Here is a 576716-nt window from a genome sequence, read left to right as displayed (position 1 = left end):
AAGTATAATTGATTACTCTGTGCTCACAACATAAAAACAGTAATTAGCCTTTGTTTAGCTGTTATACCATAAAAATAAGAAAGAAACAGTTGCTTTCTTTCCGTATAGTTGTGTAGGTGTTGCATTAATGTGAACATATGGATTTGTGATAAACAAATGCAAATGACAGACCCTGGACACACACACACACACAAACGAGCCGCTTGGATAGTCACACCGGCATCACTGCATCACACTTGCAGTATACATACATGTGTGATGGACAGCTGCTTTACAATAAAGACACACATATTGTATATAGACCCACAAACTTTCAAGCACACACACCAGAGGTTTGTAATAACTTGAGCTGAATGCTGCCAGTCAATTTTCACATTGTGCCACTGGCCACCAGGTCAGTGGCTTCACTTTTACTCTGTAAGGCTTCTGAGTCTGAATTAACCCCACAGACAGATAGAGAGCTCATCACCATCACACACACCTCCCCCTTCCTCTCTCCCCACTCTCCCCTTCCAGCAGCATTTGTCACCACTGCTATTATTTCAGGTGTGCTAATGGCATCGCAGACACTTTTGCTGAGAGAGGAGGAGACAGGACGGAGGGAAAAGAGGAGGAAGGAAGAAGAGAAGACGGGAAAGAGTATCATCATCATTGTCATCATCATCGCATGAGCTTATCTCACCCCCAGAAATCAAGGGGTGAAGGATTGGGTGAGGAAAGGGGTAAGGGGTGTCACATGCCAGCCAGTCTCACCACTCAGTGTGGAAGGGTAAGGGTGGCAGTGGGTGGATGGGTAAGGATTGTGGGAGGGAGGTTTGTCACACCTCCCAGGGAGACTGTGAATTGATCAGCACCTTAGAGAGAGAAAGGGAGGGAGGGAGGAAAAGTGAGAAAAAAAGAGAGCGGCAAAGCAGGGATATGAAGGATGGCGATGAGGAGAGAACGAGTGGAAAAAGCTGGGTGTTGGCGCCGAGCTATAAAACCGGGAGGAGGAAAAAAAAAAAAAAAAAAAACAGCGATAGGAAGGGAGGAGTGAGGGAAGGCTGCAGAAGAGGTGTGAAGATTCATCTTTTCCTGGATGGGTGTGAGTTTAGGCTGCAGCGGAGAGTGGCCTAGGAGCACAGCATAGCCTAGTGGTAATAAACCAGCAAACCCCGGTAGAGAAACAGCTAGCATCAGCTATAAGGGAGTGATATGAAGGACTTTGGATTCTAAATGTAATGTTCTGTCTGGGTTAGAAACATTTGTGAAGTTCACAGCTCAATATTTCAATAGCACAGCTTCATATTACACCTTCACATGCAGTATGTTACTGTGTTGAAAGTCTCAGGAGTTTCAATCAAAATGATTCTGTCATGTTAGTTAGTGCATAATTGAAAACCCAAGCAAATCAACTTAAAACAGCTCCTAATTTCCAGCATTATTGTTTTGTGTTGATGTTTTATATTTAATAAAAAAATTTAGATATCTAATTTCAATTACAATATAGCAAATATAGTGAAGTGCTACAGTTTAAATGTACCAGATGGATCCTTTTTTTTTTTAGATTTTAATAGTGAAACCATTCCCCCACATAATGGCTGGTTTCTTGTCCAAGTGGCTGGTAGAATATAAAAAACCTCCACCACAGCCAGCGTTTGGCTTGTGGCTGATTTGTATCTCTCAGGCTGCAGTAAACACATGGTCACCATGAAAGCACACACACATACTCACACATTACAAAAAACACTATGCAGTACTCACAATGTGCTAACAAAGGTTTATAAAAGTTAGAACATTTCACTTCTTTCTTTGATTAAGTAAAACCATGGATCCATGGATTCACTGCTGGTGTAAAGTGTGTCAAAATAACCTTCTTGTTTCCCAGTTATCAAATCACACTTGCGGTAAATTATAATGGAATGTTTTTCACCTGTAGATGTAGATAAAGGGTAGTGAATAACAATAGAATCAGGTCTTCAACATTATTGCGTATCCACGTCAACCTTTATAAAGGTAGAAAGATAAACACAGCAGTGTGAGGAACAGAAATTTCAGTTTACAGGTTTAAAGGTGAATGTGAATACTAAGCTATACATATATATATATATATATATATATATATATATATATATATATATATATATATATATATATATACATATATATATATATATATACATATATATATATATATATATATACACACACACACACACACACACACACATATATATATATATATATATATATATATATATATATATATATATATATATATATACATATACATATATATATATATATATATATATATATATATATATATATATATATATATATATATATATATATATAATGTGGTTTTATTAGAAAATATCAATATCTGGTTGATTTTTGCAGAAGCAAGGACTGTATGTGCTTCTTTATCTGAGCATGGGGAATAACCGAAAGTCCAATGCCAAAAGACCAGAGGTACAGCGGCTGACATGTTTTCAGGCTCAAGTCTGCTACTGATTTGTAACTCAATCGCAGATTCTTAAAATGTATTCTAACACAACCAAACAACCAATGAAGGGATGTTTCTATGTGTGCTGTTCTTCAGGTTTTGGTTAGCGGTGGAATAACCTGCAGGTTAGCTTGCATATTAACAATATACTAAAGATAAAAGGTAAGTTTGGTGATCGTTGTGACATGGACTCCAAAATATATTCTAGTCAGCTGGGAGAATCAGACTCTGGTTCAGCAGCGGGGCACCCGTCCATCCTGGCCGCGGTGAATCAGATTACCAAACATACTGATTGACTGCAGTGGTTGCTAGTGAACCTACAGCCGTCTCTCCTAAACAAAGTTATCTCTACCGAAGTTCAAGAAGGGGTCAGCGGTCACATCATTTCGTCTAAGATTCTTTGTATACTGTACAGCCCTGCAGGATCCCAATAAAGAAGCTTTCAAAGCACAAATTCCCATCATAACAACAAATGTCAATGCAGGAGACTGCTTCTGTGGTGGACTGACTGTGGCTTTGCTGCGATGATTCAAACCAAGTCTACTCCTGAATTTAAAAAACAAACAAAAACAAAACACATCCTCCAAGGCTTCTAGAAAAATGACTCAGAAACTTGTTTTCTGTTAAAAGTTCTTCTAAAGCCACATGCAAACTGTCAAAGAATAAAGGTTGTGTGATTTGCTGTAAATTTATTCCGCTTAGCTTTTGTTAATTATCACAAGTGTCATAACCATCAAAAGACAACAACAGACGACTTGGCGCACGCTAATGTTTGACACTTCTATCTTTATACTCTTTGTTCTGTCGCCCGTTCTTTCCTCCTTTGTTTATCACACATTATACCACACCTGCCTCACATAATTATTCTTCCCTCTCACTTTTTTGCTTCGTCCTTGAATTTCTAAATGCAGACAGAACCTGTCAATTTGAAGATTTCTATTCTAAAGATTCATATATTGTTGTTAACTTTGCAAGGAAATAAAAAGTAATTTATTTGAATTATAGAGGAATTATATCTGCAGTCTTTAACATAAATAGTTTTGTTTTAGATAAATCTGTTAACGAGTGTAGGTGTACTTTTATTAATTTGTGGTTGTTGTTTTTTTTAATCAAGGAATTTAAACTTCTCATCTGAGATAGTGAGTCTATGAAAATTGAATATTACTAAAAAATATTAATAACAGTTGTCAGTGTAGATGGATCAGTTGGATGAATCATTTGTTTTTTCTATAGGTATAAACAGCTTAATGGATGAATAAATGCAGTTTTTCCATAACAAAATAAAAAATTTTCAACAATCCAGATGTTGCAAAATGTGGCTGGAAATGGCTGGAGACAGTTTTGGTGACATTCAAGTTCGGCCACTCTTATGTTTTTTTTAAGTATTTAAAAGAATTAGATGCCATAAAGTAAATAGTTAATAAAATCATTCATCGGGTGGGTTTTCTCTGTCCCTGCAAATGTCAGGTGATTTGTTTTCATATTATATAAGCTGGAAAACAGACTATTTCTGTAATTCAACAAAGAGAGAAATCGAGCAGCTGCGGCTGACCACTAGTGCTTTCCGAAGGGGGAAAAAACACTATTACCATGCAGAAACAGTGACAGAGGTAATCAGTCTGAATTGACATGTTAGCAATGATTACACTGTGCCCGGATTTGCTCCGCACCACTAAACCACCAGAACCTCCAGTGCAGCAGGGGTTTATATCCCCAGTTCTTCTTATTTTTACTAAGGCCCTGGAAAATAATCTAAAATCAAATGATTCTCTACCTCTAAAAGTAGACCTTATAACTGAAGTACTGTCCTTAAGTCTGTCCTAATTACTTAAGAACTTACTTAAGAACAGTATTTTATGCTTCATCTCCAAAGGGAAATATTGTAGTTTTTACACTTTTACCATATTGCATAAATGATAACAATCCAACAATATACAGTATATGAGACTGACAGGGTCCATTGTGCATGGTGTGTTAAGAATTTTGTACTTTTACTTCTTTGTGACGACCCACCTGTGACACAAATGTAGTTAGACCAAGTTTTAGAATTATTTGAAAGTATGATTTGACCTGTGCCTGTAATGGCTTCTTGTTCCTACATGTGGAAATATAAATCGACTAGTGATTTAGGAGCAGGGTTAATCTGAATCTCCCGAGGGAGTCAACATCACAGGGCCGCACATACCCATTTTAGAGATTGACCTTTCACCTACCCGGCACTAGAAAAGAGTCTGGTGGGGTCACATATCCAAAAACATTACAGATCACATGCAATTTCCCTCAGACATTCAGACAGGTAAATTGTGTGTTTGTGTGTGCATGACACATGCTCTTACAGACACATTGTCATCCCCCATGAACCCAAATGTTTCTCTGAGAAACACAGGTATGTCTACTCTGGTTCTTTAACAACCACATTATCTATCATGCAATGCACATAAAATGTGGCTAAATGCAAACCCAGGCCTAAAAACATATTGTCTGAGAGTCAGTCTGCATCAGACAACATCAGTGCAACCTGATCTGGCGTAATAAAGGCCCTTACCTGCATTTACTGCTCTGTTAAAACGCCCTTGTGTTGTTCTACCAATTCACCACACTATAATTGCACAGAGACTGCATATGGTCCTCATCTACTGCCCAGCACAAGATAAAAGCCAACGGGCTGCCAGTGTACAATGCAGGGGAGAACTCTCTCTCTCTGTGTGTGTGTGTGTGTGTGTGTGTGTGTGTGTGTGTGTGTGTGTTCATATACAGTACTGTGTATATGCGATTGTGCACATGTATGTAAGCATTTTATGGCAAATTGGACTCAACATAACTTGGGATAGTTAGGAAAACTGCATGATGTCACCGTTATTACACTGTAAATACAGTTGATTTGGCTGCCGCCAACATGTGCACTGAGGCAGATTCAGAGACCCCACCCCTACATCCAGGCTTTGAAATGTTCACTGACAATCAGAGTAAAGCATTAACACATCAAGGCAAATTAGTTCACTATTTAGTCACTTATTGTGTTTTATTACTTTTTAGGAATATTTGGGGCAGTTGTACTCTAAAAAGGGTTAAGAAAATGCTACTATATAATTAATAAACATCCCCCACTTGTTGTTAAAGGATAGTAGGTCCCTTACATTCTTGGTTGGTAGAACTGTAACACAAATACAGAGAGGGCCCTCTTTGTTTTCTAAATGATGAACTTGAGGTGATTACTTTGGCAAGAAATTAAATAAACAGCTCAATAACTGGATTAAGACTGACAGGAGACTGGCTTGTGGACAGCCTCACTATGATTCCTTCGTGCTAATGCCAGGGCTTTTGCCTCCTCTGCCCAGTCAGGTTTATGAAAGTCAGAGGGATTAGAGCCCAGCTGGGGCTCAGTAAACCAACACTTGGACCTCGGACTCACACCACCATACAAGACTTTCCAAACAAATTTCGACGTGCACCCCGCCCCTCCTTTATTTTGGGCTCCTTCACCGTTCTCCCCTGGCTGTTTTTCATCTTTGCAGACATCACTAACACAGCCCTATACTACGACCCACACAAAAGCTCTACAAACACAACACACACGCGCACACACACACACTCTCTGCTCCAAATTAAAATACCAAGGCTTATTGAGCAATACTCCTCTAATGGTTTCATCCACCAGTGGTTTTATCTTTGCACATAAACACACATGCAGTGTCTCAGCTCCAACCTAAAAGAGCTGGTCTCTTCTCTTCTTACGTAAGCTGGCAGAAAATCTCCTAAATCCCTCTCTTTTGCAGTTGTTGTGTTGCGTTACAGCTGGCGCTCCCTCTCAAAGAGCATCTGAGACCAGGGCAATTAGAACCTGAGCAGGGACTTGGAGCATCAGACCATTTAGCATAGAAGCTAATAAGAGCGGCTATCGAAAAACCGGGACCTACTGGCACTGCGGCACTGTTGGGTATTGACAGTAATTTGACGGCACTGAATCGCACCAAAGAGCTTTAAAATGTTTGATTCTGCTGTTGAGAGTACATAGTTTTTCTGGACCCAATGTGGAAAATTCTTACTTCTACAGGACTACAACACTATTATCTGCTGCTGTTCATTTGTTTTCTTTAAAACATTTAAAAAATGTAATTTTATGAGTGTAAATTTGTTTTTGCTTGAATTGGAGGTTTTTGGAAAAGCCAGCTTTAGAACTAAATGCCACAAAAGCATTGAATAAACCTGGACCTTTATATAACATTTAAAAGCATTAAAAGATGCCAGTAAGACCCATACTGCTAGTTGGCACAGCGCTGCAGTAAAGAGACAAATTGTTGAAAATGGATTTATAACTGCTAATATGACAACAGTGTGCCATTACTACCAAAATGTTTGCATTACAGTACTTTTAGATTTGACAGGTGCATAAGTACTCAGATTGGTCAGTTCACCAGAGTGAGACAGTTGGAAGAAAGCATTAGAATGTTTCAAGATATCCAGCAAGAATGTGTATGCAAGAGACAATGAGAGGAAAGGTCATAAAGACAGAAAGAGAAGAGGAGAAAGAGTGAACAAGGCAGGAAAAAGAAAAAAAAGAGTGAAAGACAGAGCAATGGAAGGTTGCTGCTAATTCTTCCATATCTAAGCCTCTTTGCAGAAACTCCCTTTGTCTTCCAAGTCCCAGTCATTAGAGCCTAATCCTATCAACCAGGGGCTAATCTGAGGGCAGAGGGTTCAGCCCCCTCAGCTCCACAGGCCAACACTCACACATAGCATCCCCACACACACACACACACACACACACACACACACACACACACACACACACACACAGGTATACGCATAAACATTAAGCACACAAACTCTGTGGAATTGAATATTGGTACACTTGCACGTGTGCACATTTAACATGTGTTTTAACATGCACGCCCACGTACACTTGCACACAAAAATAATGAGGAGCCCATTTTAATTAAACAAATTAAACCTGAACTATTAAAGTATTACACAACATCAATCATTTCTCTTGAAAAAGTGCACCTGCAGACCAAACTTTTTAGGTTTAGTAATGATGTATTATGCCTGTGTACATGCCACTGTGTGTCTGAGTGTGTTGGTGTGTGAGTGTGCGAAGAGAAGGAGGTGGGGGGCATCAGTTTCCCACACATTCCAGCAGAGCCTCTCCCCCTGCCATCATCATTCTCCTCTTTATTTCAGTGCTGACTATGCCCAAGATTAGTTATTGATCAGCAAGGATATAAATTATTCTAAAGTGAAAGCCCAACAACACAGTCATTATAGATCGACTATTGAACAGCACCTATATATCATTCTTTTTCCACTGCACTGCACTCCTGCCACCGGCCGAAGAAATGCTCAAATAATGAGATGTGGGATTTTTATGACTTGGGCACACTCTGCTTGACCTTTGAGAGAAGGTAGATGGATAATATGAACATCTCAGCATCGGGTTCTCAAATGTGATGCCATTTTGAGAGTTTGGCTAGAATGACTTGGTAAATTAAGACAGATTGAGTGGAGAAAAATATCCAGCAGTGGTTGTCTGGGGTTTCGAGAAGTCTGTTACAAAGTTAATTATTAGCCTAGTAGAAACATGATAACTAAGACTTTGTGTTCCAAAATAAATGAATAAAGAATAAATAAACAAGAAGAAAAAAAACTGTAAATCAGTTTGAATGTGTACAACTCATTTAAATTATTATGATGATTAAAAGGATCATCATAGCTTAGCAGCAGGATGTAGTAGCTATACATTCATATAGTATTTTCATCACTGATTAATCTATTATTATTTTTCAAATACTGGAGAAATTATTTGGTCAATTAAATTTAAAATCAGTCTCAAAGACAATGTCATAAAGTCCAAAATTTTCAAATGGTATGAATTATCAGGCAAGCAGTCCAAACCCCAAAAGATTGACTTTACAATGATGTAATACAGAGAAAACTTAGCTGAGAGAGTAATGACAATTAATTTCTATTAAGATATATAATTAAATGTTTTAAAATACTTATATGAACATCAGAAGAAGTTCATGTAACACAATTCCACAACAATAGTTTCAGTTAAACAACAAGTCACTGAAATTAAAATAGAAAATCTTTTTTGGTGCATGTCATCCAGAACACACATATCAGCATTTTCTGATCCCACATGTCTATGGTTAAGGGTTTGTCACAAAAGTAACATGAGGTTATGAAAAGAATTTGTTTTGAGCTGAAGTGTCTATTTTGTTAAGATTAGGGACCTTGATCACTGTGGTTACAGTAATCATCATTGGTTTACAGTCAGGGAACAACTGCAGTCATGATTAAAAGAAGGAAACGTTCACTGGCAGGAGGAAACTGGAAAGGAACAATGATCGCCTGTGGTAAAAATCCATCCCAACCTCCTCCCTAAGCAGAATTTATTGCTCTATAACTACATCACCTGGCTTCCTCCTTCCTCCCGTCAGAATCATTAAGGTTTTGTCACTTGTGCATTTGCTGAAACAACTGATGCTGTTGTTTGTTTCTAATGAACAGATATGAAGGAGCAGATGCATCATTATTTCCTGTATACAGTGGTGCTTGAAAGTTTGCAAACCCATTAGAATTTTATCTATTTCTGAATAAATATTCCTTTAGCTGTGATTTTTACACAAGTCTTACAATTAGATAAAAAATTATTCATTTATTGTCAAAACATTATCCACTTTAAAAAATGTTTGTGTTACAAAAGTATGAGAAATTAAGGGTTTGGATGTTTCAATTAATGGCATGACAAATAAATCTGGCTCTTCACTGTCAAAGTCTGACCTTGACAACAAGTTTGCTGAAGGTCTTAGGGAAAAAGTTATTATTGCTCACCAGGCTGGAAAGAATTTCATTGAGTTCTGGCTCCACCAGTTGACTGTCAGGCAGATCTTGAGCAAATGGGAAACATTTTACACCACTGTTATTTTCCACAACAGTGGTTGACCAACAAAGGTCACACTAAGTGTGAGGTGTGTAAAAGTCCAGGAAGTCACAAGGAATTACAAGGTAACATCCTGGAAACTAAAGACCTCCTTGGAACAGCCAGTAGGAAACAGTTCGTAAGTCCAGCATCTCTAGAACATTAAACAGCAATGGTGTGCAAGGCAGAGTTGCAAGAAAACGAGGAAGCCACTGCTTCCCTATTGCTACCTATCGACATTTACATTTAGTCATTTAGCAGACGCTTTTAGCGTCTTACGTCTTTTAGCGTCTTAAGCGACTTACAAGTGAGCCTCTATTAAAGGTCAAGACCATGTGGGTAAGCCAAGCCAGACAAATGTAAAAAAAGTATCTATTTGTGAACTCAAGCTCAAACGAAGTTGGATTATGCAACGCACAAGTTGTTCTGCCTAAAGTGGTTAAAGCAGTAGAAATGTAAAGGTGGGAAATGTTGTTCATCTTTCTCACCACAGATCTCCAGTGAATTAGAGCAGAAATGCATTTGACAGTTCTGTTTCACCCCTATTATACAGAAATTACTCTTGGTGCTAGTAACTACCATATTACTTTATTAATATTTTACTATTGACATAATAATGCTGTTTTAATAATATTAGTAAAATATTACTTCAGTTACCTAATTTGTAAAGCAACATCTTGTTACATTATCATTACCCAGTTATTATCTCATTAATACATTGATTCATTAATTCATTACCTTCTTTCTAAAATATTAGCCCCCTACTTTCCCTCCAATTTTGAGCTGTTTAGTTTAAGTTATTGTTCTAAAAAACTAAAATATTAAGAAATGTTAAAGTATAATAAAGTATAATGTTTAGTCTCATTTAATTAATATGGTTCTGTTTTCTAGTTTTTAAGACATCAAATCTGATCACAATTACCATCAAATTTATGCATTGATTGAAACATTTTCTAAGCGTGCGAAAACTTTATGTGCAGTTGTATTTGACTTAGATGTGATGTAAGCAGCTGGGGAACCATCCCTTGTCTCCCTGTACATAGAGGTTCCATTACACTTTGCCATTGCTTTGTATTAAATTGTGAGCTGGCAGAGATAAGAGTTGTTACAAATGGGGGATTTTATCCATGGAGGTGTCAGAGAGTTAAACAAAGTGTAAAATACTTAAAGCATCAGGGCAACACAATCCCCTGCTGGTCAAAGTATAAATCACCATATATTCTTATTGGCCTAAGCCCTTGTTATGAGTAAATACATCCACTGGCAAAGGAGGCTGCCAAGGTTCACAGGAGATTCATCCAGCAATGGTGGAGGTAAAGTCAGTGTGTGTGTATGTGTGTGTGTGTGTGTGTGTGTCTGTGTGTTTGTAAATCACATACTGCTTAGGGAGGCTAAGGAGAGGATAAGGAGGATCAGCAGAGGGGGAATATCATGCCTCTTAAGCATGTATACACTTTCTAACTTTTACTTTTTCACCCAAAACCTAAATAAATCCCCACTCATCTGAGCATGATAGTCTGCTTTCACCCTCATTTTTCCTGGAAATAACCAGGCCGCCCTTGTTTACATGTCTTTGGCATGGCCACAATGTCCTCGGCCTGACAAATTTAAAAGAAAACCAAATATATTTAACAAGTGCACATTATTTCCAATCAGCAATGCTTGTTTACAACATTTCCTGCTCACTGTGTTGGAAAAGCTTGCCATATGTTATCCCAAACTACACAACATCAAGTCATTTTCCATCCCCGGCCCAAATTATTTATTGCTTTCAGTTTCTTGTCTATTTAATGGATGAATTGGGTTAACGGACAGAAGAGAGGGAGGAGGACAGGGGAGGGAAGGGAAGAAGGGGAAGAGGGGAGAGAGAAAAACAGTTTCATATTTCTGTAAGCCTCAAACTTTTGGCAAACAGAAGAAAAGAGAACTTGGCCCTAATTCCATCTCACGCTGGCGTTTGTGCATTCTAAGTTCTCGGGGGCTGCTCTGGCGGAGGGCCTGAGCCCATAAATTGGATATTAGGGGGCGATATAAAGGAGCCTGTGTGTGCTCCCGTCCCGGGGAATTATTGCCTCCAATATCCCTGCGTATGCGTCTAGGGCTTCCGAAGCCAGGCCAGATAGATCCTCATCTCATAAGGAGGCCAAGACTATATCCATCGCTCCTTAACTTTTATGAAGCTCCCAAGCTCTACAATGGGATTTGCCAGTGTGTCTTTTCCCCTTATCCAAGCAAGGGGGATGTGACAATGCAGATACAGCTGCATTCTTCGGGCTCCAAAGCTCCGACCTCCTATTTGAATACAAGCATTCCAAATTGTAATGTGGCATTCTTCTTTATTCTTCTTTTCCTCTGTGAAGCCAGTTCTGTGGAAAGATTCCTCCCTGCTTTTAGAAATGCTTTTTCCTCACTTTTTCACTCCTTTCTTCCAGACTCAATATTTTTTGTCTCTTTCTTGCACCTTTTTTTCCTGTTTCACTATCACCCCCCACCTTTCCTCATGCAGTTCCTGATTGCTTCTCTTTAGTGCACTGTTTCTGTCTTAAGGCTTGTTCTGCTTACAAACTGCATCAGTAACTGCCCCCCTCCTTTTCTGCCTTGCCCTTGTGCACCCACCCCCATCTTCCTTTGGGTAATCCTAAGAGGGGGCAAGACCATCAGAGGGTGTGAAATTAAATACATTACAGCATTGCGGATTAAAGTGTTTCATAGGCAGTTGCTCATCCACATCAAACTTTAGCTATTTAAACCCTAACATTTGATCTAGGTTAGAAACCAAGGCCAGAAGAAGGGATTGGGACACTTGTGGGCCCCAGAGAGCAGAGAGAACCATATTCACTGGAGGAGAGGATGGTATTTAGATGAAGATGGTGGTTTAGGTCTTACCCTGTGGCCAGTACAGAGAAAAGAAAAAACCTTCTAAGTGGAGGAAACTGCAGTAAGTGAAGGAGGAGTTGGACTAAAAATTTACAGCATTGAGTGGAAATGCCAGCAAGCAGAAAAATAAAGCAGTCATGTATTCTGTTTCACAAGATATATATATATATATATATATATATATAAAGAGAGAAAGAGAGAGAGAGAGAGAGAGAGAGAGAGAGAGAGAGAGGGAGAGAATATATGCATGCATAGGTAACTACACCTCTTTAAAATGCAATAAATTTTAATGTGCCATTTTTTGGTTAATGAGAATTACTCACATCGTCCATCACATCATCAAAATCCAGGCCACACATCGCTGCCATCTCATACTAGACCACTGCTGCTTGCTGGAGATCAACAGTAAGACTTTAGATACATGCATGTACTTTCAGTCTGTAATAGGTAATGAATATACAGAGAGTAAACTACACATCATAATAAAGTTGTACAATATTTTACATTGTGAAATAAATGTGGGAAACAAATTCTGTAATGCAATATTCCTTACAAATCATATTGACATTGATCAACAGAAGATGAACAACCAGCAATTTGTCAAGGGATTAATTAAGGTGTCTAAAAAGCAAAAGTTCCAATTCATCATTAGCTTCACTGCCACTGCCATTTTGCACTATACGTGGTATTTAGAAAATTGTTTAATAAATTGGAAACAAACTCTTTCAGAAACTAGTATAAAGTTACATTAAATCTAATCAGTTTTTTCAATTTGCTTAGCTTCTTCTGCTGTCTGGTCTGAGCACCTGTCCAGATGGACGTCGGTGAAGTCTTTCTTGTTGATGAGGTCAGATATGAAGGGAAGTCATCCAGCTGGGATCGGTCCTTTTCTCTTTCTCTCTCCTTATTCTGCTCCTATTCTAATGAGTCTCCAGGGATGCCGGCTCTCACTTAATCCACTCATCTATTTTGACTTCCTCCGCCTGAGAACAGTAACCTCAGAACTCTGGTAAAGGTTATGTTCTGTTAGGTTTGTTCTGGGATCTTCATTGATGCAACTGCCATGTACAAAACCCTGAGTTTGGGTTACACAGCATCAGTGAATCATTAAAGAATATAGATATTTTGGGGCAGCAAGACTTAAAGATCAAGGGTCCCAAAAGCGCAACACGTTTGTCATTATATAGGCATTAGCAATAGTAATAAGCTGTTGAGTAAAAAGAGGTGGACTGTTAGAATAATATATTTGATGTATTTTTTATATATTTATTCTGGTTAGTCCTACTGAGTGCATGGACGTTTTCACAAAACATACATAGTCAAATCCCCACAGAAACCAACAGCAGCTGTCTTTAAGCCTAAAAACTACTTGAACATCTAGCAGACACAACAGAAACATCTGTTAGTGTCTAGACATAGCAACTTATTAGAAAAGCCTGAGTGGCGGACAATGTTGCAGGGCCTACTCTGAAAATGGAAATAGCTTTAATTTAATGTGGGTTTTTTATAGAGGTGTTGGCAGTCCTTCCAACCAGTGAGACGGTACAGTATGAACAGCTTTATTCTAGTTAAAAAACAAATCTTGTGATTCACTTTAACATTTCATTCCATAATGACAAATTCCCAAAATTGGCAGTAATTCTCATTAACACTGATGTTTTTAGTTTACAGCCCAGATTTCCTGGGGTTTGAGACACAACACAGGTTAGAGCGAATGGTCAAAAATGTGAAACCCTCTCCTAAACACCTTTCAATGTTCAGGAATAAAGTATCCAACATTTTTTTGTTTCCCAATCTGACAATAAAGCATTTGAAGTCTGATAATGCACAGATGGGTTATGGAAGAAAGTCAGCTGGATATAAACCTGTGCCATTATCCACCATTTGTATGATTATCGTGTCATGTTTGTCTCTGTGATGGAATTTATTTCACCCCGCTTGAGTTTGGCTGTCAGCACAGGTATACCACTTCTGTGTAGTGTATAATTTCAAGCATGTTCCAAATTTTAATACAGAATCATCAATTAAATTCATATATCAGAGCAGAAATCGTGTCAGTGATGGCACCAGACATGACTGACAGATCCGTTTAAAAGTAAATCCTTCATCATTTTCTGGGTCATCTTGACAATGTTGCTTACACAATACTAAGAAAATAATCATCTAAGGTTTTGAATTATTGATTGAATGACTTCAGGTCATAATAATTCCCCAATATTGTGATTATAATAGAGGAGAAAATATTCTTTATCCTTTAAGATCTCCAATCTTTAAAAGGTTGAGAAAATCCCGTAAACATGCACCCAAAACAGAAGCGATTTAACAAGATCTCCTACTTATGGGAACATGAATGACCAAAATATATGCAAGTTTAGAGTGAAGCTAACCTGACAACTGTATTAACATCTCCCCCTCCTAAATGAAAGCTGGATAGGCCTTTGTGTACAGGCTGACTACAACATCTAGGATGACGCTCCTGTCATCCTCCATCCACTGCACGAAAGAGCTTTCGCCAGCCACAAGTCAATCATCCTCAACCTTCCTCCAGTAAACAAGTTGCTCTGAATGAGCTGCCACGTGCTAAACAGCCAGCACACCAGGACACTCGCTGACAATAACACCAAAGGAAAAAAGATTAATAAAGAGAGAAAGGGGAGTAAAATAAAGATAAACACAAACAGAAAAGGGGAGCAGTTGGAGGCGGTTGAAGGGGAGACTAGGGGGGTTAAGAGCTGGCTGGCTGTGTCTCTTTGGTGAAATCTAAATGAGAGTGTATAATATGGGCCCTTCATAGGATTGATCCAGAACATTCCCCCCTTTACTGGGCTTTTCTTCCTGCTCAAATTGAAGGATTACCCAAGGAGGAAGTGCTTTGATTAGGCACAATAGGCATCTATCCTCTGTTGATTTGTGGGATTGAGGAGGCAAATCCCTGACAAAAAGCCGATACAGAGAGTGAAGGCCGCTGGATGATGCCTGGCTGAGGGGTTTTTGGGGTAAGGATACTTTCATAGAGAAACAGCCAGGTATGGTCTCTTCCAAAAGTATTGTGAATGGTAAAAAATAAAAAAACCAAGGTTGGTTTAAAAGTCATATGTAAGGGACGGGGATAGCAAAGAGAATAAAAAAAATAGTTTCTTTACAGCTGCATCTGTGGGCTCTTGACTGTTCTCAAACGTTTGTCTGGTGGCTCAAAGGGTAGAGCATCAGGCTGGGGGATGCAGAATTCCCCAGGATCAAATCCCAGCCTATGCACCAGGTGCACCCTTGAGTTAGACACTCAGTGCTAACTCTCTGGGTACCCCTTTGGCTGCCCACTGCTCCCCCCAGGGAGATGGGTTAAATGAAGAGAATGAATTTTATTTTAACGTGTATGTTCAACACATATATGTGCTCACTGATGACCAACAAAGAGTTCTGAGTAACCTGAACAAACATCAAGGTATGATGGCTGATTCTAAAAGACTGTAGCATTCCTGCTGGAGACAACTACTCATTCATGTCATCATCAATGACTTTTACAGCTGTTAAAGCACTTTACAAGTTCTAAAGAAATATTTTATTTCAAGTTAAACAAAGCGCTGTGACTGGCTTCTGTTACCCAAAGATCAAAATATTCAAGCAATGCCATGTGTTCTGTCACTAAAGTCACTAAAAATCTTTCACCCCTCTTTCTCTTGCAAAGCTGGAGAACATGGAAGAATAAATGACCATGTTATCCCACATAAATTCATACTACTTGTAAACACTGCTGTTGTCTAGTTTTCACAGAGACCTGGATCTACAACGCACAGACAAACATGGGCAGGGTGGGACACTCGGTGAAGGGGATTTTTGTCGGATTTACACTCACCCAAGTTTAGGGTTTAAAGCCACATTACTACTCCCTGAGGGCAGAGCACTGGAAAAAAGGCCCCCTTATTGTCACTGGTGTCATCTCGGACTGCAGGTGTGATGGCCAAAGGTGCAAATGAAGGAGCATGGAGCATTCACAAAGTGGGTGTGTTATACCTGTTTGAGGCTTGTGCAGCTACGGTGAGCTGAAAGGGGCACAACATCAAAGGAGGGGGGGGTTCTCATTTAAATTCTTTAGTCCAGTCCATGGGATTTGGTTTAATGAGCTGAGAAGCAGGGGTAGACAGCTGACTCCTGGCTGTGTGTGCACACACGTGTTTAAAGGAGTTTTCCCACCACCAAGTCCCTTTGTGCATGTATGCAAGTTTGCTCTGCCAGACTACTGTGGCCATGCACTGACACACACAGATACACAGTCGCTTTCTTCTGAACTCTCTCCAGCACTGAAGACTCCACGCACACACACACATCGCACACTCTTACACTGTAAAGGTCCAGGGATTTGCCAAACTGCAGCAGACTGGGTTTCTACTCAGAAGCCACAGCTTTCTCTCTCTCTCTTACTGCTGCCACTGAAACTGGTCAAAGCTGGCTGTTTTAGTGGCTCCAGAACTGCTGGCAGCAAGTGTTGGCAGCTTTGTATCTCCTTATTTTTTATTTCTCTTAATGCCTGCCCCTGTGTGTGTGTGTGTGTGTGTGTGCGCGTGCTTTATTCACTCAAATAAGTGGCAATTGAAATGTGCAACTGCAACTTCTCACAAAAAACCCTGACTGAGTTACATTTAGACTGTTATGCTAATCCATCCTGTGTGTTCAGCCTTGTGAAGTGAAGTTTGAGAAATTCACCATTTTTATCCAGGGTTTGACACAGCATCAGCTGCCATCAACCAGAGCCTTTTCTTCTCCTGTTGATCTGTTTTTCCACAGACGTCATCAACTTAAAGGAAATGATGCTGTAGGCCCTTTGCACTCTGGCAGAGAAGACAGGCCTGGAAAAAGAAGACACATGAGGAAAGCGTTATGACGGTTGCCGTTTTGGCGGCTCGCTTGTATCAATACAAGAAATACAGTAAGGCCCAACCCTGCATATTTTAGTGCATTGGGGCATGATTCAATTATAGTCATTTCATTATGTACAAATGGTACAATCTTTGTTCTGTTGTTGGATATTCCATGAAAAGGTATGCTTTGCTAAAAAAGGCTTTCCCCTAAAATAAAAATAAAAAATGAAATCCTGTGGTAATCTCTGTAGATATATGGTCTCAAAACTCTAAAGTGTTCAGGCTTGTTAAGGAGTGTGACAGAGAGGTCCAGCTCTGGCAGACAGAGCCAAATATGACACTAGTGTTAATCTCTAACCCTGCAGAGGAAGCAGGCATACAGAAGGGATCCCATTACATCTTTCATTGGGCCCCAGCGGGCCCCGTATTGAACAGAGGGATTACTGGGGGCTCTCACAGTCACTTAGTTAAACGCTGCCCGCAACCCAAAATCCACAATCCACCCTTGACATCATGGGGGGACATGGCTGAGAAGTAGTGTGAGTGTGTGTGTGTTTGTGTGTGTGTGTGTGTGTGTGTGTGTGTGTTTGTGCCTGTGGGGGAAAGCAACATCACACTGATTTACAAGAGGTAAACAATTAGATGTCAAATTTTTTGCCTTTGCACTGCAAATAAATGGGCTGTGGATCATTATTCGTTAATGAACAGCAATTGAGTGAAATTAAACTTATCATCAGCAGATGTGATGGCTGGGGTGGTGGCACACCGCCCAGTTGTGGGCTGATTTGGGTGGGGTGGTTTGGTGTCGTGTGGGGCAGTGTTGCAGGACTGAAAAAAGAAACAAAGCAGCGAGAAAAGGAAACAAGTGAAAGAGCAGAATGAGAATGAGGGTGCGGATGCATTTGTAATGGAGTGCGAATCAAGAAGAAAGAAAAGAGCGTTAGCTGCTGGCACTAACAGCTGCTCCGGCCTCAGTGCATGAGTTTCAGATTGGACCGGAGGATTGTGCCTTATGACAGCGTGTATGAGCACTGCCATATGCACCTTCGTCCATGTTCTGTCATTTGTGACTTAGATAGCACAGATAAAACAACAGCTCTATTGAGGTGCTCTGTTGTGCACCTGTCTAACATTTTTTTTCTGCTTTCATCCTCCTGGATTCCTCTGTGATTACCCAGCAACATACTGCTCTGCCGTGACATCAGCCTGCAATTTACATCCAAATTAGAATCAGATGAATAAGAAAAAGCTCTTTTCTTTTCTTCTGGCCATCGCCTCTCCTCTTTCTTCCTCTATTTTATCCCTTCTCTTCCTCTCTGACCATATTGAGGCCAAGTTAGTACAAATGTGACATGACTTTCACTGAAAGCGGGCTGGATGTCTCTATCAAAACAGCTCTCTGAAGTGGGCAAACGCCTCAGTTTGGAAGGAGTTCTGGAGACAAGAAGTTTTTTATGACTCACATCAGTGTTCCTATGAGACCAGTAAACTCAAATACAATAACTACACTGATTAAACACTTCAAAACTAAAAACTAAACAGTCATTCTTAAAAGAAAATAATCCTTTAAGCAAAAGTTCAGGATGTCTCTGGGGATATAATTTCCTTTTTTGAAGCAGATGTAGGATTGTTTATTGTCCACACTTCAGTAAGTTACTGACAATGGTACAAAGATTATAGCCTCTCTTAAAGCTGAAAAATATGTGTTCAGAGTTTTTAAAAAAAGATGTGATGGTCAAAAAAGTTTGTGTGTCAAACCAATTTACAAACTCCCGATAATTATGATAATTATTGTGCCAAAAGTGGCTAGTGTAATGTGACTGTGAATGTGTATTAATAAAGTACTGTCATAGTCCTAATTTCTAGTATTGAAACTGCAGTATCGAACTTCGTCACTACTCCCAGCTGTCTCCCCTGAAGCAAAGTCTACAATGAAGAAGCCAGCACAAAACCAAATGCTGGCCGCAAGTAATCTATTTTAAAATCCACTAACCATGTCTCTGCAGTATAGCTTCCTGTGTCAAATTAGCAGCCAAGCCTTAAACACTACCAACTATGCCACACTGACCCTCCTTTTAGCTTTGCTTTAGTCTTCATCAGTTCCATCAAGAGAAATACTTGGCTCTTAGTTGTTAAATGCTCGGTTGAAGTTTTTTGGAGGGTGTATATAATTTACTATTGCTTTACTTGATTTGAATGTCAATATAGCTCCCTTTAGTTAATGTCATCCTGTTGATTAGATGCACAGGAGTAAAGCAAAATTGTAAAGTTCTGGCCCTAAAAACCAAAATAAGCTGACAGTCTAAAACATCCAAGGTGATAAGTCTATGTGTTTTTTTTACATTTGTCAAAACAAAACTAATACAATCAACTTTGATTGTCCATGTGGCACCTCTTCACCATAATTATTAATCCCTAAAACTATTTGAATATTCATGTATCACATTAAAATTTCCACTGAAATGTACCTAAGCCATGTTGTGGGTGAAAATTGAAAACTTTGTAGAAATTTCAGAGGAAACAACTATACCAGTTTATAAAAAGTCCACCCCGTCACGTTAAAAACATTTTTTTGGATCAGCTGGGTTATGATTTTTACACATTCTTACACTTCTTTAAACTTGCCCATATCACTATGGCCCAAATTACACAGTTACCTGAATACAGACAACTTTGGCAAAGAAATTGAATTGACTATATGGGCCGAAGTACAGATGCCACAATCAAGTTTAGGCCACATCTTACAGAGGAGATTTGACACCAGATTCATTAGCTACAACTGGCATGGCTACTATATAACTATAGTAACCAAAAATAGGGGTAAACCAGATTTTCTGTCTAAAAATCTATCCACGTGTGCTATAATTCAGTTCATGTACTAAACCCTACATGAACTACAATCAAATCTGGATCATAAACACCCCACTACATGAACCACAATTTTAAGGCAGACCACCATTTGAGGATAGAGGGGTCTTGTACAGCAGCAGCAGAGTGGGGCTTTAAACCTCAAGCATCTATCCTTCAAGTTGCTGCTGCAGCTGCACTTTGAATGCGGCCTCTCGTCTTCACTCAGACTCCACATCAACATGTTTGCTCTCCTGGCAGTGGTAGAGTCTGAGGGGACACACACACTGTGAGCCTGTATGGCTTGTGGGCCAGAAGATCACAGAAACAAACATATGTTCACTGGCATGCTGGAAACTTAGAGGATGGAGAGGCAACCTTTTATCCTCTACACACTCCCACACACATGCAATAATACTTATACAAAATAAGCACACGTGCAAAAAGGATGGAGAGATCATTATGTATGTTCAAATGCACTAGCATGGTTCGTTGTTCATGCTTAAGCATAGGTAATCACACAACACACAAACACTCAATGTGGTCATATGCAAACACAAACGGACACTGATACACACACACACATGCACGAGTGCAGAGCCCCATCCAGCAAGCAATATTTTGTATTATTCATGAGGGAGCAAATATTCAAATAATCATGACCTTCTACTTCTGTGCCAAACACTGTGTCTGTGAACACTCCAGCATTACAGAGAGAGACATACACAAAAAGTAAAGAAGAGAGAGCAGGAAATTCCAACTCCCAGTTCCCCATCTTCATTTATGTTACAGCTCATTTAACTAGACACATTTTACCTTAAGATGCCTGTGTTGAGAAGAACTGAAGTTGTCTGTGTATGATTTTTGTTTTTGCACTGAGATACCTGTCCAGGGTGTACCCCAGCTATTGCCAAGTGGTAGCTGGGATAGGCTCCAGCCCACCGCAACCCTGAACGGGATAAGCGGTTACAGATCTTGGATGGATGGGTGTGAGAATAAGTTACATTTTAAATGTTGAGATTAGAATACAATAGGCAAAAGAAACAGAAATGAATAGACCAGGCAGATAGAACAGGATTTAATAGAATACCACACTGACATAGAACATAGAGAACTTAGTAAAGACACAATACAGCATGCTTTAATAGAATAGAATAGAATAGAATAGAATAGAATAGAATAGAATAGAATAGAAAAGGCTCGAGCAAAGCAGGCAGAACATAATCTGGGGGAATACATAACGTAGAATTGACCAGGCTACAAAAGAATAGAAAAAAAAAACAGAACATAATACAAGAAAGGATTAGACTGAATGGACAAAATAGAACGGATTAAAAATCGTAATTAGTAGAATAGTAAATTATAATAGAATACACCGTGAATAGAGAAGAATAGACAATTAAATAAATCATACAAGAACAGAACAGACTGTATGGAATAAAATGGAATGGGCAGGCTGTAACATACATCGGACAGAATAAAATATAATAAAATGGCTGTCAGCAGCTGCAACACATGAACTCTCAGGGCTAACAGTGTTTCCATCACATGAAGTTACCACTAAATAAGCTGCAGGACATCGCCTCAGCAGAGCCGTGTGTCTCTAAGTGTCAAGGTGTCACTCAAGCTCCCTCACCAAACAGACTAAAGCAAACTGGCTTGGCAGACCTCGTCTTTGTTCTCCCTGTGTTAGCTGTCCATCACTTTGATTGGCAGACAAGTGTCAGAATGAAGGAATGTCGCGGGAAGCTAGGAAAAGAGCAAAAGCCATGGCAGCAATCTCAATATTTCATCTCGACCCCAGAAAAAGGGCTTGGAGGCTGTCTCATAGTTTAAATTCTAATCGTGTTAGGCCACAGAGCCATGTCATTTAGCAAGCCAGCCTCCGACTCACCCGTCCTTCTGCTTTCCTCTCTGGCCCAAACAAATTATTAGAAGATTCCATTATTTCTCCATTATGCATATGTGTTTGTGTGTGACTGGCTGTTACAGGCTGGGGAAGAAGAGCACGGGTAAATAGGCTTGGTTTAGCTCATCATGGGCCAATATGTCTGGTCTTGGACACAGCTGGGGTCCTCTGGGGTCCTCAAATTGGTCATCATTAAGGCCATAATGCTGCTATTTTGCTTCTACTAATGCCTCAGTGTGGCTAATCAGCATGCAGAAAGGATGCCGCTATCTCCATTTTTCTGTTTTTCACCATCTTAAGTCTGATTCACAAAGAAAAAGCAGCACGAGGTGAGGACCTCACGTAATTAAGAGATTACCCTCCAACCTCTGGACTGTTTACAAAGCCTGGCTAAATTTATTGGTTATCAATTACAACCAGGATGTGGGAGGGTTTTACTTTTGTTTTATTCCTAATGTGGCAAACCCAACTTAAATGGTAAACGATATGCTTATACAGCAGCTTTTTTCCAGAACACTACAATATTTTTTCACATTCACACACACCCCCACAAAAACACACACAGATGATGACAGTTGCAGTGCAAGGTGCTCATCCGACTTACGTTTAAATTCCTTTAAACGTGAGATCAAAAATAAGTCTATTATATTTTTTTAGAAATATACATGTGATTCATACAATCATATTACTATTGTGTTGCAGTGCAGTGGTCAGAATGGGTTACCTGCTGGAGCACAACTACAGGTGGACAAGGGTGGGAAAAAGACCCTTCCCCTATCGTAGGGTTTGCCCCCCAGCTGCCCCTCACTTTCAACCAGCCCCACCCTAACTGTTCAGGTCAAAAGCTGAAATTTAAAAGAAAATGACAAATATCTCAATAATCTGTTCAGATCACAGAAAAAAAAAACAATATAGAGAAAGTTTGCTAACTTTAATGGACATGCACATGGTTACATTATTAAAAAATGTAATAAATGAAAGAATAAAATTTTACAAATGGTATGAGATGGGCAAATGCACATCCAGGTCTTTTAAGTGTTGTGTGCCAGCTATGGATTTGTCAAATGAGACAATAAAAGACTTGTGATAACAATATTTGTTCACGGTTAAATGCCAGTTTGTCTAGTACAGCCAATGACAAATCACTTCAAAAGCAACACAGACAGCAATCAAGCTACCCTCCATGGACATCATCATGATAGCACAAAACACACTGTGCATAAGGTTTTTCCATTCATTATAAATGAGAGCAGAGGGAGTTTCTCAGATCATGAAAGATATAAAGAGAATTGTATTGCATTAGGTGATAATCCATATTTCTGCCTTGGACAGTGTGTTAGGGTTATTTTTGGCAATGTCATCTGGCTGTTTTTAATGGCCTGCATATTTATAATGTCATGGTTTTATATTTTACAGCCTCAAATGGATTTCCTGCAGTTGCTGGGCCGTAATCATGGTCACTTCATAACTCAACAGGGATCACTGATGCACACTGAGATCGCCATAACATATCCCTTTTGCTGCAGCAGATGTCGATTAGCCAATGCACCTTACAAAATCAGGGTTAAATATATTCTTAGTGTGGGTGGCTGCGACCAAAGCACTAAAACTGGCAGTAATGGTGCAAACACTTTAACAACTGTCAGTGATAAAAGTTCAATAGTCTGGGCACTATCCAAACAGGCCTATGCAAAAATTACACTGACAGGCGTTTAGCCTTTCCTCATTGTTATAAATAGAATTAACCAAATCATAGACACCTGTCTCTACAAAGCAATATAGATTAACATCAACACAAACTATAGTTTAACATTCAGTTCATTCAACACCTCTCCAAACTTTTATAAAGATGGGATTTATTGGTTCTTATGGGTTCTGGTGCAACTTATTAACTGGCAAATGAGTCTTTTCCCAATGAACATTTGAATTTGGTTGTACTTTTTTAAGTATCACATGTCCCAAAATTTTATAAAACATACTGAAATACTGAAGAATACAGTACCACGTACTAGTGCTATAATTTAAAAAAGACAAATCGAGGAATATTTAGAGTGGTAGCCCTAAAAGCACATATATCACAAGACAAAGACAAGACACAGTGTAAGCTGGAATCTGCAGGACATAAAGGCATTGTGGTTTCAGCAACTATAGCACCCTCACCTTGCACGCTGCTCTGTCCACACTTGTTACAATGTGAAGGCTCCTGTCAGTAAATCAAGTCAGAGGGGATCATTTAGCCCTAATGGCTCTACTACAACTGGACCCCCTGTCTATCCAACAACAGGCCCCTCAGCACTGCAGCCCAATGTGGCAAAATGTCACCTCTGAAAATTAGCCATCAAGCGGGGGCAATTTTCCCCCAAGCTAAATTGCTAAATAAGTAGTGAGGCTGTAATAGCTAGCAATCTGGGGCTAATCTGATGAGATCATTTGGAAAATGTTGGACCGGGGGGTTGAGAGGACAGGAGGGAGCTCAGTGTGTATGTGTGTGTCTGCATGCATGAGTGAGTTGTGTAAAAAGTTGTCTATGGCTACACAAATCTGTGCATATGTGTAACAGCATTTTGGCAAATTTGCAGGTATTTGCCATCCTGTAATACTGGTAGACCTCTTTATGGTATCTGTGTGTGTGTATATATTAACAGGTGTACACACATTTAAATAATAGTGTATAGATGCTTATGATTGTCTTTGTGTATATGCTTAGCATTGTTGAAACGTACATGGTGACTGAGGAATCATGTGGAGACAGCTGGAAGGTCATGTGATAACAGACACAGTAGGATGGGTGCATCACAGTGGCACTCTGGTTGTGTGTGTGTGTGTAGGGAGGGGACATGATGGCAGGGGCGGAGGGTGAATATTATTGTCGGTGGGCACCAGATGCCAGCTGGCAGGGACACAAAGGGAATAGACGGGGAGTGGGTTGAACAATTACTGTTATTCATGGCTGAGCCAACAGAGAAGGTCTTTGCCATTACGAAGAGCACAGGGCCGGATTCATGCAGATCCGTGTGGATTAAGAGCTGTACGAAGAGGAGAAAATAACTTATCTTACACTGATGGAAAACACACACGCACACACACGGATTCTCACTACCTGTGAGACCTGTAGACTAGCACACATCCTACACCTCTGACTAACAGATGTGTTTGTCCACTTACTTATGTAAGGTATTTATACCAACAACAATTTCGTCATACATACCTGTCTAGTCATGATCTATTTAGGGATAATTACTCTAAGTTGTAAAAAAATAGAAAGAAAAAAAAAAGGTGATTCTAAAATCTCCTTTGTTTCAATAGTTCAGCTGCTTTTCTCTGTACAACCTCATTTCTCCTAACCCACTTTTACAGAGAACTACAGTAATTGTTATTAAGTTTAATCAGAATGGGGTCAGTACTGGAAGCCACTCGGCCCAGTGTTTAGTAATTAACATTTCACAGTGAATATCTCATTAGGCAAGACAAAGGTTGCTAATAGGAGGCTCGGCTAGTGAGAACATGTAGGTGGAGCGACAAAGCCCCTCCAGTTTTAGTCTTTGGATGCAATCAGGCATGGAATTCACTCAGCTTGGATATTTCTGGACTGATAGTATTGTGCTCACTTTAACTTTCTTAATAATCTAACAGTGTAACAATGTCCACACAAGAAAACATACAGTATCCAAGATTTTAAACAGATGATTACATAATCTAATTTGGTAATACAGAATGAAAATATGCTCCCTTGAGTCTTCATCATGTTAGCCTGGTTGTATCAGTTGTATGAAATTTTTGTTTGTTGATCCCTTGGCCTTTTATCTATCAAAGGCCGGCAAAAGCTTTCACATATCTGGTAAAAAACGTATATGCTCATTCGTTTTGTTTATAAAAATTATTAATCAAACCAATTTGGATGATCTCCTGACTTTTTCTCTAGCACCACCAACAAGTTGACATTTGTGGAACAGACTGAAACATCTTGTGAATTCTTAAATGGATTACCATGCAATTAGGTACAGACATTGTGACCTTTGTGAATTCTGGAGATACTCAGACAGTTTGAGCAGTACAGCCAGAGACACTAGAGACTGTGAATCATTGGATATGTTTACCTAGAGTAATCAGAACTGAAGTCAATGAAAGAAGAGTCTCTTTAACCCCTAAATAAAAAAGAACACATATTTTTTAAACAGTCTATTTTATGCTACCACATACTTCTCGGAATGATGGTTGATATAAAGTAAGGTAAACATAAAAGATGAATATCACTGACTAAAAAAAGTAAAATCTATGTACTCTACAGTTTTTAGTGTAATCATAAATTATACCAAATAACTGAATTTAAACAACACAAAGACACAAGTTCAGTTTCTTCAATAGCGTGCAGAGACAAACCTTGAGCCCAAAATTATGTATTTCATCCCAACTCACTTTGAAAATTTTGTTGAAATCTTATATTCAGTTAAACTTTAACTACAATTCCTCAAAATAAAATTACACAATATCAAATATTAAATGTTGTGGCAAGAGTCTGTGATGGGAAACAGGGCGGTTCACAAAGTTGAACATGGTCTGGATCTGTAAACAGGATCAAAGTCAGTGTGTGTATTAGTGCTTATCTTAAGAGTACCTCAAATGGACTTCATCGTTAATGCACTTTTGAAACCAAAGATAAAAGTGTCGACAACAGAAATGAAATCAAGTTTTAGAAGCTTTGCGCACTGTAACACACAGACATTCAAGGAAGAAAAACAGAGATGTAAAGACATGCTGTGATCTAAACAGATGGCAAGCAGAATCCAGCAAAACTTCATAAGCTTCTAATATGATGAACACAATATACTCACATTTTACCTCTACCTATTACAAAAAAATGACTGTCAGTCTCACTTTTCTTTAGCCTTATCTCTTTCTCCTTCGTGAATAGAGATACTGATAGATGTGCATTTGGATGACTGCCTCTATTGGAAAGCACCTTCTTTGATCTGCCAGACCAATGGTAGACCTCAGAGGCCTCATCTCCCTTGATAGCAAGACAAAGAGGGTAAATGTGTTGATAGTGGCAGACGGTGCAAGAATTCTGGGAAAATGTGTCAAATTAGTTCTCACATCTGGGCCTCATTCCTGTCCACCTTGCTGTGATCTTTTGCTCGCTTCTCTCTGCTGCTCTTTACACCCCAGTCATCCTATCCCTCACTTCTCCAACATACACCATGCCATTCCTCTTGTGACCCTGTCCCTTGTTTCCCTCTCCTCCCTTTCTGCCATATAGATATATTGAGTTACAATAAATTGTAAAACTCTGGAAAGAGGTGAAGCTACTTGAGTGGTGTAAGATCATCCCTCGTTCATAAATGTCCATGAAAACCACACGTGTCATTTTTTGATAGGTGCTGAACCAAATCTCAACATCTAAATTGTGTTTGATTCTTGTCATCATACTCGCTGTGTTGTGTTTTCGATTCCATGTTTCTAAGACAACCACAGACTGATGAATGAGAAGTTACAGTTACTGCTGTTACTGCAGCATTAGCGGCACTTGAGTTGACCCTAAAAATAACCTCATGTCTGCTGTATGTACCACAAAGGATTTGGGCTCATTACTTTAAAACATAAGCCTAGTTATAAAGGCTTTAGTTTACTGTAACTGGTGAGAGTGGTTAAAGGGGGTAAATGTTGACATCAAATGATACCTGATGCTTTAAGTGGTGTAAACAGTGCAGAGTGTGCACCTGTGTGTATGTGTGTATATGTGTGTTATCAAAGGCAAAAAATGGAGAATCTAGACAATGAGTGAGGGTAAACACAAGTCGGAACACGCAGTGTGTGTGTTTGTGTGGGTGTGTGTATGACCCAAGGACATTTTCCTGTGTTTCTTCCCAAGTTACTGAGTTTGCCTCAAATGCATTCTCCTCCCCTTCTGCCCCCCACTCCACCAGAGGCCCCATTTTAAAGCATGAGCTTACAGCCTCTATATGATACTGTATAAAACCTCTCAGTAATGCACTCTGTGCATGCAGCGAAACCCCTGAGCAAGGTTATAGTGCTAACATGTACTGTATGCTTTATTTATGCATGAGCCACCCCTCTCCTATCCGGGGAATTCTGATTCTTTTCCCGCCATAAAAGTTGCATGGCCTCACCCACTCCAAAGGGAGTAAATGATTTAAGGCCAAGGCTTACCGTATGGTAAGTAAGCAACTAATGTTAATTCAGCCCTTTTCTGATAGGGTATTAAATAGGTGGCCCTGGTACATTTACCTCCCTGTCCCCTTTAAACCTGTGGAGAGGCTAGGTTATATGGGGGCAGAGCCCTGCCGTGTCACGCCACATCTCCACATGCTGTTAACATTTAGATATCGAGTTATGTCAGCTTGTGTAGTATAGCTAGGGAGGGCTTTTGTTTTTTTGCTGAAATGTATGTATCCACAAATTATATGTTATACTAAGTCAGGAAAAGCACAATTTCAAAACTGTTGACCATAAAATGTTACAAAATCCACGTGCTAACACTCGATAATAATCGTTTTCTTCCAAACCTCTACGTATATTTCTATGTCAGTAAAAAATCAACAATATATTTTCATGTTCATGCATATATGTGTATAGAATTTATTTATTTACCACCACCAACTGTGCTTAAGTGTTTATGAGTAACCCATCCTCCTCTGCCCCTGATCAGGATTGAGGCAAAAGAGGCCACATGTGCTACTTAAGCCCCCTCCCACGCCCCATCCGACAGCCTCAAAAATTCAAATCAACATTAAAATAGTTTTATGTGTAAGTAAGATTCAGTGAACTCCATTATTTTCCCCACTATTTGCTTGAATAATTCAGAGAAGATAGCTGAATTATGGATAAAGTGTACAGTTTGAAGAAGGGGTTCATGTGTAGCCCGGGGCTATAGCCTAGCTTTAATGATGTCTGGAGATGGTGGACGGGCGGAGGGAGAAGTCGTTAGCTTCACAGTCATTTTCTCAAGGATTAAAAACACGCTCTAAGAGCAGCAGGGAGGACCAGTGAACTAAGGGTGACCAAGAGGAGTGAAAATTTTAAATTCTTCAAAATTTAGAGGATTGTCCAAATCATTCTCATCACGATTAGTACATTCTGTGTATTTTAATTCTGAAATGTGGTCAGCAATTTAGGTAATATCATCATGTCACTCTGCTTTATTATTTATCGAGCCATGAAGTTACGCCACTAAAAATGTTTTCAGTACCACAGTGACAGAGATCAGATTCTTAACTCTTGTTTTTGTCTATTGCTACATGTTTGGCCTTTCTGAATATCACTACAAAAAAAAAAAAAAAAAAAAAAAAAACGGAAAGACGGAAAATAAATAAAATTTCGATCAAAAGTAAAACAATGAATGTAATATATATATATGAATTAAATTTTAACATACACCGTGAAAATTTGTGTTTCCTCACTCTCCAGAAGACTTTTGCATCACACAGCTGTATCTAGAATTAGCCATAGGTTCTAGTTTTCTTCAGCTCCTGTTTAAAAGTCAGGAATCTTACCTTGGCACAGTGTGGATTTATATTATTAGCCGGTAGCAATGACATCCAAAAACATACACTTACCCGCTCACACACATAAACACCCTTCAACAGCCAGCAGGGAGCCTTCCTGTTCCTACTCACTCCAACAGGGAAGCCAAGCACAGACTACTTTCCTAATTACCCACCTTCCTCTAATTATCCAATCATAAAGCCATTAGCAGTCTCACACCATATTAACATGGTCCCACCTACATGCCAATTTGTGCAGGGCCAAGATGAATCTGGAACAGACTTTTCAGCATGTAACCTTACCAAGCGCAGTATCATGCAGGGTAAGACTGTGCTTTTCTTGGACCCTAACAATCAAATAATATATTTCCAAACAGGATGTAATAGCAGCTGCAGTTTTTCCTTTCATAATTAATGTTAATTCATCAGGATAATTTGAAATCATTCCTGTGTAAAGTTCTGTGCTACTGTACAACAAAAACCTTATTTCAATTGTGCATCGCTTGAATTTTGAGTACATTTGTTATTCTGTAAGGAGATAATAGAATTGTTAATTACTTTACTAAATTATCCATACTTTTGGCTAAAACAATTACTATGATTTATGTTGTTTACAAACAGCATCCATATTCATTGGCATTTAAAGGCCTCACTTGTTCAGAGATAAAAGACATATAGTATTAGGCTACAAACAAACATCTCTTTCCTAGTGAGTTGATTCACTCTTATGTCAAAATGTGACAATTTGTGTCTTTTACTCTGCTGCCCTCACTGTGTGTGTACATAGTTGTGCAAAAAGCAAAACACCAGAAAGAGAGAAACAAAAAAAATTTAAAAATCTAAGATTTTACAAAATGAAAAAACAATAGAATTCCACAAACAATCATTATACAATAAAATAAATTCTTATAAAAATGAAATAAGCTCAATTGAAACTCAATTGTACATAATTGGGAACTGTCTGTGAGTTCAGTCACATTATCCCTCATGCCAGAAAGAAAGAATTACCAAAGAAAAGTCAACATGAAATCTCTGTTGGATGGACAAACAATAATAAAACAAGAACATACATATGAAGTCCACGAGTAAACGTAAAAGTAAAACCTAACATTTGGGCCAACAATACATTTCTATATTTGAAGAATGTTGTATTAGCAACACATTGGGTTTAACTAGTTAACAAAATGCTTTTCATTCACAACTTTCTATATTCTAGACAATATTTACTATACAGTGACCAGTACATTTTGAAGCATAGATTCCCTTTTCATCATCTCCAGTCATCTCTGTCTGCTTTGTGTGCCTGTCACCCAACCCATGTAAAGGTAGCACTTCCTTTATAAAAAATAAAAAACAATACAGATCATTCCTTGAAGTACTTAGACAGGTAGATAAAAGATGCCAGTCAATATTTAGTTTAGTTACAAATCTGGCAAAATAGTGGCTGTAATCATATCAGGCAAAGAGAAACTGCTAAGGAACCATGCACTTTTCAGATACAAACAATACATTTACCTGAGATAAACAGCACATTTTCTCAAAAGTAAAGTTCATTGATTTAGCATTGCACCTCTTTGGCAAAAAAGTCCGTAATGAATTCTTATTTCTTCTCAAAATTCCCATTACCCTCAATGTAACGTGATGCAGCTAACATAGCCTTGAGCTGCTAGCCTCAATCAAAGCTGAAGAACATGCCACAGACGTCTGGCTAACCTCAAGTTATTTGACCTGTGGTAATTGATCTCGTTTTGCACACCTCCAAATGGACTTGCGAAAGGATTTACAAGCCGTGCACTGGACTGACCTAAAATTCGGATGACTCATATAATAACACAACCTCCCTTTACTAGCACCTTCTTTTGAGAATAAGACCATTTTTTGACATTCATCCTGTGTGTTTCCTATAATACCATTAATCCAAAGAAATTAGCACCCTCATTACCGTGAGGCTTTTTCTCTTATGAAATTTACGTAATATATAAAAAACACATTTGCATAGCTTGTCAAAATCTTTTTCTTTGGAAATTTTCAGCCGGTGTTATTGTGACTGTCATTCAGATGTTTTCCCTTATTCATTTCTGAGATATTGTAAATGTTATCTTTTTTGAAACAGCAAAGTTTATAGAGGACTCTATAACGTCACTATAAACTGACTTGAAAACACCCACTAGTTTAGCAACATTAAGGTCACAAACTACGTACAATTGAACACCCCACACTGAATACCATCTTATGGAAGGGAAAAAACAAGAACAAAAATCAATATAAAAGTTTTTTTTTGTACGAACAGTGTATGTTCTATCCCATTTGACAAAAGTCAATGCAAAAGAAAACTTATGAGAAAGTGAATCCTGGTATATCTATAATTGATGAGTTCAGTCCCAGGGGCATGTTGTGCAATAGAGTATCCAAATTGTTCCCTCCTTTATTCATACCCATCAAAGGGATAGCAGCTTATTGGAGGGAATGGGGTGGACGAAAAAGACACAGAGCACAGATGTTGGCACAGCTGCAGCACTGAGGAGATGCTCTGGTTAACAGCTAGTGCTAGACGTGCACAGAGTGCATGAGAAGGATACCCAGGGTGCTAGCTAGAGCTAGCTCATCCACCTGACTAATTTCGAGGTCAACACAGAGGTCAAATCTGCCAGAGTAGAGGAAAACATGGAGAGAATGAATGAATGAATGTAGACTAAAGGAAAAAGTACAAGAATAGCAAGTAAAGAAGCAAAATGCACAAAGAATAACAATAAGCACAGAGACACATCTGAGGGATGTACTAAAGTACTAAATCATCAACCTCATCATTAGTCCAACACCAAAGTGGGTGTGCAGACAGTATATGTTTCCTATTTTCTTATAGTTATAGACTTTTCATATGTCATCCCTTGGCGTCACTTCAACGTCAGTAATTATTGCTATCTGCACATTACAGGACTTCTGTTTTGTTCCTGAACGTTTTTGAATCGAATCTAGAGCTGTGTTGTACAGTCCAGCTATGAATACAGAACTATCTCCATCATTACCTACTCACAGCATTTTAAGGCTAGAGATCTTTTTTCTGTTTAGAATGAAACTTGTATTTTCTTGATATGACATAATTCCCCCATTCTCCCAGAAATCCCATATTATTGTCAATATTCCAAAAAGTCCATAGAAGTCTGGATCTTTACAGCTGATGGTCGCATGCGATAGGTCCTGTAGTGCAATGCTTTAATAGACTCCAGCAGAAGCTTTGGCAGAAAGTCGTGCCAAGACCAGGAATGAAACTGAGCCTGTCAACACTGGCAGAGGCACAAACAACCCACAGAAAAAACTGTATCAATGCACAAAAAAGTGAAGACAAATCCATTCATTCTGCTTCTATACAAGAGAAACTTCACAATGGTATTGTTTTATTTGACGACTCTTTGTCTGTTTCTCTGTTTGCCCGTGAAAACATCCTCATTATCTGACCATACAAGCAAGGTGATGGCACATAATGGAGCTTTGTGAAAACTGATACATGCCCAAGGTATGGACTGACAATGGAGGATCTCAGTGTCTCATCTTTATAAAGCCACACAGCTGTTCTCCCTCCCTGCTGTACACAATCAAACCTCTACCATTCAGTGCCACAAACCAATAAACACTGCCTTTGTTTTAGCTTGACACCATTGTTTTGTCTTGATAAAGATTTCTCTTCTTTGGCACAGATGCGTTTTTATTTCGCCTTCAACCCAGCTGCATTTTTTCCTCTATTTTTTTATTTTTCCAACAATGACTTCACTCATTTTCGATTTTTTCCCCCCTTTCCTAGTGCTTATGCCACTGAATCAAAAACTACAGTGGGGGTTTCTAAGAACAATTATCATACTCCAACATTACTATAAATTATCCCATTAAGGTAAAAAAAAAATAGATAAAACACCCTCTGGAATTAAAACTCTAGACTGTGAAACAACTGTATAAGTCAAGCCCAGTGGGATTACAACTGTGTCTTCTCTTAAATGTAAAAGGGAGCTGCTCATATTCACAAAACAGAAATAACACTGGAATTCTAAGATTGAATGTTTTCAAACAGATGTTGGTAGTGTCTTTATTGACACTGTGCACACCCTGCTGTCAGCAGCCTAATAAATGGTTAATCTAAAAAAGCGATCTGTTTCATCTTTTGGTATAAAAGCCAAGGTTAGTGTGCAGAAAGATGCAGAAGATGCCAGACACTTCAAACTGACCTCAAAACCATGTTGTGCTTCAGCATTGAACACATACAGCAAGAGAGCAGGAGAAAGGGAAAGACGTGCCCCTGAAAAAGCCACACACAAAAGATACAAAGACAATCTAAAAATAGATTAAACATAAAACCCTTCCATATGTTAAATAACCAGTAAAGCACTTGCTGTGTTAAGATTTTCTTAAAGCACATGTGAAGCACCAACACACAGAACTGCTGTGCAGCACCCCCTGTTGACACACTTTTTCCTCACATTTCCTCATTATTGGTCTCATTTTATCTTTAGTTACCTCAGTTCAGCTTCATGGTTAAGTTTAAAACTCACCTCACATAGTGTTATAGATTAGAGGACAGCAAATAAACTGGATTTACCAAAGACAAAATGATGTAAACTACATCCTAGATGACTTTGACAAATAAACAAAATTCATAAACAAGAAACCATTTATATTAAGTTTTATTCAAAAACAAAATATGAACGGGAAAATACTGATATTAGAGTTTCCTGGAATTTGTCTGTCCACTAAAAATGCACACAGCAAACCAAACTGTGGATTAGGGCTGTGAATGACCTCAGCAGAGCAGCCGTCGCTCCTCATCCCTCCCCGCTTGCATCTTCTCCTCCTCCTCCCTCTCTCCTCTTTGGAGCGTTGTCGTCCCCCGTCATCTTCAGGTCATAATGTAACATGACACCGGTGGTTGCAACAAGGCCGGCCGGCCAACCCGAGCGTTTAAGACCAATGAATATCATTTGCTCCCGGTAGGTTCCCTGGCGCTTTCAGACACTACCACCGCCAGACTGAATCAGCATTCGCGCCTGTCATGTCCCTGATGTGATGGAACACACACAGACACACACATACGAACGCACAACAGGCCAGAAAGCACACACACACGCACACAGAGACACTGTAACAAGCAAACAGACACAGAGCTGCAACCTGGCCTGCAACGTGCACAAACACTTTAAAAAGAGAGGAAGCTCAGAAGACAGGCACACATGCATCAAGAGTTGATGCACAGACACACAGAATATCGTCAGCCTCAAGAGACCACTTTGTTGTTTCTGATTCTTCTGACATTCTCAATACACTTCACGCTGCTTTTACAAATCCAGAGATTTCTCACATCTCACACTTCTAATGCCCTTTTAAAAAAGCAGCTTTTAAGGGTTATCACCATGCAAACCACATTAGAACCCTTTACAGGTGAAAGCAACCTTGGTGACATCCCCTCCCTCATTAGGGGGATTAAAGACGGGGCTGCCCCTCTCATGGGTTTGAAACAGCCACAATAACCCCTCGCCTCTCACCTCAGCTCTGGTTTCCTGGCTTAGACTGCTGTTTGAATTCCCTCCTGCCCCTGAAAATGTCCTCCCCGGGGATCCTCAGGGCTTTGATCAGCCAACCCCAATGGATGCACCCGTCCACCTCCATAAACACCCCTAACCCCATCCACCCTAACACTAGCAGGAATAAGGGGGCTGAATGGGGTCAGGGGCAACACGGCTGGAGATAAGAGAGAGGAGGCAAAAAATGAAAGGGGATGGAGGTCTTGTAAAGATCAACTGAGGTTGGGAGAAGGGTGAGAAGGGGTGAGTAATAAGTGGGAGGGTGGGCTAATGAACACGCTAAAACCCCCTTTTATCTCTCTCTCTTTCTCACACACACACAGGCATGCGTGCACACACACACACACACACACACACTCACACACACACACACACACAGAGAAGGTGCTAACAACCTTGTTAAGGAATATCTCATGTTAATGAGAGCTAATCATGCTGCGTATTTAGTTTCAAGCTAGTAGGGCAGCATGTGATCATAAAAGATCACTAGTAACACACACACGCTAATTCTTTTCATCTTGAAAGTTGTTCTGGACGCTGGCTTCACAAGTCAGCCTCATGACTGAATGTATATAACATGCATTTGTGCACATCACTTATAACCATTATTTTACATGCAAGGAGTACTGTATTAGTCCCATTTGCATTGCCAAAGAAAAAATGCGGGCACAAGAAAGCAGATGTGATTTTGTAGAATTGGCCTAATTTTTACTAACCCAGAGGAAAAACTCTGATCTCTAATACTTCCATGTTTTGAGATACTGAAACCTAATTTCCCTAAAATCTAAGATTGATTTAGTCCAGGCATCTCTGGGTTTCCTTATTTAACATGTTAGTCTGAGTTTCTCACCTGCGTATTTAACAAAGTCATTTCATGGAAACCCCTTGATACAGTAAATTATAAATACAGTACTGTATAATGTATGTACTGTATACATGGTGGAAACTGTTTCAAGACATCCAGGATATCAAAGCAGATTACAGATAGAGGAACTTCCAAACTGCTATCTCGTCAAATTAACGTTTATTAAGATAAAAACGATGCTCTGATAAAAATGGGAGTGTGTGACAAGAGCAAAGAAAATTCTCGTTTCACTTCAAGAAAAAAAAGCAAAATTGCCTGAAGCCCAAAGCCGTGACAAAATACAAAGTTTTCAGAAGAAATGATGAAGTAAATTGGGGAAAATCAGAGGGAAAAGGAGACAAGGATGCAATGTCATTTAATAAATAGACTACTGAAGCCAAATATTTCCCTTTACTTATTTGAAAATGGCAGGAGAGACTATTTGGACTGAATTATGCTGTACATCCAAGTCTGAAATGTGCACATTATGCTCAGAAATGTAGGTGAGCTCAGGCACTTACTGCTCTTCAGTTTAAACTTATCATACATTTATTCTCTATTATAATACTATCTCATGAATAATGATACATTGCAGTTATCTTTACCAAGTACTTAAATTAAGCTTATGAGAGTGATTAGCTTTACGCTAGGAATAATGGTCTTTCATTAAAAGCTTAAAGTCTTTAAAATAGTGTACAAGCTGATCCTGGGCACACTTTAATGGAATTCCTTGTCATCTTTGGGTATTATATCAAACTGTTGGAGAGTCAATGTCTTTACACGTTTTGTCTGGAACAAATGAACAACAACTAACATTAATTTGTGAGATTTAAGGGATTATCCGAGCCAACATCTAAGAAGCAGAAAGAGGTGTTCAATTGCCCAAAAAGAGGCATTTGAACAAACTGCTAGGACAAGAGCAATGGCCAACTAGCATGTACATTCTGTGTCTGCACAAGAGGAAATTATGCTCTGATGTACAAACCATAACTATAATGTAATGTAACGATGTGATGAAGATAAAGAAAAAGGAAAATATTCTCATATTAGAAGATAAAGATGAGATGGAGATCAGAAACAAGAAGAGTTTTCCACGATGTTATTATTTGCTGGCTTTTGTCACTTCAGTTTCTCTTCCTGGGCACTGGTCCGACAAGCTGAACAGCCATTCGATTGTTTCTCTCATTGATAATGTCCACCATTGATTCAACATGCTGAAAAGGCTGCAGATCTACTGACAGAGGTTTGAGTAGTGCCAGTGTACTGTACACACCGCAAGATTTCAAACGACAGATGCTCACTGATGGCCCGACACTAGCCAACATTTGGCTTGATGTGTCACAGCCTTCAGTGGTGCACAGTCCCAGACTTTGTAAGCACTGTAGACACTGGATTACGCTAACCAATTACAATAGTTGTTATGAGGTTGTTTTCAATCTTCTCATCTAAGGCTCAGAAAACAGGCAAGTACTGTGTATTTCCAGAAAACTGGGGATGTGGTTGGTTTGCGTTGTTCTAAAATGTACATTTTCCAGGATGAATTTGTCAGCATAGCATCACAACTATAAAAAAACAACATGTTTGAAGATACTCGCTCAAGATGCCATGGCTCCATCCAGAAACAGCAAGAAGTCGGAGCTCTGCCAAAAAAAATCCTCTTCTGTAAATGGGCACTTGCAATTAGTGTGTCCAAGTATTAATGTTGTGCCTCTAAAGCTAAGTGCTCATTCAGGTCCTTGAGGTCAATTCATTTTCGAATGCCAACCATCTGCATTCAAACACAGAAATATTACCCACATATCATAACATCGAGATAGATGAGGCGACTTAACGTATCTCATCCCTCTGGCTTTGACGTTGATGCCTCACTAAACAGCTCTAAACAAACTCTCTCAAAGCACTGATGAATAAGTGAAGGGATAAAAGCTACATCAATACCATTCTAACGCATTAACGTGCCAAATAAATAAATAAGTGGTGATGTGAGGGAGGGGGAAAACGTTGCACATTCTTTTGTACATTGAATCTATCTTATCGGAGCATGTAAAAATAGCTTGACAGAGACTAATTGTGCTTGTTGCTGAATAATGGATCACAGCGGAGAGGGCCTTCCTGGAACTGGGGTGGGCACGACTGTTCCCTGCTGAACCTACAGGTTCCTTTGCCTGCTTTTGCCTTCAGGTAAAAAATCTGCCACAACGCCCACTTCCTTCCGCTCCTACCCCAACTCGTCTCTTCCTCCTCACCCCTGTTCATCTTCATCCTTCTCTATGTGCTGTCTTCACTCTGTTACGTTTGCGGTTGTCCAAAACCTTCTTTTTGAAAAGGGAAACAATGAAACGGATTTTTGAATCTCTAAAATTTAATTTATTTTACTTTATTAAATCTCTAATAAAAAACGAAACATGTTAAACAGAGCTTTAAATTAGGTAAGTTATGTTACTTAAAACATAAAATAAAATTTGGGGTTACATTAATAATAACAGACTTGTGAAACTATTGCACGGGTGTACCGTAAGTGCCATCAGTAATGAATAAAAATCTTTTACAGCACACTAACTTTTCCCTGCAGGCCTCTGGAGCTTATTTGTTTGAGACTGATCCTAAAACAGCTGAATATTTAGTATGACACAGCAGAAAAAGTCAGCCAATGAAAACCGATTGTCATCATCACAAGAGCAGCAGTAAAATATAAATCAGCAAGCACAGTGAAAAACTGAATAAAAAAAAACAAATTCAGACTTTATGTGCAAACCTCTAATGTATATGAGGCCCAAAAGACTTTAAAAATAAATCGAGGCTTTTTCTAATATTACTGATATTCAGGCCAGAGCACAAGAAGTCAGAATGACGCATTTAGGACAACAGAACAACAACTAAATTCAAACGTTTCCCTAAACCCCGACAGCAAATGAGAAAAAAAGGAAACTAATCCTCTTACTCTGCACCACCCACAAGTGAGAATACAGCTTTGTTGGTAAATACCCGTATCGAGTTTGTTGCTTCACATCTAATATGGCTTCAAAGTTGTCGTCCGTGTGACTTGGAGGGTTGAAAGTGTGAGGTTGCATCTTTGCATAAATGTCTTAGCTGCTATCGTCTCATCAGAGGAATGTGTGCATCTGACGGAAGACTGCTTACACTTTTCCCCTCAACAGCTAAAAGCTTGTTAAAAACTGCTTTTGCTCTATCTGTCGTTTGAAATGTGTGTGCAGCTAATGAATCACATTCTTAAGGAAGTTAAAATTGTCTGCTGTTGATGTTAAAGTAAGAAAGTAAGGCAAGTCTGACATGGTCCTTTCATGTGTTTTTTGGAAATTAATTTAAAATGCATCCAAACATTTTGCAAAATAAGGTTATTAATGAGATATTACAGCTGCTTTTATTCATTAATGAAAAGCTGACACTTGGATATGTGTGACACTCACCCAGAAACAGTACTGTAAATTCTGCACATCTACTGCAGCTTCTAATAAAGTGTAGATAACTGCTGTGCTAATTGCTTTGACAGACATAAAATCACTTAGGCTGATAACTTTATCTTTCATTACTCAGATTTTACACTCTTTGCAGTATAATTCAAGATAAACATCTCGATAAGACATCTCTGTTGAGTTGTGTACATCAGTGTCTTTTAACTAAAAGAAGCTTTAGATAAAATACCAAAGACCACTACTTTACAGTGCGTGTGTTTTGTGTGTCTTTGTACATGGAAACATTTTCATTTGCATGATTTCAACACAACTCAAATCTATTAAATTTTGCTCTGATAATTGCTGACCCTACTCTCATCTTCCTCATCGAGTTGTCCACAACATGCGCTATCTGGTCAGTGTCAGGATTTGTTTGTGTGTGTGGCAGAACAATATTCTTGATTCATTAGACATAAGTCAGGCAATTCAATTATACATTAATGTAGTGTATTAAAACTGTTCTAAATTTCCCTGTGCAATAAAGTTATTTCTTTACCAGCCCAGTTCCATAGGAAAAATGTAATTCTGGTAAGTAATTTACTGTATCTGTGATCTACAGTCAGACAGACAGTAAGGCTGATTATATTATACAATTCAGAAGTAAACTAATTATATTTAACAAACTGAAAAGCCAGGGAAAACAAACTTCAGAGTGATAGAATAAACAACATAAATATGGTATAAAGATGGAGCCTGGTCAGCCCATGTGTGCACAGCACACTAAAATAAATGTATCATTAAAATACATTTAAAATAATAAAAGAAAACATATCTGAAAAATCTACAACAAACAAGCTTTCAGCCCTAAGACTCAGTTTCATATTCCACTTTGTTTCGCCCTCATGCACCTCGGTTCATTATACAGGCTGCTCAAGTCCAGCCAGGGCTGGTCAGTTGTCCATTTATTTGTCCATAAGGCCTGATGGGAGAGGAGACCACTCTTATCAATATTTCATATCATCATATGATGTTGTGTTTGGTCAATCTGCCTTTTATGGTCTCATGCTATCTTAAGCTGAAGCCGTCAGTACTTAGGGCCACAGAGGAAATCAATGGGGAGGATAACGTCAGTGGCCTGCTGGTTACTGTAAGTTCAGCATGACTATGTTAACATTTCCTGTAATGTTGACATCACTTTGTTGTTATGACCCACTGAGGGAGAATTTTAGATACAGCAATATGTTTTAATGGCACCCATGTGAGTAAAGAGCCTCTTTACTCACAAAAGAAAAGTTCTGTCTTGTATTTTATGCTTACATTTGCAGTGTCATTTTAAAGCTCCGACTTGATTATATTAATGTAAAAACATGAATTTTTGTTTTGTCTTTATAGGAGTTAATGTGTGCACAGTGAAGTATATGTTATTTACGAAATCCCAAAAAAGGAAAAGAAAAAATCTTCCCTTACTTTGCTACGGTTACATGAGATGTTTGGGTTGCCTTCAGTGCATCATAATGCTACCTGACATTTCTGAACTGCTTAAATATTCCAATATTATGATCAACGGCTCGTAATGCAGACTGCATGAATAATTTCAGCGCATTTGGTGGAGGTCTGATTATTTGAAACAAGTTCTGTTCTGAGCTTGCAGGAAGCCAACGGATCCAAAAACACCATTAGCCAGGTGGTATCCCATGAATTAAAAATAGCCGAACACGGTTTTCCAGTCAGGCTGCTTCGCTGCACCCACCCCCAAAAACTTCCCCACATCCTCCTCACCACAACTTATCTCTACCCCCACTCTACACAGCACACACAGTGTTTCATGACAGAAGGCCGCCTGCCCTCCAACCTGATGAAGTTATCTGCTGGAATAAAAAAGGAAGAGATGGAAAAAAAAAATCTGCCAACTGATCTGGACACAGATACATGACCTACATACCCTCTCACTTGCCCCACCCATCACCAGCCATGGTATGACTGTCATCTAAGGATGTTTTCACAATGTTTTACCATCCAATTTTTTGGGGAGTGTACTTCAGGGACGTGTGAATTAGATGGCAAAAGGGGAGAAAATGTGGCAGACACACCTCAGTGGTGCTGCGTTAGCAAGCTGTCACAAAGTCCGAGACTGCGCCCGTACCCTCCACTGCCAGAGCGGCTCCATAAAAGGTTAAATTAACATCGAAGTTAGCCTCAATTCAATTCACATCAATTGGTTCCTGCTGCCAAGCACTCAAGGACTTCATATAATAAAACATCTCCATTTAAACCCGGTGGTGGGATTAATCTGTGATTTATGTTACCTACTATGTGGCCTTAAATTCCAGTGAGCAGTATGTGAAGACAGAAAAAAGTACAAGAGGAAATAAATGTAAGACTGACGTAAAGACTTAAAAAAAATTAGATGAAAGCAACTGCAAGAATGGGAAAAGAGAAGGAAGGGCTAAAGAAAGGACAAAAAATGTAAATACAGGAGAAAGAAGGAGACTATATAGTTGAAGAAGGAAAATATTAAACGATAACACAGATAGACAAAGGAAAGGGGCTAAGGACAAACAACAACCTGAATATATGAGGAGATATTCAATTTCAAAAGGATAACTAAGAAGAGAGGCAATTAAAAGGAAGATCAAGAAATAGCAAAGTATTGTCAAGAAAGGAGTGATGAAAGAAGACAAGGCAAACACAAAAAACTGCTGAAAAAGCTGTAGCACTAAAACAGTACGAAAAAGAGAAATTAAGGAATGGAGCACTGATGCACCACCATAAAGCAAGAGCCTTCCAACAACACCCTGTATGCTCTTCGCTGCCTGCTGTATATTTAATAGCCACTCCATCATTCTGCCTCCATTCCTCTCTCTCATCCACGGCTTGCTCAAGCAGATGGAGACTGTAAGGCTCGGTGGCACATTCCAGCACCACAATCTGTCCCTGCATGCTGCGCTCCAATCCAGGGGAAAAGGCAGAAGCATTTCCTACATCACGTGCTGCATATGCGGAACGGCTTGGAGTGGCAGCATGTCATCAGAGACAGACAGGGAGATAGGAGAATAACTGCTGGGGAATTAAACAGTCAGGAATGCTTTTTCCTTATGCCATCCTGCGTGGGTGTGAGTAAGTCCAATGCAGACCAAATGGAGAATTAAATTTACACCATTACAAACAAGGTTATCTTTATCCCTATGCTCTGTGGTGTGGGGGTAAAGTCTGTGTCACGCCAGTTCAAAGCATTGTCACATTTAACCATATTATAAACTTCCTCATGATTTTTTTTTGCCATTGTCTGTCAATGGCATAGATAAACAAGGAAGTAGTGGCCAAAAAAAAAAAAATAGGGGTGTGCGAACGCTCGTCTGAAACAGTTTAAAGATGCCCTCCTTAAAAAGACGATCACAAAGTGTCCAGGGTCACAGGAAGTCAAACAACTGGCAAGAAATATGTTCACATTTGTATAATTTTTATGATTTAAATAGTTACGGTCTTGAAACTTCCCCATGTGATGCACTTGTTTTGTTAAAAGCACTTCATAAATACATGTGACTTGACTTGCCCTGTGGCTAACATCAACATATAATTTCCATATTCACCTAATTGTGTCAGTCACTCATCCTTTACAAAACAGGCTTTTCAGGTCAGAGAGATGCTTCTCTTGCAATTTTCTGAGTTCAACACAAACCAGAAGAGGGATAGGAGAGGTAAAGTAGCGGGAAAACAGCATGTGACGTAGTGATTCTTGACAGTTATGCCAAAAACGTGGTGGTATGAGGAGGAAAAAAATTAAAAGACACTATAATAAATTTTTTATTCACTCTACACACCCAAGGTGAAATAGGCGAACTGCAGCAGCAGCATGATGTGTAAAATGTGTTTGGATCTGGCCTCCGAACACTGCTGAGGAGCCCATGAAAGATACATGGGGCCACTAGAGAGGTATAAAGAATTTAGAGATATAAAGGATATATGACAAATAAATCAGGATGCAAATCTCACCAGGTGCCTCTGGGAGTTCTCCAATGAAAACAGCCTGAATAATTGAAGAGGAAGAAGAAACATTTTATCAATGAGAAGAGGAATTGAAAAATGCTTTTCCCTCCAATTTTTTTTTTACCTTTCTTAGGAGGATCTCTAGTCTTTAAAAAAAAAGAAGGGAAGTATAAAAGCACATGAAACTCTTTGATAAGCTGAATGCTTGGAACAAAACCTTCAAAATCACTGAGTATTTTGAAGAATTATCAGAGAGCAAAACATTTATTTGCAATAGTGCAAAAAGTAGAAGTAAAACAAAACTCAGGTCAGTAGTGTGATACAGTTTAGGTAAACCCGAATCCAGTTGCACATTTTTCCAGATGCTATTGTGAACAGCCACTGCTACTCAGACTGTAAAATACATTACCAGTATCCTCACCTCTACTAGTGCTTTAACAGATAAGGCATTTTTCCATCTTGACGCTAATTTTATGTTTTCTGTTAACATAGAAACATGAAATGATAACTCACTTTCCTTTCCCACGTTACCCTACCTTTAGCATTGCCTTGTTTCTATCTCTCAATTTCTTTCATTTTTGGGCATTGGTTAAACTTTACATAATGATTCTTTCTTCCAGTTCAGTCAGCTGCTCCACATCTTCTTGATGTGTAGCAGCTGACTAAATTGGAAAAAAGAAAAGAAAAGAAAAGAAAAGAAAAGAAAAGAAAAGAAAAGAAAAGAAAAGAAAAGAAAAGAAAAGAAAAGAAAAGAAAAGAAAAGAAAAGAAAAGAAAAGAAAAGAAATATTAGAAAATAAAATAAAAGAAAATAATAATTATCACCATGGTGATCCCTGGTTGCCAAGCACGACTGTCTTGGCAACAGCATCACCAGGGACAGTGGCTCCCTGTAGATGGGGTTCATTGATTAGAGTTGGAGCTCACCCCAGAGTCCTCTATCCACATTCACGACATAACTGACGGAAAAATTATTGGATAAACTTCATTACAGGGATCCCAGTTTACGATGAAATCTGGTCTCATGTTGCAATTGCTGTATGAAGTTTGCTGCTGCTTAAAAAAGACTTTGAAGAAGTTGAAGGTGACTTCTAAATTGATGGTGATTATCAGGTGTTTTAATTTTTTCCCCACTAAAACTGAATCTGAATGACACATCCTTAAACCTGTCTCCAACCTGTCAATGATGTAGACAATTCTGCCCTGAGCACTTCTGACGCGCAACTGCCCTACTCTCTGTACGGTCCCTAAACACCTCACAGACACATTACATGAACTACATATTACATGAGAGGTAAAGTGAGGGAGACTCGAAAGCTCAGAGTGTGGGGGCACACATCTAGTGAACTAAGCCCTTGCTGTTTATGCTCCCCCTGCATGTTAACATTCTTTGTTTGCAAACAGATGAAATCAGTTCATTGCAAAAATGGGCACATTCAATGAACATGAGTTTTTAGTTTGTTCATGCACAAAACTGCCAAAGGCTGAATCATCAATGTCCGAAGAGGTATGTGAGGGTTTTTTTCTCCTGATCACAAACATCATGTAAAATAACACAACAATAACCGTTCTCTTTTGGCAGAAATGTGGATTCATAAAGGATACCAGTGCTTATAGAAGTTTCCAGGGCATTTAACACCAAAACACATCACATAAATAATGATTTTGGTTCATTCATATTTATAAAAGGAACTAAGAGAACCAGAATGGCTATTTTCCGCAATCAAATATTAGGTGAAAAACAATGAACTAGGGAGACACAAACATTTCCCCACAAACACCAGCTTTAGACTCTCTAACCTATGCTTAAATGAAAGACAGCAGCATAATTAGTAAATGGGGAATCAAGCACAAACAAACCGGTTGTGTTAAGCAAAGTAGAGGAAGCACTTACCTCACTTAAGATTTAACACGTTTCTTTTGCTTTGCCTGAGTGGTCACAAGAGAAGCTGGTTTGACACAGAGTCCTGAATGAGCTGTCATTTTGAGTTATAAACAGGTATGCTTATGAGTTGACATGGTGCTGTTGTGACAAATGCAAGAGCTCAGTGTCACATCTCATACTATAGAGTGACTGACATTCCAAAGAACATATGCTGACCACTTGACACAGCCTGTCTACACTCTTTAGGTTTTAAATGCAGCAGAACTTGACAGATCTAATGTGTCTTTAGATGTGGAACAGTTCCTTTACTTGTAAGTCTTATTGATGCAAGAAAGGAATCTGCATTTTGCTTAAAGAGAACCTCCGTCTATTTTACAGATCAAGATTGGTTTACTAGTCATGAGAAAAGAGTGAAATGTCATCTGTTGTGAAGCTTTGACCTAGAAGAAGAACTGGAAGTGTGGAAGTTGACCAGGCAAGGAGTGCCTAACAAGGACATGGTATTATGGGAGTCTCTTGAGTTTGTGGAACTGGAGCCAACCAATGACATCTGGGTCTTTGTTGGTTCCATTGTGACCACTATTTTGTTTATCTGTTGTTTGGGAGTGAAAAACTAAATGGCTAAAGTTTTACCTCAGCAGGGGAAACACAACGTGAGTCAGTCTGCATGTGTCTTCTCAATCCCAAGAGAAAAAGAGACTGAGAAAAGCACAAAATGCTGTGTTTAGGATGAAAACAAGACTTTCTTTACAGTGATATACTTACGCTGTTAATTTTGTCTATTACAAATTTGCACAATAAAGTCAGTGACATTTGAATTTTTCCTGTGTCTTTTAAAATCTAAAAAGATTTTGCAAAGACACAGAAAAATCAAAAACATACCGACTGTATTACCTTGAAGCAAGTGTGCCCACTTGCATGTCTTTTCAATTTGTGTTTCAGTGTGTACCCACTACACTCTGCCTGTGTGAAAGAGGGACATGGGTGGCAGGGCTACCTTGAAAAAGGGGATGAGGGGAACTTCCTCTTCTTGGACCAGACACAAAGCATCAGGCAGCAATGTGTGGGAGGTGTAGGATAGTGGATAGACAGGGTGAGGGCCAGTGCCAGGGGCGAGGGTCTTTGTGTGTTTTGTTAGTGGTGGCGGCACCCCTTAGGTCCGGTGGACACACGCCTGGTTCATTCTACGACAGCTTTGTCTGCACTTGGAGGGCAGCCATGAGCTGGGTACGCAGGTTGTCGGGACAACTGTGCAGTGAGACAAACACACACATTGACACATACACAGGAAGATAAAGATAAAAGTTAGTTAAGAGAGTCAGCATAGCTTATGTTGTGATTTAAGACAAATTTATTGAAAAATGGTGAACGTCTGAACCATGGATGTTCTGCCAGTGCCACCAGAAATGAAGCTCAAAGCACCACATGTATTTATGCAGGTCTTTGTGCATTTGCTTAGTAGGTTTAAGCATACTTGTCTACCTTTGTCTGTCACTTGTCTCTGAACCCCATTCACCTGGGGAAACTATGCAAAGGAATGTGTTGGGTTGAGCTCCTCCCCAACCCTTGTGCATCTTTCAACCCTTAACTATGCCAGGATCTTGAAACAGAGCATCCGTTGACAGCAGGCGCTCCTCCAAAGACATGCTTCTCATGCCCTGTGGAGGCCCGCTGTACAGGAGACTGTCCAATCCCCCTCCACCCTCAGTCTCTCCTGCAATCAAAGACAGCTTCATTATCTGTTGATTAATTTTGCGCCTGCCCCCAACATGACTCACAGGTAATGGCAGTGCAGGTTCACCCTCCTCTCCTGCACCTCTCCGAAACAGCCAGTCTGAGACTATGAGGCCACAAGGCTGCATCGCTTCACAACAAAGGCTCCTCTCACAGGGCCTACACTGTGTGAGCGTACAATGTGCCCCCCCCCTTGCCCCCACCTGCACTGGGAAGACCGGGAGGGGTCAAAGAGAAGTAGGAGAGGGGGGAGTCGAATTTTGAATCTCCACAGCAGGAGAGGAGCCAGCACTGGGACAGGCGGTGATACAACATTTGAATGCCCGGACCGGGGACACACCGTCGTGCCTCTCCAATTAAATTATCCAGTCCACAATGGCGAGGCCTCGAGAATTGACACTTCCATTGAGAGTGTGTCAGCAGCTTTGTGGAGACCGACAATTTCCATCTCTGCAGAAATAGATTTGCTCCCAAGGGGAGCAACAATAGCAGGTCAATCCCTCTAATGCTCGTTTTTAGGAGGAAAATAGGGATGAGAGCTGGGGATTTGGAAGGTTTACTTACAGGGACTGAGGGAATTCCAGTTTGAAAGTGATAATATATCTGAAGAGTTTTTGACAAAATGCAATGTGGGATGAACGTGTTGTTTTTCCAGGTGTAAGCTAAAATCACCTTGGACAGTATAATATGTTTCAATAAGTGCAATCTAATGCACTTTTTGCCCGTGCAAAAGCTGAGTGATTTGAGCAATTTAGCAAGTTTGTCCCTAGGCCGTGTTGGTGATAGCCAGAACTCATTCCCTTCCCTTGTTACTGTGTGTCTGTAACGAGAAGAAAATGTGCCAGTATCACTATTTGTCAGTTTAATGTTTCTACCCACACAAAAGTGATAGAACAAAATTCTTTTTTAGAGGTTGATGTTTAAACGTAAGAAGTAGTATATACAGTTTAGAGAAAAAAAAACTGTAAAGAGAATAAAAGGATATTCAGATAATGAGAACAAAAGGCTCTGTTCCAAATATGTGCACTTCACTGACGTGAAAACTACGAAACGAAAAAGGAAAAAGCATGTGACGGATACTTTATTTAGGCTGGACACACCTTACCCTTGCAGGACAAAAAAAAAATGTTATGGACATTTAATCTACAAAATCAAAAACTGTCTGGCACATAACAGCTTAGTGTGCAGACCACACACATTCCCAGCTGAAGACACAGACATCAAATTGTGCAAACACACTGACTGCCAATTCCCTTGGTCAGAGTTTGGAATATACACAACCTGACACCTCTAAAGTGAGCATAACCAACTGACATCTGCACACTGTAGTTGTCTTTTTTTCCAAATGGAGCAGGTGCAGCTGCAGCTGGTTGTGAGACTTGTCCTAGCATTTGCATCAGGTTTCTCTGAGCCATCACAATGGTGTTTCCCTAATCTTTATCAAGTGGTTTTGGTAGCCTCAGAGTAATTAAACTTTCTCTACTGAGCAACAGCAATGCCTTTAGCTGACAAACTGCTTTCGCCCATCGAAGCACAAGCAGGTGACACAGAAGCACACCTAATTGGGAAACTACTTTTTTAAAGCATAAAGCAATAAAAATATTGTAAACACATAGAGCCTTAATGATACCCAGTATAGCATATGGATTGAATGATGTCTATGATATCCTGCATTAAGTCTAGATTTGAAATCTCCTAAATTTTTAGCAATCTTCAGGAACCTTAGTAAAACTTTTAGTACATAAAGACAGAGTTGTTCTGTTTCACTCTGTCAATACAAAGTGATGATATGATTGACAAAGGTACACGGATAGTAACGTCTGTCTTCCTTCTTAGCTGTGATTAGATGCTGCTGAAAAGTAAGCCTTTATGTCTGACCCCCAGAGGTCAACCTGATATCAGATGGTGTTTGTGTGCGCAGGGGGTGTCTCCATCACTGCACATCACCCGACTGCTTTGCTACAGCCTGAGGTATGTGACGACCTAGACCGACATAAAGCTGTTCATCTTGTTGTTTGTTGCGACAAATAGCCCATTTTTTTTTTAGTAACTGCCACTGATCTGATTGAAAATATCATGAAAATGTTGATCAATGCACTGTGAAATGTGTAGGTTATAATCATAGATCATCGGGAGGAGAATTAAATTCCACAGACACTGACTGATAATTACTTTCCATTTTGCAGAAATTTAGTATTATGCCAGATATACAACAAAAAATCTCAAGAACAGCTTCCTTTATGTTGTATAAATAATTTCTGCAAACACAGAAGATTTTTCTTTTCCACCTTCTTGACTTGAAACCAGAGGGTCCAAGTCAAGAAAAAAATAGCCAGAGGAAAGAAATAAAGACGATATTTCTCCCCTTTCTGTCTCAGTATTTGGGTCAAGGCTTAATTGATTTTCTGATTAGTCGTCCATCAACCCAAATCACAACCTGCTTCCACACCTGTAATGGATATTGTCGAGTAGTTCATTCATGGTGAGCCTATTTATGTGGTTATCAAGTTTATTTCAGTCATTCTTAAATCTAAATTTTATAGAAACTTGCAGAACAATAAAGATAAAAAAAGTTAAACAGAAAAATGCAAATTATGGAAATTAAATTTTCTCTTAAAAGTTAATTTTGACAGTTTTTTTTCCCATGAGGAATCTGTCATACATGATTATTCATCTCTTGACAACAGCTCAATTAACACAATAATTTTGTTTTTCATTTGTTATCATCAGGGGAAATATGCCATAACACAGAAACTTACACATTGTAGTACAAGCAATACTGAAAATGTACATAGGCTGTTAGTGATACTCATGCATTTAATTTGTGGAATGAGGCTCGATCCTCATGTGATACATAGGCTTCAGTGCTGCAATTATCTCACCAGTTCACAATGTAGGCATAATTTCCCCAGACTGCATAATTATCTCTGAGTAGGATGACAAACTCATCACAGAAGTTTGAGAAACAAGCACTTCAGTCAAGGAGCTTCTGTTCCTATATAGAGAATAATCTATTTTTATCCATTTGTAATCAGGTAAGTCAGTGTTTTATTCGCAAATGCAGCTTGGTGGAGTGAAGTAGCTGCAGAGGGAAGAAGAGCTGCATCCATATCTGCTTTTAAAGTCTGCAGCAAGTATAGTGATCTATGCAGCACAAAACACACATTGGGGTTTGGAGACCAACTAACGAATCTAACAAGCAAAGTTAAATCTATGAATGCACTTGTTTTCTCTACAGCTGCCCTTTCGTTTCCATCTCTAATGAAGTCTGACTGGTGGAAAAAAATTACGCTTTCTCATCAAGGAAAAGGAGGGGGAATGTAACAACACGTTGGTTTTGGAATAGGCTTGATTCTCAGCCAGTTTTACTTCATCAAGTCAGGACGGGTGACATGCAAGATTTTAAGTTGGCAATCCTTTTTGATTTACATGTAGAAGCATGACATGGAAATGTTGAACTCTTGAGCTCATATCTACCAGTGCTCTTAATTGCACCCGATGATAGTATAAATTCCTGTCAAATTTGTCCTTCTGGGAAACATGATGCGTTGGCTTGTCGCATTTTTGACACTTTGCTGGATTAACATCAGAACTTAAAATAAAACTAATATTTATTTTACAGCTTTCAATAAGAATATCCATCTCTCCTTTCATCACACAGCCAAACAGAGTAACATTCACACTTTCATTAAGAGACTTTGCATCAGACTGTTATTAAAAGAGATTTAGAGCAGCATATAATTGAGTATTAAGGTGATTACTTTTATTCCTTTTCTTATAAAAATATGTACAAACCCCATTTTATTATGTTTATCCAAAAAACAAGCTGAACCCATTTCCACTCTGTTTTAGTCTTAGTCTAGCATTTCTGTACAGAGCTAATGCATTGCTTCCTTCTTGACTAATAAGGTTTTTACAAATCTATGTACTGTATATGGTAAAAGACCTAACTGCTTCTTCAATCTTGCATTAAGAAATATTCTTTTTGATCTGATTGACAACTCTTTCACAAAGTTTGGTACAAAATGCTGAGCCACGACTCATCCTTACTGACAATTATTATACCCTCAACTATTTGGAATGAACCTTTTAATTTTGGAAGCATCCAGAATGTGGTTACTTAAATTCCTTATTTTGTCTTTCAGTGTGTTGAAGGTATAAACTTTATACCTTTAAGTATAAAATTAAGTTGGTCAGTGAAAACAATGAAAATCTTTTCTTTGTACTTTGGTCAGATAAATAAAGGATCAAGCTAATTACAAATGAGTTTTATTGCATTTTACAAAAACTAAACCTGTGTAAAAATGCGGTTTATATATTCTAATATGTATGTGTGTTACAACTGAGTAAACACCAATTTATCACTGACATTATGCCTGCTTGTATCAGTGATAAAGGTGTCTGGCTTTGTGTTTTTCTTTGCAGTTCATTGGACCATGTGAGGCACCATCTATACAAGCTTCACCATATAAAGAAATATTGTCTTATGTTTGGTCTGGGCTCAGGTCAATGCTTTTCCTTCAATTTGGCCATCATTAAGGAGTATTTTGGTGTGCTCATGGTAACCTGATACTACTGACTGATGCTGATCACTCCCCATTGGGCCCCACTCTTACTCCCCCACCAGGCCAAGGCGAACCCAGCTGCAATTATAATACTTAAAATAATTCCACAAAAGTGGAGCCATCATTAAATAATTCAGACTTCTAGTCTTTGCTAGAACTATGACATCATTCAAGCTGAATATCCTTTAGCACATGTGTGAGCCCAAAATACTCAAACAGGTATCACATGTCGAGAACATTTGTAACTTTTAAATGGAGTTTCATATTGTTGTTTCCTAAACCCTTGTGTGAGATCCAGAAAGTGTCTCACAACTAACTGAAATCAGTGCTTGCAGCCCTGATCAAGTTTTGCAACAAAGCCCTAGAGTGGTCTGATTTGCACGGTTATGTAAACAAATCGTGTTTAATTTTATATGAGTATTTGCTTGGCGCCCGACACCCTAAGAGCACGACCATATCATTAATAAGCCAGACTTGCTCATCAGACTGTAAATGGTTCGCTTCATGTATAAAATATCAGAGGAATAGAGTGGCCCTGCATTTCTGAAGAGGCCTGAATGCACCACTACATTCTTAGGTGGAATTTATGGAGCACGTCAACACCTGGACTTGGCGATGTTTACAGAACCACTCCCACATAGCCTAATGGATGATGAGGCACCAGTATGGACCAGTTCTTTTGCTGATCCCTGAACCCTTCTGGAATTAAAATGGTCTTTCCAAAGTCCCAAAGTGCATATAGTTAAAATAACTCCTGAATACGTTCGAGAATTATTTTGACTTTTCATATTGTAAAATTGGAGATACATAGCACACTGGGCATTATTTTTTTATTTTTTTATCAAAGATATTAATCGTTGCCATAGTTTAACTCACAGAAGAGTCTGTTGTGTAAACGCTAGTAATTGAAATGTTGCTGTTCATTTTAAAAAGTTTAAAAATCCTTTAACAAATCCCGCCTTTCGGACCATTCTATGTCTAATTGCAGGTTATGTGTGACATAACCTGAATTATTAAAAGAATTATGTTTAAATACTGCAGTACTAATCATAAGAAATATGTCAGGGACTTTAATCAGCATAATTAAGTGACAACATACTTTTATTGTTTTGCAACAGTGAATACTGTTGTAAAACATTAAATGGCTGCAGAAGCTAAAGACATAGTTTTTATTGTTACAGCATTTGTTAAAGGGTAGGGAAAGACTGGTCTTGATTTAAAACTGAAAGGTGCTCGATGTGGTTATTAACCTTTAAGTGAAACCAAATAAGTCCATTTTGAAAAAAAATAAATGAAAAGTTTGCAGAGGACAACACGCATGCTACATCGGCTCAGTTGAGCTAAAAAGAGTTTCAGAAGGTCTGTGTTTATATGAATGTGTGAAATATATACAATATGTACCCACTTCCTGTCAGCTGATGTTAATTATTAAGCATTACAAGACTCAGGTCCACAAGTTACAGAGGATATTGCAGCAAGTCATACAGTGCATGGGTGTTTTTCTATTCCCTGGATCTTTTGCAGAGTGGATCGCACAAGCTTTTCCCTCTCAGCACCCCATTTGTCTGCACTGCGGTGTGTAATTGTAAATAAAGAAGAAGCCACTCATGAATGCTCCCTCAGCATAGATGATGTCCTAATTGAGAGATGCAGCGAAATGGTTATAGGGTGTTTTCATTTCATGGTCCACTCAACACTCACCATGCACTTGCACACATTCACTTATATACACACACACACACACACACACACACACATACACACACACACACACACACACACACACACACACACACCAACTCTGTGGTTTGCATCATGAATAAATTGAATATCCTCTTACTAAGCTACTAAATACATCTGCAGTGTCACGCTACAGTGGGTTGGATGATGCATTTTCTATACAGATCGTTGCTTGCACCAACACATACAGTAAGAATATACATATTTAGGTCATGTGATGTTACCAAAAACTGCAGGTTTTATAGATTCCACTTTTAAGTAAATTCAAGGACATATGCAGTGAACTACAGTTCTACAGTACCAGAATCTAAAATACGAAGTCACATTAATAAGATAAAAATAAATTATTCTACTTGCTTTGATATCAGATTTATCTACCTACAATTTAAAGTCAAGAAACACCCCTTCCTGTGCATCTTTTGATGGGTTTGACTCTAACGCTAATTTTTAAACTTATGTGAGGTATTTGAAACTCAGATCACAGCCGTTGAAGTAAATGCATCTGGGTTTCTGAGCAGATTAAAGCAAAGCTCAACACGTACTGGGAAACACAATATAACCAGAGACTGCATTAAGACTGAAACAAGGATTTGACACTCAACCACAGATTAGGTTCATACTTTAAAGTATGGCTCCTGTAGTGCAGCAACAAGAGAAGTATTGTGCTAAAATATACAGCCTTATACAGGCTCCACAGTACGGAATTTGCCTATTTTACAATATAAGTCTTTTATACCTTTTAAGTCTTTTATATAAAACTGAGCACAGAAAGTGCATTCAAAGCAGCCTGACATCGTTAGGTGTGCCAACTAGATGCCAATCATTCAAGCGAAAAAGACACAAACACACCAATTTGGAGTTTATGTATTTCCATGTAGCACACCCTTAAACTTGCGGGTTAATCGCGTGAATATTTTAACAGACATCCATTAATTTGGTTGTTATAATGCCTTATGTATAACTTGCCTCACATAACCCCTCATACTGTTCCTACCACACTTTACTGCATTTCTTTGAGTATGCTCAAACCACTGGAGGAGAAACGCACTTAAAAAAGAAAAATGGGAGTAGGTGTTCATTGTCTATGCAGCTTGGTTGGCCAAGAGTTCTCTGTATTAGTGCAATGTTCATTTTGGGTTCTCCAAGGACAACATTTTTTACGCATCATGGCCAAACAGAAAAAAAAAAGTACAATAATCTACTAAACCACTACTTGTGAAGTACAAGAGGCACGAAACTTCTCTAGCCAAGCTTTTTGAGAACTTAGGACTATGTGCAAGGTTGACATAGTGTGTGTGTGTGTTACAGTAGTCACTGCAGCTCACAGCCAGAGGGCTCAGTGTTTGATCCCTGGCTGTAAAATGGATTATCTGGTGGCAGGAGGGTGAAAGGATAGCAGTGTGTTAGCTTTGGAAAAAAAAGAGACAAGTGCATGCGTATGTGTATGTGCATGCATGCGTGTGTGTGTGCATGTGATCTCAGCAGCGGGCAGCCCAGGGGACTGGGCGGCCCCAGAGGAAACCTGTCTTAAGAAGCTCTCTATGGCTCTAGCTAATGCTCACTTTGTCACCCAAACAGGGCAGGAAAGATAATCAATAGCCTTTGATAGCTACTATTAGGTTTTTAACAAGCTTTTCCTCATGCTGGGCTGCTCTACTGAAGAGAAACGAGGAGAGGCAAACAAGCCCTCATCATTCTGTCCCTTGCAACCTGCCTTTCACTGTACACCATATGCTTTGTTTTACCTTTTGTTGACATGAAGATTCCCAGTATTTGTAACCCCAAATTTTATTAGAGTTTGCTTTGGGTTTCATTTACAATATGTTGTCGTCATATCCTAACACCAGTTGGGAGAAAACAATAGGAACAAATAGCCATCCTTTTACATTTTATACTTATTCAAACTCATGCTTAGAGCTCTTCCATCCTGATTTTATTGAGGGGCACTTAAATGCAGGTGGACTAAATTTTTCCTCTTCAAAATTAATACTTGCTCTCTTTTATGCACATGCCACACCACCACAAATTTCAGCATCCCAATTGTAACCAGTAGGGGAGCACCTATGCTAAACTAAATCTAATTTGCAGCATCTGCATTTGTCACATCATTACAATAATTGTTCCCTCCTCAGCTGTTTCCCTGCTGTTTTCTATCAATTTCCGCCCCTCAAAACCAAATGATCTGTTCATTTTAGAAGCTCACGTGAGTTTTTTTTACTCCTTTTTTAAAATCTCAAGCCACTCCTCTCAAAATTAGCCCCTCACTTAGGACCACATAATGCTAATGACCATAATTAACCCAAAATGGAACTTAAATAATTATGGACCACATGGATTGCTCATTCAACAGAACAGTAAATTAATCTTCCATTTGAGAGCCTGATCAAGTTGTATTGTGTTTTATTCATGCAAGCACTTAATCTTCATTTATTAACCAGCTCAACTGTAGCTGAGCATCAGTGCAGTCACAGTCACCTTGAAACAAACACTTTGTATCCAAATCGATTAGGTGCTGTGGGGAGGTTGAATGAATTTTAAAAAAAAAATGCCATTAGGAGCAGGAGTAAATAAGACAATAAGATTGTAAAAAAAAATATGTTTGTGTCTAATCAAAGCATACAGCAATACAACAAAATCCTGGAGTACAGATTTACATCACTGCGGCAAAGATAAGAAATTAGGCCAATAAAGGTCAACAAAAACAAGATTCTCAGTCGGTGTTAAGTTCCTCATCAACACCTGTGATACACTGCTGCTGTGCTGCCCACGAGAAGCCACATCAGCCAGACCTATTGCTGCATGCCAAAAGCACGTTAAAAAAAAGGGATTTTGGTAGACAAATTACAGCAGCTATAACAACGTTTCATGAACAGCTGCCATGATTTCCAGGATTGAAATTTGTACTCAAAACAATTAAGGCAGTCTAGCAGAGGTGGCTCCAGAGTCCTAAGGGTGGTGGGGCAAAAGAAGTTTGAGCGGTTCATCAGCATTAATGGTCATAACAGACAGATGAGGTAAGTGGGAAGCACAAACAGGATTGCCAATTGATTAATCATGCTACCAGTTAGTGGCTTTGCCAAAAACCTTTGAGCTTACCAAAAAATTTTTACTTTAAAGTTTGTTTCCAATCTTGTATTAACAAAGACATTTTTCCCTCAGTTTTTTAAGCTGGCATTTCCATTTTGTCATTTTTTTTCACTCCCTGCTCCAACATTGGACAATATTTTCGTTTTTTTTCCTCACTGGATAATACTGTGTACAATACATAAAGATGTAGTGAATGTTAAGCATATAAGTTTTATATGGCAGCACTGACATGTGAGCAAGTAAAATGTACTTGAAACACGTAACCTTTGTCCTGATTGGGTTGGGGGGCAGAGGCTGGATTTGTAGCGAAAGACATATGTGAACACTTTTTAAAGATATAATGCAATATGTGAAAATAGAGAATGTTAAGTTGTTGTAATGTTGTTTAAATAGTCAAATGTAATGGAGATCATTAAAAAGTATAAAATCCCATTTTCTAAAAATTCTGGTCTAGCATTGCCAGGCTTGACCATCAACTTAAAAGTAATTTTTCAAACAAAGACAGTAAACGACATACGAAGCCAAAAATAATTTATATTATAAGCAGTTAATTTACTATCACAAAATGCAGCTGCTTCTCTGCGTAGTCATTTTTATCTGTACATCCCCTTGAATAAGGCAAAAAGATGTTTTGTAGCCTCGATTTCACTCTCTCCTGGCATTATCTATGGAGGGAGGCATGATGAGATGTGGTGTTAGCACCTAGGAGGGGGCCATTCCTCCCTCCCAGAAAGATCCAATAAGTCATTAAAAGGGTCTGGTCTGGTTCATTTGAGCATCACAGTTAACAACCTTACACAGGGTGGGGCAGTAGGAAAGAAAAATTTACAGGCAGCACAGGGCAACAGGCTTTTTCATTTATTACACACAGACACAACTTCCGTTAGTTTTCTCTGCCTTCTGGCCAAATTTATAGACTTGTTACTCCAATGTTTAAGTCTATTCAGAGTGTGTTAGTGTTACCTCAGACCGCACCTCCTGCTGCTGAAACTTGGACATGCTAGATGACAGTAAGGCAGTAGTAAAGGACTGGGCCAGAGAGACCTGCTGAAAAGCTGAAGGGAAAACAGAGGCTGAGCAGATGAAATCTTATCCGTCTATCTACGCTCCTGGTTTCCTCTTTATTTCAAAGGAGGGAAGAGAGGGTGGATTTAGTTTTTTTTAATGGGGTTTACAGTAATGCTCAGAGGGTGAAATTATTCCTGGAGCCCAGAGTTCAATTATTTCCTCTCGTATCAATACAGTCCACCAACGTAATTTCCGTGTTGATCTGATTAAAGAAATATTACATTCTGCCAGGACACGGGCAAATTGACTTTGGTGGCAAGGTCTTGACAAGAACCAGACACGCAGCTTTATGCATCAGTAACGGCGTAACGATATTATCCATGCACTGCTTCCTTCCGTGAAAAGCAAGATGCAGGCTGTTTCCAATGAAGTCAAAAGATTAGAGGAAAGAAATTTAGGATGGAGCAGACGATGCAAACGTGCAGATACACACCTTCTCGGAGAATCCCTTATCATCAGATTTCTGAAAATATCAGTACTTCTTTAGCTCAAGTTTAAATTATGAACAAAAAATTAAATCTGCCAAGCTTTTTCAAATTCCAAAAATCTGAACTCAGTTTGTTCATATAGTGGATCGAAACTGGACATGAATTTTGACAGCCAGCATATTGCCCCTGACAACAGTTGAAGTTCATTTTGCTTTAATACTTATGCCATTTTTAAACTTCTTATTTACTTGGTTTATTTTTTAACATGTTTTGTTAATCTCTTTGTTGTCTTCCAGAGAAAAAGACTGTCCTGTGGTGAAATATGACAGAGTGGTTCATTTGTGCCAGCAGCCAAAAATGACAAACAGATTCATGTTTGGTGGCATCTAGCGGCCGTAGTAAACGTCACATAAAAAAGACTCCTTTGTTTTTATGGAGGCAGGTTGGAAAAATAGGACTTTCACACAAGAAACCAGAGTTTGTATCCAGTGTGAAACAAAAAGTACTAAATATTTAGGCAAACAATGACTTTTTACTAAACTTAACTATCTTTATTTAGTGTCTAACCCAAAACCAAAGCCAGCGAAAACCGCTGTGTTTAAAGAGATTAACTCCCGCGTCCTAGAATATTTAGACTAAAAAGCAAGTATCAAACTGGAAATCTCGGGTCAATTGTAAGTATCGATATCCGCCACTTTGTTGTCTGATGCCAATTTCAACAGAGGGCTGCCTCGCTATGTGAGAGCACTAAATGTTGAGGCAGAGATTGGGAAAACTGTGCCTTCACATTCAGATAAGCACAGGCAGACCCCCATCTAAGGTGCCCCCGCAGTACAGCAAATAGGATTAATGTGCCCTCTAAAGTGCCTAAAAAGTACAGCAAACACGAAGTGCCATCTGTGGTGCCCTAACCAGAGCAAAAGAAGCTAATGCATTGAGCTGCAGAATCCTGTGCCACTAATATTTTTTGGCTGTGCCCCTCAGACTACATGAATTCACCACTGCACATTGGTCCTTTATAAATAGTATTGAGTATTCTATGCTTCTCTTTCTTAGATTACAGAGTCAGTCATATATTTTACTTTTTCACTCAGAGTAACATGCTCTGGATAAATTAATGTAACTGATTTAAACAGCTGCTCCTTATCTGGGAATTGGGACCCCATACATTCCCAAGACAGATATGAATTGTCACTAAATATTTATAAGGATAAATTAAAAAAAACTTGAGGCAGATATCAATATCAGTACTTGAGTTTTAAACATCTAACCATGACATAGCTTACATTCATTGTTATTGTATTTGCATATAACAGAGACAACTGCTTAAGAGGATCCCTATTTTCTGTGTCATTTTGATGGACAAGCTACTCAACTGAGGCACTGAATCCAAAGAATCTCAAACGTGTTTTGGCATCTCTGTACTGCAAGTTTCCGTTACAGTACAGTACAGTAGCTTCAGAAAGTTTTCAGATTTCACTTTATTTCAATTAAATTGCCAATTTTGTTCATCAATTTATGCTCAATAACCCATAGTGACAAAGTGAAAATGTGTTTTTATTAAATCTAAAAGTAAAACCAAAAAGTATTCCTACCCAAATTTAGTAAAAGCACATTCAAAAGCAATTACTTCTTGGGTAAATTTCTACAACCTTTGCACACCTGGATTTAGGCAGTTCATCCCATTCTTCCTGGCACATCCTGTCAAGCTCTCCCTTTCTCTCTCTCTCAATCAGACTGGATGGGAAGCATCTGTAAGGGCAGTCATCAGGTCTCTCCACAGATGTTCAATGGGGAAAAGTATCCAGACCTTCACTTTTAATAAAATGAAGACCCATTTTACAGCTTTCTAATTTTTTGCACTTCAATGTCTGTCATAACATTTTCTGTAAACACTGATGATAAAAAAAGTAATAATAATTTTATATTCTGAGAGACTCATCAATTTCTTTGACCTACTTTTGTGTGGAAATTGGTATGTTGTACAATTCTTTTCCAAAGTGTATTGATTGATGATTAGGATTTTTCCACTATCAAGTTGTGTTAGTTTGGCTTGTTCAAAACCAGAACATAAACACTATGAAATTACTAAAGAAATACATACACTATTCATCAACAGCACTTCAAGCCAGTTACCCCTTTAAATTGGCCAACAACTGGGTGAGTCCATGCATGCAGAAGAACATTTGCTTAAAAATGAATACAAAGGAAATGTGAGTCAAACACTTCACAAGAATGTGAGTCAGCAACCATGTAAAAAGAGAGTGAGGGAGAGAAGGGAGGAGGGGCACAGGTGGAGACAAGGGGAGAAGAGCAGAGCCTCATGCTTGGGTGTACACCTGTATCTAGAACAGGTGTTTTCCGCCCCACTTGCAGACCCCGTGATTACGAACCACCACGCTTGCCTTAACCCGTCAAAGGCTAACTTATCCACCATCAGTGCAGCTCAGGCCTTAGGTAAAATGATAGTTAATTAGCGGGCAGAAAGCTACAGGCTGGAAATTTATGGAGCAATGCCCTCCCCAACCTTTCACCCTCACACAGATATGTCAATACTATACATACAGAGGCTGAACAAAAAGCAGAACTAGCCTAAACCCTGACAAATTAGCAAACTTAAGTGGTAAATAGTTAATTATATAATTTATTGTAATGTTTTCTAAGTGTTATCTCAGTTTTTTGGAAAAGGTTTGAATTTTATTATCTACTTTATCTTCTGCACTATTATTAGAGTGGAGCAAGTATAATCCAGCACTCTTGAATAACAAAGCATTGTCATAAAGGGCCATTATGAATCATAATTACTTGTAATAATAGCTATTCTTTGATTAGCTATTACAAAAAGACAATGATGGTTGCAGTGAGGTTATTAAAGTGAAGGGATTAATAGAGCATACTGTATAACATGTTCTTTTCCAGGCTAATCTGCACCTACATGGGGAAGCAATCAAAAAGAGATGGAGAGAGAAAAACTATAATTATGTGCAGCTGCTAAAGCGGGGGACCAAGAGAGGTTGCATTACCCAGCACTAAACACTTTCACCTGCGCAGCTAAGCTACCAAGCATTAAACACTTTCACCTGGACAGATCCATGTTTTTAAGTTTTAAACACATTTCCACTGGGGAGCCAAAGGACTGTGTAGGACTTACTTTGTACTAGGACTTATAGTGATAGCATGAAAGTCAGTTTGGGGGCAATGTTGAAGGGCAATTCTGAAAAAGCAAAGGGGTCAATATTCACTATTAATATTATTCAATACATATGTTCTATTTTAATAGTTTAGTTAGTTTATTTTTATTGAAATGGTGGCACAAGAAGAAAATCAATGGGTTTATTAAAGTTAAACTGACTTTATTCCTATTGCTCAGTGCATTTAAAGTCAAAGGTCTTGTTTAAATTTTTGTAAGCGGAAACTATGAATTTTAAATAGGAACATGCTCAGCAGAACAACAAAATGGCATTTGCTTTCAAAAAACACTGAAATGAAAATTATCATTATTTTGAAAGTAAACTGTTGAAGACAGTGGACATCTATTCTACAACAACCTTGTCATTAGGTCTTGATACTGGAGCCACTACTCAGATCCTCAATATAAAGACAATATGAAGACAAAATGTTCTTGATCATTTTATTGCAAAATTTAGGTGAATGAATGACTGAATGCACACCCTCCTTTCTTTTAAGTTTGGCCCTGTCAACAACCAAAAGGCACTGATTATCTGATCTGAGAGAGTCAGCTTCATAGTGGACATTATTCAGAGATGTACTTACTTAGAGGCTTTGCTCTAAAAAGTTTATATTGAAATAAATGTTGTATTTTAATTTACATTTCTCTAGAAACCAATGAAAAGAAACCAAATGTAGTTGTGCGCTTCCTGCAAATACAAATAATTACAATAATCAAGGAATCAGGATAGAATATGTCGGATTCTACCAATATTTTTTAACTGCAAAAAATAACAATGCTCAAATGTAAGCTAAAGCAAACGATAAACCCAAAATGATCCTGCACATAATTGTGTGTATGGAACTGGGGCTTGCACACATACAGTTAAGACAGAAACTGAAACAAACTGTCAGCTAAATATTTGTACTTTTAAAATATAAACATGCTAGAATCCAGCATGACTCATAATGCGAAGAAGTATATTGAATTCCAAAAACAACTCTAGCAAGACTTGAAAATTGAGAGATAGACACTACAGAATACTTCTCCATGGTAGAAAGATATTATCTACCACTGAGAAGATGATGTTCAGGAGGGGGGAGGTGGTAAGCACCAAATTGTATAAGGGGAAGCTTTGGCAAGTACCAATCTCTGTGGAGTTGTTGGTGCTGACAGATCAGACCTCCACTTCCTCCGGGCACACAATGTAATATATTGAGGTAATAGAAACACATGTATACAGATCTATACACACATTCACATGCTTTTATGTACATGGATACACACACACACACACACACTTACTGTACAGACGTGTTCCCTGCAGCCATAAGTACTGCTCTTCAACCTAATTAAGAGAACAATTATGTTTCGGGCAATGAGGATTGGAAATGAGAGATGGTTGCATGTGTACATGTGCCCGTGTGTGTCTATGTATATGTTGGGGGGGGGGGGGTCGTTTTTGTGCCTGTGCACATGTGCAAAACTAATGAAGATCATACTGGATCTGAAAAAAGAAGTAAAAGCTGTTGTCAGACCATCGATTTTGTCCCCTTTCCCTTCAACTGAAGCCTGCTACAATTCCCAGTTGTTTCAACTTTCTTTTTTGCCACTTCTACTGAATTATGAACTATTCTTGCACTGCACTGCAACTTTATTCTTCCGTTTGAAATGTTTAGTAAACTCTCACTTTTATTTATTTTTTAAATCCCATATTTTGTGTATTAATATTGCTTTAGGTTTATATGTCTTGTACTGCTGTTTATGCAAGTTGTAAAGCACTTTGAATTGCATTGCTAAAATATGGTATAAAGCTGCTTTGCCCCCATCAACAGTTTGGCTTAACACCTCTCAAATACAGTACTTAAAAACGAAGGGGGATAGAGCATTTTCCATCATGGCTCCAAAACTGTGGAATGACCTGCCTAAAATAATCAGGCTGTCTATCTTAAGGCTTGTCTGAAAACACATTTTTATCAAATTGCCTTCTCTGAGATGTGAGATCCTTGGTTTAGTATAAATAGTATATTCTAAATCACTTGAAGTATTTTTACTTTGTGCTTTTCTTTGTTTTATATTTAACCTGATTTATTTATTTGTTCTTATTTATATATATTTTCCCTTATACTGTACAGCACTTTGTACTTGGTTTGATAAGTGCTTTATAAAAAAAGCCATTATCATTATTTTTTTTATTATTACTACTAAGATTGTGATATATATTTCAATGAGACAATGTTCTGCCTTGCACATCCGGATTGATCTAAAAATCTTGGCAAAACATATATTTCATATTGGTAATGAATATAAATACTACAAAGAAAATCCTCATAACTATTTTTTGGTAGTTTTCAAAATGTTTCTTAAGTTGAAGATGTCCTTATAATGGCATTATAAGCATTCATCGGACAATAGTGATAATCCATCCTAGCTTATACAGTATTGTTGGTCTGTGTTGGCAGTACAAACAGGATTCTGCAGCCAGGATGCCAAGAAGCAGGGAAATATTAAACAAAAGTGGAGAGAGCAGACGCTCAAAAATACCTGCTGGCCCAATACCGACGCTCCATATGCCCAGCTCTACCCCAACTGCTGGCTGGGCAGCCTGTATGCCCACTCTCTCCCAGACCTAAACGCACACCTACACACACACAAAACACATGCTTCACTGGGGACAAGCCAGCAAGAGTAATTCTGGCCTACTTTTCTGCCCGGAGCATACTGCAGCAACGTCTACAGACACTGCTGCTACAAAGGAGGTGCAGAAGGGGAGGATTAAGAATGAGGGGAGATGGAGGGGAAGTAAAAAAAAAAAAAGGGTGGAAGGGTACAGAAAGATGGAAGGAGCTGATAGAAATTGGGAAGAATGATGGAAAGTTAAAAGATGACCAGGAAGAGAAGACTGGTGGTCTCAGTTTTGGGGACATGAAAGGGAGACATGCAACAAGAATAGAAATAAAGCTGTGTGTCAGAAGTAAAGACATTTTTAATTAGGAGTTAGAGAAAGAATGACAAAGACCAACAGAAACATATCTTGGGAGGGTCAGTGAATCGTAATAGAAACCCATTCAACAGCAGAGTCTCCTGCCAAACGAAAAGGGGGGAAATGCTGGCTGCACTTTTCCAAATAAGCACATTATTTTAGTGCCACTTCCTCTAGCCAGGGAGTTCCTGCTGAATATTCTGCTCTCATTGAAAGGATGAAAAATGATACCTGGAGTATGTAAATAAATTATTATATCACGCAAGACCACCATGAATTCATACATGCTTTTTATTTATTACCTCAGCACATGTATTAAAAGAGAAAATAACAAGTCATGTTTATGTATACACATGCAGGATAAGTATGTAAATAAACCGATATTTCATACATTCAGACACAGCCCTTGAGGGGACACACGTGCCATAGTTGTTAGTTGCTTTGACTCACGGTGTAATTATTTTGTGCATCCAGAGACTGTACAGAATACAGTCATTTTATGAATCATGTTCCCATATAATCTGTAGTCTTATGTTTTCTGAATCCAAATTAGATCACACTATAAGAAGTATATCAGTAAGTGAAGTGAAAAGATGTTTTATACATTAAATGAACAGGGATTTGTTGTAAAATATAATTATTACTAGGCTATTAGCACAAGGACCAAGATCTAGAAACAAAGATGTGGTGGAATCTTTTATAAAAACTACAATATAATTCCAAACCATAAAACAACAATGAGCAATAAGTGAGCAATAAGCCTTTTTGTTGCTAAAAGCCAACATGATAAATAACATCTGTTATTTTCTTCACACCATGTGAAGTATATAAATTCAACTTCTCTCTGTACACAGTCAGGCCAGTCCCACAAAAGTACAATTAACTATCTGCGTGCTCTTTATTGTTTTACGGCATAGAGAATAAGAAGTGACATTACATGCTGTTAAATCTGAGCACCATCTTGTGAGGCATGTGCTCTGTTTACCTGTGCCTGATACAATAGTTATAATGGGTTACCTGCAAACCTTTTGTTTGACTGAAAGTTGTTTAAATGGTTCAAGTTAGATGGAGATGGGGAGAAATGAAGAGAAAGAAAAAGGGAGCCTAGCTGAAGAAATCAAATCACAGTATCAAGAAACTGTATTTGGAAAAACTAAGAATTATAAATAATGAACAGTTTTCAGTAGCTCCATTCACAAGCCAGAAAGCTGCAAGAGTATAGTCATACTCGCAAAGGTAAGGCAGCACTCCTCTACTGACATAACAAAAAAATACTAACAAGATGGTGGTACAAAAACAAAAATTTAACACAGTGTGTTGTCAAATTCACATTCTCTATAGAAGGGATATAATGCAAGCTTGTGCTGTATGAATCACCGATACTGTGCTCAGCCTAGACAGGTGTCTGATTACATTTCTGTCAGCAGGGAGCAAGAAAATGTACTGAACAATCCCTAAGCCTTTTTGCTTTAAAAAAAAAAAATTATCACAGAAGGGGGGGGGGGTCAGGTCAAAAATACAGACTCTACATAACACACACACAGTCATCCTATTGCACCAATCACTCTCTTTGATAAAAGGTGTGTCTCTGCTCATGGATCGTTTGTTGTGGGCATCTCCATGGATGCATCACCGGAGAGTGCAAGGACCCCTTAATTTTTCACAATGACACGTCTTGGACACTAGGCCCCCATAACAGACAACCCATGACTCACAGGACAGGGATTGCTGATAATGACCTTGGCTCCAACAGTCATTATTGATCACATCCAGATTATCAGTCTCTCTCTAGAACCTAGTACTAATTCCACTTACAAAAGCAGGTGCTTGTCACTGTGTGAAGATCAGTGGCAGCCAGGCCTCACAAACTCATCAGATGGTCCTCAATTCCAATTAAAGCTTGGACAGTAATATGATATATACTTTTGAAACTACTTCAATTAACGCACAATGCTATATTGTGCACATTTCAGCGAGTCCTGTTATTTACTTCTCACACATATTCCTTACCAGAAGAGATTCTCACATTTTATTCTATGACATAAAATTAATCAACTTGTTGTATTTTTTTAAGCTTTTACATGCCTCAAAAAGGCAGTTGATAACAAGTGGCTAAATGGGACTACAGAGGTTTTCCGACACATTAAGCATATGTCTATATGTCAAAAACTAAAAGTCATCTACTTAATACTCATGCATTTACAAAGTATTCTAGCCAGATCATGCTAAGCAGGTCCTAAAGGCTTTTGTAGAAGTAGTAAGTGTGGTAAATCACATTCGAATTGGAAGCTTAGTGGTGGTGACGCTGAAGTAATGTGACCAGATTTTTTTTTCCCGCTGCTTTCAATCAAGTGGTGGCCAGTTGCCTACTGAGAAAGTGCAATCAAATAACAAATGAAGATCCAACAATAATATAGAAATCTGATATCTACAGGAACTCACCAATGCTCATTTTCAGGTCTTCCCTTTAAACACATCCATAATTGCAATTAACAAACTACTGTATGTGCATCAGCAGTAATGAGAGTTCATATGAATCAGGAGCCAAAGCTACATGCAGGCTGTACATTCTTGCACATTATGGCTTTTAATCCAGACTGGAAACTCTGCTGCTCCTGCTGCATCACTCTAATAAGTTCCCTGTCATAATGCATTTAATGATGGGAAACGCCCTAAAGTAATTTTATTAATGGTGTTTGGGAGTGATTGAATGAATAAAGAATAACAGATCAATTTCTTACAGTTGTCTGCACTGTGTCAACATGCCTTGTCTTCAAGTAACTGTATCCCCTTCAAGTAATAGGGGCCCACCAAGCAGCTTCTCATCCCTTGTTGGAGAAGGTACTATAAACGCTCGCTTTCACTCTCTACACTCGACTAAAGAGATTTAAAAGTACCATCTTTTTTTACAAGGGCATATTTCAAACTCAGTGAGAGATCAGGATCTATTAAGGCATTTGTGATTGCACTGAGTGTGAGTGCTGACAAGAAAGTGGGGGTTTCCTGTGCCAGACAGCTTGGGATTTGGTCTCTCACAACTACAGACACAGGTTCAGAGGAAATAATATAATTCTGACCTCATGAAAAACTAAGCAGTTAAGTACTTTTATCTCTACAAAGCCCACTGAGACTCACCTCATGGTATCAACCCACACATGTTCAATCTCTAGAAATAATCATCCAATACTAATCACAGAATCAGGCAAAGGATGTAATTATAGCTTTCTTTTTCTACCAATATAAAACCTTTAGGGGTGTGACACAATAACCTTTCATATGCCGAATGCTTCATTTGGAATTGAAAATGAGATGGAAAGACATTATAAAAGATGAATAAAGGAGGGTGGGGAGGAGTTGTGGGGGCCATGAAAGCTGAACTCTTGCTTATGAATACGCATATTCATATTTGGACCCTAGTCAGTGTGGAAGACAATAGAGACTGCAAAGTTTTCTGGCCCCTCTGAGTGTATTCAACTTTGTCCTATACAAAGACACAAATTTTCCGCTGAGGCCTTGTCAGGGATGGCGTGGAGGGAAGCTCAAGCTCCCCTGAGTGTCCCTGAATCAGACAGACAGGAAGTGGTAGTGCAAGAACCTTCGTCCCCACAGAGATTCCCATGAATTCCCACAATTCCACTGACCCGTTGGTTAGATACTTATTCAGCGATGCGCCACCGTGCTCCCCTTGAACGCAGTCACAAAAGGGAAAAGAGGGGGTGAGGAGCGAGACTGAGAAAGACCAACAAAATAATATTTCATTCACCGTCACAACATGACCCAGATAAAAGTAGACTGCCCTTTTAGTCAGGACAAAATTGCCTTTGTGTCCAAAGTTACAAGAGCAAAAGAGAAACAAAAAGCCAAACGAAAAGGGTTGCTTCAAAGGTTAATCCGTTACAAGAGAGATCAGAGCGTGCCTTTTTTAAGGAACAGAAGAAAATCTCTCTCTTTTCTCTTTCCCTCCTTTCTCTTTTATGTCTGGCTATAAAGAGCGGGTTTTATGTACACTCGAATAGCTGAGGCTAACAGAACATGCATGCGAATGAGAGGGATCCACAGGGGACCGATATATCTTTGCAAACATATATGCACGTAGTGAGCGAACGAGAATGTGAAAGAGAGAGGAAGACAGAGATGGAAAGATATATAGACAGATAGAGAAAGAAAGTAAGAAGATTGTGGAAGAGAAGATGTAAAGACAGAAAAGGAAAGGTTGAAAAGAGGTTATGATGAAAAAGGGAAGAGACAGAAGGAGAGACAGTCTGGAGGAAAAAAAAAGGAAGAAAAGCAGTCTGGTACTTTAATCGCAAAATCAGAGCTGAAGGAGCGAAGCAGGCATGCAGTCATCATAACGGATCCCATCTGAGAATGCTATTACAGGCCTGGCTCCGGTTGTAGGCTAATGCTACCGGGCTTACAGCACCGACATTCAAGCTTTCTACTTCATCCGTGACCTGCCTTTAGTAGCTGCTGAAAAACTGTGCCTGCTTAATATCGGAGCATTCATCAATTCCCAGCCTGTGTAATATTGCAAATAAAACTGCTGCCTCAAAACAGCATGTGTGAAATTTTGCTTCTGTCACCTCAGCTGAAAACTTTTTCATCCAGAAAAAATAAATACAGAAAACTACAATGGCAACACACATATAGCTTCATGCTAATAAACACAATATTCTAAAAGGCAGAATGCAACTTCTTTGAATTTTAATTCCTGTTTATTTAAACGTAAAATCCTGGGCTGAGTAGCAAATATTCAATATTGCTGTGCTGATCAGTCTAAACCTGCCTTTGACATCTGTGTTTTTATGTTGTGTATATGATAAAAAAGTAGTTTAAATGGATCAAAGGTAACAAAGCTAGTTAGTTAAGATCATTTTTAATAGTGGTATAAAAGATGCAGATTCAACCCCTCTCGATGCTGCCTTAATTTTACAAAAAATGGCACTATAAAAAAGAGTCTGCCCATAACATATTAGCAGTATAGGTCTGTTGAACATATGCCAACTTACCTGCAGAAGTGGGGGGTGGAGTGATGGATAGATGGAGAAGGAAGGCGGTCTGAGGCGAGGGGGAGGAAGGAGAGATGCTAGAGGGAAGCAGGAGTCTGGAGTTAAATATTAATCCATGGTGATTCATCTGCTGTGGAAGCCTCCAGGCTCCTTCTGCACATCGCCAGCTGTTGGCCCCTGCCTCATGGTCCTGGACTTAGATGTGAAAGGCTGGGCTGCTGCCCAGAGTGCCCAGGCATGATCTCCGTTGGCTGGTGAAAAGGCAGCACAGGCCAGGGCAGGTGGTGGACCTGGCCAGAGTGACAGTGTCCGAGTGTGTGTTTGTGTGTGTGGGTTATGAGGTGATGCACATACTGTATAACCACAACTCCTGGGTCTAGTGTGGAATCTGCAAACTATGTCACACCCACAGAGGGCAATGAAGCTTGACATTGTCAGGTTGTGAGGTATGAAGATGCTGTAGGGATTCAAGGATGGAAGGATGGAGGAGACGATAGAGGTGGGAGAGCTAGAGGGGTTGGGATGGAGGTGGTTTTTGCAGAAATATTATTACAATTTTTCTATACTTTTCACTGAAAAACGGTACGTTTTACATTTTAGCAGTTGCAATGAAAATGCAGTAGTTGCAGTAATCATGTATGACAATTAAAGTGTAGCAAGTTTGCATTTGATACCAGCATTTTATATCCTGCTTATTCACTGTATCTTGGGCATCCAAGTGTCAGTAACAGACGCAGACAGTCACAAACAGCTGCTGCTTTGGCCATTCTTCAAAGCCTAATGTACCTCGGATGATTCCGCCAATTCCAGGAACCCATACTCTTGACTGAGGATAAGAAAGCAAGTAGCAATGAAAGTATTGTAGATTCCAGCGTAGAGGTTGTATTGAAACATTAAATAATTTCAAAATCTGAACTGAGCAGGAACTGGCTCACCTAGCCTATAAAATGTGAACATTTGTGAATTCTTTGATAGGACTAGAATAGGATGATGCACCTATAATATAATGGTGTTAGGAATAGCTGTGGGGTGTTGATATGTACAAACATAAATAATGTTAAATCAGAATTGCAATATTTCTATTCTTTAAAAATGTAATTTAATTATTTTCCTAAATCATTCACCCCTACTGCAAACTATAGGAAAAAGAAAAAACTGCAGGATTAAGTTGGCCTCTGATGAAGATCGCTTTGGCATAACATGTTACTCTAGATTACGTTTCGTAGTAGTGGAGTAATATAACCTGTTAACTCGTCAGTTTTAAATTGTGAAATGCTAATGTCTCCATACAACAGGAAAGTGCACATGAAGCAGAGTCCTTGTCATCATTAAAAACTCTGTCTTTGATGAAGCTAAGACAGCTTAAAGCTGAGTATGTGGTAGACGACGTGTGGACAGTATCAGATGCCAGTTTTCAGATGTATCATTAGTCATATTCAGAACAGGTTGATTCAGTTGAAGCATGAAGTTGTGCATTATTAGCTGCTAGCTGGTCATGTACAGTTTGAGAATAAATGAAGCTGGTTCAGCTTTAAGTTCTGTTAGTAGGACACGTGAATGTTTGGGTAGCCTGTGTGAGCATACTGGAGTCTGCATTATGTGGTTGACCAGTCAGAAAAAAGCAGTTGTATAGCAAGATTTTTGGCAATTACTTTGGTAACTGGGCCTTATTAATTTTACTTTATGTTAGACAAAGTGGTAGTTGATTGGTATGTTTGCAAATGTATTAATATGTTACTGCCTTGGTAACTACCACTTATTATACTTAACTAACTTATTACTTTTAATGAACAGTAATTATCTCTAATCTGATACATTTGACAAGTCATTTCCCCAACACTGATACAGATACAGGGTTGACAGGACTACAAACAAAACAAGAATTAAAAAAAAAGTTTTGTTTTTTATTTGCAGGTGTCCCCAGAGTTGGCCAAGTATAGCCTCAAACTGCACTGTTTGGCCATTCCAGTGTTCACTTCTATCTATAGGAGCAACAGCAGGGATTTGTTAACACCAAATAAAAGAGAAATCTTCCTTAACTGCTACATCAGCCAAGAGGACACCTTAAAAGCTTGAGGAGTTTTCTCGGTTTTCCCTTTTTGTATTTTGCCTCCATCCTATTTTCTGTTTCCTCCCCAAAAAAGAGTTTCACTACAGGATGACTCACTCACTATCTCTCAACAGGGGAAAAAAGGCTTTACAACATACTATAACTGCCAACATGAAAGTGAAGATCTAAGGAGTATAAGTCAAGATTCTTAAGCTTTATCTAAAGAACACGTTTTTGAAGATCGAACCACCTGCATTTTTTAAATACGGTCTTGAATTTTAAACAGCTTCTTGTAATGATTTGTGCCATGTCCTGTCTTCATCTAGGCTTCAGAACTTCATCCTCAAATTAAGGGCATTAAGATTGGTGGAGCCTCTTACTTTACCTTTTTCCCTGCAGTTGCTTTGCAATGGCTTATTAGCACTCTGAATTTCTCAAACAAAGGAATATAGCTGAGCACATTTGCACCATCTATCATCCATCCATCCTGTCTATGTTTGACATCACACAGCTTTTTCTGAAAACTTTACATATTCAGAACCTCTCTTTCGTGTGTGATACTCACACACTCTTATAGAGGCCTTTCATAGGGGCACGAATAGAGGAGGGTTACTACAGCATCTTTGGGAACGAGAAAAAATTTGAGAGGAGAAGAAAGAAAACGCTGGGTCATGAATTATAGAGCAGATCACTTTCGTCTGGGTCCAGGACGAGAGAGAGACCAAGCAAGAGAGAGAGATTCACCCTCTATTCTTCCATGCTCCGTCTGCTACGAGGGAAGCCACTGGGGAGAGCGATTTATGGCCAATTTAAGCGGCAGCAACATCTCTCGGAAGGCAACGAGTGGATCCATAGCAACAATCCTAGCGGGGCATATTAATCCCCTGCTTTATGTAGTGCTAAGTGTACAATAGTAATCAGGATTGGAGCAGGCCCCACTGATCATTAAGGAAAAAGGCTATATAAAGAATTCATAATGGGATTAGCCCACGGCGAATGGAGAAAGAGAGAGACAAGAGAGTGTGGGGGTAGATGTCTGGAGGATGGGGACAGGGAAATGGGCAGAGGGAGGGTTGGTGGGAGGATGCAGGGAAGAAGGGATGACACAATGCTGGAATTAAATCACCCATCAAATTGCACGGAGGGATTTTAATTTACAGGTTAATGTTGTATTGTGTGACTAATCACAGCCAACCGTTTGGATGAACCAGTTGAAAATCGGGGAAATCAGAGGCTGCTGCAACAAATTGGAAATGCTGTGTGCGGTCGTTCCTGATGAAAATACACTGTGTTGGGTAAAAATAATGTGCTATTGAGGGGACTTTAACTGTCCATTCAAAGTCTGACTTGAAAAGCAAAAGTTGCAATAAATCTTTGCTAGTTGTGTGGCCATTGGGAAAGGGGCTACATTAAAATAAGAAACACAAACAGATTTGCTTATACGTTTGTCACTGTCACTATAAAACACCCTAACGATACAGGGTTCTTTCACCTGAAACGATTGATGTGCATCCATGATTTTCATCAGTTGTATTTTACTAAAGTTTCTTCATTGTGCATTCATGAATAAAAAACAGATTATTATAGCAAAAAAGTCAACCTATTTAAATTCAAATCACATCACTGTAATGGCCAAACAAATTGACCATTAATTATTGCAGTATGTGATCAGCTTTCATTCTAAGCCAAAAAACTAGTCAAAAAACACTATAGTAGTATTGTACTTAAAAAACAGTAGTAGCAATGGGCAAATATTGTAGTGATTGCATTTGCTATTTATCACAAATAAATCAGTTTATCTGACCGTAATTTTATTTATATGTAATGACAACTCCAGGTTATGATACCACAAACAGTGCAACAGCTAGCCATGAGAGGTTTGCTGTTCACAATGAAATTTTGTGTGAATGCTTCTGGATAAAACCAACAACAATTGATGGCCACAGATGCTTACCAGACAGTGGTGGTAGTCTGGGCACATCTACTGGGAAGCACACCCAAGGGCAGACCCAGAACATGCTCAAGGGGTTGACATATTTCAGCCAGGGTGGGTATGCCTGAGGATCCCCTAGTAGCAGGTGAACATGGCTGGGAAAAAGGATGCCTAGGCTATTGTGTATAGCGTGCTGTCACAACAATAACCAGGTTAGCATCTAAGGACAGATCAATGATGAATAGGAGGACTTACAGTTTTACAGTAAAGGAAGCCCTCAAAACCACCCACCTTTGAATAATCAAACAATTATAATTGGAGCAATGCCAAATTGGGTAATGACTGTTTCACTTCATTCGTGATGTAGATTAATTCCAATTAATTCCCATTACAATCAAGCTAAATTGCACAGGATACTACACTTGCATACTATACATTAAATAAGATCAATCTTTATTTAGTACTAAATTATTATTATAAAAATGTTTTTGGACTATTTCAATGATTGACTCCTATTTTAGTATCTCGTGCTCCTGCGATTTTCTGCACAAACAACAAATGCATCTGCCAGCATCCTTTCAAATTAGCTCAGTGTCAAATATCCCCAGCTACTTTACAAAAACAATTCTACCATACTTATGATTACAAAATAGTTCAGATACCTTCCATTCTGTGGCGGCTTGGGTTTGGCTCAGCTCACTTATACAGTAGCCAAAAACAGAACAGTTTTATATGAAAAGCACCTTGACCCTATCACCAGGCCAAAAACAGACAAAGTAAGTTGAAGCTGAAACCTTTCCTGTACTAATTCTATCTAGGGCCTTGGCTCAGCTCGCTTTGGGTAGCTCCTTTATCACTGCAGCAGACCGGGGGGAGGACTTTATTACAGCCACAGCTCGTTAGCTTGAGTGGTCTTAATGAAGCAGCGTGGCGATCAGACAGAAATCATGCTGCAGAGCCCCTGCGTCATTACACCGGCCTTTAATTACGTTGATATATGGCAGGGACGGGACTGGTACCACAGAAATTCACCAAGTCTTACTTACTTCAGTCTCTTACCCCATCACAGACATACAGTGAAAGTGTTTTCTAACACCCTCACTCTCTAACACTCTACTACTAGCACTTTTGTACTACAAAAGCCATTGAGTTGTGTAAGTAATATACATTTCCTTCACACGTTTAGTTGATTTGGCTGTTTTGTAACAATCTTAGAAGCATTTAGAATCTGTACCAGACATGTTCTTAAACAGAGCGAATCAGTATTTAGACCATCATTAGACACCAAAAAACTGCTCTTGAAGTGGGGATAGTTTTTTTTACCTTCAGCATCGTTCTCTGCACAGCAAGTGTGATAGAGAATCTCAGGCCAGATAGTGAGCTGAGGCCAAGTCTTGGTGAGATCGGAAAAGATCCTTGAGGAGTTTCAAAATAAGTAAAACAGTCTTTGGAGTCAAATACTGGCAGAAAATAAAATGTAATCATTGAAGAAATACAATGGCCAAAATACTTTAAATCAAGATGTGGCTAAATTACAGGTATACATATGATATACTTCATTTCCCATTCTTCTCTTAATTGCCCAAAGTTTTTTTCAAAAACTAAACTAGCACATCTGTGGGAGTAAAACATTACTGCTTCCACTGCTGCTGCTCTGTGAAACATATTTTACTTTTCTTTCATTGGACTCAGAGTTATGATAGCTATATTATGTCATGCTTCCCTAGCGCCTTTATTATTCAAAATGAACAGAAATCCAGTTATATAATATGAGGACGGAAGTTCTTATGAGATTTGGAAAGCTCAGCACTAGACATATCCACTCTGTGTTAATTGGTTTTGCTTTTGAAAGGCCATCATTTTCTTTCGGGCCCATTAACCGTAATGTCCAGGATTACTTCGCACTCAGTAAGACTGCTGTGTTGCCGTTAAATTCAATTTAACAGGGCACCCACCAGTGCTAATTATTGCTAACCTTGCTCACAACTCTGTGTTAGTTTGGTCTCTGTGCAGTGAATGAGTTCTTCTTCGCCTCTTAGCCTTCTGGTTGATAATGTGCCAGACCTGTCAGGGTTTGGCAATTCTGCTATTAACATGTACCTATGCTCTGATGTATGGTACTCAAATTAGTTTGTGCCGACACACCCACCTAGAAACTGCTACACAATTGCAGCAGGCAAAACATATCTTGTGCAAAGAAACCTGGCAAAAGAACAATATACGACTCAGTATACGACTCAAAACTGAAAGTCAGTAAAGTTCTATCCAACATTTTTAGCACAAAGAGGCCTTTGCAGTTATCAGCGGTGTCTTTATACTACATTTTCAAATATCTCTCAAGCTGTTTGAATAGTCAACACTTTCTCCATTGAGTCATCGCTGAAGAAAATGTCTTGTGTTCCAGAAAAAAAAATACTCACTTTACATATATAAGCGTTTTCTTGAAAATATTGATTTATCCATACGTGGGATTTGAACAACGTTGAAGATAAACTATCAAAGAAAGCATGGGATTATGTATGGGTGGTCTCTTGGCTCATCACACATAACAGAAGACACATAAATCTGATCCTAACTAATTAAATGTAAATCATTCTGGATTTATTTGCCTTCAGTGTAAATGACAGTAGAGTGCAAGTGTGCTCACAGGGCTCCTCTGGTCTTCAATCTTCTGCTCAGAGAAATTGACCTTTAATATCTACTTCCCATTTGGCTATCTAGATATGCATAAGAAACATTCGCGCAGGACACAGGTAAAAGATTTATTATTCAGCCCCAGGAATGAGCAGGAGAGGGCCTTTCCGATGGCTTTCACCCAACTGCGCCTCTAAAAGCCTCCAAAGAAAAATACCTGCATTACAGAGCCATGTGCCGGAGAAAGTGTATTCACTACAGAAGCACTCCCAGTACCTGAATAAAAGATGAAATATTGAACATAGACTGTGGAGTTTTCAAGTTTATTATTTAGGCCAAAATGGTCTAATTGCTATAATAGAACAGAGTTGGCTTTTTTTCTAGCAAGGTGGAGTCTGGTAGTTTTTTCAGACCTCTACCTAAATGCAAGTCTGTGAAGGGACCACTTTACAAGGCACACATATTTTTTAGTGAGGATGATGTGCAGTCTGTACTGTATATTCAAGATGGAGACATTAATTACTTTTTAATTTGTAAGGGAGGTTTTACAGACTCTTAAATTTTTTAGACCAGAGGCTACCTGAGGCTACGAATGGTTGGGCGAGATGATCTAAATCTAAATGTAGAAGTTTTTAATGTTGAGAACTATCACACTGTCTTTATTATTAATGAGTAAAGCTCTGCTGCCATCAAAACCAAATAGACCCAGGGGACACATCCACAGTAGAGAGTGTGTCATTAGGTGAGTTTAAAACTCCATTAACTAATTTTACTTTATCTAAAACATACATTTTAGTTTTTTACAATTTACTTTAATATCAGTAGCTGTTTCTCTCCGGCTTTGAGGCCAGTGGAGCTCCTTTTTTGAAAATTATTATTAAGCTTTTCCTGTCCACCAGTTGGGATTTTGTCATATAGAAGTTATATAAAGCTGATAGTAGTTTATTGGTTGGATGTTCAATAATAAAACCCAATCCGATCAGACCACGTAGAGTTTTCAACTAGAAATCAAAGTCTGTTTACAGGTGTAATATAGTATTACTGAATGTCACCAGAGAAAGCTGCATCAAGTCGGATACACTGGCTGGAAGTGATGTCATTTGAGTTTTCACTGCTGGGCCTGAAACCTACAAATAATCAAGGTCGTGGAGTTGGAAAAAGCCAGTTTACCAGGCATCTGTGGCCCACTCCTCAACTCTACTTACAGATTCGAGCCTGTACTGCCCAAGGAGTTTCTAAACAGATTTTTTATTTTTTTATTTTTATTTTAATCAATTACATGTTTTCAATATGGTTTCACTCTGTCATTTTATGTTATGTGTGTGGATGGTTGTGAATTTTCCCCCTTTCAAAACAAATTCAGACAGAAAAATGAGTAAACCTCAGGGGGAGTCTGAATATTATCCAAAGACACAGTATCAAAAAAATAAAAAAGAGCTGAGGCAATTATAGACGGGGGTAAGGAAACTATCCATCTTAAAGTTTAAATAGTGTCCTAATGCTAATTTAAAGAAACTGCTGGGAAAAGCTGGGACCCAAACATGGTTAAATGTTGAATCCTCAGCACCATTTTTACAGCACATTGCTCACTGACTACTGTAAGGATTTCTGCTCTGAAAGCTCCCAGAAAGCAGAAAAAAGTGAAAGGAACAGAAAGACCCTAGCATAACCTTTCACAGTTTCTCCTCCACTTCCTTTGACATTTGCAGACAGTAATGATGGGAATTTTCTCTCTTCTCCTAGCAGGAGTCACCCTTCCTCCCTCCTCTCCAGTGGCCTGTCCCTCCATGGTAAGACACACAGTCCCTCTGTGCCAAGGCCTGTGAAATCCCAGGACTCTGGGCCCCCATGCAATCCAATAGAATGGCTTTTATCCCCTGAAGATACAGTACAAATCATCATTGGTTTTATCTCAGCCGGGGATGTCGATTTATCTAAATGGGCTTAGTCCCTCTAGCTGCCTGTTAGAGTTATTTCTCCGTCTTCAACACCAACCCCACCCTAACACCCTCCATGCATCTCATCGTTTTCTTCTCTCCTGCTATCTCTCAGCTCTCCTCTGCTTCCTCCCACCCAGATTCAGTGAGGTTGAGATCCTTTCTATGTCACCGTTCTTTGTTCTGTTGAGGTGGGAGGGGGACAACAGAGGACCGGGCAAGTAATAGGATTGGTACCCTGTACTGGGCACCAGTTTTATTCGGAGCCTGCCTTACTGGCCCAAAAACAAGTTTGTGCATGTGTGTCTGTTGTGTGTGTTGTTCTGAGCCCCTTTAGTGTGCAGTGGAATGTACTTAATCTGCCTGCCATCATAATGCAAATTAAGCTCCCTGGTCCCAGCGGGGAAATACTGTGTGTGCTGTGTGTTTGTGTTTGTGTGTGGGTGTGTGTGTGTTGTGGAATAGCCAGACCCTTGACAGAGCATGCTGGAAAGCTCCGGAGGGGGCATCAAAGAATGGGCAAAGGCTTCTGTCACACACCCACAATGGCTCAGGACTAGGTCCAGTTACACACACACACTCACACACGCACACACAAAGCTCTATTGGGGCAGACTGAAATACGACACCGTGCAGATGAAGCTGAGAAATGACAAGGATGTGTATTTTGCTCCCGTCTCTAAACACCAAAGTAATAGGAACTGGGTTCATTTTAAAGCAAATTTTTATTACGAAACAAAAAGTTCTAGTAAGGAAACCTACAAATGTCTAAAAACGTTCATATAAGAAGTGTTTAAAAACTCCATACAACAAACTGATTCAGCAGTAGTGACTGATCTGTGCTTTTCCCTTTCGTTTTCTATTTAATTTCCTTACTTTCTTACTTTCTCCTCCTTGGGCTGGTTTAATATCACAATCTGCATTCCGTGCAATGATTTTTCTTTGTTTAGAGATGGTTATATAAAGCAATCTTGATGTTTTAATTATGTACCAAGACTATTCTTCACAAATGTACAGTACTTTACCTTTTTCATTACACTGTTATTTAACATGGCAAAGTTCTTACAAATATACAGTATGTATAATTATAGCAGCAGAGTATTTATAAGATACTAAATATCATCCTGTCTTTTTTTTAAATTGTTATATAGATGTCAACATAGAATTAGTCATAAGCCTGCAAATTTTCTTTTAAATTAAACATCGTTTTGACAGCTAATAAATTACATTAAAAAAATTTAAGTCATAAAAACTGAAGCTCATACACAGACCACCCCTAAGGTTTAAGCCAGTGATATTATTTTTTAAATAAATAGTCATGTATTTACAGTAAATGTAAGCACAAAGAACTACAGTGATCTCCTTGTTAAACAAAGTTTTTTAAAGATAGATTGTCAGTTTCTAAATGTCATCAGGCAAGATTAAATATCATATTAAGACCTTAATAAAGCTTTTAATGTTCCGTTGTTAACACAACCCTCAATCTCAGCAGGGTTCAAATGAAAATAAAGACTTTCCTTTTTTTAAATAAGTCAAACTCCTTTTTATTCATCTTTGTCAGTTAACTGTACTTTGTCCTCTTCTCTTGATATCATCCACATTCTTAACATTAAGATCCAGGAAGATTTTATTGTCCCGAAGGGAAATTACTTTTGTAGCAAGGTTATAGGAAATGCTGTCTCCACATGGCAACTAGAGATATATCATGAGGGTATGAGTCAAAGTCAATATTGAACAAAAAGGGAAATACGCAGATTATTTTTCCAGACAGAAATGTGTATTTAGGTGAAACAGTTTGAATTTATGCTGCGAGGAAGATTGGCAGTGTGGATTTCCTTTCTGTTGAGACACAGTAAATTCTGGTATTCAATATGTTATTTCACTAATAACTACTGTGAATGTGTTGTTTACATGCAGATCAAAATCAGAAAACCGAACGAGCAACAATAAGACAACTCAATCAGGATAAAAATTAAGTTTCAGACGAAGTTTCAGTACAACACGTAAACTACGCAACATCAACTGATTTTTCACTGCTTTTTTTTAATATGAACTAATGTGATGAATATGACTTAACACAAAACTTTTTAAAGCTGCCCACAACCACAAGAACCAAAGAGCTTTACTCTTGCCTGAACTGAGGATATGAATCCTAATTTCAGTGAATTGCTAGTCAAAGGTACAATAATGTGGCCAAACCTATTAATAGCAAGACAGTTAATTAGATATAAAGATTAATTAACAGCTTATCTAATCTATCAAAGGGCTAAAGATAACTATCTAATTACAATATGAGTGAAGAACAGTGACAAACTTTGTCAAAGAACTGAGAGCTTTATCTTAACTTTTTCCTCCCCATCCATTGCTCTCTCTTATCCCTCTCCTTCACCTCCTTTCCCTTGTTTTTCCTTCTGTCTCTTTCACACACACACACACAAACACACACACACTCTCTCTCTGCCTCCCCCCTGCCCCTGATGTTTATTGATTTACCAGAGTTCATACGAGAGCATCACTTAATGTGCTTGCTTTCATGTCCTGCCTTTGTTGCCAGGGCCGCAGCCCACGATATTACAAATTGATCCGTCTCTCCCCGCCACCCTTTGTCAGGGTTTGTAAAGTGAACTACTATTACATTAGCCCACTCTCCAAATCGTGCCCTCACACCACCCCTCTCCCCCCTGTGAGGCTTTCACTCATTCTGTCTCTTTCTTGTCATTCTGAAGATGGCATCGGCATGGCTAAACACTGGTTTGAGAGCTGATTAGAGAAGCCACATGCCTGACTGACTGTGTTGATGAGCTCCTTTAGGTTTGATGATGTAGCCAATAAACGGACACTTTTGATTATCTGACCTCTGACCTTATCTATAACACCACCACCACCCCTCGCTTCAACCTTTCCTTCTCGCCATCATCCCCTTCACGCCTCCTTCACTTCATTGTCCTTCTCAGGTGAAGACTTGAAAATGAGGTCATGCTTGTGTGAACATAAACACGGACACAAGTCTTCAAGGGCAGTGCATCCTTGACATGGTTGCATACAGGGTTTTATCAGCTCTAAAAAGTAAAAAATATAAAGGAATTATTCTATTTTAATGTCACTTCTTTAGGAAAGGCTTGCTAAGGATAACCGGTGTATACTTGCTGCGTAGATGGAGCGTACCTGTACATTTTGAATAGGTTTTTTAAAAAGTTAAGCGAGTGAAAGCTCTGAGATGGAAAACTTCTATGCAACTTGTGATAACCTGTCCCTTTAGGCATTGGAAGTAAGTGGACTCTGAGCCGCAAGACAGGCATTCAATAATAAGGTTTTTGTCTAACTTCGCTCCTGCCCTGGACAACTTGGCAGGAATTTGGAACGAAGACGAAACACCAGCACTCTTTGCTTTGCCTGCGGTCTGACTTCAACATCCTCCTGAGCCGATCAACAGCAATTCCTAAACCCTGCATCCCTGACAATGTAATTGCCTGGTGGAGTATTCTCCCCAGCTTAAGGCAGAGTGCCTGTAATTAAGATTGGATGCCCAGGACCACCACCACCACCCAACAACACACACATACACAGACTATCACCTCCCAATGCTCTTGTTGTCATGGAGAGAAGACATCAGGGGAAGAGGCTGCAAATGTTTGTAGTGATGGCAGCAGGGGACGGGGGGTTGTGTTGCAAGAGTGGAGGCTGTCCAGGGGGTTGTTTTCAACTGTGCAAGGAGGGGGAAGTCTGACAAGAGGGCGATAAGGGGATGGGGGACTGCGGCACAATCATCTTGATTTCTTGTGCTGAACGATTACATGCCATGCTAATTGCTAGCAGAGGGATCTTTAATAAATATTTCATTCGGCACAGCATCATTACTGCCTAATGCCGTTATTAATCTTTGCCGGTAATTTCCACTCAGGAGAAGTGTCTTATTGAGAAGAAAGCAGTGTGTTTTCTCCCCACAAGGAGAGAAAGAGACGAAGGAACCATGAAGGGAGAAAGAGAATTAGGGAGTAATGCTGAAGAAGTGCCATTACATTGAAGTTATGAGTGGAGAGGGGAGGAGGAAGAAATGAACTATGAAAAGGAAGAGAGAGAGAAAACAATAAAGAAGAAAAAGGGAGCAAAAGTAGGGAAGAGAATAAAGTCCAGATGAGAAAAAAAAGAGAGAGAGAGAGAGAGAATGGAAAGTTAACTGACCAGCAGCGGATGGTTAATGTGAAAGCTAGCATGGCAGCAAATAATGTTACAGACACATGTCATTTCCTGAGAGGCCCTTACATCAGTGAGATCATAGCTACTAATTTGATTTGTACATGGGAAGGGGGTGGTATAACTGCCTCTGTAAAAAAAGATTTACTTTGGGTAAATGACTCGAGCTGCCAACCAGAGCTTCATCTCAGATGTGGAACAAGCAAAACTGCCCATTTACCTATAGAAACCTTTCTATCTCGCTCTAGATTGCTTTGCCATTTTTTTCTCCTTGGCATCAAAAACCCAGATATACAGGATTTGTATATTCTACTAATTAAATACCACATTGTTAAGAATAGGCATTGTTCCTTGTGCTGTCCTTCTTCTAAAGCAGTGGCCCACATCTAATAAAGTTTTTTGAAAAATGCCAGTGATCAATGCATTTATGTAAACAATGGAAAAACTACAACTAAAAATGCTTTAAGCACTGTCAGTATTTCTCACTAACCTGATACTTTCAATAGGAAATTTATTTTGAGACATTTTCATAAATATATCAATCCATACCTTGTGAAACTATCACGCGATGAAGGTTATACCCAGCTCCTGATTCAACATTTGCTATTTTTGCAGTTTAAGCTCATGGCTTTAAGGAGTACTTCCTTCTGAAAAATCCTTCGACACACAAGGAAAGATACCTTTGAAATATTAAACACTAGAGCCACAAGCTTCTTTTTTCTGCCTAAAGAAATACAAAGACAGAACTGCCAACCTTGCAATCAAATTAATATATCAATGCTTTTACCATAAAAATGCACAACCCTTTTTGTTAAACTAAAATTGCTTGCAAATAATGTCAAAGTAGTCCAACACACTGCTGACAACATGCCCCATATCATTTGCAGCCCAAGCTATGCACAGTCCATACCATGGTGTGCAAGCCATTTTTTTCTTCATGCAGTTTAAGACATTAAGAAGGCGTGAAAATGGCAGCAAGCTAAGCCTTTAGCGAATGGCAAATAGCATTAGCCACCAAGGAGACACTGCCTTTTGCTCATTCCAATATCTATCTGTGCCTGCGGCTATGCTAGCTAACTGCTATCAGACTGGCTTGTTCACAGACATTTTCTACAGCTCTAGTGCTTTTTAGACCAAAATTCAATCATTGGCAATAAGTGAATTTAAGATGGAGCATAAGCACAAACTAAAAAGCAAATCCAAATCCATGTTGGTCTTATCTAACAATGTATTTCATGGTTCTATTGCAAACTTTTATGAGACTAGGTTATGAATGATTACCAGGAAAATGATTATATGCTTTGCATGATGTTTCAATAACATATCCATCATATATGGCCGTAGATGGTGACAGCAGGGCTGGAACGAGATGGAGGATGGCATGAGGGAAGAGAGGAGGGAATGATTTATTGGCTTACAATAAAACGAGAAAAAAAGAGGCTTCAGATAAGCCATCTATCCACTACGTCCTTACTCACTCTCTCCTTCACTCTGCTTCCATTTTCTTTTCTCTAGCTCACACATATAGCTTCCAATGCCTAACTACAATGTGCATCCATGCACGCACACACACAAAAACACGCACACACCGACCCACACACACACACACACACACACACACAATGGCATTGCCCCTAAAGAAAATAGAGTTGTGTGTACCATCCAATTATCTGTCAGGGGTGAATAATGGCCCCAATAATATATTCACATTGCCGTTGCCGATCAATTTTTAATCAAGCTGAGAAATATGGAGAAAGTGAAGCTCAAATGACCCACCAGGAACTCTCCCATAATGCCTTAGCAAAGGAGTCCCTAATTTTGTACCAATCAAATTACCTACTACTCGGGCCCCTCCCCCATGTCTCCAGCCCCCCCCACAACACACTGTCATCCCACAAGTGGTAATGGTGTTTCCCAGTGTGGAACAGACCAATACCTACAACTAGCTTAGTCTTTTAAAAGGGCGGAGGTCAGAGTGCAGTGGCCTTACTAACAAACTTTTTATTAGTCAAGTTAATTACTTAAAATGATTTGCTGTTATTAGTGAGCTAACATATAAATAAGATTCAGTGTTCAGTGTCTTGCCCAAGGACACTTTGACTTGTAGCCGGGAGCGGGGATTGAACCACTGACTCTGTGGCCCATGGTCAACTGCCTTACTAACTGAACTACAGCCACCCCCCACAAAAGTCTAAAAAAGCTGTATGATTATTTTTATTGTTATTTCATATAGTTTTGTGTGTGAAACAGCCATTAGTGGACGAGGTTGCAAGTGCACATTCCCTCTAAGCTGAAAAAGTTGATCCCTTTAGGCTAAAATCTGGAAAAGTTTGGATTTTTTCAGATCATGTGCTACTGAGCAACTTTCATAGGAGAAGTGAGCCTATAATTCATGATGTTATTAGCATTGGGTTTTTTTAGGATTGTTAGTAGTGTTTTTATTTATGTCTGCATTCTTTAAAAAAATCTTTATTCTTTTATTAGATTTTTTAATGTTCTGAATGGAATGGGAATACAATTTTAAGGCCAGGTGTCTCTGGGGACCCTGGTGTGTCAACATACAGTAAATGCAGATGAGTTCAGTCAACTTCAGTCATTGTCTAAATCACCAGTGAGTTGCCTCTACTCATGGGTGATGTCTGTCAGTCTGGAAACTGGAGTAGTTTATCTGTTCCAAAGACCATTAGTGCTGCCCAAATATGATTAAAAAAAAAAAAAGCCAGAAACACCTCTCCACTGGGTGATATGCTTATTTATTAGCAATTGCCTGGTCAATGAAATTGTTATTATGGAAATGTGGAGCAATATAGTTTTAAATTTTCAAGTCAGAGCAGTAAGTTGTAAACAAATCACTGATATACAGTATCATTGCCTTCTAAAAATGATATTGCAAAAATGTTGCATAGTGTAGTTAAATGCCCATAATATGTGGAGCAACAGTAGCACTCATTTCTCTCATGTCACTCATGTTGCTGTTCACCTATAAGTAAGTCACCTGTAATGTAAGTCTAATACTAATTCTACTTTTAGCTCTATTTTTCCCTCCTTAAACTACTGCCATTTGATGTTCACCAGCTAGTTCCGTGTGTAGTGAGAATTCCACCTTAAAATGAAGCCCTTCAGTTCTGCTGGTACCTTTTGTAACATGCAGCTTGTGTGCTATTTTTATGTGTAATTGTAAATGTCTTGGCTAAATAGAAAACAATATTAGCCAAGTGAAATAGACATTCAAGCAGGCTAATGTAAACCAGCCCACTGCATGCAATGGTGCACTATTATTCCATATGGATGCATAAACCATATGCTCATATTTCATGGAGTGCAATACAAACAGATTTTTCTTACTTTAGTTTCTTGCAAGCTAAAACACATTCTCTAGCCCATACTTACCATTTATAAACACAATACTCAATTGCACAATTAATTTGTGTATGTTTACAAACATACACACAGGCGCACCAAAACACACACACACACGCACACACACACACACACACAAAATGAACATCTTGTCTGTGTACTTTGTGAGTAAATACAACTGTATAGAGCAAACCCCAGTGCACTTGAGATGGGTCACGCACTTCTATGCAGTGCAGGGGCAATCTGCAATGAAAGCTTTCCCATTTGTAATAAACTGCAACCTCTCAGAAGAGCAATCCTAGGGAGAATCCACCATACTCTCTGTTCACTATAACAACAGCGTCTGTAAAACAAATGAGCAGGGAGGTAATTGCAGACAAACAAAAATTACATTTCCAATAAAGGTTCTTGTCTCTTTGGGCTCCCAGAAGCCCTTAGCCCTCCTCAACTGTTTAACAGCCTTAATATACCCTCTCATCAGCCTTCCTGTCGAGAAGCCGCCTGAGAGAGGCTATCAGAGCACAAACAGAGCTCATCTAATGTGAACAAGTTGAGGGTTTAGTGGTTGAAGTGTTTTAGGCAATTAAAAGGGAAAAGTGATGGTGGGATAGATTGATGAGAGCATTAAATAGAACAGTTTACATTACCCATAAAAGTAAAAGTTGCATGATAGGACACACTTATGGAAAGATGAGTAATAATAGTTTTAGCATATAATAAACACACAACACACATTTCTATAGCAGAATCAAGACACAGTGCGCAAAAGTTTAGGCAAAAGCAGAAGGTAGAAGAAATAAAAGACCAGCGCTTTTCCACCACAATGTACCGGCAAAATATGACACCACAAGCCTTTTTTGGTTTTCAACCGAGAAAAAGCTATGAATAGTAACTAGTTCTTTTTTTGGTATCACCTCGGTTGAGATTTCAAAGTCACTGAGCCGATACCAAAAAGTGATGCAAAAACACAAATAACTACTGATTGGTCAGAAAGATAAATAACATTGCATCACCTTTGAGCAACCATAGTTTTTAGCAGCTGTCCTTTGTCTCTCTGCCTTTAAGGTCTTAAAATTAGTCTCCTTGCTGTGGATAGAGTACAGTCTCTGCAGAGGAAAATTAGGTACCTGGTACCAAAGTGAGTAGAGGTGACTTGAGCCAGTACAATGCAGTGGAAAACACTATTAGATGGTTTCTACATTTGGTTGCAGTTCTGCTTTATCCATTCAGTTTGCCACATGCATTTGCCTTTGCAGATTGCTTTGTTTTTCCACGCTGCTCTTCTTGACATTAGACAATTTGCCCGTTTTGACCAATAACACTGCACTTTGGGAACAGAGTATTTGCCTTGTTTGGAGCCATTTCAGCTGTCATGTTGTTTAAAGCTTACATCAAAATTGGCAGAACTCTTCTCTCCAATTTAGTACTAGTGTTTATTTTAACACTCAAACTGTCGGTTTGATCAACCAACAGGCTTTATGAATGATTTTCCAAATAGTTGATTACTGCTTATGTTGAAAAATGCATTAACTATGTAGTTGTTCCAGCACTATGGGGAATGTTGTCTAACAATAACAACACCTACAAATTGTGCTTATTAAGATTTTGTGTTGGTACTACACAGGCCTTTCAATAAATTAAATGCACATTAAGAAACAGCTGAAAACTCACATCTATTATGATACAGACACATTTATGCTCTCTTACATGGTACAACAACAGAGACAAACTGTTGGCATATCACAGACACACAAACATAGTAAGAATTCCACCAAGTGCAGCAGCAGTCATCTCCTGCCCACGGCAGTGAGATCAAGTCAGTCTGTTTATCTGATGGTGAACCTCACATTAGGCTGAACTAAAGATCCTTGCTTGGCTTCCTCTTATCGAGTCCCGCAAACAGTGAACTCCATGGCCCGGACCCTCACAATGGGGAAATTGATTAAAGCCCCAAGCCAAAATGGCATTTTGACTCCCAGAGCCAAGCGGACCTAGGTGGCAGTTAGCTAGAGACTCTGGATCCGATCCTCAGTTATTATTTGATTTTGCAACAGTGATATGAGTTGAATAAGAGGTGTAATTTGAGCTCAGATGTAGGGTCAATGGTTCATATGACCTCAGTGGTGAATAAACAGCATTGGTCAGGGCCTTTAATGAGAGGTTACAGGAGTTCATATCGGTTTGACATATTTTACTTATAATGGACATATTGACTATAATGAATGTGGAACAGACCACAGTACATATGTTGGATGAAATGCTCTTTTAAAGGGTTGTGTAAGCGTTTGTATTTATGTACTATAACTGCAGTGTGTGTCTGTGCAAACATCTGCCAATGTTTACCACTGTTATATTATTCTGTTGAAATTTATGTGTGAGAGAGATAAACAGTGAGAAAATCTCTGTGCAAGTGTGTGATGTGTGAGAGAGACTAGTGCTAATAGTTTTAGGGCATTCCTGTCAGTGTTACTGTATGATTGCGGGTCTTTTGTGGCTTCCTGCAAACTTTAATGCTTAGACGAGTTTGATGTAAACACTCAGAGGAGACAAAGATGGGAAAGTCCCTGAGATATTTAACTGACTAATTCCTCCACCGTTTTTTCCTTTCTTTTTCCCCGTCTCTTTCTTTACTTTGTTACAATCAATCCACTGTGGCGGAAGAATCTGGGAATCCGGGATATGCAAAGTAAACATGCCCCTTTCCTTCATTGTCATAAGAAAAATTAATGTTTGCAACAGACAAGCAGACGTGCAAGCACACAACCACATCTCCACATGACAAACAAGCACACCTTAACTTTCAAACATTGCTTGAGGCATTTTACTTCTTCAATTAGACTTGTCATGGACCTGACAAGTCTCAACTTTGTTTGTGCCATTGTATCTTAAACCATTGTCTTCCAACTAAAACAAAACCAAAAACAGCACAACTGCTGTTTGACACAGCAACACATAAATCTTTCATCATTATTTATACTAAATAATAATAGGCTGAACCAACTAACTTCTGAATTTTAACAGTAAAGCCTTCAATTTTACAAGCACCAACCATCATATTCAGGTCAGTATACTTTGGTGCCAAAAGGTTGACAAACAAGCACCACAACTTACAGGATTTCAGTTTCTTGCAACAACATCTACATGTAGGTCCAAATTTCTTTTAGTAGCAGGTAAAATATTAGTAATCTCATTGACGAAATGAACGTCTCACTGGTTCAACTCAGCAAAAAAAATAAAAAAATACAAAATAAAAAAAGTTGTTCTTATTAAATATTCTCTAATGATGATAAAACCCGTTTAATGGCAGTAAAATCTAGTTTTGATTTATCACTTCCTCAGTTACTGTATAGTACGGTTTTTTCAACTGCAATACAAGAGAAGAGATAGGACTGTCTATATCATGCACCTAAAATAAATATGCATACTGTAGATGCAATTTAATCCAACTTATGTTTACTTACCAGATGTTTACTTTCTTGATGTAACTTGAGAAAAACTCACATAATGTGAAATGGAAAAACCCTGACACACATCATTTGTAAATGCTAACATATCACGCACACTAATTGCAAAGGGGGACGTATTGGCCACATATCTGCATTTCCATGCATGCACACCCCCCATAGACCACCTGCCCCTCCCGCCTTCCTCTTCCCTGATGTGTTTTTCATGTTAACACTTTGCAATGCCTTAGGTACACTGTGCAGCTTCCCACCATACACAACCGTACTGAGCCCATTTGGAATGTCTTTATGGGATAACATCATCTTTATTTTGTAATTAAATTTTTATACTTTTGTGTTTTCCCCCCTTTTCTCCTTTAAAGGGTTGCTATTTCTTTACGTGCGGGTTCTGTTTTAGTTTTCTTAGTCGGGTTGTCAACTCTATTTTCATCACACTAAAACCAGGGTTTCAACTACCACAAGAAGACAGTTAATGAGTACAACATTTGCAAACTGCAGAGTCGATCACAATATGCAGTGAAAACTACAAATGTTTTTGTAAACATTATGCTGTAACAACACTGAAAAACAAATGTAATCTGTTGACCGGCATTATTATTACATTCTCCACTGTCTGATGAAAACCCTTAACCTCAGTGAATTTTGCAGTAAAACTAATTCCATAATAGAAATGAAAGTAAAGTGTCTACAGTTAAAAACTAAATTTTGTGTTACTTTAAGTTAAGTAAATATAAATAAAAGGTCAATATAATTTAACTCTATTTTGCATTTAACAACAGCTGAATATAAAGCTACAGTGCGCAACTAGAGCTTCCACAAGACTTGGAATCAATTCTCTCTGCTGAGCCAAGCTCTCCCTCTTCTTGCTCTGATACAGCTTTCCTTCACCCTTTACACTCTTTAAGCTCTGCACAGCCATTAATAAGTATGCTAACAAACTTACTAATACAGCAGAAATCATTGCCTTTCTCTGATTGGCCAGAAGGCCAAGCCTGGTTTAAACACTTTTAGATGCAAATATCTCTGCACCGCTGCCAGTGTAGGAGCATATTTTATTATATTATTACAAAAATGTTGCACACTGTAACTTTATTATAAGACACTTAACTGCAAGATTGGGCTTGCAACAATTAGCACATAAAAATGATGCACTGTTGGGTTTTAACTAGGCAGGAGGTCTAGAGGAAGACCAAAGAGAAGATTTATGGATGTAGTGAGAGAGGACATGAAGTTAGTTGGTGTGAGAGAAGAGGATGCAGAGGACAGGGTTAGATGGAGGCACGTGCTTTGCTGTGGCGACCCCTGAAAGGGAACAGCCCAAAGGAAAAGAAGATCAAGTGAACACGATCAGACAAAACCCTCTAAGAAATGTAACGCTCTTCATAACAAAGAAGGGTCACTTTCCTACTCAAGTGCCTTTAATGGTAATATTAATTCCTGTATTGTAATATTGGCATCAAGATTTTATTGATATTACATGCTCATGATGTGGAATTTTCTGCAGTTCATGGACCAGCGTTTGTCAACAAAAATGATGTAGTTTAGACAAGCGGAGTGTAAAGTAAGTTTTTTCAAAAGCAGTTTAAAACAAACTCTGTCAACCACTTAAATTAGCAATGTAATTAGACAGCATTTTGGCGTTTCCCATTGGAGGTCTCACAGGCACTTTTTCTAAATGTTATCTTGCTAAATTAAGATGCCAAACATGGTAAATACCATTGTGCAAAACGGTTTATTATCTTACTTCTACTCTTTTAGTTATAGTAAAAAGAAAATTAAAATAATTTGCCTTTATAACCTTTTCCAACATCTTTGGGTACTCTCTGAGCAGTGTGTGTATCTTTTCAGGACTAATTTTAACCTTTCTTTCATTCCACAATGGTCCAAAATCTACCAGTCTGCTTAGCTGTATGCCATGTGCAGCCTTGTTCACATCTACCCAAAGGGTTTTAATAATATTTAAGTCTGAAGACTGGGAAGGCCATTGTAAAACAGTTTCTTTCTTTTTAAACAATTCCTGAGTTGGCTCTGCTTTGTGCTTTGGATCTTGTTGAAGAAACCACTTAAAGAAACCACTGCTTTTTTTAATTGATGCTAGGCACTGCGTTACAACTTTCTGATACTTAATTCATTCTATCATGCACTTTATGCAAAGCTTGAATGTGGGAAATTTCTTCCTCCCCTCAATTATAATCAAACTTTGGTTTCAGACCACATGTTCTTGTTCCAGAATTAATTTGGTTTGTATACATGCTCCCTAGCATACTCCAAGCATTCTGCCTTATGTCTAGAAGTAGGCAATGGCTTACAGGGTGCTTTTCTCTCAAATAATCCAAGCTTGTGTGTGTGACTATGATTGACTGTGGAGATGTGGACTTTGACATTGTCAGGTGCCCTGCTGTTTGTTTCCTTTTTACAAATCGAAAAATCCAAACAGATCAAAATGCATCGCTAGAAATCACACAAATGGTCTTGTCTGCTCAGTGGTTTAATCAATCCTGTTCTGTACAGGTGAGAATTTCAATCGGTGAAATGGTCCTCTGCAACATGGAACAACTGCACACCTTATATTATTTCAAAACCATTGTAATTATCTAGGCAATACTAATCAATATTGATCTCTGCTGGGTCAAGGTCTTAACACGTTCTCACCACAAACACAGAGACCATATCCAATAATGGCTCGGTGTGTGGCTGCTTTGATCTGCACACAATGTACAATTGCTGGGTTCAGACCTGCACAAAAAAAAATTATATAAGTGAGAAAACTCCCTTTAGTCTTGTTTCATCTTTTACTGGTCCCAAGCTAAATCACTACCATAAATGTGTTGGTGAGTAGTTTTCACTACAATCACATTAACAAGGAGACTGGTTATTGTTGGTACACAGGAAGTATGTTTTCTGTTTAATGCAGCATGTTTATAACCAGACACCACAGCTGAATATCTTAAGACAAATATACTGTACTGACTGAAACTTTACTAAATAAAAACCCAAGAACATCATAGAGAACATCCAGAAGAGCAAGATGGAGACTAAATAAAAAGCACATGTTTTATCTATTCACAAATTATCACCTCACCTACAAAATCTAAGCAATAACCAATTAAAGATGGTGGTACAAATTAAACAAGCTTCTGAAAATTAAATAATGTGTCTCAACCCCTCTCATCTCATCCCCTCAGTACTTTGAACGTTGATTTGAATGGTTTGAAAAGCTTTGAACCTTCAGTTGGACCAAGCTCTTTTACACCACCTGCCAAAGTGATGCCATATCACATCTGACACCCCAAAGACTGAGAAATTGATCGCCCAGTATGACCATTGATTGGGGTAGGGTTTGAAACGCACTCTCAGGCCAAGCTTGAGGAAAGGGTCAGGAGCAAGACATGTGCCTAGCTCAGTTCTTTTGTTATGGGAATCAATGGTCTTTCTCCATGGGGGAGATTGGTCTGGTTAGGCTAGTGTGGAGCACAGCATGAGCTTACGTACAAATTATGTGTCTGTCCTCGATATGTAGTTCGAATCTGGTTTTATGAGCATTTTCTTATATCCTTTACTTTATCTTTTATGTTAATCTAACAGGTTTGTGTATGTATTCTTGCTTTGCTGAGCATATTGTGAAAACTGTTTCTGGTTTTGTGCATGTGACCTTGTGCATGCATCCCTGAGACAGCTGCTAATTGGCTGTGCTGGAAGGTGAGACTATTAGCGCACGCAAACGCCCACATTTTCCCTGAGGCCAAATAAAACTCTGTGTGTGCCATCTATTTCAACTACAAGTTCATACACTGACACTTAACAGTACAGGCACTGTTCCCATGGAAACAAAGTCAAGAAAACAGGCACGCTGCAACATGCTATTCAATAATGTCTAGGTTCTCCTAAACAAAGATGCATTTGTTCTTAACTGCTTAAATATTTTTATCTAAGATGTACTCTCTTTGTTAACATCACTTTAAAGTGGCATTACACAACTTCCCATGTTGATGTCAACTGAGGGCAAAAAAACTCAACTTCCAAACACAGAAATCATATTCTGTGCTACTCTCACACACATATAGACCAAATATACTGGTTAGTGATGCTTTAATCCAAAGATACAGCAAATGTTCTCAGGCAAATGGTATAAATTGAGGCCTAACCAACACTATTTCTGTGGCTAATTACATTAAAATTTGAGAGTTGTAACATTCCGATAACATATCAGCTAAAGTAATTTTTAAAAAAATTCTTGACCACTGTTTTGAGAAGCTTAATATGGTCATGTTCACTTCCCAGCACAGTGAATATATGGCTATTACTATAGCTTAGCTTAAAAACCAAAAACAGAGAGAAAGAACTAACCTGGCTCTTTTTTTCCTACTACCAGCTTTTGAAATCAACTTTATAAATCTATCGTATACCTTGGTTAATCACATAAAAGGAATATTTGGAAGTGCAGAAAGAAAAAACTGAAGAAAGAAATGCAACAGAGAGCATTATATTACAAAAAAAATGAAAACCTAAGCAGCACCCAAGGGAAAAAAAAAGAAGACAGGAGGAACTGAGGAGAGCAGAGAGCAGAGGAGACGAGAGCTGAAGGCTTTGGCAGGGCCAGAGCAGGCCACAAATGGACCAGTGCTAAAGGGCCCAGGACAAGTATTGCCATGTCCCCCTGAAACCACGGAGGCCGCTGGGTAATGAATAAATAAATACCCCCTCCAACCATGTAGCCTCTTCCACATTTGGCAACCAACACACACACACACACACACACACTCAGAAACTGGCACGTGCACAAAAACAATACACACAGATGCATACATGCATGATTGCTATCAGCCTGACAGCCAAAATACAGACTTAAACTTGCAGGTTTTGTGCAGCAGTGTATCTGATTGTTCATGTGCATATGCCCGTGGCCTTCTTTGCATCTGGCTGACTGTGTGCCAGCCTATATTCCCCTATTTGCTCACTTCATACTGTTATCTGTATGCATTTCATTTGCCCATTCATTTTCATCCAAGGCATTGTTGAGATATTTGACTGTCAAAAGTCAAAGCAAGGCAGCCTCAGTACATTCCTACACTAATGCTATGTATGACCCAACTGAGAAAACACCCACATGCCAACGCAGAAGCATGCAGCAATGCCATGTCAGAGCTTAAGAAAACAAAAGACAAGAAGCTGCAAGACTAGCAGCAATTGTGTCTCAGCTCTGAATTTCCTGGTCTGACAGTTAGTGAAAATATTTTTAATTATTCAACTTGGCAGATTAAGAAGCCAAACAGGGAAAGGGCCTTTTAACATGTAACTTGTAGTGACAACACTGAACGACCCTCATCATCGCCTGATGAAATATGGAGATTTTGTTTAGTTTCCAAGAGGATTCATTTGTCATTACCAAGTTGTTGCTTGTGAGAGAAAGGTAAGAACATGGAGTCAAAATAGAGTTCGAGAGTGAGGGACAGATGCAGCAAAGCTCTAGACAATGATTTAAATGGTTAACCAATGTAACTGTACTATCAATGCAAGGATGTGAAGGTCGCAAAAATCCCTATAAAATGACGTATCAGGGATATTATTTTGAAGGTACACTGACTTGCAATAAGTTGAATGGCTTTTCTGTCATTACCTCAGATGCTGCATTGTAAAGGCCTGTCCCGAAGATTTCTTGCAAGAATTCCGTTTTACGGCGACGCATAGCTTCATATTCTTGTAATAGAAGCTAAAATCTATTGGTATTTTTAGTGAGGTTAGACTTTAAAACATTTTAATCTACGTAGCAAAATTCAACAGAACACCAGGTCAATAATACAACCCCAATTACAAAAAAGTTAGTAAGATGTGAAAACGTGAATAAAAACAGGATACAATGATTTGCAAATCTCATCAACCTATATTTTATTCACAATAGAATATAAACAACATATCAGATGTTGAAACTGAGACATTTTACCCTTTCATGGAAAATATTTGCTCATTTTGAATTTCATGGCAGCAACACATCTCAAAAAAGTTGTAATAGATGTTTAGGGAGGTGTAGGGAGATGTTTACCATTGTGTAGCATCCCCTCTTCTTTTAACAACTGCCGGTAAATGTCTGGGAAGTGAGGAGAACTGTTTCTAGAGTTCGAGGAGAGGAATGTTGTCCCATTCTTGTCTAATGCAGGATTCTAGCTGCTTAAATAAAGTCCGGGGCCTTTATTGCCAGATTTTTGTGTTTTATGATGTGCCAAATGTCAACATCTGATATGTTGTTTATGTTTCATTGTGAATAAAATATGGGTTGATGATTTGCAAATCATTGTATTCCGTTTTTATTTACGTTTTACACATCTTCCCAACTTTTTAGTTTAGTGATGCAAAAAAAAAAAACAGAAAAAGCACTGTGTAGTGTTTGTGTTTAACAGTGTGTTTTGTTAAGATAGCCATGTCACAATAATTCACCCACTAGAAGATTTCCAAAACATATTTAACATTTCAAGAGACACCATTGGGAGCATTATAAGGAAGATTAAAACTTATGAAACAGCTGTAAACCTGTGGAGATTTAATCAAGGCCCCTCAGCAACATAGGACAACTAAGAGAAACTGTTTGACTGCAAGACACCTACAGGATGACCTGATGAAGGCTGCTGCAAGCAAGTGCTTTAGTGGCAACTATAAGACAAGCACTGAATAAACAAGGACTTCATGGCCAGACATTAAGATGCACTTCATTCTTGACCACAAGGAACATCAAAAGTTGACTAGAGTATGCCAGGAGGAATTTGGATAAAACTACAGAGGTTTGGAAGACAATTCTATGGACTGATGAAACAAACTGGAACTGTTTGAATATATGAACCTGCAGTATGTTTGGCATGCAAAAGAATACCATCCCCACAGTCAAGCATGGAGGTGGGTCATTGATGATGTGGGGCTGTTTTTCTGCAGCAGAAACTGGAAATCTTGATCGTTTACGTGGCATTATGGATTCACAGAACAACCAGGCCATTATAAAGAGGAACGTGATGCCTTTTTTTGACAAATGATTATTGGACTTTCCAGCAAGACTATGATCCCAAGCACACCTCTAAGTCAACCAAAGTTTGATTGAGAAAAAGATCCTGGAACGTCCTGGAGTTGCCTTCTCAGTGACCAGATTTAAATCCGAATGAAAAGCTTTGGCGGGATTTGAAGAAGGCAGTTGCAGCACCAAAACCATCAAACATCACTGAGCTAGAGGCTTTAGCACATGAAGAATTGGAAAGCTGTAAGAAGCTTGTCAGCACTTACCAAAAACATTTGTTAGAAATTATAAAAGGTAAAGGATGCTCCACAAAGTACTGAAGCGAGGGGTTGAATAACACTGCATGTGTTAAAAGAGTTACATTTTTCATTTGAACTTCAAAGTTGAGCCAACTTCTATTGGAAAGAGGAGCTGTCTTACCATCTTCATCCCCTCTTAGCACACATAATGCTCTCTATTGCACAGCCAGATAACAAGGCAACCTTGACCTGTCCGCTCATTGTAAATTACCACACAGTTATTGGTAGCACCTCATTTTAGTGTGTCATCAGCTCCAAGTCCACAACCCCTATTACATAACACAAGTGCCCTAGTGAGTCCACTGCATGTACTACAAAATGTTTTGTAAAGCACTTGAGCACCTGGTGTCCTTGGAGATGAGACATACACTAATCAATGACAACACCAAAACCACCTGCCTATTGTGTATTCCCCTTGTGCCACCAAAACAGCTCTGACCTGTCAAGGTATGTTATCCATAAGACCTCTAAAGGTGTCCTCTGGTATCTTGCACCAAACCATCAGCAGCATACCGATAAGTCCTGTAAATTGCAGGATAGGGCCTCCATGGATCAGAAACTTTAATCACGCACCCTGGTGCCCATCTCTCCTCCCAGTTAGCAATGCAGAGGCATCCAGCTTTCCACATGGTGTAAAGAAAAAGTGATCCATCAAACAAGGGCTGCCTTTTTCTTGTCAAAAGGTGCTTTCACCCGGTGAAAGGAGTCAGGATGGTTGCTCTCTGTTCCCATTCCTGTTGATCATAGCCTACATTGTACTTAGAATAGACCAGATGGGCTACACTTTGCCACCCACATAGTGAGCCTTAGGCACCCATGACCCTGTCACTGGTTCACTACTTATATGTCTTTGGACCCTTTTTTGTACCTACTGACCATGCATTCCAGGAACACGTTACAGTCGTCCAGCTATTATAGTTTGGTCCTTGTCAGAGTTGATCAGACGTTTTTCTTGCTTCAAACACATAAACTTCAACAACTGACAGTTCACTGGCTACCTTTTACAGTATGTCCTACACCTTGACAGGTGCCATAATAACAAGCATACATAATGGCAAGTGGCTGTCACTGTAAAGCACTCATCTGTGAACCGCAGGATTAGGGTTCCAACTCCTGGTCTCAACTTGCTACAAGTGTCCCTGGGCATGACAGTGAACCCCAGGTTGCTCTCAGTGGATCATATAATGCAGGTCTATCTAATTTAAATGCAGCCATCAAAAATTGCAGGAGAATAAAGATCAAAGCCTATTTTAGACTAATCCCTCTGGTTTGCTATTGTGTCTTGATTTTTAACTTTCATTTAATCACAGTTGCCATGTGTTAATATAACTGAAGTCAACTTAAAATGAATATGGGATCCTGGCTGGTCAGCAAATTAGAAAAGAACAGGTTCCAGGTCATAAAAGGCAGTTAATATAACAGTTAATGAAAGTGTAATTTGAGAACCAATTGCAAAGTACCTCGATAAGACTGTTGCATCTTTGACAACAATACCTCCTAACCTCAAGCAACTTCCAAAGAACCTGGCAAACAAAATGACTCAAATGTTCGCCATTAGACATGAGTACCAGCTGCACTCATTTATTGTTAAACTAAAAGAGCAAACGGTTAAAAAGACAAAGTGTTTACATGCTCATGCATGCAAAACTAAATTTATGAGCAGGACGTTGTTGCCAAAGACATACGAGAAACACACTCCTTATTCCACATTAATGTTATCTAATGGGTGTATTTGTTTTGACCTCTACTTGCATTGATTAGATCTCCAGATAAAGTTCAACATGCAGTGACCAACTCTTTCGTCAGTGTAAGAATAGTCATTATAGTCAAGTAAACAAAGGGTCAAATTTCCACAAGAGAGACGTGAGTCAGGAATTAAATGTTTAATTCAGTATAACCTTCAGTGACTAAAGGAACCTATTGAGGTCATATGCATCTCTCTCTCTTTCCTACACTTTATATGGATGCAAATAAGAAAATGACTGTTAGTGTGAATGCATACAGGCATAGAAAGTCTGTGTGTGTACGATATCAATGTGTGTTCTCTCTTCTCATGCTTCTCTGCTCCCACAGTGCCCCTGGGATCCATCTGCCTCCCTGTTATTAATTCATCAGGCTTAACCATGCAGCACTTTATGACTCTGTTTGGACTGAGGAACTATCACACACCCCTATCGCTCTCTCACTCTGTGTCAGGAACATGGTATTGAAAAACAATATCTGTCACTGGATGTTGAACCTACACCTACTGTAAAAAATCATTAAATCAAAAATAAAAGCGAAATAAAAACCAAGACAATAATATTATTAGACTTTATGATGTCTTAGAAGGACGCAAACTTTCTTTGGGCAGCACTGAAGATTTAATTCACTTTAGTCCAACTTTGTCTGTGTCTCTGAGTTTCATCACAGAAACTATTTTGACTGAAAACACAGCTGATTGTGACCATGTTCAAAATAAACCTTTTTTAAAGAAAAAACTAAACTTTACATTGAAAGATAATCTAGGAATCAATCAATGCCCTTCACGTGAATACATCTTGATTGCCATGTCTAAACCTATTCCCATCAAAGACACAAAGAGAAGAGATCGGAGATTGCGGCACATCAAAAGAGTTTATCTAGCTAGTATTATGTGCCTGTAAATAGCTACAGTGAAGATAGATATGAAACATGCTCACTGAGCACTAAGAAAGTACAAGTGGAACAAGAGGACATATGGAAAGAAAAGAAAGAAAAATAAAGAAAACTCTTATTGGCTTCTCTAGCAGCTAAAAAACAGAGAATGCATTACTACAATTAAAATTTTATAACGTCAATAGTGAAAAACTATATAGTAAATGAATGTTTAATGTATGTTCAAATAAACCAGTCTGATTCTTATTCTTACAGAGTAATGAGTTGTGATCAGCATCACATCACATTTCCTGTGACCATCCACCGTTGCTTATCTAATAATACCAAACTGCCATAAACACAGACTTTTAAACTTTAAAAAAAAAAAAGTCCACTTTAACAAATATGGAGTCATCACGTCTACTAATATACAGATTAGCTTGTCACTTTTATCCAAACCATACAACTATTATAACTTCTATTTGGTATAATTATTCTAACTTTTTTTACTATACTAACTTTCTTTGAAAATCTTTATTTCACAAAGAAAAAAATAGGTGTCATACTTGGTGTAAGCAGTGTTTCCCTCCCCTTCGGCCCTCAGGGGTCAACACTGAACTTGAGGACATTCCTGGCTGTCTCTTACAACTGGGGTTATACTGCTCTCCAGTGGATGTATTGTGAACACTATTCTCTGCAACAGAAGGGAAAGTATTCAGCATCATGGTTAAATATGCATGAGTTTGGACCATGGCTTGCACAAAGGCACTTGGCCAGCTAGTCCTTGTCAGTAAAAAGAATAACTGTCCATTTTTAAGCTTACGCTTATGAAGGGATGGAAATCAGGAAATCACCTAAATGCATCAGTTAAGTCCATTAGGGCTGGGTGATAAAGAATTAAAACTGTATCACGATGTTTTACATCATTTCTGAAGTAACAACATAATAGTAATCCAAAAATTTATATCCTGACAACATCAAATACTGAACTTTATCACAGAATATAAATTAATGATTTTATTTACAGTATGTTGTATATAGGGTCCTTTTATTCCCTCATTTGGCTGAATCCCTTCCTGTCAACTGTTTAGATTGGCATCATGTCAATGCCACAATTCAGTTTGTTGAAGCATTTACTTTTTTATGGTAGGGGGAACCACAGGCACAAAATCCCTTTCGAATTCAAGCAGTGTGCTTACTTCTGTTGGTCTAACAACTGCTCTATTCTACTCCACATATTAGTGGTGTTGCTGCTTGAGACAGAACAATTTCAGGTTTACGTTTTCACCTTCTGTTGGTTCCCATTTCCAACACAATTTGCAAATTACAGATGTTTGAATCATGTACATGTTGCTGCAGCATTTACATGAGACGGACACATTACAGCACATATGCAAATACAATCGTCATTATGCAACTATACTATATTATTACAAACTCTTATCACTGGGAAAAGGATTGCGAGGCTGCATCCTTTGACAGCTGCATTTTAAGAGTAACTCTAGTTGACTGTCTCATGTCAAGGACTCCTTCAAATGTGGTCTACTTTCCCCTGGCACTCACCTGACAACAAAGGCTCCCATGGGTGGATCCTTCATGGCCCAACATATGTAAAGATTCTTTAGGCATGTTAATTTGCCTAATTAGTAACCAGCTAGCAAGGGATTCTACAAGTTTTCATAAATTATATAAGATTAACAAAGTTAACTAGCTAGCTAGGGCAAATCAGCTGCATGCCTCCAACTGAACACCTGGTGATGTAAACAGGAAATTATCTGTACACCAGACCAACCCTCTACAGAGGCAACATGCCTACGAAAATGTGTAGACCGCATTCTATAACGGAATGCAGGCACAGCCTCCATCTCATGGATGCTACAATATGGCACAGCTCTATTTTTTTAATGCAAATCTTTAAATCCACAAATCCACAAGCACACACATGCCCACCTCACACAAATGATACTTAAACTCATATATCTGTATATAGGTGTGTGTGTGTGTGTGTGTGTGTGTGTGTGTGTGTGTGTGTGTGTGTGTGTGTGTGTGTGTGTGTGTGTGTGTGTGTGTGTGTGTGTGTGTGTGTGTGTGTGTGTGTGTGTGTGTGTTGACAATTCTCTTGTTTGACTGTTGGAGCTGTAATGTATTTCCCACCCTAGAGCCCCCAAAGAACAAAACGATTGACAATGTTTGAAAATGGCCCTGACAACGTGATTACAGATATGACAGCATGCCAGTTGTCACTTCACTGAAAGTCTTGAAAAAGAGAGAGATGGGAATGCAAGAGAGGGACTTAATGTCTTTGAGTGAAAATGCTGACAAAGATATTCTCTTTGGCGCACAAGAGTGAGAATAGTTGATGGAGAATAGTATATGACATGATTTTAATAGAAGTGCAAACATTGCAGAGGACATTAGAGACATTAATGGTTCAATTAACTGGCTAAAATACAAGCTTAAGACAAAGGCAAAGGGAGATGTGGGGATTTTGTTCCCCTTTGCCCCAGTGACACAGTTGGACAGCGAGATGGAGAGGCAAGAAAGAAAGAAGAATGAGGCTAAAGGCAGGAGAAATCTCATTAGGAAGCAACACAACAATAAAACACAATGCAGAGTTGCTCACTGATGTGTAAAAGTAAATCTTGATTTCTTATCTGGGAGAACACAAACTGTGTCGTGCCAATTTACGTCCTCATTCAACCTCAACTTGTCACAACCAGAATATACATTTTACATGACTTATGCTTTAGAAATTTCACAAAAGAGCAGTGTCTCAAAATATCTCCTAGACACAGACGTCCCCCAATTCTGTGCATTTCAGTTCAATTGAGATTATTGTAATACTATATAAAATACTATATAAAAAAGGAACATGTGTTTTATCAGATACATACAGGATTGAATGTGTTGACGGCTTTAAGAAGTGTCTTTGAAGACACTATAAACAATGTAATGCCATAAGGTAAAGGTCAATTTGAGATCTTTACTCCAACTATTACAATATAAATGTGTTCCTTCCACCAGTCCTTCAGTTCAGTGAAGATCTCTGAAGTGATCATTTGGATTGTACATTCGGGGTACATATTGATGATTGGCAGTGGAAACCCTGAACTCACAGGATAAGCTGAAAGGGAAAAAAAACAGACAATATATTAACACATTAAATATTTGGTTATATCTAAATCAGTCAAATCCTTTACTTGGAATATAGGGTAAACTTCCAAAGACTATTAAAAGGGTTTCTTTTAACATTACAAACAGCACGGCTATCTTAAACATTTGTTCAGATACCGCCCTAACACAGAGTCCTTATTTTTTCTCAGCACTGTACCTTGTAATATAATCCAACTACGCAAAAGTGTGCAGAGACCTTAACAGTCATGAAATACAATGGGTTTCCATTAAATTTCCTCAGAAGCTACAGACGCATGGTAAATGGGCACAGGTACTTTCATGGTTTGAGGGAAATGTTCAGACATTTTTTTCCCCTAAAGAAATAAACATCTTTTATCTCCTTTGGTAAACTGCAGCCATCTCCCTACTTCTTGCCCCAAGCAACCTCACTTAGTGCCTTTCCCTCCAGGGAGCTTTTTCTTGGCAAACAGGGCTGTTTATTTTACTAAAACGGGCCCTCACTTTAGCTGGTTCGTCTAATTAAAATGTTGCAAAAGCGTCAAGGAGTAGGCATTTTATTTAACAGCTAATTGTGCTGACGCTAGGGACTAGGATATTTTATGCATACACTTTCCAGGATCTTGGGGAAAGAACACAATTGTACACACACATGCACACACACGATCAGTATCTTGCTCACTGGTAGGATGAATTTTAAGCAGCAAGGAGTTTCAAGTTAATCAGTGAGATTTCTGTGGGGGAATATCAGGTTGCTTTTTAACATGGGAGAATGCATGTATGATTAACACAATGCTTCCCATTGGACTGAAGAAAATAATTGTCTTGTTTACCAACAGGTGTTTTTAATCTAGACAGGAATTAACAGTCCTTGTTTGTACGAGCGCTCAGGGCATGTCACGTTTAAGGTGTGATGGCTTGCCATTTTTCTTGTGAGCAGCTCATGTTATTGTAATTGATTGTTTTAAGTTAATTTGTTTTACAGGGACAAGTGTCTTCAAAAATGTTTCTGTTGTTTCTAGTGGACATGACTCCTAATTTAAGCCAGTACTTCACTTGGCAAATTCTCAACGACTATACATTATTTGCTGAAAGCTATGATTTATTTTGCATGAATTTTACCTTATGTGCACATCCATACAAGCTTAAAGTTAAAGCAAATATTTTTTCTGATATTGTTTAGTAGAAACTTATTTTTATGTAAGGGGGTGCTGTTGATGCCTTCCATGCAGAGATAATTACTTTTTAATTAATGCTCGTGCTTCTGACCAGAGAATTGACTGATGGATGCTTGATCAGTTGTGTTTTGCAGCATTCTTCAATTCAATTGAAATTGCAGCATTCTTAATTATTGTGATTTGACAGTTACTAATACCTGAAGGGTTGTGAAGAGAGTGGCGGAGCGTAGCAGGTAACAGAGAAGCACAGCAGAGCAGGGAGAGTTGGACAGAGCAGAGCAGATTTATTTGGAGTAATAATAACATTTAATGTTGCAAATTTCTATGTTAAATAACATGCTAAATGTTTAATGGCATCTTAATTTTTGCTGCCAAGAAATTTACTTCGTTCGCAGGTATTCACTTCAACTTTGTACCTGCATCACTTCTAAAATCTGCTATTCATTAAGGCCTAATATGCCTTTAAGGGGACCTTTCATGTAAAAATGACAACTGCAGCCGGCAGAAATCACACATAGTTTCCACACCAGACAATAGGCAAAGATCCACGTGGTCAGGTCGACATCAATGTCAATATAAACATAAGATATAAACATCCCATCTCTCTGCACCTGGAGTCCCTGCTGCCCACCAACCAGTAAAATAAAGAATAAGAATCTGTTATTGGTGCTTTTGTCCTAGGGCCCTGGTGGCTTAGTGGTAGATCGTTGAGTTGGAATGCAAAGGCCGCAGGCTTAAATCCCAGGTATGGCCCCATCCAGCCACCACAGCCCACCCTGGTGTTGGCCCTGAGCTCGGTAAAAAAAATTGGGAGGGTTGCGGTAGGAAGGGCATCTGGCATAAAAACTCAACATGCGGAACACAATCCGCTGTGGCGACCCTTGAAGGGACAAGTCGAAAGCTGTTGATCAGTTGGTGCTTTAGTCCTAGGTGACATCTTTAAATTGCTTATTTTTTCCAAAGAAAAGGCCCAATACCAAAAATATTTCATTTTCATTCATATGTGAAAAAAATGCCTTAAATGTTTTATATCTGCAGGGTTATTGTACTAAATACCATTGTAAGTAACTACAATGGAAAATAAATTTATCTAGTCTAATATTTTTTAATTCCATATTCTTTGGTCATTCTGTAATTGTAGTAACTAGACAAAGCAAATCATCCAACTTCAGGGTCAACAATGAAAAACCAAAAGTACAGCATGCTTTTTTTTAAATGAGGTGTACAAGAACTTAGATTGTGGCTTCCATTGGTTTAGAATGGTTTGGAGAAGGATAGTGTGACTCTAGTGCAGTTTTTGAAGCGATGAAAGAGGGTGCAGAGGAGGGAGTTGCTCAGTGAGAGTAAAAGCCTAGCTTGTATTACCTCTTCACACATCAGCCTGAAGCTGACAGGTTGCTAAAGCAAAGGTATTTTAACATCCAATTTCAACAGTTTTGTGGCACAATGGTGCAAAACCTGGGGTGAAAATGAAAAGGGAGAGAGAAAGAGAGACCTAAATTTGGGAATAGATCGGGGTTTTGATTTTTGTCATTCCATTCATCCAGTGAAGGAGAGATACACGCACCAATATATTTAACCTAGTGTGTGTGTTCCTGTTATTTTGCACCTATACTGAAAGGAAAATGGAATAGAGGACGACAGTGGCTCAGTTAGTAAAGTGGCCGCATATCGACTGTAGGGTCAGCAGTTTGCAGCCCGACTCCTCCTCGGGTCACTTGTGGAAATATCCCTGGACAAGACACTGAATTCCCAAACCACCCAACCCCAGCCAGAAAGGTTTCACAACCTGGTCCACATCGCAACGCTGGTCCCAAGCAGGCGTCATTATCAGCTGTGGTGACCCCAAGCTTACAGGATCAGCCAAAAAAAAAAAAAGATTCATGATTTTAAGAGCATTTAACATAATGTAGTCGGATGCAAAAAAGCCAAGCTTAGACTAAATATACACTATATTGCCAAAAGTAGTCGCTCACCTGCTTTTAGACCCATAAGGACTTTAGTGACATCCCGTTTGGTTCTTCCACACCAAACTCACTCATCCATGTCTTTATGGACCTTGCTTTGTGCACCTGAATTCATTTATTTGGATGGGTGAGCGAATATTTTTGGCAATATAGTGTATATGTAATATATGTATACAGTTCTTTATAGAGAAGCAACAGAATTGCTTGTCTGCTCAGACCCTTTTAAAATAGTTGTTTATAATTAGTGCCAAAATTAGAGCCAGTGATTCGGGAAGCAGACACCCTCTCTACTTTTAAGTCTAGACTTAAAACCTTCCTCTTAAATAAAGTTTATACTTAGTTATAGTTGTGCTGCTATAGGCTTAGACTGCTGGGGGACCCACCCCCTGATGCACTGTGCTACTTTCCTCCTCTTGTCCCTCTCACCCCACAATTGTCACCACTGTATAACATTAACTCTGTGTGTTTTTTCCCGTAGTTGTCTTTCTCCTTCTCTGTCTCCCTCTCTCTGTCCCTTTCTGCAGGTGTTCCCGGGCTTTGAAGCTGTGTGTTCTCCACTGTGCAGCTACTGGTTCTACCAACTTGCTCGATGTTTTGTTGTTGCTTTTGTTGCTCTTTTTCTTTTCTCTCTTCATTTTCCATTCACCTCATCCGGTCAAAGCAGATGGCTGCCCACCCTGAGCCTGGTTCTGCTGAAGGTTTCTTCCGTTAAAGGGAGTTTTTCCTCTCCACTGTTGCCTAGGGCTTGCTCAAGGGGGAATTTTTGCACGGTGCTGTACATCTTTATAGTCTTGACTTTATTCTGTAAAGAGCCTTGAGATTACTTTTTTTGTGAATTGGCACTATATAAATAAAGTTCAGTTAAATTGAATTGAACTGAATTGATAGTCAAAAAACTCAGTAAGCCTCTTTCATTTGAATAGAGATCAGTGCATTTCATCAGGCAAGCAGTGGAATTCTGGCTATAGGAATATTAAGTTGACATCAGGCCATGTTGAATTTTTGTTTTGTGCACTGTATTATGAGGATCCTCTGTCCTTCTGTTTGTGAGTTGGAGGCTGTGTTTTGACTTTCTTTCATGATTCTGAAAAGCGATGCCAGTAGAGCTCAGGAAAGGAGTTCTATTTTACCTTTGCCCCATCACCATCATATTTAAACGATTTAAACACACTTTAACCAAGTACACACAAAAAAGGTATACAGGTAACCATTGTAACCACTACAGCAGGTTGAGGGCATCCCTCACAAGATGTCGTCTCCCAACACTTAGCATGGCATGATGTAACTTCACATTCTCTAATATCCAGGAAAAATATAACTGGGAAATCAGTTTTTCTAAACAACTCCCCCATTTACTTAAAGAAAGTTTCTCATTTATGTAACCAGGTTAATGTTACCTTAACCGATGATCAGCATTACATCATTACATTAAAAATATCACTTTCCTAAACTTTTGGTTTTTCAAACAATTTCTCTTTAGGACTCTTTGCTTGTATATGTTCTTTTTCATGTACAGTAACAAGCAGAATCCAAAGAGTTGAATCGGGATGAAACGAAATGAATTCTTCTTTCGAGCTCTATTACATAGACATCTACTGAGGCTGTAGTTCAGTTTACTTTTGTTATTTTCATATCTAATTTACATTTACACAAGCCCCTTTTGCTGTTTAGAATAAAATAAAGCATTTTGTCCATACCAGATTGAAGCTAAACTTTGAGCAGCTCTTTGAAGCCCTCCTCCCCTCCAGTGATCTTGGTAGGATCCTATCTTATTTAGAAAAGGGTTAGACAGGATTAAAGGGTGTTTCTATCACTCTTATCTAGTGTTTGAGCACTTGATCACGGAGGCATGCCCTAATCCGAACATCGATGCGGCTCCATCAACACGCTCTCCTGGAGCAACTCGCCAACAAAAGGGCTGTTCTAGCTTGTTTAGATGTGGCCACACACACCCACCCTCTACACACAACATACATACATACATACATGCATGCACATAAATACACAGATCCCTTTTTAAAGAAGACCATTTCTGCTGTTGCTTGCTTTGATAGTTGATGCCAAACGTCTAATCTCATAAACTTCTGCTTGTTCTCTGCTGACGGACTCAGATTTAAGATCTGTGAAGCATTTTCGTGTCTGTGTGTTTCTGTGTGGACATGAAGGTCTGTGTGTCGCACAGGGTTTGTTTGGAAATCTAAGTGGGAGATTAAGTTAGGTTGGTTGATCACCAGTGGATATGTTTACAGCAGGCTTTAGACAGATGATAAGCTGTTTATGTCAGATCTGTCATGAATAATTGCAAATGCTTGGGTTTTCTGATGTGTGCAGCATCATAGCTTACATGTGATGGAACTATCCATTAGGGTAGATAAGCAACCAGCAATTCCCTCTAATTTTTGAAAATTACTTTTAATACCATTTGAGCCCTAAAAAAGTGACAGCATAGCACACATCACACTTTAAAGTAATTCTTTCAAGATCTGGATCATCATCTAAGGTGTAAATTTTGATTGTGATGCAATATTATAAATTTACTAAAGACTTGTTTTGACTTTGTGAATGCATCAATTTTAGTTTATAAAGAAATGTGGGAAACAAATAAGTTTGAAGGTATGCAAGAGTCCATAGTCCTTTGAAAAAGGATATTTTGCTTTACATGACTTATGCACTCTTCTAATTGTAGCTGCTAATTTGTGAGCTCACTGCTCTTCTTGTCCATATTAACTGGCAACAATCAACTGAAACTGGAGCAAAAACTGTCAACGTAGTTTCAGTATTTCTGTGTTTATCTCAGAGAATGCTCAACTGTTTCATTTTTTTTTTCTTTTTTGGGGGGTGCAACTAAAAAATGCAGTTTAGTATGACAGTCCTGCAATAAATAGTTGTCATGTTGTTGTCTTTACTGTACTACATTAAATTTTGATTAACTTACTTTGTAAAATGGAGCTGACAATAACAGAAAAAGTTAATATAATGCAAAATTATTCAACTGCATCACAAACTATATCTTCCAAAACTATTAAAAAGTTTATTCAATAATCCTCAGTAAGACAGTTTCAACAAAAAATGAACATTATCTCAGAAGAGATACTGCAGACCTTTTGTATTAGACTGTATTTAATGAACTGCTAACTGCTCAAAAGTCTGCCTGTGAAAAAGGCAGATTTAGAAAGACTATGGTCAATCAAGAAAAAAAAACAAAAACGCTCTACTTCCCCTGTGGGCCTGCTGGCTACTTGACAGAACTGTACATCATACCCTTCGATGAAATGTAATTGTAAGTGACTACTCTGTGTTTCTCAGAAGTGCCTGCCTTGTTTTTGTGTGTGTTTTTGTGTGTGTGTGTGTGTGTCTGTGTGTGTGTTTGCTGCAGATTCTTTAAGAAATTGCTGTCGCACACACAGGGCCTGCCGACAGAGACAGGTTATGGCTCCCAAAACCATTACTACGCCTGCTGGACCGATGGAGACCAAGCTGTGTGTAAGAGTGAGTGTGTATTTTGGGGGGCTAGAGATTGATTGTTGACACTTTTGTCACAAGTATTGTTATAATATATGTTGAAAACGGCTGCATTCTGAGCCGTTTTCACTCTATGAAATTAAAATCATGACTAACAGGTTCTATGCATTCTTTTTTCTTTAACTTCAGCATGTGCATTCTTTACAGTTAAAATTACATTAATTTACCACAATCAAATTATCACTGATATATGAGTGTTTCAAATTCCACACTTCATATTGTACTTGCATCTACTATTTTTTTACCAATGACAGGATAAATATTAAACTAGTGAACAGACACCTGGAGTCGCCACTTTTGAAGAATCCAGACTAAACACTGATGACCCCAATGCCGACCTTACTCACAAGGGCAGGCGCACGCACACAAACACACACAGACACTCACACACACACACACAGGTTAACACAGGACTTTTTATTTGCCCACCAAATACAGGAAAGATCAACATGCTCATAAAAAAAAAATCGGTTTCTGAGTACAACAACCCTCGATTAAAGAATTAATCAAATTACAATTTATTAGCAATTCTGTTTGTAATTGTAATAATTAATCATTAAAAGTCAAACGATAATTGCATGCTTTCCTTGGTCTTAATATTTTGGGGATTGGAGCGAAGAGAACTGCTTAGGGATGGTGAGGTGCAAAATAATACATAAAGTGACTGTTCAAAAGCCCCAGGACAGGCAATACCACTGCACTTATTTTTTGGTGAAGTTGAACCAATCTAGTGTGCAATGCAAGCATAATATTTTGATTTTCCAACATATTCAGAAATGTGCATACCCCTCAACACCGACATACATGTTTTAGATTATGGGATGTACGGCTGCAACTTACAATTTTTATTACCAGCTTACCTCACAATTCTGTTTTGGAGTACTGAACTACAATATGTGAAAAATAACTTTTAATTAGGCAACATTGTAAAGAAAAGCTAGAAAAAGTTATTATAACTGAACTCCATTCTTGTTGAAATTTTGAAATGACTGGGACTTTGGCTTTGTTAAAAAAAATTATTATAAATATTTTCTGCCAGTGGACTAAAGTTGTTAAATAGGTCTGTAGAGTATATAAAATAGGGAAGTTTATTTATTTATTTATTTATTTCTCTCTCTTTGAACTGACGAGTTCATATAGAAGAACTTTTAAGATTAAAGGTAGCGTCAAGAGCAGAAATTTAACAAGCCTATTTGTACTGTAGCCAAAAGGACAAAAACAATGTTTCATTGTCTCATTGTTTGGGAGGACTGAGTGGTTAAATAAGTCTCTGTCTCCCTCTGCTGGAAAATACCATTGGAGAGTTTTGTGGTGACTGGTGGAATGGGAGGCAGGTATTTAACAAATACTTCCATTTGCCCTAAAATCCTACAACTGCTTAGGTTGACCTTTAACCTAATACCACACACTCAAGAAGACCTCATTTATCACCTGCATTTGGAGTAAAGCGATAGGTAGATGGAGGGAGGAAGAGGTGGGTTGGAAAGATACATGTGTGTTGTGGGGGTCATTAGTGTGCAGGGCAGTGCCACTGTTGTTTTTAAGGGGAAGTGGGGCTTCAGGGGTGTAAGCACTGTTTAAGGAAAAGAAGGCTTTTATGTACAAAGTTACAGACAGAGAGACGCTGTCTGGTTTGATTTTGATTGGCCGAGGGGGGCAGGGGATGCAGTGAGGTCAGAGAGTCAGGGCTGATTAATGTTTTGTGATACTCATGAGAGGTCTCTATGAAGAGGGGGTGCACAGTGTGGTGTGGTTTGAATTAGTGACAAATTGGACCCCTCGAAGACTTACTGTTGTGACTGGGGCTAAAGTTGTTGTTACTTTTAACTTATTTGTTGTTGTTGTTAAGGAAACTGTCCCAACAGTTTGTATTTTTCCACTTATTTTTGCTGATTTGCTGTTTCCCTATTTTCCATTTCTTTTCGTATTTTCTTTTGGACTGTCCTTGTCACTAGGGCTAGATAAAACAATTAATTTGCTTATCAATCACAATTTTTCATTTGAGTGAACCAATATTGAGTCTTACACTCCCATAATTCATCTTTAGATTTCTGCCTTATCTTGGTAAACATCTGTGCTAAATCCTATGTGCATGCTGTGCTTTCTTGATGTTAGTGATTCAGATAAAGACTACATTGTGTGTAAAATATCAACTTTGGGAAAATAAAGATACAACATGCATGAATACATAGTGTTCATAATGGTTGGCTACTGTATAAGAGCCGCCAATACCGCAGATGAATTCAGGAGCAGGTTATCAGTTTCTGCCGTCTCTGTTGAATTGATAATTAAAGTGGATACTCAAGCAGTCCAGAGACTGTTTCAGGCACAAGCAACAGCAACAATTACACACAAACAATTCACTATAACAAGCAATGCGCCTATTTTAACAAAGTTGATAACATGTGTAAATATAAGTAATGAAGGACCCCACATGCTCGTTTACAGACTGCAACCCTGAAAACGGTCTTGTCAAATCAGAACTAACTTTGGCTACAGTTGTTAATGCAGATGAGAACAATCCTAATCACAATGTGGTATAGACTCTGTACCTTGGGTCTATGTTTTAATAAAGAGTGTAAAGAAATCAAATGTATAAATGATCTTTAAGTGACTACTATACAACAACAGTTTTAAAACAATGACCCGTCCAGTTTTATGTACACCGGAGTACTGCAACAAAAGATAGCACACCACACCAGAAAGCAACACAAAATGGTCATATTTTACAGCCACAACATGTACTGAAACCGAAACATAACTAGAGAAAAAGAAAACAATGGGGGCTGTGATACAAGTTTCTGTTTAATAGACAAACCTGACCCATCTACTGACCAACACCAGACCAGTAAAGTCAGACCAAAATACAATTTACATTATGTAATTTATTATCTAATAGTAAAAACAACTGATTAGAATTTGCCAGATCCCAAAGTTATATCTTCATTGTGTTGTTTTTTGTCAAAACAATTGTCCAAACTTCTAAGATATTTGGTTTCCGGAGCTACAGAACAGAGAGAAAGTCGGGAATTCTCACGGCTAAAAGCTGGAAACAGTTAATGTTGGCAATTTCTTATCGGTACTATTTTTATTCCACTAGTATTACTCATTACACTAACTTGAATATGACCTTGTAAATCCACTCTAACTTACAGATCAGTGTAAAAATAAATGGGCGAAGGGTTTCGTTGTTTTCTGTAGTGAAAAAGTGTTTGCGAAATGTGCAAACTTACCCAATATTTCAACCATAGACAGATAATACACATTAGAAACACTTACCACTGTTGCCAGCTAGCAATGTTTCTATTCTTGACTGGATCAAGTTTAGAAATCTGCTGCAAACCTAATTTGAATCATTTAACACAAACGTTATTTATTTATCGTCACATCAAAAATCAACTAAATATTTGCCAAAACATAGTTTCAATAACAGACCAGCTTACCTTGTTGGGATTCAGATGTTACACCTGACTCCAACTAAAGCTAATCCAGTTCAGTTGCAGGCACCGAGAGTTTGTTTAGCTTCTCAAACCTTAGCTAACAGTTAGCCGACTCACTGAAGTATAACTAGCTAACATTATTCAAAAAAATACAGTCTTAGCAAGTGCTGATTTAAATTAATGCTTATGTAGGGTTTTTATCCAAAATGCTTTACAATGTTACTTCTCAGTCACCCATTCACTCACACACACGCACGCACACACTCACAGACAGATGGCAGTGGCTGCCATGCCAGGGGCCCACCTAACCCACCGGTAGCAGTTTGGGCTTCAGCGTCTTGCCCAAGGACACTTCCAAAGCTGGACCCTCATTCTCTTTATTCCTCTTTCATGTAAAACTTAAAAGATAACTTTTGTTTATGACTTAGTTTGAATTTCTTTCAAAACCGCACAGCTAAGAGCGGTTGTGTGTGAGGAATGCCTAACACACTATAACCTTGAACACAACAAAACATAAACTCCTCCCTGATGCCGCAGGTAACCTAACTGCAGCCAAAATTACTTGTTCAAAAAAAAAAAAGGGGGGGGGGGGGGGGGGGGGGGAGTAGTGACAACATTAATATTTTTATTTAAAACTGATTATTAATACTGATTATTATAGTACCTGCTTTTAGGGACAGTACATCTGGGCCACCTGACTTTAATTGGGGTTTTGTTAGTTTGCTTTGTTTTTTCCAATATATGTAAAATAAGCTGAAAGCAGTCTAAAGAGGAAAAATTATGCCCATCCTCTATCCTGATGTATTTTCTGTTGGTTTAAAAATGTGTCTAGCCTACTTGTATTCACTGGAGCTTGTGTGAGTCATTTAGTACAGGATGAAGAAATAGCTATAGAAATATGTGGAATTACAGAGACAGTAATACAACTACAGATACATTTTAATACATATACAAATTTTAAAAATATAAATAATAAATGTGCCTGATACGATTCTTCCACCAAAAAAGTTAAATCAGCTGACAAAATCTGAAGTGACATTTGTAGAATTTAGTTCACTGATGATGAATGTGAGACTGACTTTGTGTGTGTGGACTCATTGCTTGTTTATATACACAAAGGAGCTTTAGATGAATGACCCTTCATAACCCTGAGGGGAAATGTCTGTTGCATGAAGTACATACAGAATATAAAGCAAATACTAGGACAGTATAAGGATATTGTAAAAACAACACACACACACACACATATTCACAGAAACCAGGCATTGTTAAAAGAAAGCCATACTATACCTACTGAGTTGTACTTTAACAAGGATTCAGAGGCAAAAACAGAAAAGGATACAATGCAAGAAGACCTCCAGAGACCTCTAGAAATGTTAATTTTCCATGTTTTAGTTAATACGCCAACCTCAAAATCAATGCAGAGTCAATAAATATTTAGCTGCCAAATAAGGAATGTCTAAATGTTTTGAAATGCATTAAACTGATGCGACATCTCTTAATACCTTTTTAGTTTGCATGATATAGAGTCAAAAAATAAGAATTTCATTGTTTCTAGTCAAAATTATTTAGATACATCTAATTGTATTTGTATTTTTTCTAGCAGTCTTAAACAATACAGTTTGGCAACCTGAGAACATATTTTCTCTTGTAATGGCTCTACACATGTTAAGACTCACAATTGTCTAAATGTTTCCATTTATACCTTAACACCACTGGGTGGCAGTCTGCACTAAAGATGACAAATGCATACTACTATAATGTGGTCAGTATTGTGTGCAAATGTTGATGCTGATGCTTCTTTGAAATAATAATTTGATACTATAATTGTGATGACATAAATTCTCAAATTTGAATAGAATATCTACAAGTTACAACTTCATAAATAATTAGTACAATTGGTTCTATTAAAAAATAAGTCAAGCTGCAGTTTTATAAACTGACAAGTGTGGGTATGATTACCAGCTTCAAAGTTGAATGGATCATTGTGCTCCAAAGTCCAGGTCCTCAGGCAGGGCCAGGTGTTTTTCTACATGTTCCTGAAGATGAAAACAAAATGGTATAGTCAAGCCAGTGTACAGGACACAAACAGTTTAGATGGTTGCATATCTGAATTATTGTTTGTTAAACATACAACTTAAAGCTCACAGTGAAAAACAACCAATAAAATTATGTAACTTCAAAAGACACAGTATGCATATGCAAGTAGTTTTTCTAGCAAGTAAAAACACAAGGGAAACACAGTGGCTCCAGTCTTAACTTCTAATTATTCCCCTGTGCCCTTAGTGTGAAGGTTGCTGTAGCCTGTTTTTTAGTTTACATTGAAGATAAGACATCATATGCAGAGATTGTTCTTTAGAGCTGATTTAGTGATATAAAATTCCAAAGCAATTAAATGGCCTGAATTTTGAATATTCTGACTGTGAACAATGGTGAGAATTGATATTTGCTAGTGAGTCTATAATCTAGTCAGCTGATCCCTTGATTGAAAGGCCACACTGCCAGTGCAGTATGTGCGTAAAGTGATAATCATTAATGTCACAGAAAAATGTAGTAATACTACACAAACATTTACTTTACTTAGTCTGGAAGACAAATGGTGGATGTAGTAATCGCCAGCTGGGGGTGCTACATGACCGCACTATTAAAGTAAGACGTGTTGATTGTCTCCGAAGTATGTACCTGAAACCATGCATGCAGCTGCGAAGTGCTGAAGAACAAATGTGGCAGCAGTCAAAGAAAACACAAGTGGCAATCATTTAACTTCCCCCAACCTTTAGGAGATCAATAGGTGTTAAAGAGCTCAGTCCGCAGAATAGGTGACTTCACAAAAGGCTGCTATGGATTACCTGTGGGTCTTAAAAAGCAATGGTGGTCAAAAGTTAACAAGATTATCTTGGAAACTCCTTTAATCTTTCCTGATTCATCAGAGACGCCAGTGGAGGTTATCCAGACTTAACTTTGATCTTTTTCCCTCAGACATTCAAATGCAAGAGAACATTCAATCAATATTTTATAAGTAAGAATCCCAAGATAACTAACTTCTTGTAGTGACAATCATTATTTAACCATGTGCTATGGAATTTTCGATGCTGGATTAATCAAATTTAAAATCTGTCCAGTGCGTTGAGAGAAAAACATGCAGTGGTCGGCTAATTCTGGCATTTTCAATTTACCATGGAAAATCTATAATATTCCAATAGGAATTTTATATAAGAACAAAGTGACATGTCCGGATTTGAAATCAAGGAAAAGGAATGGGGGTCATTTATCTGGGGCCCCTACGGCTTGTAGCCATCGTGGACCCTCCACGAAAATGTAGATCGACGTCACAGCTTCCGCCCTGCACTCCCCCTCCCCTCCTCCTCCTCCCCTCCCACCACCCTCTCTCATTCCCTCCTCCCTCCCCCGGCGTCGTTGGAGCTACTCTGCTGCCTGCAATCCAACATGGAGTAGAGAGAGATGGGGCTCTAGCGGGGCCACCCCTCGGTAACAACAGCGACGACGCGCGTTTTACGCACAACTGGAACCGGACTCGTCGGCGAAAACATGCGCCTTAGGACTTAAAATTGGAGTGTGTGCCTTGTGTGTCCGTGCGTGTGTGTGTTTGGAGAGAAGGGAGCGAGAAGAAGAACTGGATTCGTCTGCATGTAGTCTACTTTACCTTCTGAAGGCGATGTGTTATTAAAGTTGTAGAAAAAGGGACATTTGCGATCAGGTAGCAGCTTGGTGGCTCTGGAGAAAAATAGGGGGTAAGTGAGGAAAACGGACGGAGGGACCGTCAGTCGCGAGCAAGCCAGAGAGCCGACACTCGCACAAAGGCGCAGGGGGGATTTATGCGGAATTGGAGACAAATCGGAGGAGCCACGGTGAAAGAATGACGAGCGAAAAGTATGCAACCGCCGTGGTACATTACCTATGGTGAAACGAGAAAATGATAGAAGAAACACACCCAAACGAGTAAGTATGGCTCAAAGATTTCTCTATTCGTATCTCCCATTTTTTCGCTTCTCCCAGTGTCTACAAGTTGGAAATGGTTGGTGCAACTTGGTGGAATGTGCAGCTTAAAGCTCTCCACACAGAGCTGATTTTCCTGTGTGCTATACTTTGCTCTTTTGACTTGTTCAATCGATTAGATTCCGCGCTTAATGCTGGTGTGAACCAATGCAATGACAGTCATGTAGAAGAGGTTTTTTTTTCTTAGGGCCCCCACCTTTCGTGTAGACTAGTCTTGAGAAGGCAAGAAGGAAAGAAGAGGGGTAGGAGGAGGAGGAGGGGTAGGAGGAGGAGGAGGAGGGAGGGAGGGAATAAGCGTGGGTGGATCGGAAACATTTTCTGAAAGGATCTGAAACGAGAGAGCAGGCCCTGTTACAGCGTAACATAGAAACTCAAACACGCCCCGAAGTTACACCTTTTATAAATACTCAAACAGCAGCGAGCTCGCGCCTCTTCTTTCTGTGTTGTTCCGTAAAAAACGAAACCCTGAACGGCGTTTGCAGAGGCGATATTGCCTCGCCATTTGGCCACATCTGTGTGTTTGCTTCCAACCGAAGGGGGAAGTCTCACAGGATATGAGATATCCGATATGCCTCATCCGCCATCTCTTTCTCAATCGCCCTCATTTGCATAGCCTACCGCGCTCCATTCATAAAAAAATGCCGATTGTAAACGACAACTTGCCCTGAAAAAAAAAACAACAACGCGTGTTGCTCCTTTGCGTCAAGCCAAATATACTGTGTGCCAGATCCACATCATGCTGTTCCGTCTTGCAAAACGTAGCTAAAATAAAGCCGTGGCTTACAATATGTAGGCCCACGGACCCGTTTAGATTGCACCCACTTGCCTTTAGGTTTTGAAAGCTCTTACATCTTTAAATTAACGTTAGCTTTATCGCCATCGAATGTCGTTAAGCACAAACAAAAAGACTTTCAGGCATTTCAGTGCAGACGTACTATAGTGGATTCTAAATGTAGGTATGGAGTTAAAATGTAATTGTGCAGGCATGAAAGAAGTCGGCTGTTGAAATTACTGGTCATTAGCCTATATCAACAACTTTTCTGTTTCTGTATTAACTGCGCGGGGCAGTGCTGGGTGGGTATGCCTGTCTTTGCAGATCTGTTTGCGGGGGTGGAAGGGCGAAGGGCACCGGAGGAGATGTTTGCGCTGCGGTGGCGTGACGCCGGCTCATTCATAAATCCCTCTAACCTTCAGCCTGTCCCCATTCATGCCTGCTGGCCGTACTCGGCTCTAGGAAGCCGGTTTACATAGAGTATGTGTGTCTGTCCCCGGTGAAACGGACAGACAGAGGCAAAGGAAAGTGTCCACAACCCGAATCAGGCCTATTGGTAAAATGTAATGCTGACATAAGAAACACAAGCTAGCATCCCAAATGTAACCTTAACTTAACCTTACTTCACTCTTTAACGTCAATGTTTGCATATTAGGAAACAATTAAACATTTAATATTTTCACCTCAGTCAGTTGTTTTATCTTGGCGGTCTTGTTCTAAGTCATATAGCTGTTAGCTATTTTTAAGTACACAAAACTTAATTTAAAGTATCTTCCATTTCCGTTTCCATGGTGGTGACGTGGAGTTCTTTTCTCATGGCGTGATGCACAATTTGGGCCACGCCCGCGACGTACCACAACGTCACCTAGCAAAATAAAAGCTTTTGTTGCCTTCTAATATAAGTTACAAGATTTTCATTCAAATATGTATAAGAATTGTTTTTAAAAAAGGCTAAATTTAAATGTTTCAAAATGTGCAGTTAACGGCTCTGTAGGTAGCTATAGCCTTTTTGGGTGGCCGTTAGAACCCACCTAATGAAATATGAGCAAGCTCATGGAAACAGACAAACCACAACAAACTACCTAAACAATTTCTTCCTTTATTTGGTTGTGTTTTTCGTATTTGCAGCTCTTGTCGGTATTTGGTGATGTCTTTTACTTTGTGGCATTTTTCTAAAACGGTGTTGTGTTTCCAGATTGATGAATGTTTTCTCTGCTTTTATTTTCATCATTTGGGGTTTGTTAAGGCCTCAGGACCATCATAATCCAATAATAAGAACAGATTTGGGGTTGTAGAAAATCCTATAAATTAATTTCATTAGGCAGACACCACCAGCGAAGTGTTTCACCACTCAAAAGGGCTGCAGAGTGTCCGAATTGAAATCTATGAACAACTTGAGTACAAACACAATTGCTTACTATAGAACCACTTCTTACTGATAACTTCTTTTATATAACAAAAAGGTTTGCTAATGGTTTATTACACAACAGGAACCAAAATATCTCTCTATGGTTTTGTTTTGCCCTGTCCTTTTGAAGATGTTTTTTACCTTTTATATAGACGTACATGATATCTTTAGTAGACACACATACACACCCTGTAGACCAAATACGCAAGTAAAGGATGTATTGATCTGGTTTGTCTTGCTGCAGGGTCAGCATGTGCACAGTCAGTATCAGACAGGAGATGCCCGATGACATTCAGCTAAGGTCAACATAGCAACGAAATTTAATCCATCCCTGAACAAAAAGCACTCATCAACTAGCAAACACAGAAGTGAGGAGTTAGCAGGTCTCCATGTTCCCTCATCAGGACTGTTCTGTTCCTCAAAGTTATTCTTATACGTTAGAGGCATTTGATAGTGAGACTATAAAAATGTGACCGGCATGGAAGTCTGTAATAATTATGAGATATTGTAAAAGACATTTTTCTACCAACTGTTGTTTTTCTTACGTAGTTTAGGTTCCAATTAAAAACTTAAAGTTATATTGCATACTTTGATAGAATAAGAATAAATTTACCTTCACATTCTAATGCTAAATCATTTGTACCAATTTACCTCAATGAACATTGTGTCTTATTTTGCCAAAATGGTTTCCTACAGTTTCCACATTGCATCACCAAGCCAGTGGACCTTGATCTGTTGGATTCTTATGTTTGTTAAATGTTTGTGGGAAAAATAACATCATATTAAGAGCAAAAAAACAGAGGCAGTGTAGTCAAAGTGAGACTAGTCCCTTTGACTTCAAATCCAGCATGTTTTGGATCTGCACTGCATTCTGGTTAGCTGGGGTTGTTAGTAGTGTAGAAAATGGCCACTGACATTCCCTTCTGCAGTGATTCTGAGAGACTGCACACAAAAACTGACGTTTCCTGTTGATCTGTTTGTTAGCTGAAACATTTTCAACTGTCAAACTCTATTTGTGCAGAGTAAACTTGTGTTTGCATATAGTGTATGTAAACATGTAACAGCCAATAGAACAGTGGGAAAAGAGTCTCAGAAAGACGTATTGAGCAGCCAACCCTGTGTTGTAAGCCAAATGTTATTTCATAAGTGAGGGATAAAGAGAAAAATTATAAGGAGATAAAAGTAGGAGAAGCAAAACAATCCCCAGAAAAAAAATGAACACACACACACACACACACACACACACACACACACACACACACACACACACACACACATCATGTGGAACAGATCCTTGTTCACAGTGTTTCCTGTGTTTTACAGAGGAGCTCATCACTGGTTGCTATCCGGAGCCTTTATATAATGGCCTGAGCTGTTTATATCTGGAGACCGAACAATAAACCCGGATTGTTTGCCTGTTTTTTAACTAATCTCTACTCATCAGCTGACTGGATGAGCAATATTATAATGGCTTGAGTTTCCCTTGTCACACCAAGTATACAATAATCCACGAGGCTAGTTACTAAAGACCCAGTTTCTCCTCGGTAAATGAATTTCATGAACTTTCACTTTTTTAGGTTTATTCTTAATTTTACAACACAGTATCTTGATAAACCCAAAATAATTTAGACTATTACAACTGTACATTGTGTGCTCTGCTGTTCTAGCTCATTATTTCCACTATTCTTTTTTTGTAAGTTGGTTTTCTAGGATATATTTCACGCATATTTCAAGCATAAAATGTCTATTTTGTACTCTCATATTTAGTTTAAGTGCAGTAATACAGCAATTTCAATTTATTTCTGGCAGAGGCTTGTTGAATTTAACCTGGAGGCTATTTAAAGCCAACCACAGATAGCATCAGGAAGCATTGCTGCTCATCATGTGCAATATGGGCAACTGTATATCAGCATATTTACACTAGGGAAGCCCTAAGAGAACAGTCATCCTAGTGTTCATTATGCAAATCATTTTTCGTTGATCTGGTGCTTTGGAGCTGGATTACAGGATGTCCAGTGAGCAGATAAACCAGTGACACTGGACAGTTTATGTTAATAAAGTCTACCTGTGTAGAAACACCTTGTGGCAAACGTGATCAGAAATGCAGCGACAGAAAGAAAATCTCTCATTGTTTACGTTTGACCAAAAGTGGTAACAGTTTAAGAGGATAAAAAGAATTATCGCGGGTCTTGTTTAGCTTTTCAATTGCCTGTAAGAGGTTTAGAACCAATCAGATTATTTTGAGATGGTTTCCACTGCAGTAAAGACGGAGGGACTGCAGATGAAGACATTTTTTGCTTGCAGTGTAGTCACAGGATATCACGCAGTAGAAGAATCATAATTAGGCTCTGAACATTTGCCCATTTTGACCTGAAGTTCCACAATTATTAGACTTATTTCCCTGTGATTTTGAGGCCTTGCTTGGTTTCAATTTTAATTTTACTTTTGTAATAATCAGAATAAAGTGACCTTTTTTTCCCTACCCTGTCCAACTGAGAGCAGTGCGTGTGTGTTTACGTTCATTTTAAAAATGAATACCTGCAAGTGGCTCTGTTTTGCCCCATAAGAGGTTAATGATCATGAATAGGTCTGAACTCACATTTTGATTGGTCGGCTGGCTATGGGATGTTATCCGTTAACATGCCTTTGCATATTACTGACCTCTGTCTTTTCAGTTTACTCTCACTCACACCAGCAGCCTGAGTCTTGTGCTGCGTACACATGTGAGTGCTCCATATAACCAGAGTTGACTGATAGAAAGTCAATCAAACATGCCCTCAGCAACCACCAGCATCAATAGTTGCGAATGAACTCGCTTCACTTTGCCTCTCTCTTTTTTACACTCTCGTATGAAAATTAATAAAAGACAAAGGGAAGTTTAAAAAATGATCTTTATACAAAAGGCAAGTAATTCTTCATGTTGCATGGAACTCAAAATATCTCAATTTTTACTTATTTTTTTAATTCATGGAAATCTGGTTATTTCTAGTACTTGCTGTTTAAATTTTTCCATATTATGATTCCCATAAGTGATCATTTTCACCTATTTGTTCCCTCCTAGCACCCCATTCAAATCATAAATAAATTGAAATGTGAATACTAAACTGCAGCTACACACACAGCAGATGGTTTGTATTTACACTTGATAAACAATCTTTGATTAGTTAGTTTGTTTGTTTTTTTGTAATTATGGTTGTGATGTGCCCTTCAGTCACTCCTTGATCGTTGCAGACACTGCATGTGTTTTTCTGTGTGGTGCTGCAGATAGAGGTGGACCATGCGTGGGTGTGTGTGGTTCGGTTGATCGGGCAGAGGCGCGGCCGGTAGTTCCTTATCAGAGGAAGTATAGCCGTCCTTATCACATTTGGCTGGGCTGCCCTTAGTGGCCTTTTTATCTGTCACACATGAGGTGAATTCCAGTCTCCTCTTATTGTTGTAATACAATATCGGTCCAGACAGACCATGCCAGGTATATGCAAGGTCCAGCTAGTCTGCTAATAGTTTTCCATGTATATTGTGTATATTTAAACAATTGTTCATTCCAGCTATAATTTTGTGGGGTTTTGATAGTAAATACAGACAGAGTATCACTGTTGGCATGGTTTACAGGCAAATAAAATTAACAAATGGACCATAAGAGTTCACTGACACAGCTCCAGTGTGTCTTGGCAAGGAATCTGCAGGTGTGTACTCCACCCACAGCTCATTTCCTGATTATGATACAGACTTGTTTGTGTGGAACAGGCATTGAAATACAAAGTTTAAAATGGTGCTGTTGAAGACTGAATGATACAAAAATGTTTGTACCTAAAGAAAGTTGGCTAATTTTGAAAAAGGCACGTTTCCAATGTACATGTGTTGCATACTTGCATTGTTGGCTAAAGAAAGGGTAAATTAAACTTGGACATTTCTTCTCTTAATTTCAAAAACATTGCTCAGTTATGAACCTACAGTGAGCTCACGTGACTTCCTCTCAGCTCTACTGAGCTTTATAAAGTCTTAAGCTCATTGTTGTCAGCCCACGAATTTACTGTATTGACTCAGTCTCACCACTCTCCAATGGTTTTCCAGCGAAGAATCTCTAAAAACTCACTAAATATTTCCTGCACAACACTAGAAAACAGAAAAACAAAGTTGGCAACAAACTGATGAACACAGCAGCGGAATGTTTGCCTCAAGAGTTAAGTAGGGACCCAAATGGAGCAAATATTGGACTTGCATGAATGAAACAGAAAGCTGGTGAAAATGTTGCTCTGATTCTGCCGGATGTGAAATGAATGCAGCGTGCTCATTGTAACCATTGGTATGTATGTAACCTGTGCTCTGAGTGATTGGCCTGAGGCTCAAACATTATCTTCTTATGCTGAATGCCATCTAAACAAGCTGGAGGAGCTTGTGAGTCACAGTGGGAGGCAGTACAAGGCAGTAAAACAGAAACCTGGTCTAAAGGTGCATTTAAGTAGTCACAAGACTTTGACCAAGCAAATGTGGAACTTGTAGAGAGGTTATGCAGAAAGTTTAAAAGTAGAAGCCAGACACACCCTGTACCTTTGACCCAATCATCTTGAACAACTCAAATTGAATCAGAAGAGGATGTGATACATGAATTGCCTCTCCTTATCAGTGAGGTGTTAAGTTACCCCCTCCTGCTAAGATGAGTCATCACTTAACCTCTCACGCAGCACTTTACATCCTTGTTCTACCTAACAGAAACTTTGCAAAGTGTTTGAAGTCTAAAATTTAATGTGCTTTGAGCAGTTGTACATCAGGCAACCACAATGTTTGGGGAAAACCGTGTATAACGTTATTGTGCGTGTACATTCAGCACAAATGGGGGATTATAAATAGTGTATCGGCCACCTTTTCTCAAAGTGGGCGCCACAGTTCTTTTTTTAGCATCAACACCTCATGCAACATTTGTGTAGACAGAATTAGATTAACACTTCCCAAGTGTACTGTATGTTTGTGTCTGCATGTATTTGTGCCAGAATGTGTGGTCACTCCCCAGTGTATTAAAGCAGCGCGTTGCTGCTGGTCGTGGCTGTCTGTGTGTCCCAACCACAGATTACAGGGCTGACCGGCAGACATGGGTCACGAGACGGCACAAATTGTGACAAGTTCATCTCAGAGAGCTGATAGCCAGTATCACGTATCTGGAAGCGCTCATGCTTTTATAGCACACAATTTTATGTTATTTCTGTAAGTGGGTGGTCTGGATGTGTGGTGCATTGCAGAACTTTTTCATCCTCTAAAGGTGAGCTTCCATCCACCTGAAAGCAGCTGTTTATCTGGTTGAACCAACATAACTAATTTCTGCATAATATCAGTGGATAGAAAAGTGCTACTATTTTTTGCTATTTGGATAAATGATGCTTTACCCACCTTTCTCTACAGTATTGTTGTGACAGTATACACAGTATATTCAACGATGAGGGTAATTTATATGCTTAACTAACCTAAATCCCCTTTTACCTCTGTATTAGTTTTCATCATGCAAAGGCTTTTGAACCATGTAAAACTACAAAAATGGCACACTTGCGTTGCTCCCCTGAAAGGTAGCCTGCTTGTACCCAGAGCAAATTTTCACATCAGCATAAAATCTAAACCCTGCTAAATGAGCCAATCTAACCTGTTACACAGTTAATTTTAGCAGGTGTAGCACCTGTAAGCTGCTTTTCTAGCCTTACCCTGGAAGAAATTATGGATATATAAATAGACAGTGACATTTCTATTTTAAATCTATTATCTCTTGTGTTGCCATTCAAGTTTCCCACACGGCTATGTAGAACCTCAATGATTCTTTGTCTCCTCCCATTGTGGTGTGGTTTGACAAATGACAAATCTGTCTATAGAATTATGGCTACTGCCACCAGCGATTTTACTCTTCTACTTGCTTATTCAATGTTTTCCTAAATTTGTGTGTATTTAATATTCACACAAATGTTTAGTATCTGAATGGAAATGATTAGAAGTAGATTCAGATGAAGCAATTACTTAGTGTGTGTTATGACATCAAATCTTGTGGGTGAATCTGTGGTCGCTGCCATTCTGTACGGGCTGTTTGTCTGCTGTTACTCAGTCTGTCTGTCTGTCATTCAGTACATTTTATGAATGCGTGTGGGTGGGAGCTGGTGAACCAGTTTTGCCACCTGCGTGCGTGTGTGTGCGTGTTTGTGTGTGTACATCAAGACTGAGACTGTCTGTAAGCTAATTATATAACAACACCTCTCTTTCACTCCCACTCTGCCTCGCTCGCTCTCTCTCTTCCTATGTTTCTCTTTCTCTCTTCATCCCACCCACCCACATGCGTGCACACACACACACACACACACACACACACACACACACACACACACACACACACACACACACTGCAGCATCTATGTAATCCGCAGAGGTACATCCTGTTATTGAAAGATCATTCATTCGTATTGTGACCGTGTTCACTGAATCCCCATGAGGGTGGTGGCTCTCATGTTAATGCTTGAGAATGTCTTGTATTTAAGCTCTATTGTATTATCTCGTGTCATAAGTTGCAGGGGGAGTTTTTAGGAAAATGTGTGAAGTTCGGCTACAGCTGGTCATATTTTTCAATAACAGTTTTTCAGTTAAAGTTACATTTTTTAAATATTAGTGTAACCCAACAGACACACAATGCAGCCCAGTGACATAAGTAAATACTTTCATTAAGGGTACTAACGTGTGTGTAACCATTGTTGTTTTTCAGTTTGTTTAATTTATGTCCTGATTAATTCGCCTAAAACCAGGGAACCTGGTTGCATGCAGGCAAAATTTTCACGAGCCCAACATTACACAACATTATATTTTTTTGTTTTATCCAACCAGCAGCTTGAAATTAAAAGACATTTACTTCATAAAGATATGAAGCGAAGAAATATTCTTTGCATTTGTGATTATGCAACCAAGAAGCATTCTGCATCATCATTGAATAATTTATGTTCATTCAGAGAATCTTAAATTAATGACACAGCGTGAGTGTGTGTGTGTGTGTGTGTGTGTTTCATACTGACTTGTCCTGGTGCAACACCTCCCACCTCAGCACAGCTAGGACCAGGCAGAGTCATGGCTTGAAACGCCCTCAAACATTCTGCCAATATGTGAATCTAGTTCTATAATAAACTGCTATCGACTTATACAAATGCCACCTAGTAGCTTCTATCTGGGCTGTTTTTGAGGTAAAAACATGGCCACGTTTGTATTTTTGCTTGTTATGCCGAGCTTTTGTTAATGTTTTCAATAATAGCTGATATTTTTACTGGCAACGCTCTTAGTGTTTCTGAATTGTCATGTTGTGTGATTGCAGGTAGTTTGTGGTTAAGCTGGTTTCAATCTTACACTTAATATGAGATGTCAGTTGGGTGGTTTTAGCTGTAGTGAGACTGAGGTTCCTCTTTACTACAGTAGCTACAGAATAAAATATTAAAGACTGTTAGGAAGCTCGATGGAGCTACAGGACTAAGTTTGCAGATAGCACGACCGTCATCAGACTCCTAAGACAGTTTAGTCTGCATACTTACAGGAAGTGGCACAACTAACATCTGGGTGCAGCAATAACTGCCTTGAGCTAAACACCACCAAGACAGTAGAGTTGATGATAGACTTTGGAACTGTACTACCCCCTCCCCCCCCCCCCCCCCCCCCCAAAAAAAAAAAATCTCGCCAGTACGCCAACATGCACTCCATAAGAAGCACAGGGTGTTTATCCTTACAAAGGTGCTCAGGCAGAGTTGATCCAGGTCTACATCCAGTGTCCATGGCCACGTCATTCCCTGCTGTCTGGTTCAGTGCATTGACTCAGAGGCTTCCCTTCTCTGTCAAGCAGTGGGCAAGCAAGATCATCTCTGATCCATCCCAACCCAGACATTGAGTCTTTAAAGTGCTTCCACCAGGAAAAAGACTGGAATCAATAAAGAGCTCCACAAGCAGACACAGGAAGACACAGATTTATATTAGACCCCAATGTGCTCACTTTATCCCACTTTCATTTTTATATCATATTCCATCATTTGTTTTAATGCATCATCACTTTAATATTACATGATTACATCCTACACTTTTTTTTACCCCTTCTTAATTGCTGAGGAGCCTATATCTTACTATTGTCAATATAAATGGCTTCTAACTTTAAGTTTAAAATTTCTGAAACTTAAGTCCATTTACTCTTTTCTGTATTTAATATATTATATTTTATTAATTGTTTTTCTATTTTTTTTCTTAACCTTTTATTTTGGATTTATGATTAATAGTTTGCATACTTGGCTAATAAATGGATTCCGATTCTAAAATCAGAATATTGGGATTTGATGATGCTTAATTGAATTTGTTCAAGTTCAAATTTATATCATTCACTTAGTGGAGAAAGAGGAGTATCCCAAATCCCTTTCATCAGATACTGTTTAGCCTCAGCATCTGTTAGTAGAACATACACTGCAGATATATAAAACCTCTACTTCCCTCTTTCTCCAGTGACAGCTACATCGTGCGTGTGAAAGCGGTGGTGATGACGCGGGACGACTCCAGTGGTGGCTGGCTGGCCCAGGACGGGGGAGCTTTGAGCAGGGTTGGGGTATGCCGCTTTATGCCCCCAGAGCTGGCACCCGTGCCAACCTCGGGCAGCTCCCAGTTCCTCATCCGTGGTGAACGTCTGCGAGACAAACAGGTAAAACACACACGCATACAAACATCATCAAGCGCACATCGTTTGTTAAAGGATAAGAGGTGGAAAACTTGGTCGATGTGTTTTGGATAAACAGGTGATCCTGGACTATCCCCTGAGGAAGGATCTGGTGTACACCATAGCAACACCCACATTTCACCATTGGAAGGTGGAGGACCGGAGGTGTGGACTGTCCTTCCAGAGTCCAGCCGACGCTAGAGCTTTTGACAGAGGAGTACGGAAAGCAATCGAGGACCTCGCTGAAGGTAGACCTGCTCTTCACGTATTTAATTGAACACATTCAAACATCCACCTTTCCAGTTTTTGATGCTCAATGCAAATTGTATTTGTTTTCCAACATTTCTTCATCTGAACCTTGTGTAATACCTAGAAGATCAGATCTGAACAGTGTGTGGAATTCACACATGTAGCACACAGCAGGACATTGTCTGTGCGAGACACAATCTAAACTTCATCTGATTTAGGAGCTTCCGTTGCAGAAATAATCTGCTTTTTTTCCTTTGTTTACAGCACATTGAATCAGCGCCAGTCACATGATAGAAACATTGTGTACACGCCCACTTCCTCTCTCACTCAATTGATTATTACATGGACTTTGTACTAGGGAGCTGGCAGGGTAAAGTCAGTTTAATGTCTGATGCAACTGCTTCAGGCACTTGCATTCTCACATACAAGTCTTCCAGGTAACGTCTCGAGAAGTGCTGGATTGAACATATAGGTTCTTAACTGCCATGCATGTGCAAATATGCTAGCAGCAATAATGTCATCTGTGCAACAGTCATTTCACACAGTTGCATCAAGAACTGCTTGTTTACAATATTTTCCTTTGAGTGGGAATAGACGCTTGTTCGTAAGTCTCCAACACATTTGAAACTTCCTTATCTCTACACTGACTTTAGTTTCTGTTATTCTCCTCCTCCTCCTCTGTGTTCATCTACTGCACTGTGAAGTGATAGGTGTATACACACAGAAGTGAAATGTGAAACAAAGCCATAAATTCTGATGTGTGTGAAATGTGATATGGAAAAAAAATCCTATTTTGGTTTATTCACACTTCTTTGAAAAAAATCTCATGAGTCCCTTAGGGGCAAAATGATGGATTGGGGCCTTCAGTGCGTAATGAGGATGTAGCCAATGGTACGTCACTGATTGGTCAGTGATAACTAGGTCTAACAGACCAGATGCAGTCGAAATCTGCTCTGCTGGGACCCAGAAAGTTACAACTATGTCAAGTTGTGACAAAACTACTGAACATATTTTTCCAAATGTACAATTGATGATGATAATGATGGAGTTTTTACATCAGCATCCACCAGTAGCAAGTCCGACAGGAAAGCACAGATAATAATACTCAGATAGGCTTGAAATTTGTTTCCCAAATGTAGGTTTTTAATTATGGTTAAGGCTCACTTTGCTGAAATGGTCACTTTCAGATCTTCCACTACCACTGGAATATGCCCTACTCTCCTGCTGTTCCTGTTCTGTGTCAGCGCATCAACACAAACGGTTTCCATTGCTAATCCATTCTGTCTCTTCTCTGCAGGTTCCACAACCTCCTCTACAGCACTCCAGAATGAGGGCGAGTTGGGCGATGACGACGTCTTTACTGTAAGCGTGTTTCCTACATTCAGTCATGTCAGAATTATTGCTCATACAGTTTTATTTTCAACTTCAGAGTAAAGGCGTCAATATACAATAGCTACAGTGACTGACAAACGTTTACACAGTTGAGTAGAGCAGAAAACAACTCTGTGCTTTCTGAGAGAATTGAAGTAAACCTCAATAAGTCTCACAACATTTCCAGAGTTGTAACATCCCATCTGTCAGCATTACAAACCATTGTGCAGTGTGTTGGCTGTCAGCCAAACACACAGATCCAACCAGCTTTCTGGATCACTTTTCATGTCGATCCTGTATGTACCTATGCAGAATCGTGCAGTGATTTAATTCCATCCAAATGCCCATTTTCAATTAAACTCATGTTGACTAGAGCAACCCTTTATGTGGTCAGACTACAGCTTAGTTAAGAGCAGAACTTTTACAAAATCTCCAATCTGCATCACTGAAGTGCACGTACTACTACTAGGCCTTGGAATGAAGCGAGGTTCCAGTTTGCACAAAAGAATAAAAATTCCCCAAATTTTGGATGACTTTTATATTCAAAGGCTCTCGGGACTTGGTATCATCTGTCTAGCAGAAGGTACTTTAGCTCAGGATTCCCCCGTCACATATACCTGCCGCAGTACATGACTGAGTTAAGGACTACCTCCCCCCACTGTGCAACCTGACACCAGGAGCAACAGGCAGGGTCACAAGGTCACTTCCTGTATTCCACCACCTCCCTCATTCACAGTGACCCCACCGCCCCACCCCCACCCACCCTCTCCACCTTCCTAGTTGAAAATGAGAACAGACACCAAACTAGCAGCTAGCAGCTGTTTCCCAGCTTAGTGCAGGGCGAGTGATTTATGAGAGGAAGTGCCTCGTGGTTCATCTTTGACTCGAGCTGTCTGTAAGGGCCAAGACTAATAGGTGCTCTGCTGGGAGTGTACAGCCACCACGGAGACACGGACAAACATATGAGGAGGAGGTGGTGTGTGTGTGTGTGTGTGTGTGTGTGTGTGTGTGTGTGTGTGTGTGTGTGTGTGTGTGTGTGTGTGTGTGTGTGTGTGTGTGTGTGTGTGTGTGTGTGTGTGTGTGTGTGTGTGTGTGTGTGTGTGTGTGTGTGTGTGTGTGTGTGTGTGTGTGTGTGTGTGTGTGTTCCAGGTTTTCAGGAAGCTTTCAACAAATTCAAGGTAGTTTGTGGATATTGTTGCTGCCACGATAACTCGAAATAAGACCCAAGTGCTCATTTCTGCTTCTGTTAAGTCTTGTCCTGAGTTCATAATAAGGCGCTGGCTCACCTTGATCCATATGAATTCTAATGGCCGTGACTCACTACAAACTACCACCGGAGAAAGAAAGACTGAACGAAATATTTTTGCATTGCCTCATGTCTGCTTTTAAAATTTGCACTTGAACACACCACATAGATTACAGCTAGCAGCCAACTGACATGCATATGTATTCTGCACCTTCAAGAGAGTAATAACTAGTCTGTGGATGGCATTTTTAATCCAAAAAGCACAGTGGAAAAGCAAAACAAAATCTAACCTGTCGTTTTTCTTGAGTCTGTGTTTAAACCGTCTTATTATACGTTTGTGTGATAAAGCTTTTGAGTTTTGCCTTGTACTGGTGAGGTCAATGAAAGGTGTTTTGCTTGTGGAAAAAGTTACAAAATTAGTGGGGGGAAAAAAAACACAGTGCATTGTAGCCAATCAATGATCTCTCTTCACTGTAGTTCTGCTATTGAAGACCAAAGTGGTCCCACCAATGTGTCAGGCTAGGATTTGTTGCTTTCACATGTTATGTGTTTCAAAAGATAAGCAACACCCAACTGGAAAAGCCAAAGTACTGAAAGCAAACATGGATTAGTGGATAAAGTAAAAACAAAATTGTATTGAGATACAGGCATTGGTAAACTTCCACTACCAATTCAATACAGTCAACATCCAACTTAGTCAGACACACTGGAAAAAAGTGCAAGCAGGCCCTCAGTGATAAATAAGCAACACCACAACTGTCAGCGCCATGTGTCAAAACCCTACTGGCTTTTTGAAATGCACAGTTGCATTTCTGATTCCTGCTTTCTTCTACCTAATAGTCATAATCTGGCCTACACTGACCAAGTGTCCAAGAATGGGGCCTTCAGTTTGAGCTCTTCAAATAGCAAAACATCCATAAGCATACGATGGACTGATGGGTTCAGTGCTGCTGTTGTCTTACTACCCTGTGTTTATGACCTTTCCTAAAGTTAGCCGTGGGGGCCGAGTTTGCGATGCAGGCAGTTGTGGACAGAGGGAAATGTTGCAGCAGATTTACAGCCTTTTCGGGGGGGGGGGGCGGGGGATTTGACGAGGGGTATAGTTAGGATCGACATACTCCCCCAAATTACTCCTCATTCGCCAAACCTAAACTTAACCCTTCCTCCGTTCCTCCCTTCAGCACGTCTCCTCTCTCCGTCTCTATTTTGGCTCATTCACAACAGGGGGAGTGAGAGCTATTGAAGCAATTCTGGGCTCATCTCTGGAGAGTGAGACAGGCCTGTTGAAGGATGAATCCTCCCGAGCTTTGAGTTGGGACATGTTTTGTGTCAGAAAATAACTTGAAATGCCCTCTGTCCAGCCTTGGGCCAGAATATATAGAGAGAGGATGTCCAAAAATATCAGCTCCCCCCCTCAACTCCTTTCTGTCCTCTCGTTCAGTTTGAGCTTGTAGCAAAAAGTCTGGTCTGTGTTTTGAATTAGTTGCAGCCGTGGAGGCCAGAGTTGGACTGGTTTTAAACTCTATTAGCTCCTCCTTCCCCCAATAATGTCTTCTCCAGGGAGGCGGGGCTCAGAGCGGAGGCAGCATGTTATGTTATTTTTGGCCGGCTGCTCTGAGGGCTTTGTAAGAAAGCTGGGGTAAATTCTCAGCATGGCGGTATCCATGTGGGGAGCAGTATATAATAGGGATAGCTTCAGCAGACAGACAGACAGACCCACACACCCGATCTGGGTCATTTAACTCATACAGTTGGATTTTGGCTTGTTGGAGTGGCAGATTTGTCAGTGATAATGTATCTTACCTGACAATGGCTCATATTCACACTGTAAGAAATACAGTTCAGTTTAGACTGATTTCAGGCTCGTTCTTCGTGCGTGGATTAACAGATTAGCTGGATAATTTTGTTGACGATTTAACCTGATGTTTGTTTTTCCAAAGCCACACTGAGCTTCTTGTCCCTGCAACAGATCTGCAATCTCGAACCTTTTAAGGAGGAGGTTGGTTCTTAGGTTTAGATGATGTCAGTTTAAGTATGTGGGTCTAAATAAATTTATAACACATTCATTAGGGAGCAGTCTGATGACATTTCCGTTAAAAATTATATTAATATCAATCAATTATCAATAGTCCTTTGTCTGTGTGTGTGCATTACAAATTGGTGGGATAACACAATAAAAAAAAAATAGGCAATGTGTCATTTTAAATTAATTAACTCAAAATAAAGTCTCAACAATTATTGTTGGTAAAGAGCCAAGAGTAACACACTAGCACGGGTTTCCAGAAAAGTTTTGTAAATATACCTTCACCTCTTCCCAGATTCTGGTCTTGCTTACTTGCTCTGAATATAATGCACAGATTATACAAGTGATTCACAGTCACATCAGTGGACATGCTATTATGGACATCTTTAAATTCATCACAGCCACTCTGAAAATGCTCCCTCTGTCTTTGTCTTTTTTTCGACATTTGCACGTATCCGATGGGAAACGTGCCAGTCATGATTTCTAGTGTTGATGTTTGTGGTCTAGTCGACATGTGTGATAATTGCACATTCTTGGGGTCGATCAAACACAACTTTTTCTAATCAAATTCTCAAGTTGGTTTGAAAAACCATGATAAACTGCTGCGACTCTCTCATTTCTATCCTGGCTTGGGAGCGGCGCCAGGGTTGCCCTTGGTGGCTGGCTAGGACCACACCTGGTTGGGTGGGATTCAAACCCGCTGCCTTCCACATACCGTTGCAATACTTTGGATGCAATGCTAGATATTAAATGTTAGCCTGCACGCATGCAAACATCATAGTACAGTAACTGCAAGTGTGTCATCATGCTGACATTAGTATTTAGCACAAAGCACCACTGTGCTTAAGTACAGGTTTGAAGAATTGCTGTCATGGCTATAAAGTTCACGCGCACACACAGAACATTGGGAACAACTAGCAGTTCAGGACACTTTCACATGTGGACAAGGTGACAAGGGTTTGAACCACCAATGTTTCTATTAATAGCCAATATATTCCACCCGTGGATGTAGATTATGGCTATTTGTCTGTCTCTGAACACCCACACATGTAGAGACAAAATTACCTGAGACTGTGTGTAACTTTGTGTAGCTCTGTGACATTATGGGAAGAAATATTAACACACTCTTCATTCAGAGGCTCTGACCTCTTCTACAGTAATCAGTCCATAATTCTCCCATCATATTCTGAGCCACTCCTCTGTGAGACAGTTTGTCACGTCTCTAGTGTAAAGGACAAAAAGTGGGGACATGAATAGAATAACATCAGCATGGAAAAAAATAGAAATACGATGGAAATCTCATAGTTGTTTTAACTGCTGGCAAAAAGTGACTGTAAAATATAAAATCCAGCCATGGCCACACGGTTCTCTGAGAAACATGATGAGCATTAATTTGAATTTCAAAGGCCCTGTTGACCCCTGATGACTAACCATCAACTCAAGATTATAAAATGGATGATTTCTCAACATTGGCTAGTAAACAGACTTTTTTGCTTTATTTTCCACTTGAATCAACACGATGGTGATGAGTTGGAATACATATCAAGTTAACTTGAACTAGAATCTTATCAGTGCCCATTGGAGGGAGCGGGAAACATTAACTCTTTAACTACATTTTTAGAAATTAGCTAGGTCACATTATGTTTTTACTGTATATTCAGTGGCAGCAAACAATACCTAGTTGACGTGTTTGTTTGAATGTCAGATGTCAGGCATGACACTTGTCACCAGGGTGAACTTAAACGGAAAACTAGTTTTAAATGAACGGCATCATATATCCTCTCCCTCTAGGAGCTCCTTTTATTTCAGGACAACTTTTAATATTAGTTATCTTTTGAAAGTGTTTTTTCGGTTAGATCTGACCCTGGATTAAAAGTTAAACTTGCACACGCTTATCCAAATGTGGCTCACAAAAACTGAGCTCACCCTTCCTGTTTTCCCAATCAGAGCTGGACCCAGTCTTCCTGTTTTTGCACTAACTATTTGTTCGGGGTATCCAATCAGAAACTAACTTTTAGCCCGCATCCTGTGTTTGTTTGTCCCTTTCAGAACACCACAGACAGCTCATCCAACTCCTCCCAGAAACTGGAGAGCTCTCTGCAGCCGCTCGAGTCATCGCCCCTTCCCCAGAGACACAAGCGCATGCTAGGACATCGCCATGACCTCTACGACCCCTACCGGCTCTCAGACCACTACTTATTGGACCAGGTGAGACAAAGAACATCTTCAGTGGCACCAAAGTTAAGGACATGGAGCTGTTGAAATGTTTCAAAAAATGCACAAAAGTTCTGATGCTGAACATGATTAAGATTTTATTGTGAATCTGTCTCTTCCTTCAGCCATTGACTCGGCTTCCCCGCCACGTTACCTTCCAGGAGGACGAGGAGATCGTCCGTATCAACCCTCGGGAGCGCAGCTGGGAGCAAACCAGCGAGCGACAACATGGACGCCAGGTGGATCGATCCTGGCTTACGGGCTACGAGGACTACCGCCATGCCACGGTGCGTGACAAGTTCATCCAAATGGGCGACCCTGAGTCCTATGTCCACTTTGCCAAGAAGGAGCAGCACAAGCATGACTACACTTACCCACAGGCACCGGCCCTGTCGCCTTCAGACTCTGACCCCGCCCTCGGACCCTTGACCAATAAGGGCCACAGCGGTTCATATCGCCACGGCTTCTCCTCTGTGGTCTCCACCCAGCCTCGCTCCTTCCTCCCAAGTTCCTCGCCGTCCACCAATGGCGGGAAGGGGCGGAAGGGGAACGGGATGGAGCGCACTCAGTGCGAGCACTGTGGCGAGGCCTTTTACATCTCCGACAACCGGAGAGGCCGGTGCCAGGATGCGCCAGACCCTGTGCAGGCGTGCATCCGGCGGGTCAGCTGCATGTGGTTGGCAGACACCATGCTCTACCACTGCATGTCCGACCCAGAGGGGGACTACTCAGATCCCTGTTCCTGTGACGGGGGCGAGGGCAGTGGTGGAGGCCGTCTCGGCACACGTTGGTTAGCTCTGCTTGGCTTGTCTCTGGTGGCGCCGTGCCTATGCCTCTACCCACCTCTACATGCTTGCCATCGGGCGGGGCTCGTGTGCGGCTGCTGCGGAGGCCGACACAAAGCCATGAGCTGAGCAGCCGCACTCGGAAACCTCTCAGAGGAAACAACAAAAATCTAAATGTCAGCACAGAGAAAGGGAAGGATGGGGAAATACACAGAAGGGACAAGTGGTCATGGCTGTTCACTCTCTTGCCTTGGTTTCTCTGGGTTTCTCTGCAAATTCCAGACACTGAAATAAGCCAAAAAAAAAAACAGTTGGTGCATTCTCAGAACGGCCTGGGAAGATAAGCTCCCCCTTATGGCAGACAGTTCTCCCAGCTCTCCATGTGGCCATTTCATGCTCTGTTTTAGTGAGAGAGCGCTCTTTTCTTCAGGGGGGCTTTTTTTTTTTAAATAGCTAACCTATGTCATGTATCACATATGCAGGTACTTTATACTTTGTACACTGACTCAGAACTTGAATTGTTTCTTTGTTCTATTTTTTTTCCTGTCCTTTGATTTATGCGTGGCCGTTTTGTTTATATTCCAGTTTCAGGCTCGCTCAGCTCAACTCCAGCTACAAGAGACATCAAACACTAAACCTCTTTGCGTGTATTTGCGATTGTGTGAATGTGCGGATAGTAAATGTGCATGCTTACGACGTTTGCTGAGGCCTTTTTGTCGTCCGTTCTGCAGCTTATTGTAAAGCTCATGTATATAGTCTAAATGGCTCTTCACCACTGACATCTTTGTTCACTGAAATGAACGTGGTACTCACCTTAATCATCTTCTAATATCCCAAAGATTCATATTTTTATCCTGTTTATTTTTTCACTGAATTGATGTACCAGCAAAGGGGGCTGGGTGGTGATTTTCTTACTGAAAGAGATGGTGCCTGAAGTCATGCGGTTATTCTCTAGCATCCGTCTCCCTAATCCTTTTTACGTTATTTCAAATGGTGCCTAAACTATCACCCGAACCCAACCAGTCTTAGAATTCCACTCGGTTCTTTCAAAATACACTTGAAGCAGAGTGAGATTTCACAGCTCAGATTTCCTCATTCTTTGCAGAACCTCAGCCAGCAGTCCATGTCACATCAAGGACTGAAAAATCAATCAGACATTAAAATTGGTGCCCGTTATGCCTTACAATGTGGAGTCTAGCTTCACTCCTCTGAAGATGTCTGCAGTAATGATAAAGCGTGAGCATTGTTATGGCTCAAAGCAATCAGTCACCGTATACTTTTATGAACGTGGTTTAAACTATTTTTGTAATGAAAGTGTGTAAACTAAGAGCTCCAGTTTGCCTGCGTTATACAATCAACCCCCCTCTGTATAATCTCCAACAGAGCCCAAAAGTCACATGTAAAGCATCAAATACATAATTAATCTCTCAACTTCAAATCCTTTCCTAAATTGCCCGTATGTTTATATATGGAGAAGATCGACCTTGCTAGTAATTTGCTCACAAAAAAGTGATTGTTTACAGACTTGTTAAAATGAATACGACTTATTTTTATTCATGTCTTTGCCAAAAATATATGAATAGAAATGACATTAGACATGTACACTGTCACTTGAACTATAGCTATAAGCCTACGTGGCACATTCAGCTTGTTAAAGGACTAGCTTCTCAGAAGAAATGTGCGTTCTTGACGAGAGGAACTTCGCTAAGACTCATGTCTGTGCATTAGAGATGATGCTAACCTTGGGTCAGGAGGTGGGCAGCTCGGCTAAGCCAATTGCAAACTGGGGCAAAGCCTAGACTTGTTCTGTCCAAAGATGAAAATAACAGCAACTCTTAACACTTTGTAGGTCATATCTTGTTAGTTTTTATTTACATGATGCAGGATGGGACAAGGTGGGACATGGTATTTAGTGAGGTTCTGGGGTGTGTATCCTTTTTTGGGCAGAGCCATGCTTAATGTCTTCCTCTGTTTTCAGTCTTTATGCTAAGCTTTCCTAATTGTCTCTCAGCTTTTTAACCTCTCTGCAGGAAGCCAAGTGATACTTTTTTACTGAAATGTTTTAAAGTTTTCCTTTAAGCCCTTTAAAATATAGGGGTTAAAGGCTGACATAAGCGATGACTTGCTGAAACCACAGTTAATGTAATTGGCATGGCCGCCTAGTTTTTTTCCCCTCCATGACACATTTTGATATATCTACATGCCCACAAACAGCTCAAATGAACCGAGAAGCAAACAGATCAAAATCTGTTCAGTCTGGATCGTAGTGGGTGTGTCTTTGTACAAACTGAGCCTTTGGAGGAAACCACAAGGGAAAAAAAACAGCTGCCCTACCTGCCTGTGGTCTTACCTGGCCAATCATGATGTGATAGCACAACACTAAAGTAAAAACCGCTTGGATGCTTTATGGTTCTTCTTAGCCTGGTTGAGGGCAGCGTCAGGGATGTGACCGGGAGCACAATAAGCTTTTTGAAAACTTAAAAAAAAAAAAATTTAAGTAGGGCTTTAGTGGACTTGTTCTTGAAAAAGAACAGGCGTTTGAAAAAAAGCTAAAATCCTGAAAGTAAACATTCATCCCTGATTGTTTTGCCAAGGAAACGTCACTTACTGTAGTTGAAATACAGAATGCCTGAGGATGTCCTTTTTCCTTCCCTGGTTATGTCAGTTTTATACATCCTGTTCAGTGTACCAGTTTTTATTGTCCTGTGTGTGTGTGTGTGTGTGTGTGTGTGTGTGTGTGTGTGTGTGTGTGTGTGTGTGTGTGTGTGTGTGTGTGTGTGTGTGGGGGGGGGGGGGGGGGAGTTTATGCTACATCCTGTTCCCCCCCTCCTGCTCCTTGATCCAAAGCTACTGGGGTCAGTTTAATATGCTATTACATACTAACACCTCTCCAGTACAATCAGATCCTTTTGATCATGTGATGTATCAGGGCCAATCAGATTGGTAAATGTGTGTGTGTGTGTGTGTGTCTTCAATCTGTTTTCTCAACCTCGTCTGGTGTTTGTGTGTTCACACGTCAGCCATTTACAAGTGCCTGAATGCATCCTCTTTATCTCCTTGTGTATTTAAATTGAAAAATTAAAGTAACAAACTCCCTTTATTGAATTAGACCCATTTTTTACGCTTAATATTTTTACCTCTGTAAAAAAAGAGCAAATTATATTATATATATCAAGTGTATGTTGTACATTTTTATTTCTATTTTTTTTAATAACTGTTTCTAACATGTACGATGGATGTAGCTCTTGCTTTTGAGAAGGAACAGGAAGAAATTTGTAGATACTGAAGGGTGGCCAGGTTCGTGAGAGAAGTGAAATGTGTGTCTTACCTTCCGCCTCCAATAAAAATGAGAGAAAACGGTGAACCCACATGTGAGTCGGCTGCTTAATTCTACTAAATGGAAGTTGCCTCCTCATAAATATCTACTGTAAAAAAGAACTTTGCATTTTTTTTTCTCCCACGTGCATCATTTACCCCAATGCTACTCCAGTTTCAGCAACATAATCAATTTTAGCACATGAAAAAATGAGACCTAAAGCTACAGTATGCAAGTTTTTTCTAATCCTTTTTGAATAAAAATATGCTCTGGAGAGAGGTGTTCCCAGATTTAGAGTCTGTCTGGCAGCAGTGCAGATAGTCCCTCATGAAGAAGAGGAGGCAAATTAATTCTGCCTCCTATGCATTGTTAATTTCCTTAGTCTGATACCTAAAGGCTTGGATGGAAGGGGGTGAGATTGTGTCTCGTGCTACATCTACTTTCAATAGCTACATCTACTTTCAATTTCAAAAGATTCAATATGCAACTTCAAAGGACAGGTTCACATTTTTTTCCAAGTGTGTCTTAAAACAGTTACATTCCTATGTGAGCACACAAAGGGATTATGCATGTTGTAATCAATCCTCCTGTTAACACAGGCCTTCAATAGATGCCTCCAAAAATGCTTGTTTTGTAAATATTAAGGGCCAAAATCCACTTCTCCATCTGTGCAAACTGATTAAACTCTGAACACAATAAAAAGACTTTTGTCCCATTAAATCTTTTCACAGAAAAACAACTGTGGATTTTGGCTCGCATCACTTCCATTGAGGTTCTTGCAATGGCCAGTGTGAACAGGAGGAATGATGACAGGAAGTAAGACCTAAGTGTTACATCATATGGGCATGTGATTGTTTTTCATAAATATGCTTATAAGAATGTGAACCCAGCCTATAAGCATAGCAGTTATTTGATCTATATGCTAAAGTTGGCATTGGGGGCAAGTATGTGGTTTATCACATTCACAATTATGTGAGCATCATAAAGCACCAAACAGTACACATTCCTGGGGGAAAAAAATTTAAATCAACCTGCTGGTGGTGATGGAGAAGTTAGAAGAATTTGTCCTCTTGGGACCACAAATGTCTGTATTCCATCAAAGTACAGCATTTTCATATGGCTAAAAAGTGAATATTTCCTGTGGAAAGTTATTTTTGGAAGGACAAATGGTCATTAGTTCATTGTTTGAAGTGCCTCATTCTGTATCAAATATGGTTTATTGAATTTTTAACAAGTTCACACTCAAAATATTCAACAAATAGTTTGATGCCACAGAAAGTCATAAAGAACAAAGAAAGGATGTCACCCATAACTTTCCAGGGAGATATGGAGGATTAAAAAAAAAAAAAAAAAAGTCGGTCTAGGGCTGACGTTTCTCATTATGTTTTAATAACTTCCACAACATTTTAATGAAAGAAAGCACTAAGAAGAAGAAATAACTCAGCTAGTACACCCTGTTACACTCTCTTCAAGATGTCTTTCCCTGGCTGCCTCCCTCCTCAGCAGGAACATGTGATAGCCATCGAGGACGCCGAGCTGTTTCACTCAGGATGTCTCTGGAAAAGCATGTGGGCGATAATGATGGAGCGCAAGAGCGAAGAGGGGGAGGGAGGGAGAGAGAGAGAGAAAAGAGAAGAAAACGAAGGTCCCTCAGGGCTTCTGGGGGCCTGCTAAGCAAATCAACGACTGCAAGCAGCATCACAGTCCACATGTGCAAACATTTAAGATATCTGCTCATGTAATGGGGTCAGTGTGGCCCCTCTCTTAGTGTACGGAGCACCGGCACTCAATTCTCTGTGCAAGTTTACAGGGTGGCTTGTCCCTGGAGCACCAGTGCTGTGGTCCAAAGATAGGACAGAATTTTTTTTTTTTTACATTTTCCTCCAATTGATTGAGATTTTGTGCTACATCTGTGTTACTTGTGCAACATTCCATTTAGTTATGGGACAATAATCAGGCCTGAGTTGCCTGATTAACCCAAGCTAGAGTAGACATGTTGCAGCAGTAACGTTTACGAGGGACCAGATAATAGTTTCGGCATTCTTTGTTAAAGACCTTCTTAAATTTAAACCCTGCACCTGAGATACAACACTGCTGAGGAAAAACATCCTTTTGCTCCCATCCGGTGGAAAATGTTTCAGCTTATAAGGATTTGTGCAAACGCAGAACCAAAACAAGTGGCAGTAAAAATATTCAAACCTAAAAAGAAAAAGGAAAAAAAGAAAAAGTCCTCAGTTGCATATTTAGTCATTGTGAGAATTTGAAAATCATTTGTGAAGTTTCTGAGCAGTTTTGTTTAAAAGCAGAGAAATTAAAGCACAGTAAAATCCATTGCCATCAATGAATGTTTTCAGTATTAACTAGTCTCTGCTCCTATAGCTACCAGATAAATAACTGCAGTGGTGCAAAAAGTACAAGGATTATTTCTGCAATGGTAAAAGTGTCATCTTCTTTATCTGTGAACATCTTATCACCCTTGAAGGTGCACAAAAATGTCTTTAGTTAGTTCCTGTATCTGTTCAAAGCCATTGATGCCTCTGTTTTAGTTCTGATGAGAAGGAAACTTCAAATGATGCCTCAGAGGGAACAGTTCAGGGTTAAGAAGGAAGTGGCAAGAGTCGAGGGATTAAAATGGAACAAGGTCGGAAGAGTCTGGGTGAGATCTTTATTTCAGGCACGGAAAGAGAGCCTCTTCCTCTGGTGGCGCCAGTTCTCGGCCACTGTTCCACTTCCACTTCCTCCTTCTGGCCCGTGTGCAGAGCTCTCCTCCTGCTCCTCCTAATGTGGTCAGGCCTCACTCTTCATCCTGCATCAATCCTCTCCTCTCGTCAGGAGTTCATCTAATATCTGCACATCTAAACTCACCTCCAGCTCACTGCAAAAGACTACAATTAATTAAATGACTGGTAGAAAAAAAGACAGTTGAGGATAACCAATTAATAATTTCAGGAATATTGTGAGGCCTTTAGGCTCAACAATGTGATAATATGCCGCTTTTCCTTTGATTGTGATTTGGATTGAGACATTTTATAAGAAATAAATTTTATGCGAAATAAAATGGGCAAATTAATTAATATTACATGATTTAATTTTGATCTTAAAGATTTTCTAAAACCCACAATTTTGAACATCAAGTTTTCAGCCTTTTGATTCCAAACTGATAGTAAACTATTGAAAAGGGTCAGTAAATAGTTTTTTCCTTTGGTAGTGGCTGATTAGGCGACTGTGATATAATTTTACAGACCTGAAATTCAAAAGTGACAATAAAACCAGAAAACAATGTTTTCAGTCATCAGCAGTTTTTCCACAGTAAAATATATTGCAGTTCAACTGCGCCATATTAGCCAATACATTTTTCTATTTGTAAGCTGGGTAGTCTTAGTTAAAAACTTAAAATTGAACTGGAGGCATTTTTGTTTTTTAAGATCTGTAAAGAATCTGTATCACAGCTCGGTTTGTGATTTTATGTCTAGCGCAATGAGGGTTTGTTCAGTTGTGGAGATGGATCTGTCACCATGTGACCGTGTGTTTCGTTAACCTGTTAGAGGCTAAGAATCCAAAGTTCAAAGGCAGAAATGGATCAGACATCCCTAAGATGTCATAGGAAGAAATCATAACCCAAGTTGGGATTATTTTGTCAAGATAAAAAGTGAATTTTGTTGTCAAATTTCAGTCTGATTGGTGGCCGTGTACACGCAGTAAATGGAAAGAACTGAATGAAGTGCAGTCATGCATCATATAAACATTTTTTCCCAGTCTCTTCAAAGGGGTTTGGAAGCGATTGTTCTCACTGTAAACAGGACTGTAGAGTAGAAATGATTAAGTAGCAATTATTTTGATCATCGTTCAGCAGTTTGTAATTTTTCACGCAGAAATGTCACATATTCACTGGTTCCAGCTTCAGAAATGCGAACATTTAGTGCATTTCTCAGTTTTATAACACTTTAAAATGGGGAGGTTTACCAATTGGACAATATAATACATCACAGGAATTTTGAAGGACATTAACTTTTTTTTTTTTAAAAAGAATAAATCACGAAAATATTGTTAACTGCATCACTGCTGTTTACAGTATATTGTAAAATGCCCGATTTACACAGCAGGTTTAACCCAAAACTTGTTCTTATTTTTGGTCAAGATTTGCAGTCAAAAATTGCCATGCAATAATACTTATAAATCACTTTTATTTTAAATCAGCGTTTAGGCAGTTATGCTATGAACAACACAGGGAAAAAAAAAGGTGACAAAAAGACAGACAAAAAAAATCTCTTAAAAACATATGAGATCCAGTTACCATTAACTGCACTTGGCACTGGATAGACGCTCATGGGAAGAGGACCAAAAAAAAAATATATACACATTTTTCATACTTGAAATAGAAGTGCCTCCGTTATTCGTTATGGTCTCATCGGCGTTTCAACTTTGATAAAATACAGTTTTAATTTCCCAGATTTTTTGCAGGGTTGTGCACACAGATTCAAATATATCTCGTCATCAACCTGCAACTTCCTCCGTGCTTTGGTGCATCTTAAGTAACGAGATAGTTGAGGTACTATAGCACGTCACATTTGTAATATTGCTACAACTCCTTCCACCCATTTAGTTTAAGATCTACACCATTAGAGGAGGCAGAGACGAGGCTGTCGGATGAGGAACAAATAATAATACTTCCACGCATATGATCATTGTCTCACGGCCCACGATCCCCAAAGTACCGTCACACAACTGTTGTCAAGCTCAGGGGCTTCATCTTGTATTTCTGTCCCTTTATAAATCAACCGTCAATAGTAACTAAAATAAAGACACAGAGGGACTTCTGTTACCACAATACACTCCATTTACAATGGTAGTAGAGCATAGTAACAAAAGGAAAAAAAAAAATTCTAATTTAAAAGAAATTGAACTTCAACATAAAGGAAAAGCAAAACAAAAAGTCCCTCTCCCAGAAAAAAAAAAAAAAAAAAAAAGGTTGTGACATCATTTATAAAAACAGACATAAAAACGTGATCCATTCTCGCTCACCAGGAACAGATGCTGAAAGCAGGCCGTGGCTGTTTGTGGTGGACCTGATTGTGATTTTACTGACACTAAGAAACTTAGCATTTGTCCCATTCTGTCCATGCTCTGAGACACTCACGGCAGTGGACTGATAGGTTTACATTTCCCATCCTGGTTTTAACCTTCTCCACCAGCACTCAATGAAAATCAAAGAGTCAAACAAACACACCAGCAGGGCAACATTAACCCTTCTACTTGTAGTTAAAGAAGGTTTTAAGTGGAAACCAGGGCTTGTGAGGAAAAGTGAGTCAATCCCACACCAGGAGACAAGAGAGGCAGAGCAGAGAGGGGAAGAGAGCAGGGAGGGCGGTGACTCAATTTCCTCTGATGTTTGAGAGAAGAGCCGAAAGAGCGAAGAGGTGGGATAAATAGATTTATACTCTGCAATGGGGGCGAAGGGGGAAATGTGTGTATGTTGCGTGTGTGCATGTGTGTGTGTGCGTGCATGTGCATGGGTGGGTGTATGTGTGCCTGGTCTGTCCGTTCAGTGCTTTATCTGACGGTGACTCCGAGTTTTTCCAGCACACGGACTCCCTTCTCCTGGTACTCCTCCCGGGTCAGCCAGAAGTTGTCCTTGTCCTTCATGATGTCGGCCAGCACGGCTCCACCCAGGAACACCATGTGCTTTCGTCTAGGAGGATCCTCGATCCGGATCTTAAATTTCTACAAGACAGCGAGACACAGAGTCACATAAAAGGATCCTGTTTAACAAAGAAAAAGCCCTGGTCACAACTTTTCACATGAGACACTTTCAGTGTGGTTCAAATTTATTGCAAATCTCCACTTTGTCCAGGACATAAATCTTGTTTTTGTTCAAATAAAAATGTCAAATTGCTGCCAACAGTTGAACAACTGTCAGACTTTCAGTTCCCAAGGCAGTTTAGCTCATCCAGTGTAGCAATTCACAACATTAAAATAAAACTGCAGAGGTACAAATAAAACCTAATTTAGATTTTTCTTGGTCTCATTTGAATGTGCTATAGTGTAAACTGAAGTGTAAAGGGCAATAAATCGTTTTACCCGAGTATTTCTTTCTATGGTGTAAATACTAATCTACTCAAATATAAATGGCTTAAAATTTAATCTGAGTAATCCTTAGTTCATTTTTCCATCTTCAGGACCCCAGGCATGCATATATCAAGTGATTTTAATATTAGATCACCTTTAATAAATAAAGATATTTATTTGTTAAATAGAATAAAGATTACATGACGTTGACTTTTGTACCTTCATCTTCAGAATAGTATGATAAAGAAAACAATTAGTTACTTTAGCTGCTTTAAATTAACTTGCCTACTAAAAATGTCACAAGCCAATGATTTAACAAGATAGATTAGGTTGTGTGAAACATTGATTCAATTATTTATACTCCTACATGGCAGCACATCTTCTATCAGGTCAGAGATCAAATAAATGCACTATCACATATAAACTTAAATAAGCAAAACTAGGGGGCCAACATTTGCTAGTATACCAGGTCTTCACAAACACGACGCGTTAACAATTTGCTGCAATCCAACATCTGAACAGCTAATGGCTTATAACACTGATACATGTGAAATCCAGTCTACAGTCTATTAACTTACCTGCACAGGCAAGTAAAAAGCATCCAGCTAGCTCCAAAGTTTAGGGCAAATAAAGCTCAATGTTTTATGCTTTATGTTTTTTTTAGGTTTTATTCTACTTTAATCTGCTTGTGTAGCACTTTTGAGATTTGCGGACAAATGTAAAGTTTAAATTACTATATTATTATTACTGAGCAATGAAAACTGTCACTTGAACTTATCCATTTCGTGTTCAACTTTAGCCTCAGCTGATCATGACTGGGTTTTTATTTAAGTGTGCAATTAGCTTATATCTGTAAGATTTTATATTGGCTGCCTGCAATGCAGTGAGCCACTGGAAGAAAAAAAATAAATCTACACAACAGTAAATTTAGTTCATTGCTCCCTATTCCTGTTTGACCATATCATGTTGATAACACATATTAGATCCTTTAATATTTGTCAGCATGTGTGGTATTTTAACCTGCAAAATAAATACTGCCATCACTTTGTCAACTCATAAAGTTGATATAATGAACATATTAGCAAACAGGAGCCAATGCAAACATTCAGCAGATATGAAGCAACATTTACAATATAAGCATTAAAAGTCACATGGTATTATACATCATAATTTCCAACATTCATTTTTATTTTTGCTCTGTTTGTGTCTCCACCAACACCTGAGGGAAATATAAAGGAAGCAGCTGCCTGCTGTGTGTGGAAATGACATTGATGAGAGCAGTGAACCTCAACAAAACAACAATGAGCTTAAGGATGCTACAGAGACGATACAAGGCTCAACAGAGCTGACGAGTCAGGGCGTAAGTCTCAGTAGGTTTGTCACTATAAGCAACACCTGTTACATCACTGACTTATTTAACCTACTGCCAATATAAACATAATGATTATTGCTGCTTTTCAAAATCAACTTGAACTGTTGCTTCGTGACAGCTGTGTTTACGTTCAATTCATGTCTCATACAATTTGTTTGCCACAGCTACGATCAAAAGTGTCAACTGGAATTTTTCAAACAACTCTTGCAGCCTAGTCCACTTGTGTGCTTTGCCCGTATGCTCAGTATGTCCAAACATTCATATTTTCACCAAATAGGGCAAAAGATGCTGCTTCTGTTTGTTGCTTGCAGATCGGTTTACAAACAAACTTAAGCTACAAGGTGCAAGCTAAAAATTGTGGCAATGAACTCAGCCCCATTTTCATTGTTTATTAGATCAGCTGAAGTATATAAATGAGCAGAGAAATAGAAACAAAAATTATCTTGAGTCCGTTGGATCTATATAAGACCCCCCCCCCAAACACATTGTACACATTTATGCTACTTCTTTAGATAAATGAAGCACACACACAGCAAGAAAAGCGAGGCTGGCTAAATTGGCCCCAAAAAGCCAAGCACAAATGACTTATTAATAAACATGTGAGTCATCTGCAGACTTCTGTTTACAACATTCATCTTTAAGATACTGATGCAGAAATGTAGAGATATTTTTTTTCAAAACAAATATTTATCATTGGGAGGTGAGCTCCACATGAGCTGTGATTAAAGCGCTCTGATTATGTTAAATGAATGTCTGTTAGCCTCTGACACCACCTGGTGGTACTATGTGTACAATGCACCAGACTGAGATTCAAGTCATCACAAAGTTTGCTCCTGAATCATGCGGATGAGTTTCAGACAGTCATGGTTCAAATAGTAACTGCACATAACTCAAGCTGTTTAATTTATTCTACTGTAAACTCTGAGTATGTGGAGACACTGTTTATTCACCCAAATGACTCAGAGGCATTAGGATTATTGTAGTCTACTGTTCTCCTACATGTGGTGAAACTTTGTCCAGGCCAACTTAAACAAATCCTGAGAATCAGCTGGAAATATTAATTCACACCAACTGAGAGCCTTGGTGACGTAAAGACAGCCTTTGACTTGTCTTTTGCTTTATCTCTATGCGTGGCACTCTCACTTAATCAACAGCTGAAATATAGATGACGTATAAAGAGTTGGTTTCTCACCGAAAGCTTGTCCACATCTCCCTTGAGCACACGCTCCAGGTAAAGCTGCTTGAGTTCTCGCTCAAGTCGAGAGGGCAGGCCAGGGTACATGGTGGATCCTCCTGATAGCACAATGTGTTTGTAGAACTCAGGCCTGATGACAGGAAGACAAAAGGATGGTGAGAGTAGCAAGAGACCCAGCAACATGCCGACAGAAAGAAAAGCATTGTACAAGTAGTGTTGCTACTTTCTTTCACATTTTGCCCTCTTAAGTCCTCAAGCATAAAAAGCCACCGCTAAGGTGTAGTAGTAGTAACCCACTAAGACTGCAAAGGACAGGCAGGTCAGTCATACTTTCTATTCAAAACTCATGTTCATCAAATATTTTTTTTTATTTCTGTTTGGCTGACACCGCCATTTTGAAAATATTTGTACATGTACTGCGACTTTATGATGTTGTGTATTAATGTGTGTTTAGAGTGGAAAAACCAAGTCACTCTCAGTAAAAAATATAGTGATGGATCTGCCTGTTTTATTGGCCTCACCTGGTATCTATGTCAGCTGCCTGGATGGTGTTGAAGAGAAGCTCAGCCACTCCAACACCCTCCACATTGATGAGGTGGGGCTGGAACAAAGCCTCAGGGGCCTCAAACCGCTCTCCTCCCACCTTGATCACACGACCATCTGGCAGCTGGAGATGTGTGGGAGGGATGAGATGAAAAGAGAAGCAAAAAAAAAAAAAAAGAAAAGAAGTATGACACCACTGAAGAGGTACGATCAAATGTATGACTCAGATTGCTAAAGGGCCTACAGCTTAAAGAATCAATAATGATACTGTTCAGTGGTCGTTTGTGATAACATAAAGAAGTCTCAAAAAACCCTGTTAAAGAAACTTGTTCATTAAATAATAAAAACATCCAATGCCTTGGTGATATTCAAGTTACAGTGTAGAGAATGTAGGCTACAAACTAAGCAGAGGGAATACGTTTGACTATAAAAAGGTTTCATTCAGCCAAGGGCAGTGGGAGGAAGTGGAGCCCAGCCACTGCTGCAAAGTGGCTGCACAGGAAATGATGTCACATGCACTTCAGGGCCATTCGGCCACAGTTACATTGCCCTCCTTGTTTCTTATGGTCAAGCACACAAAACTATACACATACTGTAAATGTTCACACGCCTACACACAGACGCACAGACACAGACACACAGTCTGAGTCTCGCCTACACTAACCCAAACACACATGGTCACAGTGAGCTCAGACACAACATGTGCTCGGTAAGGCGTGCAGTAACACAGACCTCAGGACCTGCGTTTAGATTCTGTGGTTCCCTCTGCAGGGAAAAGGCCTTGGAAAGAAAAGCAAGTTGGGGTGGAGAAGCACTGCACCCCCATATGTTTGAGTCCCAGAAAAAACAGTCGGCAGCACTGGCCAGTGCTAAAGCAGCCAACAGAGCAAACAACAGGCATGTGGCCGTCCACATAGCTTAGTGCAGAAACAGGTTTTATTATTATCAGTTTGATTACTTCAAAATGTTGTCACAAAAACAACACATTCTTTCTACATTGATGCTATTTTAAGCAGAAATGTGATACTTATGTGCATAAATAGAAGTCATTTTACAAAACGTAAACTAAAAAAAAACTAAGATTTCCCTGTACGACAGAAATTTTATGCTATTCTAAGCAAACATGGCAAAAAAAAAATACAGTTGCTTAATATAAAGTGTGTGTGTGTCTTTTTTGTATGAAAGAGAGATGACCTACACTTTCTATCATAGCAGATGGAAAAGCATCTGTACAAATATCCAATCAGCTGGTTGATTAACATGGCGAATAGCCTCTGTCACACAAACACTGGTCTAAACAGACTGTTGATTGACAGTTCATTCATTTCGCCCGCTTTTGTTTCTGTTTGATATTAAGCCATATCTCTATATATTGTTGGCAGCACACAAAACCTCACCCTTGTTTTTAAAATTCATATAGATTTAGATATATCATCTAAATACCTTTATACGTTCAGTTCGCTTAAGGCTTCATACAGTAGAGAAAACCCTGATATTAAAAACCCATCAGCCAACTATCAAACTTTGGCACATTAGAAAGCAAACTACCCACAAAGTAGTCAGCTATCTTACAGTATTAAACAGTTTCAATGGAGATCTCTCAGCTCTGGCTCTAACACAGAGATGAGACCGAGGACAGGAGCAGTCACTGGCTAAAATGTTCATGAGACTCTTTCTTTTGTAAACAAACATGCATGTAAATGCAAAGGGCAATATTTAGGTCAGCAGAAGTCTTTTCTGTTCTTTAATGGAATATTTATTGTACAGGTGAATACATGGGGAGTTTGAGTAGGTGACATGGCATGTGTGTAAGAATGAGACATCATGATTGCTCTACGAAGATATGTTGCCATTTACTGAAACTGCACAAATCATTTGTTACAGCTGCACTTTGAGTCTTAAAATGTTTTTTACTGTGTTGTATTTTGTCTCTTTTCCATCAAAATCCTTTTCATTTCACCTTCATTAATTTACACACTGTCCACATGAGGGCAGCAGCTTGTCTTTTTGGCTGTATTTTTTTTTTTTTTTTACAGAGCGCTGTGTCTAAGTCTGAACACTTGATGAAATGACCACCACAAAAACCAGGTGATGAGCTCAATAGCAGCTGAGCTTTGCATAATTATAAAAGACTGACTATAGAAGAAACTTGTTCACTGACACAACACATGAGTCTCTTACTTGCATATATAACTAACTGGACTTATGCAAGTTACAAATTAAAAAGCATGTCTACCGTGTATGATTCCACCAGCACAGTAGTCTCCAGTGCCAGCTTCTGTTCCTGTTCAATATTGTAGCCCACATAGCAAAGCTTCTCCTTCATCATACGCACGGTCTCAAAGTCAGCAGAGTGGTTGAAAGCATAACCCCTCAGCAGCAACAACTGCATCAAGAGATAAAGAACCAGGGTCAGGGGAAAGGGAAAGAAACAAAATTCTGTTACCTCCATTTACAAAGATGATGTTAGTTTCACATTGGTAAGTGAGCAGCATGTCTAAAATGCACAGAAATATGCACTCAATATACACAATCATAGAGAAGGATGATTGTCCCACATTAGATTATTAAGAAGGTGCTACAGCAGTAAGTCCTATCATTTATTATTTTTCTTTATGAAAGACTGGATACCTTGATGAGGTAGCGGGTGATGTCCCTGCCTGCAATGTCCAGGCGTCTTGTCAAGTGGGGCAAGCTGAAGCCCTCATACACTGGACAAATGTGTGTCACACCATCACCCGAATCCACCACCACACCAGTCAGAAGGCCTAAAACAAACAATACACACACACAAAACAGTTAACCTATGAGGTAACTTGTTGGTTTAACAGAGTGCAAAATGGTTACGCAGTACACAGAAAACTGCAGGTTTAAATAATTTTAGAGCACATCTGATTCTGCTTAAAGAATCACATGGATGGATAATACATCACGTTTCATGTCTTTCACTAGAACATTATAAAGTTGAACATTGTAGACTTCCTGGCACAAAGAATTTTACATCTGGTATCCAAGCAGTCACATATAACAAACTTTGAGCAAACTATTTGAGAAAGGTGTGGCGGTTACATACTGCCAAACAAGAACACCTCCACAATTAAAAAGAAAGCATTCTGTATCTCGGTGAAGCGACGAAGATTGTGTAAGGTGACTTGCAAAATTTTGCAATAAGAAAAATGTCATAGTCAACAAAAAAAATTTTAATTTGTCTTTTCAAAATTGTACTTCAAAGCACAAACATGTGTCCTTTACCTTGAGCATACAGTGTCAGCACCGCTTGTATAGCAATGTAGACTCCTGCAAACTGGTAGGTCTCAAACATCACCTGCAGGAGACGCAGGAAACAGACGACAATCAAAATTGTTTGTTGACGAACACATTGGCAAAAGAACAAAAGCATTTCTGTAGCAGAATACAGAAGTAACAGAATGAAATCATTTATTATGATGATGATGATTAACAAGGAAGAAGTTAAAATACAGTTCCCTCAGTTAAAGCAGGGGATATATTTTAACTGATAAAGCTGATGTGAACACCAATACAAGAACAGACAGCTGAACCACAATAGGAAATTAACAAATAACTACATTTCCCCTTTTCTCTTACCCTCACACTGACAACAAAGTGTTAAAGCAGCACACTGACATCAATTTTAATATACCTCAATGATTTTCTCACGGTTCTTGGTGGGGTTCATAGGGGGCTCGGTCAGCAAGATCTTGCAGTTGCGAGAGTCAATATTAAGCTTCTCTGGGCCAAAGGTGTAGTCCCACAGGTGCTTCATGTCATCCCAGTTCCTGACAATGCCGTTCTCCATTGGGTAGTTGACTTCCAGCATGGAGCGGAGCTCACTGGCCTCATCGCCCACCATTAGGTCCTGGAGAGAGAGAAAGAGGGGTCAAATGTCATTATATAAATATTTAATACCAGGACAGTCTTAGTTCTGAGGGCCTGTATGGATAATAACACTTGGAGCGGGAATAAGCATGTATTTCTATGACCAATTAAAAAAAACAATAATTTTAACTTAAGTTTCTAGTCAGCAAAAAATAAAAAACGTTTTTAAAAAGTACTTATCATACATTCATCGTTTGCGTCTAGATGAGACATCAGATGCATTCATTTAGCTCTTTACTTGGAAATTCTGTTATTCTGCATGCACAAGGCATTTTCCATGCATTTAAACCTGGAAACACTTCCCTCTAGTTACAGTAAACCACTTGTTTTAGCAGCATTCAACTAGCTGCATGCAAGCAGCCTGGCAATGTAAACAACTGCTGGGTTAGAGCTCAGTGTTAGCCACAAAGTCAATCATCTCACGTTCCACTTGGAGACATCAAAAGCCTACTGAAGGCAGCCATTTTATGGGTTCATCCTGTGTGCTTTGGCATTAACAAAGTACCAGTCACAGGCATTGCCTCCATGTGGTCTCAAAAAAAATTTAAAGTCAAAAGGAAAACAGATGTGCTTCTGTCTCCAAATTTCAGCTGTCTGCCATACATCCTTTGACTCTGGCTACTTCTGCAGTTGTAAAGGTGAAACACTTACAGATAGTTATGTTGAGGTCACAAAATTTTAATAAAGTTATAGCAAAATAGACCTGTGATACATACAGATAAAGAATGTAACACATATGGTTCCAACCAATTTTGAGATTGGTAAATCTTAACTTCTTTTTGGCTGTAAACCGATCATTTCAGTTCTTAAATAGTCATAGGGTTGAGGTGGGGGGGATGTAGTCTTCAGGATGCACTAGCAGATCAGAGACTCTGAAAATGGAACCGGTCCAAAATCTGTTTTAGCACTCCATCGATAACAGCTGGCTTATGATTCATCACAGCCATTTCAGCAACACTTTCAGCCTAGAGAAAGGAGTGCATTAATGTAAGGTGATGTATAATCTGTCTGAATATCTGCCACTCACTTGGCCAACAACACTCAAACTTGTTGTCAAAATTCTGCAAACTAGTTAGGATGAGGAGGAATAGAATTATTCAGTTATAATGAAAAAAAATGAAGGAACGACATGATAAAAATGACAAGGAACAATGAAAGGTCATAATTTTCAGTTGAGATCAAAACATGACAACTGTCTGGAGCAGGCATGAACAGGAGGCACACACCAACCTGAACTTACCATCTTCTTGGCATTCTACTTCAGCGTGGGGGAACAAAACATGGGGGGAGAGGCAGGTAGATATAAAAATAAAAAGATGAATAAGCAAAAGAACCAGAAAGAACAGGAGAAAGATAGGGTTCATGCTAGAATAACGGGAACCAGATCTCACCTGTGCAATGAACTGATCTTTACCCAGGTTACAGAATCAATCCAACAATTTCAGCTATTTAAGTATAATATTAGTATCCCCCCCACCCCCTCCTTATCACTGACAATTTCCTGACTAAGTTTCCCCTCGAAATCAAAACCTTCTGTTCAAATGAAAAGTCAACACATGGACGAGCTCGTACCTTGATCTCAATGTTTCCCACTTTGGCTGTGGACCGAATGATGGGCCTCCCAACAAGCGCAGGGAAGATGTGCTCTGGGAAGTTGGAGCCTGCATAGCCACACTTGACAAACTAAACACAGATGGACAAGAAATGCAAGAGGAAGTAATGAGGACAAACATTTATCACTGATAAGATGAACTGTTAATAACAGTGGGATCAATTGGCATTTAGACTGAGATAACAACGTAACCTCAGATGCTTCAATGCACCACAATCATTTTATATAGTTGAAATGTATATAAACACTTGTGGTCAAAACCTGCTTTAACTTCCAGAGCAATGATAGAAAACCATAAAAGTCTCAAAATAATGTAAAAAAAAGTAGTTGATTTAAATATTAGTATATTCAATGTAAAATTAAAAATCTGCAATTATTAGCGTAATAAAAAAAAAAAGGCAAAAAAAAGTCAAAGTCAAATATCAAAGCATATTAGGATTAAATATAAAGATAAGAACAATATGGCAGCATTTGTAAACCAATAGTTACTCAGTACTGTGGATATAAAGGCCTAAAATGTTGAGGGATGCATTACACTGACCTGCGAAAAATGCATGAGGACAGATAACTGTTGTGCTGTAGCATAAGCAACTGATTTGCTATGATCTCATTTCACATTACTGTAAGTGTTGCCATTTTGCTAAGTGCTAGTTAACCTCTTTTCATATGTTTTGCACATTTATCTTTATGCATAAATTTTGTTGCAGCTGCATGAACAAAGTGTCGGATTTCACAGTTGTGAATTAAAACCATAGGGATCAGTGTTCTGTAAAAACATTGTGACAAATTGCCAGCAACACTTGTAGATTGTCAAACAACTTTAATACACCAATGCATTTCAGTTTGTCGCCTTTTTCAAAGTCTGTCAGGAGTCCCTTTTTTTGTGGTTTAGACTCTCTCACTTCCTCCTAGCTTCTCAGTTCAAATCCGACAGAGCAGAAAAAGTTACCTCTCAAAAAAGCCTTATTAGTCAGTAACAGAATGAGCAAACATCCTCTTTGACTGCTGACAGGGTTTCGAAAGGAAGTCACTATGCTTCAACAGGGGTAGCTGCCTGTGTGCAATGAGTAATTCATAAACATAATCAAAAACAAGTCCTGTATAAACTCCTGTATGCCCAAAGAAAAAGTGCAAAAGTATTGTCAGCGAAGTGTAATTGCAGTATGAATATCTAATCTTTCTGCAGTAAACGTCCCCTAAATGTAATTAGGACTTAAATATTAAGACTGTTGTCTCAATGTGCAGCAGCATTTTACTAGTGTAATCAGTCGAGGTGGAACTATTTATGGGAGACACTAGTTTGATCTCGGAACAAGATATTTAATAGACAGATTATGTTTTTGTATTCATGTAACCTGTAATCTGAAAAGCAAAAAAATACACGTACAACGAATCCAAATGTTTAAATAAAAGTCTACAAAAATCATACTTCAATAATTTTCACCACTGGTGTTTTTTTTCCTAGGTCCATAAGGTAGTTATGTGACATTTATCTTTATGCTCACTGCTGCACAGGAAAACACTATGGTGGTTCCTCAATTTATCTTATACGGCCTAAATACCGTTAGTTAGCTGACGCTGGGTAACTCATCAGGACAAAAACCTAGCCTCTGTCCTTTGTAATAAAAGCAGGTGAACAGTAGAAATCACAAATCTGCAAACTCCGCTTTTTTTGAAAAAAAATGCCTATAATAACCTACAACATAAACGAGACAGACAGCTGTTAAGTGCTAGCTGCAAATTAGCAGACTAGCCAGCTGTCTTAGCTTAATAATCGTTGGCAACAAATGAGCAGTTGCTCGTCTGCCTTAATTTTGCTGTTAAGGAGGACGTGGAATCAATATCCCGTGTTGTCTATTCAGCATTTACTCTGCCATTTACTGATACTATGCCCGCTGTTCCAGTGTCGAGTCTGGATGAATGAAAATTAGCTGGCTGGCAGGCTAGCTAGCTACCTACACACCCAGTTAACGCTAGCTAGCTTGACGCTGACAGCCCCACTTCCTGTTTCAGCAAGTTGCTCGACATGAACGCCGAGGTTTTACAGCAAGCCGCGGGTGAAGAGAATGCCAAAGCAAAGCGGTAAACCTACCCCGGTCCCATTGTCACAGACCACTACTTTCCTTCCCTGGCCGTCCATTATGTAAAAGCCCAGTTGCCGCTATACCTCCCTGAACTTTCTTCGGCAAGCCGGAAGGAAGACACACCAACCCGAAAGAGTAGGAAGGGAAGGGTGCTCTTCCGGTTAAAGTCACTCCCTCCACATTTAAATCGCTCAGTACAAATGCTTGAGTTTACAATCACAACAAATGCACGGACTGATTGCATTTCAGGAAACAAATACATCTAAGATCCTGGTCGGTCCGTGTAATGCAATGTAATTCAGTTCAATTCAGTTTTTATTTAAAACGCAGGCAGCTATAAAACTAGTGTGTACATTGTTTTGAGTCTCTATTTTTCAGGTCTACGAAAACTCAAGTAAAAGCACTGCTAAAATGACAAAAAGTATAGTGTCACCAAATTGTATTGAACTACAAAAGACGGCTACTCCACTGAGAAATATTTCTCAACCCGACTGAATGTATTTAAATTTTAGTGAATCAAATAATTTGATAACAGGAATATACAAGGTACCTTCACCAGTTCCTCATAAAAAAGGTTTCTGCAAAAATCAGCAAAAAAAAAAGTTCAGCATGAATGTTTGAAGACAATAACTCACTCTGCACTAAAAACATTGGGTGCAAGAATGTTTGGGAACATAAGGATCTTGGCCTTCATGAAGGACAGGTCAGGAAGTCCATTGACCACCCTGCCAGCTTCTGCATTCAGCTCATCATCCTGCTGAAGATTCCTGATAAAACACACACACACACATTTTAATAAAACTAAAGTACATACAATAGTCATGCAGATGCTAAATTATTAAAAGGGTGAGAGAATCTTGCATTTGAGCTTTATATTTGTGTATGGATGTCAGCCCTGAGCTTACCTGGCTTAAATTGCTGGTACTGATTGCAGTGGAAATCAGGCAATTCAAAGTGTCCTCTAGATGGCAGCTGTTAGTGATGGTTTCCAGTTTGCTGATGCTCAGCTCATATAACTCAAGGTCAACTCCTTTACATGTAAATGTGCATAACAAACACATTTACAAAACAGCCAAAGCCCACACTGAGAACTTAAATGGTGCTGTGGTGCCTGCTCCATCTTTGGAGAAATGACCTGGTGGTGGGCTGATGCTTTGGGTGCTGCTGCTGTTGCTGGATCTGCTGTCCTCCTCAGGACCAAAATAATCCAGGTTGAGAGCAGAGCACTCCGTATTAGCAATGGAAAGTAGAGGGTAAGGGATGGTGCTGGGTGAGAGGGGGCGGACAAGCTTAGGTTCTTATTCATAAAAGGATCTTCCTCTGATTGATATTTCTCCTTCTACTAAGACTGTAGAGGCAGAAAGGGTACAAGAGATACAGAAAGGAAATTTGTCAAAGCAACTTCTTCTTACATTCAGCAGGTCAATGAAACATAAGTCACATGGTATTAACATTACTAACATTATAAGTGCTCTAAAGAGCCCCTGAATGTCACTGCAATTTCTTTCCAGCAAATTTTCCTGGGAAAATTTGGGAGGAAATGCCGAATAATTACAGTTAATTAAGATATCGCTGAAGTCGGCGCTGAAGTATAATATATTAAAATTGATTACCTGCAAACCCTCTTAAATAATATTAAATAATTGTAATGCTGAAACGTTCACATGGCCCCCTGTGGCTGAACATTAGAAGCTGAACCACTAGAGGTTAAAAAAAAATTTTCAGTTGTTACAGTAAATTGGTGTTTAAGTTGCTTTGCGTTCTCTGCACTGCACTTATATACTTGCAATAAACTAAATTTTAAAAATGTCAATACCTGGGACCTAGACCACCCAAAATGCACCTTGATTGTAATACTAGTAATAACTAGCGTTGCCTCAAATCATTGGCCTCTAGCAGGGATAATAACAAGAAGACTTCAGAGGTCTGGCTCACTTTTATTAGTATACACCTACAATTTATTTTACGTTTCAAATTTCTAGTCATCAGAGGCAATTTATCAGATTCCAGAGAGCTCCCCCTGGAGCTCCAAGAGTTCATACATTTATTTCCCACATTTGCAGTGATGTCTAAAATCTGAATTCCACAAATCTAATTTGTCTAAATGTTAGATGTCAGTTATCCAGTAACTTCCACATCCCAAGCTACACTGACAGTGACAAAAAGTACATTATCTATATAATGGAGGGCTCAGCAATTTCTAGACAGTCTAAACACAAAACTAAAAGTGACAGTCTGAATACTTCTACTTGGCATTTGACTACAGAGAAAGAGTTGCAGGAAGAGAGAAAAAAACAAAACAGAAATGATCAGCTTATTTATTTCAGTATAGTATAAGTCTTTATTCCAGTGCATTGAATCTGTGTTTGAGCACAAAAACTAAATAAATAAATAAATAAGAAAAGAAAGAAATTAACTAAAGTATTCCTTCAACACACTCTATGTCCAAAGATAATTTTCCATTAGAAAATTAAGTAAACCAAGAAAAGGATTGCTGGCATAAAGGCACAACTCATGATGAAATCATGTAGTAGTAGTAACAGTAGTTATTAACATAGATGGTCAGGTATGATTTTTGGGTATGACTGATCAGGTATGATTTTTGTGAAGTAATTTGAAATAAATACTCATCAATCCCATTCAGCATGCTCATACATATACTTTACTGGAAACAGTAATGACGGCCCTGGCTTTCCTCAGTGTCCGGCTTTGACACATAATCATCACAGACAATAAATATCATCCCTAAAGCTTTTAGGCAATGATTTAAGATATAAATATAACAGCTGACCAACACATTTTACAACATAGTTTTACAAAAGGTTTGTTCTTTTTTTTTTTGTGCCAGACAACGCTTGATTTTAGTTTTAATGGGTTTCTATGTAAATGCATCTTGATCTTTTTGCACTTTGACCTTTTGACCTTGTTCCACAGAGAATACACTGCCCCCTGCTGTTCATACTGTATAACTGAAACACCCTCAGTATTTATGACATTTTTATTTAATTTCATTACTGAGGATTTGTCTTGTTTGAGTTGTAATTTCAATGGATCGAGAGTGAAAAAGTCAGAACTGAACTAAGCAATGTTGTCAAAAATGGAAACAGAGCAGGAAAAAAATTGCTTTCTCAAACCAGGAGGTTGCTGTTGAATCTACAGCCGCTTGATGGGGTGGAGGAGTGTAAGCGTAGGTACATGAAGTGAAGTGCAACTATGCAGCCTCATAAAACATTAAAACCACCAATAGGTTGCAGCTAATTAGTGCATATGTTAGTTTTACCCCAGCTTCACGCTAATTTGGGGCACGGCTGTAGCTCAGTTGGTAAGGCAGTTGACCATGGACCACAGGGTCAGTGGTTCAATCCCCACTCCTGGCTACAAGTTGAAGTGTCCTTGGGCAAGACACTGAACCCCAAGTTGCTCCCGGTGGGTCAGGTGAGCACCTTGCATGGCAGCCACCGCCATCTGTGTGTGAATGGGTGAATGGGAAGCAACATTGTAAAGCGCTTTGGATAAAAGCGCTATATAAGCGACTATTTACCAAGTTTAACGATGTTTTTCTGTATCAAATCCAAGTCTAATTAAATAAAAGTCTTACAGTTTTTCCTGAGCAAAGTTGTTACCTGTTATTTACCTTTCACATCGTCTCGTTTTTGTTTTTATCTTTAGCTAGGTTGTGTGAGAACTCAAGGCACAATGAAACCCTTAACTAAGAATGTTGTCAAGTCCGTTGTCAAAAGGTAAAAACACTTCAATGTCAAAGCAAAAATTAAATAAATCTGTTGGATTTAATGGTTAGATATGTTATAAATCTTTAAATTGGGCAACAATTACACCCATTAATACTTGAGTTGAAGCAATCAATAAATAAAACCAAAATGGATAGATACCTCAGTGAAATAAACTTCAGTTTTCGTTTTTGTGTTGTGTAAAGACAAATACTTTCCTGTTTAGCAGCACATTAACAATGAGCACAATTCTTTTGCTTAGCGTCTTTTTTTCAGTAGTCTTTACAATACTGTTCAGTAGCCTCAACCCTCATCAGGTATAACTATTCCCCGTACTTTTTCTCCCCAAAAAAACTGGGCCTGAAAAATACTGATATACATTCTGTCAGTAAAGGTCAAAATGAGACACTAAAGTAACTGAAAAGAAGAAAAAAAAAAGTTAGTATAGTGTTTCCTCTGCAACAGTTCTAAAACAATTGTAAATGATTTCTATTATTTGTATTATTTTTGAGTTAGTTGGCATTTTTATGACTGAAAAAGTAACTTGCCTGAATAAAGTAAACATTAATGAAAACATAATTTCTTGATATTGGGTCTAACTTTGAATTTTGTACTTTTTAAATCTTTTTTTCACAAAAAGCTTTGGTGATGCTCTGCTGTGTGAACAGAACGGAAACAAGGTGTAAATGTGTAAAAGAAGCAGACACACCCTTGAGGAAGTGTAGAGGAGCCCGGAGGAAACTCTCAAAACATTTGGCTTATTAGAAAAAGCAGTCTAAGGGAAATGGTCGGTAGTCTACTTCCGACCCCAGAAGTGAGGAGCTCGGCGAGGGGACATACCATCCTGAGAGCTGCTAAGGCCATGGCTGCTCCAGTCCAGCTGGTTGGAAGGGAGCGCCTCCTGCAGAAAGTGAAGTTAACAACATATTATCTTGATGTGTTTTTGTGTTATACTCCGGTCTAATAAATTAATTTAACCAAACAGATCACATTACCTGAATCAAATCTGTTGAGGGGTCCTTCATGTCCTGCGGCCCTGGAGATGTTTGTGCTGTGACTGCTGTGTTTCGTGGAGAACTGACAGCCAGCACAGAGTCTTTGGTGGGCACTTGCACTCCCTTTTGATAAGGCACACAACAAAGAAATGTTAACAACAGTGGAAACACTGGATAGAGATTCTTTAAAGAGCAACAGTGTCAACTGAAAGCATCTTTGTATAGTAATGAAGCTATCATATCCACTGCTGCATTCGCACAGTATTAACAGTGACAGTAACAGTTTGGTTCACTTTTTTTTTTAGCTCAGCCATAGTGGCTATTCCTAGTGAATAAGACCTTGACTCCCGCTAAGCTTTAGAGATTACAGTTGACTCACCAGGTCAGATGCAAAAGCAGGGACAGCCACTGGCTGCTTCTTCATGCCGACGAACCCCTTTAAGAAGTCAAAAACAAATAAAACCACGTTGTTAGGACACATCAAATTTTTCAGTATAAATGAGTTAAGGTAATGGAGTGTTAAACTTGGCTGCAGCTGCTGGGAGTTTAGCATTAGCATTCTTTTTATGTAAATTGAGTGCGCGAGTATAATGATGTCAGTGTTACTGGAAACCAGCAGGGGTGTGACAGACGTCATCTAGCGCTTCTTCACTTCAGCATACTGAGAGTCAAATGTGTTGATCTGTTAGTAAAGTAAAATTTACTTTTGTTACCGGTCGAGATGCTGCTTACATCACTGATATAAATTTGTTTTGTCAAACTCACAATGTTCCTTGTGTCCACACCAAGGCACCTGAGCAGAGTCCTGTTCGCGTGGGAGTCTCCCCACTGAAACTTAAGACCAAGTGAACTGTGAATATCCTCGTGTGGCCACCACATGCCCTGCTTCATCCTTGATTACAGCATGGTGAGAAAAAAAAACAATGATCAGTGGTACTACTGGCGACAGTTGATACTTGTTATGTATTAATACATTTAATTTAACAATCAACAGGAGTAAAATGTCAAACATCACCATCATTATCGTCCGAATGGTATGAAGTACCCTCACCATTGAGCACTGCTGCATTCTGGTTTCTCTTCCTTCTCACTGTCAGGAGGGTGCTGGGTGTGAAGCAGAGTGTCAAGGCTCAGCAACTTCTCCTCACTATCCACAGCTGGGACCACTCTGTCTGGGAAACTGGCCTTGAGGAGCTGCTGGATGCGGCAGGACAGTGGAGGCTGAGCAGAAAAAAGGAACAAAAATACCCATTTTTTACTGACTGCAAGCTTTTATTGTTGTAAAGGAAATGCATAAATAGTAGTTCATAGCAAGCCTTGCAAAAGAAATTCTCAACATATTGCCAAAGAATATGCTTTCACTGTGACTACTGTATAGTGTAACTGTATAATGTACACAATTATCATCAAAAGCAACACATCTCCCACCTGACAGCTGTTACCCCCAAAAGCACCATATTGTTCTGCCCAGTCCTGCTCCTGCTCAGTATCCCCACCAGTAGGCAGACTGCTGACTTGCTCTCTGAAGTGTGTCCACGTTTTTGCCTCCTGCTGTGCCCTGTGATCTTTGAATTCTGCCCACAACCCATCTCCATCCTCCTGCTTGGGAGCTGAGCAGAAATCTGAAAAGCTGTCACTCGGTGGGAGGCTCCCTAAACACAGCACCTTCACATCGGCTGTTTTGACATGTTCTTGGTCCCTGTAATGCTCATAATGACTATCATTAAAGTCTAAAAATTCATCTTCATTATTGGCCACCAAATGTGACTGAACTCCACAAATGTTGGAGGTAGCAGGAGTTTCCTGAGTTGCTGATTGGCTGCATTTCTGTTTTTCTGTTTGTCTGAGAGTTGCTATGCTGTATGTGAAAAAAGAGTCAGAATGTCTGCAGTTTTCCTGCTCTTCTTCCTCATCATCAGTCTTGTCCCAATCAGACTGATTCTCTTGAGAAGTAAGAGATGAAACATTTGGATCCAAGTCTGCAGAAATGCCCTCAAATGACAAATCATCACAAAAGGACGCAAGGTCCTCTGAAGCAGACTCATATACACTGAATGTTTGGGGAACATTAGAGATGCTCTTCTCTTCCTCTGACTCAGCATCCTCCTGTGCCTCAGATATTTGTAAAGAACTACAAACTGGAGAATGTCCACTATCCCTCCAACTATCTCTAGGCTTGCCTTCACCCTCCTCCCAATGATTAGGGTCTGCAGGTTGAACACCTAAAGCTGCTGGAGCTTCCTGAGGGTGATGGTGATCCTGAGGTGGTTGCTCAAGTGCTGTATCTCTTTTGTCACAGTGCTTGACCTCAGTGCAAATCTTTCCATTTGCTCTGTCTGCACAATGAGATTTTGGTTCGGAGTCCATAATAACCTCCTGTCCTGGATCACAGATTTGCTTAACTAAGTTTGTCCCTTCCACTCTGCCATCCCACTGCTCTGTGCTTCTTATGGGAGTGAAGCCACAGCACCAGGGGTGTGCTGCCTGCTCTGTGAACACTGTGAAATCACCAAACCCCGTTTTCTCCATGGGAGAGCAAGTACCCATTAGAGAAAAACTATAGTGGGTACCAGAGGTGTGGTCTCTTTCAGCATATCCATTGGTGAGATGCAAAGATTGTTCAGCATTACAGTCTTGCTCTTCCATGTTTATCTGGCCCATGTGGGACCCTGAGCTCACCGTGGATGCAGGTTGGGATTGTTCAACTGGGTGATTAAAGCAGTAGTAGGGTGTAGCTGGCTTTGTTGCAAGAGAAGACTGTGTGAGCCTTAATGGTGGTTCAATAAAATCAGCAAACCCAAGTGGTGAGCAGGGGACTACAGCAGAACGCCCCGTGAAGTCCCCAAATTCGTCCAGCTCCGATCCCACCTCTTTCTCCTCCTCACCATCATCATCCAGCAGAGGTGGGGAGGAGGGATGTAAGGGCATGATGTCTGGCTCCATGGTTTCTCCAAGGAATACGTGAAGGACTCATGCACCTGGGAAAGGAAGTAAATAAAACAGGACAAAGAGAAACATAAACAATGGTAACTAGATTTTAGTCTTTTCTAAGATTCTCAGTGTGTCAGAAGAGAGATGCCGCTACCAAAAAGGATTAAGCTTGTTTTTGGACTCTTATCCATGGTGTTTTTCTGTCAGACCAGAACTACAATGTTGATACTAGCACTTGACATTTCTGCAGAAGGAACGAAAGCAGCTAATCAGTATTCTCAATGAGGCAAAGACACTGAGATACCAAGGGATTTGTTTATTATAATACTCCATTTGTAACATTGTTAGATTAGTTGTCTTTCTGTTTAAGGCTCGGTTTGGCAATTTCTTTTCTATTATCACTTTTAAGGCAGTTAATGTATCGGTGCCAGATTGAATTTCAGATATGCTCTGTCTGAAATATCTGGCTATTCAGGTACCATTACAGCAAAAATATCTTGGATGGAATCTTAACTGAGTGAGTATGTCCTTTCTGTTGTTTTTCAGCTTCACAAAATGTGGGGATAAACCTTTTGGTTATACACAGTAAATGATATATTTGAATTTGGAATTGTTATATGGACAAGCGAAGCAATTTTAATAACTAAATTTACGCCATAGTGGCTATGGGAATTTGATAAATGGCTTATTTAGCGACAAGGCACTTACTAATGGTTTTTGGTCGAACTCCCTCAGAATTGTAAAAGTGTAGGAACCTGCACGATTCACCCACGTGATTGCGCCACAATAATTTGAAATAAAAATGGTCCTTTTAAATATAATTCCTTAAAGGTTAACATTTAATTCAGCCTAATACCACCTCTTTCCCGCTACTTCTGGTACAGTGGGAAAAATGTCTAGTACCTGCTTAAATCAGTAAACCGACACGTGAAACATAGCTTTGTGCTACTTCGTAAGTCAGACAGTCCAAAACAGCTCTACGCTTGACCAACCCTTTTAAGGTTAAGGATTGGCGTCTGTAGTTGCTAAACCTGAGTATTCTAACGTTACAAAATGTGGCTTTCAATATAATTACTTGGCTTTGTGAATGGTCTTGTAGAGCCGAAAGAACCATAGATATCCTGCCATTTTCTCCAGGATCCTTATCCTGGACAGACAGCTGTCATGCCCTGACAGAAGCAGCTGGGTGTAAGAAATATTTAAATATGACCGTAAGCCCTAATATACTGTAAATGCAAAGGTAGCTAATTGCAAATAATATTTTCTTGTTATTACTTTTTTTTAAAGATAAGGACAGTTCATAGCAAACATAACTAGCTGCATCCCAAATTGCACTGCGCTCTCTTGGTACAACACAGCCGCTGATTACCGTTAGCTAAGATTCCCGCAGCTAGCCAGCTAGCTAGTGGCCAGTGCGCTAACTAGCTAACTATCCTTAAATAGCAACCAAACACTAGTGACATAGTGAATTGCGCTCACTGACCGAACTTCGACATATCAACACAATGCCCCGGCCCTTTATTTACCAGCAGTCATTCACTTTGCCTTCTCGTCACTTCTTTGTCGGCGGTGCAGCCTTGTTCTCCAGCATCCCTCAACATACTTCCCCGCAGCTGTTGTAAAAAAGATCGAGAGGTCCCACTACGTCGTTTCCACGATCCGCGATTGCTCAATACGAAGAACAGTTTAGACAATCACTGGGGTATACATTTTGTGATCAGAGTGAGTCATCCTGTAACTAAACGATCTTTGTTGCTGTCCAAAGATGTGCGGTGAACATTCAAGATTCAAGATGCAACAACTTTATTGACACAATATCGAAATTGTGTTGCCTTGTTATAGCTGCTCTCCACGTGAAGAGTAGAAAGAAACGAAAAAGATCTTTCACCAAACCAAGACACTACACAAACGCAAACTACTGATCAATAAGTAAGAAAAAACCTAGCTAGAGGATTAAAAGATTACCGAAATGCCCATTGTGATAGAAATGTTCCCTCTTGGAAGAATTGTAGACAGAACTCAGGGTGATCAACCATCTCAGTTTAATACATGCCGGCATGGAAAAAACAAATACCATCCCTTTCACAGAAGGGGAATGAGTTGGACAGTTTAATGGCCACTGGGTGAGAGGATGTCCTGTGTTGTTCTGTGGAGCACTTGACTCTGCTCAGTCTCTGGCTGAAAGTGCTCCTCTGTGCAGCCAGCACGCAGTGGAGTGGATAGGAGGGATTCTCCAACATGCAAAGTACTGGAAGCCTATTGGTCCACCTTACACTTCATGAAGTTGAAAAAGTATGTTTTTTTACCAGCCAGACTGCTTCTCTTTCCTCAGCTTTATTGTATATTCTGTAAATAGTGTTACTCCTCACTGTCACTACCTTGTACATAGCTGTAAATAGTATTGAAGCTCTAGGGTTGAACTGCCACCTTCATTCGACTGTTTTCATGTTAGGGAGGTAGGGTTAGTGACTGTCTTTTTGTTTGTTTGTTTGTTCCTAGAGGCTAGTTAGCACTTTCTTTGGCAAATAGCCTTTTTTGTTTGTTGTTTTGGCCTTGGTTCACAATGAGTTACAGTGCTTCATGTTTGTATGACATTTTCTTAGTTGTAGAAAATACATTTTGTTCTTATTTGCAAACATTTGGATCCTGGATTTTGGACCAGGGAGGGAACAGCCTTGTTTCCTTTTATGTCGTACCCCTACTGCCTAGACAGGGCATAACACACCTAGAAACCTGGTCCTTGCATATTAAGATGAAATAGTTATGTCAACACAGTAAATATAAAATTTATGCCAAAGATTAAGGCCTTTTGTTTGCTATTCATTTTCATTATTATGATGTATGAGTTGAGTATTATGATGTATGATCTGGGCTTGGGGCTTCCCTTTGAAGTCAGTGTTAATATTTCTTCTTTAAAAGACACTCATAATGTGCCCAGACAGATCAAAAATGAAGAAAGTGAAAGGATTTGTCTCAAATTTTACACCTGTTATAAGCATCTAGTTTATTCTGCACATCAATAGTTAAAGTGACTTTTATTAAGTACTAGTAGTCACAGTATATGCCATTCTCTACTGCTATCAGCACTATTAACAGACACCTCTGTGGTTATTTACAAGGTAATATCAATATGGCTGTCTCTGTTGTCTGGTATGGTTGTGGCTTATCATTGAAGGACACACACGGCTGTTTTGCTGCAGAGAAATCATTTATAGACAAGTAAAATTGCAGGCATTGTTTTAATACAACAGTCTTGACCAAGAAAATCAAAAAGGATGAACATCCAACAATGGCGCACTGAGATTAAAGGGCTTTTGCCAAAATCTGGTTTACATTTATGACAAGTTAACACCTTTTTGGCCTGTAATGTTAGATGAAGTTCAAATGCATTAAAGTGATTGCCATATTTGACATTATAAAGTGTTGGTGTGGCATGCTTAGAGTTTGTGTTTTCTTCTGTTATAATTGGGAAACATTTTAAAATGTCTATTTATTTTATAAGCAACAGATTAGGCTAGGCTAAGCTGTCAGAAGTGTTGTAGGCTGCTGATGCAATAGTGTAAGGTTTCCTGGCTTTGTGGATGTTCATATGCACCCTCAGTTTCACAGCACTGTAAAACATTTTGCCACAGTCCAAACAGCGTAAGGAATTACCCACTGTGGAAGCTTTTGTGCCACATTTTTTCAGATGATAAGTACTCGCAACCATATTGCAACACATACTGCAAAAGTAAGGCTTTTCCCCAGTGTGTATCCTCAAGTGCACATTGAGATTTGAACTTTGTGTAAATAGTTTTTCACAGAAATTACACCTGTATGGCTTTTCGTTTGTGTGTGTTCTCATATGCAGTTTCATATGTTCTCTACGAGGAAACTCCTTGTCACATTCGGAGCATTTAAAGGCCTTCCTTCCCGAGTGAATCTTATCCACGTGTCTGATAAGAGCAGAGTATGTTTCAAACTGCATGTGACAGAAACGGCAATGTTTTTTGTTTTTCTCAGAAAATTGCCTCTTAATTCTGCGCTTCTGCTCAACAAAAGAAGTGCCGCCATGACTCAGACCACAAGAGGGTGAACCTGAACCACCAGTTCCATTCCATTCTTTGTTACTGCCCAATGTCAAAGTTATACTGCGGAAAGTTGGGGACAGTTGGCAGTTTGTCCGAGTTGTTTTTTCGGATTCATCAAGTCTTACATCTACATTGTCTGAAGAATACGCCTCCAGCTCTGGGGCAATACAAAGATCAACCTTCTCCTTTTTGATTGCCTGAGAGTCATGGGTCTCATTTTCCTCCTCATTGGGAAGCTGATCTTGCTGCTGCAAAAGGGAAGCTTTCTCAGGCACTGACTGGAGATCTACAGTAAAAGACAGAGAAAGGACAGGCCACAACTTGTTTAAGGCCAAACCAGTACTATCTAAAATATTTTGCATAGTAGTAAAAGTTCCAAAACAAATGAGGGGTGTCTTTATCACCTTCATTTAATAATAGTAATCTTCACAATTTTAATAATTAGTGTAGTAACTTGCTGGTAACATCATCAGTCTACAAACTTGTTGCTCTCATATTTGTAATGAGGTACGCCAAAAATAAATACATATTTTTACTACTGTACATTTTATCCAGCTTTCATGCCTCACTTATCACCCTTGTAGGTAGATGTATGACCATACAGCTGTGCACAGGATTCCAACCTATTAAGAACTTTATTAGTGTATGTGCATGTATTAGTGTATGCAAGTCAGTGGCAGAGGAAGTGTTAATTTTCCTTGTTAAAGAAAACGTAGAAGTACAAGAAACAGTATAATACTCCATTTCAAGAACTGGAATTGCAAGAAGCAAACAGCTCATATCTTAAACAGGGTTGAGCAGCAGATATGAGAGTGTGTGTATTACGACGAACAAGCAGCAGATATGAGAGTGTGTGTATTACGACGAACAATCTGATCTAATCTTCAAAATGTTCCTGAAAATTACATGCATTATCAACCACTATGTACCTCTATTTATGGATTTTTCAATTACAGTGATTAATAATAATAAAAACTATTCGATACTGTACACTGACCCGTTAGATTACTGCCTTGTACTGTTCGACAACCTGCACATTATCGGAAATCAAACGGAAACAAACGGAATTTCTTCCCATGTGGTTGGGAGATAAAATGGGTGTTGAGGAGTCGAATTGGCTTGTGAAGCAGTTGGGTGCTAGTGTGATCTTCACCCATCCCAACCGTCTAGCTAGAGGCTAACGTTACCTTCACTGTGATACAAACCTGTGCTGAATCTAAATAATGATACTTCGGGGTTTAAAACAGTCAGCTGCTTGATCATCAGTTTCAGTTCAGCAACTTCTCTTTGGGAGCGGATGATTTCATCCTGATATTCTGCTATCGTCTTTTCAACAAGTCCAAAGATTTCCTCGGCGGCCGCTGTCAGTCGTTCGTTGATAACCAGTCTGAGCATCTTCGTTCAGGGCATAAAAAACCTACTAACTCACGTTATTATTATTTATTATTATTATTATTATAAATGTGAAGCATTACACAGAATTACGTAATAATTTTAAGGGGTTACCGTTAAAGTCCTCTGAATACGTGAAAAACACACCACTAACGTAAACTACACCGGCAACACGTGATGGTGATGCTGATGCTGATTCTGAAGCTCTTCTTCGTCTTCTTCTCTGGAAGAAGACTTGGCTTAATATTAAAAATGCGCTAGATATAATTGCACCACCACCTCCTGCTGCCGTGATTGATTAACTGCAATACAGGTCAAAGCACTACTTCAAAATTTTTACTCAAAGTCAAATTTAAACATTTAACTAAGAATAAAAAGTTTCCACTCCCATAAGAAAATAGTGCATTGTAAGCTATGTAATGTTGATAACATACATGTCCTGGTCTAGCCCAGAGTTTTAAGGTAAATAGTATGGTTAAAAAAGTTGTACTAACTTAAAAAAAAAAAAAAAAAAAAAAAAAAGAGTCAAAAACAAAACAAAACAAACAAACAAAAAGCAGTTGCAATAGTGAGGTGTATTTTCAAAATTTTAACAAGGTTCTTAAATAAATAAAATTTGGTATCTGCAAAATGTAACTAGTACCTACAGCTGTTAAATGAATATAGAGCAATAATAGCACAATATTTTCTTCTGAAAATATTGTAAATATTCTTTGGGACTGCAGCAGCCAGAGGGACAGGAATCACCAAATGGACAGAGAGAAATTCATTCCACTAGACATCTACTTAAAAGCTGCATGACATTATTAAAACCGCCTCCCACAATATCAGAAAAAAAAAAAAAAAAACACTTTGGTTGGAACCTGAAAATGCTGTATGCGTAGCTAAAATCATGTGAGTGCTTGAAGTGAGTATACTTCGTAGACTCTTAGGTGGCTACAAGTTTGCTATAGTATCAGACTTATATGCAAAATGCTTACAGAACAAGAAAAAAAACTTATAGGACTGGTTCGTATTTTATCAAGGTTGTGCGAAATCAATTATTCAGTGATTAGTCACTTTTTAAATCACATCATGTTCGTTTCTATATTTACTAAGCTTAGAGGTTTTGATTGGTTCTTCCACCAGTTGTCAAGTTGCTGTTTAGAAACTGATCTATTCACATCTGTGAAGACCAGCAAAAAGAGGAATTTAATTTCATCTTTCTCAATCCCCTAAATGTCAGGCATTAAACACTAGGAGCAACCATCCACTTTTTCTTTCAGTGAGTATGTATAATAAGACAACCATCTCTTAGTTTGAACCACACACTGACATGGAATGACTGAAAAGAAACCAGAGCAGTCAAGTTCCAAGATGAGAAGTTTATTGGTTTGCAAAGTACCTGTTTTTACAAAAGCGTGAGGAGAAAGAACAAACCAGGGCCAACACAACAGTAGAATTTACAGTCTTCAACTACACACTGATCCAGTTTGTAATGAAATACAACAGCAGCAGGGTGTTTCTTAGAGTATTTTGGCTTTTAGTCTAAAGGTTCCAAGTGCAGACTCTCCTGCTTTGTTTGTGGCACACTTACATTTGCTCATCTGAAGGAAGGGGTGGGGGACGGGACAAAAAGCCATCAAAGAGCGAACATGAAAGACTTTCAGTTGATCAAAGATACAACAGCCAACACCCTGGTGATGCGCTTACAGCCTGGAAAAAAGAAAACTCATTAAAATGACAGTTAACCTTGTTTTGTCGTTAAAAAGAGATCAATGAGAGGACATCACTGGATCCAATACTCATTTCACACATGTCCTTTCGTCTTGCATGAAAGTACAGTCCCTAATATTTGTACATGTTAGAGCAGATAATCAAAAAACATTAAATATTATTGAAAGAAAACTTAAGATTACTTTATACAGTAAACAGCAATAATTCAGTAAGTTTTACACCCCCACCCCCTTCTGCTGGTTACACTGGAATAAATAAAATTATAACATGATCATTTTGCCACTTTACTTCCTAGAAGTCATGAAAAAAAAAAAAAAAAAGGTTTAGTCAGAAGTGTTCAAATCCTGTCCTAAGGCATTGCAAGGTGCAAAGAAAATAAAATGCAATGAAAATGAATCTGTCCTTTGAATGCATCAAACAGATCGTTAAAAACAAAAACACACACTTCATGTAAATACAAACTGGCCAAATATCTCAGTCTCTCATGTTTACAACATTGCCAGTTATTAGCTTACATGCTAAACATGTAGGTGAGGCCACCTTCATATATGTACATCTAAAGTATAAAGGCAGGGCCTCATAAAGACCTGGGTTAAATAAGCTGTTTCTGTTACTTGAGTTGCTCTGGATTTTTTAAATTATTAGTTTTTTATTGAATGTAGTGCAAATGTGTACTTCGCTGGGTGTGAGGAGAGGATCTAAATGAGATTATTGACAATATCTCCACGTGGCCTTATGTCAGATTACAATCAAAAAGAGAATCACATTCAGATTTTCGGTTGAGTTTGCAAAGGGTGGTAGAATAATTAAAACATGATTGCAAAAACTATTATTTGTCAAGATTGTAAAGAGATGTGGGATCATTAGGAGATTGGAAACTTGGACCTTTTGGAGGAAACAGATATACAGCAGGGTTTTTTTTGTTTTGTTTTTTTTAAAAAAAAAAAATGTTTACTGCAACACCAAGTTGTTTCGACACTTTTAAAGTGCAACAGTAGCAAATAAACAAGCACGAGTACCTCGCCAGCTTCTTATGTACCTGCAAAACATCCAGATGTGCAGAAGACCCATTGCGGGGGGAAAAAAAAAAAAAAAAAAAAAAAAAAAAAAAAAAACTCCCTGTGCCCTGCTGGAAAACCCACAACAGCCCCAACAAGAGTTTTGCTAATGCGCATACACACGCACTCAAACTCCAATTCCAGCCCTTTAATTCAGGAAGTCTTGACTAGATCATCTCCCTCCCCCATATTTCCTCGCAACAGCACTGCAGCTGTTGACATCAACTGCTGCCAGCTCAGCTCCATGTATAAGAGCTTAGGAGCCAAAAACATGAAACAGCATCACACCTAAACACACAGCTTGTTTCTACATCAATGACACGTGCTGCAAATTATGGTCCCACTCTTCACATGGGCAATATTAACATGTTATCACAGGAAACTGTACACTTACAAATGGATGGTCACTATAAATAGAAAGAACACAAAAACACACTGAACTCTCAACTGACCTATCATACCAAACTGTACTCATTTCCTGTTTGTCTAAAATTACTCAGTGCCTGCCAAGACAAAAACAAGGAACTCAGGAAGACCTCGTCCAAACAGCCAGGAGTAAGCAAACTCTGCTTTTTAACAGTCAGTGATGGACCAGCATCTTATTGCTACATTAAAAAGGAACTAGTACTCCGTGCATGCGTGTATAGAAGGCATTCCTTCTGTATTTTAAATAATCTGATGACACGTTAAAGTTTTTTTCTTTTCCAAAAGGCAGAAGGAACCTTCATTACTGGGAGTCTGCAATTAAGAGAGGGTCCTGCAGTGAAGCCAGCAAGACACGTCATGGCTTACTCCAAATTCTGAGGAGTAATAGGGTATGGGAAGAGTTTTGGGTGAAAATGACAAAGTTATGGTGATTCTTTGCAGCTATGATTACGCTTTGATTCACTGTGATGAGCTGTTCACAGATGATCTGACCCTCTGACCAATTGGGAAACAGCTGCAGGGGATTAGGAGCAGAATAAATTTATCTTTATTTATTAACATTTACAGGTCAGCCTTTATGCACTGTGTTATAAAGTGGAGAACTGATTACCAAAATAAAAATGCAGCTATATGAACATGAGACCACCAATTTTTTTTGCAACACAAAACTGTTTATGACTAGCTTCAGTTTCAAACTTGACAGAGCGTAGTGAGTGTTCAGTGTAAACAGAGCATCTTAAGACAGAACACGTTTATTACTGTTGCTTTGAAGATAATCCCTTCCCTCCCTATTATTGTGTATTTATTATAATTTCCTTTCAGCTTCAATGAAGAAAGAGTACTGCGCAGAATGGAATCATTGCTTGAGATTAAAAACGATGCGATAAAAACACAACAGGGTTTGTTTGAAAACCTGCTGGCTGCATAAAACAACAACGTAGCTGCTTTTTAACATCCATCTCCCTGTTTGGACCACACACTGACATGGAATGATTGAAGGAATAAACATACAACCGAGAACAGTACCAGCCATACCACCGAGACAAAAACATTAATAAGTTTGTGCATCACTATATCTTCTATGCTTCTACTGAAACAAATACTTTACATTCAAAATACCAACAGGATCTGATCATGCTTTCAAAACAAACTGACAGTCAATGCGACTTTAGTTTGCACTACAACAGCCAACAGCTGCACAGCACAGCTTGTTGTCTTTTGTATTAGTGTATTTTGATTCATTAAAAAAAAAAAATAAATAAAAAAAAAAAGGTCTACAGAGAGTGGTGTCCAATATGCAAAATAATTTCTCAACTCTCCTCACCCAAGAGAGTAGACAATTGTAAGTCTACTTCCAGGAGATTAGCTACAGTGATTCCTAACATGAGCGCAAACTACCAACACAGGCAGTGTACAGTATGGAACGCTTCCCGTTGCATCTTTTCATGATATAATCCTCATATTTGGGTATTTAGGTCGGTGAGACTGCAGCACGTCACCATGACAACTGGAATAAACCCAAGGGAAGGCAGGGCAGCACCCACGGAGATGGAGATACAGCAACACAGAAAACTGGGTGTAATACTCCACAATACTGATGAGATGCTTGGTTTAGCAGATAAATACAACTCCATGTAAGCTTTGAGCTGGGCTGAGTGAAATCACAAAGTAGTTACCAACCCTCAATATTTTGTTTTAAATCCATTTTATCTGATTTAAAAAAAAAAAAAAAAGGACCATTCCTTTGGGACTTGGACAAGGCTCAGAGAATCTAAACACAGCAGGTTTTTAAAGCACATACCGATCATAGTAAGATTTGTGTGATATCGGTTTTTAGCTTTATCGAACATGCATTTTCCAGCTTATCCAAGATTCTCTTTTTTTATACGAGTTGCATAATGTTATCCTTCAATTCAACAGACAACATTATATCAGTCACCAAATTAGTAGATTTCCTCACCTAAGAAAACTCTTTGCCTTACATTCACTGCTAAATGGCAGATAGTTTTCTTGAGCATCTAATAATGTGAGCCATCTTACCTTCCTTCCATAGTCCACAACTGCCTTCACCCAAAGGTAATACATGAATGCACTATTAATAATCTGTAAGATCCATGATCTGACAAAACTAGGGCTACAAGGAAAAATACTTGGAGCAAACACATTCATCAACAAAGCATCATTGTATGAGATCCAGGCTACATACACAAAGAAGGGAATGTAAGGAACAAAATACTCTTAACTTGTCACTGCTGAAGCCTTTTTCCAGTTGTTTTGCATGATAAGTTGTGGATGATGACGTAACAGGCGCATGTGCGTGGTTTGTAGTTGTGTTCTGTATGTGTGTGTGTGTGTGTGTGTGTGTGTGTGTGTGTGTGTGTGTGTGTGTGTGTGTGTGTGTCATCTGTGATGAAGTCCTTGTTTTACACGCGACTTGCAGAGCTGGAAGAGTTGGAGGGGGGAAGTTAACCGAGCTTGGTGATCTGTAGATCTCCTTGTATCCGCACTGTGTCGATGGAGGACAAAGATTTCACTTTGTGATAAAAGTCAAAGAGCTGGTGTCCATCCACGAATATCCGGAAACGCTGGTGTTCGCAGTGGATCTCAATCTGTGAGGAGGGAAAGAGAGAGCAGGGTAAAGAAAGGGAAGGTTGTAAGATTAGGCAATATTTTCAATGACATTTGTACTGGAGCATCACAATGCAATAAAAAGCACAAAGTAAAGTGCTTAAAGAAATACTTTGCCATTTTGGGAACAATACTTATTTGCATTCTTGGCGAGATTTATGAAAATATATGAAGCTACAGCCTACAGCCAGCTGGCGTAGGTTAGTGTAAAGACTGGAAACAGCTGTCCTGGCCCTTTAAACTCAAATTTAATCTGTTTACTGGCTCTATGCTAAATGACATCAGCTTCACAACATCCAGTGAGACATGACAAAAGGTCTCAATCTAAACAGCAGCAAAAAGGCAACCAATCTTCACCTTCGACCTGATTTTCTTTTTCAGTGAGCAGCCATCAATAATGAGCTGAAAGCAGCCAAAGTCCCAAGAAGAGCTAAAGAGCACAGCAGGTCTCATGATACTGTAAACCCTTTATGAAACCAGTGAATAATCCAGCTTTAATGTTTTTAAATTAAATTATTTTAGTTAGAAGATTTATTGTGCTGACATGTGCCACACCACCCAAACACTTATTGTCAAGATACAAGTTGGTGTGTGAACTCCCTGTGAACCTCAATAAGCCTATGCACCATTAAAATCCTTTTGTGAATAAAGGAAAACTCCGAGACTGACATGTAACGCGGTGAAGGACACAGCTGAGATATAAAAAAAAAATAAAAATAAAAAAATAAAAAATAAAAGAGAGAAAACTGCCATTTCCTGCGGCAGAACACCTCAATGAAAGGGTCACCAGAAAGGAGCTCTGAAACCGCTGCGCATCATGTGTCTGGTCCTCATGCTTCTGAATTCATGGAGAGATTGCTGGAAACAATCAGCACAACAGCCTTAATCTCCAGCTTTTGACAGAGTCATGATCGGGCAGAACCACAAACAATGACACTTTTTAATCAGAGGATGGATGGTGTGTAACCAGACGCAAGAAAAGACTGGAGCTACTGTGTCATGTCATTGTGCCATGGATTATTTAGCAGTTTAGCACAGAACTTTTTAAATGCTGGTTAGTTCACGTTTTACTGAAACGCCTCATATGTTTAGTCGAGCACCACATGTGCTATTCATGGCCACATTCAGAATTATTAGAGCAGAATGTGGCTTCTAACACAACCTCAAGCCGTATGACGGCTACAGTGCTCATCATGCATGGGCTCAAACCCCCCCTCATCTAGCATATACAACAACAGATTGTGCCCCAGACCACCGCGCTGGAAATGACCTGCATTTATTTTCCACAGATAAGTGGCCGGAAAAAGGTTTCCTGTTTTTGTGCTGCAAGAGCATTCGCAGCCGGGCACATCTTACTCTTAAATGCATCCAACTTCTGTATTCAAAGGCCAGCTCCCCAGTGCCACTGCAGAGTTGCACAAGCATATGATCAGTAGAGCTACTTAAATCAAGTCTTCAAATACCTGGTCAAACCACGTAGTTCTGTTTATCAGCTTCCTCAACCCGATCCTTCCCCTTCTCTCTTATGAATCATCTTTCTACCCCATCCCCACTCACCCATCCCTCAATCTTCTTCCACAGGCACACCTGGGAGATTGATCCCCCCACACTCCGTCTCCCATCATCCACCACCATCTCATTTCATTCAACCAGACTAACATTGGGTGAGACGTGGGGCACATCCTGGCCAGGTCTCTAGTCTATCTCAGAGAGAACTTGGGCCATTAATAGTCACCACTTACCTTAAAATGCATGTTTATTTCTACCAGGAAACTACACGCAGAAAGGCTGCAGCCAGCTGGTGGATTCAAAACGGGACCTTCTGATTGAGCACCAACCATTCCACTAGTAAATCACAAGTAAGTAAAAATAGAAATAACCTCATTTTGGTCATTCCTCTTCCGTGAATGCAACATTTTGATTACCAAAATATATACATTTATTTTGGAGATCTGGCAACTCTTTTCAGCAGTGCTTTACACTTGCTTTTAAGTCTGCTTTCAAAAGTTTCCATCCAATCCAGGTTGTAAAAACTCCACCAGATATGGGAAAACAGTAGGTTATGGATGCAAAAAGCAATCTTTACCCTAAAAGGCTGGTCTGGGATGAAGGGGAAGTAGGCAGTGGACGCCTCCTCCTCCGTCCACTTCCCAGAAACGCGGGCGCTGCGCAGGAACTGGCGGTCAGTGAAGCGGGCGGTGAGTTTCAGGGCCACATCATATGGAGGTTCCTCCTTCTCCGAGTCACGTCCACAGTTCAGACTCACATCAAAGCTGAGGTAAGAGGAAGAGGCGTGAGGATGAGAGAATCAGACAGGTTGCTTGTTGTAGGAGTCAAATATCTAATCCAGGATAAATCAGATGCATAATTCAGATGCTGCTGCTGTGTAAGAGCAAACCAATTATGTGCTAATTATAAAATAATCCCCTGCTGCTGATTTGAGTTCTCTCCACAAGCCCCCTTCACTGCAGCTGTTCTGTTCACTCACACACACAATTCTGCAAGTGTTTAGACGTGATTACAGTAACCACCTTTGGGGAAATGCAACAAAAGAAATTTGGTGCCTTGGAGCAGCTCCATAAGCTTGGACATTCACATGAACTTTGCCATGGATACTGGGCCAGATGCGGCTACTCAACATGATGAGGTCATGGGGAGATTTGACACAAGTTTCCATGTAGGGTAAAAACACACCCAAACAAATGTTCTTCACCCTGTTGTATGCCTCTGCTTATATATAAAAAGGGCCACCATTCTCTTCAGCCGCCCACACATTCCTCAGTGTGACATGAAGTGGCTCTACAAGTCTGACAGGCCTAAGAACAAAAAGCCAATCTTTAAAAGTCAGTCAGTCAGCATGCATAGGGCTGTTTTCAATGTGAGGAGATAAAGCTTTTGTGCCTGATAAGGGATGTGGACATGCATTGCTGAGTGTTATATTACCTTTCTGGCTCCAGGTCCACAATGCCCATTACTATGATCTTCTTTCCTGGTCGCATGCCGCCCCTGATGCGCCCGCTGAACGGCACAGTCTATTCAAAGCACATTGAATTCATTACGCACAGCAAGGAATGCGCATCAAATACTGTTACTCAGGAGAGCCTTAAGGCATTGTTCATACCAGGAGCCGTGATAAATCCTCTTTGTCAGGTGAGATGAGGCCGGGGTTCCCCAGCGAGTCGTTCAGATGATCATCTTCCACATTCTTCAACACCAGTGACAAAAAGACAAGAGGATGCACACTGTCATTCATCACTATAACGCGGGATAAAAGCGGAGTTTAAACCCCCAACATGCGATTGCAGGCCTGTTATTTAGTAAATACACACAGCGTGGCTTTGCGTGTTTCTTCCAAAGATGAAGAGACCGCAGAAGACCTGGCATTTTATCATTAATTGGCCTCATCCGCTGCAAATTGGTCATTGCGATGTAAATGCGCACATTAGGGGCAACCAGCTGGGCGGCCTGCGCGGAAGCACACCGCCGACACATTTCAGCACAAATGTATCTGGTCCCCCCCCCCCAATTTCCTCCCCAGCTACAGATGAAAGAGGAGTCGCCGCGCGCCGTGAATGCGCTGCGCACGGTGCTCCCCATTCACCGGATAATCGACATAACTGTGCGCAACAATCAACCCACAGACCAGTTTGCGAAGATAATAAATAGCAACACATCCGACCCACCCGCCCTGTTTCCCTCTGCAGCTCCAAAATACTCACTATTCCGTCCTTTTCCGTTGCCTGCACCGCCATCTTGAGCAGAATAGCATAGGATGCTTCTTATGAGAGCAGAGGCGGTCCTACCGGGGAGTGCGGTGTGTCAGCGTCGTGGCACTGACTCAGGAGGACTTATTCCTGTTTCTGCTCCTCTTCCAGGGTCTCCACGTCTGACTGAGCCTGACACACAGCGCAGGCACCTAGGAGGACATCCCCACTTCTCAGTCTGTCTGAAATGGGTGGATATGTGCTGACGTATGCTTTATAATAATTACAGACTACAAGCTTAATCCCCGTCTGTTGGAGAAGGCTAATCAGACAGATTTTCTTCAGCCCTTCACCCAATTAGGCAACGCGTTCTTTGGACTATTTGAGTTGCATTTCTAGTTAAGAACAACAATCCAAGAAATGGGTTTAATTGAATAACTGCTAATTTGTTGTATAGGCGCCAGGCTCCTGCAGAAACTGTGTCGTTTATTCACATTGGCTCTGGCCTTACTGACTAAAATGTCCACACTCAATACTTCTGAATGATTAAACAACATGTAGGTGTGTGATTTAATTTCCAGCTAAATATAAAACAGTGTCTGGCCAGTTGGGAGCCAGGAACATTAACTGCTTTTCTCTGAATGAAGTCGAAATTCACGTTCTCTCCCACCTATTGCATTGACTTGTGCACAAACACCACCCCCCTTCAATGTCTTTCTGTCTCTATGGGCTCATTCCTATGCATGCAAACCTCCCCCACGAGCTTCATCCAGCCTGTTTTATCTCCCCCCTTTTTGTGTAAACGGATCCATTCTGCCTCTCTGTGGCCTTTTGGAAGCATTACAAACCAGCTCTCATTTTAGGATGTATCCTCGTTTTAAGACTCCTATGTGCCGTTTGTGGGCAGCATATCTGTAGAAACATCTGGGAGGGTAAAGCAGAAACAAGCTTCATTCATTGATTTATATTCAGAAATTTGAACTATTTGCACACGTGCACTTTATGTTTCCTGTTGTAGTTTAACTTTTAACGTTTAAAACTGTGTGTAGTTTATGTTGTTGGCTGTACACTGTGTGCTGTACACGCCGTATATGGTTAAAATGACAATTTCAAAAAAGCCTCTTTAAATCTATAGAGACAACAGCCATCTCTGTCATCCACCAAAACATGCATGTGTTTTTTCATTGCACAATTTTGTATCAATTCAAGCAGAATTGCTAAAACCAACGAAGATGAATGATTAACAAAAAGTGATTACATTACTTAATTAGATGTTCCTCATCAGGGATCAGCTCCTCATGAATCACTGATGAATCTTGTTTTGTGGTTGCTGTTGGAACCGCACCCTGAACCATGAATTTTTTTTTTTTTTTTCAAAATAATGTCCTCATAAGTTGTTCTTATTCACAGAGTTGGAAAAGTCAAACATATCTGACTATGGGACAGTTTATCTTAATGAATAGATACAAATAACCAAACAAGACACCAGGTGGCACACACATCAACGTTTTCATGCAAAGGCTGCTCCTCCAAGCAGGTTGGTTACACTGCAGAACAGGTGTCATTGTAAACGTACGAAATCTGTGCAGGCCAAGCTCAGTCTCAGCATTGTTTTTTTTATGCAGTTCGAAGTGCTTATACACGTACTCTGTGGCGTCTAGAATGAGTATAATGCATACCAGATTAGACAGTACAGTAAAACTCAGGATTTTCTAAGTAGCCTAAGTCGTTTCTTAGAGCACAATAGAGCAAACACTTGGACTCCAGAATAAAAAGTCCCCCCCCCCCCCCCCCCCCCCCCCCCCTTCTCTCTCTCCCCCCCATTCTCGCTGTCTTTCTGCACATCCAGCCGGTTGCACGGTCCTCCCCTGCTGCCATGGCTGCAGAGGCTGTCGCTCGGCATGATGCGACGGCCGGACCTGCAAACTGCACCGAGATGCAAGAGCAGGTAAGATGTTCCTGGATAGTTGATGGATGGATGCTGTGTTTGCGCAAAAGGATCGAGTATTTTCCTGCCAAAAGGCCTTTTCAGTAGCCTGCAATCTTCGCTGCTGCAGTGAGACGGAGAGTAACACTGCAGGATGCGCAAGCGCTTTTAATTTTTGTTTGATGCCACAAAATAGCCACACGTTCAGAAGTTTAGAAGGTGGGAATGTGAGTGTTGCCGATTTAAGCTGCAGCAGGAGAAGGGCAGAGTGGGACCGCCGCGTACCGCACGGCGGATGCAGCAGCTTTCGCATCCTGTTTGACTCGCTGATGTGAAAAGGAGAAGTGAATGTAAGTGGATGTAGGCTATCGAGGCTCAAATTATAAATAGCCCGACAGCGGCCGCTCTTTGACAGTTGGTGCTCACGAAATGTGTCAGTGCAGCTGAATCCGGAGAGGTTTGAACGCGCCTGTCGAGCCCGTTTTCCTTCCACTTGGGGGTGACGCAAGTTGGCAATGACTTGGCAGGCAAGGTAGGAATTCTTCGGGGTTAACAGAGCAGAGTATAAATGAAAGGAGATGCTTTGTTGGGCTGATTGAGCTCATAATGAGAGGGAAGCGTCCATCACAGAAGAGTGCAGAGGCACAGAATGTTTCCTGTAATGACTGGTCTGTTTGTCAGTATATGCTGGCTGAACGAGAGGAGCCGCAGATAAACATTATTAAACCTATTTTCTCCATGTCCTAACAAATCAGTGTTTGGATAAAAAATGTAAAAAAATTAATTTTTTCTGCAAAACCTTTATACAGATGAACAGCTTTTTTTATGGTTGACATTTTTGTGTCAATAATGTAAAGTAAATTCACCTGTTACCGGCTGTGGCCTTTGTGTGTGTGCGTGCGTGGGTGGGTGTTCTCTTCAGAGGGAAGTATCCATTCTCCACGTGTCAGCTGGTGGCCTAAGCCTGTTCTTCCACTTGTACCGGCTGAGAATGTTTGTGTCAGCTGATGCTCACATGATCTTTGATTGTTGTCTTCAGTGTGTGGACTCACTCATCAGCTGCTCTCCATCCTTTCCAGTTTACCCTTATTGTGTACATCTTCTCTCAGGGTGAGTTTAATATCCTGCTTTGAATTTTTCTCCATCGAGTTGACCCTTGGTGCTTTTAGTGTACATAAGGCAACATTATCTTACGAAAGCATTTTATCAGATGCAACTAATCTTATCAGCTCATCTAAAATGGCAACCTTCAGCAGCAACAGCCTAATTCATATAGAACGAGTGTGGTCTGACTGCCTTTGTGTGTATGTTTGCAGATGTAGGCTATAGTGGCAAAGGTGAGGCCAACCAAATGTGTCAGATTACGGAATGCAATCTCTCTAATCTCTTTGCTGGAAAATGAGAGATGCTGGATTAAAGGAGAGAGTTAGTTGGAGACATGGGGGAAACCCGTGAAAGAAAGCTGTTTTTAGAGATTACTGTGCTAATACTTTGTCTGCAGAGGCTTGAGAGGATGCATAGAAACCAGCAGGGATGTCAGAGCTTTTTGTGCATGTTGCTGTGACAAAAGTGAGACTCAGGGTTAAAGGGCAAAATTATAGTTTCTCTCCCCACTTGCATTCTAAGAAAAAAGCAAAAAACTAATCTGGTTGCCCTCCTTGATGGATTGGTGAGTGGCTTACTCAGAAGAATGCTTTGCATTTTCTTTCAGCTGCTTGCAGTTAAGCCTTTTAAAAACAGTACCACTCCTACTGATTCTAAATGTAATGTATGTTGCGTCTTTGTTATTTTTGTGCGCTGCAACATTTGGAGGAAAGTTAAAGGGTACAGCAAATATTTAAATATTAAAATTTTTTTAAACAAATTATTAGCACAGCAGGATTGAGGAGTGCATGGGAATGTGTATGAAATGTCTTTTATTGGTTTATGATAACATTGAGTTTTTTTATTATCTAATATCTATCATGTGGAAATGAAAGAAAATGCATTTCATCCATTTAGAGGTGGTTTGCAAACAGAACAATACATACAGTAGCTGAAGCAAGACCAACAAGATGTGGTTACAGTTGGAGGAAAATCACAGCTTTGTTTATTGTTGAACTGCTTTTGAACTTGTCTGGAATTGTGAAATACGTTAAGATCATTAAACAAACAAAATGCTATGATCCAGTTAAAACTATGTTTAAATTCCTGCATGTGAAACCTACCCAAAAACAAAGCTGATTCTAGCCACTGAAATTGATATTTCGTGATTTATCGACTGCAGCACTTTGTGTCCCTGTGTGATAGTTCCTCTTCATAGCTGACATGTAGTTTTATGTTTCTTTGTAGTTTTTTTGCTTGTCTCTGTAGTACATAATGTGTCTGTGGTAATTATGTGTCTCCTTTGTGGTTTTTAGCATTTGTGTGTAATACTTGAGTGTGTTTTTGAAGTTATTTGTCCTGTTTATTTTTTCATTTTTTTCTCTTCGTACAACCCCAATTCCCAAAAAGTTGGGATGATGATTAAAAGGTAAATAAAAACAGTATGCTTTTGTGATGGATGCCGCATGTGGTTTAGCATTGTCTTGCTGAAATATTTTACATTTTGCCTCAAACCATTTTAAATGAGTTTGGCCCAGAGAACACGGCGGCGTATCTGGATCGTGTTCACATATGGCTTCTTGTTTGCATGATACAGCTTTAACTTACATTTGTATATTGCACCGTGAACTGCGTTCACAGACAGTGATTTCTGGAAGCGTTCCTCAGCCCATGCAGTGATGTCCAGTAGAGAATCAGACCTGTTTTTAATGCAGTGGCCACCTAAGGATCACACGCATCCAGTTTTGACCTTTGGCCTTGTCACTTGTGCACAGAGATTCCTCCTGATCCTCTGAATCCTTTGACGATATTATAAACTGTAGATGGTGGGATCTTTAAAGTCTTCATAATTTTACATTGATGAACATTTTTCCACAATTTTCTCTGTGTGGTAGTTTGCTGTCTTTTTGAGGTAGTTTTGTGTTTCTTTATAATTGTTTTAAATGTCTTTGTGGTAGGGATACTTTTGAGTGCCTGTTTAAATGATTTGCATCACTGTATGATAGTTTGGTTTGTCTTTAGGGTGTTTTTGTGGTAGCTTTGTGTCCCTTTGTAGTCTCATAGTTTCCCAAGACAAATATTCACAGTCACATTAAACAGATGCTTTGACCCACTGGCCCGCTGACACTTGGGCCTTTGCCCAGTTGCCCATTCAGTAACCATTAATTTGTAACATTTATGGCACTGCGGAATCACAAGAAGTGAAAGACGTGAAGAGTCTACTCTATTTTATCCTTTTAATTTATGAATTTTAGGTTCACATGATTTTTTATTATGTCTTTAAACAGCAAGTTATCTCCTAATTTGATTTGTTTATATAAAATAAGATTGATCTCATGATTTGTTATTATGGTCCTGTGCAGTGATTTAACCAATTTTTTTGCCTTGTGTTATGTTTGCACATGGTGAAAATTGTAATTGCAGCCTATCAAGCCAGTTGCTTTAGCTATTTACTATTGTATGTTCTGTTTTGCAGCTGAAGGAGGGCAATATGAAGGCTGATTTGGAGGCTTCTCTGCCAGCTGGACAGGAGGATTTTGCAATCCGGTGCCGAGATGTGTGCCGGTCTTATGGCAAACTGAAGGTCCTCAGCAACCTCAACCTGACTGTGCCACAAGGACAAATGTGAGTGGACGGTAATGATTCGATCCAGTCATGATGGCCATGATTTGTTTTTCTTAATGGATAAGACATCTAACTCATTATCAGTTTATTAAAACATAGGTGATGTTCAAAGGTGGGTTTTTTTTTCATGTAATCCTGTGCCTGACATATTTGTTTTAATGGACTTGAACAGCATTTTTTTTCAACCAGCAAGTCAATTTCAACACTTTTTAAATCACAATTTTGATGTGACAGAGTTGTACAACAAAAATAATGAAAAACAAAATTCTCTCCTCGGTTAGCAAATTTTTTGGGCGAACCAGTTTTCTCACGTTCTTCTTTGTCATGTATCTGCTGACAGATCAGGTGTAAAAATCTAAATTTTTGTGGAGATAGTCTGTACGCTAATCTACTTTCTTTGGCTCCTTAAAACTGAACCAGGATAGTTCCCTCTGTGTACAGAATTTTTCTTTTGAGAGAAAGAAGAAAGGTTTTTTTGGTACTAATTGTTTCTGTTCCTGTTCCTGGAAGAACTTAAATGTATCCACCATTTATCTATGTGTTTTATCTGTATGTCAGCATCTTTGATGCAATAAATTACAGAATCACTTTTCCCAAAGTGCATTTCCAAAGTAAAAATAAAATGTACATAGGAAAAAACAAACAGTTTTTTTGCATAAACTTCCTGAACTAAGAAAGGATAAACGTGAAGTAGCCTGTCAAACACAACAAGATTTCTCATATCTCTAATGTATCAGGAATGTGTTGGATGACAAAGGTGATATAATGTTACACCTGGAATTCATTTAGTGTTACTAAAGAGCATTATACATGTGACCTGCTTTTGTTTTTTTGTTTAGCTTACTACAAATTTTACAGTGCAGTCCTCACTGACAGTTTTCTTTCATGATGAATCAGCTTTAAGAAGAATGAGACGTAAAAAAAAGCTATTATTATAAAGCTAATTGTGGTTAAATTGGCACATTTGGACATTATTTAATGCTATGAAAAGGCTGGAAAATAATACTTTTTTAAGAGACGAGATGAAGGAATGTATAAAAGAAACATTGCAAGTCAGTTGTGCTTTTGGAAATAAAGATTAAATAAGAACATCACACTAGATACTTTTAAAGGGTTAGATCTGCAATATAATTATTTTACCTTAGCATAAAGACTGTAAATAAGGGGAAACATTGAGTCTGAGAAAAACGAACTCTAAGCTCGACATGTAAAGCCAACAAGGTTTGCTCTTTCTGAGAGGAACATGCAGGAACTATTACTTGGACACAACCAGGGAGCATGAGAACTGCAGGGTACAACATAATGTTGTTGTTCTGAGACCCTTCTGGTTTTATCTGAGATACTCTTGATCCTGTGTTGCAGTTATGGCCTTTTAGGGCCCAGTGGATGTGGGAAAACCACGTTGCTGAAATGTATCGTGGGAACTTTGAAAATCTCGCGGGGCCACATCACCGTGTTGGGGAAGCCACCTGCATTTCCTGGACACGATGTGCCAGGGAAGATGGTCGGATACATGCCGCAGGTAAAGAACCCATCTGAAACACCTAAGCAACAAGTTCAATTACCAAGTTACTAAGCTCCACTTTAAAACAATATATTCAGGAAAGGTTGTAAAGCCTGGGTGTGTTTTTAGAGTCAGACAGCTGCTCATTACAGTTATAATTAGCAGGCCGTGTCCCTTCAATGGTGACCTCTTCAATTTAGCTTCAGGTGCAGTCAGTGACCTGTACATGAGTGTGTTTCATTACTGTCAGACTGGATAACTAATGAGGGTTCATAACACACATGCCATGTTTCCTCCAGTGTGTAATACAGAGCATCACATGTAGGTAGTGATCTTTGAGCTAGAGAAGAAGAAATTGGACACTTCATCTCTTCCTCACGGTGCAGTAATTATACTGCTGGGGTGAACTTTTACTGTATATGCAGATGTATTCACTCACTTGTACCTTTTGCTCAAACAGTGACTTTGCTAATATGTTATATATCCTGTGTATTTGTCTTTGTGTTGAGCAGGAGCTGGCACTGTACAACGAGTTCACCATCAGTGACACACTTACGTTCTTTGGGCGAATCTACGGCCTGACATCGAAGGAAACACAGGCACGCATGGACTTCCTCGTTGACTTCCTGGATCTACCTCAGAAGCACAGCCTGGTCCGAAATCTCAGGTGAGACAGGAAACTTTCCACACAGGATGAGGTTAATATCTGTGGATTTATAATTTCTCCAGAGACATACTGGACATATGCAGTACCACTACGGTATATGTGATGTGTACTGTGGTCATATGTAGTTTTTATAGCTGTGTTCATACACCTGTGGACTTTGACACTGGTAAGGAGAAAAGCCAGAGTCAAATAAAGAGATACTGTAGCTGCTGCTTTACTGTAATGTCAGTTTATTGAATGTTCCCCAATCAGTCACTGTAATGTTTGGCCCTGTACAGTAAGTGCTTCCAGATGTCACTGAAACCAAGTTGCTCATTTGAGGTTCAAACCTGTCGATTTCCTCATAAAAGTTTAGTGTAGTGATGTATATGTGTGGGTATTTTCTTAAAACAACAACATGTGCAGTTAAAAATGGTTTCCTCCATAATTATTTTATAATTTGTCCTGTGATGCGATGGTAAGAAGGTGACCGCCGTGTCTCTCACAAGTGTCTTGATGCATCTCAGATCATTTGCTTTTATAGTGTAATTATCTTTACTGTAATTATGCCTGTCAACAACAACAATCCTTCTCATAGCTCTGACATCTGTTGCGTGACAAAGGTGATTTAGTGTTACACCTGAGGAATTCCTTAGGAATGATCATGTGAATATGAGTATGCATTAAAGAGTCTCTTGAGGTGCATTAATGTCCCAAAAGTCCTTCATAATCTTATGCACCCAAGATTTGTACTTGTGCACCAAAGTGAATTTTAATTTCCCCAGAAAGACTGGGACTGTCAGGCTATATTCAAGCTCTGCTCTGCTTGAATCGCACTTTCATTCAAATTCGAGCCTGAGCTTTAACAAATGAGCCACAGTCAGCTCAGTTGCAATGAGTGACATGTTTATTGTCCCACAATGATATAAATAATAAAATCTGCAAAGCCTCATTGGTCAGCTCTGTTACACGTAGGAAATGTAACTTTGCTCCTCACATTTTGTCATTTCCATCAGTGTACTACATTTTCAAGCTATAAAAGGAAACAATAAGCACAAATTAAAATAGAGTATTTGTTAATTTCCCAAAAGTTACTGTTGGATTTCTGCTTTCATTGTAATTTTTGAAAATGTGACTTCTTTATGTCAATAGATACAAAAATGACAAAGTTGTTGCAAGCATCTTCCTCCAGAAACCCTGCTTTCAACAAATGCATGTTCCCGGTATGGTCTAGTTATTAAAAGAATCATATCCCTCATTGATTACGCCACTCTTGCTACACACTTGTAGCACACTTGTTACTACACTCTTTTGTTTAAAAAGAAGCTCTTTCCAGCTTTCATTAACTTTGGTATTTGCCTTATTGTTGTTAGGCAGGTTCTTCTTGCAGTTTTTGAGACAAGGTCGGAACAACGGGGAAACAATGAAAAATGTTCACCTTGTGTCGCCCTTTTGACCCTTTATCTTGCATCATCTGTTTTCTGTGCCACAGTGGGGGTCAGAAGCGAAGAGTGTCTCTCGGAGCTGCTCTTCTTCAGAATCCAGAGCTGCTCATCTTGGATGAGCCGACAGTCGGGGTGGACCCTGTGCTCCGGGCTAAGTATGTAAAAAACATGCTCAGCTCATACAAATGACATTCTTACTCCACTGCCTATTCTCCTAGTAGTATTGGTGTACAGCCATATTGTTTACACACATTTGGTATTACACACATACCCTAATACATAATAAACTAACCTAAACTAAAAGGAGATGATGCATACATCTGCATACATTTACCAGAAAATGTCTATATCAACAGTAGCTGAATATTGGTTTCTGGGCCCCATCCAGCCCTGCCAAAATAATTTTTGGCCCCCTGGTAAAAGCTGAAAATGTGTACTATAGATAACAATATGAATATAAGGCTAAAATACATGACCTTCAAACACTCAATAGGAGTTGATGCTGCAAAGTACCCAACTGTAACACATTGCCAAATTTGTTTTGTCTTCATATTATTCAGCAATATATTAGTAAAACTATGAAGTTTTAATGTGGTTAAACTGTAACTGAAACCCACATAAAGTGCCCTTTGTATCAGAGTACTGATATTATATCAACATATGGCCCAGCTAGAACCAAAGGTTGCTCTCACAGAGATCTTGCTGTAGTTGGTGCAAGTTCAAAATGGCAGGCAGGAAGAAAAAATTACACACATTTAAATCCCTTAAAGTGAAACTATGTCCATGTAGGGACCTTTGAACCCTTCATCGTGGTGGTTTGCAACCAGTAGCACATTTCTTTGTGGGGTAATAATTTTCTGCAAGTCACCCAATTTAACATTTAATACGTTTCGAACTTTACAATAAATGATTTAGAGTGCATCATGATGTAGTTGCAAACATTTGTGTATACGTATAGTGTTTTATTATTGTGCAGTTGTGTTTTACTTTGTTGTCAGTCACATTGATGTCAACAGCATGTTTACAGTACATTCTGCAAAAAAGTATTAAAGTATACACAAACATTACTGCACATCTTATAGAAAAGCAAGTCAGGAACCTTTTTTTGAAAGTCTTTTGCACTCCTTCAGTGTGTTGCTCCAGTCTCATTGTGTAACCACATCACAAGGCCTCATCAGATCAGACAGTTGGCAGCCAAATTGCTGCTGCCAAAGCTTTAGGCTTTTTCCAACTGCAAATTTAGGAAAACTCTATTAGCAAGCAGGTCCAGTGTTATGTAATGTGATTTGTTTATTTGGTCTGCTTTCTAGGATCTGGCAGCATCTGGTGGAGATTGTGAAGACGGGGAAAGTCTCTGTCATCATCACCACTCACTACATAGAGGAGGCCAGGCAAGCCAATGTGGTGAGAAAAAAACATGCACAAAACCCTAATGCATGGTTTAGTTGATTTATCATTGATCATTGATGTTTAGTTTGTGTGAACTTAAATAAGTTTGTTCTTATGTGACACGAGGCACAAATGCTCCACTTGAGTGAGATTCATTTGGAAAAATAAGTTTTCTATAGAGATGTAATAGATGTGTCAAAACAAAACATTTGCCAACTCATAACTTCTGTTGATGAAAAACATTGTTCTTATGTTTGGTTACTATCAAAAAATTACATGAGCAAAACAAAACCACATCTAACCAGCATGGATGACTCAGAGGACTGGGCCTAAGGGGTTAAATGGCCTATGCACTCACTGCATGTAATTCTTGTTGAAAAGAGCTGTTAAGACACAAACTGGCCACAAAAAGATGCACAACAACCCAATAAAGATGCGACTAAGATGCTCCATCATTGTCCAAAAACTACCATAAACTATATTTATGGTCATGTAGTTATACATGACAGAGGTTTTATGGCTATTGTATATTTATCATCTGATCATTGAGCTATAAACTAAACGACTGTTGGATCTTTGCAACTTTGCATAGTCTGAGTCTCATCCATCCAGCTTACAAAATACAGACACTGAAGAAAAACATGGTGAGTAAAGTGGACATGCAATTATACCAGAACCTTACACCTGTGAGCATAAAGCTAAAGGTTTCAGTGAGAATCACATCAAAAAGTGGCTATACACAAAAACAACAGGGCCTTACACAGAACATAGGAGTCAGTAAGTTTACAGCCCACATGCTTACAGGACTTTACAGTAACACATAATAAACGCTTCAATGCTTGGCTGAGCATAAATCCAGTCATCCTACGATTTCATTCATTGTTTGACCCGTAATCTGCTTTGTATTCAAAGCCCACAAAGCCAAACATTTTTACAATCGTACATTTGTACTGTAGCTTAGACTCTTAGTGGCTGCATTTATTTGATTTTGCACCTAAAATGTCTCATCTCTTTTGTTGTAAATTAGTCCAGCACCACAAAAGCGAAGACAAAACCAATATGGTTTTAAAAGTGAACCTGTTCTTTTCAAAATTCATAAAAAAAATATAGGGAACTTCTTTGTTGTGACGCACATTAAATGTCAACCTATAAACATCATGCCCCACTTGCTCTGTGTTCAGTCCACACCTGGAAAAAGCGTGGTTTCTACATTTCAGTCATGCTAAGTAAGAAAGTTAAGTGCAGTTATGTAAGTGTGTTGTCATATTCACACTGACACTCTGAGACTACATAACTTTTAAACAAGGTCTAAGGTCACTTTGGCCTCTAAAGGTGCAGCTGCATTTAACAGAAAGTCTCTACTAAAAGCAGTCTGACTCCTCAGCTACAGCTCAGTAATGCCTCTTATCAGGGTAAATCAGAATGACACAGATTATATAGTTCTAACTGTGACGGCTGTGCTTTGACAGAACTGTGTGAGGTTCAGAAGTAGCATTAAGTACAACAATGCATTGCTTGACTGTCAAAAATTGACTTTAAGCAGGATCGTGAAAACCTGGTCTGTTGTTTACTCCATTGGCTGTTTGACCCTCTAAGGACATCAGTGGGTCGGATTTGGAACTGTTTGAAAAGTAACCACACAACTATAGTGTGATGCGAATAAATGCAGACAACTACATTAAAAATTAAATTTGCAATAATTATTCTCCTCTCTGTTGCCCACAATTAGAGTTAGATTTGTGTGCAGAACTGTTGATTTTGCATCTCTTGAAATATGAAAGTAGGAGCTCATCCTCTCCATGATTCAGTTAGGACACTTTCACAAAGGAAGCACAAAAAATTCAACAATGTGTCAAAAATATCTTATTCATTTCTCTACTCTTTAGGTTGGTCTGATGAGGAGTGGCCATTTGCTGGCTGAAGGTCCACCAGACAACGTAATGAAGCAGCACAGTGCAACAGTGAGTACTGCTTGAGACCCCAGTGGACTGTGTGGACACCCAGAAGCGGTGGTAGTCACAGCGGGACAGATGTTCATGCAAGCTCAAAGCATGACATTTTGACAGTAGTTTGGGTTTGTCTGTTTGGTCGGACAGTTGGCCAGTTTTAATAGGAAGTAGACGAAAAACAGATAAGGTAACAGGGAACTTATGACCCACACTGATGAGGCAGCTTTTTAGACTTAATACGTACACCTTAATTTGGGAGGGACAAAGACATACATACACTTAAACAAGTAAGCTTAAAAAAGAAATGTGTGAGGTTTGTAATGGTAAAATACAGTTATGCCTAAATACCCTGTTCATCTATAATATGTATAATGTATACTAATGTATAATATCCTGTTGCAGACTCTGGAACACGCCTTCCTGCAGCTGTGTGAGACATCAGATCAGGTCAGCTCTAAAAGAGGGTCCAGTCCACCTGGTGAGCCGCTGGAGAAGAGCCAGTCATTTGAGAGCGCGCGGGACGAGAGTCGGCCAATTCTCAGAGTCGGATCGGGAGCTGCAGAAGAAATTCCCAAATATTCAGGCACTACTTTTTGCTTTATCAGATAGTTTTATATTTAAATTGTTTTTACACAGCTCCTTAAAAATGAGCTGCGGGTGTTTGGGATCACACGGGGTCTAACTATACATGGTGCATGTCATTTTCTTCTCTCTGCTCATATTTTTCATCAATTTCTCTATTTAATACATCACAAATTTAAATAAAATCCCCAAATAAGTTGACAGAGTAATTTTTAGGTGCAAATAAATCTTTGATAAGATTTTTGCTTGTAACATCTTAGAGTAGGTGTATATTTGTGTGATTGAAAAATCTTTTTTTATGTCAAGTGTTACATTAGTTCTTCTCAGTTTTCTCTTAGTTAATTTCCCCAATATGTGGCACTCGTTTCGATTGCTGTTTGCTGATTGTTAGGAATATCACCTTTTTTAAAATGTGTCCTCGTTTGTTTTGTGTGACTGCACAGTGGACTGGAAGGTACGAGCCAGACACATGCTGCCCAAATGGCGAAACATTGCCGCCCTGACAATCAAAACAATGGTGCGAATGAGAAGAATGCCGGGGTATGTCAGTGTTATGGTATTTGATGGAAATATCTTGTGTAGTTAATAGAGTTGGCAGTATGATATTTGTGACTCTGACCATCTCCTCTGCAGCTCCTTGTGTTTCCAGTTCCTGCTGCCCGTCATCCAGATCTCTCTAATCTGCTTGTGTGTCGGAGGAGATCCAAAGGGGATCCTAGTTGCTGTGGTGAACAATGAGACAGCCCCGTCTGCTTACAGCACGTCACTTCTCTCCTTCCTGGACAACTCCAGTGTGCACCAGGTATTTATTTAACCCCGTGAGCCATTAGACAAATGTTAATGCACACACCTATTTATATGATACAGTCACAGAGAAACTGTGCAGTTTCAGTACTTGATCCGTATTTAGTTTTGTCTGTAGCAGTTTCACTTCCTTTTTGTCTTTTGGTAAATTCTGATGTTTTTTCTGTTGTTGACTGAATCTTAAAGAAAGATTATTGCTCAATTGTTCAATCAGTTTGTTGTCAGTGTTTGTTTTGTGGCTCCCTGAGTTTGGAAATCTGTCAAAGAGCTGCAATTGACATTGTTTTAGTTCAGAAAGAAAGTAGAGTTGTTATATTTAATTTGACCTTAAGCAAATTAGTTTCACTTCTGTTTAAAGCGAGAATAAACTTGAAAAGGTTTTTTCTTTGTGTGTCTGTGAGATAAACGTACACTCCCAAAGCCAACTGGACCGGCTCAGAGCTAAATGACAAATATTTACCCTGGTGTACTACTTAAAAAGAAGTGTCCTCTGTCTTCACTGGCTCTAATGAAAAAATAACAGACATTAGATTATTTTAATGGAAATAGATTTGCAGTGTGATGTTACTAAAGCAAAATATATTCAGTCAGCATTTGCTTAATAAGAAAATATTATAATGTCTGTAGGTGCCCTTGTCCCATACTGATGCTTTCAACGGAATCTACAACGGAGAGTACTGGGGTGTCATCGGCTTTGGCAAGAACTTCACCAGCTACCTGACAAAAAGGTGAGAGAAGCTATTTGATACGTGCATTGGATTCACATCATGTTACTTTACAACATGATCATGATGTAAAGTTCCACACAGAAAGGTTGCAGCCATTCGGTGGATTCAAACCGTGGACCTTCTAGTTGTGAGGCGGCAGCACAAGCCACTCCACCACTGTACTGTCCACCAACATTAAACTTCTTACAAGATAATAAAGTTTTTTAAGTTTCAATAAGTTCCACAATAAACATTTTATTAATTTTCCAGTCGATTATTGTTAATCAGTCAGTCCAGCACCTACTCTGTGTCTGACATCCCACTCACATGTCCCAAATATCTGTTATAACTAATGACACTGTTACATATTTTGTTAGTGCTAATGAGCAAAGATTAACATGTTATAACATGCTAAACATTGTGTTATCATTTTCATTGTGAGCATGGGACAGTAGCTTGCTACAATTAGCATTTAGCTCAAAGCATCATTACATTTAAGTATTAACTATTAGTTACAGTGATATTTGTTGATAAAATTATTGATAAATGTTTATAAAAATGGCCTTATTTACTTTCAACCGTTTAAAGCTTTCAAACATTTTTTTGTTGAAAGTTAAAAAAAAAAGAGGAATTTGAGATAAAGTATTACACACATTCCGACTCTGAAACTGACAGAAAAACATGAAATAGTAGCTGATTATATCTAGAACTTCCTGAATTTCAGTTTTAAAAACCCATTTCTTCTTCATATTTTGCCATTCATATTTTTTATTGAAGCGCACTAAAAGTCTTGCATCACCACAGATGATATTAATAATAATAATTCATTTTACTTATAAAGCACTTTACATTTGTTAACAGAAAAGTCTTTAACTGTTTTTTGAAACAGTCCACAGTCTGTGGTGCCCTCAGGTTCTCAGGCAGAGCGTTCCAGAGCCGTGGAGCAGCTGCTGAGAAGGCTCGGTCCCCCATTGTGTGAAGTTTGGATCTGGGGGGTAGAGGCGATAAGTGTAGGTGGAACGAATGTGTCTTGTTGTAGATTGCAATGTATCTTAAGGAGTAAGTGTATGTGGGGCATTTCCATGGACGCACGGGTGGGTAAGTAGACAGACTTTGTAATCAATGCGAAGGTGCATGGGGAGCCAGTAAAGTGTCCGGAGAACAGGAGTGATGTGTTTGGGTTTCCGCACCCTCATAAGGATCCTGGTGACGCTGTTTTGAACATATTGGAGCTTTTGAAGGCACCTGTCAGAGATTCTGATGAGAAGTGCAATGCAGTAGTCCAGCCTGGAGGAGACAAAGGCATGGACCAGCCTTTCAATGTCACAGATGGAGAGGGAGGGGTGGAGTTTGGCTATGTTTCTGAGATGAAAAAATGCAATTTTACAAGGGTGTTGGACATGTGTTTCGAATGACAGGTGGGGGTCAAACTTGACCCCCAGGTTGTTAACAGAGTTGGAGAGGGTAATGGTGTGACCAGAAAAGGAGATATAATTAAAGGGTGAGGAATGAAGCTGATGGGTGGTTACCAACTAGAAGGGCTTCGGTTTTGGTGTTGTTCAGCTGAAGGAAGTTCTCTGTAATCCACTCCTTAATGTCCTCCCAGGGAACAGGTGAGAGTTGACGGAAGTGTCGGTGGGGTCGGGCTCAGTCTCACATAGAGCTGAGTATCATCAGCATAGCAATGGAAGGAGATTCCATGCTTGCCAATGACGTGGCCCAGTGGGAGCATATAGATGTTGAAAAGGATCGGCCCAAGAACCGACCCCTGTGGCACCCCACAGTTGACCGAGTGTGACTGAGATTTGGCATCCCTCAAGGCCACATACTCAGCTCTATATGTGAGATAGGAACAAAACCACCCCAAAGCAGTGCCAGAAAATCCAACGGTAGAATTTTGTGGACAACTTTATCAAAAGCGGCAGTGAGATCCAGAAGAATAAGAAGGGATGGGAGGCCCTGGTCAGCAGCCATAAGGAGGTTGTTACTGACCCTGACCAGGGCTGTCTCTGTGCTTTGGGAGGGGTGGAAGCCAGATTGAAATTTTTAAAACAGATTGTTGTCTTTTGAGGGGATCCTGGAGCTGGGCTAAGACAGCTTTTCCCAAGACCTTTGATAGGAATGGAAGATTGGAGATTGGACGATAGTTTGCCATGACTTCAGGATCCAGGGAGGGTTTTTTTAAATGTGGTGTAATTATTGCGGTTTTCAGTGATGTTGGGAGTGTGCCATTCTCGAGGGAGTAATTATGAGATGAGTCGCTTCTTTCCCACGCTTTTTGCTTTACATGGCGTCCCTGTTGCTTTCACACTCTCTCTTTCTCTGATACATAAGCACACAGGAATCAAACCACACCAATTCAGAATTACCCAACTGTGGAGGGTAAAGGGCATGCTTTTTTTAAGGTGTGAATCATTGTTCTTTGTATATGGTTTTTTGTGTGTTTTGTGCATTTGTGTGTAAAGCCTGGGGTAGACAGTCTGGTCCTTCCTGTCCCTAACGCACCTGGGCAGGTCACAGCTCAGCTCCGACTAATCAAACGCTCTCTCTCACAGAATCATGTGCCACTCATGTGACAGTTTGGCATGAGGAAAACAAAAGGTGTCTTTTCCTCTGGCTCCGCTGGGAGTCAAACCACTCTGCACTGTTCAATTAGATCACCTTGTTTCATAAGATGCAAAGTATGTGTGGTAATATTACTGCGTGTGTTATACCTTGTGATATCTTGTAAATGTCTCTTAATAAAGCGCTTTAGTCCATCCTCATCACTCCCAAAAGGAACCTCAACATCTTAAGCTCTGCTACCTCCAGCTCTGCCTCCTGTCTTTTCTTCAGTGCCACTCTTGAAAACCTTTCCTTTCATTCTCGCTGATACTCTTTTATCACACAACACACCTGACACTTTTCTCCACCTGTTCCAACCTGCTTGCACTCGCCTCTTCACACTCTCCATTGCTCTGAACCGTTGACCCTAAGTACTTAAAGTCCTTCTTCACCTCTGCTCCCTGTAACCTCACCGTTCAACCTGGGTCCCTCTCATTCACACACATGTATTCTGTCTTGTTGCGGCTAAGCTTCATTCCTCTTTTTTCCAGAGCAGACCTCCACCTCTCTAGATTTTCCTCCACCTGCTCCCTGCTCTCACTACAGATCACAATGTAATTTGCAAACATCATAGTCCATGGAGATTCTTGTCTAACCTCAGCCTGTCCATCACCAGAGCAAACAAGAAGGGGCTCAGAGCTGATCCTTGATGCAGACCCACGTCCACCTTGAACTCCTCTGTCACACCTACAGCACACCTCACCACTGTCTTACAGCTCTCATACATGTCCTGCACCACTCTAACATACTTCTCTGCCACTCCAGACGTCCTCATACAATACCACAGCTCCTCTCTTGGCACCCTGTCATATGCTTTCTCTAAATCTACAAAGATACAATGCAACTCCCTCTGACCCTCTCTGTACTTCTCCATCAGCATCCTCAAAGCAAATAGTGCATCAGTTGTACTCTTTCTTGGCATGAAACCATACTGCTGCTCACAAATGCTCACCTCTGCCCTTAGCCAAGCTTCCACTACTCTTTCCCACAACTTCATTGTGTGGCTAACCAGCTTTATTCCTCTGTAGTTGCCACAGCTCTGCACATCTCCCTTGTTCTTAAAAATCGTCACCAGTACACTTCTCCTCCATTACTCGGGCATCCTCTCACTCTATAAGATCTTGTTAAACAAACTAGTCAGGAACTAGTCTACCTCCATCTGTCCTTCTGCATTCCTGTCCTGAAGACCAAACCATCACATTCTCATCACATCTGTTCCCTTCACCTTGCATGTCCGTTGAAATCTGCACCAATCACCACTCTCTCACCTCTGTTGATGCTCTGCATCACTTCATCCTACATATGGGGCATAACCACCAACAACATTGAACATCACACCTTCAATTTCAATTTCAGCTTCAGACTCATCAACCTGTCTGATACTCTTTTCACCTCTAGAACCTTCCTCACAAACTCCTCTTGCAGGATAACTCCTGCTCCATAGTCCCAACATTGTCATAGTCCCAACATTCAAATCCCTACTGTCAGTCCTACGTTCTTAGCTTTCCTCTTCTCTTTCTACCTACAAACACACCTTTGTCCTGTCCTTCTTCAACCAACAGTAGCCCAGTTTCCACCGGCACCCTGTAGGTGAACAGTGGTGGTGGTTGTTGTTAACCCGGGCCCTGACCGATCTGGTCAAGGTCCGGGCACAGGCAGGCAGTCATGATTGGCATGTTTAATTTGGCATGTGTTTTATGTCTGATGTCCTTCCTGATACAACTTTGTCTTTATCCCGACTTGGTGCTCTATAAATAATAATAATTTTAATACATGTTGACAAATGCAGTAAGCTTTTGTTTGTCCTTTTCAAATTAAAACATCACATAAACCATTATTAATCAAATTCATACATCTTTTAAAATGCAAGTGACAACATCTGATAAAGTGAAATTGTGCAAAGTTAGTCAATTTTAAAATATGCTGGTTCGTGAAATTGCAGCTGAAATTAAAGACAGCACAACACAAACAATAAATAAATCAAACTGGACATTGATGCACAGGAAATGAGAAAACATATGGGTCAGAGCTTTAAAACTCAAAATTGCCTCACTAAGCGTTCATTGCAGTTTATACATAGCAAGCAAGTCAGACAAGTAGACTAGGGCAGCAGCATGGAATTATTTGTAAATTTGCAAAATGTATCATATGCTGAGATTTGGGACCAAAGCTTCACTGACTTCCTACACACACAAACACTGGAACATCCACTGTGGTTACCTGCTTTTTTGTAAACAGATCTGCAAACTCAGAGATTGTTCTCAGACTCTGTCTCTGCTTTCACAGGATGATCCAGCGGCAGGTTTCTAGAGATGTGGTTGATGGAGGATCAGTGCACGTTTGGCTGGACCTGACAAGTAAGATAAATTCTTTATGTTGTTTCCAAGCTTGTAAAAGTAGTTTTTAAATAACGTAAACATGTAACATGAGTTTTGAGATTTTTTTGCAAAAAAAGAAACAATATTTTGGCATATTTTGGAAATATAGTATTGTTGCTAATGTCTGGCATATATTTCATAAAATTGATACAAGGATTGCTGAACATGTACTGTGCATGCAGTTAGACATGAAGTTAGAAAAATATAGAGTTCTCTAGGGGATGCATGGTCATAACACTTTATACAAATTGTTACTTCCTATAAATTTGAGAAGCTGGTTTTGTTCATTTTTGCCCTTTATGTATTCTCTAGATCGACAAATTGCTCTCATGCTGCAGAAAAAACTTCAAGAGGCCTTTCAGGTAAAATTTTTATTTTCACAAGAGAAATAAAACCAGAAATCATTCAATACATAAGAAAAATACGAAGATGTTTGACAACAGACAAGATGTTACAGAGTTCAGTACAGTCTGTGCTGTGGACAGCAAACATGAAATTCACAGTTCTTGTACTGTAGTATCCTTGTACTTTACAGCAGCATTATGTTTCCACTATCAAGACTGAATATCCACATTTGTGGCTACTATCAGTCATTACACCAGAGCAGAAAACAAGACCTTTTTAGAACTAACTTTGTTTATTAATCACCTAATCATCCTGATTTTCCTGAAAATGATCAACAATATTACTGAATTATTACTGAGCCCTAACAGAGAATATGTTACATTCTGCCATGTATATAAATACTTGTAAATACTTTCAGGCTTTAACTGCACTGGGTTTACATCAAATTAAAAGCAATGTGGAGAATTTATAGCTCTTTTAATAGATACACTAGTACCCAACTGCCACACTTTTGGATTTGGAACAGGACAGGGAACAGAGGCTTGCAGGAGGTTTCTGTTTATTCAGATTCAGCCAACAAAAGAGAATCTTATTGGACATATTCTAAAAATACCACCAAAGCAAACAAAGAGCTTTTCAGAGTGAAGAAGTAGGATATCCTAAACTGTGAGTCACTGCATCCCATAAACTTTCTAGTGTCTGCAATTAATACCAGTGATGTTCTAAAGAATATGAAATATGATGATTTTATTACTTCCTGTGTATGTGTTCAATTAATTTTCAAAGGACTATATCTCACACACTTTCTATTCTATTTATTTTTTGGACAGGCTTTTGTGGAGAATAAGTTGGGAAGTATGTCGTACCTCGTTGCCATGCCAATAAAGGTAAAAAAACAAAAGGAGTATGGAACAAAAACAAGTGCAATAAGAATATCGAATTTACTCCATATGTATCAGGATCTTAAAAAAGAATAAATCAATAATTGAGTACATCAACAAAAGTCCCACAAACCCTTTTTACAGTTCTGTGTTTCTGATTCACGTTACAAATTAAGTAAAAATAAACCTTTTAATTATGTCGTCTTTTAGTTTGAAGAGCCGATCTATGGCAGCCAAAACACAGATTTCACTACGTTTGTTACACCTGGGGCTGTGCTCAGGTAGGTGTGATGTGAGCTGCTTGTTGTGGTAAACAGCCGGACAGCAGCTGTTGACCATCAGTTATCAGAAACAGTGTCTTTCGTACTCCCTGCATCTGTTCGTTTGTAAGATGAAATGTTGCAGGACATAATTTATATTTTTACTCACGACATCGCAGTATCACCTTCTACCTGGCTGTGGGTCTGACAGCGCTCTCCTTTGTCCTGGAGAGAAAGGAGGGACTTTTGGACAGATGCTGGGTTGCAGGTGAGAATTGCACATTGCTCCTACACTGTCAAACCAATACAAAGGCTGTGTTAATCTTTTAAATACACCTTACTCTTATTGTTCATTTGCATGTAATATTAAAATTGAACTAAAAAGGAAACAGATGTGCCTTCATTATTTAGCTCTGCTTGGCTTTTTGTCACTGTTTGTCTGGTATTTTCTGCAGAACGCTTTATGTTAAAGTGTTTTACAATGTTTTACTGCTTGTGCTGATTGTTTGCTTAACTCCCTTCATTCTACATGTCCTACTTTGCATGACACTTGCTTACTCCTTTAAATGTTTAATCCCATTATCATTATTTACATTATTGCCTGCTGTCTTATTTTATGACAGCACACATAATGTTTTTATTGTTGTTTTAATGTATAATGGAACATCTGCTGTAACAGCTGTAAAATTGCGATTTGCTTAACACTGACATGTTCACAGTGATCAATATCCATTACAAAGTATTATGTCAAAGCCTCTGACTGGGACAAAAATAAGATTTATTTATCTACCAAGAAGATACCAAGGTGATTTATTTATGACAGAAAGTTAAAATAACCATTATGGAGAGAAATAGATTGAAATAATCTATAAAATCAGTAGTGCAGGTAGTAGATGAGTGAAGGTTTGCCGCATGGCTATACAACAAAAGGCAGAAGGTAGGCACAGAAAGTTCCAGGCTTATTTACAGTGAGCACACTGGGCCTATTCTGTTGATTGTATTTTAGTCTACAGCCCTGAGGACAAAAAAAGAGCAACAGCAAGGTCAACCAAACATACTGTAGTAAATGTTAATTCTATGCAGGTTTTAATTACAAAGTGTGTTTGCACTGGTTAAAACTTGTGTTAGGCTAAAAAATGCTTTTCGATTAACACGATTCTACTCACTGCTTTAGTGGAGATAGAGTGGCTGCTCACTTCTAACATAAAAAAAAATGTGAATAACTGCCAACACTGGTGAAAGAGCACCAGGAAGGTCTGAAAACAAGATATGCTTTAATAGTTAAGAATGAGAAAAAAAATTTCACTGCAGCTGTTTGTCTTATAAGTCATAAATGAATATTCAATCACCTATATCTTATTAAATGTATATATCAGTACATATTTGCTTTATAGGAAGGGGTTTTACATCCAAAAGACATATAGTGGAAGCATACATTGATGTATAAACTGTCTCCTAAACTTTTACACCTAATTTGGAAATGTGTGTCTGTTTCGCGTGTGTTAATTTATTCACACACATCTTTTGACTGTAGGCAATAAAGCAACATTTTTTTTTTTTTCCTTTCGGCTTATCCTGTGAGTTCAGGGTCACCACAGCAGATCATTTGTCCGCATGTTGATTTAGAACAGCTTTTCTTCCTTACGCAACCCTCCCCAAATTCTTCTGGGTTTGGGACCTTCACTGCACAGCTGGGGATAAGGATGGGCTGTTACGGGTTCAGTTTCTTGTCCAGGGACACTTTGACATCAGAAATGGGCACTAAATATTAATTTGAAAGTTAATTATTCAGTGTAATTTGAGAATTTACCAGTAGAGGGAGTAACATGATCACATAAATAGTTTACCAGCACGAAATTTGAAAGTTGTTTTTCAAACACATGAATTTTCCAGTTTAATTAATTAAAAAATTATAATAATGATATTTTTTAGGGGACTACGTACAGAGCTTGTAAGTGCTAAGCACTTTGTGTGTCTCTGCCAGGTGTGAGCTCTATGGAGACGATGCTGGCTCACCTCTTCTCCCAGCTCTTTGTCATCAGTGTGCAGATCATCCTACTGCTCCTCTTCGTGCTGCTCGTCTTCAAGGTTCGTTCTTCTCACGAAGACAAACAGCAGTAAACCCAGCATCTGTGCACTGACAACAACACACCCTGCAGATGAGATTAAACTTTAGTGATTTATCAGAAATGGGCCTTTGCAGCTCCAACGATTATGACCTGATTGATGGAAATAAAAAACTTTTTTTTAATTTTTTTAAGTACTCAGCAGTGAAGCTCAGAAATCACTGTTGAAGGGATATTGTTTAGACTGAAGGAGACTCTAAAAAATGACTGCAGCCCTCATATGATTTTAGTTTGAGGTGAGCATGACATAGTGAGCAGTTCTGACATTTTGAAGGTTAATGTTTTACAAATCTAGCCTTTCACCATGCTCATTTGCATTTTTACTACATCATCAAAATCCTGACTTTAGCTAGAACACATTAGAGGCATAACAATTAATTGTATAACTACAAGGCAGACCTTGAGTTCCAAGACTAATATGTATTATTATTTTTTCTTTGTGCATGTGACAGTTTACAGAGGAAATATGGTGTAATTTTCTTGTGTGTAGCAGACTCTCAAGGTCAGCAGGGTCAGGTTTACTATAAGAACGACAAAGCAGCAGGAGCATGTAGACTCTGTTCATCATTAATGTATGTAATCGATACAGGGAGAAGCCAGGATCGTGTGTGTGTGAAGTAGCCAAAGTGGTGAAATCTAAATCCACCCTACCATAAATCACTTCCTGCATTGGCCATATCCAACTGGATCGCCACGACAACAGCGCTTGATTGCTGTGGCAACCCAGCGGTCATGTGGCTACTTGGTGCGGGTCTATTTTTGTACGTTGTCAGGGGAGACGGATAGTGAGAAAAAGTGCACACACACACGCCTGCAGATTCTACTCAAGTTAAGAGTCTGAGCCGAGCCATGAGACTTAATTGTGAATAGTTTCATGCCTTGTGTAACGGCTCTGCTCTGTTTACACTCCCCTCTGTCTGGGTTATTTACCCAACTAAATCTCGGTGATTTTTCTTTTCATTTCTTGTAGTGTTTTTTGGCTGCAGATCAGAGCAGAAAAAATTTTTCTCTGATTGTTTCTCTGTATCTTTGTTCCTTTCTCCATTTTTCTCCATATGTTCTTGTGTTCCTTTAAAGAATATGCCACCAACCTCTTGCCTTGTCAGAGTCATGATGGACAGGTATTTGTAAAAATAAACTGGTGCAGCAGAGCCAGAAATATAAAAAATTTTATTCTGCACATTTTTCTTTTCTTGACAAGGCCTGGCGCCTACTGTGCATTACCCACATGTCAATTTGATGGCTGACACTTTATTCTTGTATTTTATACCAGCAGTGGCTACTGTAGCATTAAGCCTTTATAGAGGATGAGGAGCAGGCTACAGATGTCTGGCTACTGGTTCCTTCTGCATGTGTTTTGCAGTCTGCATTAATTTCTAACCTTAGATATCATTTCATCTCGGTCCCCCCCGTGTTTTCACCAGGTCTAAATTAGTTACCCCCCAAAAAACTAAAGAGGCTTCACAACAAATGCATCAGCAATAGAGTCGAGTTTTTGTGGTCCCATTTTGAACAGGACATTACACATGGGTACAAATGTCATGAATCTGATCATCAGATTACTTATAAATCAGCTGCTTAATTAGCTTAATCTCCCCAGGGCTGTAGTTCTCCTTTAGACATGCTAAACAATTGTGCTGGAGGAGCTTCCCCCCTGAAAACTTTTGTCCAGGAACTTTCCCATAGGGGAACTTCTGGTGGAAAATCCCACCACAAGCACATCAGCCAACTCTTTACTCATCATTGATTTTACATATATTTTGCCTTCATTAGGGTGATGATGTTTGATTCCAGTTTCCTTAAAAATTGCTTCTGTTGGAAGTAACAATTTGCAAGCAACAAAGCCCCACCTTTATCAACAGTGAGAATAATTTCTTTCCCAGTAAAAACTGACAAACTATTTGAGGGACTCCTCATGAAATATAACCTGAACTGCTTATACATGTCAAACAAGCTGTTCTACTACCCCTAATCCACGGCTTGGGGAGTAAGCGTGTGTTAGGCGTGTTAAATGAGGTTCATTTAAACGTGTGAAAAGGTAATAAAATATATATTTAAACCTCAGATACGTCTAATCTATAAAAGACTAAAACACATACAGTACATCTGGTAATAGTATTTATGCTTTGTGCAAGTTAACATTTTGCATGTGCATCTGCAAATAAATCATATTTTGTCCTGGCTTTAACTGTCCTCAGGCCTTTGTGCCTAATAATACACTGTCACCATCGTTTTCTTTCTCTGCAGATGCCTAACGAAGGCTCCTTGGTGTTGGTCATCATACTCATTGTGCTGCAGGGCATCACTGGTATCTCTTTCGGCCTCGTCATCTCAGCTGCAATCGACGATGAGCAGAGCGCCAACCAGACTGCCCTGGGCATCTTCTACCCCAACCTCATCATCAGTGGTAGGCCACTATGTGTTTGTGTGTGTGTGTTTGTGTGTAGCTGCTTGCGTCCTCTGAAAGTTACGATTTCTGCATGGATGTAAACTGTTTTGTCCTGGAGGTGTTTGACAACTGGGCCATTGTTGAAACAAAAATGATATTATCCACAAAGACTTTGCTTTTAAATAGTGGAACACAAATTAATGAAATAAACACAAAAATATACACAAAGTGTTCCAAATAACAGTAACCTAATTAATTAGTGCATTGATTTTGTTTTTTATTGTTTATTTATGTATTTATTTTTCTTTTGTTTGTTAAGAAATATTTTGATGTCTTGTCTAGGCATATGCTCTATAGCTTGGTTTCTCAATAGGTAGACTGTCTTCCAAATTCAGAAAGAAAAAAAAGTTTGATACTGTAAATATATAACAATACAGTAATTTCTAGGTTGCCAGCTGAAGTGGATATTGTAAGAGGTTAGGGCTCAGGCTAATCAAGTAAAATAAGATAATTAAAAGTAACCATGCAAAGAAGAAAGAGCAAGCGAAATGAAGTAATATTTGTGTGTGACTTATACATACATTTGTAGACAACAAAGATGAATACAGAAATGTATTTTGTGCACAAAGTTCTGAGATTTTTATGTCTCAAATATAACTTCTGTGGTACATATATCCCTGACAGTGGTGGTTTTATACTGGAAGTGATCTTCTACAACCACTTTTACCGGTAGTTTTTTGTACATGTCGACTCTTTTTTAAAAACTTGGAAACAGCAGTTAAGAAAACCGGCAGAAAAAAAAAACTTGTTTTTTTGTGTCCATGCCCTTGTTGTTGTCACAGCAGAGTAAAACAAAAAACAATAGAAACCAGAGAGAATTCTGAGAAACAAGAGAATCCTTTGTAGGATTTTTGAACCAGACTTTATAACACCAGATGTAAATCATGTCTTACACAGTGTTCTCTGTCCTGTGCTGCAGGTATAATCTGGCCTGTGGAGTGTATCCCCTATCCTCTCCGATACCTCAGCCTGGCCCTTCCTCAGACCTATGCCTCTGAAGCCCTACGCTGTATCATGTACAGAGGTAATCTACACACACACACTTTACACAACACTCATCAGTTTCATAATGTGCCAACTGTTGTAGCTTATCTGCTGTAAGCATGTGTTAGAGGAAGAGACGTGCACGTGGCTCAGATTGTTGCATTATACACAGTGTGGCCAGTGGCAGCCATTCGTCTAAATCATTAATCAGACCTGGATCCTGTGAAACTCACCTTTCTGGAATGTTTGGTATAATGTAGTGGTTTCACTCCTTCAAGTCTTTTCTCCTTGTCCGAACAATTCTGTAGAACCTGAAGACAGAAAAAGCAAAACCTTATCTCAGAAGTGCAGACAAAGATAAAATGCGGGCAGAAGTCGACAGAGGCAGAAAAAACAAAAGATTCGAAACTTAGTTTTTTAGTGTGCAACTTTAAATTGCCCCTCACACATGGAATGGATTCACTTGCATTTAAGCATCACACCCTAGATGTTATGTGCATGTTTTTCTACATGTGTGCATCAAAAACTTAAACAACAAATTTGTTTGCAAGTAAAAATAGTTACTTAACAAGCCTAAGTTCAGGTTATTCACTAATACAGTGTTTCTGCTTATCCTCCATAAGACAAATACCATGGTGCTAATTCTAATATTTATTGTTAAAGTTTCAAGACAAAGCCTTTTATTGGGTGGTTTGGAGCTTGGAATATGAGGAAAGAATACATTTGCCTAACCCTCATTTGCAAACGGATCCACATGTCCTCATATTCACTCTGTGTAATTCTGTATATTGTGAGGTTTTAAGAAACCACAATTAAAGCCTTTTTATTTTACTGTCCGATTTATGCTGTGCGTAAATAGTAAATGTGAACATGAATGTTTCCAACAGGTTGGGGTCTGTCTCGGATGATGGTGTGGCGAGGCTTTGCCGTCACCCTGGGCTGGAACACTTTCTTCCTCATTTTAGCCACAGTCATCTTAAAGCTGAGGACATGACAGCCTCTCTGCAGAAAACATTCTTGGGTTTTGGGAAGGCGTCAGGTGAAGGCCCGATGGGAGCCAGCTGCTCACCTGGGCCTCCTGTCTGTTCATGGATTGGAGTGGCAAAGAGGAGGACAGTTGGTTCACTGTGGTTTTAAGGACTTGTGGGCTAATTCATCGGCCTTCTTCCTCTAAGTTAACTGTCACACTCACTACTGTGGTCCCCACCCAGCTGCCTGATCCTACAAAAGTCCTTTTGGTCTGTTCAAGCACCACTAAAATTTCAAAATGCTGCATGTAGAAGTACAGAAAAACCTGCACAACTATGACCAACAGTGAATGTTAAACAAGTGTGTAGCCTTACAATTTATTGCACTTCTATGTGTAGCATGTTGACAGGTTTCAGCCCCAGAATGGACCATTTGCCAACTCAGGGTCACTTTTTACTTTCTTTTTGCCCAAATCTTAATGCTAGAGAGATTTTTCTTTAGTTACACTTTACTTCAAAGTAGGTGATGCCAAAAAAAAGAAAACATGGTGGTACATATACATGCTGTAGTAAATGGGGTCAATCAATACCAGAAAATGTGAAAACATATTTTCTGGTTGTTTCACAAGCAGATACACTGAAGAGAGGACTGTTTTTGCAATATATCGTGGGAACTCCGAATCAGTTTTAAACTGCTGATGCTTCATGTTGTCTAGGAAATTCTCACTCATTTGGGCTTCCCACTGCAACAGTCTTATCTAGCTGTTTGCATGTTGTGTCTATGGTCACTTCTTGCGTCCTGTTTGGTGTGTGACAGGAAGCGATAACTACAGCTCATTTCGTAGTGTTACCAGGTGCTCGGGCGCAAGCCGCGGTGCAAATGTGCATTTTCATCAGTTCAGGCTGATGGAGTTTTTCATAACTTGTGCCTGCATCTCCTGTGTAAGACAAAAACATGGGGTTTGATGGTGGTGATGGGAAAGTATTGATAGCGTATCATTTTAAAATAAAGTTCTCTTTACTTTGCTGGACAGAGTGGAGGCAGTTGGATGGATCTTTCTCACAGGTCATGTGTGTTGTGGTCTTCAAGCCGACTACACAAGCCCAAAATATGCTGTTTTTTACATGAAAGTTTCAAGCTGCACATACTTTCCATTTTGTTTATGTGTCTTTTCCATGAAAAATAACACCGACCAAAAGCACACAAAGGAGAAACACTGGTTTGAATTAAAGATGGAGATGTGCCTTTGGGGCGTTGCATTCTACACTGTGGGGGAGAAACATCTCAGAGCAAATTTCAAGAAATGACAAATAAGTGTAAAATTGGGACTGTTGTATGCAGCAGATAAATTGTACAGTAGCTGATGATTTTTTTGTACACAAAAAATGACTAATGAAGAAAGCTACACTGAAGGTTACAGTGACATGTATTCTTAGATAATACAGGCAAGGCTTTAGATGATAGGGTATTTTTCCAAATAGAAAAGTTATTTTTCTATGATTCTTTCTTTTTTTTTTCATTTGTTTATAAAAAAGGATGGATAAATAATGGGACATTAGCTTGAAACACCTAATTACTAGATTGACCAACTTATAAAAAATAGGATTTGACACACTATTTTACTGATATTTAGCTTCCAGACTTGACCACCCATGTCTCAGCTTTAAACGAATACTTGTTTGCTTTCTTGCTGAGTGTTAAATGAGATTATTCCACTAATTCATATGATTATATGAGCCAGTTAGCCTAGCTTAGCATGTAGACTAGTAACATAGAGGAGACAGCCAGCATGGTCCAAAAGGTGACAAAATCTTTGTACCATTGGCTCTAAGGCTAACTAATTAATGCACTATAGCTTTTTAAAATTCCAGTCGGAAAAATTGTACAAAAAGAATAAAAACCTAATTTGTGTTTTTAGTAGTTGAGTATGCAACATGTGTCCTGTCATTCCTGTGAATTTTCTCGCTGTAGCATAATATTTATCATACAGCTATGAGAATGGTTTCAATCTTCTCATTTCTATAAGCCAATTTCCTAAAATATCAATTTTCTTTAAACTTGAGACAGATCCACAGTGTTGTAAAGGCAGCAGACACTTTTACAGTATCATCCATTGTGCCAATTATTGAATATTTAGAAATGTTTACATTTAATTTGTGCATGTTTGGATATTTTATTATTAGCAGATTTGAGCTAATTATTGTTAGAACTAAACCCATTTACTGTTCCAGCATGTGGATGTTCCCTCTCACTAGTAGTGCTGAGAATTTCTGTGGCCACTGACATGATAAATACTGAATATAAATGTCTGTAAATCCTTCTGATTGTGTTGCCTTGTTGTCGAATGGTAAAGATGCAGGTACAGCTTGCTGTGTGAGTCTTTAGGACAGGGGTTTCCTGCACTGCACTGTAAATCTGCTGCTATATTGATCAGTGTTCTTATTGCACAGTTTAAGGGACATTGTGTCTTTGTTTTATAAAAGCCGATTTCGGCTGTGTTCAGATGACACCAACATGCTCCTAAATGTACACTTTGTTTTGTCAAACTGTGAGGTTTTAAGCTGTAGCTCATATTCTTACCTTGACAGAAAATGGAAAATTAATGCTAAATCTTGATGGGATTAACCTCTGTGCCTCTTTCGACTCCCATCTGACAGAAAGGTTTCATTGTAAAAGTTTAAAATACTGGATCCCCTCTGGTGCATAAAATTGCTACTACATATGACATTATTTTGTTATGTTGTCAATATGCATTGTAATGTTTCGTTAATTGAAGTATATTTGCCAAAAAACTGAGTTAAATCAGTGCACGATTGTCACACAGTGATTTTTTTGTTCATTTTCCATTTCTGGTTAGTGACGTTAGTCTCACTATTACCATTCAAATACAAATGCTTATCAGTTTTATTCCTAAAATACCATCAATTCAAAATGTTAAAGCAAGAAGCAAAACTCCTTTAAGACATTTTAATACACGAACAGCAATTATCCTGCTGAAGACACTATTCATGGTTTGTTTCTGCAACTATTCCACTTGAATACATATCACAAAAAATGTCCTATGGCACAATTGAACAATCATTTGTTTTGGAGATTCATCCAAAATGTTTCCTATGTAAGTGATGAGCTTCAAGAAGATTTTCCTGATGGCAAGTATGAATAGGAGAAATCATAACAGCAAGTCTCTGTCTCAGCATTTTTGGGCATCTGGCTGTCGTTTTAGGACACACTTGAAAACCATGTAAGCCTGTCATTCCATATATGAATAGAAATCTGATCTCCATGTGGGGGTTGTTTGCTTACATAACCAGGGCTCTGTCTATGACACCACACCCAAAGAGTCCTGATGATGCAGATTAACTAAGTCTGTGAGTGTTAACATGAACTTTGGTTGTTGCGCATATTGTAAGACACACAAGAAGTAGAACCAAACAAATCAGGTTTTAAGGGGCATTACCATATCCAAAGTTGGAAATCTGTCTTGAAAACTTTGCACCCATACACTAGGTACAATGAAAGTGCTTGCTTTCTGTGATTATTCCTTCTGTTTATACTGGCCATCAAAAGATTCCTTCCTATTTGACTTGATAAGTGATGGGAGAGTCGTCCTTCACTGCAACCATGCATGCAGATGTTTATCTGAAGTATAAACGTAGATATTGGCTTGATTTATAAAATTCTGTTCATTGCAACATCTGTTTTTTCATAGCACATTAGACAGGAATCTTTTAAGGGTTGGTATGATCAGATCAGGACAAGCAGTTTAATTGGAGAAAATACCAATCCTGTCCTTTGATTAAGCATTTAAAAATATAATACCTAATTTTCCATTCATTAGTATTTTCCAGAAATATTTCCTATCCTTAGATTAAGGAATCAGAAAATGCGGTTTCATAAGTAGCTGCTTTTTATTCAGAGTCTTGTTTTGTGATGATATCACTCTTGTGTTATGAAAGGTTGTGTTGCCAGGATGTATAGTCCACTCTGCTCCGGTCGACTACCTCTGGTATCTCTCCCCAAAGGCCATGTAAAACATTCCTGTATTGTGACACGTACGCATCAGGATTGCAGACATGCTTCAATAAAGTTCTTTAAGATTAACTTATTTTCAAACAATAAACCTCGAGGATTAATTCTCCCTTTGTCTCTTTGTTCTGTTTTTTAGAGCTGTGCCAGATTTTACTCAATAACAAAGTACAAAAATCCCCCACAATTCCTCAGTTACAAAAACACCCAGAGGCCATTGATGACAGATTTAATCAATGATATCATGCTGACTTGCATCACTGTGTTGCCTGTTACTATGGTGACAATGATGACCCCTGCTGCCTTCTTTAATTCCTTACCTGACAGGTTGACTGTTTGAACTTTATGTGTGTGTGTGTGTGTCTTTTCATGTTAATGTGGATCATGAGTCTGTGAGTGCTTATGCCTCCTCTGCTGCTTTTTCACAAACTGAGCACATACGTGTATGGATGACCGAACCAGTCCAGCAGGCATGCCCAAGGGCCTTATATATGAAGTTATATTTCTTGTTTTGAAGTCACAGAGCTCAGACAAAAGACATACTGTACAGTATTTTTAAAAACACTGCATAGTTGTATGTTTTATTGTGCTACAAACAGAAAAGAGTGCTAGATCTGGGAGCTAATTTAAACTGCAGATTAATACTTGTTACCAACAACAATATCTAAACTTTGTGTGTGTTTGTGTGTGTGTGTGTGTGTGTATGTGTGTGTATGCATGGCTGGATAATAGAATAGGCTGTGCATTACCTGTTCAAAAGTCAATAGGCTCAGCAAAAATATAAAATGAACACAAAACAAAACAGATAATATGTACACAAATGACCATGAAGTGATGAAAGCTGATACAAATAGAATTAAAATAACCAAACAGACAAATGACGACAGTCTCATTTGTTGTTGCTTTTTGAAGCAGTCCTATTACCCATCTGTGCCGATGTAACTCAGGTGAGTTTCCCTGTGGATGGCAAAGTTGTAACAGATCATACATGGCAGCCAGCGACTTTCCAACAGGTATCTGAATTCTTCATGTGCACTCCATTAAACCCACTATTAGCATTTGAAACAGGTCAATAAATAATGCAGCCATACGTTTCCTGGAGTCCCCTGACCTGAAACATACTGTATACACATCAAGTGAAACTCTATTGGGACAACCTGTGTCCCACAAGCAGTCCCTTGGGGTATTTGTTTCAATTGTGTGTGTCTTTGGACCATTGCGAGTGCCTGTATGATATTATGGTGGAAAAAAATCCCCAAGCTATTTTCTTTTTGCCTCTTATGTGTGCATCTCCTGCAATCTGCTCTGAGTCTAAGGTTTCTCCTATAGTTCACCTTGTAATGTAGTCACTAAAATATAAATAATGGCTGCCCTGACAGCCTGCTATTAAAATGCTCCTTTAGTTCAATGTGAAATGAGAGTCAGGCTGTCTATCCGCAGCCAATTACAGTGGCTGGTGACACACCAACTAATTACAGTTGATGTCTGTGTAATTACACACAATGACACCCAAGGTCTCCTACATCTATAGCTTTTCGTATGTTTGTGTTACATATACAAGTGACATAATAGAAACAAAATGCAAAAAATGTTCTTTTTATTGCTAATAACTCAAACACATCAGAAGAGCATTGATGAGGCTGATCCAGATGTTTTTTAAACTTTAATTAAGAGAATACAAGTAACATTTAGAGTCAAACCTAAGTTACTGCTGTACACCATCTGTTTTACATTACCACTAATCATTATGCAGCACGTCATGTAATTATATTTACAAAATGTTCCATTCTTTATTCTTCTTGAAAACATTACGCAGTAGTTTACTCTAGCTTGAAATTAAACTCGGTTTCAAATGACTGCTTTTCCCACCTAACGAAGGCAGCATTGAAACCCATGATGCACAGTATTTGAGGAATTATTTCATTTCCTCAACCAGGGCACAATCAACAAGCCCTCAGGACATTAAACTTAGGTACATAGAAACTCAATCAGTTATTTTGTTCTGCAAAATAATTATGCTGGAGGAGTGTATTTGCAGACAGGAGAATGAAGACAAGAAATAGGATATTATGACAACATTCAGGTGCAGAAAGGCTTCAGAGCTTTTTCTGATTCTGCTTTGCTGTGGTTCTCAACTGCAGTTATAGTTTACTGTACTTTTTCTATTTGCCACTACATCACTGAAACAGCTTCCTAAAGATCATCAGTTTTTTGATCTCGAGGTTAGCAGCAGCAGGATGCCACATCTAAAATGTCATTATACTGTAATGTATAATGATGAGACTGGTCTGCTGATTGTGATTGTCAGCGTGTGTGTTTTAATGTGTTTGAATCATCTAAGAGATTTAGAAAAAGCACTGTTATGCTGTTGTTTTTTTTAATCTAGTAAAGGGTTGGTGAATAACAAAGTGAAGCTGTGTCACTATCTTACAAGTAAATTTCACCATATGGTTGTAGGTTAGTCATAGACATGACATCACATTATAATATTGCATTGGTAATATAGCTAAAGGTAAATGGGAATGCTAATGGTTGCATATCTTATTTTCAAATGTGTCTATTATTGTTATCTCTGGCTTTGAGTCATACATGTCCTACACCAACAAAATAATGCTAACACTTCTATAAGCTGAATACATATCTGCGTGTTCAGTGCTTTGAGCTAACAAAGACTCTCACAATATGCTAAAAAAGGAGGGAGGAAAAAAAGAAAATTTTGTGTAGAAATAACTCTCTGAACATCTGTGCAAACCTTCATCTCATGTTGGATATTGGCAGGTGCTCACATTTTAAAAAAAGCAAAAATGACAAACAGACCCCTGCAAGTGTTTTTGTAATAAATATACTTATTTAAGGATCCACTAAAACATTTTATGTCCAACTGCTGCACTGAAATCAAAGCAGTTGCTGTTCTCTCATTTTGCAAAAGCACAGTGGAAATTATAAGATGCATGTTATCCACACAACCAATCCACCAACAGCTGAGATGGAAAAAACATCTTGCCAGTTGTCTTGCCCCTTGTCCTGTCAGGTTTATCTTCTCAAACTGCTCATAACTACTTTACAACCTAGATGCACATATGCTTGCCAAGTATCAGTTGTAGCCTGCAATTGTATGTGCTATAATGCATGTAGGCAGGTCATGGTATTTGGAAATCCCATCAGGAAAAAGGTCATCGCTTCTCAAACATTCTCAGTGAGCAATGCAACAAGGAACACTATTGACAGGTGAGGTACTTCCTGGTGTTTTGTTTCTACCAAAAACAAACAAAGCAACTTACAGTATGAACTGATTAGGTAGAAGTAATACTTTGTACTTCAATGGAAATATGCAGCATTGTTAGGCAGTACTAATTCCAATGTCCCGTACATCCATTCATAATATCTGCAACTGGCAACTAAATAGCACTAAAGTCTCACACACACACACACACACACACACACACACACACACACACACACACACACACACACACACACACAGACTGGTCCACTCACCCTCTTCGTCTGCTTTGTGATATGCTAAACATTCTGTAAACATTACCCTGTGCATGGTTACTGTCACCATGGCAGCATGACAACAGCGCTCGGCTCGGCCCCTCAAACACAGGACACTAGTGTTATTTAATATTTGGCAACACATGAGCGCAGCATGTTTCTACCACATAATCCTGTCACACCAGTGAAGACTTCTCCACGCAGCCCTCCTGACTGCCTTGTGCAGCTGAACACAGCCCAGCTGTTGCTATGTTTTGGTCTTATCACACAACAACAACAAAGAATAAAATGCTCGCTGGGAACAGTCTGCCCTTAGTGCAGTTCTACACACTTTGTCAGCATCACATGTGACAAGAGCAGATGCTTTTGGGTTTAGGGCAGTTACATCATATTAAGTAAATGTACTCAGTTAAGTACATTAGGGCAAAGACAGATGTTTGTGTGGCAGTAGCTGAGGAGTTTGATACCAAAATAAAAGTTGAGCAGTATGACCTATTTCAATCCTCATTATTTCATAATAGCCTGATAACTCTCTCATGCTGTAAACCTCAGGTCTTAGTTCAATGTTTGTCAAAACTATCAGGAGCAGTTCTGCTTCCTTTCACACACAGATGTTGCAATAACACACTCGCTCTGTGAAATTTGCACCACATTGTTAAACTAAAAATCTATCATATGATTTACTGTTTTGCGAAAAAAAAACAACTGTGCAGCAGCTCAGATATTTCAAACAACTTTTCATGTGCAGCTCAACCACAATGCAAAATGATTTAATTCAAATGCAGAGGAAGTGTGTCTCTGCACCTCTGGTTGCAGTTTAGACCTAAAGTTGGTGTAGTTTTAGTGATCATGTCCATTTACATTTACATTTACATTTAGTCATTTAGCAGACGCTTTTATCCAAAGCGACTTACAAGTGAAGTACAAGGCAAGCAAAAGTCTAAGTTCAAGGAAAAAACATCAAACGAAGTCCTATCAGAAAAGTGTTCACAGATCACGAGTGCGAGAAAGAGCAGAAAGGATTTTTTTTATTTATTTATTTTTTTTAAAGAGATTTAAGTGCATAGGAAGATGCGGAAGAGTTCTGTTTTCAGCAGTTTTTTGAATATTGGGAGAGAGTCAGCTGAACGTGCAGAGTTTGTCCGTGTTTAAAAACATTTAAGTGTTTTGAATAAACTTAAATCTTGATTTAACACAATTTAATACTTCATTACTAGTTCTCTTCTATAAGCATTCATAAGCATTTTTTTTTCATTTCCCTATAACTTTCACTGTACAGCAGCATAGTGGGAACGCCATTGGTTAACTATTTATTTTCATCATTTGCAAAATAATTTTTGTTTATTTTAAATTATTTTATGTGGTATAGTTGCAGCTGCTTTACTATGCATTTTACTGTGTTTCTTTTTGTACTTTAAAAACTCACTCAAAACCCACGTAGGATTATTTTCATTGCAAGTTAAATACCTGATTTTGCAGTCGAGCAGGAATTCATAGTGTGAAAACACATGTACTGCCTGGCTCCACCATAGATCTGAGGGTTGTAATCAGACCACACGCAGTGTGTGTGTGTGTGTGTGTGTGCGTGTGTGTGTATCTCTAAACATTTTTTATTATTTCTCTCTTCACACAGAAGTGCAGCCCATTGGCTCTTGGAAAGAGAAGCACTTGTCAAAACATCCATCAGAGTTGAAGTGAACAGGCTCCAGTACCTCCACCCATGGAATCAAAGGAAGGTGTGTCTGCTGCTTCCAACCCTGGAAACGTGTTAGTCTTGTAACCATAGCAATATAAACAGGAGGCTTCAAACACAGATTAAAATGTGTTCAAGGATTGTGTAAGGTGTGTGTCCATGTGTGTGTGTGTATTTGTGTACTGTGCAGGCACACATGGTTTTTTAGGGCCTAAAAGGCAAGTCTTCTTTCAGGCTTTGCAGCTTGTTGAAAAAAACACTTCAACCTACTACATAAACTCCTTTGCTCACTTCTGGCATTCAGTGAGGAAGCAGGTGAGTGTTTTAAAAGCAAATGTAAGTATCTGTTTTACAGCATCACAGGAGTTTAAAAATAAGTCTCTGTGTGTATTATGTATGTACATATGTGTGTGTATGTGTGTGTCTGTATGTGTTATTACCAAGACGGAAGTTCTATTTAATCAGTTCTTGGCTTCACCTGATTTTTCCACTCATTCTCACAGTGAAAGAGTCATCGCCCACTAAAACCAAGTATTTATAACCATGTATTTATATACACAAGGAGAAGGAAGGTCATTTTATTGGTTGTTTAGGAGGTGTTTTGTTGTGACGTCGGAATGACCTGCTACTTATGTTTGAAAGTTGCAATCCACCTTTCCCGTTTATTGGTCAAACAATCTGCTGCATTGATTATGACACAACATTAATTGATCAATTATATCAAATACTGTACAATTTCTTCAGTTATGCTATCAGTGTGACAGGCAGAAGGAAAACATGAAACACGCAGTAAATATAGGTGTCAATTTATCTCCTTTACCCTCTCGTACTGCCCATGAAAACAGCAGCAGAGGGAGAAAAGACATCCAGCATTGTGCAAATAAAGATAAAAGAAATAGCACATAGCCAGAAAGGACTCTACAACCTTGTTTCATTCCATTTTGTCTAGCCAGGCTGAAAATTTGTGCATTCGAGGTATGTTAGGTGTTTTGAATGAAAGCGAGCATGAAAGTGCATATGAGGGACAGTGAGTCATGCGTGTCTGTAGAGCCTGAACTTCACAGATTGACATCAAAGTTCAGTGTGGAGGCAGTGAAGTAGAGGAGTCAGTGAAAATGTTTAAGGTGGGTGTATGTAGCCGTCTGTTGTATCTCAAATTAAAACACTTTCTTTTTGACAGATGTGGTCATCAATTCACCCTGAGGCCCTTTGGCCAACTGGAACAAAGTCAAGTCTTGCACCTTAAGAATTTGGTGCTTTTATGCTTTAAAGAGTAAAGATTTATGATACTTCTTAATACACATACTGTACTTTTACTTTCAGATGGAGCTTTCTGGTCCACTGTGTTTATCTGCTACATTAATCTAGTGATTAGTTACTGTGCATACTGAGATCTGAAATTATATCCAAATGTCCAGTAAGATAATAGCCCTGGTGGAATACAAACTAAATGACGGTATATCAATTACATTAGATAATTATGCTGCAACTTTACTTTTAGGTCTAAACAAATAACTTGTTTCCTTATTAAATTAATCTACTATTAAACATTAAATTTAGCAGTGTCCATTCAACTTTTTTTAACACTGAGTCAGTGAACATGTGGTCCCACTCCACAGAGATTAAAGTTTACATTTAATGTAGTATTAAATCCTCAGTGTCGATTCCACTCTGGTAAGAGTAATTTTTTTACACTATGACAAGTTTTACACTATGAGGAAACTAACACTGCTTTCGGCCTGTCAACAGCTTTCTGCCTGTCCCTTCAGAGGTCACCCTAGCGGACCGTGTTCCGCACTTTGATTTGGCATGAGTTTTTACGCCTTTCCTGCCTCAACCCTCCCATTTTATCCGGGTTTGGGGCCCTTGGTGGCTGGGCGGGGCCACAGCGGGTGGGGGTGGGGGGTGGGGATTCAAACCTGCGCCCCTCTGCATTCCTACCCAATGTTTAGCCACTTAACCACCATGCCTCTGAAGAGACAATAGATTTTGTCACTGGAGATTTTACACTGAGAAATTTACTGTTTACATTTCCAAAACCCAGTTTAGTTAACCCACATTTATAAGGCAGCAGTTGAACTTTATTCTAACATCTGGGATTGTTTCATTTAACTATTTAAAGCATAAAGTATTGTTTCAAATTCCAATGGTCTGTTTTTTTTCCTTCTTTAGTAGAAGAAGAAATGACCCTGACAGTGCTATGACATATGATTACCTGATGTATTGGAGAAAATGTCAAATTTTGGGGAAAAAATTGAAACTACACTACATTACTTTTACTTGTATTTTTTGCTAACCATGTAATAAATTATTTTGCATAAATATGTCTATACTTTTTGTTAACAAAAGCATCTGAATACCTATTTCACTAATGTTTAATGTTTGTTTGAAAAGGCTGGCTGTGGTTATTGACAATTAAATGTGAGCACTACCATGGAAGACCAGTATGACAGTAACAATTGATGAGTCACATCACTGGGGCCCACAGGGGTTATCAGGCTGTGCCATCATAAATCTGCCAGGCAAAACCATTCTCTGTCCCTAACCTTTAACCTGACTTAACATGTTTTAAAATGCTTTTATTTAAGCTGGTATTAATTCCTGTCCTCAGCTAAGCAAAGAGTAAATATTCTGCAGTTTGAGGCAACTTCATATCTGCCCTGTATCTGTGGATGATAAGCTGCATTGGCTGGTCCCAAGTGGGAGCTCATCTGAATCCCATGGCCTCAGTAGTCCTGCCATTGTTTAGGTATTCTAATCCTACTAGTAGTTATACCAGGATATTAGCACTTAGAGTAGATTCATGTCCTAAAAATGTAATGGCATCTACTGCCTGTTGCCTGCATGTCAATGTCATCACTAAAAGCTGCAATATACTACATCCCAGAACTTTTAAGTAATTTCTCGAACACTGTTGGGATTGCTTCATCATCTGTAACTGGGCATTAATCTCACTATATTAAATATAATTTAAAATTTAGTTTATTACACAGTATTAATTCTAAACACCTTTGAACATGATATTGTTGGTAACACGTGTTCTCATGCATGTTCTCATATGCGGCTCATAAATAAGCAGAAATCTTAAATATTCAGCCATTATTACAACTTTATTTCTAAAAATGTAAACTTAATTTACTTTACTCTCTGAATACATATAATCTTTAATAGCAGTTTGATAAAGCAAATTAATTCGTAAATGTTAGACATTTCAAACAAATTCAACCTTTTTAAAAGGAGAAAATATTTGTGCTGTAAACTGCAAACAGACTTTTAAATGTAGAATATTGTATATGGCAAAGAAAAAAACATTCTAACAAATTTAAAAAGGGTGCTTGGGCTGATTTTAACCACTTTCTATAGCAACCGGCAGTTTATTTATTCACAATTAAATATCATTAGCTTAATTACACACCAATGTAGCTGTTCATTATGACTATATATATTATATAATATTATAATGTTACTATAACTTTTGAATTTGGGAGATATTTAAAAATAAAATTAAATAATGAAAATTATGTGCCACAGTTTGCATCCCCTTTGATAAATTAATTAAAGAATTACTTTCATTAATTCATTTTTGTTTAAGGAACATTTCTACTAACCATGTGCATTAAAAATTATCTTGCTAAAAAAGAAAAACTACAAGAAAAACCACAGCTGTCGAATAAATTAATTGAGTAAAATGTCAGTTAAAATGTTTTCCTCTAAACTGTAATGTGGCAAAAGTAAAAGTAACATGAAGTACTTTAGTCAAGTAAAAGTATCTCAACACTGTGAGCTACAATAGTTAAACAAGTTATTGTTATAGTTATTATGTAATAGTTATTTTACTACAATAGTACAAAAGTTAAACGTAGGTAATTGCTCAGCCCTCTCTTATGTAATCTGTCAATTAATGGCATTAACTTGTAACACAATATATCTACATATATCTTTTTGCATGTATTGCTGTTACTTGAGTGAAGGATGCTATTTAACTACAAGTTCCAGAATTCTTTGCGATGACGTCAATGCGTTCTTCGGTGCGCCTCCCGCTACGTCGGGCGCTCCACGCACGGGCAGAACGGGTCAGCTGTGTGTTTACGTTTTGATGCTCACAACAAAGGAGACACCGCGGAGAACCTGTCATTTAAAATAAAGCACCGTGGATATTTTCTCTTACGGTGAGCGTTTGCAACTCGTAACTCCAGGAAGAGAAGAAATACTGCAAGTCGCAATTTGCGTTAATTCTACGGTTTATTAAAAAAAGGCCGTCATTTTATTTTGGGAAATCAACCTAACGTTAGAGGGGGAGAAATTAAGACGAAACATTCTTGCTGTGCCGGTTGAGCGTAAGCTAGCTTGCTAGCCTCGGCAAGTTGGGAAAAGCAGGCACCAGCACAACACAATCATCAACGCCGAAGGCACAGAACAATAAAAAGACTTCATCATTCAGTGAGTACAACTGTTGACAAACCAGACGTTTCTTATTGTTAAGAACCGTCACATACTAACCTCAGGCTAATTTAGCGCTAGCAACTAAATTCAGTGTTTTTAAATAGTCAGCTGCTTTGTGCTGCCAACGGCTCCGTTACCGTGAAGTGGTCAGTCACTAACGTTAGTTGTCTTGGTTCAGGAAAACACGCACGACAGGTAAGCCATCACAGGGAATGCTGCAGCTGCTTAGGTACTGATTGTTGCCAATTGTCCTGCAATGCCCACAGACACACATGCACCTGTTTGGACTCGGTCTTTAGTTTTTCTCAGTATAAATCTGAAACTGCATTAAGCCTCTGGTACGCAATGACTGTAGTCTGCCTGCGGACCTGTGGAGGGTGAGAAAGGGAATAGTGGCCGATAAGGAATTTCCCCCTTTGTTTCATTTTCTTTCACATCTTATTCTGTCTCTGTCTGTCTCATCATCTTCCTTCGTCCTGTCTTTACCTCTGCTTTGTGCTGGAAAGCAAAGATTTGATTAAAGTTTTGTTGCTGAGACAGATCTCACTGACCTTCCCTCCCTGTGTGGAAATGTCATGGTGCACTAGCTCCATCTTCCATGATTTGTTTGCCAGTGAGATGACTAATCAGGAAACTTGAGGTTTTTGAAAATGTTTTGACAATGGTAGTTGCCCAGTGCATTACATTCTTGCAGTGAGTTTGTTCATTTAGCAAACCAGCAGAAATGATTTTGTGTAAATATGATGGCATATGGCATATGGTACATGACTATTAAATGATAGTTACCTGCTAAACAAGCATTGAATACTAAAACTTTGCATCTACGTACTTGTCACATCTGTCTACAATCCTACATCTGCAATAAAGTACTGCAGCAGTTTAATAGTGAAAATGACAATAAGACAACATTGTTTACATTTTTTTATATCTTGCTGCTAAATAATCTTAGTAAACAAATAATAGATGGAGGAATTTATTTGTGTGTTCAATAAGATATAATGTATGGTCTTGCAAACATAGAACAGAATCATGTGCATCCAGTGCTCTATTTTTGTAAATTGTCAATTTCGTGCAATAATAACTTGGCTGGTGGACTACAGTGAATAATTTGGGTCCCTATCAGATTTAACAGTGACATATTATGCAAGACACAAGATGTAACACTGATACCTACTAAAACAGTACTTTACTGTTATGAGGAGGAACTATTTCGATGACTATTTAAAGTCAGCATTCTCACAGTCCTATAAATGGTAATAACTTCTAGTGTGAAGTGCTTGGTACACAGGCTCAGCCATGTAACTGGGGAGAGTGTATATCTGCACATTTGCATTGGGTGGGTTGTCTGTGTGTGTGTGTGTGTGTGTGTGTGTGTGTGTGTGTGTGTGTGTGTGTGTGTGTGTGTGTGTGTTTGATCTCCAGCATAGTTAAGAATCTCAATTTCAGCGAGGAAACCAAAGCCAATGGTGTCAGACAGGAGTGCAGAGAGAGCTCTAATGTCTTAATGGAGGCTCATTGCTGGTTGTATCTGTGGTAACCTGGCCTGAAGGGACACACAGAGGCCTCTTAGGCTCTGCCTGAGCGGATTGCTGTATCACCTCATAACCCCCATATTACTGACTACTCGAAATGTTTAAATTTAAGTTGAAGATTTAACGTGCTTTTTTCATAGGCTCAGCAGGTTTGCAATCAAGTAGGATCATAAACAGATTTAAAATGCTATAACAGAATAACTAATTTGCAGTGTAATAAATATAATTTAAGAAATTTGATTTTAGTTTTTTTTTAAATTCAGCAGCATTGATATTGCATATATATATATATATATATATATATATATATATATATATATATATATATATATATATATATATATATATATATATATATATATATATATATATATCAGGATTTAAAAAATGCTAACTTTGCCAACAGGAAAGCAACTACTTACTTTTCATAACATGATCAAGAATTTGAGAGTATTAATCGCATGGCATCTGAGGCTGTTGTGTAGGATCAATAACCAGTTCCTTCTTCTCACATTTTGTTATCAAAGAGTAACTGGAAATGTTTAGAAACTTGGATTTAAGTGTAATAAAACATTTGTCTTATTTGGGTTGCAAAAAATTGCTAACAGATTTTCATAAATTATTCCAGATTGTGTTGTGTGTTTAGTCTAAATAAGGTGTCCAAACTCCGTTTCTGGAAAATAGTGGAAGACAGTGGAAATGGTGGTAGTGACTTTAATCAACATCACATTTCACTGTTCCACATGTTCATCTAGCAGTTGTCCAGTAAAGAGTGAACAAGGGCTGCAAAACGAGTTGAGATTAACATGGATTAAGGGACAAATGTAATAACCACAGCAATTTAGATGTTGAACTGTGTGGAAACCTATTTTTATTGCATATTTGCTCAGTGGAAAGGGATGAATGCATGCCATGTTGGTGGTTAACATCTGGATGGTAAGTGTGTTTGAGATTCAGACAACCAAGTCAATAGCATGCCAAACGGCTGTGTGTGTTTGCAACCTTTTAAACCTTAATGATGTGTACTGTGTGCTCTTTAGGAGAGGAGACTTTTGTTTTGGGAAGTGTTTGCATTTATCTGTTTTCGTGCACGTGCTTGTGGCGTGTAGTGTCATCAGGGATAGGTGGGGGGGAACACGGTGGGCAGTTCTGGGTGTAATCATCGGCACAGCTGAGCAGCAACTTTCCCCCTGCTGCGCGTGAGGAGCTTGGCACCCTCCTCCCAATCCTAGTTGCTCTCTGCTGGGCTGCTGATAAACAGGCTGAAGTTAGTGAAGGGAGATTACGTCTGTCATGGAAAGTGGGTCAGACAGTGGGCACGTTTTTATGGCCTTGTTTCTGCGAGGTAGAGGAGAAAAGAGGGGGAGGTAGTATTAAACCACCAGCGTTTTTCCACAGTGTTGCTTGAGGCAGATTGTGCTTGGAGTACCATTCTCTTATATCCTCTTATACTATCCTTCTTGTCAGCTTTTTTTGTACAACCTAGCAACATACTGTATGTACCACAGTGAGTGTGTGACTTCTCAACCTTTGACTGACCTAAGAAGTCACTAGAAACTCCAGATCTCTTTGCTCTCTTTCTCTCTCTCTTCCTTGGGATAAGCCTTAAGATAATTGTGGATTTGTTGAACAGGTTTAGGGGTGCGACCATTGATTGTTCTCATTATCGATTAATCTGTTGACTGTGTTTTATATTAACAAATTATTGTCAATATTTATATATATATATATATATATATATATATATATATATATATATATATATATATAATTTGTCTAGTATACCTTTTATTTGAAAAGCCAGGAATTACTTATTAATAATCAGCAATAATTAGAAAGTCAGAAAGTTGCCCAAAAAAAGAAAAAAATGCCCATTCCAGTTTACCAAGGACCAAAGTTATCTTTCAGATTCATGAGGGTGTAAAACCCAAAATACTGAGTTTACTATCATATATGTCTAATTAAACCAGAAGATGCAGGCATCTAAGGAGCCAAAGTTAGTAGAATATGACATCCATCCACCCATTATCATAGCTGCTTATCCCTTTAAGTGTCTGCAGGGTACTAGAGCTGTCATTGGGCAAAGGGTGGGGTGTGTTCTGTACAGGTCACCAGTCTCAGTAGTTTTGACTCTTAATTATTAATTGTCAAAACTAATTAGTTAGATGCCCTATTGTTGCAGCTCTAGGTAACAATAATAGTGATTTCATGTTAGAATTACCTCCTAGTATAAGAAATCAAGGTACTGCATGTATACATCAACAAGAAAAACAAACCGCAGCCAAATCTCTCAACTTTCCTTCTGTTATTATCTGTTGCCATTAAGATGGTTCCTCATATTGGCATATGAATTATGTAAACTCAAGGGTCTGGGAAAATGTGTCCCAAGCCACATTAATTATTAAAACATATGTAAGGATTGCATAGTGAAAGATACACATATTCACATGGGCAGAGAAAGTACCTTGCAGGTTGTACAATGATGTGCAGCCCTTTGTCTGTGTGTGCCTACACCTTTTATCACACTGCCTGTCTTAATTTTGCTCTTCTTGGAGACTATTTATTATTTATTTAAGGAGCTATTTTAGTATTCTATTTCTGCACAGGGGTTAGTATGGTCAGCCATTTTGTTCTATTACAATAAAACGTAATTCTCTCACTGCTGTCCCTTTTATTTATTTTTCAACGTTTCCCAGTAACGGAGAGTCCTTTGTTTGCTTACTAGTCACTGAAAGCAACATGAAGGTTTCTCCCCTGCTGTCAATGCCTGAGCCAGAAAAGTGAGGGAGGTGTGGGTTTAAACATAGTGAGGCTGTTCAGTGCATTTCAAAAAGGTCAGTAGTCATAGGCAGCTTTATTACTTATGGCAAGCCAGTTGGATTTATGAATAGCTTCCTTTTTACTATTTCAGAGTTCTGTGAAAATGTTTGTTACTGTTTCTGTCTGTTACTAGGTTGAGGGCGACTAATGTCATTGTAGTATATACAGAAATGTGCAAACATTTTAGACGCTAAAGATAATGTGAGGATACCTTCAAAAGTAAGGCTATGACATGTTTTTGTTAATCATTTAACATCATACTTAAAAACAGCCCCAAATTTCACTGCACAAAGGTTCGTGGCAGGTATGTTGTTCCAAGCACTGGAGACATTGCTACAGTTGAGGTTTTAAGCTTGTCAAAATGTCTCCTCGTGTGTTGCAGAGCTATTTGTTCTTCTTGTCCTATATTCTCATAAATCAAGCAAAAAACATCTAAAAATCTAAAGTGTTTTAGATAGTTGCACACTAATATTAGTAGTACTAGTTTTTTTATATTACAGTCATCTATCACATGTCAATGTGTAACCATAGTTTCAGTGGTCTTTCATATAACTGTACTCGATTTTTTTTGTGCATTAATATTACATATACATGGCATATCGACACTTAATTGGCAATTATTTTATTAATAACAACAATTTCATTTACTGGTACCAGCTTTTCTGTTGTGAGGATTTGTTGCTTTTATCTTTCTAAAACTATGGTTAAATTATTATCTTATACTAAACGATACAAAACATCAGAGGACAATTTGTCACATGTGATGTGTACCCACTAAATCAAGGGTAATTCTACAATTTAGTCAAATACATCACAAAATTCACTGTATTTTACTGCCCAACTAGATTTATTGTAGTTTGATTTGTTATGTGCCTGGTAGAGCACTGAAACGTTCCAGATTTAAACAAAAGCAGATCAAGTGGAAGTTGATGTCAGCTTCCTATTGATGACTTGATGGCAGCTGAGAAAGACAAAGCTTTTTATACCCTTCACTTTTCAGTTTGCATGTTTGCAATGAGTTTTTTGACACCTTGGATCAGATTCAAACCACAAACTGTTTCTGTGTGGATCTTAAATTCCTTTTGCTATCAGAATTAAAATCACTTTCTTTTAAAATCTCTTTAACAACCAGAAACTGAAAGCCCAGTTGAGGTTATGTGAAAGGAAAGGTTAGTGAGGGTGTGTGCATTCATTTGTAAGGTTCTCAAGATACTGTCTTTGTGGTTTCCGTGTTATGTAGTTTGTTCACATGACTGCAGCTGAAACTACTGATAAAACCTTCTCTTACACACACACACTTCACATGTACAGACAGACCTGTAATTATCAGCTCTCCTCTGATCATGCATGATTGTCATTTCCTGCTGCACTTTCCAACTTTCCTGTCTGAGACGAGCTTGTGTGTGCAACTTGTTGAGGCTATTGCTTCCCTGGGGAGTTCTGCTGTTTCTGTGAATGCAGAGAAAGACTGAGCAGTAATTGCTGAAAATCCATTAAATAATCAAAAGTCTGAGGGTCCTTGTGCTCAACATAGCAACGGCAGAAAGTTGCTGAGAGACGAAATACAAGTAGAATTGCTTATTCTTTAGTGTGATTTATCAAATAATATGGAAAACTGTTGTTTAGACCAAAGATAAACTTTATGTTCCACTTATTTCCAGAAATGTCAACTCTGAGTAATTTTCGAAACTCTTGAAAGTAGAGCCAGAAGTCTGAAATGGAAGCACTGCCAAAACCCAAACTAACCCCAGTGAAGCCTGAGTGCTAGCAGCACTAAGGACCAGCTTCTCTCATTTGGTGGGACAAGAGGCTAATGATTACAAACTATCACCAGGTGCAGCACAATTAGAGCTAGATAAACTGTTCCTCTTGCCTCCCCAGAGAAACTCACCTTTCACTGACAGTGCAAGAGCTTTCAGTTTGACAGTATTTTGCCTACAGCCTAGATGAAACAGTGTGTATGAAAAGGTTTTTCTAAACACACTGCATGTGCCATCACTCATTTGGCAAACACATTACATGCTGAAGTAATGTGTTTCAAATCATATCCCGTCTGGGCCCTAGATTCATATTATGTCCGAACTCTGGTCTGTCGTTATCATTCTGTGTGTGCACCCTACAGCCCAGTAAAAATAAGTATGGAGGCGGACAACAATGGCGACAGTGGTCAATAAAAAGATGAGGAAGTTCAGATTTGTTGGGCAGTTACTGTATGCAAAGCCTCTGTTTACCATCAACTACAAGGAAAGTAATGTAGTGGAGGAGTTTATCAGGAAATTGTGCGTCATACAAAATATGTTATTGTTGTTTGCAGGCAGTTCACATTTCACTTAAATATGCATATGTGTGGCAGTTTTGGACCTTAGCAGTGTTCGCTCTGTTGCCAGACACTGATCTGACTAAAATGTTGTAATGAAGGTCCGTATGTGAATGTAGAGCAAAAGGCTGAGATGGCAGAAAGCAGAGCAGTTCAGATGAAATGTATTTATGAAGGACATGACCTTAAAAACACCTTGCAGCAATGAGCATCAAGGCGCTTTTGTCAGTTGTTAACAGTACTAAAAACCTGTTTGCTAATGCCCCATATGTTAACAGCAGATTAATAATAGTAAGTTTTGTATTTTTCCATATAGTGCACTGAATGCAGACGAATGCATATTTCTCTGCACTCATTATGTCACTTTATATGCTTTGTGCAATCGTAAAAGAGTGATTTGCTCTAGAGGGGCCTGTTGTGTTTTTCTGTGTCGAGGATTTTACTTGGGTTTGGACGTCTTGTTGCACATCCACTAACAGTGCTGTTTGTTGTCCGTGTGCATACATCTGTCTTTGTTCTTCCTACTGAATCATTAATGAGACTGTAATTTGAACACTGGTCCTTCTGTTTCCTGTCCTTCCCTCTCACAGCCTAGCCTACAGAAAAACCAGTAGGCTGCTCTGATACAGACAGCAAACCTATGTTATTTACAAAATGAATAAAGCACAAAACCAACTGTCACTGTAACATAAGACTTGTTGGTGACATTTTGCGTCCTTGTGGTATGGTCCTGTTAGATTTACTGTTTGGATAAAAATGAACTATTTTGACAAATGCACTCTAACTAGTACAGTGTTATTGGGAAACTAGTGATCTGGACTCTGGATTTAAATCATCAAATCAAGCAATATTATGTAACATAAGACTGTTTCTGGAAATGTCTGACAAATTAATTGGCGACTTTACATGCAGCAGATGGCATTTCTTCCACTTGTCAGACAAAAGGGGTGTTGTGTGTTAGCCACTTTTTTGGGAATCCAAGATTATTCCACTTGTTTTTATTTTAGGGCAGCCGAAGTTAGATTTTGGGAAGTCTGATTCACTGAGATGTTCTAAGTGATATTCATAGAAATCAAAGTAAAAACAGTAACTTAAAATGTTTTTAATTAATTTTTCCTAAGCTTCTTTTATCAAACAATAAAGCATGGATCAGAAAGAAGGAACCATTGGCATGACATGGCACATTGTTCATGAATTATATTAACCAGTTTTTACAGTTTACTAAGTACCCGACATATATTCTGGTCTACTGAGTCTGCAGACAGGCTGACCGTGGACAAGTCCAACCATCCAGTGCCTCAGGCTCAAACTGAGAACCTTGTTTTGATAGGATTGGTCCTAGCTCTTGAATTTTGTGGAGATTCTAGTGTTTTGAAACCTCCAGAGCGACTGGTTGTTTGTGTTGATTACTTAATTTAATTCTCAGCAGGATTTTGTTGCCGAAAGGTCTGGCTCCAGTCTTTTTTGGAGAGTTGAGGTGTGAATTATGCTGTCTGGGAAAAACAGGACCTCGCTGTACTTGAAACACATTTGAACACTTTTGCTAGTCTTGGGGATTGTTCACCTTCTTGATATGTGATTTTCCTGTCTGCAAATGGTCAGAGAAGTGTGATGTGTGCTGCCTTTTTAGCAACCTGGTACAGTTTCGCTATGTGCCATCATGTCTTAGTTTTGTTAAGTGTGAGGCCTGGTGGCTTTGATGCCATCTTCACCTTGTTCACATCTGCTTTCAGGAGCACAGCTCAGGTTTACATTCCTCACCTTGTTTCTAATGTTCAAGTCCTATCCTGAACCTCTCCAGATATTTCATGCCTTGCTGTTTATAGCCGATGAGTGTGAGTGTTGTTGTGGCAGCGCTTTCTGGTCAAGTGCTTGGCATCAGAACCAAGTGGATTATTCTAATCTGCCCTGTTACTGAGAACTCCTTTATTCTGTCATAGCCTCAGCTACAGAGGAGCGTCTTAAAAGTAGCTCAACATGGCAAAAAAATTGGCCATTTGAGTGCGTATGTAGACTCACTGTGTTGGTAATGGCACATGGGGAAGTGGTTTGGTTTGTGTGACATTTTATAACCTCTCTGTTTAAAGCTAATGGTTACTCTCAAGTGCCCAGACACCACAAAAGTGTGGATGTCTTGTAATCTGTTTCCGTTATAAGGAAGGAAATTTAACCTACCACACATAAAAGTGGCAGATGGGTTGAAGCTAATTAATATTTTATTCCCCTATCTTATAGACCATGTGTGTGGCATCTTGAGTAAGCAGCGTTAATGGCTTTTACTGTAGGAGACTCTCATCCAGAGTGAATTACAGTCCTGCACAGTTTCTTGATTCAGACAAACAAAATCAGATCCAGTGACGACAGATACGCTGTGCATTTGATGGCTCTTTGGATCATGCTGCTAATTAGTGGTTGTTATCATGCTGCAAAGAGTAAATTGTATGATGGCTTGACTTTAAAGCATGTCTTTCAAGCAAAGAATATTTTAATACAAGCTCATACTCATGTGGAACATGCAATCGAATTTGGTGCTTGTCATGTTCATTAGACCTTGCTGACAGGAAATGTATCAGCATTCTAGGGTTTCCATTAACATTTTACATTATCTGTGGCTTGATGGTTAATAGTTTTGTCTGTTTTTTGAGGGGTTTTTCCCAAATGATTAAACTGTCTAAGGACATAGGGTGGTGTTTTGTAGCACATTATAAAGCCCACTACACCAAACCAAATTTTAACCTTAGTCATCAATTTAGTTTTATGTTGATGTGAACCATCGTGAATTGGCATTGGGAATAAGAAAAATGCTATATAATTTATAATATACATATACCATAATATCTATAATAATTGACTAAAATATTAAAACATTTACATGAAAATCGAAAATAATGTCATCAAATATATTGCCTGACGAAAACTCCAATACCCGAAGTGCTTAGTTCACAGTGACACCAACAAAACCAGCAAATGTTTATAATTGCAGAAGCTAGAACCACAAAATTATTGTCAGTTTTGCTTGATATACTACTAATTCAATAACTAATAATCAAAATGGTTGCTAAAGTCATTGTGTAGATAAAAATAAAAAAAGCTCCACAAATGTGAATTTCAAATTATTCAGAATTTTGTGCTCTTCAAAAATCAACAGCATTTCTTAGTTCTTCTCTGGATTGCATATTACATTGTTTTACAAGTTACGGTTGTACTCAGTTAAGCAAACAGTTTTAAGGATAGTGTAGTTTTATGTAGAGCTGACAGTGGTGGAAAGTACAGTTTTGACTATTCCCCTTTTTTGCTTTTCTTTTACTTCTGCTTCGTTTCAAAGTAAGATATTATACTCTACATGTATATGAATAAGATTATTAGTAGTAGTAAGTAGTAGTAATTTGAATACCAACCACTGTACTTTGCAGATTCAGATAAGGAACAGATAATAAACAAAATGCTCTAAATATGCAGTATACAAAGTATTTAAAATAGCCTAATGTATTTACATGATAATACACATTAATGCAAGTAATTTAAATCCACTAATATAACATTCATTCTAAAATAAGGTTTTTATATTTATCATAATTAGTACTTTGAGTTTGTTGTGCAAAGTATATTTTGATGGTGATGTACTACTTAAATTTAGCTAGACGTTAACTAACTTTTTGTCTCTAGTGTTTTCTAAAATGCCTTTGTGTGTCTGTCTGTTAAATGTTCCTATTGTTATTTCTTCCATCTTCCCAAGCCATGTGTCACAGGTCTCCTGCGATTCTGGCACAAGGTTTGCTTCAGTCCATCTTGGTATAAATACTGGACCACAGGCACAAAGACAGACAGGAGCTCACCGCCGGGGACCATTGAACTTGAGAAGTGTGTGCCTGTCTGTGAGTGGGCAGGGAATTGGGACTTCTGTGTCCATTGATGTGCTGATCCTGTAAATCACTTCTGAGCAGACTGGCTAGAAGCATGTCTTGTATGGACAGATCTAAATCCAGTTGATCTGTAAAATATCAAAATAAATATTAATTTTAACCATGCACACACTCACACCTTACCACTATATTATTCTAGTGTCAAAGCACCCACTCAGTAACACATGCCAGGAGTTCACACTCTGGCTTGTATTAATAATGCACACTTATCTATCAGTGTACACCCAGCTGAGGTTTAGAGATGTAATTCATGCTGCATTCATTTTCTGTAACATTGCATTACTAGTGTTTTTTCATCTCATAAGGTCTTCTGCTGGTTTTATAGTGTCAACTGCATTGCTTTGGTTAAAATATTCTACCACAAAACTGTACTTAATGTGTGTTTATTTAGAGACAGAAGATTGTAGTTTTATTTTTTCTTTCTGAGATCTAGTGTGCAAATGGAAAGGAGTCTGATCATTTCCCAAGGGAGTCAGGAAAAAGCAGCTTAGATTAAAATAAATACATTAAAATATTTACATTAAGTGTAAAAAAATTAACATGGGGAGGCGTTGAAGCTCTTTCTAAAACCTAAATTCACACCACTGAAAGAGAGCGTAAGATGGCTGGAAACGCTGTTTTTGAAACGCTGGAAAATTTTAGATTTTTCTACATAGCACGTGTTGTCATTTGCTCAGTTTGGCAGGTAACCAACAGTCCTCTGAACCATCACTCTATTGTGTTTGGTTTGGTTTACATCACTGTCCCTGTATTTTAGCAACATTCTGCAGGTGCACCCTGCTTCTGAAGTGCTGCTACTCAGTACTATGAATATATTTACCTAATGTAGAGCAGATGTCAAATATGTATTGTAAAAATTGGTTTCTTTACTAGTTTTAATGAAGGCCCACTTTAGTCTTTAAGTGTACTGTGTAGATGTATTATGTAGCAGAATATAAATATTGAATTTAAGTGTTGGACCATATCCAGTGGAAAAAACAAAAAAGACCCATACCCAGGCACAGTGGGATGTTATGAAAATCAGACCTGAACTTTAGCTTTAAAAGAGAGCCTAAAACTTCAAATTGGTATTTCTTCAGCAAATGTCTAGGGGAAGAATTAACTGTCCGATGTTAATCCTGGAACAAACTCACTCTCTCAGATGAGTGAAAGTGACGGTAATATTATGTCCACAGAGCTGGATAAGTTTACATGAGCTTTTTTATAAATGTCAGCATGCTGTCATAGTTTGCCTAAGTTGTCTTGTCTAATTCTCAGTGGACTGTAGAAACACTTAAATCTGTTTCTTTCAATAACTAGTTAATAACTAGTTATCCATTGTTTACTCTTTTAAAGCTTTTTTTAATTTACTTTTTTAATCAAGTTTCAGAAAGAAGAACCTTTTCATCATCAAAGGTTTTAATGTCAACACTAGCAACGGGCATAGGTAAAGTGGAGCCACTCTTTTGGACAAATGCATATGTTCTTGCACACTTTAATGCATTTTGTAAAATGCTGGACAAAAAAAATCCCACTTTTCTCTCATGTCCCATGAGACGGAGATTGAGTTCTCCTTCTCATTCCTCTGTCTTTTCATGTTTTGCAATGCCGATGCCATCTATTCATGTTCATCGATCTGACAACTTTGACCATGGAGGAGACTGAAAGGAGAAATGAGAAAAAAAAGCATCTGGCGTCATGTTTGCCAGCTCCCCCTTATCTCCACAGATCAGTTTCCGAGTCATCGACCATCTAATTTTCACAGTGTGCAAACCAATCCCTCTCCACTGATCTACCAATGCAACTCTACACACTAGAGACCAGACCTAGGGCGTCTGAAAACAAGCTTGTGCCCACACAAACACTTGCATATGCACGAAAAAATGCGCTTCACTTGCATTACAAACCCTCACAATGGATTAAAATCCCCACTGACAAACACACACACACACAGACTTCCACACTTAAACAGAAATATCCAAAATACTTAATTATAATTGGTAGGGTTAACACAAGCCTTGACTTGTTATTGGGTGCTGTGCAATTGTTTTTAGACAAGTACTACTATGAGGTTTATGGTCAGACCCCATTGTCCTCCCTTTTCCTACAATGGCAAAAGCTCCTTCATGCTGTGCTGCATTGCTCCATTTTATTCATCATCTGGAAAAAGTGAAAAATATTCCAAGAAACTCCATGAAGCCTTTCATCTCATGTTATTTCCTTCTTTTATGAGGCCCAATGAGGCTTCTCATTCTGTTATTTTCTCACCGAGATACCTGCATCAGAATAATTTTACATTCACTTTTAATTGCATAGCTATCTGTCATTGTGTCTTGCTTAATAGCTGCTGCAGAGATAAAACCTTTGGCCAGGGCTTGGTCTCTGCATTTAAATCTACAAATCTGCAGAATATGTTCAAATGAATCTTAGTACCCCTAAAAAGTTTTTGTCTTCAGAGTTAACATTTTATTGCCTTCTTTTTAGATAAACACTATGTCATCTATATTCAAGATGAGGAGGTAGTAGTTGGTCCCATTCAGTCATTATACATTGGCACATTGAGCAATAGTTGACTAGCTGGAAAACTAATTTCTGAATGGCAAATCAAAATCTGGCAGAGGCTATCATTTTATCATTTTTAGGAAAACACATGGTCTTTGTCTGTGAGCTGGACGACTGGCTAAGACTTGCTGGCTAGTTGGCTCTCCCTACAAGCAGCTTGTGTTTGTCGGAGGAAGAAAATGCTTCTCATTTGAAGCATTTGTTTGCAGTCATTCTTCCCAAGAGATCTTTCTACTGCTGTTTTGTTCTGGTTAGAGTATAGCATTAATCACCTCTTTTCCTTGAAGGCTTGTTTCCTGAGGCCATGACATTAAGCTCAAAGATATTTCTTTTCACTTCCACTGAGCTGAAAGACTGACCTTGCTTTTCAAACAGGATACGGGTTAAGTTGGTTGGAGTGCTCCTTGAAGTGGAAGCAAGCTTTAGTTACAGGAGACAAGGCCTGGCTGATACTTAGCAATGTGATCTATTAATATTATTGTTATAAATTAAAGTAACCATGCATGATGAAAGATAATTCATTCTCACAAATTTTTTAAATGAATTAATTCTTTTTTTGTATATGGGTGCTTCCTGTAAATTTTGCCATGTCATTAATTTTATTTTTCTAACGGGGAAATCCCTACAGTGAGTCTCCTCACTAAACAGTAATGTAACCATTCTTTATGCAAAGAGGCTTGGGTTAACACCTAGAAATACAAGCCTAACCTGTGTTTCACAGCATGTATGTGGGTGGGAGCATGTATTATAGCTAACATTATCATAAATTAAAGCATCTGGAAAGTAACACCCACTGTTTCTGAAGTAGCGAAGGAATTTCATTTTTCTTGGTTGGTTGACTTTGGTTTCATTTTGGTTTTGTTTGTCATGTGCTTGTGGTTCCTGCTTTGCCCTATATATAAATACTTGAAAATACATCATTGTATTGTTAATTTTGTTAACGACAGACAAGGTGGACTGATATACACGTTCCAGAGTAGAGGAAACAACTCCACTATGTTTAGGAGGGTAATCATGACAAAGGGAAAAGACAGGTCCCTCCCTTTGTCATGATTTAATCCCAAATGCTTGGCCTCAGATTATTGCACAATTACAATGTAAATTTCCCAGTTTCTGTGACCTGTGGCAGTTTGTCTTACCAGTTAAGTTTACTGTGCGTACCAAACATGAGTGAATACTGTAGTGGATATTTAGTGAATAAGATGGTAGTTTTTTCCACTGTGTTGCTCTTGCTTTAGCTTCTATGGCTTCTGTAGCTGCAACGCAACCCCTCAGTGATGGTCAATATTAGTGATGAGGGGGTTAATGAACACCACAGAGCAGTCAAAAATACATGTGGTAAAAACTTTACTTCCATAGTTTAGATTTAGGTTTAAGAACTGAATATGGCATTTTACCAGTTAAAGTATTTAATAAGCAGATTCTGAACTAGATTCAGGTTTAATTTAATACTAATAATAATTTAGTCAAACCCACATGCCTGTTTAACAGTGTGTCAAGACCTGTGCTGCTCTTTATCATTCTTTCTTTGATGTTGTTGGTCCACTTCAGATTGTATCCATCTCAACTACTATCCAGCGTTTAAGTTGCAGATAAATACCCCATCAGCTGTTTGATCAGCTTGTCATACACCAGTCACACAAAGGGTCAGCCAAATACTGATTGTTAAATGGTAGGTCATTCCTGTTCCCAATCTACCTTTATGTTTGAGATCAAACTCCTTCTAATTTTTTTTTCTTTCTTTCTTTTGCGAGTCATTCAACTCTCATCATTGTTTATTTGTGACCCACCTGACCTCCAGCCCCTGAAGTGTGGAAAATATTTGCTGACTGTTAGCACCAAAACTCAGAGCCCAAGAAGTGATATTCAGGAAAGTCCTAATTTACACACTACCATGAGGTTTTATTGTACAAAGAAAAGCTATGAATCGTGTTTAGCATTACATTGATTTAAAATATTTAGCACTAAAATTAGCAGCAATAACAATGTGTAGTTTTACTAATCTCAGCACTGGATATGGGGCTTGTGCTGCTGATGGCAGAAATTACTTGGAGCTTTGATGCTTCTGTAAATGTGTCTCGTCAGGACTGTTACTTAGACCTGAGCATGTCTTTGTTCAATGATCTGTGGGTATGGGACCTATGAAAATGATATTGAGACCACAGTGAAGCTTTAATAGGGACTTAGTTTTGTGTACACATAACCCGAAGAAGTTAAAGCATACCTCATCTCCTCTGTCATCACAGTCTATTCATCAAACAAGCTGTTTGTCATAAGGGATGTAAAGATGAAAGGACTGAAGAGGAGGGAAAGGCAAAGAGAGAGAGATATTCTTTTTTTGCTAAATTGTCGCTGTGCTGTAAGCTTTTTATGACCACGTGTGATTTTTTTGCTCAGCGTGGAGCAGCTGGGAAGCTCAAAGCCTCACGCTCACAGGGAACATGAAAGGTAGGAGACGCCTTAAAAGCCTCAGAGTGTTTGAGGATGTGGTAAGAGAGTAATACTGGGATGATTAGGTATCTGATGACCTTCTTGATGGAGGGCTTTGACAAAGATCACAACGGCCACAAGTAATAAGATGATCTTAATTTTTTTCCTCCCATAGACTTCTAATTTTTGGATGCATATACCTGCACTAACATAACTGCTGTCTGTTTCTAGCCTACATTGTATTAAAATTCACTCTAGCCCTGCAGGTTGAATATCACTGGCTCTTTGAGTGCCATAGCAAAACACAGGACGAGAGAAAACATAACTAGCAGTTTTCTGAACAGCTTGTCAAATTGCTGAAACGTGATTATATGCTCTACCTTTAAATTAGCAGCAGGTGTTCTTCATATTAAACAGTTCTATATGTCCAGAAAGCTGGAAACATGTCCTCTTCACTGAGTCTATTCTAGGCATTTGTTATTATTTATTGATCAGATGACCCACTTTATCAGGAGGATATTATTACCACTTTCCAGTAACGAAGATGTTACACCAGGGTCCTGCATTTCTTTATGCTTGTGTCCATCTCTTCCCCAATGTTTGTAAAACAAGCTCCCTACAAAAATATTGCAGTAACTAAATGTTGTTTTCTGAAATTGCTTTATTTAGTTTTCACAGTATTTGTTTTCTTATATAATGAACAGTATAAGGATGTCCATATCAAGCTTGGCTTCACTCCCAAATTAAATCCTTTGCTATACTGTAATAGGACTTTCACAGCATTTAACTTTAGCACTTATTTCTGTTTAGCTAATTGTTTCAACTATATAAATATAATAAAACCTGTCTATTCACAGTAGCTTACGTGAATAAAATAATCTATGTTTAAATATTTTTCACTTACTGTTGTGACCTGAAGATGGAGTTGGGAGGGGCGATTCAGTGTTGTGTGACCACACTTGCAAGTCAAGTGTAGGTTCATCGTGTTAATGAACGGTCCTTTTTTATATCTGTAAACTATGTGTTTTTTTTGGATGATATGAACCTTCCCTTAAGTATCAGGGTACTGCTCTGGTGTTATACTTCAGATTTCACTGTGATCATGTGCTGTTGCTTCGTTTCTCCTACGCTATTGTTTATCAATGAAACTATCAAAAACACATAAGAAAGTTGGGTCCCTAAATTTTATCCAGTTATGTATCTTGGCTTACCTTTATCTTTGCCATGCAGTAGACTTTTCTGATTAGTTGGCCCCTAACTGTAGTTCCATCTCTTGTTACTTCTTTATCCACATTGTGGCCTGTTAAAGTATCTCCTGACCTATTTTGGTTCCTGACCTATCGGCAGAGAAACACTGCCTTTAAGTTGTTTGTTTCCACAGAAGCCTGCCTTGTGATCCTGAAAGTGTGTCACCCTTTGACTTACCATAATGGTAGAATTTTCAAGCATTAAACACCTTTTAACTCAACATGAAACCCTTGTGCAGGACTCATGACCTCACTCAACTCATGTCATGACATCGTGGGTTGATGCATGGCTGTGTGTTGCTCTTTGGCAGATGCTAAATAGGACAGTTTGACATGTAGCAATGCGGCTCATCTGGAAATTAACGAATTAACCTGAAAACATGTATATATTTTCTTCAGACTCTGTGCTTGTACATTTTTTTCTCGTGTTGTGCTCTGTAGGCAACCAGTGGCAGGTGTCATCTACGCCTTCTTGCAGAGAAATTTTACAAGGGCTTTTGAAAATGTGAGGTTTGTGTTCCTGCTGTCAGCACCACACTGTTGCAATCAGTGACCCTGACCAGCAGAGTCAGTCACACTGAGGCCAGAATCTATTGTTGTCAGACTATGTGTCTCAGTAGCTAAGCAGCAGTTGGCACACAGCCACACCAAGCTCTGTGTCATGCAGAGTTGCAAAGGCCAAAAGCTTAGTCAGGCCCATTTAAAAAAGATATACACACCCAGTTATACACAGAATCTCATCTGTGCTAGAGACACCAATTTGAAACAATTTACTCACTCAGTCTGCACCATTTTTAATTACTAGTGCTCATTGAAAAAACAGACATGTTTTCACCCAAGTGAATGAAGGAGAGCATTCAATAGTGAATGTAAAGAAAATTAAGTTGTCACTCAAAACTGTTTCCGTAAAGAAGAGGCATATCAATCTTTTTTGTTTTTGTTAGGTTGTTTTTTCTTTAGTTTGTGAAAAAGAGTTGAGACAGAAATAAAATCCTGCATGTGGACATGTGTTAAATAACAGAACTGAACGACACTGGGGTCTGTTTGTCTTTTGCTCTTCAGTGTCTGGATCCATAGGCAAAAATCAATTCCTGGCAAGTCAGCCAACAGCTCCCTCGACACTGGACTATGTGCATGTGAGTGCATATGTACAGAGAGCCTTTTACATAAAAAAACACTTAGTATTCACTGATAATACTGCATGTCAGGGGAGCGGGTGGGGCTCAGGCTTACATCCACGTTTTCATTTGCAGTCCACCCACCCTCACCTCCCCCTTCTTCCTGCGCATTCCTCAAGGCATTTGTTTTTAATTGCCACCAACCATAATACATCATCTTTGCTCCACCCCACATTTACTGTAAAAACCATTCAAACCACCTGCTGAGTTCTGTTTAGAATGTCAATAGGAAGTTACTGGATGAAGTACATGAAGTGCTTGTCGTAACTTGAAAATATGGAACCATGGTGTGGCTTCTGACTGTCCCAAAAGTGTTACACTTCTACCCTCTTTTCTGCATTTTGCTGTTTGCAGTTTACAGCTATACTGATGCTGATGGTGTGATACCCACAATATACTAGGTTTGTAGCTGTTGACAACTGACTCTGTAGATCGTTTTTGCTACAGGATTCATATTTTTTTGTTTTCAGATATTTGCAGGTCAAGATTTTTCTGCTGCGTGAGCCCATAGTTGGAAATTCCAGCATTACCCACAGTGTATCAAGACTGATCAAATAACAAAAGTCCGTGAAGCAATACCTTTAATAGACCGTCAAATTAGATAAGAAAAAATGCCCCCCAAAAACCCTTTAACAGATGTTAATGTTAAGATGATGATGTTTTTGCTTTTGAACAATGGTATTTACTGTGTTATGCATGACTATACTGTGTTTTTGCAGTGTTGTAGACATTACACAAATCCTTCCCTTCCTTATTCGGAGAGGAATCCTCCAGTTTTAAAATAAATTAAATCAAATTAAAAGGCAGCTACACAACTTCTTGTAGTTCAAGTTGTATCTTTTGTAATGAGCGATTTCTTCTGTTTCTGATATTCTTCCATAAATATTGCTCCAATCTGTTCTGATATGGGTGATTTCACCGTTGTGGTTGTAGTTTGTCCATGTTATTCTTTTAGGTTTTCATGAGCTAAATCATTAATACAGCTCTTAGGTCTTACTGAAATATAGGGTTGATTGTACATTTTGTTCCAACAAACATTGACTTTAGTTTGTAGTGAATAATGATTGAATGAAATTGTCTGACATGCCTGAAAAAAATATTTCCTTGGAAGGCCTGTATAAACCTCTCCCAATCCATCTGATGGGAACAAAGCCCCTCCCAGCACTCTACCTCCTATGCTTTATTCATCTGTGGTTCTGCAAAAAAAAAAAAAAAAACCCTGGGAATTGTAAGAGAAATGTTTTGCTTCACATGTAGATGACTGCCTGAAAATGTGGTGGGGATGTTATAGTTTAGTAAGCCAGCCAAGCATACAGGGGATGTTTTACAAGAAAGGTTGAACTTAAACCCTTGAGCTTCCTGTAATAGGAAATCTTGTTTCTCACATGTTTTATCACTTTGTTGTGATTTCCTGTGTGTTTAGAATTATGTGTGCATTTGCTTTTAAGTCAGGCACCCACCTGACTTAGCAAAGACACTTCTACTCTCAACTTTAGTCATGTCGCTGCTCTCTGCTGTAGTCATTTCAATTAGCTGGAGATTTTTGGAAAGTTGTAGTGTGTGGGTGTGTTTTGCATTTATATATATCTTTCCCTTTGCACTGTGATCCTTGTTACTGTAAATCCCACTGCTGACATGTAGAAATGCACCACCTGCACCTTTACACTTGTCATTGGTTATGCTTTACATGCTACATGATGAGGTAGAGGTCCTCATGCAAGCTCCCTGATCTACCAATAAGAGTTCCTTGCTAAGTGACAAGTGAAACTTCACGTCTTTTTCACACTTATTTACAATCAAATTTAAACAGCTAGTTACAGTTGTGAAAATTGCACTGGGGTGCACTGATTGGGGCTTAATACTTCAGGTACTGGTGAGCTGATTAATGTGATCCAGGATTTAAGAATTTGAATAACAGATCCTTGTTTAAAGATTTGTAAAATACCAAATATTTCATAACGGTTCATGTTTTTATTGTACACACCTAATAGACGTACAAAGCAACTGTGGAAAAAATCATGGCAGGTGTTGACTCTAATTAATGAAACAAGAATGAAGTTGTGATTTAGAGCTACTTTGAGTTATTAAAACCATCAAACAGTGCCAGTGTGCTATTCACAAGCAGCAGCATCTGGTGTGAACCAAGCCTTGCAGAAAAGAGATCTCTGAAGACCCACGATCAAGAGTTGTTGATTTGCATGTACCTGAAAAGGGTTACACAGTAGTCTAACAGACTTTAGATATTCATCAATCCACAGATAGACACAGTCTGTAAATGGTGATGGTTTGGTCCTGTGGCTATTCTCCGTAGGAGTGGGCCCCCAGCCAACATCACTCCAGTGGCATGATGCCAAATGTTTGTAATAAGGTACAAAAAAAAGAGCCCTAGAGTAACAGCTAAAGACTTGAAGGATTCATTAGAGTTTAACAGCTCTTTTCATGTGTCAACTACACACACTCTTTTTTTGACACTACACAACACCAGTGGGAAAATGTCTTATGGAAAGATGAAACAAAGGTAGAATTGTTTGGAAAGAACATATGATGACATATTATGATAGGATAAAAAGGGAACATCATACCAACAAGAAAACATTGTCCCAAAAGTGAAGTATGATAGAGGGAGCATCTTGATTTGGGGCTGCTTTGTGGCCTCTGGACCTGGACCCCTTCCAATTGTGGAGGGGAAAATTAATTGCCAGTTTTATCATGGTATCCTACAGCATAATGTGAGGGTGGCTGTCTGCAGACTGTACTCAGGAGAAGCTGGTTAGACAACAGGGCAATAACCCTACATATCAAAGTAAATCTACTGTACTGCAGATGGCTTAAGAGATGCCAAATCCACCTTTTGGAGAGTCTATGATGCTATGGAATTACCTCGAGAAAGGCCTTCACAGTAGATGTACTAAATTAGGAGGATATTTAAAACATAAATAAAAACAGAATCCCGTGATTTGCACATCCCATCAACCCATATTTTATTCACAATAGAATATAAACATATCAGATGTTAAAAATGAGACATTTTATTTTATGGAAAATATTAGCTCATTTTGAATTTGTAAGAAAAAAGTTGTAAGATTGGCATCAAAAGTAATTGCCACAAATCAAAAACAAATGGAGGAGCATTTGACAACGAATTAGGTAAATTGGTCAGTAACATGACTGGGTATAAGATGTAAAGATGGTTCACCAATCTGTGACAAACTGAGTCTGAAAATTTTCAGAAAAATGTTCCTCAATGTAAAATTACGAAGACTTTGAAGATCCCAACATCTACAGTTTATAATATCATCGAAGGATTCGGGATGAATCTCTGTGCACAAGCAACAAGGCAGAAGGTCAGAACTGCATGCGTGTGATCTTCGGGCCCTCAGGTGGCCACTGCATTAAAAACAGGCATGATTCCCCTGCTGGACATCACTGCGTTGGGTTAAGAACATGGTTCGCATTGCTATCCACAAATGTAAGTTAAAACTGTATCATGCAAAGAAGAAACTATATGTGAACACGATCCAGAAACGCTGCCGTGTTCTTTGGCTTGAGCAGTTTACACATCTGGAAAGGCATTATCAATGCTGAAAAGTACACAGAGGTTTTAGAGCAACATATGCTACCATCAAGACAACGACTCTTTCAGGGAAGGCCTTGCATACTTCAGACAATGCTAAACCACATACTTCATCCACCACTACAGCATAGCTTCGCAGGAGAAGAGTCCAGGCGCTGAACTGGCCTGCCTGCAGTCCAGACCTTTCACCATTAGGAAAAATTGTGCACATCTTAAAACCCAAAAGCTAGAATGGGACAACATTCCTCTCCTAAAACTCTGGCATCTCGTCTCCTCACTTCCCAGATGTTTACAGACAGTTTTTGAGATGTGTTGCTGCTATCAAATTCGAAATGCAAATTTTTACATGAAATGGTAAAATGTCTCAGTTTTAACATCTGATATGTTATTTATGTTCTATTGTGATTAAAATATGAGATGAGATTTGCAAATGATTGCATTCAGTTTTTATTTACGTTTTACACATCCCCCTAAATGTTTTGGAATTGGGCTTGTACTTCTGTAAGAAAGGTCCATAATTCTTTCGAAATGACATGCAGGTCTGATTCAAAGTACAGAAAGCATTTGCTTAAGGTTTTTGCTGCCAGAGGCAGTTATTAGAACACTGTTGCCACTAGTTTTCCCACCATTGCTATGCATGTTTATTAGGTGTGTTCATTAAAGGAATAATACAATCATGACTACTTGTGTTTTATCATCATACAAATATTGTGTTTGTTGATATTTGTGAGTTTGATGAAGATCAGATCCCATTTTAGGGCCAATTAATACAGAAAACCAGGAAGTTGCAAACATTGCCATTACTTTTTTACTGGCCAGCACCTTGCTGGACAACATAGCAGTGCATTGTTGAACAATGCAGAAGTTTCCTCCCAGGTCCACGCTTAATAAACACTACTACATTTTCAGTAGTTGCCCAACAAGTACAAAAGCACTGAACGTGCTAGTGTATGAATTATCTTAAATCTAAATCCAGAAAAAGCACATAAACTAACATAGAAATCCGATTTGAATTTTGCTTTTAGCTGTTAGGTCATCATGAGTAAACTAACATTTTCACCCTTTCTTTGTCACTTTGCAGGACAAGCACTGCGAGCGATGGACACACGAAGCATGAGAGGGTTGAGCTGAAGCTAAGCTGACCCTTCCCCTTTCCTTCTCCTCCTTTCCCCTCCTGCTCCATTCGATCAGCACCTTCCACCTTTCCCTCCTCTCCTTTCCCCTTCCTGTCACCCTCTTGGATTACACCCATCTCCCCTCTTACATTAGACCTCAATCAGCCTTGCCCAATGTACTCCCCAGAGCAGGAAAACATCTCCACCACCGCTTCCACCAAAGTGCCAGTGAAGTATGGGGAGCTTATTGTGCTGGGGTAAGCACCAACAAATTGCAAACACTCATCGTTGCATCTAGAACATACATTAGTAGTGAAGCTGTGTTACTTTTTGCGTCACTCCAGAAACCTTCAGTGTGAAATATTTACAAAATAGTCAAAAATAAAGTGCAAGGGTCAGAACCATAGTTGCTCCTTATAATCTTATATTTAAGGTAGCATTATAGCAAGATGCTAAAATTCTAATCAAACAATTCATTAGATGTATAATAATTAGAGAGTAATTATTCATATAATTATTACATTTAGTCATTACCTACTATTTCCTTTTTTTGCTTTAACTGAAGGTTGATGTAATAACCGATCTTGTTGTTTCATTCAAAAGTGTCAAAAATACAGTTTTTGAAACATTTCTAACATTTAATCTTTATCTTTAAAATAAATAATTTCAAGACTGGTTTTGATTTACCATCTTAGTTACTTTATCCACTGTATATTGAATTTGAACCGTTTTGTCACAGTTTACTGAATCATTGCTGACAGTGGTTGGATGTGATGGTTGTAGCTCAATACAGTGTGAGAGTTTCAGTGGTAGTTTGGAAAGAATTCACATAAAACTCTGACCTAGCCAATCATATTTCTTCTAGTGTATAATCTGAAGGCAGTAACTAAAACATCTGTGAAATTAGCAGCAACACTTCTGAGCATCGATCTGACTATCGATCAGATCACATTAGACTTTTTTGTTCCAGTTTCAGCCAGTCAGTGAAATCATATAATGCGTGATATACCACGACCAGATTAATGCTCATTTCCGACTGCAAAGACAGAAATATCTGTGTGGTTTGTCCTTGTTGTTCTCAGTTCCCCTTAAGGTTAATACCTAGTAAACAATGGTATTAACAATGTATGGTTTTAAATAGGAAAGAAAAAAATACAATTTGCAAATATTTTATGGCGATGGAAAAGCAATGACCATGTTTGTGATACCACAGGCATGCACATAATTTGCTTTGTTGAGAAACACTGAATGTAAATATAACTTTTTATTTGAAGACTCCACGGGGCTCATTTAAGGCAGTAAATTCTTAATTTACAAACAGACCCACAGTCGGGACACAGTGGAGCACACAATTTTCCATATACTTGGTGTTAGTTTTCATTGTTCTTTTGTTTGTGCTACGTGCTAAACATTGCACATTATAATTAAAGAAATAATCACAGCTCAAAAACAATAAGAGTCAAAAAGAAACAAGCTATTCTTTTGGACTGTTCTTGGGGAATATACAATAAAAAATCCAGTAAAAAGACTCTGATCTGAAACTTCATCTATCTAGTTCAGTACTCAAGGCCTGTGAATGATTCATTTGAAGTTAATTAGATGTAAACAGAGTCAGGGATCTAGAGTTTAGTATTTGCGGAAGATGTGATTAGCCATATTGCTTGATATCCCAAAAGATGAGATCAGATTTGGCCAGGAAAAGCACTGGATACTCATCTTCAGCACCTTGGCTTTTCTCCTTCTCCAGAGATTTGTTTGGACTCAAGTCTACATTCTCAGCTCTAGGAAACATTGTCCACGCCACTGTACATATTCAGCGTGGAAGACACACAGTTCACACACACACACACTGACAGTTTGGTACGTCCTTTAACTTATTTTATCTGGCTGTCTCCTGTTTACTCCCCAAAGGTCTATTCCACTACCCCCCCCAGCTCCGCTCCACTGTGGAATTTAGATGTCGGAAAGGCTCCTTACATAGGCATACGCACACGCCATTTCTTGTGCTCTTATGACACAGACGCTTACAGATTTGTTCACATCTCACACAGACACACAGTTGGTTTAGCAGCTGACTCACAGTTTGTTGTTCTAGGTTTTGCTGGAGCTATTGTCAGGGAGATGACCGTGGAAAATTTTCCTAGTGGAAAAATGCAGCGAGCAGTAAATGCAGTTCCAAGCCTCTACAAGGGAGAACCCCAGTTTTCCATTTTGCTCTGCTTTTTCCACACATTTCTAGGTCAGGCCACACTTCTTAAAAGGCCATCAGGGGCACTTTATGTTCAATGATATGAGTAGTCACAGACGTTATTGAGTACAGTGCTGGAAATGTATGTGTTTTATGTGTTGCTTCATTGGGGATTGAGCCCCTAAGGCTTAGCACCATGAGTGGATTCATTAGGGAAATTATTCCATTACTTATCCACTGGGGGCAGGATGAATCTTAATTTATTAACCTGTGGTTTATAAAAAGCCATACATTACAATGGGAACATAGGTTCACGTTTAGTTCTCTTTGCAAATTACTTCTGCAAACTGTCACTTAACAAAATAACCTGCAACAAGCAGCAGGTACAGTATATGTATAGCACCAAACATACACAGAACAAATAAAACAGCGGCCCTGTCAAAAAAGCATTGCTCCATAGCCTTACCAATCATGAGAATGTCCACAGGGTACCTTCAAATGGCATGGATGCAGTCCATAAACGGACCAATTTTAAATGTCTTGTTACAGCTGGCATTAGTATGTGCCAGTAGGCCATCTTGGGTCACAATGAATTAGCTCAGCAATTGGACTGAATTGACATTTAGTTTTGACTGTACTGAGATATGGACAGCATTTCAGACAATTGATAACATTTTATAAAGCAATAATACTGTTGCTGTATAACAGTCATTTACTTTTTGCTTTCGCTGTCACATCAATGGCTACACTTGAGTCTCTCCAAACAGACTGTTACTCAGTATACGCGCCTGATTCTTTATTAGCACAGTTATTGTGTCTACATGCATGGTTATGCGAATGCATTGAATTGTCACACAAAACTGCAGTTCATTGTCTCTTATTTTCCAGTTGTGTAGCCATGTTGCATTAAGCAATATTGTTAGTTTTAAAAAAAGAATATTTAGTTTGACACTGACAAATTTCAGCACCAGTGTGTCTTTTACTATCTATTTTAAAATCATGTTATAAGCACTGTATTTTAGATTTAAATAAACCTATTGTGCCTTTGACAGCCATCTGCTTCAGTCTGCTACCCTTTTAATACTGTGACTAATCCAAAGGCAGTAATTACCCACATAACCTGTTTTTATGTTTTATATATTTGTAGTAGCTAGTTGCTGCACAGAGCTTTACTAGTGTACAGGCTGACAAACCAAACTGCTAATTGTGGGAATTTAAGAAAATTGAATGTTGGTACACGCATAGTAACTTTTTTCTATGTACCTTAATGCATATAAAAATGTGTAAATACATACAAGGAAACACACAAGTTAACCTTTGGCCTTCCTATCATTGTTATGTGAATATTTGGATACATGTATGCACATGTATGCATTACTTCAACCCACGGGAGCCTGGGTTTGAAGTGAGGAACACTCTGAACCTTCTTCAGCTGACTGCCCTGCCCTGTCTCTGAAACAGGCCAAATTTCACCATGGTTACACTCTTGCCATGGTTACCCTTCCTAAACGTTGATGTGGCTGTTCTCTCACCATGGATACACATAAGCCCTCCCAGCATTTCTTGATCCCGGCAGATTTGCTCTCTCAGAAAGAACACTGAGCTGCAGGCTGGGCACTCTTACAACCTGCCTGTGCTGCCTTTACTGGACTCACTATAGTGGGTGGATTTCTTTTAAGAGTCTGACTGGGCAAAGGCACATTCAGCTGCACAGCATGACTAGTTCAGCTGTCTTACTGTAGTGGCAACTCTTTTTTTTTGACATAACACACCTTGATTCTTTTGTACGCTTACCTGCAACTGTGGCTATTTCTTAGGAAGATGTTTTGACATTGTTGCTCATGTCCAGAATTTGGAAAGTTTTTCACTGCATTTCTGCTCTTGTAGCTCTGAAATTTGCTTTAAAAATATTATTTGCCTTGAATGTTTTGGAGAAGTCAATAAATATTCTGAATGTATTTGTTTTTTTTTACTTTTTGTTGATTTAGCCTTAATCTAAATACAGTACCCACAACATTAAATGCCCCTGGTTGTTTTAAGGTTGTGTTGAACAGTGGTCAGCATGGGAAATATTTAATGCTGACCACGATTGACAGCTTTTAGAACCCAAAGTGCATCGCAGCTTATTACATGTGGGGCTGTGTAGTGCCTATGTTTACCCCTGTCTAATACAACATTAACATTAACATGTTGCAAATCTCTCATATATAATTATGACATTTTAAAACCATGATTATTACATTTCAAATGAATATGACAAACATGCTCAAGTCGAGCAAAAATCAAAATATGTAATCTCTGTTCATGTCTGTGCTGTATTTATCTGAGTTAATGTAGCATTTATTACAACTATAATTAAAGTACTTCTGGGAATTCAGATGAGTCCATAACTTCTGTGGCTTCTGGATGTCATAACAATGTTACAGTAACAAACAGTTTTTATGTATGTGGTAATATTTACAGTATAAAGATGTGGTTCTGCTTGCAGGAATAAATCTTCCCATTGGTGATCTAAAACATGTTTCCTGTAAACAGTATAATCTTTCAACCTCTGTATGTTGACAGACAGTCAAATGAGTTGATGTTTGAAAACACCAGGGTGGAAACTCAAAGTGCAGCTATGGTGGAGGAGACACCAATATTGTCTAGGTTAAACAGTTAATAGTGTTTTCATCATTGTGATTGAGGACATGTTGCTGCAGGTCATTTCTGAGGAACAGCAGACACACTGTTAATAACCTTGAGGGTACATGGAGATTCTTAGTATTTTCTCTATTTAGTGTATCAAGCAAGACACACACACACACACACACACTCACAGAGACACCATAGGCCCAGTGTTGTTGCGAGTCACAGAGACTCCATTCTGTCGGAGGAAATGCCTCTGTTTATTCTCCTTTTCCCAGTCATGTATCAGACTAAATGAGTCTGTGTGTGTTTATTTTCACAGCCTTTCTTGGGTTATGTTCAGAGGGCTTTGTTGTTAATGGGGACATAATTTGCTTGTGATAAAAAATAAGTAAAAAAGTATGTATGACAAGTATAGGCTGCTCTTTGTGTCGTGTGCGTTTTTTGTGTGTGCGTGCATGTACTGTAGTCTTAGGAGCATGTTGGGAGGTGCACCAAAATGCCTCAAACATTTTCCACAATGACTTTTTCCAATGTATTATACTGCACCTCAGACAATAATGCCCTATTGTTTTGTGTGCGTGTGTGTGTGTGTTGATGTGTTTACTGTTTGTATGTATGTTGCAGGTACAATGGCTCTCTGCCCAACGGAGACAGAGGCAGACGTAAAAGCCGCTTTGCACTTTGTAGGAGACCGAAGGCAAACGGGGTGAAACCCAGCACAGTCCACGTCGCCTGCTCTCCACAGGCAGCCAAGGTGAAACACATGCAGGCACGCACGCATGCACAAAAATACAGAGAAACTTATAGAAACATGTGATACAGTAGTCATTTAGTCATTCCAGGGATCACTAAACAACAGTTATTGAAACCTAGCATATCAGCAGTTTCAGTCCCTATCTTCTCAAACTGAAAGTTTTCATGGTTTTTTACATTTCATGTGGCTCCAGTGTTCATGAAACATTACAATCACATTGAGTATTAAACGAAATACATACGTGTCAGTTAAAGCTACCATTGTTTTTTCCCTCTAAGAAATGGTCGTCTAGTTAGGTGCGTGATTTTGTTTGTCTGAAATCAAATAAAACACACCCAGTTCGGCCGACTTGGCCTGTGCAGCTCCATCAAAGGCCTTTGTAAAATTATGTTTGTTTTTTTTTTTTTTTGTGATATTGAAGTAGCACATGCGTTGAAACACAAACAAGACAGGAAGAGGAAAGCGTTCAGGCATCCCAGAGTCAGTACAGGAGCCACCACAAGGCTCTGTTGATGTTTTAAAAAGGTATTTGAACAACAGTTTTTAGAGAGCGTTTAACTGGAACACAGGGAAGCTTTATAAGAGAAACAAATGTGAACAACCCAGTGTTAGTATGTTTTTATTCTCTGAAATCTGAGAAAAGTGGATTGCAAAGGGTGTGTGACAGAGGTTTTTTGGTTTAACATCTGTATCTAATGGATTCTCTATGGACATTTGTACTCTTACACACACACACACACAAACACACACACACACACGCATAGGTCAGGCGTTTAGCTGCAGTAACTGTGGAGTCTGGAAGAGTAATTTGTCCTTTTCTGTCCTGTGGGTGGTCCCCCCGACTGACCAAAAAGACACTGAGGTCCAGCTACATAACTGAACCCACCCCACCCTTCCTGTGTCAATCTGTTGTTGAAATGAACAAATGTCAGTGGGGTTTTTGTTTTTTTTGTTTTTAAGGGAGATCAAGATCATTCTATATTTTAGGGGTTCAGATTTATAGCTTCTAAAAGGTTTTACCTTCTGTTCTATTTCGCTTACTTTCTTCTTTATAAACAGGCCATAAGCAACAAAGACCAGCACAGCATCTCTTACACTCTGTCTCGAGCCCAGACGGTGGTGGTGGAGTACACCCATGACAGCAATACAGACATGTTCCAGGTAACAAACCTGAGCTTTTACTATCACCAGGACTGGAGTTTTATAAGCAATTTACAGTTCTTACTTTTTCCATTTCACTGCTGCTCTCTGCCTGAGAGCTGGACTGTAAAATGTGTGAGAGCAGAGGTTTTCAAGCTGTGATGGGGGGCCAAAGGGAAAGACATAAGGGAGAAGGTGTAAAGTAAAATGAACAGGTTCACGACAGTGTTGCAGACATTCTAGTGAAGTCCCCTTATCTACAAGCAAATGTGCTGTAGCTGCTTCAGTGACTGACACGAAGCTCATGGCAAATAAGCTAATGTAAATCCTTAGTGCCTGATTCTCTAAGTAATTATTTAATTGGGAAAATGAATGTAATTTGTATTTCTTATTGCTTAAATTTCCAAACAACAACAACGCACAAGTCCACTTGAAAATCTGTAGGAAAACTGACTCTTTGAGAGGCACAGTTACAATGTCAAACTTGGAAAACCACTAGGTGATTCCATTCATATTGTTAATACATTTTTGACCTTGGAAACAACAGACTATTGGAATAATTTTCTGAACTCTCTGCCATTTCACATTATGTTTATCAGCAGATGAACTCTTGAAACAGAATATGTACTTTGGAAATTCAGTGACAAAAGTGTCACTTAAGTGTCATGTAATGTCACTATATACATTATTCTTCTTCAGGCACAGACTAAAGTTTTTGTTTCTGGATTATGAATGTAGTTCACACAGCATTATTACAAAGTCATTCTGTTCTTTGCTTGATTATAGCAAAAAGCCACTGGGAGGCTGCAGTTTGCAGTGATGATGATGGTACAGTAGTGATGTAGGTTAGCAAAATACCCATCATCATAGTGCATATATCATATGTTCTCAAGCTTATCATTTTTTTTTTATTAGTAAGGTATGTGAACCAGCTGATACGTTGTCTTCAAGGTCTTTTGGATTTATGCAGTTTCTTATTTATAACTTTTATGTTGTATCTGCATTCGTTACATAGCTCTATGTCTCGCAGTAAACTTGTCTGAGCCACATCTTATCTCTCTCCACCAGATTGGTCGATCAACAGAGAGTCCTATAGACTTTGTAGTGACGGACACAGTGGCAGGCAGCCAGAGTAATGCAGATACTCAGTCGGTACAGAGCACCATCTCCCGCTTTGCGTGCCGCATCATGTGCCAGCGCACGCCGCCTTACACAGCACGCATCTACGCCGCAGGCTTCGATTCCTCCAAGAACATCTTCCTAGGGGTGAGTTGTGTTTTGTTTGGTGTCCCGTACACGTGTAGGAGAGTGGGAGGCAGTTCAAGAGGGAAAGATAAAAGGAGAGAACACAGAAGAACCACAGGGAATCTTGACAGGAAAACTGAGAAAAATAAGACCTGAAAGATGTGTCAGCTTGTGCTGTGGTTACATGTGAGATCAAATGCTCTGTGCAAAACCTTTAAACTATTTCGTTTTTGCAAACATTATTTTCTTCATAAAGTCAAACAACAACATTGAAAAACAAAGTTCTTCTTGATTTGTCAATGTAATGACAATAACAGGGACAAAAACTAATGTCCTTTCAAAATGGCAACATTGAACTTGCATATGCTCAATAAAAAAGAGAGAGGAGCAGACTTAATAGGCCTATAACTTTTATGTTGTTTTTGTCATCAGTCATCACAGCGTCCAAGTCTAATACTGTAATTGTATGGAAAATGTAATAGCAGACAACTGCTCAGAGCAGCTCTAGGTGATATACCGAGTGTAATACAGATGTTTGGCTCAGAAATATTTAAAAAAATGCGCATTTTTTTTCTATCCTGATCACATCTGCAATGTTTTTTGGTTTCTTTAGGAGAAAGCTGCTAAGTGGAAGACACCTGACGGTCAAATGGACGGGCTGACCACCAATGGCGTGCTAGTGATGCATCCTAGAAATGGCTTCACCCAGGACTCCAAACCGGGTGTTTGGAGGGAGATCTCAGTCTGCGGCAATGTTTTCACCCTGCGGGAGACCCGTTCAGCGCAGCAGCGGGGAAAGATGGTGAGAAAAAACATACAGAAACTAGTTAAAACTGAAACTGATCTGAGTCCTTCCCTGTCAGGTTAAGTAAGTAATATGTTTGGCATGCAGGGAACTGACATTGTGGTTTATTATCCTTTTGGAAATTGTCACACATTTACATTAACAAAATGCCAAAAAATGTCTAACACCATAATTATACACCCTGGTACAGTACTTAAGAATGACAAGTGGGACAACTATCATATCACAAGTAAACATACAGTATAGGAAAATTGTAGAAAAGTAGCTTGATGTTAAACAGATAGGTAAGCTGGCAAAAGGAATGGCCTGTCCATCAACAGTCTGTGTTTGGATGTTTTTGTGATTGCTGTCTTCTAGATGCTTATTGCTACAGTACGCTAATCGAACAGCTGATTGGATATTTGTCTGTACCTCAAACTATGGATCATAGATTTAAATTTACAAAAGTAACACAGTGTAGCGTGTTGCCCAATACCAATGCTGTGCACAAGATGCCTTCAGGGACACTGCAGAATGTAGATTATGTAGGTTTTGAAAACAGACGTAGCCCACATAAATGCTACTTTACATTAGATTTAAAAAAATCCACATACCAAATTGAAACTTGAAAACCTAATAATTATAAAATAATTATCCACACAGTTGAATATTTGTGTCCGGGCATAAAAACAGTTTGTGAACACAACATTGACGTATCACTTTTTCCTTATCAGCCAATTGCTTATATTCACATCTGGCAATTACAGGGGAACATCATCATTTATTTGCTTTTGTGTTTCTGGTCAAATGGTGAATCTCTTTTTTTGCACTAATTTTGGTCTCTACTAACTCCTGGTAAAAATCTCAGGCTCTTCAGTTGCTACACGCCGCATTTTGTTTACAAGCTAGTTGCTGACCGTGGCTCTTTGCTGCCTTGTGTTGAGCAGGCAGTGTAGTGGTTTTTAAAGCCTTTTTGCTGAAAACAGCTGCCTTCAGTGGTTAAACAAATTGCTATGACAGAGGTGAACGGTAAACAGTAAAAGTCATTGTAATGCTCCTTAAAAGCAAGGGGAACTGCAGATTCAGGTCAGGATTTTCTGTCGGCTATTTTATTTCAAAATTACTTACTGATATTTTATGCAAGCAAAGCAAACTGGATATTAGTAGTTTTCTACTATATTTCCTTCTCGTCTATTCGTTCACCCTCATACTTGTGTACCAGTTTTCTCACTCATGCAGGAGGAGGTCAGGCAAAACTTAGCACCACCAGGAGGTTATGTGGATGCCGTCTCCTTGGCAACAGGTCTGGCTGTCAAAGCTTTGTGTAACAGGACCATGTAAGGGGATCCTCTGGCTGCTATCAGAGTCTGTTAGCCAATCGCAGCCGGTCTGCTGTCTCGTCAGCGTTGCCACCTGTGGCATCTTTTCGTGGATGTTCGTTGCATGTTTAAATGAGATCTTTATTTTTTCACCTCACCTCCCGCAACATAAACATCATCAACCACAAGCAGCAGTCAGCACATCTGCAGGTCTGCCAACCATCCGCCTCTTTATCTGGTGTCCCACGTGTTTGCCAGGCAGCACAATGAACAACTCTCTTATCTCCACCTGCTCTTTGCCATCCAGAGAGTTTACCGTGTGTGCATTATCCTCCACTACAGAAACCACACATTATTTCACATCTGATTGACAATTTAGATTAGTCAGCTGTGGGAAGGCACCTATTTTCATTATGCATGGCTATAGAAAGTGAAGGTTAACATCCAAAGTACTTTCTGATTGAATGGGAGGAAATTGACTTTTCAGCAATTTTGCCATACATTTTTCTGTACAGCATGTGTGGCGATTTGGGGGTTTTGTTTGTTTTTGTTTTTACCCACTGAGAGAAAAAGGCTTTTTTTGTTAAACTTTTTTTAAAGGGTGCACTTGATGTCAAGCTGTAAACACCGGGTGGTGATGTGTAGTAGTTATTGTGAGCTTGAGATGAATCGTGTGCTGTTTTCTCTCAGATTTTGGGTGTTTTGTCTCAGCTTTTCCAGCAGGGCAGCATGTTGCCCTTCTGTATTCTGACGCAAAGTTGGAGTCAGTGTAAGTAGGAATCTCTTACAGTGCAGTTTACTCACTTACACTCAGACACATACTGTACACAGGGGTTTTAAATGAGCCTGCCTCAGGGGCAGTTGTGAAGTAAATTAAATGAGCAGTACAGTGTCTGAGCTCCTGCTGTATTTAATAAAAGCTCTTCTGTTGATAAATGATCTGCTTTAGTGTAATTAAATTATAACAATGTGTGCAGGTTTGACATTGTGTGGACGTTTACGTGGGTTGAATTAACCCAGAGCACTCGCATCATTAAACTTGATTATACTTTTTTATTGTTTAGACTTTTTTTTTTTTTTTATGTGACACTAGGTTAATAATTACAGGAGCAGACTAGTGACCAAAGACTTGAGCAAGATCTGGTTCAACCTTAGAAAGGCAGTGGTTTTACTGGTTTTACAAACAGCAAACATGGATAAATGAAAGTTCAAAACCAGCAGCGACACGTCAGCATCCACAGTGATGTGTTTGCCCCAAAACTCGCAGCACGAGCGGGGGTGATCTCATCACTTGTTAAAAATAGTTAGCATTTTGGGTTTCCCCCCCTCCTTTCTCAGTCTGCTGTTTCTGTCCCACCCTGTTGTCCTCTGGTTATCTAAAGGTGGAATTTCCCACTGTGTTTGACCCAAGCCAAACCGAGCGTTTTCATCAAGGCTGTGGTTTATTACATGTTCCGACAGTATGTGTGCACCCCCCCAACAAGTCCTCCACCACGCCATGGTAATTTCCTCATGTCATGTTGCCTCCAGCTGTTACTGGGCTGCCTCCTCCCTGAACCACTCAGCTGTCTGAGGGGCAGATGGGAATGCTGGTGTTACACTGACACCTGCTGTGTTTAGGCCAATACTACAGACCTCCATGCCAGTTGTAGCCATCCATTCAATCACCAAACGTATCCTATTCAATGTCATTAGGATCGGAGCCTTTCCCAGCATGCAGTGGGTGAGAGATTATTTTGCAATGTACACTGTAGATTTAGGGAATATGTATGTTCCGTACATGTATGTTTTGTACATTTAGAGAATAATGACAATAAACCTAAATCTCAATTAAAGGTGTAATACTTTCTTGAGCAGAAATCAGATGATTAATTGACACAAGTAATTGAAAAATAAACATGTAATTGTTAAAAAAAAAAAAAGCCAAACATTTACTGGTGGTCCAGTGACTGTCGGTGTCATTTCAAACCAGAAAAAACAAGATGTTTAAAGATGTCACTTTGGCCTCTGAACGTTTTATGAGCATCTTCCATTATTTTATGGACTAAATTTAGGTAGTAGAGTGTAAAGGATAGAATAAATGAGCTAAGCAGTCTTAATAATAAATGGAACTATGGTTATTTTTAGCCAAACCTGCTGTAGAGCTCTAGGGATGGGAGTGACTCTCAGTCAGACAGGAAATGTCTCAGCTGCTGTTACTGCAGAGTAATAATAATAGTAATAATAATAATAATAATAATAATAATAATAATAATAACCATCATGAAGTTATATTTAAGTTTCCCATGAAATTATGTAAAGATTAATGTTCATGGGTGGTAATTTTCATTGAGAACATAGCTGTTATGTCCACAGTGGGGTTTTTTTTTGTTGTTTTTGTCTTCGGGTATTTGACCTGAAGTTAATTTTTTTATATTTCAGATACAGTGCCATAAAAATTTGACAATCTAAGAAAATACATAGATTTCAAAAGACAACTATTTAGTTAGGGTGACTCCTTGGAGAGGAAGCTTCTGGAAATCATGTAAATTAATACAATTTACATTAATACAAAATTTCATACCAACATAATTTTGGGGTGAGGGGACAGCGTTAACTTTTAAATCTTGAACACAGTCCCGAATGTACAAACATCTGGTTCCTTAATAAAAATTGTCTCAGGGCATTAAACAGTATTTTGTATTTTTATCCTTTTTTGTAGGAGGAGCCCTTATTTATACCCACTGTTTTCGTCTCTCTCTCTATTAGGTGGACACTGAGTCTCAGGAGCTGGTCGATGGCTCTCTCATCGACCTTTGTGGTGCGACCTTGCTGTGGCGCACGGCTGAAGGCCTGTCACGCACTCCCACTCTCAAGCACCTGGAGGCGCTGCGGCAGGAGATCAATGCAGCTCGACCGCAGTGTCCCGTGGGCTTCAACACACTAGCTTTCCCCTCCATGCGTCGGAAGGACACGCCGGATGAGAAGCAGCCGTGGGTCTACCTCCAGTGCGGCCATGTGCACGGCTACCACAACTGGGGCAACCACCGGGAGGAGAGGGAGGGTCGCGAGGGCCGGCACAGGGAGTGTCCTATGTGCCGAGCCAAAGGGCCTTACGTGCCGCTGTGGCTGGGCTGTGAGGCAGGGTTTTACGTGGACGCCGCCCCGCCCACTCACGCCTTTAACCCCTGTGGCCATGTTTGCTCAGAGAAGACGGCGGCCTTCTGGAGTCAGATCCCACTGCCACATGGCACCCACACCTTCCACGCCGCCTGCCCCTTCTGTGCACAACAGCTGACTGGCGAACAGGGCTACGTCAGACTCATCTTCCAGGGACCCCTCGACTAGCAAGGGCCACTGCCCGGGATCCTTTGGTTGAGGCAGAGTGGGGTGTCTCTTGTTTGGATACAGTTCCTTTCTCGGCAGTGAAGATAAAAACTTTTTTCTGGAGTTTTTGTCTCTCTCATTTTTAAGTGACCTTTTTATTGCTTTTTCATGAATGACAACAAAGATTTCTATATTTTCATGTGAAACCAGAGACACAAAAACCAATCAAGGAACACTGCTGGATAAAGTTTTTGTGTTTGTTTGTCAGAAAGAACTTTCAACAACAGCATTTATCTAAATTACTAGCATACCCTAGAGCAAACATATGGTTTTTATTCACGTTTATTGTTGCAAAATACAGTACATCTGTGTACATCTCTTAGAGCTAATTTAAACAAAGTTTATTTATGGCCCAGGAACTGTTGCTTCATCCTGTCTGATATGCCTGATTTCAAAACTATTTCGCTTTTTAATTTGAAAACACAGTATATTATTAATAACATATAATGTTCTGGGTGTGTTCTAAGGTTTTTATTTTGCATCTTCCCCCATGTTGACGTCTCAGATCTGTTTGTCGTATTTATACAGTCCTTCTTCTGGCTTGCTCTCACTTTGTGTGTTTGCCCTTCAGTACTTCCCTGTCATTACACATCACCACAGCCTTTTCACATTCAAAGCAATAGACTTGGAGACCTCATAAAGCATTATGGGAAACGAAGTCTTCTAGACTTCTATGTAAGTCCTTAGACCGCTCCCTCCCTTTAAAGTCAAAACAAAGGATTTTTTTTTTTTTTAAATTAAATCCCCAATCACAGGTACCGTAGCTATGTAGCTAATATCACACACATGCACAGAAACACACTCACTATCTATAACCAGACCTGGTCACATGTTTTTTTTACCAATATGACAATGTGCAGCAAAAGGCAGAGTTTGGGGCTTACCTGCATAGTTACAGCAGCAATAATAATCATTATTTTTGCTACATGCAGTATTCTGTTAAGTACCACAATAGTTTTCAACCTCAACAAAGTGAAATCTTGCCAGTATTGTGAAATGTTCTGAGAGTAATTGCTCTTTCTTTTATGGGCTTATAAAAACATGTTTTATTTATTTTATTACTAAAGCACAGATGCTCTGCTTCATGAGAAAAATGATTTGTGCAGCCCCACTTACAAATAATGCAAGGGACAAGTGGGAACATTCATGTGTGCAGGAAGCCCCATCCATCCGCTACTTCCAGTCACAAAACACACAAGTAATTGACAAGTGTAGCTGTTTGACTCAGGTTTGATTCACACACACGCAACTTCTTCTTTCTTTTTTTTTTAATCCAAGGTGCAAATTTCTTGTGTAAGTATGTGTTCATTATGGCAGCACATTAGGTTGTGCTTTGTGAAACAGTATTTTGAAGTGGCCCCATATAGTATTTTACAAGTGATAATTTCTCTGATGTGAGTACAAAATATCAGGACTGTCTTTTCATATTTTTAGACTAAAAGCAATTAAACCTATATAACAATCCATTAGATTCAAGACATGTTATGTGGAATCTAATGGACTTCTATTAACTGGTGACATGGCTTGGTTGTTTATATATCAAATACTTAATTTGCAGTGCAGTTTTAAAAATTGCAGTTTGATTATTTACTGTCTCACATTTTTGATTCCAAAATGTTTATTCAGTAACTACACTTCATATTGTTAATTAACATTGAAAGACCAAATCAGCAACTACCTGCATTATTTAATCTTATTATTTGTGTTTCTGCTCACATATAAACGATTCATTTCATTCATTCATTCATCAAATGATTCACAGTCAAATCTTGCCTAAATCAATGTACACTAATAACAAAGGCTGAGATGTTAATTAAACAGACTCCTAACGGTCAGTAACGTGTAATCAGTTATAGTTAAAATTCAGTTTGGCACTTTATTAGGATTATTAGTTAAATTACATAGATTAGTTAAACACGTGATCAAGACAAATTTTACAATGTACAAATGATATTTTCACATAAAAAAACATACAAATCTGAATTCGAGCTCTGTCCTTCTGCAGCATGCAGAAATAATTGGCCTATAAGCAGAATTGAAGGTTAATAGTTGTTAAGTATGTTTTAGACCTGCGTATTGTAATCTACTACCCAGACTATACCTTGCAGCCATGTACTTTAGGCAAAGGAGGGATAAACTGTCTGTCTGCACAGAATTCATGTCCAGCCATGAACTGGCATGGAATTCTAAAAGCTCTAAATTAACTACGTACTGTGTGACCTTCCAACCACCTTTGCTGTAAAATGCCCAGACTGAGCAGACAGTCCTGAGAGTTTGTACATTTAACAAAGCACAAATTCTCACAGAGCCCCTGCTGTGTACTCGCAACACATCCTTTATTCTCGCTGCGCTTCGTCCACTTCTGCAGCTCCAGTCAGACTGAGACACTCGAACTGTAGAAACTTTACAACAGTGAAGCAGCTTTATTGATCAGCCACTTCCAAACTCTGCACAGCACGTTTGTCACAGAAGTACACAGAGCTTCTGTGGGTATCAGTAGCATTTGTGTGTGTTTGTGTGTATGTGTGGGGTGTGTGTGTGGGGAGGGGGGGAGACAGAGAGTGAGATTGTAATTTATGCGTCTATGATGATTGTATGTGTGCAGTTTTTAAGGTTGTGTGTTGATCTGTCCAAACTGTCTCCACACTGATAATTTTCACCAGAACCCCTCCAGCACTCAGCGCAACTCACCTCAGGGAGAAAAACAATGACCTGTGTCTTACACACAAAACACACAGCTAAGGTCTTCTGAGGATACCTCGTAAGTAAAGTCTGTTCTGGATTTAAAGTTTCCTGTCTCCTGTCCTTCACCCAGTCTTGTTTTGGTTTAGATTCACAGACCCTGTATAAAGTGTGTGAGTAAGGGCTTCACTCTGTCTCTACTGTTATCTCCACCCTGTTATTACACAAACACCCATCAGACAGTTTCTCCCACCTCCCTCTGCTCGCTCTTTTTTTTTCTGTCTTGAGTCTCCTTGTGCTTGTAAAGGCGAAAGCAAAGAATGTTTCTAGCAAACACTTTTTTGTAACAACCATAAACAATAAAGAGTAAAAATGACACATTTCATTGTGTGTTGGGTTTTCAATGATCATCTTAATACTAAATTTTCTCTTGCAGCTTAGAAAGCCAGTGAACATGTGGATACTAATAACAGCTATGGACCTCAAGTGACAGGATATGGAATCAGCTTTTAGAGGTTTTACCAATATTCACAGTACTGTTTTGCACAAATCAAGAAATACTTGAAGTGTTGGTGCTCATGCAAAAAACTGCTATTGGCTGCTTGGCACCAGCTGTTTGCAATGGTTGGCTAATTCACTCCTGTGTAGCAGTAAACTCCAAACATATTCACTCAGGTGCACAACCTGGGCCCTTTACACCGGGATTAAATTTGCCTTAATTCTGGGATCTAAAATGAGTATTTACTGATTTACTGTTTATGCATTAATTGGTGTTGTGCCTCAGGGCCTTGCATTTCTTTGGAACTGCCTGTGAACTAACGTTACCCGAAGGTGGCGTGGAGGCTTTTATGTTGAAAATTCAGACAATGTGAAAGGCTTCCAGTAGAGCTCAACAGTCTTCACCAAATTTGTTGTGGATCTTTTCTCCAAGGCCAACCAGCTTTAATTGTCCATGTGTCCATCTTCACACCATGTTAAAACAGCATATTCATATATTAATTTTCTTTTTAAGCTTTTTAGATAAAAAGTCACTAAACACATGAAGTCAGACAGATTATGACACAAATGACCTTTAAGCTGAGGGAAATGTTCTACTGCTCTATGTGGCTATGTTGTTTTGTTCATTTTTATCCATCCTTGTGCTATTTTTGCATTGTAATGCAGAGCTAATTTTGTGTTTCGCAGATGAGGAGCCGGGTCCATTCAGTGATCTATCCGTGGTTGTTCATGATGAAGCCATATAACTGTATGTATTTGGCCTTAGTGTGTTTACCATTTAGTGGAGACACAGGAAATGATACATGCAAAGTATTTCATATTGCACTTTATTCAGCTCTGGGGAGGCAGAGCTGGGCTGGGCTCTTCACTTTCACAGATCAACACTTATTGCTTTCAGGATCATAGTATGCACTTGTCAGACACACCAAGTATTTTTACACCTAAACTTTGCCTACATGTGATAAGAGTCTGTGTGTCTTTCTGTAGTTATGTGGACAAATGATAGATGGAAACTACTGCTGTGGGGACAACATGAAATTGCTCTTCTAGAGTTAAAGTTAGAATTAGGTTCACATTAGAGAGCAGTGTCAATGAGTGTCGTCACAGCTACAGAAAGACGTGTAAAAACACTTGCAGAATATATTGCACCTCCAGTTTTCTTCTGAAGAGTTAATTCTGAATGCTGAAGTTGACAGAGGAAACATTTGACACAGCAAAGGAGGTGTGAGGTTTGACCTGACCTGAAGGTCCAAATGTGAACAGACATACTGGCTACAAACAAAAAAAATGCACAGTGTGATATTTGTCTTCATCTACAACACACAGGGTCAATAAAAAAAGGCCTGCACTTTACAATGATATCATGTAAGATACTAAGTATAACTTTATGACATTTCACACCTGGATATGAATCACAACAGTCCAGGAATATCATGAAAAAGCTACAGGACAGAATAAAGAGACAGAGCTTGGTCAGGCATCACGTGGGTTACATGTCTGGACACAGGATGTGTAAATGTATCTGATGGAAGTACGGTACATGCTACGCTAGAATCACTTGTTCTGCAATGTGGTTATCAATTCATTTCTTAGCACAAACTTCATGGCAGGCTTAAATCCTGCATGGTTCCACAAATTCTAAATGTACTATTATCCTGTAAATGTATTCACATATTTGTACAAAGGATTATGAAAAATTAATACTTGCTGTTGGAAAATACTTAGTTTGTCTCACGTTTATGAAGCTTTTTAGCATCTTTTATAGCATTGATTTGGTTTTCCAGCTTTTAATACAGTTAATGTTTCTGTGAAAAAAAAAGCCCACTGATAAGCCACCAACCCAGAACCAAGTTCAAAATAGAGCTAAAACAAGAGCGAATATGTTACTGACTCCAAATGAATGACACTGTTTGCTCTGTGTTTGTTGCATGAGTCAACAGGTGCCGTGTTGCTAACACCTTAGCTGTATAAACTGAAAAGGTGATACCTTCAAGGTTTTAACTGAAGTATTCCCAATGATGCCTCTTAAACTTTTCTGGCTAAAATGTGTAGTAACTGAGAAAATGGTTGACAGAGGAGTTAATGCATAAGTTGTTTAGAATAGAAAATGTCTGAGGCTCAAGACAAATTAATTTACCTACCCATACACTTCATTTGTGTTATAAAAAGGTCTTTGTGGGGGGTCACTGAAGGGTTTGGATCTGACTTTGTGGATGTTGTCTTTGTGTCTGTGTGGGTTGCATAAACACACACGTTACACAAATTAGACCGTCAAAATGTACCTAAGTGTGAGTGCCTGTTTCTGTTAACATATCATAGCTGAGTTGTGGAACCATGTTGAACCCCACTATGGCATATTTGTGCTTGAAATAAATCATCAAAGATTCTTCAGAAACCTCAGAAATCATGACTCTACAGTACTTCTGTTAACTACACCGTGTGATTGCATTAGCAGTGCTGTAAATGTGGATTCTCAGGTTTCTATTGAGTGCATTTATGAAGGGTAAAGTCATAATTATATAGTTTAATTTTATAGAATAAAATTGTGATTTACTCTCTTAAAGGATATGGATCAATATGTCAGGTGGGAGCTATCTGTAGCTCATTATTAAGATTATTAATAAATAATTAGAATGAGCCTGTAGAGGGCAGTATATCCAAAACAATAAACCGTCTATTGTTTAGACTGCAGAGTAGCACTGCACATGCAATCACACACAGCCTACTGGGAAAAGCCACTTCCTCTCACAATCTAATGGTGTCAACATGATAAAAAGGTCACATGACTGGGATGAAGCCAACTAGGTCACATGATAAGAGTGGATGGCTGGTGGTGGTGAGGGGGCTGGTGGGTTGGTGAACAAGGCCTCAGTGGTCAAGGATGCGGAGGTTTCCGGATACGATTTTGTTTTCCAACATGGAGCCGGCAGGAATATCGATACGATCCCCATGGTTGGCGATGATGATGACAGTGCCCTGTGAGTATGAAGAGTGATGGTTTCAGTTCAGGTAAACTATCTTCCTGCAAACAAAAGTCTTCTTAAGTATAAAAGTATTTTTAACAAACTATTCTTGTATGAAGTATGAAAAGTAGCCTGTTACTGAAGTATAAGTTGTTTTACACTAGGCATTACTTGATTGTTAATAGTGGCACATCAATATGCAGCTTTTTGGTATTAACAAATGTACATGTTCAGTAGTTTGTTTGTTTTTTTAAGAGGCCACAAGCCAAACAATGAAAAACAATGTTTTACTCTTCAACAGTAAAAAGGTGTAAAGTTACTTTGTAAGAGTATTGTATGTGAAGACTTAACACCTAATAATCATCTCTGCCAGATAAATGGAGTGGAGTAAAAAGTGCAACATTTCCATTGGAAAAGCTTTGCAGTGGCTGTAGAAAAGAAACGGAAATGCTGCAGTAAAGTACATGCAGTCACATAAATTAAATTTAAAGCTAGATCTCTGTAAATTTCAACGCTCATGGTTTTTGGCCTTTTCAAGTTACTTTAGTGTAGTCTCCTCTCTTGAACCATTGGTGTGGGCACCAGAAAAATAATGCAAACTCTTTCTAAGGACATAAATTAAATTTTGTAGCAAACATTTTAAACCCCAGTTTCATTTGACACAGAGTTTTGATCAGGATACATTTTACAATCAAAATGTAATTTTGGTGCAGATGTTTACCTTGAGTGAAACGTTCTTCCCAAAAGTCACATCTCCAGACACAGTCAGGTGGTCGAGCTCCAGCATGTCAGGGATGCTCTCGAAGCGGGTCAAGTACTCCTGAACCTGAACAAAAATGCACACCTCCACTAATCCTTCAGAAGAAATATGTATTTTTGAGATATTTACCGTAAAGTTAATCAGAACTCGAAGCCTCAAGGTTATATAATATAAATATTTCACCCGTGCCATCATATTGGAGTGGATAAGAAATCAAATGAATAAGGGACCAATGATGGAGAATAAAGCTTGGAAGGGGACTTCCAAGCTTCAGGAATTTGTGATGTTTTGATCACAACAATAAATTCGACCATACATTTGGTTGGGGCAAACATTTTAGCCAATGCCAATTTTGAGAAACACATGGGACAGTAGGCTCCAAATACAATACCACTGTCGCCATTGTTACCTTGGTGAAAGAGCTGCCCAGTTTGACATGTGGTGTTGTTGGGAACTCTCTCTGTGGGCTCATGTTCAGAGAGCCAGCCTTCAAGCTGTACAAGTTGGACATGACCAGCAACAGGTCCGACGTGGTCTTGACAGGCAAGAAGCGGCTGCGAGGTACATTTATTCCCAGAGCGTTGTCGAAGCATTTGATAGCTGCACCAACCGCAGTCTCCAGCTGGATGACATTCTGCCCGCCGTCTAGCGTCTAATGGCAGTCAGAAGATGAGAGAATACATGTTAGTATGCGTTAAGCCTCAAAGAGCTGCTAACATACCTGTAGCCAGTCAGGTTCCTATATGATCACTAAAAGAGGCTTTGCTTGCTGTAATAATTTCAAAGAGATCTTTTTTGCGTGGTAGAGCATTAGGTTAGGATACAGAAGGCCGCGGGTTCGATTCTCAAACAACCAGGTGTGGTCCTGCCCAGCCAGCAAGGTCCACCTTGGTGCTGGTCCCCAGCCCGGACAAAGTGGGAAGGTTGTGGTAGGAAGGGCAAATCGACATGCGGAACATGTTCTGCTGTGGCGACCCCCGAAGGGACAAGCCAAAAGCTGCTGATATACAGTGAAGGGGGCCAAAATCCATAGTCCTTGTTCTGTGAAAAAAATATATATCTAAAGCTACAATAAAGCTTAGACATTCTGAGTTTATCTAATCAAGAGGATATCCTCCAAAGTGAAAGTTTGTTTTGTGTGAATTTATCTCCTTGTGTTTTTTTATGGTTTCCTCAACAGTGTTTTCATATCGAGTTTTAGTGAAAGGAAAGTAACAAAAAGAGGGAAATTTAAAGTAAAATGATGACTAAGATATCCACTTATAATTTTCCATCTGTGGAAAACCATAATAAAAAGCACATAAGGACCTATTTTAACAGGAGGAGTAATTATAGCAAGCAAAACCTGTGTCATATGGTTCATATGGGTACCTGACTGGTATGTCAGGACAAAAAAAATCCTCCTTTAGGAGGTTGTAAGGTGCTGAATGAAGCTGTGACAAAAATTAGGCTTTAAAAGGTTTCAGAAATATAAGAACGTGTAATCATATTACATGTCACATTAGAAGTAATGTTGCAACATTCACAACTTCATGGACTCTTTGGATGCCTCTCTACAACAAATGCACACTTTTAATCTGTATGGGCCCAGAATGGGAACCAGCATCTCTAACTGTGCAGTTTTACTGCTGCCGTCTTACCTAAATACACAGTCTTGTAAAGCCACACAACTCTGCGCTGTTATCACCAGTTACATAACACTTCGCCACGTGACGGTGTGTGATTCTGTAGTCGGGGTCTGGAAAACTACATCTACAGGCTGAGAATGAAATAATCAGGACTGGGGCTGTGGCTCAGCTGAGAATTTATTACACTGATTGCATATTTGCAGGCCCTTAGGCAGTGCTTCTCCTCTACGGAAGGGCAGAGGCACTGCCAACCAAAATAACATGAAGTGACATCAAATCAAATTTGCTTGCTTCAGTGTTACCAACAATATATTAGGAGGTTAATAAAGGAGAAATGTGTGCAGGAAAAACGAATTCACGCTCAGCAGCTAAATTGCTTATCTCTTTGAACTCCTTTCATTAAAAAGAAATGTATCTAAAAATTAACTGTATGCAAATGTGCAGTATACCATAATATTATTTTTATGAGCTGTCAATTCAAACACGCATATGACTTGATACACTGGTGTCTAAGTAGGGGGTGGAGCCACCACGGAGCTGGCCAGAAAACTGCAATGGTTGGAAGCTTTCAATGCAAAGATTTCACAGACATCTGTGAAAGTCAAACAGCTCCAAAAGTGAGATCATTTATTGAGAAGTGTTTGTCTCTGTACATGAGAGGGGTTTAAATATCTCTCTGCTCTGCTCTACACTGCTTCTGTTTCTAATCTGAGAGGATGGCTGCTCTAAAGTAGCACAGATGATATTATTCTCAGAGGGTGGCTGGTTACACAGAGTGAAAGGCTTTATCTTAGTATCTACTGAACCCTCAGCAGTCCTAGTGTGGACCCTCTTTGAAATGGTCCCCTCAAGGCTCGGGAGGAATATCCAAATGCAGATCATTTTCATGAGTCATTTCACTCTGAATGCCTCCGTTATTTACAGAAAGGGAGGAACAGCGGGACAAATCAGAGGGACAAAACTAACACACTTTTTATTTGTCTTATCTATCTCGGTTTGGAAAATGCGTAATGATTGTCAATGAACAATTTCATACCAAATGCTTGGGTGTTAAAGTGTGTCAACTGAGTAACAGCTAGATAACTGTTATCAGTGTTTGAATGAATTGTTCTTGTGTGTGCAAACTGTCCGTCTAAGTCACCCTTAAATAGATTTGTGTTCCCTTTATCACTCACCTTGGGGTTGACTATGATCTCCATGTCCATTGCCTTCTGTTCCTGCAGCCTCTTAATGGCAGCCAGAGAGATCCAAAGGTTGTTGGTGTTGAATATCTTGAACTTTGAAACAGATTTAAACTCGTCCACATGGGCCTTGGGGACCTGGGCAATTTCCAGCAGACGCAGTTTTCCTTCGTACTGGATCAACGTGCCACCCTGAAAAATTACAGTCGAGCATTTACATGTTGTGTGTGTGTGGGTGTGGGAGAAACTTTAATGTTCAATTTTTATTTTAAATCCAGCGGATTGTACATTGAACACTATTTTATCTGTTTTGATTTCTGGTGAGAATAAAAATATTCTAATCCCACAATCATAATATAGTAATCAACAAAATACAAGAGGTTCAACTTTGGGGGCAATGCTTTTTGAAAGATGAGCTGTCGGTACATTTTACAAATTTTATTTTTAAATGGAGTGAGACCCCACATGATATTCCACCCACCTCCACTGTTCTTTGATAGAGGAAGACACCTCAGACACATATGTCACAACCTTAAACCCCCACATTAATCTGCATGACTAGACAGCAAAGGGACAAAATGGGAAAACGTTTTTAATAAAAAAAAATGTTTTTAATAGGTAGGTAGGGAAAACCGAAGCGCACGGAGGAAACCTACGCAAACAGGGAGAAGGCCGGTCTGGTCCGGGGATTGAACCAACCTTTTTTGCTGTGAATGCTAACCACTCTGCCATCGTGCTACTCTGTGAGTGCACATACTGTATATATTTACCTCTCTAACCCATTCTGACTCTTGGTTTGAACTTTAGCTGATTTTCTTGACCATGTCTACTTTCCTAAATGCATTGAGTTGCTTCCATGTGATTGGCTGAGTAGACATTTGCGTGACCGAGCAGTTGAACAGGTGTATCTAAGAAAGTGGCCGGTTAGTTTACATATAAACTCAGTCCTCTTCCTCCACATACCTTGACGTCCGCACGTGTCTTGTCCGTCACCTCCATGATGAATTCGCAGCGTTTGCCATTGGGCTGGCTCACCAGGTGGTGCAGGATGTGGAGGTCCACTGTGGCTCCCAGGTTGTCAATGTTGGACACGAAGATGTACTCCTTGCCCTGAGCAATCAGCTGGTCCAACAGGCCCGAGTTGTAGAAGCTGGCGTAGATGTCACCGTGCCCTGGAGGGTACCAGCCCTCTGCGCTTTGCCCTGTCATGCTCAAGCTTGTGGCCACAGGAAGTAGGGACTCTTTGTTGATGCGAGGGTACCTGAACAGAAGAAAATTAACCTAAATGAGACTTTTGGTTTATAGACTCTTAGCTAAATAATAATTACTATTTATTCTCTGTTCCCCTCATCATTTTTCTGTAACTGTAATAAAATAGTTCAATTGAATGTATCTGGGGTCTGTCTACACTCTCTGAGTTGGCTATCTCTGAAACAGCCCTCAGTTGGCTCAGTTTCTCCCTGTCTGGTCAAACCTTCAAGGTATCTCGGCAGGGCCAAGTATCTACTTTACTTTTGCTACAGCATCAGAAAGATCCAACTGTACCTCTCGGAATATGCTCCAAGTCCTTGTATTTAGGCATAGTCCTATCTTGTGTTGACTACTCCAATGCTTCACTAACAGGCTACCAGTACAGGGCTACAATCAAACTCCTCAATCAAATCAAACATAACTGTACACCATGTAAATCGCTTTGTAAAAAAAAGCATCTGCCAAATAACTAAATGTAATTTTAAATAATTTTCATATAAACATCGTTTTAAAACGTTTTAAAATAATATAACTCGAATGGGCAGAAATAATTTTAGGATAATACATTTTTCACAGTTAATTTACAGTTTTTAAAAAGGTACTCATGGTTGGAGCCCACCATTCACAATTTAAAAGCCCTGGGATTTCATGAAATCTCAAATACAATAATACAAGTACTTTTTTGTTTTTTGTTTTTTTTTAATGACTACCTCAGAGTAGGTTTCTTACCTTTGGTTGGCAGTATATGGTTGTTCACTCCCTTATGCTTTGTTCGACAAATACAAAACATAAGGAGTAAACAGAAAATGTAAAATCCTTTTGGTGCGCATTTAGGGAGAAAAGCTACAAAGACCTTAAAACAGAGTATTACGCCAGAACCACCGACAGGAAGTAAAGGTTTAGAAGTTTTTCCAAGAAGACAGATGAGGCATCATTATTGCTGTGTGCATTTAACTGATCAAAGGGTTTCTAAGACGGATCTATGTCAGAATGACTTATCGTAATAAAGCTTATCATGGGGAACAGCACTGAGTGGAAACCACCTGTGGTCTTGTCAGTTTGAAGATTTTTCAAAGTGCAGATGAGCTGATCAGGTGAGAGAGAGCTACAACATAAAGGCACGAAGGCAGAGGAGTTATTTCAGATAACTGCAGTGGGAAAATGTTTCAGGTTTTTGGGGGGGGGTTAACATAAACTTAGACTTCAATGGTTTTTTTGTCATCTCAGACCCCCTTTCAGTCGTTGATCCAATATTGCTCCAATATAGTTCTTCTTACGGGGGTACTTAATCAAAATATCAGACTATGGTGTTTGTACTTTTCTCATGTCTGCTTATGGTTAACTATTTAAAATGAATAATGCTTTTTAAAAAAAAAAAAATAAAAAAAATTCACTTTTAGTTATTTTATTTGCAGGATTGCAAATCATTCATTGCCAAACATTGAAGGGTTGGCAGTTTTTATTAGCTATATTTTGAAATATTTGCCCTGAGGACTAAGTCCATTTTCCCCATTCTTGCAGGAAATGGGTTAGAAAACAGAACTTGTTGTGAGGACCAGCTGATTTACTCATCCTGTTGGCAGGTAACCAGGGATTATTTTTATTTAGCTGAAATGAATGAAAGTGGCTGAACAAATTTTGACTTCTTTGGTGGATGAAACAAATTGATTTCTGATCAGCTGGAATACCAAAGTGTAATCAGCAGATTATTTTTTTTTTTGCCTTTTATGAATTCGTAACCCTGACCACAGATGCCCCTTTTTGTTCTCTTATTGATTGACATTTCAATCATATTCTCTTTGTTGACAATAAATCCTAAAGCTACTATAATGCTGTCAAAAACTGCTTTGTGCTACACTCCTTCAGGCAAAATGAACATTCAACTGCTCAAAGGAAAGAGTAAAAAGCAAGTTCTGCATGACTGACCAACTGGAGACACCAAGGAATGAAATATTAATGATTTTCTACATACATTATGTGGCAGTTTTAGCAGAGAATATTAAGTAGCCCACAGAACAGTATTGTTTAATATCAAGCTGGTCATTAGAGGGAGTTGAGCTCATTCAGTAGTTTGAGATTCGATACTCCTTTTGTGTATTATATTCCCAGATCTCCCGTGTAGTTTAATCTCTCATATGAGAGAAGAATAAGCTACTGTAAGCATCCACTTACATTAAGCTCTCTGTCACTGCAAACAGCATCAGCTGACATATCTGTGTATGAAGTCCACTGTTACTTGACATTTACTTGGTGCATTTTTAACGTGCTCTCCCACCTGCTCTGGTTAAAGGTGTGTATCTTGACGCGGTGGTGTGTGTACTTCTGCAGGATCTTCTTTGTGTCTTCATCTGTGTTGAAAGAGTTCATGAGGACCAGGGGCACATCTGTGTTGTAAGTCTTGTTCAGGTGCTGTGGGAAAAGTAAACAAATTATATAAATGTCTGCAACATTTAACTGCCTGGAACATTTGGGTGTATTTGTCCAGGGAAGAGTGAGAGCAATACAGAGCAAACCAGACTTGTATTGATTCTGATAATAAATGTAAATAAGTATGTAGATCCATGGAGGAAATTAATCCATAGAAAGAAGGACAATAAATATTTGAGTGTGCAGGTACAGTGTATGCATAATTAGATATATACTTTATGTACAATATAAATCATTAACACTTGATTAAAGATTAATACCTATAACTGAGATCAACAACAATTATAGCAGCTGGACTGACATTAGCTGACAATACAACTACTAACAGGGAGTACAACAACAAAATACATCTGGATTGGTGGACCAAAACAACAGGCTAAGGAGAACAGCTACACCGAAAATGTCAAATCAACTGTGTGATTCAAGTGAATACAAAGAAGAGAAATAATACCTGTGGAGAGAAGGAAGCAATTGTTTTAACAAGATAAGAGAACATTTGAGTATGAGTAGAGGAGGAAGGATGAAAAATGATGAGTGGGGACATGTTGACATAAGGAAATTGTTAAAGAGTTGAATTTCCAGCCTCTGACACAACTCTGACTGTTTTATACCAAATGCCAGAATTCCTTCTTGCCATTAAATGGGTGTTGCTTGGCAATCAGCTTCACACAGAGGGAGCGACAACTAGTACTGATATATCATTAGCACCAGTTCAAAGAGAAAATCCACTGTGCGCCTTATTGTGGAGCTGCGAAGACACTTATTGATCTCTGTTCCCTAATGCACAACTCCCACACATCACAAAACACTGCAAACAAACTAAACAGGATTTACTTATAACTTGATTTCTAGTGTGTTGACAGTTGGTGTGTAGAGAAAAAGAGAGAACACTTTGAACTTTTCATCCACTGGGCAAACAGTCAATATTGTACATCCCTGTGTTATGACGGCATCTTTACTAATCCACTGTTATGACAGAAAATAGGTACAGTAGACAGTAGAAAATCAGACATTAAGCATACTATTACATCAGATATTCACTTTCAAGTCATTTTGCTTAAAAATGACTAAAAACAATTATCAAATTTGCAGCAGATTTATTCTTTATAATAATACTCTAATAATAATACTCTAATCATGCTAATTTCTTGAACAACACGAGTGCTGTTCCTTAGTGTTCCCAGTGGTCGCTATGATTTTCAACTATTTTAAGTGTTATTTTAACTGCTTTTGCACCTTGTGCAGACAGCAAAGTGTGTTTTTGTTTTGTTTTTTTACTAAGATCTGCATACAGGATTGAAACAGCCACATTTAAACTAGACTGTTTCATTAACATTCATTCTTAACCCAATTTACTTAACTCCAGAGATCTAGTAACAAGATTCGGATTAAAGTGTTACATTTATTGCAGCCAGGTGGCGCTATTCCAGTAGGTTTTTATCCAGTCTTCAGCTCTTACTGAGAATAGACAGGTCTGAGCTCTGAAATGGTCCAAATAAAATTTGTATGAGGCAGTGTTTTGGCTGAGAGGGGCGTTCTCACACAGGAGACGCAGTCATGGGCTTGGTGTGTGTATGGAATCCATTTTCTCTTTTTCAGAATGGGTTGATTCAGTGAGGTGGTAACATAACCAAACCTGAGCAGGAAATGACTAGCAGTGACTCTGACACAGAAAGCAGTGTGCTGTGTGGAAAGAAGTGTCCTATGGGAAGATTATGAAACACACATGCCCAGTATAAATGGCATTACACAATACTGTACACATCAGCATCTCTAACAAGAGTCTCAAAACTTTAACCTTCCTGTAGTCTAAATCTAAGTCTTCCTAAGCTGTGGAACATTAAAGAAGGTTGAGTTGAAAAAATAATTAGTATAGTAATAGTTATACAAGTTTAACCACACATACACTGCCGTCTCTGTTTCCCTGCCAACTGTCTGCAGACTAACAGATCATCTTTCACTCCTTTCACAAGAGCTTTAGCTCACTTTCAAAAAAAAAAAAAAAACACACAACCCCCACCTGAAGCACCAGATAGAGGCTTGTAAAAGAGGCAGCATCAAAGAAAGAAAGGCAAAGTGAAAAACGTGTTTGCATTTCTCTGTTTGTGGTAGTTTTCCCTGGAATCTTCGAATAAAGGATTTTTTCCAGTGCATTTCTAGCTTCAGTCAAGGAAGAAATGTCTCAGTTCTTCTCACTGTCACAAAACTCAATTGCCAAAGCAAGACACTACTCAAACATCATGAAATCAGTGCCAACAACATTAGACTGTGTCGATGTTTATATTATATCAGAAAATGCTTGCTTGTCTACTCCACCTATTTTGACATCACAGCCACAGCTTTTTGCACTCAGCTTTTGGCAAACGGCCACGTTTTCACTGTGCTTAAGAAAACACCTATCTGTCTGAGAACTGGATCACTGCAGACCTACGCTGAAAAATGAAAAAAGTGACTGTTACTTTGAAGAATAACCAATTATACTAATGAATGTTACATTTAAGAGGTTGATTTAAAGGCTATGAAGAGAAGTTTCATAACTGCAAAAAACAGCTAAAAAACGAGAGATGACAAAAATGTTAGGGCTTAGACAAGAACAGTGTTCCGTCTTCAAAGTGAAAGTGAAGTGAAATTAAACCTTCAACTCTTTCTGATTCACTCATAACATTGTCTTGATTTCTGAGTGCTGCTACATTTAGTACATGAGGCATCTGGTTAAACTCACTGCTTTCCATTAACAAGCACATTTAGTTGTTTTAACTTCTTGAAGCAATGACACTTATGATACAATATGACATTGGCCCATGAAAAAACAAAACAAAACAAATCATTATAGCAATTAGTATATAATCTCTACTTTAAAGCTAAAGAACAGTGCTTCTTCAAGGTAACCTCATCTCATACACATTCACCATTCTCCAGTGCCTTAAGGTCTAGTGATTCGAAGTTCGTGTACCTCTATCTGCTGCACAGTGAGGTCCAGGAAAGTGTTTTCATTGCGGACACTGATCAAGCTCTTGGGGCCCTTACATCCCATGCTGGTGCCCAGGCCTCCATTCAGCTTCACCACCACCAGTTTGTTCAGGCTGTCAGCCACGCTGTCCGGTAAGCCTCGACCAGCAATCTTATCATAGGGCTGGATCTGGTGGAGAGGGAGAAAAGATGGCAGACGGGTCAGAAAAATTGCAGGCGTAGCTTAAAATAACTTCACTGTTCTTGCAATTTCAGCTTCATTTAATTTATCTTTGGTGCCAAGTGTTTCTCCGTGTCATGTTGCCATTATGATTCTACTTTTGAATGGATTTTACTGCTTTTTGCAAACAAACTGAGACTCTAACAGCTTTGAGTGTGGGCTGATTAATTGCCAACTCAGCAGTGTGATGGGTTGAACTAATGTGGAAATGTGAAGATGGAGATGTTCTGCTGCAAAATGCTGTATTGAAGCAACAAAGGAAATGCAACAGCATTTGTTGGAGAGACAGCAAAACTCACTGGAGTATGACTTGTTTATATGTGGGAAACCGCATTACTGGATCAATAGTCCAGCTCTCAAAGCAACACATTCATACATCATGTACCAAGACACCTTTGATCCACTCCCGCAGAGCAGAATAAATTATGTAAATATATATATACATATCTACATAGTAATTATGCAAATATGTACAACTTACACAAACATCATTTTTAAATGTGAAGTGAAACAGCATTAGGTAAAAAAAAAAAAAAAGAGTTTTGTGAAAGAGCATCCAAGGACACTAAATCTAACCAGATGTTTCAGTTTTTTGTTGTTAGGATGTAAGTGTGGGCCAGGGTTTGCTTGCATATGTCTAAAACAAATGTCTCAGCATTGACATGTTTTCTGAATGGAATGCATGTGCAAGGATATGAAAAGTCCAGGTGTCCTTTCCTGCTAAAAGCCCAAATTCTCTACTCAGTAACAGCGGACATGGAGCAGACCTCCTGATGGAAACAGACGGTCCCTCTTCTGGTGTTTATCCCCTATCACCTCACATAGAGGATGAGGTTACAAGTACAGCAGACAACCTTGACCCAGTTGCTGCTCATTTTCTTCCCTCAAAGAGGTGGGAAGTGGTTCTAGCACATATGGTTCATAGTCACTGCTAAAACATGCGTGAATGACTTTCACAAATGAAGTGAAAATAGATCAAAAAAATTCTAAGTACTGTAAATATACCAGTGTTGACGGATAAAAGTCACTGTAGTTATCGGAAAAACTAAGTTAAAAGGTTTCCGCTATGATACCCATCTTACCCCGGTACCCCCAGAGGGAAAGAGGGGCCAATCCCAGATGTTAATTTCCCTTTTTAGACAATACAGATGGGCACTGCATTTGTATCCTCCTGTGCATTGGTGTGTTAGGTGTGTATATGTGTGTGTGTGTATATGTGTGTCAGGTGCATGCAGTAAGGATTCACAGCATTCATATTTTCTAGTGCGAAATGGTGGTTTTACCATGTCCTTTGACTGATGTGCTGTGGCACCTAAAAGAAATCCACAGGATTCTATCTGCAGTGCAGAAAGCCGAGCGATAGAATGTGCTTTTAGATTGACTAACATATAATAAATTAACCAGCATTAGTGGGGAAGAAGGGACATCCACATAACTAGGGTCAGACTGTGCCAATGTGCAGTGGAAAGTCCGTGTTGATGTAAGAAATTTAAACATAATATTTTAACTATTGACTTAACCATACATAGTAGTTACAGTATAGGTTTGGTCTTGAGGTATATGAGTGCACACTGGCTTTCCCCTAATGTAGAGCTCACACACAGAATCTGGCTCTGACAGTGGCAGAAGATACACAAAATAACATAGACTTCTAAGCAAATACAGTTAATAAAAAAAAAAAAAAAAAAAAAAAACAGACATGATAATACACAGGCAAATTGTACCAATGGTTACTTTTGCTACTGTGGCAAAATGTGGATATCAAAAGGTTTTGTATTTTGTCCTGGTCTTTTGCAAGCTATATGAACAATATTGTTCTGGCAAAAACTGTTGATGTTCCTTAATATCCATCTTCATGAAGATGATGCAGTCTGGTCTTCACATAAGCTCAATATAAATATAATGGTACTTAAAATAAACTTGCTCAATCCTCAAACATATTTGAATAATAAAAACATAATAACAGAGTCAGAGGTGGTATTGTAAAATGTTTTGTATCATCAAAAGATGAAATCTTAGTTGAAATATTTTTGCAATTTTGGATTCAAACATGACTAAAACAATTAAGTGATTATTCAAATAGTTCAATTATATTGCTCAATTGATTAATAATTTAATCGCTCCAGCTATAATACAATTGTTTTACATTTAAATATGTTTTTCTGTTGAAACCTTAATGAACTTTAGCACTGTGCCCTGTTTCATTAAAGGAGATAAATATCACTTTCAGTCTGTTGTTTAAAAAACTAGGCTTTTTTAGCTAAGCTTTAGTTGAAACTAACAGCTTATAAAAGGACCATGTGGTGGTGGTCTGCATAGGGTTAGGCACTATAATTGAGGTGGGGAGAGATATTTCATGCAAACTGAAATGTTTTTCCCCAATTATTTAAGATGTGGCTAACCACAAACATTTTACTGGGAAAACAAAACTTCAGCACTGCAACAATGCAGGAAATTTTCTGCTACACCTCATATCACTGCTTACAGTGCTCTACACAAACAAACAAACAATATGATCTTTAATAAATCTTAGTGCTGCATGCTGTTAACTCACTCCACAGAATTGAGTCTGACAACCCAACATTTTTTATTACAGCCTGCAAACAATACAACTTCCAATACCTGACCAAAGGACAGACTGGTGCAGAGCTCAGTCACTCTTCTCTGTAACACTGAACATTTGTGCAATGCTGAAAGGCAGCTACTATAAACTATATAAACTCATATAGTTGTTGGGCTGTAAATTATATTCACATCTGACAGTTACTGTTGTTGGATAAAATTTACATGCATGTATCTTTATATTTCATATTTTTGAATTGTTCACACAAGGAGTCAAGTGATAACCTATTTCCATTAGCAATTTCTATGGTTATGGTGTAGGGGCAGTGTATGCATTTAATTTCTTACTACAGTTTGTGTCATGTTCCTTTGTAATGCTTCTAGTTTAGTAAACAGAGTGTCATCTAACTGGAAGAGTCAGAATCTGAATTCTTAAAATACTTTAGTTCCTTACTATGCTACTCACAGTACTAAGAAGTCTAGTAGGAGACCGACATTCCTGTTACGGTCAGCTCATGGGATTTACTTTGCAGCAGCTTTTATTCATGTCTAAGTTTGGACAATTAGTGCTGAGGAGTGCACATTAAATGAAGACTCCTGCATTAACAAGCATGAAATGTGCTTGTTGTAACCTAGTTCAGTTTAATACAATTCTGCAATAATTACTTTGAGAGAGAATTGATAAAACTAACTGTCGGGTTACATTAATAACAATAATGAAAATAATTACAGCTTTTGACCACATTTTGTAATTCCTATTGACAGATGTCAAAGTGTTTAATTTGTGTTAGCTTGGTTCTCTTTTTGGCTTCTTTTGCTTTCTTTTTGAGGGATTAAGGAAGTTGTCCGAATCTTGAATTTAAGTTGATCTCAACATTCATTTACCCTGCTCACCCCAGCCCACCCTCTCCATGCTCTGCTGTGCTGTTCTACCATCTGTTATGCTCTGACACGTTCTGCATAACTCTTCAGGTATAAGTCATTATCAAAGCACAAAAGCGAAGAAGCAACAATTAGCTAGAAAAACATTTAGGTCTTAAAATATTTATCTAATGTGGGTGAATCTTAGAAAAATTGCATGTAGTGAAATTAGAAGCAGTGGAAACTGGCTTTACAGACTTAAAAGTTTAAAACTGAATAATTCATTTATTATGGACATTCTCAGTGGCTGTGCCTGGCAAAGGAAGTGCTACCGTGTTGTCTTACTTCCCTTAATCTCATTGGGTTACACACACACACACACACACACAACCACACACACACACGGTTTCCCCTCGTATTATGTGGTTAATTTCTATTTGACGTTATTTTTTCCTGTTGCAATAGTTGTCTCATCACCTTCCCTCACAGACTTTATTCATCTCTTTCTTCCTCTGTCTCTCTTTATGTAACTCACAAATTTACTGTACAGCCTCCTCTTTTTGCATCTAATTTTTCTTCTCCAATATTCTCTTCTCATTCTATGCAGCTTCTGAATTTGTAAAAGAAATACACCTGCTGTTGCTTCTGAGTATATTTGCTATCTACAAAATAGACAGACACAGATCAGGCTTTCACTGATTGCATTATATTGTTTAATGCCAACCAAGATAGAACTAAACATGGCTGACTCACATCCAGTGAGCAAGATCTCTGTGGTGAAACTCACTAAACCTGTGAAATTTGAATCGCAGTTAGAATTTCCCAGGAAGAGGTGGGAACATCTTATTGGGCAACATCTTTTGTGGATAACTGGTAAATATCGGGAATTACAGGCTTACCTTCCTGGGTGCAACTTAGAAAAGAGTTCATTCTTAAGACTAATTCTACATAATTTTTTCATTATTTCTTTTTCACAACTAATTAATGTTTAATAGAAAGGAATAAACACATTTCAGTGACTTACTCAGCTGCACTAAGGCACTATGAATTCAACAGTCAAAACAATGGCCCCCAAGAAACTTTCTTTTTTTACATCTATATTTAAAGCTGGGAGAAATACACACTCTAATAAGAGGACCCCTTAAGGGTCCATTGGTTGTACCTAAGGGCTTTCTTTATGGTTGATAAATAATTTACTAATGCTAATATAATAAATAGAAGTTATAGAACATTGTTTAGTTTGTAAATTTTCAGTGTTTTTATTTCAAGATTATTTTAGCTAGTCTTACTTCTTTTTTATAATTGTATATAATGCTACAATGTATACATGTGGTTAATCCAATATTAAGGAATTAGTAAATTGATTATAAAAGGATTTTTGCTCCAAATACTCTGCAGACCTTTTAGAGAGATTAAAGTAGTCATAAGGTCAAATAGGGAGAAAAAAGTTTTGGCACTTGAACATTGTTCTATAAACTTGGTCTGTGATGGCCACAGCCTCGGCCACACCCTAAGTTTGTTTGGTAATGGTTTCACTTACCTTTTTCCTTAAGTTTGGTTTCTTGTTATTAAGTTTAAGTTGTATTAATTTAATTTCTCTTTTTCTTGAGTTATCATTTTGGTGGTCCGAGGGTGTTGGCCATCCAGATAAAAGATTAGATTGAGGCCTTTATCAACTTTAAATACTTCCTACGGGCCTGGATTGTACCAGGTACCCCGTTTGACGCAGGCAGGGGAAAATATAGGGAATATGTTTCTTTAGACGTTATAGGTTATTAAATGTTTTTTGGTTCATTATTTTGTTATTGCTTTTTCATATTTGAGTAATGGGATGATGTTGGTAAACTGTTTGTCTAGAGTTTGTTTATAATTTGTCCAGTTATAGTTATGTCTACCCCTTGTGTGTCCTACTGGTTTGGCCAGCCAGTATATATGTTGCCCCTTGTGTGTCACTCAGGTTAGGTCTGTTTTGTCCCTGTTGTGATTAGAACTTATGTTGTAATTTCAGTTTGATAGTTTAAGTTTAGCTATCTTTTGTTGACCTCTTTTAGGGCCCACATTTTGTTAATAAATCGAAATTTCTTTGTATATGTTACATTTGGTAACAACTGGGACATGATGTACCACATGATAGTACTGTAATGTTGAACTTGTGTCATGTCAAATATTATTATCTGAACTTTATAATGCATAAGGTTGCCTTTTCCTTTTACATTAATAATTGCACATAATCCCTTCTTGGAAAACCCGCCCAGTTCAAAGCTGTATTTCCAGTTGTTAAAATGCATGTTATGAATTTTATGTTCCAAGATGAATCATGAACCTTTTTATAAACACTACATGCTTAAATCCTGTTTGCCCACAATCACTGGTGTTCATGTCATTTTAAGCATTTCTTTATTGCTGTGGGTTCTGACAAATGTGAGCTGGCTTGTGCTCATTAAGTTTAGAAAGTCACAACACTATCCACAGTATTAAATGAACAGTGATGTATTGAACAGTGTGAATGGTGTCATTTGACATGAACAAGGATACAAATAAAATGATAGGTGATAATGTTCCATGTATGAAAATCTGCCTGTCAGCGCAGCATTGTGACATGTGATAAACCTACAAACTCAAGGTTGTATTACTCAAACTGGACTTTCTGGATAGTATTTCACCATGTCACCCATACCTGTAGGAGCACGCCTCTTCTAACTTAGTCCAAAGGCTAAATGGTATTTCTTTTCTCTAGTGAGTGTTACTTTCTATTGTATTAATGATCTCTTCATGGCTGTGATGTACTTGGACAAGGTAAAACAACAGGTATTGTTGGTATAACTGATGTAAGCCTTCTGTCTAATCACATCAATGTACTGATTACCTGTACTAATCTTTTGCTGTAAATGTAGAAACATAAAAACTACTTGCAAAAAGTGTTTACACAGGATAAAAAGGGATGTGCAGTAAATCCAGAGGTTTTGTTGAAACACTTACCGAGTCTTCTGGGGGTCTTTGTATCTTGATCCATTCAACTGATGGTCCCTTAACCTGCAGAAATCTGTGGAAAAGGTTCTTGAATCCTTCAAAGTCTTTGTTGGACACCTGAAAAATACAAGTGTATCATAGCATTTTAAAATTAATGAATTCCAAATAGGCCTTTTCAAGTTTTTCAAGGAAACTTGTAATGATCTCAAAGTAAATCCTACAGAATATAACTGTGTCAGCTAAAATTGTTAAATGCCAATGTCAAAGCCAATTTAACTATAACTTAATGAAGCAGCCACATGGTGAAACATATATATTTACTGAAAAGTTAAAAGTTACATAAAGGCATGAATGTATTACAAATATGTGAAGTTGCTGTACAAATGTTACTGATAGTCAGCTGACATATTTGATCATAAGGATGTCAGTAATTACAGAAAGATTTTTTTGTCACCTGTGGTGATAATCCCTTTTAAGTCCTGGTATTAGATGTTAGATGTAGGAAAGACACCTACAGTATGCCATAAAGTACCTGTGCTGCATGAGGTAAATAGCCATAATTAGATTATATATATGTTCTTCAGTTATGTTTTTTAAAAACAGTAATGCATGTGTGCAAACACAGACACATACACAGACAGGGTAGGACCTTGTGTGCTATTATTATTTATTTTTATTATATTATTTAAGATAAGACTGTTCTAGAAATCAATTTGGTTGTTTGGGGTTTTTTTTTCCCTTCTAAACCTATATTGTATTAGTTTAGAATTTGCTTACAAAAAGAAACCATCAACAAGACATTTAAATGTGGTTTAAGTTCTTAAAAAGGAAGAAGGAAATTATCTATTCTCTTATGGTAACCCATGTAAATGGCCTGTCACTGGAGAGCTCCACATTCATATTTATATCTACTTATGTCAGTGTGTAGCAAAGAATGCATGTGTGGTCTACAGCTTTGCATGTGCACATGGGTTTTTGTGTGTTTGTGTGCTTAGTGAGAGCATTTTAGAGACAGATATGTATCAGAGTTTGTCATTGTTTTACATAAAAGAAAAATCATCTTTCTTATTGCACTAGAGATAAACAGGTTAAATTGTGCTGAGCTCACTGAGCCTGAGAAGTGTCCACTCCCAACATCAGAATTCATTCTGGGCCAACAATACAAAACTCCAGTTATATTTTGGTTTAGGTTGATACAAAGTGTGAATGTTCACTAAAAACATGTGTGTCTATAAGCATGTAGGTGGATCCCTCATTGGCAATGCACTACAGTGTGTTTTACTTTTTTGTGTATCCCCACTGCTTGTGTGTGACTCCATTACCCTCTAAATGACAACCAGATGGTTGAAGAGAGAAAGAGAGAGCGAGAGAGAGAAAGTCAATGTTAGCTGTTAGTGTACCTCTCTCTCCACCCCTGTGACGGTGTCCAGCAGTTTCTTCAGCTCGGTGTGCATGGAGCTCTCCAGCTGCTGCCGCATCATTTCCTGGAACTGAGCCATCCCTCCCCTGAGTACTCCTTCTTTACTCAGACCTGGACAGGCAGCATAGTGGAAAAGGACATAACAAGGTTTTATGGCAACAAAATACTTCAAAGTATTCTTGTGTTCTATACCTTCATTTTTACTTGTTTAATTAACAGAAACCATATGTTTCAGTTTTCTGTACTACTAAACAAATATATCAGAGATTTTTTTTGTATGTTGGATTCTTGAAAGTATACTTGTATTCTTTTATATCTTTAAAATTATGTCACATGAAGTAAAAAAAGGGTACAAAACTAAATCCAGACCTACAACAGCTAAACCATTGGTCTGCGCACTGTAAAAAAAAAAAAGAAAATTGGCTATTTCCATAACTGTTTAAAAATTCAGGCAAAAAAATGCAAAGCACATGCCCTAACTGAATCACGGCCCCGTTTGAAGATTTGAACAGACATGATCAAAAAGTAAACTTCTACCTGGTTTATGTAAATAACCATAGTATCATAAAGTAGCTGTGTCAGCGATTATATTACTACAGGAAACAAAAAACTGATATGTGAGAAGATGGATCGTAGCGATACAATCAGTGGTGATAGGGTTTGAGGTGCACGCAGGAAATCACTTTTAAAGTTAAATCCTTCTCCAGGTGCGAAGTTTCAAAACATTGTAACGGGACAAAACATGAAGGACAAAACATCAGAAAGAATCTTTGGGGCCATTGTGTGTTTCCCAATGAGTTTAATGAGCTTTCATATGTGAAAGTAAAAGCTATTAGTTCATTACAATATGAAGGTATCGTAATAGGCAGAGAGCTTATCACAAATGTTACCAGATATTTTCAGTGCATTTAAAAATTGTGTTACTATGACTTTGCCCACAGTTTATTTTTCAACAGAGGAATGTCAACAGTGAAATATACCATTTATGAAAGCAATCTCTTTTAGCTTCCATAAATAATATTATCACTTTTTAAAAAACTGCATTTTTGTCTCATGTAAAAAAAACATGTTTGAAGATCAGAAATCATTTAGTTTGTGGTCTACACAAAACATTTAAGAAATCAATTGGCAAATACTTTCTCACATGACTGCAGCTGGTTGTGTAAAAAAACTGGTCAAAAAAAGTGACATTTAAAATAACTGGGAGTAGAACAGGTTCACTGCTTCCAAAAGAGACACGAGACACAATTATCTGAGCGTTTTGGTGGAATTATGTTGCGAAATTAACCAAATATAAATGTTTTGTCAATAAAAACAAAACATAGTATTAACATGTTTAATAATAATAATAATAATAATAATAATAATAATAATAATAATAATACACACTGGGGCCTATCATGCTAGTTGGGATCTTTATTGACAAGATCTGGCAAAGTATTTCAGAGACAGCGTGAAGAGGGTAGGGAGAATGTGACAAGTCTTAAGAGTCACCACATGATGCATGATTAGTTCGCAGAGTATAACACTGAATGAACCAAAGTAACCTTACTACAGAATAATTTAGAAAGTATTTGCAGTATTTTACAGGCGGTATAACTAACCTTTTCTTGTCATTAATATTTCATGTTTGAAAGCAGTATAATGCGCATTTAGACTACATTTCAAAAATGCCTGGAAACCTAAAAAAACATTAGAAAATGTGCTTGGTTCTGAGGAATGTTGTTGGTAATGTGACTCATGTTAGTAATGGAAGAGATGCGAAAACACAGGTTTAGTCCAGGGTTATGCTATTTAAAGTCCCTTTCCATGAAAGATTGAGAGTAAAAGACACTTTACCAAACCACTTACCTGCTACATAAAGTGCCATGTTTAAGCTGCCAAGTAGTGACCACTTCAGCAATATATTAAATATTAAGATAAAAAAGCAAACTGAATCACTTTAGGGTAAATGTTCCAGAGAGCACCGAAAGTGAAAACGCAAGTATCATTGAATAGACATTCCGAAAAACAATTTCAAAAGTTTCCTTGGTGTTTCATAGAAGCAAACTGGCCATTCATTCAAAGGTGTACTATCCTTGTACGTCCATACGCCACTGAGGCTGTGCAGGATAAGACATCCTGTATAACTCACGTAAAAGAGAAAAACAATGACACATTCATCTCTGGGCAGCAGCCAAGTGTCGCTTCTGAACACGAACTGGCTGAGCACGATCCTTATTGCTTGCAGCGGCTGCCTTTTATTTTTCCAGGCCATGTACTGTAAACCACGTCACAAACGCTGGCTTTCACTCCCAGCCTCTGATCACTTTGTTTTCCTCTTGCCTCGCCCCCTTCGTTCATTTTTATGACCTTATTGCCACAGATCCTATTTTTTCTACAGAGTCCACTTACTTACATCAAGTCAAGTCAACTATTAACCCGCGACATTCACACTAGTTTTTCCATCAGATACTGCCCTGCCTGCATGCAGGGGGACTTCAGAGGCTAGAGGATGCGGAAATGAAGAAATTCCAAATGGCTACATTTATCAAGAGCGAATGTTTTCATATAAATCACAAATTGATATCGCAGCCCGGAGTGTACGTACACATAAATAACAGTAACAATGGTACACTGAACACAGCGCAGGACTAACGACCGCTTTTGCAAAATATGACCAAAAGAAAAATAGATGGGCTACATGGACACTAACCCGAAGATACGACAGAAACACCAATCGAGAGAGTAGCGGTGGTGGGACATAATGTCAAAAATTGGTAAGATTTAAGGCCGTATTCTTACTGTGTGACCGTAGGATGCTGACGGACGAAAAGTCGTTGGGGTCGGCCTGGTCCAATGGGTCTGAAGGACCACTGCAATCCCGTAGAGGACCACACAGAGGGGAACACAAATATGTGCTGATTTTAACAAGTCTTCGCCTCAAAACACAAGATTCTCGTTTCTTTTCCACATCGGTAAATAAAAGTCAAAATAGTTTGGTAACTAAAAAAAAAGGTTATTAGTTTAAAGATATTTTACCTTACAGTACCATACCAAGCCGTAGCGAATCGGAACGCTGCATGAACACCGCAACCAATGAAAAGGCTGGTTTCATGTGACGCAATTTTTTTCTGCCAATGGACGTTTGCGACGTCCTATCACATCTGACAATTCCGGGTTGAGAAATCCACCACGTATTCGACATTGAACTGACAAAAATTACCAAAATGGCCATTTATTCATAGTTACGTTTGGACGGTTATTATTTCATAATTCATCCAAAGAGTATAATGATTTTATCAAACTGTATTTTCAGCTTTCAACAGCTTACTAGCTATACATCATTTAATGTCCAAATACTGCGTCTTTTTGATTTATGTATTTTTATGATTAACTGTGTTTGATAAAACACATGCATTTAAGCAATTGTATTACATTGTTACATAATCATGCCTTCTGGTGCTGGGGAAGTAACACAATGGAGACATGCCACCACTGCCTGGTAAAAGTGTGACATTGCATGTCAGATTAACTTCTAACGACAACAAATGGGATACTCTGCTAATCATTTCAAGATTTTAAAGCCAAAACGTCAAACAAATGTTTGAATATTTTCTATTTTCCAGGTCATTAAAAGGAAGTTTTTTTAAAATAGATATTTTAAAATTTAAAACAATTGTACAGCCTACAGTACTTCTATGATGGAGGTTTTGTACATAAAACTAAACCAAACATACTAATTGACACACTGAACAAAGAGAAATAATTTTCTAAAATACAACAAAATAAGCAAAATATAGAGTGAAACAATCATAGTCTTAAAACTATATTTGATAACAAATTGCACACCTTTGTCACCCATAATGTGTTTTAGTTTGCAATAATTTCTAACACATTTGCAATTAATCACTTTAAGTAGATCCAAATGATAAATGTACTACACCTTGGGCTTTTGTGGACCCCAGTAATCTGGGACACAGCTGCCTGGTTTGCACATTTAATTATCCAGTTTTGAATAAACTAGATACTGTCTTGGAAATGAGTATGGGTGACAGTGCTAACCACTGCACAATAAGCAAAGTATGCCATCTGGCTTGGCAGTTCATTTATGTACCTAAAAACCCAACACAACCACAATGTTTGATTTTGTTTTGTTTTTTTACTATCAGCTTACGTTTTCCATTCCAGTGTTTTTAAACAGTGCATCACTGATTATATGTAACAGCCATACATTCACTTACTCCCAGAGAAAAAGTATTGGAAAATAGCTAATAACAAATCAGGTTGACCTTTAATACTATACTGTATACTTAAGATGGCGTTATACTTGTGTGTCAATGCACAGCACCCCCCAAAAAGGTGTCCCTAGAGTCGACTGAATAGCAAACCATGCAATCCTTTATAGCCAAAGTGACAGCTACTTTGTGACAGCAGCAATGAGAACAACTTATCATTCCCAGCAGTAGTGCTAACTTGTGAAAGGAAAAAATTAACCCAAGCTAGCTAAACATAGTCTGCGCATGGTTTCTCTGTAGCTGCTCTACATTTTGCACCATAGTGTAGCTAAAGCTATGGTGGCTTTGTGCATAGGCTGACAACACACAAGTATAAATCCAACTTAACACTCAAACGTTCACTCTCCCTTTAAAACACATGCATACGAAAACAGTAATGAAGTGGTTGGTGGACTGCTTTTTCACAGACGTGCATCGGGAGTGTCGGAGTTATCCAAATGCTGGTTGGGTGGACCTGCTGGATCTAGTCATGCTCCCAGGAAAGTCACAGCGGTGTCTCTTTCGTCTATGAGCTCTGCCGCTGTGGCATCCATCTTTGATCGGGAAAAGTCATTGATTGCCAAGCCTTCCACAATCTTCCAAGTTTTGTCCTGAGAAAAAAATATAGTAATGTAGTTTTTGCTTTTTGGAACATTTGCTAAGAAAACAATCATCTAAAGAATCTATAAAGAACATCTTCTATATTCTAGTTTTTGTTGACGTGCAGTAGTGTCCCTTCTCACTTTTCAAAGGGGTACTCTAACCCATACTTTTAATCTGGGTGTTAAAATTTATCTTCAAATTTATAAATCTAAAAACTACAAGCAACAGAAAAAAATATTCTTTCTGTACTGAAAACACAAGGATAGATCAGTTTCACCTTGATCTGGACAGGGAATGAGTAGATGAGATCATCTGGGACTTCATAAGAGTTGCCAGTGGAGTAAACACCCATTGAGATGAACTCACCCTGACCAAAAAACAAAAAAAACAAAACAAAAAAAAAAAACGGGAGGAACTGGTTAAAATTGCAGAACATAAAGTTACTGAATTCCAGACACAGTAAAACATAAAAAAGAGCTGTAAGTGACCTGTCAAAAATCAAGGTACCAAATCTTAATTTAATTTTTTTCCCCACAGGAAGGCATCTAAAGTGCAAGCATGGACCAATAACAAAGGGTCCCATATAGTACAACTGTATTGCATAATTGAATGTCCCTCACCTCAGGGGTGCCCGACCAGATGTCTCTCATGTGGTCACAGATGGCCTTTGCTGCAGACATGGCACTAGAAAGCTTCCTGGCTTTGATGACTGCAGCACCTCTCTGCTGCACTGTCTACGAAACAGAAACATACACAGCTACATGAAAACCCAGTAGCAGTCATTGGGAACACAAGCAAGATAACTGCACATATTGGCTATAGGGTTAGTTTACCTTGTACCTGGTGTAAAATTTATTTTATTAACTTCTGCAGCCAATTAAATGTACAAACATTTTGTATTTTTAGTTCTATGACCATGACCTGAGTTTCTAAACACAATAACAAAAATCTAATTCAACTGGTTACCTTTGATTTAATATAATTAGGACCTTTTTTAATTCCAGCAACTACATTTGACACCAGTCTTACATGTTATCATTAGATTTCAGACAGTCAGTCATAAATACCATTGGGCAAAATGCTAACCTAGAAAGACTATTGTGCATTTTGTAGTGGCTGACAAACAAGTTGTACATAATTCTAAAATATATCTTATAGTCCTATGCTGTTTGTTGGTATAACAAACAACATGTTATACCAAGTTATCATCAACTTACAGCAATGAAATCTCCTTTGAGCCAGGCATCATCCTTGACTGCCTCAAAACAGGCAAGCTCACTACCACACATGTTGACCAAGCAATGATGTACATCTGGGTACTGAGTGGATGAGTGGTTGCCCCAGATGATCACATTCTTCACCTGGGTAGCAGGAACACCACAACGCATCGCCACCTGCAGGACAGAAAACAAATTCAGCTTTCACTAGCAGGCACGCAACTGACAATGTGGCAGCTAAAAGTGTGAGTTGTCTTTAAAAGAGAGTGGAAAGCACCTGAGAGCGAGCCCTGTTGTGGTCCAGACGAGTGAGACAGGAGAAGTTTTCTTTTGGGATCGAAGGAGCAGACTTGGCTGCAATCAAACAGTTGGTGTTGGCAGGGTTTCCTACAACCAGCACCTCAAAACACACAAACACACACACTTTAAATTACAACTTGAGCGAGTCATTTGATCTAATTTAAACTAAAACAGACTAAAAACTATTTAATAAGAGTCCTATGCTGATTCTTAGAATAGATGCTCCCATTAAAAGCATATTCTGCTTTAAATTTATATCATAATCTTGGTGTGGAATCATTTAGTTGTTTAAAAAAAAAAAAATCACATGTGCATAATTCTAATCTGAAATAGACTAAATATAGGGTCATGCATTGGAAGCTTAGATCACATGTTTAACATTGGGGAACATTTCTATATCCTTTAAAAGTAGCTGAACCTAGAAACAGATTGGCTTTGGTCCATAGTCTGGAACACAAGTACAAACACAGTAGTGCACATTTATAAACTGTACCTTGACAGTCTTTTTGGCGTACTTCTCTAGAGCAGCTCCCTGGCTCTTGAAGATTGCCACATTGGCTTTAAGCAGGTCCTTCCTCTCCATGCCCTCCTTCCTAGGCATGGAGCCCACCAAGATGGCTGCATCCAGGTCCTTGAAGGCCACCTCCTCCTTGTCAGTTGGAATAATGTCTGTGGAAGGAGGAAATTAATTACATACTGGTGTTATCTCTGAATATGTATACTTGATTTGATTCTGTTACACCTCCCCATCTGAAACTGTGCTTTACTACACATGGAGAAAATACAAATTTGAACTTTTGGCTGAAGGATTGTTAATGTGCCAAGTGTCCCCTAAACTGACATGGTTCTGTACAATCTCCAAAAAACAAATTGATTTTGAGCAGATTCCCACTGGAATAAAATCAAGTATGTACATTTTCATAGTAATGCTGCCTCTTGGCTAGCCTCCCATTGTAATACAGACATGTTCAAGGTCAAATTAAATAAATAATAATGTTGTCCATACATTTCCTAAAACAAATACACAGGTAAAGTCTTGTCTTTCCCATGTAATGATATTCTTAAACATTCTGAAAACAACTTTAACAAGTTTTTCTAGCCTGTGAAACTCACACACTCATATAGTTCTGTGAAATGTGTGACTAGTATTGTGCTGTATGACCGGGCACGTCTAAGTGCATGAAGCGTTAATACAGGGGCCTCTCACATCCTCTGTCCAAACAAAACAAATGTCAGCACCATTTCAAAGGAAAAATTCCAGGTCACAATGGAGATGGTACATAATGGCACCTCACGATGGATATCATGACATCAGCTACAGCGATAACACCCAGAAAAATAAAATAAAAATTAGTAAAAGCCACAGCACATATTTAAAAAGTGTCTCAGTAAAGGAAATGAGTTCTAAACTTTCCTAAAACTTTCTTACAGTTCGGTGAACTTCACTCCGCAGAGTGAACAGATTCCTAAACAAGGAAGATTTCCAAGGAAATTTCAAGGAACTCTTGATCAGAAATTTTATTTACCAAAAACAATGATTATTTAAACATTGTTACACTATAAATGTAAAATCCAGAGTGCAGACTCTACCTTTTAAAAGTCAAAAAGCAACATCATAAACTAGAAATACACTATAAACTGGCAAAAGATCCTCTCTGCCTCATGGCAGATAAAATATTTTCAACTATAATTATTCAGTTTAACTCAAAAACTCTTTCTACCAAAACACTAAATTGTAAAGTAAAATACACAGTTTACAAATTTAAGGATAAGTGTGATATTTGATTCTAGTGTATTAACAGCTATGTGATGTTATTGGCAGTTATTTGCCCAACTGCCCTAAATGATTACCTCTCAGAAGTGGGAGAGCACAGTCCTGCAGCTCCATGACAACACCGTCCAAGACAGGCAACATGGGTGTGATGTCCAAAAGGAGCAAAACAATAGGCTAGCAGAAGGTGCCAAAAAATGAAATTTGACAGTGGTATGAAATCAAATGAATGAAAACATGTTGAAATGAATTAAAATGCACACATGATAATTTCCAATGTAAAATCATATGTTAGTTGGGGGCTTAATAGAGTGTGAAACCCTAAGCCACGTGGCTCACAGTCTATGGTCCATGCCAAATGGATCAAGTGGTTTAAGACTCTTGGCTTGGCACAAGATCTATTTCAGCAACTTCAAGGACAATCCTGGCTTGTCCCAGGACACATGCAAGAGCAAGACTGAGATGATCAATGCCTACGGGGACAACACCTGCTCAATTTAACCCCCCAGGTATGACCTAGGAAACTTGCAGATGTTTACAGTGGGCTATCAATTCACATATTGCCTAATGAGATTAGGGAACAGAGTGAACTGAGTGAGACAAAGCCCTTCCTTACCTGATCTTTCCCAAAGACATCTCCCCTGGCCATGCTGAACAACAGGGAATAGGCAATCTGCCCAGCAGCACCAGTCACCAGAACTCTAACAGGCTCAGACTGCAAGACACAAAGCAAATAACACTGCTGCTCTTAGTACAATTAGCATTGATTTCACTAGGAGGACAAGTATGAAAGTGACTGTTTAATTGTCCAGTGCACGTGGGTTTGGTGTCTATTTTTGGCTATAGGATTTACTACATAAGAAGTTAGTTCAAAAATAGACTGTGTGCCTTCCGTTCAGGACTATTACATAGCAAAACCAGAATATATCTGGGTAATAGAATGAGTTCCCAATTTTGTCTCCGAACTAACGATTCAATCCTCCAAATACCAGCTAGATAGCGCGTTAAAATAGATTTATAACATGAAATAAGTACAGAATGTTTGAATAAACAGGCAGAGTGTCGTTGATACTCAATTGATATTGATCAACTTTGTTTAGGAGCAGCTCACTGGATCATTTGAGACAAATTAAATTTAATCTGCATTGCAACACTCTGCTAAATAAGATTTTTTTTAACGTTACCGATATATCTGCAGGTTCTACTCACCATCCCCACAGCCCAATTTAACTGTTCACTCTATCCGACTTCTCGCTCACCCCTGAGATCGCTTCTATTTAAATCTCGAGTTTTTTTACGACACTTGGAACAGCCATGCGGCAGATTAAGGCTCCAGGTATTTGTAGTTTTATGATGTCGTTTAGCAAAAACAATAAAGTAGTCCGAAGAATTTATTACAAACGTCGTCAGAGGAAGTTGTGTGTTTGGAACTACTACTACTAACTACTGCTAGTAACACACTACGAAGGCTGTATAACTAGGCTAGCTAGTTGTCTAGTCACGTCTGCTAATGTGTTAGCAGTTACCATACCCTGAAATAATCGCTTGCAGCTAGTTGCTAAGCGACGTGTTCGCTGTATCCTGTTGTAGCAGGGAGCAGCTAGCATCTGTTGTATGTATGTCAATTTGTTTAGCCGAACTGCTTGCTTAAAGATATCATATAAAATGTGCTATTAGAGCGAACAGCAGCTAAAGAAGTTATCAAACGTCATCCTTTGAAATGAAGAAGTTTTCAGTGAAATGCTTCTGCTTACAAAAGGAAGATGCTAAGTATCCAGACAGGAGAGTTACAAATGGCGTGCACATGTCATCCTAAACAAACGAAGTCGGTTAAATAAAATCGTTTACGGGAAAAATGGTGTGTTGCAGAAGTTAAACAACGGAGCTGACACCCGCGGACGACACAAATAATCGAGGTAGGTTTGTTTGCCTCCAGCTTTTTGTATGTCGGTGCTAGTGATTGCTTGTTTACAAGTCAAACAGAAGCCCGACAGATGTTAATTTGTTTTAAGTTCAGTGGAGCCCTATAAAGACCCAGTGTTAGTGATGGTCATCAATTCTTCATGACCACATTAGAGGCTCATTACATGTGTTGCTCCTGGCTGGTGTCAGACTGTGGTCTCACTTTTCTGGCTTGGTTGCGTGAGAAAGGATTATGATAACGGAAATTATGTATAAAACCGTTTTTTAAGCATTAGTTATTGTGGCCTAGTAATTGATAATTGATTTTACTTTCCTTTCATTTGTACGTTTTATTTTGGGGCCTGTTTGGGGATATTATTTGAGATTCCGTTTAGACTGCAAGTGTAATCAGCTTGACCATTGACTAAAGAATAATTGCATTATATACAGATCTACTGAGAGAACCTGGTGGATCAATGTTAAATCATTTGGATGGGATGCAGAAGGCCGTGTGGTTTAGAATCCCATCACCCCAGGTGTGGCCCAGCCACCAAAGGCCACCTTGGTGCCCCAAACCTGGATAAAAATGGGAGGGTGCAGAATCCTTTCCCTGTGGTGAGCCCCGAAGCGACAATCCGAAAGCCGTTGATTTATAGAGATCTACTGAGACAAAACTCTCTCCCTCCTTTCTCCTTGAAGTTATAATTGTAGGAGCTCTGTCTGATAATTTCTGTAACTTTCCAAAACAAAAATAAAAAACAGCGTTTTTTTTTTATTTATCATTGAGCCAATTCCATCACTACTGATGTGAAAACCCACAAACTGTTATGGAGTGATTATTTTTAAACCTGACCAGATATGTAGAATTTGGTTTTCAGTTTGCGGTACTACACAGTATTTTGAAAGTTTACTCAGATTCTGTTTAATAATTACGACTGTTTCTGCTCCATGTGAAAGGTGACATTCTTACAGTATGTCATATTAATGTACTTCTTTATGTTATCCTGCTGTGTCTCTAAAACTAATGGCACTAAATGAACCCAAGCAAACACAAACTCTTCACCCAATGCCCAAAAGTGGCTGTGCTTTTTTTCTGTCCCCAGTGACAGGGGCAGACACTGGTCCCTTCCCCTCTCAAAAGACCTTGTGTGTGATATTATCGCCCAATGCAAAGCTGTTTGAAGCAGCTGCCACAGCCTGGCCGTGTTCCTCTGAGCTCCAGTTAAATTGTTACCCCTCTGGGTGGCATGCGCTTGTGGCTGTCATGGATGCCACTATTGGAGTAACAGGTGCTCACAGCTGTCTGTTGGCTGTCATAGTACTAAAACATTACACTGTGAATATGTTACATCGATTGAAAGGGCCTTCAGTTATGTTGTGATCAATTTCTTTTACTTACAATTTTTAACCTAAACTCATTGCAGAATAATCCTGATTTATGATTCTCTTAGCTTTTTTTATTATTTGATTAACCATGTAGCCTATAAAATGTTAGTAAGTAATGCTGTCATTTTCCTCATACCAAATACTTGTTTTTTCCTCCCTGACATTTCAGTCAGATATTCTGTTTGTTTTTACATATGACTAAGAAAAGTGTAAAATCAGCACATTTTAGAATGTAGAAATGGTACATATTGCCATGTCAGAAAGATGGCCATTCCAACAAAATAATAAAGCATTAAAATGTGTGAGATGGCAGAAAATTATAGCTCAACACTACAGTTCCTGTCACTTCTCTTAAGCATCTTTTTAACATCTTTTACTTTATTATTTTGCCATCTGGTACTTTACTTTTTGCTTAACTCTCATTAACCATGTTTACAGCTGCAACACAAAGTTTTTGTCAGATGAAACAACACTCAATGTCACTGCTTGTCAACCACCAGAGGGCAGACAGTCAATGTTAGCAAATACAGTACATGATGTAAAGGAGAGATCGGTCTAGAAATTGTCGAAACACTGCCAACTGGAGAGGGTAAACACACAACACACCTTAAGGGTTGCTGTGTTTTTTTTGTTAAAGCCATTTGATTCCATTTTCTTTTATTACTATTATTCATTGTGATGTCAGTTATCATATTGCCAATTGTACTGATCACTTTTACTTATTCTTAGAGCTTTAGTGACATTGCAAGCCAGACAACATAGAGCACGGAATGTTCAGATTAAATGGTTGCTATATATGCTGATTGTATTTGACTGCTTCGACATATTTGTAAATCCCTGAAAGTTATACTTTTGTTACTTTTGCACTTTGTTACCAAGATTAATTCAGGGACCCTCTAAGATGTTCTGAACCCAGTTATTGGCATGATGATATTTCGTTGTATTTAGTTAGTAAAGTATTGCAGTCTTCTTATAATCAAGTGAAAAGATGAAACGGTATGAAAGATGGCTCCATTACAGTATGTTCAAAATGTTTTTTCTACATGTGGGCTGGGGTGCCTTGAATCTGTACAGAGTGCAGTGAAATCAGAATCAAGACATCCTGGAGAGAAACATACTGCTCAAAGGTCATAAAGTTTTAAGCCGAAACTCATATCCAGGATTTTACCTGCTGATTCAGCTGCTCTGTCGTCAGTATTGTTTTGTCTGTGAGATATCAATTAGTCTTTCTTTGCGATCTGCATCGAGTCCTGTCCTGTATGTGCATATCCAACAAAATCATCAAAAATCCCTTTATGTCTGACATTTATAAGGTTACGTAAGCACACATTTGAAAGAGTCCATTGTTGCTGTAACTCTTATTTCAAAATTTAAATCTAATGTTTATTTTCTTCTCTGACAGCCTCCACTCACAGGTTAACATGAGGGGATTAGGCATACTTCATATTTCTAAAAAGGAAGTCACAATGCAACTAAAAACACCAGAAGCACACATGATAAAATCTGTTGCCATTTGCCATGTCTTCTTGATCCTCTGTGTGCGTGTGTATATGTGTGCCATGAAAACAATTGGTATGTGGGTGTTTTCATCCCACTCTTCAAGTGAAACAGTCCCACAATAGCAGAAGGAGTGGGGAAAAGTTCACACACACAAATCCCAAGCTACATACACATGGAGTGTGAACAGTTGAAGCATGCGTTATTTTCTGGGAATCTCTTGATAAGCGCATGAACAACTGCATGTCTCTCTCCTCTGCTGACCCGTCATTTGTTTACCTCCTTCTCTTTTGTTCCCTCATTATCTGACCTCCCTCACCTCCACCCTTTCTAGTATTCCCTTACCTTATCTCCTCCTATTCTGCTTTTCCACTTGTCCCTGCAGAGTGCACCTGAGTGACCCTGTTCCACTGGAAGTTGGGAGACAGACAAGCCAGCACACCCACTAGCCTCAGTCTCACCTTCTTATCTCCATCACTGGACCCAATAGCCCTCACGGTGTACCAGCAAACACGGTGAGATAGCAGGTAACATTCACAGTTGTGCACACACATCAGCAAAACAGAGTGGATGATTACACCATCGTCACTGCTATCTCCATTCAGGTTTAACTCCTGTAACCTCGTGCCATCATTGTGCTTATTTTATGGCATGTTGTTTTTTTTAGCAGTGTCATATTCCTGTTGATGAAGGTTTAGATCAGATGGAGCAGATAACTTTTGTTCCTTTTTTTTTTTTTTTTAATCTGCACTGTACTGCTAAAAGTGGTTATGTTGTTTAAAATGAACCTACATGCCCCCTGTACTGTCATTTGCTTGTATTTGCAGTAACCATAATAATACAGTAGGTGTCAGTGAAGACCTGTAGTTAAACAGAGTCATTCCAGGGTGTTACTTTACATAGCAATTAGAAACTGGTGTTGATAGATTCTTATTGAAGAGTCTCCAGAAACACTTGTTATGCCAGCAGTAGTCATATCTTTGAGGACTGGACTTATGGCTTGACTTACTCATTCTAAAATCCAGTAACTGTCTGAAAAAAAAAGATATTGACAACATTTCTTTCTCTCTTTAACAACAGTATTATAGACATATGCTTATGAGCTTTATCAGTGCCCTACACTGAGGTAAATCAAAGCATGTTTTAGTCATAAAATTATAAATGGCCCTTTTTTGATATTTGTGTGCAACTACTCATTTTAATCAAATGCAATATCTATCTGGAAGTATTATTGAAAAAGAGTTCTGTCTCGATACCTGTTATTTCTTTGATCCAAATGGTAAATGCTCTTTTCTTTCCTCCTTTAAATTCTTCTGTCAACAAAGATGCATCAAGCCATGTAAAATACAGTATGTGACAATTTTTTTTAATAATGCTCTTTGTGTGTTGAAGATGTTTTTCCTTCACAATAATCAGACATGTTTTCTGCATAACCTTTTCTTGAGCTTAGCTAAATCATGAATTGGTCCCTCCATAAATGCCCTGCAGATCCAGTTAAGCTGTTATTATTGTGTCTCTTTGGCACTTTTAAAACAAGGCCTAGAGGAGTAGGGATGTTTCCAGTTTGCCTTAGTTACTACTACCTTTACAAATGTCTCTCTCTCTGTGATTGAAACTTGAGAAGGACTTTGTTTCTGTTCAAGTGTTGGCATGCTATGGAAAAAAAGCCAACCCATTCCTCAAACCGAAACTACAGACCTCTGCAAACATGCCAAGAACCTTCTTGGCACCGATGCAGAGCTATTCAATTGAATCTCATAATATACCAAACACTGAGCCATTCTCAGATGAATGTTTCTTTTTCTGAGCGAGCCTCAACCCCACTCTTCCTTTCTCTCTCTCTCTCTCTCTCTCTCTGTCTTTCTCTCCCAGGTCCTTGCATAGGGAAATGGTTCATGAATGGTTTTGATAGAATCAAACTCTATATTGAGACAAATACACATTTCAAAGCAGTGGATCAACTGATTGATGAGGTTTGTGTCTTTTGTCAAAGAAAATGTTTATCAGAAATATGTAATATAAAGGATCGTGGCTCTGCTTGTTTCAGAGAGGAGAGGGGTTGTTCATTTGTCGTGTTATGACTTTGAAGGATTCTTGAAGTGAGTATCTGAATGTCTGAATGAAACGTGTAAAAAGGCTGTTGTAGTGTACAAGCTTCTGGAGCGCTGGCTCTCCTGACACTTGCCACAAGGGGGCACCAAACTGCCACATGTTGGCATTATGCATATGTCCTAACTGAAAACTCACTCTCCATTCCCTCTGCTGTTTACAGCAACAAATACGTACACTTTTTTTTTAAAGTCACCGAAGGATGACTAGAATTGCTGCAGTAACAGTGTCCTGGATCTGCAGCCAGTTGATGTGGCAGGAAACTCACACTGGAGAGGGTAGAAGGTGGGTCCCTTGTTTTATCAATGCAACTGTTGTTTTAGCATAACAAGCCTGGCTGACAAACTCCCCCTGACCCCACCCCATCAAGCCCATTTGCACCACCTTTCATTAACCCCAAATCCCAAATCCATCCAACTGGACCAGTGATAGCAACTCGTTGCTGCTGCTGGCGGTCACACCCCTCTGCACAGCCATAATGCGCCGTGGCACAATTGGGGGCCATGTAACCAACAACATTCCCTGTCCTTCTAAGAGGCTGGTTGCCTACAGGTTACCAGCAACACCCCTCGTTCCTGTTTGTCTGCATTCACTAAAAGGAAAGAATGTTTTCTCCCACAACATGGTTGTGTGGGGATTAAGGCCCATTTTGAGTGGCCCCGGGTCGTGCAGCAGATGTTAACCAGGATAGCGCTTGTTGCCGTGCCGACAGTGAACCTGCGGGATTGGCCTGCCCAGACGATGTTAAGCTTATGTACATGTATGGGAGAGAGGGGGGTGGGTGAGGATGAACAGCCTATCACACATTAAAGACGAGAGTGGTGGGAAATTTGCCACTGTGGTCGCATACTAATAGCTCTGCACTGTCTCTAAACATCATCACACACATATATAACAGAAGACCTTCACATGTTAATCTGTGAGATACATTGAGATTCTGCACGTCATCCAATCCCCTCTGTATCCACTAGGTGGGTGAATAGCTACAAAGATATGTTTATTAAAGCCTGACAAGCCATTTTCATTGACAGATTCAGACATTTAAACTACATTAACTCGTAAAGCTTTTAAAGCAACAGTTGAACATCATCTGTGAAAATCACTTCCCCTGTGTGAGCAGCGGTTTTTACCCTCCCTGATGATGTTTTAATGTGGTGTTGTTTTAACTGCTAAGCTCTCAAGTGCTTGTCACAAAAAGCCTGTAATGAAGAGGACTAAATGTACAAATGGCATTACGGGTGTAAGGGAAAAAGGGCTATTGGGAGAATTCTGTTGTATTTAAAGTATTGATTTTACTTGTATATACATTTGTAAAACCTCGCTATCCAGACTGACTCAAAGGACATGGCCACTAAAACAGGAAAGGGCAAGAAATCTGATTCTCACAGTCACAGCAGCTGGACAGTATGAAACAAAATATTATTTTTAGCCAGTGATGTTGTTGTGTTTTTGTTTTTCTTTTTTAATGAAGATGTTAAATTATGGTTTCCAGTGGGTTTTTTCAGACCCTAAATACAGAAACGTAGGAGGAATAACTTTGACAAAATATTGAGTAGATTGGTTTCTAAATGTAATTTCTGGCCACCATTTTGGCTTTTGTTTCCTACAGTCCACTGTAACCATTTAGCTTGTGAACTGTCTTTGAATTGAGGCTATTGGGTAATGTTGTTTGACCGTTTGATGTGAAAGACAATCCTATTCTCTTTGCGACAGACGGGTCTAACTGCAGGGTTAATTTGCTTACCTTGCATACAGTGCAGGAACCATAGGGCCTGCCCAAGTGTGTAACTCGGAAAGAGAAATCAGGGTCTGACAAGACATGACTTGACCAAAGAGTCCAGGCAGACTCCCTCTATTGTCATTATTAAACAGGAATCAGTGCTGTAGAATTGCACCCATTTATTTTTGGATGGTGTGTTTGAAAAAAAGTGGTAGTAAGACAGTCTTTGTCTGTGTCCAGGAAAATCAAGTGAACTTTGCAGAGGCAAAATGAGCATAACACTGACATTAGGGGCATATCAGTGTGCGTAGCTCTAAGTGTGTGTGGGTTTGTTTGTGTGTCGTGTGTGTGGGTTTGTTTGTGTGTCGTGTGTGTGGGTTTGTTTGTGTGTCGTGTGTGTCATGGGGTGCAGGCCAAGGCGTTCAGTTCCATAATGACTGTACTCTCTAAGGACAAGTGTTAGGCAGGACATGGCTGTTTTCATGCACTGCTGGGTGTTTGGGCTTTCTGACAGATGGAGAATAGCCAGATGTGTGTGCTTGTGTGTTTTTAACCATGTGCATGTGCACGTGCACAATGGTCTTATGCCATGCTTCCATTCTGCTGATTTCAAACCTCAGCAGCAGCTAGAATTGACTCCTTACTGCAGCAACAAATTACCAGACTTCATGCTGACAGCAAAGACTTTTCTTTAATATTTATGGCTGCCCACCCTGAGCCTGGTTCTGCTGGAGTTTCTTTCCATTAATAGGAGTTTTTCCTCTCCACTGTTGCCTAGGGCTTGCACAAAGGGGACTCTACTGGTGGGTTTTCTCTACATAATAAAGTCAAGAATATAAAGATATATAAAGTGACTTGAGATAACTTTGTTGGGAATTGGCGCCATATAAATTAAATTAAAAATCTCTCTAATAATTATGACAGTCAACACAGATCTTTAACTTAAATCAAACTATAGAAGTTGAGTGACGTGTGCATTGTTAAAGTTGAGATAGATTTAATCTTCTCAGTCAAATCTATACTACTAGGTATAGATATACTGTAGCCAGATGGCCTACACCAGGGGTGGCAACCCATGCCCCCTTGAGGGGCAAAGTACTGTTTATTTTATTATCCCTGCTCTACCCATTGCTGATTACCTATATGTGGTATACTCAGTAAATAAGAAGCTGGGGGTGTGATCCTCAGTACAATATTTTGGTTGCCTTATTGCTTATCCACATGGCCTTGATTCAACTGTCGACGGGCAGCAATGTCATTTTTTTGAGTTTATCTCCTAACAGTTGAGCAACCTATTGATGAATGCCTGTGGAATTTTCTGAACTGACAAACTTTTGAGACAGTTTCTAGTTGCATTACAGCAATAGAGTTATAAAGTGTTACCTATTGCAGAGTGTACCTAAATCTCTACAATACAAAAGGAAACGGTGTTAGTTTGAAAAGTTTCTACACCTAAGACCACACCACGGTGATGGCAGGTGATAGACAACTGACAGGTAAAGGAAAGAAGTAAGAATAGATGGTAGAAAGGATTTTATTTCTGCTTCTAGACAGGAGCGTACTGCAGCAGCAGGCAAAGGGAGATATGACACCAGTGTCCATCTCTGAGGTCACAGCAAAGAGAACAACCTCTTGGTCTGGGTGCCGTCGACGTCCAACCACTCTGTGCCATGTCAACCTGTCAGAGAGAGAGAGGAAGGCAGAGGGACGCACTGCCTACTGCGAGGTGTCCAAGGTGTCATGGCCTCATCTTAGGGGTGACAGACAGTGTGTGTGTTAGTGTGTGACGGGGAAATAAGACTGCTGAGAAGTGTAGGGGACGTTCATCGTGACCTTTCGTCTTCCAGGGTCTATCTTGCCCTGTGCATCTGACAACAACTTTAAAGGAACTCATCTTCCTGAGCCCTTGACAGATGTGGATGTTCATTTGTGTGTACCTGAAAGTGCGTATATATTGTTGTGAACACCTTTTGTGGAAAGTTTTAACTAAGCAGTATGTGTCTGAGGTGGTTAAGATTATGATTAAGATATAACTTAAGTAGAAACAGTATACACAAAAGTATTTGGCGTGCAGAATTGACTTGCAAGAAATTGCCCCACAGTGTACGTGTATACTTGGGGGCAGCTGTAGTCCTTATAGTGTAGCAGTTGTCTATAAACCACAGAGTCAGTGGATCGACTCCCAGTCCTCCTGGCTGCATGTTGAAGTGTCCCTGGGCAAGACGGCAAATTCCAAAACTGTCTGTAGTGTATACTACTTAACATAAGTAAATCACTAAATGGCAGATTTTGTACTACCCTGTCCTGAGAATGTCTGCATTTCATTTCAGACTTGTGACATGTGAGAGCCACAGTTCATAGGGAAATAAGTATACAGCTAAAAACATGAAGAAAAAAGTGTCAAGGGATAAAAATACATCGTATTTTCGTAAGCTGTGTACGTAAATGTGTTCTGTTTTAGCCATCTGTTATGCTTCTGTACCCAGATGGACACATTTTATCATTTTGTTTGTTTTTGTGTGTGGTTATGTGTGTGTGTGCGCGTGTGTTTAGCCTTTTAAAAGTGTATTTGCGGTCAGGAGGTGAGGGGCAAACCACAGGGTGCCAAATAGTTTTAAAAGCAGAAAATCCAACAGCATAAACAAAACAATGGTAAGTGTGACATGCTTCACCTTCGCTGTGACAGAGGACAGACACCAAAGAAGCACATAGTCCCTGAGAGCCTCTTTGAAGTCAGCCAGTGGTACAACCACTGGCTTTAAAGTATTGTCTTTCCTGCCCTTGAGCATTGCTGTAGGGCAGATGCACTCTGCGTTCAGCACAACACTTGGCAGGATTAGGTCTATTAGCTGAACGGGAGCAACCATCAGTGGTTTAGTGGAATCAATGTGGAAACTTAGTTTCCATTTAATGTATTGGATTGTTAAAATATTGTTGCGGCATAATTAAGCCAGAGGGCTCCGTCTTTGTTGCTGTTTGACATTTCTAACAAATGTTTTGCCTAATCAAGGGCTGCACATTCTCCACCAAACGTCTTCCTGTTTTTCTCTGCTCCTCTGTCCCAGTTGGTACTGGTGCTGTATTTGTGTTTCTGCTTCAGGCGTTGTGTAAATACCTCTGCTGGAGTAGTTTTTCCCAACTTCCCACCTTCTTCCCTCCATTATCTCCTCTAATGACGTTTACACATCTGCTTAGAAGCCCCCACTCATCTCTCTGTCTCCCAGGGTCTGTCTTTCCTTTCCATACTGTGTTGTATGATCAAAGACTCCCTGAAGCAGCAAAATTATGTTTAGGAATTATATTCTTTGCTTGACTACCGAACTGACATCTTGATTTCAAGTGCAAGACTAACAAAAAAACAAATTCAAAGAGTGAGAAAAGTTGCGAAATTGATACAGTTTATAAAAGGAAAAGGATGTAATGAGGAGCTTCATGAAGATTACCAAACAAGACATCATTATAGGAGATCTTTGGTCTTCAATTTGTAGCCACAAAAGTCATAATGTCTTTGTGCTGCCCTGTTGTTCTGTCCTAGTGAGTGAGTCAGTTTTCTTTGTCACAAACAGAATATGTTGGTGTTGAGGGTTGGATAAAATAAGCAAGTTGAAGTCACCGAGGGCCTTCACATTCTGTGTTTTTGGAGTTCTTAATTATTATTTAGTTGGCTTTCTTTTTTGTTGTGAGATGTTTCATTGGAAGGCTCACACAGACACATACTGACATTATTTAACAGCGAGACTTGCCCAGCAGTCATATGTTTTAGCTTCATTTCCCTGCCGATTGACACATCCCATAAAACACACAGACACACGCACAGAAACTGTAGCTGTCACTTCTCTTGAATATTATTACCTTTACCTCAATTTTTTTCAACCTGTCCATCACTTCTATTCTTAATTTGCTGACAGCTGAATGGGCTGCTGTGACACTCAAGCCCCTTTCAGACATGTACTCTAGAGATTGTCAAGACGATCGGGTCCTGACATTGTCTGGAGTTTCCCTTTCAGACATGTAACCAACATTGGGAGATAGTCCGTGTCAGATGTGTTCTCACATTTGAAGAAATACTCTGGGGACTGGGCAAGGGGTGGTGCTTGTGCACTTTAAGTACGGGGCAGAACATGATGCAAAAAAAAAGCTGAATGGAAAACAGTATACGGGAAACATGAAAAAATTATGTATTTGCCGGAATTCGCGGCAGTTGCAGTAAATGGACATCATCAACATCATAGAGGAGGTAATACTCCAAGGATTCACTCACTCACAGTGAATCCTCCGGAGTATTACCTCCTCTATTCACTAATGAGCTCAGGTGGTGATAATTTGGACTTTGCACTAGGGAGGTGGCTGGGTAAAGTCCAGGTAATGTCAAGGCCAACAGACTTGAGTGTCTGCGTTCACACATACACCCACCCCAGAGAAAGTGTGGAAAATGTCTGAATTCCGGTGCATGTCTGAAAGGGGCTTCAAGCTAATTAGCTTGAAGCTAATTGGCATAATTTTATTGGTGCTAGTTTACCAAAATATAAACAGATATAGGCTAAAACAATGAAGCTCCCACTAATTTATTGCTGACATATCCTAAGCATAATGAAAACAGTACTTACAAGATATTTGGAATATTCCCCAAAAAGTAAGACAACACATGAATAAAGCACATATCGGCTCTCCAATTTCAGTGACCATTATGGGTATGTTTAGGGTCTTTTCCTGATAGTATGCAGAAAGGTTCTTTACCACAGAGACACAGTCCTTATCTCTATTCTCAGTGCTCACATTTCTTCCACAATGTAGCTTAGACTCAATTCAGGGTCTAGATTCTTTGTTTTTATCCTGTGTCTCATTTGTCATTATCTCACTCTTCAGGGATATGTCTTGTGTTTTCCGATTTTGTCCACCTTTCTTTGCTCTGACATGACACTGGAGCTGGAGGAGTTCGCCCTCTGGGATAAAATGTAGATAAGAGCATGTGTTGTGTCTGTGTGCATGGTTTCATATACATGTAAATGTGTGCATATGTACATTTCCTCAGATACCAGATGATTAAAAGATAGGAGAGTATGTGTCATGCTATATATTCCTCTTCATGCATACCTATGCACTTGTGTGAGCCTACATATCGGCAGTTGAGTGTATGTGGAGCAGGATTGACTTGAGTACAGTTTGTGATTGAGACATTGCATGAGGTCCAGAGTCAGATTGAAAATTTGCACTCATATCCTCACAGTTACATCCTGATACACAACCTGTTTCTCTCTGTGGATGTACATTGTGGTTGCACTTTGTATGTTCTTCATGTTTTCACTAAGAACCAAAATTACCCAAAGACCAGGACGAAGTTAAGTGAGGGAGGATCTGTGAGGGATAAGGGTTGTAAAAAATATGTCTAAAAATGTAAACCACTGTGCTTTGAGAGAGATGAGACCATAAAATTTAGAGTAAAACTGTAAGTGAGAAAGAGAAGCTGAGATGTGGAAATACTATACTATACTTTCAGAAAGACTGAAGAAAGTAAAAATTGCCAGAAAGAGTGCAGGAATGGTTACAGATGGGGTCAGAAAGCTTTAATGCATTTCTAATAGGAGTTACCTCAGAAAAACATGGGAGACAAGTAAGAAGGGTAAAAAAGATTAAAGGCAGAAGTATGATAAGTAGATAAGTGAAGGTACATCAGGAGAAAAAAAGGGAAGGGAAGGAAGCAGTTAGGTGAGAAAGAAAAGGGACTGTGTGTGTTGTGGGCGGAAGATTGCAGCAAGGCTGCGATGGCCTTGTGTCAGTCTCCCTATGGCAGCTTTTTAACCCTGTAATTTACAACATCACTTGTCTTGCTGTGATGGAACTACTGCTTTCAGCCTGTGTGTTTGTGTATGTATGTGGCTATTTTTTGTGAGGGACAGTTTTGGTTTTATACCATGGAAGTGGGTACATTTTTGGAAAGAATAGACAATTTGGCCAGTCCCCTAAGACAACTTCAAAGGGGTGTTTTGAGGTTTTGGAAATAATTTTAGCATTATGGTTAGAATAAGGTTATGTACGGGTTGGGGTTAGGCTTTTAGTTGTGTTGTATAAACTTAGAGTAGGGTGCTAGTTAGGATATTTTCATTTATTTATTTTTTTATATCAAACAAAATATTTGTGAGCCTACCTTTTATTTCAGGCCTGTGTGTCGCTTGTTGCATTGGAGTTTCAAAACTGAACAACAGCCTGAATAGACCCAGAGATTCAGTTGTTTTCCTCAGTTCTACAAACAATACCCCATAATGACAACGTGAAAGAAGTTTGTTTGTTTGAAATCTTTGCAAATCCATTAAACAAAATTTTAAAAATCCACATGTACACAAGTATTTACCGCCTCTGCTTATTACTTTGTTTGTGTATCTATACATATATACCTATATACATATATCGATGTGTGTGTGTATATATACACACACACACACACACACACACACATATATACACATATATGTGGCTGTAGGTTTTTGATCATGGGTTTATATCCATATATTTGTCAAATTATTCAACATTTTGACTATTTGACTAGCTGTTTTATTCCTTATGGATATAAAAATTCCATAATATATCGACATGCTCTTTAAATTAAATCTAAGCCTGAGAAGTTCCTTCAATATATTAACAGTAAGACAAACTATTTCACTTTAACCCACCCATAAGCTCTTATTGCGTGACGTGATGGAACTGCCAGATTTCTTCCGTTATTCCTCATTCTCTCAGGAAATATACAGAGAGAATGTGCCTCAAATTATTATTGTTTTATAAATTTCTGTCTGTCGCATTCCTACAAAGAAATTTTCTGTTTCTCTTGTTCCTTTTTGCACACACAAGCAGTACACGCATACGCGTACTCAGTAGCCACCCAGAGGGGACATTGAAAGAAGAGCAGACAAGGTCATGGTTCCTGTGGATTGTCTTTGAAAGGGGAGTCATATTTTTTTCTCTCCTTCATTTGATGTTAAAGCAGCCTCTTCACTAGTGTAAAGACAGGGTACAGTAACCTAGACCCCACCCCTTCACCCCTCACATGAGCTCTCTGTATGCTCGCTGTGCGTCCTCACAAAACTGGGTGAATGGGGGGAAGGTAAGCCACGACAACCCCAGACAGGTCTGAGAGGTGTGTGTGTGTGTGTGTGTGTGTGTGTGTGTGTGTGTGTGTGTGTGTGTGTGTGTGTGTGTGTGTGTGTGTGTGTGTGTGTGTGTGTGTGTGTGTGTGTGTGTGTGTGTGTGTGTGTGTGTGTGTGTGTGTGTGTGTGTGTGTGTGTGTGTGTGTGTGTGTGTGTGTGTGTGTGTGTGTGTGTGTGTGTGTGTGTGTGTGTTTGCATACGCGCAGAAGTACTTCCAAACTCAGGGCATATATGCCTTTAAAGCATGCGTTTGTGAATGAGTATGGGACCAGCGTTTATGCTTGTTTTGTTGCTTTTAACATAAGACATTTGAAAACTATTTGTAAAACAACTTCTTTCATACAGTAGGTAATCAAAAATTTTTTAACAAGAATTGATCATATTGACAAGAATATTACTATTTATAACATACTGCTCACTTCATTGATATATTTATATCTATTGCTCTTCTCAAATTATCTCATCATAGAAAAACAACTTGCATAGTTTTGAAACTGGATGGAGTTTGTGTGGATGATAAAGTGTGCAAACATACATATGTCATTTAGGCAATGTATGGCTCCATATGAACACAAGAAAACAAATCTACATAAACACCTTTCATGGAAACAGTTGGGGTATGTTGTGCGTTATAAGGCAGTTCTGAACAGAACATGTGATGAAAGATCTTAGATGGATGGATCGTTTTGAGGTATTGCAAAAAAGCTTTCAGCCTGTTTTGCATTTGTGAAGAGAGGTGTGAGAGGATGTTAGACAACATACTCATGCTTTACCTAAATAAAGCCTACTCAGATACATATATGTCCACAAGACTCTTGGACACATGTATTACCTGTTTGCTGTCTTATTTTCTGTATTTCTGTCTTTTCGCGTCCATTCTACCATAAATGCACTGAGACTTCAACAGCTCTGCAAAATGTTTAGACCAGCCAGACTGGCAATAAGTAAATGAAAGCTGGCTGAAATGAGGTTTTCGCTCAAAAAAGGCTAACTTCTTTCAAAAGAAAGCTGGTTAAGAAAGGATGAAAGAATCCTCTTATGTCAATAAACTTGTTACGCTGCTGCCATGCCATGCTACCCCCAGCGTTTCCATGGCAGCCAGAGTTATCTGTGTGTATTTTTATTGGGAGTTTTAGGGGTTAAGTGGCAAAATTAGAATTTTTTTTATTATTTTTTTTTTTAACCCCACACCATTAGGAACAAGAGCAGAAAAGATAATGGAGTGTCCCCTCTCAGCATTATTGAGAGAAAAAAAGAGAAAGGGAGGATAAAGAGAGAATCAGTTGCACAGATAAATGGCCTGTGTGGAGCAGCCACTCCATGTAGGATGTAATTCACCACAACAGTTTATTGCTTCATGTCATTTGAAAAAGCTGGATAAACAGTCAGTCAGTGTTGAAAGCTGTTATGTTGAAGACCGAATTAGCCTGACCGCAGTTCATTAAATACGTTTTCCGACCCGTTTTACTTTTTTCAATGTCGCAGCCTACTACAGTTGTTTTAAATTCTTTTTTTCTTTATAATATCAGTACCCCATAATCACAACGTGAAAACAATTTCTGTGAATTTATTAAAAAGGAAAAAAAAATAACTTAGAATTTTTTATTTTTTTTCTGAAAAAAAAAATTACTTTTACTGACAAAAGTAATCCGTCTATCCGTATGTTATCTAAACTGTGTTTCCTGTCAAGGGTCTTTCAAAAGTAATAAAATAAGTATGAAAGAAATAAAAAATTTTAAAAATAAAGAATTGGACTTTGCTCTTATTTTTTTGATATAACAGTATTTTGAATAATACAACAACATACGCAACAACATACTAAATTTTTTTTTTTTTTACAGTTTATTGGCTAATTACAAGATTGAAGATGTTTGTACTTCTTATTACAGGAATCTGTTTTTTGTACAGTAAAACATCTGGTTCTGTAGAATGGTGTACTTGTGTCAGTAGCAATAGCAGTACTGTAGCTTAATCATTGCTCACAACAGTAAGTGCAGTAGAAGTGAAAAGTAGTGGTCTAATATTTTATTCATTCCATAGTGGGAATCACAGAAACATCATAAGTGCTTCAATACATGGTTTGACAAAACTCAGTCAGGAGGCTTCTCATGCAACCGAAAACAGAAAACAAAAAACATGAGTAAAGGGGAAACCCCACACAGAGAGGACCAGTAGAGGGCAACAGTTAAATGATCCACAAATCTGTATCAAAATGGGAGAATTAAGTCTGTAGGAATAGCTAGTGTGCCCTGCTCTGTGCTTATTAGCTGAAGTATGGAATGCTTCCTCTATTGTCTGAGCTGTCAGCTCCAGCGTGTGCATCCATTACTACTCACCTGTGATGTGTGAATGAGGAATCACTGGCCGTTACCTTATTTCAGTGTCAGCCTGAGTTCATGTGCATTTCTGTCTTCCACTTTGTGTATCATTTTGTTTTCAAAATGTGCAGTCATACCTGTAGAGTTCCTCCAACTTTCTAGTAATACAGGTATAACAAGTACAGGAGGTGGTGCTACAAAAGAGTATTAAGTTGCAGTCCAGTATTTTTTCTAAAGCACTCTCAACTACCATTACTCCAAATATCATTATTAGCAGTTCTACTGTTACTGCCATAGAACTAAAAAGACTACAGCCATAGTTTCTATTGTCACACAGTGGCTGAAGTTCAAGCTGGGAACTACTGCTGGAAAAACAACATATCAGAACAAACTTTCTGAAAGATTTCCGCTACCATCCATAGAGTAATGTATTTGCACTACAAAGACATAATTTCACAGCCAGTATGAAAGGGAGGAAGAGACAAATGGCATGAGGGTAAGGCTGGATTGCCTACTGGGCAAAGGGACCTTCAATCATGGAAGATGTTGTCCAAATACTTCTTTGGTTGCATAATTTGATTTGTCACTAGTCTGGTCCTCCATTCATTGCCAGGTGCTCCATTCTCTTAATTTATGTTTTTGTTTTTTTTTTTCTGTCCAGGGGTTAACCTACAAAAAACCTGATCAGGTAGTACCTGACTGAGAATGTGTGCCTACATGCACGCTCTGCTGGACCTCATTAATGTCAATCTATTCCTGTATGTTGTGTCGTCAAGATATACATCTGTGGTCATGTTTGCTCAACCCTTGTCTCTTTCTCTGTCTTTAATTTGTTCTTTCTTTGACTTGCACTTCTCTGCAGACTCGGGTTACACTCCATCAGATGGCGTTCTGCCTGGCTGAGCTGCACTTGTGGTCCACCAAGAGCTCACTCCAAGTCAAAGGTAGCACTTATCACCTCTCTCTCTCTCTCTCTCTCTCTCTCTCTCTCTCTCTCTCTCTCTCTCTCTCTCTCTCTCTCTCTCTCTGTCTCTGTCTCTGTCTCTGTCTCTGTCTGTCTGTCTGTCTGTCTGTCTGTCTGTCTGTCTGTCTGTCTGTCTGTGTGTGTGTCTCTGTCTCTCTCTCTCTCGGTCTCTCTGTCTCTCTCTCTCGGTCTCTCTGTCTCTCTCTCTCTCTCGGTCTCTCTGTCTCTCTCTCTCTCGGTCTCTCTGTCTCTGTCTCTGTCTCTCTCTCTTGTTTTCCATTCTCTTTTTTTCCCTGTCACTCTGTTTTTTTCTGGCCCTTTCAGTCATCACTCACTTTGTTTTCTCACCTTCTCATCACTTTACCTATACATTATCAGCTTTAACAATCTCGCTCGTTTTCACTTTCTCTCTGCTCATGTGCATATTTTTTTAATGTTTTTAAACATTAAATTGTACGTGTACACACATCAATGGTAATTATTTAGCATGACCATAGCTAACTCAAGCAACTCGAGAATCATTTGGATGTTTTCTTAGACTCGTTTTGACAAATGTTTACAAAGAGATGTCATCACCTGTCATTTGTTAAAATGAACATTTTACCTTTTGATGAACCTTGTTGCACTGTTACACATCTAGCCCCACTGAATACTTTTTACCACACACATTCACAAGTTTTTTCCAATCAGGGTGCCATTTTGTCTAAGTACAGCAATGCAGTGAAACGTCATTTCACTGGGATGAGGGCTTCTTCTTCTATTCTTCTTGTCACTGAAGATGATGTGTAGATTTGAAGTTATTGTCATAATGCAGAATTGGTTTGTAACCAGTCAGATGCTTTCCTGATGATGGTGTTAAAAACATCTAAAGCGTCTGAAACTTTTGCACACTATTGTACATCACCATCATATATGCACTGATAATTAACAGCTGCCGAGTGGTTCCTTGTGTCTCTCAATGGGTGTGGTCTAAGTTTGACTCTTCTAGCAGTTACTGTGCATTTTCCTGCTCGCAACCTATCAGTCCATCTCATCTGTCAAATGGAAATGCTCTGTTTCTCAGCTTTCTTGTTTTCACCTCCCTTACGTTCTGTCTTGTCTTTCACAGTCTGCTGAGCTTTAGACGAAGATAGCGTCTCTCAAAGACTGACTATGGTGTGTGTGTATGTGTTAATGTGTATACACAAAGGTACGATCGGGTGTGTATCCCAGGCGATGGTGACATATTCGTATTTGTTTGTTTTTTTTCCTTGCCATGTGTGTCTTCTGCTATCTTAGAAAAATGTGGAGGGATACATATGAGGGAAGAAGTCTAGTCACTGAGGTGTGACACTATCCCTATTACCACCTCCCTTACTCTATAAACATCCGCCTTAAAAACGAAACCATTTAATAATAATTTAATTACATTTAATAAAGCAGTTTCTGCAATGCTATGAAACAAATGTTTACTATGTGGTTTATGTGCTACATGAATGAATCACATTTGTAAATGTCTGCACTTCTATAGGGCTTTTCTACCTATTGGCACTCCAAACACTTTCACCCATTTGCACTCTCAGTCACACACACACACACACACACACACACACACACACACACACACACACACACACACACACACACACACACACACACTCACACTCACACACCAATGGGGGAGCTGCTAGGCAGCTGGCCAACACTCACCAGGAGCAACTAAGTTGGGGTTCAGTGTCGAACCAACAATTGCGGGATTGGTAGACGACCGCTCTACCTTCTGCGCCACAGTCTCCCCACTATAGAAGTCAGCTCCCACAGCTTTCTACCCTTGTCAGCTGTGCAGCTGGAGTACCTGGCTGCAGTTTAAGGGTAAATATCTTTGCACAAGACCTCAGCAGAAATTACTGCAGAATGATGAAGAGACATTCACTCATTATAGTTACAGATTTCAAAAGAACAAATTTAACCTTTTTTTTTTCTTCACTTGCAGCTTCTTTTGATAAAACTCAGCAGTTTATCTTTTATTATTTAATATTGTCTTGTGGTAATCTTATTTTGATAAAAGATAAAGTACTCCAAAGGGAATATACCTGATTTAAGGGTTAGATTTAATACCAATGGACTAGCGTTTGCATTAGAGTTAGGTTTACCTTGAGTGTTTGGAAGAGGTGTTGTGTTGATGTTTGTATGTAGTGTGCATTTTACTTTAAAAGGATTGTTTGTGGTTTAAGGCTGGGGATATACTTCCTTTTTCTACACATTTGCGTGTGCAACATTGTGACATTGTGTACCCTGCATTGATATTAATGGGGGAAGTATCATCTGAGCAGAATGTTTTGTATCTAGAATTAAAGGAAGACTACCTGCTTCTAGCCTCCTTTGCATCACCACACGGCTGAGAATTACCACAGTAACAATGGCAATGTCAGTATTGCTGTTCTCACTTTTGTAATCGCAACATCATTGCTGTAACCTGTAAGTGGTGCCATGTCTTCTGCTTTGTGCAAAACTCTAAGCTCAAATAATTCCATTTTATTACAAAATACCAAGTGGTATTCTTGTTTGTTAGAAATTAAAAGCTGACCTTGAGCTATTGACAGTGGTGTGTGTGTGTGTGTGTTTGCAAACATAAGTAATTTGTAGAGCTGTGAGTGCATCTGTATCCAGGTACTGTGTGTGTGTGTGTGTGTGTGTGTGTGTGTGTCTGCCATCAGCTCTCCTGTTGTATTAGTGTGACCTGGCCTCAGGAGCAGCAGCAGCAGCAGCAACCGTAGTGGAGTGATAAAGAAACGATGTGTTGCGAGAATCCGAGTCTGGCTGCTTATGGTTTTGGGGCCTGCAGGAATAACACTGACAAAAACCACCTCAGCTCAGCAGTTTGTGTGTGCTTGCCTATCGGTATGTGTGTTTCTGTGTGTTTTTTATGTGTATGTTGGACACATGTCTGCTGAGTCTGTGTGTCTGTCTTTTAAATGTATACATTTCCTGTGTGTAAACCAGTCTGTCCCTCAGGTGGGATGGGTTAATGCACACTCCTGTCTTTATTAATACCCCTCTGCACCCCTTCATTCTGGCTTGGACCCCCCCACCCACCCCCCCAAATCTCCTCCTCCCTCACAGGGCCTTATCTTAACTGTGGTGCTGGCAGACGGGACAGGCCACTGGCTGATAGTGATTGTTTATCCCACGGTGCAAAATTGCTGATGTGTCTTCTGCTTTTCCCTGACAGCTAGATGTTCATCTCTCTCTGTGTCTCTCTCCGTCTCTCAACCCACAGATACAGATATTGGCACCTATCAGTACTATGATAAAGGAGAGCCAGGTAAATAGTGTTTATATTGGATGTCTGTTTGTGTTTAAGATAAGTTGCATTTGTCTTGTTTTTGGAATGTACGTGATTTCCTTATATATGAAGAAAGGATTTTGACAGCCCCCTATGCCTACATAAGCTGTAAATACACACATAGACGCACAGATTATTGGTCCTGCATGTTTGGTATCCTACACCCTTTAACCACACATACACTTGTCCACACAGAAGCTATTAGTGAGTAGGATTTATACCCTAAAACCTTATATACACATGCACATACCACACACATACACACAGGTTATTAGGCCTCTGTGGTTCTATCTCTTACACTCCCTGTGTTCCTGTTGACCTGGGGTCCTGCCACATACTGATAGGAAAACTAAACTGTTGACTTTCTCCTAGATCACATAGCAGGAGGCCCCATGTAGTCCAGCCTTATATTTCCTCAGGCCAGGAGGCTTCCCTTACTATTGAGAAGTGCTCAAATCGCTCCCCCACAGCCCTAGCAGTTGCGATTGGCCGTCACATCCTTTGCATTTTTAGTGAAAATGATGCAATCACTTTTAAATTTACACCTTAAGTGCCCCGAGGATGCTTTCTACATAGTTTGTTACCCTCTCTGCAGCCCAACATGTAATGTATACGCGTGAAAAGGTTTGTATGAAATTCCAAGAAAGTTTCTTGGAATTTTTTTTACAATAGATTTTCATTAGATTTCTTTTCTTTTTTTTTATGTAAAGCATTTTACCAGTATGTGAGTCAAAGCTACAAAACTAAAACAATGATCAAAGATGCTAAAACACTTTACTTTTATTACCCTGTTTTTCTCCATTAATTCAGTGCATTATTATTTCTTTCTCAACATGTGCTTGTTCTACCTTTTATTACTCATGTTTCTGCCTCACTTTCAGTGATTTCCCTCTTTGTCTCAGTTGTTTCCTTCATTAGGTTGTTTGTTCTCATTTTATGTTATAATTTATAATCGCCCTCTCGCTCTCTCTCTCTCTCTCGCTCTCTCTGCCTCTGTCTCTGTCTCTCTCTCTGCCTCTGTCTCTCTCTCTCTCTCTCTCTCTCTCTCTCTCTGCCTCTGTCTGTCTCTCTCTCTCTGCCTTTGTCTGTCTCTCTCTCTCTGCCTCTGTCTGTCTCTCTTTCTGCCTCTCTCTCTTTCACTGCTGCCGCCTCCTCTTTCATTTCAATTCATTTCTCTTTCATTTGCTCAAATCCTTTCCTTTGGAGGATTACTAAAGTGTGGTTTGATATCAGACTGGAGGGAAGAGAGGGTGAGGATGGATGAGACAGTGCTAGGGAACAGAATCACCATCCACAAGTATCACAACATTTTCACATAGTGGTGGAAAATGGCTCAGGTCATGATTCACTTGCATGTACAGTAGATCACAATTCAGGTTCAGTTGATATTTTGCCTGGCTACAGAAATGTGTATTTCAAAATAATAATAAATGCATGGCTACCAAAGTTGATAAAAAAACATACTTGCGCCCTATTTATTAACAATGAAAAAACAGCAGTCTAACAAGCTACAACCATGCTGCAGTAATTAAAACATGATAAAAAATCATGAACTGCACAGTGGTTAATGGATTGGTCTTGTCGCTTGCAACATCATTAACATTGAAATGCTTGTTTTTGCTTTGCTTTTCTAGTTTTTCTTTTTCTGAGGTTAAATGTTATTTCTACCTTACCCCACTAGAGGGAGACACAGGTTCATTTGAGTGGCTCTGGGGGGCTACCCTCTCAGCCCCCTCTAGCCAAAAGCCCCATAGCCCTCCCTAACAAGCCCCAGAGCAGGTGCCCATGTCTGGGCCTGTCTGGCCCCCTTACCCCCTTATCTGATTAATGCTACTAATCCTCGAGATGTTCCTGCCGGCCAGAGAAGCTGACCACCAGACTGGACACTTCTTGCTCACAGTGACCAGGCCATGAGTCACGGTTATGTGTTATACTCTTGAAGCTAAGCGGGTGTTTGAACTCCAACTGAGTTTTCTGTTCCTCTTAACCCACATCATATAGATAGAGTAGAATCATTTATCTTGTACACTATGCAAGTATCATATACAGCACACTGTATACCCTAAATTAAACATTTTTTTGTATCAGCCTTTTCCTTGGAGCATCACTACTACAATGAAAAACTTCAATTCTGTGAAGGTAAGTTTCAAACAGTGAAACCCACAGTTGTGTTTAAGCCCTCTTTATCATGTCACCAGTCAATGACCATCTTCAGAAATCTTATGTTCTACTCTTCCTACTGTTTTACTTTTTTCTCTATCCCCCCTCTTTCTCTCACTCTTTCTCTCTCTGCAGTTTCACCTGGTAGTAAGATACAAACACTCTTATCAGGAGACAAACACTCATCTCCATGCCCTTTCCTCCATCCTCCCCCCGCCCACCCAACCTAATTTGCATGCATTTGTCTACCCCCTCTCCCCACTCCTTCTTAATAGCAAACCCCATTTCCTAATGGTTTAGTTCAGTAAAGATGAAAAGGGAGACTGTAAAATAAACAGATAGGGAGTGATTGCTCCACATTGAAAACAGCAGTCATTCCTAGTATTTTTTTCTCAGAAGCAAATGCACAAATTCAATTACCGTTGTTGTTGTTTTTTTTTTTTATATTCTTCCCTCCTCCTGTTTTACCACTAGAGTTGGAGGGCAAAAATGGAGTGCTGGGAAATTAAAAATAAGGGGTGGTGTGGTATGTGTTGAGATATGTGCTCTAAGGTTGCATTTGGGAGATAACTCAACTTAAGAGCACCAAAAGACCTCATGATTACTTATTTGCTTCTCCTTGAAGACTGCGTAGTTTGTGTTTTTGAAGGGACATTTTGATTTCAATAGAATATTTTTACTCTTACATGTGACTGTATCAATCTGTAAGCTGCAGGTTTTAGACTTTTGCTGCTTTGGGGACACAGCACTCAGAACTTGCGTAACTTCATCAGTGATGTTTCTTTATAGAAAGTTTTACATTGCATTTAAAGTATAAAAGTAAATGGGTGACTTAGCAATCACTACTAGAAGAAAGCAGTGCTTTCTTCTCTAATCTTTTCACATTATTCTTTAATAAAATCCTGCAATATGTGTTCTTAGGATACTTTATAATTAATCAGTGACATTTTAGATAGGACAAAGATAGGAGATCACCAGTGACATGCATAAAAAACTATTGGGTTTGTTGATTAGATGTTCTAATAACAGTCACAAAAATAAATGTCTAAATAACTAGGCTCCCATGGTGCAGCTTGACCAGGTGGCTTTTGTCAGGGTCTCTGGGTCAGTAACATGGGATTCAACTGTGGGGAACCTTAAAGTACTGTTTCATAAAACCTTAATTGGTGCGATGGCTTTTCTTTTTTTTCATTTTTGTCGATCAATAATTGGGTCTCCTTACCAACAGATCCTAAATGATTAATAATAACAGCTGGCACTCAGGTTGTCACTCAGACTGTTTTAAAGAGAGATCAGTAATAAATCAGTGTGGTAGTGCTTCTTATTGAGTTTTGAGTGGATAAATGCTCTGATACGCAGTTGAGAACTTGAGAAAGCTACATTGTACTGAGGAAGACTATTAATATGCAGTGTGATACTAGTACTGCAGCTACAAACTATTTTCTAATTAATTAACCTGTGCATTGTTTCTCCACTTAACTAGTCCATTTTAGTCTCTAAATTGTCAGAAACATGCTTATCACAGGCTTGCAAAGCTTAACATGGTGTTTTTAGCTTGCTTCTTTTGCCTAAGCAGCAGGTAAAAACCCCAGTGTAATCTAAAAGAGAGCGAAGCTGCAAACCCTCAAATTTGAGAAGCAAATATAAAATATTTTTGCCTCATAAATCACCCATGTGTGGCATACCTTGTAAATCGTTTTCTGCTGACTTACTCATTGATTAATCAACGAACGCAGTGTTTGTTCCTGCAGTCGAAAGGGAGTTCCGGAAATTTCCTGTTCAAATGAATGAACTGCATGAATTAATGAACAGGTTCTGCATTGTATTTTGGAACACATGTACCTGCATCTCTTTATTTCACCTGACTGTCTTGTCACCACCTTTTATTCTCAATGTCTTCACTTTTCATCTCAAGCCAGATATGAATTTCAACCTTTTTACCCTTTCCGGGCTTCTGAATTCCCATGAGTGATTTTTAAAAAAAAAAAAAAAGGATATCTTCTATGTCTGTTTAAAAGTTCAAGTCACATGATCTTCCAATTCTTCTTGTGTCTTTTTTTCTCTTTAGCTCGAGGCTATTCGTGGACCCCCAGGAACAGCAGACCAGAGAAGCTGCGCGATTCGCTAAAGGAGTTGGAGGTACACGCCTCTTCTGTTCAACAACACCACCACCACCATCCCTCTTGGCCTCCCCCTCATTTTCTTCCTCCCTCTGGGGATTTTCTGAGTTTTCCCTTTCCGAAACGGCCGATTGATTAACAAATAGGGGCATTCTCTCTCCTTTCTCCCTCTCCCTTCACTCTCTTTGCTGTTCCCGTTTGTTCTCCTCGCTCCCTCTCCTCTCTCATCACCTCTCTTTCGGCCGAGTCCTGTCATCGAGGGGGATATTTGAAGGGATCAGGGGGCTGCAGGCTGCCCCCTCATCTCTTCTCTTCCTCCCTCCTTCTCTCCCTCCTTCTCTCCCTCCTTCTCTTCCTCCACCCTTTCCTTCCCGCCTCTTCTCCTCTGTACTCGTGGCAGTACAGACCTAGCTTTGTTTACTGAAACCTGTCTGTGGCACACACTCACACACACACACACACACACACACACACACACCTACCCACCTCCCTCCTCTCACCCGTAACCATTGTCTGAAACTAGAAACACCCCAGCTCACCTCCACACCCCACTCTCCTCCTCCCTCTCTGTCCCTCTCTCCTCCCATCCAATCACCCCAGCTGGTTTTGGAATGTGGCAGGAATGGTCGACCTTAAACACACACTCAGTCACACAGTCAAGCAGTTCTTACCTGCATCCTCCCAGCTTTTTCCCACCCCTGTAACCAAGCAGGAACTGCTGCAGTGACAACCAATGGTGGCAAATGTCCAGTAACATGTACCAGCAAGATAAGTAATGCAAGTGATAATAGACATTATTTAAACATGGAAACTTACTCTTAATTGTTCCACCAAAGTTCACTCTTTTGCAACTTCAGTAAAGGCATCAGACACCACTTTATCTGTTTGTTTTCTAATGTTTCTGTATTTGTTGTCAAATTAATTCATTGTGTTTTTCTACTTCTCTTGCTATCTCTTTCTCTGCTTATCCACCATCCTCATTCAGGAACTCTTGCACACCAACACCTGCGTTCACACCAGATGGAGAAACAAGCATTGCTGCCAGGTACACTCCCTCCTTGGTACTTCATCCTCTTTACACACATACACACATTCTTTGCAGCCTCGGGTAGTGGCCTAAGCTGAATATAAAGACAAACTTAAAGGAAAAAAATCAACATAGGTGTTTAATTAAGTTTAGATCCAGTGACTGTAAAGACCACAGCATTTGATTCACATAATTTCATACTCATCGAACCATTTAGAAACCCATTGTACCCTATGGATGGGGGCATCCTGTATCTCCACTCATTTGTGTAGGTTTTTTTAATGTGTAACCTGTTGGTACTCTGTAAGATCTCACATGTGAGCTTCTCTAAAGCTAGTTGGAAACATCAAAATTCCAAATTATTTTGTTGCGTAATTTTTTGTGTCCTCTTTTTTTCACAGAGCATGATCATTTTAACTAAAGATCTTGTTAAGGTCTAAGGAAGGAAGAGCTATTTACATGATTCTAAGCATCACAAATTTGACCCTGTAAAGGGTTTTTACAATGTATATGCATATAACTCCCTCTATACCTAGATCCTCAAATAAGATAAAAAGGACTGTCATTAAAATGGCAGAAACATAAGGAAAGTAAAAGAAGAGGTCAGGTAGGACTAAAATAACTCACAGACACCCTGTTTGTATTTAGTGATAAAACAAATAAAATTCCTCTAATTGTCACCATTTTGACTGCAGAACTCAACTCCACTCATGTACAGGAAATTTTTCTGTGTGTATGTTTGTTTGTGCACAATAACTCAGGTGATGCTAAGCAATGGAATCCTGGTGACCCTGACCCTAAATGGACCTCAACTTCAACAAGTGTGTGTTGACCGCACGTTAGTGGGTCGACTGCCAGCCAGCACTGTCACGGATGGTTAGTCTCTCTCACACACTCTCACACACACGCACACACATTCTCTTATAAAACTGTGACCATAGGTCCAAGCTTTATGAACCCCTATGTTTATTTCACATAAATCTTCAGAGAGCTTGTTTGTTTAGGTGGTAGACACCATACATAGTGTTTATTCATTAGTTTTTTTAATCCAGCATTGATAACCAGTTGATTAAAGCCTAAATACATTTTTGACTCTGATTTCTGTTACTTTGGTGCCATTGACGCTAATTAGCGGTCTTGCATAACCATTATGCCATTTTCACTAATGAATGTTCTCTTCAGATTTGCTGTAATGTTTGCCCTCACTGAATGATATTATGGTTTATATTTGACTTAAATATTCCAGAGATTCATTGTAGTCTAAGCAGATTTAATCACGGTTACCACAACATGCCTACTTGTCTATGCCCACAGCAACACAGGATAAATATTTTTATTTTAATGTTCAGTTTAGTAAAACCACAAAACCATCCACCACACACTTTGTCTCTCACTGTCAGCACTGACCTGAGTGCATACATCTGCCACACCACACAGGCAACGTGAACTCACTCTCCTCACCACTTTGTCACACAAACCCTCATGCATGCACACACGCATACACAGTGACACACATAACAGGTGCCACAGGTGAGCGAGGCAACTCTGCTAGCTAATTGCAGGCAAATCCTTTTGTGCAGTGTGTGTCCAGGGGCCTTCCCTTAAGAGCATCCATCAGTGTTTTTCCTCCATCGTGCATGCCTCTGGGGAGCGCCGCCTCCCTTGAACTGCGCTACCTCGCTCTGCAGACCTGGCAGGGGAGAATAAGGGGCCGTGGACACCGGCCCAAATCTGCTAATTATTTCTTTCTTTCTGTATCAATTATTTGTGCCTAACACCGCCCCCTGCTTCCGCTCAGGGTCTCCAGACACCTGGTAAAGCCCCTATAGTGCACACGCAAATGTACACACTCTTTTTCCATACACACATACACTCATGCACACACTGGTTCTCAAATGCATACATACAAAATGACAGAAACACATACTTTTTTGCTTTTTATAACGGCGACCAACAAGCATTTACTGTGTGTCCAGTCACATTTACAGGCACACACATGGAAAAACACATGCACACACCCATGCACACCTAGGTACACTTACACCCACTCCCCTCCCACTGTGCTCCATTCAAAGCCTTAGAGGCACTAATTATTAAAGTAATGGTTGTGAGAGGGTGGTTCTAGGGATTGTGTGTGTGTGTGTGTGTGTGTGTGTGTGTGTGTGTGTGTGTGTGTGTGTGTGTGTGTTGTGGGGGGGTTGTTCACACATCTGTCACTTGTTAAATTACCCTGAGACAATTAGAGTAGCAAGCCAGATAAGATCACACTGTCCAGCACATACAATATACAATTAAGCAAACAGTTCAGTCACCTTTTGACTAGTGCAAGTGTGCGTGGTGACATATGCTACAGAGAATGTATTTATTAAATCACTGCAAGTTGGATTAAATATTTAAAAAGTTAAAAATATACCAAAAAATATTGGTTATTTCCATAAGTGATTAAAATGATTTATATTATGAAATGTCAAAAAGAAGTGACAAACATTTTAAAGTCAGAATTGACTTTCAAGTATGATTTAAACACAAGCAGCCAATTATATATCAGCAAATATTTAAGAAGTAGGATACAGTAAATATTAAGAAATGATTAAAAGATGATCAAAACAGTACTTATGTTAATCAATCAAGCAACTTCTGTAATTGCTGCACCTCTAATCAGATCTTGAGTTTAAACATAATAACAGAGTTCTCTTGCATTTCCTGAACTGAATATGGCAACTTTCTTAAGCTTTTCAGTATTTGAATGCTGAGGAAAATCCTCTTTCTGATTTGCATGGATTGAGCTGAATGTTGAGGTACGCTTTGTGTGTTCATATCTTTGAGACAAGAAGCATTGGCAGCCAGGTCTGTTTTTTAATTCACAATGTGACAAAGTAGGCTTTCTGCCCTGTCTCTTAAACTTTATATGTTCAGTGCAGGTGACATCTTTGTTTTCAACAGAGGCTCTGATTGCATCATAAAGTGCAGTAGATTACATATATTTTACACCATCAAAGTATTACCAGCTTCTTTTGGCTGATGGCTGGGCCAAGCTGTGCATATGCTCCACGATTAAGCATCCTTAAGTGATTTTTCATAGCCAGTTTCATTTACGCATGTTTAAATGTGCTTTGGTTAAGCCCATTGGCCTCTTATGTCAACATGCTGCTAAGGAGATGGCATTAAATGGATTTAGGGGACTGTGTGTGTGAGTGAGAGAGAGGGAGAGACCGCATGAATGCTTTAACATGTAGCTGCTTCGTTTTATGCCTTTGGGTGTAAATGCATACATACCTTGGTTTGTGTAACTGGGCTGGCATAAAGCATGGCTATAGTCTTGTGTGACTGTACATGTAACTTTATGTGCATGTGTCTGAATGTGTACATGTATTTGACTGTGAGTATGCCTTTGTGTGTGCATCTGCGGAGTGTAGTTGGGTGGGTCACTAAGGTCTGACCCTTAATTCCAAATGAGCCACCTGGTCTCAGATTGGGCCACAGCCTGGTTTCATATCCTCTCCTTCATGTGGGAATGAATGGGATTAATCCTAATCCCGTTTATAGACACCCATAGAGATCAATGCTAAACTGCATTTAACTTGATTTGTCTGTAATCTAGTACAAAGACGCTTACCACTGCATTAAATGTGGCTTCGGAAGGCCAAGGCAAGTTAATGGCTGTATTTTGTAATAGTAGTTCCATTTAAAATTATTTATAATCCAAGTTCAACATAGGGATAGACTGACTCAGTTGACCTGATTTAAGATGCTAGTTTTTTTGTATTTCCAACTGATGTTTCATGAATATTTGCATATTAATATAAAATTTTAGAAAACGGGATGATTTGAAGTGTAATCATACCAATACCCGCATGTTTATAAATACACACATGCCATGGTTAATTGCCGGTAAGATTTCTAAATCCCGGGGGGCAGCCTTGCTCGTTCAACTCAAAGCAGAATATCTGAGAGACATGTGTAACAACCCCCCCTCCTTTCCATTTAATTGGTTTCATAAACAGATTAATTTGAAGGAGAGGAGGGCTTAATTGCTAATCAGCGTTTCCATGCAGCTCCTGAATAGTTGAACAGGATCAAGTGTGTTCTTCTACCACAAAAAGGCCTTAGAGCCTGCAGTAGCCTAACAGGAGGGGTAGAGAGAATAGAACAGGGGAGGAGGGAGATACAAAGAATACAGGAGGCAGTGGAAAGGAGGAGAGAAGATGAGGAAATAGGAAAAAAAGACTCAACTTACAAATCAACTAAAGCAAATGTGTAAGTGTATTTAAAATGCAGAAATGTCTCAGAACATAGTTTGATGTTGTTCTTTGCAAGTTGTTACAAGAACACTATATCGAACAAAAATACAATTACTGCAGGCGCAAACAGGAAATGGAAGGTGTAAAATTGGCAACACATGTCTTCAGCTATATTCTTATCACACAGTCAAGGGAAATATAAATATGTTTCCTTCACTTGTGCGGACATTAATAATAGGCTAAATCACATAAATGTCTCTGTAACGCAGGGTAAATACCTAAAGAATCCTCTGTGTTTTAAAAATACTGTTTTTATTTTCTGTTAGTTTTCCAGGGCAGTCATGGAGATGTCCAACCTCTAGAGAATGTGGCACCTCTAACATGGAAATCTCAAAATACTAGTGCACAACAAAAAGAAACTTAAAACCAAATTGTCACAAAATACCACAACAACAATTAGTATAGAATTCAAACTCTGGGTGAGTTTTTAAAATTGCCAATTCAAAGCACCAAACCATTTAAATGCACATTTAAAATGCTTAAATCTTTATTATTTCACGTAGCATATAAACCTTGTATATTCAGAAGGTGTATAACAAAGTAAATATCAATATTTCTACGTCCCAAATTGGCCTTGTCAATATGAACAGAGAAAAACCAATCCGTAAATGTTTGACCTCTGCAAAATGCCTGGCTACTGGGTTTGCTGTGTCTTTTCTTTTGATGGATTTTCTATGCTCTTGTAAATTAAGCGGCTTCCAGAGTATACTGTATATAATGCAATGATTTATGGCAGTGCAAGGACACAGCTGACTCTCTTCTTTTGTGACATTAAGTGGCAACTCTGGTTGATGTCTTCCCCAGCGGTGCTGAGCGATAGACTGATTCTACTGTCCTTTCTGGAGCAGAGCCAAGTGGCTGCGGTCTTTCTCAACAAAAAGAACCAGGACTCTCCAGAGACTGGAAGGCAAACAGACAAACTCTCACCCTCTGAAATCAAGGTACAGTCAAACATATTGAAATAGGTAGCATCAGTAATGTGTGTGTGTGTGTGTGTGTTTCTGTTCCTGGCTGTGCGTGCATTTTGTTGTATTTTTGTAAGAGTGAAAGAAAAGCAGAAAGCAAAGACACAAAATAAATATAAGACAATGAAGGTTGACATTACATGTTTGTTTTTTTGTTATTGTTGTTGGTTTTATACATTGCCATAATATTAAAAAACAATTACAATCAACATTAAAAAAGATTGGTTTCAATCAAATATAGTTAAAAATCTCAAACATACTAAACCCAACTAGCTGCTGGGTCTTTTCTCCATTATTGACCTTTTCCCGAGACGACTTACTCTGGTTGGGAAATCTACTCTCATTGTAGTCTTCCAAATAAACTGGGATTACGTCTAAGTTCATGCAAATGATGACTTCACTCACATCACTTATAAAACTTTTATCTAGTTAGTTAATTTCAACCAACAGCTTGAAATTACTGTTGTGCACAACAGGTATGTTCAATATAATCACCTCTATCTGCATCTTTCTTGTTTATGTCTATTAATTTCTCATAAAGGGGTGTATTGACAGGCATTTGGATCTGGAGGTGTGTTTGTACGTGTTAGTAACAGGTCTTATTAAGTGTCTTCCCGTTCATGCCTCCTCCAAAACAAAACTGCGTCTGTGTCCTCCTTCACTAGCTGGCTAACTCCTAACCCTGGCATTATCACATTACTGCCAGGCCCTTTTGTTAAAGTGTATGTGGGTGTGTGTGTCCGTGCATGTTAGTGTGTATATAAAGGTAATCGTTCCTGCAGTGTCTGTCTCCAGAAGCAAGGTCCTGATAAGACACCCCCACTCAACCACCACCCCACACCTCTGCAAGTGCACGCACATGCAACCTGCAGTATACATATGTGTGCACATGCACGCCCCAACAACCCATCCCTCACAACAAATGCACACATACACATCGCCCTGGTCCAGTGGGCTAAGCTGAAGAAGGGAGAGTGAGGGGTGTGGGGGGAGGGGGACCAAACTAATCCGGCCCACAGAAAGTGGTTTTTGATTATTGCTGACCAGCAAACGCCAGCAGAAAAAAAAACTAGAAGAGGGAAGAGATGGGTAGGGATGGAGGAATGGAGGGCACGTGCAGGGGGTAGAGATAGTGTTATTAAACCAATGATTTTTTTTTTTTCTTCTTTTCCATTTCTAATCTGTCAGTGATCTTCCATTCAACTGTTTGGGACAATTCATTGTTTTCTATCATAAAAGTTCCAATTATTCTACCTTTCTCTTTACCTTTTTCTTTCACTGTTTATGTTTGCTTTTTGCTTTGTCTCTCATTTGTCCATTGATTCAAGGATGATTTATTCTTCTAGTCCCATTTCCCTAACGCTGTAGCACATAAAGGCAGCGTCACCCCTCTTCCCTAATTTTTACCCTTCTGTCCTAACATAAACAATCTGCTTTTTCTTCATTACCACCCTTTATTCTGATTCCCCCCTTTTCCCCTTTACCTCTGTCCTCCTCCTATCTCATAGGTCCTAGCCTAGTGTGTGTGTGTGTGTGTGTGTGTGTGTGTGTGTGTGTGTGGTGGGGGACTAATATGTGCGTGTTAGCTATTGACTCTGGTAGCTGGGTCATTGTGTTAGTGAGTGTGACTGGAGATAAAGAGTTTATGAAAGGCAGGTATGAATATTGGACTGTGTGCATGTGTGGGTGCATTTGTGTGAAGAGGGAATGAGCTATGGTGTACATGAAAGGCAGGGTCACAGTGTAAGACCTGTAATTTCACCTGCTTTAGAAGTGCTTCTGGATAGAGCGCAGTTTGCTTGATGGTGTGTGTGCATGTGACTGTGAGTGTGTGTGTGCTCCTAGTCTATAAAAGTGTGTTTATCCTTTTTTTTTTTTCCTCTACATGTATGTATGTTTGTGTGCATACATACATACCCCCCTGGACACACACCCACAAAGCGCCACGAGAGCTCATTACTGTGTGTCTCGTTTTTGTGGCCCATAGAGCGTGGCGGACCTTCCCAAAAAATATGCACATCACTAAAACAACAAGCCTGACAGAACAAAACACACAGACATTAATAATGGAAGATGGCAAAACAACCTTAGATATCAATGCAAATAGGATGGGGGAAGGACGGGGCATTGGATGTCAAAGTTTCAGAGCCCTTAGGTTTTGAAACAGGGCAACCAGGTGAATCCAAATTGGTGAATAATTAAGAGTTTCTAATACCCTCTTCTTCAAAAGATATCGGAGTGTATCAGCCAGCATTGGTCTTTAAACAGTCTTAAATTTTTCTGCCCCATGACCATATTGCCTATATTGACTTTGTGTCTTTCCATGTCAAGGTCATGTGTGCGGAGGTGAGCGGGCGGGGTCATAGGCACAGACACGTTGATCTCAACTGTCTCCAGGATGTGGCACTCTGCTGGTGGAAGTTGGACGAGTCCGATGAGGAGCTGTGGCCCATGAATCAAATAAATACACATCAGAACAACCTGGTCCTGCTCAGCTGCTCGCCTACTGAAGGCCTCAAGGTTTAAATTGTTCATACTGTACATATTCAGTACAGTTACCACGCATATGCATTTTTTACATTCCATATAAAAATGTATGTTTCAACAGATTTTCCAAAAAATACTAATAATAATATATTAGCACCACAATCTGAAAAAATCTCCATCAAAAGTTACAAGCCAGTGATTAAAGCATAATCTTCATAAGCCTACTTTGCTCCCAAATGCAGCAAGTTTGAATGTTTGCTCGGAGTTATTAATTTTGTTGTTGTTAACTTTAATAACTTTCTTACTACAGATTTAAATTAATAGCACACTTATAGTTTTAAAGGGAAATTCTAATTTTATTAGTCGTTTAAACCAATAAGCTATGCATTTCTTTAAAAAAGAAGACAATGAAGGTTGACATTACATGTTTGTTTTTTTGTTATTGTTGTTGGTTTTATTCATTGCAATAATATTAAAAAACAATTACAAACAACATTAAAAAACTCATTAAAAACAACATTAAAAATCTCAAACATACTAAACCCAACTAGCTACTGGATCTTTTCTCCATTATTGAGGTGCCGGGTTTGCAGAATAAAAGCAGAAGGGACTTCATTCAAGTTTCTTAATAATATAAAATTATTGAGGAATTTAAAGACATAGACACATAACATAGACAAAAAGAAAACATGCCTAAATGGTGGCTAACGCAACAGGTATTTGAAATGATGCATACTGTAATAATATATTTTATTGCTTCACTTGCCTGTTTCATTAAACCATCAGTTTAGTTGATCATTTGAGGGTCATCAAGGCACAATTAAATATTAGTATTACTGTCTCTTTCAAGTTTAGTCAAGCTTGTTTTACATCTCATAAGAATTTTTCACAGGACCCAAACTCAACTACTCTGCAGTCAGTAATTGCAGTGATTCGATACAGTATACAAAACAAGTGAAGCAAACAAACACACTCTAAGACACACACACATCCACAGAAAGTGAAAAAAGCAACAAAGCTGATGCTTGAATATGGTGTTGTTGCAGTGGATAGGATTGGAGATGGTGTGTTAGTCACCTCAAGGGTGCCACCTCTGTGTTGCACCTCCATCTAGCACCATCTGAAATAAGCAGCAGAGCTAAGCTGCGGTACAGCGTGAAGGAGAACGCCTACATATTCGTACACATGCTGTAACATTCATCGTCATGGCCTCTGGCAAAACCCCTCTCGTGACCCGATTCGGTAGGTTTGGCATCAGGCCCAAAGTAGATGAAAGATCCCAAATAACCGAACCGGACTTGATTCTATTGCTCATATCGTGTACCTCAGTAAGTATATGCAAAGAAATTCACCACACCAAAGAGAGAAAGTCTCCAAGAGGGAGAAAAGATGAGCGTTTCCAATCGCACGCTAAGAAAACAAATCCAGGCAGGAGAGAATGAGGGACGGTTTGGGGGGGTTGAAGGGGTATATGAATATTGAAATAATCAAAGCAGATGGTGTTCGCTGCCATTGCTGTATTTGTTTTTGGAACGCGCTCCATGTTTATCACACTCTTTCACCTAGTTTATTCTGTGTCTTCCTCAAACCCCCCCCTCCCATGTTCTCCTCCTTCCTTCTTCCACGCTTCAAGAACATTAAAGTCTCTTCGTGGGGCTGCGGTATCGTGCTCTAATGAAAGCGTTTGTTGTCATTTTTCAGATGCGCGGTGTGAAATTAAGTGAGCAGTTTATGTAAGAGCCGTGGCGGGAATCAAACGCTGGGCACACATCGGGAGACGCCAGCTACTTCAATCACTTCAAGCTCATATATGTGTTCCTTTTGTTCAGTTTGCTATCTGCCGCACTAAGCCAATTTTCTAGCCAGTCTCTCGGCATTTAAAAAAGTCTGATTTCTTTCCCTATGTGGTCTTAATTCATATGCCCCCCTTCATGCTGATAAGTGGAGCCACTGCATGCAGGCGGGGTGGAGTGTGGGAAAGAGAGGAAACACATACGTGGTTCATTTTTATGCAGCTGGTTAACATTTTTAATGATCCTTCCTTCACGCTTCCATCTTTTAACCCCCACCACCAACACTACCTCCCAATCAACAAATACTGACAAACACAAACAAACAATTTCCTGAAATTTAATAATCTTGACAAAAAGCAAACACCAGGTTAATATTTGTTTTTAAGTCCTTCTTGTTTTTGTCATTGTGTGCTTTTGCAGATGTTTTGTTTTTAAAGCATGTGACTATCCTGTTATCTGTCACCAACCAGTTTCTCTGCACTTGGCTATCTGCATTTCTATGATTTGTGCTGTATTTTAATTAGTATGACCCTAGCACTGTGCTGTGTACCATTCATTTCTACCAAAACAAAGAACAAAAGTCTACCTTTTATTAATATACATATATATATATATATATATATATATATATATATATATATATATATATATATATATATATATATATATATTCAATATTGTGTGCTTAATTTCTTCCGGTACACTAAATTAACAGTATAAAATGGCAGAATTGGCCTCTAAAACATACAAAGCTGCAGTCTAATCTAGAAGAAATAAAGCATGTACAGTAGAATACACATTTTCACCAATTCGCCTATTTAGTGCATGAAAAGGTTGCACATGGAATCCAAAGTGCAGAATTACTTCCCCAAGCTCCCCTGCTTTTGTAAAAATCACATAGAAATGGCTGCTTCTACAAATTTGAGTCTAGTGAATATATTCCCACCAGACTGCAGTTATGTTCAGTGGTATTAATTATGACAGTTATAGGAATATTTTTGCTGGTACCGTAATTGCACTTTGCCTGTGCACTTTCACATCACTACCTTAACTCTAATCCTGATTCACATACCTAAAACGTCCCCATCCTGTCCGGCCCTCCCTACTCGCACCCTTCCATCTCTCTACTCTCCTCCCAAGTCCCTCCATCTCTCTCTGCCCGTCCCTCCCTGTCTTTCTCTGCTCCGTGAGCTGGAAAATTGGCTTCAAAAGGCCACTGCTGTGAACAAGGGCCAGCCACACAGTTGGGCCCGTCCGCTTTATCTTTCACGCCACGGAGGGGAAAAAAGGTGCCGGTGAGAGAGAGGGGAGAAGAATAGAGAAGAATAGTTTTGACCAGTCACTGAAACCAATAACCAGGAGAAAGCTACTTACTAGAGGTCTCTTTCTGTCTGTCTCCCTCTCTCTCTCTGCCCTCTTTGCATCATTCTCTTCATGTCCCACCCCTTACTCTAACTCTCTTCCTCTACTCTGTCTTGTTACGCGCTTCTTTTCCCACTCTTTCTCCTCATATTTTACATCATATTACATATTTCTTTTTGCACATCTGCACACTTCAGTCACTGGGTCATCATCATTTTCCATCATTTTATAATCTCAGGTTCATTGAGTACAAAAGCCTTCTTTTAAAGACCTGTTGGTGTTGGTCATAAAAATATGCTGACTCCTGTGCACCACAGCAGTAAAACCACCAAGTAGTTTTAAAGTTTTGGCTGATTGCTATATAGGCTGTGTCCTTTTTAAATATTGCACTAACTATGTGGAATTACAGATGAATATGGATTACATATTAATTTAATAAGAAACACTTAAGAGACACTTTAATTATACTCTTGAACTCTGGCTCCAGTTGTGCTCCAGGTACTTGGAAGGACACAAACCATAAAACTGTAATTTATGATTGAATATTTTAAAATTTTATGACCTTAATTTAATCAAAATTATATATGTTGTTATTATATACTATATAATCATTTACATGTGGATGTAATATGTAAATATAAATAAAATAAATTATCATATTTATATATTTGGCAGTTGCAGTTTGAAGAAGGCCAAACAGTATTTACTTTTTACCTCTGTCGTTTAGCTGATCCTTGGAGGGTCACCTATCGGTGGGGGGCAGAGCTGAATCAGCTGCACCTCATCTCTGATGGTGCCTTGGTGGCATGCTGGCACAGCGGGCACTGGCAAGCTGGGCACGGGATGAAAAGCTGAGAGGATGAGATGTGGTTGGGGGTCAGGGTTTGGGAAGTTGAAGTAGGTCTTGTGATTCCTGTGACAGCGTTCTGTGGACAGATCTGATGGACCCTCCCTAGCTTTGTGTTTGTGTGCAAATATTTTTAATGCATCTGTCACTTTGACCCTGCCGAAATGTAGCTATGGAGAAAACGGCAGCCTCCAGTGGATACCCCACCCTTTACCTGATTTGAACCCCTCTTGCCTGCTGCATCAAATAAACACACACACACACACACACACACACACAGAGCATCCAACCCCTGGGGAGCAGCAGGAGCTAGCTCTGGGGGATTATAAGGAGGGAAAAAAGCTTTCAGGAGGACAGTCATCTGGATCTTTCATGCTGTAGACCATGGGCAGGCAAAAAACTCCTTTCCTCCCTCTAAGTCCCTTTTTGGCAATGCCTGCCAAAAAACTGGGCCGGGCAGCTTTGTGAAAGGAAAGGAAGGCAGGCAGACAGCCGATCCCTCTTTCTGTCTACATGACGAAAAGAAATGAGCTCATTTAGCCAAAGCTGCCACGGTCAATGCCGCACTCTGATAGAGGCTTTGGTAAGGTGAAATCCCTCCTACAAAGCTCCATGGAAGTGTTGGGGTCTGTTTAGTACAGACTGTTGTCTCCTGTCATCCACCTACAGTTCTTGGTTCCTTGTGGGTGTTTTATCGACAGTACCACCCGTGACACAGCCTATCTCCCTCAGTGTCAATGCTCGCTTGCTTAGCACGGCCATTGTGCCCACTCCCACCAACTGGCTTTAGTCCAGGAGCACATAATCTAAATTCTGTATTTGACTATTGGTCAAATGATACAAAGCTTTCTTCGTGTATCATGGTCTTTACGTTGAAAACGGCTTGTTTCTTGTCATTGGCTGTGTCTAGTTTTGAGCTTTTGGCTCTTTACACAGGTAAACAGAGGAGGTTGTTTATCACTGTATGCCAGGTGCCAAGCCATGGCATGCTCAGGGAGAAGCTGCTGTTGACCTTGAGTTGAAATGGAGCTCTTATCATTAGCTGTCTTGATTGACAGTCGGGTGTTTACGAGCAAAGCGGAAGGTTCCATTTCTTCCATCTCCCGGGGGTTGGATACTGCTGCCATGGCATGACTCCTTTTTCTGTCTGTGTTTTTCTCTCACGTGTTCATGGTCTTGACTTCCTTAATATATTTTTTCCCAGAAAAAGATCAAATTCCAGTTTTTAATACTATGCTAAGTGACACATGACTAATGGAGGGCTACTGGCAGAATGCTCCCTTTGGTTATCAATAGGGAAATCTGGTCACTCTAGGACCAAATAAAAATACATAAAGGTAGCAAAACCAGAACCTATAACGTCATCAAATATCATTATTATTAAATCATTGCTTTAGGACACTTCACTAAACTAGTAGATCCCAGAGATAGAAAGGGAAGCAGAGCCTTTAGATATTAACATCCTGTCACTGGTTGTGTTTCTTCTCTTGTTTCCACCCTCTCTTCATAGATTTCTGTAGCTATAGCTTCAGCTATATCTTTCCAGTATTGAAACACTGGCCCTACCAATCTGTCGATTGCTTTTTGTTGCTATTTTTTGTTCTTTATTCGCTCTCCATTCACCCTAACAGCTCAATCACCCAGATTCTGGTTCTGCCAGAGGTTTCATCTTGGCATACACTGTATTGTACACAGCAATCCATATAATTTTAGAGATATTTTTCTGCACCAGTGTAATGGACCGACCAACAGATCATGAATTCATTACACTCTCAGTAAAGGGATGCTTTTAAAACCAAACTGAAAAACATTCCTGAAAAAATCTTTGTTTGTAGTCAAATAAGATTTATAGGAAAGATGTGCAAATGTATATAAGCATAGCTTATATGTATAATATTTAAGCTTATACATGTCTTCTTCTTTCTTTATTCCCTCCTAAAGGTTGTTAGCTCTGTCCGGACAGAAGGCAGTCCCCTAGATTGCCACTTCAGTGTGCTCCAGCCCTACCAGCTGCTAGCAGTGCAGCTGCCTACAGGGCCACAAGGACCTGGAGAGGGGTCCTGGGCTGACTCCTGTGTGTTTGAATGTGTAAGAGGAGGCCTGCATCGCTTGTCTGTCAACCGCATCTCACTGCCCTCCCATTCAGTTTCCTGTTCATACCACCCTGCAGAGACCATGATCCTCCTGGGCTTGAGTGACTCCTCCTTGGTCCTGTACGACAGGCGTCGGCAGGTTTCTCTGCTTGCCTCTTGTGTTGTGCCACCTAACCTCCTTGCCTGGCACCCTGCTGGTTCTGTGGTCATGGTAGGGGGAAAGCAGGGAGAGCTGATGTGCTTTGATATCGGCTTGGCACCTCTTAGTGTGGCAATGGTAGCAGAGGAAGTAGCTTCAGCTGCAACACTAAGACTAGCTCAGCACCTGCGCTGCTCTGGAGGTCTGGAGGGACTTCAGTGGGGAACAGGCCTGGAAGGAGGCTCAAAGGGGACAGATATGCTGATGTTGGCCTTCCATGGGGGACCACTCGCAGCGTTAAGATTCAGACTGGGTAGGTCAAATCAGTTACCGTACATATTAGTTTGAAAAAAGTGGCAGTTTGAGTGTTTGAATAACTGATTGTATAATTTAACACTTGAAAAAAAGTGTGTGTGTTCAAATTGCTTGTTTTCTCCAACCAACAATCCAGACACCAAAAATACATTTGCAACAAAAAACACCTCACATATTCATCTCTGAAAATCATCATGAAATACCATTTCAATTAAGGGGGGTACTTCCTCAGCAACAATGTTTAGTTAGTTGGTATGTGTCAAAGTAACTTGAATGGCAAAGATTTTTCATATCATAAAAATACACACCTATTTACCAAAGTTTGGTTTGACGCAAAATTTCTTTCAACTTGGTGTTCTCCTCAAGCAAATTATTAATAAATTAAAAGTATATAAGCTGCCTAATGTGTAATGCTGCATACTTATTGTATGTGTCAAAACATGCTACCAAATGACAAGATGATTTTCGATTTTCAATTAAAGCCACTCAGTGGGTTTTGAAGTTCAGGACCCAGCCGTAGAGGTCAACGCACTGCAAATGAAAACGTTCAGCTAGACAAAACATGAATAACATGTACAAATTGAGAAAGAACCATCTAATAGAGAAACATACTGCAAATATTTAATACTTAATGTTGTGTTAAACTACTTGTTTCTGTCTGTGTTCTAGTGTTTCTTATTTTGCAGTGCATTGAACTCTCAAAGCCTCCATACTTTCTTCATAGAGTCTTTCTCTGTTTTGGGCCTGACACAGTATCTGGACCCTGCTGTGTTAATGTGGCTGCTAAACGGGTCGTCCATCCTACCTCTTCACTGCTGAGAGAAGTTAATTTGTTGACGGGTGGCAAGGTTAGAAGGAGTCACGCTCTCAGAGGTCATTCAATAATCGCCCCGGGGCACAAGCCCCCAAGGTGCATTCTGGGATGCATTTTTCCGATAAATCATTTGCAGTGGCTGTGCCGTCCCTTGGGGCCCCCAGATAAAGTTTGCCAATCAAAAATTTTCGGGAGGAGCCACCTCACCCTCTAATACACACATGCGCACACACACACTCCCACAGTTTCATACACACAGTCAGCGTCTCTTTAATTGTTAAAAGAAGATGTGACAGTGGCACACAGCCCTCTGCTGAAGTTTAAAACCAGGATTGTGGGGGTGGAGTAAGGACGGTAGAGGATTGTGTGCATTTGAGTTTTTGTGTGTGTTTGAGGGTGTGTGTTTGATTTTGTGTATTTGACTGAATTTTCCTGTGTGCGCAGGAAAAGGGTAGGGTGTCTTCCAACAATAGCTTCCCCTCCTCTGATCGTCTGCCAAGGTTTTGATGAAGAAAGTCACTGTGCGTCTTTTCTCCATGATAATTCTCTCCCCCATACATGTGTATTCTTCTATTTCTGTGCATCTGTATAAACACACACACACACACACGCGCACACACAAACACACACACGCACTCACACAAACTCATTTGTTTGCTTGTGCTTCTTCTCTGTATTGACTTGTTTCATAAGGCCCGCTACATGACAGAAGGAGTGAGTTGGAAGGTAGCGAGGAAGAAAGACTTGGCCATGCTCCAAATTGTTTTTGTTTTTTGTTTTTTCTGTAAGAGCTGCAACCCCCCCCCCGCCTGTACCAAGTTATCTCATCTGGGCACACGGTAGCCATGGCTGGACCTGCGCTGGTACAGGCTGTAGAAAAACAGAACAGGCAATGCGCTGCCCAAAACATGAAGAAATTAGCCACTTTAGTAGGGTGATGAATTCCGTTCTGTTAAATTTATGTAGGTAAGGATACAACTAGTTTAAATAGCTGGCGAACGAGCTCATGTGTCTTTATTTGATGCTTACTCCCCAGCTAAGGTAACATCCAAGTGGTTGTCTCTTCAGTTGAGGCAGAGCTGAGTTTTAAATAACCATTAACTAACCAGCATTTCATTGAATTGATTTCTCATTTTTAGAGTCTAGATATTTTTCACCAGAAAAGGATTCAGATTATTTACTGAATGACTACCAAGAGCTAAAAGTCCTGTATTTTAGAAGACACATTATTAGTTTGAGTAGAACTCATCGTCGCTAATTTTGACTCCTGTTTACTTGTTGTGCTGATGGTGCCCAGTGTTCATTCTTCATTGTTGTCTGTTCATGCTGGTGCTGATCTCGTCCTGTTTTAGTGTTGTTTTTGTGTATTGTGTCTGACACAGCAACACTGTACTGAGCTACTGGTCAAATAAGTTAGTTTAGTCAGGTGTGGGAGGGATTTGACTTGCCATCACAGTGATCCATTGTTTCTGCTTGGAGTTAGTTCAGAGCACACATTAACGCCCCAACTCAAGACCCTTACACTCACATATACAAACACAATCACACTGATAAACACAGACACACAAACCAGACTATGCTCAGCTGATGTATTAGCCGCATTAGCTCTCTTTTTAGGGGATTTAAGGCCTGCTAACTGCCAACTTGTCATTATAATTGCCCCCCCATACATTTATACATAGAAAGACACACACCCACAAATTCTTGACTTCTTGGACTGTTGAGAACACTACTCTGTGATCACCTACACTGTTTGGATCCATGCCACTGGCTACATTTTGTTACATTTATTGTATATAATCAAACTTGTATTTTTGAAAAATTAAAGTTCATCCTTAAAGAAGTAAAACTAGAGCCTAGTTTCAATCCGGGCGCAACATATCACACATATGTCAAATTATATAACATATGTCATATAATTTATTACAGCACTCCTTTGCATTTTTGTGTGGCTTTGATCCTTTCTAAATCGCACGCTTTCTCGAAATTGGCTTTGTTGACTCTTACAATTCACTATCAGGATTAATTCACCATGGACCAGTATTACGCCTGGTATTCAACAGCATTACTTCGTATGTGTATCACAGTGTCACACACACTCACACACCTTTGCCCTTTTATACACAGAAGGAGACACCTTTGCTACCAGGAAGGGTGCACAACCTTGTCCTTCTATTATTCATAAGAGTCTTGATCTGCTCATACACACAAACAAAAGCTTAATCAGTCAACCCGGGTCAAAAGGAAAACTGAGTTGCTGCATCCCTCACACCTTCTCTTGACACAACAACTAACAGATAAGGATTTTACACATAGCATTGAATAACATGTAAATAAACTGTACAAACTATTTCAAAGTGAGAGAACAGACTGTAGGCTGAACATTTTTTGCTGTATGTAAATAGATGTTGTAAAGTGTGTTTTTTTTGTTTTTTTTCTTTGCTTTCTTTGCATTGACTCACACTTGCTCTGAGTACACAGCAGGAGTTACACAAGCTCCCTGGCTAATTTATTGTCAAGCCGGTCTGAGCAATCTAGGTCATGTCCTCACAGACTGCAGCACTGGACATGCACTCATCTTAAGTAAATGCTCAACAGCTACTTGTTTTCCACATTTAAACACTTCACAGAAATTGATAGTAATGTCGAACTGTAACAACAATGAATGTGGTGTCAATCGAAAGGTTTTCCAGTACGAGTATAAAATAAGTTTCGGTCATGTCCAATGATGTAAATGAACACAAAAAGGTCAAATGGAAATCAGAGAGGTTTGTCAGTCATGAGCAGACAATAAAAAAGTTTTTAAAACACATTTTGTTCTTGTTATTGTCAAATTTAAACATAGAACACGTCTGTTACACCATTTTTCATTTTTTGTAATGTTGATAACACAAATCCCAGTTATGCTGTAAGCTGTTGGTTAAAACAAAAATTGATGTGTTAATATGTTAGAGAATTCACAGCAAAGTATTAGTTAACGTTAGTGACTGATTTGTTGGTATGGAAAAAGATCAGATGATAAGACTAAAGTAAAGAGTTTACTATATAAATGTTATTCCATCAAACTGTTCATTGTCACTGAGATGAATGAAATCCTACTCATTTTGTTGTTTATATTCTTTTTAGGTCTTATCATTTTATGTAATGACAAACTGACTTGATATCACAGGAGCCCTGACCGGGTGCCAGATGGGTCCAGGGGAGGTGCTGCAGCAGCGGCTGCGTTGTGGCCAGGTCAGAGAGGCACTTGGCATCCTGGAAGCCATGGACTGGAACACCATGGGAGACGAATGCTACAGAGGCCTGAGTGCGATCACCAACCACCTGCTGAGGCTGGAGCTGAACACAGAGAGAGAGGGTGCATCTTTACATGCCAATAGACTTTAGTTTTATAGATATTTCTGCTATTTTAAAGCAGCTTTGTTAGTGGAAGTAATGTCAATTAGTGAGTCACTACAGTGGCCCTGAGACCTCAGCGCAACTTTAAAAATGGTTGCACAGGGACAAACCACATTTTGGGGAAAAAACAAACAGCTACCTGTACTATTGTTAGCATTTGGTTGTGTTTCCTATATTTTCAGCATTTTCTAATATTGTGTTTGTGATGCCAACTTCTAAAATTTGCTTGTTTTGTCTATTTCTGTTTTTTTATGATCACTGTAAAATTTTATTTTCCTATTGATTTTGCTATTATTTGGCACTTTTTGAATTAGAGTTTTGTTTCCGGGCTAATTCTAAAACAAATTTGCTGTCCTACTGTTCCATTGGATGTCATTTTTATTTGTATTATTGTGCATGTGTGTATATGTTCTGTTTGTAGCCCAACTACAAGCAGCTCTGGGTGTGTTTTATGCTCCACCTGCTCCCCTCTCTGATATGGTCATACTGGAATACAGGGAACCAATCAGCAAGTATGCCCGCCGCTTTTTTCACCACCTCCTCAGGTAACCCCACCCACTCTGCACTGCTGCTGTGATCCTTATTTAAAATGCTGAGGTAGATTTTTGTTGTTCGTTTGGCCTCAGGGCTGTCAGGGGTCAAGGTCAACCAGTGGAAGTAAAAACATCTAGAAAGAAAAAAGAGGTATTAATAGTGTCTTATTTTACAAGGCTAAAACTCTAAAAATAAGATCATATCATCATAAGACATCTGGTTTGAATTGAAATTGATTGAAAGCTGTTGTCTATGATCATGCATCTTTGCATACACACATTTACACGCTATTTTTACAGCATTGCCTGAACATTTTTTCAGTTTATCAACATAGTGTAGGGTGCAGAATCTGAAATTTTTCTGAAAGATGTTTTTGGGCAGTCAGATTCTGCACCCTACATTCATTGAATAGACTGTTTAATACTTCTTATTTGCTCTTCACCATTGCTTTTTAAAAATTCTGAAAAGGAAATTGATTTTGAAAGTCCTCAAAAACACACACACACAAACACACTGATGCTGCTTTGAGTCATTCATAAGGCAAAGCACCACACATGCACCTGTTTAGACTGTTGTTTCATTCTCCCTTCTGCCATGAGAGCCTTTTGAAATGCCTGTTTGACTGAAATAGACCCTGTTGTTCCCACACACTGCTGCTTACTGCTCTCCATCCTGCAATTACCTCCTGTTCCCTCTCGCTCTTTATTTCTCTTCCTCTGTAGCAGAGCTGGAACGATGTTTGGCATCCCTCCACCTCTCCTCTCTTATCACCTACCTGCATTCTTTTTCTCTCTATCAACATCAAATGAAGAAGCCCCCCACCCAGCCATCCTCCAGTACCTCTCTGCTTGTGTTTGTTTGTTTGTTTCATGTTGGCACTAGACAGGGAAAGTTGAGGTATGTTGTATAGGGAGATGCAGCGCTCTCTCTTCCAGCTTTAATTCCAGATAATAGAAAGAGGACTTGCTACTCTCAGTTCAATTATTGACTGTTCTGCATGCAGAGGTGGGTGAGGATGTGTGTGGATTTAGTTGTGTGCATGCATATACACTGAAGGGAGAATAATGTCCCAGTGGCCTATTCATCTGTGAATTTACATTTAAAGATATGTCAATGTATTGATGAATTATTGTTTTGTTCTGGTTTGGTTTGTTTTGTCAGGATGTTGTTGTGTTTCCTCTTTAACTGTCTCCAAATTCTCTGCAGGCACCAGCGCTTTGAGAAGGCCTTCCTCCTCGCTGTAGACTTGGAAGCCAGTGACTTATTCATGGTGAGTGGAAAGTAGACTTAATTTCAATTGCTTTCATAAGAACATGCCAAAAAAACAGTTGCAGACATTATAATTTGATGAGTAGAGAATATTTGCACAAATGACTCCATATGAAAGGAAGGCAACTGTTAGGGCCAAAGACTTGATTTTTCAGTCTTGAAAGCTTAAGATCCTAAACACTAAATCAAAAAAATATATATCTCTAACATAGCTACTTTGTGAATGCAGGAAGATAAACGGTTATGGTTAAGCCTATCAGAAGACTTCCCTTGAGTACAGATTTAACCAAAACATATATTTTTCATTGAGCCTTTCAACTGATTTATATGTAACCATATAGATTTTGAGGAATGTGTTTGCATATGTGGCCAAGTGTGCTCTTTTTTATTAGGAAATATTTTTGTCATGGTTATCTGCGTTACAGAGATTAACAGGGGAAAATAAAAGCATGAATGGGTAGACAGAAATGTATAGCATCCAACAATCATGTTGTGGTTATCTAATATGCGTGTTAACCAGTCAGTACTAGAACGCCCCCAACTGTTCTTTAAATAATTGATGTTTTTTTTTTCCTCACTGACTTGTGATTTTTATATATGCTCACATTTGTTGTGCGAAATTCCCCAACATAGGCTGAAAAAAATCTCCTGTGCATCTACATTTATTGTGAGATCCTGTTTGGACTTGTAATATAGCATATGTTAACACATATTTAAAACAGTGATTAGAGCTACACTAAGCAACTTAACATGGCTTGAAATTTGAAATCTATCCATTCTACTCTGCACAGCTGTGCTCTTTAGTCATCTGCAATGTTCTGCCACACTTTGCACAGCCCTTCAGGTGTTGGTAATATTATAATACAATAAATAGGAAGCTGCAAAAGTGATCAAGCGGAAATTTCTGAAGGATTAAAAGGGAGAGACACACTCAAAGATTTCTAGAAGTGGGTGTCTTTGCACTGCTGCCAGTAATGTCTAATGGTTCTCTAAATTAAAAAATATTTAAAACAAGTTACATTCTGTGCTAAAAATGTTGTCTCCTAAATGTTAAAATGCTAGAGTCCAATTTCAACTAAAATACAGTGATTTTTATTTTTCATACGTTTTAATAAATGTGGATGCCTCAGCTTGTCTCTACATTATATTATAATATAGCTATGCTACTGTAAATGTAGAGTTCAGTCTATTTAAAAGTGAATAGAAAAGACTGCAGAGGGTTTTATATTGAGTAGTGGATAAGGAGCACTTTATTGTCATGTCTTATGTGAACCGCAGCTACTCCAGTACTATGCAACCTATTTTAATTGCTCGTTCACTGTTGTACCCTTGTTACTTTCATTTGCACAGGACTTGTAACCCACACAAGTGTGTGTGTTACAGTGGGTTAGAGGGTTAGAGAGCAGGTGTGATCTCAGTATGGGCCCCTGTCTTTTCACTACCTACAAGCCCTCGGTTTGGTCTTTTGGTGTCCTCTCTTCTTTCCTCTAACTCGCTCTTTCTTCCACTCTACGCTAAAATGCTCTTCTATGTGTTTCACCCCTTTTTTCATGGGGCCCGCTTTTCTCCATGCTTCACCAACACCTAGACATTAATACAGAGCCCCATACACACTCCTCTTGCTCCTTCAATCAGACTGATAGTCCTGGTTCCATTTCCCTCCCCACTAAGTACTGCTGCTGGGAAGTAGAATTGAAAAAGGTGGAGTCAAGCCTGTGGACCTTGAAAGGGCGCAAAGGAAGGCAAGGGCATAGAGGAGGGGAGGGGGCATTGGTGTAGATGGAAAGCTATATGACAGATGCAAAAAAAAAAGAGAGAGAGTGGAAAGGTGAGGAAAAAAGAAATGGGGTCTTGCTTTGTCACTTAGGAGGCTTTAACAGGAGTAAGGAGGGAATAAATGCTGCAGCTTTAAATGACTGAGTTGGGTTTGAACTGACTTTATTGAAGGAAACAAGCCTCAGCAGTGTAGCCAAAACAATGTTCCATGTATGTACAGCACTTTGTTAAAGTCCTTGTCTTTATGTAAATAAATAACATGTTCTAAAGCTTACTGGAAGATTAAGATATTTGCACAAACTAAGTGCTTGTGTTCTAGAAAGCACAAGCACTTGTGTGTTCTAGAAAAAGTAATATTAACATAAATAGGGAATATTAATATCAATATTAATAATAATAAGGAATATTAATATCTGTTTGTGTTTGTAAAACACATAATGACTCAAATTAATGACCTGAAACAATTTAAAAGAGGCACAAAATGACCAAAAACAAAATAACCATGGGGAGCTTTATTGTGGAATGAAAAACTTGTTGAAAAACTAGTTGTCCATCTCCTGAGTTACCAGTGGTTTCATGTTTTAAAAAAACTGGGTGTTAATCTCACAGGTTATGCCTTTGCAGTCTTGTTATTCATAAAGATATACTTTAGATAAGTTGGTTGTCTTTACACCTGATGAATTATTGATATCTTACGCATTGAAGAAACTTAATTAGAAAGCCTCTGTGAACCCTCTTAATAGCAGACTTTATTGCAACATGATTGGAAATTAGTGCTGCAGCTTTTTTTTTATTATTTTCAGTCAGTTTCTGCTTGCAGTGTATAAAGTGACGATAAGCATTGAAAAATGCCTCTAATCATTACAAACAGAACAAGCTAACCACTTCAGATGTCTTTTGTCCAATGAGCAGTTCAAGATCCAGATGTATTCAGGTCAATATCATGGGTGACGGTGAAAAGATTCACAGCTTTCATTTTCTTTTCAAATAATTCAAAAGCTAGAAGCAGCAAAATATGACAGTTTGATTATTCGTACTTCAACTACTTGGTTAATCAACTAATTGTCGGAGCTCTGCTTTAAATACTTCTCATTTTTGTCCTGTAAGAAACTTAATGCTCAATCTCAACAAGTCTTTTCAAGCTTTTTCTTGCCTCAGCGACCAAGAGAGCAGCAAATTGTCATGTGTAAAGAATGAATGAGTTAAGAAAAAGAGGACGTTGACATTTCACCCTTTGCTCTGTCCCACACTCTAATTAGGTTGTGATGTTGCTTTAACCCGCTGGTCACCTGATTGAGTTGAGGTGAAGAGGGTTAATGAGGGCAACCCTTGGCTTCACCAAGCTCTTTCTATCTTCCAAACTTGCCTGTAGAACTCAATAATGCCCCATTGATTTGATAAAATGCACACCGAAACACAGATAACATGTTCACCTTTTCTAGAAATGCCCAGCATGATCACCGGAGCCCCACCTCCTTTAGGTCCATTGTTTCCAAGCTAACAATAGAGGCCCTCCAAGCCTTTTTGCCCAAAAAGAAACCTTTTGTTAAAATGAAACACTTTAGTGTTGGGCTAAATTGAGGGGGAGGATGAATCAGTGGTTGTGGGGGTGCTTCAGTTGTGGTGGAGGTTGAGGGGGGTGTGCGTAGACGTAGTCGTAGGGGGGTTACAGAGTCGTTAGCATTTTTCTCCTCCATAATTGGTCCTCTTCTGTAGCTCCCTAATTAGCCTTTAGTAATGAGTTGATAATGTCACCAGTTAGGTCACTCGTCAACCAAATCAAGCCACTGGCAAGTTTTTTTTTTTTTTCCCCCTCCTCCCTCCCCCTTTTGTTCTTCGTCATCTTCTCCTTCTTCTTCTTCTTCTTGGGTGTGTGGCTCTTGATGTAGCGTGTTAATTAAATCAAATTGTGTGATAGCCAAATCTGATGCTGGCTCTTTTCTTCCCCAGTGAGGGCTTGTACTGTTTCTTGTCAGATACGCTAGCGGTAAGGCAAGCTGCATCTGTCAGGTTCACCCCCTATCTACCTCCCCTATCTGATGTTGGGCTTGCCAGTGCAGAAGGGGTAGGATGAGTAGGTATCGCAGATCTTTGGCAATAAGCTCATTGTTGTTGCTCGGGTGAGTAATTAGCATTATTAAAACATTAAGTCCTTAACACCTATCTGATAGAAGTCAAAGACAAGTCCCCTGGATAACAGGTGTGTCAGAAACAAGCGTGTGTTTGCACGCTTTTGTGCATGTTCAGCAAATCTGCTCATGTCCAGGGATTATACCAGTGTTAATTACTGAATATGTGTTTTCATATTTGCATCCTTGTGTCTCTGTGGGTTTGTGTCCAGTCTTGTTGTCAATATTTGATTTGACTGTGTGTTTGCTGGCAAAGGTTTAAAGGAAAATTCCACCGTAAAACAATTCACCACCTCAAAACTTTTTATTTACTTTGAAATAAGTATTTCTTATTGGTGTAATTTTCCTATTCCCGAAGATAACTGACTAAATACCGATAATGTGATAATGCGTCTAGATATTTTCCTGTCAGTTGCATTGAGTGTGATTCAAAGTTATCCTCACAATTTGATGTCAGTCCCTTAAAATCAAAGAGCAAAGGCTTCTGTGTTTAGGGCGTTTTGGTGTGTGAAATGTGAAATGGTAGAAGGTTTTCTCAGCAGGTATATTATTAAAAAATAACCACCAAATAGCTACAGGGATGCTGTAAAGATTACACCTTAATGCAGTCTGCAGATGTCTAAAAAAAGATTTAGTTTTTACAACCATGTACATATGGATGGCTGGAGATGCCAAAGAAGGTCACTGTGCATATGGCCCATATGCTGCAGATTCTTACACACAGAGACTGTGTGCACTTGAAATGCCCGAAAAAGTGCAAACGGTGCATCATGTTCGGTTATGTACTTTGCATCAAACCTGTTTGACAGTAACCCGCAGACTGCAAACACACAGACATGAGCCTGTCTATTAACACGCTGCTGTGTGCCAGTTAACATAATCCCTCATTTATGTGGAGGTGACCAAAATATCAGTCAATATCAGGCTCTTAATGTCCACCTCCTCCCCTTTCCTCTCTACCACTCCCCAAAAATGGCCCACTAAAACGCCCCTCTTTATCAGTGTGGTTAGCTGGCGCGCTGCAACCCTTAAAGCTCTTATATAAATAAGATTAGTGTCGCGTTTGAGCGTTGGGGAATAAGAGGTGTAATATCTGATGGTTTTATATGCAGTATTATTGTTATCCCTTCTTAGTCAGGCTGATACTCTTCTCTCTCTCCCAGTTGTCGTAGTTTGTCTCTCTCTCTCATTTCACATTTGTTCATTCGTTTATTCTTTCTCTGGGTCTCTCACTCTCTCTCCAGATTCAGACAGTATTATGAGGAGCTAAGCTGGAATAAAGCACCCTGGCTTCAAATGTTCATATTGTTCTGTTCTGTCTGTCATGCAATCTCTGTCTTTCCCTGCCACTTTCTCTCTCGCTCACTCACATGAAAACCCTTGTTTGTCTGCTCTTCCTTTTTCTGTCATTTACACACGGCACTGTCCTCTCCTCCTCACCTTTTTAGTCTTCAGCTGCTCTGTTTGTTATCAATTACGAAGCCTCACTCATATCTAATTGAGGGGCCATGTCCTCGTTCATAGCAGCTGAATTAGCCACCTCAGTCCTGGGAGCCGATTTAGGTTCTTTTGAGGCCATTTTGTTGTCGGCCATTTTCACATTTCCTCCTAACTCCTCGCCACAGAGGGCAGGCACCACACTATAATTACCCAATCTGTTCCCATTCATACGCTTCAATTTCAGGACCTCTCTTATTCTCTTTCTTTCCCCCTCTCTCCCTGCCTCAATCTCTCTCTGCTCCCCACCGCTTTTTGGAAACCAGCATCCCCCCCCTTTTTTTTCCCCCCTCTGGGGGTACAAAAGCTAGGCTTCAATATGGAGGTATTAGAGCCGGGTGCAGGCTCAGCTGGGGGCTGGCTTTAGCCTGCTGAGGGTTATCCACGGCGAGCCCTGAGTCACGGCACTGATGTCTTGTGATGTCGCTGAGGCGGAAGACTTTCCTTAACACGCTATACTCTTTGATGGGCCCTCGGGCCCTGCAAGGAAGCCCAGTGACCCCTGCCCCCCCCTTTCTTGTTGGGTGCCAGGTTGATGGTTTGATTCATTCTCAGTTCAAAGAGTTTAACATTTTAAATGTAGTCACTTTGCTTTAACATATTGTTTTATATTTTCCTTCTTTTTGTTATTCATTCATGCTTGGCCTTTTTGGCACTATTAGACTTCCCAGTCACAGTGACAGGAGCAACATAATGGTCATTACAGTGTGTTTCTCATTTATCTCATGACCATTCTTGCGAAATGCTTCGCCCATCATGGTGCTACCCCAGTTTATAAATTTAGATGATCAGTGATGCAGGTTTATTTTTTAAATGAAACCAGTTTAGCCTTAAAAAAAAAGATCATTTAAGCTAAATTCACTTTTCTTTTTCACGTCCACATATTTTTTTTTTTCCAAAAATGTAATGCTCCTGTCTGAGGCCACAGATAAAGACTACCTTACATTATCAGATGACAGCAGTGTCAGTTTTGGTGTAGATTCTTTTGGCTCCTTTTTTTTCCTGCATCGTTAATGTGCCTAATTGTCTGCTCAGAACCTGCTTAGAGTTATATTGTGGACAGTGTTTACATTGCAGAAGAATTAAGAATCAAGTTACATTAATTGAGACTCCAGTTTGTGGGAATAAAGACAAGTTGACCTCAGCCTTGCTTGTAGCTGTGGGTGTCTGATGCAGTGCGCTTATTAAGGAATAGCATGGCAGCCTTGAGCTTTAAATCAGCCACCCTCAGCCATCATTTAGCAATATTATCTCTCCTTTTGGCCATGCAAGACTCAAACGGAGAGATACAGAGGATACATGCTGTTTCCAATATTGTTGCAAGCTGATATAGTAATATGCTCGGTTGGATATGTTTCTCTGTAAAGAGAGAATACCAGCGTTTCTGAAAGGTGAACAGTCTCTCGCCTCCTCTCCCACTTTTGAAATGAGACAGATAATATCCTCGCTAGTTCAAAACCGATGAGGTGTGTGTGTGTGTGTGTGTGTGTGTGTGTGTGTGTGCAAGCAGGATGATTTCAAAGTTTTTTTGAGGAACCGGCATTTCATCCAACCGGTGCTCTTTCTGATGTTGGGCTTCAAACGACTCATTTTTTCTGTCATTTCATCTGTTTCTTCCTTCACCCGCCAAAAACGCCACCTGCACCCCTTCCAAAAAAAAAAAAGAAAAACTATTGTCATCGGAGCCTAGATTCATTTTAGATTAACGTTCCTGTTTCTTTCTTTCTTGCATTACCTTCAAAGGACCTCCATTATGTTGCCAGAGATAAGGGTGAGGTGGTGCTAGCGGATGTGGCCAAGAGGAAAGCAAATGAAATTGAGGCCCTGGCCATCGCAGGCAACGGTAAGAAAATAATCATAATGTCTGAGAAGAAAAAAAAAAAAAAAGACTCAAAATATGACTCGTTATGTGTCCTTAAGTCTGAAGCAGGAGATGAATCTTGATAACCTCGGTAACTCACCCACTCCTACACACTTTTCTGACATCTAACACCAGGTGTTCTCACAGGCTCTCACCCTCTTTTTATAGCATGAAGTAAAAATGAATCCGATCACGTTCAACAGAGAGATAGTCATGTAAAACTCACAAAACCTTTTGCCTTTTTTAAAGACCATATCCTCTATAGAAATGAATAAAAGTAAGATAATTTGATTACATTAACCTTTACATAATCACTATCAGCTCACAATCATTTTTAAAATAATTAAGTTATAAAGCATAAGTTTCTTATGTTTTTAGATGTAGATGGTTGTGAATGATTTTTTTTTCTCTCCATTGAAAAAGAACGTGTGTTAACTGTTGATAAGTTTTTAATATAACACTAATGAAATGCGTTAAACTGAAGTGTTTTTGAGGAACCAGCAAGGGGAGGGAAAACCACCCAAAGGCTCAGTTTTTGTCCTTACTTAGCTGTGCTGCTGCCCTTTGACAAACACTCCCGAAAGCACATACCAAAGGGGATCAAGCAGGGTTCCTGATTGCATACACACAACCACACACAGACTAACACACACACACACACACACACACTTTTTCACACAGAGGGCCAACGGGTGGGTAGAAAATATTCAAATTTGTGAGAGAACTAGATGAACATGTGTGATGAGTCCTTCATTGCTGCTTAAAACACACCAGAAGGCTGAGTGTGTGTGTGTGTGTGTGTGTATGTTCATAGACAATCAAATGAGGCAAGAGAGGTATTTAACTCCACTGTATAAGGTCACACCCCTAAGGCTGAGTGTCTGCAGGTTTGTTGGTGAATGAAAATAAGCATTTGTGTAACTGTGAGGCCTGTTAACGTGTGGTTTCTTTTTCTTTTTTTATCCTAATGTGATTCGTAACACGCACACTTCTCCTCATAAGCCTCTTAATTATGTCCTCGATGATTTACCTCAATCACCTACAGCATGTCCTATCCTTGGACAACGGCACTGCAGAGAAAGTGGGAAGAAGGGACAAAAGAGAGAGGAAAAACGAGGGATCACAGCAGGAGATGATAGTAGGAGGAGTTAAGTGAGAGAGAGGAAGAGATGATAACGGAAAAAAGGTAGGGTGAAAGAATAAATTATCAGTACTATCAGTATCAGTACTTCAGCTAACAACAGTCAAGTTTATTTTTGGCCTGTTGTTAACACAGTCTGAGTTTAAGATACAAAATTTGTACCAGAAATGTGTTCTAAAACGTTATCTTAACGTAGGGAACTGCAGTCAATGATTCAGACACTTTTCTACAGTGTAGAAAAGTGTGGCTACAGTGTAAAGACATTGGCTTCTATAAGATTTTAAGCGAGCCCTTCTGACCAATCAGAGAACTTTAACAATTTAGGCTCAATTATTAAGTTTTCGTGAATTCTTGTTTTTATTGTTCTTTCATAGTGGCGTCCACCCAAAACAATTAGCAGTGGAACAGAGCAGAGAGGAAGTGAGGGGCAGAATGGGCAGCTGGCTCTATCTTCAGTTGCATTTGTACCTGTTAATTATAGGCAGCTTTGACCTAGGACTAAGGGTGTTTGTCATTTTAAGTAACAAACTGCCACCCAATGTTTTCAACTCTGGCCCAATAAGAAAGTAACGAGAGATAGCGTGTGTTATCAAGGATCTAAGAATAAAGGGGTGTTCAGTTTTCAGCCTGCTGTGGAAGAAAGCGTCTTAATTTCTTCCAGCTCTTGCAGTCCTTTAATATTTTTTGAAACTCAGGTGCAAGGTTTATCGATGGATTACTGAACAAGCCTTCAGGGCGTATGCTCGGGGCCGGAAAGGTTGGGGAGGGCGATAATTACTGTTCATATTTCATGTTTGAAAGAACTCAGGTAACCACAAAAAGATGCAGAATGACATTAAATTGATGAACATCAACCTAAACTATTGAGGGGTGGGGGCACTAAAATAGAGACAAAAGTTCCAAAATCAAATGCAAATTTAACACACACTGACACTGAATGACTGAAAGGCTGAGTACTTCTCTCCTGGGACCCATTTTTTTCTAAATTTGCTTGTGTGCAGAGTTATCGCAAGTAGCAGATATCCAGCTAAGCATATACCCTATACCCACTTATGTGTAGATGCAAAACTAACAAACACACTAACACAACAGAGTTGTAGCAGTGAAGATAACACAAAGTAAGAAATGCCAAATTAAGAAAAGGAGTGAAAATTTATTTTATTACTAAAGGTTTTGACTGCTCCATTTATGTCTGTCTCTCTCTCTCTCTCTCTCTCTCTCTCACACACACACACACACACACACACACACACACACACACACACACACACACACACACACACACTACGCACGCATACACCAGCGCACACATTGACCCAAATGAGCTATGCAACATGAGCATATTGACACTTTGTCTCCATCAGTGATGATGCTTAAACTGAAGTACAGTTACTTTTCAGTTTTCAGACAAGCAGTGTGTTACCAGGGCAGACAAACAGACAGCGGTCCAGTGGACTGGCATCTCTCTTTTAAAGGGATACCCCAGAACACACGTGTGTAAACATTTACACATGTGGGTGGGTGTATCTAAGTGGGTAAGGACCAAATGGCCCACAGGGTCAGTGGTTCAAAGTGTCCTTGGGCAAGACGCTGAACCCCAAGGAACTCCCGGTGGGACAGGTGAGCACCACCATCATCAGCGTGTGTGAATGGGTGAATTATTATTATTACAAATTATTCTAGATAAAACCTGCTCTCCAAAAACAAAAAGCATCCACTGTTATGTTTGATATGTCCTCAAATAAATTTTCTTCAAACATGACTTCCCACAGTATAGGCACAGTAGACCCATACTAACAAGTATTTTATTTGTACACACTACATGTCATATTCAGAAAAACCTTTAGACACACGTGGTTGTGTAAATATGTGTATTGTAGGTGAGCAGCTGGGTGTGACGTGTCACCTAGAAAACAGGTCATACCTAATCCTGCATGAAGTGATCATTTGTAGCAACCAGTTGTTAAACAGAAATTTCAACACTACCTGTTTTGTTCACAAAACACAGCCTGCAACACAGCCTGCTGTGTTAGTGCACAAACATGCAAACAATACAGCAAATTATCTGCATTAGGCCAACGAGTTCTTATTACACGAAATGTACACATTTACTGCATATGCACTCGCAAAAACTTAACCAAACTGTACATTTCACTCCCTTTTAAAGTAGATGTAAAGCTATTGTCAACACTGATTTAAGACTGCTTTGTCTGCATCTTTATACTACAAGAGCTCAGTTAAAGTCTGTTTTAAACCTAATCATGACAATAACATTAATGGAACTGAACTTCGTGACCTCATTAGTTTCCACGTAATCTCACATGAAGGCATCTGCATTTTAAATATTTTTACCCACAAAAACTGTTTTGAGGCTGTGAAAATATTTTTTTTTTTGTCTATAACTGTTTTTGCATATTTGTCTCCTGTCTCCTATTTGTCTTCTTGGTTTTTAACCCTCTTCAGAAAATACTGATAATGATGATCCCCTTTTGAAGCTGATGTACATTATCCATCATTGTTTGCATAGGGGAGAAGATGTGCACAGCCTCTTCCAAGATGTTTGTGCTTGTAAACATGTAAATGTAAATGCTTGTAAGCCTTTAACATGTTTGCAGAAAGCATTATTGAGATTCCTTCTATGGTTCCCTTATGTCCTTGCGTCCCTGCATGCTTCCATCTAATTCGATGGTCAATCAGTTCAGATACATTAAATAGCTTGAAGTAGAATCCTTGCTGTGTTGAACTGAATGGAGTCCTGATAGGTTGCTGGAATTCCTCTCTAGCTTCCTGACTTTAGCCTGGTTTGTATTTTAAATTATTATTTTTTTGGTTGTGTAAGTAACTGTGAATTTGTTCACTATTAAAGTAGACCACAGTCTTTATATAACTATAACCAACTTGCTTTCAGTGCCTGAACACAATAATTTATTAAAAAAAAAAAAAAAAAAAGGCTTTCAGTTTTTCTCAGCTAATACAAGTGTTCTTTTATCATCAGTAAGAAAGTAACAAGAATGGTCAAAGAGTATATGAAAAAGTTATAGTAAAATAATGAAACAACTTGGATGCAGAAGGTTGCATTCCCTTGATAAATGTAGTAAATTAATTTTTGATGAACAAATGTACTAGCTAAATATACATTAATTATTATGCACATTTAAAATAACACGTTTGGACCCAACTCTTTTCCAGCTGGCTGTGTTTAATGATCTGCTTATAAAGTGCTTCTAGCTAAAGTGCTTAACAGTGTTGTTTCTCATGCATTGATGATGGGGCTGTCATTGAAAGGTGCTCACCCGACCCCCCTAGTCAACTTAGGGTTCAATGTCTTGCTCAAGGACACTTCAGATAGAAGGAACCAGGAGTTAAAGCACTGACCCTGTGGTCTGTGAATGACCTTACCAACTGAGCTACAGCAATATCTGCACTTACTTTGCCTACTAACTCCTGTTGCCTCCAGGACTTAGATGTTTATAAATGTCAGAAGATTCACTGACGATGGAATAAATGGATGTCGCTTTCACACGTTGACACAGTTACACAGCAGTTCGGATTCAGCAGCAGAAGGTTAATTGTATTGCCTTAAGGCCACTAACAGCTGGCAGAGAGGAAAGCATGTGAAGCGGGAATCACAATCAAGCCTTTTTCACATGTGAACACCATACAATGTCTGAAGAATTAAGGCTGGAGTTTGCCCGGAATTGTCGTTTCACACATGTAGCACACAGCAAGAGATTGTCCAAGTCAGAAGTGTAACGGGAAATGGTGATTTGTTATTAGAACTTCAAATTCATGCTATTCAAAAAAAAAAAAAAAAAAAAACAACTTCTGTACTGTGGGCTTTCACAATAAAGTTTCTAGAAGTTCACGGAATTAGTGTGAATGTGTGTAAAAGGAGCTTTCGAGAGTTCTTTTTACCTTTGACAAAATCTGGCAGGATGTTTCCCCATTTTGTCCAACTGCTGACTGTTACTTCATAACATTTTCTATATCCAATGGTCTGTGCAGGCCAACCAGCTGTCTTTTTACTTATAGCAGCTGTAAAAACAGCTGATCTAGGCCATCAGAACCCTGGATTACTCCAAGAAAACTGTAGGAATCAGATTATTTACATTTGAAAGAGGAAACACTGGAAAGAGGAACACATCTCATGCTATTATCTGGATGATTTTTTGTTTGTTTTCTAAAACGTGACTCAATACCCGATTAAGTGGTTCTTTTAGGTGGATTTTTTTAAACAGTGCTCTGGCATCAGATTGGGCAGAGACACAGTATTTATATGCACCTCTTCTCATATTTATGTGTATCCATTGTAAATACTGATGAAGATTCCTTCTTTTGCTTGTGCAGACACCTACCCATAAACACAATAGAGAACACACATTTCAGCTTAGAAATGGTCCCTTTTATACCAGCATTGGAAACTGCTTATAGCTGTCTGGCTGACAAGTGTGTTGATTTGGATAGATAAGGCATTGTGAGAGGCACAGTAGCGAACAAGTGCGAGGGAAGGCCTCTTCCTCTCTCATTTTTTTTCCTTTTGACTAGCATTTTGCCAAAAGGAGAAGCCAAGTTGGTTGCCGATTGTTCTGTCTCCCCCTCGCAAAGGCTGATGTGACTGCAGGGCCTTTCAATGGGCAAAGAGACAAGAGCTTTATGTGAAGATCCACTTCTCCACCTCCACTCTCTCTCTCGCTTCTTCTCTTTTCTTGGTCGTTATGCTGAAAAGCCTGTTAGCTCCAGTGTGTGACGGAAAACGGCATTTGTTTCTGTCCTTCTTTCAGCTCTGTTGGTTGCTGTGTTCACACATCCTCCATAAGCATTTGACATCATGTATCAGGTCAGAAACTTTATGGAAATAACAATCATAAAAATTAAAAAAAAAGATAATGTAGATGTAAATTAGCAAAAATCTGCACTGACATGAATATGGTGGTTTATGATGCTGAAAGACATTCTAGACAGATAGAAGGTGCAATGTCTGCACACCATCTTGACAGTTCCCTCCTGTGTTTGTGTATTAGGTGATCCTCTAAGAGGCAGAAACAGTGTGAGTGCGTCCAGCATCTGGGACAGACAAACAGTGCGGAACCAAACTGCAACAGTACCTACATACTCAGCCTCTTCCACAACACAGTAAGTCATTGTAACAGCATGTGTGTGTTCTAACCAGCTACAGATGTGTGTCTAATTGTGTTACTTTTATTACTTATACCTACAGTACCTGATATTTTTGCTACGTGTCTGCAGTGGTGGAAATTACATAGATCTATTTTTACATAAGTATAGTTACTAGTTATTTTTCACAATAAAACCAAACACAGTATAATCATAAGACTATTGATTCCTGGTGTGAAATTTCCATCTATTTAGCAGCACATGCATTTATAATATATTAAAAATAAGTGATCGTCAGAACAGACATGAACATGACATGTTGGAATGTTGTCTTAAATGTCAAAAGAAAGAGAATGCACTGATTTGCCACTTTTTTAATGTGACTAATACACAGACAGCATCCATCCACCCATTATCTGTAACTGCTTATCCTATACCCTGGGGGGTTGGGGCCTATCCCAGCTGTCTTTGAGCGAGAGCTGGAGTACACCCTGGAGAGGCCTCCATTTGATCTTAGGGCCAACACTGACAGACATACACAGACAGACAACCATTCACACCTACATTCACACCTACAGGCAATTTAGATTCACCAATTATCCTAACATTCATGTTTTCATAGATTTAGAGAAAGTGTGTGACAGGGTGCCGAGGAGGAGCTGTGGTATTGTATGAGGAAGTCTGGATTGGCAGAGAAGTATGTTAGTGGTGCAGGACATGTATGAGAGCTGTAAGATCGTGGTGAGGTGTGCTGTAGGTGTGACAAAGGAGTTCAAGATGGAGGTGGGTCTGCATCAAGGATCGGCTCTGAGCCCCTCCTTGTTTGTTCTGGTGATGGACAGGCTGACCGATGAGGCTAGACAAGAATCCCCATAAATTATATTTGCAGATGACATTGTGATTTGTAGTGAGAGCAGGGAGCAGGTGGAGGAAAATCTAGAGAGGTGGAGGTCTGCTCTGGAAAACAGAGGAATGAAGCTTAGCCACAGCAAGACAGAATACATGTGTGTAAATGAGAAGGACCCAGGTGGAACAGTGAGGTTACAGGGAGTAGAGGTGAAGAAGGTGCAGGACTTAGGGTCAACAGTTCAGAGCAAGGGAGAGTGCGGTGAAAAGGCGAGTGCAGGCAGGTTGGAACGGGTGGAGAAAAGTGTCAGGTGTGTTGTGTGATAAAAGAGTATCAGGGAGAATGAAATGAAAGATGTTTAAGATGGTGGTGAGACCAGCAATGTTGTTCGGCTTAGAGACAATGGCACTGAAGAAAAGAAAGGAGGCAGAGCTGGAGGTAGCAGAGATGTTGAGATTCTCTTTGGGACCGACGAGGATGGACAGGATTAGGAATGAGGACATCAGAGGGACAGCTCATGTTAGATGTTTTAGGGGATAAAGTCAGAGAGGCCAGATTGAGGTGGTTTGGACATGTTCAGAGGAGAAACTGTGAATATATCGGTAGAAGGATGCTGAGGTTGGAGCTTCCAGGCAGTAGGTCAAGAGGAAGACCAAAGAGGAGATTTATGGATGTAGTGAGGGGGGACATGAAGTTAGTTGGTGTGAGAGAGGATGCAGAGAACAGGGTTAGATGGAGGCACATGATTCCCTGTGGTGACCCCTGAAAGGGAACAGCCGAAAGGAAAAGAAGAAGAAGAAGAAATTAAAACACCTATTTCAACAATATAAAAAAATGCCTCAAGGTTGTATTTGTGTGTATGAAAGATGTTCTGTCCCCTAGTGAATTACCATTGTCTATAAATGAATTGTATGAGAGCATCTGTGGCCAAATGAATCCAGCTGCAGCCTAAAAACCATCACAGTGACATTTCAAATGTCAAAGCCACAACAGTTACGGTACTTATGCTTTCTTTGGGGATGCCAAGCCACTGTCCATTTTCGCCACAGTTCAGTCTCCGGAGTGGAGTGTTAAAGTCAGTGTTACAGGGAAATTGTTTGATGCACTTGTCTACATGAATGACAAGTTGAAACAGTGTGACTAACGACACACTTTAGCATTTCTCTCTTTGTCCCTGCCTATCTCTCTCACACACGCACCCACACACAAACAGATATGTACAAATATATCCATCCACATCTCTATTATCATTGGCTGGATGATTGTGGGGGTGATGGAGGGCCATTCCTTGTCAAACTCCAGCTAACATATTGGAGTATTTATATGGGATTTGTGTGCATTAGATTTAAAAAAAAAAAAAGGAGCGCTCTTGTTCTGTTCATCCTCGTAGGCTTTTCATGGCTGTTTGACTGTAACACTGATGACTCTCTGCACTCCACCCCTCCACTCTGCATTTCTCTAAGCCCCCTCCATCCATCCCAAATCCCATCCTATTGGCCAATTTAAACAAGCTGGGTCCAGAGAGAGGGGATAGACAGAGAAAGATGCTCCGTCCTAAGCTCTTTTTTAAGCAGTAAAAGGAATGAGAGGAGGGGGGGAAAGTGCTAAAAGAGGGTTAGGGCAATTTGGCAGCCAAAAGCCCAATCGTACTACCCCAGGTCTTCTTCTGCACCGCTGACGGAGGCTAAGAAACCAGATCCCCAAACCTCCCCAAAGATAATGGCCACAGCGAGAAAAAGACAAAAGCCTTACCCTTTTTTATTGCACAATTTTTATATTGAACCCCCCCACCACCACCACTGCCGCCGCCTTTGTAATCTGGTCTCCGATGAAGTTTCATTGTTTCTCATGTGAAGCCAATGACAGCTTAGCCGAGATGCAGTAGGGGAGGCATTATAGAGCAGGCGTTCCCCCTTTTGGCTCGCTGAGAAAAAAGCAGAGAAGGAGAGGGATGCGAATACAATGCCAGTTTGGGGGCTCCTCGCTGATTCCTGCATTCCCCAAATCTGACTTGGAGAAGTGAGAGGGAACGAGACAGGAATCTTGGAAGAATCCCAATGTTCCTTTGATGACTGTTGGCCTCTCTCGCTCGTCACAGACTTCTCCGTTAGTGGATCAAGGAGAACTGAGGCTATTCTCGCTTAGTGGAGGCCAAAAGAATTATACAAGTGTTTACATTTGACTATTTATTGTTTAGGTTTATACTTGTTAGTTATGCTCAAAAAGCAGTTTAGTATGTTGCTGTTGAGAAGACAGATTATCCAACCAGATTTGTTAAAACAGAAAAGAAATCTACTGTGTGATGGAGGTGAGAATAGTTTGAAAGTCAGTTTGTGAAACCAGTAGAAAAACTGACCTGACACTATCAGGAATAACCTAACAGTTATATGCATCTAGGAGGGATAATATGAATATCAAATATCTCATTCTTAAAAAAATAACTTTCCATTGTCGAACATTTAGGAAGCAGTTTCATAGAGGTGTCAGTAAAAGGTTAGTTTACAACATATTTAATTAGTTTTTTGCCAGAATAGTAAATCTTGCAGAACATGATCTACTCACAGTGACATCAGTCTGATTACACTTATGGGTCAAGGTTAGGGTAAAGTTGTGGTCAGGTTTAATACATACACACACAGTTCAGTGACTTGAGACGCAGCATAGTTATTTATATTTACCCAAAGCTACAGTCTTTCTCCAACCTTGACCCAACCACTTTTGTTTCTAAACTACAAACTCCCACACATAAACGTGGGTGAGGTAGAACCATGATGCACTTCATTCAAAAATGTTACCTATGAACATAATCTGGGCAAGAACTACATTTGTGTGTTGATTTAATTATTATACTGATGTAAAGTCTCAGCAACTTAAATCTGATCATTACAATGTACGATGCACAATATACAATGGATAATTACATCCATGGTTTAACGTGAATGCATGTAAATCAGTGAAAGGAGATGTCACCTTCCATAATATCCACTGCAGCTAACCCCTCTATCCCAAAATGCTGTGCATGTTGAGGTTTGACTGATCAGCATATGTGTCATTTGCTCTTATTTCTCATAGAAATAGTTAAATTTAATTTTAAAAATTCACTAAGACAAACACAAATAGAAGATGCTATGTACTGATTCGGAAGTGTTTTAGAGAAGCTGGCTCCTGAGGTGCTGCTCTCCTGCAAAGTGAATATTCTTTTTTGTGCAGCAGTTCATGGGTGTATTTCATTAATGAATATGTAAACAAAATGCAGATGTCACTTTTTTTTCTTTTTTTATTCAGTGTTGGGAGAGCCAGTAAGAGGAGACCACAAGCAGAGAGCATGCATATGGCCCTGAACCCAGATATGTTCAGGGCCCTGAGACAAACAGGTCTGTCTGTCATATTTTAATTATCTGTATCTCTGTGTGTTGTGTCTGTGAGAGAAGACTTGTTTAATACTGAATGTTAAACTATGGAGGTTAAAGAATGGCAAAAACATTTAAAAAAGCAGTTGTTAGCCTGGGCATTACCAACTACTGTTGAACATGAGAAACAGAAGTCTGTTCATGATGTCTGTGTATCTTTAAAGACTTAAAGAGCTGGGACACTATTTTTTTTCTCTTTCCGATAGACTGTAGAATTTCGGAGGATTGAAAATCTCAGTTTAGTCTGTTTTCTTCCCCTTATTTAATCGATAAGTCCGTTCATTTTCTTAATTAATTATTTTTTCAACATTACCCACACAGCCACTAAAATTAACAGTAACTAACCTGGATTATCTTATTTGTCTGTGGCATAGATTTTCCATCGTTGAATGAAATGTATTTTAACAACAAAAAAAAACTAAATAGTATAAAAGTTTTATTTTTCAGTTTAAACATCTAAAATGTGAAAGATTTGATGTTGTGGGTAATAGTGTTTTTGATGGTTTACTAGTACAAAAACATGAATAATATTAAAGATTATGTTTTTTTTTTTTTCTTTTTTTCAATCATCCTAATAGACCTGGAGACACATTTACATTAAATCACAACCCATGATGTTCAGCATGTCTGTTTCAGGGCCACATTTATGCCCTGCAGCAATTCTCCTGCGACAATTAGCCTGTTTTATTCTCTAATTGTGGCCTGAGTGCTCTGCTCTGTCAGTAATGACTAACTGGACATTTAGGAAAAACATCCATTAAGAAAACATCCCTTCTTCTTCACTTCCTCCTCTTCTCCTTCCTGCTCTCTCCATTTTAATAATTCAATTTTTCGGGTGATTAGCGATTGTCTCTGTACCCAGATCGCTCTGTCATTTGATAATCCAGACTGTAGGCTATTGGGGGGAATTTGTATCTGCCTTTTTAAATGTCTGTATAAGGCATGCTGAGGTTTTAATGTCAATCACAACCTTATTAGCACAGGGCTCAAAGCAAAAGAGCGAGATTGCCATGAGTGACAACAGTTTACATTCGTTAAAAACCCAGAAAAGGTGACGTGTCCGGCCTACTGAGTGAGCGTGTAACCTGTTCGGGCATTTGTCTGCGTATGCGCTTGTCTGTGTTTATGTGCTTTAGGGCTGTTGTGTGTGATTATGCATGTCTAATGTTTGGTTGTCGTACTTGTTTAAAGTGTCACGGCTGGTTTACAGGAACATCTTCCAACATCTTCTGTCGTTTCATTTTATTCTGCAGGAAGCAGCCAAGGTGGCAGAGATGACATGAATGTAAGTCGACTCAGTGGAAATTCATATGTATTTTGTTTTTTTTACAGCTGTTGTATGGTTCTCTGTGTAAGATAAAAACAAACCCTAGACTCATGATATACATTTATAGCCAGTAGTTTTGCCGAGTTATGGCAGTATGCTACATTACAGTGGTTCCCAACTAGTGGAAACAAAATTGTTCCACAAAAATTAGTTGAAATGGTAACTATGTGTGTTCTGTCCCCTTGTATAGCATTTATGAACATTATATATATACTTTAGAAGTGGTTTATAACACACTGTGTAATAAATAAACACAGTGTATAGAGTTATATAAATATAACTCTATAAGCAGACACATGGGTATTTAATAGCCTTAAACATCTTAAAGGTCACATTTAGATTGTGCAGGTTTTATTTTACAAAAAATATGCATTTCTATGCATTACAAATACAGTATTTGTAAAATATTCATAAACACTGTTGTTGCAATGTACCCAGACATTAGCAAGAAGACAAGGGGAAACAAAGTGAAAAAAACATTCCATCATATATTTATGTTTTACTTTTCTCTGACTCTTAATCATGTTCTATTTCAGTTTGAGGAAACTTTGTTAACTAAACAAAATTAGTTGTCAAACTTCTAACAACATGTGTGACAACTATTTAAAAGTACACGATGCAGTACAGAAAATAAAGAATCATAAGCAGAAAAAGTTGTGATCACTACACTATAGAGAATATACAGTTAACTATCACATGGGATCCTATTATGTCCGAAATTGTGTAGTTTACACCTGCCAGGATCATTTAATTATTCAGTGGCAACAAAGTAAAATACAAAGTCTTGGTTGTCAAAACCTTGACAACAATTTTCTAGTTCCCAGTTTTTAAACAAGGGAGTTGTTCTTTTGTTTTTATCGTATTCAGTCCTAATTTAAATACGTATAGATTTCTATTGCTCAGATAAAGACAGTAATTTAAGGACCACAGTTTGGCATTGGGATATTGTGATTGTGTGTTTTTTTTGTTTTGTTTTTTACAACTATTTGCTAATTAATTAAGGAAATAATCTTAATTGCAGCTATAGAAAAAGTAATGGCATTGTTTGCTGTGTACTGGTTTTCTGCATAGATTGGTTCCTGAAGTGTGATTTGATCTTCACATAAATCATAAATACAAACAAACAATATTTCTAAACTAAAAAAAACTCATGATCTTTCATGTCTTCACCTCCATTAGCCATACAGAGTGATGGTGGAAAAGTAATTGCAACACTGGGCTACTGATGTCACTAAACATCAAGAGGAGCAAACCTGGAGTTGTATCGATAAAATGAGAATGGAGGTGTGGTTTAGAGCTACCTTGACGTAAAAAAACCACGAGTGTCAGTTTTTAGTACACAAGCAACATGTGAGCTATGCCTTGCACAGATCTCAGAAGTTTTGACTGTAGCTAGAAAGGGTTAAAAAGTAATGACTTTACATTTTTATCATTTTACACAGTTGGACATATTTTCTATAAATGTAGACAAATCCCCAACCAGGGTCATTCAAAATGCTCAGTGAGGTTAAAATAAGCCAGCTAACACTTGAAGGATTCACTGGAGTTGGTTAACATTTCTGTTCATGAGTCAACTACACACAAAACATTGAACACGCATAGTTTCCATGGCAGGACACCCTGGAGGACCACCACTGCTCTCCAAAAAAAAAAAAACACTACAGCACATCTGAACTTTGACAAAGACCACTGTCACACTCCACAACTCTGCTGGGAAAATGTTTTATGGACAGATGAAACAAAGGTGCAGTTGTTTGGGAAGAACAGGTAGCATTATGAGGCATTAAAAGGGAACAGCAAACCAAGAAATCATCATCCTAACAGTGACGTACGGTAGACGGAGCATCACAGTTTGGAGCTGCTTTGCTGCCTCTGGACCTGGACCAATTTACACTGTGGAAGGGAAAATCAATTCCTGAAGCTCAGAAGAAGCTGGGTGATGCAGCAGGACAATGACTCTAAACACTGAAGTAATTCTACTGCAGAATGACTCTAGGGACACAAAATCCACCTTTTGTAGTGACCCAGTCAGAGCCTTGACCTTTAACCAATAGAGATGCTGTGGAATGACGTCAAGGGACGCGTTCACAGCAGATGCCCAAAAAGTATGGCTGAGTTGAAGCAGTTCTGTAGAAATGGCCCATAATTCTGATCCATATCTACAGGAAGTGCTCGAGGTTACTGCTGCCAACAGTTTTTCAACCAGTCATTAAAACCCTATTTCTATTACTTTTCCCACCATCACTTATTATGTTTATTGAGTGTAAAAATACATGAAAGATCATGGCTGTTTGTGTTTTGTCAGTTAATTTATGCCTTTGGTGAAGATCAGATCACTTTTCATGACAATTTATGCACTGACCAGAAAACAATGCCACTACTTAATTTTGTAACCCACTATTTTATTACTTAAATTATTTTCATGGGTTGAGGACTTGAGCAATAATTGCTGAATACAAGTGAAATCCGTTCACCTCAAAACACAACAATTTTGTCTGTTACTGCAGCATTTTGGTGTGAAGGAGACAGGCCTCTGAAAAACAATAAAGATGTATAATATAATTAAATAGAATGTTAAAATAGTATAGGATTAAGAGGAGAAAGTACAGTCTTTATTGGGCCAATGTATTTATATACTGTAATTTGTTTTCTGTTCTTAGGAAGAAGACGACCCTGGGATGATTCATGTGGTTCATTTAGGAATGGTTTGAAAACAGATTTCACCTATAACAGACGCTCTTGTCTAAGTACAGAGTAAAAAAATGAAACCTGTAATATTGCCTATGTAGGAATCTTAAAATCCCACTGTACACATCCATTGATCACAGTATAAATGTCTGATGAAAGTAGAATAATGCGAGTGTTATGAAAGACTTAGTTTTGTAGTGTCTGAGGAATCCTTTATTTTTTTTAGACCTGTCAAAGTCTATCTGTGAAATTTAAACCCCGTCAAAAACACTGAGCAGAATCATGGAAGTGAATTCAATTTATTTTCTGCCTTAGTGAAGTATTAAATCAAATGAACCTTTTAAAGAAAACAGTTACACACAGTTCCTCCTTTTAAAAACATGACAGAAAATGTTCTAAACCTTGCCATTAATCAGCCTGAAAAAATAAAGACTTCTATTATACTTCCGTCACTACTGATATTGAATGTTCCAGGCTTCTTCTGTGTGTGTGTGTACACTGTGTAGATGTGTGTGTTGGCCGAGATTACGGGCCACAGTTTTATTCATGAATAGGAGCCAACCAGCGACTTTAAAGCATCGCGCGGAGCCCCTTTCCTGAACAGCAGCCATGGCCGTGTCAGAGCTGTTGACGCGCTGCGCTCACCGACTAATCTGACAGCGCCGCGCGAGCCCTAATCCCTCACTGTATCGTAATCTATTTACTTTGCATTCTAAGAGGATTTCCACCAAAAAATATACAAGAAGCGATGTTAGAAATGGACAGAAGATCAGCGAGGGTGCTTTTCTTCTCCCTTTTTTTTTCTTGTTTTGTTAGCTTTAAATAAAATCATTGTATGTTTTTTGGGGAGTCAGTCCCCTGCGAGAGGGACGGGTGAAAGGAATTACATTTCTGACTGATACTAATACTTCTCTTATGTAAACATCAAAATGTTACATTTCCCTTCTGATGATACAGTCACACTGCAGAGGCTGTGGAGGAGATACGTGGCGTCTGTCGTTTCCTTTAGTGCATCTCTTGACACGTTCATAATTTACAAACCAAAGCTGCATTATCTGCCGATTGTTTGACTTGACAGCTTGAATAAAAGCTGCAAAATTGCTTAACAGGCAAGCACGAGATCCTCCTCCCATCTCTCTGATGGCCTCAACAGTAGCCTTTTTTTGACATGCAACCAGTGAAATCTGCTCTTTCATAATACAGAAAACAAAGCAGGAGACCAAATGCTCTCCTCGGTTACCCTTTTAGCAATTATGTCAGCTTTGTGAAATCATAAATAGTTATGCTTCATTTAAAATGTGGCCAGCAGCTTTATTGTAAAACACCGCCTCACACTCAGATCTCTGCCATCCGAGATGACTTGCAGAGATAGGCTTATTAGTGGTATTAACATACTGTGCAGTGTGCTGGAGCTGTGAAACGGCCTTGTTAACATTTGGAAATGAATCAAGCCTCCAGCACTTGTTATTATCCAGGTTATCTGTTTCTTTTTTCCTTCTCTCTTCTGTGCAACAGCTGTGCAGCATTGTTGCAGAGGCCTGACCACATCTAATGATGGTTGTGATTAGACCGATACTCTTTTCCTTGCGGGAAGGAGGGGGGGTATTACATTTGTATGTTTTACTGATCTATACAAGTTAAATCTCAAAATGTTTGATATATTTAACATTTTTCTCTAAGAGACTAAATGGCTTGCAACTAACAGTAATTGGAGGGGCCTTATTCTCTAGAAATAAAACACAGGATTGCATTACATTTCTGCTAGTTATCACTTCTCTAGTCAGTGAATGAGATGTACTTTGCATGAAGATCACGATGCAATTGTTTCATCAAGAGAAGTACTTCATTAGAGCGCAACATATCTGAATTGAAAATCAGTGTTGAGCCCCTAAGACAAAAAGCATTAGATTTTAACACTCAATGATTAAAACAACCTACTTCAGATTATGGTCGGATTGAAACATAAGGAACTCTGATGAGATCAGGGTTATGATAACTTTGTGCCTTTTGGGCAAGTATCGGCTAGTTTGCATTCATAATTAAATGCCACAATAGAATGTTCTTACATGCATGTTAATTTGTAGTTTTAATTCGGAATAACTGCTCCTATGAAGACACGTGTCTTATTATTACAACAGAATTTCACTATATAGTTATAGGTGATAACAAATACCTTCATAGACAAATGCATTATAGTACGTTGTAAACCCTTTATCAAATATTTGTCCAGTGGTTCGTGCTCCTGGAGGCTCCCAGCCCTATTTAAAAACAAAAAACAAAACATTTATTGCCATGGTGGATACTTAAAAATTCCCTGTCTAAATAAAATTTTAACCTCCTGTAGATGTGAAACACTTGAAAAGGAACATAACCAAATTTAAATGAATTTTAACAAACAAGAGACATGTACTTGTTCCTGCATGGTGTGTGTTTTGTCGTCAGTTAAGGTAAGTTACCACTTCTACTTTACTTTTAAACATACAAGGTTTCAATAAGCACATAGTATAGGATAATTATGTTAATTTTCTAGGTAAATGTTTACACATATATTCAGTGAAGTCTGTGAGAACCCAAACTGACCACCAACAAGACAATGGTTCAACTTATGCAACAAATTAAGCAAATTAACCCACAGAGAATGACTGCTGTCATTGTCTCTCCATGCTTTAAAGGTTAAAGGTCACATGTAGGTTTTAGATTTTGTTCAACAGCGCGGTTGTTGCATGTTCTTTAACTTGCTACACATCAATTGACTTTTCAGCCGACAGATGCTGCTGACCCCTAGCTCCGTATGCAGAGAGACATTTGTTGCCAGTGAACAAACTAAATGAAAAAGGAAATTTGGCCGACACATCAGACAGGAATCTATTAACACCGAGACAACATCATCTGTGGGAAACGCTGATGCCTGCAGGCCAACAAGCCCCAGTTAAGCCAGGTCTGGAGAGCTGAAGGTAGAAGGCAAGTTGTGACACGGGAGGAGGGTCTGCTGAATCTTTTCCAGATGAGATAACACAAACCCTCTTCAAATACCTTTCTGCTCCTTTCCACCCTTACTCCTGACCCAACTGATATACAAGGAAGGAAACAAAGAGGATATCACCAGGAAGACAGGAAAAGTGCAACGATCATTTGAGGTCAGATATTAAGAAAGTCACTCCGTCCAGAAAAAAAAACAGCACAGCTTTCACCAGTTCAGCCTTGTCTGGTTTCCCATCAACCACTTTAAAAAATGAGGGAAGGAGGTGTTTGACTGCTCTGCAAACTTCAACAGCTTTTGTGCTGAAGAAAAGCCTCAGATTATTAAATTAAAAACCTCCCGGGATGTTTGGCCCACTCATTTAGAAACATGAGAGAATTCCTGCCAAAACCATCAGTGTCTTAGGCAGATGGCTCTGTTTTGTGTGTGTGTGTAGGTGTGTGTGTGTGTGTGAGAGAGAGTGCTTAGGAATACCCAAATCATGATGATACATCCTTTAGTATTAGCCTTGCTAGCTCTTCTGCGTCCACAGTCCCCATCAGGAAAAATTCTAACACAGTATCGTCGGGGGAAACCTTTCATTGGCTGTAGATGTACTTCGTTTGTTAACATGCTAAAATAAAATTGTGAACACGTTAAACACGAACTTGCTTAATATCAGCGTGTTTGCATTTATCACTGCGAGTGATATCATCCTAATGTTTCAGGCCCAAATCAATGGTGATTAATAATTGTTTAGTATGTAAAATGTCAGGAGGTGGTGAAAACACTTAATCACAGCTTCGGGAGCCCAAAGTGACGTCTTCAAATACTTGCATTCACAGTTACCCCCCCCCCCCCCCCCCCCCCCAATTGTTTAATTTGTTACCATAAATAATAAAAATAAACCATTTCATGAATGCACTCGGTACCTTGTGTCTTAGGAGGGACCCCGCTGCTGTCACTCCACCCGCTCGACTCTGTTGGCCACCTGGACTCAACTGTGAAATCCCCTCATAGGAAGCAAGGGTGCTCTGAAGAGGTGGTGATTTTAATGCAAACCTGCATGTGTCTGAGCAGGAAACCCCACTGCAGCTACCAGTTCTGCTCCATGTGCCCAGACTTGATATTAAACAAAACAAAATGCAGAAAGGAGAAGAAGGAAATAAAGGCCTTTCCTGACAAAGCAGAGTAACCGGAGACGGCCGCCCGGACTACACCCATGTTGGTGTATAGTTGACCCTGCGTTAACCTCCCACGTAATTATAATCCTGCTCTGTGTCACCTCTCTTCAACGAACACACTTGAATGTCAAGGTCTGGCGAAATTCACCCGCCAACGAAAGACAAGTTTGAGTTTTTTTTACCTTTCCTGCATGAAAATGAAAGAGGAGAAAACAGCCCCAGCATGAACACTGCTATCAGTGCATCTGCGGCTCCATCAAATCTCTTTCTCTTACTCACATTTTGACTTATCGAAGCCGGTACGGTCTCATAAAACAAATAGTGGAGGGTCAGTCCAGTCTCGGTCTTTATCTTTCTGTCTGTCTCTAATTTCTAGAAAACCGATCATGGCTACTCGTGCAAAAACGATCCAGAACTGTTCCAGTTCATTTCCTGGACGAGTGTAAACAAAACGTTGACAGTTTCCAGTCCACGGACATATTGACACACCTTTACTGGAGCAGGCCAAGGGGCCAAAAGGTCAACGGTAGACAACAGGCGACGAGGTGCAATCAATGGTTCTATTGAACAAGGCGTCACACCTGGAGCTCAGGTTAGCACACACTCGTGCATACAAGGGTCAAATTCATAAATTGGTTCAGGAAAGTATAAAAATTAGGTATCAGTCTGTTCTGGTGGACTCTTCCTGAGTGCAGCTGCAGGAAAACAACTGAAAATGTTTTTCTTTGCCGATTTTGTATTTATCTGTTCAATTTATTAAACTTGGCTCCAAATTTTAACGCTTTAAGTATCTGTCAGCATTTTAGGCTCATAAGTAAAGGAAGTGTTTTGCTATGGCAATAGTGAAATATAAAGATGTGATAGTTGACTTTTAGTCAGTTTGCTAAAACTACAGTGGAGTCATCTTGTAATCTGAAATTTTCTAAACTTTATTACTAAACGATGCATTTAAAAAAGAAACTATTCCTATTATATATCACTCATAAACCTTTTTGTAGTTTTTCTTCAGAAATACAAAATTCAGCTCTTCGGCTTTTTAATTCACATAATTATAAACAGATTTAAAATAGTGCTACTTCAGGTGTTAAAGTGGTAAAAGTAGGTCTATTGATATGTGTTTATCTCACAAAGAAAATTAAATGCGTGATTGTATTGTTAAGTCCAATATTATTATACATTGACATCTGGCATAAATAACTAAAATCGCTCTATTAATATTTTATAAATCTGTTTTCACGTTGCTGTGTAAGTTTAACTTTGAGTTTCGTTTTTTCTTTTAACAAACAAACTAATTTGCCAAGGGATGGAACTACATTTGAAGGCACTTCATCTGGATGAACAGTCCTGTAATTCTCTTACTGGTATTTTGTCCAATAAAAATGACTTAGTTTAACCTTAGAATAAATAAAGGCAGCAACGTCAATGAGCGAATCAGAATATGCTTTAGAACCGTGATTATCGAAATTTTCGATTCCTAGATGGCTGCAAGAGTTAAATTTGCATTTAGAAAACAAATACGACAGTTGCTCAGGTATAAACTGTCTTTCCAACTTTCGCAACCACCTCCATGACATTTAATATGAATCTTAAATGTTCGCTAACCCTGTGTGTAGGATGAAGTCTTTTTCAGGACGTTTCAGGAGCCATTACATACATTTTGCTAATGTTTACGGCCACAACGTCTCCAAAAATGTTCCAACGCACAACATCAGGGTGAAAATCATTGTTTTCTTGTTCATTCCTGTTTACTGCAGCTGTTTAGTTTATTTCTCATTAATGCTGCGAAAGCTGCTGCAGCTTCACGCCGTCGGATGAAACATTTAATAAAACGAACGGCTCCTCTCCTCTGCAGAGAAACGCTGACACTTCGTTTTTTTTTGTTTTTTTTTTATGTTTCTGTCGGTGTTTTCAGGGGAGCAGCTGTTTCATGTAAGACCTGTAGCTCTCTCAACCTCTTCAAACAAGCCCACAAGATTGGTCGCAAATGTTTACTTAATGCAAATCCGAACAAATCCGCCGCTGTTGGTGGACACTGGCCGCGCTGTTTGCGCGTCTTGGCGCAAACACGTTTAAAGTCCTGCTAGGTCGATATTTATTCAGCTGCTGTGAGCTTCATTTACATAAAGAGAGGGAGAGAGAGAAACACACGTTTCGCTTATACACGTGTGTGTGTGTGTGTCGGTGGGGTGGTGGGGTATGTGCAGCTTGCATCAGGCTGAGAATCTGATCAGGTTGATAGGAAGCATAATCGATACATAGTGGGTTGGATTAAAGACAGTGGTTACTAAATTATAATAAAGTACTGTCAGTTACGGCCCACCCACCCGCAAAGGCCTCCTTCTCAGCTTCATTTAAATGGGGATTTACAGCTCTGAAAATGTTTCATTTGAAAAAAAAGTAAATGTCCGACCACAATAAACATTTGTGTTGCGCCCATTTTTAATTTTAAGCCCCTTAGTGCAAAGATTGTTGGCTGCAAAACGTCAACCTGCGGCCCCCTCCTCAAGGTTTATGCCTTTCCTTGTCGAGTTGGGAATATTTTAAACGGCGCTTTTTTTCTTTAATTGACAAATATTTAATAACACTAACTTATTTTCTTGTTTTTTCTATTGTAGTTGTGAAGCTTTTTTGATTCCTTCAGTCTTGAATTTCTGTGGTTTGGAACTGTTGCTCACACTGGGTTCAAATCGATCATTATCAACAATCGATCAGTCGATTACCTTATTTGGAGCATTTGCAATGAGTTGACAGTAAAGCGACAAAGAAAGTTCTCATTCCAGCTCATTTGCCTTAATTAAAACAGGCGAATATGCAAGAGGAGGCGTTCAAGGACGGTGTTATTGTTGAGGCAATTAATTTACATGAAATCTGTTCTGCTCTGAGTGCGGCCTTCGTGAGTAAAAATACGCTCGTCCAAAACAACCTTGCCTGAAAACTGACGACGCCCCCCCCACCCCGTCCCCTCCCTAATGCGTGTATGCCTGGGAGCATTACCCCACCACACACACACACACACACTTACGTCTGACCCCCTAACCTGGCCCCACCTACGTAATTACCGCATCAGACGCAGTGAAATTCCTGCAGGTTATTTTGGAGAAACCAACTCAAGGCGCAGGAGTAATTATCACGCCATTACAGCGCTGCATTCAATTGTGCCTCGATCAAATGTCTCCTGGCTCAATATTTAGGGCTTTTTAACGCAGCAGTTTAAAAAGACATTTAGTCTCCCTAAAGCACGGAGAGATGTTAGTGTTTCAATTTAAGTCAGAGGGGATTAAACTCTAAAATGGAAATGCGGGCCTACACGCGTTCACGGCTTGTATTAATTATGGATTAATTTACATTTACCCGTTATAATTAAAGGGAAAAAACACAGTCAACAAGCTTTTAAATAAAAGTGTGACTAGTTCATATGAGAGAAAACTGTATCTTAAGTTTGTAATTTGCTGGTGTACATGCATCTAAAAGAAAAAAAAAAAGGGGGGGGGGTTGAGGTGCCTCCCTGTTGGAAATCAGAGACAGAATTCACTGTGGAATATAAGTATGTCTTAACGGATCTTTATTGGATGAACATGTATGTAAGGGTGGACGCCTTTAAAGATACATTCAACAATCTCACTGTCCTTTTGGAGCTAGAAATTCAGATTTCCTCCTCCTCCAAAAATTAAAAAGGGAAAAAAAAACAAAAACAAAAGCATTGACTCCAGCATCAAGCCAAGTGCTGCGGTTCAAACATGTCCAATATCACGACAATGCCCAAGAGAGGTCTGGTTTGCAAATGTAAAGGCTATAATAATATAATAATATCCAGAAAACAAATGTAATCTGGACAAATGCCCAGAATAGTTTTGTTTGTGTGTGTGTGTGTGTGTGTATATATATATATATATATTTTAAATTTAGAGTTTCCCCAAGACATTTCAAATTTCCAAAACATTTTTCTGACTAAAACAATGTATATAAAAGCTGAACTTTATGGCCAATTTGTTTTCTTTGGAATATTTGGAAAGATTTACATACAGAATTTTTTTTCTCCCAAAGTGATAATAAACCATTTTAAATTCAGAAAAAACAAAACACCAACTAAACACGGTCACTGTAACTGACCCAAATACATATTTACATATTTCAGCTCCTCAACATAGCTGACTAAAAATCTGTCATCCTAAAATAACAAATTTTAGAAATAAAAACTATACAGGATTTGATTGGGTTGGAGGTAGGGCACTGCAGGTGGTTCCTGTCGGTGCACCAGAGGGGAAATATTCCTCCCATCCAGAGCTGCTGGTCAAAGGAGTTTGGTTAAAATGACTTGTTTTTTCTTGTTTCGAAAAAAAGTTTGGTTTGTTAAGCTATTCCACGAAGGGCCATCTATTAAAAAAAAAGCCATTCTTTATCATCAGGAAACTGCTCCTAATGATTATTCTTCACAGAACTATTTTTTCTTTCCATTTTTAAGTTTTTAAAACCACAGAACGAGGGGGAGGGATAAACAAAGTCCGATTCTTGAGCATTCCTGCTGCTGTCTTATCTCATAGGTCATAAACTCTGTCTTTAAAAACAAGCAATATGCTAATCTGGAGAATAAAAAGTGAGAATGAACCATCGGGGGGGGGGGGGGGAAGCTTGATCACAAGACTTGGAACCTCCAGGAGGCCTGGTCTTTGTAGTCCAAGCAGTCCGTGGCATTAAAGTTGAGTTTCCATGAGGAGGCTGCAGTCTGCTCTTTGTAATCCAGGCAGTCGGAGGAGTTGAAGGCCAGGCCAGAGCTGCCATAGGCCTGGTGATGGTGGTGGTGGTGGTGGTGGCCTGATGACTGGCTGATGTGATGGTGCGGATGGCCTGACATAGAGGAAGCTGTCATAGGGCTGAGCTGGTGTGGGTGGTGGTGGGAATGCATGGGGGCCAGGTAGGAGCCACAGTCCACACCGCTGAAGTAGGAACTGGACGGGGTGGGGTAGCCCTGACCGTAGCCTGGCGTCTGGTTGTAGGACATGGGGTAGGACGTGGCGGCAGTGGCAGAGCCTGACATTGAACGCTGCATACAGGAGGCGTTTGATGGGGGTCCAGGCTCGGGGAGTGGGGCCACAGCTGGAGCAGGAGCATTTCCGGGGGAGATTGCAGGGCTCCAGATTGAGGAGACGGTGCTGATGGAGGTAGAGGTGCTGCTGAGCGCTGCTGGGCCTGTGTGATTGGTGGAGGAGGAGGAAGAGGAGGATGAACCCGTGCTGGAGACGGCAGGTGGAGTAAACTGTCCGCTGCTCTCAGATCCAGTGCTCTCCCGTGCCGGAGAAGACTTCTTCTTGGGCGGCCTGGCTTTGGAACTGCTGCCGCTTTGCTGCTGCTGGCGACACTTGGCCCTCCGGTTCTTGAACCACACCTACAACCAAGAACACCAACCTCAGCATTTCTTTAAAAAAAAAAAAAAAAAAACTTCTGGACCATGGGAGTACATTATGGAGGAAAATTGGGGGTTATTAGCCATCAAGGTTCATTTCCACCCTGGCCTCTTGCCTCGGACCAGCCAGGAGTCTAATTTCATACCTGGTAGATGGCTCTAAGATAACAGGCTATTGGGTTTCACCACACAGTAGGGTAACTCTAGAGCTCCAGAAGGGTAGGATCATGTAGAGCATTTTGTTTCACACACACATTCTGAGAATAACTCAAATTGTGAGAGAGAGGCTTGCCCTGGTTTTTCCCCTATAATACCTTCCAAGAGTAGTATTTGTTCATTATGGAGTTGTTTGTGGAGTATTTGCCATGAGAGTCCTGTCCTCTTCATTATAGATACTTTAAATCAAGTTACACAGCCTTCCTGTACTTGATTCAAAAAGCTGCAGCCCATCTGATCTGAAGTTGTGTTTACATCAATATGTACAAAATGTTTGGTCACTGGTTGTTTGAAGGATTAGCCAGGGAAAATAAAGCAGAAGCTGAGATTATAAAACAGAAGAATATAGAAATAACATTTATAAAAGCATCCAGATCCCTGAAACACCTTAGTTACTTTGCCAGTAACTAAAATTTCATTATTTAGCCGTACATAACTAAATCACGAGCCAACAGGCCTAAAAATGATCCACATGAAGCCAACCATTTCCCAGTGTGCGAATTGGGAAGTGGAATTTTGTTGTAATATTTATTGGTATATATTAAAAAAATCTGATTTAGAAATTGTGTTTGAGATCCCAGTGATTTATGGTCAGCTAGATAATGTTACATAAACGAAAGATGACACCATCAACGTCAAATAACAACAAAGGTTAAGGTTTAACTACAGGTTCATTTATGACACTGCTTTTAGATTAAATGCAAAATTATTTACTAATGTAACTACAAAAGTTTTGAATCAGATGATTTAGTGACAGACATTTGTCTTTTAGTCAACAAACCAAAGATTGACGTGAATCAACGTTTGAACACAAATTACGTCTTCAACTGTCAATTCCGATTTTTTTTTTTAAGATAAAAGTTTAAGTGTATATTTACAGATAATATGAAAAAGTTGCTGCTCTCCAATTTTCCTACGTTTGAATGAAAAACAAAACAAAAAAAATCCTAGTTTGAAATATTGAATGGATTTTGCAGGTCTTTAAATACTTTTTATAGTTTGTCATATTGAGTAAAAACTGTTCAGGGAAACGGATCTTTCAGGGAAAAAGAGATTTTTAAATAACAGTGTGGTCTGTTTATGGCTGGGTAGACGGGGTTCTATTCTGTCGTCCTTAATTGTGCGCCTTCTGTGGGAAGTTTCCACGATCACACAGGTGGAGGTTTTATTTCTTTATTTATTTTTACCTGGACTCTGGACTCAGGCAGGTTGATTTTCAGTGCGACCTCTTCCCGCATGAAGATGTCTGGGTACCGGGTTTTGGCGAACAGAGCCTCCAGGACGTCGAGCTGGGAGCGGGTGAAGGTGGTCCGCTCCCGCCGCTGCTTCCGGGGAGTTGCTGCGAAGAAGAACAAGAAAAGAAAAGAGAAGTTACCAACGCTGTGGTTAACACGTGTTTTAGGAGAGAAGAGTTTAGTTTGAGTTCTCGACCAGAGGCTATAACGTCGTATCTGAATTTAAATAACTTATTAATGAAAACCGAGCTGCTCTTGTCCACTCGTTTGCCTCTTTATCAGGTTTTTCTAGATTTTCACGGTGCCCGCTTAAAATACATAAAGGACTAAACTGAAATGACCTTTTACCGTAAGTAACAGTAATTAAAAAAAGCTCCATTAACATTTTCTGTCAAACAAACCCCAGATTTTTCTCCATCTTAAAAGTCAAATCATAGGAGCATCTGAGCTCGAATTAGTTACATTTGCATCGTTTGGAACCTAGACGCACATTAAACATTAATATCTTCCTACAACTGAGCTTTTTTCTTTCACGATTGGGCTATAAACTTTTGTGCATGTGTCCTGACGCATTAATAGTCACTGTGTGTGTGTGTGTGTCGGGCTCGTACCTGGGTAGCCCACTGAGGGGTGCAGCAGGTCCATGGCAGCGCCGCTCAGCCCCAGGCCGTTGACGCCGTAAGGGGGCTGTTTGAGGTAGGACATCATGCTACAGGTGGTCACTGCTCCACCCAGCTCAGGCCAGTGGTTCGGTTTCCCCCGATGCTGCAGTTTGACAGGACAGGGGGCCGATCCAAGTGACTGTGCGCGGAGCGAAGGGAGAAGAAGACAAAACGTATCACATCAGACTGTGGAAAGAATTCACTGACCGGAAATAGTCCTTTTAGAAAATGTGATAAAAATATTCCTAAGGAGAACAAACTCACTATGCATGATGGATTTGTCTTCTGCCATATTTTACCTGCTTTATATTCATCATTTGTCACATTTCATAAAACAAATCCCTTTATCCAAAACAGACTTTTCGCAGGAAAACTAAAAGAAATTACCTGAAAACGCGACGCAAAGTTTCCAACAAACCATTCTGTCGTTTTTTGTGGCAGCAGGACATAAAAGCATCGGTTATTAAAAGATGAACTCCCGGTTTAAAGTCACATTATTAGTACAGCAATGTTGGATTTTGGGGTGAGGATTACCGGGGGCAAACGGCGGCTACGCACGGCTCCAAATCCAAAGCTCGGGCCCTGTGAGTTTGGGTTTTTAACATGTTCCCGTGTTTTAGAACATTTTCAATAAGTCTGATGCAGAATGTTAAAGATCTGCATGAACAGCCCAATAATCAGTTTACAAATCACAAACACTGCAGGAGCTTAATGACAAAAATGGCATTTACTACTTAACAGTTTGTTTTTTTTCTTCTGTTTTTTATTTCATATAAAAAATGAAAATTAAAACATTTAAGTACAATTTGAAGCCCCCTGGGTGTAGAGTGTGTGTGTTTGTAGGCCTGCACACAGTCACACACACGCGCGCAGCTGGACTATGGACGTGTTTTAATAATCTATAAAAACACTTTTATGGCTGTGTGAGGTGTGTCTGTGTGCATCTGTGGACCCTCAGTCCTCAGCTGAAATTAAAAGAATCCACATTAGAATAAAACGCCACCATAGAAACGTTATTTTCGTTAATTTAAATTATAGGCTCACGTTTTTTTTTAATCAGAAAATGACCCGAGAAGACAATTTTAATAATTTCTAAAATATTTGCCTGTATAATGAATTAATCATAGCCTCACATCATTTTTAATATAAATATCTGGGCGAAATAACCACATTTTACTGAAAGAAACTGAATATCTCCATTTCTTTATATTTACCAGAGTAAATTAAATTAATGTAAACGGCATAAATGCTTACGCTTTATCTTCCCTCTCCGTGGGTTTAAAATAACTGAAGCAGTTTCACTTAAATGTTAAATACTTTGTTTTTCTCAGGGTAAAGGACTGAATGAAAACTGATCCAATTCGTGCCTCAACAGAAGACAATAAAATCTTTACCTTAAACTCAAACTGCATTTACATTCAGAAAACACTGGAAGTTTCAATGCCTAAATTGTTGACAACAGTTATTAAAAAGGATTTTTTTTTTCCAGGCCTCAGTGAATCTGAATCCAAACCCACATCCCCTGTGTAGTTTAAGGCGTGTGAATTAAATTAGTGACTTTGAGGGGGAGATTATTTCAACAATGACCAAACCAAACCTCAACCCAGCAAACGTGTATTCCATCGGCTTCTTAAACCGGCGCTGCCAGGCCGGAGTGAAAGGACGAGATCTCGGTGCAAATGAACTCAATTAGAATTTAGATTAGACCTCCGGGGAGAGAGCGTTTCAGAAGGGGCTCTTATCAGCAAAATAAATTAACAAAAACCAAAACACGCCTCTCCAATTATCTGCTGAGTGCTTCAAACGTTTTAATGGCCAATTGCTCTCAATAAACTCGCAGGAATGAAGTGGAATAAAAATATGAAAATTATCTACACCGGAGGAAGTTGCCTTAGTTCCCCCGGTTCGCGCTGAACTCCTCCACGGTGCCGATTAATTGATATCTCCGTAAAATTTTCCCCGGTGCAAATTGAAATCCTGCACAGCGCAGGTCCAGATTATGTAAGCACGTTTAAAAAAAACTAAAACAACGACTGACGCTTTTAACATACATTTTTTGCATGTGTTGATGGAGTTGAGGTTTTGTTGTACAAGTGTACGTGTGCGTAAAAGCGCAGAATCTACGTTAAATCAGCGAAGGAAAACAGGAAGAAAACGTTACCTTGGTTGTTTCCTCCCCTTCTCCCGAAGCTTTCGGGCCACAAGAGGCGAACAGCAGTAAAATTATCCAGCAGTAGGAAGTCTGCGGGGCACGAAACTCGGGCAGCTGCCGCAGACTTACTCAAAAACAAACATCAGTGCGCGAACCGGCATCACGGGGAAACACGGCGTCAGGTTAGCGCCACACGGGGCGTCACCACGTCCTCGGTGCGGTTCCAGGTGTTTTTACAGCCAAATAAATCAAACTCATTTGCTTTCAGGGGCTTGTCGTTGTCTGTCAGAGAGTTTAGGTGATTTCTAATGGAGACGGATGGAGATTGATCACCTTCTCTCCGCCCTGTGCCTCTATGAGCGGAGGACACCTGCGGATCCGCCTCCTGCAGCCAATTGGCGCGCGTTCCCGGGCTGACGGACGGCACAGGCGGCCTATGGGCGCGCAGAGACAACTGGGAGAGCCCACTCCCACTCACCCCCCAGCACCCACCCCCTCCCTGCCTCCCTCCCTCCCTCCCTCCTTCCTCCCTCCTCCTCCTCGGTCCAGGTCCCGACACCAGGCGAAACACAGGTTTTTAAAGGATGGAAATGTTCCACAGGCCTGCAGGAGAAAGTGCTTCAGTGCTTCAGGTTTGCGCTTTGCTGTGCGCCAAAGTGCGCAAAGAAAAAAGCGGAATTTAGGCAATAGTGACATTTCAGAAGAAGAGCATGTTAGTATATCCACGTAGCTCCCAAGCAGAGTTACTGGCAAACAATGAAGCAACCAACAAGACAAAAACTGAATTTGCAACCTAAAATGTAGTTTCTGCTAAGATCTACAAATGACCCTGCTGCTTTGAACTGCACAGCGCCTGTAAGTGTCATCTTCTCTGCACAGATTTAAAAAAGAATTCAAAGGTCACATAAAATAAATATCTGTTTCAAGAGAGAGAGAGAGCAGATAATCAAAAAACAAAAAGAGATCCTTTAAGGCTTAAAATCATATTTTTTAAAAGCGGCACGTTAGTTTATCACCAGCACAACACGAACACATTTCAGGGATTTTAGTCCTATATTGGTTATTATTGTACTGAGACTCTGGTTTGGACCAGAAAAAGTGACAGGAAAGAAGGTACAGTTTTCTGGTTTGATTTTTATTGTTAGAAACCCCTCTCCTCTCCTCTCGCCTCCCCTCCCCACACACACTCACGTCTCATGAATATTAATGAGGTATAATCCCTATTTAGAATTACATTTGAGGATGGTTGACGTAAAGTTTAACAGGGAAAGACCCCCAACTCAGTGCGGAGGGAAAAAGAAGAATCCACAAGAGAAAAAATAAAGCAAAAAAATAAAAATATTCACCAAAAGCTGCGGTCACTGAATCAAACCCTGACACACAAAAACAAACTGCTTTCTTTGTTTTCTTCTTTTTGTGGCCTGTGTGTCAGTGAGGGTCGTGAAGATGCAGCTCGGCTCGTCTTATAGATCTTGGGGGGAAAAAAACCAAACTTCTGTACATGAGGCCTGAGCTGAAAACGAGCTCGTTTTTTTTAAATAATAATAATGTTTGTGTTGAGCCGCTGTTGACTGCAGGGTCAAACACTTTTACGCACCTTTTTATTTCCAGCACATGTGAAGTCCGAGCAGTCAGAGGGCCGAAATACCATCACCCCTCCTCTGCTTTGCTCTGCACACACAGGCTCCGTTAAATTATGCAAAAAGGCCATTCAACAAATATGGCCCTCACATCACAAAAGAGTCGGGTTATTCTGACATTTCCACTACATTTCTTGTTTTTTTCCCCTCCTCTCTAGATGTGAGTAAGACCCTGAGATAAACCCCTGAACAAGTATCAAGTTATCAAGTTGCACCAACCTTTTGTAATAAGAGTATTTTGTCTAATCCCAAATTGCAGTTGAATTTTCTTAATGCTGAGCTGGTAAAGCCTGGGATTAGGCGGCGAGGAGAGGAGGGGGAAAAGTTTTGTCCCTTCAGCTGGCAGGATTGAAAGCGGGGATCTGCGGGAATGTTGTTGGTACTTATTAAAACGATGATGCATAAAACACAGTGTTGTAGGAGCCTCGGCGCTGCACGCGGAGACCCGGGCTCCCTCAGGTGCAGCTTTTTCTGGACGGTGGCTGAGAGGAGAAAGTAGTATGGCAGAGGCCGAGCGGCGCTCAGCACCTGTGAGGTGAGGCCAGGAGACATCAAACGCTCAGGAGATAATCCATTCAGCTGAAGGATCCTCAGCTGCACAGCAGCGCAGAACAACCGCAGCTTTTTTTCCACAGCGCATTGGAAAGTGACTCAAAATGTTTCCCACTCCTTCTGCTTCAACAGAGGCTTTAAAGAGAAGGAAAAACGCCACAGAGGTAAGACAGGACTCCTCCTGCCACTTTCTTCTTTATTATTTTCATAGAAATACTTGCAGAAATTTTACTCCCACGAGCTGAACTGACTTATTTATGTATTAGATTTTTTTCAATGTTTCAACTAAAGCTGCGTTTAAATAAAATCAGGGAAAGAACATATGTTGACAGGAGAAAAAGCCAAAAGTTTTGTCAAATTCAGAAATAAAATGTAAGTTTTGCGCACGATTAGTGTTATCAAGCACAAAATTAACCAGCTTTTAAAACAATCCAGAAAACAACATATAGTTTGGCTGCACGTGGAAGTCACAGGTGCTTGAATAATTTCTAACACACACACACTGCCACATGAAACACCGAGGAAAACGTCCTTCACTGTTTCGTCTCTCTTGCTTTATTCTCCAGATTACATCCATCCGAGATAAACGTGCTATTACAAAGTAAAACAAAGCGCCTCCGGGGACGTAAAGTGCGTACTGTGCACGCACAGTTGGTCCCAAGCAGAGAAGAAACGAACGAGCAAATTAATTTGAAAGTAAGAGAAAGACCGAGGAGGACGTCTGCTGTCACAACCTATTTCCCTTTTTTAATCGGGGATGGGAGGCTGCCTGCAGGGATGGAGAGGAGGCTTAAAACTCAGACGCTCGGTTACCCTGATTTTTTTATTGCATTATTGCAGACATTTTCACTGTCTGACATTGGTCTGTGCGGCATGTGACTGGGGTAAATTAAAAATAAAAAAAGATTTGTTTCTCAATGTGACAATACCAGGAGCATGTCCGCCCTCCCAGTTCTTACTTCCCGCTCCATCCCTGGCTGCGGGTGACCGAGCCTCTCCTGCTCTGCCCCCCGTCTCCGGCGCGCACAGAAGCGGCCCAGAGGAAGAAAAAAAAAAAAAAAGAGTGAGAAAAAAAAAAAACATCTGCTCGGTACAAAGTGATTTCTCTAATCTTCCTCTGAGAAACCTGCTCGGCACCGACCTCAAACAAAAACCCGAACGCCAATTTTAATTTATAAACACGCACAAGTCGCAGGGGAATTGAACAGAGCGCCGAATAATCAGCATTGCTAAACGCAACGCTCGCTGGTGAATGCAGTGATAGGGGCCACTTATGTGCAGCGCCGCATGCATTTCAATAACTTTGTTACACGAAAAGCAGAGAAAGCTGACAAATAAAGCGGGATTTAGGGGCTGGAACATTCGGCAGAGGAGGTAAAATGGACAAACCGAACGATGAAAGACAGAAAGTAGTGGGCGTTTTAGAAGTACGTGGGAAATTATAAAAATAATAATAAGAAGAATTTAAAACCCCCAAATGCGCGTAAAATGTATAATTAAAATGTTGAAACTTTTTATCTCTGCATTTCACTCCAGACGGTTACAAATAGGCCACACGCTGCCTTGTGGAGTATGAAATCGTAAAGACTTTATTACTGAAAACTTGGGTTATGACACTGGAATAAATAAACAGATAAATGTTCACACGTAAAGAACAACTGCACCAGATATGGAGCTCTGAAAAGATGCACGTGGAAGCATATTCCTCTTTTTGAGAATACAATAAATAGAAAACCAAACGTTACTGAGCAATACATGAAATGTGATAGATCACTTACAAGCAGCTTATTTGACAAACGGCAATAAATAATATATTTATATATATATAGAAGTTTGTTTTGCACTGCATGAATCCTGACCAAAAAAAAAAAAAAAAGGATTTTGGAGGATATGGTTCAGAGCAGTTATGAAAATATACAACATGAATGTTTTTTTTAAACATATTTCTTTTGGTAAACTGCTTTCAAGCCAAGACAGTAAAAAAGCAATAGGAAAGTTAAGATTTATGAACATTAATGCACCCCCCTCAACCCCATTTTAAGATATTTTACAAGTAAAAACTTTAAAGTGAATTAATTAAAACATAGTCAAGGAATGAAATAGCTTGAAAAGACTGTTATGACTCCTTTTTGTTTCTTTTGAAATGTTTTAAAATTAAAAAAAAAAAAAACCCCAATAAACCCAGTTGTGCTGTACCTCAAACCCACAGGTCTCCACATTCACACAGAGAAGGGCTGTGCTGCTGCATCATTACATACACATATTACACTGTCTGATAGGGGTCTGCATCCCCTCCACCCTTGTATATACGGACTTTACATACATGTACCGTTCTCGGTAAAGCAAAGGGGAATTAAAATAAAAACTATTATATATACGTGGGACAGTTTAACTCTGTATAAAGTTGGTGCAAAGGCATCACAGGCCTATTAATTTGACCAAATAAACAACCAGATTGAATTTTTTGATGACTGATCAAATTTCTAAAAGTAACTATCAAATAATAATTTTAATAATAATAATTACTACACATTTCTTTTATCGGCTACATTTGTTGGTTGTGTTTTTCGGAAATGACAATCACTGAAGGACGCACTTTTCCTCTTTCTTGGCCATCTTGCCTTTGTTCTGCTCCAGTGTCCTCTCCAGGTGCTCGTCCTCCTCCTCAGCCCTGCGGAGGGCAAAGGTCAAAAGGTTACATGTGTTGCGTGTGAGTGTGTGTGTGAAGTGGGAGGGGAAGGATGTGGAGGAGGGAGTTCACACACACAGGTAACACAGTAGGCACCGCGGTAGCTGTCGCAGCGCCACCTGTAGAGTGGCCTGGTGCCAGTGGCTGAGCTCAGACCTTTCACCCGCCTGCCACCCCGTTGGCGGACAGCAGCGTCAATCTGGAAGGGATCCCGCCCACGCAGGTGTGCTGCTGCCGCCGCGGAGCATGACTGCAGGAAATGGCTGCAGAGCAACATGCCCAGCAATGTGTGTTCACTGCATCTATGGTTTCTGAGGGACCTCTGGAAATGTGAAGATAGCAGCAGCAGCCACACTCACACGAGCTCACCAAAGGGAGGGAGTGTTAGATGTTCCCAGGCTGGGAGAATACGCAGACACAAATCTATGGCGTTCAAGTGTATTTCAGTATTTCTTCACATTTGTGTTCCGAACTGTGACTCGTGAGTTGACCTGTAGGTAACTTACTGTTTCTCCTGGGCGTCCAGGTCTCTGACCAGCGCATCGCGTTTGTTGACCAGTATGACCAGCTCATCCAGCAGCAGCTGCTCTCGTCTCTTCTGGGCCTCCGTCTTCTGCCAGTCTGCAATGACACCAGAGAAATACACGGCTTCAAAGCAGGATACACAGAGGAAGATCAGACACTGATCTATATTTTAACAAATGACAATTGGATGAAAAGTTGCATTTTGTTTTTGTCCTGCCAGGACTGTGACTTTTATGTACTTAAAGGTGATTCAAGACACCTTTTCTACATCAGGCTGAATTACCTTGGATCTTCCTGGAATAGAACTGTTCCTCGTTTGTTTACTACAGCACTTTATCAGGTAACAGACACATTATCAGATCCTGCTGAGGACTACAGAGCTCTGGTCAGTTTGGTTAAAGTTTATCTTCCTATTAAACTGCTGGATTGTGCACTAAAGAGACCTGTGTGTGTGTGTTTGCGTGCACAGAGTTTATGTGTTGACCTGAGCAAACACACTTGAAGGATATTGTCATGGTAATGTGCACAATCACAGAACAAACACAGATACGTGGAGAATGCTGCTTTACAACTTCTTGTAATTATGTTTGTAATTATGTTTATTTATTTTTAAAGAGTTTCGAGGAGCAAATGACACAAACCTTAACAGACTTTTTGAAATGGTGTAAATCTCATTTGTAAAATATTTAAAATCTGCTGGTTTCTACAGTTTTCAGCACAATATTTCAATATTCGTGTCAAACACGATATTGCATGTGGAATTTTAATACATTTGTATTTTATGGGTCAATTTTGAGGCGCAAATTAGGTGAAATAATCTTGGATAAAGACACATGATTTTGTTTCTGTTTCCACATAATTTAAGACTTAGTGTAAACTCAGAGCCAAACACATGTTTATTCCTCAGCTAAACAAACAAACAGGTAAACCCCTGACTCCACTCTCAGTTCTCCAGCATCTTTGCAGGAAGGGGCCCCACAGGGTCCAGGTGGGACCCCGATCCAAATCCCCACAGTCTCTCTCTAGAGGAGGGGGGGCTGCTCACAGGAGAGCACCCACTCCCCCTGGGGCTCAAATATCCGCCTGGCGCCCTCAGCTCCGCATTCACCCTACGCCATGCGGCACTCCTCCCTCCCTCACCTGCAAATCTCACCCCTCCAGCACTGAACTGTGCTTAAACAATAATCTCATTACAAAAAGTAGTTTATAGCCTATTCATTGTACAAATACAACAAGCACGCAACAGCTAGTCATCAAAAACAGATCACAGACAACAACAGATCAGATTTATAAAAATTACATGAAATTAGAATCTACAAAAAGAAAAAAAAAGCTAATCCATGTAAAACCTGTTCAGATAGGCTAACAAGGCCAGGAAATCTCCATCTTTCAAAAATGTATATTATATGTATAAATACACACACACAAAATTCAAACACAGCTGTGTGCGACTTCTGTGGCACATAGGCAACTTCACCCCTCTATCAATATTTAAACATCTATTGATTTGAGAATAAAAGGAATGATGTAAAATGTCAGTCCCAAAATAAGTGTGGCTTTATTAAAAATAAATATTCCCCCTTCATTGAGTCAAATTGTGGCTGTCAGACTGAGTTTTGTGTGTGTGTGTCATGCTGGGCCCAGTGTGTTTGTCCTGAAAGGTCTGCACTCTCTTCATTGGCTCTGCTTGTCCCTTTGAAGTCAACCACAGAGCGAAATGAACACAGTCCCAATATTTGGCTCTCTACGTTCCTCTCTTCCTTTCTTTCTCCCCCTCGCTTGTTCCTTTTTTCCTCCCTCAGGAAAGCAAATTTACTCTCCTTTGGTTTCATAGTGAAGTCGACAAATCCTAAAGACTACTAAATATGTTCTAAACTGTATCTCGAGAATTGGTTATGTTTTTGAACAAGTTTGGATACTGGGAAATCAAGGAGAACTATGTCAAGTATTGACATAAAAGCGAATGAGTCATTAACTGAGTCATCATCTTCAGATAATTGTGGGACAGGAATGTGTGCGTTTCTGTATCTGCCATAATTCAACTTTCCCACAATCCTTTCTCAACAAGGCCGGCCCATAAGAGGAGGGTTCAGGAGGAAGGAGAAAAAACAAACTAAAAAACAAAAACAAACAAACAAAAAAAAAACAGAGGTGTTCACAGCACATCTCAGCCGAAAAGCTAAAGTCCTGGTTGACCTGAGGAGGGGAGGAGTGGGTGTTTGGAGGGGATGGCGGCAGGAGTGGTGGGGTTATGGGGGCAAGCACATTGCTGTCAATCACGTGTCGCAGAGTCCCGCCCCCCTCATTAGGAAGGTAAACAATAAAGAGAGCCGATGAGAGACGTGACCAGGCAACAACAGAGCAGGGCAGGCTGGGTAACCAGACACCCAGGAACAAACAAAACACCCTGCAGCCACTCAGACCCCACCCCCCCCAACACACACACATGGGAACCCCGCCCCCATAAAGAGAGAGAGGTTAAAAACTTGGAGGAGTGTGTGCAACTCACATGGTGTGTGTGTATTCAGATAACCCTCGCCGTGCACACCAACGGTAACCATGTGAGTCTGCACAATGCACACAAGAATGCGCTGGTTCAAATCCCCATGAACCCCTCCCCGCCTGCTCTCTCTGACACTAAATTTATTCAACAGAGCAAACTGGTCCAAAGCCTTGTTCTCTCAATACATGAGAGACCATCATGCATCTGTCTGTCTCTTTCATGCAGCAATGTGGTTTGATCCAGAGCTTCATAAGTTCTCCAGAATCTACAGACATTTAGGACTACAAACACTATAAACCCATCCTCCTCCATTACAGTTTTTTTTCTTTCTTGTTCTCTGCCCTCTTTACCTCTTGTTGTTGTGGTAAAAGCCCCTAAACGCTGATTTTGGCCAAAGTCCAAGTGGAGGCTAGAGACAAAAAGTGTCACCAGAGAAGAACGTCAACAGGCGGGAGAAGAAAAAAAATTGTCGGGAGATGAATTCTTTAGTCTGATGCAAATGTTAGCAAGAGCTTTTAGAAAGAGAAGAAGAGCTCAGTACTGCAGTAAAGATCTGGATGACATGTTACTGCAGATACTTAAAAGATCGAAGTGAACTCAAAATAAACTTTAAGAGTTCCAGCTTGGCCTTAGAGCCATAGAAAAGTTGTGTAAACATTTACAGATGGACTTAAACATTGTTGAATATGCAAAATGTTTTTGCTTTCAATACACAGCTAATAAAACTCTCTGGTTATCCATCCACCTTACTTCCAAACCTTGGCTCTTTAAAACTGAAACGAGCCAAACAAAACCTTTTCTGACTTTCCAAAACAAGAGAATATTAGAGGGTCAACAATCTGGAAGTATGAATATAAACTAAATGCAAAATTTTACCACCTGTTCAGACATATGCTACAATACCCAGCATATAATATCAAGTTAGCCACACTATAGGAGACACTTGTTACCAGATGATGGAAAACATAAAAGTTACAACAGCTGGAGATGATGTGCACTTTTGTGCACTTAAACCAAATAAAGACACGATTTACCTTTATCTATTGTTTAACCTGAATAGAGAACAGCTCAAAAACAAACACTAAAACTGCAAAGAAATAACACTAATTCCCCAAATTCCCCCAAAACTGACGTCTGACAAGTCATTGAATGAAGCTACTTGTTATCAGTGGTTCCAGTCAACTAGCAACCCTAAAAGAGTGGGCAACATCATCAAAAGTCGCCCATGTGATAGGATTCCACGGTGCACCTAATCAATCAGGTCTGTAGCGCACCGCCCCGATGTGTTACAAAGCCCAAATAGATTTACAAATGGGAAGTGTGTGTGTTGGAGGTGTGGAGAGGGATAAGCTCCTGCATAGGATTACATATTGATTTTAAACATATAAAAAAGCTTATCATATCAAACCGTAGCAGGAAAAAACTCTGGGACCCAGCTATGCATAAATCCCTTTTAGATGGCGAGAGGGCGTCCACTTTAAACATGCATACACACACACACACACACACAGACAAAAAGACAGACAGACACGCACACACACACACACACACACACAGGCTCTCGAAGGGAGCCAAGAAACAGTTTTGCGTGTGCATACATAGGTGTGAATCAGTAAGCAGATAAAGAGGGCATAGTGGATCTGTTCTGCAGCAGGGAGATGAGAGTGTGGCATACAGATGGTATTTTCCTACCTGGCATCACACCAAGAAGGGTGCAAGGAGGTGGTTATCACTGAGCATGCTCATGAGCAGCAAAGCTGGCCTGACAGTCTTCGACAGCTGCACGTCTAATCAAACTCTGAGTGCTGTTTCTACATCATGCTGTTTTAAGCATCTCAATGTTGGAGAAACATCGACTCAGTGTCACGTTACCATGCCTCGTCATGATTTGAAGGCTGGTGGTTTGCTGTATTTTTATTATTTTATAAACATCCCACACAGACACTGGAGCGGTTGTAGCTCAGTTGGAAGGCAGTCGTCAATGGAGTACGTGGTCAGGGGTTCGACTCCTGGTTGGTCAGGTGACCACCTTGCATGGCAGCTACTGCTGGCGTGTGAATCGGTGAATGAGAAGCAACATTGTAAAGCGCTTTGGATAAAAGTGCTATATAAGTGAACCATTTCCCATTTACATTAAAACCAACCATTTTTGTGCTCATTTCTGAATTCAGAACCTGGTTTAGTCTGGCTGTCTGTCCCATAGAGCTCCATTGTTGACTGAAAACTATTAAAACACATATGTGAGCCACACTGTTGCACTGCCTGACATGTTTCGATATGATCAAATATGCAGGGACCATCTTTCAAAGGTTTCGAACAGCCATGACAGGGGTAAGCACAGGTCAACTGACCGTTTAGACAGATCCTTTATCTAGCACTAGCATGGGACTTTAAATTATTCCACTCTGCTATGCCCAGCTCTCACTGTCCTTGATATGCTATGCTGGGTCATAGCAGGTTTCAATAGCACCTCTTTTTTTTCCAAAATTGTTTAAAAAAAACTGCATAATTAACGAAAGATTAGTCTGGAAAATGATGATCAACCTGATATTCACTGCTGAGATCAAAACTTAAATCGGCACTGTTTACATTATTATTCATTAGCTGTCTGTGTCATTGTTTATATAACCATCCACGTGTGCTGCCACTTTTTTTTTTTTTATTCTTTTTTTATACCAACAGACAGAGATAGATGTAGCACACTTACACCTGGACAGAATGTATTATGTGTATGTGTGTACATGTTAAAGACTGCAGTTCAATATCTGACCATGTAGGCCACAACAGAAACCGATAAAGGGAGAGTGGTGTGTATTATTGCAGCGTGTGTGTGTCTGTCAGGGCAAGTGTATCTGAGCGATGTGTGTATCTCTGCACTGACTCACAGTGCATCTTTCTCTCTCTCAGTTCTGTCATCGACTGGCCAACCAAATCAGCAATTACGCGCACGCCCGACCATCGCTCAATGGACCTGCCCAAGCACCAAATAGGAGCTGAGGAGACTCACACACAGAAAAACACACACACACACACACAAACACGTGGACACACAAACACACCTGTGAGCCATAAACACAGATGCAGACAGAGACCAACCGATTTTCTCTCTCTTTCAAACACACACACATGCAGCTCCTTTTCCAGCAGCTCAGAACTATCTGTGGCTGCTACTGAAAGGTAGAGCCTGTGAATGTTAAGTGCCTCCCTTAGGGAGAAAAATAAGGCTGGCTGATAAGTTAGTCAGCTGCAAATCCAACAAGTCCACATCAAGGCAGAGAGGAGCGAGGTGACATGACACACACCACCTTTCCATCTCACCTCACACTATCTGTGCTCTCTCACTTCCACACACAATCGGGCAAACCTGCAGACACGAAACACGTGATATATAAAGAAATATACACTCAGACACACATACAGTACATATGAAAATAATACAAACACACACTTCAGCTCAATACAATATACACAAAATAGACCACAAACACACAAACACACACACACACACACACACACACACACAATGTGAAAGCAGACTCACTGATGCAAACACACACTTTGACTTTTGAACCAGAAAAAGTGACATCCTCCCATTTGACTCGAGCTCTGGACAAGGTGCAGCTCGATAAATAAAAATAAATAAAATGGCCGGGTGAGGAAAGAGGAAATAAACGTGGACGTAGGCAGCATGGCACTGTCTGCAGCTCCTGCTTGGATACGCATGTCGGCTCCCCCCCTCACTACCCCTCGCCTGACCCACCTCCTTTCTTGCTAATTACAATTGATTTATTATGGACCAGGTAGCTTATCGGGTGCCCGGTGAAATTACAATGGGTGTCCGAAGGCTGTGAGAAGAAGGGGGGGTGGTCAATGTCGAATGGCAAAATCAATTAGCATTGATTGGCAAAAGGTTCATTTTGCCAAAGAGGACACAGTTGAAGGGGATTAAACTTCTCTGGCCCCTGACAACTTTGATACGACACAATGGCTGCTTTTCTGGCTCCGGTATAGTTAACGAGCTTTCAATAATATGTTTTTTAAACCTCACAAACTGCCTTTCAGTGTGGCTGTGGCTAGATTTCAAATCAGGCTTCAGCTAGTTGGGTCTGGCTAGGAAAAAGATAGCATTGATCAAGTATCAGGGAAGTGAAATCCCTTGCAAGCTCGCATCTTAATCCTCATCAAAAAGCAGACTCAGAATTCAAATCATCCTGCTTTAGGCTCTGGATGAAGGCCGGTCAACAGCTGGACAACATACATGGAGGACTCATAAAAACCAAACGTGAAGAGAGGTGAATCATTTCACTACATCATTCACCACCTCGATTGTCACTGTACTTCCTCACCAGGAAATAGAAATTAAAGTTTAACTGTTTTTTGTGTCTTGTAGAAGCAACTAAATAAACATCACCAGATTTTGCACTCTAAAAATGCGCTCTCTTTTCTGCGCCCAGTCACCCTGTTTATATGTGTGCCTTACCCTCGATGGCCAGCATGGCTCTCAGCTCTCTGTTGAGCAGTTCGAAGCGTCTCTCCAGATCATGCTCTTTCTCCCTGTGGCAAGTTAGAGAGTGAGAGAGAGAAAACATACACACACACACACACACACACACACACACACACACACACACACACACACACACACACACACACACACACACACCAAAGTTCATCAATATGGTAATGACTAAATCATTAAGCACTTAAAGAAACCTGCAATAAACATTGATTCAGCTACTCTCCTGGACTTTCTCCAGCTTCACATTAATCTACTGCACATAACTGATACACATACTGCACTCACACAGCCCTGGGAGAATGCGTGTTTGTGTGTGAGGAAAGACAAGTAGAAAAGAAATGTGGTGAAAATGCCTACAAACAAACTAAGAAGGGAGAAGTAAAATAGTATAGATATGTCATAGGTGCGTGTAGCCCTGCGTGTGTGTGCTGGCATATATAGGGTTTGTGTGTGCATGCAAGATAAATTATTTCGTCTTTCAGCCATATTAAAAAATGAGCTAATTCAGACCCTAATAGAATTTGTCCTTCACAGGAGTCTTTTCACTTCGCCTCGACAAAGAGAGAACAGAAAGGGCTAATAATCAGCCCTTCTGTCAATTGGCCACTTTCAAAGCCTCCCCTTTCCCATGATATAATGTGATTATGAATACTTCAATCTCTCCTCCACTTGCAGACTTTGAAATCCCAACAGCTGCAAATGAAGAAAAAGGCAGCCTGTATGTGTCTCCACCTGTTGCAGCTGACCACATACAAAGAGACTAGCGATAGAGTGATGATCGCCACATTTCTATTGATTTCATATCCCATCCACATGTAAATCAATGAGTGGATTAGACAGAGGGGGGGAATAGAGTGATAAGTACACTCCCACCCTGTGTAATTTCAATGATTTTGATCTAATGCTTCAATGGAAGTGATGTTTCTGGGTTTTAAGACCTTCCAGTGCATGAAAAAAGGAAAACTTATACCATAAATGAAATCCGGATCTGCATGGAGAGAAAAAGGAAGCCAACAAAAGAGGATACATACAACAGAGAGAGTTGGTTCTGTCTTCTGATGAGCGCGTTCTTCTTGTTGACCAACATGAACCACTCCTGCATCATGGCCTCCTCCTCCTCCTTGTTGTTGCCTGCAGAATAGATAAACAATAAGAGCGTGTTCATATTCATTTCTTGGGCATGAATACTATAACCATGTCAGTTTAAAAGTCCTTTTGTACCATCAGCTGTGCTGTGAAACTACGGCATACAGTGAGGAGTACAGGTACAATGTTAAAGAAACGATAAATATAAAGGACTCTGGAATTTTTGTTATTTATTGCCATTGTAGAGTCAGAATGACCAACTGATATCAATGCGTATGTGTATACACTTGTCTTGTCTTGTAAACATTCACATGCTTCACACAATGTCTTCATAACGTCGATACAGCTTCAGCCGGGCGGGATTAACTCAGTGATTACCATTGAGTGCCTCTACAGAGTAGAGCCTCTCACTGTAGGGCATTACATATCCCACCAATCACGCAGCAAAAAAACAAAACAAACCTAAAAGACACATCTGGGCCTCTCTAACGCTTAATGTAATACCTGCTCAACACACAGGGAGCTAGCGGGGCACAGATCCCTGGCTAATGTAAACTTCGCCCTCGCCTGGGGGTAAAGCTCTATGCTGTAACTTGCTTAGAAGATACAATGGGATGTGCACAATTGGTATAGACAAAGCATGTCAAATAGAAACCTTCAAACACTGGCTACACTAACCTGAACATTAACCATTGATCATGTTTGACTTGCTGCCGCAATCTGATCACCTGGTTTTTATGTTATCACAGTTTGGGATCTTCACACACCAACTGTAGCAGTTCAAAATAATAGTCCACCAGTAAAATTCCATTCAAAAAAGTTCATAATAATCATCATTATCTAATGCTGTTAATTTAGGTTTATTACGTTAAATAATCAACAGTTCGGAAATGCAGAAAAGGTGTTTTTTTTTTACATTAAGAAACATGTGAATTTAGATCAAATGTGTGTTGTGCAATTTATTATAAAGTGACAGCGATGGGCTCTGTTACAGTTAAGGTTGGAGTAAGTTTATGTTGTTCACCGAAGACATTTACATTGAAGAATGATATGCATATGAGATGAAAGTTTAAAATTTCAAACTTTTTGATCTTTGATTAAAGATGTTGGATCTTACCCAAATTTTAAGTTGGCAAAGTACTGGAACAGATATATATTACAGTAAACAAAACATTAATCTAAAACTAACATTATTGTATACTATTGTTGACAGAGCAGTATTTCCTGATTAAGAACAAAACTACATTTAATATAACAAAGCATTTGAGTTTAAAAGGACAAAGCTGTTTGTTTTGTAAGGAAACCACTTACTTAAAAAAATTTAAATTTACTTCACAACTATTTTTTTTTTTCACAAATTACCTTTATAAACAACATGGTGGTTCGTAGCTCTGTTTATTTCTAGAAGTGGGAATTAAGCCTTGTGGCACTAGAGGCTAGTTAAACAGCAACAGCAGTGTTAATCTGACACTCAGTATGTCTGTAAAGAGCATAAATGGATGAAAATAGAGAATGCAAGTTGAAAGATCTTAGGGCTTATGTTATTATCTCTCGTTTCTCTCTTTCTCAAGAGGAAGGCTTAATAGTAGCTGTGAAGCTTCGACAGGCATCATAACAAAATTAGGACTAAGACGACATAACATTTATTAATTACAGGGTCCTCCAAATATTATGTCTTTTAGGTGCTTTTTTTGCAAGACTTTCCAAGTAAAAGTGTCTAACACCTTGAAATGTAAACTTTTTATGGACATTTTTGATCACAACCTGTGCAAACATGATGGCTGCAGCTGCTAAAGAAGAGGGAATTCAAGAGAAATATGAGTTTTCCTGTCACACAAACACACACACATCCACACTGATGGCAGAGGAAAGGAGTATTGGGCTGCTGCATCACTGATGACAAAAGCAGCTGAGATATATGTGTGTGGACACCGGTGAGTGTGTGGACATTTGTGATACTCTGAGCCAGCAGATGTATGTAATTTCATTTAGGAGGGTGGAGTGAGGAGAAGGGGGGAGAGTGAGAGGAAAAAAAGAATGAGCAAATGAAAGAAAGCTTCAGGATTTAGCCGAATCGGGGGCTCGTGGATTACTGTAGTCAACTTTGAAACGGACGACACTCGGAGGGGGGATAAAGCCGGCGCTGACAGGTCATTGTGCTGCCTCGAAGTCAAATAAAACAAGCAAATAATAATGGCAAATATTAAGCTCCTGTGACATTGTGGCAAGGCGAGCTGGAAGACGATGGGGGATTATAAGGCTATATCCCCCACTGCTAGCCAGCCAGCAGCTACCAGCCAACCACCAGCCGCATTTCATGAAAGGAGACAGGGGAGGCAAAGGAAGGACAGAAAGGAAAGGAGACAGAGACAGGAGGGAAAATGGTGACTGTGGAAATGAAATGGGATGACTGAAAGAGGGAGGGAGAGCAGGAGGGAATAAGGGCAAGAAGGTGAAAGATTTCAAAGCACAGTGAGAGAGGAGGGGATAGAGGGATGGAAGGACGACAAGGAGCGCAGGACGCTGCTCAGCATCCTCCTCACTTTGCTCAACCTCTCCAGGGTTGAACTTTGACCTCTAGATGCCACTGCCTCTTAAAGAGACAGAGGTGTGTCCGACATTTGTTAGTGGAGCTACATCTGCTGGATCTGCAGTCACCTCTTTACAAGACATTAAAATGAAAAATTTGGTAAATTCCACAGTTAACAGGTGAGAACCTGCTGACATGCTGAATATGAGATAAAATATTAGTGTTCTTTCTGGGGAATACCATTCAGAAATTTAGTATTTTTACTATAAAATATAAAAAATATTGATTTGCTGTAGATTTTTTATTTTTTTATTTACTGGACTGCAATTAAATTATTTTCACCTCTGATCCTGTCATTTGATTGTTTATTTGACTTTTTTATTCAAAACATTGAAAATTAATTGATTGCTACAGTTGTTTAGTGTGTAATTGACTATTAAACTAGCACTGAATTTTACATTATTTAATCAGGAGACACTGCTGATCATTTGTACTCTAATTCAGGGTTTGGGTTTCCAATCATACAAACTATTTCCTTACATCCACACTCACTGCACTATAGGAACTTGTTCACCAAATGGTGTATGTTAACACTGAAAACAACAGAGGAAAAAAAACAACTGCTGAACGTTCTGTTGTATGAACACAAATGGTGTAAATATCCTTGGCAAGCAGCACTGACACTGTTTCTGTGAATCTAGCCTTGGCTTGGAGATGCTGTGGATCCATGCTGGCTCTCAGGGGGCCATCTTGGATCAAAGCATCTGGCAGTTTGGCAGGTTGCATTCTAGGTCTTGCTGCTTGCCTTACACATTATTTCTGTGTGCTCAACACAGAACAGGGCAGAGCAGACACAGGCCAGAATCTGCTGAGACCAAAACAATAAATTTGGCATCAGTACAATGTTTGATCAGGACATCAAAGGATTAGTGAAATATGCCTGATGAAGAAACACAGAGTTTCCATATACCTACAGGAAACTCATCATCATTAATTTCATGTGTTACTTCAGCTACCATGTGTCTGTGATGGTGAGAAACACACAAGATACAATCAACTCATCGACATAGCTAAGATAGAGCTGATACACACATCTCGACAACCCCTCTATCTGATTGGCTGTGTCCCTCTACTCTTGTTTCAGTGTCAGTCTCACAAGCACAAATTGGACAAAAAGGCACAGAAAAGAGAAAGCTGGTTATCATGGGTCAATGTGTATGTGTATGCATCCACGTGAGGGACAGAGAGAGAGTGAGTTAAAAAAAGAAACAGGAAGGAAAGATTTGGGGGGGGAGAAAGAGAGAGCAAACACAATTAAGATATCTATCGATGCCACTGTTATATTCAGTGTAGATAGGGGGATGAAACCAACCCTGAGGTGGTCAAACAGCTGCTGCTGGTTGGGGAGATCTGCACTGATTTTTAATTACACCACATTCCACTAAATGCATGCAGGAGAGTTTAGGTGAGTACATACTGAATAATGTAACTGTATTTTCACCTGTTTTCATTTGCCTGATTGGTTTGACTCTAACATTACAAGATTCAAGAGTTTATTTCTTAGATAATGTGTTCAAAGTGAACACATTTTATTGTCACTTGGCAGGGGTGGTGAACTCTTGGCCTCAAGAGTCCCAGCCCTGCTTGTTGTCCAACTATCCCTCCACAACCACTATGTATTTCCAGCTTCTGATTGATTTAAAACACCTGATCTAGGTGATCTCCAGTGGGTAGTAACTGGATAGTTGGAAAACAAGCAGGGGTGTGGCTCTCAAGGCCCATAGTTAGCCTGCAGTCATCTAAAGCATCAAACCAAAATAAAACTGTGGAAGTTAAAAACAATAATAACTGTATTAATTCTTTGTATGTAAAAAATGTCAGGTAACTTCCATAGGATGTTTACCATCCACCCATCCATCCATCAATTATCTATCAATCACTTATTCTGTTTAGTCACCAGTTCACCTAACATGCATGTCTTTGAACTGTGGGAAGAAACCAGACTAGCCAGAGGAAACCTACCCAGACATGAGGAGACATGCAAATTCCACACACAAAGGCCCCAATCAGCAGAGGGATTGAAACCATGAACATTCTAACTGTGAGGTGGCAGCGCAAACCACTCCACCACCATGCTGCCTAGGAGGATGTTTCAGATTGCTTCAATTCATAAAATTAAACCTTAAAAAGGAAAAAAAAAAGAATTCTTATGTAAAGAATTACTTGATAATTGATAATTAAAATGTTCTGTTGGTGAACTAATTAGTTGCTTCAGAGCAGATTTACCAGCACTATCAGCTATAGGATGGTCATTCAGCTTCCAATGAACTGCAGTTGTTTTGTTTTTTTTTAAATAATGATTTCAAAGGTATATTGTAACACGGTCATCAACTAGGAGTGAGCCCTACATTTGTCTGTCCTGAAAAAACTACTTGTCTTTATACCTCGAAGGTTTGAGCTTGGATGAGGGGAATGAAATAGAAAAGAGAAAAACATTGAAGAGCCGTGATCACAACACCTTCATCTCATTTCTTATCCCACCGTTTTGCTGTTTAATCCAATAGCTGCTAATCCAATTTGTCTATCAGACATGTAAAAAAGGCAAGGAGGAGGAGAAAGAAGAGAAGGAGGAGGAAGGAGAGGGAGGAGATAGAGCTGAACTTCTCTGTCCAAGTCACTTTCTGAATTGCGGTTTATTTAGGGACAAGTCGCACTTGTTTCTCTCCCATCGTTCTCTCAATCCTACCGTCAAGTCCCAGCTGATATCAGCAGGGATCAGGGAAGATGAAAGCCAAAGACGCATGAAAGGAAATGAGAAAAGAAGGAATAAAAAGAACAGGATGAACATTGTTTCCTGTGATTAGGTAAGAGCTCGTTAAAAGGCTGTCACTGCAGCCATGTGAATATGCATGACAGGAGCCAGGCTAATCAGAGAGGTCTGTGGCGAGGACCGGAGGGGGGAATTGTGCGCAAGTAGCCTACTGAAGACTTGATTTAATTAATGTGAGCAGAGGAGTGTCTTGAAGTAGTGTGGCTTGTAAGCAATAAAGGTTAAGGTGCTCACAAATTCAGCTTTGGTAATAGAGCATAATCTAAAGCCAGCATTAGCCGGCATTAGACAGTCGAACCAAACAACCCCCCCCCACCATCTTATTCGTCTGTCTTTCCAAAAAGCAGAATTGTATTTTTTAACATTTAGTTGAAGCTTTTATTCAGAGCAGTGCAGACTGAATGCAACAGTTGCCACTACTCCCAACTCAGCAACATTACAACACTTGTGATACGTGTAAGAATCAAACCCCCTCACCCTTCTTTACACTACGCATGTGATTTCTCCTGCTCTCTTCTATTCTACTCTGCTCTCTACTGGAGTGGTTCTGAGGGCTATTTTTCCAGGGAGGCTTGTATGAGGCCTTTTTAACCACCCTCAATGGCACAATGGTCCCAGCATATAGAGCAGATTCCTGCTTTATTGAACCTGTGTATAATGTCTAGTGAATGGAACACATTAACCGATTCACACACACCTCTTTCTCTCCCTCCTTCCCCGATAGAAAAGGAAGAAAAGTAAAATAAGAATAAGAATAATAATAAAAAAAAAAAATAAAAAAAAAAGGAAAAAAAAAACCTTCTCACACTGGGGTACAATGACTGCCTTTTCCACCGGTGTCATTTGTCAACCACTGCTTGCTTTACAATCTACAAAAGAGGTTGAGGTGGGGGAGAGAGAAGGAAGCTGGAGTGGGGTGTGACTGGGTTTTGGGGCAAGAATTAGGTCTTTTCCATAATCATAAGTGGAGCTGCATAATTATATGTTTCTAATTACAAAGTGCACAGTGGCGCACTGTGCATTTTTCTGTTAGTGTGGCGATACTGGAAACTAAACAGTCCAACACTCAGAGCGGCTAAATTCATTATGTATGATCTTGTAAAATAATTTGGGTTTTTGTAACAAATAATTAGAGGGAAAAAGAAACGTAAAATATAAATGATACAAAATTAATTTGACAATAATACCTGCTGAAGTGTTTCTGGTTAGTGAGGGTAACTGCCTCTTACCTAAAATTACTAATTCAAGTCCTAAATTTTTCAATGCAACATCTACTGCACAAAATATTACACCGCAAATAAATAGATTCATAGGTAATATATTTCGACAGCAACCAAGTGTCAGATAATATTATATACACAATTAGATTTTATTTTTATCTGCAGTTTTATCTTCACCATTGTTCACTAATACTATGATAAAATCAGAGAGGATACAGTAAGGCAAATACTTTCATGCATACTTACATTCCACATCAGAGCCATATGACTTGTAAGTTTATATTTTTAACTCATTATGTAACCAATATTGGATATTAGGTACATAAGGTACATTTTTATATTATTTAATGCCTTTTGGGGTTATAAATAAATAAATAAAGTTACTTGTGTTTTATTAAAACCGTTGTGGACTTTTTGTAAATTAATAGGATGCAGCATGATTTTTAAGAGGTTATGCTTATAGCAGAGAGCTGTAAGTTCTTAGGTTAGGGCCAAACATTTATTTAAAAAAGATACTATGGTCATTGTTGGTGCTATTACAATTTTAGGCTGCCATCATGCAGCCCTGAAGTGAGCACTGTTTCTGGAGATATATAAACCGGTCACCAGAGCCCTCTTTTAATAAGCAGAACAGTGTACAGCTGTAAACCTAACATCACCTTCTTCAATTTATGTTTTCAGAGGCCATTTTAAAACACATAATATGTTTGTCCTACTAATATTTTCCTCTTCTAATTTAAGTACACACCCCTTTGCTCTCCTATGTATACAGAAACACATACGCACAGAGAACACCCCTGGGCAAACATGTTTGACCTCAGAGCCAACAGTAGATGGACCTCCAAACATCTCTCATTCCTTCACTTCACAAGGAGCAGTGGGGGCTCAGGCAAACAGAGGTGATATAATAGACTCTAGAGATAAATGAATATATATTGGGAGGCTTTGTACACACACATAGATGGAGACACACATTTCTGCTGCTTGTACAGAGGAGAAGATTGTATTTGCATAGGTAAGGCACTTATGCAGCTTTTCTCTCTCTCCTTTTTTCTTTTTCAACTGTCACTGCCCTCTAGATTAAATAATTTGAATTAAGTATGTGCTCAAGAGTAAAAATTCGTTTAAAGTCAATAGTTCACAAGTAAATAAGGACACCAGAATGATATATCAGATTAAAACAAAACAAGTACCATTACTGGAGCATTTTCCAGTTTGTATAGCAGAAGCAGCCAAGTTGTGACAATCACACAAAATACTCTCCTTCTCGGCTCAACCCCCCACATGTCCCTTTCTTCCTCTCTCCCTCATCCCACTCTATCAAATTGTGTTTTTGCTACAAATCAATAAACATTATCAGAGAGTGGCAGACTATGGGGCTGCTGGATGCAGCCTCTGTCTGTTAAAGCCCAGACCACCCTATCTCTATCACACCCTGGGTGAGGAGGCCAAGAGGAAAAAGACACACAAGAGAAAGGTAGACAAGAGTTCACAAACGCACAGACAAAAATTTACGTACGTAAGAACTTGTAGAAAAAGAATATATACAGACAATGCCAGATATACACAAAGACATGCTCTGTGATTAAAGAGACAGTCTTTGATGTATGGACAGTCCTACAGGGAGCCATTTCTCACATCTACCCATACAGAAACAGACAGTCCAAAACAATTAAAGTGAGCACACTACAAGAGAAAAGACCAGCAGCAAAGCATTAAGGTGTTAAACAATAATCATAATAGTGCAGTGTCAATAAAATAAATAATAATAAAAAAAAAATCAAACTCTGTTGCCAACAGCAACTTTCAACACTCCCTAACCCATTAGGCCGCTGTATCATGACTCTATGCTTGTCAGCTCACTTTAGCGTCAGAAATCCTTGCTCTCTCCAGTGCTCTACAAGAACCATTTAACTGAGCTCTAAATAAGATGATTTTCAACCTGTTCCCACTTAGCTTGGGGCTGCAAAAGGAAAATCCGGGGGCCTGCCATACACAATTTCTCAATTACCTTTTTCATTATTGTCACCCATGTTCATTACTACTATTATCATCCTCCCATTTCTGTTGCATCCCCCACTTTAGGCTAGCTTAGCCCGTTGTGGCTGTCGCGTTGGATGAAGAGAAGGAGAAAAGTGGCAGAAGGAGAGCTTTTTGCAAGGCCAAGGCACTTCAGGTAATTAATATAGCAAGAGGGGGCATATGAGAGGAGAGCGAGAATATGTGATTGTATGTATGCCTGTGTGTTTTGCTGAAATGCCTGATTGGGGAGCTCACCTGCCGATACCCCCTAAAAGGTATTTCATTAGCAAGCCTTTTACCATACAAGCAGAGGAACAAAGCCTTGGTTACGCCTGTCTCCACTCCACCTCAATGGGGCCCTCCAGGACGCCTGTAGATGTGTGTGGGAAGAGTAAAGAAGAGTCGAGGAGCAGAGAGGAGAGGCACGAAGAGGCTATCCCCGTTCATAATCTCATGACAAAAGGCAAAAAGGCATCATCCTATTAACAGCGTGATCTTCACCGGCTCATGCTAGCTCCTTTCCACAGGGGGCTTTTTTTTATTATTAAGGTGAGTGGGTGATAGGGAGCAAGAAAGGTACCCAAAGCCTCCATATTAGCCCTGGGACAAGAGTTGGTATGAAGGGGGAGAGGAGAGACCCATGCTAGGCTACTGCTTGCAGTCTTTTTTCCTTCTTCGAAATGAGAGCCTCTGCTTAGACCTTTGGGGGCTGGCTTCTATTAGGCGTTTATGATACAACACAAAGTGCTAACATTTTTTCAATCAAACATATGCATGGGTGGTGATCCTCTCTGGGAAAACATCTTTAGTTCCACTTGTTAAAATGCATTTGAAGCTGATTCACCTTACTTCTAGGCTCCCACCATAACAGCAAATGACATGGATTGGACATTATAGGCAACAGAGCTTTAAATACAGTGCAACATTGTAACCCATAAATAAATGTCATGAATTTTTTTTTTTTTTTTTGGTTTATCAAAAAAATCATATCCTTTTCAAGTTTTGCCTTATCGTGTTTCACTAAAACACATTTCTCTTCTGCTCACCTCAATTCGGAAAACCTTTTGAGGTACTATTGGGATGTTAAATTAACCGATTACACCTGTCAGTATTGGCATTTCTTCAATTTAGTTTAAAGAAACACTAAAAGTTCTAAGTACTAAAAATAGGTCAAAAGAAATTTTTCACAAGTTGGTTATTTATATGTGAGAGCAAGAGAGGTAATGAAATTGAGTGAGGGAAAGAAAGATCAGTCTGTTTTCCAGTGTGAGTGTTTTTCTTGAGCTCAGTGGGGGTGCCTCCCTCTAGCCTCAGGTTACACAGAGGAATTGTGGGAAAAAGACTGCCTAAGCTGTGTTTGTGAACGGTAGCAATGGCAAGGTTGATGTTAAAACGTGCTGAAGAGGTGACACTACTTTATAAAATAATCATGAAAGCAAAAGGAATCCAACTTCTCAGAGTGAAATCAAACACATTTGCGATTTTGCAGCAAGGCATAGACCAGCGCAAGCATATAAACCATTTCTAAAGCTTTAAACTGTATTGGGGCACAGTGGCCTCACATTTCATAAGATGGAAGAAACCTGCAGCCACCAGGACTCCACCTTAGAATTTGCTGCCCAGTCAAACTTAATACCTGGGCAGGGAAGGCCCTGGTCATAGAGTTGAACAGGAACCCAATGCTCACTCTTACAGAGCTTCAGAAGCTCTTTGCAGAGATTTGAGAACCTGACAAAGTCAACCATTTCAATAGCAAACTATCTTCTCTGCTTGGGTGTGCAGACGCCATCTTGTGATCTATGCAGTCTGTGCCTTCTACAGTGCTTAGAATGAATAACTTGCATATCATTTGTCTGGCTACAAATTAGCTTAAAGTGTTACACTTTTATGGAAATTTGAAAAGTGGTATTTTGAAAAGCAAACATTTTTCATGTGGGAGGCACTGGGTTCAAAACCAGGATACCTCATCAAATTTAGCAGGCTGGTGGCTCAATGGCCAGAGCATCGGACTAAAAAACAGAAGTCTCCAGGATCAAATCCCAGCCCATGCACCAGGTGTGCAGTGAGCAAAACACTCCGTGCTAGCTCCCTGGGGACCGCCAGCTGGCTACCCAGTGCTCCCCCCAGAGGTTAATGCAAGCTTCCATAAAATAGATACAACAACAGTTTTCCAGTGTTTGGGTGAAAGAACTGCCAATTCGTGCACAGTGGCACTCACAAAGGTATAAAGTGGCATCAAAGCTCATAAAGAATTAACCCAAAAAATCTGTTGCCAGAGGGACTTCTACACACTACTGCATTGGTTGTATGGACAGTGTTCCAAATGAAAGATTTTAATTTTTGATTTTTATTGCACATGGGGTTCAGCAGATAGAGTGGGCTTTCCATTAACCGCAGGGTCAGCAGTTTCCACCGTGGCTCATCTATATGTCAAAGTGACCTTGGAAAAGACACTGAACTCTAAGTTGTTTCTGCTGCATGTTTTCCTCACTTAAGTGTGATTTATACTGGTGCATCAAATCTACACAATAGGTCTTGAGTGGATACTGTAGACATGGACCCTATGGAGACCCCTATACATTGGTCCACTCTTTCTGTCTACCTCAATCGGTTCAATGGTACTGACCATCTCTTCTGATGACTACTCTCATTTGGGCTGTTCAGTAATTGTAACTGCTCTCTGGCATGTATTAGCTCTGATACTAAGACAGTTCCAGTTACCCCCATTTGAAGAAAAATAAATAAATAAATAAATAATAAAAACACCACTGTGGTGAAGACAACTCAAAGCAGTGCCCCTGACAGCCCTATGTTGGGCGGCGGTGTACTGACAAAAACACAAATCCAAGTACAAGGGTTAAAAACAGTAAAATGGTTTGCACTTATATACTACTTTTCTACCTTATTGATTCCTAAAGACTTTTACAGTTGCTTCTCATTTACACAATTAGACACTCACACTGGCAGCTGTCATGCAAGTTGCATCATGCATTTTAAGATCTAAGATTTATTCCTCCTGCTGTGACTATTAATTATGTCAACGCTCACTCATAAAACCCATTTACCTGTCTAGAAGTGTGATTTTTGCTAATTCAGTGTGATAGAACTTTGAGGGACCTTTAAATGTCAAGCGCACAGACTACAGATATTCAAGAGATGCACTCCTTCGCCTTACATGCACACTCACCTACTCTCATCATCATTGTCCTCTATTCTCCTCTGTAGCCCACTTAAAAAAAAGCCTGTGATGACCTGGGTTTGTAGCTTATTAACCTCTCCATCAGTTCTTATCAACCAATGAATAGGCCAGTCATCTGCACCTCCTCCTGAATGTTAGGGCAAAAATTTTCTCCTCACATCAGGGATACACACACACACAGACACACACAGAGAAGCGGATCAGTGGAAACATTTTTGTCAACCCTGGTCCTAGTTGGCTTCCAAGACTGGCGCGGACCAGATATTACTGAAGGAGGAAACTGCAGAGTAGGTATACGTACATGATGTGTGTCTTTATGTGTATGTCTGCCTACATGCGTGAGTGAGTGTGTGTGTGAGTGTGCATGCGTTTGAGGTCCAGAATAAATTAATGGCTGATTTCTCCCCTTGCTTTGATGGCATTAAGAGCCCTCTTTTTCTCAATGTGCCACGTTAAATGCTTTTGCCTCTCTCTCTTTTCCTCCGTCTCTCCCTTCTTTTTTTGACAAGCAGGGCCACCCAGCAGAAAGCAACTGATGCAAAACGCCAAAGTAATCCCTCTGCATCCACTACTACCGCCACCACTACCCCTCCTGCTATCTTTAGTCTTTGACACAGCAGCCATTATCTGTGGGATTTAGTTAAACCAAACCTTCATGTATTTGTTAGGCCCTGGGTTCGTTTTCTTCTCTGACTGCCCTGCCTGAGTGTAGCCAGGCTGAAGGGAAACAGGGTGGGTGGTGGTTACATCATCAGTCTACCTAGCATGAAGAGGGGTCTAAAAGGCAATTTGACAAATTCCACTTTAAAAGTGAAATATGCTACAGTCCAAGATGAAATTTGAAACCTTGCTTGTTCTCCTGCAAAAAAAAAAAAAAAAATAGCCTACACATGTTAAAAATTATAAATCAAAAGTGTTTTAAACTAAATTATAATATTAAACTTTTTTGTAACAAAAGATCATATCATGTAAAATTTCTGCCTTTGTAAACCCAAACTACATTGAACACACTTTTTACACAGAAAAACATCATGGCTTGTTGCTTGACGTTTATAAAATATGTCAACTGAAATGTAGAAATCTATTCCAAAGGTCAGGTCAATGTAGTGTAGAGGTTTTTGATAAACTATAATATTTGTGGTACAGGGGGGCGGCTATAGCTCAGTTGGTAAAGGCAGTTTCTTACGGACCACAGGGTGAGGGGTTCGATCCCCGGCCCTGGCTATATGTCGAAGTGTCCCTGGGCAAGACCCTGAACCCCTAACAGCCCATTCCCCCTCCCCAGCAATGCAGTGCCGGTCCAAGCCCGGTAGAAATTGGGGAGGGTTGCGTCAGGAAGGGCATCCGGCGTAAAAACTGTGCCAAATCAACATGCGGACAATGATCCGCTGTGGCGACCCCGAACTCACGGGATAAGCCGAAAGGAGATCATCATAATATTTGTGGTACAGATACTGCAAGTGCTTTACTAACATAAAATTACTTCAGTCACAGTTTTGCATCACATAATATTAAGCAGTATCTTGCAGTTTCAAGTAGTGGCATTTATGTAGATATAAGACTAAAAAGTATAGGATACTAATGAAAATGTCCTATATTGAAGTGATAATTATAATGTGGCATCTACCAAATAGTCTCATTCTCACAAACACAGCCTAAAAAAGAAAATGATAAACATTTTAATCTTTCCACACCGACTTTCTTACTACAGTCAATTCATATCAATAGAAATCATACTTAAAGTCTGACACCTTCCCCGGTGCCACATGCAGCTACGGCGCTAAATGCATTGTTGCGGCATCACTATTGAAACTAGCAGATAAGCCAAGGCTCGGTGGGGCTCAGCTAGGGTTAAGCCTGGCGGTTTAGCTCTCTGAGTATGTGTTTACACACACACTAAGGTGTGAACCATTTGGGGAGCTTAGAGGGGTGGAGAAACACAAGCACTACTGCAAACCTTAGTACCTGTTGATGGCGTTAATTGGGACAGCTTAACACAAACATTGGCATAAATCTGTAGGGATTTTGATCTGGGCCAGGAGTCAAATTTAACACACTTCAAGAAAATACACATTTGAATAGTAGCAGTATGAAATTGCAATACTTTTTGGTAAAGACCAAAACTGAGGTAATAAAAATCGGGTCATTTAACATGTTAACATTTTTACATTATTTTACGTAGGCAAAGTTCTTTTACAGCTTCAAGTCTTTGTTTCCAGTATTTTAAAGAATTTTAAAGAATGCTCATAATAATAAAGCTACTTACAAGTTATTACATGTATTTATAAAAGAGCTAAAAGACTGTCACAGAGAGTTAGAGAGAGCAGTGATAACCCCCAGTGGAGTCAACCTGCTGACAGACATCTGCAATCTATTTAGCATAAGTGGCTCCGCCTGCTCCATTAGCAAAGGAGGAGGGTGTGTGTAAGAGAGAAATGGGAAGCTTGACCCCCCTGGGGTAGATGTTAGTACAAATTTGAGGGGTGTCATATTACATGCCTTGTGACAAGAGGCCGAGGGGAGGTGAATGATAAATTTGCTTAATGAATTAATCTGTGGACCATTAATGGCTCTGCTAACAACATTAGTCATCCTTCTTACATCTGCACTGGGGTTCACTAGTTCTTTGACAATTGTCTCTCACAATAATTTCATCCCTTTCTTCATCATTACTGACTGCTACTTCTTCCCCACAACAATTTGCTTAAGGGCACCATCTCAGACAGCTATAACCTTCATTATATCGACAAAAAGAATTATGTCTTCAGTTTAATGTACTACCTAATTTCCCTAATGCTGTTCTAAATGTGTTAAATACGCCCCTCTACACACACCTGTCAATCTAGAATAGCATTACATTAGTGACACAAACACCTGGCTGTTACTGTCAGTGGCATGGGTTTGAGCTGTGATTCAATACACAAATGCAAAATTGATGTGTTTAAATAGATATTTAAATGGAAATGTATTGGGAAAGACAGCTGTTGGTATTTGTAGCCTAGAGTGCTCATTACAATGGGAAATGGGGAGGAGTGCGTATGAGGGGGGGTGATGACAACAGTAGCATGGCGAGCAGCTGTGTTAGCAAGTGAATGGTGTAATTATTGGCCAAACCTCTGTCATTAACCTGCATTGTCAAGTGCCCACACATCCGTTACCATAAGAAAGCCTTGATTAATTGACTGCAAGGTTGAAATTCAATTATGTTGTTGGACCGCCGTTAGTAAACTAAATAATAAACCACATTAAAAACAAATAACAAAAGTCATAGCCCTAGTGAATCTGTGCCACATTTGATTATTTAAGCTGTCAAGTAGATGTGACTTAAAATGTTAGTTTCACTTTGGATCTACAATCAATCTAACAAAAATAAAACAGTGGCTTAGGTTTATTGGGTGTAACACTGTGCTGCTAGTAGGTGTGCTTTAGGAAGTTTGCATCACAGAGTGTATGAACATATTCAGAGTGTTTGTTAATGTAGAAATAGTTTATTTAGTGTTTGGCAGCTTGCAGCAGCAGTTTTTTGGAGAGCCAGCCTGCTGCACTGGGTCTCAGGCAGAGAGGCAGCTGATGAAAGCACTAACTGGATGCTCCAATAAAGAGCAGATTATCATAAGTGGCCAATGTCCATCAACCAGTTTTCTCCACCGCCATCCTCATCACCACTTACTGAATTCACTGCTTAAAGTACTCATCCGCCCTGTTGCTGGTTTGCTAAGGAAATAAAAAAAGGAAATAAAATGTGGGACAAACACTACAACTATAACTGGATTTAACTACTGATGATAACTTAAAAAGAAAAACAAATAAATGTCATTAAGAAAAAAGGAGAAGGGCTGAGCAGGCCAGAAAGAAATACAACAAAAACTAAGCAAATAGCCCCAAACGTTTCCACAAATTTTACTCATATATCTCCATAATGTGGCAACCAGGTACAACCCCTGCCCCCCTACCCCAACAAACTCCCCCCTTGCCTCCCTCCCTGCCATTGACTCCATCCACCCAGTTCGTTTTATCTGAAGATTCTCAGACAATGCCTAGAGGATCCCGTTCCCTAATCTTCCTAAAAATCCCCCTTTCATCCCCACTGTTAAAGAATGTATGAAAGGCTGACACCAAGCTGGAGAAAAGAAGGGGGAAAAAAAGAAGTGGCGCACATCTGGGAATGAGGGTGGTGTCACTGCTGGACTTGGAGGAGGGGGGGCATAGGTGCTCTGAGGAAGACAGAAGAGCAGGGGAGGCTGGAGCTCAGCATTCGTTGCTTGTGCAGAGACCTTGAAAGTTGACTAATTGTTTTGCTGCTCAAACATTCAAATGGCCAAGAAGATTAAGGGAATGGGAGTGTGTGTATGTGTGTGTGCCTGTGCGAGGGGGTGTTAATCTGTGTTCTGTCACAGTTGAACCTTGGAGTCACACACATGCACATTTTCACACAAAACAAAAAAGCTCAAATCCTTTGTTTTGTCCCCTCAAAGGAAAGAAAAAGGCAATGGGTTTTGAAAGAGTGATCCCCAGATTTCTTTTATTTCCCATAGGGAAGAGTGATAAATGTGCTAGCAAAGTAAATTCAAGATGGCCACAAACACATTCCATTGGTGGTCTAATACAAAACCATTGTATATATTTTCGTAACCCTAACTACAACAACAAGAAAAAATATAATGACCAAAGGCTCCAGAAATGAAAGTATTTTCTCTTGGCCATGTCCACCTCAGTTGCCATGAGCTTAGCTCACAAATACGGTATGTACAGTCAGTATGGGTAAGCAATAGTTACAATCTCTCTGCTAAACATTTCACACAGCGACCAAGCCTTAAGCATAACCTGTTTTTATTTCCAATTGCATCGTTATTAGAAGATTCAAGAGGAGAGCTGTGTGTGAAATGCAGTCCTATAATGCAGTCTTTCACAAGTCTAAGTACAACATCGTTGCCAGTCCCAGAAGCTATAACAGAGAAAAGGGACTTGAGCAGCGAAGCACCTGAAAAACAAAGTGTCTGTAGATTAAAGCCAACACAAAAACCTCTTTCCTTCCATCTTCTATTCTGTGAACTGGGGAGGGTATTATGGTCTAAACACTTTTTTCTTCTCTTAGTGCTGAAAGATTAGACTGGTTATCCCATTAAAGTTGGTAAAATGCCATTCTTGTGTCTTTAAGCTCTCGTATAGGAGGTCAAGATGAGTCTGCCTGTGCTTACAAGGCGGGCATGGATGTAATCTGCCCAAAGTTACAATAATTAATGTTAAGCTTCTTCAGCAATACATTTGTGAAAGAACCAGCCCTGATAATATACTTAAAGCTGCATGCACTGTTTGTGCGACGGGACGACACAAGGCAGGGCAAGTGCATGTGCGTAAGTCCCAATGGCACTCATGTAACCCAGCTTAAATCTTTAGTCAAGCTGACACAGCCACAATGCTGGATTAGGACAACAAGCATGGAAAAAAGACCGGGAGGCCGGCTCACAATGCACACACTGAGTGACGGTGATGCCTACTATCACCACATAGTGTAAATCAAGGAGGAAATCAAAAGATATTACCAGCCTTAAATATGGCTTTAAAGAAGGAAATTGTTGCAACATAATATATGAGAGCAATACCAATACAACATGTGTCTACATGCATATCATAATACTATTCTAATCTAACTGACCTGAAGCTGAGTATCGATTCAGGAATGGACCAAAAATACCTTCCTAAAGTTATTGTCATCAGGACACATAACAGAATAGTGATCTTAAAGCTCTTAATCCCTCATAAAGTCAAACAAAACTACAAACTGTACCATTAAATGGATTTAAAAAAAATTGTCTGCAGGCCTTAGTTTGAACCACTGGGATTTAAAGCCACAGGTTGACATTTAAGCTGTTCATGTTCTGCAATCCTCCACACAATCACAAACCAAAGAAAAGCTGCCAGCAGCTCCTCATGATGTGAAAGCAATGACAGTCCGTTCTGTCCCTTTCTCAGATACTGAGGGGGATAGGCTGCATGCGTAAAGTATATTAAGCTCTTGCTGGATCCCTCCTTGTGCCATTCTCCTCTCGTTGACTTGCAGACACAAAGACAGATTAAAAAGAGCGTGTGCCATAAAAACCCTGTGTCAATCTTATCGGCTTCGAGTGCAATTTTTAAACATATGTTAATCTGGGAAAGCTAAAACTCATTCTCTCCTCTCTCTGCTTGTTTATCTCTTATCAAATGCACAGTAGGTGAGGGGCAGCTTTGCGGCGTGGCTAAGTGCTATTATTTGGATAATTGCGTCCATTGTTGCAGGTTATATAGCTATTTGAAATGGGAGGTATGTGTAAATAGGTGCCAGGGCCAGGTAGGCGGTGGTTGAGATAGATTCAAACAGGGGCCAGGGGATTTTGTGCAAAGGCTACATGATGCATTTGAATGCTGCTTCATAATTCCAGCAGAATTTTCAATAAGGAGTGTTTGATATGTTTTTCTGTGCAACAATACCTTTAGAAAAATAACAATGCCAAGGTCAGAAGCATTACACAAATCTGCAGAAACAGAGTAAGACAACATTATACTAATTCTAGAAAATAGGAGCACAGAGATAAATCATAATAATAACAGCAGGGTTAAGTTTTTCCATCTGTGCAGGCTTTTTTGCTTTTCTTAGAACATAAGGATAAAAGGGTGCAAGACACTTAAAAGTTGTGCAAAAAGTTTGAGACAGCCAGCCATGGAATGATATCCTAGTCAAAATGATTACGGTATATATAATTAATACACAGCTTCTGTTAAAATGCACTTGTGAATTCAATAAAGTCCTATACTGTCTGTTGCAGGAGGTGAATGCTCTTAATGTTGCATGTGTGAAGGACAGTGCTCCCAGTGGTTCAAGAATAACAAGTTCATTAGTCAAGGGGGGGTGCCACAGGAATTCAAATTCCCCCCCGGCCCGCGCCTGGCCTCTGATTGGCTGGATATGTCAGCATGGTGAGACTCATTAGAACCCAGCAGTAATTAAGAGTTGTTAGAAAGTGAATTCTCTAACCACAGATTAGAAAATTAAACTATTTACTGATTACATATTAATAGAAGACAACAATGGCGCTTGCCATAAGCTTGGAAGGCAACCAAGGAATAAATCTGTGTACTTAATTACCATAAACAATGGGGGCATAGAAATGGAGTTTTATGCACACTCCCTCCTGTAATGTGTCTGATATCAGAAGACACTTGACAATTCTTGTTCAATTATCTCTATTATTTAATGTGCTGTGAACTGCCTCTGAGTAAATAAATTAACCACCCCAATTACTTTGGATTCATCTGGGGAGGGCCATGGCGTAATAGAAAATGCCGCAGAAAGCTGCATTGTGCCCAAACCAGGGGAGGCGGGGGGCAGGGGTGGTAGGAGATGAGTGGAAAAGAAGGAAAACAAGGGGGGAGCAACAGTGAGGAAAGGAAAGAGAAACAGAGATTCTTATGAATAAAACAGAAGAAGCAAATAATAAAAGTGGTGCAGAGAAGGTTGAGAAATGGAGTGAGAAAAGACAGCATAAATATAAAAGCATAAAGCACAAAAAGTTTGGGGTAAACTACTTAAATTATTCCAGAAAAGTGGTTTATTTTAGACTTGATTCCTTATGGCAAACTTAAAATGTATAGACCGTTTGTTGTGTCTATATTCTGTTCAGAGATAGAAGTTTTACATAGAAAGGAAAAAGAGAAGAAAAACAAATACTGGAGTGAAAAAGCATAACCATGGGATATATATATATAAATAAAGGCACACTGACTAGGACTAGCAGAGCAGCTGATCTTTCCAGGCTTTATGCTGCTGGAGCAGAGATGACCAATCAGTCATGGGTCAGTCTATTCACATCTGCCCATCAGTCCTGCAGCACTGTGCACTACCACAGCACCACTGCACACTGAGCTCACCCAAACTTACCTCAAGAGGTCTGAATCACATGATAACTTCACTGCTGCAACTACCCTGCACATCCTCTCTTTATACAGCCTGCTCAGTGTCTATTAACAGAAATGGGCTAAAACTGTTAAAATATGGTCTTTGAAGAACGTTTCTTGAAAGTTTCAGAGAGCATCCAGTTCTGAGGCACTGCACTTTAATGAAGTTTGTTCTAAGATCTGGTAAGTCTTTCAGTAAATGATTAACTAGGACCTCATCTTCTCACTTTGTTCTCTTTGATGTCCAGATCTCACTGCACTTCTATTTCTTAATTTCTCAAACTTCCAAATGAGTTCTTTTTGTCCAATATATTTTTTTTAGATCAAACCCATCACACTCATCCTCCAGCTCAATTAAAATACTGCACAGTGGTGTCAAATTTCCTCACGAGTGTTAAGCTGTTGCTTACCAACACATGCTTTACTTTGTGTGAAATTAAAGTTGACGGTAGGTTTCGTATGAGGCTGTACAAGGGGTTTTCTTTCTGAAGGTGATGACAGCCTGGCTTAGAGAAACATCAGAAAGAGTTTGAACCGAGGCTGTTCTCTCCAGTGTTAATGGGTGCAGAAGTGTACTGATTAAAGTACATGCGATGCAGGGTGAAAAACAATCAGTCCCTGAACTTGCTTAGACATTTCTGTGTAGCCCGATAATGCAATGGTGAGGATATAAAAGAGTAATTTCAAATTGGTGTAGATAAACTGTATAAGTTTTAAAAATAGTCTTGCATTGCATGTGTAAAACTAGAATTGAGCAGCAGGAAAAGTAGGAAATTTGTCTACAGTGTTGACAGTATGAGCAGAAGTTCTTAAGCACTTCCCCATTGTGTTATTGAGACAATTAGTATTTTAACAATGTTCCTTTTGTTATTTTGGGCCTGGATACACGACTAGTGGAGGCAGCTGATACATTTTGGTGGTGGGTTTTACAAGCTCAGCAGTTCACAACATTATAGGATGGTAGGTGAGAAAATGTGTCTTAAAATTATATAACAATATTCATCTCATTCAAAGTAACAAATTAACACAGAATATTAACTGGTCCTAAAAAAACAAAAAATAAAAAAAACAATTGGCTCTCTTAAACAGCAATTTTACTTCAGGTATATGGTTGAGTTTAACATTGCCTTTTTCTTCTGTATGTTAAAATATTTTGGTGCTTCTGGCTTTTTTGGTTCAGATGTCATCTCGGGTGGAGTCCTTTAGCTAGAAGCAGAGAGATATTTTAATTTATGAAAGCCAGAGACAAGGTCAATAGCTCTCATATGCATATGGTCCCTAAACTATAACAATAGAAAGCAAAGCTGAAAAATGGTAAAGCTGCCCTTTAAAGTTCAATTCAATTTATGACCAGTTCATCATGAATGAAGATCTAACTTTTAGGTAAGTAAGGGTACATCTGGACACTGGCTGTGTACCTGTGGAAAAAATATCACCATTAGGTGGTTGCTGGTGCTAGTTCCTTACAATGTCCCTTAGTAAAATACAGGCAACAGACAGTTGTGATGGATCAATACTGGATGTTTTCCCTACAGCCAATCAGCCACAACTTCAATCAGGGTCTAGAAGGAAATATCTATCATCTATGACAGCCTATAGAAAGGTGACCTCAGTTGCTGAGGTGATAAAGGTTACTTTAGTGACCACCTGTCACCGGCACATCTTGCTCTGATGCCTGCAGACTATGGCCTAAAGGCACAATCCATAACCTATTGGATGAGTCTCTGGGATACTTGCTGCAAAATGAGATACGGAAACAAACACTTCCTGGAAGTGAGCAAGAAACACAACATCATGAGAGAACTTTCCACTCCTATGCTCCACTGCAATGCCAGTGTAGAACTGGTACCAATATGAGGCTGCCCAAATATCAATCAATGCTTAATAGATTATTAGGCTGGAACCTAATAGGTTAATTCTTCACACTGTTGTTTCAGTCACTGACTACATCTGCCACTTAAAAATGTCACACTATTATAGCATACAACACCTACTATATCAACCATATAGATACACACACACACACACACACACACACACACACACACACACACACACACACACACACACAGTACTACATCACCCAGTAGTCAATGTGTTGACTTGTGGAAACCATATTTTCATTCCCCACTGATGTTATAAGTGGGTGAAAAGGAACCAAGGTGAATTCCTCTTCATGATATCCTTTTATTATTCCGTGCTCGTCTTTCCCGTTGTCACCCTCTACATTTTCTGAGGAATTATATATAAAACTATATAAAGAGAAATCTTTATGGCTGAAGGTGTTTGGAAGTAAATAACCTGGCGTCTTGCTGGCTAGTACCTGCTTTATCAGTGGGAGAAGAAGAAGGAAAAACAGCCCTTTAGATTGACACAATGGCATGTGCTCCGACAGGGGAAGAGGGCACAGAGGCAGGAGGGAGGCGAAAAGGAGGAAAGCGAACACAACAAACAGAGGAGAGATAGTCTAGATATCATGACCCAAATGGGATGGAGAAGGTGAGCGTAAATCCCGCCGCCCCAGTTTCCTTTTCTACAAACCACCTCTTCTATCCTCCCTGTGTTGCTTTTTTAGGATTTTGGAGGCCAAATCTACCAAGTTAGGCAGTGATATATCAGAAAGAGCATGACAGCTGTTACTAAATTACTACAGAAAATACTACAACACTACACCGCAATTTCATGACATTTGCTAACATAAAAATTTTACACTACCTGGAACCACGCTTTTTTTCCAACAGCATTCTTGGGTGAGGAATGGGATGGTTTATTATCACAAATGGGATGCTATTTTCCAATTTCAGTTAGAACCTTAACAGAGCCAATGCCCCTCTTTTGGCTCAGCACACTGTCTCATGTCTTAACAAGGCTTTACCCCCAGCCAAATCTTAAATAAAAACCTTCCGAATCCAGCTCTGTACGCCAAACCAGATTGCACTTTGTATGTGCGGTAGTGTAAGCATTTGTGTGAGTCTGTCGTGGATTTGTGAGCTGTGTCAGTGCTCATGTTGTGTTGCCTTGTGTTTTTTTTTTTAAACATTTCTTTGCCTCTCCCGCTCTCCTCCCTTTAACTCACCCCCGTCTTTCCTTATACAGCATATCAATGAAGGCCAGATATGTACTAGGGAAAGGAGGGTGTATGTGTGCCGTGCATGGCTGAGCGCACTGTTCAATAGTGTGGAGGCTGGCTGGCTGGCTGGCTGGGGCCGTGGCTGGCAAACGGCTGCAGCGGAGACTTCGGCTGGGGCTCCGCTATCGCACCCAGTTATCATTTCCCCCATGAAGGGCTCCCTTATCACCCCAGCCCAGAGAGGTCTCCCTTCTTCTCCCATCCCCGAGACACACTCCCCCTCTCTCCCCCTTCACACCCACCCCTTCCCACCCTTCTCCTCCTCCTTCTTCACCCCCCCATCCCCTCCTTTCATATCCACCCAGCGCGCCGTCGCGCAACATTCAACCAAGAGGGAAGGGAGGAGGGGGGGCTTCAAAGATTCTCCCTCACACTAACGCACACATAAATACACACACACAAACTCCCTGAGTGTACATGCATGTGTATGTATGTGCGTATGCTCAATTTGCCAAAACAGTTTTTCCAGTGTAATTGGGCTTGGGGTACCTGTGTCCATGAGATAGCGCAGCCTCTTCTCCACACGAGCTGCTCGGGCGTCTATGTGCCTCTGCTCGCTCTCCAGCGCAGACAGCTCCCCAACCACATACTGACTGGTGTCTTTGAACGCCTTCTGACAAACAGAGAGAGAGAGACAGAGAAAAAGAGAGAGAGAGAGAGAGAGAGAGAGAGAGAGAGAGAGAGAGCAGTTATGAGAGAAAAAGAAAGAGTAGTGCAATATAGCATTAAACAGAGGCTATAGAGGATTGAGGGATGAGACAGAATGACAAGAAACCAAGAAATAAAAAGATGGAACAAAGCAAAAAGGCGATGAAAGGATAAAAAAATAGACAGTAAAAAATGAAAATCAAAGGAAAAAATGAAATGAAGACAGGAGAAATAAAGCAGGAGTGGAAATGTATGTACAGATGTACATGGTGTCTACAAATCGTTCTTATTCAAAACAAAAGAGAATTTCATAATCATCCCAGAAAAGAATTTCATTTCTCAACAGATAATACATACGTCTAATAACTAACTGTTGCTGCCTCTCGCTTCAACTAAGCTTTATTTCTGAATTCTTTCTCACATCTTCAGAAGCATTTTATAGATTTATTAATGCTTTATTTATATTTATAAGAGCAGCAAAGCTTTAAATTTCTGGATTAGAGTGCTATGAATAAAGACATATTTAAGAGACTATTTAGATCAAAATAGAAAGGCAATATTTAGTAATGCATTTAAAACAGCTTGATTAAATAATAATTGGTCCCATTATTTATCAATAATTGACTAAACACAAAACAACTGACTAATTTATTTTATAGCTCCGTGCATGTAAAAATCATACGCAAAAATCAGGACATACACATTATTGAAAGTTCAAAAATAAACAGGCCCTGTTACTTAAAACATTAGGCAGATGGGACTAAATATGTGAGTAACTTATTTCTGACAGGTGGATTGTTGCTGCAAATATTTTATCTGTGTCAACAAGAGCAATATAAAAAAATCTCAATCTTGTGCCTTGATGTCATTACAATATGAGGGTTATGAGAATATGTTTAGGCATTTGTCTTATGTGTTGTCTGTTCCCTTTACTTACAAATTAGTTGAACCAGTGTTGCAATGCTGATAATAAAGTGAATTGGCGAATCCTATGGCGTCCAACTTACAATGTCATTAACCCTGAGGAGTCTTTAAAATGAAAATGTTTCATTGTACCATAATATACCACATAAAAATCAGTCATGTTATTTGATCTCACTCGTGATCAGAGACTCCTGAGGGTTAAGGTAAGAAAACACCTGTACTGTGCCTTGCGTGCATCAGGTTACTTATAGTGCACTGATGCAGGTAATGAATTAATAACTGGTTAGTCAACATCCCTAACAGCACAGTCAACTTAGCTGTGGCCCATGAGGTAGAGCAGACAAAGGGAAGGATCGACAGTTCAACCAGTACAACCCAGCACAACCAGTCCACATGTTGAAATGTCCATGAGCAAGACTCTCAACCTTTGAGTTACTCCGGTGTGTGTGTGTGTGTGTGTGTTTGTGTGTCCGTTTGTGTGTCCCTCACTTCTATGTTGCTTTTGGATAAAAGTGTCTGTATAGTTTAGCTGTAGAAGTCAGTCTTTACAGCCTTTCATTATATTTGATGTTTGGATGAATTATAGGTTAATTGTCTCTATAGCTCTTTTACCAAAATCGTACTTTCAGCTCTACTAAGCCACACACATGCACACTCTGCCACTTAAGGCAAGCCTTTTTTCTAACTCCTCATACACACAAACACCAACAACTTTGTAATTATACACACTTTGACTCACATACGCACATACATCAGCACAGCCATCACTCTATAACCATAAGCACTTAATACACACTCTATTTCTGACCCCTCTTCACCTCTGTCTCCTTGCTGCTTGCTATTCTACAGAGAAACCCCTCTGAGTGAGGAAAATGTTTATTCAAATTCACTACTGAGGATGCATCCGAAAAAAATATCTCCATTTTACTGCTGATGCACTTCATTTTTTCTTAATGGGAAGGTGAACTAGTGAGCAGGAGAGAGAAAGTTTTTTTTCCCATTCCACCCAGGCCAGCACTTTTTCCCCCTGTACTCCTTCTAGCATGAGTGTGTGCATCTGTGAGGTTATGTGCGTGTGTGATTTGTGAAACTGTGTGTGTGCACTGATTCCCAGCAGCCTCTCTTCCCCCCTGCCTCCTCCTCCTTGCGCGCTCTCGCTCTATCACCATATTTTTCCTTGGCAAATCAATTTTACACATGATCAGCCCACTCCCCTTGCCGCGCTCGGCCCAGCCGTAATTAAGAGGAGGGAAATTACCATATATATTATATTAATGCAAACATCATTCAGCAGGTAATTCTTGGCTGATCGGGATAATGGAAAGGTTGAACACCCATTAACCCTGGGGCCCAGGCACTGGAAGGAGGAGGGTGGTTGTGTGTGTGCGCTGGGGTGGAGGGTGCAGGGTCGAGAGCAGTTGAGGGCTGCGTGGGAAGAGAGATTCACCCCATGGTCTCCAGTGGTGCACACACTTTAATACACACCATTGAAATAATAGCATTCTTATAGACACACTCTTTATACGCACAAGTTCAAACACGGGCTGAGAGGAGAGTTTGAGTGTGTGCAGAGACTTGATGGACACACAGGCACATAACTTGGACACACACACACACACACACACCTCTAAATGGCAGCTGATATCTTCTATTGTAATAATTAAATGGCAGTATGTTAGATCAATACTTAGATGTCTGTGTGGAGAGGACTGAAGCAAAAAAATAAAAGTGTGTGTATATGTGTGTGTAGCGATGGGAGGTGGACAAGGTGAAAAGGAGACATTTAAACATACTGATAGATTTATCTAAGACAAGAGAAGAGAGAGAGAAAGAAACCTGACTAACAGGAACTAGAAAAGGCCAAGTAGAAGCAATTAAGGGATACACAACAACCTAGCCTCAGTTCTGACCCCCCCACTACCCTTTTCTACTTTGTCAAGACCAACACATTTTTTTCTGACATAATCATCTGCCCATCAAACAGATTTCATGAAACTAAAGATGCGGGAAAACAAGGCTAAAGGCAAGCAGGAACACTATCAAGAGTTGTTACTTGGACCAATATAACAGATGAGAACTCATTTATACATTTTCAACATTATAAATTTTAAATGTAAACATTCTCCTTTTTCTGTCAGTTGTTAAAGGTATAATTAAGTCTTTGATATGCACTCAACTTTATCCCTCTGCAAACAGACATATGATCAATGAGAAAATAATGGACAAACCTCCTCTTCAATTGGTCTGCGAATATCAACCTCTGTCGGTGAATCCTCAGCCTTCTTCAGATCCTCAGGCACAGACTTCTGTCGCTTCACCTCTGGAGCAAAAAAACTACTTTTAAAGTCACAGAAGAGTGCGCATGGAAGTTTAGGAACTTAGGTATTTTTAGGTGTCAGTGATCTGTCCTTTCATAGAACTAATAAACACATTCAGAGTACCATACAGGCGGAGTGGAGTTTCTGCGGCTGGGCCATTCCTTTGTTTATTGATGCACGGTATTTTTCACAAGAAGTACCTATATGATTGAATTGGCTTGTTTGTATGTTTCCCATAAACAAAAACGTGTATAAAGAACTGAGGAAATTATCATGTTGCAGTAGATATGTTGAGAATATAGTGGTTGGCTACTGGTCAATTACCTGACCCACTACTGTTTTCTTGCACACTTGTTCCAAAGAAGCAGTCGGTGAAAAGCAAATGATTCTGACCATTTTGTCCTAATGTCTGTGGGCCAGGTATTACTGTGTGCAGACATAACTCTCTGGGAAACTATTGAATCCATCATGTGTATGCGTGTTTGTGTTGTATTGTCCCATACCTGGCCTGCTTTCCACATACTGGCTGAAGGACTTCAGCTGTGTTTTCCTGACTGCAGAATCCTTGTTGAAGACTACTGGGCTACGTAACTTCTCTGTTGCTCTGCGCAGCCGCTCTGCTCGCAAATCCTCAGTGTTATTCTGTCAGATACGGAAAAATGCACATTTAGTCGTTCAACAAATATTTAACGGTCAATATTAAATGTTGACTGTCACTGTGTGTACTAATTAGTTCTAAAATTTTAAATTGAGACAATCTTCAGCAACAGTTCATCTCAAAACACCAACTGATGTAAAAAAGTTCGAACACAGACGCAGTCACACACACACACACACACACACACATGTGGATGAACCAGTTGGTTAAACTTCAAAATACTGACTTGAAAAAAGTCAGCAATTAGCTGCTGGTGCCTCTCCACATCTCATCTATTATTCTGTCAGCATCCACCAGCCACTTAGATCCACTCTCAAGCTTTTATTAGCCAGCCGTTTCAGGATTTCACAGCTGCTCTGTGATTATTGTGACCGAATACATACACACAAACACACAGCATCAGGGCACATCTAAACGTATGTGCATAAACACATCTACTGACAGACCATGAGATAAATCTGGTAGAAGTGGATATGTTAGATTATGGTTTGCTTGTTAGCGTTAATGAAAAATATGTTTAAATTTGCATCAACACCTTTACACACACAAACACTCTCTCTCTCACTCAAAGACAAAAAGAAGGCAATTAAATTGACTTTCAATAAAATCCCGAGCCAGAAAATATATTCAGATTATGCAAAATGCAAAAAAAGGCTATTGTTTTCAAAGTGAACATGTGTTAAAAAGCTGCACGCTTGCCTCTTTCACTATCAAAAATGGCATGCAGAAATGCTTTATTACCAGGTCCCCAAATATGCCAAGCCGAGTGGAAAAGAAACAGACTCAGGCTAAGATTGATGTCGTGGCAACGTTAATAAGATGGCGAAACATGTAATAAAGTCGACAATTAGGGCAAACATGTTCCACTGCTTGAAACAGAGGGAGATAGGCAGGCAGCCTGTGCAGAGCAACTAATAGAGACAGTGTGGGCGGGCACAAGCTGTAGATGGGAAGTTGTTAGTTTAGCTTCAGATTATTGACTTTCAAAAACAATGTGAGCAATTGTCTGTTCTCACTTTGTTTTGTCTATTAGTCTATCAGCTTGAACCAGCCACTTAAAACCTTATGTCAAGTCAAATTGAGGCAAATTTATTTATGAGATGCTATATACAAAATCCTCAATTAAACATTTTAAAACATAAGGCCAGTTCTTGGGTATGTGAAAGCGCTACTATTTGTGTTCGTGTGTGTCAACCTTAGAGCAGCACCAAGCCAATCAGAAGAAGAGAACACAGTGTTTACAGGAAAAGTGAGGAGAAAAATAATACGGTGGAAAAGGGAGTCTCTTATTCTACCGGTGGGTTGCTTCCTAAATAAAACAAAACTTAACCTATTTTTCAAACAAAAAGGTGAAAGTCACATTGTTGTTTAGTGCTAAATTAATATTTGTTTCCAAATGTTAGGATCCCAATCAACAAAAAGAGGTAAAAATATTTATGGCTCAAGGGTTGCTGGGTCAGAATGCAAAAACAAAATAATAATAATAAAATTAAAAATAAAAACATTGACTAATTTCACATGAATGGCTTTTCTTCAGAGCAATGCCATAGTAAAGTTCGACTCAACTTGTTTAAGAATTTCCTAAACATTAAATCAGTCAGGTGTACCGGTTCCAAGCCTCAACATACAAACTGGATTAGCAGCATTTAAAAAGCACCCAAATAACTCTCTTGCCTCAGACATTTTTCTTTGACTGATATGTTTTAAAAAAGCCACACAAATTGTTGTTAGTTTTGAGTTTGATTTCAGCCTCCCAGTCAAACAATGTATTATTTGATGTTGAAGTATGTTGAAAAGCTTGTCATATTTTTGTGATAAGGTTTTGTTTTTACAATATTTTAGTGGGGTCACGGGTAAAAACTGCAAACCCTTTCAATGTCTTCAGGCAACTCTTTGGAAGGACTGATTAGGAGACTGAGGCTGTCTTGACAATTATTAATTCCTGTGAATTGTTGTTCACTGGACTAAAATCTGATGTTGAATTGCTGTTACGTTACAGTCACATCTGTGCAACATCCACAGGTGAATACACTAATATGGCCTTCTTAAAAACTATGGTGTCTTTCTCAGTCTCCCATCCCGCACACCTGCCCACATCTCTACCGCCATGCCTCTCTTTTACTCGCTGGGACAAGCAGATATAAAGGGTGTCTCCTCCCTCCTGCCGTCTTACTCTTTTTTTCACCCGTCCTCTTTATCTCTTATCACTGCCATCATCAGAGTGGTAAGCTGTGGCAATGGTGATTCAGTGCTTTTGGAGTGTGCGAGTCTGTGAATGTGCATGCAGGGGCTGCGTGACTAATGTTGCAGTCCGTTGAGCGTCGAATGCCCTTATCGTGCGCCACCGAGGCTGCGCATACACACAATCACTAATGAGAGGAAGGGCGGGTGTACATTTGTGATGTTCCTGCAGGTTGTTCTATTCGCCTGAAGGACTTTTGGGACACCATATCCTCTTGGGACCAGAGAGTTTATCCCTGTGTTAAAGGACGGAAGTATTAAACTTGCATATTGTACATAAACATATTTCTGCACACATTAAAGGAAAGGGCCATTGTTGTTAATGCAGTGTCATTTAAGTCTCTTTATAGCATTTGTTAACAATACAGAAAACACTGGGGTTATTCTTTAATAGTCAAAATTTTAGGAGAACACAATTTTTGCAGTTTTGGGCTAAATTTATTTCATTTTGGTACAATGCATAATAATTTGAGTGCAAATAGTAGCTAGAAATGGTACATATACCCAAAAAAGCAGCTAAAATCGAAGATTTCAAGGAAAATCAAGGATTTTACAGAGATTTACACAAGTTATAATGTAAGAACTAGTTTAGCGGAGCAACAATGTTATGAATGCCAGAAATTATTAAATCAAATTATCAAATGCTTTTTAACTGCTGTTCTGAAGTACATTATAACTATATCAAGCTACATAGCAGTATGAATATTTTCTGTTGTGCCCTGCATTGTAATATGATACTGCAAACCATGTTTGCAAACCACTGTGTAACCCATACTTATTCAGGGGACTGTGAGGAAAAAGCTGATTAGATGACACAGTTTCTAAATTAATTAACTGCTTTAATGTTATATTATTCCTACCCTCTGGAGACCGTTAACACGCTAAGCCTTTAAAGCACAAACATGATTTTAGTTCGAAATTACTTTATTGACCTTTATTTACATATAAAGTTTTACTTTACACATTTATGTGTAAATAAAAAGTCATTTTCTTTTTTGCAAACAAACTGTTTTATAATAATAAAAATCTGTGATTTTCACTTATCACTAGATGGTTATGTCAGGAAACAAACAAGGAGAAACCATACCATGCAAAACAGTGAAATCAGATGGGTCTTTTGGTTTTAACTAAGTGGATGTGCAACAGTGTTTCAACACAAGGTAATAAAAAGCCTAATTGGCATCCCAAAACATCCCTTTAAACAAAGTCGGATCAAAACACTGAGTTCACTTAATGCAGTTTATTGCCAAAGTTAACTATTGCTGTTGACGTGAGAGAGGGTCTACAGTAGTCAGCTGGAATCTTGACGACATGACATGTTTGCATGCTGTCGGTTAGTATTTCCAGTTTTTTAAACAACAACTAACATTGTGTGTGGAAAAGAGAGGGGATGAGAAGATAAGAAGTATGATTAAAATGATGATCAGTGGTTCAATAGAAGGACCATTTTAAAGTATTTTTTATCTTCAAAGTATGTTATACTTCACATTCTTTCATTCACACACACACACCCACACCCTATGTAAGCTACTGACCAAAGTTCACTCTTTGAATCAAAAATCCAATATCTGACAGAGCAAAGAACTGAATGTACATACTTTTGGTTAAGGTGATTTGGATTGGTCTGAATGCCAACCAAATGGTGATTTTACTTTTGTGAGGGTCAAATAGCACCCCACACACGTGTGCACACATACGCACACACTCAGTCATTCGGCCATAAAGGACTAAGCCTTTTAGGCTTTGAACACAAGTGGGTGTTTATGTGAATCGATGATCAAATACACCCTGTGTCACCATAAGCACAGAGGGCTTCTCTTGTACTGACAGCCACATACACACTCACCTTATTCCACTTGACATTCAAAATCAATTAAACAGATGTTAAGACTGGCCGACTCAATATTCACATCAGAAGATATGGACACATGCAGCAGCAACAACCTCCCTTTCCCCACCTGTATACACACACACACAAATAACTGTCTGAAAAGGTCAATAGCGGGGGACTGCCACACGTTATGTAGAACATTACGATGCCACTGTGTGTATGCCATGGCTTCAGACAGACTCATATAGACACAAGAGGTATAAACTATGGTCCTACATGAAGTGGTCTAACTGACTGATGTGTACACAGTGTCAGCCAGCTGACAATCTAGGTCAATTGGACCTGATTGATTGGACTGACCTTTTGATAGTATGGAGGAAAAGAGAAAGAGACATAAAAAAGAAAAAGAGACTGATAAAAGGAAAGTAAAAAAATGACACAAAGTAAAGGAAAAAACAAAAAACAAAGTGGGTGTTTTGAGTATACCGTCAGTACTTCTGCAGGGCTGAGTGATGAGGTGGAGGAGGCAGTGGGCGAAGAGGAGGAGGAAGTGGAAGACGGGGATGAAGGGGAAGTGATTCCTTTTGGGCTGACCTCCGCCAGTTTCTTCAGCTTCAGGTCCACGTGTTTACCTTGAGAGACAAAGGGAGAAAATTAGTGCAAACTGTATGTGAAAAATACATCGAAATATAAGAAGCACACCAATGTGTACAAAACCACTACAAGGAAGGAAAAACAGATATTTGAAATAAAAATATAAAAATACTCTGAATGTCACGTACAAAATACACACACATACACACACACAGAATGATAGAGCTCTGGACTGACTAGGCAGCGCCAAGTCCTGTTTATACTGCAAGAGAGCTGCTGAGGTACTAAGTGTACATTACTGGGACTATCACCATGGGAACCACATGGCAAGATTCAGGTAAAGAAAAAAGGGACCACGTCTTTTCTTACTTTTGATATTTGTTATTGAAACCACCTTTGGCTTGCACCAGCTACAGAGACTTCAACAATCAAGTCAACGGCTTGATGTTCATTATTGACAGCTGCTTTGGGTGACGTTTGTCACTATAACCAGTAAGTGCAACAGTACATAATGTTTTGAACACTGTCATTTGCTATATATAAATAGCACTGAACTCAGAGCTACTAGCTTTTACCCTCCTGTGTAACAGAATACAGCAGTGTTGCAACATCAGCAGGTTCAGACTGAGTTCAGTAAAGAAAGGGTCTGATTTTGACGATAACATTGCAGCAGTCCAAATTTACAATATTGACTGTGGAAATATATTTTGCATTCATGAAATAATTGTCTTTTCCTTATCATATACTTCTCGTTTCCTTCTTGTCCACACTGCTCCCTCTATCACTTTCTCTCTCCGCCTTCTACTTGCTCTGTACAGCTTTATTTTCCAGGGACTAGTAACCACAACTCCCCTGCCAGGTCAAACCACTGCACTAGAGAAGATGAAAGAGCAGGAGGGCAACCGTTTTATGTGTCAACTCCCACCGTGACACACAAACACATGTGCACGCACACACAGCCCATGATGCATGCATAAGATGCCAAACCTATATACATTTTCCTGAACTTAATAACACATACAATTGAAGTGGAATAGCTGAGGTCAACAACATGGTTTTAAGGAAAATTATGACAAAAACTGAATGTTTATGGAGAAAGTATTTAGAGAATTAGGTGTGATATCAGATACTTTAGTGGTACGATCACCAACACTAATTTCTTTCCATTCTACATAAAAATTACCACCAACAAAGAACAAAAAAGAAAAACACACAACCAGTGAGAAACAACAAATAGAGCAGAGATATTGCACTTCAAAGCTGGAGGAGGCATTTTTGTTTGTTTTCATGTTTGTTTCTTCTGGTCCCTCATTTTACTCTAACCTATCTCACATCGGCAGAAACTTGAGGAAGCAAAAAAAATTAATAAATTAAATATTAAACACAAAACAAACTAATTACATTTCTTATGAAGATATGATTTTATTTTTGTCTGGGGAGCAGTTTTTAGACTTTATTAATTACCACTTAAAGAAGTTTTCTGAGAGGAAAAACAGAAAAGCACACCGACAACATGGCAGCAGTAAATGTATGTTTGCTTCGGTATGTTAGTTCATCCAGTGTGAAGCCAGTGTGATGCAGGGGTCAGTGGAACAAGTGCATCGAGCATAATGGAGTGAAAGATGACAGCATGCAATTAGGTGACTGATTAAATGACAGACGTGTGTAAGTGAGTAACAAAGCAAATAAGTGGTTGAGTAATGCTTAGATCAGATGACCAACATGTTAAAATTTTCAGGAGGACAGTTCAGACTACATGGTCTTGAGTAAATGCTTGCACAGCACTAACTTTTGAAGATGTGATTACTGGGTGGAATAGATCAAGTGTAGTACTGCAAAAACACAAAGGGGAAAAACTACTATGTCTTAATAAACATTACAAATCACCCTTCAGATATTTTGTCAAATGTCAGTGATGTCTGATTAAAGAATATAGTTTAAATGACACATGGAAAACAGCTCAGGCAATTCTATATTTGGTTTATAGAGATATTTTAACCTAAGTGTTTTCTTGGATTAGCATTACACATCTTTAATTAATGTCACCTATTAAAATTAGAGACATGTAGTGACACTACATTTTGATTTGTCGTTTCTTGTATTATTTACAATATACTGATTTGTATTTAACGTATTTATTTTTTATCCTTTTAATTACATTTGTCAGTTTCAAGCAATTCAAAGAAAACTGTAGGATGTTCTTTTTGTCAAGAAACTTTTGTCCATGTCTGTATGTGAAATTATAAATGAAAGATGAATATGTACAGGAAATGGGTAAAAGAGTTCTTTAGATATATTGTTACATAAAGACAAACAAGATAGTGAAGCATGCAGCACCACACAGCTTCAGCCAGTGATTTTACCCAGAGAAGTTAGCTCAGAGCTAGGGTTATTAAGTGCCAGTGGCCCCTGGGCACTGGAAGTGGTGGGAAGAAAGGCCTCCAGCGGCAGTGGGTTAGTAATCAGCGCAGATGCAGATGTAGCAGCAGGAAAGGTATCATCATCATCACCAGCAAAATGGAGATTCTCCTTCTCAGCCCTCTCCTTTTCTGCCTCTTCTCCTCTTTCACCATCAACCTCAACATCATGACCCTCATGATGATCCTTTAGTCCATGCAAAACATCTGTGGGTACGGAGTGGCACAGAGAGAAAGACAGAGGTAAAAAAAAATATAGAAGGGAGTAGACAAGAGTGGGAAAAAACAATTAAAAAGAAGAGGAAGAGGTGAGCATTTTTTTGTCCTTTCGGCTTATCCAAGAGCAAAATAAGGAAGATGAATAAAAAGGAGTATGGAGGGAGGGAGACTGAGAAAGACACCATAGTTTTTAAGAAGAAGATGGATGTTAAAAGGAATAATTAGCCAAAACAAAGGCAGTCCAAAGGGGGAAAAACTGATTGGTTAGTGGGAAAGACATCTGTGAGGAAAATACCATTTCAATAACCCTTTTGTTAAACATCTCACAACATCAAATTCACTAAAACATGTCTCCCCTCGCTACCATAGTACACTCGATGGGACAATAAATATTACCCTGACTGTGGGCAAGTAGAGTTTTGCCTTTATATTTACTGCACCTGTTAGAAGCTATAGAGCTTGGTGTTTGCAGGATGGTGTGGGACCAAACCTAACCAACATTACAACTAATCCATCTAACAAAATTCATTGTATAAAAAGGGAGCACTCTCCACTTGAACGAATGGACTTTGATTGATTGGTGTATCTGTGTGGGTTTATGTGCATGGGTGCCAAAATATCTGGCACACAAACCGAAACTGAGACCTCTGTTTACTTTCCTTCAAAGATCTGTAGCCACTTTTTCTCTTTCCAGATAAAAGAGGTAAGGCAAACAAAAAACATGAAAGCACATATTCCATTAAGTCTCCTGAGGGGCTCAATAAACAACAGTGTCTCCACATTAGGTGCAAAAGAAAAAAAACATGTTAGAAGAAACTCAAATGGAGACCTGAGCATTACTAGCTGCATGGATAACCCACCATGGATTAAAACAAAACAATCAGTAAACAGCATCTGACACTGCAAGCTCCCTCCTCTGCTATTATTACCTGGTGGGGAGAGAGGCTGAGAACAAAGAGAGGAGAGAGAATCAAAACACCAGCATTTCCTGTTTTTTTTTTTCCTAATTTGCTAGCTGCGATGTGAAGCGTGCTAGCAAGTGGCGTTCCTGTGTGGCTGGCTGGGGCCTAATTAATGGGAGGCCATGGTGATGGAGTTTGGAAAGTTTCATTGCACGCAGACTCTTAGAGGGGGCACCCCAGACTGCATTAAAGAACCGTGAATATGTTGAGGAGAGAGAGGAGAAAGAAAGAAAGGAAGGGAGAAAGAGGGAGAGAGGTGGAAAAGGGAAGAGAGAGAGAGAGAGAGAGAGAGAGAGAGAGAGAGAGAGAGAGAGAGAGAGAGAGAGAGAGAGAGAGAGAGAGAGAGAGAGAGAGAGAGAGAGAGAGAAGGGGCTAGGATTAGCCGTTCTGCTCGGCAGGCCTTGTGTATCGGAGCCCACAGCATTTCTCTCTTCTCCTCCTCCTCCCTTGTTCCATTCTTTCCTCCAACTCCATTTTTAATGATATCAACAATTAGTCCAATCCAGAAAAGCTGAAAGCGCAAATAAATCAAGTGCTACCCTCCCTCTGCCTCACTGTCTTCTGTGGTTTTACATAATAAGATGCTGATGTTTGTTTTGTATTTGATTGGTTTGCTCTAAGGCTACTAGGTTCAATCAAACCTACCCATCTATCTTATTCTTCCCTCTATATCTCTTTCAAACAACAGGCCACGTCCCAATTTTTGATCTTCTCTTTATCCTTTTTCATTGTTCAAAGACACACACACTCACCCTTCCTTTTAAAGTATCAATAGCCAGGTTTTCCCCATCTTCTTGTTCACAAACAAATGTAACAAATGACCAGAGAAGCCTAATAATGGTCATTATCATAACAACCCCAATTTCAAGGAAATGGAAAGCAGTGGGAAATGTTTATGGCAGCACTTGCTACTCCTGCAAGCTGTTATTAGAAGTGTTTGGTATTTTGAGCATAATTTGGCCGAACAATGTGTTGTGTTGATTAACAATTACTGAGCGAACAAGACAAGGGAGGAGTTGCAGAGTAAATTGCTGTTCTGAAAATAAGGGTGGTGCTTTTTAGACCTGCGGCAATTGTCAAATGACATTTTGTTTTTTCTCTGAGGATTAGGCAGAACCCCTTTAGAGAGCATAATGGAAATGTGTGAGTCAAAGCATGTGTGGATGAGGAAAGTGAGTGTATGTCCAAAGCATGCTAGTGTCTTTCCTTTTGTAATTAGGTGTTTGTGTTCATTGCAAGGCCTTTAAAAAGTCAAAGTGTGTTCAAGATTTAGAAACTTTGCTGTTGCAATGTGTGCGTGCGTGCATGTGTACAAGGTATTACATTAACGGGACTTAATCTATCCCCACAGATTTAAGTCCACATAATGTATATGCATTCACTTGTCATGACATTTCCTTGTGAGAACAACATGAGATAATTACCGAATTTCACTATGATGACTTGGTTTAAGATTAGGTTTTTGGTTAGGGTAAGGCACATAATTGATAGGGTTAGGGTTAGGGCTGATCTCCAGGAAATTATTGTACATAAACGTCATGTTCCCTAAATGGAAGCCAGACTCTCTCTGTGTGTGTGGGTGTGTGTGCTGACCTCCAGCAGGGCCAGCCTTGCTGTTGTTGCTCCTCTCAGCACTGGATGGATCCAGCAGACTCATGTCAGACATCTTGACTCCAGATCGAGCCTCGGCTATCAGCTGCCTGGCTCGCTCTCTAAGCTGTCGTCGCCGTTCTGCATCTCGCTCCTGCCCACAGACACACACACAGAAAGATGCACAAAAATATGAACTGAAGAATTTTACTCACTCTTTTACAGGTACATGCCCATGATATGAGAACCAGAGAAAAAAAAAAGAAACTCCTAATACCTATTCTTATAAATGCTTGTTTATACTCTCCACACACAAAATTGTTTTACATTCTGATCAATGATTATACAAACACCTTTTATTATGCCTATTTCACCAATGTATGTTGTAGCTAGATAAGACACTCTGCCCAATCATTTACAGACAGACAGACACACACACGCGCACAGACAAACACAAAATCCTCCAAAATAAAACTACTGCTACAAAATACTAATGCACTTTGTACACGTACTATATTATGGAGTTAGGGACAATATAGACAGATGCACACAAACACACACCATTCTGGCACAAGACAGATACAATATTGAGCCGTCACCATCAGAGTAATGGCAGAAATGCCATTTTCAGGCCGAACCAATCTGATTGTACTGATAATACAAGCCACACACACACACACACACACACACACACACACACACACAAAATAGGAAAACCTTGATGTGGTTAATTGACAGACACTGATGATGACGACCCCACTAAGCACACACACACAGGTTTTGAGTCTATATGTATCTAGACAGAGATGCACAAATGTCCATGATGGGTCATTTAAAATGTTATATTTATACAAAAAGGGACACAAGAAGAAGAAGAGAGAGTCAAATCTGCTTTTAGAGGCAGATTTGGGCAAAGGTATGATAGAGAACCCTGATACAAACGTACTTTAAAGCTTTTGAGCTGTGATATTTCCAAGTCTGGAACTGAGAGACCTGAAGAGTAATGCATTGCAGAATTTAATCTGGATGAGACTAAGAAAATAAAGTTTTCAACATCACCTGCACTGACTTAAGCTCCTGTGACAAAAACACTACAAGTTATAGGGCACACAAACTAACACAAGCTCCCTCTTGCACTCACACACATACTCCCTCTATAATGCAAACTTACACGCTGAGAACTCCACCTTGCACCACTTCCCCCTTACAAACTACACAACCACATATGACCCAAGGGAGAGTGAGGCTGCATTTCTCTGTCACTGTTCTCTCTCCCTGTGGTTTCCTGTTAATCAGGCTTCTCCATATTGAGGCAGGGGTTTTAGGGCTGGCCTATTGAAGCCGCCCATTTATCCATTAACAAAACAAGCAGCGCCCACTAATGAGCTACATCTCTCCATTTCCATGTCAATTGTTTGTTTGTAGCCATTGTTGGCCTGGGACAATGGGGCTGTATTGTGAATGACAGCAACCCTAATGCACTTTGTTAGTGTGTGTTTGAGAGACACAGAGCTCAAGGGGATGCCCATAGGGAGGATGGAACATACCTTGGAGAGAAACGGATAATGAAAGAGAGATACAGTGCCAACGGAAAGAAAGACTGACTGAAAGAGAGATAAAAACTGAGGAAATAAACGAAAGTAGGAACAGTAGATGATACTGTTTACAGAAAATTACAGAGTGTCAAGGTGAACAACATTTCTTTCCCAGCTCTCAGCCAGTCACTGTCTCAGGCAACAAAGCATGGAATTAAGATATAGTTATTTAATGCAAAAGGGAGTTGGTATTGGCAAATTCATTTAGGTAGCACCTTTGAAAAAAAAACAAAAAAACATGACAAAATACTTCATAAGACAAATCTAAATTTACAAGTAAAAAGGCTAAATTTAATCACAACAAATAAGTCTTGGCCAATGTGGTCATTTCTCCTGAAACAAGACATCACAAAAATGACTGACACTCAATGAAAAGCATCCCCATTAGATTATTTATCACATGCAGGACTCAGGCAAGGAAGAAGGACAGAACTCTGGGGGCCGAATAATTTTGATTCAGTGGCCCAGAGCTAAATGCATTTCAACACAGGGCAATCAGATGCAAACTTGCAAATATTTACAAAAACCCAACCAAATTCAGAATATCTGCATTTAAATTATTTTTCAACACGACTAATACTGAACTACCTTTAGTAGTCAGAGGTAGAAAGTATGTCTTCACATTTGTAATGTAAAGTGCACACCGCTTGTACTACCGGGTGGTTAATACAAATAAATACATAACAATTTATGGGTTCCTTAAAAACATTTTGATTGTTCTCTGTGCTACTTGTACAGTGTTTGTGTGGTCTTTCTGTATGGAGATTGCATGTTCCCCCCTGTGCTCCCACAGTCCTAAGACATGCAGGATAGGTTAATTGATGGCTCTAAATTGCCCGTTGGTTTCAATGTGTGCATGGTTGTCAGTGCATATCTCCCTGTGTTCTGAGATCAACTGGGTGCAACCGGCCTCTTGCTATCACTGGGTTGTACCTATGTACCATGACATTAAAATTAATGGTCTAATTCTGTCTTTTTACCTGCTGTTTTGTTTGTCTTCCAATATTTATTTAATTTCTTCCCCACTTCGATCTATTTTAGTATATTTTCTATGCAGGATTCTCTTTGGTTTAATAAATGTAATAAGATAGATTGTAATGCAACTGACAGCCTCGCAGCTATGGACTGGTTCTGATATCAAATCTGGCCTTTACAGATATGAATACAGCTACCAGTTTAAGTATGCCTGCATGTGTGTGTGCGCGCATGTATACATACAACTCCGGCACCATCACACTCCAAAACATCCCACTGCATTATTTTCAGCCATTTTGGGGACAGGAAATGGGAAATTGACTTTGCCTATCCAGAGGCTAGGATTAACACTATAGAAAATGCATCAGACTAGCCCCTTGCTCAGTCAGCTACAGTGCCACTGATTAGAAAATATGTGTTTGGAGGAGAGCATTCCTAGTGTGTATCAGACAATGTGTTAAATGATCTAGAATCAAATCTGTTGCCTGGTGTACTTGTAAATGGGTAAAATTAATACTCAGAATGAGCGATTTAAAAACAGTAACAAATATTTCAACAAATGCTCCTTACACAAGTGCACAAAAGCCAAGAATTCCAAGAAGAAAATCATGTATCAAAAGAGTTAAAATATTAGTACAGACAGAAGAAGTAAGCAGACGTGATAGCAATGATATACATTAGTTGGTCTCAAGAGAACAACTAAGCAATGATAATTCTGACCATTTCAAACTTGGAGAATGGCAATGGATATGACAAGGAAAATAAAGACACAGCCCCTTTACTTAGCAACACTGGACATTAAAAACCAGTAGACAGAAAACCATAGGGATGAAAGTAAAAAAAAAAACACCCGACAAAAACCCAACAAGCCTCATCATTATGATAAAAGCCAGGACAAAAACAGAAATAGACAAAAAGAAGGAGAGAAAGCATGTCAGCTGGTGGTCAGTAGTTAACACAGATCAAGAATAGAGGCTCAGGAGGAGAAGAGACTTGTCTTTTTTAAGCAGCTACAAAAAGAACAATTGTGTACTGTGTCTTCCATTTACTGCTGGGAACTGCCAGAGGAAGAGAGGCTAAACGGTTGAGTGCAAGGTTGAGACAGAGGGCTCCTATTTGGGCTTGGCGTTGGGTTGAGGACCCCTCTGCGGTCTGGAAGCTGTTTTTGAGCAAGGGGAGCAAGTTGTCGCCTTGGTTGCTCTTTTCTGGGCAAGGAGAAAGAGGGAGGGAGGGCATGCACCACTGGTCATGTACAGAGACCTGGCGTGGGCACAGAGTGATGCACACGCATACACGCATACACACACACACACACACACACACACACACAATAACTATCTAAAAAGTGTTTGCCAACCTCCAAGATAGCCAGCCAGTCTGGCAGCCAGTCATGCAGTTCCAGACATTTGTCATGACAGGCTAATTCACAGTCAAGTGGTGCTTTAGGTCTCTATCTTGTCCAGGCACACACACACACATAGTAAAGAGTATACAAAAACACACACAAAGCCAGTCACATAACTGTGCAATCACATACTGATCCTTTAAAAAGGTCAGAATGAACAAGTACAATAATCCACATACATAAAACATTCAATCAGTGGTTACAAAGATGTTACAATGTATGTGACATCCTAAACATGGTAACTTGTCTGAGAGTGGTACTATAGAATGCTACTATAGAATTTTACACTTTACAGAGCATTACACTGTAGAGCACTTATTAGTCGGTGTAGAGCCAGATACTAACAATGTCACTTACAGTGAACTAACAATGTCACAACAGGTCAGGTTTGGACTTCAGCTTAAAAAAACTCTGAGGCTTCCAAGTGGCTCAATTCAGTGTGTGCTGCAATTACATTGTACCAAAAAAGTATTGCGTTTAAATCCACAACAACATAGGCATATTTAAAATTGCTGCACCAAATTTATAAATCTATTATTTTCAAAAACCTCAAATTTTTCATAGAAAGAGAGAGAGTGGGATTGAGCAAAGACAGAGAGAGAAAGGGGAGCTTATCGGGTGGCTCCAGACAGAGTGCGTGGATCAATGGGCGTGCGAGGCCCACAGCGATCAATGCATTTGATAAAGAATTAAAGAAGAGCCACTGTACATGGCTATCAAAGAACCAGGACACGGCCTAATTATGATTTGACGGGTGCGTGCCCATGATAGGGGTCTTTGTGTGTGTGTGTGTGTATGTGTATGTGTGTGTGTGTGTGAGATATGCATGTAGAAGTATAGGTCATGTGTGTGGAACACGTACCTGTGTGTGTACAAAATGGAATTGTCCAGGAATAGTGTGTGTTAGGTTTTAACAATTTGTGTGCATATTTTTTGGGAATATTTTTGTCATTTTTGAATGCAAAGCCAGGCTTTAGTTGGGACATTATGTGGGTACATTTTTATGACTGTATGTATTCTTGATTGTATAAACATGCAAATGACTTGAGTCACTGAGTTTTTCGTTTGAGCTGTAGGATACTTTTTAGCAACAGCATTCCTCTATACCATGTACTACATGTCCTTATAAAAAAAAAAAAAGATACGTTTTAAGAAAAGAACTCAATTCACACGTGCTTAATGTTAGTCACAAATTAAAAAAACAAAAGGTGTCTGTATAAAACCAAGCTGATATTGTTTGAGCAAATAAATTTGTATATTTGGCTTGACCCTAAGTTCTGTTCAATTGCAGTCTCCCAGTTCAACAATTGGTCCTCAACAGTGTGCGTGTGTGCTTAACAAAGGGCATATATACAGCAGGACAGGTAGAACAGGTAGACTCAGTCCTTTCAGGAATTCGCAATGTTGTGATCTCAACAATTACTTCTACCAGTCCCCTGTAAACTGTAAAACTGCATGATCCTGCAATTTAAAACATCATAAAAACATTGCAACATGCATCACAATTTTATTTAGAAAAAATGAAATCAGGCATCACACACACACACACACACACACACACATCAGAAGAGTTTGTTGCTCTGTCAGGCAAGTAAAATGGGCACTTGAAAGAAAGAGCATAACTTGTGGTTAGAAAGAGAGGTAGAGAGTAAGAGTTAAAAAAGAAGAAAATGATCTGAGCTGTGACATGGTGACAGAAAACACAGGTAAGATGTCACTGCACAACACCCTTTGTATGAGTGATAGGCTCCCAACAAACTTTTGAAAAAGCAGATTACTGGATTACTGAATTACGGTTCATTTAGGTGCTTATCTGTTACTGTTAAATAAATGAAAACAAGTGGGTAAAGATTGAAAACTGTGATTTAATATGCACCATTTTCATATCAAGCACTGTCTCAGCAATTTTTGAAGCAGTGAATGTGTATTTGTGCAGTATAGTTTATGGAAACCTTTCTGGGTATTGCACCTACATTTAGGGGAAAAAGTAAGACTTTTGGATCTTGCATTTAGCTGCCACGAATATTTACAAATATTCTTAGAACTTTCTGTGTGGGCTTGTCAGCATTTAAAGCATTTGTCCAGGGCTTGAGTAATTCATTGAGATCATTTAGAGGGTGCCATTTGCTTATTGTAGATAAAGTATATCAGTGTATTTATCAGTCAAATTACATGAGAAATGGCTTAAAATGAATTTTTATACGATGTTCTTATATATAAAGGTATTTCAAGTAATATATCATCAGTTTTTAAACACAAGTATTAATGTTGGCCTCAAAAATATTGTTATAGTTATGTATTACAGTTGGCTGATTTATCATCCTGCTGGGGGCTACTGGAGCAAACAAGTCGTTGTAGATGCTATAACAATTGTGACTCGAGATGGAAATATCTTTTAATAATGCTGATATTTAAATGATAGTTATATAATTGTAACTGAGTAAAAAATTTTAAATGAACAAGAAATACAAATGTTTTCTTATTGTATTATTAAGGAAAAATATTAAAACTTAACTTAATTATTACTTAATTATTTTCAATCCCAAACACAGTTTCAAAATATTACATAATTTGACATAGTTAATTCATGGTGTCAAACATGTCTCTCTAATCTAGTATTTGTATAATCTGAGAATTACTCATGGTTCTTCAAATACAACTGCAACACAAATGCAAACGCAGTACAGGGATACTTTTTTTTCCTGACTTAACGAATCAGTTTCTGGGGCTGTATGTTTTAGGGCTGACTTCAAGATGTGCAAAGTCATGAACTGAAAAAAGTAAGAACCTTGTAAAAACAATAAAATATTACAACTATTGAATATATACACTCATGCGTATCTGAATTTAAAAAAAAATGTCAAACCTAAAGCTATCACACAAAGGTGCACACATGGACAGAGTATATTACTCTTACATTCATCTATAACTATATTCATTAGTACAGTAGTGGATTACTGTAATTTCATATATACAGACTTTAAATGTTTTTTTTGTGTAAAAAGTAATTCTCCATATTTTGTTCAGCCAAAGTGCTGCTAAGAGTCATAGAAGGAGATTAACTCTACAGAGTTGATGTGAAAGACATTTGACACTTCCACTTGGTCAAATGTGAACACGAGGTATGTGATAACTTGACAACGAGAAAAGAGGGAAAGAAAGAGAAGTTTGTGGGATCAGAGGAGGTATGTAAGTGTACAGCTTTCCTCTGTGACAGCTTGATCAGCTCTTGTGATGCAATTGAGAAAGCTGTCTCTCTTACTCATTCTCTCTCTCTCACACACACACACACAAAATTTAGACAGCGCCTTTGATCTCCACTCCAGCCAATTCAGCCACGACACATACCCACACACTCCAAGACAAGCACGCACAGTCCAAAGAAACTCCCCAACAAACAATTTAGTTTCATTAGGGGGAGATTCTTCAAGAAGAAAAAAAGCAGGAGAAAGGGATTGGGGGGTGGTTAAAGAAAAGGAAGAAGAGAACAGAAAGAAGGGAATGCTGGGAGAAGAAAGTGATGGCAGCAATATTAAAATTAGACCTGGAGAAGAACTATTACTGGTGGGAGAAAGTTGAAAAGGAAAGAGAACAGGAGGAGGAAGGAAGGCTGCAAAACAGCCCTTTACTGGTTGGCTTAAGTAATAAACGAGATATTCAAACGATCACAGGACTTTGTTAGATTATATACATCTATTTTAATTTATGGATCAAAAATTAAAGACACTTTGTTAAAAAAGCGTGACACTGCTAAAGCTAATGATTGTATTTTAATCTAGTTACAATATTGAGAATAAGCCACTGTTAGAAAGTATGCCCAAAGAACAAACTACAAAAGACATGACGGGAGAAAATTAGTATATTAATGCAGTCAAGAAAGGATCAGAGTACAGACAGCAGATAGGACCAGATGACAACACCCACAGGTCACAACACTAAAGACCCAAGAGTCCCCTTCACTCCAGAGAGGAGGGGAGAGAGCAGCACAGTAGAAGGGGGAGGAGGTGGTTGGGATGTTGGTCGGCAAAAATCAAACGGGACCCAATTATAGGAATCACAACGAGTCAGTGAGCAGGGGAACTTTTTTTACCTGGAAAACACCAAAGCATTTGTGTGCACTCCCGAACACATACCACAAGAACGCACACACGCTCTCACAAATGTTAAAAAGAATGCAAAAATGCACAGGTGCTACATTCTTGCACATGCAAATACACATATTTCTGCTCTGCAGTTTTTGCAAAGAAACAGACATTGGTGCACTTATAAGCATGTGCTTGTGTGTCCACATGCACACAAACACACACAAATTTTTTCCAAACCCAGTGTGGATCCGATAATTAGCCTGGCCAGGCCGGTGTGAAATTACTGTTCTCATCTGCTAACGGATGAGAAGACCTGAAGCGAATAGACACAGACACACATGCACTTCTCCATTAAAATAATACCAGTGGGAAAGACTAAAAGAGCAAGAGAGGCACGGAAATAACATTTAGGATGTCCTAGGATGTAAGAATTGTTAGAACAAAGTCTTTATTTTTAAGAAAGCTCATTAACTATCAATTTGGCTGCAGTGTGGGTAGAGAGTAGTAACACTGTAGCATTATGAGACATCTGTACTGTGACGAGTAATATGTTGTGAAGGCCATCTATGAGGAGAAAGAGGGAGGTGATGAGTGCAAAACAATTAGTAGAACTGGTTGTCCAACAAAAAACAAGATGGAGTTAACAGGAACAATATTTGATGTTGCAGAGAAAAAGCCAGTAAGAAGTAAAAAAAAACAAACAAACAAAAAAAAAAGATAATAAATGATGAAAAAACAGATATAGACTAAACACAGGGTGAGAGTGAGAGAGAGAAAGTGACTTAGAAGACATGGAGGGAGGGAAAGAGACAAAACTGAACCCATGACCTTAGATGAAAGAGCCAGTCACTGTGGGCTACAATTAGGGATGGCAGGAGGGAGAGCATAGGTCAAAAGAACAGGGCTACACACACATGCAAACACACACACACAGACACGCACAACCAGTGAAAACAAATAATAAACATATTGGTCTCCATGTTGACAACAGTCAATGTAGCTGTGGATGTAAAGTTATTTATGCATAACATAGCCCATTTACTTATTTATCTTAGCAATTAATTTTTTCACATACCATGTACTGCTTGTTTTCAATAATATGATATGACTGTACCCAGATTCAACTTTTATATTGTGCTGTACTGACTGCAACAAAGTCTCGGTTATTAGATGTTTAATCTAAAAACAAAAACTAATCTGAAACTAAAATAAATCAGTCAAAGACAACAAAATAATTATTAGCTTTCCATCCAAACTTCTCCAATTTGTTTTCCTACCTTTAATCTTTTTTTTAAGTTTAAACACAATTATTAAGTGTATTGTTTCTGCTGGTTTAGAAGAAAATTAAAGATATGTACTATGGATGACACTTTACAAGTGATAAAGTATATACGGAAATAAAGGTGTGAGAGCTTTTCAAGATGACAACAAATAAAGACAAGTACAGGGTCTAATGTGAGAGATGCGTTATTAAGATGTACTCTTTTTAGCCTATCTTTAAAGACTTAAAGACTTCACTGATGGACTCAGTTGCAGCAGTAAATTTCAAATTTCCAAATTTAAACTGAAGAAACTGTGACTGTAACACAACTGCATTATTGATCACATTTAAACACTAAATTCACACTGCCTAGACATTTTGTTAGACAGTTTGTTTTGTTTTTTTAAACTGACAGAGGGGGAATGAAGGCTGCAGAAGCACCAGACAGACCGCTAACTTACTGTAGTTCAGGTATGTTTTAGAAAAACAAAACACATGTTTAATGTATTTAGATGTATTTAATACAAAATTGTTATTACTTAACAACCTTTAATGGTAATGGATGGAGGGGAATCCCTATCACTGATTATCTGAGGCAAAAATTTAGATTACAGAAATAAACTAATCTTAATTCAAAAATATGTTTTTAGTCTGAATGGTTAATTACTTTTGCAACAATAATTATCTTACTCACAAATATACCTGATTCCTTAATAATTTCACCACAACAGAGACCTGCCCTTTTGCATACAAGTCCTGCCACTTTGAAAAAGACAGTTTCACTAAATAGAATCTCAGCATATCTAATTTATGCCTTGAATGCAACACCTCTAAGACAGCTAATGTACTGTACCCCCTACCTTTCCCTCTGCCAAATCATTGTGCTGCCCCCAAATTAGCCACTTCCCTGGAAGAATGAAGCCTGCTTTAATTGAATTAAATTATACCTTATGCATGCTAAACCACAAAGCACCTACTTAGAAGGATGGGATGTTAAATGGGAATCAGCCTCTCCAGCTGATAACGTGTACACACACACACACACACACACACACTAATCAAAGCAAGACATCAAGTAATCTAATCTGAATCACTAACAATTATCAGCACATTGGCCTCAGGGCCAGTCGTATACCTTTGATCAATGTTTTCTATTAAAAAAAGTGTAAACAATTCAATATATCCCTCTCACCCCTCCTCCTTTTCCTCGTTCTCTTATGCATAAGAGTAGAGTGTGTGTGAGGGTGTGTGCAAGGGGGTTATTAACCAACTGCCCTTGGAAATGAGTAAGGAAATCAGGAGGGGAAGGAGAGAGGAAAAGCAGGGGGTTTGTCTGGCTACTTTAAGGAACTAATCTTAGTGAAGTAGAGCATCTTGGCGCACAACAAGGGACAGAAGAGGACCTTTTTTTGAAGCTAAGTAAATATACTGGCACTGCAACTGCTTTGAAAAACTCTTTTAATTTGCTTTCTTCCTCTGAAGAATTTTAATGCAACCAGTCCTTGGAAGGCCCTCATTTATTTCCTCAGATTATGCTGAAATGGTTATTCCTGTGGCTTGCACACAGGAATAAACACACACATTTGCATGGCTACACCCAGACAACACGGTGACAACACACAATATACACACACACAGTTAGAAAAACGCACACTTTAAAAACCAACTAATTCAAGGGCACATTTCTCTTTAAGGATTCAGGCAGCAAATGTGGGGGCATGCGGCTGTTGCTTTTTAGATATTTCATTACCAAAAGGTATTTATTTCATTTTACCCTCAAATCCCGTGTTGTCACAAGACAATTTTTTTTCCTACCCTCCCTTTCCTTTCTACTGAAACATTTGGAAACGTCACTGAGGATTTGACCATAGTGCTTTCCCAGGGTTCCTCCTGGTGCATCAGTGTGCTACCCCTTCTGCAACTCTCAGTATATTATGTTCAGTGGAGCGTGCTCAGTTCAGAGCTGGCAATTTCACTTGCGTCTTCTCTAGTCTAGTTTGCTTCGGTACAGTGATTCTCACCCCCCTTTACCATGAATGTACTTTTGCTGACAGGTGTTTGTGTACAACATTTACTCAGTTTTCGGAGAAAGTGAGGGGCCAGCAAATTTGGTCGAGATGTCAAAAAAATTGACTCAGGTTGTCCAAATAGACTGAAATAGAGAAAGATGAAGAAGCAAGGGAGTCCATCCACATTTGGTTTCTCTTACTGACATGTTCAGGTTGTGAAGTTCAGCAGCCCATAAGAGTGTCTTATAGAATTTAATAAGGAAAAGTCTTCTCCCCTTCTAAAAGTCTTCTCATAAGAGCTTTACCAAAGTGGACTGCTATATGATGAGACAGTTTGGACAGGTTTTTCCAGCATGTTGCAAGTGTAGTGAGCAGCAAACAGAGAGCTGTGAAAATGACATGAGAGTGTTGAAAAGGGTGGTGGTCATTCTAGTAGCTGTTAGTGCACACAGATTTAATGCTGTACAACACTCCAGTACTTAGAGCAATAGGAAAGTGGCCATGACAGACAAGGGACCCTCTTTACTTGCTACACACAGAAGCAACAGTAATATTCTTTAGTCAACTGTTTCTTTCCAAAAAATGGCTTTTGTATGCATGCACACACCCACACACCACTTTGACTTACATCACTGATATTTGTAGCCCGATTAGGTGCAGTCACAGCAGCCACAGGGACACTCTTGTTGCCAGCTTTCATTGCAGCGTCCTTCCGAGCCTGCTCCAAAAGGAGCCGGGCTCTCTCCTTTAGCTCCTCCTGACGCGACAGCACCTTCTGTGTGCCAGAAACATTGAGTGTAATCAAATTCATGCTATTGTCATTAGCATTGTTACTTTAACATTTTTGGCTTATATGCACATGTGCAGTCTTTCACTTCCTTAAATTTTACTCACCTTCTCAGCTGGGGGACCTGATACAGGGGCAGGTGTCAGCACCTTATTAAAGAGAAAGCATGATTTAGTTTTACTTGTGCTTAGTCAAACACCTCTTGGCTTCTGCAGTTCTGTTAACTATTTAGCTAACAAATTGGAACAAACGACATGACTTGTAGGGGTTAGAGGTTTCCCTAATATAATCCTTTATAAATAATGAAGTTTAGTCAAATGTGAAGCCAGAAGTAACGTTTAATCTCATCTTTATCAAGAATGACAACAGCTGTTATATTTCTTCTGGCAGAGTAAACATGTGGTGATAGAAATGGATTAAGACAAGTGGACCCAAATGTGAGAGCAGGGTATACTCTATACCTATGATAAATAAGGCCTGCAGTTTGGCATTATGGACCAGTCTACAAGCTGGGCTTACAACACTGTCTGGATTAGTAGTATGCAGAGCATGATGGCTTTGACAGGAAAGCAATACAATTTAATATAAGAAGGTTCAAACAGAGCTTTTAGGTTTGTCTTATAGAGGAATATTGCAATCAAGCTGTTAATAACACTGAAACATGTTTATCCTTTCCACAAATCAAATCTGGCCTAGGTACAGGAAAGGATGCATCCCGCTAACTAGATAACAGCAGATCAAAATGGGGTGTCATAGCTGTCATAACCCCATGCTGACTCCCCGCCTGCCCCGTGACCTTTCGACTTGTAAACAGGAAGCAGTAATCTGAGGTTAACCAAAGCAGGTAGCAATGTGTTCAATGTGTGTTTGCGTGTGTGTGTCTGTGTGCACACACGCATACAAGTGCATGGCAGTGTGTCTAAGAGACGAGATGAGGTGTGCTCTGCGCAAAGCGTCGCCACGCCTGAGCAGTCACGGCGCCTACTGCCATCAACTGAAGGGATGAGAAATATAATGAAAAATATAATGAAATGTCAAAGCAGGGGGTTCTCCTGGGTGCCTGTTATAGTCGCCACATGTTAAGGGCCCGACCTCGATGTGTCTGGGTCCAGGCAACGAGACAGGCGACGACAACATTTAATGCAGAATGGGAGAATTTCTGTACGGCCATCTCTGCAATGGCATCAACGAGGTCGGGATTTGAAGCTTAGCAAATGCCAGGAGGGAATAAGTGTTCACCGCATCCTCTGTCTTTTGACTGATACAGCTGTGAAAGTTTCAATCATAGCCAGGGTGCAAGGATAAAAACATGAACGATCCATTTAAGGCCAGGCGTGTACATGCAGGTAAACGCTGTCAGAATCTTAATACATGACTTACATAATTAGTCTTCGTCATACAGAATGATCCACAAGTTGTTTCATGTAAACAATTTACAATTAGACAGGTTAATGAGTTGCTTACAATCCTTTCAAAACTGGCTGACCTCTATTCAGTTTCTAAATCTCCGCAATTTGTTGAGCTTTACAGAGAATAACTCCTCTATTAACTAAACATCAACAAAAAGGTTTAAACTATACTGCCTATATTTTATGCAGCACTCTTCTTCTTGTTTTTTGTATTTACAGGTTAACTTTTTGTTCAACTTGTTGTTTACTGGGTGTTTACCTGTTTGGGAAGCTTGTCTGTGTGCTTGATTGGAGGGGAGCTGGTGTCTGAGGCAGGCTCAGACTCTGAGTGACGCAGACTTGCCCTCTTCTTCTTGATTAGGTCAGTGTCCCTGTTATATGAGAAGCCCAGTTTCTGGTGTGGTAGAGAGGAGGCCTCTCTCCTGGTTGGGGACCCTGGGACTGTACTTCTCTCCCTTCTATCCTCTCCAATCTCATCCTTCTGCTGTCTTTCCTTCTCCATCTCTTGCTCCACTCTATGTGGTAACTCACTAAGGTCTAAAGTGTTGGCTTTGAGCAAATTACTCCTGTTCTCATAGTGCAGTGGTGCGGCCTGTGTTGAGTCTGTTGCTGAGGCAGCTAAAACTGAGCATGAAGATGGGACAGGAGGTGAAGAATGCAAATCTCCTGTTGCTGGCAAACTGGCTAAAACTCCTCCTCCTTCTTCAGCCTTCCAACACGTCTCCATCACCTCCTCCTCAGCGATTCTGGTGCTGTTCGATTCACCATCAGTGGCAACAGGCTGAGTGTTAGCCTGGCGGGGCTGCACGTCATTGAGTTCCGCGTAGAACTTGTCCTGGTCTATGGAGGCATTTGTATCGGTTTCAAAGTCGCCCACCTTGTAAGTACTGCGACTGCTGTTGGCCTCTATCTGCACCACGTTCAGCTCCTCACCAGAGAAGTGGGCCCGGATTTGGTACAGGTAGGTCATTACTGTTAGCTTGTCAGGAATAGCCAGCAGCACCATGTCAGATGGCTCCAGGAGACGCGAGATGCCCAGACTTGCAAAGCCATCATATGCCTGCCAAAAAACCACAAGTAAACAAACAAAATTCTAAGGTATAATGCTAAAGAACATTTGTCCCATTCCCCACCAACTTACTGTTTAAAAAAAGAAAAGAATAAGAATTATTACAATGAAAAGCTATGGAAGAGTGACAGTAGTTTGTGAGATAGGAGAAGTCTGGTTTATTTCCCTGACATAGGTTGCGTTTGGTAGATAGTGCATTCCATGCATGACCCATGTGTGTTTGGGTATGTTTTAGTGCAAGAGACACCTTTGGCATGACTGCTGACAGGTCATGTCAGGGATGGTTGTCCCCGATAAGAGACGCAGATACCTCAAGACAGAGCGCTTAATCCAAAAGTGTGTGTCCCTATCACTCCCCTACATCAGCCTGCCCACGCTCTCCGTCACGCGTGTAATTGGTCTGATTAGAGTCTGATGAGAAAATACAGGTTTGATTATCAAGCGACACACGAAACCCAATCCCCCATCACCAGATAGACTGAGACAGAGAGACAGAGAGAGAAGGGATGAAGACCATTATCGCAGCCAATGACAGGTAAATAAATAGATTAACAGCACACACACAAAACCTCCATTCCCTTGCACATTCATGCACACACACACACACACACACACACCCTCCCCATCCATCTCTCCCAGGTATCACAGCTTGTATCTGGCCTGCTTGATAGTGTTGATCTAATTCTAACCTGTTGCAGCGCTCGTTTGTTTCACGGCCTCCATAGGTCTCTCCAGTCTATCAATCTCTCTCTCTCTCTCTTTTTCTCCGTCTCCCTCACCGACATCCAAACCTTGCTTTGTGTGTTTTTAACCTTTATTTACCCATTGGAATGCTCTAAAGAGCTTGCTGAACTGTGTTTCAGTCATACTTCAAAAGAACTGCTCTTTTTTTCGGCCTCTGTATTTTATTACTCTTATTTTTCAACTATACTGTAGTTAGTCTGGACATTATGCATAAGGCACAATACATCTGTCTAGTTTTACAGTGGTACTATCATTTGGTGACAAAGTGGAACAATCCAAGGTATCTACATCAGAATGTGTCCAAATGTTTTCCATTATCTTAATGTGATACTACGTCAGTGATGCTGTAAAAACCACTTAACTACTTTACTTATTGTTCGACTAGTGGTGTCCTTAATACAAACACTGTTTAATGTACTTAACCCTAATTCCCCATATGTATTTGTTTGAAAACCAGAGACATGAGAATGAAATTGAGAATAAGCAGGTCATGCATTTGTTTAAGTGATGCCAATTTCCAAACAATTGTGATGTCTTTTTCGGTCTCATCTCTTTTGTCCCTCAAATGATGGAAAGGGTAACAAAGGGGCAAAAGCTATACTTGAAAAGGAAAATGAGCTAAAACTTTTGTGTGTGTGCACCTGTGTGTGCCTGCATGCACATGTGTTTGTGCATACAAAGGCAAGGCAGGGAAAGATTGGGTGGGAAACAGGAGAGAGAGAGAGAACAGAGAAGAGTTTGCCTTTACATGCGAGCCTGTTTAAGTTTTCTCCTACTTCGCCTGCCAGAAAGGGAGCGTGAAAGAAAAAAGGAAGAGAAAAGAAAGGAAAAGAATATAGGGAATAAGAGGGCCTGATTGGGTTTCTAACACGTATTCAGGGGAGCAAAGTGTGCTTGCATTGTTCCCCTCTCACCCAGGGTAGGCTGTGAAAGAAGGCGACAACTTTAGTGCTCAATGGGGACAGAGTGAAAGAATGAAAGAGAGGAAAGAGTGAGAGTGGGAGAAAGTGAGAGCTATATGAGGAGCAAGGAGGGAGGTGGGTTCTCGAGACGGGTTTTGTTTCAGGGTCAACATTGATCTTGAAGTGTGCTGCAGTCTTTTTAACCTTAGTGTCATGCTCATTTCTTACCATCTTTGCTATGCTGGATGACTACAGGTCATGTCGTACTTGGACACCAATGACTATTGAAGGAAGACGTGTTGTTTTTAGGGAAATTATTTCAAGTAATCTGTGCAACTAAGTGGTAGAGCATTGCTCCACTGAAGCAGTTGGGGCTGAGGAACTTTGCTAAAAAGAACAGCAGTGCTGTTCTTGAAGAGCAGGAGCAGCAGGTGCTTTTTCACTTGTCCCACCTAAACTTTAAGTTCCTGGTTCAGGGATTGGACCAGCGGCCTTTCAGTGACAAGCTCATATCTCACATCCATCACTGCCACTTTGTTGGTTGTTTTGTTGTTTTTATGCATTATGGTGAGACTAGATAAAAATGTAACAAATTTATTTTTTATTTTTTTTGTCCTTTCGGCTTATCCCATAAGTTCAGGGTCACCACAGCGGATCATTGTCCGCATGTTGATTTGGCACAGTTTTTACGGCGGATGCCCTTCGCACTGCTGGGGAGGGGAATGTTAGGGGTTCAGTGTCTTGCCCAGGGACACTACGACATATAGCCAGGGCCGGGGATCAAACCACTCACCCGTGGACGACTGCCTTTACCAACTGAGCTACAGCCGCCCAGATAAAAATGTAACACTACAGTTTAAAAAAGTCATCCTATACATTTGATACATCTTATCATAAGTTTGTTGCATAAACAACTCCAAACAAATAACTCTCAAATATTGAGTTTATGAGGGTTTTTTGTTTTACATTAGAGTAAAAATAGCAAAAAAATGCCTCCAGATGACTTCATATCAGATCATGTTATCTTGTTGCTCTTACTATGGAGTTTGTTGGAGTTGCCTTTTAAAGATAACACAAATGATAATTATTTCAATTAATATCAACCTTAATGACTAATATTATTTTAAAAAAGCTCATCAATACATTTGATCTTCTAGATTTTGCTATTTAGTATTTAATAATTGACTTGATTTCAGTATCATGTATTTTGGGAAATATCTAGTAAATGACAAAGCTTTTAGTCAGAAATAAATGTTGCCTTGCATGCCCAATGCTGCTGCTCTTTGCCCCCCCCTCCACCTCCCCTCAGTGACTGACAGGTATCTATCGTTGTCAATCATCTACACCCCCACCTCTCAGTCCAACCCCTCAGAGTTGTGCTCTGGGCGCTTTAGCCTTGCGCTTGGTGCTACACTATCAGATGGCATGACAAATGACTTCTCCTTGGATTCATCTCTCTCTCTCTCACACACACACACACACACACACACACACACACACACACACACACACACACAACGCAGGAGCAAGTGGTCCAAACAGAGGCTCTCAACACACAAACTCCTCTAACAGACAGAGGATGCATGAACACATCCACAATTATCTACAGATCAACATAATTACTGATATCCATTAATAAAAGATTTCAAATGTTGTAAATGTTCTAAATATTCACTTCTTCCCTTTTTCCCCTTCTAGCCACCCCCAGTATTGATTGTCCTTATCTGTCATAATTCAGCACAGCCTGAGCTCATTGCAATCACCTCACAGAGATAGACTGGGAGGAGGAGGAAGTGTGTTTATCAACTAGCCATGAAAAGCAGAGATGGCTGTGGTGTATACAGATTTCCATTTCTGCTGTCCGTTCAATAAATTCTATACATTCTAATAACTCTTTATGAAGCAACTCTATACGGTATTGTGGACAGACAAAAAGTCTCTTTTTATCATTCTCTCTTTATTTAAGTTCTTCACATATTTGATTTCCTTTTAAAAATCTCTCTCTCTTTCATTTCCTTTTCTGTCTTTAGACCTTTTAACCTTGATGGTCTTAAAGGGGTCGGTAACCTGCCCAACCACCAGCTCCCTACTTGCACATTGTGTGAATACCTTTTTTTTTTTTGCAGGCACCATCATGGACACTCTTAAACCCTTAAACACCTAAAAGCTGCTACGTGACACCATATGATGCAGTATTTCTTTCCGCTTTATCCAGAACTAGCTGGCTTTCACACTCACCTATAACACCTAGTGTATTTCATTTACAGTTATGTGGCAATAGTGGATACATAACAACTGCTATTGCATAAATTCACGTAGACATCTTGCAAAGTCCAACTCTGTGTGCAGATTTTATTGTCACTGAACATTTAGATTAACAAATATCATAAGAAACTGGCATTAAAAGCACAAAATCGTGGTAATATTTGGTACCTGTTCCTGTGCACTGCCAAAGAACAACATGCTTGGTGAAATGCACATCAGCACATGGTGTAGATCTCTACAAAGAAACTGATCGCATGTTGGGTACAGTGATGCAGCTATTCACCAGCTATCACATTCTACAGCATATTCCAGTATAACTTACTGTATATCTCACCAATTTCTTCAGGGCTACTTGAAAACCTCAAGGGGGGTGAGGGGCAGTTAGCAGATATGGGATTGGGTCTCTTGCTATCCCTCCTCTGTGGTTATTGTCAACAGGGTAGCATTCATGCCTAACAGGGCCACCAGAGGTTATCGCAGAGCCAGAGTGTGTATGAGAAGAGAAAATCAAGCTGCAGGAACCCAACGCATATCGTTCTGTGTAGCCCTCAGGGCCGGTGAGGGGACACTGTGTATATATAGGGGAGTGTAGTAGCAGATAGAAATGGGGAAAAATATAAATATAAATAAAAATTCAGCATTTGTGCTTTTTGCAAATGTGGACAGAAAAAGTTAATGTGCATGCAAAGAACCAGATGGACTGATGGAAAACCGGGATGTTTGCTAGTGCACCTCACACTTTGAATGTACAGATATGGTCCAAGAACTGTAGGAATTTTTTATGAGCAGCCATACTCAAGCCAGTGGTAAACAATAGTTAATACTCACAAATACATACATCAATACATCAATACATTCCTGCGCACTCATGTACACACACACGTGCTGTAAACAAAACTTCTCAACAAAAGACATTTATGCTTATATTAAACACACACCAACATCAACACACGTAGCAGACGCAGTTTAAAAAGCTCCCAGCAGGCTGCTGAGTTAAGATGCGATCTCACCTCTGCTTGGTGAGTAATGCTTTGGAAAACACAACCAAGTACAGCCATCACAGCAGGGGGAACATCTTATGAAAACTGTTATTATAACATTCAGGCTGTAGTGCATGTTTGTTAGTGTGAGTGCACACATTTTCTTCACTTTGTGTGTGTTTAAACCTTCCCCTTTCTAACCATGTAAACACTCATACACGCTATATCTAGGGATTAATAGCAGATTTCTAAATAAGGCCAAATGGAGATGTGGACCGGAGGGAGCTAAGTGGTGTGAAGGGCTCAGCGGTGGCTGCCTCTTACCTTTTTGTTGTTTTCTTTAATATCCTGAGGATTGAGCGACTTGTAGTCTCTGGAAGAACAGTGGGGAGGGTTGGTGAGGAGACAGGCATTGAAAATAAAAGTAATGGGAGACAGAGAGAGAGATAGTAGAGAAAGGTGTGTTTAAATATGCGTCACATGTAATGGCATTATAACTGTAACATGGAATTTCATAGCAGTGCAATCAACAGAACTAATAGAGTGGAAAATAAAAAATAAATAAATAACAGGCCAGAGTGCAAAGCCACACATGCATCCACATAGCACGGTTTTGATAAATTATCTCCATTTCTGCTCTCCTGATGGGGATGCAGGTTTTCAACATGCTAAATACTAAATATATAACAAATTCTTACATGCACACACTATGCTCAAAATGTTCACACAAAATTATAATCACACACACAGGAACAATGTAATGACTGTTTTAGGAAAACATGCTGTGTATTTAAATATAGGAATGACAGATGTGTGCACACATCTGTCATCTTGATCCAACACACTGACGGGAATGATAAGCAAAAGGCCACAGCATGATGACAGGTTAAATAAGATACAAAGTGCAAATATGATATGAGGCAAATGAAAAGAATCTTAATCTAATGAGAACATAAAAGACTTTCCCCTACCTCTCTGTGATTAAAAATGTATTTTATTATCATTATTATGATTTCTCAAAAGAAGTAACGGTCTGGTTTCCACCCAAATTTGATATTCTGGTCTTAATTCTAGGTTATTTAAAAAAAAACTGGTGTTAGTGTGAATTTGTGTATTTCGTACATTAAGTCAGGTCTGAAGTGATGCAGCAGGGCGCAAAAAGCCAGGCCATTCCTCCAGGAAGTTGTGAAGTTTGTGATTTTCACTCCACGGTAGTTCTTGGTGACCTCGCGGCACCAGGCCAGCAGGGACTGGCTAGCATTGGGCTTCCCTCCTAGAACTGGGCTCGGGATAGGGCTGGGCTGCAGGCAGAGAGAACACAAGAATGAAGAGGGGGCGTTTAAATAAAGATGACTGGACACGGGGATGGAGAGGGAAGTACTGAGAATGGAGGAGAAAAGACAGAGAAGTGTTTTAGTTGAATTATGATCTTAACAGTTTTATGCACTCTGAGGCAACACATTGATATTGATAATAAAAGTACTTGCACTTTGAAAAGACACTAAGACTGTTTAAAATACATTATAAATGGCTAATAAATAATGTAATAAATTTTACAACTGATACCAGAAGAAGTTTTATTAAAGATTTCTTAAGGCTTACTCCTGTGAACTCCTGTCCTTTCATTGGTTATTTATATATATAATTGTTTTACTTAACAACCTCCGCACTTTCAAGTAGCATGCAATACTGTCATACAATAAACCCATACATGAACACATGTGGATACACACCATAATGAAGGTTAATTCACAAGGCAATGTATGACTGTGGATAATGTAAACATCTTATTAAGCAGCTCCGCCTTTGAAGTCTTATCTGGGTTTGAAAGCTTTCACAATTAGGAGCCGCTCCTCTCCCAGACTCCAAATCCCATAAATCCTTGGTGGTGTGGAGACACTGGCCTTCCTCTGACGTCCAGCAGAACCAATGCTATTGTGATTCTTTTCTAGCTGGCTGTTCACTAATCTAGTTATGGAGCCACTGATATGAGCTAATTCTCTCAGATAATTCTTTCTAATTCATTAGAGGCCAATGATCAAAAAGACTGTGAAATATGTTCCAAATCCAAGAGCATATTACGCCCGAATGCAACAACAACATTAACACTTGAGTGATAAAGACACAATACGTTTAGGCAGTGTGTCTAAATTTGAAAAAGCTTAATTTAAAGGCTTTAATACGATTGTACAAGAAGAAAATGTTAATACTTAAAAATGTGGACATTTTAGAAAAGTAGACTAAACACACACTTTTCAGAACTGTATGAATGGCAGAGATGCTGGTCAATATCAGGTGTTCAAAAACTAACATAATGGAGTTGATCTAAATTTGAATATATACAGTAAAGACCTGGTTAAAACACAGCTCACTTTAGTGTGACTGCCTGGATCCCTGCCCTGTACCAAGGCTTGGTGTGGCCCACCAACCCCCTCTATTGGTGGCATTCTGCTGCTGCAAGAGCAGGAAATCGATGACTTGATAATAGTATAGCCAATTTTGTTATTTGCATTTGAAAAAACAAAATGACCCTGCAATTATTTGGTAGCTTGAGGAATATTAACTCTTGAAGAACACTGCAGAGGGTTTTGGAACACAGAAGTAAGCTGTAGCCTACAAAAACCAGGATGTCTCTAGCTTCATGCTCACCCATTGTTGTAGTTTAGCCTGTGACAACAAGCCCAGAGACCACTGAAATGCCAAAAGGGACAAAACAGATGAAAAAGACTCGAGGCTATCTCTAATAGTAACTCCTAACCTTTTTACCAGTGTGTGTTCATGAGTGTGAATCATGCCAGCCCTTATGGCTCTCTCAGTACAGGGAGACGGAAGCGTGAGCCTGAGGGGCGGACACTTGACATTTCCGCCTCATGTCTGAAAGAGGGCCTTAACCTTTCCCCACAGCTACTCTAGACACGTTTTAGGCAGCCTCAACAATACCTGCATTCCACTCCAGAAAATTAAGGAAAAAAGAAGACAAAATGTGTTATAAAAAAAAAAAAAGGTTCATGTAAACGGGGAATTGTTTTTGACCCCATCAAAAAAGATTTGGGACTTAAATAAATATATCAACGAAGTTACAGTAAAAAAAAAAAAAAAAGTGTGTGTAGGTTTGTAGTTTCAATGTGGAGTGGTCTTCCTCCAGGACTTTTCTTTCTGCTTTTCAAGTGACGGTTAAAAGTAGCTGTCTAATTTGAGTGCTCTAATTACCTGGGATTAGAGACCAGGTGCTATTAAAGCAATTAGACACATAGCACACCCCAGTGCAGCAGACCCAGCACCTTAGCCTTTCTGAGGACGCTTACTGACATAATGCATTATCTAGCTCCTTAACCTGTCCTCAAGCATCAAAGCTAAAAGCCTAACCCTTATTTTAACTTTAACCTGAACCCCATTCTCACTTAAACATACTTTTAGGGGGTTAAAGTGTGTGAGAAGGCAAGGAATGGCGAAGATCTCCACGCTTTTCCAAAATATTATCCTTATTACTCATTCTAACAAAAATACAAGAAATACAAATGTACAAAGTGCTGGAAAAAATATATTAGCTAGTGAACCACACAGACTTTAAAACTTTGTCTCCACCTGTCCACATTGTGAGTGAGTAGAAAACACACATGCACATATGTACATGTGATAAATTGCACTTAATGTTACTAGAAAGTGACATCAAGGACAGTGTGTTGAGAGAATGACATAGTTAGGAGTCATTTTACTAAATTTTGCTTCAAAAACCTGTCAAACTATACAACTGTGCCCTTTCAAAAATACAAGTCTGTCACTTAGAGCAACAATTCTTTTTTTTCCTCCATTCCTGACAAACCAGTTTTTAGAAGTGGTTTTCATCCAGCAACAGCAGTGCATGACTAGCAGTGACCCCACGTTCAAACTGATGTAATTTTCTCAATCAGCAGCGCAGGCTTTTCTATTATGCTCTTTCCTGATAAAGGTTTACAAATGCATCTACGCACTGTAGCTTTCAAATCCATCACATATTGAAGAAATACCATATCTTCTCTTACAGGAACTGCCTGCATTTCCTTAAGACACAAACACAGGAGAAGTGAAATTTTCATGAGGAGCAGAAATGCACCCTGATTTATCAAACAGTTTGCTGTCTTGCCTAAGGGAACGTGTGCACATGTATGTGTTCTCCGTGTGTGTTTGTCTTTTATCTGCCTGTGTGAATGTCACTGTGTGTGTGTGTGTGTGTGTGTGTGTGTGTGTGTGTAACACTGACACAGCCATGTAGCTAGCTCGGCTCGAGGGTAGGATTAGCAAAGAGCATTGCCTCTGCCCAAACATTCAATATTAAAAAATGAAAAGGCAACCTTCATTACTATCAGTGGCACATAACCTCCCCTCTTCCTCCTCCACTACTATTATACACAGCCCTAACAGCGTGTGTAAAAATTACAAGTCACTGACAAGAAATTCCATTATTCCTGATGCCTCAGTGTCAACAACATACATCCGACAGGGCAAAGAAAGAAAAAAATAGAAAAAGGGAAAAGGATGTGCGAGAGAATGAATGGCGGGTTAAGCTCAGTACAATGCCTGAATGACAAGATAGGAGGAAACTTGGGAATGGAAGCATCCAGGTTCCGCTTGGTGCTGGTGTCAGGATGAGGATTTTTGGTGTCAGCAATGTGATTTTGTGGGGGATTTTGGTGAAATGTGATTCAAGATCTGGAGTCATCTGGAGTCAAGATGAAGATGAGGAAAATTTGAAAAGTCCACAACAGATCCAAAGCAACAGAACAATTTTGTATTGAGGCTACCAATGAATGCTTTAAGATTTGGGCAACACACAAAAATCTACTGTAATATACAACTTGAGGTAACAAACAGTACATATGTCGAAGACAGCGTAAGGTACATTTGAGTTTGTTTGTTTTTTGGTCTCTGCATGTTTGAAGGTAAAAGAGGATTTTCATCAAGCACTGTAGAAAAGTTTAAGCGATTTTAAGATCAGTCAGCAACTGAGCAATACTCGTGGATGTTTAGGAATTCTGCACCTTAGGACACACCAGCAGGCCCAGGGGTAGAAAACAAAAAGACTCTACTACTACTGTGTCAAGCTTTGCCCCAAGTGAAGATGGACAAATGTAAACAAGTCACATAGCATGATACACAGTTACATAACTAAACAATATGGTGCCCATTAAACTTAGCCTTTTAAGTCATAAAAAAGATAAAATTTAAAGATTTAAGTGGCAGCTTTGTCTCTCACTCTAGGGCACAGTGCTTCAATGGAAACTTAACTGACCTCAACCCAATGACATAAACCAACAACTCTGTGGACTGAAAAGAGCTTCCATGTCTTTTCATCTCACTTTCCTGGCTTCAAAGCAGTGTCAGATTTGAGGAGGTCTTGAATCTCATACTCTTTAAAACTTGTAATCCGCTCAAGGAGCCTACGGCAAAAAAAAAAAAAAAAAAGAAAAAAAAAAGAAAGAAAGAAAAAAAAAAGCCATGTACACACAGACAGGTGCAAGGCATGCATATACACAGATTTATTTGAAAATGACAATACTGTACATGTATACACTCAAACACTACTCAAAATGCAGACAACAGCAGTCACAAAGAAAGGGAATAGTACAGAAAAAAAAATCTTACAACGTGGTGTCCCATTATTTAGTCAAACACACTCAGCTCTTATGCAAGTCCCACACACATGCAAACACAAAATTACCTTTTTACATGAATAAAATAAAGGCCGACACATTTAACTGGCTTGTCCATTTGCACAACGTAAGCTCTCATCTGACTGGCTGAGCTCCAACTACCAACATGGATTTATTGCACTTTGATTTAGAACAAGCAATTAGTTTAAATTAGAAAGACAAAGCAAAAACGAGAAAGATCACCTTGCTTCATCTTACATATGAAATTATGCTTTTCGCTGTCTGCATGAGAGCAGAAGTAAAAGAACAAAGTCTAATCAAAAGTTCAATTATGTAAATGGAGATGTGGAGTGGATGGAACTATAGGAAATGGAGGTCGGGGGACAAAAGCCTGAATGGGAGAGGAGAGTAAATGTAGCGTGAAAAATAATACACATTAACATACAAAGGAAATATCACATTACTGTTGTAATCACACTGAGGAGGGCCTCCCTCCAAAGACAGCTGTGGCATGTATGTGTGACTATGCATGAAGACACTGTTCAGTTAAGTCAGGCTTCATTTTTATGTGTGTGAGCAGATTGAGAGAGAACGTCTTGCTTGCAGGGAGGTTGAATATATGACACACTAAACCTGCTACTTTTGAGAAAGACTTATCTATCTCTAAAATGTGGAACAAACATCTTAAACAGTGTGTCACACATTTTTAACCAATCTTTATGCCATGGCTTAGTGTAATGTCACAAAGCAGGAAAATATGTAAATATATTCATCATGATATTGCTGGTGATGGGGGGCTGCTACTGATTTGCTCAGAAGAAGATATGCTTCCCATCTAGCAGTGAAGCTGCAGGCCAAGACAGAAGGCCTTTCGGCAGTTGGCTAGTGAGATGTAAAATCAGGAAATATGGTTTCCTTTTCCAGGACCATTTTGCTTCCAAGGCCTATTCTGCTCCAGAGGCATAACCGTGCAAAGCAAAAGGAAAAAAATGCAGAACAGGAGAGGACAGACTAGGCTTTGAAACTGAAATAAAAACCACTCACTGAAAAAAATAAAACATCATGAAATAACACAGTTTGGAGGAAGCACCAGACAAAGGAGTGGCTGTGCCAGCTTGCAGTGTGCCCACCCGCTCGCTTGCTCGCCTAACGTGTAACGCAGGGGCATAATGCGGTGTAAGCACTGGCTTTAGCTTGTCATGGAAACAGCAGTAGCATTACCCACACTCACGCCTCTGCAAATTAGCTTTGGCTGGGAAAAAGCTATAAGACAGGGTGTGTAGGTGTGGGACTGAGAGTGTGTATCTGTGTATGTGGTGAGGGTTGATGTTATGGAAGCTGTGATTCAGTCAGGAAAACACCAAGACTATCACTTTAAGGTAAAAATGCCACCTACCCCCCTTCCTTTTATGGCAGTACTATGAGTCAGGGTCTTAGCTGTTGTGTTATACAGTAACTAGATCCCATACTATGCAGAAATAACTAAAACATATCCTGCTATATGAATTTTCCATGCATACTTTCTTCCAGAACAGCAGTTGTCATACCATGTCATGTGTTGTTTATGATTAGAACTATGCTAATGAATTAGCCACTGTACATCAACCAACACTGTCAGTAACAAGCAATTACAGTGCAGAAATCTCAACAATATCTTATAGGTTCTTTAGAAACACTGTCACTATTACACCACAACTGTTGTAGAAAGCATGTGCAAGTGTGTTCACCTGCAAAATTTTCAACTTCAAAAATTAGGAATTAAAATGACAGTGAGTTCCAAGAAGGAGCAACATTATAAATCATATGTCAAGCTTTGCTCTTAATGCTCTGCACAGGACCTTCAGGTACGTACAGGTCAAACAACAATAAATAAGCACCATAATAAACTTACTAATAAAGAATTAAGTATTGCTCTTCTTTGATTGGTCAGAAGGATGTGCCTCGCTCAAGCACTTATCCCTGCACCGCTGCCAGCATTGTTTAATGAGTATGTCACCGAATTAAAAATCTGAAAATTGCACACTGCAACTTTAATCTGTCACATACAATATTCTCCTCAAAATCATTAACATGCATCTTTAATATGTAATACAAAATTAATCCAAAGACAACCCATCTCTCTGCTTTTTTACCTCATCTTTCTGATATAACTAAAGTGTGGGAAAAGGCAGGAAAAGAGGAAGAGAAAATGAGGAAGGCTTTATACTGCAATTATCTCCTTTAACTGCCATCTTCAACAAACAAATTAGTGGTGCAATGGATTCAGAGATCAGCTGTGTTGATAACATCACCATTTATCAAATTAATCTCAGCCTAGGCAGGAAAAACTCATTAAGGAGACCACTTCAGGAGTTATGTTCTGCAGGTAAAGAGGGCGATTGTGTGTGTACCAGGCGTGTGTATGTGTGTATAGAGGGGTGGGGTGGGGGCGGGGGGGTCTTGACACAGCAGTTGCTCAATCCCCCCACTACAGACTGCCATTGTCCAGTGCAGCGTGGGCTCCAAATGATGAGAGGGGTGATAGCACAGCCAATTAAAATGAACATAATTACAAAGTCACCCTTTTGACTCCTGATCAGAATACACATGCATCAACACAGACATACTGAAGGAGGAAAGATGTGGTGGCGGAAAATGCTACACGGAGGCAAAGAAAAAAGAGGGAGGTCTATGGGAAGAGCATCAAGAAAGAACAAGAGGCAGCATTAATGAAAAAGGCAACAAGAAAGAAAAGAATATTTTCTCTCTTTCAACAAGGATGTTAGAACTGATATGTTGTCACTTATCAACATCAACTACTTAGTGGACTCTAAGCCAAGGTTGGTAAATAAAACAATCTCAATTAGTATACTGTATCTGTCCAGTATTTGGGTTTTAATCATCGGGACATATAGAAAGTCTGGCTTCCCAATGCTAGCACTGACACCCAAGGTCACAACCGAGCCACTTGGTGGTAACAGTAGTTCAAATACCAGCAACAGACTATTGTGTTTTCCTTTCCAGATGTGAGGTTAAGAGATCCTAAACTAAATATGTATACTCATTTAAAATCAAACAAAAAGTAAGCAGAGTATAAATCAAGAATTACTGTATCTATTTCAAATGTACAGTGTGAACATTATATTTTGACTGTATTGTATTATCAACTGAGGTCAACTGAGTTCCTCTGAAAATACTGAAATAAAAGCAAAGGGAATGATCCTATTCAGTGATCCATGAGTTAAGAGCTAAAAATGCCACTTAGTATTTCCTATAGCACATAAGAGCACACACCTGCATACCATAACAGTCCAAAAGAGGGGGGTTGCTGGAGAGCTTTATAAAGAGGCAATTAACGCCTTATCATTTCTACACTCACTCTCCTTTCCTCAAACAGTGTGTGCCCGCGCACACACTTAAACACAGGCACGCAATTTGAAAGACAAATCACTCAGACTAACTCATAAGGCTCGTCTAAAGTCCTTTTTAAATTATGGAGAATGGTTGGTTTAATTCAATTAAATGTAGCAGGGGCCACTTAAGGATGACAGGAGAAAGGTATGGCATGACTAAGTGAGTGGGGTTTTTTAAGAATGTACGGGGCGTCTTAGACCTTGTGGGGGTCCAAGGAGTTTTCAAGTGCATGGACTTCTATGTCCTCAACCAAAGGCCCTTAATTTTTCCCAAAAACTCTGGATGCTTTTGGGTTTAAGCCCACACACACCTGGAGGACTAGGGCAGATTAAGTCCAGATTAAGATAAAGTTACTCCTTCTTCAGCCGCTATGTCATTCAAACCCTTGGCCTCTACGGCCACTGGAAAGAAGAACACACGAGACAAAAAGGTTGGGTTCATTCACAAACAGACCCACACACAGGCACACACACACACACAAAGGACTCTCTGGTCATCCTCATAAGTCCTATTAGTCTGCTATAGAGCCTCTCATAGCAGACATCAATCATGAAGGGATTAGTCAATTCCCTCTCTAAATGAGTGGCGAGGGATACTTCCTTCAACTCTAAAGCAGGTCTCTCTCTTTCAGAGATTACGCAGCGATTTGTTTTCATTTTGCTCCATCTTCATCATTTTTCTGTTTGACTTGCTTTTCATTTCTCTCCCTTTTGCTCTGCATCTCCCTCGTTCTCTCCTGCTTGCAGCTTGTGAGGTAATCCTTGGCAGATAAAACTAAGGAGGTCTTACCAAAGGCAGATTACAAGCAGCGCTTTGCGGAAGGCCCTTTTACACCAGTCGGCACGGGTATTGAGGAGAGTGAGCTCTTCGCAGTGCTTAACTTGTGAACTCGACATGCACCCAACAGAGGAAGAGGTGGAAAAATGATAGCAGCATTACAGTAACTGGATCAGAATTTATCCCTCACAACATACACAACATTGCACATAAGAACTCACAAGACACACATACTTGTCCTTTTATGGCGACCATATATAAAATTACATTTCAAATAGTCAATGAATTCATTTTAATACTAAGATTTGTATTCATTTACTTAAAATCAGTAAACACAGTATCGTTCACAGTATGTCTGATGCACTTTGACATTTCATAAGCACTACTGTGTATTAGGTCAGAATTCTTACATTAATAGAGTAAGTAGATCAGCTCCCCATTGAGAAGACAATTTCTTAAGAGATAAAATGGATTTACCTTCAGCCCTCACAAAATTACAAAGTTAGATGATTTAACTAATTGTAGAAGTATCAAAAGAAAAGCAGGCAAACCTTAAACTGAACTTTATACAACCTAACCCAGAACATTTCTTTTAAGTGTAGACACAAATAATTGAGGCTGTTCAGTACTAAGCAAGTACTAAGTCTTATATTTTTCTGCCCAACCCGACGACAGTGATGCCCTGCAGGATCAGACAGCAACAGGAAGCCTAGTGATCGGACCTAGACTGCATGAGAGAACACTGGGTCTCCTTTCTCCCACAAGATCCAATAACAGATCACTAACACACTGCAAATAAGTGGTGGGAGGGGTCCACATTGGGAAAAGGCAGATATTGAGACATACTGACTTAGTCCTCCTCTCAAGGATTATTCTTCTAATATTACACAGCTTATGGAAAGGCAAATGTGGCCAAGAGAAACAGTGAGACTTTGATGGGTTGATCTCAGAAATGGACAACTATAACCACATCTCTGACTCCAAGTGCTGAAATGTCTTTTTCTTGACATACGACATAATGATTTAGAAATAAATCTAAATACTGAATTAATTAATCTAGAATTTATATTTGTGATTTAAGCCCATGATGCAGCTAACTTAGATGGGAATAGCTGCTGCAACATAACTGACTGAAAAATATTGTTATGTTAAAAAATTGCCAATTAGACGTATATAACAAGGGTTAAGGAACAAAACAAAAAAACTCAGGCTTTACTTTCTTCATGTTCTACATCTGAGTCTTTGTCTAAAGGTATGTCAAAACTTATCAGGAAAGAAGAAATAACTTCACACTGGATATAATGATAAGACAGGAGACCTCAGAATGGGCAAAATCATAAAAGAAGAGATGACTGTCCTCGTCTCCTGGGCTTGCTCTGTCCTCCAAAAACATCCCTCAGTCATCACAGCAACCTCAGTAACACTTTACAGTGTGGATGTGGTCCTCTCCTGCCACGAACTATGGTGAAAGCTAATTAAGAAATATCACAGCCTTCTGCGAACTCAATTAAATAATGTTAATTTATTCTAATTTCAATTTGGAGGTAGTCTGAACTGAAGGAGGGGCAGTGAAAACCAAGTCTGAGAGATGAAGGAGAGCTCTGGCCTCTGCCTCCCCCTGGCACAGGAGCTCTCACAACCTGCCAAACTCTATTTAATTTGAACCCTTTGATTAACATAAGTAACTACACAAGCCCTTCAAATGAAGGGGGGAAAAAGACAACATACCTCTGGTGTTTGTTCACTTTGCTCACCTCTGTAAAGAATAAGTATGTGAGCATATGTGTTCACAAAAGAGAGACACCAAGTTAGATTATGGTTGAGATAGTAATTTCTAACTTTTTAATACTGCATTTTTTCCAGAAAGAAACAAGTGGTGTTAGATAATATTAACAAAGACTACACTGAAACAACAGTCACAGAGTTGCTTCCAAAAACCCATGAGTAACCTAAAATATAGTGTGCTTTGTTGCCATCAACTTCCAGCAAACAATACTTCGGTGAAAATGCTTGCAACTTAAAGTTGAGGATTCTTTACTCTGAAACCCTTTGTGTAAATATTAAATATAGAACTTCTTTGTTCAAACTTTTACCCGAAGGCATATGCCAGCTCCAAACTTTTCTTTATATGAAAATAAGGCAAATAATTCATGAAGCGGAAACTTGATGAAAATCCAAAGATCAGTGCATCTAAGTGTAGAGCGTTCTGACTTTGGAATAGAGATGGAGATGAAACAAAAGGAGGAGAGGGGATCACTGAATTACTGGGAGGGGTAAAAATCAGCCCATGGAAAAGAGATGGACTGAATCAGACCAGACAGAGCTCACAACCCGCCCAACAGGAACTTCCTCTGTTCATTTAAATTAATCCCATAGACGTTTCCATCCTTCTAGCTCTCTCACAGAGGCTAAACCTAAATTGACGCCTACAAGGATCTATATTTTTCAGACAGCACAATGGACAGACACACTGGAACAGGACGCATCTAATGTGACATTGAAGTATCACTTTTACCAACTCGAGGCAAATCTCAGGTGCTAACAAATACCAATGGTAACAATGGTAAAACAAACAAACAAACAAACAAAAAAAAGGAATAAAAATTGCAGTTCATGTTAAGTCATGTGTTACTTTCCCATTTAACCCATATGAGTCTAAATAACCCTTACAGTAGAGGAACTACAAAAAGAAGAGCATAAAGTGTACGTTCTCTCTATGTGCTGGATTTTGTCAGGCATCATGAGGCATTTTTTCATAGTTACTTTTTCATGTGTCGGGAACACAGGAACTTCAAAGATCTCACAATAAGTCCAGCTCATGAGAATGAGCAACCGTTGTCGGCCTTCATTCCTGGACAGTCGAACAGCCTCATATAAGCAATTAACCGCTGGCTCGTGTTTATAGAGTTTTGAAAAAGTTAATTAATTGTGGACGATAAAAGCTGGTGTTAGACTAGACAACGACTTATTAATGCAATTTTGCTGAAGGGAGTTGATAATAGATATGTATTTATTTATTGATTGGATATATAATAGTCAGCAGACTCACCACAATTTGACATAATAAATACATAAATGCATGCCAATTGTTGGCTAGCCTGCGTCACTTTGGAGTTTCTGCTAATGGTACAAATCCAAACGGAGAAAAAGCCCCTAATATTGAATAAATCTGGGAGAAGCTCTACAGTAGGTAGTCCCTAGAACTAAGTGCGTGGAACTGTTACGTTGGAAAGCGCCTATGGATATTAAAATGTTTTTAGAACCGCCATAGATGCTGCGAGATGTACACCTACAACCATTCAGTAACCTTAAATGATAAAGTAAATGTGCCAACATGCCCTGCTGAACAACTGATAATACACGTTTCAATAAGTGCATAAACATTTGCTCCACTGGCAAAGATCCAGTGCTTTGAGCTCTTGTTAGCGCTTAAATTAAATCCAATCCATATTTATAATACCTGTGTATAGAATAAGTGGGCACACACCATATGTCATGAAGAAGACCTGATTTTTTACAGGCTGGCATTGAAGTGGTGGTTTTAATGCAATGACAAGGAGGATAAAGCTACATTTAAGACAATATTTAATGCTACATCTGCCAAAGTGAATTCACACATGGTAAGGACAAGAGAATTTAGCAAAGCAAAAATATGATTCTTTATCCGTATAAAAAAATGGGAGCACATCACAATTCCCTATATGATCCATGTTATATCTTCCATCCCTTAATGTCATAAAATGTCAGTTCATGATTACAGGCCTATCTGGGCACTTAGTCTCTGACTCTCTTAATTATTTGTTGTTTGTTGATTGCTGCACCTACTGTAATGTTACCTTTGCACGACAAAACCATGTAAAGACATGCTACTATCTCTTAGCTAGTAGAGACAAAATGTTATTTAATAAAAACCTGACAAGACATTTCATACCCCTCGGGGAAGGTTCTAAATGTCTAACTGTGTGTGGTGGCTTTCAGTATATCAATTTCTATTTACATTCTTAGAGATTAGAAATTGATGTGTGTATGCTTATCTTGGCTATTCACAACGATTTCCCACATGAATAGTTAGTAGAAATAAATATGAATCGGTGAAGACATGCTATAAACATCTTATGAGAGACAGAGGTAAGCCCTGTTTTGAGAAAAGGTTGTGACTTCCCCAGTAAATTCGCAGTGAACTGAGCCTTAGGCATACTAAAAACTATAAGAACAGATACATGCATGTATGCAAGCACACATCTGCACCCTGTACACGTTCATAGTGTGATGATGTGTTGGTTTCTTCTTGGTCCCTCATAGTGGGGATATCTCCTCTTAATCCTCTCTGACTTCATACATTCAAAGGTCATCCTACATCCTACACATTGGTGCAGACTGTGTGTGTGCGTGTGTCATAGCACTTCGTGTGAATAAGAAAGAGAAACCCATCCACTCAAGCTGTATATTTTAACATACCCTGTAGCCCTATCCTTGTTTACTGTGAACGTCCTATCTCTCTTTCTACTAGTCCCTGGCCTTCATTCTCTTCACCCACTATTCTCCTTTCCTTCACCCTTCACCATCTTCCACCTATTCTCCTTCACTGTACCCATGATGCATTCTCTGCATCCCATCCTCCCCCCATCCCAAGCTCCAGAGGCAGGGGCATCTCTTGGCGAAGTATGGCCCACCACAGGTCACTGGCTCTGGGTAATTAAAGTGGTTTAGGCCCCCTCACCCACGGTCACAGGCAACTGCAGCTCGGTGATAAAGGCACTGTGCCATAATTACATGGACAGCCAGCATCACCGCCCAGCTACACTAAAACAGTCAGCAAGCCATCTTCATGGGGAGGAGGGACCTGTGTGTGTCTGTGTGTATAAGTAACTGTACAAAGTGTGTGTTCATAGGGGGTCAACACCCCCTTGTGATCGCTCTGCTGCAGTTAAGCCCCCTGTGTTTAAGCCCCACATAGACTCACTGAGCCCCTAAACACACACACACACACACACACACACACACACGCGCCTAACCCCCACCCATTCCCAAACCCCCAGCCAATCATTCCCCACCAGTGGTCTGACTCCTGCTGTGAGTGTGTGTGACCATAAGCCATTTAATTAGACCCAGCCATGATTTGCCTAATTTAAATAAATAAATAAACATATGAAAACACATCAATAAACAAATACCTATATCCAAATGAGGAGCCAAAGAGTTTCATGAACATTAAGAATGGGGCAGAAGATGGGATTGTGCAGGCGGAAAAAGCTAATGTAAGGACCACTGGATGTGGACACACACACACACACACACACACACACACACACACACACACTGCAAGTCATTCACTAATAATAACACATGCTGACAAAAATAAGCCAGCACGGAGAATAGTAAGCAGACTATTGACTAGAGCAGCATAATTCTTGGATTTTAGTTTATGTTAAAGATTTGCTGTTTAAAGATTTGTAGCCCCTTTCAGGCATGCACTGCTTTCCATTAATCAGATGGCAACCAAATATGACGGCTTAATGTCTGAATGACCACCCTGCCACTTTTTCTGTAAAATTTGAATTTGCAATATTTAATAGGTTAAACCCAGTAAAACCTACATATCAGTTTAACAAGGCACAAGTGTGAATGCCATACAGTCACAACAGATAGGAAACAAAATTATCATCGTAACACAAAAACAAAAACACAAAAACATTACAAAAAGGATACTTTTGAACAGAAATAAAATAATGTACTCAAAGAAAGTATAAAATCTAATGTTGTTTGAACTACATAATCTGTTTATTTCCTAAAACGTCAGGTTACCAGCAATTTATAGCATATAAATCAGAATCATAAAGAAAAAAAGAAAAAGTAAGAAATAAATGAAGATGGAGAAAGAGCAGCAAAAGAAACGTGAACAGTTGCAGCTGCATAAGCTAATAAGAGATCAGAGTGGATGACTGGCATGTTTCTCTCTCTCCAGCGACCAAACAATAGAACACTGTAAACCACACTCATAAATCTATTCATTTAGACTACTCTGTCAACCCACTTACAATCAAGCTGCCAAAGAATTTAATGTTGCAATTGATGTAACATTTAAAACAGGCTGACAATATGAATTTATTGCACTGCAAATGCAGCTTAGATCATCTGTTATAAACATGTATACTTAAATAAACAGGTTTTACATTAATCATGTTGTTGATCCCAGTGCATAAAGTGTCCTGAAGTGTATGGTTATAATATTCAATCAATGTCTTACTTAGTACAGTCTATGTAATAAGAGGCTTCGCCTGCCTGAAACCAACTGATCCTAGCGCTGAAATATTGACTCCTTGTGAGCAGATCATATTATTTTTCTCAACATACTAGTCCTTGTTTTTTTACTCCACTAAATTTATTTTTTTTTAAAAAGCGCAAAAAAAAAACCAAAACTCAAACTCAAATAACTGTGACTCACACCCCATCACAGATGTGGGTATGGCTAAATGAAGCTGTGAGGATCATTAATGTACAATAAAAGTGCTAAATGTCTGAATGACAGAAAGCCGTTACTTTAACAGACTGGTGAAAGCAGTAATGTCTGAAAACGGTTTGTGTTATTTTCTAAATAAACTGACTTTACATTTATTGTATCTGACAAACTAACTGACACAGGTGACACCTCCTGATTCTCTGCATTATTCAAATACTGATAAGACACGACACGTAATCGACACATAAACGTTTTTTCTTCCCACTCTATATATTTTACTTTATTCATTAAACTGGCACAATTATTCAACTATTACTGCAAAAAAGGGCAGCCTGAATATATTTGTGGTACTGACCAGCATTTGTGCAAAGCATTTCTGTAGTAGAGATAAAGGCGATCACACTGTAAGACACTCCTGAGCCCGTTAGATTGTATTTATTTAAGCACTTATTGCATTTGCATCATTGTGCCTTGTCATGGAGATAAATCACTGTTTTCAAAATTCAAGTGAAGTGTTTACCTTGGGGGATGAGGAGGCAAGCTCTCTCCCAATCACTGCTGCCACTGGGCTGGGGCCGACTGGCTGGGTTCTCTCCATGACTGAGCCAGAGCTGGGTTTGGGAGCTGGCATACTAGGGACAGGGCCAGGGCTGGAATTTGGCGGTGGGGGAGCCGTCTTTTTCTGACTAGTACCCACATTCAGGGAGGGGCCTCCAGTAGGGGGCCGCACAGGGCTCGAAGTCCTTGGCTCATAGAATGGATTTGACCTAAAAATAGAAGGAAGAGAGAGAGACGACAAGAGAAAAAGTCAAGATAAAAGTCAAGTGCATAAATGTTACGCAGTCTGTAAATTTATTTTAAGATTAAAGCTAACAGAATGTTCACTAAGACAAATAATATTAGAAAACAGTCCAATAATACAAACTTTTGGGTTGTGGATGGTTATTATAGCAATACAATCCAGTGGGAGAAAATACAGTACTGAACTTGAAACATAGGGCACTATGGGCTACACAATATAGGAAAACATTTAATAGCAAATTGTGAGAGCGTTATTATTGTGTATTGAACAGCAGTATTAATATGCTACTTTTAAAATTGCTCCTTTTCTTCTGTATTCCAAAAGGTGCAAAAAGATTATGGTTCAAGCACACTAGCATGTTTTAACTGGATGTCAAATTATAGCATTTAACACTTTGACAACTGCATTCTGTCAAATTGCGATAGATTACAAAACAATTAACTATTACCGAGTACCAAATATAAAAACATCTAGACATTACTGATTACAATTAGCAGAACAGATAATCTGCTCATTTATTTAAACATAAGAAAATCATGGGAAAATAAAACCTTGGTGCCACACAATGGACAACACACACACAATGCAAGGTAAAAGACGACGCAGGTGCACTGAGGTCAGGTCTGTGTGACCTCATATCCTCACTGCCCAAGGTGGACTACTGACAGACAGACATGAGCACGTAGGAACAGCACAAACACACACACACACACACACACACACACACACACACACACCAGAATGTTATCAATATAGAGGCATGCTTGCAGCACTCAGGGTCACAGGCTTGAGACATTCACTCAACATGCAACAAGCAATTCTAAGCAAGGACAAGAATTGGATGAAAAGGGTGGAGGTGAGAGCAAGAGTGAAAAAGAAACAACTGACTGAGTAGGTATCTTTCTGAAAGAGAAAGGTTAGAGCTACTCAGTGTCTATCTTACTGCAGAGCTATAGAGTGTAAAAAGAAGGGAAGTGAAGAAAAGACAAGCAGGCAGGCTTATAGAGCAGCTTTAACAGACCAGCACTAGCTAAAAGACATGTGAAAGGGCCCAGTCAAAACACTGTGTTGCCCTCTTGAACTTTCTGTTCTGCAAAGAACGGCTCCTGGTTTAAGAGGCAGCACAAAAGAAACATGCCAGTCAATAACCTGTCCATCTTTAAAAAGCAAAAAGGACTAAAACATATGGCTTTGTGTGTGACAGCTTCAGTCAACATTCAAAACCTCCAAGGTTATATTTGCAATTTGACCACAGCCAGTTTTTTTTGCAGAGGTCACACACAATCAGTGAATCATTCTGCTGTGATTGACTTAAAATTATAGTCACATTATGAAATTTCTTTCCACACTATTAGTCGCAGGTAATAACTAATGACTAAATAACTCTATTTTGATGCATGTCATCTGTAACTCTAACCGTAAGCTTTCGTCAATTACTGTAATGGGGCACAAATGTGTTTTTACCATATCCGATTAGCTACTGACAGTTTTGTATATCTGACTCTTTTTAAATAAATAACTTCACATAGATGGTTAGAAAAACCCAAACTGTGTGCACTATAACGTCTGAGAGAGCATTATTCAATAACTAAAACTTTCTTTTCTTTAAGTTACTGAGAATGGGGAAAGTAGGGCAAAAGAGGAACCAAAATAAAAATTTGCATAGTCTAAGGAGGAAGTCAAGGAGGATGTCAAAGAGGGAAAGTAGAGGGCAACAACCTAATAGGAGGGAGGGGAGGAATGACGGAGGAGGGAAAGGAGGGGGACAAGCTCAAAGAATGCAGTAAAACAACAGGGCCCTTGTTCTTGTTGAAAGAGCTGCCTCGTCACTCTGTCCTGATGGGGGGCTACAACTACCCCTCTCTACCTAAAGAGGGGGGTCATACAGGACCCAGCCTGCCAACAGTCACCAAACTAGGTAGGCTGGATCCTCCCAGAGTGTTCCTAATATGAGCAGCTCCCAGAAACAGAAACTAGTTTGTTCGACAATTTAGGCAACAGTCCAACTCCCTCTAGCAAATAATATAATGTGGACTTGGCGACTCAGACCTACAGAAAAGGTTAAATGCACTGTACATACAGAAAGTGGCTTTGGTTATCTTTATATTGTACAAATGCATGTGTATGTTAAAGTAATGAAAAGTAGTGAAGTGTAAAAAAAGCAACAGGACACAGCATTTCTTGATGTCATACAATGAGTCACACCTACTAAATTTAAATTAATACTTGATAAAATCAAGGAACTAAATAAACACGAAACTATACAGTTTTCATGTAATATTTAACATTTTCAGTTTTCTGTATTTGCTACCTGAAAATCTACACTGTAAATAAAGAAATGAAGTCTTACTCATCTAGCTCCTCCTCCTCATTATGAGAGGTATCGGCGTACAAGTACTTGCTCATGTCAACAGGTCGTACACCTTTTCTCGGCCTCGGCTTGGGAGGGTCTTGATCTGTCGGGGGTTCTATGTCGTGGTCTGGCTCTTCAAAAGGATTCCCAGGAGAAGTTTGTGTTTCTGGTGCATCTGGCTCGTTAAATGGATTCGAGGAGTCGTGAACATAGAACGAATCCTCATCTCCCTGCCTCAGCAGCTCTGGCTGGGCAGTAGGCTCTGTTTAATGAAAAAGAAAAAATAATGACTGAGTATACAACATATAGTATTTTAGACTTGTACAAACTGTGACAGTGAGTCTTTTCTCTCGTTAAGCAGGAGCTTTGATGCATTGTCATCTCACCTGGTTAAATACCTGGACAGCTTTACTCCTGGTAGCCACCTAAGCATGACTGACTTAAAAGTCAGTCATGCTTAAAAGTTTGGTTTGTCATCCTTATACCTTACAAATACCTTACATATTTCAGGAACTTACATTTTCAGGAACTTCAGTATGTACTTGATGTGGTATCGCCTGTGTTTGTAATGTGTGTAATGTTATTATAATTCTATTAAAAGATGCTAAGCTGGCAAAAATTGGTAAAAGTTTGCTATAACTTGCTCTAAAAATTCAAATGTGCTTTTTGCATGATGAGATCCATAGGTACTGACAGAGCTTTATGTGTGGAAGCATATCACTCATACTAATACACCTGGATACTTAGGTGGTCAGCCAAAAATATTGGTTTAATAATATACCTGGAAATACTGAAGCCCACCTATTTATTATAGTGATCACAGATATTTATGCATTGAGTTGATCCAAAACTTTGCATTGTTTGTGATTCCACTGACACTCCCATAATAAACCTTACTTTCATTTTGGTAACATTACTTCACTGTTAGAGCTACCCCATCAGGTGTAGCCCCACCCAGCCACCAAGTGCCACCTTGGTGCCGCTCCTGAGCCTGGATAAAATAGGAGGGTTGTGGCAGGAATGGCATGCTGCGTAAAACCTCATGCCAATTCAACGTGCGGAAGTTCCGCTACGATGAGGTAAAATCCTAACTCACTTGCTGACAACATCCATCCACCCCAATAAAATGGATGAACGAATATTTATTATAAGCCGACATAGTTCAAGGGTACCTTCTTCATCAGGATCACCAAATGGGTTGATGTTGTTCGGATGAATATCACCATCGGGGTCATCAAAGGGATTTGCGCTCATGACAGGAGGGGTTTCCTGATCCTCGTCTTCCAGAAAGTTCAGTTTGTTGATCAGCTCTGTTGCCACAGTACAACAAAGTCAAATAAGTGAACAAAAATCATGACAAGTGATGACTAGAGAGACAAAAAACAAAACAAAACAGTACTTTCCCCCCAAAAAACCACTCACAAAAACAAATATACCAAAATCTGCACTTTGGAGTGAACCACAAGCATCGACAATTATAGCTTGAATAAGTAACGTGTCTTGCTGTAGAGTGCAGCCTAAAATTCTCTGTGCCTCGCTGTCACCTCAGTTCACTTTAGTACATGTACAACTGTGGCATTCTAGCAACATTTGTGTGCTAGAGCATTACCATGGGAGAACGTGAAGGCCGCTTGGGGCTGCTATGGAGATCCTGACTAAAGAGGCTAAGACTTGTCCACTTTATCTTCATCATCTTCACTGTAGCTCAATCACATGCTGCCAGGGAATGGGTCAGTTTGAAAAGCATGTAAGTGTGTGAAGTCAGTGCCAAGACATGCTGCTGAGCTGCAAGAGAGAATCTGAGCAAAGAGAAAGTGCATATGTGTGTTTGTTTTTCTGTATGCTGTGTGGGTAAGTGAAATGACATTAGCTTGTAAGAGGTACAGCACTTTTCCTTGTCTCTTACTGAAAAACATTCATTATAAATTTTAGACCATGACAAATATGCGTTAAAAAACATGAGACGTTTTAATTAATGCAAAGAACAATATGCTTTGGGAGCAGAATGGATTGCATTCCAACCAGCAGTCATGGCACAAAGTTCAAGCCAGGCTCTATGTTGTAATAATTCTGGTCCATCTACAGTTATTGTGCTATTTTTATGATTCTTCCATGCAAAAAGTACCCATTCAGATATATAATCGGACAGCTGTTGTGCCACTGTTTTATTTTTCCACACAAGAAAGTACCTATTCAAATTAACAACAGACTGTAGTTTTACTGAATTAAATTGGATTTTTATTAAACTATTCAGGCAAATTGGTTAGCAAACGTAATCGCACATTTTAAGCATTCAAAGAACCATTCTTCCAGGTGAGAACGGCAGTCATCTCAGCAGTCTATAGCCCAGTTCCTGCGAGGACTGATGTGTCAGTGTTTGGCATCATCCGTGGGAACAACAGTCAGATCTCAGAAAGTTGTTTGGTAATTTACCACAGGTTAAGTTGAAATATGACACGTGTTAAAATAAATATATAAATGTATTCCTGGATAATACAGTCAGCATAGTGGAGTGGTTAGCACTGCCGTCTCACAGCTAGAAGGTCCCTGCTTCAAAGCCCTGGCTGTCTGCCACCTTTCTGTATGGAGGTGGCATGTTCTCCCTTTGCTTGTGTGGGTTTCCTCCAGGTACTCCATAACTTACGCTTAACTAACAACAAATACACTTACTTCCAATTGATGAGTTTTATTGTAGAGAAGATTTTCTGTGGGTACCTGGTTTGGTTCACTACCAATTGCAGTAAAAAACAGATCAAGTCACAGTCAAAAAACAGAGTAGGAACTCAAAGGAAGAATGCCAACACCTTGTACAGCAAGCACATTGTCCAATATAAACAGAAAATATGACCACAACACGATCACAATACCAATGTCAAGGAGGATGGCAAGATGGGGGGTTCTGAGCCAAAGAGAGAGAGAGAGAGAGAGAGAATACAAAAGAAGGGGAAAGCTGGAAAAGAAAAAATGCAGAGAAAAACACAAACACCAGGAAAGACTGGCAGGGAATCTTAGGGGGGGCACAATGATCATAATATAATGAAAAAAGATATGAACTCGGGGGGCGGTTGAAAGAAAGGTGAAAAAAGACCTTGGGAGGAAGCGGCAGGCTTAGCGGTTGCTTTGCGTGCTCGCTTAAGGACACCACCATCATCATCATCATCATCCCCATGTAAGCAGCTGAGGGCATTCAACTGGTTTACTATCTCTGTAAACGACAGGGCCAGGAAGGGAAGAAGGAAGAACAGCAGTGAAAAAGGAAAAGTAATATCCCACTAAGAATATCCAGACAGACAGACAGACAGACACATACACACACACACACTTATTTGTAGAACTTTGTTTTTGCTTGGCGTATTATAATCCTGTAGTAGCTAACTGTAAGTACATGGCTGGCAAAAATATACACTCATTTCTGTACAAGGAAGTGTATTTACATGCTTTGCTGCTTCATGCTGCTTTCTTTTAGTCTTGCAAAGTTGTGCAAACTCCACACAACCATGTTAAGACAAAAAACAGACATACCTTAGCTTTACATTGTTAGTACCTTACAAACTTTCACAACTGAGGTCACTAGTTGGTTACTTTGGTATGAAGCATTGGAGAACATATAACACTTACTGACAAATACAAAACAACATAATTTGTTGGTGTAAATTATTCTCTTTTTGTTATTTAAATACTGTATCTGAAAGAAATATGTATTGCAGTATATGTGTTGCTTGCTGCGTTAGATTGCTGTCTTGTTGGGTAGGAAGCCTCCAAGGGAGGAATACGATAGTGGGGACTTTTGGCATCTTGGCCAAGGCTTTGATTCAGAAATGCATGCTAGTGAAGCATCGCTGTAGGCGCTCAATGCATATACATATAAATGAGACAAAGGGGATAGGGCAAATAAAGGGGAGATAGCATGAAGCTTAACATGAAGAAATGCCGCTTTGAAAAGTTGGATTAAGCGCAGGAGTGGGACCCATTCATCAGAGCATAGAATGACTCTTCAACATGCATGTATGGGAGGAGGCAAAGCAACACCAACACACAGAGGAGGAGAACCTAGGGAACAAGGAAAAATGGGGAAAGGAAAGCCTAAGCTAAAGACAATAAATGGAAATGAAGGTAATGAAATTACAAAATAGTACTTTTTCATGTGTATGCAAGCACATTCACACTCAGATTTTCAGTTAGAGGGAAAAAGTTAAGTAAGAAACAAAGTTGATGCCCCACATGAAACCAGTTTTTGGTCATTTTCGCGTGGCTGCATACTCAGGCTGCATACAGGAAGTTTATCTGGCAAGTGAATTCTGAGATAACTCATCACAGTATTAATATATCAATATATAATAAGCATTTTAACACTGAGATTAGTTTTACAGCAAACTCATTCATTACGGCACAAAACACTTGACCCAAAAAGAGGAAAGATTTTTTGAAAAGTGTGTTTGCTGGTGAGTAAAAATTTACACTACACTCATATTAACAAATAGCAGATTCGTGCAAAGCAGCAATGTGGGTTATAAACTTTAGCTGATGTGTCTCTCTAACTAAATAAATTTATATCTGTCAACTGTTGAAGTAAAAATAAAATAGAAAAACAAGAATCACAGTTTTCCAATTTTCACCTGTGATCTTGGCAGCCTTCTCCTCCTGATTAACTCGGTTCTCTTCATCTTCCTCATTCTCCTCCTCAAAGTCATCCAGGTTGCCAATATCTGCCTGTTTCATGCTCATCAAGCTGGCCAGGCTCTGCATGTCCTCATCTCTAGATAGTAGAAAGCACATAATTCATACATCCAACAACAACAAAACATTTTTTCCACAGTAACTGCACTCAAAAAAGCTTACACAAGTATGATGATGACGACACAAATTAAATAATTTATTTAACAGATATTTTTAAAAAGAATGTAAAGACATATTGCATATATAAATACTTAAATAAAAACTATTATAGACTGTATTGTGTTTATAATGTGTCAGCTAGGAGATAAAGGAATTCACCCCACTAGATCACACCTAAGGATTATGAGGACTTTTGAAGACTTCTCTTCCTGCCTCTACTTCCTTAAACACTTTTTTTTTTTTTTTTTTTTTTTTTTTTATTTCTTTACTTCAGCATCTAACAACATCTTCAATCTCTGGGCATACAACTCTTCAACATCTAACACTTCAACGTCACTTTTCACATTTTAGGCTTCTGTCTTTTCAAGATCAAGCTTGACACTGAAGCTCAAACCCTCCTTCCATCTCATTTCTTTTTCACCATCACCATTTTATTCAAAGATGCACCAATTTCTGCGTTACTTATTGTATTTTATGCAGTCTTGCGTACTCCCCCCTCAGCCCCTTGATACCACAGCTTCATCATAATCACTGTATTCTCCTTTTTGTTCTTTGTGTTTGGTGTTTCCCAGGCCCACAGGCTCATTTGAGCTGCTGTGATAGAGTTTGTTTGTGTGTGGTCGACATCATTCCCCGAAGGGTTAACAAGGGTTATGCACCATCGACCCACCGTTCACGCCACAACAAAAGCCTTGCTGCTCTGCTCGCATTTAGTGTATATGTGTGTGCGCCTGTCTTTAAATGAAAGGTGGTATAAAATTAGAATGAATAACAACAAAGACAGTAATCGAGATTGTTCTCAAATGAAAGTTTTAGTGGTAAAGAGGAATATATGAAAATGAATAAAATGCAACAAATATGAAGTGCACAACAGTGTGAGTATATATCAAGAATCTAAAATAGGAGAAATGTAATAATAAAGCCTGATGCACACTAGCCAGTTTTCAAATCTCAACCAATTTTAAAAAGTGCGGGAAAAAATTTAATTTTCATTGCGTTGGGCAGTAATGTGTTAACGCATTATTGTAATAATATTACTATCTCTAGTAGTGAGTAGTGTAAAAACAACTAGCAGCCATTATGTTAGTATCACTTATGTGTGGTATACTGTGCACTTATAAAAAAAAAAAAAAAAAAAGAAGACAACATTAAACTGAAAAGATGAATAATATAATATATATAATATTATAATGTACATTTTACAGTGCTAATAGGAAATGAATAGTAAAAAAAAGTTTTACTGCTAGTTTTATTGCTCAGAAATATGACATATTGGCATAGTACTATATTACAAGTTCACAACATCAATTGCTGAGACTTCCGGGTCAGCTTGTTGTTTGTGGCTATTGCAACTTTCTGCAATGTTTAGCAGCTGTTCCTTTCACAGTACAAGATTTCTAGGCGTGGATATCATTTTTGTTTGAGTTTTACAATTTGATATTGGGAAAAGTCTAAGCATGTTGGGATCATGTCGGTAAACACTTTACACTGTACAATTATTTGGGTCAATAATTGGATCATCTGGCTTCGATTATCTCAAGGGGCAAATATGACCCAAAATTGGCAAAATTACAATTATCATGTAGTGTGGGATCAGCTTTAGAACAGTAGGAGTCAGAGTTTGAATAGTAACCTATGAGACTAAAACTTACGTGGCCTTTCCCTCACGGAGGAAGATGCAGGAGAGGGAGAACTGCAGTGTGGCTGACACCACCTTCTTGGACAAAGGCTTAAATTTGAGCTTGACATCTGTCTGCGTGGGCATGGGACTGGCGTACTGTTTCATGTTTATAGTAGTGGTGGCCAAGGCCTTCCTCCGCCCTGATGGAGACTCCTGGAGAGAAAGGGTGAAGCATGTGCAGGTGAATATACCCTTTATTGCTCAAAACTGAGGAGATCAAACAGAAAAGAAAGAGGAGTGAGGGATCTGCTAATTAATGTGAGGATGTACCATGCACAGAAGATAACTTTTTTTTCATCATTACTAAAGACTGTGATTACAACACAGAAATACTGTTAATAATGGTATATTTATTTCTTTACTGTTAGTCAATAAATCCAGAACAAGTTCAAGATTATGACCTACTGATTTGCTCATAGTGAATGTGGTTGCAAAATCATTCCAGATATTCCTCTACAAATGTCCACACTGAATTTTTGCTATACTACATTTCGAGATGTACTCTAGACCTGGGGCAAGACAGTCAAATTGGAATTTGGGAATATGCCACAGACCAGGCGATAAGAGTTATGGAATCAGTGACATGGCCCTGTGTGTGAGCATGTGCACACAAGCTTCTCAACAGAGGACAGTCTGTGAAAAATAAGAACTGCTGGAAAGCTTTGTCACTGACTGCTAGATATGAAAACTGAACAGTTGGGGATGTTTCAGCCTTTTGTCTGCCCTCTCTCCAATAAACACTGATGGGTTTTGACTGCTGCAAGCCTGGCTATGGAAGCACCACGCTGTCAGTGAATAGCAGACTGGTTCACCTCCTAGCTGTGTTGATCCCAGTGACATGCCATGTCCTTCTTTTCAGATTTACCTACTCTGTTTTATTGATGGTAAACTGACACATTTTTCCCGTTTATTTCCATGTGAGGAGAGACTGGTGTTTAAACAGAATCCAACATGAGGATCAGACCCTGGTTCTTACACAGCCATTCTCAGGCCATGTGAAATGAAAGAAGCAGGCAATAGTAACTCATGCTCTTTCTTTAAATCTGTCTGATTCCTCCCCTTCCCTTTTTGTCTCTTTTTCACTGCATTGATGTCTAGAAACAGCATATATTGCACTGTACATGTGCACTCACACACACACACACACACACACACACGTTATTATACCACAGAAAAATACCTACTTGTCTCAGCTGTGAATTGAGCCCTGAGGATTCATCCTCTCAAGTGCACAATGCTGAACAAAGCAGGGCAGCTAGCTCTCTTTCACACAACACCAGTTTGAGATCACATATACATACACACATACACTCATACACTCATACACTCTGGCATGTACGGCAGATAAAGCGATACAAGCTCTTTACATTGGCCGTTTCCTGATGTCTTCACACACAGAAACACATATACACCTCAGAGGCTTTGGTACCGGGGGAAAACTCAATCTCATCCTTATCACTAAGGACCGCGGGGTATTTCTTCATATACACACATACACAGACATATCCACAGTGAGCTGGTATCAGTACAAAGTGGAAAAGCTATTGGTATTATAGTGAAAAACTATGTAAACTCCAAGGGTACTCTATGGACTGACCGTAAGAGTACCAACATAGTGTCTCCAAAAGCAGCGTGACTACAATTCTTGTTATTTGCAATAATTAAATAGGCATGTACAGGTTCATATAAACTATGATTACATTTAACTTCTTGTGGTTGAAAGTAATCAAGACAAGGAAATAACAAATGTTGCAACTAGCCAATGCTGATACTTAGGCCATAGACACTAAGAAATGACATTAATAATAGTATTAATGTCAACAAGTACAGCCTATACCCACCATCCTTGCTGAAGGAATTATACTGGACAGCAGAAATCCCCCCCTTACTCAACAGCCTCTCTGGCTGTTGAGTGAGGGGGGGATAGATATATTTGCACAAGACTCATGATTCCCTTGAAAAAGATCAGAATCTCTTCATTAACTTCTTTTGTTTGTTTCCATCTTCTGTGACCATCCTTCCATCTTCAACTGACATCCCACCGTATGTCTCTGTAACTTGCCTATCATTACATCTCTTAACACCTTTCCCCACCTCGCCCTATGCTCAGACCAATAAATAAAATAATAATACAGAAAAAATGTATACATCAACAGACCAAACTAGTTCAGGCACCTGACATTTTGTGATGACATTTGAGCCTGGTCTCTTTGACTGTGAAACATAAGGATGTATCATAACCCCACCACCAAACAAAGCTTGTCCAAATAACAACCCATCATGAGAAAAAGATGTGGGTGTTAAAAAAAATTAATAATAAAACTCTCCACTTCACCTCTTATCTCTTCACAGATTACACCCCAGCTATTATACTAAGCTAATAGCGCATGTAGATACTTTATGAATGAATTTGCCAAATGTACCAAACACTTAAGAAGAGGGGATTTATCAAAAAGGTGGATGAGGAACCAAGGGAGGAGGGGATGGTCTTAAAAAATAGGAAATACTTAAGGATATGCAAATACCCCAGCAAAAGAATGGAATAACCGTTTCAACATATTTGAGAAGGGGCATCAAACAATGGAAATCTGCTCCATTTCCCCGGATGCTACTTGTCAATCAATGTGTGTGTGCATTTGTATGTGTTTGAAAGAAGGTGAGGGGGGGTAGGTGGGATTAGGATAACTGGGAGGTTGTGACAATGTAAAATGAAAGGAAAGGACAATACAGAAGTTTAATTTATTATAGAGAGAATAGGACTATCACTATGTTCTCTCTTTCTTAGCCCAGAGATTGACTAAATACCTAGGTGTGTGTGTGTGTGTGTGTGTGTGTGTGTGTGTGTGTGTATGCATGCGTGCTAATGGGCACACCAAGAGAGAGGGGAAGAAGGATGGAAAAGAGAGGACAGAAAGAAAGAGGGCAATGGCTGTATGCTGCCCCCTAGCTGTAACTCTGTATAACTGCAGGCTCTCTACACTAACCAATAGTTGGCTCATTGAGTGTATTGTACTATAATCACACAAACAATACCACATGTAAATCTTCACAAGTAAAAAATAATAGCAACCAAACCTGAAACCTGCACTTACTTTTTTATTTACAAACATTAACATGCACACCTTTCATTCAAGAAGGATGTGTTTGATTCAGGGTACAGTGTATCAGGCCTACCCCTCTCCCCTCGTGCCAGCTGGCCCTGGATCGATCCACAGATGCTCCCCTGGTGGGGGGGCAGGGGTCAGGGCAAGAGGGGTGCCCGGGGTCCTGCTGAATCTCTCTGCCCCAAAATACCAATGGGACAAACTAAAAGAAGGAGGGGTAGGGATCCTTTTGTCACTTAGGGATGGATTAATTAAGCGGAGTGTGAAAAGAACCTGGCTTCTTTGTGTAGATTTGGTCTGAGGCACACACACAAACACACACACAGTTGGGCAGTGTTAGCATATGATGGACAAAAAAGAATAGGTGTGCAACACATGCTCACATACACACCAAATAAGCTAATGGCTTTTGAACACAGGTCAGTCAATTGGCTTCTGATTGTTCAATGGTTCATACACTTCCACTTTCACAAACAACTGACAAGCCAACACACCTCTTCTTAGACTGACCATTTTCCCAAATGTCTGGTGTAATGAAGGAGATCTGTAAAGGTACAAATAAATCCAAAATTATTTGAATTATGACTGTTAGTGACATCTTTCGTGTTGTGTTAAGAGTCTTATCATTGTTGACAGTATGCTTAGTCCAAACAATTTGTCAGGTGCTGAAGTGAGTATGACAATGTTTAGTATTTTGTTGAGGAAGACCAAAGATAAAAACATGTCTGTTATTAAAATGATGATGAGACCGCTGATGATTATCTGACTTAAGCCTGCTACCACAAAACAAAATAATCTTAAAGTGGGGAAAAGGGGACAGGCTGAGGTCAGTTACACTCAGATCACAACAGACTAGACAGTCTGTGTATGTTGTGAAATGCTGTTTTCTTGGCAGTTTAAGGTAAATCACTGTAATTTGTATCTATTTGACAAGGAACAGGAAATATTCCTGCAGTCCCATTTTCTGCTTTCCTTAGCCTCTACCTCTTCTTGCCTAATTATAAAGTGTACTAATTGTAAAGCTGTGTAAAATACAAACTCCAAGTAGATCTTGTGGGCACAGAGATTTAAATATTCCACTCCATATAGAACTGTATACAGACTACAAACTAAATTTATCTTATAGAATAACCCAGAGGTAGCAACGATTAGGACTGTACACCAACACCTAAAATCAGCTGGCTTTGGTTGAATTCAGCAGTCAGCAGATTGGAAGTGGGCAGGGGGGCTTGATGCTATTGCTCTCGCCTCAAGGTCACAGTTAGTGGAAATGGAGACATCCATGTGCTCACATCTTTCTTTGAATCCACACACAATAGAGGGATTCCTCTGTGTCAATTTGGCCTCCCCTGATAACTGATAAGACAGGGCTTTTTACATATGTGTCACCTATGAATGCAGCGTTATACGAGTTACAGACAGACACCCACACAGAGACCCATTTATTAATCCGCTATTGTATCATTTGAGGATTTTTTTTCCCAAACTGTGTATGTTAAAAGGTAATAAAGGGCATAAAAGGCATGCAATACTATTGCTGCAGTTATGCAAATTACAATAACAATGGTCATAATAATGGAGTGAACTGTGCGAATGGCTTTCATGCGAATTGTCTCAGGATTTCGCTTCACTATAACCACGTTGTGGTTCCGATTCAACCTAACCCCCCCGCAAAATGGAAACATCTTACACTGACCGAAACCCTATCCCTGGGGCACAATCCAAAAAACGACAAGGGTTGACAAACAGTTGAGGGAAGAAAGAGATGAAAGTGAGCGAAGAGAGTGAGAGAAAAGCGATTAGTCACAACAAGAGGTGGATTAAGCTTGTTTTAAAAAGAAAGGACTGGTAGATTACAGCACAGTGTGAGCCAAAGTTTTGGATGAAAATGGTTTAGAATAACACTCAGCTAAAGACATGGAGTCCTTGTTGGAAAACAGTCTGATATGTAGCGTGCTGCCAGATACAGGAACGACAAAGGACAAGAAACTACATACACAGTTAAGCATCTATCATGATCAGGTGACCCTGAGAATAATAACAACTTGACTCATGTGGTAGAGCAGGGCTGGCGGTTCAATCCCCATCTCCTCCAGGCCACATGTCAAAGTCTCACTGAGCTTGACACTAAATCCCATCTGCCAAAACGACCAAAAATTAGCAATATATTAGCCTCATAAACCATTTTGTGCCTCAGTGCAACCTATGACTTAACTGTAAAGACAGCCACAAAACTTCTGAGAGGAGCTTTTCTTATGTTGTACTCATTCATTAGAATGCAGACCTGCAAACCTGTCACTTTACAACAAAGAGGACTTCTGCATTAACAGCCTCACATTATAAAACTTTAATTTATTTATTCCTTCTGATTTTATAACTGATTCTAAAACCAAAACTCTGGTTGCAGGAGACTCATCTCCAAACACATACTGACAAACATACCTATATGTTTTTGTGAAAAAAGCAGAGGGGTGGGTATATGATTTAAAAGCAGGACGAAGTAAGAGGACAAAGACAAATGCCTTCAATGCAGGGTTTCTTCTGATGGCGGCAAATAAAAAGGGCCAGAGTCACAAACCATACTGCTCCCATCCAAGTGTTTTTATGGGGGTAACCTCTAGTTAGCTTTTAACCTACAGCCAAACACAAACAAACTGAGAACCAAAGTATTTCAGAAGCTCAACAGAATTATTAATGTTGAAATTGTTCTAATTTACCTGTCTATCAATTAATAATTTAAACCTAGTATGGTCATTTTCATGTAGCTTTTTAAATACGTTTAAATTATAAGTCATAACGAGCAAAAATGCTTAGATGGAGACCTAGCTAGTATCTCATAGCCTGTCTTTCTCCCCTCATTCTGTCCTCCCACCCTGGCTCCCCTGACTCTCTTAGCTTATCAGCGCGTCCAGGGTGCCCTCTTCTCTTCGATTTTCTGGGTCTTTCTTTTGGGTGGCCTCAGTGGCCCTCACATACAGTCAGACCCAGAGCATGCACTTCAGACAGGGGGCTAATGGGAAAATAAATTACCAGCAGGCAAAAACCCTGGCTCTGCACTTCTGGTGGAGAAAGAGAAAGGGACATGGAGGGGTGGGTGTTGAAAGGAAAAGGGGTGGTCAAGTTAGAAAAAATGAAGGGTAGAGAAGACAGAAATAAATGATGGAGGGGTGGATAACAAGAAGACGAGGGAAGGGAAAAAGATGGGCAAAATGAGCGAGATGGGTTGATGGTGAAAGAAAGACTAAGCTAAGAAGGGAAGGTGAAAAGGAGAGAGACAGACATTCGCAGGATTATAGCTAGAGTTCATTCCTGGTCTATAAAGTGTCGGCTCATCGGTTTTCCTGCCATTTCACCATCTCTGGCCATTGCCATGGCCTAAAATGTCCAATAATATCACCACACACAGTCGCTGAGCAAATCCCCCCCAGCAACTGTATCTGAGAAGGATTACTCCCTCTGCATGAAGCAGCAGTTCAGATATTTAGCATGGCTGATTCAATCTGTGCAACAAAATCTGTGCTTAAATGAGCTTTGAGTATATAATTTGGGTGAGGTTGAGTGGGTGGCGTGTTCGACTCAACACAAATTTGTACATGTATGTATATGTGTAGCAAGAGGAATGGCAATGTTAACTGATACAAGTTTTTGTGTGATTTTACTTAATTTTGACACGGTCACTCCACAACATATGTAGATACATTATCTATCTCAGGTTGCCAAAAAACATAAATAATATGGAGTCTCAGTAGAACTATTATGAAACCATTGACAAGGATTCCTTGATTCTAATTTACTTGTAATATAAAACCTATAGATGGTTAAAAATAATGAATGAATTTCCCAGAAAATATATTATCATATCCCCTAAAAAGTATTATGGAGACGCTATACCAATACTCTTCCCAGAGGATGCTAAGATGCTAAGACACTAAGAAGCTTGGTTGATACCAGCATAATGATCTGGAACTGGAACTTCTATATTTCAGTGATGATTTTCAGGTAAAGGAAAGAAAGTGATTTTTTGCTTTAATCAGAGTCTCCATATCCACTCAATTCTCACTTTAAAGATCTGTTTGTTTTAGCTGTTTAAGGCAGGCTGCTGAGATCTGAGAGAGCTATGATAGGGCTCTAATCCAGAGCAAAGCTGATTTGCTTAAGGGGGAGGGGGGTTAAGATGGTCTGTGACAAGAGACAATTGCCCCAACTGAAAGTCTGCCTCTATCCCACCCTGCTCCATGACAAAGGTGTACTCTCCAAGCTAAGTGACAAATCTGGGGAGACAAAGAGCATTAGCAGGGTGATGCTCTGCTTCAGTGCCTCTGATTGTGGCCAACTCAAAGAGAATCTAATATGGATTTTAAAAAAAGGAGAGAGATTAGAATGAAAAAGAAACAATGAACAAATTCTACCAAGGGGGAATTAGTGGAGGGATTGGATAAGGAGGTGGTGTGCCTTATTGTGTGTACAGGGGTGTATAGGTGTGTGCGTGTGGGAAAGGGTAAGTGCTTCTTCGTTGAAATTCCTTTTTCTACAAAAGAACAAAAGAGTACCCCAATGCTGTTTATGTACATTTAAATGTGAGATGCTCACAAAAATACTAACAGCTCCCTCTCTTATCTAAATATCTATATGATACGAGCTAGATCACAGACTAAACTGTGATCTTTAGAAGTGAATTATAAATGGTGAAATAGGAGAATAATGTTGAATTCACTCTTTTACTCTTTTAAGCATTAAAACACATTTAAAACAGAGTCGAGCACTGAGCAAATGTTGATGGTTTAGTGTTGATCTCTAAGAACTTTCTTTTCTTAAATTCTTGAGCAGAATTTCTTACATGCTCAATAGGAAAACCTCTCTTTCAATGGGAATTTGTCCTTCGTCACATCTTCTCAACACTGATGAACATATGCATTTACTGCACGTCACCTCAAATTCCTGACCCCATTCTCTCGGGGTGTGGTACTCCAACTAGATATATATCTCAAAACAGAGAGAGAGATGTGTTTGGGGATCAGTCCAACTGTCAGTGGTTGGCTTAGCACCGGCATCAGAACACATCACAAAACCCTATTCATTGCCACTTAGCAGAACAGTTGCCTCAGTTTGCCTAATGCCGTGTGTGAATGTGTGTGTGTGTCTGTGTTCACTCTCTAAAATGCTCATCCACACACAGACGCTCACCATGAGCGGATTTTAAGGAGATAATCTCAGACAACCTACATACAAGTTTAACCCGAGTTCATCACAAACGCCTCTTTGCATCCCCCAAAACATTCTATCACCACCATCAACACACATATCACACGTATTTTCCAAGCGAAAGACCCGCCCACCGAGTCCCAGCAGGTCAAGCTTGTGGATAAACAATGGGATTTGCCAGGGCCAGTGTTTTGCTGGCCACACAGGACTGTCTCCATCGTTAGCAGCCATCTTAAGTCGCGAAAAGAAAAAATAAACAACCAAGAGATGGAGATAATAACCATTCCAGTCATCCAATCACACCCCACGTTACACCAGAACCGTGTTGCCGCCCATTGTCACAACGTAACACATGAAAACAAGAAAAGGATTAGGATGAAAAGTCATATTAGAGGGCTGGTGATGGGATATGAAGCCATGAAGCGATAGAGGATGATCACAGAACCGACTCATTACAAAGGGCGTGTCAGCTGGTAATGACCAAGAGCACTGAATCGAATATCAGGACTGTAGCTCTCAGGAATGGAAATCAATACATCTAATTTTATTTATATAGCATCTTTTGAGGCCTGGTTGTTATTAGACTGTAGGTGGATGTGAGAGTGCCGTGGGAAAACAATTGCAGGCAAGGGGAGAAGTGGGATCAAACTTATGGCCTTCTTGCCAAGACTGTCCTAACCATTGTGTTACGGAGCTGCTTGAAAACAATCCCTTTATAAATTGTTCAAAATTAGCTTAAATTTTAAGGAGTTTGACAAAATTTTGGCATTACCATCAGACACACACACACTTTTTGGTAGCTCTTAAATAATTGAACAAACATAAACAGTAGGACTGCCTTTAATATTTGGATCAAAATTCTTTGTAGTCAATGACTTCCTGAAGTCTGGAACCCATAAACATGACCTTAACGTTTAGTTTCCTCTTCCAAGATGCCTTAGCCGGTCTTTACTGCAGCTGCTGCTTGTTTGGGGGTCTTTCTGAAGACTAGACTAAAGGCAGAAAGTGAAACCCTGCTCTACTGGGTTAAGATTAGGTGACTGATTTAGCCAGTGAAGAATATCAAATTTCTTTACCTTGAGAAACTCTCTACTAGCTTTCGCTGCAAGTTTTGGGTAGTTATCCATCTGCATTATAAAGCGGAATCCTATCAGTTCTGCAGCATTTGGCTGAATCTGAGCAGGGAGTATTGCCCTATGCACTTCAGAAAACATACAGCTACTTTCATCAGCAGTTAGGTCATCGAGAAACACCAGTGACCATTGGCACCTAATACATGTTCATGCCATAACACTGCCTCCACAATGTTTGACAGATAATGTGATGGTGCTTTGGATCATGAGCTGTTTCTCTACTTATCCATACACCCCTTCCAGAAAGTTAATCTTGGTGTTATAATTTCAAAGAATCTTACTCTTTGTTTGTTGTTTTCCGGTCTTTCTGGTCTTGTGAATGACCAGTGGATTGCACCTTGCCATAAAGCTTCTGTGTTTACATGTCCTCTTGACTTGACTAGATGTTGTGAAGGATTCTTCTTCACCATAGGCAGAATTCTGCAGTCATCCACTTTAGTTGTCTTTGATGGTGGCCCAGACCTTTTGCTGTTGCTAAGTTTACCGGTTATTCTTTCCATTGATAATTTTCTAATTTCCTTAGCTAATGCCAGTGTTTAAATTGTCTCTGTTTTTTCAGCATGATGACAGCCTCCTTACTTGCATAGACAACTCTTTGGCCCCACGTCACCAAAATTGGGGGGGATGAATAAAAATTGCTGTAATTCCTGAGGAGTTAATGCCACACCTTTGGCAAACCCCTCGAATTAAAGCCATAAATCTTGACTTCACTCACAAGTTCAATGTGATTGTGTACAGAGGCCACATGCTAAAACAATAATTGTGCCAACATTTATGAACTTGACTGCAGCTGCTAATCACAGAACAATTAGAAGAAAGAGCCAGAGACAGACACATCCAATCTGTGGGACAGCATTTAAAAGTGAACAAATAACACACATACAACCACACCTTCTCTTCTCAGTCCTTCCTCACTACTACTTCCTCATCTCAGCCTTTCACCTCCCAGTATCTCCTTCCCTGTTTACTTGTTGGTTCATTGATCATTTTCATCGAGAGCACGAATAAGGTATAGTCCACACCAGATTAAAAAACTCCAGGGTGACGACTGGTCGTATAACGTTTTGACCCATATGGTCTTGCATGCATTCATGTGAAATAAATACAGACAATATAATTATTTTTTACCAACCAATAAAACTCCTGTTATAGGAGACACCTCAACTGAACCTTGCCGGCATGTGTTTGTTGGAATATTTGTGTTTATACACAGGTATGTGCGAGTCTGTGTGTGCACACACGCGTGCATATGTCTTCCGGGTCAACTTAGGGACAAGGAGGCGGTAACAGGTGGCAGTACAGCCCAATTGACTGAAACAAGGCTGTACACACTGAGGTGACAATTTCTACAGGGGCCAGGCTGTTACAGTAATTACAGTTTTATTAAAATAAATGTGTGTCTTGTATGTTTTCCTGTAATGTCATCTGATATAATACAACAGTATATCTGGTCTTAACATTTGTACTGATAGTTGACTACAATGACAGATTTTTTTGGTTAGGAGAGGAGAATTTTATGTAATGAATGCTAACAACCTTGAAGTGAAATACAGACAGTGAGATTATGTGGCAAGCATCCAAAAAAAAACTATGATACCAGGATGGGTGGGATTTGTTGTTAGAGAATAAGCTACAGATTTGAAGATGGTCATTTGTATTTTGTGTTTAGAATAGTGTTATAATTGTTTATTTATCATGAGCCGCAACAGCCACAGCTAAAATCTGACCTAGTTTACAGAAGCACTCTCCACTGGTGTATTTAGTGTATATTTTATTGTGGTGAGATGCATCAGCCAATAAAGTTTTGCCAAAATAGATGCATGAATGAAGCCTGATCCAAAGTTTATAGCCACAAAATCTCAAGTCACAACACACGCACACTAAGTTGTTTTGTTTTGTCTATCATGTGAAGGCCACACGGGTGGGAAAATGGATAATTTTCCCAGGTGACACCTTTGTTTTGATGTTTATTTTGGGGTCAAACGTCACACTGTATGAGGCAAAACAAAACTTGTTTGGGCTGCTTTAGACTCTGCGTGTGCGTACATGCTAGAACTGCATCTATAAATTGCAGTGGATGTGTTTGCAAGTGTGTTATACAGAGTAAGTGTACAGATACTGTGGTCTTGTGTGTGGGCCTACATGCATATTTGAAAAAGAGACGTAACATGTGTAAGATGGTGTATAGTGTGTGTGCGTGTGTGTTGCAGGGTCTGGTGACATCTGCTGCGTTGTTGGCTGGGAGCAGAGCGCAGCAGGCTGTAGGAGCCTCAGACTAAGGAGATGAAAGCCGAGGTCACAACCTGGACCAGTGGGACAAGACACACTTGCTCACACAAAACACAGATACAAAGTCACACATGCAAACGTAAAGCCACAGAGTCACAAACAACATAGACTGCATGAGCCCACACGCCAACTGCAAACGTCTCTTTCACACACACAGCACGAGGGGGGCATACAAGAACACAAGGACATAAGACTAAAAACATAAACTAGGCAAGGATAAAGCTGTAAATGCGAAGACACTAAAAGCAAAACTACAGGGACAAATAGATAAAGAGTACAGAAAAGCTGATGCAAGCACCGAAGCAAAGCCATACATCGTCATGGGGCAACAGTTTAATCAGTTTAATTAACAAATACATACATGTATGCATGTAAGCAAACGCACACATACACAGATATAAGGTATAGTTAATGCCAAGCAACAGTGCACCAAAAACGTCTATTATGGCATTCCTGCAATAAAGCCTCCCTTAAAATATCAATCTCAATCTTGATGTTTGTCCTAGTGTGTATTAATTATACAAAGTGTGCTCTTAAATGTATTTTGACACACAAACACACAAAGATAAAAAATACACAGCCTCTGAAATGGGCACCACCCACACATTCTCAGACATATACTATCCGATCACCAATATGACACCTACACAGAGACATATTAGACACATATTAAGGACACACATACACACCTCATGGTGGTGGTAGCAGTTAGTCACCAGACTAGCCATGTGACTGGCTGGTGTGGTGTGGATTAGGGGCCAATAAGCCTATTAGGACAACAGGAGGGACCACCCGGCCTCCGCAGCCACCTACAAACCACTAACGCACACACACATACACACACACACACACACACACACACACACACCACCCAAACACAAGACTGAAGCACACACAAACACAAACAATCCCCCAGACACAGATTCTCTCAGATTCTCAGAAAAACACAAACATGTCACCACAATAAAATGCACATAAATACTGATTGTATGTGCTGAGTTATACTGAGGAATAACTTGCTCTATTCTGCTGCAGAGAAAAAGTATAATTTTCTTATTCAGCCCATGAAAATACTGATCTGCTTCAATGCACAAAAAATAATTAATATAAGTTACATACATATAAAATGGCTGCGTTTAGAATTGCAGTAGTTATGTGTGTGTGCCTTAAAGTGAGCTTATATTTGTGCGCTCTGCGGAAAAAAAAAAAAAAAAAAAAAAAAGGTCCAGAAATGGGGGGTAATCAGCAGCATCTGTTGCCTCTCTGCAGGGCAATTAATTAGATTAAATTAATTTGGAAAACGTGTTTGAATGCGTGATCCCATACTAAGAGCCCCCTGCCATCCTTTACACACACACACACACACAGATTTGTCCTTCAAGCTTTTACCAAAAAAATGTTATTTAAAATAAGCATTGTGAGAACACTCTTCTTTCTGCACAATGACTGAGGCCTTTTGAGTTCTCCAAACTATTTAAGAAATGCGAAACGAGCAAAGGTGAAAACTTTGGAGACACACGCATGCACACGAGTGCAAATTAATCCCAATTTGTCGGCCTCGGCACGGGAGAAACTTTTGGGATTTCATACTTCATACCAGCTTTTGTCACCTTTGCGTGAATAGCCGAGGGCTGAAATAATTGTGTTTTTCTTCCCCAAGGCCCAGTCAGTGCTCACAAGCCACTGGCCTACGTAATATGTTCCGGGGGGGGGGTGTATGTGTGTGTGTGTGTATAGGTGATTGAGGTACATTGGCATGGTGTGTGTGTGATGACATGAGTGTGTGTAAGTGGAAGGTATGTCGCATGAAAATTCCTTTAATGGAGTTGGAGTTAGTCCACAATAGACAGGACATTATCTCAGAGTAAGGGCTAAAAAATAAAATAAAATAAAATAAATAAAAAAATAAAGAGAATGAGAGAGAGAAAAAGATAGAAAAAGAAAGCAATAACAAGGCTGAAGGGGTGACAGAAACATTATCATAAGCCACAATGAAAATCCTAGTATATTGCCAAATAAGTTAACATTGGTTTACATACTATTCATTTAAATTCCCAAACATTACATTCAAGTAAATCAAGGCAAATGTTTTGGAGGATGAACATTTTTTTTTTTTTGTAGCATTTACTGTTTAGGTTTTATATTTTTATAATAACTGAGATAAAGCCATTTGTCCTTAACATTGCCATTTCAAAATCAATATTTAAAATGTGGCAACATGTCAAAGAGTGCTAGCAGTGATTTGGCAGGGTAGGTATAGACTTGGAAATTCCTTCTTTTCTGAGTGACATTGATGTTATGTGAGGAAAAAAAAAAGGTGAAATGTGACTTGCAGGGAGAGGAGCAGGGGGAGTGGGACTTGGAGTGTGTATCACAGTATGTTTAATGTATTCAGAAATGATAGCTTCTCACTTTAAACACAACAGTCCGCTAAGCGTGTGCATGTGCGCGCGTGTTGTGTGTGTGTGTGTGTGTGTGTGTGTGTTATTTAAATACACCCACAAAGCTTTGAATATGAGGGACATTGGGCTGCCATCTCTAGCTTTGGTTGATATGCAAACGGAGAGAGAATGTACACAGACATACATGCACACATTAACCTCCCCGCATGCACATATACACACAAAAGTTTCTGTCAGCATAATACCTTCAAATATAGCTGTCCAATCTTGTGACTCTCAATTTGCCCACCTTTTTGATAATATGTGCCTATTTGAAAAGGGGTGAAAGGTAAGGGTAGAATGCAATTTAGAGATACTACTGTGTAGCCATTTTCAGCCTGCCATCTCCCTACCCCCCTCTCCACCGCTTTCTCTTCTTCTTTCTCTCTCTCTCCATCTTTTGATTATGCGATTTGCTTTGGCAGACGAACAAATAGAGGAGAGAAAAAGGTAGTGTCTGACACTGCCATTTTCAATGACAAAATACAATCTATCCAGGTCCAGTAATTCGACGGGGAGGGATTAGCCTAGTGCGAGGTTGGGGCCCCAGATTAAGATGAAGCCACAGCGCGGGGATCTTGAATTTCATCATCTCCGGAGCTCAGGCACAATGGCGTATTCTTCCTCTTTCTCCTTCGCCGTCTGATGTGGGGTCAGGAGAACTCACCTCACCTTCTTGTGTTCCTCCTCCTCCTCATACCTGCAATCACTACAACATCCATTCATTTCTTTCAACTTTAAATTAGCTCAGATACCTGATGGTTGGAGTTGGCATGTAGGATTTGACCTGTCTTTACACTCATGCACACATATGCAAAATATGATCATAAACATACAACCATGTAATAGGTCTGGATAATGTTACACCTGTTGTCACACACACGTCAACACAAACAGGCTCATGCAGCCATGCAAGGATATCTTCTCCACTGTCATATACAAACATACAGGTGGCACAAAGGGGGTGATCCAATGGATTAAGCAGTGTTTAGCTGAAAGTGGAAGGATTTCTACAGATCTTAGGGTAGACTGCCCTCTTGTGGTCTTGACAACTCCTCAAGGTCTGCTCATCTGCTGTTATTAGTGAACAGTGAAGATTTATTTTAGTTTTTCCAAACTAACACAGGATAATGGAGTTTGTTAAAACTCTCTCCACGTTTCAATAAAGCACTGATAATATAGATTACATCACCCGTGGAAATATGCACTATGGGAAGAGGATGTGTTTTGAGTTTTGTTCCTTTGCAAATTTACTATTAGACTATGAATTCACTCCTTCACATGCAGTGTCTCAGCGAATCAAAAGACTGAAGTCACAGCGGCGCAACAATCATTAGCAGTTTAACAGAAGTGGACTAATGTCTCAAGGGTTTTGTAGCAATTCAGTCGTACGATTCTCTACACCAAAATTGGGATGTGTCTAGGATAAATGAGACCACTTTGATAAAGCTACTTGTTACCTTCAAGTGTTGTTGCCATATTTTTTACTATTATGTTCAGCTAGTGAAATAGTGGACAAGATGAGAAACAGAATTAACAAAACCAAGAGGATACGCAGGAAACGTTCTTCATCTTCCAACACAAGCACATTTTTAAAATGACATGATCATCTTGAATTAAGGAAATTAAACTTTCTGTGTTGAGTGACAGTGGCCAATTTTTGTCCCAGAAAAATACGACGTGAGCTGATGCAGGAATTGTCCTTTGTCACTGCTTGTTCTTTGATGTCGGCTTGTTTTGTCACTGCCCTTTTCTCCTCTTTCCTCTGTGTTCTACATTCCAGCCGTCAGAAAGCTGATGCAGCTTTGATCCTTCTGTCATTAGTCAGGTATGCATTGACAAAAGCAAACCCAGATATTAGTATTTCTCTCTCCTCTCCTTGCTCTTTTTGTGCTCTCCCACACTCTGGCCAAAGAACACTGGCCTACCTGTCTTCTTAGCTTTTAAGATAGTGTTTTTTACTGTTGTTCTGTTGAGTTTGACATGTACCGACAGTGACTGTGACATCTAGGGTGTACTGTTATTTTCTAACTATCTTTAGACTAAGGAATGTCAGAGGTCAAGCATTATTTACTAATTATAGCCTTCTTCAAAGTCAAAATGTTTACACATCAAGAAGGTATTTGTTTGTTTCCTGAAGGATTTAGTCCTGCTATTTATGATCTCTATGAGATCATAAAAAGCTAATGTTTTCCTAAAATTCAGTAAACCTGTTGCTTATGGCTTTTCTTCATCACATATCAATAACACGCTTTAATTAAAGCAAACACAAAAGCAGTTTAGTAATAAAGTTTTTCTGAATGGTAAATTCCTCACTTTTTATTAATGCAGCAGTTTGGACAACATATCCAAAGACTTGGATTCTCGGAAGGTCAGGGCTGACAAAAGCTGTGAGAGTTCCTTTGAATGAAACACTCTAGAGAATTTTTCAGAAATCAAACTGGTCTTCTCACAAACACAAACTAAATGTGAGCAGCAGAATAAGGTTGCTTCTGTGATACGTGTCAGTGTGTATCCCACAAGGCGTCTCTCACTTCAAGTACAGGACTAAACAGAAAATACATGTGGCGGCACAAATCCAAACTGTTGAAGTGTCTGAAAGACATTGACCCCACCAAATGAAATGGCACAAACCTGTGGCTAATCTTGAACTCTGAGCTCTCAGAGTCATAGAGCACAAATATACATATATGTCTAAATGTATTACTGGGATTATTAACAAAACAGTACTTCAATAATGACATGTGCTGTTAGATTTACCTCCAGTGTCACAGAACACAAACCAATTCTAATTCAGAAAATATTGTTCCGGAGTTTAAGAGCCATTCAATCAAAGCACTGCCAAAAAGCCTATTAGTCAAATGCTTTTGAATAATTTCACATCTTGTACTTAAGGCTACACCAAGAAAATGGCAAAGTGCAAGTAATACAAAGGCCTCATTTGTTCTACATCTCTGTAATATTTAAGCACACCATGTCACAGAAGTAGTTCCAGCAGATGTATGCACCCAAGCAAATTACTTCTGAGCAGCAAGTTTCTAGTTCCCAGTTTCCTGGCAGATGGCTGAAGCATGTCTAAATAGGCTCAATTTCTCTTTCTTTTCCGCCATTCCCCTCCGTCTTCTCTCAATTCATCCCTCCCGCTCCATCAATTCCTCTCTCTTATCACCCTTCCCTGTTTTTGTTATTAACAATGAGCCCTAATTTACATCTGATACTGCATGTCATGTGACTGATTTGCAAACATTTGTTACCTCTCCTTACATCGCCTTCAACAGTAGTGTGACCAATAATACAAACGGGACAGAAGTAATTTAAACATGTGGTAAAACAAAAGAATAAAGACTATATGCAATAATAAATAAGAAATACATGGATATATAAATACTTTAAACACTCGCTGGTAGTAGCATTACTCATTGTTAGTCTATATTTATAGTTCTATATTGTTACTTTATATTTTGCACACTTAAAAATGTCTGGTCTCAGGATGTTTGTCAAAAGGCAGGCTATTACTTGCCTAAACAAGCACGCACAACACATTAAGTCACAACTTGGTTTTATCTAAGAGCATCTATTTACATAAACTAACCACATGGTGGCAGCACTGTAATGCAGGGAGAAATTACCAGGAAACAAGATGAAAAGTTGTACTTTAAATCTGTTAACGCCTGGCATGGGAAATGACAAACCAGCTGTCCTTATACAAAGGTAATCTTTGAAAAAAAAAAAAAAAAACACAACCTCTGGACAAGACTAAAGTACTGCAAAAATAAAAATTGATTGTGACTATTGATGCATTAACAATGATAGATAAAAGGACAAAGACACAGCTTAGTACTCACATTTTCAATGATAAAAGTCCACTCTTTGTCTTCAAATTCCTCTGCATGGGGATCCTGCAGAGAAAATGTACAGAGTACACAAAAAGAGCATATTACGGCAGATTGTAATCACTGCATCAAAACAACACCTTGAATATTCATGCCATTTCACTCAACCCATCTTATGCAACACTCAACCATTCTGTTACCAATGCTAAATCATTTTGTATTGGTAGAAGAATCATATTACAATAATAAATAATTTTGGACTTGCAGAACAAAGAAAACACATTGATAAGCTGAAAGACAGCTAATCTGCTTTAACAACACTCACTCTGTTCAATTACTGATTGTCTGTTAGCACTTTAATTGTTATAATCTCTAAAGACAGAGAAATGCATTTTAATGCTTATAAATTCTCATTTCAGTGTGTCCCTCTGTGTCTGTATACTGTAGCTGTGTGTCGTTCTTCTCCTGGCTTCCTCCCTGTGCAGCTGTGAGACAATGAGAGGAGACAGTAATGGAAGCAGCCCTGTCTTACTCTACCGGCTCAGATGACCTTCACTACCCTCCAGGATAAAACTACAGAAGCACATATACTGTATGCATGACCACAAATCACTGCTAGATGTATAAAGGCCTACCCTAACCCAACCCATTCCTTTTTATTTGCACGCATACACAGTGCTGCATTTTAAGTGTGTAATACACATGCACTGATAGCCATTCTTTCTGACTGCAAAAAAACAAAACAAACCAAAAAAAAACCCATCTCAAGAAATCAATATTCCTGCAGTCTGGCACAATAGACAAACATAGTGCCCACTTGGGCCAAAACAGCCATCTCAATTTATAGTATTGTCTTTGGTCTTATAGTGCTGCTGTTACATATATATTGTATATCCATGATAATATAGTAAAATAACAAGACTCATTTTTCTGTCTTTGTGCAAGCATACATTTCTCTGCTCTACCTTTTTGAAAAAAGCAGATGTGTTTAAAACCCAGGACTCACCCAGGACTGACAGACACTGTGTTTTCTGCACAGTGTCTTTTAGTATTGATTCTGTCTACATAAGCAGCAGCAAGAGCACTGTCCAATAAAGTTTCTTCTTAATTCCAGTATTTTCTTGCCATCTACGTAGTTCAGCTGAGGCTGCCTGCTGTAGCACAGCTCCCTGAGGTACAGGCTGTAAAAGAGCGGTGCTCAGCTGTTTTTACTGCAAAAGCTTCAGGCCACACAGACGTATCTTTAAATCACTGTTGGCATATGCCTTAACCTTCGGTAGATACAATGCTCAAAAATCTAAATGAAAAGTTTTCAGTTATTATAGCCTTATCAGCATTTAGCATTTTCTTTCACGTCAAAGCTGCATTCCAGCAATGTAATATTGAAGAAAGGTTTAAAACAGAGGATGCCTTGTGCCTCTGGTATCGGTTGGTCTACAAAAAGTCATACATTTCATATGATGCATCTGTTTTTACTCTGTATGCGATGAATGTTTACAATTTTCAAAATGCGTTGTTTAGGCAATCTTTCAGATCATAGTCTCTGACAGCTATGTCAGCAATATGTACATTGAATAAAATGCCTTGAAGTAATTAGGAGTCACAAGTGCAGTATACAGGCATTTTAACAATTAGAGTAGTTCTTTTTTTTTTTTTAAATCACCAGATAACTGTCTTTGCCTATAAAAGTGGTAGAGTGTCTCCTAAAAAAAAATCTAACCACTCAGAGTAATGTGAGGAGCGTCTCTAGTACTATATCCATAGAGAAATTACACCTAACTTTGTAATTCTATGCCACTTTTAGCTCATTGTTTCAGTCTTCGGCGTATTTTAGCCCCCACTGCTCTTGTGTAACACTGTAAATGGCTCTTTCCAGTAAACAAGCTAAAGCACAAGCTGACTGTTCATTTCATCTCTCAAACAAGACAGTAAAGATTAGCGAGGTAAGCTGAGTATTTTGCTAGCTAAGCCCCTACACATTTTCAATAAGAATTTGTGAAGCCCAAACCAGAACTAAAGAATGGTGAATAATAGCCTTAGGTGTCAAGATATGCAACAAATACGTGATTCTCTTGTTTCTATGTTTTCATGTAAGTTTGCTAAGACTGTACCTATAACAGCTTGATAGGCCTATGGTTTATTGGGATTGTGTTTAAGGTTTTGTGTCCCTGTGATCTAGAATAGCTCATGGCCTTAACAATGCGATTGGTAAATCCTTAAGCCTACTCCAATGATTGGAAAGAAGAAAACTTTTTTTTAAGACAACACACTTATGGATAAAAAAGGCCATGTAATTTATTATGTGGTTTTATTCAGCAGTAGTTGGTTTGAGCAATAAACGAGTCTGCTTTGGGTCTTGTTACAAAAACAGCTTTATTACTTCCTCTGGGACAGGAAGCGGAAGCAGCCTCAGGATAAATACATACCGATATGTACATCAGAGCTAAAGAAGCTTAGACTTAAAATAACTCACCAAGAAGTTGAATTTTACAAACCTTTGGAGATACAATCTTTACATTGTAGATGAGTAAGAACCTCATGTATCAAGGCTGGATTGGAATTCACAACATTGTTTTTATATTGCTGGTCATTTATAAAACTACAACCAGTAGTGTCACCAATACGAAGCAATGGCAGGTATTTAGCCTGTGGCAGGAACCATGGTTAAGACATTGAGAGAGGTAACAGGACACTGAGCTTTGAGCTGCCTGCCAGCACAGAGGCTGAGCTTGTTTAGGTAAGCTTGGCACGGTAACAAATACTTTACAAGTGTGTCTTCTACAGATGCTGCCGCATTACTATATGTATATGTATCTTCCAGTAATAAAATCCATTACAGAATTTTTATCATTTTATATGAGTAGAGTTTCCCCTCCTAAATTAAGAAAGGTTTAGCTTTAATTATACTTACAGGTTACCGTGATTCGCTGGTTCAAAGAACCCCATGTTCGATAAACAACTGCAGTCCACCTCAAACAGAGCAATGTTTGTGTCAGTGCAAGTTAAACAGCTATACCCACCTTAAAAAGAGTGACAGTGATCTCAATGTTCTCTGGTACTGGCCACACCACCACTCCTCTGTAGGGATTTTTGATGCCAGGCTGCCAGCTGTGGGACTGCAAGATACAGGGGGAAGAAAAACAAGCAAAAAAAACAAAACAATACATAATAAGGGAGGATTTTTTAATTAAATTTTGTCAGTAGGTATAAATTTGTCTCAATACACAGTTTATTAAAGTTATACAAACCTTGGATGATTTCCGCCGACTTCTCCGTGTCCAAACCACGACCAATTTGTCAGGTTGCCTGGAATAAAGATAACAGCAGACTTAGAAAAGGCAGTTCATGCATTTTATCAGCTTACAATTGGACTACTGCAATGCCTTATATAGCAGATTTTCCAAATTATCATTAGCGCATCTACAGCTGGTACAGAGTGCTGCAGCACGTTTTCTAACTAATACTCCAAGCCAGTCTTTGGCTTCCAGTCAAATTCAGGATTGATATTAAGGTTTTAACTTTTGTTTTTTAAGGCACCGAAAGGTCTTGCTCCTCCTCATTTATCCGACCTCCTAAAGCCATATAGGCAATCTAGACCATTGCGCTCACAGGACCAAAGCCTACTGGCAGTACCTCGCAAAAGATACAAGGGATGGGGTGATCGTGTTTTCTCTGTAGTAGCACCTACTCTCTAAAACAATCTTCCATTACAGCTGCGTCTGGTCATAGATTTGATGTCTTTTAAATCCAAACTCAAAACGCACCTTTTTAAGAAAGCATTTCATTTAGTGGAACATAAATGTTTATTACCATATATATTTATTTATTTGTTCACCTATTTATGTTTTATTATTTATTAATTGGTTTGTGTCTACTTTTCTTTCTTACAGTATTTTAATAGTACATTTTGTACTTGGACGGGGAGCTCAATTATTTTGGTAATTTATTAGTTTTAAATTGGTTGTTAGATTTTTATTTTTTTTAAGCATTTATCTGTGGCTCTGTAGATTATTATGTTTAATTACATTTCTGCATTTTATACCTTCTAAATCTCTTAACTGTAAAGCACTTAGGTCAACCTGATAGTTGTTGGAAAGTGCTATATAAATAAACTGTGATTTGATAACAGATAAGTAATGATGAATATTATTTTGCTTTTTTAACTCAATATCTCACCTGTCTTTGTTGCCATCTACCAACATGTTCAGGATGTCAGTCAAAGTAATAAAAGGCTGTTAACTTTACTGCTGTAGTTTGAAAAGCCTGATAAGCCTATACAGTACACATATACAACGACACATACCTGCACAGTCACACATGGTAGAAATAAATCATGAGACACAGCTAAGGGTTTGTTTCTCTGGACAACGGAACCACACACACACACACACACACACACACACACGAGTCCAAAAAAGTTGGTTTGACAGGAAGAACGTGCAGGAGGTTACATCAGCCTAACCAAGTTCAGGTCAAAGTGACACTACACTGAAAATACAGGAAACACTGTGCAACTGGACAGTTAAAGGGAATTACAGAGCCTATAATGGGAAGACAGCAATTCCTTGTCCTTATAGAGGACGCTATCCATAAAAGCACCGTCAGTCAACATAATCTAGCAACTGTTTAATGCATCAGTGGTGGTACTTATTGTAAGAGTAACCCAATTCATCCCTATCACACTCATTTTTTTCCCCTTTAAAGACTGTGACAAAAGCTAAAACACAGCAGTTAACTAGCCACCAATCTGATGAATCATGACTGGTTGAATATGTGTACCATATGTCATGTTAGACTAATTTAATTTTGCTTGTTATGATTATGTAATTTGCATGCTGATTTGTAGTTATATTTGCTACAAATCTGTGCATGGGTATGGTTTAGATAATTACACTTGCATTTCCTGACCTCACGTTGCCTTTTATAAAATTTATTTCAATTAATTAAAAAATAAAATAAAAATGATTCAGACAAGTCACAACTTCCATTACTTTTTGTTTGTATTGCATTTTTTTTTCTGTCAGTATGTATAAATGTAGTCATTAGGGATATAACACTATGTCTTTTAAACATCAAGTGATATGCAGTATTGGATTTTGTAGTGCTGAACTCATGACTGCTTTGGACCAAAGATGCACTCAGATTGACATGAAACAGTAGCAGTTAAAATGTTTTTAAATGTACGGCTTACTCACTGCCGTTTCATTAACAGCTTTACTTAAAAATCACACACTTTATACCTGACCTACTTGCCGATTTCTGATTCAGCAAAGAAAGCAGTAAGAGGATAGCTGAGATTGGGAAAGACGGAAGAGGGGAGAAAGAAAGAGAGGAAGGGCCGCTCTCTCTTTTCAAAGCCATCAGTCAGACTGTGCCCTTTGCGATCAAAACAGATGTAGCTGTGCAAACACAATCTGTGTTACTGTCACACTCCTGACTGGCTGATAAACTAGACACACACCAACACGCCAGCCATGATGGGATGAATCTATAAAATGCACTGCTCAGAGGGTGTTATCAGCAAAATTAAAAGCATTTTAACAAATGTATTATCTACTTCTTTTCGCGATATAATTTCAGCATCACAAATGCTTTGAATTGATTGCTGAATTTCCCTTTATCGTTGTATGCTTTATTATGTAACTCAGCCAGTGACTGTGCACTAATGTTGGCGATCTAAGATAAAGAAATTTAGGAGCCTAAAGTTTTTTTAGTAGCGTTTCATCTCACTAGTTAGTGGTTACCATACACTAGTGTGGCTGGGTCAATGACACAGAGTTAACACTGAAAGCACTAAAGCCAGACTAGAGTGTCTGGAGTGAAAGCTTAAAGCACCTCACTAATCGCTTGATTGTGTAGGATGCAGTTTGTGTTGACCGGAGGGGCTGAGAATTTGCATCAAGTATTTGACCTTGTGTGGGCATATTCAAGCTCAGTTCAGCCTTTAATATTTTTTGCGCATTTTCTGTACATGACATGTAAATGCCATGACATAACCTGGAAATACCACACAGATTTAATCACAGTGACAGGCTAAGTGTCTTTAAGGTCAATACTAAACCCTCTTAAGACTGCTGCTATGACAGTTTTAGCCAGTTATCCTGACATGCCCTTTATCAGATCAGACTGTAACTAAGAGACTTGTTTACAGTTTCAAATGTCTTCCAATATTTTTGTCACGTTTGTTCATTACCTTTCTCTACAGCACATGCTTTAAGGCCAGATTTGATTCTCCCTGTTGATTAATGCATTTTAGTGGGTTCACACATCACTAGTCATATCACTCTTTCAAGGCATTAATGTCAGTACTGCATCAGATGTGACAAGTGATATGCAACTACAAGTTATTGGGAGATGTAAATTGGGGCTTCAGAATATTTTCCCAGATATCTGCAGACCTCCCAGGGAAAGCCAGAAGAAATTAAGCATTAGGACAAATGTGCCCTGTTTTTTTTTTCAATCAGCTGCATTCTATTTTTGAGAAGTTCATACAGTTTATCTTAAAGGATAGTTGCACTGAGACACTCATAAATGACAGCTTAACTGCAAAGACTGATTAACTGGAGTTCAAGTGTGGCCAACTGTGGCTGAGGGGAGATACTAGGAGCAAGCAGGTAAGCTCATGACAAAAATGACTTAGACCACAGTAGTAATTAAGTGAGTGTTTTAAATGCTACAAGTGTATGCACTGTAATTAATATACATTTGTGCTACTTGTTACATTAACTGACAAGCTAATCTCTTTTTTCCCTTATGTCTTTTGCTAGATTTTTGGAAGTTTGCTCATAAATTTACTGTACATCTTTCTATGCTAACTAAATGGGTGTCTAACTTAGCTCTTGTGAGAAATCACAGCTCTCAAGCAATAAGATAAACTACAGCAAAATCGGGCAAAAAAGCAGCAAAAAAAGAATTGACATCCACTCAAAAGATAGTACAGTAAAGCCTCAGGGAGCTATCACACACACAACACGAATCACTTAGATCCTGTGCTTGGAAGCACCCCTAAAACAAAGAAGGGAGTGATAAGAAGCAGAAGTCTTTCGGGACAGTAAATCAGGCAATAAAAACTTGTAAAACAACTCCTCTCTCTTTCCCAGCTTGCTTAAAGCCTTAGGGAGAGACGGAAGCAGTTGAAATCATAACCATCATGTGCCTAAAAAAAAAATCACTTGACAGCACTGAAACAAGGAGTCATGGTGAGGACAGAAACATCCCTTTCTTAGGGCAATGTTACATGAGCAGTCAGGAGATTGTAGTTTGAGCAGTAATGTTAATTACTAATGACAATTATTTTGATGATAAACTGACTGGAAGTTTGAAATTTTGAATAATGATCATGCTTCCTGGCAAATACAAGTCTTTTCTGAATTATATTTTTGTGTCTTTCATATTATCATTGAGTCAACAGCAAAACATCTGCAGTAGCTCATGTGATATGACTGTTTGCTCACAGAATATAGGGTAAAGATTAAAATTGGTATGCAGAATGACTTCAATCAACAAGAGCTTCCAATTTTCCAAAAGTCTAAAGATTTGGTACAATTACAACAGGGGACAGACAACTCCTGCAAATGAGTACAACAGAGGGGGGAAAAAAAAAGTTGTACTTTCAAAAAAAAAGGACACATTTTTAGCCTATACCTGCATCCTAACGTTTACATGCACTACATTTTTCTAGTTAAGAACCCATTTTCTGAAATATAATATTAGTACACTTATGACTTGTGGTATTTTTCCTTGCAGTACACATTTATCAGCTCGCAGATGCTGCAACACCACTGTGCAGGCTAATAAATGGCGAGCAGTCGGCATAGCCATGTGTTTCTCCTCCTGACAGCCGCTGAGACAGACATGCCAGCACAGTTTTCATCACATTTAACACCCCATTGGTATTCTTGGCATGCTTGTGTGTGTGTGTGTTGCGGGGGGGTAGAATGCACGTTTGTGTCCATAATTGTAGCAGGGTAAGGTTGTAGCACAATTGGGTGGGTACCACTGCAAATCAGTTAAAGTGACATTACTGGAAACAGAAATTAGGGAAAGTAATGAAAAGCAAAGTGAAATGAACTTAAGTAAAAGGTAAAATGAAGAAACAATGAACACAGAGGAAGAAAAGATTGTTAAAGGAGTGTTCAGAGAGAGACTATAGTATTAGAAAATGGAAAGAGCAGCATCAATCATAATGGGAGAGCTTCCCCAAATAGCAGCATGGGACTGGGTGCAATTAATAGGACCACAAAAGGAGAAGAGGTGCAAGCTGTACTGAGGACAAAACAATCAGCAGAGTTAGCAGTAAAAGCTATAATTACTCAACTGATAAGCAAGCATTCATATTAGAACAACTCAAGTATTAACTAAAAAATACAATTATTGTTGTTTCCCTGGTTTTAGCGTCTAACTGGCAGTAAAACATTCAATTAAAATGCCCAAAAACATTCAAACAAAAACACTTGGCAAATTAGAGCCTGAATAGTAAATAGTTTGCTTATATCTTCTCTGGTTTATCAATGAAATTATTAAACTCAGAGCAACATTTTCCCCTTAATTCCTCCATAACCTGTCAAAAATGATATTGCACTGATAATTAGAAGTTGTTCAAGAATTTCTGAACAACACAAAAGAGAGCTCCGTACTATAAACTGGCAGTGAAACCATCTCCCAGTGCCAAACTTATACTCAAGAATGTGTCAAGGCCTTTGAATTTGAATAGAAGGGAGAGCCACGTCAGGCAAGCTGGCAAGAAGATGTTTGTCTGGCAGAGAAATGATGGATTCTTGCCATAATGCACACATGCTCAACAGAAGACAGCATGTCACAGCCTGACACACACTGGCCACTTCCACTAAAATAGTGAGCCCTTCAGTCAACTGACAGCTTGAGGCTTAGAGTGTGACTTCCAAGCAATGCTTAGCAATCCTTTATTTCAGTGATAATAAAGTAATAGATCAAGTGGATTCAATTTTTTGCTCATAAATATATTGATGGAATTACTCAGGTTAATGCACTACTATTGGCAGCTGCAAGATTTAAGGTTTAACTTTAAACTTATTGCAGTGTTTTGTATTTGCAAGTGTTGATCTCCAAATGGTGCTGTCGTACTATGACAAGCCACAGTTTTAATGCTGAAAAATAAATACATTCTGTTGGACCTGCAGGTAAACACTTTGAAGGAGCAGTTTAAACCCATTTGAGACAGTTGGCTTCTGTGGTGAGATTGTGTGTGTGTGTGTTTTTCAATCACTAGAAATCCCTGTGTGTCAATTTGTCATAAGTGTTTAAGCACAGTCCATTATTGAAATGAAAACCTCTTCCTTGACTAACTCGAACTTTTCCTATCTTGTCATGTGGCAGTGAGGGAAGTGGTCTTGATTAGTCATGCTTATTTGTAGTCAGATAGTATTACCATGCAATCAATAGAATCTCTGTGCTATTTCCAATGTACAAATCTCACATCCTCGCCAAGCATTTCAACACATCTGTTAGCATCAATGACACTTACAGATTTTGATGAGACTTTCAAACTATTATATACCAGAGCATCTGACTAAAAACATATTCTTGCTGAATAGCACATGTCTCAGGGGAATACTAACAGAGGGTTGAGGTTCACTGTATTTTTCCCCCCTCACATGACAGTAGCTCAGGGACAGAAAGGTGTGTGTCACGTAATGCAATTCTCCAGGTATTGCTATTTCTATGAGGTTTTGAACAAACAGTTCACTGGTCACAAGAAAATGTGCATAAAAATGGCCGTAAAACAACAGAGAACAGAAAAGATTTCACAAGGATTTCTTACGACAAGTCTGTTAAGCAGGAGGTATGATCTGGAAAACAACCGACAGAGCTTGACAACACCACTTGACACATAACCTTGCTACCTGACTAATGAGCTCTTCTCACTAATGAACATGGCTAGTCCACTGTGGGAAAAGTTTTGAGTTTAAGCAAGCCACGTGCAGTCCTGTAGCATGAGTACATTAATATGACTGAACGTTCAGAACTGGATGCTTGTTTTGGAAGCTATGAAAAAGAAATTATTTGTGCAGCTCTCGGAATGGATGTTTGCAACCATGCACCCATATCCCAGACTTTTCCACAGGTTACATTTTCATTTAGTCATTTTTTTAGACATTAAAGTCATTAATGTTTTACTGCTTAGTCTGAACTCACTCTGGAATCTAAAGATGGTGTTTGAGTAGAACACTAACTCCCTCTGCTTCCCAGGAGTCGACTTTGGCAACTAGGCCAATGATATAGACTATAAGGCTACTTTACAAACAAATTTTGATGTGAAACTCCCCTAGTGATTGGCTTCATGTGTGAAGAAAGAAAATATTAACATTTAGTGCAGAGAGAAAAACATTTAGCACGTAAAAGAAGAAAAAGCTGAGAGGAGGACTACGTTGAAAACGTTCTAAGTGATCTGGTAGTAGGCAGAAAGCTCTCTCACCAATGTAGCCACTGATGATGCACATAAAAATGCTACTGGTCATATCTCAAAAACTACAGACCCAGTGGCTGACTGACAACTTACTGCCACTCCACATAATCTTCCATCATTTTTCATCTGAAAGATGACTTTCCCAGATTCTAAAATGAAATGTACATCATTCTGTGCTATGGACAGTTGAACAAACAATCATTATGAATCATATAATATTGCAGGTCAGTGTACTGTTCTGTCACAGTGTGCAGCACAGACAACTCAAATCTAGCGTTAAGTTTCCTCCACAGAAAGAGAGAGGGGGCCTGAGACCATCAAAGAAGATTAAAGCATGAAATGTTTTTTTATCTGTTCAATAAAGTTCATACTGCAACCACATAACCTGGCCAATTTTAGATATATAAGACATTGCTTAAGCACTGAAGCTGCAAAGCTATATTTTAATGCCATGATAATGTCTCAATTGACATATTCTGACAAGGTGGTCTGTAAAACAACCAATCTACTCGGTTTACAAACAGACACTCAAAGTTCTTGATAAAAAACATTACGACATCATCACTGAAGGATTTTAGACTAACATGTCCTTAGGACTTAGTAGGCTCACAAGGAAAAAGGAAAAGTTTAGCCAGTCAGCTTTCTTTCTGAGAGCTGCTAATTTCTGCAATACCATACAGTCACACATTTGAACTTTGGATACATACAGATCCTTCAATTATGCACTTCAAACATGGTTAAGATAATCAGGTACACATAACTCTTAGTTATTGCTCACCTTAGCATAGTTCTTCCAACTTACAGTAGTTCTGTCTTTTGTTTTTCTGTTCATTGTGTATTGTTATGTACAGGTAAATGTTTTATGTTAACTCTTATCCTGTATATGCTGTATGGCCATTTTTACATGCAATTCATAATTTGTACTGAATTGGTCTGTGGTAGATTTTACTGTTCTGTTTGTGCTAACAACTAATAGTAATAATGATACTAAAGTGTTTGTTAATTTGTGTTTTGTTCTGTGTCATAATTGTGTTTTACTTGGCATTTAGCACCTTGCCCTGGGACTACAGTTGCAAAGTAGCTCAACACCTAAAGCTGGCTCCCTTCAGGGGTCGTTCCGCACGTTGATTTGGCATGAGTTTTTACGCCAGATGCCCTTCCTGCCACAACCCTTCCATTTTATCCAGGCTCAGGACCGGCACCAAGGTGGCCCTTGGTGGCTGGGCAGGACCACACCCAGTGGGGTGGCGTTCAAACCCACGGCCTTCTGCAACCCAACGCTCTACCACTGAATCACCAGACCCCCTAAACAGCTAAAACTGGCACATTTACAGAAATGTTGATTATTGTGCATTGTCCCTGTCCCAATACACAAAGTATGATAAGGGGAGTCAAGTGACTGATCACATCTAAAGCGCTGGAATCACACATGGGGAACCACTAACGCACAGCAGAATAGTAGACTTTAAGGATTATTCTACTAAGACTTTGAGCTTAGCCAAGTGTACAAAATGCGTTTATACACAAGGACCCACACTTTTATGTATGGGCATGCAAACATAGGAACTCTGACACAAAAAAGTATTCAATATTTCTTCCTGTTATTGATTTCAGAAAAGAAAAGCATGTTGGTTTCCAAAAGGCTTCAGGATTTTAAATCCATTTGAGCTCGGTGGATGGTTTCCAGGCCAGATGGAAAGTTTCTACTGCTACAGTAACATACCGTACTGATGAAGTCCAAGGTAGGCAGTGTGTCAAAGCATCCTTACACACTATGAGCCAGACATACCCAGATGCAAGATAAATATTCACTCAAAGACAGCGAACAACTCCTGATCTTCACTCTCCAACATGCACTGGATGTACTGGCACACAATCATATCAGAAGTTATTAAAATGTCAGCACAGTGAATGGCACTTTTATAGTGCACACCATCATCAACAACCCTGTGATCAGAGGATGACTGCTCTACCTCCTGAGCCACAACTGCCCCAGTGCTGGAGTCGTTAGCCCTGCCATCACAGCAAGAAGGTCGCCGCTTGGAATCTAACTGCCAGCTGTGGCTTTTTTTGTCTGGAGTTTGCACAGTCTCCCTGTGCTTGCGTGGGTTTGCCCCAGGTACTCCGGTTTACCCCACAGTCCAAAGACAAGCATGTTATGTTAAATGGTGACTGTGTATGACAGGGTGTATCCCACCCCTTGCCCCCGCGACCCTAAACATGATAAGCGGTTACACATAATGGATAGAAATAAGTTGTTTAAGTACTGTTTTACGCAGTAAAGGGGATAGGATGACTGGTACTGTCACGCACTGGCTTGTGTCTCACTAATGGAAGCATGGCATTGGCTGTGATCGAACTCTGAAAGAATGACAGACTAAATTAACAGCCAACTTAATCTGAGAACTTCATTTCAATGCATTGATGAATTTGGTTTTTTGTCTTTATAAAACACCAACCTACATGATGTAAAAACAAATGTCTATGTATACATTTCTTCCACGGAAAAACAAAAAAAAAGCCCTGCTCAGACAGCAAAACAATTCATACAACTGATTGTGTTCTTAGCCCACCCACCCTTTGCTCTGAGAAGAGATGTACATTTTTCTCATTCCATTCTCCAACACGTTAACATCTGTCCTAGGTCAAAGCTCTGTAGGGGTGTGTTAGTCACGCCTACGGCAAGCTGCTTCAGAATCCATGTCTGCAGGCTACATCTTTGCTATACAAGTTAACATAGCTGCAGGATGAAGTGTAGCATATGATAACTTATTATTATTTTTTTTACATTATGTCAGTGTGGAGATTGATTGTAATTCAGGAAACAGAATTAACTGGAAGTAGTAGAGCAAACTGGATAAAACTAGGTCTAATTTATAAACCAGTGACAATGTATTAGTACAAATAAAAGAAATACTTTCAACTGTTACTTTTTTTTGTAAACTGGACAACCTGTAAACAGAAATAGAGAAATTTGTGGTACACTAACATTTCCTAGTCAGCAGCTCATGACTATGCAGTTGAGTTTCTATGAAGGTATACCTTTCCACATCATACATATTTGCTGATTCGGCAAAACCAGGAGAATAATAGTTCCCTAAAGTCTCACAATTTACCTATTTTGTGGGAGGTCGGAAGTAAAAATCAGATTCAAAAGAGCATCACAAAAGCACGTAGTATTTTGCTCAGGGGCATTTCAGCACAGTGAGGGCAGTCTGAACCCAGCCCTTAAGGTTGAAGGGAAATCTCTGCCTATGGAAGCCTTTACTCCAGACTCAAACTAAACAAATTCAACATTGCTGCACGGGGGGGTGCATAGCATTTTTACAGGGCAGTAGGGCCCCTCCCAGCGTGCAGACACCAAGAAGACTGTGTGCAAGTGTGTGTGAATTATGGCCACCAGGAACAAACTCAGCATTTAAAGCGCAGACAGACACACAGTTATAAGCTTAAATGACAGCACTGTGGTCGCCTGTTATTTAACCAAAACTCACCATTTTTTAGTGCATTCCATCATCAGTTCCTGATAGGAAGCCACAAACTGGAATTTGGACGCATGCTTCCCCACACGTTGCAGTCTCTTCCACACCGAGGCCATGTTGCTTTGGGAACGGGTGGTGCCTGAGTACCTATCCCGTCCTGGACTTCCTTCTTTGGCTTCCTTCGCACGAATTGCCACTAATGTTTATGTGCAGCTGAGCATACCCAAACCGCATGGACATACAGTTAATGTTTTATAGCGAGCACACTGACAGAAGAAAGAGAGTGCACATCCAGTCGTGGCTGCTGGTCTTTAAAAACTGCCCGATAAATCCAAAGATAATGGCATAAAATCTCTCCAACAGTGGTTGAGCTCTAAATTGACGGCAAGCATGATTTTTATGAAGAAATCAGTCCATAGTTTCAAAAAGGATGACGAGTAATCCACTGGGTATAAATATTAAATTCCCTTCGGTGGTCCTTCCTGCAAAAGAAAGACAAGGGAGACAATAAGCACAGAAACAGCTGGACTGTAAATCTCCGGTACTCCGGAATTACGCTCTCTTTGCTATTTTATAATGCGAAACGCCAAGTAACTCCACTAAATGTTAACTACCCCCGTTATTGTGACGCTACACGTCTTTTGTTGCCATCGGATCTAACATTATCACTGTAGATGTTAAAACCCGGTTATTTTTCTACTCCGCCAACGAAACACTTGTTAATGTGTAAGAATGTGAAGAGGACACCAACACAGCGCCCAGAGGGGGTCTATTAACTGGGATACCGAGCTAACTTGGGATCTTTAATATTAAATTATAAATGTATGTACTGAAACAATGGAAGACCAGCAATTACAATTAAACTAAAACAAGTTGTCTCAACCATACTGTTTGCACTAACTGCACTGACAGACCACCACCAAAACGGAGTCGTCAAGAAACATTTTAGAAACATGGAATATTTGGTGGATTGTATCTGAATCCAGGGAGTAGTCCGAGCCGTTGCTCTTCGCTAACGGGAATGATTCAGCTGCTAAGTTATGCTAACGAGTAAACATGTGAAACTAGGTTAACCGCGCCTGTACAACACTCACCTCAATGTAAAAATCCATGGCGCTATCCGTTTTCAGAATTGGCACGGAATGTCTGTAACGAACTAGCGGTCGTGGCAGAAAGCTCAGTCCGCTTGCTAGGTAATTATCATATTCTCTGCAACAGTACCAACACCAGCCATACAGCTAGCTAGCGACGACGGCTAGCCATCGCTACACCGTACGAGCGGAAACCGTTGCCTTGTCGCTCAACACATTTGCTCCGCAGGCGGACGCAAGCTGACATAGACTAAGCAGACTGACTTAGAAAAGGTCGCATTTATTTACGTTTGTCTCAAACCAAAGTTAAACCAAAGTATCCCACCCCCCCAGGTAGGAATTCCCAGAGCAGAGTAGTCCGATAGTTGCTGATAGTTTTACCGCTCGGGTCCAAAGGAGGGAGCAAATTTCATAACACTGTAAGAGACTTCCGTTCTGGGTCTCTAAATGTACACCTAAACTCGCAAAAGTCTTGTGAATATTAGATAAACTATGTGCTACCTTATAATAACCGTGGATTAAATGTAAACATCAGCAATCGTTACTATTTTTAAAAAGACACGAACACGCTGTTTTTGTGCTGACCGTGACGACGCCGTGGTTTTATTTTAAAGGCCAATCGCCTCATTTCCGTTATTGTCTTACGTTTATCCGTTCAGCTTAGCGCGGCTGCGCCTCTCCATCGTCGCCTGCCGCCTGTGCGACGAAGGCTGGAGAAACGCCCCCGAGTGTCAGCCATTGGTGGGATTCTTGTGCCTTTTGCAGATTGATTACTGATTCATGAGGCATTTCTGGATTGTTGTGTTATCGCACTGGTTAAACCCAACATCCATCATAGACATGTAATCCCTGACTGCCACTGTAGATAAGCTTTTTTTGAATTCAAATGCCAACTGTTGGCAGTAGGATCCAAGCTATATGAAGCCCCCAAAGGAAAAGAGAAATGTAAAATTATGTTACAAAAATCAAAGTTTATTATATAGAATTTCTACACACATGTCTAAAGATATATACATTTTCTGCAAATATATGTTATTTACTCGTACTGGTTAGAAGATCACAATATTAAATGTTTTACTTTGCCTAAATAAAAAATCCAAACTACAAATATGTAAAAACATTTTCTATTATACTTTTATTGCTGACTGCTGGACACAAGGAGGAAGAAGTCCAATTCTGTTTGCTGTTGTGTGCTGGGGCAGTGGAATGGGAGCTGCAGAGTGACAACTGGAAAGTCTGGGATGAAAGCAATTTCCCCTCGGAGATTAATAAAGTAATTCTGATTCTGAAAAGTTCTCTACATTCTCTAAGCACTTTCACATCACACATGTGCAAGTAACATATTGAACAATAATTGTTTAAATTTAAGGTGATTACAGAGAAACTTTCTCTAATTAGCAGATGCAAATGAAAACAGCCATCTGGCATCACACTCAACAAAAGTCAATTTGCACAATGAAGCTCAGACATACAACTAATAAAGCAATAAAGCAGTAGAAAAAAGTTGAAACTAAGTGGCAAAACTCTTTCAGAGAATTTGGATTAAAATGCTTAGCCTTATGACCCAGACAATGTATGGTATGATACCCCCCCCTCCACACACACACACACACACACACACACCCCTCATGCCCTCACCGGATTAGTGCAAAAGATGAAGCTCCATTTCCTGGTCCTGTCACATTAATAAGTGAGTGTTAACCTTGTACTCCTGCATGCCCAGGGGGTCTTTTTCACATGTTGAGAGGAAATAAAACACCTACCATCCATCAGAAATCAATACCTCTTCCTCTGCCCACACACCTTCACACTCCCTCACCAAAGTCTTCTAAATGCAGAGCAGAGGAAGCAGAAGGACAGAGGCCAGCATTGCTGAGAGAAAGGTAATATGAGGCAGATTAATTTAATCAGAAAATATATGAGCATAATAACAGGAAATTGATATTGCATCCTTTTATATGTTGCTCAGGGCTATAAGCCGCAAGATAGATGGGGGATTTATCTTTCTTTTCTCTTTATTGGATGAGGTCAGAAAACAGAGTAAAAGCTCATTCAAATTCAAATCATCGGAGAGATTCAGCATGATATAAAGTGCTAAAGCCCCAGCGTTTCTGTTGAGAACGTTTGCAATGATTGTACCAGCATCTGTTGTTCATGTTGTTGTTTTTGTGAACCCACAATTGTGTAGTTACAAACCTGCAATGCATTTTTAAAAATGTGAATAAAACCTCTGCTGTGTTGTTTTGAACTTCTATGATGTGGCATTGGCCTAAACATATCTGGAAAGTCATTTAAGTTTTAGTACTCTTGTCAAATAACTACTTTGATGATAAATGTCTTGATATGACAGTCATACATCTCATTAAATAGTGTGGCTTTTTTGTTGAAAAAAATGAACAATAACCTTTTTTACAGCACTGGGAGATATAAACTTCTAGATCATGTTGCAGAAGACTGATTAGTGGCACAACTAGCTATCATGACACAAAGCAGTGTTTCAGATCAGCTTCCATTCACATGCGTATTTGTCATATGAGAACAACTTGGAGTTTAAGATCAGAGCTGATTTGACAGCAGGGGTCTGATGAGTCTGCTGCTCTGTATCGCCTGTTTACATTTCACTTTGACAGATTACAGGGAGCCTTTCCCCAAGCTCCAAGGAATGCTTTGATGTGACAAATGACCGGCGCTAAATCACGCTTTGTGTGCCTGCCTGCATGTCAGCGAAAGCCCCGTTTCATATGTAACACAGGGAGAGGACAGGCTTGCTGGCAACTCTGTGTTTGCATGTGTGTGTGAGAGAGAAAGACAGTGTATTATAGTAGGACAGTGAGAGACAGTGGCAAAGGTCACGTGGAATCCCACCCTCCCACCTACTTTCTTTTTAGGTTTCAGAAATTATTTGCATTCCTTGTTTCCAAGTGCTGATTTTGTTTTCCATTTGTATGTAGCTTTACAGAGTAAGAAGAGAAGGCAGGTACTCCTAATCACAGAATGTTTTCATGTGGAAAAACATATCTTTTTAAATAAAAAACAGTTAGAAAATAAAAGACAACACACCCACACCCACACATATTTGCCCTATTTGGCCAAAATATATTCTGTTTTCAGATACTGCATCTGCTTGGCCTGAGAATGTAATGAATCCAGGCTAAATACAGACACAGTGTCCAGAGAACACTGGGATGACGACCATGGTTAATGGTTGCTTAATATCTTAAAAATTAGTAATTATTGCTGCTGTTATGGTAAACATTTTACTTGATTTATGTTTAGTTTCCATTCAACAAATTATTTTCATTACTTCCCAGACGTCCCATTCCTACCACGAGAGCCAAATATATTTCTCAAAATAAAAATGCCTTTTCTGTCGCAAATACTAAAGCACATTGAAGCTTTTGCATTTGTAGGCTTACTGCACAGATGGAATACATCAGTAGTAGCAGTGTGGTTTTATTGTGGGAGTAGATTGTATCCAACCAACTGTTAAGGAAGAGTAGAAGTTTCACACCTAACATCACTTTCTGCTCACCCACTCACTCTGTTTTCCTCTGTGAAGAGCCAACAAAAACACGTCCTCCAGGATCTCAGCCAGCTCTTCAAGTGCAGAGTCTGTAGCATTTGGTGTCTGTCCACTTGAAAATACCTGTTAACAAGCCAGAGTCCTTAAGATAAAAGGAAAGTGAGTGTGAACCACTTCAGTGGAGCAAAAAAGTAACACTGCTGACAAAAACAGTATTGTGGCACAAACAGAAAAAATATAAGCGGCTCCTTAAGAACATTGTAACTGTTCTTCTTTTGCCTGCATCCGTCTAAGAGTGTTTACACAAAATATATAGCTTAAATTAAATACCTTCTTTTTTGATAAGTATTAGAGTAAATTAACTGTAATGTATTTAGAAAGCATCACAGTTGTATGTATCCTTTGATAAATAACATTTTTATAATTTGATTTATTATTGGAAAGTTGCAAACAGAGCCTTTTTATGAACATATGGAGCCCACATCACATTTTTTCAGGAAATATTGATGCACAGTTGCTTTTCAGGCCATCAAGAGAACAAATAAAGTCAGATATCCATAAGCCATATCAGCCCATAATTATGGTTCAGGAGACAACCTTTTATATAATTAACCCATATCTAATGGTCATTGCAAATATGATAAAAACAGGAATGACATGTAAGCAATGTAGTTTAAAAATGGCTTTGGAAAGAGGATAAGTGGGTGTCAAACAGTCCATTTCAAAATAACCGTGGATGTTTGTGCTTCAACATTTATACATGTTCCTAAACCTAACCACATTGGCTTGTGGCTAAAAGTTGTAGCTCCACATCTATGAGTGTAACCACAATGAAAAATTGTGGCTGTAGAGGCACTATATCGTAATAAAATCACCTCCTGAACCTATTGGTAGAAAGAAATTCAACTACTGAGGGATAAGAATGGGCTGATAAAGACAGCTCATTGAATGGTGTGCTAGTGCCTTATTGGATTATTTTGACTTGTGTTTAGGATTTTGTTTCCATTTTAATGGCCAGCCTCAGCTTTTTTAGAGATCTGACATTCGCGTCGAGAATTTGCTATTAGGCCTTTTAAGTGTAATCGATTCTTCCCTCCACCCTTCCGATTCCTGTTCACTGTCTGCAACACAATCCAAATGCATGATACCCATGCTTACCAGCTGGCAAGGTGTTCTTTCCATAAAATGCTGCTCCTTTTTTCTGTAAACATGCTGTAGAGACACACAAAACCTTTCCATAGTGAATGTTTGGAAAGGAAAACAACAAAAGGAGAAATTTGTTTGAGTTTTAACCGTGCATCCATGGTAGTTCTGCCCGTTAAATTTCTGCCAAAACTTAATTTAATGAGTGTAGTTATCAGAACTTTGTTAATTTGCCTCACAATTGTAAATCAACCTCAAGCTAGAACAATGGTCTAAACATTTTAATTAAGTTTAGCTTGGATTCAAATTTACTTTAAATAAAGAAGAAAGAAAACATGAGTGCTGCAATGCAAATGGTTTGTTATTTGCAATGAAGATACATTGGAAATGCTCCCATCTATTAAGAAAGCAAACCCCATAGAACAAACAGGAGTATAACTGATTGTATCTTCTCCAAGACAGCACAGATCACATCATATTTGCCTCATTCCACTGATTCATATTTGTGCTTGTCCCTCTGTGGAAATGTGAGCACTAAGTTTGCAGTACCAGATAAGCATCTTTTGCTTTAAACATCCTCCTCACTCATGGCAGAGTATCTGATGGTATCTGTTGCTTGGCTCTCAGTTACAGGAAGCCGCTGGGTTTCCGGGGATGACTAGATTTACCCATGGAAGATGGGTGTGGTAGTTTCTTCTTGGTTTACTGCAATAAATATATATTTTATATGGGATTTGGTTTCACAATTGACTATGCACATATATAACAACAACAGCAGTTTCCTCTTTCCTGAATAACCAGTTTGCCATGTTGGTATTTTGTTATCTGCAGCCAGGGCAGCAGTAATGATTAATCTGTGAAAGATGATGAATAAACAATTTCCATCAGTCCTGAGATAGACAAGGCAACCTGTTCACGGTGCACACCAGTGGCAGCTTGGATTGTTTCAGAACCCTGCAACCCTTGAAAGTAGAAGTGGTTGAGATAATGGATCGATGGAAGGATGAATATTTTTATGTTTTTAGTAAAAATGCAAAATTTTTTATGGGACCTGATTGAATTTAACCTATTTTGATCTTCTTTCACTTTACTCTTAATATTATTTATGTTTATGACTGTTGGTTGAACAATACAAAACATTAGACAATGTCAGTCTAATTGATAATGAGGTCATATCTATATAGTTAGTTGTTGCACCTGAAATATACTCACTTTTACATCCATTGTGCATTGTGTTTTGAAGACGCGTGGCCAAATGGTTAATGTCATTTTTGTGAAGTTTAAAAACATGAGTCTATTAGCTGTGATCCAGGGAGAGGTCCATCAAAGACAAGGCAGATCAGTTTCTCTATTAACAACAAACCAGAAACAGTGTGGCCAAAATATGTGTTCAATTTCAGTAAAGGGCACAGGTGCAATAAAACAAAAACAATTTTTTTCTGAAAGCGACAAGCTCACAGCTGCTTTGAGGCGAGTGCCAAAACGGGTTCTGGGAATTGACAGTAATGTCTTGCCAGAGGTAGAAAAGTCAGGTGGAAGAAAATTAAATGGAAGAAAATGTAAATTATTGTCACCACTTCATCAGTAAGTAGCTCTTGGGGTGACTGGAAAGTGTCAAGTTGATGATATAGGAGTGTCAGTGTGGACCAGAGGGTGGATATAATTTGCATGTTTACAGTGTCAGTTAAGGTGTTCAGTCACCTTAATAGACTCATTACACTCGGCCACAAAAGTCTTTGCGGCAGAGTCACAGCGGTCAGAACACATTGCTCAGCTTTATCACTCTGAAATTGGAATTAAATGAATCTATTTAGCCTCTGCTGAGGAATGGAGTTTCAGGGAAAGCAAATTAGCCATTAGCAGTCATCTGAGTGGTTATCAGATCCATGTCTGTGTGAAATTAAACCTACATTCACCCAGGAATCGCCTGAACTGTGCGCAGAATGCTCGATGATTCCCTGTAGTTTGAAGAATAACTTTTACTCCAGAGATGAAAATGGCGCTGATTACATATGGCCTGCTAGCTGCAGATAGAGAAAACCAATACATCACATTGCGTCTTTATGCTGACAGTGGTGGTGATGGTACAGATCAGAGCAACACAAATGCAGTGGCCAGTGACTGCAAAATGTCTACTCAAGCTGTCATGGTTTAAAATCCCATCGTCTGCAATTTGCAGTTCATATGAAATAACTGAGTGACCCCAGTGAGGAGCTTGAAACAGCAAAGTGCTGTGTAACAGTATAGTGTGCATTTTAAAGATCTTTGAGTAGCATATTGTAAAGATTTGGGAAAAGGCGTTCTCACAAAATGAAGTTGATGTTAATTTTTATCAGGGAATCAAAGGGGTGAATGACAAAAGCCAGAGAAATATAGATGTAAACATGTGAATACACAGCAGTATGATGGTGAAAAAGAACATGCATCGTTCTGTTAACTACCCACGGTTCAAAAAGAAGAAAGAGACAGAAAGGAAACAACTACAAGATCAGCACACTCCTGCAAGATCGTTAGAGAACAAGTATCAGCTCAGTGAATGAGCAGTGACAGTCAAGCAGACAAGTCACTCTCCAGTTACTCTCCCCAAGAGAGAGTTCCCCACTTCCATTCACACAACGTGAACAAAGGCTAAATTAGTCCCTGGATGACTGTCTTGTGGCTTTTTGGGAGCTCACTCAGGCGAGTGCAGAATGACTTCCTTGTTCGCTCTGCCTCCAGCAGCCTGGATCTACACACTTCTGCCTGCCTTTTCAGTTTGTTAATTAGCAGCAGGGTGGCTGGATGAAGTCATTAAAAGGTTCACTGCAGGAAGTAATTAATCAACACTGTGGGGGTTGTGCAATATACGGAAATCAATTTCTTTGGCATTCCTATTTGTGCAACATGCAAGCGCTGACCTGTTACAGTATTTGAGTCATAATTTGAGTATGTTTACTTATGTGATTTTCTTTTTTTTATTCTCTATAATAATGGCACTACTTTAGTCTAGATTGAAATGCATGAGAGAATAAATCTTATTGGTCCATCACCTTTTTATTTAGTGCCACAAAGAGCCTCATTTGTAGCACACCAGGGTTTGTTTTTGAGATGTATATTACTGTTAATGTTAAATTGAAAGTGGCAGTGTAGTCTGTATGTGGATGTCTTTGTTGTTCTTCTCTCTTTATTCTTCCTTAGCAGCTTAGGTTTTCTTTTTAATAGATTGTAAGGCGGAAAAATGTGACACTTTGACAAATGTCTTGCATTAGCATCAGCCAGGGGCTAATAATCAAAATGCATTCAGATGTGATCTGCATTGATACTAGAAAGCTTTCAGTGCTTGTTAATGGCTTTTTGTGTTCGGCGACTCACAGGGAATGATGATCTGTGGGCATTTGCTTAAGGAAGAGGAAGTGTTACCTGCTTCATTTCCACCATCCAGATTTCTGTATAAATAGACCCTCTAATGTAAGTAGCACACAGACCATTTCAGACCGACTCACTTTGAGTCAGCACTACTGCGATTATCCTCTGGTCTCCTTTTATCATTTATCTCTGATTCCGGAGTGAGAGTGTGCAGCAGGAGCTTGGTGACACAAGCTCCACTGAAGATGAAAACAATTTATTAATGTTTTTTTAAAAGACCCCAAGAGTTCCTGCACTATAAAACACAGCAACACAAGGATCAGATGTCAGTTATGTTGATGATGGGCGGATGTCAGGCCCAGAGCAGGTGGCTCTAAATTCCCTTATCGCTTCAATGGAGAAGCCAAATATTAAACTCCTATTAAACTATTTCTTCTTCTCCCTCCTTGCTGGTATCTCTACGAAAAATGTACAGTGGAAGAGAACACATTTCTCCACGATGCCAACAAAGAGAGAAGAGCAACTCCTGTACAGTAGGAGCTATAAAGCAGACAGTGATTTATACTTTTTAGCTGAGGGAGTTGGAAAACAAACAGTGTCTGAGCTGCAAACGCAAGTCAGAACAAAGCGAAAATAAATGAAGCAACAAATCGGAGCAAATCCCCTGTCCTCTGATTTCACAACAGTCATGAAATATATCCTCTTGTTGGACAAGGAACAGCTGCGGCAGCATTTTTTGTTCAGTTATATGTTACCAGTAATAATGCTTCTGACAGTTTCATTTCATTAATATCCTTCAGATATTAAACACTGTGTTGGCATTCTTCTTATGACACTTCTCACTGATACTTTATCTAGAGCTGCTGAAACAGATAACTCTAAGTGGTAGCTCCAGTCATGTCAGTGATTAAGATTAAAATCCAAATGCCTCCAGTGCCGCTGGTGACACATTGTCCTGTCCTGTGCACAGTTTGAAGAAACATCAAAATAACTGATCTGACCTCAAATAGTGAGTTTGGCACGTGTAATTCATTTGTTCTACATTTTATTAGCAGGACTTTGTCTTTAATATACTGAGACTGAACAAAAGCAAGGAGATGGAGTTCATTTTCACAAAAACATTTAGTAATAAAAAAACAAAACCTGGTGTTGTTCAAATGAAAGCTGAAAATTGGATCGCTTTACAATCAAACCGCCCTCAAGCAAGACACTTAACCCAGAAACAGTGAAAAGGGACAGAAGTAGCTGCATGAAAAAGAACAAGATAAGACTAAAGAGGAAAAGTGCAACAGTAGGAAGCCTGCAGTGATATTCCTTTTGGTTGATCTCCAGTGTGGAAAGAGCTCACTGGCCCACTCATTGCTTGCAGGTGTAAAAACATGGACTGATCCACTGCTGGGCTTAGGGGTTCAGCAGCTTAGAGAGAAGGTATTCCTACACCCTTCTCCTCTTTCTCGTCTGGAAAACAGCAGCTCAGCTTGGGTCTGATGTAATGTAAGTCAACCAGTAAGAGATGAGCCTAGACACAGGCTCCTTTCCAGTCTTATTTTATTATCACCTTTATGCCTTTTTAGCTTTATTCAATCATGTTTACTATCATGAGTTGGACTTGAAAGTCCTGAATTTTGCAATAGTGCTCTGATAAGCTGTGTTTCGCAATATAATGTCAACAAATTGTGAGTGTAAAATCCGTATGTAATTTTCTTCAAGCTGCAGAAATGAGAGATTACATTTGTTGTGTACTCTCTCCTCTGCTGCAGGCCAGAGATCAGATTTAGGCGTTCTGTGACCTGTTTCGAAACTTTTCCGCTGAAAAACACTTTCCTTATTGGATTGCAGTCTTTAAATTAGTATTGCAGGGAACAAATTGCCATGTTACAGTTGTTCTCTGCTGTGTTTTCACTGGTTGTGAGACTTGTAGGTTGACAGTATCTTTACAAAGGAAATGAGGAAAAACATGAATCATGATAAACATTTCTGATAATGCAAATGTAAGGGTCTATAACATTTACGTACAGTGCAGTAGGAGTTACTCTGGCTCGAGAAATTACATCGAAAAGTGGTTTAATCAGATAAGCCGATTATCTACTTAACTGTTGTGAACTGAACTGAGAGAAATCTAAACCAGATGGTAGTTGACTCTGGGTCACTGTGGCTACTCATTTCACATCTTCCCATGTCAAAGAGAGACAGATGGTATGAGTTAATGTAGCACTACTACAGTGGCATTTTTAGCAAATAGGCCATAAGATTAGGCCTGTTGTTTTCTGTGTTTTAAGAAGATTAAATTTAGTTTTATACATTTGGGATGAAACATTTAGTGGATGTTTTGCTCATTATATACACACTGAATCATGTAGCATGTCTATGAGCCTGCTAACATTACAAATCTCTCTATCAAATGTTTTTGCTACCAGATCATCAGACACATAATGGAAGCTAAGATCAAGCCCCTTGGAGTTCAATAGACTTGGCACAAACTGTGAGCCAAAAATACCACAAAAATGAGAGAACTTTCTATTTATGAAAAATGGTTCCACTGTTATGGACACGGACATTAGTTCTGGTTGACTGAATGGCTCCAGGCCTCTGTCTATTTCTGCAGAGAGACTCTGAGGCCCAGAGAGAGACTGAAGAGCTATGACACAATGCTTCCATTTGCATGTGCAATTCTGTTATATTTCTATAGTCTTGTTGTTGACACAAAAATCATCTAAAGCTGCAATTAGGGAGCTGCTGATTTCTTCAACTTACCTCATGTTCCTTGGAGAATCAAATGTTTGAAGCGCTGCAAACAGCAAACTAGCTCAATTATGTCCCGGGCAACAGAATAATTCAATTTATTACTTTCCCAAACAGACTGTTCAGCTGTAAGTGAATTTCAAACTGTTTCCTCAATACAACAAACAGGCAGCTTTCAGAAAATTGTTTGACCCAGTGTCCCTCATAAAAGAAGAGAGAGTTAATTTAAACCTTAAAAAAAATCAACAACAAAAAAAAAACACAACGTACTATGGACAATTGGAGAGAAAAAGATGTGTTTTCATAGTGTTTGCCAACTGTAGAAACGGAGTCAGAGTTGGAACAAGATCCAGGAGCAAACACAGAGGTACAATTGTGCCACAGCATCATCTTTGGACTTGTTCCTACTCCTTTAAATAAGCTGCAGCTGCAGAAGACAGCAGCAGCCAGATTTATACCTGATACAGATCTTGGCAAACTCTTCTTGCTGTGAAATTCAGCATGTATTTCTTCTGTTAGAGGAGCATTTCAACAACTCAGAGCACCAGGCTGTGATGTATAAACCTGGAAAAATAAATGGCTGAATATGATCTTCAGAGCTTAGAGGAGTCAGGTTGGAGTCAGTATTGCCAACACTTGCTTTTAGGACAGGACAAAAACCACATCTGCCTTTTTAAAGAAGATTAAACAGAAGTAGAAAAAGCAATCCAAAAAAAGAAAATGCACTGTAAATGCTGAAAGGATTTTCCAAGCAAAGCTGAAAAAAAAAAACAGTTTTTGCTGAAATAGCTGAAATGTTTGCTTTTGCTAAAAGCTGAACTGAAGCTGAACTATTTAAAAATAGCTGAAAGTTTTCCTATGCTAAAATAGCTTAAAAAACATTTACTATAAAAATGTGAAGAAAAAAGTATCAAAAAGGCTTTTATGTGTGTTTCCTCTGTCTCTCTCTCTCTCTCTCTCTCTCTCTCTCTCTGTGTGTGTGTGTCTCCACTCTATATTAAGTATTTGGCCAAATACTGAAAAAAACGTAAGTCCTGTCACGAGAGTTCCTGATAGAACACAAAAGTACCTATGTTTTAATGTATAATTTGTTGCGGAAAAAGAAAAGTTGACTGAAAAAAGAAGAAAAAGAAGAAAACAATTTGAAGCTGAGAAGTTAGAGTGCGTGTGATGCTACAGAATGTAGCTGCTCCTTCATATCAAAATGTTATTTCTGAACCTATAAGCAAACCCATATTATTATATGAATTAACAGTTTTCAACCTCTTGCAGATGTTCTTTTTAGATAACATGTAATTCTACTGAACAATAGACTGCAATTTATCAACACACATTTATTCAGGCCTCTATTCTGGTGGATAGTTTGGGAGAAAGCTGGCAATTCGTGAGCACAAAAAAAACAAATTTGCACATAAAAAAACATTCTTTTATAATTTGAGGCTGTTTCACATCATTATATTTCTTTATCCATCAAACGTTTGGGCTCACAAGCTCTTAGTTATTTCACCTATAAACTACTAAACTCTAATGAATCCTGAATCATCAAATGATTCTTATGCTGATAATATCATTATTTATTATGTGTCTGCATGCAAGATTGTATGTATTTGTGGATAAACGTATGTCCTCTCAGAAAACCACATGCTTAGTCTGCTGTGCTACAGGGACACTCTCAAATGCAATATTTGCATTTTGATTTTCAGTCAGGGATCCTCCACTAATATCCCCATTTTACTCTTTTGCCTCTTCTCCTCCACATCCTTCTTCCTGTGCATTTGCCCACCAACCCTTTTTCATCATATTTCCAGGGCTCCATCACTGCCCCTCTTCACAATAAGTCTTCTGTATTGCTTTCATCATTTCACTGCTCCCAAAAGGATGCAGAGAATTAGAGCACGACTTCCTCCCCGAGAAGCAGTGAGTGGAGGAGCTGGAAGCTATAGGTTCATTAAAACCAGGAGGTAGCTCATCCATCATCCCCCCCCACCCCCCCTTTAAAAAATGGTTTGCAGACCATGTTGCAGTGAACTGCTCTTGGCGCCCTCCTGTGTGCAGAGAGTGCCCCATGATAATCACAAAGTGGCTGGCTGTGTCGGGTAAACACTGTGTCTCAGGGAACCAATTATTTTTATTAGTGTAATCAAGAGTTTTCTAGTTTTTATGAGTCACTGTGGTCCCAACTCATGAATACTTCAAAGCTTCCCAAATTATATGCTTAACTAACAATGTGCACGTTTTATCCTACATCACAGTTAGAATCTTTACAATTTCAGTCTTATGTGGTGTCACTTGTAATTCCTTCTACGTGAAAAAGCCAGGGTCTCTAGTGTCTCTGTGCATTTGAACTTGGTTTCATAAGATTAGCAGGTATTATTTTAACACAAAAGACAGGGGACACTGTTGCTGTTTAACTGCGATTACCAGCATGGCGCCTCTGCAGCACCATGTCCAGCAGTTATCAGACTCTTTCACACACTACAAATGGCTTGAGTTTGTTCTTTAAGGTGACAAACACTAACTTGTGATGGTGGACTGCAGTGGGTTTGAAGGACTGAAGATAAGATGATGAATATTTGAAGTACAGACTGTCTGTGCAGTGACTACTCCTGCCATTCACCATGAGGCAAAGGTGCCTCATTTTATCTAAAGATAAGGACCACCACCACAGTTGAACTGTTGCCCCCTACTGGTGTAGAGTGAGAACTGTTTTCCACTGAATCACATGTTAATTCAATTGCAATTGAACTGATTTGAATCCATCGGTAGTTTTCACAGTATGGTTCATGGATGCACATATGATGTTAATGTATTCGTTTCTGATGCTTTAAAGACAAACTCCATGGGTGATGAATCTCAAGCCCAATTGTAGGGCTGAAGCAGGACCTCTTGGATAGTCTCTTTGAACACCAACAAACAGACATTTCCTGCATTTTGATGATACATTTTCAAAGTACAGATTTTAATCACAGTCTGACTCACTCCCTCTTTGGTACATGTTCCACTCAACAAACCATCGCTTTCACTGCCACTAACACTTTCCTCCATTTCACTTGTTCCTTTTTGGAATAAAAAGAGAAATAAAGTCCACAGTTTCCACTTTAGTTATGGAATCCACTGTGTGTGTGTGTGTGTGTGTGTGTGTGTGTGTGTGTGTGTGTGTGTGTGTGTGTGTCTGTTTTCCAGGAACTTAGGATCCAGTTCATCATCCCAGCTTCCTGGCAGCAGGCTGAGGATCATGGTGATGTGTCACGATGTGCTCAACCTTTCCTCCTTTTAGACTTGATCATCACCTTTAGTGGTCAGATTCTTAAATTGCTGACAAGCTGAAGATTTAATGAATGATGAGAAATCAACATTGACCTAATATGGTAGTTTATACATTATTGTTTAGTTAGTTAGTCTAGTATTAAAGCACTTTGGACTCAAATGTCCAAAATTTGGATGGATGGAGCTGCTCTGCATTCAGATGCATTAGGGGAGGTTTTTGCAACAGTCAGAGGCTTCTAGTAGTGTCTGTGTGTCACACACAGAATGGAACCCCACCCATCCTGGATGGGTGTGTTTCCAGCTCTGGTCTCATCTGAAACATCCTATAATACTCCTTTTTCCAAAAGGCTAGAAATGGACAAGAATAAAGTAGTCTTACTGAAGAAACATAAGTGTCTGAATCATTGTGTCAACTGACATTTGTTGGCAATAATTTTTCTCCATGCATTAATACAGACTGATGCTGTAGTTCTATTGTTATAACAACAGGGTAGTGTATGTGGGATTGAGTCAAAAAAACCCAACTCCTTTTATGTTTATGATGAAAAAGGAACATGTGGAGCCACCATGTAGCCTAATGAATAATTTTTAATAGTTTTTGAACAACACTGAAGCTCAGTGAAATATTATTTGGTTATTTTGATCAATTTGTAGTTGATTTTGGTCTTTTTATGGGATTTGCAATTACAAATATAAAATAGATGTCTCCTTTAGATTTAGCTTTTGAGATTTATATCCACAATCAGTAAAATAACTTTCTATCTTTGATTTATGCTTTAAATTCTTAAGGAGACTGTGTGGCTTCAATTTTCCTTACTGAAATTTAATGTAATTCTGGGCTGAAACAGGATGTCATGGCAGGACATGATACAACTGACATGGTAAAAGTCTTAAAATCCACCCAATTATACATTTGTGCCAACAGGATCTAACTGTGATGTGGGGAAGGAAAAGGAAAAAAGTTTCCCAAAGTGAGGGCCTAAAAAAAACACAAAAAACTTCTATGATGACAGTGAAGTTGTGGTGATCACAAACTGCAAACATTCAGGCCTTAAGGTGGAGATTTTAATCTTTGAATCTTTTATTTAGGACACACTTCCCTCGAAGGTTGAAGAGATGCTGTGTACTCAGAGATGACTGACACACAGCCACCTCATTAAGTCCTACTACAGTGAAGCAGATCAATCAACATGTCTTTTGAATCTTATGAGTCTGCTGTGGACTGATCTGCTGTGTTCCGTCATCAGTAAAATATGCGCTAATGAAACAGGGTCTTACCTTTTGGTAACTAGATTGCAAAGGCTATGCTGGGAATCACACCTTTTTTAAACAAAAAAATATAAGATTTGTGCTTTATAAAAACAATTCCCCTTGAAAAGGTGTTTGGATTGTTGTGTGTTAGACAACAGAACACAGTTCAAACACATGCAGAACATTTTGTCTCTCGAGACCTTCTTGAGCTCCCAGACCTGCACCAGCTGATGACTGCCTCTGCCTTGCGAATAGATCACCACGACAACCGTGTCCCATCTTTCCCTTGCCCTCGTGCGATGAGGTGGAGGGTAAACACCCTTGAGGGGAAAAGTCAATGAGTTTGTTGCTGAAACAAAGCTCCTCGAGCGCTTTGTTTTCTTTATTTAGTTAAGCCTACATTACTCACGTGTTTTCAACAAAAAACATTTTTGTACCACTGTTAACTTTTGATTAAACCCAACTTATGGAATTCAGAGATCCTCTGACCACCTAGTAATTCTAGATAAAGTATCTGGTCTGCTAAATTTACATTGAATTCCCTCAGCAGGTAAAACCTACCTGTGAAAGGAAATTTGAAGATCTTAAAAGACAAACAAACAAAAAACACATTTACTATATAATAGTGGACACCAACATGGTACAGTACTAGAGACCCTGGCTCCGCCAGTGGAAAAGCTGTTAGACGATCTATGATACACAAAAGGTTTCTGGTCTTGGGGAAAAGTACCGTCGGTTGAAAACAGCTAAAACACACAAACATAATTTAAGTAGAGGGGACCAGAGGACCGACATAAAAAAATCTTTGGCATTTCTACATATGTACACCTGAACAGCTGAAAAGGTGCATTATTACTACTACAACTACTATACTGTGATGATATTTGTTTCTCAAGTGCTGTATTTTAGTATTTCAAGCTGCACCAATCAGGCTTCCAGTACAGCAGAACAAACTGTGTAATACAGCATGGGGTAGTCACCATGGAGTTGATACACTGCTGCCCTCTGCTGGCGACAAGCATGAGCCATCAGCAGCTAGAATGACTTGTGAAAAGCTGAGCTGACATTTTTTACATCCAGGTGCTTCACAAATCCAATAATTTCTTTCTTAATTACATCATCATCATTATCACATAAACACACACACACAATCAGGTTTTGGAGAAAATTTAAATACAAGTTGAACACATTCATTTCAGATAATTTATTTGGTTGCATCACAATAAAAATACATATAACAATATATACAAAAAAGAAAAATAGAACTTTAGGGAAATAATCAAATCATAAGTAATAATGCAATCAGGCTTAACATGGATGGAGGATACAGTACATGCAAAGAAACATCAGGCACATATTTGGTACTCTCTGACTACAGTCAGTCAAGGATCAAAGTCTTGATTAATTAATCAATTAACAAAGAACATATTGATCATTCATTCAGCTCTTTCTTGGCCAATTGAGATTTCTATATAAAAACAAACATTCATTTACTTATCACATGGTCATAGTTTAGTGATTTTCTTACAACATACAGGAAATTTTGTGTATGAACTTTGTAGCATTTCATTTTTCTGCAAACGTTGCCCTGTCATTGACCTGTATTGACTGTACTGCCCTGACCAATACATTCCCCAGTGTATTACATGGTGGTAGCTGGAGCTACAGTTACATGTCCTTCCACGTTGCATGTTACATTTTATTATTGTGCCTTGAAAACAACACCAGTAACTGCATAAACTCACAAAATGACACCTGGAGGCCAATTTGGCCTGAAACACTGACTTTCAGGAGACGGGTCTCATTTCTACAGCTTTGCAGAAATAGGCAAAGGCGTGCCGATATGAAAAGAGTGAAGCACAATTACTAAACAATGCGTGGGGAGAAGTGAAACCCACATACGAGGAACAAATAATAAGAAAGGTGATACTGCTCATCAATGACAAATGTAACAATTAGACATATAAGCAGTCATGACTTTTATTAATATGTAAACATTTCAAGTAGCCACAAAGTGTGCACCACAGGGAGATAAATATAACTTATATGTTTGGTGAGGAAGAATTACGTTTTAGACACACAAATGTTTTTTGTCCTTTCGGCTTATCCTTTAAGGTTAGGGTCGCCAAAGCGGATCAATTGTCCGCATATTGATTTTTTTGTACAGCTGAAGATGGGGATGGGCTGTTGGGGGGTTCAGTGTTTTGCCCAAGGACACTTCAATACGTGGTCGGGAAGAGCGGGGTGGGAGCCAGCTGAGCCACTGTGCCCCCCAAACATGAAATGAGCCTCACTCAGTTCTGGACTGCTACAGGTGTTTAATTAGTCCTGTATGAAAAATTTTATATCAGTATTTAAACTCTGTATGTCAATAATAACTTACAAAATACATCTTAAAAGAAGTTGACTGTGATCGTTTAATTTCTTTCTGTTTTCACTGTGTGGCAAACTTCGACATATATGAAAAGACTAACTACAACACACATTTACATAACAGTGTCACAAACAAAACCTCATATAAATAAATGCAGTCATTTTTGATTTAGAGTGTTAGAAGAGTCAAGGACAGAGATATTGTTAAATTGTTTGTAAAATGAATGAGCTGTAGTTTTGGTCATGTAGTAGTAGCCAGAGCCCATACAAAACTACAAGCTAAAGAACACTATCCTGACCAGCAGGGGGAGCCCTAACAGAGGCGTGAGAACATGGCCCTTCTTCTCTGGCATCACGTGTAACATACAGGTTTAGAGCTTAAGCCACATGCGTGTTAACTCCACATTCATGCCACTTATTTTCACCCACATTCTGTGTGTAAATACTGGGGGGAAAAAAATCTATTTATTGACCGAAAACCTGAAATTGAGTAATTCAAAAGTAGACGGAGCTTAAACCTGGATAAAGACAAACATTCATGTATAATTCAATTCTTTTTCCTTTTTTGTTTGAAGTTTAGAGAAACAAGAAGCATTTCCCTTTCTGTAGCCATTTAACTCTCTGAGATACCCAATATCACAAAAGGTGCACGACTTTTTTTTTCCTTTGATTTTTAATACACTGCTGAAAAGGACAATTTTGCAGCATAAACATAAAGGTATATTTTGTGCAGCATTTCTTTTAAAGCAAGTAATATACAGCATTTGTGCTAAAGCCAAAACCTTCAAATAAATAGTTAGACTAGAGAGTTTAAAAATATTCAATTAAAACTACATTTGACCAATTTAAATGATCCACAAAGCTGTAAAACACAACAGAAATAAAAAAAAATCCTTTACAATTGGAAATGTTGCACTTGTGTTTTAATGTATCCTAGTAAAGCAACACAAGGCAAGTTATAGCAATTACTTCATACAGACTTTTCACTCCTAGACGCACTTATGGTTTATATAAGCAGTTTTTGTGTAAAGGTAGAACCTGCAGAAACTGCACAGCATTTAGATTTTTTCATCCATGTCAAACCAAGCCCAGACCTGCTGAGCTGTACATAACAGAGTTTCCTGAGAGCAAACTGGTATTCACTCCTTCACACAAACCATAACCAATTGTTATTTCAACTTTTCCTGTAATGAGACATATATGCTACTAAATGCAGCATTAAAATATGAAAACTAGATGTGGAATAATTATTGGATGATTTATAAATTAACAAACAAACAGAACAAAACCAAGTTTCCTTAAGAATTTCTGTGAGCAATCAGGTTGAATTTGACGTTGACCGAGTCTCAAGTAAATACTGAAGGGAGTATGAATAGGAATAGCAGCACAAACTACTCTTCTGGTGAAAATTACCAGGAGGAGTTCACTACACAACTGCTGTGTAGTCACTCATCCTTTTGATGACTTGAAATATTTGGACGCACAGATTGCTGATTGCTTCACTGTCTTCTCCCCTGACCAAACAACTAGTGAGAGACCCAGAGTCTCACTTTATTTAATACAGCATTATATGCTCTATCAGAGCTCACACAGTGTTAAAGTGTTACAAAAGCCATATAAATAGATGTGATATAAATATGTCGACACACACCAAAAAAATAAAAATAAAAAGTACGTTGTGCCTTTGGGTGAAGCTTGTTTAACGGTAAGTCAGGGGTAGCTCATCTATGGAAGTCCGATCAGTATCAAGTCAAAACACTATGGTGGCCGTTATGAAAAAAAACTAAGCCAATGGCACATACTACGTTATTCTACGAGGAATTTATACAATATCTGCACCAAGCTGTGTCTCCAAGTGACCATTGGATTAATATCTTCACTTTAAGCTGCCAACTTTAAAGTTAGGATCCTGCTTAAGACTAAATCTTTGGGAGTCTCTCTAAGGCTGCTTCAGTTGGCTGCAGATTTGTCAGTGGCAGTTTAGTTCAGGGTTGTTAAGCCAAGCCCAGATCTTTATCATCTCCTGTGGGGTCCTTGGGTGAACGAGCATTAAACTCTTATAAGCGCAGGGGTTCGACCTGTACTTCTCCTCTATGTCAAAAGTCCTGAAGCCTTTGTTCTTCTCAGGGGCAAGCCCTAGCTTCCTAAGACACATACCTGTGTAGACATCATCTATTGGGTAGAGTGCTACATTTTGTGACACAGTGTGCAGACGTGCAGCAAGGTCACCGGAATAAAGGTACCCGCCACCTCCTGCGTACGGAGGGTACTTTCCAACGTACATACTCTCCGGGATGAAGTATTTGACCTTCTTGTCTCTGTGTGGCCCGGCATCGGTGATTACATCTCCTACAAACAGATCCCTACCTTTGGCCTCAGAGAGGCCCTTGAGAAAGTCCAGGATGCGGTAGGTGTTGACAAAGACGTCATCGTCGCCTTTAAAAATGAAGCGAGCGTCAGGGCAACGAGTCTGAATCCATTCCAGGAACAAAACCTCTTTGACAGTTAAATTGAAGAAAGAATCCCGGTAATCCCACTGGATGATGTCTTTATGGCGAATGCTCTCATCGCGAAGGCTACTGGACAGGTTCGGGTGGTGATCCCATGCTGTGGCATTTCCGAGAAGGAAGATAGTAACTACTGTGTGGTTAGTGATGACACCTGCACGTCCCCAGGACTGGCGGATGGCCTGACGGCGGTCGAAGTGCGACACCTGGGATTTGACAGCGAGAAGCAAGAATGGCGGCCTCTTACAAATATGAGGCTCGTCCAACATGACCGGGTAGGAACGGCAGTGCATGTAAAGCAGGAAATCCTTGAAACGTTCTGGTAGGGAGTTGTAGTCTTTCACCTGAGTTTTAACCCTTATGTTAGGCCTGCAGGGGTCAGAGGACAAATTGGCGGTGGTAAGCCAATTGGACATGTCTTCAGTGCTATAGTTACCCATAAGAATGGGATTCTTCTGAATGTCCAGAATCTGCTGCTGGTGGTTCCAGTAAGCCGAGATGGGACCCAGTTTGGTCCAGAAGGGTTTGGACGGGATTTGGACCTTGTCATGTACATTTTTTTCTTGACTGCTGTGTCGGAAAATGAGGATGAAGATAAAGACGTTGATCATCATTATTGTCACCACGACCTTCAGCCGGCCCCGCAGCATTGCCATGACAGCGTCCTGCACCAGCCTGTCACCACCTACATAGACACACACAAGATGAAAAAAATAAATTAAAAGGTTAGAGACAAGAACAAGGTGTAGTGCATGTGCAGATACTGTCTTTGAAGTCTGTTCAATGTGTCTCAGGACATCGGGACGTTTGTCTCAGTCATTGTTACTATGTGGCAGATTTTGGCAGTGATACTGTATTCCTATTGTGGTTTACTTCCTTAAGAACATGCAACACTGCTTGTGTGTGCCTAAAAATGACAAAAACAACCAATGGGGACACTTGACAGGAAAGACCACCTTTGTTGTTCGCAAATGTGTGAGTTTATTTGGCCAATGTTTAGAGATTTTCACAGCTTCTCAGACTCTGCACACATTAGCGTCATGAATCATTTGTTCACAGTTAACAAAAGGTCTAACTTTACAGTGTTAGAGTGTAACAAAGGCTAATGGTCTAACAGATCACAGGGTGATGGAGTGAACAAGAAACTACTGCATTTTGTAATTATTCTGTCTTTTGGCTTATTCTGGTTGGGGTTGCTGCGTTTTGTGTGATCTGCACATTTATTTGCAGGTTGTCACACCTGATGCCCTTCGCTCTGCAATTTCAACCAGCAGTTTGACGCACGACCGGAGGAAATTAGGCCTTGAATTAGTCGATGGACTGTTGCCTGCTCACAAGAAAAGACTGTATGTCGTGCGGAAATGAAGGCCGATTGTAATGAGGAATTGCAAAAGTCAAAAGTAGCATGTATTAATGTACAGTATAAATCTGTGTGCTGTCCCTATAAAGAAAAAGAGTCATTAAACTTTTTTTAGATCCAGCAAACAGAAATATCTTTACTCAAAAATGATAACATCTTTGGTAGACTTGTTGCCCTGTGACTTTTTTCCAGTCCCTTTTTGTCCTTCTGTAAAACTCAACCAAATAAGTCAATAACCATGTTTAAATAATAGTATATTTCTAATGGTGGATTCTAAATGAATTACAAGTTTTAATCTAAAAAGGGAAGAAAACTGAAAAAAAAAGACTTTTTATGCAATGAAGCTGTTTAGGAGCTTGGTGAAATTTTCCTGGTGGGAAAAAAATAAGACTATTGATTTTTCAGGTTAATGATAAAATTATTTTCCATTTCAGGGGAAAACAAGCTGGTGATTGCTTTAGAGCTAATACTACTTTCTTTGTTAAATGGAAACTTCAATCCTTGCTTCTGATATTTAATATCTGATCTGCGCATCTGATCTACAGATCCTGATCAACACAGCAAATAAAACCTTCATTCGTCCTAATTTTACTGTTGTAATCTGTAGCAGCTTTTCTCATGTAGCACCTCATCAATGAATGGCATGTTGTGATTAGTAGTACTGTTACCCTATTGATCCCTGGCTTGATATCTGCCGGCCGCTCTCCCCAGGAGTTAGAGGCTCAGTGGCTAATGATGCAATCAAAGAATGCCAATAAGACTCAGCTGGTACGTATTGTGTCACCCTGGCAACAAAACTTCGGACTGTAAATCATTAGGTTCCTATCTGATATTATCTTGAGAATGTTTAACTCCTCTCCAGTGATGTTTTTTTTTTATTTTTATTTTTTATATCCTACAGTCATGCCAGTGCTTAGTGCTCGGGTATGACGTAATAATGGCGCTTATCACGTAACGCTTGACGTAATAACTGCTTTTCCCAATGGGAAATCACCTTCAAGCACATGTCCAATTGCATATCTTTTAGTCATGCCTGCCTACCCCACTAAACACTTCTGTCTCTGGGAATGTGTTTGCCTGATTATGTAACATTAGGACAGAAAATCATTCTCCAAACTTTGCTCAATCACCCAATAAATGCCAGGTCGCCCAGCAGGAGGCGAGGGTGTGTGCAGATACGACAGGCAGTATTCACAGTCTGTTTTAATGCATGCATCAACTGGAAAATAGGGGTTCAGATTCAAACTAAATAGAATAAAATAATTATACATTCATTCAATGTGTTTAAAAAGAAGGTGTGGCTGAGAGTGACACATAATCACTGAACATCCTCTGTCCCACTTTCGTTTCTCTTCTTACTGCAGATGTCTACACCCCGCCTTCTCCCCCTCACTTCCTGGACCTGTCATTCCACATCTCTTCTCCCTTTTCTATTTGTGCTTACCACAAAAGGCACCCACATCACCTGCACAGCTGCTCGAGTCACCTTGGGCTTTTAATTTACTTAAGGATGAACTACACCTTTGAAATTCCTAAATGGCTGGCAGGTAACAGGAAATGAGAGAAACTAGAATGATGACATGTATCAAAGACTTCTAGTCAAACCAGTGACTTCAGGGTCAGCGTCTAAACCACTAGGCTGCCAGCATGCCCCCACTTTTTACTACTAAATCTGAGGCCATACATTTTGCATTATACATATGGAAACTGCACTCAGAAACCAATAACAAAAAACTTAATGAGTGAATAATAAGAAAAATATGTAATAAATGATGGTAAAAGTGCAGATTCTACCCATAAACTAAGCCAACAGGCCAGTGGATGTCAGTCAGGTATTATGCTCATTTGGGTGCGGTTAAAGTTTAACTACTTCACCTAAACTGCCATGACAGCAGCTGTGTGAGGCTAATGGAAAGGTCAGTTTCCAAGATCAAAAAAGAATAATTTTCCACAGCGATCCACCCAATAAATTCTAGAGGCATATCACCTCAAGCCACAAATTATCAATCCCATGGTGGCACAATGCATAGGATGTTTGGTTTATTGAATAGTAGGAAAATTAGCCAGAAAACGTTGATTGTTTTTGGGAACCAAACATCCTATACATCCACTGGACAAAGAATATGAGAATAAAATGCATTTTTCTCACTAGAGATGTTATTAAAAATGCATTTTGGTGCAGAAACTCTTAAAACATTGCATTTTTCCAACTATAGTTGAGAGCAGCACCCATAGAAACCACATAGCAACAGATGAAAATGAAGCCTTCAAACAATCTTCTGGCAAAATGCTCGAACTGTGCAGATTTGTCAATAGAAATATTATAAAAACTAATTTTAGTGGCGAAAGTGTGGTAAAAAAAATTGTGCTTTCGACTGAAATTGTAAGAAATTTTTACCCGTTTTTTCTTAGTTTTTGCTGCTAGAATCTACAGTTACATGATGTGGCCACAAGTCAATACGAACAGAAAAATTAGTATCTCATAATTCTCTAGCGCATATTGTGAAACTACTACCTTTTGCTTTGTGGACCAACGCGGCTGTTGTACATTTTGAGACTGCGGTGTCCTAGCAACAACTCTGCACTGCTGTACGCCTGTTTGCTCGCTCTTTTTCTTATTCCTATCCTTTGCAGACCCCCCTCCCCTTTCCTGTCAGTCTGTCTGGCTTCTTCTTCCTGCTCCTCCCTGTTCTTTCCTCCTTTCTCTTACTCTGAAATATGTGAAAACAGAGACAAAGGCAGGAGACAGGAAAACAGTCATGTCATGATCCTGGTGGTATATCAGTGTTAAAGTACTAACAAAAACAGGCAAATCGCCTTCTCCCTTTAGACCCCCTGCCCACACCCTCCTGTCTTTCTCATGGTTAATTAGCCTTTCCTGTCTTCTGCATCTCCATACCAACAAGGGGACATGTGGGAAATGAGTGGGTGGGGTAAGGGGAGATTCTAAAGAAAGAAAACTAAACAACATGTTGGCCACAGCTTCCAGACGTGTAATTAACCATCAGTAGGCTGAGGCTAAACACACACCTATCTGCATTAGCCTGATGGGCCATCTGTAGCTGTGTGGAGGAGATTTTAGCTGATGCTTTTATCAGTTGATCAGGTTTGGGCCTTAATAATCTGAAAATCTGCAGCAGATGGGTGACTTACTTAGGAATCAGTCACATTCCTGTTTTGATGCCATAGACTGGAGGTCTCATCAAGTTAAAGGGATTTCCCTCCAATATTAAAAAACAAATGACAGGTATCCATTGTGGATTACAGTTGTGGTTTTCTCTGTACAGACTTTGCAAAGCCCACGTTGAGGCACGAACATACTACTGTATGTAGATGCAGTACTGTACTTTACAAAGGTATAGGCACTAGTCACATTAGGATGCTCAAGAAAAAACGAAAAGGACATTTGAGTTTTCATGTGCAACTCCTCCGGTTAATGTACAGATAAGTTCAGGGCTGCAGTACACCTGTGAAAACAGCTTCACATGGGCTGGACAACAACCAGCACTTATTGTATTTGTTTTTGTGTGTGTGCACACTTGCATTTCTTACTTGGTGAGGCCCAGTATGGGCTATAATTGCATGATGACTATCATGACTATGATGTTTGCAGATGGCATTGTGATTTGTAGAGAGAGCAGGGAGCAGTTGGAGGAAAATCTAGAGATGTGGAGGTCTGCTCTGGAAATCAGAGGAATGAAGCTTAGCCGCAGCAAGACGGAATACATGTGTGTGAATGAGAGGAGCCGAGGTGAAGAAGGTGTACGAGGTTGGACAGGATCAGGAATGAGGACATCATAGGGACAGCTCATATTAGATGTTCTAGGGGATAAAGTCAGATTGAGGTGGTTTGGACATGTTCAGAGGAGAGACTGTGAATATATCAGTGGAAGGATGCTGAGGTTGTAGCTTCCAGGTAGGAGGTCTAGAGGAAGACCAAGAGGAGATTTATGGATGCAATATTAGTGGACCCAGAAAGAGAGACGGAACCAGGTTGTTAGCAAGGTTAGAATGGTTTATTTGGGGGTAGGTAGCACAGGTAGAAACGGGGGAAAGGGGGGCGCTGATGGAGAGCGATGTCCGGGGAAGGAGAGCACATGATTGGCTGTGACGACCCCTGAAAGCGAACAGCCGAAAGTAAAAGAAGAAGAGTTAGAAACAGGCCCCACAAGCAGCAAAAAAACGTGCATGGAAAAAAGTTTTAAATTATGTGATTTAAAAGTGATATTTGTGATTATATATTTTTTTTTTACTTGTGTGGTTTTTTATTGACATGTAGAACCACTGGAAAGGGTGGACTCCACCAGTGTGTACAAAAAAATAAATAATAATAATAATAAAAATTAATAACAACTTGGCGGGCCTCACAAGGGAGAAAAACAAGTATGCATGTGTGTTCTTGCCATCTTTATTTCACTGTGCTTACTTTGGCTGTGCTCTTATTTGGCAACCTTGGGATTCCTCAGTGAAGACCAGTGTAAACATAATGGGTTTTGCTTCATGTGATGCACATTAGTTGTCAAAGCTGTCAGTTTCAGGTTAAGAGTTGGCACTGTCTCTCTATTCCTTTCAGGGCACGCTACATCCACCCATATATACTTCAAATCCAGACAACTCTCAGACAGTAAATTGAAAAAACAAACAAACAAACAAACAATCATAAGCAGGACGATGTTAAACTTAAGAATTTATGTCAAAATCATTACCAACATCAGTAATAAAATACTTAGCTTTACACCCTGCAGTGTTGGGCTCTTATACTGGTAGCTGATTTAAAAATTTATGGAGGGTGCAGATTGTATCCTGGTAACAACAGTGATTCTGCTGGACTTTGATGGTGTTTGCAGTTTCACTGATCAAACACAGAGAGCAAGTCCGTGAAAACTGATTAAATCAGTCAGTAATCGACTAGACAACCACAGGTTATGTTTGACAGTTTTCATTTCCAGCTGATAAAATGTTCAGTGAGTTGAGGAGTCTCACCTGGGTGGGATGGGTGACAGATGGCAGGGAACAAAAGCAGCAACAACAGCTCTGTGTGTCTGCGCAGCTTTCTTACCCCATATTTATCTCCACCCACTGGGGAACGGGAGCCGACTGGGAAATGGGAGGAAACCGAGAGGGAGGGGAGCCTGAACCTGAAAACAGACATAACAACCACTTTGTCAACAGCACTGAGGAGCTTGGCCTGAAGACAATGACAATTATGACATCTGTCATAACCTGTTATTAAATAATGACAGAACAGGTGAATAGATTTGTTTTTGTTTTTTAATGTGCGTGCGTTACAGGAGACTGGTGTGTGAATTGTGTGATTGATGATTAAACATATTTATAGATAGTCTTTAAATCAGTATTACCCAATATGATCAGGCAGTGTGGACTTGATGCTTTATTTTCAGTAAACTCAACATGTAAAAATAAATGAATATTTTCAATACTTTGACACTTTATAGACAATAAAAAAATCAATCTATAGATGAAACTTTCACTTGATTAGTGAGTAATAAAAAAAATACATATTACAATACAACAATAAATATTGTTCCCTCATACACAAAGGACCCTGCAGATAACAGCAGAGTTGGATTTAAAGACACTAATTTAATCAACTTCTTAAAGTGTAAGAAAAAAAGAGGGGGAACTATTATCTACAGCGGGTTGATATAGGCTTGGTCTTGATTTAAGTGTCTAAAGAAAGAGGGTGTCGATGCGGAGCTGATTCTGAAGAGGCAAAGAAACAGGATTTTGACTTGATTTGATTATATTTATCACTGATATGCTGATATGAAGCCCCTTGAAATTGCTGAGTATTTTATTGTTATCTGAATTTGACAATTTACGTATATGAGCTGGATTTCCAGTGTGGAGCTTTTGTGGGATAACATTGTGCATATCACTAGTGACACGTCCCCTCTGGTTGATTACACTAAATCATATCAACAAGCGCAACAGCTCATGCTCAGGCGGTGTTAATCCAGTTTTCCATGTGGCTCGTTATCCACTTCCCAACATATGACTTCACAACAGTTTGTAAAATCAATGCTGGATTGTTGTTCTAAATGTAAAATTCTGATTTTAGGAATTTATGGACAGCAGATAAATATTGTATCTTTATTGAATGGGGGCATTAACAATGAAAGAAATCAACTGTTAACCTCGGAAATCATATTTTTCTAATCCCAACTGGACACTGTATATACAGGGCATTACTGCAAAAAATATGACGTCTGGTTGCTCAAGTAAACAGACACACACACACACACACACACACACACACACACACACACACACACACACACACACACACACACACACACACACACACACACACACACACACACACACACACACACACACACACACACACACACACACACACACACACACACACACACACACACACACACACACACACACACACACACACACACACACACACACACACACACACACACACACACACACACACACACACACTAAAAGATGTGTTTTGCACAAAGGAAAAATTCAACACACAAAATAGACACTAACCCTACTCACAGTATATACAGTGGAGGCCAAACAGTACAAAATGGTGCTAACTAAAACATGAGAAACTGCAGCATTTACCTCAAGGCAGTCACACATGTCCTTCCCATCACAGAAACCCAAAGCCGGTCTAATTGCTGTTTTCATTACCTTGTAAAGACATTTTCTGTCCTATGGAGATTTCATTATTGAGGTTCTCTTACTCCTGTCGGTGTGTTGCCACAAGCATATTATTATTATTAGATACTTTAGGGATTTTAATATATAATTTGACTTCAGAATGAAGTCTGATTGTCACAACACCCCCGACCATGTGTTTTTCCATTAGAATAAAACAGATTAAACTTTCCAAATACATTTAAAATGAAAAAATGTAAAGCATAAATTGTGTTTTTACTGCTACACACAAGCTTCTTGGTCAGACTTGGAAAACTTTGCTTGAGTTCTTTGGAGAATTAAACAGTTTTTGTAGCAGTCAACATATGATGAAATCAAAACAAGAAGTAGTTTAGCACAAGGTGTAAACAAAACCAGGGCCAATTCCAGAGTGTAAACAGTAGCAGAGTATATGTCATGCCACTAAATGTCCTTCCAAAGCAAATAGTCAGACCTGACAGCCAACCAAGTATAAATATCCTTTTTGTAGATCTGCCACTGACTACTAATAACACACTATAAAAGAGATATGATTAAAACACACCAACAGGTTGTGCTTCAGCTGATATTAAAAGCAGACAGGTAGCAGATACACTAGCAACACATGATTTAAGAAAAAAAAATAACCCTGTAAAAAGATTCTACCAAAGGCAATGATGTGGAAACTCCCTTTCACACACAACTAGGCTGTTATTCATTAACCCACTGGTTGTGCTAGTAAGATATGAGAGGTCAGCAGATAATGAGTCCGTATCACGGGATGGTGTGTGGTGTTAAGTAGCAAACTGAATGAAACATTCACTTAAATATTACCCAACACCCAAAACTGTTAAGACGAATGAGCAGAAGTTTTAACGAACAGTAAAATATCTCTATGGTTTATGAACCTTGATGACTCCAATCTTATTATTACAAGTTTAAAATGGATGTCAATCTGTTAGTTTTCTTTAGAAAAAGTACCTTGAAAAAGCTGATGAAGGAAGGAGTATTTTAGGATTAAGTTTGCATGCCCTTTTTTGGCATGGCATGTAGGGGGATCCAAAGTTACCCTAAACCTAATATATCTAGGAGTGTATAAAAAACAGTATAGCTTTTTAGTAAAAAAATAGTAAAATAGTAAAATACTGAAACTTATCAGCGCAAAAGTTTGCATCACCCTTGATAAATTGATTAAAGTCTTTGTTTTTCATTTTTGCCATTTCGAAAAAGATTTGAAACCTTCATGTCTGTAAATTAAACTTTGTTCAGTAATTTAAAGTGTTTACATTTTAATATTATAAAATTACATAATTCAAACTGTAAGATGCCATGTTCCTATTGGTGTGTGGACTCACTATTTACTGGTTGGCCTGCACTTTGTGTCGCACACCCCGAGGAAAGTGTGTGTTTTGAGTGGGTGTATTGTTGTCAATGCGTTAGCCCATATTTATAAAATGCCTTTTATTTTTAACCATCCCCTTGAGTGCACAACTGGATTTCTCTGCCACACCCCCATTCCCTTAATGATGACATTTTTTTTCTTTTGCAAGTTAAATAAAGACTTAAAATGTTCAATGTTCTGTACTGTTCTGCATGTAAAATTAGCATAATGTACCTGACGCCAAAAGGAGAAATGTGTGTTTGACAGCTGCAAAGATGTTTACATTAAGACAAACTTTGTCCATGACCTCTGTCAGTACCGGCCACAAAGAAATAACAAATGGATTCTACAGAAAGTGAGGTTTCTCATTAATAACGGGGATACACAATACTATTAATACCATTAACTGGAAATAATATTCAACACCAAGGTCATGTTGACTGCCATTTCTGCTTCTGTGGGTGAGAATCTAATGGAGATGATGAGCATGACTTGTTTTTCTGTTTTAAAAGACAATGCCAACAGTCAGAATAAGCAACTGTGCAAAACGAACCAAAACAAAACAAAAACAAACAAACAAGCAAACAAAGAAACCCACAAAAGATATTGATATACAGGTGTATCCTCTGCACTAATCAGGTGTCACTGTTATAACTTTCCCCGAAGTAACTAATGTGAAGTTGTAAACAGAGGATATAAAGCTGTAAAGGTGATCTTACTGGAAATTGATGCTCCTGAAGCTTCAGCACATACTTCACTCCGGAGATCGTTGTTAGACAAACATTGAACATTTATTGTACTTGCTTCTCAGCTTAGCCGATGACAAATCAATTGTACATACAACTTTAAGCACAGTAATCTCACAAGCATGTTCACTAGCAGTTTCATCAAACAAGTTTCTCAAAGTATGTCTGAACTCACAGGACTCGCAGGACTCTGTAAGAAATCGTCTGCCTCTACAGCTACAAACAGAACCTTTTTCTTCTACCTTGTTGCGGTCCACACCTTTTTTGTAGTCAGTTCCTCTGCTCCAGCTACCGTGTCACGTCTGCACCCTTCAGTAGCTGAGCTGAACTGCATCTCTCTTTAACAAACCCTTAGCATTGCATTTCCTTGACTACTGGTCAACAAACACATCACAAACACACATTACATAAAACATTTACATTACACACAGATACACATTACATTACAAACAAACAACTAAACTGAGGAACCCTTGGTTGACTCATACAAAAGCCAACACAGAGTATATTGCTGACTGCTTTGTGTGCGTGTGAAATAGAGATAAGGAGGTGGCCCAGCACATAAGTATCGACCACCCAGGCCACATCAGGTCTCTCCAAACAGTCTAACTCCTAACTGACACAGGGGTGGGGTGGGGTGGGGTGGGGGAACCACTTAGAGGAGCACAACAGAAAAGAGGAACAAATTCCTTTTTCAACTGTGCATTGGGTGAGGCCAATGTGTTGTTATTCTGCAAAATATAAAACCATTTCCCTAGTTGCTTTTGCGGCAAGTCTTAGGTTGAGTATCTGGAAATAAAAAGCCAGAGTCTGTTACATAAGCAGCAGTAGAGCATACTACACGTCTTTGGCAACAAGTTTGGCCCGAAATTAATCAGCAAAAATTAACACCTGAAGCCATTTTTTCAAGCAAAAAGCCAAATATGTTCTTCACAAAATACCTCGCCTTGAGCTCCTAATAAAGGAAAAATAAAATAAAATTATTTAAATAAATAAATAGATAAATCAAACGATAGACAGACAGACAGACAGCTAGATAGATAGATAGAAATTAATATTTGTTGTAGTTTTACGCAATAATGACACCAGACTCAGTTTGCATAACCATAGAGCCTGACTTGCTATTATGTTGTCTTGATATGTGTATAATGGTTCAAGGATTAAAAAAAAACAAACAAACAAACAATAAAAACAGGAAAGGCATACCATCCACCAATGCCTTGCCAAGAAACTTTCCATTTGAAAGATGCTCATGTAACATCCGTCACATTCTTGTTTATGTTTTGCAGAAAATAATTATTTTCACTGATTTTTTTCAGTTTAGTTTTAAATTTCTTTCTAATTGCTGAATGTCTCTTTATTCATTTACAGCATCCTAAACTGCATTAAGTGCTGGCTATAAAAATGGACTTGCCATGAAAACTTACTAAAGAGAGAGGAATTTGAGGACTTTTGTTCGAGGTCAGAAGACTGTAATAGGAAATTAAACTATGAGGGAATGTGAGTCCAATAGAGACTTAGTGAGAAGTGGAGAGCACCATAAATAACTTGGGGTCTGCAACCAAGCTAAGCTGGAGCCTGTCCACCAAATATCAACAGTCTACACAAGTATTCACAAAGGGCTAAAGGTCACACATGAGCTTGACCGATCAGTGTTTGCCCCAGGAATGCTGGACCTGTACTGCACTTGAGGAGAAATTAAACACAAACATCCCCTCATAAAAACAAATTAACAACAGTTTGTATCTCTACTTAGGTTTGCCAATGTTAGTTCCTCAATGGTAAACATTTTTTAAAACTGAGACAGTGTTTTATTCACATTAAAAATGGAAAAAGTTTCACAAATTTAGTCCAAGTTTGCACCTTTCTTTGAAACTCATAATAATCAGGTTATGAATAAAACCTTGTGCATAAAAACTTGTGTATTGTCTGCAAATGTAAATGCACCCTTAGATTGGTAAACCTCACCACTGCATCTTGGTTTTCTACCTATTCTCACACTCACACACACGCACATCGATGGGGGAGCTGGGCTGGCCAAGACTCACCGAGAACAACTAAGTTGGAGTTCAGCATCTCGCTCAAGGACACTTCGACATATGACCGGAGAAGCTGGGGATCGAACCAATAACTGTGGGATTGATGGACAACTACTCTACCTCCTGCACCACAGCTGCCCTATGATGCAAGCATGTAGGTAGGGTGCAGGCGAGGAGTGTCTGGATCACTAAAAGGAGCCCTGACCCATTTTGTATTGACACGTTTATAAGCAACAAGATAATGAGCACCACTGCTGAATGTACAGTGGTTTAAAGGGGAAACAACATTGATGATTTTGTTGCCTTTTAAACCTGGTTCTGGGTGTTGTACACCTGCATATTTAAGAAACACAAAACACAATTTGGTTGCTCAGAGGTTCAGCTCAGTTATGAATCTGAGTGCTTGCAGCGGACTGTAAACCTCAGCTGCCCTCACTACAGAGATTTGTTAAAACAAGAAGGCCTGGATCTGGGTCCTTTGGCTGAAGGATGAGGAAACCAAACAACCAGGACCAGTAAAGAAGAACTTGCATCAGCTTACAGTAATCCCACCACAAACCACCCACCCACACTTTTAAAATAGAAAGGAATTTCTGATTATCAACAAATACTTGTCACTTTGACTCCACATGTAAAAGTCACCTCTCTCTATCGTGTGCAAAGACCGTGTATACATATCTCAAGCTAACTGTCATGGTTATAGTTTCCAAGTTCAGTGGGGATTGTATCTTTAATGTGCATTTCAGAATGTAAAACCTTGTATGAATCTTCAATAGAACTATGCTCCCAAACTTATTAGAGATATGCAGTTGAGCCCCTTGTGTTGACTGTCCTGTAATGTATGACTATAGGTCACATGTACCCACTGTTTTATGAGAGAGAAGGAACAAACAACAAGAATTTGGGGGACCAGACCTAAAAGTTTCTGAGGGAGCCTTACCCTTCCAACTAATGAGAGGACTTTAATTTCTGCTTGGTTAGAACATGCTGAAGTATTGTCATTTACTGTAATTTTCAGACGAGGACTATCTGAATGGAAGGGCAGAGCATGGTGGAGTGTAGCAGAGTGTGAAAAGGGAGGCCTGGGTGGAGCAGCATGCTTCAATTTTGAGTCTTGGGCTAGCATTAGCCTGATTAGCATTTTGAAGCTTTTACTAATTTCATAGCTGTTTGGGGCAATGGGCAATTTTTCATTTAGAGTTGAGTTTTTTTCTGTCTGGCAAATGCCATTTTGTGTTTGTTGTTACCAATTTCTTTGGTTTCTACTCATGCCAATAATCCAGCATGTTCACCTAATAACTTTGCAGTAAAAACTTTAGGGCTTGATAGTATCCTTTAATAAAAAAGTAAAGACTTTAGACCAGCTCTCCTCCTGCTAGATGGTCCATGCATCCACTAAAGAGGCTGACAATAAACCAAAACTGTAGCTAAGCTCAAAGTGGTCAGCTTTTCAGTGGGAGGTGGCAAACTACTACTAATAACAGCAGTTTCAGAGGAAGGTAAACAAATTACAAGAGGGACAGTCTTGGATTTCTGAAGAGTAAATCTTAAAAACAACAACAACAACAACAACACCAAAAACAGATAATCAGTAAGCTAAGACGATGTGGTTCAAGGAAGGAAAACAACAGACTGTGGGGCTTACAGTAAGGCAGTAAGGCAACAGTCTCATCAAGCCACTAAAGCGATGGAGCATTTTCCAGCTCTCCAAGCAAATCACACTTACATAAATAAAGCACTCAGTCCAAACAGACAGGGTTATGAAAGCTGGTTATTCTGCAGCTGCATAAAGCTATTTTAGTTTAGTTTAGCTATTTTAAGTATTTTAGTTTGAAGCTACACCTTCCAAACATCTCAGACATTGTCAGACCTCCTTCTGGTTTTTCCTGATAATCATCTAAAAAAAATTCTTTTGTTTGGGTCATAACACTGACTGAGTGCTGACTCGCCCTTTTCTCTCCTCCCTTCTCCTTGTGACACAATGAGCGACGCATGTACCAACTGCACACTTCAAAAACAGGACAGAGTTCGCGTGGTGCACATTACATGCACCACATTACATTACACACCCAAGCTAACATCAAAAATCTGATTAAGATAATCAGATCATTTGTTAATATGCATTAACTATGTGTATGTGGAAAAGCAGAGATGAGAGTCATACATCATACATGATGAAGATATTAATATATTATTAATATATTAAAACATCCCCCTCTAGTTTGTACAGTTCCTATTAGAAAAAAAACATAATGAGTCTGGTTGTGAAGACTTCACATGAGAATCCATTTGGGAACAGGTTAATTGGTTCCTGTTCAAACATCAGATAACTGTTATATCCTGCATTACATCTGAATTATGATCTATAAATGGCTAAATAAGTATGTTTCACATCCTTAGGGAGTGAGGGCAGGAAGAGAGTAGAGTGCAGACGATAGTGTGCAAACTCTCAAACTACTAACAGACCTGCTGTGTCCAACTTCCCATGAAAGAAACAGTCCAACCTTTTATTTTCTACAGAGTAATTTCACTCTGATGAGTGAATGTGCTTTGCAGCTTTATTTCATTGGAAAGACTGACTGACATTATTACTCTTTCCATAAGTTAATGGGAAATGCACCAGTGCTCACTTGGCCCTTAATTAAATCGTGGTAAAAAAGTCTAAAAAGTTATATTTGCTTCCATTTAAATGTCACTGTTGCATCACTGTTACTCTTTGTCTTGTCCTGTGTCTAATCAAGTTACAGACCATTTCCTTATCAACAATGTTCCTTTTTGCCCAGTCGATTTACTGTCCAGGTTCATTCCTTTTCCGCTCATTATAGGTAGTGTACTGGAAACCATCTGCCCAGCACTGAGTCATACTGATGACAGACTGTTCAGAGCTCCTAGTGGTTTTTAATAGACACTGATAATACAGCAGTGTTAGGCTACACAAACAGAAAAACTTATAGTACAGGTACAGGTAATCAAACAAGACAGTGTTGGTATTAGTGACACATCAAGCTTGATGGAATGTTCCTAAAAAAACAAATCAGTTTAAAAAAAACTTCATTAAATGGTTCCAGAGTTTAAGGTTAAAGGGTAATTTCGCCATCATATATTTCTGCTTCTAGCTGAAAAACTCTTTCATCATTTGGAGTTTAGATGACATAATCTGGAGGAGCTCCGGAGAAGCGGGTTGAACCTGATTACAAACTCCATAGTATGAGCAACAAGATGACTTAATCTGAACTAAAAGGTTCCTCCAAGTGATGTTATATGGAGCCATTTTTCACTTAGAAGTAGATAAATATTTTAATGTAGGGAAGTCAGGGCGACATTTAATGATATTTATTTACTCGGATACCCAAACTAGAACCAAATGAATCAAGTTAAATATCAGTGAAGACGTCCTTTAAGTCTTCTCAGTGCTAAATAAATCAGTTTAATTCCATCTTTCATCGTCGTTCAACCCTTCAATAGTTTGTTGATAATCAAAGTCACCGCTAATTAATTTACTGACCATCAACTAATCTTGTCAGCCCTAAAAGCTTGTTTTTAAATGACCAAAGCATCCAGTGGTACTTACTGCCTGAACCAGTGACTGACCTCAGCTGAACCGACTGTTTCCCTAAACAAAAACCAGGCTGAGGTGGAGAAAGAAAAAAGGATGTTAAAAACAAGCCAGAAATGAAAAGGGCTACAGTACAAGCCAAGGAGAACATCCAAACAGGAGATGTGAACAACTTTAACGTCACAACATGTTGAAATATAGAGTCAATGCAACAAATATGTCACTTTAGTTTGTGTTGTGTGTATTAAAGATATAAATTACATAAATGCTGGGTGTGAGTGTGTGTGAGCTCCTGCTGCTGGCTAAATGACTGTAACATTATGGATTAGTTGTGTCCATGCAGCATGTCCCTGTAAGCTGTTTTTAATGGATCTAGGAAAACAGTGGCAGGCAAATGCATTAATATCTGCAGCTGCTTCTGACTGACTGATTTTATATTATATATATATATATATATATATATATATATATATATATATATATATATATATATATATATATATATATATATATATATATATATATATATATATATATATATATATATATATATATATATATATATATATATACACACACACACACACACACAGGATATATAATCAGTCAGTCAGAAGCAGCTGCAGATATTAATGCATTTGCCTGCCATACGGATATACGTTACACTTTAAATATAAGTATATTTATATATAAGTATATATTTTATATAAAATATATAAAATATATACTTATATATAAATATACTTATATTTAAAGTGTAACGTATATCAGAGACAGATTTTGGATGGATAACCTAAAGCACCTTTAGCCTAAAAAAAGCAGTTAAGGGATGGAGTAAAAGGTAGATCTGGGGACAGAATTGTGTATAAAGTCACATGTCTTCCTCATGCCGATAACAAAGACAAGGAAGTGAGGAAACGTGTTGCTTCACACCTACTCCGACTTTGACCGTTAAAAAAACTGTTATTCGTAGATCCTTTATGAATCAGTTCCATACTTCACGAGCTACATTGAGCCTATGCCAGGGTTTAAACCTCATGTGAAGCCTCAAGCCCCCGATGCTTGTTGAGTGATATTTGAGGCCCCGTAATATTTGAGAATCGTAAAACCACATTTGTTAAATGTTGGTTATTTGTTGTCTTACACATTGTAGAGGGAAGCTACGGATGTATTGCAACACATATAGAAACTGAGAATAAGCCACCAGGCAGCACTCATTTTCTGCACATTGAGCGACTTACATGTCCGACCAAATTTAGGTTCGTTTAAGACCCTGTTTGCACTTTGTTTCAAAGTGAATCTTGGGCGAATGGATCACAAGTGGACAGTGAAAAATGCAAATGTAAATGACCACCGTGACTGTGATCGAATCATTCAAACCAAGGTGCTCTGGGACATGTAAACAGTTTGTAATTTAAGCGATACCTGCATCCTGAGGTGTCCTCGAGAAAGACGGTGCAGATAATATTTTAACTGTGGGGACTCTTTAGGACTCTTTCAATCTAAGGAAGCTTAAGCCTCTTTCACATATGAGAATACGGAGCATATCTGGATAATGAGGATATTCTCCAGAGGCGTTCTTTCACGCCTGTAGAGCACGTCAGTTGATAGGGCGAGATGCGTTCTAATTTGTGAAGAAATAGTCCATTTGTTCTGTGCAAAGTAGGGCGACTGAATAAACTAGGGGAAACACAGTAACGACTGGTCGGAAACGAGTCGAAGACAGCGAGATTTATAGAGTCTACAGAGGGAAAATAGGTAAAAAACTTTATAAAACAACTCTAAGTTCAGATGAAGTTGTAGTTACTGTAGGTCTGCCTCATTTGGGACATCATCGGTTGCTGATACCTGTCGTAAATATTATGCATGTTCTAAATAATAATAATAATAATAATAATAATAATAATAATAATAATAATTAACAGCGCACACCTAACATTTGTCTCTGCCAACTGCCAGCGCCGACTAGGTCTGACCAGTCATAATTGGCCGTACAGACGTTAAGTGTGTGCCAGCCTTTAGCCATTGTTGTTATTATAGTCTATCGTAAATAATAAATAAATGTTACGTTTTTTTTCGCCATTCAAGTGTTTGTATATGTTCACTTTTGTGCCTGTTGCAGGATATAGAAGTCATCAATACCCGATCTACTCAAACATGCTCAATCAGATATTATCCTGACTTCTTACTAGGGAGCTGGCAGGGTAAAATCCACATAATGTCCAGACCAGATGACTCAGATGTTGATCTGAGGGTTGGATTATGTTGATTTTCTGTGTCTACCTTTCTTGCTGACACAAGAGGAAAGAAAGGTGATAAATTGAAATCTAATGACGTGTCCCTGTAACACCAGAAGGTAATGATTTTTCATGTTATCGCAAAATGTAACTAGCTTATGTCTTGATGAATGAAGACCTCTTGATGTATTTCTGTACTAAACTAAACAGACAATGCCTCCTCTGTTTGCAGCTTTCTCATGTGAGCAAACTTTAAGTTGGATGTGATAAGGATTCCTGCCAAACAAGTGAGTAAACACATCAACACTGGGAACTGGTCTGTCCTGAATGGTCACCAGAGACAACGTTGGATGCAACACGAGCTGGACTGTCTAAATGGGACATCTCAGATTTCTGTGTCAACCTGACGAATAACAGTGTGGTTATAGAACAGCTTTGATGGGATGTCACCATAATTAACAGCCCCCATGGGTATCTCCACATCTCCCATTTGTGATGTGCTGAAATCAGCGACCTTGAAATGAGATGAAGCCAGGTTACTTCTACACGGGATGCTCAAAAATTTTGTTTTTTTTAAAGCTGTACTGGCTAGAGAATCTATGCAGTGCTATATACCACAAAAACAGATGAAACTGAACTAAATCGGGCTGCTTTCTGGTATTAAACACTCGTCTCCAACATTTATGTTTGTGCACACCATGGAAAGAACTCTAATATCAATATTCATGGATAGAGAGATATCTCTCTAGCGATAAATATATCTATTTGTATGAATGACAGAGAGAGAGATAAATATGTGATATTGCATAAGAAAAATGTCCTGTAACTCAAAAGGCCACAGAGGTTTGAATTTAGAAGCAGGTATGTGGGAAAAATGGAGCTTGTGCCTGAGCTGGAGGGGTAAAAACCTTACATGGTAACAAGTTTTTTTTTTTCTTTCCTTTAACCTCCTTTATCTGACGCACATCATCACAACACATGTATAAAAACCTGCATGTTTTTCTTTGCTGGATTTGTATTGCAGACTACAACCCACACAGGACAGGGGCGTGTGTGTGATGGGCTACAACCTGGTGTGCATATCAGAAAGTCCACATTCATATCTTGGTTTGACACAAACGCAAAACGGTCAAACTACCAAATTAGGAAATGATTTCCTTTTCCAGAACTCGTCCGAACTGTGCTCCACTTTAATTTGCCGGCAAGACAGAAACGTCACCTTAAGTGGACAAGGACAACTCATCCAAATTGTGGTTTGGACATTTTTTCCTTTCTAAACATAGCGGAGTGTCAACAGCTGACACACATATCTGCAAAGCAACTAATGGAAAACGCTGCTCATGTGATTACGAACCTTTATCCAGCCGAGGACACATGGCATCAGAGAAAGGGAGACAGGACTTATGAAAAGAGCACAGGACGGGACTGGTAGGTCCTGTGTAGTAAGTTCCCCAGGTTTGTTCAGCTTCCAACATATGTTAGTAGAAATAAAAGGCAGTGAACAGGCAAACAAAAGCCCTATTCACACTTACTCTCCCATTTATCTCGTTCAAATATTGGATTATGGTTTGCTGCTGCTTCTCTTGCACAAACAGCTGATTTGTTTGTGTTCGTGTCTCCGAGGTTTCACAGGGAATGGACCCGTTTACACTGAGCACAGCACAATTCTAGTTGCATTTGTTGGCCATTTATACAACACATAGAGCGAATGTAAAGTTCAAAGACTGCAAGAAAAATGGGCGACTTCAAGGCTAAAGGTAGAGGAAAAGATGTCTTCATAGTTAAAAGCTGGAATCAGTGACTGTTTGGCTGGCTTTTTTTTTACATTTCTTTCAGGCTTTAATTAGAGAAACACTTCACTACACTATAACGTAGTAAACTTTGCAGACGATCGCCGTATTATTACTACAGTAAACTCCTGACAGAAAAAAAACATCGAGACAGGCTGGACTCACCTGGTTTCAGTACTCCTCTGTCAGACCAAAGTTACTCCAACACTGCTGGAAAGCATTAGTAAATCCATGTGACTCCAGCAGCGGCGGAAAGTAGTTTTTTCTCAATGCGGATGATTCCTGTTTTTTGCCCCCAGGCGACGAAAGCCTGTCAAATGAGGTGAACTGAGGAGTTCTAGGCGGGGCCAAGTTCCCCCTCCCTCTCTCTCTCTCTCTCTCTCTCACTCACTCACTCACTCACACACACACACAAAACTGGCAGAGGTGGTGGAAGTATCCCACCCAAATATCCATCTGCGTAACCGATCCACAGCTGATCGCCCCATGGAAACGACAGGCCCCCAATCTGGGTTCCAAAATAATAAGAACGAGGCTCACATGTGACCATGAAATCTTGCTGGGGGTGGATCTCAGTAATAGTGTAGTTTCCCTATGTAAGATGAGCTCTAAAGAATTCCAGCCATTATGAAGCAACATATTGATTTTTTTTTACTTAATGCCTTTTCACTGTCTGTAGAGTTTCATATAATTGGTTGTGATTTTTTTTAATGCAATATCTCTCAGTGTCTCCTTAGTGGATCACAGTACTTCCTGTGTTAAGATGAGAGCTTTTCAGAATTATGTAGGTCTTCTTTGAAACTGGCTACTACTAGGAAGGAAACTTCTGTAACTGTAACTTCCCATTGTAGCTCACATGCTGACTGCATTTCCTCCTTTATCTTTATCGTTCAGCTTCTCTAAGGAAACAGCCATTTTCCCAAACTGCTGTATTTAATAGTTCTGCTGAGAGCATGCTGAATTCAACAAAAGACCAAAGGAAACACGTGCATGGTTGTTCCTTTGTACCACAGAGCTACCTAAAGCGTTTTAAAAACACCTACATGAGTTGCACTGGGTCTCATATTCCTTCATTTTAAATGTGGGTGGTGGAGTTGTGCTGGAGTATGTTTAAAATGAATGAGGGGGTCAAAACTTTAGAGCCACATCGTCTTATAATGCACTCCAGTATGAGTCCACCAGCGACTTCCACCTCAAAAATAAACAGAGAGTAGAATTATCACCTTTATTATCAGTTTCAATGTTAAAACTGAGAAATGATACCATTGTAAAAGTAGAATACATGCCATATTGATTGTATTATTTTGTACAGGTGTACCTAATAATGTGGCCAGTGAGTGTATAACAATAATATAAAGCAATATCAAGCTTATTCTTTCATTAGAATTATTAACAGAAGCCAGCTCGTGCATTTGTTCCACTTAGGCTGCTGCTGCATCAGTGTGCAGACTGAGTTGTATTTTACAATATTAATATTGATTAGATTATATCAATAAGGACATAATGGATTATCTTCTGCACCAAATGACATTCTCTTCTATGGAAAATGAGTCTGACTGCTGGTCTCAGAGTCATAGTTCTCTCGAATGTAATTATGTCTGATAGGTAATGAGCTAATTTTTAAAACAGATTACTTTCATGTGAGTGGTCCCCACCCGTCTGTAGCTTAGGGTTAATTGCTCCATGTACGTCTGAACCCTCCTCCGATCACTGTCATCAGAGGGCAGGGTGCTTATTTTGGCTATCCAGACTGGGATAAGCACCGGATTGGATGACTACAGAGGAGTGGGTGTGAAGGAACCCAAAGACAGCCAGGACTCAGGTGTCTTTACCATCCATGTCCCAGAGTCTCTGGAAGTCAACGAGGCATTGTTTGCTGTGTATGTGGTCACCGAAGGGTGTCTGCCGAGCACACTCTGGCCCTTGTAGCCACTGCTGCCATCCACCTGCTTGTGTATCAGTTTTAATCAAAGTGGAACCACCACACACTGCTGTTAACGAGGTGCAGGAAATGAGAGCGATGGCACGACAGAGCAGCTGCAGCTCTCATCAAACACCTGATTCAAAATAAAACGAAGTTTTGACACATTGACCAGCCTGTTTATGTCCACGTTGTCCCATTTACTGTCGGTTTTCTCACAATACATTAACACCTGAGCACGACTGACGATTATGAAAACATTGATCCCTAGGCAAATGAAAGTATTTTTTTGTGATTTTGAGCCCGTTTGTACTGTATCTTTAGTCACTATTTTGCATACATTTTTGGAAGATTTTTGGCTGTTTTTGAGCCTATTTTTTGGGGGGGGGACGTAGCCTCAGGCCATTGTTTATCATTGTTGATTCATTCTGTCTCGCAACCAGTGGTGAGTCAGGCTGTCTGAGGGACAGGGGCAGAGAATCTAAAGGGCCCCTGATACATTCAATGGGCCACTTCAACAGAGAACAACCACAGGCTGGCTTAACAGGCTGCACCACCTAATCAGGTTCAGGCACCTTATAAGCATTTCTTAACATTTGTGTACTGTGGGGATAAGTCACGCAGTATTCCTACAGAAAATATCAAGTGAGCACAACTGAAACAAGCTTCTCATCCATGAGTGCCCCTACAAAACCCAGCCTGCTGTAGTTTTTGAGTGGTGTGTTTTCATTTGACTTTTTAAAACCACGTTTTCATCATCAATCAGAGAAAAATAAAACACATCTCACATGCTATTAACACTACACTTTTTAGTGTTTTGAACAGTAGTTTTATACCATTGTCTGTAAACTAAACACTTCCTTTGCACAAAGCAACATGCACCTACACATGCGTCCAGGATGAACGCCAATGCAAGTGTCATGCGATACTCTGTGTGCTGCCTCCTGGGTGGACATGGCATTAGAGGACACTTTTCTGTATTTATTTGTCCTTGTGTCCCTGTGGGTGCCAGGGGGAGCAGCCACCTCTCCCAGGTGACGTTTGTTTCATTTGTGGATCTTCTGGTTCTCAGTTCTGGATAGTGTGTGTGATTGTATCGTGCACAGTTAAAACCCAAAACAGTGTATGTTTCCAAAAAGCAATAGGGGCACACACATGCAGCAAGGACGTTCATTGATGTAATGTGGAGCTTAGCCCCTGACCACCACAACTCAAAACCCAACTGTAACCTGAAACTACTACGGTAACCTGATCTCGAACCCTAAAACACAGTTATAATCCTCAGAAAGCTTTTGAAGTTGTGAGGGCCAGCAACACTTTACACAGGGACACACCTACATGTAGACTGTAACATATTTTTTCACTTTTTTTCCATGGACAGTTGTTTTGGTATCATTCCCTATTCTTAACCAAGTTTTCCATTTTAGACAATGTCCTGTGCTTCAGCCTTTAGTGTGTAAACTGCTTTGTTCTTACATTTATCTACCCCATTGTCTTTTGAGTGTTTGTGTGTTTTTGTGCTTTGTTAATCAGCTCCATCCAGCAAAACTGGAATTTCCCTTTGTAAATGTCAGCAGGATTTAACCTGGTTGTATAAAGCTGAAAGTCACTTACCTGCTCTCTATCTAAGGACCTGTACTATATCAGTATCCACAGAATCACAGATTCACACCAGCACATTTATTACAGTTGAAGATCATAAAAATACATTTTTCAAGCAGTCTGTTGCCCATTTTGAGATTAGGCAACATCTTATAATGACTATTTCTCAGAAACACACAATGAGGTAGTATGACTTTGGTCATCTCAGTGTGTGTATGTATGTGCGTGTGTGCCCGCACGTGTATATGTGCGAAAATCCTTAATTTACAAAACATATTTTGTTTTGGCAACAAACGATAATGAAAAAATCTTGTAAAACCTCATTGCCAAAAATCTATCGTGCAGAAACACATTATATATAAGTCACTTCCTGTGTTGTGATTTCTACAAACGAAGAGTTCAGTTCCTAGGAACAGAGAAAAAATGCACTTGCTGAGAAATGACACCCTTGCGCATGAAACAGAGCTATTTCAGGACGCACTAAAACGAGGTAAGCGTAAGCGTAAGCTTTGTGACCTACATCCTGACCATGTCTTATGTCATTTTTTACACTGTCAACACCGTTTAGACCGTCACCTTAGCCCCCACCTTTCAGCCAATCACCTGCGCCTTCTGTCATGACAATAAAGGAAAAAATATATTTTTTTAACAATTTCCTGCACAAATTGTTTACACAGTATATTTGAATGATTATTTATTTGATGCATGTTTTTTGGTTCATTTTATCCTGTTCCTCTGGTGAATTTTGCCGTGAACAAATTTTCCATCGGAAGCCAGAGACCATTTAACCACAACACACAACAACAACGTCACCTGTGGTGTTCAGTTCTCTGATGGGAAAGTCCTGAGATATCTGACAGCAGGAAAGACATTATTCATTCTGTGTGTAGCCAGTCAAGCACAACAAACTGGCACAGTTAAACCTTAAAACATTTAAGGCGATATTAGCTTCTTATAACACTATATGATTCTATATGGATCAGTTAAAGTGGCCAAAGCAGAAAGTTGAGGGCGTTGATGAGTCAAACCACAACGTTGAGAAACAAGTCACTGAGGCCATCTTCTATGTAGTTTTGGGGGTGGGGGTATTTTATTGACACATTAACATGATTAAAAACAAAACTGGAGTGATATTTAAACTCAGTGTATTTAAATTGGGCTACTTGTAGTCAAATCAGAGCTGTATATCTGACAGAAGAGTGAAATTAAATTGTTTTACTTAGTAATATTCTTTGGAGAAAATTGGAAAAAATAAATACATAAATAAAATACAACCATTTTGGCATTTTATCAACAACAGGGCTACAGCCTAAATGACATTAAGGTTCAATGATGACCAGATATTGTCTTGTAAACAGATTTTTCATCTGATATCTTAAGAGAGTACTAGTTATTTTCACGCCCCCACCAGATTCCCCTAAAGACCAGATCTGCCAGATTCCATACAGAAATCTACAGCATATATGGCAATTTTTCTCCTATTATATTTTTATATTTGCTAATAAGTGTCGATAAAGAGGTCAAACATAATTTCTTCATGTTATTCAAGTTGAGAGAGTTGGAACTTGGGAAAATTTACTACCAGCTCCAAAATATGGGGTTAGAATTTTTACCTCCATGTCACTTTTTTGCAGGACTATTTAATTGATCCGAATATTATCACGTAATGTTGTATTAGATCTTTTTATCAACTTCTGCTCTTGTGAACAACTTTTGAACTCGTATTTGCTGTGTGTGTCCTGCAGGCCTCAATTGCCTGAGCTCATACCACTTGTTTTGTCAGGGAAAAAAAACATTATATAGATATTATTTTGACTATAACAAACACTAAGATGAAACCTATTGTACTATTTATCACAGAGGACTTCACTAAAATGTTTACCAAAGTCACTTTTTGAAGCCTATTAAATTTTCAAACTGTGGCACAAAATATCAAATTTTGAGTTCCCGATGAAAACAGACCGATATGATTTATTTATTGAAAACTAAAGCCGAAATGTACACAGGGAAAACTTACCTATAGTACAAAGGTAATGCTAATGCTCATACTGAACACATTTACAATTTTCTCATGTATCTCTGAAAAGACATTGCCATCCCCCTGTTCCTGTTTTGTCCTCTCATTAGTGTGCTCCAATATACTGAAGTTGTTCCACGTTCTTTGCAAATATATGCACCACGTCTTTCTCCTCTAGGCTGTACTCTGTACCATCCTCAACCTCTGACACTTCCTTCTCTGAAGCCTCCTCCCAATCAACCTGGCTTCTCTCCTCCTGATCATTGTCATGGCAAAATGTGAAGTCCAGAGCTTCACGTGCAGTATATCTCTTGGCCATCGTGCAGACACAGACTGCGAGCAGTTCAGACTGCTCAGTCTATGTTGCAGTTTTGTTTTTCAACAGGTGTGGTTCCTGTGGGTTAAAAACTATATTAGTCGATAGGTTCCTGTGGGTGTTGCCATGGAAGCCAAAAAGGGGCATAAGATGTGTCTGTGTGGATGTGTGCGCATGTGTGTGTCTGCTCAAAGACACCTGCGTGTTGAGGTGTGGCAAAGGAGTGCACAAATGTGCTTGACCTCTGTTTTATTCATTTCCAATGGCCGGTCATTGGGTGTAAACAAGTTCCGTAAAATACACAAATTTTAATATTAAAACTTACAGTATGTAACAGGAGCCGTCATTGTTTTTTTTGTTCCTTTTACAGTAACTCCAGCTGACTGTAAGAGGAAGGGTGGTTACAAATTCCTTGTCATTTGTCGGCTCAAGGTTCCTCTGGGAGCAACAATAGCAGCTTTGTATTTTTTGCCCAGATCCTGGCAGCAATGTTCTTGGGTCCTGTGACTTTCAATATCTGGTGTATATCCAAGCGCTCTTTTACTCTGCCTGGATCAGAATGGGAACACGAGCTGCATGTCCTGGCCGCTAAACCAACATTCTCTGCCACAAAACGCACATGAACGCACACCTTTTGATGCTTCATCTTATTACTTAAATCTGCTAAGTGACACACCCCATTTCCCACACATTTGCAATTGTATTGAAGTGTGAACAGGAAAGCTACTGCTGCAGATATTCATGTACATAATGCATTTGTGTAAGTCCTGGACACAAGTTGTTTGGATATAAAACCCTTACACAATTAAAACTTACTTACTTTTTTAAAGCTGCTAAAGGATAAATTCAATAGCTGATGCACTTCAAGTTGTTGTTATACCCTTAATCCCACAAAGGAAAGTTTAGCTCATGTACAAAAATAACACTTACAATAGCACTTACCCTCTGTGTCAGGGTTAGCACTCATCATAGTAATAATGTAGTATTTTTGATATGTAAATGATGGCTGACTGAACAGGTATACACTCAAGCTAAAATTTAGCTCAGCTGTGTGTTCAGTATTGATTGCTGTGAGGTGATTATTACCCAAAATTCTCAAACTGTTAATCATTAGCTTTGACAGTTAAGGGCACTTTGCACAGGAAGAACCTGCCAGTTCAAAAACCACCCACTATCACAGCTGATAGTGCTAATTTTTAGAGACACATATCTAATGTTCTGCTTTTTGATTGTACATGCAAATTATAAAATGTTTTTTGCATCATGTGTTTGCCCCACAGATCAGCAGGGAGCAAAGCTGTGTTTCCTGTTAGCTTGTGATGCCATTTTGAGTGTTAATATAATAGTAGAAGTTGCATCTTCTTATTATTATTTTACCCACAGGATCATAGGATGCCATCTGATGCTCTGGCGTGTGGAACTGCTTATGACTTTTAAGGTTTTGAAATGCTGCACGTTGCACATGCATCTGTCTTCCCCTCACACCGGTGCACACATCCTCTTTGCTGAAGCCACAAGTTCGAGCCGTTTTTTTTTTTTTTTTTGATATGTGACACCCTGCTACCCCTCCCGGTTGCTGGTGGGGGCTGAGTTTGAAAATGAAACCATTCTAGGGGTGGGGGTGCAGTAACATATGTGTGTGGCAAAATCGTCCTTTATGCATTTAGCTTCAGGCAACTTCTAGGATACTAAACAGTGACATATTGCATTATGGGTAATGTAGGCACCATGTTCATCATGAGCATCACAGTCTTAAAGAGTAATGGTGCCATGCTGGTTTAGGACAAACATCATCATTTTACATCCCTTTGGACAGAGTTGCAGTGTGTGTAGCTGGATGCACTAACTACAGTAAATACAGTAATTATACAACAACAACATATACAGCAGTTTTTAGATAAACATACTATAATGTTAGAAAGGGAATTTAAATGTAAATGTTTCACATAGTGTGACAATCACTAACATATATTACTGAGCTGTTTTATGTTCTGATTCAATACATTTATCTAACCTATAAACACTGTGATCTGTGAATATAAGAATCTTGTGAGTGTAGTGCTTTTTCAAAGACACAAATAAACAAACACATAAATCTCAACCTTTGCTCTGTTCATGGAGGAAATTCCTCGGACACCACCTACTGTACGGTAACCACACCCCTGTTTGCATCTGCGGTCTCCCCTCTTGCCTGGGAAGCTCTGCAATTATCTATGGCGTGTCCTCCGTCATGGTCATCACATAGGTTGTTGGAATGTCATTTGGAGCAGAGGAAGGATGAAAGTGGAGACATGTTATTGCCATGTGTTGAAATCATAAGAAAAAGTTCTGCTGTAATGTGAGACAAAAGCCGTTTTCACATATGAACATATACAAAGTCGTTTCACATATGTAGATATGAGTCAGATGCATTGCAAATGGGGCCATATGACTCCAGCCCCTCCAGTTATTATCTAGAGAAGTTTGCAGTGCACATCTGAAAGGAGCTCTACAGAGACACATTCACATTAACAACTGTGTGCAATTTAGAGGCATCGATTGTCATAACATGCTTGGGTTGGAAAGTCAGGTAGAACATGCAAACAGCAAACAGAAAACCCACCATCTGATACAAACCAGAGAAATTCTAGCTGTGAGGAAGCAGCGCTCACCCCTCCTGTACCAACTTAACTAAAACAAATTAAAACAAGAGCTGAATGTACGCAGGAGAATCAATCAATCGTCTCTTTCACATGTTTTTATTATGTTCCCACAGAAGAAACTGACAGAACAGCCGTTCGCCAATATCTATTTACAGCAAACCGTATACATGACCTGGTATGAAGAGGGATTTTCCCTTAGACACTCCTACATATTGTTTCTGCATCCTACAGAAGAACTTGCTTGTGCTCATAGGTACTGTTCAGACAATACATGTTTTATACAGAGAAAGAGAAAAAACTGTTGTTTTAGCACTGGAAAATATGTATAATGTGTAAACACAGTGTCAACAGTGCAGTCTGTACACTTTTTGAAAGTCCTGTATGAGTTAACTTGAACCAACATCACACACCTCCAGGCTAAAAGAGCAACGCTTGATCATGTGACCTGGCCTCAACGATCCCTCAAAACAACACCCCTGTGCTGGACCGCAGAGTGAAAGAAAAACAACTAGCACATGCTCAGCATGAGAGGGCACTGAATAACAATTCAGGTAACTGTGTGTTTTAAGAGAATTTGTGTCTTCTACAATAAACAAGAAGGTCTGTCCAAGCAAGGTGCTGTAAATAGCGGGTACATTACAGACAGCTGATCTGAACCTTATTTATATGTACTTAGACATTTGTTCAATTCTGCTGCACGTGTCCCTGACTGCTCAAAGTGCACAAAGTACACGATGTGATGTAATATGGTAACAGCTCTGCTTATGAGCTATGAGCTATATTTAAACCAGCACATCATCTCCAGTGTGTGCTGTCAGCAGTCAGGCATCCCGTCACACACTCATGAACTGAAACGGTAAATCAACTGTGTCAACTTCTTGCGTGCAGAAAGTCATAACTAATCATGATTACTATACCTTGGTACACTAGAGAGCAAGTTAACTTAAAATTATTTGCATTGAAAATTGAGAATTAAATCTGAAATTGACTGAATAATTTAAATTTTTAACACATTACACTGAGAATAAATGCATGCCTTTGCATGTATGAGAACTTGTTTTCATATTTCTGAGAACCAAATGTTCTCACAAGGAATGTTCGTACCTTCCCACCATTGTCAGCTTGTTTTGGGGTTGTTTTAGAGGTAATACGTTAAAGTGCAGACAGTTGGGATTGGCTACAGCAACTCTGCAACTTCACGTGCAATTCTGACCTGCTCATGTTTGATTGTAGACTTTTACTTCTGAATGCTAATCACTAAAATAACATTATAAATAATACAAACGATGAACAAAGCTACACGGTTTCTTAGTAAACACAGAGACTGTCGTCCCTTAAAAAATGACCCTGTTGGTTGTCTGTGCACAACCAATCTCCTAAAATTAAGTTTCTGCAAATACAGTGCATTTGTGTAAGTACTAACATAATTGCAACCAACATACTAAAGATAAGGTGACATTTAACATAAATGCTAAGTTGCAACTATGTTAATACAATAAAACAAACCCAGAGAACCTTTTTCCTGCTAAAATATTGAATATTGCAATTCAGGTGCTTGTCTAGTAGTTAGGTGTAGTAGTCAACAAAGCCTCTGACTTCTTAATATGTTCCATTGATTCTTTCACAACCTTAACCACATGTTTATTAATGTAACCATGACGACGCATGTCCTTTTACCTTGACTATGTATCCAAGCCTAACTAACGCTGGACCGTTCCACAACATTTAGTGTTGTAACCATGATGATGAAGATCCAGTACGTCTGCTGTTGCATCAGAGGGTAAAGATGATAAAGTTAAATATCCATACCTAAGAGCTTAAGAGAAACTACCACCGGAACAGGAGAAGCGAACCTAAATTTAGGAGCTCTTACCTAATCCTCATATGCTTCTCTTGTAAAACGATACTTATATCTCAGTATTGTTTGGCCTTTCCATAAAGGAAGTCTAATGGTTATAAAAAGCTTTTAAGATATATAGAGGATTTGTATGTAGTGTGTAAAGTTGGCATCAAGACTACTACTTTGAAGACTCCATAATGTGAAACATGTTTACTTGTTATTATGTTATTATGTTATTTTATGGTTCGGTGAATAAGATGTGTCCAAATAAGTGTTTTTCATAGGCCTCATGGGAATTTATATTCAAATACTACAAAACAGATGTTTAAACTGCGCTCACGTCAATGCTGTAGTAGGAATCTCATTTTAATCACCAACAGATCTGATTTGTGCCCACACGAGAAAAATGTTCTTGTTTTTATTCATCAACAGCTGTTCGTAGACGCATAATACAAAACATGATTAATTTTATAAATAGACTCTGTGCACCCTAATAACTAGAGTGGTGACGCAGCCACCATGTACTGGCCTATAGTTCATTTTGGGACATTTGATTCTAAACAGACAAAGGAGGAAAGAGGTCAGTGGATCTTTATTATCCTGGTTAGAATAATATTTATAAGCAAAAATGAAAGATGAAAGTGTTTTTGTTCATTTTGTTTTATCAGATTATACCTTCAAACTATATAATATGGCACAACTTGTTCTGCTTCCACCTTTCTGTTAGAGGGCTGTCATAGGGCTGTCAGATCAGTGAGAAGTAATGAGGGAGGCAGACAGCATTTTTTCCTTTTACAGAAGAGTCCCTGAAGTCGCCATCGAACACAGGAAATACCAGCCCCCAACTCCCTCATTAGTTTGGGCAATATGACTTGTATTACTGTATGTTTCCTCTAACACTGCAGCCTTGTTGCAACGTGACGTTTCCCCAAATGGGATCCTCCAAACAGTAGCTTCATTAAAATTCAAAAAGAAACAAACGGGGAGAGGAACAGGAACAGGGGGAAATGATAACGCCACTGTTTAAAGAGATGTGAAACAGATGCACTTTTTGGAAAGAGCACAGCATAAAGGAAGAGGAATATTTGTCACCACACAGGAATGTGTTATTTAAAAGTAGACGACCGAAACAAACAGATGAGAACTCTAAAGCTAAACCTAGTTATAACCATATTGTGCCTTCTTGGTAACCTTTGGAGCTTTATCTGCTCCCATGCCAATTCAGACACACGAAACCAAACTGAGCATGAAAGTGAGGTGCTGCATGCTTTTCAACAAAATGCTGACTCTCAGTAATGTGTGTTAAAGAGACGTCTGGCTTCCTCATCAGCTGCAATTGTGCTGTGCAGTAAAGTGCTTACTTGCTAATATTTCCTGCCAGACAGGTGCTGTCTGTCCTTGACTTTTGATCTACTTTGGTATGCTGACATGGAGGTCATGTAGGCTGGGGTGGTTGCAGCCTGCAGGGCAGACATGTAGATGGGTACTTGGAAAGTTGACGGGTTGGATCCTAAGAAAGGCTGGAGGGCAGTAAATTAGTTACATCTGAAATTGTTATACCATTGTTATACTGTTGCATAAGAGCTCTGCAGATTTTGCACAACAAAGTCTACCGCTTTAGTTTACCGCATATTTTTAAAATCTGATAAGCTGGCAGCGATGACATTCTGTGTTGTGTTTATGTAGCGACACAGGCATAAAAGAGTCTCTCCTGTCACACCCAAGAAGAAGGATTGTTTTCCATTAAGTAGGTTTCCTAGAAATCCAGGAGCCCAATTATTGGAGTTTCAAGGAATCGTATAAAGTTTGCCTGAGGCGACAACTGCTAGCTGCTTTCCACTTCTGCTCACTTGATGTGTTTACAGTGCTTATTCGTTTGTTGGTAATGCATAAAGCTGGTTTCATTAAGTAGATCTCAGAAACAATCTGCAGCTCTACTATCAGAAAGTTAACTTCCTGCTCCTGGCACTTGACAACCAGGTTCATCTCGTGCTATCTTGTCAAATACTTTCAAACACCCGCAGCACTCCTACTGCAGATAGTGATGATAGTGTTGATGTTTAATATGGTACACACACCACTGATTTAGATCAAAGCACTGCTCTGCGCAAAGAGCTAATGTGGCTCTACATTCTATATATTCTGTCTCACATCTGAGCTATGTATAACAAAGCAATCCCAAATAAAAAGCTCAGCCGACCATGGGAGGTAACTAAAGTATTAGAAAAATCTTACCTGGTGTGTAAAAAACCTTTCACTGACTATTACTGCTTACATACAACATAGAAGAAGCTATAGTGCACCTTAATTTATCACGTTTATGATGATTCTTTCAGGGCAACTTTTTATTTGGTTATTATTATAATAATTAGTCAAATTTTTGGGGGGTTTTGTTCATGGGGTTACGTCGTCCCTCTTGTGTTTCTGTAGTTTTTTTCCTGTGCCCTTTCCAGTCGCTACCACCTGTTACCTCCACCTGTCTTCCATCATCACCATCATCTGGATTTTATTTACTGCTCTGGGATGGTGGCATCAGATTGTTAGATTGTCAGTTAGTAGAAGGATACCTTGTTGGGTTTCATGGTGCTCTCCTCATCAGCTGCTTTTTCAGCCTCAGAGCTGTGGTTTTGGATGGTGTTTCTACTTTTTTGGGTTTTCCACTCAAATGTATGGTTATGTTTGCACATGCTATTGATAGGAAAAAGCTCAGACTGTTTTATTGCCCTTCTGTTTTGGTTGTTTTGCTACCAGCACTACGTAGATTTATCACTCTTTGCATTAAAGGCCTGTTAGACTGTCTGTGTTTGTGCTTTTGGGTTGCGTTAAAATCTGTGGTTAATGCTTATTAGACAAGTTTGTCTGGAATTTGCAGTTCATTAGTTATTATTTATTTCAGTCCATTATGTGTAAAATTAAAGCTACAATATGCAACTGCCCATGTGGCAGCCTATGGCACCCCCACGATACATGCAAATACACTTGGCCTTCTCTGATTGGTTAGAATGGGCAGCCTCACACATAAACCTTTAGAAAAAAAATCCCTGCATTGCTAGCAGTGCTGTTCTATCATGTCACCGGAGGCTTTGACAGCACCTCTTCATAATAGAATAAGCTATGGAGCAAACCTCTACTAATACTTCAGGAAGCAGACACCCTCTCTTCTTCTAAGTCTAGACTTAAAACCTTCCTCTTTAATAAAGCTTATACTTAGTTATAGTCATGCTGCTATAGTCTTAGACTGCTGGGGGACCCCCCGTTGCACTGAGCTACTTTCCTCCTCTCGTCCCTCTCTCCTCTCCTCTCACCCCACATTTATTAGTCACCACTGTATGACATTAACTTAGTGTCTTCTCTCTCCCGTAGTTGTCTTTCTCCTTCTCTGTCTCCCTCTCACTGTCCCTTTTGTGTAGGTGTCCCTGGCTTTGGAGCTGTGTGTTTTTCAGTGCACAGTTACTGGTCCTACCAACCTTCTCTTTTTTTCTCTCTCTCTACTTTCCACTCAAGGCAGATGGTTGCCCACTCTGAGCCTGAGTCTGCTGGAGGTTTCTTCCATTAAAGGGAGTTTTTCCTCTCCACTGTTACTTAGGGCTTGATATTAGGGGATTTGTTGGGTTTTCTCTACGTATCTTATAATCTTGACTTTATCATGTAAAGTGCCTTGAGATGACTTTGTTGTGAATCGATGCAATATAAATACAATTGAATTAAAAATGAACATATTTACCATCTCCACTGTTAATTAAGTTTTTGTTCTTGAATTGTAAAAAGCCTAGAAGCAACTTTTGCTTTTTGTATTAAAACAAGGGAAGCATGAATCCAAACCACATCCCAAGCTAACATATAATATACAGGTGCCATCGCATCTGCAGTTTGAGTACTGACACTAATAAAATACCAGTAAATGGGTTTGCAAATAAAGCCCCTCCTCCTCTGTCAATGAGAGGACAATGACAAATGAGAGTTTAGTGAAGCCTTTAAAGTTTTGTTTCTCTGAAATGGAAAACTACCAGAAAAGCAGAGTAGTGTAAAAGCTGGTTCAAAAACACCCAGTGAAGCTAAATATCATGACAGTGATGTTTTTGTTTTAAGTCAGAATTAAAATTTGTTTCACAGCAAATCCTAATGTGTTTTTCATAGCTGTAACCTACAGTCATCCTAAAATGCACAAGAAAAAGGGGGTTAACAAGTATAACTATAAATATATTATATATTATTTTTATTTTTATTTTTGCTGGTTTTCTGAAGTGCTGACTCTTGACTACTTTAAAAAAAATAGTGAAGATTCAACTGATAAATAATAAAAGTAATTACTCTAATCGTACTTCAAATTCTCATTCTTTTTTCAGGCGTATAATGCTTTGATATAGTTTATGCCTAATTTGAATAATTTGAATAATGGATTTGAATAATTTAAATAATGTGTGTCTCATTTAAAAACAGGTGACAGAGCATCTGCAGTGCAGCTCGTGTCATGCAACCAACAAAATTCACCTTGTTGGTCAGTGAACACATTCAGGCCCCACAGCTGTAACCCATGTAATACAGTTTGATTGTGCAACGGCCCAGACTTTGTGGCTCTGCCAACAACACACACACACACACCGGGGAGCCAGGCAGTCTCATCAGAACCGGAACAGCACAGTCAGGTTGTGTTTTAGAGATTAGAGGGAGAGATGAGAGGAGCAGTGCAACTGAACCACAGCATGAAACACCGCTGGAACAACATCAAGGTGCTTTTTTTTCCAAGAGCCACAAACACAACAGAGCAAACACTGTGTGCACACTCAACACAGATACACAGATGTGTGTGTTTACCATAATGCACATTACCAAACATTTGCACACCAACAATTTAAAATCAAACCGCTGCCTCTAATGGGTGTCTTCCTCTGCACTATGTCCCTCAGGCTCTTATCATGACTTTTTGTGGGTATGTCTACAGATAGACATCACAGGAGAAGCTGCGCTGTGTAACCTAGTACTCACAGAATCCGAGCTCAATAAACATCTCGCCCACACACTATAAAGAAAAGATGATGTTGTAAATCATACGCCACTATAACCGTAACAAAAAGCCCAAAACACAATGTTTTTAAATGTTCCTATTGATGACATGAAGTGTAAACATGATTAAGCCATGCCAACTTTATTTATAAAGCATTTTTAAAAAACAACAAAGACTGAGGGCCTCAATTAGAATTTTAAAACCTATAGTTTTCTTCTTTATTTTAACATTTTGTACATTTAAGGCCACAGAACATTTAATGACATGAAGTGTAAACATGATTAAGCCAAGCCAACTTTATTTATAAAGCATTTTTAAAAAAACAGCAGAGACTGAGGGTGTATATATATATTCACAAAAGGCAAATTAAGGATAGACACGAAAGGCAGAAAATTAGAAACATTTTAGAACACATGTCCAATATCAGCTGGGACTGGCTTCAGTCCCCTTTGCCCCCCTCTAAGGGTGAAATACTGTAGCTAATAGGTAGATAGATGGAGAGTAAACACTATTGATTAGTGTTAGGCTTCAAAGCTTGCGTCAGGCTAAAGGGTCGTGTCCACATGAAGCTGTTAAAGACCTCTTATTTCTGAATAAAATGAGATGAGATGAACCTTTTGGTGAAACTATTGGCAGGGAATCTTTATCACCCACGTGAGGCTTCATCTCGCCCACAATAGTAAACACTAACCAAAAGAATTAGCAGATTTCCAAAGGCATCACCTTCCACAGATCTTAAAGATAACTGAAATAGAGCAGGCCCATTGTCGCTATGCTAACCATCCCCTGGCTGTATTCTTAGCACTGTATGTAGCCAACAGGAAATAATAAAATAGGCCAAACCGTGGTTCTCACGAATGTCGTGTGAGGTATAATAAGTTTGCTCTGCTTTACAATTCACTATGAGCTAATTCTGACTCCTTTACTATAGCATCCTAATTGTCTGACCTCCTTACTTAACTCAATAATGAGCCATGAGCAACACTCCACTTTATGCAGTGGCATTTTTTGCCTCAATTTGTAAAGTGGAACTGGAGGGCAGGACAATCACAGCACTGGAGGGTAATTACAGTAACAACATCTGCTCAGTATTTAAGATTAAAAGCTTCCAGTAAAGGCTGCAAACAAGCCAGATTGCTGGAATATTACATTATTGATCATTTAGCAAAAGGTAGCCACTCATTGATATGTTAAGTCTGTGTGTGTGAATGCCTGTGTATAGTGACATAGAAAGTGTACCACAAGAGCAGGTAATTCTGGGCAATCTTTAAAAAAGCACGACTTTCACATCCTCTCATTTGGGAACTGGGGAAACCAAGGGAACTTCTGATGCTCTCAGTCATTGTATTGTGCAGGCCATTTGAGAATTGAGATGAATCCAAGATATGTAAACAAAAGCTGTGCAAAGCAAACATTCTTATGAGGAGAAAGTATGAGCGTGAACCGAGAGGATAGATTGTTGTGCTGCCTAATACGTCTGATAGGATGCCTTTAAAAGGGAACAAGAATCGCTTGTTTCCTTCTCTGTAAAGGCCAACATCAGCCACAAAAGAACCCCTCCCTCTCTTTCTGTATAAAGACAAACCACAGCAACAGAGAGCTTTTGTCTCTCATTTCATTTAGATGTTTGCTGAACAGAGATTTAAAACTAATGGTGGTGTACATGGCTCAATCTCAACAAACCAGAAAGGGGTGAGGTTACTTTACACATATTGTATTCCGTTTGATTTATTTCCAACAAATATGTAGTGTAGCAGAAAACATCAGTCTTGATGCTTTTGATCCATACTAGGAGCTTGGTGAGCATCTATCTATCTATCTATCTATCTATCTATCTATCTATCTATCTATCTATCTATCTATCTATCTATCTATCTATCTATCTATCTATCTATCTATCTATCTATCTATCTATCTATCTATCTATCTATCTATCTATCTATCTATCTATCTATCTATCTATCGATCTATCGATCTATCTATCTATCAGAAGCCTTTATCAGCCCATTATTATAGTGAACTGGGAAACTCTTAGTAGGTTCAGTAGGTACCTAGCATGCACTACATTAAGCCTGACTGTTGCTTACATGGTTACAAAATGAATGCAAAGCTAAAATCTTCTTAAGTTTTGGCACTTAATCAACAGGGTGAGGGTTTAATCACAGAAGCATCAGGCAATAGGTTTACTGAAAACTCATGAATTACTGAAGTACAAAAATGTATTACACCCATCCATCCACCTCCCCATTCACCAACAGTCACCCTTACTTCTCTAATACTCACTATGGCTGCGAAGTTTCAGGGCTACCTAGTATGGGCTACCTAGTATAGGCTAAAAGGTACTCGATAACAAAAATTAAACAAATAACAAATTGGCTGCAGGTCTGCACATCATTAATGATCAAAAACATCTGGCTAACAAAGGTGTTTATCACAGTGAAAGTTTAATGATCACATGGCAATCAAATGTATTGCAGTCCTTTTAGTGCTCCATGTACTTGACTTGATCAGTTTTTGATTAAGCAAGCGTCCCTATGAGCCTTTTGGATGCATCATTCCATCATTGCCTGCTACTCACTGTAGTGAGAAAAGTTATTTTTGAGCCCATTAGTAATTTGGCCACCGCTTAAATTTATCCTTCGTGGGAACAGCCATGTGGGACAGAACCGGGTGCCGAGAAATACTGTGAGAAATTGTGAGAACATAGAACACCAATTAACAGCAAATAATAAACCAATGTTGATCTCATGAATGTCTTTTTAAATTATAACCTTAAAGCGGTAGTTGTAAACAGCTGTACAAAGAACCTTTGTGTTACCTTTTAAAAGAATGTTATAATAGGGTAAATGCTTCATGTACTTATGAGGAACAAGAGACTACTCACACAGCAGGGTCTTTTAGAATGATTTGCTTACTTTTACTCATGCGTTTTATTCAGTTCCCTTTTTTTTGCCCCAACTGCCTGACGTTTTTAACAGGATGTAAAGGGGCTCAAGAATAATCGGATTTGCCTTATTTGGCCTGTGAGAACAGCAAGGTATATAAATATGGAGTGTATATACAGTCTGATCTGAAAATACACCCACACGAATTAAGTGCTGTGTTTAAGAAGCTGAGCATGCTGGTTCATGCAAGTGTTTCATGATTCACAGTAGTTGAGGTTGGAAAATGGCATTGAAGTTTGGACAAACTTTTAAATGTAGGTTAAAATAAAACCCAACAAACTTTTGAAGAGTGCAGCAATATTATTGTAAAACCACAGTGCTGTTCCAGAAACTGTGTTTGGAGATTATTGATTAGCGATATTCTTTTTAAAGATTGTTAGTTACTGATGATGGGGTTGGTTTGTTTGCAGCAGAAATTTATAAGTGGGGCATTCAAGCTCAAATTTCTGTTTTGGCACACACTAATTATAAGTTAATATCTCAGGAGTGTGGTCTTCGTATTTGTGTCTTAAGATTTTAAGGGAAGTTCTACTATTTAACTAATGGTGAGTCAGTATAGTCAATTCAGTGTGAAGAAGAATTCATGCATGCAAAATAGGCCACACATTTAAAAAAAAAGGTGCCTACAAGTTTTTAAAAGCTGCAAAATAACCCTTTAATGACTGTTTTTTTAAAAACATACTCATATCTACAGATATGTAAATCATAAAAGGTGCTTTTACTGTTATGATGATGCAACACTGATGGGATGCTGTGTGAGAGGCTGTCACAAAGGCATTAAAGCAGTTGTTCAAGGAGGTTCTGTTTCCTGGCTTGCTAGGATTAGCATTCCTAAGCACAGGTAACGAGAAAAAAAAAGGAGAACACAGGAAAACAAGTGTAAAACTTTTATGTAAAACCATAAAAGAGTTCAGTTGTCTTCACTGGTCTCTGCAACTCTGCCCCCACCACAGGATCTCTCTACCCTTGGTACAGACACAGCCACGGACAACCTCTGCATTACACTTTCATCCTGTCTGGATAGTCTCTGCCCCATGTCTTCTAGTCCTGCTCACCCCTCACCTTCTAATCCACGGCTCACCGGAGGAGTGAGCACGGCACCCTGCTCAAAATCCAAGTCTCTATCTTGCTGATATTCTTGCTGAGTATCAGGGTCTGCTTGTGTCTGTCTCTCACAGTGTCACCAGGACAAAGACAGGACAAGCTCAGCAAGACCACGGACACCAGAAAGCTATTATCCACTTTTAAATTACTCCTCTAACTACCTCCACCTCCTCCATCCAGCTCTCTCACTGCCAAACTTTGCCTGCTTCTTTACTAACAAGGTGGCAGCCATTAAATCCCAGTTCTTTGGTCATAATGATGACAGATTGCTAAGTCCATCCAACAGTGCATCGCCTCCACATTTTCAACTCTGGCTGAGGATTATGTGCCCGCCCTCCACCTCTCTTACCATCCAACCCCTCTGGATCCCCTCCACTCTCCTTCAAGCAGTTGCACCTACACTAATCCCAGCCAGTACACAAATCATCAACACATCTCTCACAACAGGCACTTCCTTCCTAAATCATTTAAGCAGGTCCAGATTACCCAGCTTCTTAAGAAGCCTTCTTTTGACCCCTCCCTTGTGGAGAAATAGAGACCCATCTCTTTTCTTCCATTTTTAGCCAAGACCCTGGGACTTAAAAAAAAAAAAAAAAAAGTCCTTTCTTTCTTTCTTTCTTTCTTTCTTGCACTTGCATCTCATGAAACGGAAACGATTGTTCTGATAGCATTTGGTTTGAGATTTTGTCCATGACGTAAATTTGAGCTGCCTTGTACCTCACTTGTAAGTTGCTTTCAATAAAAGGGTGGCAGATGACTAAATGTAAAATGTAGATGACTGAGATTAACCCAAGTCGGTTAGAATGCACTGCAATATCAAGACATCCTGGGTTTTTACAGAGGTCTGCAAACCGAAACTCTCTCTTTTCTTTTTGTTATCACTCTCACTTTCTCGTGAGTAGCTACCAACCAAAGTTCAAACAGGGTTATAATTGTTCTCTTAGAGCTGTAAAAATGCATTCTGGAGAATGTGGTATTTTGCCACTGAAGCAGTGATAACATAAATAAACACTAGGTCCTAAAGTGAATTCATGGAATGCATCTCATAGATAATAATAACAGAGGATGGGCGTATTCAGTTACCCTCAACCTCTACTGAAACCCTATTTCCAGAAGTACAGTTATGGTGGAAACTGAATACTGTATGTTTGACTATCTAAATCTTCTACCTAAAGCACAGCCTCCTCTAAGATGTCACCAGGGATAGTTACCAACCTGCTAGTAAAGTTAAAGGTCAGGAGGATTGTGTAACTCACAGTATAATTCTTCTCAGTGCAAAGGCTTTCAAAACACATGACACATATGGGCTCCATGCAGCTGCAGCGACCTGCAATTTGTGCATGGTCATTGAGATTAGAATTTTGCATGCAGAGCAGAAGCCTTTATCAGATCTTGAGAAATAATTGATGGACATGTAAAATTGAAAACAGTTTATTAAGTAATTTCATAAAGATAAATAATGTCAGTAAATTAGGTAAAAGAAATATTTGTAAAGGCGTTTTCTTCAGTTAAATCCTTGACCATAGTTCAGAGGTATGCAGAATATGGTGAAAGGTGCAGGTATAAAGAGGCCATATAAATCCAAAATCTGGGCTTATAATTTACTCAGGGGCTTTAATGAAATAAAGCCCCCTTAGTTTATAGCTTTCTTTAGCAGGCACACTGGCAGATTAATCATACCAATGGCAGAAGGACAGACGGAAGCCTGGGTTTTTCACATACAGGAAGCATTCTCACCTTGGTAAATAGTAAATTGTATTTTTATCCAAAGTGCTTTACAATGTTGCTTTTCATTCACACATACACAACAATAGTGGTGGCTGCTGGGCAAGGTGCTCACCTGACCCACCGGGAGCAACTTGTGGTTCAGTGTCTTGCCCAAAGGACGCTTCGACACGTAGCCAGGAGAGACAAGTATTCCAACCATTGACCCTGTGGTCCATGAACAACTACCTTACCAACTGAGCTACAGGCCTTTGACTGTGTGTATTACTTTCAACCTCATTTGCAGAAATATGCTGTATATATTGCACCAGATCACAAAAAACATAGTTTGGCCTCTTTAAATGTTGCATAAAATTATCATAGTTCATACTTCATACTGTAGGTATAAAGGCTTTACTGTATTCTGTCCTGTACTCTTAAAAGTAACCATGTAACCACAGATATATAAATGCTCAAGTTTTATGTGATTGTTACCAATAGAAGATTTTGACACTTTAGCGAGCTTACTGAGGTGCTAAGCCATAAACTCTGGCTTGCAGTCTTAATTTCAGTTCATTTCAAAGGTGTTGCCAGGTCTTACTGCATGGGGTCTTTGTCTTGTTGAAACAGTAATAAAAACAAGGGGGTTTCCTGAAACTGTTAACACAAGTTGTAATCACACTGTCGTCTAAAATGTAAATGTAGGCTGTGGCATTAATATACTTATACTAAGATGCATGACTGTTGACTGTACAAGAAACAGTTAAATAAAAATGTGTTCAAAAATATTTCTATTGCATAATTCCTACAATGAATAATTTATCCCTTGTACTAACTGTACATGAGTTACAGTGTCACTGTAACTCATGACATCTGTCTTTAGGGTGGGATCCATGTGTGTGTAAGCCTTATTTTTAGGCAGCAACTTGCCTCTCACTCAAAGCCAGGTCTGCGTAAAAGCACTGGTTGAAGGAATTTAATGAGCAGGGCTTGTTGACTAGAGGGTGGGGTGTTGCTCTCCAAAACAAACGCATTGTAAATTTGAAAGGACAAGAGGCCCACTCCAAAGAGGAGGAGAGGTGTCTGTGTGTGCCCACATGGTTTATGAGTGCAGGTACTTTATTGAGTGTGGACGCCCACGTATGTGTCCTGCATAATCATATGCACTTCGTTTTACCATATGGATATGAGATGTTTCCTCGTAGACACAGGCCCTCTATTTCAGAAAACTGGTGGATGCATTGTTTCTCTGTAAAGCCAATGTGTTTTAAGGGTCCTTGAAATGGCTTAGACCAGGGGTCACCAACATGGTGCCAGTGGGCCCGTAGGTAGCCCGCAAGGACCATATGAGTAGCCTGCGGGACTGTTTTAAAAATAGCTCACCATAGCGCCACTTACCAATGAGCTGCATCAAATATTTTTGTTGTTATTCTTTTTTAAATCAAATTTGATAGTTATTGTAAGAAATCAATAACATGACCCATGTTTTCACATAGATGTACATATCATTAATTTAATAATTATTAATAATAACATATAATTAACGGTAGATTGTGGTAGCCCCATGCATTAATTGGTACCCAAGAAGTAGCTCTCCGTTTCAGAAAGGTTGGTGACCCCTGGCTTAGACTTTACCTACACTATGTTGTTCTAACATATTGTTTCTAAGACAAGCACTCAGCATTCAGAACCGAGCAGAACTGTGCTTTGTACAGCTGCCCTGTGTGGCGGAGGACGGCCAAGCTTGTGATAACTGTTTGTTCAGCCCCACTCTGATTGAACACTGCCACTATTCATACCATGCCAGGACACTGAGAAGCCCAGTGGAAAACTGGAAACATACCGCATATAGCAGACATACAGACCCCTGTAATTTTCACTCACTCAAAAAAATGGACAAATGTCCTTTTAGCTGTTGACTTGTCTACATTAACATAATATAATGTTCTATATAAAGATTTAGAATTGTCTGTTAACCCATCAAATGTGGTTCTGTTCTTTGTCCAGTCCATGCTGCGATACGGTTATCCTTCCAATGATCCTGAACAGGTATAATATTTTTTTAAGAAAATTAGTGGATGGATATTTTCCACGTGGGTTTTAACTGTAACTGTAAGTTTCTGTTTCACACACATAGTCAGACAGACACACACACACACACACACACACACACACACACACACACACACACACACACACACACACACACACACAAAGGAGAGCCTATGCCTGGGAGGATGTGGAGGAACAGTTCTGTGAACTTTGAGAACAAGCTGTCCTGAGAACGGGTGTATTAACAAAAAATACCTTAATTCCAGAAGGTGGTTAAAGATGTTGACAAACCATTAGTTTCTCTATCTCTAGCTACTAGTTAGAAAAAAAAGGAGAAAAAAAAATAATCCATTACCTTAGAATGTCTTAATTTTATGGAGTTTAAATAAAAATTATAACATTTCTGATTTTTTTGATTATTTCTTAACATACATTGATTTAAATGGCTTATAATCCATCATAATGATGTTGAAATATGGTTTTGGGTCAAGTTTACGTCCCACTTCATGCCATTTTATTGTATGATATATGATACCACACATCAGAAGTAACACAAATGTTAATAAATATGTTGATAAAAAAAAAACAATCTCTGTTTCATTCTTTTTTTTGCATTTCAAAAGAAGGGGTACAAACACTTGCATCTATCTGTATAAACATATAAACTGATTATGGAAAGAGTTGCAAAAAGTAGGGCAGCTCCATCTTGTGGACAGATGTTGTCGGTTTGAGTATGAAGTATTGGTGTTGGCTTTATTTTTCTTTTTTTTTAACCTATGACCTTTATACAAGTAAGAATAAGAAGCTCTTTTTTTAACAGAGTACATATAGCTGTTATAAGGACACTCTTATGAATTGATAGTAAGTCATAAAAAGTGTGGTTCAATTATATCATACCTTTAAACTTTTTAATTGTATTTTTAAAACTGGGTTATATGTGGAGACTCTCAGTTGTTAAGGACATGGTTTTGCTAAAGGTGATAAGGGTCAGCAAGACTTGGCTAAAGACCTTGGAGATATTTCACTTCCAACTTGTCTGAAAATGGGCAGTCACCAGGATTTAAACTGTGGAGTTGTGAAGTTCATTGGGTCATACGTTGTTGTACAACGATGTTTGATTTTATACCAATTATGTTAATAACTATACTAATATCTGTGGGTAGTGGAGTGCTTAGTGCTGCCATCTCAATGCTAGGAGGTCCCCGGGCTGAATCTACCTCCTGGCTGTGGCCTTTCTGTACGGAGGCCCTACTATGGTAAATGGTAAATGGTCTGCTCTTATATAGCGCTTTTCAGTGTGAAGCATTCAAAGTGGCAGGTATTTTATGTTTTTTTGTGTGTGTTTGTTCCTTTCAATATATTTACATTCTTTGTGCATTTTTTTTTTACAGCACTTTGGGGAAACTGTGTTGTTTATAAATAAACTTGAATTGGATTGGATATTGTTTTAAAGGGGTCATAAGAGAAAATGTTTGGTAATTATGACACACTGAAATATCATCCTGTCTCTTTAACAACTTCTGCTGGTCTCTTTATGGGCTCTCATTCTTAGGTAGATGGATGGCAGATGGAATAGAAAGAGACAGGAGACAGATGGGAAGTGGTAAATGAGGTGAAGCTTTGTATCAACAGTGTTCAATAACCTGAGTAAAAGGATTAACCCAAGATGCTCTGCTGCTGTAGGTGTCCTCCTACTTCAGGTTCACCTGTCACACCTTCAAAATCCTGCGGCTGAAATAAGACCAAGTTTCACTGCACTTGATCTCAGACCAAAAGCATTTAGAGGCAAAAGTCTGGCAGCTTTGCATGTGTGTCACCGGATCTCAGAGATTAGCGGAGCAAGTGGACATAGAACAATAAAAGTCCACAGCCCAAGGAGCAAAGACAACACAACAGCTTATATAAACAATTCTCATGATTTCCGTTTCAGTGTCTAACCTCCCAAAAATCTCCACAACAATACAGGAGTGTTGAACATCAAACTGTGTATTTATGGTAGTTTACTGTGCAACTAGCAGCAATATCTAGTGCAATGAATGTCTTAACTGTATGTGCCTGAGGTGAGTATTTTTGTATCATCACTGACAAACAAAATTAATAAACTCACATGATTTAAACCTTATTCTAATATGCTGATACATGTCAGTTTACTTCTGTCAAATATTTAATATAAAGCAAATGTTATGACATAATCAATTACCGTAAATGATCTGTAGGCATTCGTAGCATTTCACACTGCAAGTCACTCTGCAATAGGTTCAAATCGTGTCACTTGCTGGTGCAGGTTATGTGCAAACCATAACAGGTGCACAATAATGCAGACCATCACTTGTGCTGTATTTAAGAAAGTTAATCTATAAACCAGATTGGGAGACTCCACATCGACATCCATCTAACTTTGAATCGTGTCTTCAAGTGAAAAGCCAATAGACCAGATGGCCCATCTGGTGACCATAAAATCTTGACTCCTGCTGATAAGAGGATCTCTGTCTTTGTGTGTGTCAGTGGGATATATCTTAATCTTTACTGGCGTCCTGCTCTAACTGAGCCATGTTGCTTAGCAGGTCAGTGTGCCCACAGTGAAAACAGAGTGCAAAGTAGAAGCAACACTCTGCATCCAGCTGCTTGTAAAGTTTTTGCATTGTCTGGTGGGGACAATAAAGACGAAGATAGTGGTGATGTACCGACCACCTTCTCTGGAAGTCAAGGAATTAATGGCTCTTTATGAAAAAGAAAGAAACAATTACTCCTGCAGAGACGAGGATGGCATCAGTGAGGTGAGGATTAAAATATGCAAAACTCCTATGTTTAAGCTTTAGAAACAATCATTTATGTTAAAATCTACCTGCAAAATATAGAAAGCCTACGATACAGCATGGAAATGATCTACAAGACTCCTACAGTACATGGTTGTAACATATTTCAAGTTAATGCAATTGTTTTGATTGTGACTATTTATTTTTAAGTCTCGTCAAAATTCTTTAACATGTCTTGTTATTTAGGGGTTTTTATTTTTTTAATATAGCGGAGTATTTTTTGTAATTAACTTGTAATGTATTTACCATAGATAAATCCAAACTGCTTTAGTGTTAGATTTATACTTTAATGTATATTTATTTATGCATATTTAAGTTGCAGTATTTTGTTTTTAAATGGCTGAATCTCAGATATTCAGAAAAACAGAAGATTTGGAAGAATCACTTTTGTCATTTATGTTGTGACAAAGATGAATATCCCTCAGCTGATTTAATGTTATCCCACATCCTCACTGCTGGTGTGTTAAAGATATTCTGTCATGCAACTACATCTGTCACAGGAAGATGAACAGATTTACAGAATTACTGTAGATTCTGGTGGACATCTGGCGTTAGTAACGTATCCAACAGCTTCCAGTAAACATAAGAAAACATAAAGGTTAAAAAACAGTTGAGTACGAAGTCTTGGTGTTTTCTGGGAAGACATTACAGAGACTAAAAATCCCTCTCTTACTTCGTCATGAGTTTTATGGGACCTAGTTTCAAAAAACTTAGAGTAAAATAGAGGTTTTTCATATTTGAAACAATTGTTGAAAAACATTCACAACAGTAAAAGGGCATGCAAGCTGTTGACCTTGTTCTACTAAATGCATCCCCTATTCTCAGGAGTATGATCTGGACTCAGAGTGCAGCGAGGAAGGAAGAGGTGGCAGAGGCATTCACAGCTCTCTGTCCCTGGAAATCTATGGTCTGCAGAGGGAGGAGCATGTTTACTTCTCCAACCGGGAGTACTACAGGAGGCTGGAGGAGCTGAAGAGTGCTCACCTGAGGAACATGGCCGAGTTGGAGAGGATGTACATCAGTCAGGAAAGAGACAGGCACACAGAAGAAGATGACAGAGGCCTGGGCAGAAGGGCAAGCAGAGAAACCAGAGAGTCAGTCAGGTTGGATACATCGTATGATCCATTAATAAACAGAGTAGAGGTGTAAAGAAAGGATGTCCATGCTACAAGTTAGGCACAAGCTACATTTCTAAAGCTCACAATAACATAACAAGTGCAACAGGCAAAAAACTTTTAGCAATGCAACAATATATTTTGAGACAAATCATAATACTTCACAATGACATTTATTTGAAAAAATCAACTATCTGTATTCAGTATTAAGGGTAATACATATGTCATGTCCTTAAGTACCTATTCTTAGCTAACTGCTGCCTTGTTCAAAATCATTAGGCGAGTTTACGAAGGTGATGTTAAACTAGAAACCCATTTCTCCAAATGATTGTGCTCCTCAGTCAAGTTTTCATCAGAAAGTAGCAGATGTTTTTCAGTGAAAGACCTGTGACCACAACACAAATTGTCCATAGGATGGCACTGCTGTTTCAGTTACACCCATGCATCCAAGCAGCATTTATTCGGAAGAGCACTGTGCCATTCACCAACACTTGACAATTTAAAGAAAGGACTGAAAGGAGTACTTTTAAAAATCAGGGCCAACATAAATGATACCTCTGAAATACTAGTTGTACACCAGGCATACTGTTCATACTGCTCAATAAGATGTAATTCTGCAGTTTTACGTTCCTGCATCGGTTTATTTTAAGATGTAAGTGTGCAATATACATTAATGTGCCAATGTTAGTACCCCCTTATTTTGAAGTAGCAAAAAACACAATTTTAATTTTTACATTACATTAATTTTACATTAATTTTAACAGTTAGCTATTATAAATGTGTTTCCATTATTCCATTATTATTCCATTATTCATTATTATACACTCCTTTGCCATTTGTGTTAATTCTGACAATAAAAGATCATTTTTACTAAATCTGTGTACCTAAAAAAATTATTATGTTAGGTTTAGGGTTGTGTGCATTTGTTTAAGATTTGCATTAACTTTCATTTAGTGCTTGCAAGGATGGGTAATGTCTGTCTCTCCCTAATATTTAATCTGTAGTGGTGCAGTCAGAAAACTCCAGAGGATCAATTCTCAGGAGGAATTGGATTTCCACGAGACATCCAGTGGTTCTGACCAATCAGAACTCTGTGGAGAGGGCAGTGTGGGAGAACTGGAGCGGGACGATCTTAGAAAGACCATTGACCAGAACCGGACCTTCAGGAGGTTGGTGAAGAAGTGAAAGCTAATTTTTACATTCTAACTATTCTTGGAATAGATGCCCAGATGTAGAGTAAGATAGGGCATTTTCTTGAAGCTGCACGGCACTGAACCTCTCTTCACCTTTATTTTTTCATAGAGACATCCTGTTGAGCCCAGAAGAAATGCCGAACCAGAAACAGTTTCGGTTTCAGCCTAAGTCAGTGTTCCCCACACTGCAGGGAAGACTGCCGCGTCAAACTGGTGTCAGGGTTTGGTCAAACTCAAAGGTCACTGTGCCCAAACCTTTCAAGATGATGCTCAGAGAGGAAGAGAGAAAGAAGCACAAAGTGCGGACCCGCTCAGAGATTGAGCTGGAGAATATGTTGCTGAGACGGGAGCTGGAGGAGCTCAAAGAATGCCAGAAACAGTTCCGGGCATCCCCTGCACCAGCACACATACACCTTCCTTTCTACGAAATTATCAGCCGGCGCACCAGTAACAGATCGGGCTCGGGCAGAAGTAGCAGTAACAGCTATGACTCCAGATGTAACCGGACGCCTGCTGCTGCTTCACCACAGCCTTTCCATTTTCTGGAGAGAGAGAGAAGGAAGAGGGAGGCGAAGATAGTGGGAGAACTGGGGAACTTCGGTCAGAGAGAGGAGCGAAATGGATTCAAGGCCCGGCCCATGCCTAGCACGGTGTATGGCAACAGACACAGAGCTGACTCAAAGACTATAAACCGCCAGGTGTCTAAAAATACGTCAGAGAGGGAGGTGATGGAGAGCAAAAGTGACCCAAACTCTGAGCTGGAGCTCCAGTCCAAGTCAGACACACCTCTTGACTCTGTTGGGCCTCAGAGATGTTGCTCCTCCAAGCCAGTGAAGAAGCAGATAGAGCTGTCCATTGAGATGGTGACAGAGAGAGAGCTGCCCTATATCAATCCACTCAAAGCCACAGAGAGAACCATCTGTTCACCTGTGTAGACAGCTAGCAGCAGCAACAAGAGTGACTACAACAAATATGAGGGCGGCTGCTCAAAAATCAAAGAAAGACTGTCTAGTACCTACAATGTTCTGCTGTTAGAATAATGTTACACTGCAACTACATTGTCATGATTTGTCATTTCTGGCATCTAACTATTAATATACAGTAATATGTGTTTAAAGTAAGTAGCACACTGATGGTTTGGAAGAAGTGTATGTAGTCTAGTCTGGTATGTGTTTCTGAGTTGCTTTTGAAAGTCCTAAGTACTCTGTGTAATCTGCAACTGCTTTTACTTCCTCATAGACAGCTTCAAAATGTGATCTTTTTTACCCTTGTTTCTCCATGCTTGATTGCTAGCTGTCTTTTTCTTGCAATACTTTTTTAAAACAACTGGACTCTTGTTGAAAAAGATTCAAAACCCACTGTACACTAACTAGTAAACATTAAAGTTCAGATACACACAGTGTGAGTAACTGCAATTTGGCAATAAGTTATTTGCATCAACAGTATAAAGAAGAAGCAACTGAATATTTTAGACTTGCAGAACTACACAGATCAAACATAAAATTATGACCACCTGAGCAGTTTGTTGTGGCCACCCTGTTTAAAATCAATGAGGTGGCTTAAACTTTAGAACTACCTCCTCTTATAATGCACTACAGTACGACTCCTATGACCTTAATAATAAACACATAGTTTCTGACAGTTTCAACCTAAAAACGGAGGAAATATAAACTTGTAAAAGTAGAATTCATGGCAGATCCAGCAAATTAAACTAAATTGCACAGTTGGTCATAATGTAAAGCCTGATATTACTCTATAACTGCTAAATGTATAAATGTAATTTATGGTAAACCAAGTGGTGTGACTGAATAAAGTAGCGACATTCTTTTTGTTAAGGTAAGCCAAACATGCACAAATAGACTGTTGCAGCCTCAGTCACACATTCCCCCCCCCCCCCCGCCCCACCCCCGCCCCCACCTTGCTGTGCATGGGCTGACCTACAACACACTTCTGTAGCCCTCCTCCCACTACGAAATAAAGCGCGCCTCACCACTCTGACTTACAGTCAGTGACTGTAGAAGGGTGGTGACTGTAGCAGGAGAAAGGTCATGAGCTAATACTTTGATGCATTTTAAGGAAAGTCGGATATCTGCGCAGCAGGCATTTTCTTAAAGTGTCAGTCTAACCGCATATTTTACAAGGATGCCCCCGCTACTCATCTGGATTTTTTCCTGTAAGTATTAAGATGTTGAATTAAATTATTAATACCAGCAGCCTGAATAAACACTTAACGCCAACAAGTTAATTACTGTATTTCAGCCGAGCAGTTATAAATAACTGCTTCGCCGCTGCGTGTGACTCATACTGTAATAACGTGACACACAATACTTGTAAATAATTACAGAGTTAAGAACCGTTTAACATTGGAAAAGCTGAGGCAGTGTTACCGAGACGCGTACTAAGACACACTCTTTCAGCAGTTAAGGTCGGATATTTAGAACTACAACATGTAAAATGTCAGGCGAACGCCACGTAAGAATCGCCGTAATCAGCTTCTTTATATGTGAAACTAGATGTTATTAGCGTTGAAGGAGGAATATTACATACACAGGGGATTCCCCTGTAATGTCCATCATCAAGACTGGGTGTGTTTATGATCGTTCGATGTTCGTAGGCATGGTTGTATCCACGTGGGTGTGTGTGTATAAACCTGAATACCTTCGAATGAAGGTGGTGTCAGTTTTCTTTTGCTAACTTCGGAAGCCGACAATGGCCATTGGTGCAGCTTTCTTTCTTATTTCTATATATCCCAGAGTATTAAACCTACAGTATCTTATAATATGATATTTAATAGACATTATCTATAAACAACTTCTTTCAAATCCCCAAGACTTTAGAGTTTTACTATTCTAAAAAAACAAAATATATTTTAATTAGTTACTATTTTGAATAGGCATCTTTAAATAGGCATTTTGGTGGACAAAATCAATGCAAAAGGCTCCATTTCAGTGTTACAACTTCAGCAGTGGTATGCTGTATGCGTCATTAGAGTCATTTAAATAACTGTAATATTATATGTAGAATAAAGGCTATAACCATGCTCTTGGTATTTTTTTCCCCAGTTGGCCTGCAAACCTATGGCAGTACACAGGCCATTAACTGTGCTGTCACTCAGGACGCTGGAGGGACGTGTTACAGTGTCACACAGTTCAGTGGTACCGATTGCTATTACTCATGGACCAATGGAACTGTAAGTTTTCAAAATTATTTTTTACGTGATGCCTCACATTCTCTGAGTTGAAATAACGCTACTTGGACCATTTTCACCACGTCATTAAATGAAGCACAGGTTTAAGTACAAACTATGTTCCTGCACTCAGTCAGTAGGTCTGCAGGCTCACTAGCAGTGTCCTGGTTTAGGCACAATTGAACTGCCTGCAAACATTATTGTTTTTACTCACACAATGTTTGAAATGTAAAAATATATGAACTTTAGGCCTTTTAAACTATTTAGTTTTACAGTTGTAAATTTCTCACAGATTTTCACTTGTTTTGGAGAAGATGCTGCATTAAACTGACTCATCACTCTGTTCTGGTTTGTAAAGCTCTTTTAAAGGTTCATTTCCTCCATATGTTGACTTTAGGGCCACGTGGTAGCAAATCATGCAGCCAAAATGGAATACTTGGTGGTAACCCAGAACATCAGTACCCTTACAACAAACAGGTGCTTGAAAGAAATCCACTACATACGAGACTGCATTTCTGAGGTATTAATATTGCTGACACGGAGAAAGCACCATTCATTCACTGACTTGCTTTTGAGGATAAATATAACACACAGTGCTGAATGGGAAGTTGTGACTCATATTCATGAGTAGTATGACCAAGGATGTTTCTCTTCTTCTGCTTAGGGTATTCGACGTGAGGTGACCTGTAGCAGTGAGTATCTGTCTTTTTGTGACTTGATTCATATCAGCGTATTTTATTGTGATCCTGTTTATTTGCACTGATTTTGTGTACATCTGTTTTTTCCTGTCATATGTATTTGAAAGTGAAATGCTCTTTTCTTTTCTTTTTTTTTTTACCCAGTGTTTTTACCCAGTAATTCTGTCTTCTTTTTACAGCCAATTGTAGTGGGAATGCGGAGCTGCTTCATACTGAAGGAGGTAAGGATTAAATAAAAGAGGCAAATGATATTGTAGTTCTTAAATAATGTGATATTGTGATAGGAAGCAGACATAAAATCTATTTGAGCTGTGCAGGAAAGCATGAATGAAAGTAAGTATGAATAGCATATGCCACATGGTTACGTGACTCTGCTTCCTGTTTACAGTGAATGAGAACTTGTGGTGACAACCTAAACATTTATAGTGTTTGCCTCAAAGCACTTTCTATTTATTATTACTAGACTAGTCATTAGTAGTAGTTATAACTGCAAACTTCATAACTTCAAACACATTTTCATGAAGCCAAATAATTGATTTAGCCACCTCCCTCTCACTTTTAAGGTTTCAGTTTGAGTTGCACACTTAAATCTCTCTAAACTGTACGGTTCAACTGCCAAGATTCATACAAGAGTAGAGTTTATTAAAATGTTTTGTTTTGTCCGGGGTTTTCCCTCTCACATACTGTAGCAGTGACTCATTCTGAGAGCTGCTGGCTGTGCTGAACAGTCGCAGAAGTTTCAACATTGATGCATTCATGACTATTTAGCTTACAGTTCACTGTACAGTCAGAGTGGCTGTGTTGATCTTAACAATGAGGGTAAGATAAACAACCAACAAGAATTGTAAAGTAAAATAGCTATTTGTATATCTTTTATTAGCCTAACTAGCTATTAATTGGGCCTTAATCACAATATTTGAATGAGCTATTGGACTTTTGAGGTAAAGAAAAATGATGCCTGTTGAAGGATTAAATGTTAAATTGTTGTCTTAACAGGTATTCACATCTCCTACTGGATTATGATGATTATCGTTGCTGCTGTACTGCTAGTGGGGCCCATTATCTACTTTGTCAGGTAATATTAATCATGTCATGATATAAAATGATCATCACTCCATCTTAGGGATGTTTTTATAATATCTGTTGTTTTTTTGGGGATGCAGCTACAGAAAAGGCCATTGTTACACTCCTGTGATGTCTAACGTGGAGGCACAATGAAGAAGAATGATGTCTGTGGTCCTGCAGTTCCAGCATTTTCAGTACCTATAAACTTACTATATCGTTTGTTTCAAAAGGTGTCTCTCAGGTGTCTCAGTAAATATACCAGAGAGCCCTAAATCAACTTTTGCATTATCATATAATCATGCTGAAAACTATAATTAAGCTTTTTACATACTACATTTTTATATATTTTTTTCTTTTTATAGATATTGCCATACTGTACTGAGGTGGAGAATTGGTATAAGTCACAGATGTTGAGATATTTGGCCCAAATGTCTTGGCTCTATAAGCTTAATTTTACTAATTCATTATGACCAAAGCTGTCTTAAGTACAGTATGGGACTAACATTGGGAGATTGAACGTGCCTAACATTTCTGTCTCACCAATTCTAGCTGGATGTGGCCTTTTATCAGTGTAATGTTCAGTGACAAGGCATTGTTACATTTGGCCCGAGTATTTTTCTTCTACATAAATTTGCAATTACAGAGGTGAGACTGCTACCAAATGAACCTAAAGTGGGTACATTTTTGCTAAGAGTTTACCATTAAAACATTTCTCCAGTTTGTTCAGAGAACCGACATAATTGGCTAATGTGATTCAAACGTTACAAACATCGCTTGTAACGTCGCTTTCGAACTGCTATGCCCTGTCTCTGATTTTGTCATATTTGACCAAGCCTCAGTTTATTAGGAAGGTTTGTAGCAGGATTTAAAGAATCTCACTTACACTACTTACTAGCCATTAATTGGTGCACAGACGAATAGTTCTTGAGGCTGTGGAAGCCGACAGACTCTCTGCGGCACCAGTGAGTGCACGTTGAGGACTAAGGCCCAGAGTTAGACAGTTCCATTTAGAAAGCTGTGGAAGCTATTTGACTTATAACGGAGTGCTGGAGAGTATCCTTTTTAGCAAAGCTCCAATGTCTTTAAATATGTATTACTCTAATAGTGTTAATATATTTTGTATTACAGTCAATATAGTTAAAAATATAAAACGACTTAATAATAACTATTTTATATTTATAAATAGAACTATACATATTTAGATTTAGATAATTATTATATGGTGACCTAGAATATACTTTATAAATAAATAAATATAACAAACTCTAATTCCATTCAACATGATCCAGTCATAGCTTTTGGGAGACTTAAGGAAGACTTTAATGGCTGTCATATGCCCCTCTTTTAACACTCTCATATGAAATGTATTCTTATGTCATTTGCCAAATCATGCAGCATTATTTGTATCTGTATTCTGTTTCAGCTCACAATTGTTTCACTGTCAAATAAAAATTAAAGGAACATCTGTAACAGACTCATTTTATTGCTGTTTATGCAGCTGAGGTTTGTGCATGGGGTGCATGAGTACTAAATAGGAAGTCTGAGTCTTGTGATAGGAAGTGACTCATCCTCCTGCACTAGCATAGCAGCTTTTTATACACACTTTATGAGAAGAAGACTTGTGTCACGTAGCCAAACATTTGGCAATGTGCCACACATTTTGTTCTCTTGGTGCCGCTTTTTGGAACCTGTTGTTCAGCTGTTATTTTGGTCATATATTACTGAAAATGCCAGGGTTTTTTCAGTCCAAGCCCAGTAGAAATTGGGGAGGGTTGCAGGGCACGTGGCATAAAAACTGCCAAAATAAACATCTGGATAATGGTCCATTGTGGTGACCCTGAACTCACTGGATAACTGTGCAATAACCGTACAAAATATGGCAACATAACACCAGAAATGCGCATTTTCTTAAAGAAAATGCATCCTACAATACACAATACAATTTGCACGTCCAGCAAACACTCTGAACCACTAACTGGGACATTTTATTTAAAAAGATATTTTCAAAAATTCACGAGGATCATGAAGTTTAAGCCGTGTGCAGTTTTTACTTTTTGCGCATTATATCTTTAAAGACACTGATTGTGTCTTTAAAGACACTGATTGTGTCAACAAGAGCAGGAGCCAAAAAAACAGCACAAAATGCTGTAGGGGCTGGACTGAGCATTTCTGGTGAGAAGTGAAAAACAAGCACACACAGGCAACATAATAAAACACAAAACAGGATTTGTGTGTTTTTGTGTGTGCCTGTGTGGTATAGTGTGATGGAGTGAGTGTGAAACACCCTGGAATTTTTGAGTTTTTTAAATAATTTTTAAGAAAGCCAACAGCAGTATGCGCATCCATTGTCCGGCAGTTTACTGTCATCATTCTCATGTTCACAAACATGTTGTTCATATACTTAATGATCAATTTTATTTTTGCATGCAGTTATATTTTCTGCATTTCCATTATGAACAGGACTATTAAATAAAAATAAGATTTATGTTAGTTTCCTTTCTTAACCACAATTTACCTTTTAAAAATCAGTTGAACTTTAGTTTCAAACATTTATGAATATCCGCAAAGAAAGACTTTCAATCACACGCTGATCTCAAACATACTACCTGATGCACCGGTAAATATTGCCCAACATCAGGTTAAGCTACATTTTCTGTATAAAAGATTAACCCAGTGGCAGCTGGCAATGTTTAACCAGATGTGACATAACGTTCCTGACTATATTTGGGCATACTGTATGTCTGGAAATGACTCAGCTATATAGACTCCGTAACACATTCTCCGCAGCCTAAAACTAGTTTTACAGAGAAAAGGTATGAAGAATTTGCTTTTATTGCTACGGTGCTTTGACAGCAACTTACTGTAATTCTCTACAAAATTGTAAAAATGCAGTATTGGCACATGTCACGTGTCATGCCAGTCACAACTAGTTACTTAGAAAAAATTGTGAAGCATTATAAATAAATAATAAGATTATACTCTGTATTAGCAGGCAGAAGTTCTTACTAAATTAGCTCGAAAAGCCTTACAACTGTCATAATAATTGAATGATGCAATGAAGGAATTAAATGTCATGTCGAATGTTCGACATGATGCACACATTTCATTACTCAGCAAACATAGCAACTGTTTTGGGATGTAGAGTTGTTGCTGAGATGACTATGATGCCTCGTGATTTATAATAAGAGTTTGGACTTCTCGGAAGTCTAGTTTAAATCTCTGTGTGTGTGTGTGTGTGTGTGTGTGTGTGTGTGTGTATGTGTGTGAGTGCTGGTGAGATATAAAGAAGTAAAGAGCGGTGCAAAAAATGGAATTCCCCCTTGGAATGAAAAACAATGCCAATTGAACCTTTACCCACCAGTCATTCATTCATGTTTTTGAGGTTGCAATATAAAGATTTATCTAAAGAGAGTTCAATACACAAAAAGCAAACACCAAAAAACATGCTCCTTCACATTTTAAACAATTTAAAATCCAAGGATCCATCTTTGGGATGATTAGTATGTTATCTGGAATCTGGGTGTGGTTGTACAACCTGCAGGACAGGGGAACCATAATTATCAGACGTTTTACAGGTTAAAGGAAAAACAAAGACAGCAGTGTTAAATATTTGTTAGACAACAATAAACAATTAATTTCTTCTTAATATTCTTTGGATAGAGTCTGTTCATTTAGAAAAAAAATG

At 39.3% G+C, this 576716-nt stretch overlaps 14 protein-coding genes and 1 long non-coding RNA gene across 63 annotated transcripts; 5 read left to right on the top strand and 10 right to left on the bottom strand.

Annotated features, from left to right (window-relative positions):
• Positions 1–99921: 99921 nt before the first annotated feature.
• LOC137131803 (uncharacterized) lies at positions 99922–119157 on the bottom strand. Its single transcript, XR_010915039.1, has 3 exons — positions 117075–119157; positions 113565–113641; positions 99922–101487 (listed from the first exon to the last, which is right to left on the bottom strand). It is a non-coding gene; the product is annotated as an uncharacterized lncRNA (long non-coding RNA).
• LOC137131790 (sprouty-related, EVH1 domain-containing protein 2-like) lies at positions 115005–137750 on the top strand. The gene is made up of 6 exons (XM_067513551.1): positions 115005–115562; positions 126287–126479; positions 126574–126742; positions 128041–128105; positions 133433–133591; positions 133723–137750. The coding sequence occupies exons 1-6, from the start codon at positions 115537–115539 to the stop codon at positions 134509–134511; spliced, it is 1401 nt and encodes a 466-aa protein (XP_067369652.1). The 5' UTR covers positions 115005–115536; the 3' UTR covers positions 134512–137750.
• Positions 137751–141864: 4114 nt separating this feature from the next.
• On the bottom strand, positions 141865–154629 carry LOC137131798 (actin-related protein 2-B-like). Its single transcript, XM_067513564.1, has 9 exons — positions 154476–154629; positions 152344–152454; positions 150536–150751; positions 150127–150199; positions 149506–149642; positions 149111–149260; positions 146853–146998; positions 146329–146461; positions 141865–143419 (listed from the first exon to the last, which is right to left on the bottom strand). Exons 1-9 carry the CDS (start codon positions 154521–154523, stop codon positions 143249–143251), a joined length of 1185 nt encoding a protein of 394 aa, XP_067369665.1. The 5' UTR covers positions 154524–154629; the 3' UTR covers positions 141865–143248.
• Positions 154630–154780: 151 nt separating this feature from the next.
• Positions 154781–163806, bottom strand: aftphb (aftiphilin b). 7 transcript variants are annotated; one of them, XR_010915036.1, is made up of 9 exons: positions 163648–163804; positions 160619–162168; positions 160242–160411; positions 159956–160082; positions 159570–159626; positions 159191–159313; positions 159036–159096; positions 155373–155815; positions 154781–155234 (listed from the first exon to the last, which is right to left on the bottom strand). XR_010915036.1 is itself a non-coding variant. In XM_067513502.1 (8 exons), exons 2-8 carry the CDS (start codon positions 162131–162133, stop codon positions 157826–157828), a joined length of 2160 nt encoding a protein of 719 aa, XP_067369603.1. In that variant the 5' UTR covers positions 162134–162168; positions 163605–163806; the 3' UTR covers positions 157194–157825. The 7 variants fall into 7 exon arrangements, 5 of the variants coding, with proteins under 5 accessions (XP_067369603.1, XP_067369597.1, XP_067369612.1 ...); XM_067513502.1 differs by lacking the exons at positions 154781–155234; positions 155373–155815 and adding an exon at positions 157194–157932 and having other exon boundaries at positions 163605–163806; XM_067513496.1 differs by lacking the exons at positions 154781–155234; positions 155373–155815 and adding an exon at positions 157194–157932.
• Positions 163807–165239: 1433 nt separating this feature from the next.
• Positions 165240–167780, bottom strand: LOC137131754 (zinc finger protein 501-like). The gene is made up of 2 exons (XM_067513484.1): positions 167397–167780; positions 165240–166477 (listed from the first exon to the last, which is right to left on the bottom strand). Exons 1-2 carry the CDS (start codon positions 167584–167586, stop codon positions 165636–165638), a joined length of 1032 nt encoding a protein of 343 aa, XP_067369585.1. The 5' UTR covers positions 167587–167780; the 3' UTR covers positions 165240–165635.
• Positions 167781–168927: 1147 nt separating this feature from the next.
• On the bottom strand, positions 168928–177623 carry LOC137131741 (galectin-related protein-like). 3 transcript variants are annotated; one of them, XM_067513466.1, is made up of 5 exons: positions 177131–177623; positions 176533–176625; positions 176355–176443; positions 175498–175684; positions 168928–173392 (listed from the first exon to the last, which is right to left on the bottom strand). In XM_067513466.1, the coding sequence occupies exons 1-5, from the start codon at positions 177161–177163 to the stop codon at positions 173249–173251; spliced, it is 546 nt and encodes a 181-aa protein (XP_067369567.1). In that variant the 5' UTR covers positions 177164–177623; the 3' UTR covers positions 168928–173248. The 3 variants fall into 3 exon arrangements, with proteins under 3 accessions (XP_067369567.1, XP_067369575.1, XP_067369555.1); XM_067513474.1 differs by having other exon boundaries at positions 176533–176616; positions 177131–177621; XM_067513454.1 differs by lacking the exon at positions 177131–177623 and adding an exon at positions 176741–177026 and having other exon boundaries at positions 176533–176616.
• A 1320-nt stretch (positions 177624–178943) lies between these two features.
• On the top strand, positions 178944–208911 carry abch1 (ATP-binding cassette, sub-family H, member 1). Of its 4 annotated transcripts, XM_067513433.1 has the most exons (21): positions 179445–179574; positions 180082–180152; positions 182602–182750; positions 184113–184272; positions 184767–184921; positions 186393–186500; positions 187656–187749; positions 189621–189695; positions 190086–190266; positions 190709–190805; positions 190899–191067; positions 191697–191797; positions 196667–196737; positions 197071–197120; positions 197934–197990; positions 198195–198265; positions 198424–198512; positions 200229–200332; positions 202618–202777; positions 203739–203843; positions 204691–208911. In XM_067513433.1, the coding sequence occupies exons 3-21, from the start codon at positions 182617–182619 to the stop codon at positions 204795–204797; spliced, it is 2088 nt and encodes a 695-aa protein (XP_067369534.1). In that variant the 5' UTR covers positions 179445–179574; positions 180082–180152; positions 182602–182616; the 3' UTR covers positions 204798–208911. The 4 variants fall into 4 exon arrangements, with proteins under 4 accessions (XP_067369515.1, XP_067369542.1, XP_067369524.1 ...); XM_067513414.1 differs by lacking the exons at positions 179445–179574; positions 180082–180152 and adding an exon at positions 178944–179063; XM_067513441.1 differs by lacking the exons at positions 179445–179574; positions 180082–180152 and adding an exon at positions 179098–179392.
• Positions 208912–218068: 9157 nt separating this feature from the next.
• Positions 218069–257594, top strand: peli1b (pellino E3 ubiquitin protein ligase 1b). 4 transcript variants are annotated; one of them, XM_067513374.1, is made up of 7 exons: positions 218070–218158; positions 241076–241366; positions 246553–246682; positions 247742–247843; positions 248891–249088; positions 249681–249869; positions 253919–257594. In XM_067513374.1, the coding sequence occupies exons 2-7, from the start codon at positions 241284–241286 to the stop codon at positions 254495–254497; spliced, it is 1281 nt and encodes a 426-aa protein (XP_067369475.1). In that variant the 5' UTR covers positions 218070–218158; positions 241076–241283; the 3' UTR covers positions 254498–257594. The 4 variants fall into 4 exon arrangements, with proteins under 4 accessions (XP_067369490.1, XP_067369475.1, XP_067369464.1 ...); XM_067513363.1 differs by having other exon boundaries at positions 218071–218429; XM_067513382.1 differs by lacking the exon at positions 218070–218158 and adding an exon at positions 236360–236378.
• A 933-nt stretch (positions 257595–258527) lies between these two features.
• Positions 258528–282080, bottom strand: ugp2b (UDP-glucose pyrophosphorylase 2b). 5 transcript variants are annotated; one of them, XM_067513328.1, is made up of 11 exons: positions 281951–281968; positions 281714–281784; positions 278910–279040; positions 277519–277626; positions 270880–271065; positions 267775–267908; positions 265212–265509; positions 264243–264440; positions 261849–262091; positions 261401–261505; positions 258528–260692 (listed from the first exon to the last, which is right to left on the bottom strand). In XM_067513328.1, exons 3-11 carry the CDS (start codon positions 279006–279008, stop codon positions 260585–260587), a joined length of 1479 nt encoding a protein of 492 aa, XP_067369429.1. In that variant the 5' UTR covers positions 279009–279040; positions 281714–281784; positions 281951–281968; the 3' UTR covers positions 258528–260584. The 5 variants fall into 5 exon arrangements, with proteins under 5 accessions (XP_067369429.1, XP_067369439.1, XP_067369409.1 ...); XM_067513338.1 differs by lacking the exon at positions 281714–281784 and having other exon boundaries at positions 281951–282080; XM_067513308.1 differs by lacking the exons at positions 281714–281784; positions 281951–281968 and adding an exon at positions 281064–281103.
• A 108-nt stretch (positions 282081–282188) lies between these two features.
• On the bottom strand, positions 282189–288353 carry mdh1ab (malate dehydrogenase 1Ab, NAD (soluble)). Its single transcript, XM_067513402.1, has 9 exons — positions 288286–288353; positions 287693–287791; positions 287157–287253; positions 285799–285974; positions 285283–285405; positions 285006–285182; positions 284409–284522; positions 284066–284155; positions 282189–283796 (listed from the first exon to the last, which is right to left on the bottom strand). Exons 1-9 carry the CDS (start codon positions 288286–288288, stop codon positions 283674–283676), a joined length of 1002 nt encoding a protein of 333 aa, XP_067369503.1. The 5' UTR covers positions 288289–288353; the 3' UTR covers positions 282189–283673.
• Positions 288354–288393: 40 nt separating this feature from the next.
• Positions 288394–357298, top strand: wdpcp (WD repeat containing planar cell polarity effector). Of its 15 annotated transcripts, XM_067513211.1 has the most exons (22): positions 288399–288692; positions 288946–288992; positions 289429–289593; positions 292247–292388; positions 293734–293834; positions 306013–306094; positions 309374–309418; positions 311528–311578; positions 313668–313738; positions 314705–314764; positions 315508–315622; positions 319852–319988; positions 322344–322532; positions 328443–329046; positions 333032–333220; positions 333683–333806; positions 335002–335065; positions 342210–342309; positions 348490–348601; positions 352716–352804; positions 354094–354125; positions 356828–357298. In XM_067513211.1, the coding sequence occupies exons 5-22, from the start codon at positions 293757–293759 to the stop codon at positions 356876–356878; spliced, it is 2193 nt and encodes a 730-aa protein (XP_067369312.1). In that variant the 5' UTR covers positions 288399–288692; positions 288946–288992; positions 289429–289593; positions 292247–292388; positions 293734–293756; the 3' UTR covers positions 356879–357298. The 15 variants fall into 15 exon arrangements, 12 of the variants coding, with proteins under 12 accessions (XP_067369312.1, XP_067369303.1, XP_067369283.1 ...); XM_067513202.1 differs by lacking the exon at positions 289429–289593; XR_010915018.1 differs by lacking the exons at positions 289429–289593; positions 354094–354125; positions 356828–357298 and adding exons at positions 343373–343513; positions 348250–348305 and having other exon boundaries at positions 288394–288992; positions 352716–352741.
• Positions 357299–364536: 7238 nt separating this feature from the next.
• Positions 364537–371103, bottom strand: otx1 (orthodenticle homeobox 1). The gene is made up of 4 exons (XM_067513168.1): positions 370674–371103; positions 368462–368651; positions 367803–367954; positions 364537–366381 (listed from the first exon to the last, which is right to left on the bottom strand). Exons 2-4 carry the CDS (start codon positions 368556–368558, stop codon positions 365632–365634), a joined length of 999 nt encoding a protein of 332 aa, XP_067369269.1. The 5' UTR covers positions 368559–368651; positions 370674–371103; the 3' UTR covers positions 364537–365631.
• Positions 371104–374419: 3316 nt separating this feature from the next.
• ehbp1 (EH domain binding protein 1) lies at positions 374420–500434 on the bottom strand. Of its 7 annotated transcripts, none has more exons than XM_067513112.1 (26): positions 499887–500419; positions 498805–499274; positions 488115–488172; positions 487887–487982; positions 484879–484932; positions 466836–467017; positions 464964–465103; positions 463436–463552; positions 461520–461657; positions 460345–460609; positions 457713–457959; positions 442055–442233; positions 441257–441305; positions 435232–436032; positions 433671–433712; positions 433405–433551; positions 421450–421600; positions 418622–418882; positions 416151–416296; positions 411438–411576; positions 410845–410936; positions 407534–407654; positions 384124–384223; positions 383054–383127; positions 376052–376166; positions 374420–375527 (listed from the first exon to the last, which is right to left on the bottom strand). In XM_067513112.1, exons 2-26 carry the CDS (start codon positions 498906–498908, stop codon positions 375437–375439), a joined length of 3909 nt encoding a protein of 1302 aa, XP_067369213.1. In that variant the 5' UTR covers positions 498909–499274; positions 499887–500419; the 3' UTR covers positions 374420–375436. The 7 variants fall into 7 exon arrangements, 6 of the variants coding, with proteins under 6 accessions (XP_067369213.1, XP_067369203.1, XP_067369221.1 ...); XM_067513102.1 differs by having other exon boundaries at positions 407534–407657; positions 499887–500415; XM_067513120.1 differs by having other exon boundaries at positions 407534–407657; positions 418769–418882; positions 499887–500408.
• Positions 500435–516339: 15905 nt separating this feature from the next.
• b3gnt2b (UDP-GlcNAc:betaGal beta-1,3-N-acetylglucosaminyltransferase 2b) lies at positions 516340–540308 on the bottom strand. Of its 11 annotated transcripts, XM_067513028.1 has the most exons (5): positions 539975–540147; positions 526378–526532; positions 525821–526246; positions 523910–524105; positions 516340–520719 (listed from the first exon to the last, which is right to left on the bottom strand). In XM_067513028.1, exon 5 carries the CDS (start codon positions 520688–520690, stop codon positions 519497–519499), a length of 1194 nt encoding a protein of 397 aa, XP_067369129.1. In that variant the 5' UTR covers positions 520691–520719; positions 523910–524105; positions 525821–526246; positions 526378–526532; positions 539975–540147; the 3' UTR covers positions 516340–519496. The 11 variants fall into 11 exon arrangements, 9 of the variants coding, with proteins under 9 accessions (XP_067369129.1, XP_067369173.1, XP_067369146.1 ...); XM_067513072.1 differs by lacking the exons at positions 523910–524105; positions 525821–526246 and adding an exon at positions 535798–535855 and having other exon boundaries at positions 526454–526532; XM_067513045.1 differs by lacking the exon at positions 523910–524105.
• A 25222-nt stretch (positions 540309–565530) lies between these two features.
• Positions 565531–569439, top strand: LOC137102554 (protein FAM161A-like). Its single transcript, XM_067482194.1, has 4 exons — positions 565531–565734; positions 566599–566876; positions 567893–568057; positions 568191–569439. Exons 1-4 carry the CDS (start codon positions 565636–565638, stop codon positions 569014–569016), a joined length of 1368 nt encoding a protein of 455 aa, XP_067338295.1. The 5' UTR covers positions 565531–565635; the 3' UTR covers positions 569017–569439.
• The last annotated feature ends 7277 nt before the right edge of the window (positions 569440–576716 follow it).

Source organism: Channa argus, chromosome 1 (assembly GCF_033026475.1).
Source record: "Channa argus isolate prfri chromosome 1, Channa argus male v1.0, whole genome shotgun sequence".
In the NCBI taxonomy this organism is placed as follows: domain Eukaryota; kingdom Metazoa; phylum Chordata; class Actinopteri; order Anabantiformes; family Channidae; genus Channa; species Channa argus.
This window is presented reverse-complemented; position numbering and strand designations above follow the sequence as displayed.

Coding starts and splice junctions, on each gene's coding strand:
- LOC137131754 (XM_067513484.1), bottom strand. CDS start 167,586: ATGCTCAGACTGGTTATCAACGAACGACTGACAGCGGCCGCCGAGGAA. Junction 166,478..167,396: donor ATTATTTAGATTCAGCACAG/GTTTGTATCACA, acceptor CTTTTACTGTAG/ATCTCCAGTCAGTGCCTGAG.
- abch1 (XM_067513414.1), top strand. CDS start 178,992: ATGGCTGCAGAGGCTGTCGCTCGGCATGATGCGACGGCCGGACCTGCA. Junction 191,068..191,696: donor ACAACTCCAGTGTGCACCAG/GTATTTATTTAA, acceptor TAATGTCTGTAG/GTGCCCTTGTCCCATACTGA. Junction 202,778..203,738: donor CCCCAACCTCATCATCAGTG/GTAGGCCACTAT, acceptor CCTGTGCTGCAG/GTATAATCTGGCCTGTGGAG.
- b3gnt2b (XM_067513009.1), bottom strand. CDS start 530,521: ATGCAGTTCAGCTCAGCTACTGAAGGGTGCAGACGTGACACGGTAGCT. Junction 526,533..530,429: donor AAGGTGTGGACCGCAACAAG/GTAGAAGAAAAA, acceptor GTCTGTTTTCAG/GTTCAGGCTCCCCTCCCTCT. Junction 520,720..526,377: donor CTGTCACCCATCCCACCCAG/GTGAGACTCCTC, acceptor GTGTCTATGTAG/GTGGTGACAGGCTGGTGCAG.
- LOC137131798 (XM_067513564.1), bottom strand. CDS start 154,523: ATGGACGGCCAGGGAAGGAAAGTAGTGGTCTGTGACAATGGGACCGGG. Junction 152,455..154,475: donor TCTGTGACAATGGGACCGGG/GTAGGTTTACCG, acceptor ATCTGTGTTTAG/TTTGTCAAGTGTGGCTATGC. Junction 146,999..149,110: donor TGCTGGTGGAATCATACACG/GTAGACATGCTT, acceptor ACACATCTCCAG/CTGCCAGATGGTCGTGTGAT.
- mdh1ab (XM_067513402.1), bottom strand. Junction 287,254..287,692: donor ATGTCTTTGGGAAAGATCAG/GTAAGGAAGGGC, acceptor ACCTTCTGCTAG/CCTATTGTTTTGCTCCTTTT. Junction 284,156..284,408: donor TCTGGTCGGGCACCCCTGAG/GTGAGGGACATT, acceptor TTTTTTGGTCAG/GGTGAGTTCATCTCAATGGG.
- LOC137131790 (XM_067513551.1), top strand. CDS start 115,537: ATGATAGAAGAAACACACCCAAACGA. Junction 126,480..126,573: donor AACGTCTGCGAGACAAACAG/GTAAAACACACA, acceptor TTGGATAAACAG/GTGATCCTGGACTATCCCCT. Junction 126,743..128,040: donor AATCGAGGACCTCGCTGAAG/GTAGACCTGCTC, acceptor TCTTCTCTGCAG/GTTCCACAACCTCCTCTACA.
- wdpcp (XM_067513202.1), top strand. CDS start 293,757: ATGAATGGTTTTGATAGAATCAAACTCTATATTGAGACAAATACACAT. Junction 313,739..314,704: donor ATTCGCTAAAGGAGTTGGAG/GTACACGCCTCT, acceptor ATCCTCATTCAG/GAACTCTTGCACACCAACAC. Junction 314,765..315,507: donor GAAACAAGCATTGCTGCCAG/GTACACTCCCTC, acceptor ACAATAACTCAG/GTGATGCTAAGCAATGGAAT.
- LOC137131741 (XM_067513454.1), bottom strand. CDS start 176,803: ATGATAAAATGCCAGGTCTTCTGCGGTCTCTTCATCTTTGGAAGAAAC. Junction 176,444..176,532: donor AGGATTTATCACGGCTCCTG/GTATGAACAATG, acceptor TGCTTTGAATAG/ACTGTGCCGTTCAGCGGGCG. Junction 175,685..176,354: donor GTGGACCTGGAGCCAGAAAG/GTAATATAACAC, acceptor CTCTTACCTCAG/CTTTGATGTGAGTCTGAACT.
- peli1b (XM_067513374.1), top strand. CDS start 241,284: ATGTACTCCCCAGAGCAGGAAAACATCTCCACCACCGCTTCCACCAAA. Junction 241,367..246,552: donor GGGGAGCTTATTGTGCTGGG/GTAAGCACCAAC, acceptor TGTATGTTGCAG/GTACAATGGCTCTCTGCCCA. Junction 246,683..247,741: donor GCTCTCCACAGGCAGCCAAG/GTGAAACACATG, acceptor CTTTATAAACAG/GCCATAAGCAACAAAGACCA.
- ugp2b (XM_067513308.1), bottom strand. CDS start 281,088: ATGTGTCATTGTTTTTCTCTTTTAC. Junction 262,092..264,242: donor AGATCATAGTCAACCCCAAG/GTGAGTGATAAA, acceptor GACTGCCATTAG/ACGCTAGACGGCGGGCAGAA. Junction 260,693..261,400: donor GGAAGAACGTTTCACTCAAG/GTAAACATCTGC, acceptor TCATACTCACAG/GGCACTGTCATCATCATCGC.
- LOC137102554 (XM_067482194.1), top strand. CDS start 565,636: ATGTACCGACCACCTTCTCTGGAAGTCAAGGAATTAATGGCTCTTTAT. Junction 566,877..567,892: donor GAAACCAGAGAGTCAGTCAG/GTTGGATACATC, acceptor TTTAATCTGTAG/TGGTGCAGTCAGAAAACTCC. Junction 568,058..568,190: donor CAGAACCGGACCTTCAGGAG/GTTGGTGAAGAA, acceptor ATTTTTTCATAG/AGACATCCTGTTGAGCCCAG.
- ehbp1 (XM_067513102.1), bottom strand. CDS start 498,908: ATGGCCTCGGTGTGGAAGAGACTGCAACGTGTGGGGAAGCATGCGTCC. Junction 461,658..463,435: donor GCCTGCCGCTTCCTCCCAAG/GTCTTTTTTCAC, acceptor CTGTGGCAACAG/AGCTGATCAACAAACTGAAC. Junction 375,528..376,051: donor CTGGACGCCCAGGAGAAACA/GTAAGTTACCTA, acceptor TGCCCTCCGCAG/GGCTGAGGAGGAGGACGAGC.
- aftphb (XM_067513502.1), bottom strand. CDS start 162,133: ATGGAGCCAGACATCATGCCCTTACATCCCTCCTCCCCACCTCTGCTG. Junction 160,412..160,618: donor TTGGGGGTAACAGCTGTCAG/GTGGGAGATGTG, acceptor TTTTCTGCTCAG/CCTCCACTGTCCTGCCGCAT. Junction 159,627..159,955: donor GTGTGGACACAAGGAACATT/GTGAGTTTGACA, acceptor GACTTCTTAAAG/GGGTTCGTCGGCATGAAGAA.
- otx1 (XM_067513168.1), bottom strand. CDS start 368,558: ATGATGTCCTACCTCAAACAGCCCCCTTACGGCGTCAACGGCCTGGGG. Junction 367,955..368,461: donor CCCCTCAGTGGGCTACCCAG/GTACGAGCCCGA, acceptor TCTTCTTCGCAG/CAACTCCCCGGAAGCAGCGG. Junction 366,382..367,802: donor TGCCTGAGTCCAGAGTCCAG/GTAAAAATAAAT, acceptor TCTTGGTTGTAG/GTGTGGTTCAAGAACCGGAG.